Genomic DNA, 465,748 nt, shown 5'->3' with positions numbered 1-465,748 from the left:
TTAGTAACAATTGTTCTAATGCCCCTAAAGCCGTGTTTTTCAACCTGGTCAGCTTTAAGATGTGTGGGTTTCAGCTCCCAGACTACCCCAGCCAGTATGCTGATTGAGAAATTCTGGGAATTGAAGTCTACATATCTTAAAGCTAACAGAATTGAAAAGCACTGCCCTAGGGAACCCAAATAGACCATGGAGTACGTTGTAAGTAAGTCCTCAGACGAATTGCTGGGTAGATCAAATCTTTTTCTCAAGGTTTGTAATACCATATAATAGCCACAAGAGGGAGTGCTGGAACAATAAGAAACATACAGCTGAACCACATTGTACATTATGCTGCGGTGACATCATTTCCTATTGAATTAGATCAGAAAAAAAGATGGAATGACGGAAATGCTTTCTGCAGAAAGACTGCTGCCTAAATGCTTGGAAAATAAATGATTTGTCATGTGATGGTGAGCATAATAATGAGAACAAATTTCCTAAGGCACCAAAACCTGCAACTATAAATCACTTTTAAGAAAATGCTTGGAAGGAAAATCAATAGGAGCTATAAAGGCACACTGATATTCCCAAATGGTTTTCTGCAAATAACTCTCCAATGTACTCTTTCTTGATGAAGGTGGTGGTGATGGTGATGGTGATGGTGATGATGATGATGACGACAATGGTGTTGATATTATCCTCTGTAAATACTTTGCATTGACTTTGCATACATTCTCTCCACATTCATGCTTAAAGCCAGTTTGTGCCAAGAAAATCTGGCCGATGTTGCAGAAACCCTGGGAGATAGGAGAAAGATAAAGAATAGGCAGCAACTTTTTATTACTTAAAAAATAGAAAATGACTTTGGCATTATCTACAGAATCAGAAAGTCACCAGTAGGTTTTCTGGTGTCTCTTCTGGTATCTTAAAACTAACCCTACATTTTATTCATTGAAAAAGAAATAATGTGGATATTGTAGAGAAAATTACATACAGTATAGAGATAATTACTCATCACCCAATACTTTTTTAGGATAAACATTATTCAAACTGTAGAAAAGGAGAATTATTAAGACAAAATAATAAAATTAAGATAAGGAAAAGGATAAGAAATAAAAACTAAGTCTAATTACTCACTTCCATTACATCCATATGCTTTTTTATATATCATTTTTTGTTCTTAAAATTTCTCACTTTTCTTTTCTTGCAGATTCAACCTAACCAAAAGTTTCTGGGTCTTCATCTTTTCAACCCATTTGATTTTCCTCAAAGCATTCAGCTGCTCATTTTAGTATCTGATCCACCTCCGTTCAGCCCTACTTGATTCTTATGTCTTTTGCTGGTTTTGCAACACATGCTTCCCATTTCATTCAACTTATTTTTAAATAGATAACTAGTGTTAATACTCATAGATGGTGCTTCTTGTTTGATGTACCTTGAAGGGCCGATACATTTTGCCCCCTATCTAAGGGAAAAGAACTTGAAATTGGGGAAGAAGTGGGAATTGGGTTGTGGGAAAAGAAAATATTCCATTGTTTTTATCCTACAAATTCCTTAAATTTTCTCCCAAGCATTTTATTAACAATAACAAAAATCCAAATTGGGCTATGAGATTTCCATCCTTATGTGTAAGCTAGCACACAACAAACTGCTCTGGAAGGGTTTTATATCCAGTATTTGAATCTGGGGGAAAACGTATCCTTACTCCATGGGTAAGAGAGATCAGGTTCAATGATCCTCAGTTGATGCAGATGAAAGAATTTAATTAACAGACACCTAACCTTGTGATTCTGTTGTATATTGTCAGGACATATATTGGGCTGCAATAAAGAGTGCACACATGTGCTCATTGTGAGCGCTATTTATCGTTTTCCCTTAAATGTTCCCAATCTGTTTTTCCTTTCACTCAAAGAAAGCCATACCAAGGGAGGGAGACTAACTCAGGTATACAAGTGCAGGCTTTGCAGAAGTTCTTAGTTTCAACCCCTTGGAATGGAATGGAATGGAATGGAATGGAATGGAATAGAATAGAATAGAATAGAATAGAATAGAATAGAATAGAATAGAATAGAATAGAATAGAATAGAATAGAATAGAATAGAAATCTTCTGTTCATCCAGTTCGACTGTCTCCTCTGTGAAAGATCTCTTTTGACAAATGTCCATCCGGGCAAGCAACTCACCATATGCTGAGGCAGCCGATTCCACTAAATGACAGCTCAGGAAGTTCCTCCTGCTATCTAACTCAAACCACCTTATTTATAATTGTAACCACTGTTTCTGATCCTGGCCCTTTTCCTTGCCTTGCCTGACTTTTCCTTCTCTTTCCTTCCTTTCTATACCCTAGCACGGACCCTAACCCTAAGTGATATTTTGTCATTGGCAATTCTATTTTCCCATGCATTTTGTTGTGCTCCACAATGAAAAGATGTTCACTTTCTTTGGAAAACCTCTAAGAATCTTTACTGACATCAATTTTGGGCTCTGACATGAAGGGGTCCTAACCCTAACCTGTACACTAACCCTAGTTTAATTTTCATTGACAAAAGGATGTTCCCATGTCTTTTACTTTAGTCCACAAATAACTCCAGATAAAAAACTGCCATGTCTGCTTTCCTTTCAGAATATCTAATAATCTGTCCCTGACATAAGTTTTTAGCCCTGGCTCCAAGGAAACTTAATTCTAATCCTAGTTTAATTTCATTGGATTTTCCCATGTGTTTTACCCCAGTCCACAAATAATTCTGGACAAAAAACTGTCACCTCCGCTTTCCTTTCAGAACCTCTAGTAATCTATCCCTGACATCAATGTTTAGTCCTGACTTCAAGGAGTCCTAACTATACCCCTAATTTTATTTTCATCGGCAGAGGGATTTTCCCATGTATTTTAGTGCACAAATAAATCCGGACGAAAAGCTATCACCTCCACTTTCAGAACCTCTGTGTTGAAAAGTTCTACTTCAAGAAACCTGCAGTTCTTTCACTGAGGACTCCCTCCGCTTCTTGCTTGACCCAATCAGGGACCACCAGAACTGGCTGGATTGCTGTGGCTGAGAGAGGCAATCAGGGGACATCGTGCTTTACACCATTTCACTTAACAACAGCAACGGTTATCAGTCCCAATTTGGTCCCAAATGAAGTCGCAACATGATGACAACCTTCTTACCCTGAATATTCTCCATCAAATACTCTCCCAAAGCTCCTTCTATGATTGGAGCTTTGACAAGGCAAAGAGGCTTATGTGGGTAAATGAAATAGTGGACTATGTTGTCAGACATGTGTATGTCCATAAGGGTCACCCAAGGTGAACAGGCCATGATGGATTGCATCTGCCAACCAGCATAGCCCAATGCATCATTCAATTGAACAATACAAGCTTCAAATAATCCAAGCTTATGCACCAACAATAAGCTATAGTGATGATGAGGTCGAAGAGTTTTACAATGATGTGGCCCAGCTTCAAGGCAAAGAAAAATGCCAATACAAAATACTAATGGGAGACCTTAACGCAACAATAGGAAGAACAATAACTGGAGGGAAAGTGACTGGCCCATATGGAAGTCATGAAAAACGAAAATGAAGAGGCATAGAAGAGAAGAGCAGCAATTTTGAGATTAATTCATCAAATTGCTTCACTCTATTGCAAGATTTGGAAGAGATGAACATTATGGACCAAAATGAACAAATAGCTAAAAATGTCCATATGTATAGCACCACTGGGAAAGCACTGTACAGTCAAAAATCTCTGCTACAAGATGCTAGCAAAACTATACTTGAGATGCCTCAGAGAAGAAAAAATACCCAATGTATGAGAAAATGTTGAAGTGATTCTTATACATAAGAACAGGGCCCAAGATTATTTGAAGAACTATCACCCAATAAGCTTTCTTTCAAACATCTTCAAGATTTTCACCGAGATAATAGCAAACAGAATACTGAGAACATTAACTGATGCCCAACCAAAGGAGCAGACAAGGTTCAGAAGTGGTTACAGCACAATGAATCACCTCCAGGTCAAGTCATTAAAAGGTACAATGAGTACACTGTGCCTCTGTGCATGGCTTTCATTGACTATGAAAATGCATTTGACTCAGTATTCCAGCAAGCAACAATCAATGCATTGCAAAACCAAGGCATAGAGACTGCTTACATAAACTTACTACAGTCAATATATGAGAAAAAAACCAATAACAACAATGTGATCTTAAAGGGGAAATCAACATACGACATATGTACAACAAGGTGATACAATATCACCTCTCCTTTTCTCAGCCTGCCTTGAAGGAGTATTTCGCAAACTAGACTGGGCAAAAGATGGAATAAAAATCAATGGCACCTATTTAAACCACTTAAGATATGCAGATGATGTTGAAGTAACCTAGAGCTAAGGAGAAATTTCTTGTCAGTTAGAACAATCAGTGGAGCAACTAGCTTCCAGAAGCTGTGAATGCTCCAACACTGGAAGTTTTTAAGAAGAGACTGGACAACCAGCGGTATAGGGTTTCCTGCCTGAATAGGGGGTTGGACTAGATGACCTCCAAGGTCCCTTCCAACTCTGTTATTCTGTTAAATTTTGGATAAGGCATAAATCCATGTATTCAGTTACAGTATACTCCAAGGATGGTTTCCAGTGAGAACTGAATTCTACATCAAATTTACTTGTAAGGTAGAAAATTATTCTGTACATCAAAACAAATTTCCCTAGATTGGTTAATGACTTTTCCAAGGTGGAAATCAAATAGTCTTTCCAATAAGAATATATACTATCCTTGCATCAAAAACTGACATTATATTGATTTGCAAGACATATGATGGGCCTGACATTAACGCAACGTTTCCAGTGTCTCGACAAGAAGCAGAACCAGAAATGCTAGTTCTACCTACGTTAGAGGTTACGTTAACAGAATCACGCAAGGCTGAAACTATCCCTCCCATCCCTCACTTTTACCCTCTCAAAAACTAGTTAGAGAAAAATAGCAAAAACAAACATAAAAGACCATAATAATAGATATCCTAAAAAAACTAGAAATCCCATAGTTGAAGGAAATGTCAGGCCCAAGATCAGGAACGGCACAGCAAAATCCAATTAAGTTGAATCCTTTATTTGCTTAAAGCTAATTGGCAGAATCTTGTCAGACTCAAGCAATAACCTTCTAACTTACTAGATATACTCTGAGAGAATCTTGTGTGAATTCAAGCTACACTGAACTCCTTTCCTGCTCCCCCATCCAGCTTGGGTCTGCACAGTCTCTTGATCCAGGCCTCTTTCTGGGAGAACTCCGTGTTGCCGAAACTCTCCCCCACTGCTCCTTCAGGTGCACTTTCCTTCACACTCGGACCTGGTCTTCTTAAGGGCTTTTGGGAAAATTGCCACAATACGAAAAAGATGCTGAGAGTCTAGAAAGAGTGCAGAGAAGAGCAACTAAGATGATAAGAGGCCTGAAGGTTAAATTATACAATCATCGGTTAAGGGAACTAGTTATTTCTAGCCTGTCAAAGAGAAGGATTAGGAGTGACATGACAGCTGTCTTCCAGTAATTGAGGGGCAGCCAAAAAGATGAGGGGGTTGACTTATTCTCAAAAGCACCTAAGAGCTGGATAAGAAGCAATGCGTGGAAGCTCTTTAAAGTGAGATCCTATTGCAATTTACTCTGCCAAGCACAGAAATATCTCCAGTTCTGCTCATTCACCCCTGCAGCCCCTTTTCACTCTCAGCTGTGTGTATTTTTCTTGGTAGCTCATCCTCTGATTGCACTAAACGCATCAGCAGAATTTTGTAGTTACATATCTACCAATATTGAAAAATAGATAAAACTCTGAGTAGCATTCATTCAGCAACTCAGTTTGCTTTGCTTTTCCTTGGTGAGGTCATGCCTCATAATGGTGCTAACAGGGGCATGAGCTCACAAAGGAGAAGTAAATAAAACCTTTTGGTGGACTAAGTGAAAACTATTCACTCAAGAGTTTTGTGGGCGCTTAGTTAAGTTCATTTGATGTTATTTGTTTGCTTATATTTTCTTGTGCTTTTATTTATCTGTATTTATATAGCTTAGGTTTGTTTTATTTTACAATATTTATTTGCTTATTCATTTTACTTAATATATTTATTTAACATACTGTTTATTTGTTTATCATATTTCATATATTTCGTGAATTAATTTACTTAGGATTAGTTTAGTTTATAATGGAGACATTCCTCTATTATGCAGGGAAGCTCCTGCTTGAGGTAAGAGATCTTGGGTTTTATTTATTTACTTGTCAACTTGCATGTCTGACAGTAGGATTTAGGACTCAAACAGGTAATATGACAGATAACATGAGAAAAGTAATGATAATGATGAAGTAAAACAGGAATCAAAAGAATCTAGGAACAAGCAAAAAACATTTTAGAATAATTTTTAGAATAACTTTTGAAGCCGAATATTTTAAAAATATTTGCACATCTTCTTTCAGGCGCTTTCTTGGTGAACTGTGTTAATATCTTCAGTTTAAACGCATCCACAGGACAGCCTTCCAGAAAGGCTGGGAACACATGGCTCTGTGCCTTTGCTTGGGGTGCAGAGAAAAACACAGTTGTGGGGCTGGCTAGAGCCCTCCAATCCCTAATTCCTAATTAAGTCAGGAGGCTCAGAATCACCTTACCCTAAACTAGAGATAAGAACATCCTAGCCTCTGACCATGTTGTCATCAACACTATCTCGAAGGCAGTATCAATGGTTCATACAGCAAGGTTTCAATGGGAACAAAAGGGCCATTATAGCATCACTTTTAACAGCAGAGCAGCTAAAGGCAACTTCAGCTGTCCCTGCGGTGGCTAGAGGCAAAAATTCAGGTGATGTCATGAGGTTTGTTGCTTAACAATGGTTAACAGTGGTTAGTGAGAAGGATTGAGGGAAGACAGGACAGCTTTCTGGGTCTGGTAGTTTTTTCTTTAAAATAGAGTCTTGAGACAGTACCACACTATGATTTGTTTAGTAAATTTGCCTCCTCTGTTCAAAGGGTTCAAAATGTCTTCTTTTGGCAGGTGTGTCTCTCGAAGTACCAAGAACGAAGAAGAAAACAGAGGGAGCACCTCCAAGAATTCACAGCAAGGCATCAGGAGGAGCTGGCAGCAAAGAATGCCAGAATAACCGCTGTGAGTCAGTTGTTTCCCTTACAAGCCTGTCTTCAGCTTCTCTTTTGGTCTGCTTATTTCTATTCTATGACTGATGTATGCTCCTGGTCATTTTTATGTCTTAGCTGGAAGAAGAAAATAAAACACTTGCCAGCAAATTAGCAGATATTGTGAAGGAAAACAACGCGATTAAAAAGAAGCTCCAACAAGCTGAAGAGAGTGAGTATTATTTTAATTAATTTTCATTTCCATTTTTAAAATGAAAGTGATTGGCTTTATGTAAAGTTTAACAATTTCACGAGTACAAGGTATTTTATTATTTTCCCCCAGGGCTTGCCCAGCTGACTCCTGATACTGCAAGCTTAATAGAGCGGCTGAGGAAACGGGAGACGGAGGCAATGGAGGAGGAAGAAGGGATGAGCTCCCAGGTACACCTATTCACAAACGCTCGACCAACATAGACAAAGATGAGATGCCATGTTTATTCGACAAAAGTGAAGTAATCATATTGATAGGCTGTTGTTTCATAGGAGATTTACATAGGAGTCATGCCCCCCCAAAAAAAATTTTCTCTCTGATTTTTTCCAGTTTTCTTTTTTGGGAGAATTCGATTAAGAATCCAACAAAACGATCAAAATACCTCCCTACCAACAAAACGATCAAAATACCTCCCAACCAACAGTCAACATCCAGATGAACAAGATTAACATCATACCAACAATCAAGGAGTAAACAATGTTCCAGTCAAGGAACTGCCAAAGAAGCTAACAGTAAACAGCCCAGTCAAAAAAGGTCACACAAACCAACTACAAAGAATGGCACAACAAAGTAGCCACACGGATGCATTGCAAGATCCACAAGAAATACCATTGGCCTGCAAGCAAGAACTGGTGGGACCATAAAATATAGAAAATGAAGAAGCTGAGATTTCCAGTTTGGTCTGAGGATGGAACGGATGGAAGCTCCAGCTTCTCAGTCCAGTTTCACTTCACCCAGCGTCCCTTAAAGGGGCCGAAAGTTGCCCCGGAGGGGCAATGAAGAAAGAGGGACACTTCAGGAGCTTGGATCTGGTGGCAACCGATCTGAGCGAACTGGAGAACCCCTCTAAAGGGGCGGAAGACAGGCTGCCGGGAGCCCAAGTTGTCTCCAGCCAGAAGGCAAGCTCCGCAAAACAGCTGATCTTCAACAATGAGCTGAGTCTGGGTGAGCTGAAGTCTTTTCCTTCTCCTTGAGGATTAAAAATGTTGAGACCCTAATGGGGAAAAGCTGAAAGAGTAAAGACCCCCCCAAAAGACTAACTTAAAAGCGGCAAGTAATTATAACAAGGGGAAAGTGGTTCAAGAGTATCGGAGAGTGATAAATAAGCCGAGGAGGACATCTAGTGGCGAAAAAAGAAACAACAGTACCAAGAAAAGGAGAAAAGAAAGGGAAAAAGTGTTCTTACTGTAAATGACCTTGGCAGGTACTTGTGAACACTATGGTGCCTTGGTCTGAGATTGTAAGCAAAAAGACTGTTTATAGTTATATTTGTTGACACTGGCTAAGACTAAACACACACTAGTTGGACAAAGAGAATGTTTTAAATTCAAGACGTGACTGGAGGAGGTGGACTTGCCTTACAACAGCTGGTTCCTGTTTGTATTCTGGATATTGGGCTAAGACTATGAGCCACAAAATGAGTACATCAAATATTACCAGACTTGCAAAGAAAACCTCTTCTTTGCCCTCTGTGGGACAATCTAGTCCAACCACTCAGGGATCTGTTGGGACAATGTTGCAACGTGAGAAAGCAAGCACTGCTCAAGATGAAATGCAGGCCTCATTAAAACCGATTCAAGAGATGATGCAAAAAAAGTCAGGAAGTAACACAGAAAAATCATGAAGAGACACAAAGTAAACTGAAGAAAGTAAGTGAAGAAATTCTGGACATAAAGGCACAATTTGAAGTCCAAAACCAAAAGATTATTAAAAATGAACAGAAAATCCAGGAAATGGAAAACAAAACTGAGGACATCGATAAAAAGGTGGAAATGTTATTGCAAAAAAATGAAGAATTAGAACAAGCAAATCAAGAGCTAGAGCAGACAATGGCAATGGTGGAAATGGGAAAAGCGGAACACTATTTGAGATTCCAAAATATTCCTGAGGATAGAGAAGAAAACATAGCAATTGTGATCATTAAGCTGTTGGCAGAGGCCCTAAACGCAGATAGAGCAGAAATGCAAAATGAGATTGATGAAATATTTCACATGAATTCAAGCTATGCAAGAAAAAATAGACTACCGAGAGAAGTACATGTAAGATTCATAAAGAAAACAAGAGATGAAGTGCTGAGAAAAATGAGAGAAGAACCATTACAATATAAAAATAAAGAAATTGTGGTCCTAAAGCAGATACCCAAGAGAGTAAGAATTACTCGGAGACACTACCACTTCTTAACCACAAAGTTGATTGCCAAAGGCATAAATTTCAGATGGCTAATGCCGGAAGGCATTTTAATAAACTGGAACAACACAAGATATCGACTGGATTCAATTTGGAAAGCAGAGGACTTCGAAGTAAGGAACAGAGCAATTTTGGATGAAGGACTGCACAACAACAAGGGGAGAAGCAAACGGGAGAAATGGCCCAAGGAACAACTGTACAAGCAGAACAACAGAAGGAGAAAGATAAACAAGAGGGTGAAGGTGAAGAATTGCCAGAGAAAAAAAGGATTACAAGATCAACTAAACCTAAATATAAATAATGGAAATGGAGAAAGAAAATGGATTTTTTTCGGTAAATGTAAAATGGACTAAACTCCCCATCAAAAAGAAATAAAATCTTTAGGAAACTTCAGAAATTGAATTTGAATGCAAGAGACTCACATAAAAAACAACATCATAAACTATTGGAACATTCAAAAATTGGGAAGCTTTATTATACATCAGCACAAGAGAAAAAAAGAGGAGTTGCTGTATATGTTAAAGAGACAATAGATTCTAAATTAATATATTCAGATGAAGAAAGAAGAATTGTGATGGTTGAAATATATCTACATAAAAACAAGATTGTTAGTGGCAATCTACGCTCCAAATAACAATCAAGAAGAATTTTATCAAAGCCTACATAGGAAACTAATAGAAATGGAATACAAAATATTTGTTTAATAGGGGACCTCAATGCGATAGTAGACGGAACAATGGATTACAAAAGCAGTAAAACAGGAAGATCCACAAGAAGATTACCTAAGACATTTTTTGATATGGCAGAGGAAATTGGAATACAAGATGCCTGGAGAGAAATTAATCCACAAAACCTACAATATACTTCTTATTCAAATAGCCACAAATCCTGATCAAGAATTGATATGATTTGGATGACATCTGAATTGAGGCTGGATATACAGGAAATTGAGATAAAAATAGATACATGGGCGGACCATAATCCTTTAAAAGGAATACAAAAAAACCAGGATGGACCAATCAATACTAAAAGAAAAAGAATTTATAGAGTAAGTGAAAAAAAAAATGAAATTCTTCTTTAAAGAAAACAAGAAGATACATCATTAAAAAAAACCTATGGGATACAGCCAAAGCGTACTTCAGAGGCATAGCTATAATGTACACAGCAAAGAAAAATAAACAGAGAAGACAGCAATATCTACTACTAAAAGCAAAATTTGGAAAGTTAGAAGCAGAACTATAAAAATCCCCATAGAAAAAGTCTTTGAAAAGAGAAATGGAAACAATAAAACACAAACTAAATCTGTTGGACTCAGAAAAACTGGAAGAACAGATAAAGAGAGCAAAACAAAACTTTTTTGAAAATGCTAATAAACCAGGAAGATGGTTAGCTTATAAACTTAAAAAACAGAAAGAGAAGAAAATAATACATAACTTAATAGATGGAAAATTGTCTATAATTCAAAAATGAAGAAATAAAAAAGATAATTAAGGAATACTATAAGGAATTGTATGATAAAGAAGAGATTTCAAGAGAGAGAACTGCTCAATATCTAGAAGAAAGTAAACTTCCCAAAATTCCAGAGGCATTTAAAACTATGTTAGAAGAAAGGATTACAATGATGAAGATATCAGAGGCTATAAAATGACAAAAAAATGGGAAAACACCAGGCCCAGTTGGGCTTCCGGCGGAGCTCTATAAAAATTTACGTATTAAGCGAACTGCTGAAAGATGTTTTTAATGGACTCTTGTTAGAGGCTAAACTCCCAAATACATGAATAGAAGCAAATATTACTTTAATACCAAAAGAGGATACAGATTTCACGTATCTGAAGAATTATAGACTGGATTATAAGATTTTTACTTCAATAATGGCAGAGAGACTGAAAAAATACTTAGTTGAATTCATACATCCAGATCAAAATGGCTTTTTACCAAAGAGACAAATTAAAAACAACTTAAGAGTGATAATGGACATATTAGAATACTATGAACTACATACAGGGAAGTACAGGAAAACAATTAGCATTAATATTTTTAGATGCCCAAAAGGCATTTAACAACATTTCCTGGCAATTGATGACTCAACAACTACAAATACTGGACTTTGGAAAGAACTATGATAAAAACAATATATAGCAACCAGACAGCAAAAGTGATTGTGAATGGAAATTGTACTGAGAGCTTTGAGATAAAAAAAGGCACAAGGCAAGGATGTCCACTATCCCCACTGTTATTTATCTTCACTTTAAATAGAAGGATTAGACAAGATACAGAAATTAAAGGACTGAAAATAAAAGACGAAACATACAAGTTACAAGCATTTGCTGATCTAATATTTATTCTAGAAGAACCTTTAGAGATGATTCCTAAGCTATGGGGAAAGATAGAACAGTATGGAGAAATGGCGGGATTAAAAGATTTGAGGGTGAGGAACAAAATGAGTGTCCCAAATTTAACTAAAGCTGGCAAAAAGTATCCTCTGCCCCTTCCTCTGCTTCTACAAGTCCAATTCATCAGAAATCAATTGATAGAATGCTTCAACAAAAAAAGGCTAACAACTTTCAGAAAGAGACATAAGCGACATTACAAGCAATTCAAGAGGCAATTGCCATTCATATGGCAGCTACAATGAAAAACCATGAGGAGAAAAAACTGACCTTGAAAAAATGAACCCCAAAATTAATAATATGGACTCTCAATTTGAAAGTTTTATGCATATGGTCACAAATAATGAACAAAGGATTAAAAAATAGAAGATAAATCAACAGAGGTTGACCAAAAACTAGAAGAATTAAAAGATGAAAATCAGAAATTGATGCAAATAACTGGAGAATTAGAGGACTCAATAGCAGTCATGGAAATGGAAAAGGCTTCTTACTTTTTAAGATTTCAAAACATTATGGAAGACAAGGAAGAGGACTTTGTAAACCTGATAATGGAATTACTGGCTGATGCATTAGAAATTGGGAAAAAGGAAATAGAAGGAGAATTGGATCAGATATACTGAGTTAACTCAAATTACGTGAGAAGAAATAAAGTTCCTAGAGAAGTACATGTTAGATTACTTAAAAGATCTATAAGAGACGAGATCCTGAAAAGAGTGAGAGATGATCCTTTGAAATACAAAGGAAAATAAATTGTAGTACTCAAACAAATCTCTAGGAGAAAAAAAGAGTCCCGAAGAGAATATCAATTTTTTACCAGAAAATTAATTGAAAAAGGAGTCAACTTTAGATGGCTGATCCCAGAAGGGATTTTTGTTTATTGGGATATGAAAAGATACAGACTGGACACGGCACTTAAAGCAGTGGAATTCTATGACAACCATAAAGCGTTCATGGAAGGGGGTGACTTTGAATCTGGTACAACGATAGAAAGAGAGAGACAGGAAGAGACAGTAACAGAAGGGGCAGCCAAACCAAGAGAAGGAGAAACTAAAAATACATATACAGAAGAAGGGGCAAGACCAAGAGAACAGAGACAGATAAGATCGACTAGAAAATTAAGACCTAGATATAATTGAAAGAGATGGAGAAAGAAAATGGGATACTTTCAATGAATATAAATGGATTGAACTCCCCCTCAAAAAGGAAAAATTAAAAATAGATATAATTTACCTTCAAGAAACGCATGTCAAGAGACAAAACTATATAAATTGTTAGAGCAACCGAAAATTGGCAAACTCTGTTTTGCATTAGCACAACAAAAGAAAAGAGGAATAGCTTTATACAGTATATTAAAGAAACAATGAACCCTAAACAAATTTATGCAGATGAAGAGGGGAGAATATTAATGGTGGAAATAATGATGGAACAAAAATAGATACTGATGGTAGCAATATGTGCACCAAATGATAAACAAGAAGAATTTTATCAAAAATTACATAAAAAAATATTACAATTGGAATATGAAAACCTTTGTATAATGGGAGACTTTAATGCAATAGCTGATGGAACTTTGGTCTATAAAAGCATTAAAATAGGAAAGAAAGGATTATCTAAAATGGCAGAAGAAATTTGTATTCAAGACATATGGAGAGAAAAAAAATCCAAAAAAATTGCAATATACGGTACATTTTATTCAATTAGACACAAATCATGGCTATCCTCTGGCTATCCTCTGAACTTAGCAGTTTGATACAAGAAATAGAGATAGAAACTAATGTCTGGGCAGATCATAATCCAATAAAGATGCCTTGGAAAGGAACCAAGAAAAAATTAAGATGGTCCATGAACAAATCTATATTGAAAGAAAAAGAATCTATACAACTAGCGACAAAGGAAATCGACTTTAAAAACAAAGAAGAGACATCACTTCAAAATGTTTGGGATACTGCTAAAGCAAAATTTAGAGGGTTGGCTATAACTTATACTGCTAAAAAGAACAAAGAAAGAAAACAACAACAGTTAAAGCTGAAGGAAGAATTTAGGAAATTAGAATTAGAATTACAAATAAACCCACAAAAGAAAACACTTAAAAATCAAATGGAAAGAATAAAACATAAATTAAACCTTGTAGAGGCAGAAACAATGGCTTAACAAATTAAAATGGCTAAACAGAACTTCTTTGAAAATGCTAACAAACTGGGGAGATGAAACTTGAAAAAGAAAAAATTGATAAACAAGTTGCAAGATTCAAAAGGTGAATTACAGTTTCATAATAATACAATAGAAAAAATCATCAAAAAATTTTATGAGACACTTTATAATACAAAGGAAACTTCCCAAAAAAATACAGCAGTACTTTAAAAAAGCAGATCTACCAAATATTCCAGAGAATATTCAAAACATATTAAATGGAAAAATATCAATGATGGAGATAACAGAGGCCATAAAAAGGCAAAAAAATGACAAGACCCTGGGCCCAGATGGACAACCTGCAGAACTTTACAAATCCTTGCAAGATATATTAAGCCCAATAATGAAAAAAATGTGTAATGAAATACTTTTGGAGGCTAAAATACCAAATACATGGACAGAAGCTAGTATTACTTTAATACCTAAAGAAGATTCTGACACAAGACAGGGATGTCCACTATCCCCATTACTATTTATATCAACACTGGAAGTATTGAATAGAAACATCAGGCAAGATATAGAGTTTAAAGGACTGGAAATAAAAGACGAAAAATATAAACTACAAGCATTTGCAGTCGACTTGGTTTTTATATTAGAAGAACTGCTTGAAACAAGCATCAAGCTTATGTAGAAAACAGAAGAATTTGGAGAAATGGCAGGGTTGAAAATAAATAGAAAAAAGACTAAAGTGTTAACTAAAAATCTTACAGAAAAACAAAAAAAATTAACTAGCAAAAAACCCAAATCTCCAAATAGTTAAAAAAGTTAAATTTTGGGGAATCCATCTAACAGCAAGATGTGCAAGAATTAAAGAAGACAACTACATAAGATTATTAAAACAAATAAAACTAGATCTGGAAAAGTGGAAAAATCTACAACTTTCAATGCTAGGGAGATAAGCAACAATGAAAATGAATATTTTACCAAAAATACTTTTTTTATTTCAAACAATACCTATAAGATTGGGGAAAACCTTTTTCGATGAACTAAATACAATAATATTGAAATTTGTTTGGCAAGGAAAAAAAGGCAGAATTAGATTGAAAATGTTACAAGAAGCGAAAGAAAATGGAGGACTTGGACTGTTGGATTGGACGCTATATTACCAAGCAACTATATTAACATGGATAAAAGAGTGGACAATGCTTAGACACAAAAGATTACTATACCTAGAGGGGGATGACCCACACCTGGGATGGCCGCCTTTCTGTGGTATGGGAAGAATAAAATACATAGATGTTTTCAAAATCATTATATAAGAAATGCACTTTTCTTAGAATGGGAAAAAATAAAAGTGAAAATTTATATTAAAATACCTGGATGGCTATTGATTAATTGATTAACTTGATTAATTATGAGAAAGTTGTGACCTATAAAGATATTCTGGACAATGAAGGGAAATTGAAGTATAGATAAGATTTAGAAAAGCAGGATACTGATTTATCATGGTGGTCATATTTGCAAATTCAAATGAGATACGAAAAAGATGTCAAAACAATGACAGACAGAATTTGACCAGATATTGCTGAAAACAGATGAAAAACTGATAAAAAAAACTACAAATATTTGCTAATCTTAAAGATGGAAGCAGAACAAGTAAAAAAAAAAACAATGATAATATGGGCAAAGAACTTTGAATATAATATAGAATTAGAAAAGTGGCAAAGCTTATGGGAAAGAAACCCTAAAATAATGAAAGCGACAACATATAAATAAATACAAAATGTTATATACTGTAGATGGCATTTAACACCGGTGAGATTAGCAAAAATGTTTAAAAATATGTCTAATAAGTTGGAAATGTAAACAAAAACCAGATACTTACTATAATATCTGGTGGACATGTCCTAAAGCTAAAAGATTTTGGTCAAGAATACATATATGGTTAGAGAAAATAAAACACATCTACTGTAGACTTTAACCCAGAATAGTTTTTGTTAGGCATAAGAGTAGGAAATTCTGAGAAAGAATCTATATACTTAATTTTACATGTATTAATGGCAGCAAGAATAGTATTTGCTCAGTATTGGAAAAATGAAAACCTACCATTGGAGGAAGAATTAATTAAGAAAATCTTAGATTGTGCAGAAATGGACAGATTGACATTGAAGATAAAAGAGAAAGAAGATTCAGTATACTTTAGAACATGGGACAATTTCGATCAATGACTAGAAAAACGAGTTAGAAAGAAAGGAATGTGATGTGCACTATGTAACATTTAGTATGTATTAGTAAGAAGAAGTATCCGTTCTGTGAAAACCTAGGACCTAAAATATAGAATAATAAGGCTGGAAGGGATCCTGGAGGTCTTCTAGTCCAACCCTGAAGCAGGAGACCCTATGCCATTCCAGACAAATAGCTGTCCAGTCAGTTCTTAAAATTGTGTTCACTGTCAGGAAATTTCTCTTTAGTTCTCTTTAGGTTGAATCTATTCTTATTGGCTTTTGAAAGCCAATAGAATTAGACTCTATTCAAGAGAGTCTATTCTATTGGCTTTCAAAAGCCAATAGAATAAAAGGGAGTAGCACAGCTAAGGAAAAGGGGGGGAAAATGGCAGACTGCGTTGTTTGGCGACCCCCATGAAATGGTCGTTCGACCCCAAATGGGGTCCCGACCCACAGGTTGAGAACCACTGCTATAATGCAAAGAAAACAGTAAGTACAGGTAGTCCTGATTTCACAGCAGCCTTTTTTTTAGCAACCTTTTGCAGTTATGATGTTGGTTAAAAAAAATAACTTTACAAACCAATCCTTACATTTACGACCTTACAGGTTTGTAAAGCAAAGGAAAGCTGAAGTAAGATCAAACACAGCTGTGGTTTCACTTCGTGACCACTTCACTTACATCATCAATTTTCCCACTGATTGTGGTTGCTAAATGAGGACTACCAGTGCATTAATATTTAGAAAAAAAAGTCATTAAATTAATCAAGATATTGGGAACAGAGTGACCCAAGTGGGCTTTAGGAGGGATCGATAAAGCTAAACATAGATGCAACAAGCACAAAAAATATGGAAGCATGCAGTTGTCAGAAGTAAGTCTTCATCCTGGTTCATCCAAGCCAGGGATAAATAAGCAACATGGCGACTGCTTTGGGAAGAAGGTTACAGTTTATTGAAGAGGCAGAAAGATGGTCCTTGCAAGAAAGAGCAGAGGAGAGGAAAGAGGAGTTGAGCACATGGGCAGTAGGTTTTTGTACCCCCTCTAGCCTTGCTTGGAATAGTTTCCTGTTCCTGTGGCATGAACCTTGAGGCTGTTTCTGAGTGTTTTTCTAGGCCTTGATATCTGTGGTTTAATCCTATTATCATATCCTGCTTCCCAGGTGATTGGACTAATGACTCCTAGAGTTTGGGTGGGGTATGCAGATCTTTCCTTTGTCTTCTTGGTTGCTCTAGCTTCAATTCTCTGATGGTTTTACATCTGCATTCCTATGGGGCTAGCTCTTGCTTGGGGCAGAGAGATAGATTTGGGGCCAGGTTTGGTTTTAAAAAAATCCTTTTGAGGAAAAATATATTTTTCTGCCTTTTTAATATTTCCTTCTCTGGGCTAACTTCCCTCACAGTATGTAAGTGTTTTCTTAGCTCCAAATGGGTTCACTGAAAAGAATTCCCATTTTGAATTTATTGGCTCTTCACCTGTTCTTGGAGGTCTGCTGGAGAAAAACTGATGCACCTTCACCTTGGAAAGAGTTAGTAACAATTGTTCTAATGCCCCTAAAGCCGTGTTTTTCAACCTTGTCAGCTTTAAGATGTGTGGGTTTCAGCTCCCAGACTACCCCAGCCAGTATGCTGATTGAGAAATTCTGGGAATTGAAGTCTACATATCTTAAAGCTAACAGGATTGAAAAGCACTGCCCTAGGGAACCCAAATAGTCCATGGAGTACGTTGTAAGTAAGTCCTCAGACGAATTGCTGGGTAGATCAAATCTTTTTCTCAAGGTTTGTAATACCATATAATAGCCACAAGAGGGAGTGCTGGAACAATAAGAAACATACAGCTGAACCACATTGTACATTATGCTGCGGTGACATCATTTCCTATTGAATTAGATCAGAAAAAAAAAGGTGGAATGACGGAGATGCTTTCTGCAGAAAGACTGCTGCCTAAATGCTTGGAAAATAAATGATTTGTCATGTGATGGTGAGCATAATAATGAGAACAAATTTCCTAAGGCACCAAAACCTGCAACTATAAATCACTTTTAAGAAAATGCTTGGAAGGAAAATCAATAGGAGCTATAAAGGCACACTGATATTCCCAAATGGTTTTCTGCAAGTAACTCTCTAATGTACTCTTTCTTGATGAAGGTGGTGGTGATGGTGATGGTGATGATGATGATGATGATGACGACAATGGTGTTGATATTATCCTCTGTAAATACTTTGCATTAACTTTGCATACATTCTCTCCACATTCATGCTTAAAGCCAGTTTGTGCCAAGAAAATCTGGCCGATGTTGCAGAAACCCTGGGAGATAGGAGAAAGATAAAGAATAGGCAGCAACTTTTTATTACTTAGAAAATAGAAAATGACTTTGGCATTATCTACAGAATCAGAAAGTCACCAGTAGGTTTTCTGGTGTCTCTTCTGGTATCTTAAAACTAACCCTATTTATTCATTGAAAAAAAAATAATGTGGATATTGTAGAGAAAATTACATACAGTATAGACATAATTACTCATCACCCAATACTTTTTTAGGATAAACATTATTCAAAGTGTAGAAAAGGAGAATTATTAAGACAAAATAATAAAATTAAGATAAGGAAAAGGATAAGAAATAAAAACTAAGTCTAATTACTCACTTCCATTACATCCATATGCTTTTTTATATATCATTTTTTGTTCTTAAAATTTCTCACTTTTCTTTTCTTGCAGATTCAACCTAACCAAAAGTTTCTGGGTCTTCATCTTTTCAACCCATTTGATTTTCCTCAAAGCATTCAGCTGCTCATTTTAGTATCTGATCCACCTCCGTTCAGCCCTACTTGATTCTTATGTCTTTTGCTGGTTTTGCAACACATGCTTCCCATTTCATTCAACTTATTTTTAAATAGATAACTAGTGTTAATACTCATAGATGGTGCTTCTTGTTTGATGTACCTTGAAGGGCCGATACATTTTGCCCCCTATCTAAGGGAAAAGAACTTGAAATTGGGGAAGAAGTGGGAAATGGGTTGTGGGAAAAGAAAATATTCCATTGTTTCTATCCTACAAATTCCTTAAATTTTCTCCCAAGCATTTTATTAACAATAACAAAAATCCAAATTGGGCTATGAGATTTCCATCCTTATGTGTAAGCTAGGCACACAACAAACTGCTCTGGAAGGGTTTTATATCCAGTATTTGAATCTGGGGGAAAACGTATCCTTACTCCATGGGTAAGAGAGAGCAGGTTCAATGATCCTCAGTTGATGCAGATGGAAGAATTTAATTAACAGACACCTAACCTTGTGATTCTGTTGTATATTGTCAGGACATATATTGGGCTGCAATAAAGAGTGCACACATGTGCTCATTGTGAGCGCTATTTATCGTTTTCCCTTAAATGTTCCCAATCTGTTTTTCCTTTCACTCAAAGAAAGCCACACCAAGGGAGGGAGACTAACTCAGGTATACAAGTGCAGGCTTTGCAGAAGTTCTTAGTTTCAACCCCTTGGAATGGAATGGAATGGAATGGAATGGGAATGAATAGAATAGAATAGAATAGAATAGAATAGAATAGAATAGAATAGAATAGAATAGAATAGAATAGAATAGAATAGAATAGAAATCTTCTGTTCATCCAGTTCGACTGTCTCCTCTGTGAAAGATCTCTTTTGACAAATGTCCATCCGGGCAAGCAACTCACCATATGCTGAGGCAGCCGATTCCACTAAATGACAGCTCAGGAAGTTCCTCCTGCTATCTAACTCAAACCACCTTATTTATAATTGTAACCACTGTTTCTGATCCTGGCCCTTTTCCTTGCCTTGCCTGACTTTTCCTTCTCTTTCCTTCCTTTCTATACCCTAGCACGGACCCTAACCCTAAGTGATATTTTGTCATTGGCAATTCTATTTTCCCATGCATTTTGTTGTGCTCCACAATGAAAAGATGTTCACTTTCTTTGGAAAACCTCTAAGAATCTTTACTGACATCAGTTTTGGGCTCTGACATGAAGGGGTCCTAACCCTAACCTGTACACTAACCCTAGTTTAATTTTCATTGACAAAAGGATGTTCCCATGTCTTTTACTTTAGTCCACAAATAACTCCAGATAAAAAACTGTCATGTCTGCTTTCCTTTCAGAATATCTAATAATCTGTCCCTGACATAAGTTTTTAGCCCTGGCTCCAAGGAAACTTAATTCTAATCCTAGTTTAATTTCATTGGATTTTCCCATGTGTTTTACCCCAGTCCACAAATAATTCTGGACAAAAAACTGTCACCTCCGCTTTCCTTTCAGAACCTCTAGTAATCTATCCCTGACATCAATGTTTAGTCCTGACTTCAAGGAGTCCTAACCATACCCCTAATTTTATTTTCATCGGCAGAGGGATTTTCCCATGTATTTTACTCTAGTGCACAAATAAATCCGGATGAAAAGCTATCACCTCCACTTTCAGAACCTCTGTGTTGAAAAGTTCTACTTCAAGAAACCTGCAGTTCTTCCACTGAGGACTCCCTCCGCTTCTTGCTTGACCCAATCAGGGACCACCAGAACTGGCTGGATTGCTGTGGCTGAGAGAGGCAATCAGGGGACATCGTGCTTTACACCATTTCACTTAACAACAGCAACGGCAATGAGTCCCAATTTGGTCCCAAATGAAGTCGCAACATGATGACAACCTTCTTACCATGAATATTCTCCATCAAATACGCTCCCAAAGCTCCTTCTATGATTGGAGCCTTGACAAGGCAAAGAGGCTTATGTGGGTAAATGAAATAGTGGACTATGTTGTCGGACATGTGTATGTCCATAAGGATCACCCAAGGTGAACAGGCCATGATGGATCGCATCTGCCAACCAGCATAGCCCAATGCATCATTCAATTGAACAATACAAGCTTCAAATAATCCAAGCTTATGCACCAACAATAAGCTATAGTGATGATGAGGTCGAAGAGTTTTACAATGATGTGGCCCAGCTTCAAGGCAAAGAAAAATGCCAATACAAAATACTAATGGGAGACCTTAACGCAACAATAGGAAGAACAATAACTGGAGGGAAAGTGACTGGCCCATATGGAAGTCATGAAAAACGAAAATGAAGAGGCATAGAAGAGAAGAGCAGCAATTTTGAGATTAATTCATCAAATTGCTTCACTCTATTGCAAGATTTGGAAGAGATGAACATTATGGACCAAAATGAACAAATAGCTAAAAATGTCCATATCTATAGCACCACTGGGAAAGCACTGTACAGTCAAAAATCTCTGCTACAAGATGTTAGCAAAACTATACTTGAGATGCCTCAGAGAAGAAAAAATACCCAATGTATGAGAAAATGTTGAAGTGATTCTTATACATAAGAACAGGGCCCAAGATTATTTGAAGAACTATCACCCAATAAGCTTTCTTTCAAACATCTTCAAGATTTTCACCGAGATAATAGCAAAAAGAATACTGAGAACATTAACTGATGCCCAACCAAAGGAGCAGACAAGGTTCAGAAGTGGTTACAGCACAATGAATCACCTCCAGGTCAAGTCATTAAAAGGTACAATGAGTACACTGTGCCTCTGTGCATGGCTTTCATTGACTATGAAAATGCATTTGACTCAGTATTCCAGCAAGCAACAATCAATGCATTGCAAAACCAAGGCATAGAGACTGCTTACATAAACTTACTACAGTCAATATATGAAAAAAAAACCAATAACAACAATGTGATCTTAAAGGGGAAATCAACATACGACATATGTACAACAAGGTGATACAATATCACCTCTCCTTTTCTCAGCCTGCCTTGAAGGAGTATTTCACAAACTAGACTGGGCAAAAGATGGAATAAAAATCAATGGCACCTATTTAAACCACTTAAGATATGCAGATGATGTTGAAGTAACCTAGAGCTAAGGATGGTTTCCAGTGAGAACTGAATTCTACATCAAATTTACTTGTAAGGTAGAAAATTATTCTGTACATCAAAACAAATTTCCCTAGATTGGTTAATGACTTTTCCAAGGTGGAAATCAAATAGTCTTTCCAATAAGAATATATACTATCCTTGCATCAAAAACTGACATTATATTGATTTGCAAGACATATGATGGGCCTGACATTAACGCAACGTTTCCAGTGTCTAGACAAGAAGCAGAACCAGAAATGCTAGTTCTACCTACGTTAGAGGTTACGTTAACAGAATCACGCAAGCCTGAAACTATCCCTCCCATCCCTCACTTTTACCCTCTCAAAAACTAGTTAGAGAAAAATAGCAAAAACCAACCTAAAAGACCATAATAATAGATATCCTAAAAAAACTAGAAATCCCATAGTTGAAGGAAATGTCAGGCCCAAGATCAGGAACGGCACAGCAAAATCCAATTAAGTTGAATGCTTTATTTGCTTAAAGCTAATTGGCAGAATCTTGTCAGACTCAAGCAATAACCTTCTAACTTACTAGATATACTCTGAGAGAATCTTGTGTGAATTCAAGCTACACTGAACTCCTTTCCTGCTCCCCCATCCAGCTTGGGTCTGCACAGTCTCTTGATCCAGGCCTCTTTCTGGGAGAACTCCGTGTTGCCGAAACTCTCCCCCACTGCTCCTTCAGGTGCACTTTCCTTCACACTCGGACCTGGTCTTCTTAAGGGCTTTTGGGAAAATTGCCACAATACGAAAAAGATGCTGAGAGTCTAGAAAGAGTGCAGAGAAGAGCAACTAAGATGATAAGAGGCCTGAAGGTTAAATTATACAATCATCGGTTAAGGGAACTAGTTATGTCTAGCCTGTCAAAGAGAAGGATTAGGAGTGACATGACAGCTGTCTTCCAGTAATTGAGGGGCAGCCAAAAAGATGAGGGGGTTGACTTATTCTCAAAAGCACCTAAGAGCTGGATAAGAAGCAATGCGTGGAAGCTCTTTAAAGTGAGATCCTATTGCAATTTACTCTGCCAAGCACAGAAATATCTCCAGTTCTGCTCATTCACCCCTGCAGCCCTTTTTCACTCTCAGCTGTGTGTATTTTTCTTGGTAGCTCATCCTCTGATTGCACTAAACGCATCAGCAGAATTTTGTAGTTACATATCTACCAATATTGAAAAATAGATAAAACTCTGAGTAGCATTCATTCAGCAACTCAGTTTGCTTTGCTTTTCCTTGGTGAGGTCATGCCTCATAATGGTGCTAACAGGGGCATGAGCTCACAAAGGAGAAGTAAATAAAACCTTTTGGTGGACTAAGTGAAAACTATTCACTCAAGAGTTTTATCTTGTGTGGGCGCTTAGTTAAGTTCATTTGATTTTATTTGTTTGCTTATATTTTCTTGTGCTTTTATTTATCTGTATTTATATAGCTTAGGTTTGTTTTATTTTACAATATTTATTTGCTTATTCATTTTACTTAATATATTTATTTAACATACTGTTTATTTGTTTATCATATTTCATATATTTCGTGAATTAGTTTACTTAGGATTAGTTTAGTTTATAATGGAGACATTCCTCTATTATGCAGGGAAGCTCCTGCTTGAGGTAAGAGATCTTGGGTTTTATTTATTTACTTGTCAACTTGCATGTCTGACAGTAGGATTTAGGACTCAAACAGGTAATATGACAGATAACATGAGAAAAGTAATGATAATGATGAAGTAAAACAGGAATCAAAAGAATCTAGGAACAAGCAAAAAACATTTTAGAATAATTTTTAGAATAACTTTTGAAGCCGAATATTTTAAAAATATTTGCACATCTTCTTTCAGGCGCTTTCTTGGTGAACTGTGTTAATATCTTCAGTTTAAACGCATCCACAGGACAGCCTTCCAGAAAGGCTGGGAACACATGGCTCTGTGCCTTTGCTTGGGGTGCAGAGAAAAGCACAGTTGTGGGGCTGGCTAGAGCCCTCAAATCCCTAATTCCTAATTAAGTCAGGAGGCTCAGAGTCACCTTACCCTAAACTAGAGATAAGAACATCCTAGCCTCTGACCATGTTGTCATCAACACTATCTCGAAGGCAGTATCAATGGTTCATACAGCAAGGTTTCAATGGGAACAAAAGGGCCATTATAGCATCACTTTTAACAGCAGAGCAGCTAAAGGCAACTTCAGCTGTCCCTGCGGTGGCTAGAGGCAAAAATTCAGGTGATGTCATGAGGTTTGTTGCTTAACAATGGTTAACAGTGGTTAGTGAGAAGGATTGAGGGAAGACAGGACAGCTTTCTGGGTCTGGTAGTTTTTTCTTTAAAATAGAGTCTTGAGACAGTACCACACTATGATTTGTTTAGTAAATTTGCCTCCTCTGTTCAAAGGGTTCAAAATGTCTTCTTTTGGCAGGTGTGTCTCTCGAAGTACCAAGAACGAAGAAGAAAACAGAGGGAGCACCTCCAAGAATTCACAGCAAGGCATCAGGAGGAGCTGGCAGCAAAGAATGCCAGAATAACCGCTGTGAGTCAGTTGTTTCCCTTACAAGCCTGTCTTCAGCTTCTCTTTTGGTCTGCTTATTTCTATTCTATGACTGATGTATGCTCCTGGTCATTTTTATGTCTTAGCTGGAAGAAGAAAATAAAACACTTGCCAGCAAATTAGCAGATATTGTGAAGGAAAACAACGCGATTAAAAAGAAGCTCCAAAAAGCTGAAGAGAGTGAGTATTATTTTAATTAATTTTCATTTCCATTTTTAAAATGAAAGTGATTGGCTTTATGTAAAGTTTAACACGTTCACGAGTACAAGGTATTTTATTATTTTCCCCCAGGGCTTGCCCAGCTGACTCCTGATACTGCAAGCTTAATAGAGCGGCTGAGGAAACGGGAGACGGAGGCAATGGAGGAGGAAGAAGGGATGAGCTCCCAGGTACACCTATTCACAAACGTTCGACCAACATAGACAAAGATGAGATGCCATGTTTATTCGACAAAAGTGAAGTAATCATAATGATAGGCTGTTGTTTCATAGGAGATTTACATAGGAGTCATGCCCAAAAAAAAATTTTCTCTCTGATTTTTTCCAGTTTTCTTTTTTGGGAGAATTCGATTAAGAATCCAACAAAACGATCAAAATACCTCCCTACCAACAAAACGATCAAAATACCTCCCAACCAACAGTCAACATCCAGATGAACAAGATTAACATCATACCAACAATCAAGGAGTAAACAATGTTCCAGTCAAGGAACTGCCAAAGAAGCTAACAGTAAACAGCCCAGTCAAAAAAGGTCACACAAACCAACTACAAAGAATGGCACAACAAAGTAGCCACACGGATGCATTGCAAGATCCACAAGAAATACCATTGGCCTGCAAGCAAGAACTGGTGGGACCATAAAATATAGAAAATGAAGAAGCTGAGATTTCCAGTTTGGTCTGAGGATGGAACGGATGGAAGCTCCAGCTTCTCAGTCCAGTTTCACTTCACCCAGCGTCCCTTAAAGGGGCCGAAAGTTGCCCCGGAGGGGCAATGAAGAAAGAGGGACACTTCAGGAGCTTGGATCTGGTGGCAACCGATCTGAGCGAACTGGAGAACCCCTCTAAAGGGGCGGAAGAAAGGCTGCCGGGAGCCCAAGTTGTCTCCAGCCAGAAGGCAAGCTCCGCAAAACAGCTGATCTTCAACAATGAGCTGAGTCTGGGTGAGCTGAAGTCTTTTCCTTCTCCTTGAGGATTAAAAATGTTGAGACCCTAATGGGGAAAAGCTGAAAGAGTAAAGACCCCCCCAAAAGACTAACTTAAAAGCGGCAAGTAATTATAACAAGGGGAAAGTGGTTCAAGAGTATCGGAGAGTGATAAATAAGCCGAGGAGGACATCAAGTGGCGAAAAAAGAAACAACAGTACCAAGAAAAGGAGAAAAGAAAGGGAAAAAGTGTTCTTACTGTAAATGACCTTGGCAGGTACTTGTGAACAATATGGTGCCTTGGTCTGAGATTGTAAGCAAAAAGACTGTTTATAGTTATATTTGTTGACACTGGCTAAGACTAAACACACACTAGTTGGACAAAGAGAATGTTTTAAATTCAAGACGTGACTGGAGGAGGTGGACTTGCCTTACAACAGCTGGTTCCTGTTTGTATTCTGGATATTGGGCTAAGACTATGAGCCACAAAATGAGTACATCAAATATTACCAGACTTGCAAAGAAAACCTCTTCTTTGCCCTCTGTGGGACAATCTAGTCCAACCACTCAGGGATCTGTTGGGACAATGTTGCAACGTGAGAAAGCAAGCACTGCTCAAGATGAAATGCAGGCCTCATTAAAACCGATTCAAGAGATGATGCAAAAAAAGTCAGGAAGTAACACAGAAAAATCATGAAGAGACACAAAGTAAACTGAAGAAAGTAAGTGAAGAAATTCTGGACATAAAGGCACAATTTGAAGTCCAAAACCAAAAGATTATTAAAAATGAACAGAAAATCCAGGAAATGGAAAACAAAACTGAGGACATCGATAAAAAGGTGGAAATGTTATTGCAAAAAAATGAAGAATTAGAACAAGCAAATCAAGAGCTAGAGCAGACAATGGCAATGGTGGAAATGGGAAAAGCGGAACACTATTTGAGATTCCAAAATATTCCTGAGGATAGAGAAGAAAACATAGCAATTGTGATCATTAAGCTGTTGGCAGAGGCCCTAAACGCAGATAGAGCAGAAATGCAAAATGAGATTGATGAAATATTTCACATGAATTCAAGCTATGCAAGAAAAAATAGACTACCGAGAGAAGTACATGTAAGATTCATAAAGAAAACAAGAGATGAAGTGCTGAGAAAAATGAGAGAAGAACCATTACAATATAAAAATAAAGAAATTGTGGTCCTAAAGCAGATACCCAAGAGAGTAAGAATTACTCGGAGACACTACCACTTCTTAACCACAAAGTTGATTGCCAAAGGCATAAATTTCAGATGGCTAATGCCGGAAGGCATTTTAATAAACTGGAACAACACAAGATATCGACTGGATTCAATTTGGAAAGCAGAGGACTTCGAAGTAAGGAACAGAGCAATTTTGGATGAAGGACTGCACAACAACAAGGGGAGAAGCAAACGGGAGAAATGGCCCAAGGAACAACTGTACAAGCAGAACAACAGAAGGAGAAAGATAAACAAGAGGGTGAAGGTGAAGAATTGCCAGAGAAAAAAAGGATTACAAGATCAACTAAACCTAAATATAAATAATGGAAATGGAAATGGAGAAAGAAAATGGATTTTTTTCGGTAAATGTAAAATGGACTAAACTCCCCATCAAAAAGAAATAAAATCTTTAGGAAACTTCAGAAATTGAATTTGAATGCAAGAGACTCACATAAAAAACAACATCATAAACTATTGGAACATTCAAAAATTGGGAAGCTTTATTATACATCAGCACAAGAGAAAAAAAGAGGAGTTGCTGTATATGTTAAAGAGACAATAGATTCTAAATTAATATATTCAGATGAAGAAAGAAGAATTGTGATGGTTGAAATATATCTACATAAAAACAAGATTGTTAGTGGCAATCTACGCTCCAAATAACAATCAAGAAGAATTTTATCAAAGCCTACATAGGAAACTAATAGAAATGGAATACAAAATATTTGTTTAATAGGGGACCTCAATGCGATAGTAGACGGAACAATGGATTACAAAAGCAATAAAACAGGAAGATCCACAAGAAGATTACCTAAGACATTTTTTGATATGGCAGAGGAAATTGGAATACAAGATGCCTGGAGAGAAATTAATCCACAAAACCTACAATATACTTTTTATTCAAATAGCCACAAATCCTGATCAAGAATTGATATGATTTGGATGATATCTGAATTGAGGCTGGATATACAGGAAATTGAGATAAAAATAGATACATGGGCGGACCATAATCCTTTAAAAGGAATACAAAAAAACCAGGATGGACCAATCAATACTAAAAGAAAAAGAATTTATAGAGTAAGTGAAAAAAGAAATGAAATTCTTCTTTAAAGAAAACAAGAAGATACATCATTAAAAAAACCTATGGGATACAGCCAAAGCGTACTTCAGAGGCATAGCTATAATGTAAAAATAAACAGAGAAGACAACAATATCTACTACTAAAAGCAAAATTTGGAAAGTTAGAAGCAGAACTATAAAAATCCCCATAGAAAAAGTCTTTGAAAAGAGAAATGGAAACAATAAAACACAAACTAAATCTGTTGGACTCAGAAAAACTGGAAGAACAGATAAAGAGAGCAAAACAAAACTTTTTTGAAAATGCTAATAAACCAAGAAGATGGTTAGCTTATAAACTTAAAAAACAGAAAGAGAAGAAAATAATACATAACTTAATAGATGGAAAATTGTCTATAATTCAAAAATGAAGAAATAAAAAAGATAATTAAGGAATACTATAAGGAATTGTATGATAAAGAAGAGATTTCAAGAGAGAGAACTGCTCAATATCTAGAAGAAAGTAAACTTCCCAAAATTCCAGAGGCATTTAAAACTATGTTAGAAGAAAGGATTACAATGATGAAGATATCAGAGGCTATAAAATGACAAAAAAATGGGAAAACACCAGGCCCAGTTGGGCTTCCGGCGGAGCTCTATAAAAATTTACGTATTAAGCGAACTGCTGAAAGATGTTTTTAATGGACTCTTGTTAGAGGCTAAACTCCCAAATACATGAATAGAAGCAAATATTACTTTAATACCAAAAGAGGATACAGATTTCACGTATCTGAAGAATTATAGACTGGATTATAAGATTTTTACTTCAATAATGGCAGAGAGACTGAAAAAATACTTAGTTGAATTCATACATCCAAATCAAAATGGCTTTTTACCAAAGAGACAAATTAAAAACAACTTAAGAGTGATAATGGACATATTAGAATACTATGAACTACATACAGGGAAGTACAGGAAAACAATTAGCATTAATATTTTTAGATGCCCAAAAGGCATTTAACAACATTTCCTGGCAATTTATGACTCAACAACTACAAATAATGGACTTTGGAAAGAACTATGATAAAAACAATATATAGCAACCAGACAGCAAAAGTGATTGTGAATGGAAATTGTACTGAGAGCTTTGAGATAAAAAAAGGCACGAGGCAAGGATGTCCACTATCCCCACTGTTATTTATCTTCACTTTAAATAGAAGGATTAGACAAGATACAGAAATTAAAGGACTGAAAATAAAAGACGAAACATACAAGTTACAAGCATTTGCTGATCTAATATTTATTCTAGAAGAACCTTTAGAGATGATTCCTAAGCTATGGGGAAAGATAGAACAGTATGGAGAAATGGCGGGATTAAAAGATTTGAGGGTGAGGAACAAAATGAGTGTCCCAAATTTAACTAAAGCTGGCAAAAAGTATCCTCTGCCCCTTCCTCTGCTTCTACAAGTCCAATTCATCAGAAATCAATTGATAGAATGCTTCAACAAAAAAAGGCTAACAACTTTCAGAAAGAGACATAAGCGACATTACAAGCAATTCAAGAGGCAATTGCCATTCATATGGCAGCTACAATGAAAAACCATGAGGAGAAAAAACTGACCTTGAAAAAATGAACCCCAAAATTAATAATATGGACTCTCAATTTGAAAGTTTTATGCATATGGTCACAAATAATGAACAAAGGATTAAAAAATAGAAGATAAATCAACAGAGGTTGACCAAAAACTAGAAGAATTAAAAGATGAAAATCAGAAATTGATGCAAATAAATGGAGAATTAGAGGACTCAATAGCAGTCATGGAAATGGAAAAGGCTTCTTACTTTTTAAGATTTCAAAACATTATGGAAGACAAGGAAGAGGACTTTGTAAACCTGATAATGGAATTACTGGCTGATGCATTAGAAATTGGGAAAAAGGAAATAGAAGGAGAATTGGATCAGATATACTGAGTTAACTCAAATTACGTGAGAAGAAATAAAGTTCCTAGAGAAGTACATGTTAGATTACTTAAAAGATCTATAAGAGACGAGATCCTGAAAAGAGTGAGAGATGATCCTTTGAAATACAAAGGAAAATAAATTGTAGTACTCAAACAAATCTCTAGGAGAAAAAAAGAGTCCCGAAGAGAATATCAATTTTTTACCAGAAAATTAATTGAAAAAGGAGTCAACTTTAGATGGCTGATCCCAGAAGGGATTTTTGTTTATTGGGATATGAAAAGATACAGACTGGACACGGCACTTAAAGCAGTGGAATTCTATGACAACCATAAAGCGTTCATGGAAGGGGGTGACTTTGAATCTGGTACAACGATAGAAAGAGAGAGACAGGAAGAGACAGTAACAGAAGGGGCAGCCAAACCAAGAGAAGGAGAAACTAAAAATACATATACAGAAGAAGGGGCAAGACCAAGAGAACAGAGACAGATAAGATCGACTAGAACATTAAGACCTAGATATAATTGAAAGAGATGGAGAAAGAAAATGGGATACTTTCAATGAATATAAATGGATTGAACTCCCCCTCAAAAAGGAAAAATTAAAAATAGATATAATTTACCTTCAAGAAACGCATGTCAAGAGACAACACTATATAAATTGTTAGAGCAACCGAAAATTGGCAAACTCTGTTTTGCATTAGCACAACAAAAGAAAAGAGGAATAGCTTTATACAGTATATTAAAGAAACAATGAACCCTAAACAAATTTATGCAGATGAAGAGGGGAGAATATTAATGGTGGAAATAATGATGGAACAAAAATAGATACTGATGGTAGCAATATGTGCACCAAATGATAAACAAGAAGAATTTTATCAAAAATTACATAAAAAAATATTACAATTGGAATATGAAAACCTTTGTATAATGGGAGACTTTAATGCAATAGCTGATGGAACTTTGGTCTATAAAAGCATTAAAATAGGAAAGAAAGGATTATCTAAAATGGCAGAAGAAATTTGTATTCAAGACATATGGAGAGAAAAAAAATCCAAAAAAATTGCAATATACGGTACATTTTATTCAATTAGACACAAATCATGGCTATCCTCTGGCTATCCTCTGAACTTAGCAGTTTGATACAAGAAATAGAGATAGAAACTAATGTCTGGGCAGATCATAATCCAATAAAGATGACTTGGAGAGGAACCAAGAAAAAATTAAGATGGTCCCTGAACAAATCTATATTGAAAGAAAAAGAATCTATACAACTAGCGACAAAGGAAATGGACTTTAAAAACAAAGAAGAGACATCACTTCAAAATGTTTGGGATACTGCTAAAGCAAAATTTAGAGGGTTGGCTATAACTTATACTGCTAAAAAGAACAAAGAAAGAAAACAACAACAGTTAAAGCTGAAGGAAGAATTTAGGAAATTAGAATTAGAATTACAAATAAACCCACAAAAGAAAACACTTAAAAATCAAATGGAAAGAATAAAACATAAATTAAACCTTGTAGAGGCAGAAACAATGGCTTAACAAATTAAAATGGCTAAACAGAACTTCTTTGAAAATGCTAACAAACTGGGGAGATGAAACTTGAAAAAGAAAAAATTGATAAACAAGTTGCAAGATTCAAAAGGTGAATTACAGTTTCATAATAATACAATAGAAAAAATCATCAAAAAATTTTATGAGACACTTTATAATACAAAGGAAACTTCCCAAAAAAATACAGCAGTACTTTAAAAAAGCAGATCTACCAAATATTCCAGAGAATATTCAAAACATATTAAATGGAAAAATATCAATGATGGAGATAACAGAGGCCATAAAAAGGCAAAAAAATGACAAGACCCTGGGCCCAGATGGACAACCTGCAGAACTTTACAAATCCTTGCAAGATATATTAAGCCCAATAATGAAAAAAATGTGTAATGAAATACTTTGGGAGGCTAAAATACCAAATACATGGACAGAAGCTAGTATTACTTTAATACCTAAAGAAGATTCTGACACAAGACAGGGATGTCCACTATCCCCATTACTATTTATATCAACACTGGAAGTATTGAATAGAAACATCAGGCAAGATATAGAGTTTAAAGGACTGGAAATAAAAGACGAAAAATATAAACTACAAGCATTTGCAGTCGACTTGGTTTTTATATTAGAAGAACTGCTTGAAACAAGCATCAAGCTTATGTAGAAAACAGAAGAATTTGGAGAAATGGCAGGGTTGAAAATAAATAGAAAAAAGACTAAAGTGTTAACTAAAAATCTTACAGAAAAACAAAAAAAATTAACTAGCAAAAAACCCAAATCTCCAAATAGTTAAAAAAGTTAAATTTTGGGGAATCCATTTAACAGTAAGATGTGCAAGAATTAAAGAAGACAACTACATAAGATTATTAAAACAAATAAAACTAGATCTGGAAAAGTGGAAAAATCTACAACTTTCAATGCTAGGGAGATAAGCAACAATGAAAATGAATATTTTACCAAAAATACTTTTTTTATTTCAAACAATACGTATAAGATTGGGGAAAACCTTTTTTGATGAACTAAATACAATAATATTGAAATTTGTTTGGCAAGGAAAAAAAGGCAGAATTAGACTGAAAATGTTACAATAAGTGAAAGAAAATGGAGGACTTGGACTGTTGGATTGGACGCTATATTACCAAGCAACTATATTAACATGGATAAAAGAGTGGACAATGCTTAGACACAAAAGATTACTATACCTAGAGGGGGATGGCCTACAACTGGGATGGCATGCCTTTCTGTGGTATGGGAAGAATAAAATACATAGATGTTTTCAAAATCATTATATAAGAAATGCACTTTTCTTAGAATGGGAAAAAATAAAAGTGAAAATTTATATTAAAATACCTGGATGGCTATTGATTAATTGATTAACTTGATTAATTATGAGAAAGTTGTGACCTATAAAGATATTCTGGACAATGAAGGGAAATTGAAGTATAGATAAGATTTAGAAAAGCAGGATACTGATTTATCATGGTGGTCATATTTGCAAATTCAAATGAGATACGAAAAAGATGTCAAAACAATGACAGACAGAATTTGACCAGATATTGCTGAAAACAGATGAAAAACTGATAAAAAAAACTACAAATATTTGCTAATCTTAAAGATGGAAGCAGAACAAGTAAAAAAAAAAACAATGATAATATGGGCAAAGAACTTTGAATATAATATAGAATTAGAAAAGTGGCAAAGCTTATGGGAAAGAAACCCTAAAATAATGAAAGCGACAACATATAAATAAATACAAAATGTTATATACTGTAGATGGCATTTAACACCGGTGAGATTAGCAAAAATGTTTAAAAATATTCTAATAAGTTGGAAATGTAAACAAAAACCAGATACTTACTATCATATCTGGTGGACATGTCCTAAAGCTAAAAGATTTTGGTCAAGAATACATATATGGTTAGAGAAAATAAAACACATCTACTGTAGACTTTAACCCAGAATAGTTTTTGTTAGGCATAATAGTAGGAAATTCTGAGAAAGAATCTATATACTTAATTTTACATGTATTAATGGCAGCAAGAATAGTATTTGCTCAGTATTGGAAAAATGAAAACCTACCATTGGAGGAAGAATTAATTAAGAAAATCTTAGATTGTGCAGAAATGGACAGATTGACATTGAAGATAAAAGAGAAAGAAGATTCAGTATACTTTAGAACATGGGACAATTTCGATCAATGACTAGAAAAACGAGTTAGAAAGAAAGGAATGTGATGTGCACTATGTAACATTTAGTATGTATTAGTAAGAAGAAGTATCCGTTCTGTGAAAACCTAGGACCTAAAATATAGAATAATAAGGCTGGAAGGGATCCTGGAGGTCTTCTAGTCCAACCCTGAAGCAGGAGACCCTATGCCATTCCAGACAAATAGCTGTCCAGTCAGTTCTTAAAATTGTGTTCACTGTCAGGAAATTTCTCTTTAGTTCTCTTTAGGCTGAATCTCTCTACCTAATCTTCTATCTGTTACTTCTTCTCCTGCTCTCGGGTGCTTTGGGGAATAGGTTCTTCTCTGTCAGGCCCTCAAATAGCCCCTGACAGACTGCTGTCATATCAGCCCAGTCCTTCTCTTTGATACACCACACAAAGACTAGACCAGAACTGATAAAGTAAACCACAGTCTACTTCTTGATAAGGTAGAAAAATGTGGGAGAGCAACATCTCCACTAGATGGACTTGTTCCTGGATGACCAACCGCACTCAACAGCAATGTAACTATATCTAAATGGAGGGAAGTATGTAGTCAGATGCCTCAAGGTTCTTCTTAGGCCCAGTACTCTGTAAAACTAATGATTTAGAAGAGGGAATAGAAAGGGAACGCATCACATTTGCAGACAACATCAACCTGGGGAGAATAGCCAACACTTTAGAAGACAGACTCAAGATAATTTATACTGCACTAGTATACTGTGACACTGTTCGGGTCGCCATGAGGCAGAAAAGTTGTTGAGACTCTAGAAAGAGTGCAGAGAAGAGCCACAAAGATGATTAGGGAGCTGGAGGATAAATCGTATGACTATTGGGTATGGAAACTAGATATGTCTAGCCTAACAAAAGGATTAGGGGGTGACATGATAGCTGTCTGACAATATTTGGGGGGGCTATCGTAGAGAAGAGAGGGTTGACCTATTCTCTAAAGCACCTGAGGGCAGGACAAAAAGTAACCGATAGAAGATTATCAAGGAAGGGAATTAAGGAGAAATTTCCTGACAGTGAGAACAATTAATCAGTGCAATGATTTGCCTCTAGAAGTTGTGGATGCTCCAACACTGGAGGTTTTAAGAAGAGATCAGACAGCCATTTGGTGGACTGGTATAGGGTCTCATGCTTTAGCAGCGGGGTGGACAGCGAGCGCAACCTACAAGTTCTGTGAGCTGCATGGAGCAAAATCCAACAGACCGCCAGGAGAGGTGCTAATGACTATTGGCTGCAGCTTTGCTCTCGGATCCAGATAGCAGCTGACACAGGCAACATCAAGGGGATGGATGTATGATGGCATTAAGCAGGCCGTAGGTCCAATAAAGAAGAAGTCTCCTCTGAAGTCTGCCATAGGCAAGGTTATCCGGGACTGAGCACAGCAGATGGCACGCTGAGTGCAGCACTACTCTGAGCTATATTCCAGAGAAAATGAGGTAACTGAAGAAGCATTAAATAATATTGAGTCCCTGCCTGTCTTGGAGGAGCTTGACAGTGAACCAAATTTTAGAGTGTGCAGAAATGGATAGACCAGCGGTTCTCAACCTATGGGTCGCGACCCCATTTGGGGTCGATCGACCTCTTTTCGGGGGTCGCCAAAGGTGGTGATCCGCCATTTTGTCCCCTCCGGGGGCGCGCTGCACCTCCGGGGGGCGGTGCCGCGCACGCACGCCGCGCGTGGGGGGGCGGCGCGCCTCCGGGGGGCGCCGCCGCGCATGCGCGCCACGCATGGGGGCGGCGGTGCGCCCCCGGGGGCGCCGCCGCGCATGTGCGCCGCGCGGGGGGGCCGACCCATGCGCGCCGCGTGCGCGGGGGCGCCGCCGCTCATGCGCACCATGCACGGGGCCCCGCCCCCCCATGCGCGCCGCCGCGCATGCGCATAACCTTTGTGTGACGGGGGTCGCTGGGATAGACTAACATTAGAAATGAAAGAAAAAGATGACTCAATTTATTTTAGAACTTGGGAAAAATTTTATCAATGGTTAGAGACACATTAGAATTTGAAGGATTCAATATTTTAGAATAGTTGACTGATCTTTAATCGAGTTCTAACTAACATTTTGATGATACGATTACTTTTCCTGATTTACTGATTTTTATTTGTTACTTTTGATTGTTAGGATTTATTTATTTTTTTGAGATTTTATTAGTAGTGTTTACTTAATAAATCAACCTATTTGTTTACTAATTGTTTTTAATATGTTACAGTTTAAGCTTTGTTAAAAATGGTTGAACATGATATTTACTTATTATTATGATCCGGACGGTTGCTTGTTTGTTGAAATATGTGATTGTACCTATCCTTATTTTACCCTAATTCCTTATTTCCTTCCCCTCCCCCTTTCCTTTTACCCCTCCCTTTACCATACCTGTATTGTTCCGATTTTTCCTCACTTATATAAATTTAATAAAATTTTGTTAAAAAATAATAATAATAATATTGAGTCCCTGCCTGTCTTGGAGGAGCTCAACAGTGAACCAACTCTAGAAGAATTAAACGCGGCCCTGGACTCCCTTGCCTCCGGCAAGGCACCCGGGAAAGATAACATCCCTGCCGAAATCCTGAAGTGCTGCAAAGAGAGCATTCCCACTGAATTGCACGAAATTTTCTGCCTTTGTTGGAAGGAAGGTGGAGTATCACAGGACATGAAGGATGCAAATATCGTCACACTATATAAGAACAAAGGTGACGGGGTGATTGTAACAACTATCGCAGCATCTCTCTTCTTAGTGTTGTAGGGAAGCTGCTTGCCCATGTCGTACTGAAGAGGCTCCAGGTGCTTGCAGAGAGAGTCTATCCAGAATCACAGTGTGGATTCTGAGCCAACAGATCCACCATTGATGTGGTATTTTCCCTTAGACAGTTGCAGGAGAAATGCAGGGAACAAAGACAGCCACTTTTTGTAGCCTTCATAGATCTTACAAAGGCTTTTGACTTGGTTAGTAGGGATGGCTTATATAAAATTCTCTTCAAGATTGGATGTCCACCTCAGTTCCTCAACATCATCAGGTCTTTTCATGAGGATATGAAGGGCACTGTTGTTTTTTTTATCATTGAATTTTTTTTATTTTTTAAAACATACAATCATTTATAAAAATACAATAAAATTTTAAAGTAGAGAAAACCCCCCCTTACCCTCCCTCCCACCCCGAACCCCCCTCCCTTCACTTCCCAGAGCAGAATACAGGGTTAAAAAAAAATTATAATAATTAAGAAAAAAAGAAAAAAAGAGAAAAAAAAGAAGAAAAGAAAAAAATATCATAATTAACCTTTAACTCCATAACCTATAAAACAATTCTCTATAATATTTAATATTCATTCATAAAATGGGCACTGTTTTTGATTGTCTAACATCAGATTCCTTTGACATTCGAAGTGGAGAGAAGCAGGGCTGCGTCCTCATGCCAACTTTATTTGGGATCTTTTTTGCTGTCATGCTGAAACACACTTTTGGAACTGCAACAGAGGGTATCTATCTCCGGACCAGATTAGATGGAAAACTCTTTAATCTCTCTAGATTGAGAGCAAAGTCTAAAGTCCAGCTGAAATGCCTATGAGATTTCCTCTTCGCTGACGATGCTGCCATTACTGCTCACTCTGCCGAACATCTTCAACAACTTATGGACTGTTTTAGTAAGGCCTGCCAAGACTTTAGTCTAACAATCAGACTGAAAAAAAAACACAAGTCATGGGTCAGGAGGTGGATTCACCTCCCTGTATTACAATCTCTGCACAGGAACTGGAGGTTGTCCATGACTTTGTGTATCTCGGCTCAACTATCTCTGACACTCTCTTTTTAGATACTGAGCTGAATAAACGTATTGGTAAAGCGGCCACCACATTTTCCAGACTTACAAAGAGAATATGGCTTAATAAGAAGTTGACAGAACATACAAAGATCCAGGTCTATAGAGCCTGCGTCTTGAGCACACTCTTGTACTGCAGTGAGTCTTGGACTCTTCATGTACGGCAGGAAAGAAAGCTGAACACTTTTCATATGCACTGTCTCCAACATATTCTCGGCATCACCTGGCAAGACAAAGTCCCAAATAGCGCAGTTCTGGAATGTTCTGGAATCTCCAGCATGTATACACTATTGAAACAGCAACATCTACGCTGGCTTGGGCATGTCGTGAGAATGGCTGATGGTCGAATTCTGAAAGATCTCCTGTACGGAGAACTAGTGCAGGGAAAGCACCCCAGAGGCAGATCTGAGCTGCGATATAAGGATAACTGCAAGAGGGACCTAAAGGCCTTGGGAATGGACATTAACAGCTGGGAATCCTTGACCTCTGATCGTTAAGCCTGGAGGCTAAAGACACAGCATGGCTTTCTCAAATTTGAAGAGACGCTTGTGCGGCAGGCTGGGACAAAGAGGTAATCTCGGAACCAGCGAAATCTGGGGACTGGACAGGGGACAGATTGTATCTGGCCTCAGTGTGGAAGGGACTGCCACTCTCGAATTGGCCTTTTTAGCCACACCAGATGCTGCCTTAGGACCTCTTTCCAGAGCATGATACCATAGTCTCTCGAGACTGAAGGATGCCAATGGACTAGTCACTAGAAGACATCCGAAGTCCCTTCTGATTCTGTTATTCTGTATTCTGTAAGTCTTTTTGTTTCCCACCATACTTACTAAAAATCATAGGCTTGGTTACACTGTCTACTCTTTTTTTGTTGCTGTACAGTATTGCGCCTGAGCTAACGCAATGTCATCTATTTTTCCCCTTTCTCTTCCTCTCCCCATCCTCACTTTTCCCTTTTACTGTCTGCTCTTGTAAGAGAAAGATGAAAAACTTTGTGTTGCCATGAAAAATGTAAAAGTCCTGGCTTAATCCTTTCTCCAACATGTCCCCATCACCATGTTTGGACAGTATGGGAAATCTAGCTTATTCTGGTGACCGACACTCCTGGTCTGCGTCCAAAAGATCAAAATTAGCAGGGATGTGTGACTCACAGTCTTCTTCAAATAAAAACCTATTTAAACTATTTATTTAAATATTGGGAGGAAAAAAGACTACCTTGAAGATTTTTCTACAAAGATTCAACAGGGATCAAAATAATGGGGATTCATGAACAATCCATCCTTGTTCAGCTTTTGTAGAGAAACACCACCAGCAACTTTGCAAACTGGGTGTAAGTGTATCAAAAACCTATAAATCTTAGGGAAAACTGGTGACTGTATTCAGAACTTCAGAAGTGCTATTTACAATGTATGCCTGTAAGAAATTCCAATGCACCCCAAGTGGGTCTTTATGCAAGGAGTGCAAGACTGCAAGGCTGCCTAATCCTAATCCACAAATGAATCCGGATGAAAAACTGTCACCTCCACTTTCCGGTTAGAACCTCTAATAATCTGCCCCTGATATTAGTTTTCAGGTCTGGCTCCAAGAGACCTAACTCTAACCCTAGTTTAATTTTCATTGGATTTTGCTATGTATTTTACCCTAGTCCACAAATGAGCCCAAATGGCACATTGTCACCTCCTCTTTGCTTGGAGAACCTCTAAGACTCTTTCTCTGTCACCGTAATCCTGACCCTATCCCCATCCCTTTCCCTAAACCTAACCCTTGTTTAATTTTCTGTGACAATGGGATTTTCCCATGTATTTTACTCTAGTACAGTGGTTCTCAACCTTTTTAATGCCGCGACCCCCAACTGGTTGTAAGTCAAGGACTACTCAACTGGTGCAGCACCGTTTGCAGAATGGGACTTTTGGTGGGCTCAGCAGGGCAGAGACAGCCTGGACAATTCCTATTGGCTTTTGAAAGCCAATAGAATTAGACTCTATTCAATAGAGTCTATTCTATTGGCTTTCAAAAGCCAATAGAATAAAAGGGAGTAGCACAGCTAAGGGAAAGGGGGAAAAAATGGCGGACTGCATTGTTTGGCGACCCCTGTGAAATGGTCATTCAACCCCAAATGGGGTCCCGACCCACAGGTTGAGAACCACTGCTCTAGTACACAAATAAATCCAGATGAAACCTGTCACCTCCGTTTTCCTTTCAGAACCTCTACTAATATGTTTCTGACATCAGCTTGCAGCCCTGACTCCAAGATCTGATCCTAACCTAACCCTAACCCTAGTCTGATGTTCATTGGCAATGGGATTTTCCCATTTATTTTACTCGGGTCCCCAAAGAAGTCCAGATGAAAAGTTGTAACATCCACTTTCCTTTCAGAACTTATCATAATCTATCCCTGACATAATTTTTCAGCCCTGATTTCAAGGAGACCTAACCCTATCTCTAACTTTAACCCTAACCCTAATTTAATTTTCTTTGGCAATGGAATTTTCCCATGTATTTTATTCTAATCCAGAAATAAGTCCCGGCAAAAAGCTATCACTTCTGCTTTCCTTAGAGAACATCTACAAATCTGTCCCTGACATCAGTTTTCAGTCTTGACTCCAATGAGACCTAACCCTATCCCTAACCACAAACACAATCCTAGCCTTAGCCTGAAACTTACCCTGAAACCTAACTCTAACCATAATTTAACCATAACTCTAACCTTATCCTAAGTCTAGCCCTAAACCTAAGCCTAACCCTAAGTCCAAGTGGAATTCTCCCTCTGTGGGATTTTTTTCCCCATGTATTTTACCAGAAATCATGGATAAGACATATTCGAAATCTTACAGTTGTACTAACCATACCTTCACTTTACGAATGTTCCTAATCTCTATTTTACTCTCTGAATTCCCAGACACATAACCATAACTATAAACCTAACCCCAACCTTTGTCCTAGCCCTAACCCCAGTGGTGGGATTCAGCAGGTTCATACCATTTTGGCAGAACTGGTAGCTAATTTTTTGTTGTCCAGGCCCACAGTGGACTTCCAGAAGCAGCATGCACACAAAGAGCTGGTTGTTCACATATTTGAATCCCACCACTGCCTAGCCCAATTACAAAACCTAATCCTAATCCTAAATTAAAATCCTAATTTAATCCTTATCCTTACCTTAAATCTAGCTCTAACCCAAACTCTGAGCCTAATCTTACCTGAAATCATATCTCTACCCTAACCCTAATTTAGCCCTAATTTTAACCTTAATTTTATCCTAAACCAAACTAACCCTAACCCAAATCCTAACCCTAACCCTAAACCAAGACCTACCCTTAATCCTCTTTGTCCAAAATACTGTAGCTAAGGTTTTTCTGATGTTGTTTTTGAAAGAGTAACATACTTTAGAGATGCAATTATGATTTTAAAATGCATACCATAAGTTTATGATGTACCATTATATGAATTATTACTGTTTTATAGGGTATGTCAAAAATAATTGGTAAATGAAAATAATCCTATCTTACATGTATTGTTTTTATTGGTAATATATGCTTTCTCAATGCTTATGAATTGGCTCTTTTTAGTTTAATTCAAAGTCTGATCAGTTGGGATTTCACATAGACCCAAGCATATAAGGGTATAAGCATATAAATATTTATAACATGTTTTTGCTTCTTTTTCCCTTTCTTTCAGGGTTTTTCTCCCTTTTTTGTGTACACTGCAGCATTTTTTTAAAAAAATGGAATGAAAAATCAACTAGCTGAAGGCAATGGGCAGTCCAAAAATGTTAGAAATAAGCATAAACAAATAAATAGCTGCCAGGATTCCCCAGCCTATCTTTGTGAGAATTTTGGATATTTTTTTTTATTGAAAATTTTTAAATTTTACAAAAAAGTTCCCCTCCCCAAACCCTCCCATCCCACCCCTACCCTCCCCCAACCTTCCCAGAGCTGAATACAGGCTTAGTTAAAACCTAAAAAAAAAAAAGATTTTAAAACACAAATAAACCATAAACAAATTTGATTACAATAATTAAACAAATTATAAAATAGTTTAACAACGATATATAAAAAAGAGAAAGAGAAAAAGAAAAGAAACAAGAAAAAAAAGAGTGAAATAAAAAAGAAAATAAAAAATTAAGAAAAAATATCTATAAAATATCTTAAACTTTAAATATGAATTATTCAAAAACTAAATAATATTTTTATATCATACTTATGTTGTATAAAATTTATCCATCTTTTCCATACCAAGAAATATTTCTCTTGCGATTGATCCTTCAAGAAAGCCGAAATCTTTGCCATTTCCGCCAAGTAAGAAACTTTAAGAAACCATTCTTGCACAGTAGGCAAAGATTCCTTCTTCCAACATTGCCCTACTAACAACCTAGCCGCTGTAATTAAATTTAACATTAATATAGTCTCTTTAGTATCACAATCAGAAACAATACCTAACAAAAACAATTGTGGAGTAAATTTTATCCTTTTTTTAAGAATTCTTTGAATATTCCACCATATCTTAATCCAGAAAGCTTTTATATTTTTACATGACCACCAAATATGATAATAAGTAGCATCCAAGCAACCACATCTCCAACATTTAGGCTGCAAGTCAGAATACATACGAGACATTTTTTGTGGGTCAAGGTGCCATCTATAAAACATTTTATAAAAATTTTGGGCTTGTGTAAATTTAGCATTCCTCACCCAAATAATCTCCCAAGTGTTTAATGAAATCGGTTCATCAAAATTTTGTGCCCATTTAACCATACAGTCTTTAACTGGTTCTACTTCTGAATCCAGTTCTACTAACACCCCATAAATTCTTTTAATATGGGTTCGTCTTTGATCTTTTATTTGTTTTAACAAATTCTCATCCTCTCTGAGCAAACCCACATTACTGTCTATCTTCCACCTTTCCAATAATTGTCTATAGAGAATTTTGGATATTAAAATCATATATTCTAATGGAAGTTCTGTCAAGGCTTCAAAGTGGGGTACTTTAATATCTGTTGACATGGTGCTATACCCAATAATCTAAGCATTGGAATCCACTAATCCCCAAATTAACTATTGCTTATTAGTATAGATACTACAGTTGGAAGCAATGGAAGTGGAGATTCATGTGAGATCTGCACTACAGGTAGTCTTCAGCTTACAATCACATCTGAGTCCAAAATTTATGTTGTTAAGCGACACAGTTGTTAAGTGAGGTTTGCCCCATTTTACGACCTTTCCTGCCACAGGAAATGAATCACTGCAGTTAAGTTAGTAACATGCTTGCTAAATGAATCTGGCTTCCCCATTGAATGTGCTTGTCCGAAGATCACATGACTCTGGGACACTGCAATCATCATAAACATGAACCAGTCACCAAGCATCTGAAATTTGATCACCTACCATGGGGACGCTGCAATAGTCGTAAGTGTGGGAAATGGTCCTAACTTAAATCACTTTTTTCAGTGCTGTTGTAACTTCAAATGGTCACTAAATGAATAATTTTAAGTCAAGGATTACCTGCATTCCTAAAATCACTCTGCTTACCACACGAGAATAATCAAGCAGTGGAACGGCTTATCTCCAGAAGTTGTGGGTGCTCCATCACCAGAGGTTTCAAAGAAGATATTGGACAGTCATTTGTCCAGAATGGTGTAGGATCTCCTGCTTGTGCAGGGAGTTGGACTAGAAGACTTCCAAGGTCCCTTCCAACTCTGCTATTTTGTTACTTCTGTTACACATTGTGAAGAGGATAAGTAACATCAAGGCAATTGCCTGGATGCTAGGCAGGGCCCAAAGTTTGCTTTTATTTGCTGAGGCTCTGTTCAGAGCAGCCCACAGAGGGCATCCAAGTACTGTGCAAGGAACAATATGAGGATAGTAGTAAAAGTAGAGATTTTCCTTTGTTACACATGGCTTTTCCTGGACAAATGTTCTGAAGAGGGTTTGTGGGGTTGTTCAATCTCATTTGAGGCAGATGGATGCTGATGTTAAAAATGCTTTCGGGAGCAACTCTACAGATATATGAGCAGAAAGGAGAAGGATCCTGGTGCTGGCATCTCACCTCTTTCCTGCAGGAAGGCTTTGCCAGACTGCAACATTCTCAATAACTACTAGGGGACAGCAAAGGGCTACGGTTAGGTTTACTGTATGAAACTACTGTACAGGATTCTACGGCTATCTAATAGTAGGTGTTATTTCTGTAAATTTTTGGGAAGAGAATTGGATTGCAGTTAACAATTTCTTGGAGCACGCACCTGAAAACATCTTGTGGGAATGTAAACTATATTCTGGCGGACTCCTGAAACACAACACACCAGACACTGCTATTAGTAAAAAGGAAAAAAAAAGTACAGTTTCATACTTTTCTATGATTCATAGCTGTAGCAGTATCAGAAGACAGTTTTACTGGCAAAAAAACACATAGAAAAGTAACAAAATCTCAGGATTTACATATTGAAGTTGAAAGACATTTAGCTGAAAGAAAAAGTCCCAATAATAATGGGACCTCTTAGAGCCATACCAAAGGGATTTAAATTTACCGGACCTGACACCGCTTACTTGGCAGCAAGAAAAAAAATTCACATATTACAGCGAGACCTCCTTGATTCCTGGGCTTTTGCTTAGAAGAGTTTTTCCAGCCTGATTAACAGGGATCTGGCCAAGAGCAAAACACCTGCTTTGGCTGAGCATATGAGTGGACTGAGTGGACTGAGGCCCTTCTATACTTTCATCGGTTCTGATATAACATGGCGCATAAGGCAGCTTTTGCAGTTTGTAAATCATGCTTTACAGTTTAATACAATGTGCAGATTCATCCATCTGGTGCTTAATGCAAATACAGTTCAATGAGATAGTATTTGACAAAGTCACTTTGACCTTCAGCTTCAGCCTACCTCAGCAGAGAGCAGGCACAAAGATGGAGGCTCCTCTGTGAGACCTTATCCCAATCAATAGTAAATGGCCTTCCAGTTTATTACTCTCCTTGCCTTAAGTAATTCCTGCAGTGCCATTCAGTCGAATCAGGAGGTGGAGGTGGAGGATTGCGGACAATCTTTTCCTAAATTTGGGAGAGATCATTGTAAGCTTTTGCTCAAAACTGAACCTGATAAAATTGACTGTTGCAACTATGGAGGGTGGTGAGATGATGCGGAAAGAAGAGCTGAAGAAAGATCCAATGGCTGGCCACATCTGCTGGGGCAAAGGAATAATGGCAGCCACACCAAAAGCTGCAGTTGGATGCTGCGTATGGGATGCCAAGTACAAGAAAGCTGCAGGAAGACCTAAAAAAAGGGCAAGTGGCATTAATGATTTTCATCTCTATCCACTAGCTGGGTTCCAAAGAAAAAGAGGAAAGGAAACAGAAACAAATGAAACAGGATGCCTTTGTTTTTCCAGACCACCAAGTAAAGGCGCTCTCCCTCCCCCCCTTCCCTCTGTCTCGGAGTGGAAAAACCCCAGTTAACAAATTGGCAGCCCATTCTAGTTTAGGTATTCCAAAACCTGAAACAAAAAGTGACATTCTGGGTGTGCCATTATGCTAATGCATCCATTGTATCTAACATCTTAACACATGTACATGTTTTTCAGGAATTCAGCAAATAACATCAACATTAAATTAATAAATTAAATAAATACGTTTCTTTAATCAGTTGGAAAATCGGTAAGAAAAGCAGGATTCTGGTTGGAAAATATTGATTTTTGAAGGATGAGGATAAGGCTGCGCAAATTTCAGATTTCAAAAATAATTTGGAAGAAGTGCTTTGACCCTCTTGGAAGGATTCCTGCACCTCCCATGTGATCCCAGGATCACTAAGTAGAGCTGGCAAAACCTCCTGCCCCATATCCTGGAGAGCCATTGACAATACTGACAAATATGGGCTATCGATCTGACTCAGAAGGAAGTAGCTTGCCAATTGTTATACAGTACTGCTGTAAGAATTGGTGAGATTTCATATAAAAACTGGCAAGTTTTACTTTGTTTATTCATTTACTATGAGCGTTATCATGCTGGAAAGGTCAATTGACTCTGTTCAGCTTACAAATACTTAATAACAGAGTGATTAAAAAGTTGTAATGTAAAATGTAACCAACAGCATAACTCTAAAAACATAAAGCATTATATTATCCAACAGAAGTTGATCAGAAATGGCGGCATCTTTAAACATGTTCTTACAAGAACACTGATCATCTCATCAGATCAGGCAGGAGATGCCTGACATCTCATGAAAAGTTTAAGATTTCTAATGTTTCGGCAAATTATTTTAACAGCGTGGAGGTACCTTGACATCTATCAGCACGATCAAGCTTTTCCTAAAAAGAAAACCTCTCTGAACTCTATTCTCCTTAATAATTTCTGTTATTTCCATCATTTCATTTCATTTCATTACATTACTTCACTTCATATATATATATATAGGTCTTACACGGGAGAAAACCCGAACAACCAAAGACCTACATACAAATACCCGTGAAAACCTCAGAAAACATATATATACATACATACATACATACATACATACATACATACATATATATACGAATTTCTTTTTCTGACAAAGTGTTAAAGAATTAAATTGGGAGACTAAGATGGCCATTTCAAGCTCGTTTGCTCTCTTCAGTTAGCCACACCATTTATGGGATTTGAACCTGGGCAGTTCACATGTTAGGCAGTTGTTTAATCACTAAGCCACAGGCTCTCCTCCCCTCTTTGCCAGCCGAGTCAAGGGAGTATATACAGGAAGTTTTTCAGACAGACCGGTCTGATTGATTACACCTTGACATTTTAACTGCTAAACAGCAGTTCTTTTTACAATCTCTTTTGCCTTGCAGCCCCCCAACTAGGGGCGTTAAGCAGGCTCAAGTCGCAACTGCGAAACATTTACAAATCCAAATTTCTTTTTCTGACAAAGAGTTAAAGAATTAAATTGGGAGACTAAGATGGCCATTTCAAGCTCATTTGCTCTCTTCAGTTAAACACACACACACACACACACACACACACACACACCTTTCTTGAATTTTTTTTAAACTCCAGTTTTGAAATAGAACAACCCTTTTTTCTGTCAGCAGATGGTTGTCATATTGTTCAACTGAGGTTTTACCAGCACAATCTAAGCAACCTTTCAATTTGCTTTCCAAGAGAAAGCCACAATAGCCTAGCAGGCCTTCTTGAATAAGTTTGTTTCTTGATGCATAAGTACTGATGTGTCAGCCGTTATTTTGGTCCAAGAACTTGTAAACAGAAGCTCTGAGTAGATTCCCAAGAATTACAAACATATGAAACATTCTCTGATTCCTCTTCTCCAAAGCCACTCTGACTGGTGGCTTTCCCATTTAAATTTTTTCAAGTATTGTCCAAGATATAGAGGCTTCTTTCTCTGTCACAACAGCCATGAAAGGCTGCAGATTAATACTGCTTGAGAATAAACCTCAGCTAACAGTAATACATGATACACCCCTGAACCATCCTACAAAGAATGGCAGCATCTACAGTATTTGCATAATTCAAGTTGGAGATTGTGCAGTAGAGTACTATTTCTGTTTTTTAATTTTAAAAACTGTCGACAATTTCACAAAGGTCCCTCCGCTCAAAAGATTTCAGTCATCTCATGCCCAAGGAGCATGGTGGCTAGCATGGTTAAAACTCTGGGTTGGAGATTAACAAGCCCATGTTTGAGACTCGGGTACTGCCTTGTGGCAGGGTGAGCTCCCATCCTTAACTCCAGCTCCTACCAGGAATATGAAAGGAGCCCCCAAATGGGTGTTCTCCAGGCAACGGTAATGTCACCAGCTAATCCTTTCAGCTCACAAGTGCCAACACGAGTGCACTGTGATCTAATGCCAAGATACTGTATCAGACCTCTAGAACAGGGGTGTCAAACTCAATTTCACTGAGGGCCGCATCAGCATTACAGTTGCCCTGGGGGGGCTGGGGGTGTGTGGCCAGAGTGGGTGCAGCCTACTGGGTGGGTATGGATGGAGTAGGTGTGGCCTACTAGGTGGGCGTGGCCAGTTCTACATCATTCGCGTCAAAAGTGCCTATGGAAGCCTGGGCAGGAGTGGGACAGATCTGAGGGTCTCTGGCAGAAGGGCATGGGACCGGGGCAAGCGCCAAGGCATGGTCCACCGGGGCAAGTGCCAAGATGGCCACCACAAAATTGTACATTGGTTCCCGGCCGGCCTGGGCCAGGGCCAAGGTAGCAGGGATTGTTCTCTCACTGTTTCCAGGATGGCTTCGCGGGCCACATGAAACCACTTCGTGGGCCATATCTGGCCCCCGGGCCTTGTGTTTGACATGTCTGCTCTAGAAACTCATGGGGTTTTGTCATTCTCACTGATTTGTTAATCTTGCAAGGTTTGATAATTTTTATTTTAAAAATGTTAGGGGGCTGGCATTAAAAAGCATGGTGTATAATACAGATCCTACCTGGTCAACCCCTGATCTATGTTCATGTATCCCAAAGAATAAAATCTTTATTAGAAATTTATATTATAATAGCCCTATTATTATTCATTAATTCAAAGAAGAGCTGGGTATAGCAATCTCTGCTCTAATAAAAAAAACATCCTCTCCTGTTTTCCCTTCCATGAAGGTCTCTCCGATAAAACTAGAGAATCCACTGCAAGAAATAACTAAATCAGAGTGTGATGATTGTGAAGGTGTGCAATATTATAGCGCCTGGTGGTGCAGAGGTTAAAATGTATATGGCAGGTTAACTCTGTCCGTTGCAGCAGTTTGATCCTGACCGGCTCAAGGTTGACTCAGCCTTCCATCCTTGTAAGGTCAATAAATTGCCCCCAGATTGTTGGGAGCAATATGCTGACTTTGTAAACTGCTCAGAGAGTGCTATAAAGCACTATCGAGTAGTATACAAAGCTGAGTGCTATTGCTATTCCTATATAGCTGAAATTTACAACATCGCCTCACAGTTCTTTTTCCTTGATGACCTGAGACTACATTAAGAGTTTGGGTATTTTTTTTTCTGACTTAAAAATCTTTTTTGGCATGCATAGCTGCTCATCCAGTAATTAATTCATTCCCAGCATATTATGTTCAACATGCATCTAAAAATAAGAATAGCATTGGAGCCAGTGGCACTGTAATGAACCATCATCTATTCTAGGGATTTATATAGAAATCCAGCTATTTTATGCACTTTCCGTATTATGCATTACGATTTGCAAGGCTCTAATCATCAAATGGCCCACCAATACCAGTCTCCTGTGCCAGAAGAGGCAGGGAAGGAGACCTCCCAATTGAGCCTAGAAGAAAGTGTGAGGCAGGTTCAGACTTTTGACTGTCTGTCTCTGGCACAGGCTCTCTGACCAGCATTACATCAGCTTCCCACGTTGGGGGTTTCAAAGGCATGCTCCTCCTCATAAGGTTACTGCCCAAGGGTTTTCTGTGCTTTATCTCTGGTTCTGCCCTAAGTGAAAATAAATGATAATTGCCTCCATCAAGTGGTAGTTTGTCAGCAGTCCATGTCCCCTGAATCAAGACGATGCCATTTTAGACAATGGGAGCTAGAACAGTTGTTGGCTCATGGTGAGAAGTGTGCATCATCCTTTAGGAAATTGATTGGTTCCAACTTGGTTTCGACTTTAGGACTGGGATTGGTGATTAAACTTCTGCAATGACCTGCCCTCTGTTTTGGACTGTAGAGCAAAGTTGTAAGCAGAAATGGAGGCTGCCTTTTGTTTGCTTGAACATTGCTTCTTATGGATCATTAAATTTGGCTTGTCTGCTGGCTATTGGTTTACAGAAGACACAGTGCTATCTTATTTTCCATGCTGTTCAATATTCTATACAAGCTGCTGGCTGTCATCATGCTGGCTGGGTTCACACCATACGATAAGCCAAATTAATCATGATATATATTGTGGCTTAATAGATTGTGTCCGCCTAGCCATGATAGCTTTGATCTTGTCCCTCCCCCAACCATTACTCAACCTTGTACCTTTGTACTCACTGGTCAAGATGCCACAAAAAGAAGGGGGCAAATTTACTTGGAGAGCAATTCTACCGAGTGAGTTTCCTCAGTGTAGTGACCTCAAGGGCTTTCAGATTTCAACACTCATCCTTTCTACCTATTGGGGCCAGTGTTCAGCAAGTATTTCCAGCATGCTTCATCATGGGAATTGGAGGATCTAGGCTGGAGAATACAGGTGAATGTTTGTATGAATGTCATGGATGAAACTCCATCTTCAAGAGGCATCTCCCAGACACAGCCTATTCTGAAATGATATCCAAAGCAAATTGAACTGTAAATCAGAGAGATTCTTAGAGAAGGCAAAAGTGTTATATGAGAAAATCAGCTAAAACTCAAGGATTTGGCATGTTCCAAGGTTACCATCAGGTTTTGTCCAAAATAACATGGAAGAAAATTTTATGTTTTTCCCTTAGCACAAATGTTTGAGGAAATTTAAAGGACCAAAAGTACCATACTTTCCGGCATATAAGATGACTTTTGCAAGCATTAAAATCGGCGCCGAAGTCGGGGGTCATCTTATATGCCGAGTCATCCTATACGCCGGAAATAACAGTAGTTTCCGGCGTATAAGATGACTTTCTAGGCATGGGACTCAGTGCTGAAGTCAGGGGTCGTCTTATACGCCGGGTCGCCTTATACGCCGGAATATACGGGTATATCAAAGAGGCTGATCAACCTTTCTGGATTTTCTATTTCTCCTTGATAAGATTATTTTCTACACACATTGTGCCTTTAAAGAAAGGTTTTTCAACAGAGGTTTCAAGTTCAACAGCACCAATACAATTTGATGCATGGCAGCTGTTCCCATTTCTATGACCTTCAGTTTGTTCTTCAAATAGAGACAACTAGGGTGTTTGTCAAGGTCTAGGGGGAAAAAAAATTGTCATCATTAAAGCAGGGCATAGAAGCTGGAAGTGCCAGCAATAGCAACGCCTGGATCTTTTAGAGGTATGCATTTCACAAAGAAAGCTGGCCTGTGGCTGATGAGATTTCTTCATTTTCTAAATGCCTGGACCAGAACCTTGTCAAAATAAAGGGTGGATATGTGCTTATATGGCCAGGCCAATCTGCTGGGATACAATCCTTAAGCTGTAGAGCAGAAAATCGAGTTAGTGACTACTGCCAAAGCATGAATCAGTTACAAAATGTGGGCTTGAGGTATGCTCCTTTTTTCCATTCTCTAATATTTCTCTGCAACTCAAACAATTGCTCATAATTAAGCTGATTGGGCGAGCAGACGCTGGCAGGAAATATTGTGCTGGCTGCAATCCCAATGAACTTTATTGTACTAGATATAGGACCATGACATCAGTTCCTTCCATTGCACAAAGGAAGAATTACATTTGCAGAGCAGCAGATACTGTATGATTCAAAGAGGGGAAAAAATGGCATTTCTTTCATTACTTTTGGCATCCTTTGGATGTTCAGAATGGAGCTGGCATTGTGCATGCAAGATTATATAGAGAAGCAAGGACTGATTGTACCATTCAGCATTCTGTGATTCTTATATATACTTTTTGGTGCATATTGCCACAAAAATGGATTTGAACACAGTGGTCATGACTGATTGGAGTCAAAAAGCCTTGAGCAGAGATGTAACTGCTTCACTGCTTTTGCTTGGTTGTACTTTCCAAGAATATCAGAAATAGATCTGACCAGATTAGATTGCATGCTTTTTTTTCTGGATGTAGGTTGATTTATTTTGATATTCTTAAAAAGGAAAAAGAAATACGATAAGAAATTAAAAATTGAGTAAAAGTTAATAACAGGGTATGGATTGTTTATGAAAATTGAATGTAATTAAGATATGTATAAGCTAAAAAATTATTGATAAATGTAATAATGATGTTCTTATTGAGTTGATATAATTAGAAATGTACTAACCTGAATATGAGACAGTAAATATTAAGGGAAAAAGAGAAGAAATACTCGATGTTATAGCCTGAGATTTACACTAAGATTTTGTTATTGAACTATTGTAACCCAGTCACCACATTGCTTTTTAAATATTCAAATGTAAAATTGGAAAATTAATAAAATATTATATAAAAAAGCTTAAAGTCTTGTAAACATTGCAATTACTGCAACTTAAACAGAAATGATATTCCTCATCCAGACTGTAGTATTCTGAAGGCATTGCGCTGAATGTCTGAAAGCTGATACGCACCCATAAATGAACTGAGATGAAGAAATTAGCAGAGAGGATCTGTGACTCCTGTTATGGCATCATCACTCTTATGGAGAAAAAATGTGCACAGGTAGTACTCGGCTTACAACTGTTTCTTTAGTGACCATTCAAAGGTACAACAGCACTGAAAAAAGTGACATGACCATTTTTCACACTTATGACCATTGTAGCATCCCCATGGTCACGTGATTTACATTCAGATGCTTGATAACTAGTTCACATTTATGACAGTCGCAGTGTCCCAGGGTCATATGATCATATTTTGCGATATTCTGACAAGCAAAGTCAATTTGGATGCCAGATTCACTTAACAACCGTGCTACTAATTTAACAACTGCAGTGATTCACTTAACAAATGTGGCAAGGAAAGTTGTAAAATGAGGCAAAACTCACTACTCACTTAGAAACATAAATTCTGGGCTCAATTGTGGACGTAAGTTGAGGACTACTTGTAGTTGCTTATCGTGATCCCTCACACCCTAGATACCACCTGTTTGCCATATGCTTTACATGGGGCTGCCTTGAAGAGTATTTGGAAGGTTTGATTTGTCCATATTGCAGTGGTGAGTGCAATTTTGGGCCTACCACAATAGCCTATGGGAGACCACCACTTTGTCTTCTGCACTGGCTTCCAGTGGACTTCAAAGTGCTGATTACAGTATCACCTAGTAAAGCCACTCATGGCACACTACCAGGTTATCTGTGTCACTTTCTATATCCAATGGTCTCTTCCAGTCCCACCTGATCCAGCAGGCGGACCTGTTCCGGGCTCTGATGACATTTGATGGGGCCCAGGAAATGAGCTTTCTCTCTCATGGCAACTGCCCTCTGAACAGTTCCACTTAAGATTTAGAACAGGGTTACCCAACCCCTGGTCCATGGACCAGTACCGGGCCGCGGCATGCCAGCAACCAGTCAGCACAAACAAGGAAAGTCCCTTCCACAGGATGCAGGCAGCACACAAAGCCATGCCCCCTCCAGTCTGCAGAAAAACCTTTCTCCACATAACTGGTCCCTGGTACCCAAAAGAGGGGGGGGACTTCTGATTTAGAAGGCTCTGACCCTGTTGGCTTTTCATAAGGTCTTAAAGACCAGGCTGTCCCATCAAGCCTGAACTGGACAAGTGGGCCTGGTGTTGAATGATTTTTATGTTGGGCACCTTTTTAACCTAGATTTCAGTGCCTTGGTACCATGCTATAGTTATCACTTGCCATGAAGAAAATCTATCTGTGTGGTCATCAAGAACTAACACCAACCTAATGGCACATAATCAACCAATCATATGGTCGTCATAGTTATTTTATTTAGTTAGTTGTTATTTTAAATTATTGTTAGCTGCGAAGAGTCATACTGCAATGGGCAGTTCTATAAAGCATTTAAATCAGTCACTCCTAAGCAGTTGTCTAAAGCAGGGCTTTTCAACCAGTGGTACAGGTACCACCTGTGGTACATTGGCACCTGGCAGATGGTACGTGACCATCCTAGAAAAGTGGTAGCGGGGGAGGGGAATGAGCTGAACCGGTGGCAGCACCGCACAAGCCTGAGCGAGAGATGGCCGGAGCTGCAGGGCTGTCAGGGCTCAGGGGAAGCGCCAGGATCAGCGCCAGGCTCCAGCTGAAGCTTGGCGCTGATCCTGGTGCTTCTGCTGAGCCCAGAAGAAGCGCCAATCAGCTGGAATGTTGCAGCATCTCCAGGGTCTTGTGATTTACATTCAGATGCTTGGCAGTGTCCCAGGTTCATGTGAAGTGACCAAAACCTGCTACAACCACCCAGCAGACGGGGAATAAAAACCAAACACCCCCCACCCCACACCCGCTGCCAATCCTCAACAGAAACGCTCACAACAATGGAAACCTTGGAAAGGAGGAAGAGCGCCGTCGGGGGGGGGCAGGCGTCTTTCTCGGCTGTGGCTTGGGGGGCACTTTTTTCAGTGCTGCTTAACTTTGAACAGTCACTAAGTGAAATGTTGTAAGTCGAGAACTACCTGTACTTTATCACTTTTTTCCTTTTTTTTTTTTTTTTGGTCATCAAGTTTTTGACACCTTGCTAGGCGACTGGTGGTACTCAGATATTGCCATATCCTAAAAGTGGTACAATGGGTGAAAATGTTGAAAAGCCCTGGTCTAAAGCATGATACAATTTTAGAGTCTAACTTCCAGGATAGCAGGATAAGGTAAAAATATGCTTCAGGTGGGATGTCTGCACAGGCTGAATACTTGGATTCTTTCATTCTATGATATAAAAGATTACTAGTCCTAGAGGAGAACATCCCTGGCGCAGCAGTTAGAGTGCAGTACTGCAGGCCACTTTAGCTGACTGTGTTCAGCAGGTCAGCGGTTCAAATCTCACCGGCTCAAGGTTGACTCAGCCTTCCATCTTTCCGGGGTAGGTAAAATGAGGACCCAGATTGTTGGGGGCAATGTAAATATATATATACATTGCTTACTGGTGTACACCGCTTAGAGAGTGCTTGCACTTAAAGCGGTATATAAGTCTCATAAATAAATCTCATAAATAAATTAAACAATAAGCAGCAGCTAAAAAAAAGGTTCAGCTCTTACACCTTTGCCCACACCAAAAGACTATAGCTTTTATCACAAAAATACTGAAGTTACCATCCTAGAAGATTCTTGTACAAATCAAAAGGATGAATGGGGGGTCCGTAAGTCCTTGCTCAACACATGAATCGTACGGCTCTGTGAACAGGAGGAATAGAACTTATATCTTGGATTCTGTCATGTATTTCCTTGTCCCTAGTAATCAAGTGGGCTTCCTTTTCCATTTCCCCCCCACCCCCCTTGCTTCAGCCTGTTCTCATCTTTTTGTACAATGTGAACCTCAGCAGGATTTCAAATTCCTATAGACAAAGGAACTGGAAAATGAGCAGGCATAAATATTCTTCAGATTTTGACCTTGTTCAAATTCCAGGAAACAGCAAGTGCCTGTTGTGTCTGATGGTTACTATGGCTCCTGTACTATATGAGAGGCTTTGGGTGGAAAAAAAAGCCTCTCATAAAGTCAAGTGATGGGAACTGAATGGCGTGCCGAATTGCTCAGCAGGCTTGCCAATGGACGGCTTTATTAGGTTGATCTGTTTAGACAAACACAACTGAAAGATGGATGTCAACAAAATTAGTGAAGGGGGCAGTGACCCCCTTCCTTGCTGGAGGTAGCTGGGAACAAGAATCTGAAAATACAATAAGATTAAATATTGTAGCTTTTAATGTCTAGGTTCACTACAAGCTCTTAGATGAGACTTTTCCCATCTAGTTCTGCAAAAGGCTGACCTGGCCTGTGATTAATCTCGAGTTTGGTTCAGGGACTGTGGAAGTGTCTTGGACTGAAGCCAGGCTTAATTCCACACAATTCTACATAAAATTAACACCAAAAGGATTTAAGGCAATCATGACAAATTGTGAGTTGTACTCACGGGTTTTCCCAATGTTTTGACATAGCTTTGACTTTCTCCAGCCTCACCATAAATCAATGCATTTCTCAAATTTGCTCTGAAAATTTGGGGTACCATTGGGAATTTATTCATGGATTTAGGAAGAAATCAGGATCTTCTCCAAATACAGTTTGGATAGGATCTAGTGCAGGGGTAGGCAACCTTGGGTCTTTTATGACTCGTGGACTTCAATTCCCAGAATTCCCGAGCCAGCATGGCTCAGTTCAGAAACTCTCCCTTTCTCCTCAGCATGGCTGGCTCAGGAATTCTGGGAGTTGAAATCCACGAGTCATAAAAGAGCCAAGGTTGACTACCCCTGGTCTAGTGTCTTGCTAGAATATGAACCAAGCTACAAATGCTCCCTCTACTATCAAACGTAAAAATAGGTTTCCTAAACAATTGTGAAAACATTGTAGTTGAAAGTGTGGACAGCCAGCAAAGCTCTCTTCCCTTCTTACAGAGGCCTCAGTCTATGAAAAGGCATCCAGGTCTTCAGCGGTTATCCAAAGGAAGCTGAACATAGTAGCCAAACAAATGTGGCTACAAAACACCATCTGGCATCCTTCTGGGAATGTCTATGTTAATGAGATTGTCAGCAGATGGCACCTCTAGTTTTATTGGGGTAGAGTTTGGGGCTTTCCCTGAGAGAAACTGAAGAGAAACTGTCCCTTTGGGCCCTGCTTTTATTGAAGCTGTCTATGAGATTTGTGTGCTGCTGTGACCTTTTATTTCAATTGTGTTTGTCCCTATGTTTCAGTCATGCTGGGAAGAAGAACCCTCAGCATATATATTCCGTCCTTGTCAACAGTCTCCCGAGTCACACTGAGCAGAACCTCTTCTAAAAAGTTCGTTTCTTAGTTCAGGTTGGTGGAAACCAATACAACGAAACCAAGGAAATTTTAATAATTGCATTCAACTGAATTTCTGCCCCCCCCCCTTCAATATTATCATGGGATGGAATGCCATATAAGGATTCATGCATCAGCTATTTTTAGATCCGCTGGGAAAATGCAGTGTTCCAGACAAACACATGCTGACGTTTCATGCTGAAAAAAATAGATGTATAATAATGGCATATCTTGATTGCCTTCCACAAATATCAAGAGTATGCTTAGTTTATTCAAGGTTTGTTTAATATATTTGGTTTATTCAAGGTTTAAAAGTTTCTTAACAAAAGTTTGAAAATAAAGATTCAGTTCTTGTTTTTAAACCACAATAATCACCAATATATTATAAAAGCTAGGCCAATTATGGTCTACTGTAGACAAAAAAACATGTTTTTACAAACATGGCATAGCATATGTGATGCTATATTAAATAATAATATAAAACATATGGCCAAAGGAGATGGTAGCTTCCACTAATTCTTGATTGAGCTAAAAAACACTAAGTTGGATCAGTCCTGACAAGTACTTGGCGGGGATATTTCCAGGAACTCTAAGGATCATGGACTAATCTGAGAAGTAAGGAAAGAGGAAAAAAAGAAGAAATAAACCCAGAAGAAAGCAATGGCAAATGACTGTATTGTTACCAAAAAATATGTACAGATGTATCCATTTAGTCACCAGGAATTTAGCAGCTGTTTTGATTCTTGCAGATGTAATGTCAGGTTGACAATAATTTGCATAAGGAATTAATCAGTAAAGGCAGGAAGAAGAAAGTAACCAATAAAAAAGAATATTTGTAGCTCAGGGTTGAAAAGACGGGTCCTTGTTGCTTCCTGAGCTTGGTTGTTTTCTTGCAGAAGTTCATTACCCAAAATAGGTAATATCATCAGTGCTAGTAAGAAGTGGGGTTTACTTTCAGTTTATATCCTAGTGGCTTGCCCTGTCGGTGTTGGTGGGGATGGTTCTTTGGTTGGACTGTTTCCTGTTAGTTTGTTTGGCAGTTCCTTGATTAGGGTATTGTTTACTTCTTGATTGTTGGTCTGACGTTAATCTTGATGTTCATCTATGCTCCTCTGGGGTTTGGTGTTTTGGTCTTTTTGTTCTCTTTTTGGCTTGTTGATTGTCATCAATAGGCAAACAGGCATAAACAAAATCTTTATATTGTGCAAAACAGATGATCAATAATCTTAGATTAACTCCAAGATTAATGCAAGACCAACAATGTACATTTGACTTAATCACCTATTAAGAGTTTCATTTTCTTTTGTTTCAATCAAGTCAGTCTTGATTCCTAGCAACTGTCTGGACAAATCCCTGCATTTTTCTTGCCAACCTTTCTGGAAGCGGCTTGCCCTTGCCTCTGTCCTAGGGCGCGAGTGAAGAACTGGCTCAAGGTCACCCAGCTGGAGTGCCTAACGTGGTATTAGAACTCCAGGTCTTCTAGGTGGGATACTTTTGAGGTGGAGTTTTGCCATTGATATTCATTAAAGAGTTTCCACTTTCCTTCTCCCTCAATTTCTCTTTTCATTTTTTGTCTCCCAAACTCTAGTGGGTCCCCTGGCATCTCTATAATCCATTTTATCGGATCTTTTTTCTTATCCTCTGGGTTATTTTGAAGTCTGAAAGATAAAATGCCTTTTCCATTTCCAATATTATAACTGAATCTTGCAGATTTTTCTTTGCCTGTGCTGAGCTGTCATTCCCTTCATTTATAGCCTCCATATTTGGGTCATTTTCCTCTGATTTGTGTTCTATTGTCTGATTTATTTATTCATTCTTTGTTGTCATTTTCTGAGAGGTTTTTAGTTGTGAGCTTAGGTTAAAAATGTGCTCATTTATGTCATTTAAATTATTTTTAATCTCATCATGATTTGAAACAATTGTCATTTGAATTAGTTGCACCATAGCATGCATTTCCTCCTGGAAGACAGTTGTCTTGTCTTGAAATTTTACTCCTGTAGGACTCTGATGTTCCAGATTGGGAGCTTCAGAAAAGACTCTTGGATGTGGTTTCCTACCACTTTTAGTTGGGTATGCAATATCCATTTTATCTCCCCCCTAGAGTCCAAACAACAAAGTTTTGTATAGTTATTATCTTTATAGTCCAATGTGTTTCCAATTGTCCATCCACCACTAAAAGCAATATTTTATAACAGTTCTTCTATTCAGGGGTCCTACAATTATCAATCAGCCAAAGTTTGCAGTCTAAAATATTCAACCACCTAAGAGTAATTCAGGAGCTTCCCCACAGAATAGCCAAAAGTCAAGGTTTTTCTTTCACTGCAAACAATTCTTGAGCCTAAAAGTCACAGATCAGTAAGTGTTTATAATCAAAGAAGGTCAGCAATTGTTATAACAATTGTAGTTCTCACTCTGTAGTAGATAGCCCAATGTATTTTCTCTCCTCTGTTCCCAGCTGTTCTCTGTTTAGTTAAGGGTCATTGAGGATCAAAGGGACAGGTTGTTATTGGTTTCTGGGCGTCTTGCCAGTTTTTGAACCAAAGCAGCTATAATTTTATACTCTAATCCACCACTAGATGTCAGTAACTGTTCACTTTCTAACTTTTAAAACAGAAAATTATTTTCTTAGTTTCAGCAATACTCTTTCAAAGGGAAGATCTTAACAATTTTCAAGTTTGTCCAGACTATCTCTTTATATTAAATTCCATTTCAATATGTTTCTGTTCCCTATAAAAATTAGAGCCGCTTCCCTCTATGGAAGGGTGGAGCAGTAATACCCTTCCTTTTCACTTTTGGAGGATTTTTGCTTCTTGGGGATCTTTTCCAGGAAATCAGTTGTGAGATAGAAAAGATCAGTATTCTCACCCAGTTTCAAACATGCTGTTCACCACTGTTCTGTTATGTGCTTTTGGACTTCAACTGCCAGTAGCTTGAGCTACTCACCGAGGTGCAGCTAGCCTTTCTCCTTTCAGTTTGGAGATCAAACGGCTCGACTGCTGTCTTTCTGTGTTTCCACTGAGAATTGTCCTGTGCCATTCTGATGAGATGAAGAAATTAAATTGGCAGGGGAGCAAGGACAAGCTTGCAGAAATATGGTTGCCTGATGCAACTATATTTTGATTTCCATCAAAACAATTTCTGCTTTGATAGCTGATTCAAGAATTCAACTAAACACTGGGTTATTCTAATTTTGGACCAAATTGGATTTTGTGGTATTTGTCTATGGGTTCCCCCATCAGGCATTTGAGAGTGTCCATCATAGGTGCCAATCCAGAGGGTGGTACAGCAGCACTTTCCATCTCAGGCTTGTGAGGAGCTCCTGAGATCAGCTCCTGCCTGCACAGTTCATGGGTGCACTTGTCTGCCTGCCTGGGGAGGATGATTAGGGGTGGGGATAGAATTGGGCTGCCATCTTTCTGTGACTCATCTGGGTGGTCTGAATGTCAAGGTTGTGATCCAGATTAATTTTGGGTGCATCTGTTTTCCCTCTTCATGTGAATGTCTTTACAATTTGAGTGCAGTTTATGTCACTTTCCCTTTCTTCTTCAAAAGCTTTGTTTTCCTTGCAAAGGACATCGTGGTTTGGTTTTTGGAGCACTAGTCTGATGGAATGGTGGGATGGGTAAGGGCAAGAGATGTGAAGAGGAGGGGGTTGGTAAACATCTCTTTGAATAGAGCTTGACAAAGGGCCAAGGGGAGGGATGGAGACTTTTATATATTGCAATGAACTGGGAATTTAAGTGCTGCTATTTCTGGACCTTCACTTCACTCCCTGCCTCCTTGGTATTTTTTTCCTCCTCCTTTTTCTTCTCTTCCATTGATGTTTGTCTGGACAATGCAGAAGAAATGGGTGATGTTATGAAAGGGCACTGGCATTATTTGCTGGAAAGGTTCATGGGAGACAAGGAACCCTTTCCATATAGAGCAGTGTTTCTCAACCTTGACAATTTTAAGGCATGTGGACTTCAACTCCCAGAATTCTACAGCCAGCAATGCTGGCTGAGGAATTCTGGGAGTTGAAGTCCACATGCCTTAAAATTGTCAAGGTTGAGAAACACTGATATAGAGGGACTGCATTCACCCACAAGCACTAGATTTGTGATCCAGTTAGCCTGATCATGTACCATCGCCCACTATGGAAATTTGAGTGTGTCAGTAGATGAGTCAAAGCCGTTACAGGAATAGAGACATTACATTAATTACAAGCAATGCAGTTAAGGCGCTACATTTGTTTGCTTCTGTTAAATGTGTGGGAATTTAAACAATATTGGACAGCTTTCCCCCAAAAGATTCAAATTTCACCTCATTCCCTAGATATATGTAGGAGCAGAGGGGAAAGAATACAGAAAGCTTATGTGAGTGCCAAAAGAGTCAGGTCTATGCTAAGTAATTAATATAGTATGTGCTTTGATCACAGGTCCCTTCTCCAGCCCAGTTGTAAAACCCTTTGAAGTAAATATCCTGCCAGTGATTAATTTCAGTTTGGAAGCCTCGCTGCTTTTTAGTTAAGTGCATGTTGCTTTGCATCACAACCCCCTTTCAAATTTTCCACTTAGTCCTAGGTACTGGCATGTCGATTGGCCCAATCCATGATGTTTTCCATGCTGCAAAGGCATTGCCATAGTCCATACTTTAATGGATGATATTGAGGTGAACATGTGCGGCAAATGAGTGAACAAAAGGAACATTTGAGCAGGTTTTTTGAACTCTGTTCCTGGCAGTCAGAAACTTTTTTTTGCTTTTTGTGGACTTTACCATCTCTTCCTGTTTCTTAGTCTTCTGTTTCAGATTCCTAAATTTCAACTCTGAATTTTATTTTTATAAACTTGATTTTTTAAATCTATTTCTTGTTATTCTGTCACTTGTATCTTGTGAAGTATCCATATACAAGAAAGAAAATCCAGGAACTCCAGACAATTTCCATTAAGATTATACTAGTTTTTATTTTGGCAAGCTATGTCCTTGATTTTTGTTACAATAGTAAGTAAAAGGCTCTTAAAATTTGATTCAGCAACTATTTATGCTTCAGCCAGTTTCTAGCAAATGTTAAAGCAGGAATGACTGTAAAAATGCTGAAGATTTCAAACAGCTCAACATTTTTTTGTATATAACATCCACAGTTTTGTGAAATTGGCCAGAGGTAACCCAAGGAACTGAAGATTTAAAAAAAAAAGCCATGAAAAGGGAACTGAATTTGTTGCAGTCATGTTTGTTGAAAATGCAAAACATTAGCAAAGCATTTCTGAGGTGACTGAAAACTACTATGGGAAGTAAAGTCTTCATCCTGGTTCATTCAAGCCGGGGATAAATAAACAACATGGCGACTGCTTTGGGAAGATGGTTGCAGTTATTGAAGAGCCAGACTGAAAGATGGTTCTGGCAGGAAGGAGGAGAGAAATCAAGGGCTGAGCACCTGTGGAGTAAGTTTTTATACCCTCTGAAAGCCTTTTGTTTGGAATAGTTTCCTGTTCCTGTGGCATGAACTTTGAACTGAGTCTGAGTGTGCTTTTCTAGGCCTTGGTATCTGTGGTTTAATCCTATTATGTCCCAAAAGTCATATCCTACTTCCCTGGGGCTGGGCTAATGACTCTTAGAGTTTGGGTGAGGTATGCAGATTTTAGGTCTTTGTCTTCTTGAGTTTTTTGGCTCCAACTTTCTGATGGTTTTACATTTGCATTTGTATAGGGGTGGCTCCTGCTTGGGACAGAGACTAGGGCACGAGTCGGCAACCCGCGGCTCCGGAGCCGCCTGCGGCTCTTTCAGCCGTCTCCTGCGGCTCTCAGCCACGTGCAGTGCCCCCAAAAAATAGGACTAAAAAAGTTGAACCAATCAATTCAAGCTTCTCACGAAAGAAGTTTGAATTGATTGGTTCAACTTCTTTGGTTTGTGGGACGCTGTTCGCCATGGGCTCGACATAGACGGGAGCGGGGGAGAAAGAAGCCGGCGGTCCGAGCAGAGCGGCATGGAAGACCTACTGGTTGGTGTGGGAGGCTCCAGCATTGCCAGTGAGTAAGGCCTGGCCACAGCCCAGTTCCACACCCCGACGACCAGCTGGACCGGCTTTCACTGCTTCTTTGCAAACGAATGCAAAAGGTTTCGGGGTTTTGATCGCTGCTTAGTTTGTGCTGCCCAGCGCCTTCCTGCCTGCTTGCAGGCTCCGTGCTCCTTCTCCAAAGCATGCAATTGCTCAGAGCCCATCCCAAGAGGTGCTGCTTCCCTGGCAGGAGCTGAGTTTGCAAGCCTCGTTGGCAAGTCAGGAAAACCGAAGGTCCGGAGGATTCCCTCCTGATGCGGAGCTGCAGTGCCTGGTCCTGGGCTGACAGGGGAGGGGGTGGGGGGTATCTGGGGACTAAAAAGTCCTCCAGGACAGGCTCGGGGTCGGCCCTCTTTCCCCAGCCGCAGGAGAAGGGGAGGCGCAGGCTCTCAAGCGGGCGGGCAGGTGAGAAAAACCCCAAAACCAGGAGGAAACCCTCCGGACCTTTGGTTTTCTCGGCTTGCCAACGAGGCTTGCAAACGCGGCTCCTGCCAGGGAAGCTCCTTCTCCGAAGCATGCAATTGCTCAGAGCCCGTCCCAAAAGGTGCTGCTTCCCTGGCAGGGGATTCAACCCTTTCTCCATTCCTCCACCCGCACCCATCCTCTTTTCATGTTTGTCTTGATAGAAAAATGTATGGTTTTGTATGGTAATGAAAGCCCCGTAACTATTAATAACTGCAATCCCGGCTTCGTGCTATTCAGTGGGAAGGTTTCAATAAGGTTTTTTCGAAACCCGCATTTATGCAGAAATAAATTATAAACTCAGAAGTCAATGTGAGTGTACTCCAGAATCAATTATTAAGGCTGACCTAATCTTGCTCCACCCTCCTCCACTTCCATTCTTTACATCAAGAAATTAAAAGGTTAATGTTCTTATGCTTGCCTCCTCCGACGCTTTGATTTATTAAAGAGGACTCTATTTGCATACCTACTTGGCGTAATTCAGTTTAGTTATGTGACCACCTTCCTTTCTCCATGCCCAAAATATTATCGCACCAACTTGACCTTTATAATATTTCTCAGACCATTTTATTTTGCAATCAATATGGGACTCCCCCTCCCATTCCTTCCCCCAATGATTCTAAGAGGAAAAAATGGGGCGCATCCTGGCGGCGACAGCCTTTGTCCCCCCTTGAACCTCGCGAGGAAGAGCGCTTGCAGTTTGGTGTGTAAAGTACAGCCTAAGAGCCTGGGCCCTGGGGGCACCTTCCTTCTTAGCTCTGCCTTGTGTGCGTGTGTGTCTCATTTCCTCTCTCTCTCTCTCTCTCCTTTTCTCCCTCCCCAGCCTGTGTGTGAGCTGCGAGCACTGCCACCGCCGCTGCCTTTTGATCCCTGCATTAGTGTTAGTTAGGGGCTTGGAGACACACAGGGAGCAGCCATAGACATCGCCGCACCAGCCCTCATTATTGACACCGCATATGAGCACACAATCTCCCTCGTCTATTAGATCCATTTCCATTGAGAAATATTGCGACCGGGGACAAACCAGGTGCACGACCGGGGGGCAGAGAAAGAAAAGGTGGGGGAGGGAGGGCAAGGAAAAGGGGAGTGGGGAATCCCTTTTCCTTGGCTCCAGGAAAAGCGGCTTTTTAACCACCTCCCCCCCCACTTGCCCACGAGAAGAAAAGCAACCTCTATTGGGCAGCTTCCCTTGCCCCTTCCCTTCTCCTCTCTCTCCTCTCTCCCTCTCTCCTCTCTGTTTCTCTATTTCTGAGTGTGTCTGTGTGAGCTCGAGAGAGGGAGAGCGTGTGTATGTGTGTGTGTCTTTCCCTCCTCTCTTTCTTCGCTCTTCTAGCTCTTTCCCCTCCCCTTTCTTTTGATTGTGCATTTGTGGGCATGTAAGGGCGGCTTTCTCATTTTAGTTTGAAGGCGGTCTTTTTTTATTGGGGTGGGGAGTCGCAATTGGAAGGGTTTCTGGTATCTTGTGCGGAATTGGTTGCGAAGTCCATATCCGGCTAAAGGTTGCGGCTGGGCTGGTCGGCCTTGGAGCTGGAGAAGAGGTGGGAGAAGACGAAGAACAGCGGGGAGGGTGAGACAGCGGCCAGGTGGGGGGGGAATAGGAGGGACACAGGGGAGTCTGGATCTGCCGCTTTGCCACCGCTGAGAAGTGCGGGGAGGGCGAGAGGGAGATCATGGCATACGAGGTCCCTGCAGAGCAGAAGGGGTGGCAGAGGCGGCAACATAGCAGCGGCGGTGGCAGGCGAGTTGGAGTTTGCTTCACCCCCTCGCTGCAATAAAATGAAGGGTCAGATGGAGCCTCAGCGAGCCAAAGGTTTATGCGTCTCTGCCCCAGACCAGAAGGAAGGACTGAGAGGCAGGAAGGGCTGAAATCGTGGATCACCCCCACTTCCCCCACCTGCTTTCGGGGTTTTTCTCACCTGCGGTCGGGGAAAGAGGGCCGGCTCCGAGCCTGTCTGGAGGACTTTTTAGTCCCCGGATACCCCCCACTCCCTCCCCCATCAGCCCAGGACCAGGCACTGCAGCTCCGCATCAGGAGGGAACCCTCCGGACCAACGAGGCTTGCAAACTCAGCTCCTGCCAGGGAAGCTCCTTCCCCGAAGCATGCAATTGCCCAGAGCCCATCCCAAAAGGTGATGCTCCCCTGGCAGGAGCCAAGTTTGCAAGCCTCTGTTGAGGCAGAATTGGGGGAACACAAATCACAGCGGAGCTTTCATCTCGTGCTGTTGCCAAAGTGAAGCGGCAAAACCCCGCTTGGCCTCATCCTGCAGTAAGTCTTCCCTGGGCGGCCCTTTATCCGTATTCTGCGCTGGCAAGATTGTCAAGAGGGGATGAAGTACCGTTCTGTGATTGTTGGGGAGGGAAGTGTCATTCATTTACCATATTTTTACCTCACTTTTTGGTCAGTGCACTCAATTCAGAATCAAGCCCCGTTACGTGTGTGTGCATGCGTGCGCGCATGCGCACATTTTGCGGCTCCCTTTTTTTTTTTGTGAGGGAAACGGGTCCAAGTGGCTCTTTCACCGTTTTAGGTTGCTGACCCCTGGACTAGGTTGGTTGGTTTCTGCTTTTAAAAAATCCTTTTGAGGGAATATATTTTTCTGCCCTTTTAATATTTCCTTCTCTGTGGCTCTGACTTCCTCACTACTACAGTGGGTAGTGCTCTTCCCTGGTAATTTGGCCACATGTTGAAAATTGTAACAGATCCTGTCAGCTCTCAGATTTTGTTCAGAGGTGTTGATGTGCACTAAGGAAACTTTAGAAACAGAAAGAACAGTGTCTAGTATTATAAGTTCAAAGTTTATGCTATTTGGCTTTGTACAGCAATGCATCTCAAATATTGTCCCGGTTAAAGCCAATGTAAGAAAAACTTTGGTGTCAGTGCATAACTGCCAGGTCAGGCAAACACTATGTTATAAAGATTCTTCATCATACTAAGCTGCTTTCCTTGCAACAGAAAATGATCTTGTCTGATAATAGAAAAAGTGCATTCTTTTATGGATTCTTGTTGCCTTTCAACCATGAATTTCATTTTTGCCAGTTTCAGGGCTTTTAGAGAACTGGGAGACAGAAGGACAGGCAGATTAAATATATCCTTTATTTTGAACAGCTTTCTTCTTATGAGCAACCACTTTCTTTTCTTGGGAAAAACTCACTAAATAACCTTTTATGGTAATGCGTGAAGTGTATGTGAGCAAGTTTTTCATTCCACAGGTTAACCTATTCAGATGACTATTTAGTTGAATTATGTGTGTGAGAAAGCATCCCTGTGGCAAAACAAACAAACAAACAAACAAAAAACACCAGTATGCAGTAATCCGTACAAGCAACCTCAGGCTTTTTTCTCTTATTATTTTTGAATGCAGTCCATCAGAGGAATACTGCTAAGAAGTAATCAACAGTATTCATGAATGGGCACCACTTATATTTTGTCAGGGATTTAAAAATTGTAGGCAGCTGCACAAACTAACCTTGAAAAAGACAGCAGAGTGTTCTCAATTGATCCATAGCACATAAATGATGAATAACCATTTGCTTCATAGACAACTTTGCCTGCCATTTTGCTGCTAGGCAAAATGCAAATAGAAAAATAGATCTAATTAAACACAAATGCTACAAGAAATTTTGAAAACAAACCCACCAAGAAATAAACCAACAATACAGTGAACAACAGAATTATATAATTCTGCAGAAAAGTAGATACAGTCCTGAAGTTAATCTAAACTCAACAAAAGCATACCAACTTTTTTTTGCCCCTTAAATTCTCCCTGGGAATGGTAGACTTGAACCTCTGCCGAAGAGCAAAATTTGCAACAGGGCAGGTGCAGCTTTTGTGGCTGAAGTTCTGTGCCTCTTGGCCCCTCTTGGGGATGCTTCTTGGTTCTTCAATAATTGGGCCTGGAGCCTAACTTAAAATCCTTTTCAGGCATTCTGTTTCTCCCATATAAAATGACAGGTCTCCTGCGTGATTTGCTAATCACAGCTCAAACCATTTTTGAGGCCACATGCTCATGTTGAAACCTTTGTCTCGTGCCTACAGTGCCCACAGTTGAGGCAATCTACCTTTGCCCTTAGCGGTTCCAGTTGAACAGTTTTCTTTTGCTAGACAAGTATGTGGATTTACCCTTCATTCATGAGCTTGGTGAGGATGTGGCTAGGGGTTGCTTTCCCTGACAAAACCGTTAAATGAATGTGTGAGTGGTTAAGCAGAATATGGGAGGCCTCAGAGATAGGGCAGGCCTCAGGCGACCTAGCACAGGCCCAGGCCTGCTTGCCCCTGGTCTCCCCCACCCTGAGGGATTTTGTGCTCCACTCCCTGCCCCTTGAGTTCACTGCAGGTCTTAGCCTGCTCCCAACCCAGGCATTCCGCCATCCAAGGTGGCCCAAAGGTGGGCAGTGTAAGACTAGGCCTAAGCCACCATATGTAAACACATAAGCAGGATGGACAAAAGCCAGGAAAAGCTCCCTCAGGGAAAGTAGTTAAGAAGGAACCAAGTCATTGATGAAACAGGGAAAAATATCACCTGCATCAGATGAAAGAAGCTGGGCCTGAGCACATGGGAAGCCCCTACCCAAGTCCCACCATCTGGAACAAAGCAAGGCTTTGGGGAGATAAAAGAGGTCCTGAAGCCCACTGTTTTGAGTCTTTTTTGGATCCAGACGTAACAGGTTCCATCCCTCTGACTAGTGCCTGGCAAACTTAGTTGAGGTTGTTGTGTAAGTGTGGATGAGAGCATGGGTGTGTAAACGAGCAAATAGATATACTTTGTAATCAGTTAAATTTGCTGTTGTTTTAAATTCACTGGGTTTCCGTGTATTCTAAAGAAATGCTTGTGTCTCAGTACTCAAGTCAAAAGTGATTTGAGTGTGGCAATTTTTCAGGGCTGTGTGTGAGTGACTGTAAGCTGAACCTGAGAACTCACGTGTGTAACAGCAGTAAAAGCTACTAGCGTCCAGGGGCTGTTAAAGCCTGTAGGCCAGAGGTCCCCAACCTTTTGTGCACCAGGGACCAGTTCTGTGGAGAAAGGTTTTTCCGTGGACCGGAGTGTGCGTGGTTTTGTGTGCTGCCTGCATCCCACGGATGGGGCTTTGTTTGTTTGTGTGGACTGGTTGCTGGCATGCCGCGGCCCGATACCGGCCTATGGACTGGGGGTTGGGGACCCCTGCTGTAGGCCTCAATCTGCTTCTCCTCTGCCCAACCCAGGGACTTAATAGGACTCAGCCTGCTCCTCACTCACCTTCAAGGTTCAGCAGCACCCAGCTTGCCTTTCTGTTTTTTTGCAGAGGAGCCTGGCTGATGCAATAGGCTCAGCTTTTTACAGAGATGGTCAACCTCATGGCATTTGTGCTATTGTCCTAGCAAGTAGTACTCCCTGCCAGACTGTAAGGCATTCCATTTTTTAATGAGGCTCCAATTGTTTGTGGAGTTTGTGGCATCTCCTTAAAAAACAGGCTCGCTATAGATAGTCCTCGACTTACAACCATTTGTTCAGGGATGATTCAAAGTTACAACAGCACCGAAAAAAGTGACTTGTGACCGGTTTTCCCACTTACAACCATTGCAGCATCCCCATGGTCACATAATCAAAATTTGGGTGCTTGGCAACTGGCATGTATTTACGACAGCTGCACTGTCCCAAAGTCATGTGATCACCATTTGTAACTTTCCCAGCAGCTTCTGACTAGCAATGAAGGAAGATAGATTCATTTAACAATCCCATGATTCACGTAACAAGTGTAGCAAAAAAGGTCCTAACATGGGGCACAACTAACTTGTTTTGCTTAGCAACAGAAATTTTGGGCTCAGTTGTGGTTGTAAGCTAAGGAGTACCTGTACCTGCTTGCAGAACAGCACCTATATACATTGTTCGTCTGGAAAAACACACCTATTATTAAATAGAGTGGTACTTTGGTACTTGTTAATTGGTTCTGGGAGATGCGATGAGTACCAAAAATGATAAAGTATCAAATTTTTCCCATAAGGAATAGCATGAGGAAACTAACATCAGTTCTAGCTTGCACATTGAGTACCAAAAAAAAAAAAAAAATACAAGAGTCAGGACATTTTCTTGTCAAAATGTGACAAGTACCAAATTTGACAAGTTTCAAAACAATTGAATACCAAGGTACCACTGTATATATTTCAATGATCTTTTAAAAGGCTAAAAAAAAATATCTGAGGTCTGATAGACAATGTAAACAGGGCAAAATTTATTTTCTGCTACACTTACCAATTTGGATATTTGGGAGCTGGGGTGAAACCGTTAAAGAGTTCTGCTAGTTCCATTTTCTAGCTAAGTGATAGGAAGACTAATAATCCATCTAACAGTCTTCTGGAAGACTAATCAAGCTGTGTCCTAAAACAGTCTGGCTGGCAGGTTGGTAGAGCGGAAGATGACCTGGCAGAACCTAGCCATTTTCTTAACGTAACCTCCCTCACCTGCATTCCTCCCGTCTCACCAATCTTTCAGCTGGGCTACTTCTGAACATTGGTCAACTTCCAGCCTAAATCCTACAAGTTGTCTGTTAATAAGGTAGCAATTTTTCCACCATGTACATCATTTCAGTCCTGCTTATGCTAAACTACACTCATTACCTTAACACTACTTCTCCAGGCTGCTTAGTTACATTTTGAACTTCTTTGCATTGTAAACCTGTTGACAATTTTGGAGTCAATTGCAAACCTGGTCATCTCTCATCTTCCAGGCAGTTGAAACTATACTGTCCCATTGTAGAACAGTGGCTTTCATTCTTTCATAATATACGCCAGCCATTTATCCTATTTTCTACTTTATGTTCTTTTACCAATCCAGGAGACAAGTCTTTTTTATTCAGTGACTCCAATAAGGAATTTCATCAAAAGGCACCACATGGTAAAAATAAACTTCACTTATTACCCTTGGCACTCCCAGTGTAGGTTTAAAGTGAGAAAACTTAAAACTTTGCTAAAGCTATGGCTTGATGCTTCAACTAAAGTATGGCTTTGGATAATTTATTTGGCATAGACCTTAAGTTGACCAGCCTGCCATTTTTTCAGATTACACCTCCCACACTCAAGTCCTTTTTTAAAACCAGTCTTGTATTGGCTGCTTTCCAGCATTCTGGTACAAAGACATCTGAGGCATATAGAGTATCTTTTTGTTAGCAGAGGTGTCTCTTGATCAAGAGCCTTTGCACAAATAGTAAAGAATAATTGTAAAAGCACTATGTGAACAGCTGGATACAACAGTATGTGAAACATCAGGAACTTAAAAGAAACGGAGAAACTTTATTTGCAGATAAAACAGAAAGAAATGGAGAGGGCCAGGATCTGAGATGAGAAACAAATAATATTGATATTTTTGTTGTTAGTTTTTTTTTTTGAGGCAGGATGCCTTTTAATATAAAATAAGTAGGCACTTTTTGTCTTGAAGAAATGGTTTGCATTTTTCGGAGCAGACATAAGGTAAGCATGATGAAGAATATCTCTTTCCCTGGGATAAAAGGAAAACCACAGCAATAAAGAGAAGGGGACAAGATTTATTTTGTAGATTTTTTTTTCTTTCTGCAAGCAAAACTGCTTTGATATAAAATGAGTCCAATGATACAAAGCTATCATCCACTCAAGCAAAAGAAAACCTCACATTACAATGAATGCAGGTTATACTGACATTCTAATGCTAGTGTAAACCTCACCCCGGACCAAGATCGTTTCTGCCGTCTCTTAAAGCAACAGCACACTGAAAACCATGGGAGTATATTGCAATATTTATGAATTTACTGGAAGAAATTGTTTAATTAATACAATGGCAAAAAGAACTGTTGTCTTCACATTGTTGTTTAAGTTTCGATCACATGTCATTAACGTCCATGTTGTTAGTTCAAAATATATTACTTAGATTTTTGTCATTTGTATGAAGATCAAGTTCTGAGGTATCCTTTACTGTAAATGTTGAAGCAACAGGCCAGGCAGATGTATGATGCAAAGGGTTAGCGGTAACATCTTTTAGTAACTTCTCTATATGTTACTGCAAACAACTGTTAGTTTACATTAAAAAAATGTTCTCCTATTCACAAAGAATATGGCATAAACAAAAGAAAAGTTGACAAAAACTATACACATAAAATAACAAGACTGATACACAAATAAGGCCATCTGCAAAATTAAAAATCCAACTCTTGTCATATTTCACAATAATTTCTACAGGATAATTTACATCTTAGAAACTTAAATATTTAATGCACAGGAGAAAAGAAAATACTTTGAGGAGCCAACTGCATTATCTCTTGGAGGACTTGTCTAATTTGCTGACCGGCAATCGTTTTTGGGGAGTTGGAATTTTGGAAGACTTTCCCGAGGCAGACCGAGAATTCGGTCGGGGTGTTGGTCTGATTGGGGTATGAACAGTTTCTGATTGGTCTGAGCACACTGACTGGATTTCTGAAATGTCGAAGTCAGAGGCATCGCTGCCCCGGCGGCTGCTTGCTCTACTCCCGGCTTTACTTCCGGCACGACTTCCAGGCCTGCTTGGTGTTTTTCTAGTTTCTGCAAGACAAAATGAAAGACATCCATGAAGACATCCATGGTTAGTGGAACAGACAGCAAACGGAGGCTGCTTCTGAAGAGGGCCTTCTCACATACTTGAAATCTGACTCAAGGTAAATGCAACTGGCTCCTTCTACTGCTTCATAGCATTCCAGGCTGAAAAGACATGTCTCGATTATAATAAGATTTATATAACGGTAAAACCAAGAGAGACTGAGTTACAGACTGAAGGCTAAGGAGAGACAGATACTTTCAACTTCTGCAAGTGGGATGTCCACACGGACGCCCATGGCCCATCCCAGCAAATCCAATACTCACCTGCAAAGTGTGCTCTGGCTCTTGTGGCTGCTGTTGAAATTAGGCCATTATTTTCTCCAGAATGAAAAACTTTCCCAGAAAGATATCCTGGAAGTCTAAGTTTACTCCCTTGTATTGGAGTTCCCTGTAGGATATAAGAGTACTGAGTGAAGCACGGGCATTAAACAGGGCTGAACTTGGAACTCTACCCAGATCACAAGAAAATGCTTTGACCGGATAGTTTAAAAGCAGGTCAACAGGAAAACAAACAGAGAGGCTGTATTTATTGCTGCCTTCTTGAGATAGGGACTTGTCTGTTGTTGTCTGCGCAATGTAGCAAGCTACTGTATACACCGACAGGATTACAGTATATATGTATACTGGACAGTATACAGCATGCAGTATCTGAACAAATAAATCTTACACGTCAAGATATATACTGTATATAGTTACCAATTTAGGATCAGATTTCAGAGAAGCTCATAGTGTATTTATGTATATTGAAAGCTCATAGTGTATTTATGTATATTATTGTTTATGGTGCAGCCATTTTTTTTTCTGTCACAAACCACCATATAGCTGCGTAACTGAGCCCATAAGATGGAAGACTGGAGGTTTCTAAAGTCCTTCAGAGAAACCCTCTGAGTCTTTGCAACCTGGGCCCACCTCTTTCCACGGATTAGACACTTGATAATGTGTATATCCTGCATATGGCCCAAAGACCAGAGAATCACGTGACCATGGGGATATGGTACTGGTCCTGTGTGTGAAAACAACCATGAGTTACCCATTTTCAGTGACGATGTAACTTTGGATGGTCCCTAAATGAATGATTATAAGTCAAGGACTCCCTGTACTAATCAATATGGATAAACCTAGCACCTTTCAGATTTATTTCTAGTTAACGTGTTTCATTAACATCTACAAAAACGCGAATACATTTCATTGGATCCAGACTTAGCACAGATATATTGAAATCAATGGGACTGGATTAATTGTGAATGACTTAAAAGTTGCATTGGTATTAATGGGTTTACTCTAAAAAATGAGTAAGCTGCAGGATACTGTCCATGAACAGTAATTAAAATAATCTGAAATGTTATTTTTATGGAGGAAAAAGAGTTCCATTGTCCACCAGCAGGCATCACATTATGTTCTGGCCAGTGTAACTCAAAAGACTGTGTAAAAATTGAAATCCCCATCCCCTCCAACATGCCGCTCCTTGTACATAGGGGCACGACATAATGTACCATCTGTGTCTTTCTGCTTGGAGACTGAAAAGAAGGTGAACTATGTACAACATTCTTAATGTCTATGTATAAAAAGTGTTGGGCCGTGATGTCATAAACTCTCTTCTTAATGTTCAGCATCAAGAAACAAGATGCCTAAATTGTTGGAATTCAAAGGAACCTTCTGATCTTTTATCGAGGGTATGAATAGAAGCCAGACTTCCCAATATGGACCCCAGGCTAAATAAATCACAGATATTTCTTCCGTGGTTTATTTAAACACTCCAGTTGATAGAAGGAGGTACTGTATTTTGTTCATTTCTATTCCAAAGTATTATGGCTTAATGTGATGTGAATATAGCAATATTGATGGTGAGGTAAATACTTTTCGACGTAACAATGTCACAATCTAATGCTCAATTTCACCAACGTTTAGAATTCTTAATTTCTGCAGCATCCCTCTTCTGTCCTGGATACGAAATTCCACCTACTTTATCAGTAATAGTGATAATATTTGCCAAGAAAAGCTTTCCAAAGAGTTCAATCTGCCAAAGTAAGTTTTTTTGTTATAGTTAGCTATTGGCTAAGAACAGGACTAAATAGAATGGAGTACAGGTATTCCTCAATTTATGACCATAGTTGGGACCAGAATTTTCAAGTCATCGTTAAGTGAGTTGTGCCTGATTTTAGGACCCTTTTGCCAAAGCTGCTAAGTGAATCACTGCAGTTAAGTGAATCAATCATGTAGCTGACAAGCCGGCTTCTCCCACTGATTTTACTTGGCAGAAGCCAGCTGGGAAGGTCACAAGTGGCGATCGCAAAGGATGCTGTGATGCTGCAACTGTTGTGAGTGCATGCTGGTTGCCAAGTGACTGAATTTTTAGCATGTGAACCATGGGGATGCTGCCCTGGTTGCAAGCGTGGGGGGTGGTTGAAAGTCACTTTTTCAGAGCCACTGTAATTTCGAACAGTTGCTAAAAGTCAAGGACACCACCTGTATTTAAAAACTGACAATCATTCATACTCCATATAGTTTTATACTTAAGCAGCAGAAGTAATATGGTATTTTTTCTGTTCTAATTGCTGTAATATGGTATACAGATATATGATTATTGAATGAGATTATATTTAATAGAAATTATATGGTTTAAAGTAATATATCTGCCTAAATTTGAAGTATGTAATTATTTAAATCCCTAATATATTTCAGTCACTAAAGTTCCAAAATGAGTTCCTTCTTCAACATGCCTTTTGGTAAATCAATACTGCTGGCAGATGAACAGCCACTCATTAAGTTCTGGCTCATCACGATCACAGCAAAAGATGGGGAATTGTGGATTTCCTTCCCATTCTTGTTCCCCTTCAGAATAATACAACCGAGATGGAAAATTTCATGTTGTACGAACAAGGGCTCTTTGTATCCTATGGGCCCATTCATGGCATGCCACTCCAATTCACTGGTGTTATAGCAAGAGCTCCTGGGAATTGAAACGTTACCCTGCAGGCAAATCTTTTTTTTCTGGAGTGACACACTAACAATAATCTCCCAAATTGGTGCCACTTAATGATTATAAATCCTGTAATATTCATTCAGCAGAAAGGGGATGGGGGTTGATTTCCAGCTCATCAGGAGAGCGTCAGGCTGAGGAAGGATAGCCGGAGGCCAGTTGAGGATATGCAAGATTTGAGGCTAAAACACCTCAAATTTAAATTTATCACTGCACATTTTAGAGTTTTGCAAATTATATTGTTAATAGATTTTCCCAGACATTTTTAATTTAATAAACTTCCTGACTTAAACCTAGGTGTTGGATAGGCTAAATTACCTGAAGACCATAATTAAACATCTGCATGTTTTAGAGCAAAATAACATTAGATTGCAAGCTAATTATGAATAAGGCCCAATTAGTCTTTATATCAATGATATAATCAAATAAAATTATATTTAACTTACTGCCAACATAGGAATGAAGATATGTTATTTGTATGCAAGTGTCTGTTAACAAAGATTTTATATATAAATCGATAGAAATTATATAAAAATTTATAGTAATCTATACATTCATAGGAATCTATAAATTTCACTTGTATAAAATCGATTATCATTTTGAAAAGGACTACATGCTCAACAAGGCCCAAATAGGAGTCAAACAAACTTCAAACAATTGATTAATTTACAAGTTTAAAAAAGAGAAAAATACAAAATTGATGGACAGAAGAGAGAAAACAAGTATGAGTGCATTAATATGGAAGTTGATAAGGAATGGAAATCATTGTTAGCTAACAGGATAGTTTTAGTGAAGGAAATGTGGTTAGACTAAAAAAAAATCTGTCCATTACTGTACCTCTGTGGATGATACTTGATATTCAGAGCACTCTGATGGTTTACAAGGAGAGGACGTTTTGCTGTTTATCAACCATGGTTTACCATAGTTGCGTGTTAAAAGATGGGGTGTCTGTATGAAACAATGGCAAATCACAATGTGAAGAACAGTTGTTGGAAAACAATGTCATGAAATGGAACAGTCAGGTTATGAAGAATGAATCTCACAGTAAAAGTCCAAAACAAAACATCAAAACTGAGCAGGACCAAGTGATGACAAGCATTCTGTATGAAAAAGGATTATGTGTGTTTTCTAAAATGCAGTGGTGGTGGGGGGGGGGTCAATGTTTTTCTCCTTGAACAAGTTGGTTCTGTGGTCTAATTGGCTTACATGTTTTTTCCCAGTCCTGCATGACCGCTGCATATTGTAAGGCAGGGGAGAGGAGGAAACAACAAAAAATTTCGTTAGTGTCTTTGGAAAAAAATAACTAAAATCTCCCTATTGGTTTTTAGGGCAGCTTCACTGCTTTTAATTGCTGTTAGGTGGGCTCAATCCTATTAAGCAACATTAAAGATTGTTGCAATGTATATCAAGTCTATCAAAGATTGCGCAAACCGTACCTTGGGTGTGCTAGCAGCAAGAGCTGAAATTGGAGTTCCTTGGGCAGGTTGATTGGATACAGACATGGATCTGTTGGGAGAAGCGCCCCTTGAAGAAGGCCGTGATCTACGTCCTCTTGATCGGAAGGCAGCCATACTTTGGGAAGCCCCATCTGCTAACATGAACTTCTCTCGGAGCTCCATGTTTGTCCGCCCTTTTGCTACAGTGCGTGAAAAAGATAAATTAGGAATCTGATCATTTTGCCTCCCCTTCCTCTTCTACACCATTGCCTTGCCAAGTCTCAACAAATAAGCCAAACAAATCAAACACATTAGTAATGCGTTTGAAAAGGGTTCACTGGTAAAATGCGCGCATCTAATGTTCTAGGCCAGCAAAGATGAACCACGGTCAACATAAATCAGCATGATAATGGAATGGCTCAACATGCTATTTGGTTACTGAGGCACAGACACAATCTGAGGACCCACTCAACTAATGCTATTGCTTCTTGGGTGATTCAGAAACAGATGTTGGCTATGATAAGCAGACAAGAGAGAGAGAGGGAGAGAGAGCAAAGGATAAACCGTATTAATTCTAAACTAGAAATCATACAGTTTGGTAACATGCAACGCAAATAGAAACTCCCAAACTCTAAAGAAGGGTTGGGATGTTAAATACCAACAATGCTGTTATAATATGAAAGAACAGTGCACAAGGATCAGACACGTAAACATGTTTAGTGTTTGATGCCTCTGGGTTAGCAGCGAATGGCTTTTGAGACACTTTCTCAAGGTCATTATTTAAATTTAGAGGCAAGCTCTCAAGCACCAGCCCAATGCAGCAAGGGTTAAGCTAAAAACTGTAATACATGAAGCGTAATACGTGAAGCGTTTGGTTAAAACAGATTTGGATATATATATATATATATATATTGAAGCAGAGCGAGAAGAAAATTGAAAAGAAAATAAGAGCAGGAGAGAAAAGAGAGGGATTTGCCCACCTATAGTAGGCTGAGTGGTAATTGAAGAGTTTGATTCCGAACGTAACATTTTACTCCCATGATGATGAACTAGAAAAAATGACACAGGATATGGGTCATATTAAAAAGAAAATTGTTAGCAGAAGAAGAATCAATCACAGCAGATACGCAAGAGACTCAAAGCTGAAGAGCAAGAAAGAGAATCTGATGCAACTTTTTGCTAGCTCTTCCTAACTGAGATCAAGCCTCTAAGGAAATAGTAAAGACTCCTAGTATGATTTCAATAGCCAATACTTCCAATGCCATCTCTGATAAAAAACAAAAACAACACTTCTCTGTCAAAATGAAGAAATGTAACAAAAAAAAAAAATGAAAGGGACAAACCATGCCAACCTGAAAAAGAAGACAAAATGCCACACAGTATTTAAATAATCACTACTATTCACATTTTATCTTTCTAAACATAGGGCTGTTTTTTATTATTATTATAGATTTTCAGAAGATTGAAATCTTGTTCCTCTCCTTAAGTGAGGTCAGCCTTAAAAATGCTATTCTGTTTGGAAATAAAGTTCACTTATTTATTTATTTATTTGTTAATTTAGTTTCAATCTTTTTTCAAGGAGTTCAAATTGCCTTACAAAGCACTCCCTCCCCAAAGCACTTTTTTTTCCCCGCAACGGCAACCCTATGAGTATGAATGGGTTGAGTTTTAGATTCCTATTCAGGGATGTTGAAATTTATTTCAGCAAACCATCACCAAAAAAAAAAAAAAAAGAATAATAAAATTCAAAACTTTCCATACTTTTACACACTGGTATTTAAAAGAATTTTATTCTTGCAAGGTGAAACTTGCTTATGACAACACAAAATATAGTATAATAGGAATCCCTCCCTTGAATTGTATGGAAAATGAAGGAAATCTGGTTGTGTTACAAAATATCGGTGTTCAGTCCAAAAAATAAGGAGCATAATGTCTCCTTGTTCAACACCTATTTGTAGAAACTGCCAACTAGAATTGCCTTTGTTAGCTTGAGTAGTAGCTGCTAATATGGGGTCTTTGCTTGATGAATTTAACTCAGGGCGCCTCAAACTCCATGCCGGCTAGGGAATTCTGGAAATTGAAGTCCACCAGTCTTAAAGTGGCTACGTTTGAGGAGCCCTGGGTTAACCCCTTTGAAACAACTTACCGTAGTCTCTCTTTTTTCCTTTCTACTCATTTCTTCCTGTCATTTCTTACTTCCTCCTTTCTCTTTTCTTCCTTTCCCCATGCAACAATCCCTTGCCCTTATTTGAGTCTATCTTGTTCCCTTCACCCTATCTTTTCTTTCATCAAGTCTGCCGGAAAAAAAGGAGGACGTGTACACAGAAATGTTAAGTTTTGGCAGGAGAGAGGGGTTCGTAAATAGAGATGGAGATTCATTTTCTAATCCGAGGACAATCCATTAATGTTGTAAAATAAGTTGTTAAGTCCTGATGTTCTTAGCATGTTCCATATGGGCAACAGTATGCTAATTGGCCAGTCAGGCTCTAGGTTAGAGATCACAGCTTGTATAGAGCAACATGAACCGATTTGGGAATAAAACACTGCTTGTGTTGTGGCACTGGCCAAAATACGTCTAATTGATTTGCAATTCATGGAACAGAAAATACATGCAATGGTAATTCACGTTCTCAGTAGAGAATAACATGGCTACAATCTAGCTACGATTGCTTATGGACATTCCCATTTTCCTGTCAAGCTAAGCAGGTAAAGCCTGGGGAAAAAGAAATATTACCTGTAAAAATCCAACTGAGAACAGTGACAACAAAAGGCCAAACAAGTCCTGAAAATTCTTGTATCTATCAAGGTAAGGACTCTAATACCCCATCTTAGTACTATCATCATCCCATTTTAGTGCCGTCAACAAATGTGAGGTCTTTTATTCCTCTTCTGCTTATTGTGAGAATTCAGAAAAATAAACTCTGCTCCTCCCACCTCTAAAGTCAAATTAGATTCTTACAAAGGAGAAATAAATAATATATAAAGTAGGGTAACCGCTTTCTTTTTTTACTAAAGGTATGTTTTCAGTACAGGTAGTCCTCAATTAACGACCACAGCTAAAGCAAGGAAGCTGGTGAGTCATGCCTGATTTTATGAATCTTTCTGTCTTGGTTGTTAAAGCAAATCATGCCGTTGTTCAGTGAATCATACACAGACACTAAGTGAATCCAGCTTTCCCCATTGATTTTGATTGTTGTAAGCCAGGCGGGAAGATCACAAATGGCGGTTATTGCAACTTTCATAAGTACGTGCCGTTTCACAGGTGCCCAGCTTTTGATGACGTGTCCGTGGGGATGCTGCAACAGTTGTAAATGCAAGAACTGGTTGAAAGTCACCTTTTTGAGTGCCACTGTAACTTTGAACAGTCCCTGAATGAATGTTTGTAAGTCAAGGACTACCTGTAGCTTGTGAGCACGTAAGTGATAATTTAGCCAACAGGAGAGTTCCACGCTTATCCTAGAATGCCATATCCACCATCTCCCTGCCATTATCCATGTTATCTGCCTTGCAGAAATTGCAATCCAAAACATTTGAAGACCATATGTCTGTTCACCTCTGTCCCAGATTGTTCGGTATGCAGTACTTTTACATATGAATATGTACAAAAGTATAGCTTTATAAGTAAATTAAGACTGAATTACGCGATCGAATTAAGACACAACTAGCGAGTGTGACGTCCAAGCTATTTTTCTTACATACCTCTGCAGGGATCATTTTTCACTAAGAACTCATCTAGGGCCATCCAACCACCTCCGACACGAACCATAACGGTGCTCCGCAGGATACGGACAAGACGAAGCTGCTGGGAATCACCAAACTGTGCCGAAGAAAGGAAAATAAGCTAAAGCTTTCCTATATATTCTAAACAGCAATGTTTCTCCAGCTAAGCAGGTTAAAATTAGCCACAGATAGATTGCTTTAAATCATTAGTAGAATTATTACCAAAGATATTTTCATTAAGCATATGATGATCAAAGCTGTTGTCAGATTGAATGTATTAACCCACAAGCTAGCAATGTGATTGGGGTGGAGTGAGGTAGAAGCGGAACACAAAGATCAAATGCTGGTTTCACACAAAATTTGCAAAAATCATGTGATTGTTTCTTATATTTCTTTCAAAGGAGAAAAAATATTAAGGAAAATATAATATTCTTACACCAAACAACTTGTTCCTTCATTACAAAAACTCTCCCTGAGCTTTCCTTACAGGAATAATTAAAAATAAAATGGAGAAAACTCAAAAGTTTTGTGCTGGGAAAGAAGAAAAAAGTAATTTTACTCATGACATGAAGCTCGATTCACTTTCTTGCTTTCAGGAAAGCTTCCCCTTTGTATAGCTAATGTATTGCATGGTACGATTCAGTTACCTTTTCTTCTTTTGTAGATTTTCTCCTATCTGGGAGGTAAACAGTTAGTGATTTCTCTCTTCTGCTACCTACTATTTGCACTGCTATGTTCTGATCACATATCCTGCTACTATTTCAGATAACTGTATTTAATCTATCTTTCTATTCTTTTTAAAAAATCATTAAAGGTTCAATAAAACCTGTTACATATCTACCATTCCTTAGTGATTGTACCTACTTGAGAGCTTCCTTTTTCATACAGCAACCACAAAGCATTAATAGTTTTGCTACTACTGGTCTTGCCCACCTGTTAGTATTAATGTAAACTAAGCAGACAAGCAAAGCAAAGAAATAAAAAATCAGGAAGGCAGGAGTTGATGTCCTCCAAGATCAAAAGGAAAACCTCTCCAGTCTGATGGACTGCAGAAGTGTTAGGACTACAACAATACAATACAATTCAAATAAGCATATATAACAGGGATATGTAAATCAGCTTGGTCAGAACTGAATCCTCAGTTCTGATAGCTGAACTCATTTGATACTTTAATTTGACTGTCCAAATCAATTCTGAACAAACATATATGCCTTCCGAGTCAAATACTCGATTTGGAGATTTAATTCAATCAGCTTTAGTTCTCCAAATCAAAGGTTTGAAAACCTCTAATATGTCATTCCATATGAATTCAAACATTTATTTAGAGAAGTGTGCTTAGATATAATAATATTAAAATAAAACTAAAATAATTTTTCTTCATCCCGGATTTAAGTAATCATGAAACTTACTACTTTATGTTTAAGCATATATTGGTAACCTTTAAACCAAAGAAGTTTTATCTATTGTTTGATTCTAGTTTTTATTCAGCTCCTTTCTTTCTTGGTCTGCTGTAATAAGGAATCATTTCTTATCATGTCCAAACAAGGAAACAATGGTTAGCAGATCTGGAACATGGCAGGTAGCCAACTTAACTGAACTTGTTATTCAAAATCTTAATAGTCTCCTGGTTGAGACTCAACAGAGAATCCAAGGCTTCCGCTTTATTTATTGCAGCACATCAGGAAAGGAAAATTAAGAGAAAAGAGCTGCAGGAGCACCTCATGACGTGAAACCAATGCAGAACTATTTGTATTGGGCCAATAGGCAAAAGGACACTGTTTTGTCATTGTGGGATCATAACGGCCAGGTGCAGACCCCTATGTTATGGGGACACTGAATGAGCATTGTAAAGCCAAAGGCTGTTGCAATCTAGAGATTTGTGCTGTAGTTTTAAGCTCCCTACTAGAGGAAGAACATACTTCCCTTTCTATTTCCTCTGATTGTTATTCTCTCCCTTCATTTTGCTCTGCAGCATATTTGCACTCCTGATCATTGCAAGAACTAGGTGAGAGGACAGACAAGACCAAGAAGAAAACGCTCAGGAAGCCACAACTAGTTAGCTTTCCATTAAATTAATAATGAAGTTCACTAAGTTTAAACACTTCCATCCCAATCACTGCCTAAAAAAACCTTTTGTATGATCTACCCTAGTGACTTGTGCTGCAAATCATTTTGCCGTTAGCTTCTGCTATGAAAAGAGTTCAGAACTTCTCTAATATTTAATGCCTGATCTTTCACAAGGGCATGAATCCCCAAAGGTCCAACTGGAATAAGAAGCCAAATATTATCTTTCAAAATTCAAGCAAACTTTTGTTTGTCTAGTAAATCTTTCATTGCTAAATCATACAACCGAGCTTACCTTTTAATATAACTTAAGATACAGCTTAAGCAAACGGGGGGGGGGGGGGAGAAGCATATTACTTCTTAGGAACCAAGTAATAGTAAATCAGATAAAGATCACTATGCCAGTAACAAAATGTTATTTTAGAAGTATTCAAAATACTAGTTTGGAATGTGCACTGTGTGAAATTATGGAAATAGACATAGCTATGAAGACTTTTCCCTTTCTTCTTATAAGGTTTTATGCTGCAGCAACTGTTTTTCATATGAGTCCTTTGGAAAATGGACTTTGCTTAAATAGTTCTGGGAAGAATTAGCCAGAGAAATTGGAACTGTAACATGAGACGTTCACCCAGCCCTCCTACAGCCACAACTTCATCCAAATGCTGACTGTGGTTATTTTCCTAAAGCAGAGTGGGAAGTCATGATCACATATAGATGAATCAGGAAAGACTATCCCCTTCCTGCTTCCTAAACTTTTTTGGGGAGGATTCTACCTTGGTTCCAAGCTGTAATATTCATGTTTCATTGTCCAGAAGCTCTAGCAGTAAATCAAGAGGGACCAGACACAATTTAATTTTCTTTCCAACCAATAAAACCAAGGAAGTTGTTTGAGGAATCTCCTCTGTTTGCAGGGTTCTTTCGGAAGCTTATCCTTTACTCTTGTTGTGTTTTTCCAAAATCCTTATAAACAAAACCTGTCATAATTATTTGGAGTGGCTAAAATATCAACATTATTCCAGACTTGTATCTAGATGCTTAATATTCCTGATCATGCCTTTCAAAAATGTAAAAACAAAACAAAACAAAATGGGCAAGTAAGTCTACTATACTTCTCTTAGGTCAGTGTTTCTCAACCTTGACAATTTTAAGGCATGTGGACTGGGAGTTGCTGGCTGTGGAATTCTGGGAGTTGAAGTCCACATGCCTTAAAATTGTCAAGGTTGAGAAACACTGTCTTAGGTAATCTGGGATTGCAAATAAGAGAACTCCTTTCCCTTGATAAGGATGCCCGGCTATTGTTTCTTTTCTCTGCCTCTCTCTCCAGAAGCACCAGTTCCTTCAACAGTTTGTTCAGTTTTACACTGTCTTATATGCTATCATTTCTATTAAACGTTCAAGACAGTATATCTGACAATTCTCTTCATTTAATCCTCATCATAGCAACTGTCTAAGCATAGATTCAACTCGGAATGTGCCTGATTGTCCTCAAATACCAAGTGAGCTCCATTAGGTTAGGAGTAGATAGGAAATCCTATCCCAGAATTTTATTAATACTGTTTTATATATAAAAAAATTAAGCAATGTCCGCTATTAAAGACAGTTTCATAATGATAACATTGTGTTACCCTTATGTATACAAATTCCTTTTTAATACATATGTATAAAAAGAACCACAGGAAGATGGACTTTAAAAAGAATTGAAGAGTCTCTGCCTCTGGCATCAGTGCAAATTTCAAACTTAGTGGAATCCATGTTCACTCATTATATCCTGGCTGAAATCTGGGGCCACTTTCCATCAAATGAAACCAGCTCACCCCCAAATGTTATTTTTTTCTTGTTTTGAATAACACAGCTATGTTAAAAAAAAAAAAAGCTAATAGTAAGCAGAGAAACAAGGGTATATTGAACAAAATAAACAAAATTCCCTTTTTGATTGATACAGTCTGAAAGGGGCTTGGCTGCATGCTACTGCTTTGCTTCTGAATACCCTAGCTTTTTCCTAAAAAAAAAAAAAAAGTGTGATGGTAATTACCTCACAGTAGGATGCAGCATGGAAACCTAAAAGCCATTCCATATAGCAATCATAGCGCAATCTTAACTACAGTTTTCAAGTGCAAATTACAGAGACAGTAGCTGAAAGCATTTGCACCTGAAGAGCATTTGGCACTATTATCTGGTTCCCTTAAAGTAATCTTAATTATGAGGCAGCGACAGGCAAAGAGACAATTCTCAGTATAAAAACACCTGTTAAGGCACCAAAGCTGAGCAAACAAGGAATTAGCTCAGGGTGAAAGGAAGTGGGAGGACAAATCACTGCAAGCTGAAATGATAATGTATTAAAAGAATACTAGAAACTCCATGTACATTCCACTGTTTATACCTGACTTCCCAGGAAGAACTGACAAGAGATGGAAAATGGGAAAAAAAACACAATTAGTTTAACAGGAAATGTTCCACATGACTCTAGAACACACTATGAAAAGGCACACATTTCTTCTGCCATTTGACAAAGTCTTCCTTCATATCTATTTAAATCCCCCCCCCCAAATGATGCCCAACACATTTCCTAACTAATAAAACTGGGACATATGCTTTTTTTATGAAAACAGGATGATAGTGAGATGCATTAGTCAAATATCTTTGAATTCTAAGCATGTTGGAAAGAACGCCATTTAAATATCAATGAATAGTCCAATAAAAGATTTTACATATCCATGTAAGTATTACATTATAGCTTCTTCATTTTCTATTACTTTGTCTATGTCGTGATTATTATTGTCTGTTAGCAAGGCTGAAATAGGTTTTAATACTAAATTCACAGAATTCACGCTGTCTAAATTTGGTTTAATAACTCAGATCTTCAGGTTCTTTTCAGAGTAGCTAGGCATCAATCAATAGATGACATGAATGTATTTTTTAGACTTACTCTGTATTTATTGTCGCCAATCTGCTCCACCTGGAACCGCTTTGCACATTTACATTTTGCTACTTGCCTTGTCACCTGTCAATAAGATAACCAGAACCACTGTGTTAGATTTTTCAGCCATTTTGTATCATTGGTAAATTGTAGAGTATGACAATCTTTATGAAATTCTATTGGACAATACTTATAATAAGAGGTGAATAGAAGAAGAATACCTCATCTTCAATTTTGTCTGCATCTGTCAGAGGTTTGTATGCATCCTTGTTTGGATGAAGTGCTGCTACAAATTCATAATAGTCAATATAGCCATCACCATCTCTGTCAAAAATATCTGCTACTGCACTCATTTCCAGGCGACTCGTAGGAAATTCTATGGAAAAGAAAGTGATACTGAACATTAGAATTACAAAGTTTTAGAAAGAGATTACTTCTTGAATCATAGAATTAAAGAGAATTTTGCAGGCTTTCTAGTCTACTCCTCTGCCTGATATGGGAAGGGCGAAACTAGAGGATCTGAAAAAGATGGCTATCTACTCTATGAATGAATGTAACAAGAGTTGAACAATCTTCTGGCTCAATATTTCTTAAAGTCCCTTCTCATTTTTGAAAATTATGGATGACCTCAAAAGACCTTTTATATATATGGGTTATATTTATCAACATTAAATATTAAACTGATGCATTCATAAAACTTTCAAATAATATTGAACCTATTATATATTAACATAAAATAGTTCTCACAAAAAGCCCTGTATTTTTAACAAAAAAAAAAATGAGAACAGTGATATTGTTTTAAATTTTTGCAAATATCTTCCATAGCTGGTAAATAATTTTCATTTCACAGATCCCTGAAAAGCTCTTGGGGGAACCCTCCTTAAGAATAATGGTTTGTTTTAAAACTTACTTGAAGAGAGAATCCCATCAATAAATTCCTGTCTTGTTATCTTTCCATCCTGATCTTTATCTATCCTCCTAAAGAAGTCCATTACTCGAGATTTCTTGTGGTTCATCCACCGCATATACTTCTTCCGCCAAATATCAAAATCGAAATTGGCAAATTCCCTCAGCTGGAAAAAATTATCATGAAAATGATTTGAGAGATGAATTGGCTTATGGTACCCAATATCCATGATGCTAAGATTTGGGACAGAACTGAACATTGGTTTCCTCTGTAATGTGAAAAATCAAATTAATGTGAAAAATCAAGCTAGTCCTTTCTATTTCCTGCCTAGCTCTCTGATCTTGGATTCCCAGCTGCCTTGGCCAAGGTCTATGAGCCTGAAGACTCCTTCAAACTGCAGTTCAACTACATTTATGGATCCCAAGCTATAGATCAACTTAGCGTGAAGAATATGCAGAAGTTAACTTCATCTGTCATTTGAAAATAAGGTTTAAAATTATTTCCAATTATTAAAAGAAAGACGGTTAGCATTCATCATGAATACTCCCAACACAAACATAACTTTAAATTTTGACTAATAGTCTCTTTTGAAGAGACTATTGGTGCTTGCCTTCCATTTTACCATTTGGCAAACCAATGCATAACTCTACAGTTCCTTTGGTTCCTATTTTTAATGTAAAACCTTATTTGATTGCTGGGAATGGAAAAAGACTTGGTGGCACATAAACATTCATTCATTCAATCAATCAATCAATCATTATTTTGTGTGCCACCCATCTCGTCTAGAAGCAATGCTGATCCATACACATTTTCTCTGTCACTTGTGTCACTTGTCACGCCCTTCCTGTTGGTACATGACAGAAGCACATTGGGTGCCCTGTCCTTCCATGGAGTGTGCTGGGTACTCAATGTATGGCCATGTACTTTCTCTCCAAACATTCAGAAGAGAAACTGCACTGACGATCAAGGGCTAACCACATACCCTCTGAGTGTCAGAGGTGACGAATGGTTGGTCCCCCCTGCCCAAGAGAAATGCCGCTATCACTCATGCATGAAACAGAACTTCATTTAAGGCCCTGGGGTGGTTATTTTAACTACTGTTACTAACTTCTTCTAATCGGTCTAAGGCATCATTAAGTTTCCTTCGTCTCTCCAGGGCCAGGAGCCAGACTTGTTGCCATTTGCTGAGCAAGAGGTTAATCTGTGGATTCTTCGTCTCAATTTGGGTCTGAGCCCCTGGAGAATATATACTCGGGACTGTAGAACGTTTTCCTGTTAAAGACAATTGCATATGCATCAAAAACTCTGCATCAAAACTACACCTTTCAAAGCAATTTAGAAGAAAGATAATATGACACATATGCTTGTTTGGTTGCAAATAATACTCGGTTCTGTTTATGGAGGGTAGCTATAAACCCAGATGGCAGGAGTCAGTTACATTGGGCCACAGGAGTAAAAGTTATCAACTCCTAGTTTATCCTTGCCACTTTTTAAATGAGAAAAAAAAAAAAGCTTAAAAGCACTGTATGCAATAAAACAATGGTGAATTGCTGCTGCAATCTATAAACAGCCAAGTAATGTTGAAATATGATATTCTCAATGCCTCACAATAGAGCATTACTTACTTCCTCCTCTTCCCTTATCCAGTACAGGAATATGAGATTGGATTGGGCTAGTTTCAGCTGCTTTTCTTTTATGTGTCTTCGTAACTTTATCCACATCAGGCTGTTTTCTGGTCATTTCTTCCATGAATGTCTGCAATTAAACGGCAATTACTTTGACTAACATTGCATCAAAATAGCCTGAAAAATACTCAGCGAAACAACAGCTTCGGTGTAGTGGCCTACGGGGCCTATGATACATACATAATGCATCTGCATCACACATGATTTTTTCAGTATTTACTTTTAAGGTTTGTATCAATACAGGTAGTCCTTGACTTACAAGAGTTTGTTTAGCGATGGTTCAGTGTTACAAAGACACTGGGAAAAGGGACTTATGACCAATTTTCACACTTATGAGTGTTGCAGCATCCCCATGGTCATATGATTTATATTCAGATGCTTGACAATGGGCTCATATTTATGACTGTTGCAGTGTCCTGAGGTCATGTGATCATCTTTTGCAACCTTCTGACAAGCAAAGTCAATGGGGAAGCCTGGTTCTCTTAATAACCCAGGTTATTAATTTAACAGCTGCAGTGATTCACTTAACAAATGTAGCAAGACAACTCATAAAATGGGGCAAAACTGACTTAACAAATTTCTCACTTAGCAACAAAAATTCTGGCCTCCACTGTGGTCATAAATCAAGGGCTACCTATACTACAAACTTTCTAACACCAGAAGTGTAACAGGATTGATTGGTCTGCTGTGAGTGGATGAGAATGACAATAAAGTGATCAACTTTCTAATTCGTATGAAAATAAAATACTTGTACCATCACCTAAATCAGTGGTTCTCAACCTGCGGGTCGGGACCCCATTTGGGGCCGAACGACCATTTCATGGGGGTCGCCAAACAACACCATTTTTTTCCCCTTTTCCTTAGCTGTGCTACTCCCTTTTATTCTATTGGCTTTTGAAAGCCAATAGAATAGACTCTCTCGAATAGAGTCTAATTCTATTGGCTTTCAAAAGCCAATAGGAATTGTCCAGGCTGTCTCTGCTGTCTTTGGTGAGCCCGCCAAAAGTCCCATTCTGCAAACGGTGCGGCACCAGTTGAGTAGTCCTCGACTTACGACCGGTTGGGGGTCATGGCATTAAAAAGGTTGAGAACCACTGACCTAAATTGACAGAAAAATATGTTTTGTCCAACAGAGACAAACTCGTATTACAAAAAGATTTTTTTAGAAATACGTTTAGGACAAACCTAATGTTTGCATGAGTCAGTTCTATTTACCAAACAGTCATTCTGTTTCTTCTTTTAGTTCCCAGGCCTCAAAATCTCCTTTGGAGGTCTGACTTGTTTAAAAGAAACTTTCTGCAGGCCTTGCGGGGGGAGGGGGGGCTGCTTATCCTCTGTTAAAACTATTTCTCTTCCTTCCTTCCTTTTTTGAAATGAAGGAAAGACATGCTCTCCGTTTCCAGACACAGCACAGAACATCACGTTTGAAACAAAGGCGCCCTAACTTAGCACATACATCCTCTGGATTACTTTTGTTTTCTGTCCAAGACTTTTAGTCCCTCAGGCAGCAATCTGCTGCACTGTTAAAATACTGGCTAGTTTGCCCTCTGCAAGAACAAAAGAAAAGCTTACAAGTCATGTGCTACTGACATGTTTCCTTGCCAACGTCATTTTGAAGAACTCTTTTATTCTCTGTGCTACCTATTTGCTTTAAGCACAAAAGTCACACTCTGCAACAAACAGATACGTAACATTTAAGGAATGTATATGTTTTGGTCAGATAGGTGAGCAATGTAGGATTTTCAGTTTTGTAAATTTCTGGTCTGCTTGAAGTGCTACCTCCTCCCATCCAGGCTGAGAAAGAGCTTTAGGAGAGGGAGCCATAGTTCTCTTACCTGATGCTCTGCTATGAGTGCCTTGACATCATCAATCTCCTGAGGAATGACTTCTTTATCTTTTTCAGTCAGGGTTGTCTCTGCCCACTGCAGCCAGGATAATAGTGCTTCCAATAACTCCTGGTTAGCAATAAGAGCAGCCAGGGCTCCTGTCAATCTCTGTTGATGTTGCTTTGCCCATGCTACCACCTTAAAAAGAAGGAACAGCAATATGTTATGATTTCCACATTGTTGTTGTTCATTCACAAAATTAACCTTCCGTTCCCTTCTTGCTTAATGACTATTGCAGAGGTGATGGCCAATTCTTAAGTTTCAGGTAGACGGGCCATCACTATGTAACTTTTAATTGCTTTTAATGGAACGTCCATGTGCCTTAGACAAGGGTTTTCATTGACAGTTCAAGAAACAAGCTCACCTATTACTTAACATGATTATACTGCAAAGAACTGATGACTGGTTTCTATTGGGTCATCAATTTAAAGCAGGGATGAATACCACAGAGTCCCCTAAACGTCAGACTGCATTTCCTGTGCCAATTACAGCTCAACAATATTTGGAAATATTTGGGTTGTCCATTCCTGTTTCAAAGCTAATGTTTTATGTTCAGATCCCATTTTCTAGGTGGAGTGAGAAACTGACACAAATGTAAATGGATACAAGTTTCTGTTCTACTGTATTTCTTTCTCCTGATATAACCATAAAAAAGTCTAAAGCAAGAACTAGTACCCAAGACAGCACAGATATGTTAAACATTTTGCTCTCAACAGCTGGAATATTTCCTCACAACATGGCCTTGCTAATTGCTGGATGTCAAGGACTGACTGTGACTACATAGGATTGCTTGAATTGGACTGACCTCTTCGAATCTTGCTCGGATGATGGTTATCCAGTGTTTAATGGTAGTGATGGAATCTGGATGGCAAATAGCCAGGATGGCCTCTCCCATACCTGTAGCTTTAGTTAGCTCAATCTTTTTTTCTTCCAGTTTCTTCATGAATTCCTAAGGCAGAAAAGGCAGTGATTTCCATGAGATGTTGGCACCAAAGTCCAACATTCTAAAATAAAAGTTCTGAAATAAGAGTTGAACAGTTGCACCAACTGAAGTGAAAAGTCATAATAGTGAGGAACAAATCATTAATATTGGAATAAAGTGGCCAAACTAATAATCACTATAACCTTAAAGAAGGACACATATCTTTAAGTACCTTGGGCATGCTGCCGTTTAACATATACACGTCTTTCATAATACAATACTATTCATATCTTACTGCTTGTTTCTGATGAGTCAGGAAAACAAATACCAGTTGCTCCAGCGACTTTAATTTTGTGGGTTAATATCTGCTTTATTAAAATACTCGGCAAGAATTTAAGTAAACAGGACAGACTGTATTTTTAATCCTTAAAGTAGAGATTCAATTTTGTAGAAACAAATCATAGAACCTGGCAGAAACAGGTTTCACCTTGCAGGATTTGGAGACTCTTTTTGGAGTATTTTCTTACTACTGGACAGAAATGAACTCAGAGAAGAGATGCTTATAATGCACAACACAGTAGGTGATTATTATGAGACCCTGAATTCCTTTTCAGTCAGAATACGTCCCGAGACAAGACAACATTTCTAATTTATCGTCAGAAGGCTAGTAGGGTTAAGATAGACTATCACCCAAGTCCCCTTTATCTGCAGCTTGAAAAACACAAAAAACATCATACCACTGGCATTTAATGGCATAAATTTTTTTTTTCAGCTTCTCTTTTAAAAAGCAGTATTATCTGTGCATTATACTTCATATGTGAGTTAAGACACTTATTTTACTGAACCTTCTTGTATTCTAGGATAAAATCCAAAGCAAGGCAAGGCTAGACCAGGCCACACTTTTTCCATTGCAGCATATGCTCTATTTAGCCAAACTCCCATTCACCCAATGCACACATCCCAGACACCAGGCAATCAGGAGAATTCATAACACTTTCAAGGACAAGATAGCATGGTTGGGAAGACGTGGGCAGGAAAGTCGAGACTTGTTTAGGCAGAAAGGAAATCCCTCAGCCCTCCCTATGCGGTTAAAACCTTTGAGCCAAGGAGAAAGAGGCGGCATTTCTCCAAGCCTCTTGGGAGATGGGACAGGAGGTAGATCACCTGGGACAAGGCCAAGCAAAAAAGAATCCCTGGAAGAGAAAGGAAGATTGGTGGGAGGAGATTGGCAAGGTGAAGCCTGAGAACAGCTGCCTGGTTTAGGTGAGCTGGTTTCCAAAAGAAGCAGAAAAAAAGCAGGGCTGGAGCTGTAATGCTCAAGGAAGGAAAGAGAATAAGAGGATGACCTCAACAAGATTAACTGCAGGACCAGCTTAAGGACAGATCATCATGGAGAAAATCTATGTGGTCATTAGAATTGACACCAACATGATGATACACAATCAATCAATCAATCCATCCATCAAGTGCTATTTAACAATTCATTGATTAACAATGAAGCAGACTGCCTCTGGAAATAGAGGACTGCCTGCTGGAAGTATTTAAATAAAGGCCTTTTGTTGGGTTTGCTGAGGTAGTAGAATCCTGTAATGAGCAGGGAGTCGGAATCAATGAGCCAAAGGCCCCTTCCAAGCTTTACATTATCTGTAAGAATGATAAAGTCTACTGCTGTCTAATAATAACACCTCCATTAAGTAGATATGCCAGCTGAATTTACATTTATAGTATTATCAAAAGTATCAGTTACATAAAAAGAAGATTTCAGTCTCTAGCAACTGCTTTGCTTAATAAGACCTCTTTTCTAGAACAGCAAACACCCTTTCTTTGCTAGATATAAATAAGCCAGGAGTACTTTTATTTTACTGTCACGTTTCTATAAATCTAATTTTGAGAACTGGTCTGTTATCCCAGGGGTCCCCAATCCCCAGTCCGTGGACCGTTACTGGGCTGCGGCATGCCAAAACCGGCCTCTGCAAACAAGTGAAGCCCCATCTGCGGGATGCAGGCAACACACGAAAGCATTCCCCCTCCAGTCCATGGAAAAACCTCTTTTCACAGTCCCTGGCCCCTGCACAATCCAACTCACCCTATGCTGATCTATTAGCTTACGCAGAGCTTCTTCATCGTCTGGAAGGATCCCATGGAAACGCAGGGTCTGCTCAGCTTCAGCCAGCCATTCCAGAAGCACATGGACAACCGAGTGGAATTCCTCTGCCTGCACAAATGGAGGTGTGTGTGTTTGTGTGTCAAGGAAGGCAGAGCAAATATGTACGAAGACAATGGGCTCAGAATGGCAGTTACTTATCATTCAGCAACGAGATCACATTAACTTTCAAGTAAGAAATCTGATTTAAAAACCCTTGCTATCCCTGACTGTAAAATGTCAAACCTTTAAAAAAAAAAAAAATCTGAAGGAAGTCCAATGAACTGTTTCTGAGTGCTTTTAAATGTACTATAAGATTTATGCCACCCATGAAAGTTGTATGAGCAATTTGCTATCCTGCCTCCAGATCACAAAAACAATGCTTAAGTCTATGAGCTGAAGCCTTGCTAATGAACATCAGTTAGTCTGAGGGAAGAAAGGGGGAAGTTAATTAAAGCTGTGTATAGATCCCAGTTTCTCTCTGAGAGTTGAAAGCAACACTGCTCCTGAGATAGGGCTTTCTGGTGACAGTTTCTCTTTTTCCCCAGGTTCTGTACGAGCCTTAGTTTTTCAAATTATAATACGGTTTTGCAAAGTCCTGAACAAACAGGAAACAGGGTCTTCCCAAACATGCATGTACAGATAGTTCTTGACTTACAACCAATTGTTTAGCAAGTGTTTGAATTTATGATGGACCTCCCCAGGGCTCCTTAGGATCCAAATTCTGATGGGGGAGGCAATCCCTCCGGGATTACATGATCGCATTTTGGGAGCTTGCAACCAGTTCATATATATATAACCATTTGCAGCATCCCAAAGTCACATGCGATTTATAACAATTTTTTTTTGCCAGGAACTGGCATTTACTTCTAGTTTCTGCCTAAAAGTGCTTAACAGCCTGCAATGATTCACTTAACGACTATTGCAAAAATGGTTGTAGAATCAGGTGGGTCACACGGTGATGAGCATAATGACTGGCACAACTTTCAACAGTAATTTCGGGTTCAATTATGGATGTAAGTCAAGGACTACATATACACTTTGGAGCAAGTGGTGGAGACATTTCATAGTTGTCATTTAAATCTCTCTCTCCCTCCCTCCCTATCTACCTACCTACCTATCTCAAACTGTATATAATTATGGTATATATACATGGGATGTAGTTGAGAATCAGAAATTTTGCTTAAAATTCAATTTGGTCTGTAGAAGCAACTACTACTTTGGTATAGGTTATTTTCAGTTCCAAACATTTCCAGACAGTTTGAACAAGACTGGAAAAATTCCTGGGAAATCGAAGCTTCTGCAGACCACTACATGGGATAATGTATGAATCTGCCTGCAGAGGCTTGTTCATTTGTTTTAAAAACAAATTTCCTGTCTTGATATCACACGTGGATCAGGTCATTATGCTTCCTTAGACAGATGGAATTCACTGTGATGCTTTTGCTTCTCACCTGATGAAGGGCCTGTTCCAGTCGAGTTTGCTTGGAGACCGAGAGCGCACACACAGTCTCCCACCGAGTACCAAGCTCCTGCATTTGAACCTTAACCCAAGAGGAATCATCACGGCTACCTTCTATCAGCTCTCGAGCAGAGCGTTTCAGAGCCTGAACACTACTGGTCCTTTTCCCCAGTTCCTTTTGGAAGCCCTGAGCAAAGGAAATTTAAAAAAAAAAAAAATGACCCTCTGTTAAATAAACTGTGAAGCATTTTTATGACTTACATGCAACGTGATTTTTTTTTCTATATAAAAAACCCTCCTGAGCGCAACTAGTTTTAAAAGCATAAATTGCATTTTCTTAATTTTTTAAAAGTTAAATAAGGCGAAATGCTTTCATTTCAAAATTTTAATGAAGTCTTCCATCCATTGGACTTATTCTTAACATTTTCTAACATAGGCTTATTTTGCCTTGCTTTGCTCTTAATCAGCAGCATTCTACATGCCTTCCACAACAAAAGTTCAAACCTTATTTAGAAAATGGGTTCTTCTAATGGGAATGTTTTTAGGAGCTCTCTGGTCTGTAGGACCACTGAGAGTTGGAAACGTTTGTTGGCTTATTAAGCTATTTCTCAATCAATTATAATTACCGTAAATGCCGGCGTATAAGACGACTTCCGCGAGCGCTGAAATCGGCGCCAAAGACGGGGGTCGTCTTATACGCCGAGTCGTCTTATACGCCGGAAATACTGGTAGTTTCCGGCGTATAAGACGATGTTCTAGGAATGCGGCCCGGCTATAAAGACAGGGGTCGTCTTATACGCCGGGTCGCCCAATACGCCGGCATATACGGTAGACAATTCAGGATCCAAATGCAATGCTAATCTACACTGGACACTTTTAATTTAGTTTTCATGGCCGTATCAAGGAGGAAAGGGAACAGGCTCTCTGTGAATTGGAAATAAGCTAGGCCAAATCCCAACACAGTAAACCATGATTATTTATGATTTCAAAAATAAAGCTTCCTTATATTATTTGAGGTCAAGAGAATATTGCCTTACCCGCAGGTAATTTACAAGGCACAAACATCTTGAAATTATCAATTAAAATAACTTAAGTTTTATAACATAGCACAGATTCCAAAACGAATTTTCGAGCCAATCAAATCCCCCGTTTTTCCTAAGAATTTTTTTTATAGAAAACCTACAATGTAGGGGTTTTAATTTATTAAATAATTTTCATGAGTCTTTCTGACAAAGTATAAATTGATATCACAGTCACCCAATCAAAACAATTTGTAGAATCCGACTTAAAAAGAATACAAACGTTACTGTAATATGGTCATTACTTTGTGATTATCTATTAAATTCATCACTAAATCAATGTCTCCGTGCACAGGCTGGTCTTCGGCCAGCTGCGGTTCTACTTTGTAAAGCCAATCTATGAGAGCCTGAAGAGCATCAGTAAACTGTCCAGAAAACAGGAGAGCTTCTTCCAGTTTGTTTTGTCTGAAGAAAGAAGATAAAGACGTTTTTAAATAAACTTTTAAAAAACGCCCTTTCATGTACATTCATTAGGAAAAAATACTATATAAATAAAGGAAAGAGCCAAAATTTATTTGTTTTTAATAAAATAGAAGAAAAGATAAAAACGGTAAAAAGACAAAAAAAAAATATTCTTATCAGGAGTCATAGCCAATTAAAACTGCTCCTTTGTTGCAGCAGTAGTACAGGGGGAAGGATCTCTGTGTTGTTTTCCTTCGTGCCCCAGTGGATATGCAGTAGAAGCACTGAATAAGTTCAGCTGTTCTTTGTCCTACGTAAACCAACTCTTGGATTTACATTTATCCACTCTACAGATTAAACAGCATATTGGTGGTAATAATGGCCACTTTAGGGAGCATGCTTCGTCTTAAAATATGAGAAGTTTCATCTCTTTTGACATTCCAGGAGGCCCTAAGGACCTGTTTATGTTATCAGGCCTGCAGCTCCTAGAGAACTGGAGATTTGCTCAGATGGCTCCACTGTTGAGGTGGCCATTTTTATTCCCTCTTTGCCTAGCAGTTTATATATTTGGGTTTTTTTATACAGTTTATTTAAATTTCTATATATTTCTTTACATCTGATGTTTCTATATTTGTGGTTTTTATTGAATTGTTGTGTGTTGCTCAGAGTCACTTCTGGTAAGATGGGTGGTTAAACCAATTTGACTGATTGATTGAATAAGTAATCCAGAATTTGAGACTGCAAAGCAGTTGCTGCAGTTCTTCTACTGAAATCTTTATCTGAATAAAGATAGGATATTTCTGTTAGTATGCCACTTCCTATCCCCTACACAATCCCCTACTCATCCATCTTCAAGGTGGCTACACGCCCTCACAACACCCCAATGCCAACCCCAACCTTCCCTGAACTTTGACAAAATGTTATGCTTGTTTTCAGATGGATTAATACAACATTGAGATACTGGTGTTTATGTATGTTTGTCAATATTAGTTTCAAGAGAATACTACAGATATTAGGGCAAAATTCATTCCTCTTGGAAAACGAGATCCTCAATTCCAGGCCTAACAGATGTGCAAAGGGAAAAAAAGGTGCACATCTGCAGCCATCTACTTCTCACGGTTAAACACAGATCCCTATGCCATTCTGCAGAAATTGGTTGAGAAGGAGCAGGTCTCATTTCATCACACGGATAAAAAACAAACCATATGCTTAAACTACAGCTGGCTGAGATTTAAGCAGTTTTATTTAAACATTTCCAAAGCTGCATGTGCAGCCAAGAACTCCATCCTGTGGCTCAGAGTGGCCTCTTGTGAGATTAGACTAATCAAGGTCAGATATTGACAATAAATTTAGAGAAAAGCCAATGATATAAAAAAAAGAAAACAGAGTCCTTTCTGCTTAGTACCATGTTTTGTGGCTCATCTTTTAGATGTAATGCATAGCTTTGGGTTCTACCTTTCTACAGATTTTCCACAGACCGTATCCCATTTGTCTCTAAGCTCGCTCAACATGTCATCCAATTTCAGACTGTCATCAGCAAGGGAAGTTTTTTCTTTTAAAGAGCGTCCACTCCTGTTTGTGGTGTCATACATGGAATGTTTGGCTCCAAGAGCTTTTTGGAACTCCTGTGCAAAAATAAGGAAAAACTGTCACAAGAAACAAGCAGGGCATGTAAACTACAGGACAAAACTTATTTTTGCGCTACTTGGAATAGATCACAATGGCTACAATTGGAATACAAACTATAATACAAGCTGTATTTAGGGAAGAAAACTCATAAAATTTCATTGAGATAGCAAGAAACCAGAGCCATTTATTTGCCTTGTAACAACGAAATTAAAACATTGGCAAATCAACTGAATTTCACTGAGCAATAAAAAGGTGTAATCTAAAAGAAACGGCAGAAGAAGTAAGCTCTTCGGTATGGTATAACAGCCCATCAATTTGGGATTAACATAAACAAAACTATTATTATTCTTTTTAATTTAAATGGATCAGAATTGTATGAGCACCAAACACTGTCTGGTTTAGTTGACTTCTGAAGGTGCAAATTGCTTTCCATTTCTTGCTGTTAAAAAATAACACAACAGCCTTCAGGATTGTAGGCATTCTCCATATGGCTAACGAACTCCTTAACAATTTATCACGATGGAGAGCACTATCAATCTCTTCACGTAGTCTTTCAGAAACAAATATTATTTAAATCAAATTGTAAGTAATAAGTTTAAGGCCTTGGTAAGATCAGCTTCAATGACAATTTAAATTGCATGTGCCTGATTTTAAAAACACTTACGTCTTGATCATTCAACACTTTAAACCTCAAAGAGCCTTTCATGCAATAAATATCAAAAGTTATCTGATGCAAGTCTTTGATCAAAGCTGCCCCAGAGCTTTTGTCATTGGGGCCCTAAATATGCACCACGTTTTCACAGAACAAGCAGGAAAAAAAAAAGAACAGTTAACTCTGTATTCTAGCCAGTATTCTGCTTATCTCAGCCAGTGCAATTCTAAATCTGAATTAATTTATACTCTAAAATAAATAACATTTAGAATACATTTCTTGTAAATATGAATTTGATTTCCATCCCTATATATTATACATGTATAGCTTGATCCATATTTCAATTTTATGATTTTGAAATGTTTATTTTCCAGTTTGTAATTAAAATTAGCTACTTTTAAACTATTCCCATTTTCCTGATAATGTTTGTCTTGTACAGATGTGTAGGCAAAATTATATACAGTGATTGCCATGATTTTCCATAAAAGAAATATCTGCTAGTGAAAGCCTGGGTAGGAAATGTTCCCTGCCAACTTCTCTAGCACCCACAATGTTCACTATCAATCTAATCATACTTTTGCCTTCTGTCTAGAGCAGGGTATGCAACCTTGGCTCTTGTGTGACTCACTCCCAGAATTCCTGAGCCAGCATGGCTGACTCAGGAATTCTGGGAGTTCAAGTCCATGAGTCATACAAGTGCCAAGGTTGCCTACCCCTGGTAGAGAAACACATTTAGTTACTAATCAACACTGGCTGGGTGACCCCAGCTCTAAAATAAATTCCCTAGCACAGTGGTTCTCAACCTGTGGGTCGGGACCCCATTTGGGGTCGAATGACCATTTCACAGGGGTCGCCAAACCATGCTGTCCGCCATTTTTTTCCCTTTTTCCCTAGCTGTCCTACTCCCTCTTATTGGTGGCCACACCCACTTGGGGTCACCCACAACATGGGGAACTATATTATGGGGTCACGGCATTAGAAAGGTTGAGAACCACTGCCCTAGCAAATCATAAACAATTGAATAGAATTCTTTATAGAATACAATTCTTTATTGGCCAAGTGTGATTAGACACACAAGGAATTTGTCTCGGCTGCATAAGCTCCGAGCGCACACAAGTGTACAACCTGATATATCATGATCATCATAATAAAATACAGTCATCATAATTCATAAGATAACAACACTCAGTGATAGTCATAGGATACTAAATAATCAATCAATAGGATACTAAACAAAAGCAAAGTAAATCAAGAGATACAAACAACAAAGTTATAGTCATAAGAAGTTAAGGAAATAGGTAATAGGAAAGATGAGACAGATAATATTAATAGTAATACAGCCCTACTAGGTAGTTTGACATCTCAGGGCATAAGACAGTTTTGTGGGAATTAGTTGTTTAGCAGAATGATGGCAGGGGAAAAAAAAATGTCTTTGTATCTAGTTGTTTTGGTGCCCAATGCCCTATAGCAGGGGTCCCCAACCTTGGCAACTTTAAGACCTGTGGACTTCAACTCCCAGAATTCCCTAGCCAGCCATGTTGGCTGGGGAATTCTGGGAGTTGAAGTCCACAGGACTTAAAGTTGCCAAGGTTGGGGACCCCTGGCCTATAGCATCATCTTGACGGAGGAAGTTGAAACAGTTTATGTCCAGGATGCCAAGGATCAGTAACAATTGTCAGTAACAATATTATATCCTATCAATTCTGCATGTAAAATAAACTGTGATAAGCCAATAATACAGCACCTAATTGCTTAAACTCTTTTAAATATTTTTTTTTTAAAACAAATCCCGGGATATGGACTGCATGAACAATACTTTCTGTTATTTTACATTTAAATATACGCATGGTATATAAACTGATAAGAAAGCAATGAATGTGCCTTATTTTGGCACAAATATGAGACAGACATCTTTTTTTTTTTAATTTTGGTTTCTTTCTACTTTTGGCAAAGGCAACTTTCACGGAATAAATCCAAGTAATTCTGGGTATTACACATATCCTGCTTTTTATGTTGATGCAAGATACTAAAACCAATGAAACCTTCAACCGTGATTTGGTGCTTTACTTACTAGCGCAAGTTTCAAGGAAACAGAAGATTACAGCAATATAAACAGACTGCAGCCAAACAATTTGATAAACAGATTTTCCAGGATTGTGGGTGCTGCTTTATTACTATTCTTGTAATGGGAATGAGACGTTGATCATTTTAAACTAAATTAATTATGCTAGTAAGCATGTACACATTGCAAAATTCTCTGGCGTTATCTTCTATGAGCTGATTTAAAATGACGCGAGCTGACAACTTCAGATCCTACCAAATACGTTGTAGACTCACTTAATCCTATAAAATACTTTGGGCTACCTAGATAGCTGATTCAAAACATACTGCTACTGCTCTTATCATAACTTCCTTTCATTCCCCAGAGCCCTGCAGAAGAGACATACCTTCACTGCTCTTCAGAAAAGTACAGGTAGTCCTCGACACACAATGCATTTAGCGACCATTCAAAGTTACAATGGCACAAAAAATAAATTATGACCATTTTTCACAGTTACGACCTTTGAAACATCCCCATGATCAGATTACAATCAAAATTCAGATGCTTGGCAACTGCCTCAGATTATGACTGGTGCCGTATTCTACAGTCACGGGATGAGCTTTTGCGACCTTCTGACAAGCAAGGTCAATGGGGAAGCGAGATTCACTTAACAACCGTGTTATGAACTTAACAACTACAGTGAGTCACTCAACAACTGTGGAAAGGAATGGGGCAAAACTCACTTAATTATTAGTGACTCACCTTATGCTGGGCAAGCTGCATCTTAATTTTGCCTGGATCATTTGCAATTTCCAATTCTGCATCTAAAGTCTTTTCTGAATCATCCAACCATTCAGTAAGTTTGATCCAAGCTTCATGGAACTGCAGAAAAACAAGAGGTACACTTGTGTTTTTCCAGCAATAGACTATCAATAAACATTGCATCTCAAAATATTAAATGTGAAAAAGATAATAATCAAAATCAGGAAATTAAAAATGGGCCCGGACAATATATTAGAAAGAATGGCTTGTTTTCTTTCAAACAGACTTTTTGATTTGCAAATTATTTTACAATAGATATTTGTTCTTTCTTATTCTAATTCTTCCAGAAAGGTTGATATAATACAAGTGTCGCTGATGGATAATTAATTGATGATGCATTAATGCATATGAATAAACCTCGCTATATCTAATGTGAATTTGAAAAATATTTTCATCCACTATTTTATTGGATTCATTGCACAGATGATAATGTCAGACCTCAGGTAAAGTCAACAGTACAATGGAGTCATAGAATCAGAGAGCTGGATCATTTAAGCCAAGTGATTCTGGCTTAAATGATCATTTAAGCCAAGTGATTCTGGCAGTATCTCTTCAGCTACCATGTGAACAGATTGATAAAGACTGTCCGCCATTTACCTGAATGCTTAGTTTGGGCTTAGGGGAAAATGAAAAGAAAAAAGGAGGAGGGGACTTCTACTTATTCAATATCTTTCCAAGAAGCCATGGATGTGCCTTTTGCTCAAAACATGGGAGATGATGGCAGAAACCTGCTAAGTATGAGAGTACGCTTATCTGGGGAAAAAAAAGGGCTAAGGAATGTTTTCTTCATAATTGCTCCATCACTTGCCTGTTACTAATATTTCTCAAAAACAGGTATCAGCTATCAATTTTACTATACAAAGACAAGAACAAGTAACCATTTTAACTTATTTCTTTAAAAATAACCCAACCGACAATTAGTGCATATATGTCCAAGGGAAACATTTGAATCTTTTAATTGCTGCTTTCATCCATGCCTAAGCTCCCCTTACATGCATTCAGCAGAACCATGCTGAATTAACATTAGGTGTAGGAAATGATCCTGAGTCACTCGTCCCCCTCCCCTTTTAAGCTCTTGTTTGAACTAAAAAAAAATCTCAGCATAACAAAGTATATCTCATTTCAGACTACAAACAAGTTGAGAAAGTTAGTTAAGTTTATATAATAATCCTGGGAGCAAAGTGTGTGTTGATCTGAGATATAGTCTTTAAAATTGAGATGGCACACTGCCATGTTACCTGTTTGGCACGCTTTCTTGCATCATCCAAGGCTCTTCCTCTTTCTACTAAACGCTGAACTACTTTTTCCCACCTGCTCTGGACACTAATGAGAAGGTTCTTAATGAGGACAACATCCTGTTTCTGGCTGAAATACTTCAAATGAGTTCCAGTTTTGTCTAGCTGGATAATCCGGTCACGATTAGCATTTACTTCATTGGCAAAGACCTTCCAAAGGAAAAAGGTAATAGTGACATTTGAAAAATATCTCAAAATGTAAAGCTGCCTATTGTATCGGCAGAGAAAATCTATCATGTTACTTAGAAACCAATCTTAAGAAGCTAAATGTTACTGAGCTGATTTATGTACAATTCAGCCCAATGCATCTAGGGTGGAAAGTTATAATTCTGCTCCCTTCTTTCATACCTTGTGTTCATCAATCTGAAATAGGACGGTGTCTAAAATAAGACTTGGCCGAGATGCCACTGTCAAAGTTTGCTCAGCCTGAGTAAGCCAGTTGATAAAATCCTGCAACGAATTATGGAATTCCATTGCCAAACTGAGAGCTTCTTCCAGCTTGATCTGTAAGAACACAACATAATTAACCACAGTGGAAGCATTACAGAATAGTAAATCATGTTATGGTTGAATATAATTTGGAGGAGGCCCATTGCTTTTGGCTTTTCCCCCTAATCATTTTTCTAAGCTAATATTAACATGCATTTTGTTCTAAAACGCTATCTGGATGAAATATTGCTACATAATGGTTAAGTAGAAAAAAAAGAAAAAAATGGGGATTGAGCAAAAGAAAAAAGCATCTCATGTCACATACTGACCTCTTAAAACAAAAACAAATCATTCTTCCATGTTCAATGATAAGACCAAGAAGCATTTAGACAAAAATTCAGAAACACACTTGCTTTCTAGTTTTGATCTTTCTTGCACAAATAGGGACCATGTTTTCAGTACTGTATGAAGGATGTCAAGAATGGCTCAGAAAACCATTGGGTGAAGTTAATCTAATTTAAGCCTTATAATTTGCACAGAAGACTGTTTCTTTCTGCAGAATAAAGGTCCCCGAGTCAATTACCAGCCTAGCTCAAAAACAAAAACTGTACTAAAAGAAAACAGCTGCCCCTGCTATCTTCCAGGGAACACATATCACAAATGACAGAAGAACTTAAGAAACACAGTGAATTTAGCTTATCTTTAAAAATGTTTCACTGACATCTTGACCTCCAAATAAACTGTGGCTCCTAGTGTTCATAAAACAAATTGGTCCATAATCCCAATAGCTCCAAATTTGGGGAGATGTGATCCCAAGATATCTTAAAAGGACTTTGTGACGGAAAGCTTATCTACATCCTAAATGACAGCACATGCAAGGAAGTGAATCTCCCAGACACAACTAAGTGCTTATAGCTAAAAGCTGCAGTACTGAACCAGTCTGTTAATTTCTACTACACTAGTCCTCAACTTACAACCATTCAAAATTACATTGGCACTAAAAAAAATGAGTTATAACCATTTTTCACACTTATGACTGTCATAGCATCCTCAGGGCAACGTGATCAAAATGTGGATGCTTGGCAATTGGTTCATATTTATGATAACTGTGATGTCCTGGGGTCATGTGATCACTTTTGCAACCTTCTGACAAGCAAAATCAACGGGGATGCTACTAACTTAATAATTGCAGTGATTCATTTAATGATGGCAAGAAAGGTGTAAAATAGGTTAAAACTCACTTAACAACGGTTTCCCTTAACAACAGAAATTTTGGGATCAATTGGGGTCATAAGTTGAGGACTATCTGTATATGACTAAAAAAAGAATCCAAAAGATTTTCTCCCCCAAAATATCTTCTGTTTATCCATTTCATTAATTCATTCACTTCTGCTTTTTATATTTGTATTTCTATTGCTTTCAGATGAAATGTATAGTCCAACTCAGATTGTTTTAACTGAGAAAATCATGTTTACTTCTATGAAAGCGTATATTTATCAATAAGTTGCTTCTGACTCCCTAGGCCTAGACACAGCAAGGTCTCTTCACTTAATACTCTGAAGAACTATTATATTCACAATGTCAACAATGCTCTTAAAGCATATTGTATATTTCCAAATGACAAAATGATGGATTAGGGGACTGTTTATTCCTCAAGCCTGTGATCAGTACACTCTAAAGAGACATTTTTGTTTTACAGACTGGATTACTCCTTAGTTTACTCATATGGTTTTCCTTATGGGCATGGATGTTTGGCATTATTTACTACACAGATTACATGGGTCCATTAACTCTTGCTAAAGAACATCACAACCCTCCTACGCTGAAAATAATCTAACATTGAGATTCCTAAATGCATATACAAATTTCTCATATTCATTCTATAACATACTTTTCTTTCGCTGAGTTTGGTCTCTACTGATTCCCATTTTTCTTTAAGATTATTTATATCCTGCTCAACATTAGTTTCCATAGACTCTGGGCATCTTGCAATCATCTGTAGGCCCTTCTGCATCAGACATTTGTATGTTTCTTCCTTAGTTTCAAAGGCAACACAAAGTTCCTAGACAGAAAGAGAAAACAGCTAAACCATTTACAATAAAGGTTGATTCTAAACTATTGGCCTCTAAAGCAGTTGTAGGGAATTGTTCTATTGACTGTGGGCGTTATTTTTGTGGTGAAAGGTTGTGTGAGTTAAATAAATACACATTCTGGATAATATGAAACATTCACCAGATATCACTAGGAATGTGCCCATAACAGCATACAGAATTGTGTGCATTCTTCGGTTAAAATGAATTAACAATTTAAAAAGCTTAATGCATGAGTTTCATAAGTCTTTATAGGCATTCTGTTTGTTATGTACTTTGAATAAATATTTGAGCAAATATTTTAATGTTATTTGTTAAATAATCTTCATGGTTATTTTGCACAACTGGCCTTGCAGAATTCTGGGATCATGCGAGACCAAAGACATTTCTACAATTTCATCTGTGGAGGCTTCAATCCACAACAAAGAATATCCAAATTCCAAATTCAGAAAAACTTTATTATTTAGTGAATGGTTATCTTTCAGAAATAATTTTTTTCCTGGAATAAAAATGCCTTTTATTTTAGCAAAGCATTTCTGCAACTGAAAAGTAACTCAGGAAAATCTGATCTATTACTCAGATGCAAAGAAATTCATTAAAAAAAAAAAAACCTACCCAAGAGAGAGGCATTCTCAATCACATCTTTGCATTTCAGACCTACACTGGAATCTTGGCAATGCTTACCAAACCACTAACTATAAGTTATGAATATGCAAGTAAAACTGGGCCTGGGCATGTTATATTCCAAGTCCTCGAGATAGGCATATTTTAATGAGCCTTCAACTCACTGAAAATAAAGTAATCCAACTGTACTGTCTTGACACACAAAAAAATAGACTCTGTCTTTATATGCTGGCAACTGGAGTTGGATGGATTAAGAAATAATAAATGGATAATAAAGTTGAGAGATTAAGACACATAATAGCAAGTTCTCTATTTGGAGAACTTGGAGGAAATTAACAGTTTGGTATTAGGACAAGTGGATACGAAGAACATAATTTATATATACAACTTTATAGCAGATAACCAGAGACCCTTATTTCCTTAAAATTGTTTTTTTCTCTAAACTAATGTGAGGATTGTTCACCTATGGTAATTTACAAAATTAATGCCTTTAGAGTTATTTTCCTGTGCAGAATTTGCACATTTTTCATTCCAAACAGCCACAAAGGGTTAGTTTCCAAATTTGGGCCATTCACACTGCTAAGATCCTTACCATATGGGTATTAAGCTGCTCTCTTGCAGTCTCTGGTAAGCCACCAACAGGCTTTGATGCCAAAAGGTGACGCTCAGTTTCTGTCAGCCATTGTTGTAAGTCTTCAACATCACCATGGAAACCCTGGGCCTAAACAAAATGTCATCGTAACACTTCAGAGCATATTTCATTACAAAGGCTTGCTGTATCATCAGCTAAGGCATTGCAAATGTTGAACACAGTTAATCACAGAATTTTTAAAAGTCTACAGACCTAAAAGGAACTGCTGTTAAATTAAGAATTCCCTAAACAAAAAAAAAATAAGTTTCCATAGAATAAGTTAAAACAAAAATTATACATACAGTGAAGCGTTATTGAGAGGAAAAAAAGAAAGGAAAAAAAAAACTAAATAACCTTATACCAATTATATAAAATGTATTGCTGATTTACAGTTCAAATCCCAATTTATGACTAGGAATTTCCTCTTGGAAGCTAAAAATACACACAGAACAATCTGTCCAATTTAAGATTTCTAATTAAGTATTTCAAGTTATTAGTAATTTATAAAAATTATATTCCAATGTTTTAATATTGCAGAGAGATAGCAAACTGTAAGGAGAATTTTTAAAGTGCCTACCTTTGGCTTCAATGGGCCCAAATTTAACTCAATACACCTGGATGATCTTTTACACAACTTCTCATACACACCTGGATCAAAGCACTGTCCAGCTGCTGTTTCCTTTTTTCTGTTTTTTCCAAGACATTTTGCCATCGTTGATTCAGAAGCTCAAGTTTGCTTTGTAGATTGCTAGCTTCTTCCACAGCACTTGATTGAATCAGGTCATTTCCCGCTTTTTTAACTGTTTCCACAGTAGACTGGTGAGCCAAGACATCATTTTGCAGCACCTGAAGCAACAAAAGCTTGTAAGCTTCCTTTCTGTCATTTTTTTTTAAAAAAGCCACTCATTTTATTCAATTACCCTCTATAACATCATGATTTCAATAAAACCTAATTTTTAGAAATACCGTAGTACAAATTAGAAGGTTTGCATAATTGAGTAAATCCTTTGAGATATAAAAGCTATCCACTTTGAATAACAATTCTTACTTCTTTGGGATGTTCTAGAGCACCTGGGGAATTCTGGGAGTTGAGAGCCACACATCTTAAAAGTTGCCAAAGTTGAGAAACACTGCTCTAGAGAGTCAATAGCAACAGCATTTAGACTTATATATCGCTTCAGAGTGCTTTACAGCCCTCTCTAAGCAGTTTTACAGAGTCACCCCCCCCCCCAACAATCTGGATCCTTATTTTACTGACCTCAGAAGGATTGAAGGCTGAGTCAACCTTGAGCTGCTCAGGATTGAACTCCTGGCTGTGGGCAGAATTAGCCAGCAATATTGCATTCTAACCACTACACCACTGCACTTATGACTTGTGGTTTTAATGATTGAAAAAAAAAAGTATTAATAGAAAAAAGTGAGCTTTTTTGTAATCATAGAGCAAGAGTTAATTTTGTAATCATACTTATATTTGCTGAAGAGAAAATTGGAAGCTTTTTTCTATTTTGTTTTAATTTTCTCACTATATATTTTTTTCCTTCTAAGGTTTTAAAGCTCAAAAAAAAATTGCTTTCCGTGTGCTCAATTGTTCAGATCATCCCTATCTAACTGTATAATTCTAAAACATGCATACACATTCATTAATTTTAATATATAGTAAAACCAATGTTATTTCCAGTTTGTTTTGATACCACTTGTAAACAGTATTTCATTTAATTTACATTTTATTTGTTTGGACATTATTTTTTGAAAACTGAACATAAAACATACTATGTGTAATTATTGTGTAACCAGTAGGAAATCAGATACCTGTTCCAAAAGTATAGGAGCAAGTTGGAGTCGCCTAACCTACAATCTGAGTAGAAGTTCTCTTTCTTGCGCACAAGCAAAAAAAATCCTTTGTAATGTGACTGTGTTTGCTATGTTTATTGTTTTATGCATTTTTGCTGCATGCCACCCAGAGTCATTTCTTGTGAGATATGAATTTGATGGATAAATAAAATAAAGTGAGCAATACAAAAGAGGCATGACTCAAGAAAACAGGCATGCAGGAGATAGCGTTATAAGAAAAGGGGCTTGGGAGCCAGTCTTCAGTTAGGAAACAAACTTTCAAGCCTTGAATCTGAGTTCCTGAATATGTGTTCCTTCTGGTTTCCTGACTGATTGTGGACTGGCACATGATTAACTTGGCTCTTATTTCTGGATTTGTCTGCACGGAAGTTTGGCTTCTGAAATATGCTTGCTTTTTCCTGAGTTCTGCATTCATGCACTCTGTTGAGATTTGAGCTCACATAAGGACCGTTTTTCAATATTTGACCTATTTCAACTGTTAATATGGAGCAGTTATTTCCATTCAGCAATTATATCTAACAATGAAGCCCAGACATACATGATGTTTGGCCAGCTCAATTTCAATAGCCTTGGGGTCACCTCCCACTGGCCTCTGTTCATTCAACAGGTCTTCAGTGTGTGTCAGCCATGTCAACAACTCATCCAGAGCATGCTGGAACTGCCCCAAAGCTAATAAAGCACCTTCCAGTTTATGCTGTTCAAAAACAAGAACATAAAAATTGAAACCATGACACAAATGCTAAATCTTCAAGCATTTCAGTATGTACTGAGAACTCATATGAACACCTAGAAGCGCCACCCAAAATTTATTTTACATATAAAATCTGAAAACCAGACTAGAGAAGAACATTTAAAGCAAATAACATATTTATTGTAATTATTTAAGAATTCTTGAGTGGCTTATGTTTATCTCATTTACCTTATGAATGGTTAACATGAGAGTCAATGACTTTAAAACTCCATGATAGATTTGGCATTTAAATCTTAATATATCAAAGTCCAAGAACGTGCTCACTGTGAACCTCACATCTTGTTGCAATATTTTGTTTTTAATTTTTAAAAATTGTATTAGTAAAATATAACAAATAATATAGTATATTTGATCATAAGGAGGGGAGAAGAAATTAGGAAAAAGAAAATTAATAAGAAATCTATTACTATTAATCTCCTGGTGGGAAACAAGGAAGTTTAGAAATGTGCTGGAGACGTTAATGTTCGTTATGCCATTTTCTTTTCAGTTTGTTATATACTGTTTAAAAATACTCAAAGGAAATAGGATGACAAAATATGTATTTGATCAATATCCAATACACATAATTGCTTATATATCATTATGTATTAGTTACAACAAATGATATGATTGCTATTTGAAATACAGAGATCTTAATATGCCTTTGTTCAAATATTCCATTACACTTTCAGAAAATATGCTGCTACGTAGAGTAAACTTTCAGCCAAATTTAATTTACCTGTCGGCTAATGATTTTATTCTCCAGACATTCCCATAATAACCTGAGTTCAGACAAAGGATCTTGAACAGTATGCTTCTCACTTTCCTCTGTAACTTTTTTCAACAACAGTTCAGCCTGATGGTTCAGTCGTTCCATTTCTATCTGTTGTTGGTAGGCTTCTTTTTTAAATTGCTGTAGAAATTCAAGAACACAAACATCAAAGGGGGATACCACCTTGTCCTTGTTAGTTTGTTGTGAAATTTAGTGTCAGACTTTCCCTGAGCAGTTTTCTGCTTAAGGAAAACTATTTTTACCAAAAAAGTGCTAAAAGAAGCCCGAGGTCTCTAAAAAAATTACTATAAAATGTTGAAAATCTTTTTTTTCTTCTTCTAGGGCAGGGGTGTCAAACTGCTGGCCCACAAACCAGATGCATCATAGCAAAACTGTGCCCATCCCATTGCCAGCAATGGCAAAAAAATCGCGGTATGTCGCGACACATCACGTGACGTTGCGGGTTTGACATCCCTGTTCTAGGGAAAGCTTGTTTTGAATGAAAAACCTTTCTGGGAACAGAATGAAATCTATAGAACTTTCTAACCTAGTATTTTTCACAAGTTTAGACAACTAAAGCACACTTCTTTTCTGAAATATAAATGGACAGCATACTCCATCATCCTTATTATCTGAAATGTTTCACACTGAATTTAGTCCATAAAACAGGAAGTCTTTCAAAGCTTCCTCAAAGCGAAGGTAATGTTGATAGAGCTCTTCACTGGAAGTGACCGAACCCAATTACACCTGGTGCAGAGATCCATCCCCAGAAGAAATTAACTGAAGGGAGGGAATCCATAGTAATATATCACACACAAGAGGGGCATCCTCCTCTGTGACTGAACATTTTGGACGCCTGGGTAACTTACAATGCAAAGCTTTGACAAGTTCAAAACTCCGCAACCCTTTCTGCCTGGAACAGAATCGAAGTAGATGACTATCAAGTGGTGGATATATTCACTGCGTTCTCTTTTGCAAAATGTATCTTCTTATTTTTTTAAACTGAGGCATATGACAGGAGGAAGTAAAATAAATCAGAGAGCTTTTTCTAGATGAACAATTGTGAGGAGGGGGGAACAACACACAGTCTACTTTTTGTATTGTATTTCAATTTTTAAGGATTTATGAGCCATTATGTTCCCATTTTATTAAAAGCCATTGCTTCAAAGCTTTAAAGTCCTTTTTAATAAACCTTATCAGAACAAAGAACAGATACGTATCACATAACACAATTTGATCTAAGTGCACAGGGGCAAGGCAGCTTTTCCGAAGACCCATGTGAGAAGGATCCCACTGGGTACTGTTTTCTGTTCCAACAAAACTTATGATACCATGGACTTCTCCCACCTTCCCCCCACTTCGTTGACAAGCATTAAAAAAATCTTGACTTGGTTTCTGTGGCTCCAACTGTCTCTCTAGTAAAGATATTGAGAGGTGCATCTGGATGAGTTATGTAGTGATTACAAAAGAATGAAGCAGAGACATGCAGAAAACTTTCACATTCTGCTAAGCCAGGGTGATGTATCACTATAATTGTCTGACTCAGTCCCTAATGATTTCTTAACCCTTGCTTTCAATTTTAATACAAATGTTGGAATCCTAATTTTTCAGTATCAAATCACTGTGCAAAGCTTATTTTGGCTGATGGTTTCCTGTTTATTTTTACAACTTGTCCACTTCGGCTTTGCACATGCAAAAACAGAGTTAAGACTGGATCATCTAGTCTAAAACACTGCTGCAAAACAGGATATCTCATATTATCTCCATTTCCTGTGTAAAATGCACAACAGTATCCAGGTATTATGAACAGAATGAGTCATCTTTTCATTCTAAACCGTCTTTTGGAATTCACTGAGGTTTTCTGTTTCATACACCAGAAGGCTGGGAATGGAATGAATTCTGAAAATTTAAGAATAATCCACGGTATCCAAAATGAAGGAGCTTCACACATTTTAAAGGGGAAATGGGGTGCTTAAGGAAACAATGCAGCGAGAAGAAATGACCTTGTATTAAAAATACCCCTCACAATTATCTTTTCAAAGAAAAAAAAAGGAATTTCATTTTATGCCATGCTCACAAGACAGATAGGAATTCAATTTATACAGTACAAAGTAGCTGCAACATGATCCAAGATACCATTCCTCACAAGAAGATTTAAAAGAGAAAGTTACGTTTCTTACCTTCATTTCTTCTGTTTGCTGTTTTACTGTTTCTAGGTCTGTTCCAACTGGTGACATTGAAGCTAATTTACTACCAGCAATATCCACCCAATCAAACATAGCCTGTCAAAATAATATAATTAAAATAACAGGGCAAAAAGATGATGTAGCATATTAAAAATGAGCTGTGTATATAGAGAATACTGTTTGTTACATTAGAAGAACGGCAAGAATTTATACATTTATGCTCAGTTTTTCGCATACTATATATTTTGCCATTTCTTTTAAAATTCTGATTTGCCCTTATGCATAATGACATCTTGACACGTTTCCCCACCCCAGTTGCTCTGAAGTTTAGACAACATTCTGAAGTAGTTTTAGGATTTGGAGGGGAAGTTGGGAGACATGAAGAAGAAAGTCCTGTCTTGTCTAACATAGGATAAAGCCTTTTGGTCTAGAATAGAACAGCTTCCTTTGAAAGCTGCCAATTCATTTGCTGTGATCCTGAATTTCTTCAATTAACCTTTGAAAGAAGTTTATGAACGTTGGTGTGTGTTGTGGGTTTTGTGTGTGGGTATGTGTCAAAACAGGCAAGATGCAAGTCCTGCCTCTGTTTTGTGTGTGTGGATGCGATGGTGCATCTGTCATCTTGAATCTGCCACAGATGCCAATATATCTCTGTATAACTTCAATCAAGATGTCCTCAGTCCACTCTAAGAACTTGCCGATATGGAATCTTCTACCTAGAGATGCCATAGACCTGACATTGATGCAGTCCCTCTTCATCACCAAAATGCAACGAGGCTTCCTTTAAGGTGGGGAAGCTATGCCATTACCTTTCAACTCAGGTCTAACTCCACAGGAAATGCCAGAAAGGCAGTTTAGCAGCATTTCCTTTGGAGTTGCAAAGATGAGTGGCTTCCCACTAGTGGGAGTTTCTTCCTGGTTGAAGTAAAGATGCCATTAGACTTAGGCTACTTCCCTATAGCCTTCAGCAGCTTGGCTTTGTGGCTGTTGCTCTTTGCGCTGAAAAAAAAAATGCTGTCCAGAAGTGAAGATGGGGATGGGGCATGGACACAAGCCATTTTCCCACCCTTTATTTTTTATTTACTCAAAGAGGGCAATGTTCTTATCTCTGGGAAGATGCTGCTCTGGGTGGGGGCTGCGTCAGAGAAGGCACGCTTCCTCAGTCCTACAAGATGACAACATTTAATAGAAGGGACTGACTTCAAACCAGTACTCAGTGAACTAATCACTTAGTCTACTAAGCTTAATGGGACCCGTTCAGATAATGAGTACAAGATTTCCATTTAAGTAAAATATTCCTAACTATTGGAAAAAATTGGTATAGATATAATATGCATCATCTGTCGCAGACAGATAATGTCTATGAGCCGAAGTGGTGAAGCAGAGATTTCATTTGGAATTGTAAATGACCCAATTATGTTAAATCTTATAATGTGCTGAGCAGGTAATATTTAGCCAGGCCAATGAAGTAATACAATAGGATTTTAGAAAATGTGAAATGATGTTCACTGAGTGAAATCCAACCTTCTACCATTATAGATGTCACAAATAATTATGAATAGTTTGAGCTTAAATCAATGAAATTTGTTTAAACTCACATAAATGAAATGTACTGTAAAAAATTGCACAGGAAAAACAATTTTAACCACGGAATAAATTTGTAGATTTAATATTAAAAGGGGCATTTAATGTACAACAAAGACACTGACAAAGATTGCATCTCTTTCTATAGTTTAACCACTCACCTTTTTAAAGACTTTGCTTGAAAAATCTACAGCTAAATCAAGTACGGGTAGTCCTCGACTTACAACAGTTCATTCAGTGTCCTTTCAAAGTTACAACAGCACTGAAAAAAGTGACCTATGACCATTTTTTACACTTAGGACTGCTGCAGCATTCCCATGGTCACGTGATTTATATCGGGATGCTTGACAACAGTTTCATATTTATGACAGTTGCAGTGTCCCGAAGTCATGTGATCACCTTTTGCAACCTTCTGACAAGCAAAGTCAATGGGGAAGCCTGGTTCACTTAACAACTGTGTTACTAATTGAACAACTGCAGTGATTCACTTAACAAATGCGGCAAGAAAAGTCGTAAAATGGGGCAAAGCTCATTTAACAAATTTCTCACTTAGCAACATAAATTCTGGGCTCAGTTGTGGATGTTGGTTCACATTTACGATGGTTGCAGTATCTTGTGGTCACACGATCTAATTCACTCAATGATTGCGGTGATTTGTTTAATGACCATGCTAAGATGGTCGTAAAACTGGGCTCAGTCAATCGCATCACTTAGCGACAGAAATTTCAGACCCAATTGTGGTCGTAGGTTGAGGACTACCTGTACACACTTTCAGTAGGGTGCCTCCTGATCTACTTACAGATATTTTTTTACTTATAACCATTCATTCAGTGACTGTTCGAAATTGATGTTGCTGGGGGGAAAAAAGGATTTTTGATCTGTGCCTGAAATTATGTTCATTGCAGCACCCCAGTATGATCAAAATTTGGGCACTTGGCAATCAACCCACACTTACCCTATTGAGGTGCTTCAATTCCCCCCACTTGCCTGTCTCTCCCCCCCCCATCTCTTCCCTTTTGGTTGCCCTACACCAGTAATGGCGAACTTTTTAGAGACTGAGTGCCCAAACTGCAACCCAAAACCCACTTATGCATTGTCAGGTGCCGGGAGGGTGTGGCCCATTGGCTGGGCATGGTCCATTGGGTGGGTGGGGCCCATTGGCTGGGCGTGGCTGCAGTGGAAACGGCAGACTGGGTGGGACTAAAAAGTTCAGTCAATCAATTCCAACTTTGCAAGATCCTTTTTTTCCCCGCGAGAAGCTGAAATTGACTGATTGATTTTTTTTTTTTTTGTACACGGCAGCAGAGGTCTAAAGCAAAAAGGTTTTATAAAACCCAGCTGAAGGCTTAGGACTGGGGCGACGGCACCCGTGCCCACAGAGAAGGCTCTGAGTGCTGCCTCTGGCACCCGTGCCATAGGTTCGCCACCACTGCCCTACACTTTTCCTTGTGGGGTCACAAGCAGCCATAGAAACATATAGCTCCATGGCTGCTTGCCATAACCGAAGAAAGCCTCAGTAAGTGCCAGCAGACATTCATTTGCCCGGCTGCCTCCTCTCCCCAGCCTCATGTGGGCTCCAGCCTGCCCCAGCAAGCATTCCTTCCCAGTTCCCAGCACTAACATTTCACCTTTTGTGCCTAGTAACTCACTGTTGTCTCTTTTGGGACCCAGCTTCCCAGGCAAATGTTTCCTGCACACTGCTCAAGGTTTTAGATTTGGGACAGGGTTGGGGGGAGATTTCCAATAGCTTGAGCTATCTTGGAAATGGGGGATGGGGTGATTCCCAAAGACAGTACAGCATTCCAAATCTTCTCACACCCCCCCCCCCATCATTTATGAAAAAGACAGGTGCTTTAAAAAAGAGTAGATCACTTCTCTGGTCAGAAGTACTTTTTCCAAATCATTTTCAAAGCAAGCACAACCGTATATTTATAGATTTTGAAGAATAATTAGGTCGTTATTAAAACATTTCACGATCCCTAATTGTTTTGTTTTGTTTTTAAGCAATACCTTTCCAAATATCCTACCAAGAAAACATTATAAACAAACTGAATTTAAAGACGTACCTGCAGTCCATCTTGATACTGAACAGCAGCCTGCATAGCATCTTCAAGTTTGTCAACACGTTCCTTCCATGCTTTATTTAAGCCATCCCAAATGGAATTTAGCTACATTTTAAATGGTGAGTAAAATTTAAAGAGTTTTTAAGTCTTTAAAAATATATATTAAAATGTACTGATTACAATACAAAGAATAGTTTAAATATCTCTAAAATTGCAAGGAGAGGGAGAGTTCTAATTAGTTATTAAAAGTTAACATAGTTTTCAATGTCATTTCCAATTAAGATTAGAATTCCTTTCATTCAAACTTTAGGACCGCAGTGGTTTTATTTTATTCAGCAGAAGAGCATAAGCCACGTATGTTGAAAATATATAGTTCAATTATTATTAAAACGTAAAAAAAAATTCAGAAATCGTAGACAATTGGTATTGACAATTTGGTATATCTAAATCAGTGTCTGACTCAATATAAGCCATGCTCTCCCAAAATTAGAGGTTTCTAGTCCCTTCAGAGAACCATTAAGTACCAAACATTTACATGATCAGTACCTCATCTATACTTTTGTTGACTAATGGTTTGTCAGGTTCACCACATGCAGCTATGAGTTCAGAGCCAAGATTCACAACGGCATCAAGTTCTTCTTGTAACCCATCTATCTCTTCTTTGATGGTCTAGATGAAAAAAACATGAAGTTTCAAACTATCATATTAATATTTAGGAAAAGCAAATTCGTTTTAGTCACAAAATATAGTTTACTTACTATGGGTATTTAAAGAGCACAATGTATTATCTGTGTTTAATAATTATAATAATTAAACTTGTATGTTGCATGATTGTCAACAACTCTGATCTCTTCTGCCAACTCAATAGGAAGTTACTGCAGAAGCACTTTATTATTCCTTATATTCCAGTGAATTAATATTATAAATACATCTGCCATAATTCTTACAAAGTAAAGCGAATACTAGCATCCCTTTAAAAATATTTTTCTCATAGCTCACATTTCTTGAGCTTTAACAAAGCATGATAGGATAATCTATAGAGAAAGTCTTGGTGGCAACATGTTTTTCCACATGAACACAAGCCATTGTGATGGAATGTCTATTTCAAGGACTGAAAAAAAAAATACAACATCTCCTCCTTGAAGTCAAAGTAGAATCCAGTGACTTCATGAAAGTGTATAGAAGAAGACAGCCATTGCCTTCCCTGAGATTTTGTTTTTTCTTCCCAAACTAGCTTACAGTCCTAGGATTCCATACAGCAGGGGTCCCCAACCCCAGGTCCATGGACTGGTACCGGGCCGTGGCATGCCAGCAACTGTGCCGCACAAAGAAGCAAAGCCCCATCCGATGGATGCAGGCAGCACACAAAACCACGCCCCCTCCGGTCTGTGGAAAAATCTCTTTCCCTGTAACCAGTCCCTGGTGCCCAAAAGGTTGGGGACCTCTGCCATAGAGTTCTCCCAATAAAGTACTATCTAGGTCCAGGCCTGCTTAAGCTTTTTGAGATAAGGGAGAGGGGGGAGGAGGGAGACGAGAGGAGTGGGGAAGCGAGAGTGTGAGCTTGATACCATGGTATCAGAATATCAAGTGCTAATCTACACCTCACCATTCGTGGATGATGAAGTTTTCCAAAATGTCCATACATATAGAAGCCTACTTAGAAATACTAGTACCCAAAGATTTTGATTTGAAAGAGGAATATGATACTTAATGTACCTTTTCCAGGAAGTGGGCATAGAATTTCATCCTCAAGATGTTATAAGTATTTCATTTACCTCTGCTGCTTCCTGTTGTTGCTTCACCACCGAAGGATCAATCCCTGCTCCTTCTAGTTCTCTGATAAAATCTTGAATATCTTTGATGGTGGCTATGAGACCCATATGATCACACCAGAACTTCTCTGCTAATTCCATGACATCAAGGAGCTTTGCTTCCCTTTCCTCAGCCAAAGCATGGATATCCTCCCAGATAAATACCATCTGATCGAGCTTATCTTGAACAACTAGGCAGCAAAAATAACACGACAGTTACACAGGCAGAGCGATCTACATGTTTTTGAGAGAAGCTTGTAAACTATCTGTGATACATTTATTTTGCAATGTAAATATTTTGGGATGAAAATGTGCTATTAAAGGATCAGATAAATAATGGAATATAAAGCAATAAATATATATACAACTATCTATAACATGAAACATACATCCCTTCCCTCAGAAACAGCTAATACAAGCTAATTCTTCTGTTACAGATGTTTACATTTTTCTTTTTAATGCTTCCAACAAAAATAGGGGAGGAATTTCCAATCTGGTAACCTCCATTACCTTTAGCCGATATGTCTTTATCAGCTCCTTCTGAACGTGCAATCATTTCTTCTCCACGCAGCTTTAGAGTTTCATACACTGGCTGCAGTTTTTCCAAATCTACAGAGACATTCTTATTTTCACTGATCTGTTCTTTAATCTTTTCAACTTCAGCTGAGATTGAAGGTGGCTGCCGCAAACGTTCAACGATCCGGTCCAGGTTCTCAATAGTTGAATCTATCTTATCGTGGAACTGAACAAGCCAATAGAGAAGGGATAAGTAGGGGCACCTGGGTGAGTCACAAAAAAAGTGGCTACCCCCCCCCCAAAAGAGCCAAATCAAATCTGGAGGGGGGAAAACGGGCTATTGCCCAACAAAATGTTTACATAATCATTGTTCTGTATAAAATACTTCCTTGTCCTATGTATGTGAATAAAAAAAATATACTAATATGTAAGACAATTCACATAGTTGAAATGAGTGCTTCTAAATCAAAATGTCTGAATCAGGTTCAACTTGTAAGAGATTTGTAATAATACTTTGTTCTCTTTACTTCTGTATTATTATTATAGCTGTTTTTTTTACTGGTATCACAACTACCAGTAAATAGTTTCATAAATATTATTTTAAAGTTGAAAAACAATAAAAGATTTCTCCTTTCAGCAAGTTTAACCACAATGTCAAATATAACTTTTATCAGTCCCTTTTATGCACTGACGTCTGTCAAAATCTCTGGGCTACATCCCTGGACAGCAAAGGTGATCAACACTCAAGTGCTGGAGCGCATAACACCAGATATGTCACTGGAAAGAAAAATGGTTAAACTGTGTCTCACTTATTTTGGCCACGTATTGCAGGGGAATTCATTGGAGAAAGCAATTATGTTGGAAAGAGTTAGGGGTAAAAGGAAACCAGGCCGTCAAAGACACAGAGGCTGGACACCACGGGCCAAAACATGGAAAAACTCAAATAGTGCAAAGTCATAAGATGTGGAGAGACCTGCGCATAGAACCGCTAAGAGTGAATGGTGGATAACATCATCATCATCGCAATCCTGGTCCTCTCTCTCCTATCTCTCAAATGAGTAATATTGGATATGACCAAGAGATTTCATGTAGATACTTAATCACACATCCAATTTCCCCTTCTTTCGCTAGAGAAAGAATTATATGATCAGGTATCTATGCTGACTAGCTATTATTTCTACAAATTACTCTCTTATTAAGATGTAAAGGCTCTCTACAAAGATGAAAAGAATCATAAAATACAAACTTTCAGACAAAATTATTCTCTTTTCTGTTTGATCTTTGGAGGGTTTGTCCCTATTCAGTAAGGACTGCAAATCAATGGAATATTTATTTATTCATTTTTATTTATTAATAAAATTTATATGCCACCCAATCCCTAGGGACTCAGGGCGGCATACAAAATTAAAACAATAAATATAACAATAAAAATAAATGCATTCATATAGCATGTCCCAATCGTATCCCGGCCCCCCCTAGGACATCAACCCCAGACCTGCCGGAACAGGAGAGTTTTAATGGCTTTCTTAAAGGCCGGCAAGGTGGGAGTAGTTCGAATCTCAGGGGGAAGTTGATTCCACCATGTCGGAGCCACCACAGAAAAGGCCCTTCCCCAAGGGCCTGCCAGCCGACATTGTCTGGCCGACGGGACCTGAAGGAGGCCCAATCTGTGGGACCTCACCGGTCTCTGGGAACTATGCGGCAGTATGCGGTCCTGTAAGTAACCTGGTCCTAAGCCATGAAGGGCTTTAAAGGTGATAACCAACACCTTGAATTGCGTCCGGAGACCCACAGGAAGCCAGTGCAGCTCGCGGAGGATAGGTGACACGTGGGTGTACCTTGGTGCACCCACAATCGCTCTCGCGGCTGCATTCTGAACCAACTGCAGCCTCCGAACACTCTTCAAGGGTAGCCCCATGTAGAGCGCATTACAGTAATCCAGTCTTGAGGTGACAAGGGCATGAGTAACCGTGAGTAGAGCCTCCCGGTCCAAATAAGGCCGCAACTGGTGCACCAGGCGAACCTAGGCAAAGGTCCCCCTGGCCACAGCCGATAGATGTTGTTCCAAATTTAGCTGTGAGTCCAGGAGGACACCCAAGTTGCGTGCCTGCACTGAGGGAGGTAAATTTACCCCCCCCCCAGGACTAATGATGGACCATCAGGATGACCCTTGGGGGGCAAGACCCAGAGCCACTCGGTCTTGTCAGGGTTGAGTCTAAGCCTGTTCACCCCCATCCAGACCCTCACATCTTCCAGGCACCGGCACATCACGTCGACTGCTTCACTGAAAGGACACGGGGTGGAGATATACAATTGGGTATCATCCGCATACTGATGATACCTCACCCTGTGTCGCCGATTGATCTCACCCAGCGGTTTCATGTAGATGTTAAAAAGGAGGGGGGACAGGACCGAGCCCTGAGGCACCCCATAATTGAGGCGCCTACGGGTCGATCTCTGTCCGCCCGCCAATTATTTTATAAATGTATCAATCTAATGTAGATTTAATTAATCCCAAATCATATTTTTAGATATGATTTTATCACTAGGAAAGATTTTTTATTGCATCAATATTCTTCGGTAACATGCTTTAGTGAAAGTATCCTCAATTAATATGATTTTATATCTAATATTGTATTCTAAATCAGGGGTCCCCAACCCCTGAGCCACAAGTGGCAGGAAAGTGCATAAAGCTTTATTTGTGCATTTGCGGGATTAAATTGTGTTTGTGAAATCATTCCCCCCCCCCAGGTCCATGGAGCCAAAAAGATTGGGACCGCTGGTCTAAATTATTAAACAGAAAATTTAATTTAAATGTTACTATGTTTTATCAAACATGGAACTTTTAAATAACCCCTGAGCTGTCTAATGCAATCTCTGTTTCTGGCCAGGATGAAGTCAGTCAGAGAGAAAGAGAGAGATTCCTTCTTGATATTTCTTAAGGGTAGATGCCAGTACTTAGTTACTTAAGCTAAATGCTATCAGATGTTAATTAAGCTAAATGCTATCAGATGGGCCTTAGTGCCACCAGCCCAAAGACACTGGGCAGCGATTACCTTTTTCTCTTTTGCTGGTTTTTGTGTAAGGAAAAAAAAGACAGAAGATATTATACAAAATACCCCACAGAATTATGAACGGAAGATCTCTTAGCCCCGCCAAAAATTCTGTAACAGGAATGGGAGGACTACACAATGAACGCCTTGTCTAGAAATAGCCTCTTAATTAATTTGCAGCCCATTTATAGTGAATGCAACAAATCATTGCTTTCTAGTATCAAGAAAGAGTGAGTTCCTACAAAAACATTTAAAAATATCACTTGGAGAATTCATTTTATTTTAGTCTTGGGTAGATTTATGTTGAAGATATGTGTGGTTGGCAAGCACGCTTAAGCCAAAGTTCACTGAACAATAAAGCTAGTTAGTATGCATGTATGTCCATGAATAGACTGAGGGCTGACAGGTTGATCAACGTTCTGTGAAAACACACTGCCCTGTGTTATAAAACATTTATATAAGTTGAAAAGAAGTACATATTTAGTATTTATCACAAAAGTATCCTCAAGCTTTTTTTTTCTTTTTTTTGAGACAATCAGATTATCTTCTTTTACACCAAATTTCTCAGAGGTTCTGATTCTTGAGCAGGTAAGAAAAGTACGTTTATGTAACCGTGATGCGATTTATTCACCTAGCATATGGTGACCTGTACTCCTGATAAGGTGAATATATACTGCAAACAAAGTGATATAAATTAGCAGGGAATATTATCTGCTCTCCTTCTGGAGAAAAACAAAAACAAATAAAGCCGAGATGGCGCAGCAGTTAGAGTGCAGTACTGCAGGCCACTTTAGCTGACTGTGTTCAGCAGGTCAGCGGTTCAAATCTTACCGGCTCAAGGTTGACTCAGCCTTCCATCCTTCCGGGGTAGGTAAAATGAGGACCCAGATTGTTGGGGGCAATGTAAATATATATATACATTGCTTACTGGTGTACACCGCTTCGAGAGTGCTTGCACTTAAAGCGGTATATAAGTCTCATAAATAAATAAATAAATAAATAAATAAATAAACAAACAAACAAACAATAACAAAAAAACCCTCCCAAATACCTGAGTCGATTGAGAAATGGCTTCATCCAGTGCTTGGGCCCGCTTTCTGACATCTTCTTTAATTTGACTGTAAAGAGCATCAGCTGCTACATATTTCTCTTGGATTAAAAATCCCTCTTGTGGGCTCAGCTCCAGGAGTTGAGGTCCAGTTTTGTTCATTTTATCTATGTGAGGCTTATGTTCAGCAATCAACTCTCGTAGTTGCTGTAACAGAACAAAATACTGTCAGTATCTCAGCCTTACTATGCCTCATTCTAGATTTCTATATCTGCTACAAATTCAACATCTCTTCGGAAAAACAAGGCCAAAGTGTAATTCATACTGGATGTATGCATTTAACCACAGCCTAAAGCCAAACTACTTTCACCTGTAACTGAATAAAGAGAGAGAAATCATCTTACAGTACATTTAAAAAGAAATATGGCACCCATACTTTCTGTGGGTGTATGCATTATGAATAAAAATGGAAAACAAGTTTAGAAATCTGACTTGCCTGTTTTGTTATAGCACTCAACACTAGCAAGCTATTTTTAGTCATATTTAAACAATTTGGGAACTTTTACAATGCTGGTACTTAATAAATCATTTCTAGTGCTGGATAACTGGCTGAATGTTTTTATTAGTTGTTCTATGTTATTCTGTTTTCTGCCTATACTTTCCAGTCCAGTCTTTTTTTTTTTTTAAATAATCTGGTTGTTCAAAGCACTAGTTTTCCTGGTATACTTTTAAAATTAAGTGCAATGAAGTATGCCATGAAATCCAGATTTATTTATTTAGGAGATTCCCAATTATTTAAATTAAGTGCTAACTTAAATCTTGTCAGTTTCTAACTTATTCCAAGAAGGACTAAAGCTGAATTTTATCTGTTAAGTCCTTTATTTTCATCTTCATTATAAAAACACAAAACATATATATTATCATATGCTTATAACTATGTTAATGTCCTGAAGTATACCAGTTCTTTTCAGGAGACTGCTATTATGAAATTCAGTCCTTACTAATGGCTTTCTATGGCCCGATGAAAATAATCTCAAATTAAGCATATAATCCAAATTTTATTTTTTTAGAAGGTGACAAATTAAAAGTACAAAAGCAGTACAGGTAGTCCTCGACTTACAACCATTAGTGACTGTTCAAAGTTACAGCAGCACTGAAAAAAAGTGGCTTATGACCATTTTTCACACTTATGACCACTGCAGCATCCCCGTGGTCATGTGATCAAAATTCAGACATTTGGCAACTGACTCATATTTCTGACGGTTACAATGTCCTGGGGTCATGTGATCACCTTTTATGACCTTCTGATAAGCAAAGTCAATGGGGAAGTCAGATTCGTTTAACAATTGTGTTGTGTATTAGCAATTACAGTGATTCACTTAATAACTGTGGTGAGAATGGTCATAAAATAGAGCAAAACTCACTTAACAACTGTCTCGTTTAGCCACTGAAATTTTGGGCTCAATTGTGGTCATAAGTTGAAGACCACTTGTAGCAAATCAGAGAGAAAGAGACAATAAAGGTGTAAAAACTGCATAGCTGTATTTTAAAAATTATATAATTTCTTATAATGAAAAGAATAGGGCATTGCACTTGATTTCTGGAATTAATGGCACTTTCAAAGATGCTTGCGACCTGAGCCAATGTTGTCCCAAAGACTTGTCCTTTGGGACAATCAGGACCTGGATGATTGAGACTCTCCACAGACACCTTACCCGGTGGTCTTCTTGCTGCTGCCTCAGAGTTTCGTATTCAAGAGCTGGTGCTGGGAGCTGCGAGATGACGATCTCGGTTTCACTTAGCCAAGGCCAAATCTCTTCATAAGTCTCCCAAAACTGGCTAACTAGAGATTGAGCCCGTTCTAGTTGCAAGTTTCTCTTGGAGTTCATTTGACAGAGCAAGTCGTATTTATGCAAAAGATTTTCCAGTTTGTTCTGTAACAAAGTTATCAAGAAACCACAGCATGATCTAACAGCTTTGCAAGATTTTAATTTGGCAAACAATTTGGACACTATTATTTATTGATTTGTCAAGTTCATAGCCTGCTGTTCTAGCTCTGTAACACTGAAGATGGCTTAGTAATTGACAATTATAGAACTTAAGAAGAGAGAAAATCCAATCCACAATTTAAAAATTGGTGAAACAGATGGGCTTTCATTATTTTCCTAAATACCTGGGGGCCAAATACATCTCCTTAAACTAGAGTGCATTGCCTAGTCTAAGAAGGTCCTCTCGCCCATATGAAACAGATTGGCCTCTGATGGCAGTGGAATCTTCAAAAGGACATCTACAGTATTGCAGATCTAAGCAAACTGAGATTGATAGCAGGAATGCTCCCACATTATAAATCATCATAGTTATCAATGTCCTACCATTATAAATCATATTTTACACTACCTTTAATTTATTTTTATACTAAATTACACTACCATTTAAACAAAAGGTAGTGTAATTTAGAAGTTGTCAAGTTTTTGGGTGGCTGAAGGGCTAAGGGTCACAAATATTGGACTGGCTGAGTTTGGGAGGGGACTTTGGAGGGATTTTTAAATTGCGACACACTTATTTTAGTCACCTTGTGGTGAGATGGACAGTAAACAAATTTAATGAAATAAATAAAAAATAAATAAATAAAATTTCCAATCTTATTTTTAACAAAAAAAACACACCAAACTATCCTGGTATTTCTCTTACCTAATTATGCAGAACAAATCTGAAAAATGGTACACTCAATACACATATAATTAAGACAGAAATCTATCATCTCAACAAGTGTGTAATCTTATTTTCATTAAAACAAACAACAAACAAAAACAAACAAACAAACAAACAAACAGAGAGCTAAGGATGGATAAGAAGGAAGCACAACTAGGAAGTATTCTCCATCAGAAATAACCACAAGATTAAAGAAAAACTGTAATGAGATCCTGGATAGGAGATGAACAGGCAGCCCTTTTTTGTGAAAGGCTATTCTGTAAACGGGTCTAGGCAAACTTCCTGAAACCAACCTTAGCTTAAACTTTACTCTGGACCAAAGAGTTTCTTCTATGCCCAGAAGACTTTATATTCAGCAGAGCATTTCCAATAATAAATCAGAGAAGACTGCATTTTTTAAAAACCAGGTCCTCTCTGCAATTCCCATTTCCTTCAAATGTCTAATCTAAAGGGCCATGGGTTCCACAGTGTAGGAGATGGCACCGCAGATAGGAATAAGTGAAAATCAACTGCATTTTCACACCAGCTGGAATACTCCAAGAAGAATTATGCTGAAAGAATATACCTTAACTATGCACTCAACGAATAAAGTATGGATGGATTTTCTACAAGAAACCAGTACATTCATTGTAACCATTACTAAGAAAGTTCATGTATATTATTCAATTATATTTTTTTGTTTTTCACCCTATCAAGGTGACTATGTCTGTGGGCCCCCTAAAACATAGAAGATGAGCACTAACTGTTGCATATGAGTAACAATTGCTTCACAAGCTTTAAAAATTAGATCTGTGTTTAGATAATCAGATTCATTACCAAATAAGTGCAAGCAATGCCTTATTACCTTTATAATTTGTTTCTCCTCCTCTGTACATGTCTTCATGATCTCATCCCCAGATGAAACAAGTTCTTCTATTGTATCTTTGTGTTTCAAAATCTCCATGGTAAATCCCTAGTCATATAACAAATTGCTATTAAGAGTAGCAGGACACTGACCATTAGCATATACAATATAAATAATATCAAATTTATAATGAGAATTGATTTAACACCTCACAAATGGAGTCTGTTTACCTTTTGAACTTGCAGCTGAGCAAAGGTCTGGTCCTGTTCAAGTCTTATGTCACCCAGAGAGATCAGTTTCTTTTCTGTTTTGTCAACCCAGGCTAATTCATTATTAGCTGCCTGATCGAACTAAACAAGGGCCAACAAAAAGCAGTTATTAAAAAAACTGAAATGTTAGCTTTTAGATAAAAGAAACCTAAAAGTACACTCATCGAAATCCAGTTACAAACTACTCCATCTCAAATAGCTATGGCCAATCCATATTTACTGTTCAGGGATTTATGAAAAATGGTGTCTAGATTATTGAGTGTGCTACTTTTTGCCTATTACAGCAAATATGAAATAGTTTTTAATATTTTCCAAATGAACAGGTTTACTGTTCTGTAAGCTTTTTGTACAGTATAAGTCTATTCTATCTGATGCTTGAAGGGATGCTCTTCAATTGATATCGGGTATCACACGCATGCACTTAGAAGCATGTAATGGTGGAAATCAGCAAGCATTAAAGATCAAAGTCCATGAAATGCAAGAAGCTGTGAATTTCCATGAAAAGTTGCACTAATGTAGAATAAGAGAGTAATCTGCAATAAAACTCTACTTACAATCCAACGGGGGGGGGGGGGGGTGGGAGCTGGGATTGTGCCTGTGGGCTCACTTCCTAGTTTCTTCTGCATTTATTTTACAGACTGAAATAAGTCACCACTTGTGTTCAGCTGAATGTCAGCAGAAATCTGCTTATAATCACGGACTCAGTTCTACGTTAAAATCTCTCTTTGTAGTTTTTTTGAGGGGAGGGGGGAATAAAGACTTTCCAGATAGCTGCAAGGTTCAGTGCTAATCATAGAATAAATTTGTGCTAAATATGTTAGCTTCCTGTAACATTTGGACAGTTTATTTTTATTTTAGTAAACTCAAGAGATCTCAAAGTAGCTATATCATGTCCTTTGTCATTTTTGTTCCTTAGTGATTCTGAGATTTCTTGACTTAAAATAAAACGGAACTGTCCAGAAGTTTAGGAAACTAACACAGTTAGCGCAAGACTATTCTATCTATGTCTTGCTGTTGTCCATTTTTAAGATTACTCTCTTGCTTTAATATAGGTTCTATTATTTAACAGCATTATTTAAAAGCAAATGCTCCTCCTTCCTAATGCAAGCAAAATGCCAATCCAGTTGTGTCATATGTACCTCCTTTATAAGTACTCTGGTGATTGTCTGGACAGAATAATTCCTTCAAGCATTCTTTTCCCTGCGTTCATTATTGAATGGAAAGAGGAAGAAAATCCACACCCACTGTCCTTCCATATCTACAGATGCACCCTTGCCTTCTCAATGAGGGAAAGCTCTAGAGAACCATTTAGACTCAATTCAACTACCTCACTTACGTAGATTAATTGAATCCATACCTATATGGAGCAAGCTTCAGTACTATTACCATATTATGAGACAAAAAGTGATATTTGTCTGTCTGGAAGCACACATAGCCTTCAGAGCAGGACTGTGCAGAGCAGGAAGAACTGATTTCAGGCCAAAATAATACTGGGCAATTATGCCAAAAATTGCATTATCAGCAGCGGCTACTCTCCATTGTGAGGAGGTGGTCCCTAATGTATTTGCCTTTAGTGATACCCATACAATCCAATCACATTTACAACTTTCATTTGTAGACCATAATTCAGAAAAGACTCTTCACAACTAGGATTTAAAACTGTGTTTGTTGACACTGGGAATAGCTGTTTTAATGCCTACTGCCTTGGTGGCACAGTGGTTAGAATGCAGTTTTTCAGGCTAACTCTGCTGACTGCCAGCAGTTTGATTCTGATGGGTTCAAGGTTAACTCAGCCTTCCACCCTTCTGAAGTCAGTAAAATGAGGACCCAGATTGTTGGGGGCAATAGGCTGACTCTGTAAAACTGCTTAGAGAGGGCTGTAAAGCACTATGAAGCGGTATATAAGTCTAAGTGCTATTGCTATTTGCAGGATCAGCAAGCAAACTGTCAATGGGGGAGAACACAGTGTTGGGGGAGATGAGTTTCCTTTGCCAGCGGTGTGCCCTCTTCCCCCAAGTTAATGTTTTTAACAGGCAACATTTCAAGGGGGAAAGTTGCAGCATCAGAAAAGGTAAAGGTACTGTCTCCCTCCCCAGCTGAAACTTTTCCTCCCTTATCTCTGCATGTCAATTTTCCTGAGAGCTAGGAAAAGCTCTAATGTTTGATTAGAATAGAATAGAGCTGGAAGGGACCTTGGAGATCTTCTAGTCCAGCTCCCCACTCAAGGAGAACCTATATTTAATATTTATTTGTTATGTATATGTAGGGGTGTGGGTCTGTACATAAGCTGTATATAGTATGTTTAGGTGTGTGTCATGTATGTGTTTCACTTTGAGAGCGGGCAACTAAATTTCATTTTTGATGTGTACCGTTGTGCCCACAGTAAAAAAAAAAAATGACAATAAAGGTTATCTTATCTATACCATCTCAGACAAGTGACTATCTAGTCTCTTCTTTAAAACCTCCAGTGATGGAGTGCCCACGATTTCTGAAGGCCAGCTGTTCCACTGGTTAATTGTCCTCATTGTTAGGAAGTTTCTCCTTAATTCCAGGTTGCTTCTCTCTTTGATCAGTTTCCAACCACTGTTTCTTGTCCTGCCCTCTAGTGCTCTGGAGAACAATTTGACTCCCTCTTCTTTGTGGCAGCCTCTCAAATACTGGAATACTGCTATCAGGTCGCCCCTATTTCTTCTTTTCTTTAGACTAGCCAAACCCAAGTCCTGCAGCTGTTCTTCATCTGTTTTAAGTCTCCAGGCCTTGGATCATCGTAGCTGCTCTTCTCTGAACTTTTTCCAAGGTCTCAACATCTTTTTTGCAGCATGGTGACCAAAATTGGTTGCAGTATTCCAGGTGTGGTCTCACTAGGGCTTTATAAAGTGGTACAAATACTTCGCATGATCTTGATTCTATGCCTCTATTTATACAACCCAGGACTGTATTAGCATTTTTGGCTACTGTTGCACATTGCTGGCTCATGGGTAAGTGATCATCCATTAGGACTCCAAGGTCCCTCTCACAGTTACTGTTTTTGAGCCGGGTCTTACCTAATCTGTACTTATATCTTTGATTTTTCCTGCCTAAATGTAAAACTTTGCTTTTCTCCACATTAAAACTCATTTTGTTGGATAGAGCCCATTGTTCAAGTTTATCAAGATCTTTTTGAATCCTGAGCTTGTCTTCTGGGATGTTGGCTATTCCTGCCAGTTTAGTGTCATCTGCAAATTTGATGAGTTTCCCTTCTATTCCCTCATCTAAGTCATTGATGAAAATATTGAAGAGTGCTGGGCCTAAGACGGAGCCTTGTGGTACCCCATTGCTTACTTCTCTTCATGTGGATGTAGTACCATTGAGGATACTCATTGAGTACAGTTTGTCAGCTACCTACAAATCCACCTGGTGGTGATGTTGTCTATTCCACCTTTTGCTAGCTTACCAAGCAGTATATTGTGGTCTACTTTGTCGAATGCCTTACTGAAACCTAAGTATACTACGTCCACAACATTTTGCTGTTCTACTAATTTGATCACTTTATCAAAGAATGAAATAACATTGGTTTGGTATGATCTATTTTTAACAAACCCGTGCTGGCTATCAGTTATAACTTTGTTTGCTTCTAATTGTTTGCAGATCTATTTTTTGATTATCTTTTCCAGGATCTTCCAAGGTATCGATGTTAGACTGATTTGTCTGTAGTTTCCTGCATCTGTTTTTTTTTTTTTTTCCCCCCTTTCTTGAAGATGGGAACCACATCAGCCCTTTTCCAATCCTCAGGAACTTCCCCGGTGCTGCAGGATTTTTGAAAGATACGATGCAATGATTCTGAGATAACATCTGCCAGCTCCTTCAGAACTCTGGGATGTAATCTGTCCGGTCCTGGTGATTTATATTCATCAAGATCGGATAGGTGTTCTCTTACCATTTTCTTGCTTATTTTAATTTTTGTTTCTAGTTTGTCATTTGCAGTATTTTTTTTTTTTTTTGGTATGTTGTGCTATAATTTTTTTGTGTGTGAAGACTGATGCGAAGAATGAGTTAAGCAGCTCTGCTTTCTCCCTATTGCTTGTTACTTCCTTGCCATCTTCTGTAGTGGACCTACTGATTAGCTGTTCATCTGGAGCTTAAGAGCTCTTCCTATTCCAGATTTGGAGAAAAAGATAGGGAGATGCAACAGAATTTGGAGTGAAGCCAACAAGGTCAGTCGGCTGCCTGAGTAGGGGGTTGGACTAAAAGACCTCCAAAGTCCCTTCCAACTCTGTTATTCTATTCTGTTCTGTTCTGTTCTGTTGTTTTGCTCTGCTCTGCTTTATGCCTTTTAGACAGAGGTCCTTGCTAATCATGCTTGTTTTATGTTCTCCAGAATTGACCATAAAGTATTGTATGAATCTAAATTATCTTACAAAAGTATGTTTGTTTCTCCAAAGTCACTATTGTATCATTAATCTCACAGTTAGAATATTAACTATCACACTTAAAAGTAGCTGATGAAATTTAAAACAAAACAGAATGTAGCAATAGCACTTAGACTTATATATGGTTCCATAGTACTTTACAGCACCTCTGAGCGTTTACATTGTCAGCCTATTGCCCCCAACAATCTGGCTCCTAATTTTCTGACCTTGGAAGGATGGAAAGCTGAGTCAACCTTGAGCCAGTCAAGATTGAACTCCTCGCAGTCAGCAGAGTTAGCCTGCAATACTGCATACCAGCTATTGCACCACCACAATTCATATTTTAAAGTGCTAAAAGATGTAGATTAAAGTGAAAACAGGATGCTTCTAACAATTGAGACCATGGCAAAAGAGATGTATTTTTACAGATTTTACAGATTACACACTGAGCTTGTGGAAGCCAAACACAACTCCTTAGGGAATGCATTGCACAGTGTGGCACCAATTCAGGAGGCATCTTTAAGTCCAGCCTCTTCTGAAATCTATCAGACAGGTTTGTACTGGGAAAGGCTGCTCCTTAGATAATCAGGTGTGAAGCCATAAAAAGGAACACTTTAAAGCAGTGTTTCTCAACCTTGACAATTTTAAGGCATGTGGACTTCAACTCCCAGAATTCCACAGCCAGCACTGCTGGCTGTGGAATTCTGGGAGTTGAAGTCCACATGCCTTAAAATTGTCAAGGTTGAGAAACACTGCTTTAAACTGTGCCCCATAAACAGCTGACAGCCAGTAGAGACAGCTCTTACAGGGATCAGTACATTGTTTAATAGCCTTACTGCCCCATTTTGCACAAAGGCAGCTTCTAGATCTGATTCAAGGCTAGCCCTTTTATTATAAAGCACAGCCCTTTATTTCAGAAAGCTGTCTTTAGATTTATTTTTTCAAAAACCCACTTTTGTCTTTTATTTTGGCCATGTAACTTTTTCTATACAAATGGTACTACTTAACACACATTCTTGCATTCATGGAATGTGAAAAATATGGGCAGTGAATTGTGTTTCTAAAATGTATATATACTTTTATTTTAGATATTTTTATTAGAATGTGCATTTTTATGAATTTTTTCTTGGTGTTGCTCTTGAGTTTTCCTTTGTAAAACAAAGCTGAAAACAAACATTTTTTTAATCCAAAAGATTTCTTCCTTTTTCAGTTTTGCCTTTTTTTTTTTTAATAGGGTCACCCTACACATACAGCACTACCATAATCAAGATACAACTGTTGCTAAATTTGACTGGCTTTGGAACAAACTGGCACGCCAGACACAATTGTGCAAAGATGTTTCTTGTCACAGCTGTCCACCTTAGAATCCAGGGACAGCTGAGGATCAAGAGTGTTGCCAGACTTAAAGTGAAATTAATGAATAAGCTATCATAACTTGCTCTTTAATTATGAATCATAGCTGAAAAGTAAATTATGTGGCCCGAAGACTCTCCCATGAGTAATTCTTTATCATACTGTTTAATCTATTTGAAACAGGCCACAAATATTCACTGCCTTTTTACAACTATAATCAGAGCATATATACTTGGCCTGAACACTCTGCTTTAAATAGAGGCATTTGAATTGAGTCATGCTAAATTAAAGGGCTAGTAAATCTGATCTTTAAAATCACACACACAGATATACAAAAAAAATTATGCTACAAACATCCTGATGTGAACATGAAACTCACTTTAATGCCATATGCAATAAGAATAACATTTATCGTTCATGGGAACCTACACCTACCAGTTTTTCATCACTTATACAACCTTGCATTTGATCCTATCAAGCACCATAAACTGCAGGCGATAAAAGGATTTAAGATTTAATCCTTTGTTCTGGTGAAATTCTTACTTAGTTCAATGCACTAAGAAGCTTCCCAGTATGAAGCTGATCTGAAATTTTTGCATCAATCAGGAGACAGATGGCTCTGAGAATGACAGGATTTGCTTTGTTCTAAGATTCATGTCTGAAAATTAAGGCCAGGGTCCCCTCCTCCTCCTCAAGATGAGCCCCAGTTCTTGAATAATAGAGCCAATGTGTGCAAGTAGAGTACAGTAAAATGAACAAAACATTTTTATTTTGACATGAATTCCCAGGTGAATGAACTGGCCTGTGTGTGTTTGTGTGTGTATAGTGCAAACCTGATAAAAACACATATTATTCTGGCTACAGAAGATTAAAACAATATTACTTTTACCTGTTGTGATCTTAAAATTGCAGCATCAATTTCTTCCACTTTTTGATTTAAAGTGTCACTCATTAACCGGTATCGTTCATTGTCTTCTGTAACCATTTTATCTATCCCTTCCCTTGCTCTCCATGGCACCAGTTCCAACAAAGCACTACTGACTTCATTGAGATTATCCAATAAACTTTTCTTATCTTTTACTTCTTTTTTCAGTTCCTAAAAAAGAATATTTGAGGTAAACACACTGGCAATAATCTATGTGATTCTCTTCCCTTCATTTTTTTAACAATACCATGAGAAAGATTATATGCTGAATATATGTTTAGGGATGCTGGAGGAAACATTAATAATCAGCATTATGCTGATGATGCTGCATCTGATACTGAAAATGCAAATGATCTGCAAGGTCAGCTAACTGAAGTCAAGAATTATTATTATGTGTGTGTAATCTACAGTTAGATTCACAGTCTAAGATTGGTGGAAATTTAATAATTCAAGGCTGAACAAAGATCCTAAGAATTATTAAGGAAACGTCTAAAATATAGGCAGTTCCAAACAAGGTGGTTTTTTTTGTAAAATTCTGGTGTTCATGTCTGATAAACAAAATGTTTCCAGATATCAAGAATGTCCATTGCATATTGCTCCAATGGCTTCAGTCACGATTGGTTTGATAGATTTCTTTTTCCATAAAGTGTTCAAATTCAATTTGCAAGCTCCAATATTTTATAATGTTTTCTAATGTTTTCTTATTATTCATGTATGTTTATTGTCTTGTGTATGCATCCACACAAAGACAATAAACATATATATCTCCAATGTTCCCCATCCTGTAGGGTGTGTTTGGCTGAAAAGAGTGTCTTACCCAAAGCCACCGAGCCAGCTTGCATGCCTCAGAGAGATCTAGAATACTTTTGTTTCTGGACCACTACCTTAATCAATATACCAAGACCAAATAATGACAACAGGGACAGCCTTGGAACTGATAATGAAAATACCGAAGATGTAAGTAGCTTCTATCTTTTAGAATTGACTGTTCTTAATAAAGAAATAACAGACAAGAAATACTATACATTGTAATTAGTACTTGGTACTATAGTAATGAAGGCCCAGGAAAAGATATTCAGGTAACATGACATGTCTATACCTAAAAAGATCAGACTGGTGCAGTAATAGTTTTTCTTATGAGAGTCTGTGGAAATGAAAGTTGGAGTTTGAAAACAGGATAGAAAGAGCCAGGGCTTTTTTTGTCATAGAATGCCCAGAACAGAGTTCTGGCACCTTTTTTGGATGGAACCTTGTAGGCAAGGCGGGTTGTATGACGTCTGTGAGTTCCAGCACCTTTTTTTTGTTGTTGTTGTTTTTACAAAACAAGCACTGGAAAGAGCTTTTTTTTTTTTTTTTACAACAGTGTTAGAGGAAACTCCTGAGAATACCTTGAATGGTCCAGAAAACAAAGAAATGGATCATTGAACAAATTAATCAAGAGTTCTCATTTGAGGCTCAAATAACCACGCTTAAATAGTTTGGACACACTATGTCAAGACCTAACTCTCTAGTGAAGTCTTTAATACTGGGAAAAGTGGAAGGAAAGAGAATGACCAGCAGCCATTGGTGGACTCAATTATAGAGGTGGTGTGTGAACCAATGGAAAACCTGAAGAATCAGGTGAGGACAGATCATTCTGGAGAAGGTTTAATCTACAGTATGTCAGGCCTCGCTAACCCCTTCATGAAGTTTCAAGATGTTCATCAACCCCAAATTTTTATTACATGAAAATAATTTAATAAATACTACTTTAACTAATAATACTATGGATAATAATAATAAATCACAATAATGGATTGTTCCATAAATCCTTGGGTGTAGATAATATCCACTTTGGAGACTCTGATCTATGTGGTCAATAAGGGTTAACACGAACTCTTATTAACACCAACTTGATGAACATATCTATCAAGAAATAACAAAGTTATGAAAAGATTTATTACAAATAAGAAGCTGCACATGGGAAAAGTAAAGGTAATTTCAATTATCTTTACTTTTGTTAATTCCTAAAGGGAAGCTTGGTCAAAATATGATTTGAATACGTTCTGGGGGTTCGCTGGGCAATTTACCATAGTCCACATGTAATCAAGAAAGTAATATGAAGAATTCTAGTCTGTCACTTGCAATTTATAATCCATTTACCTCTCCTGCCAGTAAAATAAATAACTATAATGGCAATGATGTCAAATAGAAATCAAATTCTAGTATATCTTCAAAAATGTAGACACTGGATTCATCTTCAAACAAACTTTCAGCAGTTGAGCAATAAAAAAGAGTTTATCTTATTATGGAATAATTTCTTAAATAGATGTATTTAGTAAAAGCATAGTGTGGTTTGCAATTGGATAGCTTGTATGTTAAATTATTGCATTTTCCCCTTTATAAAATGATTCATTTAAGTGGCTTTACTGAAAACTTTATTACATGTATATGGCTAGCCAAGTTATAGCAAAGAGTTTATCAGCCAACTTCAACTGGCTGATTTTTCATAACACATATAGTATACAAACCACAATGACCTTGTGCATACAATAGATTAAGCCAAAAATCAAATAGCAAAGTGTGAAGTCAATCTTTATTTTCTAGCTTGATACTCACTTTTTGTCTTTCTTGTGTTTCGCTTAGTTCTTTGCCTTTGGGATCTTGAGAGTTGTATGAAAGTAATTCGACTTCAACTTTGTCAAGCCAAGAACAGAGTTCTTTGTGAACTGACTGGAGCTGCCCTGAAAACTGAAGAGCTTCTTCTAAAGTCTTGAACACCTCAGAACTCAGGTTAGTGATATCCTTGTACCTTGCTTTGATGCCTTCCAATTTATCTTGAATTACAACAATTTCATCTCCTAAAATTTGAAAAGAATATTATTGCCCAAAAAAATCCTCAAATCATCAAGTTACTGATTGCAAAAATGAATAAGACTCCTATTTATTTTTTAATAATTTATAGTTTGGGGCAGATTTATAAACTATATTTAGAATATAATAAAATAAAATAAAATACATAAAAGCCAGCAAAGTAAAGTTGCCTTAAGACTGAGCTCAGTTATTGTAACTTACATGGACACATCATAGAGCATCTTTCCAGGATGTTTTTTTTTTTTTTTTTACTTCCCAGTTTAATTTACAGTTCTGGAATAGTTCCCAATCCACATACTAATCACAGCCTCTGCTGTTTAACTTTCTGCCAAAACTGACTAGCTACAGGGAGTTAATGTACTAACTTCTACTGAAAGTATTATAACCAGAAAATTATTAAATTTATTAAATTTAATTAAATAGATCCTTTGATGTATATATATTCTATATATTCTGATATATATATAGAGAGAGAGGTTATAACAACTGCCTAACATGCAGATAGCCCAGGTTCGAATCTCAAAAGAGTAAGTTTGGCTGAAGAGAGTTAAAGGTCGAAATAGCTATACCATTCTCTCTTTATTCTTTGTTAGCAACCTAAAAATGTAAAATGATGTCGCAGTTGGCGACTGCTGCTTGTGGATGGCTCTAGATTGAGCTGATACAGGCAAAAGAAAAGAAAAGAAAGAAGATTTCTTTCTCCCATATTTGGGCTGACAGGGTGTTCATTCAAGGTAAATATATATATATATATATATATATATAGGTCTTTGGTTGTTCGGGTTTTCTCCCGCGTAAAATTGGAAGTGTCTTGGCAACGTTTCGACGAAGTCACATTCGTCATCTTCAGGCTGGTGTTTTTAGCTTCTTGCTTTGAGCAGCAATGTGTGGTTTTAGCTGTTTCTTCCTTTTAACTGCCAGTGAGGGTATGAACTGATTGGATGGGAGCTTGGCTGTGTAACACAGCCAAGCTCCCATCCAATCAGTTCATACCCTCACTGGCAGTTAAAAGGAAGAAACAGCTAAAACCACACACTGCTGCTCAAAGCAAGAAGCTAAAAACACCAGCCTGAAGATGACGAATGTGACTTCGTCGAAACGTTGCCAAGACACTTCCAATTTTACGCGGGAGAAAACCCGAACAACCAAAGACCTATATACAAATACCCGCGAAAACCTCAGAAAACACACACACACACACACACACACACACACACACACACACACATATATATATATATATATATATATATATATATATATATATAGGTCCTATATATCTCAGAATATATAGAATATATACAGATGATGGCACTTTTTATTTTGATTCAGACTGAAATCTGATCAACATACCAAGAGATGATTTGTCCAATAAGCTAACATCATTTCCTTGAAAATGTTAGACCTATATAACCTAAAGACCTCTTGACCTACAATTGACCGAAATAACCCAAAGACCTGTTGACCTGCAAGAATCAACATATAACCAAAACCCACAGCAAATTATTTAGGAAATTCATTTTTTCTCTGAGAACATTTAATATCCAGAGACTTAGTTCATTGAAAATTAATTCTATAAAAATTCTGTTCAAATATTGGCAACATTCAGCACAGCAGAATTCACAAAGAAGTTCTTGTTGAATTGTGCAATGCATCAGCCTTTTGATTTAGAAAAAAAGGCTGTCTAATTAAGACATTTTGTAAGGAAATACTGTAAATTAAGGATCTTGCCATGTTAGTCTCTCATTATTTTTGTTGGTTCCAAATACTAGGGCTCTTATTCTGGCAAATATATTCTTCAGATGAACATCAAATGTCCCAAACTACAAGGGCAATTCGGAAATAAACCTCCATTTGAGCATGTGTGAGAAATAGGCAGGGATGGTGACGCCCGGCCTATGGCGCCGTGCCAGTAGTTCAGTAGGCAATGAGGAGTGGAAGGAGGTTGTGTGGCAGTTGACTCATCTGCTAGATCAGTGTTTCCCAAACTTGACAATTTTAAGGCATGAGGACTTCAACTCCCAGAATTCCACAGCCAGCGTTGCTGGCTGTGGAATTCTGGGAGTTGAAGTCCATATGCCTTAAAATTGTCAACTTTGGGAAACACTGCACTAGATGAATTGAAAATAAACCCTGTCACAGAAAATCCCGCCAAATGTGAAGTGTATGCAGTAATGCAATTCCTGTGTGCCAAAAAACTTTCGGCAGTTGCAATTCATCGCAAACTGTGTAATGTTTACAGACCAAATGTGATGAGTGAAGGTGTCATACATCAATGGTGTCGCATGTTTAAAGATGGACGAAGTGACGTGCACGATGAAGCAAGCCCATCTGTAGTCAACAATGAACTCATGCAGAAACTGACAAAAAGGTCCATGAAGTCCGTCAGGTCTCGATATCTGCAAGCGTCCGGTGTGGTGTTGGTTCACGATAATGCTCGCCTGCACACCGCTAGAAGCACACAAGAACTTTCGAAGCAGCTCTGTTGGGATGTTTTTGATCACCCCCCCTCCCCATAGCCCAGATTTGGTGCCAAGCAACTACCACCTTTTCAGACACATGAAATACTGGTTTACGTTGCACTGCTTCAACGAATGACAATGTGGTTCACGATGCTGTTACAGGGTGGCTTCATTCCCAGGGAGATTTTTTTGCAGAAGGAATTTCAAACCTTGTAAGACGTTATGTATGACAAGTGGCCCAATCTGAATAGCGATTATGTCAAAAAGTAATGTAATGTTGTAGTTTTCTAAGGTGTATAATAAATTTTCTGTATCTGCGAGTGTCTGTCATTGATAACGAAAAGGAGGTTTATTTCTGAATTGCTCTCGTATTACTGGACAAACATGCTGGATCTTGAATGTGTATCAGAAAATATTCAAAATCAAGCATGCGTGCCTGTTAAATAAACAGGTACGTGATCATTGAAACAAATAATACAATTTATAGGCAAATCATATACAACCATCAGGAAATATTCCTAGGATTTAGTTTTTAAATGGCTTTACTTATTTTGGATGCACCAAACTCCAGGATTATTTTGATAGATATATGGGAGTACTTTAGACACCCACGTTTTATTTTTAACCGGTTTCGAATGTATTTTCATAAAAATATATTTCTGATAATCCTGGAACAAACAAGATTATCCTATAGCCTGGCTAGTTCTGAATATGACTGGCTAAAACTTGGAGGAACGTTTTTTAACATGCCCTGATCCTTTCCAAAGCCCTGATTTGCATAATTTGACAACAGAAGAGTAAAAAGAGTTTAATTTTTATTGTTCAATATACATCCAGGACATGACAGAACTCACTATTAAGCACTATTAAGATTGGATATATAGATCTAGTCCAGACATGTCAAACACAAAGCCCAGGGGCCGGATGCGGCCCGCGAACTGGTTTCATGTGGCTGCGAAGCCATCCTGGAAACAGTGAGGGAACGGCCCTCTCTGCCTTGGCCCTGGCCCAGGCCAGCTGAGAGCCAATGTACAATTTTGTGGTGGCCATCTATGCTGAAATGTATTCAGTCTTAGCTCCATAAGCCCCCCCCCCTGCATGGCCTGAATGGAACAGTGAGGCTCCTCCAGTGGACCATGCCTTGGCACTTGCCCTGGTCCCACCCCCTTCTGCCAGAGACCCTCATATCTGTCCACTCCTGCCCAGGCCCCCACAGACACCCTTGACGCAAACGATGTATAGCTGGTCATACCCGCCCAGTAGGCCACACCCACTCCATCCACGCCCACCCAGTAGGCTGCACCCACCCTGGCCACACCCACCTGGCCCCCTGAGGGCAACTGCAATGCTGATACGGCCCTCAATGAAATTGAGTTTGACACCCCTGATCTAGTCCTTCAAAACAGAGGACTACGTAGGGGGTCTATTGTAAAATATCTGGGGAAGAGTTTACAGGCCCAAGTCAACCTTAATCCTATTGCTCCTAATGTGCCCATAGTAGTTTATAGTGATTAATTCAACTCTTCCAAAAAATGTCAGCACTGTTATATTGTAACCAAGTAACTCATTGCAAATTAATTCAATGGAATAAAACAGATGGAAGTGATAAATGCATCTCTCTCTCTCTCTCTCTCTCTCTCTCTCTCTCTCTCTCTCTCTCTCTCTCTCTCTCTCTCTCTCTCTCTCTTGATAATTACACTAAAAATATGATCCCTGGGTATATCCATATTTAAAACCAAATAAATAAACGTGAGCACCAGGGAACGCTATAAAATTTTAATAAAATTTTTAATAAAACACCTAGCTTTCATCGGCGTCTGCCGACATCATCAGGGCTCAAGATGCCGGTCAGTAGGAGAGTCCCTTTATAGGTTGACTAGGGTCTGCACAACCGGAACACAGTCTATTTCATCAGGCCCGGTGACGAGATCTAAGAGCCGGGTGCAGACCCTAGTCAACCTATAAAGGGACTCTCCTACTGACCGGCATCTTGAGCCCTGATGACGTCGGGAGCTGCCGAAAGCTAGGCGTTTTATTAAAATTTTTATTAAAATTTTATAGCATTCCCTGGTGCTCACGTTTATTTATTTGGTTTTAAATATCTATATCTATACATATATAGATATGTGTGTCTCATCTAGTTAACATTAAGTCTGAAATCTTGCCCTTCTCAGACTCAAATTATTATGCTCGGGAAACTTCATAAAGTCTAGAAAATTCACAAGATGTTGCCTTCTAAACCAGATGTGCTATGTGCATTTGGAATGCAATTTTTCCACAGTACTATCTCTAATACAGAGGATGTGGTCCTGTTCATCAATTAAAAAAATATAGTCATTTTTAACCTTACAACAACATTCACTATCACTATCATCTACTTAGCTCTCCTCCAGAAAAAGTGGGAAAAGAAAAAGACTGCTGGGATAAACACTAATGCAACTGATCTACAGATTAAATTATTGGTTGATATCTAAATGGATATATAACTCCATTCATAACTGTGATTTATAATAGCAATAATTTAAAAATACCAAACATGACAAATATAATCAGTATTTCCAGGATCACATATATTGAAACTATAAATGGAAAATAACTAAAACTCTGCAGGCTGCTAAAATTCCACGGGGGATTGAAAAAAGGCTGGCCCTCTATTACAAAAGTAGTGAGTCCAAAACGCTTCTTCCAAATAATTACCAAAAACCATGCAGCAATAGCCATCTAATTGTTTGCTTAGAAAAAGGCTAAACATTTTAAAATGTTTCCATCAATTACTTATGACACTGAAAAATGTTAGTGGTTACAAAAAGAAACCTCCACAAATTTTCCTGACAACGACTATAGTGGACATTTTCACTGACAGAACATTTACTTTTGTCAAGACTAAAACAAAGACACAAACAACAAATGCTAGTCTGAGTAGCATGGAGAGGGTGGAATGTTGGTTTCCTGGCAGGCATTCTGGTATTTATAATCCTAGCCCAACATCGCATCAGGACAAGATGATCAAAAAGGATTTATCATCACCTTTCCACTCCTTGAAGCTATATTTTATGGCTTTGGAGCATAAGAAAGCCATGAGCAATGACTAGATTTTCATTTATTTATTATCCCTGCCTTCTTGTTCCTGTAAACCAGGGGTTCCCAACTAGGGGTGCCCTGGGGGTGCAAGATGATATTCTAGGGGGTTGCTGTTATTTCAAACTTTTGTTAAGGAGTGCGAGAATGTATCAGAAGCATTCTAGTGGTGCAGTTTATAGAAAAGGTTGGGAACCGCTACTGTAAACAATACACATGCAACATAGAATGAAATTTGGTACAGTTTATTCACCTTAACTGTAACTGTATTAATTCTCCAAAGATCCCTTTTAAAATCCTTTTGATATCACTAGTTCAAATATTTACTTTTTTTAAGTACAGAAATTAATTTTCCAAATGAAAAAGATTGCCAACTCATAATTTATGTTCTCAACCATATTGTTATAACCAGCTGTCAATATGAATCCAAGCCATTTTTTTAAAAAATTGGTACCTTAACTATAAATTTTTGGCACATTTATTCTGGAAAAAGTTACTTTTATAGTATAAAAAAACTAAGTAAAAAGATGTTGTTTCAGTTGCCACTGATATAAATCATTCTCACCTGTAGTTTGTTTAAGAAGCAGTAAACCATTTTGAATAGCTTGATCAACATTATCTTTTCTGACCTTAATCTCTTCTTGAAGAACCTAGGAAATTTAATGATTTAAGAACATGGAGAATGAGGGAGAAAAGGCAACAGCATCTAAACACACCAAAGAAGTCATCACTAAAAGTTCTTCCATTTTATAAAGAATAATGCACTCATTTCTTTCTTCATGGGAAATAAAAAAAAAAGTTCATGAGGTAACTAAAAGAAATAAACATTATGCAAGCTTCAGTTATAAGAAAATTAATAAAATAAATTGTTAATAATATGATTAATGATGGTAAATTAAAAAAATAACAGAAAATAATGGCAAATACCAGCATTTCAGCGTGCTGTTTCTCTAGTAAATCAGTACTGTAGTCTTGAACTCCCAATTTGCTTAGTTTCTCATGGACTTCATTCAACCAGTTCATCAATTCAACCTCATCTTCTCCAAAAATCTGAGCATTGCAATAGGCTTGTTTCAGGAGCTCAGCCCTACTTTTGCTTTTTTCTTGAACCTCAATGTATCGGCCTTCTGAAGAATCTAATTTCTCTTGAACCATCTCTTTATCTTCCCTGGAGCACAATGTGTTTAAAATTTGACCGATATTAATTGCTTGCTGTAGATTTTTATTGTGAATGGTGATGTCTTCCTCTAAAGTCTAAACGGAATTTTCAAAGCAGCGGAAAGGAAAAAAAAATTGAAAAGAAAGTTTAACAAAATCATGTAAACAAATATGGGCGCAACTAAATAAAAAAGCAAAATGAATGAAACAATTTGAGTGATATAGAAATGTATTTTTAAAAAAACTCAGGCAAGAAGGTAGAGAAGGAATTTCCAATTCTTCTGAATGAGGAAGTTATAAAAATAACTCCAAGAGGCTGCCCCTTAAGGTCTTACTTTATGTTGAGAAATCTGTTGTTGCAGTTTGGAAGCCTGGGTGCCAATGGGCTCTGAATTGGAAAGCTTCTTTTCAGTAGTTGCTAGCCATTCAACCAACGGTTCTAAGGTTTCATGGAACTGCTGAGCTACAGTTGAAATCCCTTCCAACTGGCGATGCCTACAAAACGCCGAGAGAACGAAAAAAAAAAAAGAAAAAAACCATTGGGGGGATCAAATATAGGTAAAAGATTCCAAACTTCAATAAAGCTTAATTTTTTTTCCAAAAAATAAAACTTTGCGACTTAGTAACAAAAGGTAATCTAAATAAACACTAGCCCCATCATCAGAACAAAACTTCATAGTATTTTGTACTTTCAAAGCCACACGAAGTATTAGTACCACTTTATAAATCCTTAGTAAGACTACACCTGGAATACTGCATCCAGTTTTTTTATCACCATGTTACAAAAAAGATATTGGGACTGTGGAAAAAGAAGAGCAACTAAGATGATTAAAGGCCTGGAAAGAAAAACATATGAAGAACGGTTGCAAGAATTGGATATGGCTAGTCTAGAAAAAAGAAGGACTAGAGGTGACATGATAGCACTTATTCCATTATTTGAGGGGCTGGCCACAAAGAAGATGGGGTCAACTTATTCTCCAAAGCACCAGAAGGCAGGACAAGAAACAATGAAGGGAAACTAATCAAGGAGAGAAGCAGCCTGGAATTGAGGAGAAACTTCCTAACAGTGAGAACAATTAACCAGCGGAACAGTTTGCCTTCAGAAGTTTTGGATGCTTCATCACTGGAGGTTTTTACAAAAAGACGGGACAAAATCTATGTGAAATGGTACAGGGTCTCCTGCATGAGCAGAGGGTTGGACTAGAAGACCTCGAAGGTCCCTTTCAGTTCTACTCTGATTGATTATTTAACTACTTACACATTGATTAGTTAGATCTGCTGGACCACTTTACTCTAGGCTAGAAATGTTTTAAATTAAATCTCACAGGTGCAAAAGGTATCACTCCTTTATTAAAATAATACTTAATTTGTCAGCTCCTCCATGCAGTAGACCTTGTCCTTATGCCCATTTTGTAATCCCCAGTGTCTGCCTTCTAGCTATCCATCTATTTATTAACTGAGGGAATAGATAAATCATGTTTACTGTACTTCACCTGCAGTTCTAGTCCTAACAGTGCTAATGCATTTTCTCATCCAGTTAATACTCATCTTAGAACAAAAATGCTCATACAGCAGCTTCAAATTACAGTTTTCCTTGCTGTGGCTAGGAGAGCTCCCTGTTCCACCAGTAAGTGAATGAAAACATTTCAAGTACCTCATTTCTGCTTTATCAAGCAATGCAGCCCATCTGCTGTCCAGGAGACTCAGCTGTTTCAAGATCTTTTCTTTATCTGCCGGCTCTGCTGACTCTGCCATTTTTTCCCCTTCACGCTTGATCAATTCAACAGTAGGTTTGCGGTCATCTAACAATCTCTGGAGAAGCTGGAAACAAAATAATCAAAAATTAAATTGCCAGGAAATGATGGCTTTGTGACAAGATGAAGAGGCTGATCATCCAAGGTCTAGCTTACCGGCAAGTGGGAGAGATTTAAGCAAGCTGTCTTCTGAAATGGCAGACAACAGACAGACCAGCATTTATGCTTCCCATTGCATAAATAGGTTATTCATTCATTTAGCACTGATGGACTAAATAAATCCTGTTGTCAGCTGTAGAGTTATTATTTTCCATTTTTATTTTAAGTTCTGTTTCACATTATACTGACAGCTCAGGTTGGCTACAAATAGGCATGCCTTCCTTGCTTTTATGAAATATAGTGCTTTCAGAGTAGGAAAGCAGCAGCTTATACAGCAGCTCTTCGAGATAGACCAGATCAGGAAACCAACTCTGCTGGGAAGGCTAGAATTAGCTTTATTGAGATAGGCTATAATAACTAAGTGTCCCAAGTCTCCTTGTGCTTTCATCCCCATCTTCTTATACCCTAGTGCAGTGGTTCTCAACCTGTGGGTCGGGACCCCATTTGGGGTTGAACGACCATTTCACGGGGGTCGCCAAACAACGCAGTCCGCCATTTTTTCCCCCTTTTCCTTAGCTGTGCTACTCCCTTTTATTCTATTGGCTTTTGAAAGCCAATAGAATAGACTCTCTTGAATAGAGTCTAATTCTATTGGCTTTCAAAAGCCAATAGGAATTGTCCAGGCTGTCTCTGCCCTGCTGAGCCTGCCAAAAGTCCCATTCTGCAAACGGTGCTGCACCAGTTGAGTAGTCCTCGACTTACGACCGGTTGAGTAGTCCTCGACTTACGACCAGTTGGGGGTCGCGGCATTAAAAAGGTTGAGAACCACTGTCCTAGTAAGTCAGGGAAGAGAGTCAGCCTCAATCTCTTCTTAATACTATCCCCCTTTCCAAGACTTAAGGAAGCCTTCCATCCTCTTCATTTACGTAATGATTTCTGAATATCTGCTTCAAAACCATCTCCGTGGCTCTCTGTATGACAGCAGTCCATTGTAGTTTCAAAAGATACTGATGAACCCTCTTACTAGGCACACAATAATATAAAACTTGCTCTTACTTTAAAATTATTCTCTTCTGACAGGGCTTTGCATAATATTATTTGTGCCCGCCATTCTTTGTTCCTGGATATATGAAGTAGTCGCTATTCTGAATGCTGCCTATAGATGCGGGTTTTTACAAAATCTGTCTTTACTTTCTATCAATTCATGTCCTGTTAATTCTGTAACAATGGCTTTATATTTTCGATTAAGTACAATTAGTACTCCCATATGATCAACTGCTAGCAATAAACTTCCCTACATCAACCTTTGGAATAATTATTTATAATATGATTATAGCTAAGGACCCATATTCCTCCTTTTTAGAAGACAATAGTTGTATTACACACAACGAATGTTATGGTATCTTAAAGATATACTAATTTATTATAGAGTAATCTCTTGTTAAGTGTACTCAAGAAACCAGCAGTATGGTTTTGTTGTTTTACATGGTTGAGGAAGAGTGGTTGTGAATTATAAACCATGGTGTTCAAGGGAAGTGCAGAAAGACTTCTTCACAGTACTAAGAGCCTGTACTTTCTACACTATGTATCTCTTTGACTTCAACTTTCACCATTTCCATCATACAGTTTTGTAACTCAGTGGAATAATTTTAGACATCTGATAAACTTTCATAGACCACTGTCTATTTATATCATACCAAGTTGTAACTTTTTCAGGGGGCATTAGTATATTTTTCTTCCTAGTTGCAGACTGGTCTACAAAAATCATATTTGTCAAAAGCCGAGTAAACGAGACACACAAGTTCACCAATTAAATCCACGCTTATTCTGCTCTCCAAGACAACAATATGGGCAGTTCAAGAGCATGTTGTAGCAAGTACCACATAATAGAAAGCATGCTCTGTAATTGTTTTAATCAGAAAACAGAAGTACTTAGTTAAACAATTGAAGGCAACCCTCTGAGGAAAGACACCGCATGGTGTTTAATGAATCATCTTTCCAGGCTGTCTGGAAAAGCCAGCAGCCAAGATGCAGCTGTGCAGAGGAAAGCTATATTTGAAATTCTCCTGAGTATATTCCAAAAGTTAGCTTGGGAGACAATCCAGGTAAATTAAACTTCTTAATTGGAAATTAAGTGTATAGCCAAGCCTTGAGCTGTATTTATTTTTCTCAGGATTACATAATTACTATCATCATCGTAAGAAAGATTTTACTCTTGGAATGCCCTTAAAATTATAGCTTTAGGAAAGGATTTTGTGGAAATGCAATAAAATACTTTAGGGTTTTATACACATTCATTCAGCTTATTAGGTTTTTAAGGTTATATTAGCCTCCATTGAGGCTTTTTGCTGTTTATGCCTTGTGTATAAACTTCTTATATGAGAAATCCCCTGATACTATAAATAAAGTATTAATTGGTAACATGCGATTAAGCTAGTACTGATTCTTAGCAACCACACAGATTGACTTCTACAGAATTATACGAATTACTTCATCTTTCTGTGTTGACCTTTCCTATGTTCATGTATTTTACATTCCATATTCCCCCTGTAATTCTGTTTTTGCAAGTTCAGATTTTCTTTTTTCTGTGTGGCAACATCAGCAACTTGATGTTCCAAGATTTCAATCTAGACTTAATCCAATATAAACTTTGTAAACTCTATTCACAATCTCTTCAAATATTGTTTTTATTAAGAATTTTAATTATAATACTAAAATAATGCAAACTAAACTTAGAGAAAGAGAAGCAAATGAAAAGACTTAGAAGTGCAGGTAAAGATAAAAAGAAAAGAGTATGAGGAAAAAGAAAAAATATGGTATCACTTTCAACCTTCATCACAATTATTATAAACAAATTTAATAACTCTTCACCTTCTATAACAGGAGTCCCCAACCCCCGTCTGTGGACCTGCTGGCTGTAGCATGCCAGGAACCGGGCTGCATAAACAAGCAAAGCCCCATCCGCAAGATGCAGGCAATACACAAAACCACGCACTCTCAGGTCCGTGGAAAAACCTTTCTCCACGGAACCGGTCCCTGGTGCCCAAAAGATTGGGGATCTCTGCTCTATAAGACCCCCAACCTTTCCAATTTCGCAGACTGGCAGTGGCAGAGGTGGGGAGAGGGAATGGTTTTGTGTGTGCGCCTGCTACCTGTGCCAACGGAGCTTTGCCCACTTGCGTGGCCCAGTTCCCAACTGGTCATGTTCTGGGGGTTGGGGATCCCTCCTCTATAACAGACATGTCAAACACAAGGCCCGGGGGCCGGATGCGGCCTGCGAAGTGGTTTCATGTGGCCCACGAAGCCATCCTGGAAAAAGTGAGGGAACGGCCCCCGCTGCCTTGGCCCTGGCCCAGGCCGGCCGGGAGCCAATGTACAATTTTGTGGTGGCCATCTATGCTGAAACGCATTCAGTCTTAGCTCCACAAGGCCATCTGGAAACAGCGAGGAACCAGTCCCCTGGGTGCATGCTGGGGAGGTGTCACCTTTGTGAGGAATGAAGAAATGCACCATGCCTTGGCACTTGCCCCGGTCCCATCCCCTTCTGCCAGAGACCCTCAGATCTGTCCCACACCTGTCCAGGCCCCCACAGGCACCCTTGATGTGAACGATGTAAAACTGGCCACACCCACCCAGTAGGCCACACCCACTTCACCCACGCCCACCCAGTAGGCCACACCCACCCTGGCCACACCCACCCTCCCGAGGGCAACCGCAATGCTGATGCGGCCCTCAATGAAATTGAGTTTGACACCTCTGTTCTATAAGGTTAAAAAAAATTGCTTCATCCAATATCCTATCAATTATCTTTGAACAAATACATAAAACATCAACTTTTCAATTCTGGTATCAGCAAAAAGTTCATAAAGGGTTGCCTTTATGTATCTTTATTATGTATCTTATTTCAGTCTTGATCAAATAAACCAAGTTTACGTTCCTTCCTTTTACTAACAGTTTTAATATTTATTACAATCAAATATTTTCATAGGATTTGATTTCTCTTCAATTTTTGCTCATCCCATTGTGCAGATTTCTTCAAGGTTTTAACAAGCTTCTTTTGTAGATTTCCAGGTCATTCTCTTGGTTTAATCACTTATATTTTCCTCTTAATTTTTAAAATTTCAGCCAGTTTCTTTTGCATATCCAATAAAGTGTCTTTTTTCCAAATCATTCTCTTGGCCTGTCATTTGTACTTTTTTTTATCTTGTCAGATAATTCTTTTTTACATCTGCCATTCCCCTTCAGTAATATCTTTTAGATATGATCTCTAAAACAGACCTCTTACTGACAGTGTTGCTATTGTTGTTACTAGCCTCTGGCTCCATTCTTTAAAGATCTCCTGTAATATTTGCAATACTCTAACATTTTGTATTATTTTGTAAGTCCTAGTACAGGTAGTCCTCGACTTTAAACCATTCATTTAGTGACAGTTCAAAATTACTATGACACTGAAAAAAGTGACTTATGGTGACTGTCTTTCACACTTACGACTGTTGCAACAGCCCCATGGTCACATGATCAAAATTCGACTGCTTGGCAACTGGCATGTATTTATGACCGTTGCAATGTCCCAGTGTCATGTGGGACATTGCAACGGACATTTTGCGACTTTCTGACAAGCAAAGTCAATGGGGAATCCAGATTCACTTAACAATCGTGTTACTAACTTAACAACTGCAGTGTCTCAACAACTGTGGCAAGAAAAGTTCTAAAATGGGGCAAAATTCACTTAACAACTATCGTGTTTAGGAATGGAAATTTTGGGCTCAATTGTGGTCATAAGTCGACGACCACATCAGGCTTCCTCTCTAGTAACCAGTTTCCAAAATCATCGTTTATCTTTTGCCAAGACTTGCAACTGTCAGAATAGCAGAATAGCCAAAATAAATCTGTTTCCCGTGAAAAGTTATTTTTTACATATCATTCCAAAAACTTATAATAAAAGTAAATATTCCAAATTTATCCTGACCCTTAATCCACTTATAGCTTTCTTAGATCGAAATCTTATTTAGCTTTTTGCTGTTTATTTCCCATTCTTTATATTTTTAAGCCTGTAGTTATTTTTTCTCTTGTTCAGAGTGGGAAGATAAATTAACTGAATGAAGAGTTTTCAACCTTGTTGTTGCAAAGGTCTCTAATAGTTTTAAGATGGTTAATAGGTAATTTCCCAAAAGTGAAAGTTTTGTGAACTCAATCTCCTTTAAAAGGCTCTGCTGTGGTTGCCAACAAGATGACCGATCCCATGACTTCTCCATGCTCAAACCCGTGGACAACCACTGTCTTCCTGTCTCCTCACACGAAGCAACCACACATGTGGTTGCTTTCTGTGAGGAGAACATGTGGGCAATCTCTCATTTCAAGGAAACAGTCAACTCGCTCATTTCTTGGTCTTTGCTGCGGTGGTTGGCTTCGCTTTCACAAAGCTCTCTTCAATTTGCCAGACCTCCCCTGAAAGTTCTCATAAATGCCATTAGCATTCTTAAAGATCATGTATAGGAACACAAGCTAAAGGAGAGGGTGGAGTAAAGAGATGTGGCAACTTGGAGTCGCTACATGGGAGGAAATGTCAGACCAGACTAGTGAAGTCTTATGTACTGGTTTCCAAGGGAATGCAGCCAGACTGGCAAGGTTCTTGTAATATATGTGACCAACAATAAAGAAACTGCTTTGGCCTATTCACAAAGTTGTTCTGGTTACTTGCACCTGACATTATTCTTGCCAGACTTGCTGTCTTCCCTTGGGAAACAGTAGATAAATTTTCACTGATCTAGTCTATCATGTTTCCTCCCATGAAGTGACACCTCTTATTCCCTCCTCTCCTTAGCCGGTGATTGTACCATAGATCATCAGCTTTCTCTCAGCAGCATGCTAAGTACCATCTAACCCAAGAAGCCAATTACCTGGAACTATATCATCAATCACTTTATCTTATCTATTCGTATGATTTTCTTGGTAAAATACTGGAGCAGTTTACCACTGCATTATCTCGTGCAGTATGAAATGATGCCTCCTTCACTAAAGTGATCTGCCATCCCCATTATTTTTATACATTGCTGTTGCCCAGTGTATGCGCCTGCTTGCTTTAGCTGGGCACCTAGGATGATCTTCATGACTCAGAGGTGACCCTGTTAACAGTATATACGGTTGGCGTATATTCCTGGCATTCTTTGCACATCCCTCTCATGAACACTATCATGCCCTGCCATGATAAGGTAGTGTAGTAGGACTTGAGCGGGGAAGAAATAAAGTATCTTTATATTTTGAAGATTATGTTTTGCACTTTTCATACTGCATACTACTTAAATATGGGTAAGCCTGTAGTTCTCTGTGGTAGGCAAATCCAATATAAATACCTTTCTATGAATTTATTTTTTTCTGTCAAGTGGATGTTTTACTATTCTATTATTAAACTATAAGAAGATGAAACAAAAAGGTAAAGGTGCTACTCCTATTTTAAAAAAATAAAATTGCAAATTTTGTTGCTATAAAAGCAGGTTATCTTTGTTTTTCATACAACTGATTCAGGAAGCACTAACATTTGCTAAAAAATTGCCAGTTACTAATCCTGACCCCAACAAACTCATCATTTTCTCCTTGATAGCCGATTCTGAAAATAAAGTTATGGGTTGAACAATGTTTATTTGATTATGTAGACCATTCCCTTTCTATTTATATTCAAGTGCATAAAGGATGCCAAAATCCATCAAGAGCACTCCAGAGTAATGAAGTAACGTTAGTGGAACTAAGATAGCCTGGGTCTTGTCAGTGCCTTGATAGGGACTATTTGAAAATTCCATTTTTATTCTCTCCTATTCCGTGATAGAATGGTATGTAAACATACAAAAAATAAATTAGCTAGTATGCTCCTTTGATTTTTCATAGAAGTAATCTTATGAAAATCCTTTATGTGGTATGCCTGGAGCAAGGCTCAAATTACAGAATAAGTATGAGGCTAAAAAAAAAATCTAAATGGGAGTTAATTGAATCAGTTGCTTTTATCTCAAACACTTGTTCTGTTACTCTGAAATAATAATTTGGTATTCACTTCTGAAGATCCTCTGGGGAGACCTTATTCATTTCTGAAGCCTCTGATTGAATAAGCAAGCATGGAACATTCTAGAATGCAGGTGATGATGGATACATTCCTATAGACTCTAGATTCTGTCCTCCCTACCTATCCCTTCCAGAGGTGAAGCAAATTTCCCCTTAAAAAAAAAAGCATAAAGAAAAACTAGGATATGGAACAATGGAGTAAAAAAGGCTACTATCCCTTCCCATTCAAATTCTTCTCTGCTTGTCTCCCTGTCCCATCTCAAAGTGGACACAGTGGATCATGAAAGGATAGTGTTATTTCCACCTCCATCTCCAACGAAAGGGGGAAAAAATTAAAAACTAAAGACAAATAAATAACTTTCACTTACTTTTTGTTCCTGTATTTGGGCCTTCACAACTTTAAATTCAGCAGACGGGGGCTTCTGATTAGCCACAAGATCTTCTGTATCAATTAACCAGCTAAGAATCGATTCAACAGCATCTTGAAATCTCCCACAGTGCAACAATGCTTCTTGCAATTGTGCTGCTCTTTGTGCAACCTGAAAAATATAAAACAAGCCCCAATTCTGAAGACATCATCCTCTGCCCACAATGCAGCCTCTGACTTCCCAACCCCATTGAGAAAGTGAAGGAAATTAGGAGAACAAAAATTAAGCATTGCAATGCTTCATGGATGTGATGATATCCGAGTACAGGTTGTCCTCGACTTACAACCATTCGTTTAGTGACCACTCAAATTACAATCGCATTGAAAAAAGGGACTTATGACCATTTTTTACAATTACAGCCGTGACACCTTCCCTATGGTCAAAATTCAGATGCTTGGCAACTGGCATGTATTTATGACAGCGGTAGTGTCCCAGGGCGGGATCACGTGATTCTTTTGCGACCTTATGACAAGCAAAATCAATGGGAAAGCCCATTAACAACCATGTCACTAGCATAAAAGCTGCAGTGAGTCACTTAACTGTGGCAAGCTTAGCAATGGATATTTTGGGCTCATTGTGTTCCTAAATCGAGGACTACCTGTACTTACTACCTGTACTTAGGTAATTATTTAAAATTATTGCCATAATATATGAACTGCAATATTTAGTCAGCCACCAAGGTATAAGACCTAACTCTACATCTAGAATGGAAAAGATAATCTTCACAGTTTCTTTTCTTTCTCTCTTCAATTTTGCATCAATGCTTGGATGGCAAATGAAATGTCTCCTCAGTTGTCTTCAATCAGTAGGGAACAGAAAATGGCATTGTACTCACTAGTTATGATTCACATTAATAAAATAATCGTCTGTTTAGGACTTTCTTATATTTTTCAAGATTACTGAAATGATACTATCTGACTTTATGTGTTATCAGCAGGCATGACAGGTCTAACACTATGGAATCTTTCCTATTCAATTCCAAAAAAGATGCTTTGGAGGAATGCGATTAAAAGTTTTAATAAACATTAAACTTTTAATCGCATTCCTCCAAAGCATCTTTTTGGATGATTTTATGACCGTAATAAATGTATATAGATTTATAATATGTTCTAAATTTATATTATAATATAAAATATTCATCATATAATAATATAAGTAACACGTTAAACTTACATACAGAGAATACCAAAACCAGGCCCCATAAACCATTTATTTGAAGAGTTAATCTATTAAATTGTCGATGGGTCCTGACTTCTGGTATTCTCTGAATGTAAGTTTATCATGTTATTATGTTCATTATATGATAAGTATTTTATATTTATTATAATAATGATGAGTAATTATTCCTTTCTCATTTGATGCATGACCACTGAACATTCCTAAGTATAGTAATAATTTCTTTGAAAAAAATATTAATACATAATGTGAGTGGCCCAAGACAGGGGTAGGCAACCTTGGCTCTTTTATGACTCGTGGATTTCAACTCCCAGAATTCCTGAGCCAGCATATACTCTGTTAGATGCAGAGCATTAACACAACGCAATGCTTGTTCTGCAACTCTTCTAAAGGAGAAACATATTTTCCTATAATCACAGTACAGCTATGGGAGCAGCCATTTGACTCCTCAGCTTAAGCAATGTAGACAAGTACTATATTACCACCTTTGTTCAATCCAAATATGTTTTCCAAATTATTTCCAAAACAACATGTAACACTACTGATAGGTATAATTTTAAAAATAATATTTTGTGTTCATGTGAGAAATATTCATCTGTGCGTTCAGGAGCTCTACACGGATACTGAAGCATAGGTGATGCTTCAGACTTGGGAGACTATATGTTATTATGCAGCATGCCTACTATTTAGCAACTCTGTGGTGAGTTATCGGAAACAACAACCCAGTAAGAGCAACAAGTATTTGCAGCAAAAATATAGCTTAGTACCTTTTTATTGAGAGTCTTCCACCTTGTATTAACGTCTTCAAGATCACGCTCAAGGTTATCAGTACTTGCATTTTTAGCAGCGCTCTGAATAAGGCCTTGGCCCAACCAATTTACCTCCTGCTGCTTAAGTTGCAGTGGTTCAATCTCTTCTTTCTCAAATGCCTATCAATTGAAAAATAAATAAATAAAACAAATGGAAAGTAAAAGACAAAACTATTTGGACAAAAGACCCTGGAGCCTGTTGAACAAAAGCAGCAACCGGAGCAGATATCGGAAGTCAAAACACACAGCATGCACTGTGTTGGGAATAATCTTTATATGTAAAATGTATATGTAAAATTGCACTTAATAGCCTAAAACAATTCAGGGCAAATTCAGATGATTAGATAGACAGACAGACACTAAGGATTGACAAACAGTTATTACAAAAGTGGCAACTAACACCATGTTAAAAGTGAAAGTATGACCATAATGATCTGCGTTTAATGGAGCTGTGCAAGCTTCAAAAATGACTTGGAAGAAGGGCTTCAAACCTTCAGTGTGAATGCCATCTCTCTCTCTCTCCACTAGCCAAATAGCTTCTGTGCAAGGCCAAAATAATAAGTGCCGGCACTTTAAAAGTCTCATTACCTTTGGATTTCTTAAACTGGTGTATCTTTTTTCAGGCTCATAAGGAACCCTGAAAAAAACTATGGCCGTTTTAATATCTTGCAATTCCACCTGAGATCTGAAGTACCTTTTCCCTCTCATCTGTAAAGCATCAACAATCCTGATGTTTAACTCTCCTAACACAGAGCCCCCCCTCCCAAAAAAAAATCTGTACTCTATATGGCAATTCATGCCAGGTTGAAGAGAATTGCTAGGGACAGTAATTCTGAAGATGTTTTTCCAAAGTCCTATCTAACTGCTTTGTTTACATGAATATATAAGCTCACACCCATTCTTTTTGGAAACACACACCACTAGACAACACACTTTTCCCTACCTATACCTGACAGTGATAATAGTTTGGAATCCTTTCATTGGAACAGAATCAGCATCAGATGCAGTACTCTTGTACAGCTCTAGTTTAAAAGCAGTCCAGTGTTCTTAGTTTTAACTGAGGGAGCTTGTCATTAGTTCAAGTGGTTAATGGATAACTGGATTCACAGTTCCAGTGTTATTATAATGTTATCTTATGGCAAAAAAAACCCCTCAAGTTAACTGCAGCAACGAAACTGGATTTGATCTTAACGCTGGTGCAAAGCAATGAACAGCAGCATTATCCTTTTAAAAGCAGCAGGAATGGTTACAAAAAGTGACAGTAAAACCAAGAGTAAATAGCACTGCTGCATTTCCATGAGATTCCCCTTTGGTTTAACCATAACATTGCCATAATAAAGGAGGTAAATATAATAAACTCAATCCATTAGACTGAGGGGCCATCTGAGGATATAAAAAGGCAATCAACAGCAAGCATTCCCAGTTATTGAGATGGCAAAATTAAATAGGACAAATAATATGCAACCTTTAGCCTTCAGGCAGTTTGGGCATTAAGGAAAACTGTTACTTTTGACATTGGTACAATTAATATAAAGAATGCTACTGGACACCAAAAGTGTAATTTCCATTACTCAGTATTGTTAATACGGTACCTATGTTGGGGATTAGCTTACACACTTACATAGTAGACCCTATTCTCATACTTATGCTCCCAATTATGAAGAATTACCTGAGAGGTTTTATTATCTTAAAAGATGAGAATGTGAAAACAACATATGCTTGTAAGTTGCCATCAAAGACTGCAGCCCTTATAATTGGTATAATCTACATAATACCAATTAAAGGAGGGGTCCCCTACCCCTGGTCCACCAGTTTGGAACTGGGCTGTGCAAATGGTGGGCAAGTGCACGCATGTGGACGAAGCTGTATTTGTGAAAGTGGCATGTGCGTGCAGGAAGCCGTCCCCTCTCCCCGCCCCCTGCTGCTGCCGCCCCATCTGCCGGTCCCCCAAGCTGGAGAGGTTGGAGACTGCTGAATTAAAGAAAGTCTGAAAACCGGGAAGTATCAAATGTGGATCAACTGGATAATGCATGTTCTAATTTATTAGAAAAGTATTATATTAAAAACAAGAATTCAACCTACACAAAATCCTGCAAATCTTCATAATAGAAGCTACCACTCGTATGCAAAGAAAGTACACTAAGAAATAGAAGAATGTCAAATTCCTCCAGGAAATAGTTACAGATTAAACAAAGAGAGAAACTAAAACTAAATATGGGATTAATCCCAAACATGTAGACGCCTTTCTTTACACGTTTTAACAATCTTTTCATGGGATAAAGGAAAAATGCCTAGTAGCCACCAAGAATACTATACATATTTGTGGAATGCAAAGCACATTACAAACATAACACTATTTCTGATGCATCCAATCCTTCATTTGTTTCAAGAATATGAAAAAAATAAGGTTTTCAGAATAAGCAAGAAACATCATCATTGGCAACTTCACATAATGTTTTGCAAAGAAACTTTTAATACCCGTAAGTAGTGCATTAAGCTCTTGCCTTGTTGAACAAAGTACAATATATTACAGGGAGTCGTTGACTTGCAGCCATTCATTTAGTGATTTTTTTTGAAGTCACAACAGCACTGAAAATAGTGAATTATGACCAGTCCTTGCACTTACGACTGTCACAGCATCCCTATGGTCACATGATCAAAATTTGAGTGTTTGGCAATCAGCATGTATTTTAGATGGTTACAGTATTTCAGAGTCATGTGATCGCCATTTGTGATCTTCCCAGTGTAGGAAGTCAGCCCCCCCCCCCAAGAAAGAAATATTTTTGGAAATATTTAAAAGGCAGAATATATTCCCCTAAAGCAGTGGTGGCGAACCTATGGCATGGGTGCCAGAGGCGGCACTCAGAGCCCTCTCTGTGGGCACATGCGCCGTCGCCCCAGTCTTAGGCCTTCAGCTGGGTTTTATAAACCCTTTTTGCTTTAGGCCTCCACCACCGTGTAAAAAAAAAAAGGTTCAATCAATCAATTTCAACTTCTTGCGGGGAAAAAAAAAAGATCTTGCAAAGTTGGAATTGATTGATTGAACTTTTTAGTCCCACCCAGTCTGCTGTTACCACCACAGCCACACCCATCCAATAGGCCACACCCACCCGGCACTCGACAATGCATAAGTGGGTTTTGGGCACTCAGTCTCTAAAAGGTTCACCATCACTGCCCGAAAGGATTTTAAAGGTAGAAACCAACCCCATCCCCAAGTCTCTCTGTCTCAAACAGAAACCAAGTCTTTAGAAATGCAGGTGATATTCTTGTCAGAAAGACTGGAGTCAGGAAATTGGGATTAGAAAGAAAGATCCCTAGAATCAACACCAAAAATCTAAGAGTCATCAGCCCCAGCCCCAGGGAAGCAGGATATGATCCTTGGGGCATAATAGGATTAACCCACCACCATCAGAATACCAGAAAGGCACACTCACACTCAGGTCAAAGTTCATGCTACAGGAACAACTCCAAAGAAAAGGCTCCAGAGGGTATAAAAACCCACTCCCTAGATGTGCTCACTCTCTTTTCTTCCAAAGCCATCTTTCTGTCTGGCTCTCCTCTTCAGTAAACTACAACCTTCTTTCTAAAGCAGTCGCCATGTTGTTTATTCCCAGCTTGGACTGAACCACGATGAAGACTTTTCAATTTCCTTCAACACCAGCCAGCTTCCAAAAAGCAAAGACAATGAGAGAAGCTAAATGATTGTCTGATTCACAACCATGGCAACTAGCTTTAACAACTGCCTTGCTTAACAGTGGGATATCTGGTCCCAGTTGTGGTCATTAAGTCGAGGACTATCTACTAAAACATTCCCTTTAGAGCAATAAACACCTATCAGTGATAACTGAGATGCAAAGAGTGACATTCATCTAGTAATTTGGGGACCACTTTATCATGTGACTTGTTCTTTCCTCAAGTTCTTACATTAAATTATATTTGAAGTTCCTGTTAAAATCCCAAAGACAAAGAAGAACATCCTACTAAAGGAAAATACAACTCTAGCTATATTTTAACTCTGTGGAATTAGTTTCATAATTCATTGGATACAGATATCTATTTCTGTTTCAAAAATCATATTTCTTAAAGGCAATTCCACAACGTTCCAAGCCAAGTATTTTCTCAGAATGGTTTAGCAATATATATAATTAATATGTGAATACAAGAAGTTAACTTCACTGGGAAAGCTTATCAACAAACTTTGAGATAAAATAAAGTATTGCCAAACTGGATGAAACAACAAGATTCAAAAACATGAAACTTACAAATACCTTCTCTTTATAAGAGTCTACTTTCCTTCTTTCTACAACTTGGCCAAATAATCATGGCCCTTGTAAAATCCCTGCTATTTCAGAAGTATGTCTTGGCATGAAGATGCAAAGAAACAATTTAAATACATGTAATTTGTCTTTAATCTGCATGGTTTGAAAACCACAACAATTCAAACATTGCTATTTATAATTTATAGTTCAATCCTATGCTTGTCTACTCAGAAGCCATTCTCACTGAGTTCAATCAAGTTATTGCTAGGGAAATGTATAGAGGATTATCAGCTGGAGAAAAAAAAAGCCTATTTGCCTTAAATGGCACTGAGTGCCTGAAAAGCAGTTTCAACTATCAGAAATAAAAGGAAGGCCAGGGTAGAAGCTGAACATCAACACATCATGAAAGCATTTCATCTGAAGGGAGGTGGGCCCCATCTGGACAATAAATAGCCAAGCTGAAACAGCTGGACCTAATGGACCCTGTCACAAATTACCCGTAATCAATTTAACAAAATATTCCTCTACCAATTTCTGCCTTCTGACATATGTTGACCAAATGATGTTAGGCACCTTCATGGAAAGATTAACCAAACACGTGCATATAAACGCTTAGGAGGCAATCACTGAAACAAAACCCAAATAACGGAAAAGTCAACAGCAATATGACAAAATGTGTTTATGTTTTAATTACCTTATTAGACCTCAGCCCATTATAAATTGTATCCAAGGTTTCTTCTATAGGTATGTCTACAACCCTGAAGCGGACTGGATTTGCTTGGTGACGTGAGATATTCTCAAGTTCTAAAGCCTGAGCAGAAATTTGAATTTCATTTGGATCTGTATGAATCATACTGTATTCTGTTTGGTGAGCATGTGCATGTTTTACTAAATCCATTTCATCAGCAGGTATAGCTGCATCTTCATAATAAATAACCATATCCTGGGGTGAAATATCCCTTTCAATCATCCTGTCATGGTTTTCTAATGGTTCGTTAATTTCAGAGCTGTTCTTCAAGACCTTTCTGTCTACAATGTCTACAGTGATGTCATACTCCCGATCACTGTCCTGGAGCCATTCTGCACGTGCTAAGATATCCTTTTGTGAAGAAGGCGTCCCTGGATTAAAAGGGCCATCTCCTCCTTCCGGATGACCTTCCAGGTTCAACAGAGATTTCCCTCCTCTGTGCTTTGTGTGTGAAGTATCCTGCAACTTCACTTGGTTGGGTCCACTGAGAAGGGAATTTCTTGAGGTGTTATGTTGACTGCTAGACACAGGAGGGGAAAATGTCCCAAATCTGCCTATCAACTGAATGTCCTCTATGGAAGACAGGCTTCTAATCAGATGTTGTTGTTCTGGCAGCCCAACTTGCTTTTCTTCCCTTTCGGGTTGAGGACTGCACAGACCTGAATCGTCTTCTGAAGTAAGGGAATTTGTGCCATATTCATCCTGGCTTCTCGCTGCTAAGCCTGCCATTTCAAAAGTCCCAGCAACTGAGGATTCACTTTTATTAGCAGAGTCTGCAAAATTTGGCAGCAGGAGCATCCTCCAGGATCTCCTGTGCTCTTTCTTTTCTGTGTGATACTTGGCTTTGGGCACGCCAGCTGTTCGGATGATGTCACCGTTCAGCTTAAGGGCATCAAAAATCATTTTTTCATCTAGCTTATTCGTTTCCCGTCCTCTCAGTTCAAACACACTGGAGGAAGAGAGGGCGCCATTGGAGCAGAAGGCACTGAGGTCCAGTGTTCTGTGACTGTAGGGCAAGGTCCGATCAGAGAAATGCCTGGAGGAAAGGCTGCCTTTGGAACCTGAGTCGATCTGTTCATTCAGCCGAACTGTGTCGTAGATTGACCTCTGAGGAACATAGCAGTCCTCAATATTTATATCCTCCTCTTCATCACCTTTTCCTACACAAGGAGGATTTTGGCGTAAACAGTCCGGCCTGCTCAGGGGCTTTCCCATTTCTGCAGTTATTTACAGGACTTTGCCCCAAGTGCTCTTATGTCTTACTAGCGATGTCGTGGAATACCCAGATAAAAAGAGATCAGAATGCCTCTATGGTAAACTTGCCTTCAGCAGAACATTTAAGTACATACTAAACCAAAAACATAACTTATGAGGTGGATAAGGTTATAATCAGTGCATCTATAAAAGAAAAGCATACGTTTACCTGGTTGTGATTTAAATGCTCCCTTCCTAAAATATAAAGTGCCTGAGCTTAAAAAAAGGGGGAACAGGAAAAAACAATAACTATCTTTAAACACTTTAAAAATATTGCCTCAAGTATATACATCCAAAAAAAAAGAAAGAAAGAACATCCCCCAACAAAATCTAAGTGGCTCAAATGGTCAGACCTTCCCTTGGATCGCTCCATTTCATTTCTCAAGTTAAAATGTGTGAGTTGAATCCCCAGATTGAATCTTCAAAGCAAATCATCTTTACAACAGGTCGCATGTTATCTTCAGGAGGTGGCAAACTAACTGTAATCCATTCAAAAGGCTTGGAAAAACCCATCTCCTTTATCAATAAGCCATGCTGAAGAAGCCCTTTAAGCAAAAATAAAAACAATCCAGACAATACGACCAAGGCACTTGAAAAGTTTTTGAGAAAAAAAAAATAATTCAAGAAAAAAGTAATTCAGGTACATTCAGAGGGAAGAGGAAGAACAATTTTTACTTTTACTTTACAAACAATCTCCACTCGAAAAGCAGTTTCGTTCTTCTGTCCTGAAAATTCCCGTGCGAAGCGTTCAGAAGTCCCATATGGAATGTGCCGTTTTTCTGAGCAGCCGAACCAAAAAAAAAAAAAAGAGAGAGAGAGATCAAAAAGCTTCAAACTATAGAAAAAAACTTCTCTCCGATCCCTTGGGCAGCTGACGATCCTCTCTCGTAAGGCAGCAGCTCAGCCCCGAAGCCGCAGTGTTTCTCCTTCCACAAAAGCAGGGCAGATTTACATTCTCTTTAAATCTAGCAAGACTTCTGATTTCACTGGAGCTGGAGAGACAGCATGCGGTCAACGTTTGGATCAACGTTAACTGTAGCGAAGAAGGCATAAAAGGACATTCCTGGCCATAGATGCACAGCCATGCTGCCCGGTGTGGCTGGGAAGCTTTCTATCGCTCCCTGGTTTCTTCTGATCTGACAGGCATCGTCCTCCCTAGAGTGAGCTTAAAGAAACACCCTTTCTGCTCTTCAGGCAACATCTGCTGCTAAACCCATTCACTCCCTGAGCATTATGCTAACAGAGCATTAGTAGGAGTCTGACCTCTCCAGCTCCCCCCCCCTTTACGTTTCCTGCCTCACATGGCTTGGCTTAGCCATGTCTCACTTTTACTGTTTGTCTTGTCTCTTTGCCCTTTCAGGGGGGATACACAGAGGAACAAGTCTCCTATCAGCACTCAGCACATCAGATCTATCCTCTGTAACCCTGACGGAAAAGGGAGAGGGTAATGGTTTAGAACAGAATAGGAAACCATGATAATTAGTTCAAAATGTCAAGCCGGGTAACCTGACACTTCTACAAGATGGTCCTGGCTACTAGGAACTGTCTCCAACACTAAAAAATCAGTTTAAATTAACAGGCTGGTCTTATTCATAAACAATTACTGCTGACATCAGCAGACGTTCTAGAGGTAAAAGGACGCAAAGTAACGTTTCCTTCGCTCGATATTTGTAATCTACAAACGCACAAGATTAAAATTCTATTTAACAACTTCCTCTGAAAAACTAACAATGTGCCCTTTGTTATAACTCAGTTCAGGCCATTGGAAATGGAATTGATAGTTTTGCACTTATTTTCATTTCCTGGTTCTCAGACTACCCTGTGAAAATCAAACAAATGCAAGAATGTAAACCATTATTCCTGACTTGAATTAAAATGTAAAACAAAACAGAGTGACAGCACTGGGTAGAATAACCGTTTAAATTCAGGAAAATAACACATTTCTGAATAAAAACATTCCCCCCAAAATAGGTACAATTGTGAAAGACTATTTTTTCCACCCTACGTACTCCTTACTATCCCCTAATTCAGGTATTTGTCTACTGAACTGTTAAATAAGCTTCCAAACCTACATTTTTGGAAGCTCCATCTGATCAAGACTATGCCATGTGTTTCTCCATCTAACAAACTGAGAATATTCCTCAAAATTAAACTCAAGCAATGGGATCTCTGCCAATGTAGAACTCCACATGCTAATCAGAATCCTAAAGAGACAAGGATCAAGTACAGATAACCGTCGATTTGCAACAGCTTGTTTAATGACTGTTCAAAGTTACAACAGCACTGAAAAAGGGACTTATGACCACTTTTACACTTATGACTGTTGAAGCATCCCCATGGTCACATGATCAAAATTCAAATGCTTGGTACCTGATTCATATTTAAAACAGTTGCAGTGTCCTGGGGTCATATGATCCCCTTCTGCGACCTTTTGACAAGCAAAGTCAATGAGGAAGCCGGATTCACTAACAACCATGTGACGAACTTAACAACTGCAACGATTCACTTAATAACTGTGGCAAGAAAGGTTGTAAAATTGAGCAAAATTCACTGAACCAATGCCTCAGTTGTGTGGTCGTAAGTCAAGGACTAGCTGTAGCAACATATTCTAATACAGTACACTTCCACTTCTTTAACCTTCTTATATGCACTCAGTGCAAACTGAAGTGATAATTTGAATAGCCCTAAAATGATTCTTAAAATGATTCAAAGGGAACAGAATTTCTATCCCTATAGAGCAGGGGTAGTCAACTTTGGCTCTTTTATGACTCATGGACTTCAACTCCCAGAATTCCTGAGCCAGCTGGGAGTTGAAGTCCATGAGTCATAAAAGAGCCAAGGTTGACTACCCCTGCTATAGAGGATCAGCCCAGGATCATCATCTTCACAGCATCTGACTTTTTTTTTTAAAGTCAATTGCTTATATTGCAATAGCAAGCGAGGAGGGAATGACCGTGGCTGTTTATAATGACATGCAAATTCTAATGAGAATCACTGGCTGCCACAAAGAAGAGGGAGTCAAGCTATTTTCCAAAGCGCCTGAAGGCAGGACAAGAAGCAACAGGTGGAAACTAATCAAGGAGAGAAGCAACCTAGAACTAAGGAGAAACTTCCTGACAGTTAGAACAATTAACCAGTGGAACCACCTGCCTCCAGAAGCGGTGAATGCTCCAACACTGGAAGTTTTTAAGAAGAGACTGGCCAGCCATTTGTCCAAAATGGTATAGGGTTTCCTGCCTGAGCAGGAGGTTGGACTAGATGACCTCCAAGGTACCTTCCAGCACCACCACCACCATCATCATCATCATCAAAAGTCCATACTAGGATTAGCCCTACTAAAAAACTGGGAAGGCAACTTTATTTTTCTGGCTGTACTGCCAAACAGATAATCGTGTCTGAAACCAGATAGTTGTTCGACTTACAATCATTTGCTTAGTGACCGTTCCAAGTTATAACGGCACTGAAAAAAATGACCTGTATGTTTTCCACTCACAACCGTGGCCCCATTGCTGTGATCACGGAATCAAAATTCAGACGCTTGGCAACTGGCAAGTATTTATGACTGTTGCAGTGTCCCTTCCTTTGCTTTCTGCCAAGCAAAGTCAATGGGGAAGCCAGATTCACTTAACAACTGGATTATTAACAACTGCAGTGATTCACTTAACGACTGCGGCAAGAAAAGTCATAAAACAAGGCACAATTCGCTTAACAACTGTCTTGCTTAGCAACCAAAATTTTGTGTTCAATTGTGCTCGTTAAGTCGAGGATTACCTGTAATGCACAACTACTTTTTTACTACTTGTGGCTGAATGTGGGGATGCTGGCTTTACTTCAAGAATCCAAATAAGCCAAGAATGATTTGGCTCTAAAAAATTTGGATCTTTTAAAAGATCTAGAAAGCATTTGTGGAGACCTGAACATAAGTTTATTATACCCGCCGCATTCTTTTCTAATACCTGGAAAGTATACATTAAAGGGATAGGGCATGGATGATAACTTCCATTTCTATGAATGGAGGATCCCATCTAGATGGGAAGATTAAAAAGTACAGTCACTTTGGATGACAACAATATTTGCAAGCAAATTAATCCTTTTTTAAAAAAAATGTCATAATGAAAATCCTCATTTTAAATGTTTTTCCACTGGTAGGTTGTAAAGTGGGCAACAATGTTAACATTGATAATGATCATAATATATTGGGTTTAATTTGGAAGAGCTGTAGTAAAAGAAACAGAAGGGAAGAATATCTTTTGGATTCAGTCAACAGGCATAATCTACACAACTAATTTAATATAAATTCATCTTGTTGTTGTTGTTAATTGCGAAGTCGTGTCCGACCCATCGCGACCTCATGGACAACGTTCCTCCAGGTCTTCCTGTCCTCTACCATCTTCTGGAGTCCATTTAAGTTCACACCTACTGCTTCAGTGATTCCATCCAGCCATCTCATTCTCTGTCGTCCCCTTCTTCTATTGCCCTCAATCTTTCCCAGCATTAGGCCCTTCTCCAGTGAGTCCTTCCTTCTCATTAGGTGGCCAAAGTATTTGAGTTTCAACTTCAGGATCTGGCCTTCTAAAGAGCAGTCAGGGTTGATCTCTTCTAGGACTGACCGGTTTGAACGCCTTGCAGTCCAAGGGACTCGCAGGAGTCTTCTCCAGCACCATAGTTCAAAGGCCTCAATTCTTTGGCGCTCAGCCTTTCTTATGGTCCAACTTTCACAGCCATACATTGCAACTGGGAAAACCATGGCCTGGACTATACGCACTTTTGTTGGCAGGGTGATGTCTCTGCTTTTTAGTATGCTGTCTAGATTTGCCATAGCTTTCCTCCCCAGGAGCAAGCGTCTTTTAATTTCTTGGCTGCAGTCCCCATCTGAGGTGATCTTGGAGCCCAGAAAAATAAAATCTGTCACTACCTCCATTTCTTCCCCATCTATTTGCCAGGAATTGAGAGGGCCGGATGCCATGATTTTGGTTTTCTTAATGTTGAGTTTCAAGCCAACTTTTGCACTCTCCTTCTTCACCCGCATCAAGAGGCTCTTTAGTTCCTCTTCACTTTCTGCCATTAGAGTGGTATCATCTGCATATCTTAGGTTGTTGATATTTCTCCCGGCAATCTTAATTCCAACTTTTGATTCATCTAGCCCTGCCTTTCTCATGATGTGCTCTGCATATAAGTTAAATAGGCAGGGCGATAGTATACAGCCTTGCCGGACTCCTTTTCCAATTTTGAACCAATCAGTGGTTCCGTGTCCAGTTCTCACTGTTGCTTCTTGACCTGCATATAAGTTTCTCAAGAGACAAATGAGATGGTCTGGTACTCCCATCTCTTTAAGAACTTGCCACAATTTGTTGTGATCCACACAATCAAAGGCTTTAGCATAGTCAATGAAGCAGAAGTAGATGTTTTTCTGGAACTCCCTAGCTTTCTCCCTGATCCAGCGTATGTTGGCAATTTGATCTCTAGTTCCTCTGCCTCTTCGACATCCTGCCTGTACTTCTGGTAGTTCTCGATCTACATACTGCTGGAGTCTAGCTTGTGGGATTTTAAGCATAACTTTACTAGCATGTGAAATGAGTGCAATGGTGCGATAGTTTGAACATTCTTTGGCATTGCCTTCTTTTGGAATTGGACTGTAAACTGACCTTTTCCAATCCTGTGGCCACTGTTGAGTTTTCCAAATTTGCTGGCAAATTGAGTGTAGCACTTTTACTGCATTGTCGTCTTTTAAGATTTTGAATAGCTCAGCTGGAATACTGTCACCTCCACTAGCTTTGTTGTTGCTCAGATTTTCTAAGGCCCATTTCACTTCACATTCTAGGATGTCTGGTTCGAGATCAGTGACCATCTCATTGTGGTTATCTGGGATGTTAAGCTCATTCTTGTATAGTTCTTCTGTGTAGTTTTGCCATCTCTTCTTAATCTCTTCTGCCTCTGTTAGGTCTCTGCCATTTTGGTCCTTTATCATGCCCATCTTTGCATGAAACGTTCCCTTCATATCTCCAATTTTCTTGAAGAGATCTCTGGTCCTCCCTATTCTGTTGTTTTCTTCTATTTCTTTGCACTGTTCATTTAAGAAGGCATTCTTATCTCTTCTAGCTACTCTCTGGAATTCTGCATTCAATTGGGTGTATCTTTCTCTTTCTCCTTTGCCTTTCGCTTCCCTTCTTTCCTCAGCTATTTGCAAAGCTTCCTCAGACAGCCATTTTGCTTTCTTGCATTTCTTTTTCTTTGGGATGGTTTTAGTTGCTACCTCTTGTACAATGTTGCGAACTTCCATCCATAGTTCTTCAGGCACTCTGTCTATCAGATCTAATTCCTTAAATCTATTTGTCACCTCTACTGTATATTCATCAGGAATATGACTTAGTTCATATGTGAATGGCCTAGTGCTTTTCCCTACTTTTTTCAATTTAAGCCTAAATTTTGCAACGAGAAGCTCATGATCTGAGCCACAGTCAGCTCCTGGTCTTGTTTTTACTGACTGTATACAGCTTCTCCATCTTTGGCTGCAGAGCACATAGTCAATCTGATTTCTATGTTGACCGTCTGGTGATGTCCATGTGTAGAGCCGTCTCTTGGGTTGTTGGAAAAAAGTGTTTGTTATGACCATTGTATTCTCTTGACAAAATTCTATTAGCCTGTGCCCTGCTTCATTTTGTACTCCAAGGCCAAACTTGCCTGTTATTCCGGTTATCTTTTGGCTTCCTACCTTAGCATTCCAATCCCCCATGATGATAAGGACATCATTTTTTGGTGTTAATTCTATAAGGTGCTGTAGGGCTTCATAAAACTGGTCAATTTCATCCTCTTCAGCACCAGTGGTTGGGGCATAGATTTGGACAAATTCATCTTATCTATTGGAATATCAATTTAGGAAGACTCCTGCGAGTCCCTTGGACTGCAAGGTGTTCAAACCGGTCAGTCCTAGAAGAGATCAACCCCGATTGCTCTTTAGAAGGCCAGATCCTGAAGTTGAAATTCAAATATTTTGGCCACCTAATGAGACGGAAGGACTCACTGGAGAAGGGCCTAATGCTGAGAAAGATTGAGGGCAATAGAAGAAGGGGACGACAGAGAATGAGATGGCTGGATGGAGTCACTGAAGCAGTAGGTGTGAACTTAAATGGACTCCAGAAGATGATAGAGGACAGGAAGACCTGGAGGAACGTTGTCCATGGGGTCGTGATGGGTTGGACACGACTTCGCAATTAACAACAACAACAAATCAATTTAGGCCTGGATTTGGGGTGAAGTTTTATCAGAAGGCACATTCTGAGCGATATTTGAGGACTAGAAATATATGGAAGTTACCCTTTAAAGCATCCACATTAAGTAATTGCCTAGGAAATGCAAAAGCAGTTAATGACTACATGTAGTCCTCAAATTACGACCACAACTGAGCCCAAAATTTCTGTTCCTAAGTGAAAAACTTGTTACGTGAATTTTGCCCCATTTAACGACTTTCCTTTCCACAGTTGTTAAGTGAATCACTGCAGTTGTTAAATCAATTACCTGATTATTAAGTGAACCTGACTTCCCCACTAGCTTTGCTTGTCAGAAGGTCGCAAAAGGTGATCACATGACCACGGGACACTGCAACCGTCATATAAATGAACCAGTTGCCAAGTATCTGAATTTTGATCACATGATCACGGGGAGGCTGCAATGGTTGTAAGTGTGCAAAATAGTCATATATCACTTTTTTCAGCTCTATTGTAACTTTGAACAGTCACTAAATGAACTGTTGTAAGTCGAGGACTACCTGTATAGGACCCAATATAAATCCCACATACTTTAATAAAACAAATATTGCATATTCATTAATAAATTAATTTGCATGTAGTCCAAGTGTCATTACGTGACATAATACCTGCCATTGTGTCCACAGTACAAAATGACAATAAAAGCTATCTATCTAAAACAGCATTATCTCTGTTTTTCTTCATATAAAGAAGTATGGTGATGACAATGAAGAAGGACTGCATCAATCATTATGAAAAATGGTTATGAAAATATGAGTTTAGCCCAGAATTAGTGAGGAAGAAACTCTATATTGCCGTGCGAAGAAGGAAGGAAGGAAGGAAGGAAGGAAGGAAGGAAGGAAGGAAGGAAGGAAGGAAGGAAGGAAGGAAGATAAGAGAGAATCTGTCAGACCTTCAAGATTCTGTTATTATGCCTACAACAATAAAGTGGGGTTCCAGTAGTTCTTATTTTCTGATCTGGACTGTCTCAAGCAAGTGACACTCCAGTATAGAAGGCCAGAGTGATTAAGTACAATGGCTCTCTGGGAAAGCAAAAAAAAAAAAAAAAAGAGTGGACAACAGTTGGGCATATTAGCAATAAAATTAAACTGTCTTTGACCCTGCCACCTAAAAGCTTCCTAAAAGTGTCAGGAGTCAATCAGTTCATGAAATGTTTGTAGTGATGTGGCTATGCATGGCTTCTGGGAAGAATGTTGCAAAATGCTGGTGCCACAACTGAAGGTGTTCCATTTCTCTTTCCAACTGTCATATTTCTGTTGGGGTTGGGCAAAGAGCAAGATTATAGACACTTACTGGAATGCACCACTGAAAATATATATAAGAAAGTGATCCTTTAATTATCAAATTCCAATTTATAAATTATAATACTTATTATCTGTTTATGCCAGTTAATCTCAGTGTGTGATGTCAATTCATGAGAATTAAAATTAACCCAAAGCATGTATTCCAGTAGAGAGAAGTTCCCTGAAGATGGGCTCCATCATGAGTCCGTAAACTCGGAAGAATAAATCTCTGGTCCCAGTGACCGACCCAGATTCGATCTTGCAGAATTAGAATTATCAAGCAACTTCAGACCCAACTGAGCTTTAAAAGTAAGAAGCATCTTGAACTCAACCCCAAAATAAGCACAACTGTATTGGAATGAAATAGTCTACCTGTGCAGCCTTAGATAACAACTATTCTCCAGCAAGGACTCAAAAGTAATCTCTCAAGTCACCCAATTCTGTGCTACCATTTATATGATATACCACACTCAGGATTGGAAATTCTTATAATAGTAGATTATTTTAGTAACTATGTTCTTAATTATTTTTAGAATCCATTATACTTATTGTTCTCTCTCTCTCTTACACACACACACACACACAAAATTCATTTATTTCATTTATATATATATTCATATTTATTTCATTTTAAAACTTATCTTATTTGTATTTGGCCTCGGGGCTGTAATAAACAAATTTGAATTTAATTTAAGCCTTAGGTAAGAATATGGTGGCATCACTTTGAAGCAGCTTAAGCTTCTAGTACCTCTTTAAGGACAGCACCACGTTAAGCATGTTACATCTGTCTCCTCTGAGTTAATATAGCAGGCAAAAAAAAGTTTTTGCTTGGTTTCTTTTCTCTACAGCCTAAGGCAAGGATCTTCAAACTTGGCCTTTTTATGACTTGTGGACTTCATCTCCCAGAATTCCTCAGCCAGCATGCCTGGCTGAGAAATTCTGGGAGTTGAAGTCCACAAGTCATAAAAGGGCCAAGTTTGAAGACCCCTGGCCTAAGGACTCTTCCAGCCTACAGTATTATCCTGGGTAATTCTAATGTCCTGCTTATGACATTCAAGTTTATGCCTTGCAGGGTAATTTCTTTTTCTTTCACAGTGGGAATCCTTGGACTCACTGGAGACTAAAATTAATTCTGCCAGACGGGTTTTTTGGAAGAGAGCCTGGGTTAAAAGATAGAAACCAGAGCTGTGTTTCAGCAGAACTACACAAGCTATTGGCCTACTGCCTTTGCCTCGCCTCACCTCCACATTCTTTTGTTTTCCTGACCAATTGGCACTTTTCCTGATCTTGGGAACCTAACTTAGACAGGTCCTCCTAAGTACATAATCCTTGGCATGATCCCAGGTTGTGACTCTTGGACAACCCTCTGGAACAAATGTTTGGCTTGGCTTCACCTAGGACTTTGCTTGACTGGACCATTAATGTGAGGGAAGACTCTTATTTCATTACGTGCAGTACACAAATGAAATACATCTTAATAGCATGAAAATTTACATGTCTGTGCCAGTATTGACAAGAAAAACAAATTATAGGCTCCTCCTCTTGTTCTCCTTATTGTCTTCCTTTTGGAATTGTTTGATATTAAAGCACTAATCAGGGCTGCATCTGCTTCTTCTTTCACCTGGATATGGAAAGAAGGATGCTTTGAGGCTGCCAGTACTATCCATTATCCATTCAGCTGCTCTTGAGAGAAAGTATCTAAGCAGGACAGAATAACAACAACAAAAAGCAAAAAGAATATATAATTTCTTAAAGAATCTCAAGGTCTACTGCAACTTTTAAAGCAGCTTCTTTTCGGGCGGGGTGGGGTAGGGGTTTGTGAGAACCATATTTGGCCTTCACACAACACTGTATGGGCTTATTCCCCAAAAAAGGGCAAGACTACATAAGAGATGTAGATCTACGCAAAGACTAAACCTGATTCCATTTCATTTACATCTATACACAGTCACAATGTTGTTATAATTCACTCAGGATTATATTGGCAGTGCTATCGTCCAACAACACTATCAGAAGGCACCTCCACCAACACCGTGAAACAACTCTGCAGCATATAGAAACCAGTGAGAGCTGCATCAAAGAGTGGGAAACAACAGTGCAAGTATATTATGCAGAAAACCTAACATTTCAAAAAGTTTTAAAACATGCAAAAGTTTGCACATGTGTAAAATGATTTAAAAAAAAAATAAAGCTAAAACTGTAGATACTCCAAAATCTTTAATGCACACCAAGGCCTGAACTCATCAATCACAAATATGTTGGAGGACAGATAATGAGTTAACTGTGGTAACAAATTTGCTGCATCTAGTATTTTGACAACTCTGTTCTAAAGCTATAGGGAGAATGATCTTACCTGAAATACTTTCAGTTGTTGATTAATAACCTCTGTTTCCATTCCAACAAGGCCTTGGGACTCTTCGTGTTCTTCAGCTTCCTCAAGCAGTTTGGCAAATCCCTTTAGTTTGCTGTAAAATTCTTCAACGCGATTAATCGTCCCTTCGATCTGCTCTTCCCTGGCTTTTGCTCTGTCCAGTAATTTGTTGCACTGCTTATTCAGAGCCTCTAAATCCCTTTTTATACCTGCGAGATCAGGAGATGCCTCTGCGTCACTCGCTAACATCACTTTACATGACTTGTTTGCGTTTTCATTGTTGCTTATCAATTCCTGCAATTTTTTAAGGAAAACTTTGATGTCCTTTTGTTGGGACTGCAGTGTGACAAGATCCCTGGCCACAGGAGCCATACTATCCAGCTCATCATCAAACTCTGCAAATTGAGAAAACATCTCTCGAATGGTATTTTGGAAATGGCCAATTCCCTGGAGCTTAGTCTCCAGGAAGGAACATTCATCCTCAACCTGCTGGTTGACCGCGTTGAATTCTTCTTCTAACGATTCTGATTGCAACAAGAGGTCAGAGATATTTGCTGAATCGGAAGCATCCACTACCAGATCTTGGGCAAGTTTTTTTGTCACATCTACTTGTGGCTTTAACGTCTGAAGGGCTTTCTGCTGAGCCTGCATAATAGTTAAGTGTTTATTACTATAAGCCTGAGGTTTAAGAGCATTGTGGATGTCTAACTGTTCCCTAGTATTCTTCAACTGCTCCTTAATGTCCTGGGATGATTCTTGAAACTCTTTTAATCTCCGAGACATCTTTTCAAGAGTATCCCTTTTAATATGTAACTCTTCTGTGACCATATCCATCTTCTGTATCAATCGTTTCTTTTCCTCTTCAATAACATCCTTATCAGTTTGACAGGCACTAAGAAAACTTCCTGCTGCGTTACTTAAGAGCTCAACAATCCCTTGGTGTTTATCCAAATCCTTCTGCCAAGTCTTCACCTGAGCAATGGAATTCTCTATCTCAACAGGATCGATGCCTATTTTAATTTCTGATAAGTTATTTTGGCACTTGGTTATCCAGGATTGCAGGACCTCTACGTGTTCTTTGTATCGGAGAGCCTTTTCCAAACAATCATTCAACTTATCTTGCCTTTCATTCGCTTGCTTATGCAGCTCATCCCAGTTAGCTTTGAGCATGTTGAGCTGGGACTGCAATTCTGTTTTTTCTGTCCCTTGAGTCTTTTGAAGCAGATTTTCACCTTCTGAAATTATTTTTTCATAGGAACCAATTTGGTCAGACAGTGCTGCCTTAAATTCTTTCTGATCCTCAATTAACGACCGCAAGCTTTCTAGCTTAGTGGAAATGGGAGGACACTGATTTTGTGTTTGTTTCTTTGTGTCCAGCCACGCTTGAAAGTCTTTGGACATTTGTTGGAACTGATGAGAACTTGCATATGTTAACTGAAGTTGTTCAATGAGACTGCCTGAAAAAGATTTTTTTAAAAATACTATTTTAAAATACTGTAAACCACATCAAAGTTAGAATAAGGCGGGTTTTATTTCAGTCAAAAAGAACTGTTATTTCTAATAAATGTACGCCATAGCTATAGAACAATTGGATTTAGCTAGTCAAAATGTATAGTATTTGAATAATATAAGATTATTTTAAGATGTAAAATAAAGTCAGAAGTAGCAAAACAATCCTAAATTGAGATATTCCCGTGAGTCTGAAAAAAAAAATCATGTCCTAGATTGGTATTATCATTGGTTTCAGAAATGCTTCCAACTATAGTGTAATAGAAATAACATGTATTAGTTATGCAATTAACTGTCTCCTTTAGTCTATAATAAACATGCAATACGTTTTACTACAAAATGGTAATTACATAAGCTTTCTTCAAAGCCCTGCCAGAGAAAATGCAAACCTCACTGCCAATGTCTGTTAAGAGTTTTATGCTCTGTTAAAGTGTACCCTGTTTAAATCTGAAATTTAGTACTGCTTCCTATGGTATTAATTCCTCCATATTCTAAAGCTCCCAGTGAATCTGTGTGAAACTCCATTATGCTTTAAATATATCTACACAGGAGAAATATATGCGTTGAGATTTCTTCACTGTTTCTTAAATGAAGGAACAAGGAGAGTGACATTGCAATGGTGTTGAAATCATCTGTTCATGTGTATAAATCTTCTATCAATTGTGTCTCGTTCAGTATAAAATACAGAGATCCAAGATACTGGTCCAATCTAGAAAAACAGACCTATCACCACCCATCCATACAATTCAGGCCCCAGGGAATATTTCTTTTTTTTTCAAACGTGTTCTAGCTATCTGGGGGAATAATTGCAATCCTGATTTTAGTGTATAGCTAATTTTCATTTCAAGAAACGCTACATTTCCCCATTATTTGGGATTTTATTTTTTTAATTGCTTTGTCACTTACCTGCTTTTTGTTCCATCTCCTTGAAAGGCTTTAAGACACCTTCCAATTGCCTAATAAGTTCAGCTCTCAAGTAATCTTCTGCCACCAACACAGACAATTCCTCGCACACAACCTGAGCAGCATTTAAGTGTAACATTTCTTGGTCTATTTCGCCTTTTATTTCCTGAGCCGTTTCCAGTTGCTGCTTCACAGAATCAGGGTCTGCACTTTTAGCCAGGTTCTGGCTGAATTTATTTTCCAGCATGCTAAGTTTCTCGGAAAGGCTTTTCAGACAGTTCTGGTACTCTGTGCTTTTGACAATGACTTGTTCAATTCGACTACAGCGGTCGCTCAGCTGTCCTGTTAAACCATCCCATTTCTGTGCCACTGCTGTCAGCTGCAGCTTCACTCTTTCATGAGTAGGAGGGTGTTCGCCAGGCCTCTGCAGGATTCCCTGGCCTGCTTCAGACAGCTGTTCGTACTGGAGTTTCCGGGTATCAAACTCTTTGAGCAGAATCTGAGGAGGCAGGGTGTGTTAGAAGTTACAAGTACAAGGAAGACAAGTACAAGGAAGAATCATCATCACCCTACTTTGTTACTTGAGTTTTACTAGCGCCATTTCTCATATAAATGGAAGCTGTTCTGCCAAAGCCATATTGTACATGCAGATTCATTATTTAGAGTTGTCTCAGAAAGGCTGTTCCTGTTTTAACAGTTTATCTCCTCTCTATATAAAACAGCAAAAATCCAACTGGCCGCATATGATCTTTTATGTGTCAATAAATGGGCTCAATGATAATAAATATTGATTTCAGTTCTCATATAGTTACCTGTGATTAAGTCATAATCAATGCTATTTAACAGGCCAACTAACTTTAGTTCCATACTCATGTGTTTTAGTCTATCTTGGCTAATGCCATTATATATAATTTAATGTGTTTGTGTGTGTACAGAGATATATGAATTTCAGTAAATAATAATAATAATAATAATAATAATAATAATAATAATAAAGCGCCTTGGGTGCAATCCCAAAACTGGAGCACCACTTGAACACCATTGGCATTGACAAATTCGCCATTAGTCAATTGCAAAAGGCGGCCTTACTAGGAACCGCCTCCATCCTGCGACGATATCTATAATAACATCAAACATCCACATCTGCCTATCCCAGGTCCTGGGTAAGGACTCGATAGGTAAACAAAATGCCAAATCCAGTCTGAACATCTGGCTGACTGTGAGATTATCCATAGTAGTAGTAGTAGTAGTAATAATAATAATAATAATAATAATAATAATAATAATAATAATGTTGAAAGGGATCTTGGAGGTCATCTAGTCCAACCCCCTGCTCAGGCAGGAAACCCTATACCATTTCAGAAAATGACTGTCCAGTCTCTTCTTAAAGACTTCCAGTGTTGGAACATTCACCGCTTCTGGAGGCAGGTTGTTCCACTGGTTAATTGTTCTGTCAGGAAGTTTCTCCTTAGTTCTAGGTTGCTTCTCTCCTTGACTAGTTTCCATCTATTGCTTCTTGTCCTGCCTTCAGGCGCTTTGGAGAATAGCTTGACTACCTCTTCTTTGTGGCAGCCCCTGAGATATTGGAACACTACTATCATGTCCCCCCTCGTCCTTCTTTTCATTAAATAGACATATCCAATTCCAGCAACCGTTCCTTATATGTTTTAGTCTCCTGTCCCCTGATCATCTTTGTTGCTCTTCTCTGTACTCTCTAGAGTCTCAATATGTTTTTTCCATCGTGGTGACCAAAACTGGATTGAGTATTCCAAGTGTGGCCTTACCAAGGCATTGTAAAGTGATATTAACACTTCACGTGATCTTGATTCTGTCCCTCTGTTAATGCAGCCTAGCAGTGTGTTGGCTTTTTTGGCAGCTGCAGCACACATCTATGGAGACAGACTGAAAATATTTAATATTGCCAATAGAAGAGAATATATGTAGTTCAGGGTTGAACTGTGGAGTCCTTGGTGCAGGGTCTCTGAGCTTGGTTGCAGATGTTTCATTATTCAACTAGCTAATATCATCCATGCTAGTGAAGGTGGGGTTTGCTTCAAGTTTATATACAGTAGCTTGCCTTGCAGGATTGGGAGGGTAATGATTTTTTCCTTGGCAGTTCCTTAATCAGAACACTGTTTTCTGTATGATTATATGGTGTTAATGGCTATCTAATTGACTGCTGGAGATAATGTATTCTGGGGTTTTTTTGTTTCTTTTTCTTTTTTTATTATTATAACAATATATCTGTATTTTATTACATACTTTGAATGGTATGTAACTGTAGTTTATTTTTCTGTGTCTACTAATGCCTGATTTGTCTGAATGCCAAGCTTCCAGGAATTCCCTAGCTTTTTTTTTGGATTTAGCTTGATCTAGGATGCTCACAGTATCCCAACTGAAACCATGCTTGGGTTTGTCCACGTGTAGTAAGATTAAAGAATTTTCATGACCTCTGACTGCCAGTTGGTGTTTATGGATGCACTCTGCTTGTCTTCTGCCTATCTGTCCTATATGGTGGCTATTAAAGTACTTATATTGTACGTTATAGATTACTCTAAGCTCAGAGACCACCTCAGTGGAATACAACCTCTGAAAGATAGACACTGAATTTTTTTTAGCAAACTTATTGTTAGTTTTTTTATATTAGGAAATCTATAGCTTGCAGGAGAACGTATACTACATTACAGTTATTAATAAATGGATAACAAAATTTACTTTGGTTACATTTTGAACAGAAAAAGAACATAGGCTCCATACCAAAAACAGTGAAATATTTACCTGGACTTGCTGCTTCTGTGTGTTTAGCATATTTGGATCGATTGATAGTGGTCCAAGCACGCTGATCATTAATTCTTTTTCAACCAGCCATTGGTTTAACTGAGCCTCAGTTGCCTGAAACTGGGTCAGGTAATTTGATGATTCCTCCATTTTTTTCTGTCTATCAGCTGCTACCTGGCTGAGTTGACTCCATTTAGAATCTATGACAAAATAAACACTGAATTTTAAAATTACATCTTAGAAAATGCTTTTCTTCAATAATGGAGACTGGACAGCAAACCTCTTAAGCCAGTAATAACACGCTGGCAGAAAAAAATCATACCAGAAGAGGAAAAGGTATATTTTGGAAGAGGGTAAATGGATGCTTACAAACTGTCTGTAATATGCTAGGTCAGTGGTTCTCAACCTTCCTAATGCCGCAACCCTTTAATACAGTTCCTCATGTTGTGGTGACCCCCTGTATGTGTAACCATGTAGCCAGTATCTGTAACCATGTTCCTCTCTTTTTGGAAAAGGATTGAGACTTGGTATTGTGATGCTAAAGCAGTGGTGGGAGTCAGCCGGTTCGCACCACTTCAGCAGAACCAGCAGCTAATTTTTTTGTTGCCCAGGCCCAGAATGGACTTTTGGAAGCCACACCCACACAGGGAACCGGTTGTTCACATATTTGAACCCCACCACTTTGCTAAAGCATCACTCTGACATGTCTTTAGGACACCATTGAACTTCGTCTGAAATTTGAGTGAGTCGAGGAAACTTTAATACGTTACACAGAGGAAGAGGGAGCTAATTCTCCATGTAAATTAGTTTCCCATGCAGTTTTTCTGCTTTTAGTATTATTAACAAAATAGGGCATAACATATTTTTCCTGTACTTAGAACAAAGCCTAATTGTATATGTAATCTTTGTCTATTTATATACTGCTGCAGTATAATTGTTTCTTTAGGCTGACCTACTTATTTGCCTATGCCCGTTCCTTAAACTTCTTTCATGATTATTTATATTATTGTTATATGTTTACAGCTTCCTGTCCTGCAGCTTTGTACAGCAATGCTCACCACAATCAATGGTGCACAAATTAACAAGCATTTTTTGAAGTGCAACAATTCCAGGAGAGGTGGGAATGAGAGAATTGTTATGCATATCTTTTTTGTCCAAACATGGTCATATTCTCAATATTTGGCAAAAATGTTTAAGAGGGATGTTTTAGAAAAATAGCCAAATGACACAAAAGACAGAAAACGTATTACAGTACAAAAAAAGAGCATGAAGATACATAAAAAGGCTGTTTTCCATACTAACTCTACAGTGCTAATGCCTTGGTCTTGATTTAAGCTGAAATAGCAACACAACGGGCATAGTTGCTTAACCTTCAAATATTTTCATCTTGAATAAGTTGGAAGAAAAGTGGAGTTTACACTCCAAAAAAAAAATGCATTGAATTATAGTATATTCAGAATTGCTATAGCAAACTTCAACCTATACAAGAGTAAGTAGTATAAGTATACAGCTGTATAAATGACACTGTAGCGCTACAAATAATAATATACAAGCAGATACTGAGTGAGGAGTTTAAATATATTAGCATATTAACTTTCAGACCTATCCAATGCCTACAGGAAGCAAAAAATTAATACCTATTTTGTCTAACATTTGTTTCCATTTTGGCACCTCAGAAGAATCAGGGTTTTTTTCCAGCAACTCTGTGACTCTGTCCTTCAGCTCTTGCACTTTACTCTCATTCTGCTTCAATTCTGTTTCAAATAGCTATAAAAACAAACAAAAGCACACACAAGTATAGTAAAAATACATAAAACTAAGATTTTTGATTCAATGGTGACCAAGTGGTTTCTTTATCTATTTAAGCAAATTTAACAGTCAGCCAAATTCAGGCTATTAAAAATGAAATTCTGATTGTACTATAGAAATAATTTACTTATTGTTAAATATTTTTGGGGATTTGTAAGACTGCTTAATCACCAAGCAGTAACATCACTAACATATTTAGCAGATATCCACAATGAGTCTATGCAAAAATGTATGGGAGAATGGTCTTCTATATCTTCCCATAAATGGTCTTCTATATCTTCCCATAAATCTCAAAAATTCACTTTACACATTAATTATTCTCCACAGATAAGTTTTGAAGATTGAAGATTACCTTATGCTGATCAACTTTTTCTTTAACTGTTTCACTGTCAAGAATAGTTGTTTCCCATTTAGCTGCAACTGTGTCCATTTTCTGTAACCATTTCATCATAGAACTCGTTTCTTCTTGAATGTTTTGCATATTTAAAAGCATTGATTCCAATTCTGATCCTTTGTTCTTCAGTGTTGCTCCCAAGTCATCATAACTCTGATTTACAGCTGACATGCTATTTTGAATCGTAGTCAGTTCTGTGAGAGAGGGGTCTCACATATATTTATCTTAAAAACTAAATTACATAATATTTCATCTGAAGATACAAATATAATTAAAAGTTTAAATTCTTATTTACACACACACACAGACAGAGAGAGAGAGACAGAGAGAGACAGAGACAGAGAGAGATATTTTTGCTTGTTCAGCTGATAGTAAAGTATAGACAAAACAAATTCTGTGAAGGAAACTTCATGTCTTGTATGTTTGACTCCCCATAGTAGCTTTACATATGCAAAGTTGCACATTCTTTTGAATTATTTTGTTTAATCTGAACAGAGGCATTACCTATATATATGGAATTGGATTTTGTTTTCATGGACCAACATAACTGCTTTTTAATATTTGTGCATGAGACAAATTTGGAATTCTGGTTCTCGCCCTGATTCTTAGATAATGATAATCACTAAGGAAATTATGGGATTTCAGGAAATTCATTAAGGGTGCAAGTTAAGACCACTATAACATGTAGCACTCTATAAATCTAGATGAAATACAATTAACTGGTACTTACCTTTGTTTGCCATGAAACCCTGATTACCAGTAGCTGTTCCATCTCCATTCAGTATTTCCCCAAGCACATCTAAAAAAATGAAAGCTAAGATTCAGAGTTCATAATTATTTAAGTAATTCTAAAATTCTTTTTCATCAAATATAGGGACTAGACTAGATTTAACATGGAAACATAAAAGATCACATCCATTTTTAAGAAATTACCTTAATTAAAGGTAATACATATTTGATTGGGAGTATGTAAACAGTAGAGCAGAACCCTCTATTTTCCTCAATCCCATTTTTCTCATTAGGAACAAAGGTCAGTTATCATGAGGGGGGACCCTTAATTTCCCTCTCTGGTCCAGGGGTCCCCAATCCTCGGTCCGTGGACTGGTACCGGGCCTCAGCATGCCAGCAACCAGTCTGCACAAACAAGCAAAGCCCCATCTATGGGATGCAGACAGCATACAAAACCACACACTCTCCGGTCGATGGAAAAACCTTTCTCCATAGAATCGGTCCCTGGTTCCCAAAAAGTTGGGGACCTCTGCTCTAGTCCTCCTTAGATGGTCTTTAACTTTTACAATTGATCACGTTATAACCAATGCTAGTGCTGTGTGTAATTTATTTCTCAGCTGTAAAATTTGTCTTTGGGAGGATGTATGTGATTATTTGAACAAGCTGTATTCAACCATTGGAGGTTGGCCTCTGCTGTTTTAAGAATTTTATTGTAATCAAGGAATTGTCCTAGCAAGAGGTTCCTTGGCCTGATCCGGGATATTCTGTTTCATCCAGGGGTTCTCAACCTTGGCAACTTTAAGACTTGTGGACTTCAACTCCCAGAAGTTGCCAAGGTTGAGAACCCCTGAAACAGTGTTGCCAAGTCATGTTGTCACTGAATTAATGTCTTTAGGGTTCTTTCACTAAGAGATATTTACTAGTAGATGCAGCAGAAGCCAGCCCAGGCAATCATAATCAGTAGGCTGGTTTCCAGTGGTAGGGAGACAAGTTGTTCTGCTCTCTCACTGTTATTATATTATACAGGGAACTTTTCCATCAACAACAACAGAAACTTGTCCTGTCTTTCACATTTAGAATCTAAAGATTTATAAAAAAAAACAAAACCAGTCCAGTATTTATACATTTTATGTTCCTAATCTTTAATTATATTTTTATTTTATTTAATCTTCTAGGATATATTATTATTCCCATTTTACAAATATCGAAGTGAAATTTGTACAATAACTTGCTTAAAATTCTGTGCTTGAAAAGGGCGTTGAACCCCTTATCCTATCTTACTGCTACCAGTAGAACCATACTAATCTAAACAGCATCTTAGTTACGGGGGCATCTTTATACCAACATAATACAATTATTCATTATAAAATCAATCCTCCATCAGCACAACAGAAGTGTCGTGGTAAGAAGCTGAAAACTGGTAGAAAGGAGATTCAGAACTACATGACAATACAGTGGAAGAATGACAATCAGGATTATATTCTTGCCTAAAATTAAGCCTTCATACAAAAGAACTTACTTCTGGAGAGAACTGTACAGGACAGGGAGCTTTAAATATGAAGACTCACGTCCCAAAAATTGTATGAGAAACCATCCGATGCATATTTTGCAAAAAGGCAAGACTTGTTTGCATCTAATAGTTGTTGCTTGAAAGAGGATAACAAACTCTGTTTTGCTCTTTGGGAATACAATACTATAATTCAGCAAATAATTAAAAAGTCAACCCTGCACTTGTTTGTTCTGGACCATCTGTTTCTAATTTCTGAAACAATGAGAAATGCTTTGTATAGCTAAGTTGAAAAATTGCAATCGTGACTTAACAAACACAACTCTATAACTGTATAAAAGGGTTCTAAATATTGTTTGAGGTCATTTTAGGGCAAATGACATGTGACGTAAGAGGCAACCCAAACTTTAATTTTAGCACAATCATCACTTTGTTGTGTGATTAGTAAATTTCTAAATCACAGAACTGGTTTCAGAAATGCTGACTTTTAGCTGGGTCAAAGCCAACTTGATGATGATGATGCACTACTAAAATATCTATTATTTATGACAGAAACAAGAGCTCTTATTAGTATCTATTGCTTTTCATTATAAGCAAGATTGCAAAACATGATTATTTAATGGAGCAGAATTAATTGAAGCCTTGGAAAAGGCCAGGTTATTCACTTCTCACTAGCAGGTGGGAAGCGAGCATTAGTCTAATGGCAGCTGGAACATAGGGAGACAAAATAAATCAGTTAAGTAAGTGAGATACTCTCATAATACAATTATAAGACCGCCCTATACTTCACCCTGTGGCAGAATTCTCACTAACGTATCGGCCACTAAGCTTCCACTTTTCAAAGTAAATCTAATACAGAAGTGAGCAGCATTCTCAGCAGATTTTTGCTATTAAAATAGCATTTCTTTTACCTGTTAATATGAATCAGCAGGTCCATGTGGTCTCTATTCTAACCTTGTTTGAATGGCATCTTTAAACCTGGTTTTCTCCGTCAGGCCTTGGACTAAGATCAATGGGGGCGGCTTGTGGGAATGTTTTATGCTAAAGCCATGTGTTTATTTTACTCTCATTAGAGGTTCATGCCTCTTTTCTGTGTTATGTTATTCCAAACTGTTTAGTGCTCAGTGTCATTATGGAGTCAGGAGGGTCTTACAAATTTGATAGGCTGATAACTAGACTGCTACTGCTACCAATGGTGAAATCACATGAGGTTTCTAGATTTTTTTTCTCTCCTTTCCTGCCTTAGGAATTGACTATAGTTTTTTTTTTTTTTTACAGTGCTGTAATTTAGAAAGTTTAGATTCAGCTCTTTTTCCTTCTCCTCAAGAAAGATTTTCACAGTACACTCAGATGCACAGAGTTTTTCAGGCTTAAACTCTCCTAATACTTAAAGCCAGTAATACAGTGGAACAAAATGTGCAGACTGTGGAATGCTTTGGGCCGAGTTCCCCGAGAGTGCTTCAGAGTTAAGAAAAAGCTCATATTTGCACCCTGACTACATCCCCAACCTTTTGGGACCAGGGACCGGTTCTGTGGAGAAAGTTTTTTGCACAGACGGGAGAGTGCATGGTTTTGTGTGCTGCCTGCATCTTGCGAATGGGGCTTTGCTTGTTTGTGCGGACCGGTTGCTGGCATGCTGTGGCCTGGTACCAGTCCACGGACCGGGGGTTGGAGACCCCTGCTTTAAAGCATCTGTGCCTTTTTTTTAATCCCTTGGCAGTTGCAGAAAACAGACAGACATGTCTGAAGTGCTGACTAACATTAATGGGGATGCAAATGGCCATACTGCTTCCTTGAATCATTCTCACGGTCTAGATTGTGTATTATAGGAATGCGAGACATTTAATTAATTTACAGTTTGTAACACGCTATACAACAAAGTAAACTAATGAAAACAGCATTTAGACTGCTAAAGCCATCCCAAGATGGATGGTACTAAACAATCAGCTGGATTTAAGATCCTGGGAGAATGGACTTATTTTAGCTCCCTTATTGAATGTCAAGGAGGAGGATTCTGAAGGCAAAGAATTCTAAAACATGTGGGCCAAAATAGAAAAATCCTATCACCTAATCAATGTTTCTTAACCCAACCAGGAGAGAAAACTCAGCAGGCTTTTTCAAAATATTACTGGGCAGATTTAGTCCACTAGCCTAAAGACTATACCTAATGTGCATTCACCTCTGGGTAAAAATCCCATATCTTGAAACACAATACCCAGTTGCTACAACACAGAATGAAGTGGTGCACCTGTCCCAAGATATTTTGTATCCTGAGGCAAAGTAGTCATGAACAATGACAACTTTTTCCCTTATTCAATCAAGGTGTATGGCAGAGGTCCCCAACCTTTTGGGCACCAAGGACCGGTTCTGTGGAGAGTGGTTTTTCTGTGGACCAGAGGGGGCGTGGTTTTGGGTGCTGCCTGCATCCCGCAGATGGGGTTTTGCTTGTTTGTGCGGACTGGTTGCTGGCATGCTGTGGCCCGGTAATGCTCCATGGAATGGGGGTTGGGGACCCCTGGTGTATGGTACTCAAGATCGATCAACATATTCTGGCAGTGAGGCAGAAAAATCTTACCCTCAGAGAACAGTAAATCAAGTAATTAAGATATACTACATCCAATGCCAGCAAAAACCAGATACCTAAGATAAGCAGCCTGTCTACCTAATGCCAGTACCAATCCAATCTAATTTTAAGCTATCACAGCTGTTCTGATCACTACACAGTAGATGCATTTGCCCAACTATGTGGGAGAGTCACTTCTGAGAACTGCATTCTATTCTCTCTTTTGAGCACTCAGGCCTAAAGACCCTAGGAGAGCATCACATAATAAAGCAGGCCTCTGTTGTTGCCGAATTGGTGGGTAAACTGTGTCATAATCTCCAATAACAAGAAGAAAATGTTTTTCACAACAGTCATGAATGAAGAGATCGTGAAGATAAACACGAGTAAGCTTTGTGCTTTTAAACAACACCATTCTTGGCCATGACTAGCACATTTTCTATCTCACAAACTTTGGGACAGAACTTTAGGTTTTCTGTCCCCAGCACTAGCACCTACCACAAGCCAACTTTACTGAGCTGTAGTATCACAATATTGTTCTGACGCTTACTTGCTTGAGTGTGATCTTACAACACAAATGCAAAAGGGCAAAACTTTTTACTGAAATATCGCAATACAATATTCATAATTTGCCTCCCCTGCTTCCTTCCATGAATAACATCCTTTTGATTTGCTGTTTTATTTCTCCACAGGAGTTAAATGAAACTTGAAACAAAACAAACTCCACAGAAGAAGCAAGACAAAATATGTCAAAGGAGTATAACAGGGCAGGATGGCCCCAAAGGAATCAGAAAAAGGACAATGTTTTGCTATTAAAGTAGGAAAGAAATTTCAAGTGCTTATAAGAAAGTGTGTGTGACAGGAACTGTATCTTATCTTGCTTGAAACCATACAATGGCAAGCAAACAACTGGGAAGATATCCATGGATATCTAAGAGTAGCCATGGATAGGAAGATAATGGAGATCATAATCTGCCAATTCTTCAAACTGTCTTACTGATAATCTGCTTCAGTCAGCACCATGTTACGACCCAATAAATGGTAACAGTGGAAGAACTAGTTTTTGTTTGGGGGGAAATTGTGCAATATTCTGAACATGATCCAAAAGGGGAAAAAGTTCTATTAGGTGGTATGAATAGATAGAAAGAAATAAAACAAGAGAGTAAGAGAAAGTTATTGACCCATCTGGATACTCAAGAACTGAGAAGAGTATCTGCTTAGAAATACATGGTTTTGATGAGCATCTGCTTTAGATACATGGTTTAAACATGTCTATTCATACACACCTATAGAGAAGGACTACATTGAAAAACATGATTGATATGATTGTTTCTGGTAAAAGATACATGTGCAATGATCAGTTCTTGACATGGGATAAGCCATTATTTGGTAGGGCCAAGAAAAAAAATAACACGGATGGAAAGGAAATATGTTAAGAGAAACAAGAGTAAAAATAAAATGACTGCAACAGAGAAAGTAGGAATCCTAAATGAAAAAGTGTCAGAAAATAGAGAATCCTCCCAACAGATTGAATGCAAAATGAATGTAAGGAAAAACAATATGGAAGCTCTTTTGAAACAAAGTGGTCAGAAGTATAGTATGTACTGCGGTAAGCAGACAAACCCATGTCATACATTGAGAAACTGAATGATTTGCACCAAATATTAGGCTACATGATGCAATAAAAATACGGACATGAAAATGAATCGATGGTATATTAAATGATTTTCTTAATCCATTCTGTTCATTAGCATTATTAAATATTAAGTAAGAATTAGACTCATCACTTTCAGGATTACCAAAATGACTGTTCATTTTTTCCCCAATAAATTTAGCGATGATTTGGGGAATATTTCTTAGAATGACGTATTTTATTAATAATTTTATTCCAGTTGTACATTATGACTGTTCAATTTTTTTTCAATAAATATAGCAATGATTTGGGGAATATTTCTTAGAATGATATTTTATTAATCATTTTATATATCATTTCAAATGTATCAAACATTCAGAATTATGCTTATCCAGGCAACATACCTGACTTTACTCCCCATGATTTTGCAGTGGAAGTCACAGCAATAATTAGGTTACACAAAGCATTTCCTCTGCTATTCATTTTCTTAAGATCAGGTGCCTTTGCACTCCATTCATCTTCCAAATCCTAAGGAATGAACAAACTATTATTTTCAACAGTAACTACAATTATCATTTGGAGAGAACATATCTACACTTGAAAGGACTTAACATGACTGGATATGCTTTTCTCATATCTTGTTTTATCCATTATGATGTATAATCTATACTCAGAATTAACCTTGAAAATATCAGAACTCAAATATCTTTTGAAATTCTGCAGCGTTTATTAACTACTGGAAGTTTATTAGCTACACTGGAAGCTGATGAGCAAAGGAGAAAGTGCAGGGACATACTGTACAATACACCTTGTCCTCCTTGCCTCTTAAAGCACAGAAGTATTTAGAACAATATTCATTATTTCCCAGGAGAACATGTGGAAGGTCGTATGTTTATTTCAGGTTTGAACCCACACAAATTTTCCATTTTATATATGCTCCCATTACACAAATAAACTTTGGTGCACAATGAGTGGCTCTCTCCTTTATAACGTGTAGGAAAATCCTTGGACACACCACACAGGTTTAATCCATTCTGGCCTGAATTAAATGAGTGATACCGCACAACCAATAGTGTTTGCAACCCCTTCAGTTCAGAGACCATTGTTTAATTAACGAACATAAAAATCCTTTGTCTGGAGGTACTACCTGTAAAGACAAACACAGTTTATACCTTGGTGCTTTGCAAATGTTTCTTTAAGCTCTCAGTATTTAAAGAGGGCTGTATATGGGGAATTCTTTCTGTCGTTTCGTCTACCCATTTCTTCAGAGACTCAACATAACACCTGAATGCATCAATTTGTTGTTGGCAAGAGGACACATCCTTCTCTCTATAAAATTAAAAACAGAAAAAGTGAATTGGGAAAGCTGGGGCCTCCCTGACCTCGGAATTAAATATGCAGTACTTTTGTAAGTTAAACCAGTTGTAAAAGCTATATTCAGAGTGCCAATATATATTGAAATAGTTGGATAAAGTTAACAAACAGCTGTGACAAAAAAAAAAACTCTCCTTGAGCAGGCATACTGCATCCGCAAAGGAAGGCTTTCTCTGTGATGGCGCCCACGTCTTGGAACCAGCTCCCCCCGGAGATTAGGACCGCTCCCACTCTGTTGGTTTTCCGTAAGCTGCTTAAGACCTGGCTTTTCCGGCAGGCCTGGGGTTTATAAAATCTGACCCCTGGATGACTGTTATTGTACTGTTTGTTTTGTCATGTTTTATGGTGTTTTTATTGTTAGCCGCCCAGAATCCTTTGGGAGTGGGGCGGTTTATAAATTTTAAAAATAAAATAAATAAATAAATCTGTTCACATAGAGACTGGCAAAAGATTCTACAGATATCCAGATCTTAAGGCCTTAAAAATGATTACCATCACTTTGAATTACGCATGGAAGAAAACTGGCAACTAGTGTTAACTGTCACACCAAAGGCGTAACACGGGCTTATCACATTGTTGCATCAGTAACTACTGAAATGCTGCATTCTGGACCATTTGCAGCTTCTATGTAATATTCACAAGCAGCAACCCCTCCCCACCAAGTGCACTGCAGTAATCCAAATAGGATGAGACCCAGGCATGATTCAATAGATGACCATAGAGGACCGTCACAGGGTTATCCTCTCCCCAAGAGAAGCATTCACGATTGTGTGAATCCATCCTCCTGTTAACTTTCCAAAGCTATCACCATCAGGAAAGGCAGAAAACCAAAGTACAGGGGACAGAAGTAAAGTTATACAGAAGTGTGCCCACTTAAGGCCCACAGGCTAAAATTCTTACTAGAAACTAAGTCGCCTGTCCAGATAGCATCCAACTTAGAGCAACCCAGTGTTACTGCAATACAAAAGTACTAGTCAGCCTTAAATATAATTTTATCTCTCATTTATGAAACATGCCACTCGTTATATGAACAACCTACCTCCAGAAGCTGTGAATGCTCCAATACTGGACAGCCACTTGTCTGAAATGGTACTACAGGGTTTCCTGCCTGAGCAGGGGGCTAGACTAGATGATCTCCAAGGTCCCTTCCAACTTTTTTTATTATTATTATCTAAATTATTGTCAAAAGGCTCTCAAATAAAGTCATGATAATTGTAATCGATTAATCATTAAACCACAAAAAAAATCAGTAACTTTTTGACAGCCTTGCTGTTGTCATCTAATCATTATCTTTCATCTCCATTCTAAAATTCAGTCACTATACTCACTTTTCTTGTACCATCTCTTCCATTTCCCTAAATTTCTTTGACAAGACATTTACTTTTTCTAACACCAATGACTTGTCTCCTGGTAGAACATGAGGAGAAAGTTCTTCAATGAGGTATTGCAAAACTTCAAGATCTTTCTTCTGCTCCATCAATTCTGTGTTGGTTTCCTATAAAGTGAAGAAAGAAACTGCTTTATACCTGACTGGATAATCCTAAGATTCAACATTTAGTCCTTGAACTTAACAGCTTCCATTATCATTTTAGAGTGGTATTCAGTAAAGACTAGAACAGCACTTCACAGGATGAAAAACACACTGTACCTGCACACAAAGGAACATTTCAGCAACGTCCTTTCCTGGAATATCAGCCTCATTGAGGGCTTGAGCTTTCTTGTCGAAGAATGACTGAAGTTTGTCAGACAGACATTCAAACAGTTCTACTCTGGTCTTCAGTTTTTCCATGTCTTCTAGTTTTTTCTTTTGTTTATTATGAGCTTCGCAAAACCTTTGGGAAAGCTCATTCATTTTAGCTTCTAAGGAAGATGCAGTTGAGGGATCTGCAGTTTCCATGAATTTCTTCATTTTTTCTTTCATGGCGTTTAGGCTGCTCTGACGGCCTATAATGTCTTGTTCTAGTGCCTGAAATAAAATTGTTTCAGAAAATGTCCAAGATAGGGTGTGTGCGTATCTATTGTGCATGAAATGTGATTGCCAGCACAAATAATTGACTTCTAAAGTCAGCTCCTTCAGTAGTTCAGTACACATTTAGGTGTAAAAAAGACAATAGTTACTTAAGGACATTGGTAAAGTATATCTTTGGTTTTGTTCATCAACTGATAACCCCCCCCCCATATGGAATTGGTGTTAGTATATTCAGACTAAAGGATTTGCATAGAAACATCTCACTTTGGGATATTTAGCTGTCAGCTTATCAGAATATTATCAAAATATACTGGTATATGTACTATAGGCCCTAAAGAAAGTAACTGGGTGGCCTCACATAATAACTATAGTTTCCCCGAAAAATAGCTTGTTTAATAAACCACTCTGTCCTAATTCACTAGGCTAAATCATAAAACATGACTAATCGTCTGCAATTACTGGAATCACAAATCACACAAAGACAAAATCAAGCAAACTGTACTATGGCTTGGTACTGGGCACTGTTTTGAAGCAGAGTTTATTCTTCTTTGATTCTTTTCATGCAATTCAAATCATTCTCTTCTCTTACAATTTTCTCCTTATTAGAGAAAGAATTGGTTCTATTGAAGTTCTACGTACCATATTTTTGCTAATGACATCTTCAATAGCAGCAGAGTTCAAAGGCACTTGGCTATGTACCTCGAGATTCTTCTCAACACCATTCATCCAATCTAGCATTTCATCTAATCCATCCTGAACGCTTAATGAACGAGTCAAAGTTATTTGGAGCTTTTCATTACGATCGTTCACTGCTTTAGATAACTGATTATACTTATCTACAATAGTGTCTGAAAAGAAGAAAAAAAGTCTGTTGGATTGGGGCAGTAGATACATCTTTTGTTTATTTATACATACACACACAGAGAGTTCATGGTGATGCGCTTTATAATAGAAGGGACTATCTTCTATAGCAGGAGTCCCAGCCCCCAGTCCATGGACTGGTACCGGGCCACGGCATGCCAGCAACTGGTCCGCACAAACAAGCAAAACCCCATCGGTAGGATGCAGGCAGCACACAAAACCACACACACTCTGGTCCGCGGAAAAACCTTTCTGCACAGAACTGGTCCCTGGTGCCCAAAAGGTTGGGGACCTCTGTTCTATAGAATTATATCCAACAATCCATCTTCTGTAAAATGCTATTAAATGATCCTGCAGAACTTTAAAAGGAAATTTGCCAATCTGAATGTGACTTCTAAATGTCCCTTAGTAATAAGATCAGTCTATAGAAGTCTTCAAGAAGAAATCTGTATGTGAACTTTGTTTACAGTAGTCAGAATACAAGCTGAAAATTGAAATGGCTTATTATGTAAGTTACCATTTCCATGCCACAGCATGGATGCTGTGCTATTTCTGAGATCTACAGTACAGGATCATATCTTGCATTTATCTCCACAATCAGGATTTTGAGTGTGGCTTTTTTTTTCCAGATTTCTCTTTATAAGTGGTTCAGAAGCATAAGATATTCAGCTAAATCATTTGTCAGTTAAAAAAAGGGATTAAACTGTTTTTCTTTTTCAACTATTTGTTTTTCTTTTTAGTTTTTAAAAGATTCATCTAAGTTAAATGAAAATTCTTTTCTCCCTTATTTATTCACCCACAATAACTGGTTTTCCTATATTCATTTTTTCCATTTATGTCTAGGAAACTGGTAAAATACAAGACAATGTCCTGGGAGACATTCATAATACGGATTATGAATTCATAATAGGGATATTATGAATATTATGAATCCATGGATTCATAATATGAAATATATGCACATTAGCCAACTTTGACAATACATTTCCAGGGGTTTGAGAACATCTGATTCATTCTATTTCAGATCTATGTCTAGACTCACAGTGTTTCCCAAACTTGACAATTTTAAGGCATGAGGACTTCAACTCCCACAGCAACGCTGGCTGTGGAATTCTGGGAGTTGAAGTCCACATGCCTTAAAATTGTCAAGTTTGGGAAACACTGGCTAGAGTACCTGAAATTTGTGGATAACGCTGGTGGGTCCATCCTGTTAAAACACTATCTAATTGTAGCAATTCTAAGGAACCAGTGCTAAGGTGAAAAAACTATAATTTTAAAAAAGAAAATTTAACCTAATGTTTTTGAATCTTTCTTGAAGATCATTACTGTAAGTCTCTCTAAATTACCTTACATTCTCACAATAAAGACTGGTAGATACAAATGAGCTTTTATGAATTACATCTCCCGATATGCAATATTATTTTTTCTATGAAATTACAGACCTGTCTTTTGCACACTTTTATGCAGCATAAATAAGCATGGGTAATAAAATAACAGACATAAAAAGATTACATGGCTAAATAGGCATATAGAAATTTATCAGCATTAAGCATTGCAAGGCAAAAAAAAAAAATAGCAATATATGTTAAGTAGAAACTATGTTAAACAGATTTCACATAATCCAGGATTAAAATCAAGAAAGTTAAGCCTTAAGTTAGCATGCTCAGTTTTCTCTTATATCTTTAGGTCTTTATATAAGTTCCAGTAATCCGTATAGTTTGTTTGTTAGACCAGACCACTTATAATTTTTAAAGAAATGCAAAAACTTCAAATATCACCTACTCTAGATTCTAGGGTTTAATTTATTGAAATAACGGGATCAACCCTAAATCTAAATTTAATTTAACGAGTTATTAACTACACATTTCTTGGTATCAGTCTCTCTAACCTGCCTCCAGAAGTGGTGAATGCTCCAACACTGGAAGTTTTTAAGAAGAGACTGGACAGCCATTTGTCCGAAATGGTATAGGGTTTCTTGCCTGAGCAGGGGGTTGGACTAGATGACTTCCAAGGTCCCTTCCATCATCATCATCATCATCATTATTATATCAATATACATATTAAATTAAGTCACTGATATTCATAATTCCCTAATTGAATTCAAATATGTCCAGCTTATAATGCTTGAGTGCGCTATGAATGCACTTCTCCAATTCTTTTCTGCTTAAAATATGAAACAAAATTCTACATAGGGCTGGCTAGTTTTTATGTTCACTAGGCATGTGCAGAAGTTCTTTGAACGTAACCTGGAAATCTGAAAAATTTGTTTTGTTTGGTAAACAGCTTTTATCTTGCTAAATTCTCTATTTTTTTCTTGCAGATGTCTTACATCTATTTAAAAGTTATGACTTGTATTATATAGCCAAGGATACATTTTGATGTAGAGCAGATGCTCTTTCATAATGTCATAAATAAATTGGAAGGTCATTGTAACCTTCATGTAATTTACTCTTGTATATTCTCTGTCCTCCATCTCAGCCCCCGCGGTCTCTTTGCACTTCAAAACTGGTTTATACATACACACAAAAGTCAGAAAGTTAGCATGAATCAGCGTTTAAAAATGATCTGCTACAATCAGATCTGGTTCAAAAATATTAGTGCACAACTGAGCCAAATTTAAGCATTATTAAATCCTATGACTTTATATTAAACAATGGCTCTCCCTCCCTCTAAGTTTAAGTAAAAGCTGGATAATTATTTACTATCTGTAGATTGTATGCATCAAATGTGAGGAGCTGGATCTGAAATTTGGCTCAGAATTAAAGAACAAAGGTAGAAACAGATGAGTCAAGGAAGGAAAAAAGAGGGAGTCACAAAGTCAACCAGAGCAGATGTGTCCAAATGTGAGCAATGGAAGAAGAAAACAGAAGAGACTGTGACTCATCTTACCCAGTGTATGCTGGATTTCATCTTTGTCCGGCAATAATTCTCCTCTCGTGTCAAAAAGCACTTCAGCTGCTTTTTTCAATTTCTCTACTGCAACCTGATGACTAGATACTTGTCCTTGAAGCACCTATAAAATTGTACCATTTAAATTATGTTAGTTGCTTTTTAAAAAGAATTTAAAAGAGCAATGAGATTTACTGGGAGATGTTAAGTGCTAGTAACAATCATACTGGTGACTATTTACAACTTATTCTGCTTCTTAATTTCCAAGAGCATCTTTTTAGTCATTCTGGGTGTCACGTTCAACACAACATGAATTCTTGGTCTGATGCAGCACAAAAACTCAATTTTAATTTTGAGCAAGCAGTGTACTATGTAGCCTGTTGCTGACTGTACTCTTATTCAATTCCATGAGGTTAAGAAGAAACCTCTCCTGGCATATTTTGCCCTCTGTGACATATTTCTCTCTTTCCTTACCCGGGCTTTTGATAGAGTCATCTCAAACCGTGAATGAGTAGCTGAATATCTGTGATACAAATTTTCAGTTTAATAATAGATGCATTTTGTTCATTATATACAATAACTAAAGAACTTATAATTGACTTCAGGAGGAAAAGAGATGTACATTTACCATTGTACATAAATGGTGAGGAGGTAGAGAGGGTGGGTAGTTTTAAATTTCTGGACACTTATATCTCGGAGGAGCTCTCATGGACTATGAATGCTAACATGCTTGTGAAGAAGGCACAGAAGAGGCTGTACTTCCTGAGAATGCTCAGGAAGATAAATCTATCTCAGCATCTACTTCTGTCCTACTATCACAGCACCAATGAGAGTGTCCTGACATACGGCATTCTTGCATGGTATGGAAGTAGCTCTGTAGTGGACAAAAAAGCTCTACAGAGAATCATTAAAACTGCCCAGAATATTATCGGATTCCAACTACCAGCCCTGGGCAACATCTTCGAATCTCGTTGCTTGAGGAAGTTGTAAAACATCCTCAGGGACTCTTCCCATCCTGCTTACAATCTTTTTGGACTGTTGCCTTCTGGCAGAAGATACAGAATGATTAAAACTTGGACCTCATGTTTTCTGAATAGTTTTTATCCCAGAGCTATAATTGCACTCAACAATGAACTAAAGGGCCACCATTAGTGAACTCTTGGACAGTATTACTTGGTCTGTTGTGTGGATGTTTGGGTGGTTCTAGGGGTGGGGAATTGTGGTGGGTGGAGTGTGTTTGGGGATTATGTGTGTGGGACCTGGTCTTTGGGTGTCAAGTAAATTTCGTTGTATGTGTACACTGTGTATACACATACAATAACAATAAAGTTTATTTATGACAATATTATAATGAGGAGAGGGCAACTAGAGTGTCAAGCAGTTCACCAACCTCAACCTTATTTGTCAACCAGCACATATTTTATACTTCATCTTAATATCATGTCAACACACTCTTCTTCATTGGGAAAAATATTTATTATTTTAAAACTACAGCCTGCTATGAGAGATGTCACTTGGAACAGAAAAGGGACAGGCTGCAAGAGAACAGCTCTCTTGCTCGTCTTTCTCTGAACATTTTGCTTTATGCCATATGCATAAAACATTTATTTTTATCCAAGCTACATTCTTGTTTTATTTCTTTGGGTTGTGCCTTAATTTATTATTTTGCAATTTTCAGTTTCAGTAATGTATTGACTTTATTGTATTAAGATGTAATTATTTTTCATTATTGCAACCATAATCCCTTTTCCCATGAGGGTTGGGGCAGGTGTTGCTTTGCTTTTTAAGGAAATCCTTGGAGAATACTAGAAACAAAGCTAGGACTTTGGGGAATGAAGAGTATTTTGAACACTTAATCTTGGTAAAAGGATTATCCTATTCATGCAGCCAAGGTCACTGTCTTGGTCACTGTCTCGCGGGATTACTAAGTAGTTTTATCAGCTGCAAAAAGTAGCTTTGGCTTAAATGAGACTTTTTTAAAGCATGTATTTATTTATTAAATCAATTTACTTTTGAACTCATCTCACAAGTATAACTGTGGGAGGCTAACGATGCACATTGTAAGCTGTCCAGAGTTACCTGGTGGTAAGATGGGCAGCCAATAAATTTGATCAATTAACAAACAAACAAACAAACAAAATTCCAAAAGCAACAAACAGTAGGATAAAAATTGCAGGCTTGTGATATCAAACCCAATGAACATTCAACAGCAATGGTAATCTCCCAGTCCATCTAACTCCCAGCCCTCTGCCTGGACCACATTCAGCACTTGCCCAAAGTTCAATGACTCATTCAGCAACCATTCAAAGTTAACACAGCATTGAACAGATGGTCCTTATGACTGGTCCTCGTACTTGTATCAGTCACAGCATTCCTGTGGTCATATGATCACCATTTGTGATGTTCTTTGCCAGCTTTCTACAAGCAAAGTCATTGGGGAAGCCGGCAGGAGGTTGCAAATGGCGACCACGTCTTGTCCTTGCTTAACTATCTGTGATGATTTGCCTAATGATGGCATTAGGAAGTGCCAGAATTTCTATCATTAAGTGGCACAGCCATATGACATCATGCTTTTTACAACCACCTCATTTAGTGATGGAAATTCTGGTCCCAATTACCACTGTTAAGTGAGGACTACCTTTAAAAGATGCTCACTACCTCTTTTATGGAATTTAACCCAAACTTATTTTTAATACACTGGAAATTTCTGAATTAATGCAGTTCTCTTTTTCTTGATAGGCAGCAAGTCTGTAGTTTCTTTCAAAACGATTCCGAAGACACTCTTCAGAAGACATACAGGCAGCACTTTTCTAATATTAGGTAAAGCATCACAACATTTTCAAGCTTTTTAAAAAAGCAAGTAAACGTGTTGTTCCTTTAAGAGTCATTTTAACTTGAAAAAGTGAAAAAAAAATTCAAAGCCTACCCAACCTTGATCAGCAATTTTATTTTAACTCAAGAAAGTATTTTGTGTGTACTTTCCCTAATATCACTTTTTTACACGTTTTGAAAAAGTTGAAGTATTGAAAGGTATTTGTATTCAGGCTATTTTTTTTCTTTTAGCAACCCTGTAACTCCTTGCACTGAGGTAAAGTTGGGGCGATTGAATGGAGTTTGAGAGTTTACTGACTGGATGCCCTTCCTGACACCTACATGGAGTTTGCAGCAGGCAATTATTCACAGCGCCAAGAGAGAAAAATATCTGCCACTACCTAGGATTGAACTCACAGCCTCCTGATTGTGAGGCAAGAGCTCCACCTTTAGGCCACCATGCCACTAATTCAAGTTATCATACAGTTTCAGGAAAATCTGCATTAGGCAAATTGCATTAAAATATGGAGGGTTTTCCTTTCTTTCCCTTGTAATCTGCCCTTGCCTTAATGTCTTTAACCTAGCACAAGATTTACCTTGGTTTCTTCTAGCTGCCTTTGGAGATTTTTTGGATCCCCAGCAATTGCTTCAGATAGTTGTTTATTCACAGCTTCTTCACAGTCCTGGAGTCCAGACAGAAGTCCAGATGCAGCATCTTTGTAATTCTGGTATTTATCTACCAGGTCTTTGAGATTATTTCCAAAGATACTACACTAGAAGGAGGTAGAATAGAAAACAACATTTAAAAAAGGAAATGTTTTTTTTAAATTATATTTGTAGTTATACCCTTGCAATTTGCCATAGGCATTCATTCCATACTGATTTTTGTCAGAAACTGTTCCAACAGTGGATAAAACCTAATTGTACTTAATTTTGCTATATGGTCTTTTCACATTTCTGTTGTAATAAATCAACATGTGGACCTAAACCTAAACATGTGATAAGATAGATGGGAACAAACTAGGAAATCAAGTCAAGAAAATACTTGTGGCTGTTTCATCAAAAAATACAAAAATCCGATGACAAATTATTTATATTTTTAATCTTATTGTAGTCCCAGTGACTGCATTCACATAATATAATTAGCACATCAATAAATTTGATATCTACCATATATTCCGGCGTATAAGACGACTGGGCATATAAGACGACTCCCAACTTTTGAGAAGATTTTCAGGGTTTAGAAAGTCATCTTATATGCCGGAAAATACGGTACAATATTGAATTTCTGTTTATAGATGAGCACAATAGGAGCTCCATTCCTTTGCTGCTAGAAAGCGAGTGTTGCCCACCACTGCTTCCCTAATTCTTCCTGAACTCAGCTGGTATTTTTCCCCCATATATTTTATTGATTTTTTAAAACATAAATCACTTAATAGTTGGTAAACAGTGTGTTTGCTGGGTTTACATTTGTAAAGAAAAATCATTAACAATTGGTTTCTATAATCTATAATCCACATAGTACATTTAGTTGATTTCCCCTTTTCCCCAAAATGTCTTCTTTGCAAACCTTGAAATAATATAGTTCTTATTATTTTGATAAAATATACTTAATCTTTAAATATTTCATTTAATGTGCCTAGTCAGCTAATCCTTTAGGTCTTATTAAAAACATTTTTTTTTCTTTTTTATACATTATAATTTTCCTAAATTCAGACACATTTAATTATCTAAAACATTTACTTCATCTAGGCCAGTGGTTCTCAACCTTTCTAATGCTGCGACCCCATAATACAGTTCCCCATGTTGTGGTGACCCCCAACCACTTATACATCACCAGGTGCCAGGGGCGTGGCCAAACAAAAGGGGGAAAAAATGGCGGACAGCCTTGTTTGGCGACCCCCGTGAAATGGCCGTTCGACCCCAAATGGGGTCTCGACCCACAGGTTGAGAACCACTGATCTAGGCCATTTCAGCAGTATTATATTACTTATATCAAGAAATAAAATAAAAAGGGGGGAAAGCATACAGTATTATTTAAGGAATTCATCTCTCTTAGAATGACATATGTATTCAGAATCTTTTATGTTTCTTTAACCATATTCAAACAAATGTTTCTTTTTTAAATATTCTCTTTGGTAGATCCCATCATCTATTTTCTTAATTTTCACTTTGACCAGTATCTTTCTTAATCAATTGACTTGCTGAATCAAAATTTTTTTCCATATATTCATGACTGCTGCTATAGGTATAATAAGTAAATCAAATGTTTCTTTTTTTTGTAGATGTAATGTCCTTAATTTATATAGCTTACTGTTTTCTACTATTTAATTGCTTTTCCTGAAAAAGAATAAAGTAATGGGCGATGTAGAAAAATTGGATTTTTGAATGCTTTGTCCTGCTGGCTGTGGAATTCTGGGAGTTGAAGTCCACATGCCTTAAAATTGTCAAGGTTGAGAAACACTGTGTTAGTGCTTATTTCTGTAAAAAAAAAATAGGGCTGGCCACTAGGGGGCAGATTGGTTTTAAATTCAGAGAACAGCTACCGGGCATATAAGACGACCCCGGACTTTTGAGAAGATTTTCAGAGTTTAGAAAGTCGTCTTATACGCAGGAAAATACGGTATATTTCCAACCTGCCCCCCCCCCCCTATTTTTTTAATAAGAGTTAAAGGACCAGATGACTAGATGTATTAAATGGAATATCTAAAGGTTAAACTTATTTTTAATTATGGTTAAAAAGAATAAGAAATCTTGGAAACAAATATATATTAGCTTAGGAGGGATATATATTTTAAGTAGTATATTATTTTTTTATGTTTCTTTACTGTTGTTCTCCTTTCTTTTTTTTACTGTTTTATCTATTCCTTAAGAAATGTAAAAGTGCTGAGATGATTCAAATGGAAAAAATAGACTTAATTTTTTTTTTAAAAAATGAGAAAATCTTAACTAGTAAGAATACTTTAAATTTTGTGGGAGAAACAAATTTAAATAAAGACTGTAACAGGATCTATGATGAGGCAACCAGAATGATTGGATAGAAAAGAAATATTATATTGATGTGATTATTATTTTTAGGAATATTGGAAAATATATATATTTAATTGTTATCTATCAAAACAATAAGAATTGTATTAACTCAATGTTTGCAAAAAAGGACATTTTGGGGAAAAGAGGAAATCAACTAAAACCATTATGTGGATTATGGATTATAGAAATCAACTGTTAGTGATTATTTTACAAATGTAAACCCAGGCAATACACTGTTCACCAATTATTAAGTGATCTATGTTTTAAAAAACCAATACAATATATTACAAAAAAAATTGATGTCTATATTTCCACAAAATGCTATTGATTTTATACTTTTAACATTTCTACAGTACGGTAGAAGTTTCCTCTTATTCACTGCTTTATCAGCTTAGTAGGAAATTGGTTTTGAAAATACTGGCATGTACCATTTTCTTTCAATGAAGATAAAAGTAATAGTTTGAGGAAAGGGTGATACTTCCCTTTGTGCTCATTGAAAGAATCTGCGTTGGAAGAATCTAAGTTTTAGAAATTTTCTCATCATTTTTTTTTTCTCTTCTGACTACTGAGCGATTGTTTTATTAATACACTTAGCACCATCTAGTGGACAAATGCCAAACTATATAAATGGTAAAAAAAAATGACTATGAAACTTATTGTAGATTGTAGCAAAGCAATTAATACTGAATTTTGTATGCACTAGAACAGGGGTCTTCAACCTTTTCACCCATTGTACCACTTTTAGGATATGGCAATATCCGAGTACCACCAGTCGCCTAGCAAGGTGTCAAAACTTGATGACCCCTCCAAAAAAGGAAAAAAGCGATAAAGTACAGGTAGTCCTCGACTTACAATAGTTTGCTTAGTGACTGTTCGAAGTTACAATAGCACTGAAAAAAGTGCCCCCCAAGCCACAGCCGAGAAAGACACCTGCCTGCCCACCCGGTGGCGCTCTTCCTCCTGTCCGAGGTTTTCATTGTTGTGAGCATTTCTGTTGAGGATTGGCAGTGGGGGGTGGGGTGGGGGTGTTTGTTTTTTATTCCCCCCCGTTTGCTGGGTGGTTGCAGCAAGTTTTGGTCACTTCACATGACCCTGGGACACTGTGACAGTCATAAATATAAATCTGTTGCCAAGCATCTGAATATAAATCACAAGACCCTGGAGATGCTGCAACATTCCAGCTGATAGATGCTTTTTCTGGGCTCAGCGGAAGCACCAGGATCAGCGCCGGGCTCCAGCTGGAGCCTGGCGCTGATCCTGGCGCTTCCACTGAACCCTGACAGCCCTGCAGTTCCAGCCATCTCTCACTCAGGCTTGTGCGGTGCTGCCACCGGTTCAGCTCATTCCCCTCCCCTGCTACTTTTCTAGGATGGTCACATACCACCTGCCAGGTGCCAATGTACCACAGGTGGTACCCGTACCACTGGTTGAAAAGCCCTGCACTAGAAGAATTTAAGGTTTAGAAGTGTGTGTTTAATAAATGCATTGTCTTAAGCACAACTGTTTGGCCTCAAAGTTGCCTAGCAGAATTTTAGCTCAAGCTAAAACAGTTGATTCACCTACACTGATAGGTGAAGGCCAAACTATATAGAAGTTCATAGGTTAAAACGTGCTCTTTGAATTATACCCAGAAACCTCATGGAAAACAATCAAGAAAGCACAGGTAATAATGTGCACCTAGTGTGGAATTGGTACATAAATTATCAGGAAAAAAATCATTCGTGCAGATTTATGTATATATTTCCCATCAATTTTTAGCCTCGTTTTCAGAAATGTCACTAGGTCTTTGCTGGCTGTATTCAGCAATGGTCCCAACTAAAACACTGTGCTCACTGCAATACAGGCAGTCCTTGACGTAGGTCCATTTGATGAGCCATCATTCAAAATTGCAAGAGCCCTGGAAAAAGCTGCTTATGATTGATCCTTGCACTTAGAACCATTGCCACATTGTCACAGTCACATGATCAAAATTGGGGCACTTGGAAACTGGTATGTATTTATGATGGTTGGAGCTTCCTGGGGTCACGATTGCCACTGGAGACTTTCCCAGCCAGCTTCTGACAAGGAAAATCAATGGGAGAATCTGGATTTGCTTAATGACCATGTGATCCACTTAATGGCCACAGTGAATTGCTTAACAGTGGCAAAAAAAGTGACAAAATCAGGCACAACTCATTTAATGACCACCTTGCTCAGCAATAGAAGTTCCAGTACCAACTGTAGTTTGTTGAGGACTAGCTGTAATCAGCTAGTCGCTTTCCCTCAGCCCAATCTAACTTGGGAGGGATTAAAAAACATGGGGAGAACCAGACTTGGAAAACTGTGAAGCAAGGCGGGATAGAATGCAATCAATTAGAAAATCCCATGCACATACAACTCAATTTACCTTAGAGTAGAGAGTTTTGAAGCGACTAGTTGCTCTATCCAGCTTATCCTGTACTTCCATGTAAGTCAATGAAGTATCCATGCCTTCTTTCTCGTATCTGACACCTTCTGTTTTGTTGCAGGATTTAGCAGCCTCCAATACTCTCTGTCCAGCAATGGTGATAAACCTCAAATCCCCTTTGTGAGAAATGACATCTTCAGAAAAACTTTTCTGCCTTTGCAGTTTGATGATAATGCCGCCAAAGTCAGAGGCTCCAATCTCCAGGTTCTCAAGTTCTTGCTCTGCCAGCTGCAGCCAACTTTCAAATTCTGAGTAATCTGCATCAAATTTCTCAAGCTCCTCCTGTAGCGAGCGGGTTAACTTCAGTTTCTGTTCGGATTCAGCCAATGCAGTGTCGTACTGCACCTTCAGCTCCTTTAAGTTCTGTTGGATTTTTTCTTTTTCCTCTGGTGAAAAGTGATGTCCTTGCTTCTCAAGCAGAGCCTGGGCGGACTGTGTTGCTACGATGACGGCTTGTTGCTGTGAGATAATTTTTTCATGTTGCGCCTGGGGAGGAACCCAGAGTGCCTGGAATTAGACTTTTGCTCTACAGCAGGACACCATTTTTAGCTAATTTCTACTCAGAGAATATTGAAAATCACTTAGAATCAACAACTGATTCTTTACTGCCGGTATATACTACCACTAATCTCATTTAATCTCCCACTGCCAAAATGATCACATGCAAACATGTTAAAACTTATTCAAAAGGTTCCGGTTGAGTTCATGTCAAAATATGTATTTTTTTAAAAAAAAATGATTTTTGTAATCCTTATAAGTAACTCAAGGCAGCAAATATACAGTATATAATATTCCTTCCTGCTATTTTCCCCACAGCAAGAAATCTGTGAAATGAGTTGAGCTGAGAGAGAATGACAATCTCTCTCACAATCTCACAACTCACAATCTCTAGCCTGGTACCTTAATCACTGCACCAAACTGACTCATCATATACATTTCATCATGTATGCTTCTTGGGTATAACATGGAAGTACTTCTAATACTGAGGCCCTTGAGGAAATTCCCCTGCTGATTTATAGGGGCATTTAGGTTCTTTTGTATGTATCCTGTTGTTGTGTTATGTTGGAAAGGATCACGAAGAGTTTTTCCCCCACTTTCCTCTGACTTTTCTTTTCTCTGAGTACCTTCAACTCCAAGGTAGAAATCAAAACCACCTCTTGGTTCCACTCTTGAATCTTGTGATATAATTTCCAATGAGAACTCTTTGAGCCTTCCTTGCAGTGCACCAAGAAAAAAGGTAGCATTTCCAATAGCTCTGGAGATTTAGGGACTTAAAATGGTCCCAGCAATAAGCTTTGATTCCACTAGACCAGGGGTGTCAAACTCACAATGTCACATGATGTGTCACGACGTTATAGTGACTTTTTTTTCTACTGCCGGCAATAGGGTGCGCACAGTTTCGTCATGATGCATCCAGCCCGCGGGCCGGCAGTTTGACACCCCTGCACTAGACCTTGTTTTACATATTCTAGTCTCAGTTTTAAGCACAGTCCAGAATGTGTATTTGTTTTGCTCCATCCATACCTCCTCTCCCCCCCCCCCCAGGACAAGAATGAAATGCTTGCAATTACTAATAGGTGTAAACATTACCTTAGCTTTCTGGTATTGCATGTTGAGATTATCGTCCGACAGTGTAGGTCGTCCATCTACAAGAGTTTCATTCTGTTCTTGGATTTCTAGCAAGTTGCCATTTACTTCATCTTCCCCTCCAATCAAATCCTCTCCATTTCCTTCATGAAAATCAATACCATTCTGTTTGATTGTTGGCTTGCATTTTGTACCTCTATGGTCAGCATCCTTGTCTACATTTGACAGCCAAACCAGAAGATTTTCTACCACATTTTTGCTCTCTTCAAGTTGTTGTCTAGCTGCAACCTGAACAATTGAAGTTCAAATCATCAATAGCTTGCTCAGAAATATTCACAGGTGGAGAGATACAAAAATGTCCCCAATCTATTATAGTAATGCAAATGTTGGTTGAAAACAAAACAGTAAGTCTAAAAACAAATGTGAAAACAAAGACAATCCTTGATTACAAATAATAATAATCCTGTACACTGATTTTATGCTTGCTTTCATTCCTTAAAATATTGCCAGATTACTTGGATACCGCAGCAACAGCCAGGTGATTTGGATAACAGCAGCAATAGCAATAGCAAGCAGTCGTCCTCACTTAACAATAGTAATTGGGACTGGAATTTCCAACACGGCTGCATAACCAAGGTGCTTAGTGGCAGCAGTATTGGTACTTTCAGTTGCTGTCATTCAGCAAATTCTGTGCCATCATTAGGTGCAATGCCAATGTGTTCACCATTTGCAACCTCCTGCCAGCTTCCCCATCAACTTTGCTTGTCTGATGCCAGCAGTGAAGGTCTCACAATGGTGATCATGTCACTATGGGATATTGCAATGTTGTAATTGCAAGCAGGCTGCCGAGCATCTGGTTCACGATCATGTGACTGTACTGATGTTGCTGAAGTCTTAAGTATCACATGTTCAGCACCATCATAAATTCAACTAGTGAACAAGTGGTTGTTAAGAGAGCATCATTTGTTTTGAGGAGCATTTGGTTACTTGCAAATACCCATAGAATGTTAATTGCTTTATCCCATTCTTAGAAAAATCAAGACAATCACTGGAAAGTTATTATGTTTAGAACTAAAGCCCCTACTCTAAGGACGGGTGGTGGAACTACACTGCTTCTAAGCCTTCTGGAATGGTTTGGGATTTCTTTTTAAACTGTAGTTTGATGAATATATTTATAAATGAATAGGTTTATAAATCTAGATATGTTTGATGAATAAATGAAAACATATACATACATGAATGAATGATGATGATCAACTCTTTCAGTTGTCAAATGATTTTTTTTGTAATCTCTCAATCATATCAACAAGTACACACCAGGGAAAATTATGAAAATAAATCATTTTGAAAGGAAAAGTAAATATTTGCCAAAGAACCTTTTCTGTTTCTTGTTTAATAGCTGTTGTCACAGCTTTATCCAGCTCTTTTCTGGATTCCTCTGCCTTCTGGCTTAGCAGCAAACACTTGGTCTTCGCTTCATTCAGTTTCCTCTCAAGAGCAATCTTATCTTCCAATGGCAGCTTTTCCCCATTCTCTTTCAAGAACATTTCTGTATCTTTCACAATTTCTGCCAAGGCCTGTGTATTTGCTTGCATATTTTTCTGTAATTCCTTGAAGAATGGCAACAGTAATACAAATCAGGAAACCATTATTTAACCACAGGGCAATTCTATTCCATTTCTTTCCCCTTTTCTGGAATTTTGGAAACATTTTGGGAGATTTATTGGGAAAAATAGAAACTTTAAACCTTTTGGAAGATTAAAGGCACCTGTTTTAACTCCTAAATCCCTGACTTTCTCAGTACAGACTGTTTGTTTCAATGAGAATCTGCTGAATAATGCATCGATTTGGGGCTTATGTCACAGGTTTAGAATAATCCATGGTTTGCACTCACAACGTCTTGGTTTTCCCAATAGGCTAAAACCATGGTTAAACATGAGAAGTGATTCCACTCAGTGCAAACTGACCCTTGATGAAATCCAAACTGTTTAGTGTGTTGTTGATACTCAATAATTTACCTGTTGCCTGGTTTGGTATTGCTGTAATTCAGTCTTGCTATCTTCAATCACAAGGGCCTCTTTGTGGCCAATGATCTGATTTTCTGTCTGTGTGAGTAGATCACATATATCCTGTAATTTTTCTTGGAATTCCTCATGCTGATCCATCAAATCCTGTTTTGGAATAAGAACAAAGCTGCATAAAGGCACACAAAAGTTGTTGTGTAAGTTAATTTTCAAGCAAACACGTTGCAAAGCTTTCATTAGAAATTGTTTCTGAAAGTATGCTGTAAACATGATAGCAGTTGCACACAGTTTAAAGAAATGGAATATAAAAGGTATGGATAAACCTCACAAATGCTGTAAGTAAAGAGACCAGTTTGAGATGGAATCGCCCAGCAGAAGTCTGGCCATGCATTAGGCGTGTGAAAATCCAAATTTCTGTCTTGTTCAAAATCTGTAACACACAAGCATTAATTCTAAAACAGGGAGGTCAAAACCAATGTTAGTTGAAAACTATGTGTTAGATAGTTGGTACATGTCAATGTTATCAGCACTGAGATTATGTATGTATTTTAAACAATACAGAAGCACACGTGCAATAAGATTCATTGGCTCACTTATCCTATCATCCCATTCTATGTATTTTTTTTAATCTGTGTTATTTTAATAAAGTATTAGCCTTTCTAATATGAAGACTTCCACTCCCTGCCCTTAAGCAATATCTCTTGAATCTAGTTGGAGTTATTGCCTTTTCTATTAGCTCCATTCTGAAAAAGTCTTCTGACCAAGTCTTTATTTTTCATATACTAATTGATGGAATCTCTAGGTAGGCATCTTTGGATATAAAACACGATCCCAACAACTTATCATTTCACCCATGAAAGACCATGGAAATTACTAAGCTACACAATGGTTTTCCCACATACAAAGGAATTGATGGATTTGGCTGTATTTGACAGGAAGGAATAGGATTGAATCACCAAACTCTCCTTTTTTCTACACACTTAAACCTTCATTCCAATTTAGAACTCACACTTTCTATATTACTGTTGCTTTTTAAGTTTCATTTTTAAGGGGAAAAAAATCTTAACTGAAAGGTTACTTCCTACTACTTTTGGAAGCCAAAATGTTCTGACATTGTAAAAATCAGGGCTTTTTTTGTCATAGAACGCCAAGAATGGAGTTCCAGCACCTTTTTTGGATGGAACCTTGTAGGGTAGGCAAAGCGGGTTGTATGACATGTGTGAGTTCTGGCACCTTTTTTTAAAAAAATTATTATGAAGGGGTAAATTTAAATGATCATTAAACTGTTGATAACGCCTCTCTAGAATTTTGAAGGATAAATCCAGTTGTTCAATAGCTTCAGAGTTCAGATGGCACCTTGCTGCTTTTTCTATCTAGTAATATAGTAAGCACAAGGCCAGGGAGAAAAGCAAACCTGCTGATCAATAAGAACTTGAGCTGTTTGTAAGAGAGATTCAAAATGATCCACTTGAGATCTTATTTTTTCTTGCATTTCCTGGAAGTGTCGTTGTGTAGAATTTAATAGCCTCAACAGTTGTTTGCTTTGATTTGGGGACAGATCTTGGGCATGTTCAGAAATGAAGAACTGAATATCAAATGCTGTAGATTCCAATTGCATTTTTCTACATCCAAGCTCTTTTTCTTGGTCCTGCAAATTAAGCAAAAAAAAAAAAAAAAAAAAAGCCAGATAATATTCTAAACAACCTTATCAGGAATTAGAAAACCAGTATTGTTAAAAATGTTTCTGAACTTGTTTCAAATTTTATTTTGTTCATAAAGTTATCAAGAATAATTTATGCAAATCAACTGCTGCCCAGATATGATAAATTACAACTCCTATCATCTTTAGGCAATACAGGCTATGTTTTATGATAATGAGGTTGTGGGTCCAATTCACCTGAAAGGTACCTGTTTGGAGAAAACTGATTAAACACTCTGGAATCAGAATTATATAAGAAAAACAATTGGTACATCAGGAGCATTTATTGCCATAAAAATTAATTAATTAATTAATTAATTAATTTCTAAAATTTATATGCCGCCCAATCCCAAGGGATTCAGGGCGGCGTACAAAATTAAAACAATAATCTGACAATAAAATAAAATAAATACATTCATACAGCGTGTCCGATCATATCCCGCCCCCCCCCCCCGGAACATCAGCCCCAGGCCTGCCGGAACAGGAGAGTTTTAATGGCTTTCTTAAAGGCCGGCAGGGTGGGAGTAGTTCGAACCTCGGGGGGAAGTTGATTCCACCAGGTCGGAGCCACCACAGAAAAGGCCCTTCCCCAAGGGCCCGCCAGCCGACATTGTCTGGCCGACGGGACCTGAAGGAGGCCCAATCTATGGGACCTCACCGGTCTCTGGGAACTGTGCGGCAGTATGTGGTCCTGTAAGTAACCTGGCCCTATGCCATGAAGGGCTTTAAAGGTGATAACCAACACCTTGAATTGCGTCCGGAGACCCACAGGAAGCCAGTGCAGCTCGCGGAGGATAGGTGACACGTGGGTGTACCTTGGCGCGTCCACAATCCCTCTCGTGGCTGCATTCTGAACCAACTGCAGCCTCCAAACGCTCTTCAAGGGTAGCCCCATGTAGAGCGCGTTACAGTAATCCAGTCTTGAGGTGAAAAGGGCATGAGTGACCGTGAGTAAAGCCTCCCGGTCCAAATAAGGCCGCAACTGGTGCACCAGGCGAACCTGGGCAAAGGTCCCCCTGGCCACAGCCGATAGATGTTGTTCCAAATTTAGCTGTGAGTCCAGGAGGACACCCAAGTTGTGTGCCTGCACCGAGGGAGGTAAATTTACCCCCCCCAGGACTAATGATGGACCATCCAGTTGACCTTTGGGAGGCAAGACCCAGAGCCACTCGGTCTTGTCAGGGTTGAGTCTAAGCCTGTTCACCCCCATCCAGACCCTCACATCTTCCAGGCACCGGCACATCACGTTATAACATTAGAATCATATTTCTTCTATTATCTGTTGACATTAACATGGAGTCCAAAAACCTTGTGCAATTCTGGTAAAAACTGATAGTTCAAATCTATGATATTTATCTTTGATCTTAATATTCAATCTAAAGATTTTAGAATCATAGTAATGAAGTTATAGCTATGTTAAAGCTGTAGCTATTTTATTCTAAAAAGAAACATATGGAGAATATATGAGTAATAATTTATTAAATGATATCCTTAGTATTTGTAGAAGTGACCGTCTAGTCCTACAATGAATTGTATAAGTTACTTTCTACTATGGAGCTTTACAGCTACTGTAATAATTTAGTGCAATTGTTGGTATGTCACCTATACAACTTACGCAGAGTAACTGATTCAGGAATCATTGCTAATCTGGATTATTGGTAAATGAGAGTGATTCCAAGTTAACATCATTTGCAATGTCTCATGACTGGGAGCAGAGGGAACCTGCTGCTTTTGTGCCTTAAGCTCCACCTTTTTCATGTGTGCTTGATGTCGCAACATAGGTACAAAAATAATGGGGCTTATATCACAATGGTCTAATGGTTCTTTTTTCTATCCATCCCCATCCTCCCCAAAAACATCACTCTCTGGAAATATATGTAATTATCATTAACTATCAATTGGTAAGTGTTTAGACTCACCTTGTGACAAGATGGCGGCAAATAAATTTAATAAATAATAGCAGACACTTGCCTTGGCTAACTGAAGCTTTTGCTTCACATCTTCCACATCACAAACATTCACCGTCTTCAAATTCTTCATCGTTTCACTCTTTTCAACGATCCAATCTGTGAACTCTTGAAGACTGACTAAAAGTTCCTGATGCAACACAGCAAGCTTGCCCTAAATATATATATGTGTGTGTGTGTTTAAAACATATATTTTGCAAACAGTTTTATCAGACTTAAAAAGAAACCAGAGCATTCTTAGATTATAGCAAGCCAAAGCAAAACAAAATTACTCTTACTCTGATCTGCAAAAGTCATTTTATGTTATCAGTGCAGAAACTATCAGGCCTGTCCTTCCAATTCATAATGTTCTTCCCCTATATACAACGGAGCTTTTAAATAAATCTTTTTTTGATGTGAGAGGAATCAAGGGGATACAGGTTGGAGAGGATTGGAAGAAATAAAAAAGAGATGAAAGGGATAAAATACTGGTAGTCCTCGACTTACAACAGTTCATTTAGTGACCATTCAAAGTTACAAAGGCACTGAAAAAAAGTGACTTATGGCCGTTTTTCACACTTATCACCATTGCAGCATCCTCATGGTAAGATGACCAAAAATTCAGACACTTGGCAACTGACTCATAGTTATGACGATTGTCATGTCCTGGGACCAAGTGATGACCTTTTGTGATCTTCTGACAAGCAAAGTCAATGGGGAAGCCAGATTCACTTAACAACCATGTTACTAATTTAAGAGGTGCAGTAATTCACTGAAGAACTGTGCGAAGAAAGGTCGTAAAAATCTTGCAAAATTCACTTAACAACTGTCTTGCTCAGCAACAGAAATGTTGGGCTCAACTGTGGTCGTAAGTTGAGGACTACCTGTACCTGAATTTAAAAGCGAGATAATATCAAATCATAAATTTGTCATCAAATATTTCACATGATTTTATTGTATTTTATTTTAAATTGGGGATTATTTTAAGGTTATGTACCAAAACTTCGTATTGGTGTGATTTTTTTTTTTAAATGATCTATTCAAGTAAGCAAAATATGGAACATGAACCTACCATTTCAGAGTCTACAGCAAAGGCTATTTGCTTTGCTCGGTTTGAAGACATTTCACAGACCGTAGAGAATTCCTTCTCTAAGCATTTATAGCTTTCTTTTAGATCTTCCAGCTGCTGTGCAGGAACATCTCTGGATTGTAATTTCAGAAAGCCTTCTGCCAACTTCATATCTTTTTGCAAAGTGACAGCAAACCTAGCAAGTCCTGATTCAAATGCCTATATGTATAAAAAAAATAAAGTATAATATAGTAGCACGAAATGAGAATAAATATAGACGAATTCTACTTTTCATTCTATTAGTCAGAATGAATTATATTCTATCAGGTATTGCATATCAGAAAAAAGAATAATGAAATTGACTCCTGTGTAATATTACCACTACTCTTACTACAAATTGTAACTTTACATATTAACCTTTCTTTAGATGCAAATGATATAGCACATAAACACTAAATTCAAATAGGGGAGACCTGGATTGAAATCCTATCTCAGACATATAAGTCTGGATCTTGTAAGCCATATACATTTGTTAAATAAATAAACGTTTCTATACTAATCCTACTTTCTATGAAAATCAATAATTTACCTCTAATTGTTCAAGTTGTACTTTTAGAGCTTCCAAGTCATTACTGATGGGCTGCAGATCATCTAAGAGAAATTTCATATCTTGGACCATTATCAAGTGCCTTCTCAGGTTCTCCGTGTACCAAGAACAGGGCTGCAGAGCACTGGGTAACTGGAAGCATTATTGAACAACAGGTCATTTTAGCCAAACTATTTATAAAAGCAGTTCATCTGCATTTATTATTATTCATATTAAAACCAATTCTTAATAACTATACTTTAAAATAAACTGGAGGATCAACTTAAATTTTTTTACCAGTAATCCTACAATACCAATAACTAGAAAACATTTATGATTCTCTACAGGGAATTTAAAGCAATTTCCTACCGTTTAGACGTGTTTGATGAAATGGTACAGCCACTCAAAGAAACAAAACATAAATACAACAATGTAGAAGTTGCTACTCACCATGCTCATTGCCACAGATCCTGGAAAAGATTCCCTCATTTCCAAGGCATGATCACAAAAGTGTTCTCCTGAATGGTATTTTTCCTTAGACCGATTTGTTTCCAAAACAAGAGTGTTACTGCTCAGAGCTGGATTCTTTGAGCAGGCAATTGGTTTTGAGTCTGATGCATCTTTAGCTCCATCTGGGTTTGGAAATAATTGAGCAAGCTGAGAAACTGTTTTCACCTGATTCTTTTCAGTCTGGTCTTTGTCACTGATGACTCCATGTTTGTCATTATTTTTATGATTAGAATTATCTTGCTTCAGTATATCAAGGAGGAGATCAGGACTGCTATTATCAAGCCAAACATCTGGGGGAGGATTGTGTTCATTTGCACTGATGCAAAATGGATTGACCAGAATGGCTGTTTCAGTAACACAGTTTTCATCTTTGTTATCAGACTGATTTGACTGTCCCTGATGCATATGATCAACGGTTTTAAATACATTTTGCATTAAAGCCCTTGTGCCAGTATAACTTAAAGAGTTATCTTCCTGCTTGTAGTGAATGCAGAAATCTTCTATTCTGTTTTTAAGTATATTTGGTAAGGTTTCATGCAATGCAGCAGGGACATTAGACAAGAGTATGTTCTGATCCTCTATTAGAGGAAAATCAGACAGATGTGTTCCTTTTTGTGATAATTGCGCATTTTTCTTGGTGGCTTTTTGTAAAAAAGTAGAATTGTTATCTTCCTCTACCTCATCATTTCTTTCAGTACTGTGATTAACAAGTATTTCATGCATATTCTGTTTTGTAGGCCAGCTGTTACCCATAGGGCCTAAAGTATCAAAAAAGGAGCCCGCTGTTTGCAAACATTCCTTACAACCCATTCCAACCTTGTTAATTACTTCTTCAGCAGTTTTATCTTCCATAATATCAAAGCTCTCAGATTGGAGTTTTTCATGATACAATTTGTAATGTCCTTCTCTTCCTTTGGTGTCATTCATTTGGATAGCATCTGGTATATCTGATGTCAGAATCTGGAAATTTGGTTCTTCAGAATGCCGTTTTGTTTGAGTTTTTACAGCTTCCATTCCATTCTCTTTATTGCCTCTTTCAAGTTCCACGACGTTGGATGAAACTCTTTGTCTCAGTGATAGGATATCCTTGGTTTTGATATTTTGTGCACACTGCTTTAAGTAAGTAGAAAGGTCAACCACTTCAACTACCTCATCACAGTCAATAGTTACATCTGTGGCAAAGCAACTAGGTTGTAGATGGGATTTAGCTTCATTTGAAAATTGGTCAAGACTTGCTTTCTCCTGACATGAGGGAATAGTTTCGTAAGTGTTTTTAACGCCCAATGGACAACTCTTTGTCAAGCTTCCATCTGATTCCCGGATACTCTCTCCCTGCAGAAGGCATACTCCATTTTTATTCTGTTTTACATCACCCATGATATCTTGTGTTAATTGTTCATCATTTACTCCGTGACTTTTCTTACAACTCAGTAATGACACTGCTTTTACATCATGCCCGATAGCCTTGTTGTGCTCAGAGGGCAAGGTGTTTTGAAGAACAACATCTGAGTCAGCCTGAGCATCTTTTGTTCCAGGGGCATTCTCCGCCAAAACCTTTTCAGCATCTTTCTGGCTTTCCTCTTTACTTTTATCATTCGTTATATTTTGACAATCATCAACATTTCTTTTAAAACATGGTAAGCCATTTTTCAACTCTACTTGCAAGTTGTAGTCATGACAAGTAATGTTGTCTTCTGTCTTCTGTTGAAACTGCTCTCTTTCATCTCCTGAACACTGGCTGCTAGCATGTATACCCTGACTCTGTGAGTACTGTATTTCCATCACTTCCTCGTTCTCATAATCGGTCTCATTAGACGTATAATAATCAAAATCTACATAATCATAACTATTAAAGTCATCTTCGCTTTCATTATCCTTATTACCTAAGTTATTATCTGCAGAAATGCTTTCTTGTCCAGTTTCATCAGAATAATATTCTTCTTCAGTACTACTGTGCTCTTGCCTATCTCTTTCTATTTCAGCTTCATCCAATTTTCTCAGGGAAGTGAAAACCTCACCTCTTTCTCTTTCCCTCCATCCCTTGTCTACATTTCCAGTCCCTTCTCCCATCTCTTCTTGAACAGGGCCTTCACCGAATGGCTTCTTAGTCACAGTCTCTAGTGTATCATCAATATCCAAATGACCAAAGCCTAGAAAACTTTCCTCTTTATTATGCAGAAGGTATGTTGATGCTTCTTCTGTTGGCTTATCTACAGCAATACATAGTACATTGCCACTGCCTTCTGGAATAATAGTGCCCTTATCAGTAGAGGACCTATCCTTATCAACTTGGGCCATATTATCAACAATATCATCAACATCATAATTATGCATGTTGCCTTCTTTATGCTGAGCTATGTCATAAAGGCCTTGACTATCTCTGTATTTGTTACTATTTTCTAAATGTGGAGTGATACATTTTCTTTCATCCCATGTTTCACAAGGCTTACTATTGCTGCCTTCTAGAAGTAACTTATTATCATTCATGGATGGCTCATTAAGTAATCTAAGCTGGTTATCTCTACTGATAGGTGACCCATCAAGAAATCCAGAACTGATTCCTGCCAATGCTGTACCAATATTGCCTTCCACTGGAAGGCCAAAATGAGTGACAATATGATCTATCTGAAAGGAGTCAGTGGATGTAATGTCACATTCCGATGCTGGAACTCTGTAAGATTTAGTACAATAATCATGCAAAGTTCTACTATCTATACTACTCCCATTTACAGGTTTGTCTTTGATATTAATATTGTTCTCCAGAGATTCATTTCTTTCTGTTGTAATCTTTTCCTGATTTATCAAGGTGATGTTGTCTTTCAGAGGTGGATCATCCCTAGAAAAAGTATTTTCGTTCACAGATGTCCAATGGCTAGACATACAACTACTAGTATCTAACAGGTTATCAGGAGTACGCTCTCTAGGTTCCAAAGGAGATACTCTGTAACTATTAATACGACTATGGGATGCAGCAATTATATTAGTATCTGACTGAAATATCCCTTCTTCATTACAAGCCCCTAATTCTTTCTGAGTAAGATTTTTTAAAGATTTATGTCCGGTTTTCGGAGTGGCAAGTAAACTCTCCTGGAAATTAACTTTTTCTACATCTTTTATTAATATAGTTTCTTCATTATCCAGCAGAACATGAGGTACACATTCCCAGGTGCTGTTTGGTACTTCCCTTTCATTAGTAAATGCTGAAGGATTATTTACATCCAAAACATTATCTAGTTTACCTAAAAGATTTTCATTGCCAGTCTCATTTTCCCTGTTTAGCGTGCAAATACCAACTTCATTTCTGCTTAAAAGATGATTTTCTAGCAAATGCTTATCAAGGGATTCTTTTGCCTCATCAGTTTTAGCACATGACTGGTTAACTAACTTCTGGCCAGCTTCTTGAAATTCCTCCTGGTTATTGTTGCTAAGCATACTTTGGATACTTGTGTCTTGACCTAAGGCACTGCCAGTAACAAAGCTAAGTAACACATTTTTAGGCAGTTGCTCAAGATCTGGACCTTCCCTATTTGCAGAAGATTCACAAAATTGATTTTCAGTTCCAACTGTAATGCATTCAGAGTTCTTGTCAGCCATTAACAAACTGACAGCTTCATTTAAGTCACCACAATGCAACAAAAGCCTCTGCCCTGTATTTGCATCCATATAACTGTTTATCATTAGGTAAGACATGAATAGCTTTTGATTCTGTTCCGAGTGGTGACTTATGGGCTTGCCGGTGTTCAGATGCTCAATGTCCTTTCTTTGATCGCTCCCTGTAGATGGATGGAATTCACAAAACGACAGACATCTGACAGCCCTTTTCAAAGGGAATGGCACATTATCCACATTCAGCAATTCATCAGGAAGTGTAATATTGCTCAAAATGGACAAAATGTTACTATCTATAATTCCTTGCTGGGCTGCATTACTGAGGCTGATTACCTCCGACGTTTCCGGAATATATAGCGCAGCTATTTTTTGCCTCCCATCTAGAATTTTGCAGGCCAGTTCATTAGAAATCATGCCTTGATGCAAAGATATAGATACAGGGAATATTTCACCACTATGTGGCCAAATGAGTCCTACAAAACCTTGCTGGGCCTCTAATACCAGCAAGGCACAAGTGGAAGAGATCAGGTTGCACTGCACAGCTTCATCTATAGTCAAACGTTTTGGGGAGTTTGGGGACAGGATTCCACCTGTCTGAACTTGACGAGTCAAAAGGGCACAGGCAGTACCTTGATCTATAACTCCTTCTCTCATTGCTTCTTCAACAGTCATCCTGTGATCTGAATTGGGATTAATTATACCTCCAGAAAGTAGTTGAGCATCTAACAGCCTGAACATAGTCTCCTTCTCTATGAGTCCTTCATGAGCTGCCCTCATAACAGTTATTTTCCTTCCACATGTTAACGTTATTTTGCCTCTTTCTTGAAGAGCCACTGGTAAAAACCTTAAGCCTGTTCCTTGGTGAGCTACAGTTCTTTCAAGCAATTCCTCAAAGGATAACTTTTCTGCAGTATTGGGGTCAATAAGGTCTCTAGATGTGTCCTGGCTTTCTAGAAGCCTAGTATATAGCGCTCCAGAAATCAGATTCTTTTGGAAAGCTTTGTGCAAAGTTAGTGGTTCTTCTGTGCCTGCTATTTTTAGGTATCCTCCAGAAAGCTGGATTTGAAGAATTTTAACAGCCAGAGATTCTGAAATGATTCCTTGCTCCAAAGCAGTCACAACTGGGATTGAGGCTGGACTCAGTTGCGAAATAACCTTCTTAGCGTTCTGCAAATCTTGTAGTTCCAACGCAACGTGTTCATCAACAAGTTTAAGGGTCTTTGCTTGTTCAAGATCAAAATTCTTTCCTAAGGTAGGTGACATTAAACCAGACAAAATAATCTGTCTCTGAAGTAACTGGATTCCAGTGTCATAGTCAATAAGGCCTTTATAAATTGCCTGGAAGACCGAAAACATATCTCCGGTAGTCTGATCAATGATGCCAGCTATGACTCTGTCCACCTAAGAACATAAAAATACATTTTTTTTTCAGTATCCAATAAATATTAAAACAGGAAATCTCTGAATTTAAATACTTATCTGTAGATGGCAATAAGTCATTTACTTACCAAACTTGGAGCAAGACTGTGAATGTTAGCAAGTCAATGCAGAAATGATCTATGTCAGTGATTCAACTGCACATGGTGTGATACAAGATTGAGACACGGCATGCACCAAAAGTCTATGTTCTGCACACATCAACAAGGTTAGTGGAATACAAGAGCTAATGATCATATAGTGAATGAAAAAGACACGTTCCTGGAAGACAAACTGTCATGCCATCTATGTGGTCGGTGAGAAGTTAAGGATATTCAGAAAATAGTGATACCAATAGTCATGCTACTCATGTTTACAGCATAGAGCACTTTTATGTTGACACCACTCTAACCACCTAAATGCATTGCAACTGGTTTGCATTAAAAATCAATTAGAAACATTTAACACATACGTGAAAAATAATTTTTCATATATTAAATATATTTATATATTTTATGTATTAACTGACATTTTGTAATACTTTTTATAGATCATGATAGGTATTATTATTTTTTTTATTAAAAGTTTTTTATTTTTTACATATAAACATTATAAAAAAAATGATAGATATTATTAAGTTATTATCTCACAGTTAGTGAGAATGCCCTTTCAAAAGCATGTAGCCAGCTGAAATTTAATCAACTTTTGAAATAAATATACAAAGCACGAAGTATAATCTATCAAATTTTTGTAGGATGTCAGGATTCTGAAACATAGAATTTGTAAAAGATGGGTTTTAAAAAGAAAGGTAAGTGATGTATGATTTTTTTTAATTCTTAGTTCCATGCAAGACACAGATTTAAAGATTTATTTATATATGCATGACTATATTTTTCCTATACATTCAGTTATAATTCTTATTACACAAAAATTCTATAAATGCTCATTTAGTCCTTATTTTGTCTGATGCATATAACAATGCAGGATTTTTTTTAAAAAAAAACCAGTATTAAGAGTTCTCTATCCATGCAATAAGTAAAATTTAGACCATACACGATCATCAGTAACATTATATAGGTTTTAGGCTACCTTTGCATCCATTTTTTCATCTATATTTCTTTCCTCCTGCAACTGTATCAAACCTTCATTGGATAAGAGTTTGGAACACTCTTGCAAGGACTTTATATGATTTTCCATTTCATTTTTCTCCTCATTTGTCATTCTATGAAACAAATCATAGATACAGATGTGATTTCAGAAATAGACTGCAATAACATACAATAAAAAGCCACGATTCTGATAAATCTTGGTCTACCAGCAAGCTGAGCACTAAGGTAGTTCACTACTACATTCCTCTTTCCATAAGCAACAGAACAAAACTATTCATCAACCAGAACAAATCCTATTAACTATTCTGCTTTTTAAAAGCAGCTATTTAGAAGACTTTAGACCAGTGATGGCAAACCTTTTAGAGACCAAGTGCCCAAACTGGAACCCAAAACCCACTTATGCATCGTCAGGTGCCAGGTGGATGTGGCCTATTGGCTGGATGTGGCCAATTGGGTGGATGTGGCCCATTGGGTGGGCATGGCTGCGGTGGTAACGGCATTGGGTGGGCACGGCTGCGGTGGTAACGGTAGACTGGGTGGGACTAAACAGCAGACTGGGTGGGACTAAAAAGTTCAATCAATCAATTCCAACTTTGCGAGATCCTTTTTTTCCCCATGAGAAGTTGAAATTGATTGATTGATTGAATCCTTTTTTTTTTTTTTGCACACAGCAGCAGAGGCCTAAACCGAAAAGGTTTTATAAAATCCAGCTGAAGGCCTAGGACTGGGGCAATGGTGCACGTGCCCACAGAGAGGGCTCTGAGTGCCGCCTCTGGCACCCGTGCCATAGGTTCACCACCACTGCTTTAGACCACATGTTAGCCTGTTTTAACACATTAGTACTGGTCCATAAATACAGTTTTCATTACAGCAAGAACTAAGACCACTTTATGTCAATAAATAAAACTCACAGAAGAAATAATTACAAGATTCAAAAATAAATTTTAGAAATAATACAGCTGCATATGTAATTGTCTAGCTTGTAGCTGTGAAAATAATGGTGAGTAATTTGATCTGGATTATTCACTTCATTTGTAACCTTTCTTCCTAGATGAGACTTTGCATTAAATGTACAAACTATATTTTCTACTATGCAGTGCTTTCACAGGTGAACTGCAAAATTTCGTGGATAATCTAAGCCTGAAATATTATTTACAAAAACAAAAAGTAGTGATTATCATGCTGAAGACTGCAAACTTGGTATTTGGGAACGGAGTGATTATTCATGCACTTCCATAGCAACACTTCACCTAAATATCATTTAACTTGTTTGGAGAAACTAGTATATTTTATTATTCTTCCCAAGCAGCTACAAATAGCCATAGCCATGACACAGCCACTTTCTAATTATATATTTAGAACCATTTGCCAAAGATGATACAGAACAGAATGCATAAAACTAATTTTAAAAAATTGTCATTAAAGCCAGCTGACAGCTTCCAATATGATGAATCTTCCTGCTTTTTCAAGGAAAGTTGAGAATGACTGAAGCTGGATTCATCGGAAATTGTATTTGACAGAAAGACCGATGTACCACGTAATAAATTATAATTCCCATTATTCTAAGATTTGAATAGATTGAAGATTAAGTCTAAGACATGCTATTAAGATCACAATTTGTGAGTGTAATGTAATTAGGATTAGAGGAATTTTATAAACAGAAGAGTTGCCAAAAAGTAGACAAGCTATACAATTACATCATAGTCATTAGAACCAACATCTTGTTTCCCTTTTAATAATAAGCAGCTATCAGCAAAAGGAAAATCGAAGCATCTGTGAAGATTCTCAGTCATCCAGGTCTTGAAGGAGCTTCTTGGATGAGAAGAAAACATTTTCAAGAAAAAAAAAAACACCAGAAAGTCCAGTTGCTTTTGGGAAAAGCACCTTTGGGACAGAAAAAAGTTCCTTCTAAAATTAATTCAGACTCCTTTCCTTAAGTTTCAGAAACTGTACGTGATTTGACATATCAAAAGACTAAATGCTGTTAACAAAAGTTGAAATACCATCATTAAATTTCAAAATAAGATAATCACATGTAACATACTTGTCACCATGTTTGGCTAAAAATATCTGTGTTCCTTGCAAAGCCTCTGATAGCTGTTCTTTCTTGGATGATAATTCATCAGAAGAAATCTGAAAAATAAGAAAGTGCATTCAAATATCCACAATGCTCCAATAATAGATTTAAAAATGTACTTTAAGCAATATAAAATATTACAAGATTAAGTATAAAAAGGTATGTATTTGGAGCATATTGGCATTTTGATAATACACAATATATTGCCATGCCTGCTTTGTCCTTAATTTCTCACTTTTCAATAAGCCAGATCATTCTGGGTGTGTATGCATAGACATACATATACACATATAAAAATAAACCTGTCAGAGATGTGCTAAGACTGCATTCTTGCATCTTTTTTTCTTGGGAACAGAGGCCAAAATGTAGAAGTTAATTATGCATATCAAAAGCTTATTTCTAGTTTTGGTTTTTTACATTAGCTGGAGGAATATAATGCATTACTGGGCTAGATTTTTGTTTACCTGTTTGGGAGAGATGGGGTGCTGGCATTATTAGGACAAATTAGGATTCCGATATTTCATTTATGACTGATTCTAAGTCAAGGGTTCTAAATTATATCAATCATCAGTTCATCTTAGTTACGAACAAAGATTGGACAGTAACAAATCTTGCCCTAAGATGGACTGGAGCCAAGTCAAAGAAGATGTAATCATCAAACACCTTCAGGCCTCTGACATGTTAGTAGAAACTCTTTTTGAAGAACAATCTGCAAGTTTCCCTTTGGAGTTCACATATTCTTTCCTGCTGGAATTTTCACTTCATTGCTACTATGAGCCTACCTTGGACATATCACTGATAGCTTGAAAACGAATGAAAGAGAAGAAGAACATTAACATGAGATAGAAGAACGTGTAGTTCGGAACGACTGGATTTTTATTTGATACTCTCAAGTCTTCTTATCTTTAATTCGCTTTTGTCTAATATAACTGTCAGAAGCAAAACATTAGATGAGGTGCAGTCTAAGTACAGCTGAAAGCTGATGCAGTTCGTAAGTTTTTCAAGGGTTCAAATTAATTTAAAATGATTACAGTAATTGCCAAATTGCTCTGAGCACTAAGTGGAATATTTTATTCATTGTGGATGGACACTATCCATTAGGTACCTACAGCAGTCGTAAAATATATACTGAAGGAATACTTGCTGTGGCTCCAAGTATTTTTCTTACATAGCCTAACAGCTCTACAAAAGACCTAATAATGTTAAATACAGGGTAAAACAACCCACAGCCATCCACAATCCTTATTACTATTGAAAGTATTTCTTCGTAGATGACATTCTATCAGATTAGATTTTTACTATCTTTATCCCTGTCCATCATACATTTACTTCAGAAAGCTGGGAGACAGTCCATCTGAAAGAAGGGGCAGAAGAGCAAAGGGATATCCTTGTTCATTAGTTACACTTTTCTACCTTCTAAAAAGTGACTGTCCGAATGATCCAGATGAACTAATAAAGGCACTAAAATAGACTCTTTGGATTGCCCATAGTGACAATGGGGAAGAGCCATGTTTTGTAAAAGCTATTTTCTTTTCTTTTGTGTCCCTGAATGCTGTCAAGTACTGAACCACATTTTGAAATTAAGGTATGAGTATAAATATAAAAATGTCCTCCTGGTGGTTAATTCTGTCAAGTCTGCACTGAAGAGTCTGCTATATGGAGTATAATGAATATCCCTTGCTATCATATCGATTCAATAAATTCTGAAGGGAAAAATCAGCAGGGGAACTAGCTACACAAAACAAATAATTATCTCTTTAATTACAATGAATATTCATGATTACATAGGTATATTGTTTTGGATTTCTCAAAAGAAAAATATCAAGCTTACTTTCTTCTGACTATAATTAGTAAGATTTTATTTGAATCCAAATCTATAAAATATGCCTCTGTTACAGCAATATTCACTGAATGGATAGAAACTAGTTAAAAGTCTTCTACTCATGCAAAAATCTGCAAGTGTATCTAGTAAAAAATGTATCTATAATGCCTCCTTCTTGATTGAGAACTATTTTCTGGGGGAAACGTAGAATTAATAAGTTCAACTTATGTATAGGTAAACATTTTAAATTTTAACAAAAGGAGGATATTTTAATTTAGTATAAATTTAATTGGAAGGGATTTTAGCCAACTTTACACAACATACTATATTATGATTTTTTTACCCGGATGTTGCTGAATAAATAAGAAGTGGGTTCACTCTGCTAAATATGAAGGTTGACTCTTCTGAGGTTATGCAACAGAAATCAGTAATATTAAATATGTGCTTCCTATCATTTATTGGCCCTATGAAAATACCATGGATTGCATGTACTTTCAAATATACTGTTCTTTACTAAGGGTGGCAACCCATGATTCACATGACCAACAGACCCTACTTGGGATGATGCTTGTGTGACCAAAAATTCACCAGTCTTTTTTTTTTTTTTTTTTTAGAAAAAAAACTCCACCTTCCCACAAACCACCCAACTAGGTTGACAGGATTGACCCTGACACTCTGGAGAAATAAGTTATTTTAGCAGTCATAACCCCCTGTACCTGATGCCAGGTAGTTTCTAGTTGTTGTTTTTTAAGCACAGCCTCTTGCCACATACCAGTTGGAATTGAGCAGGCGCCTTCATGGCCCATATCCAAAATCATACATCCACAAGTGGTAAGTAGAAAGTAAAGAAAACATTCTCTAAATGTTCATTACCTTACGGAACCATTACAAGTTTATTCTTTGAGAAAAGTGATTTATAAATCTAGTATAGATTTATATACTAGTATAGTTGAATATAACTTTTACAAAAATCTGAAGCCAAAGGAGTGTTATTGGGACTGATGTAGGGCATACAAATAATCTTGTTGGTATGAAGAAATGAAATAATGTGCATGAGCCACAGATGACTCCTTAGAACCATAGATATGCAAAAATCAAACATTACAGGTCCGTGCAACTGTTTATTATATACACTGAAGCAATGTTTTAATACCTGCTTCTTAAGAAAATCTGTTTTTCCAGCCCTTTCTCTGCTGTCTTTGCTGAGGCTCCTGGTGATTTCTGTAACCCATTTCAGTATGTCCCCAGTTTTTTCAACATGTTCTTTCTTTTCCTCTTCCATTGATTTCTGATGAACAATGGGCATTGCAAATACAGAAATATTTAAAATTGCTAGACGTTAAACAATAGGTACAGATCAAATCTAATTACTCTATTAAGAAATTTATGCCAGAAAATGCCAGAGTTAAATAAATTTTATTTTTATCCCAGTTGCTGATGTATAATTATGTATGAATTAAGGGGGGGAGGAGATTAACATTTTTTTTTAAGTATCAACCTTGAGTTATTTGAAGATATTTTTTTAAAAAACAAGATAGTCATTATGATACATATGAACACATTCTTTTATACAGAGCTAATTCAATGTGTATGAGAGAAACCATTATTGTCCTCCCAAACAATGGGAAGGGAAACGTTTTAAATTGCAGCTTTTGCATTAGCTATAAATCCACACCTGATATCATGCAATTAAACAGGTTGCCACACTTCATTAATATAAAATACCTAAAACCTTTTCCCACAGACAAAATGTCATACAATTTTTATTCATCAGGCGATAACTAATCCATCAGACAGGAACCCCAGTTTCACAATTGTATAGCCATCTCCATTGATAATTTAAGGCTCCAATTAGAAGAAATGTAAAGACTCAAGTGCCAAAATAAAGGGGGAAAATCATTTTAATTGATATGATAGGTGTATAAAACTGTCCTTAAATTTTTTGACTGACCAATCTTAAATTGTTTAAACTAAGATAGGGGCCACAGTGAATATAATTCATTATCAAGTACCTAAGATTGTACTATCTTACTTTGACAGACTCAGCTTAATAGAAATTTGCATGTTCTACCCTTTTTATTTTTTCATATAATCAATCTATGAACCCCTGCAAATGTATAATTTCATGTTTTACTATTCCCTGAAAACGGGCAGAGGTTGTTATGAAAATAAGCATTTAAGTGTCTATACACTTAGCTCTCTACTCAACTTTGGCTGAAACCCTGAAATTCACGATTTTTAATAACATAAACTGATTTGATTATAATGGAATATATTTATGTTTTTAAAAAATTAAAAAGTTCAGCTGGAATAGCAAAAAACAGATTAGAATGAAGTGAAACATATCAATATAATTCATCTTTCTATACGCTACTATTTTTATTTATACAAAACAGCAACTGAAGCACAATCCAACAATAACTGAAGTAGTTACATGAGAAAAATTAAGCATGAATTTAAATCTTCCACAGAAATCGATGAAACATAGAAATATCTAAATTTTATTGTGTTCTAAGGTTACAAGCACAGAGCAATACTAGATTTAGAGTATGCAAACCACCATTTATAAGCAAAGCCAAACTGTGTTGCAAGGTTTAGAGTTCGAGTGTTTTTTTTTTTCCTCCACCATGTTGTACAATCATATAAGTGGGAATTATTTCTATGATGTGACAGTTTGTCCCTTACCACAGAATGGAACTTAGTTCCAACAGAATAGAATATCTGTAACTCAGGGTTGAACTGTGAAATCCTTGGTGCAGAGTCTCTGAACTTGGTTGTAAACTTGAAAACATTCTACCCAACGAGGTAACGTCATCAGTGCTAGTGACTGTGGGGTATTCTCCCTGTTTAGTCTTAAGAATAATCTGTTTATTGCTACAAAACTTCAGTCTCAAAAAAAAATAAGACTTGGTCAGTGTTAGCTTTGTTACTGGGTAGAATAATAAAGCCTTGATATACCTGAGGAAATCATCTCTGAGGCTTCTAGCAAGCGTAGCCCTGTATAGCAGTCAAAAACAGCTCCCTGGAGAGCTTCCTGATAGGTTAATTGCTTTTTTGTCTTAGGGCACATCAAGCTTTTTACATAGAATTTATCATCTTGAGTTTTTGTGGCAGTAACAGCATCAATGAGGCCATTCTTGATGGCATCCTCCATTGACAACCTGGAATGAGATTTGGGATCTATCAACCCGCCCGTCAAATGCTGATATTCCAAGCAGCGAGTGCCTAGTTCTTTGTCTAGGAAGTTTTTATTTATTGCTTCGGTGACCGAGAGAATACTGTTTGATAAAGGGTGCTTAATGCCACTGAAAACCAGTTCACATTGCTGAAGGTGTTTAGCACACGCCTCGTCAATCAACTCCCTTTGCAAGGCTTCTGCCACTGGGTACCTCTTTCCAGTCAAGGGATCAATTACCCCTCCTGTGCAGGTTTGAGCCTCCAGACACCTCAGCGCAGTGTTCCTGTCCACCAGGTTTTTGCGAGAAGCTTTTGCAATAGACATTCTTTCATTTGTCTCAGGCAGCCAGACCCCAGCAATGGGACTATGGAGATCGGTGTGTGGCTTGGAATTGGTCAACAAAATGTCACCAAGCTCACTAGCTGTAAGATGCCCCTCCTTGTACTTACTGACTGACTCTCTGTCTATTTTGCCAGCAATTAACGCCTCATCAATATTGAACTGCAGCCCCGTTTTCAGGTCTGTCAGAACAAAGTAAGAATTTCCACTGGCATCAAAGCATGTAGACTCTTTCCACTGAAATTCCTGTCCAGACAACTCAAGGTACATACTCTTGTCTATCAGGGACTTTTTATATGCCTCATAGGAAGTCATTTCCACACCGGTGTTAACGTCAACCACAGATACCTTATGAATCTTTTCTGCAGACGGAGTGCTTGTTTTCCTCTCCCCAACTGGAAGCAGGAAGCATTTGCTGGCTACATCGAGCACACACAATTTCAGCAGGTCACTATAATACATGGCTTGCCCGTTATTGGGATTCTCAAAGCTTTTTTTGTTACTGGAAGGTTCGTGTAAATATTTGAACATTGTGTTATTCAGCAAGCCTAGCTCGACTGCAATCTGAGGAGGAACACGGACACTTCTGATAGGATCAATGACTCCCCCAGTGGCAATTTGAGCCTCAAGAATGTTTTTGCCCTTTTGCCTTTCTAAGATTCGACTTTCCACTGCTTGGTAAACAGACAGCTTTTTCCCAGAAAACAGATAACCTGAAACTGCCTTTTCCGCCTCCAGAAGCCTAGTTTTCCATTCATAATCTACCAGTCCGCTGATGACGGATTCATCCACTGACAATTTTTTGCCAGTTATGGGATCAATGATGAAACCTGTGGCAGCCTGGGCTTCTAACAATGCTAGAGCTGAAGTTTTATCAATTATTCTTTGTTTAGCTGCAGAAGCAAGTGAGATCTTGTTTTTGCTAGCTTCTATATACAGCCCAGCTACTGCACTAGGCTTTGTTAAAAAAATCTCAAGGTCTTTTTGCACCTCAGCAATTGCCTTCTTCCCTGAATGGAGCTGTCCAGCTGTGGTCAAGTCTAGAAGTTTAACTTCAATCAACTGCCTGGCATTTACTTCCTCTCGGAGGCCTTGAAATTTTATCTTATCGTATTCAATAGGAATCTCCTTGGCTTGCTTCTCCTCTAAGGCAGTACTGCTCTTTGAAATATCTTCACTCCTAAACCCTTCTGATGCTCTGTATCCCTCAAGAAGTCTTCCTTCATTACCAAATGTCTTGCCATTTTCTTGATTAAATGTAGAAGCTTCAGCATGTACACCATACTGCTTGCTGTTCGCTATCTGTAAACAGGAATTTTTTTTAATATAGTGAAGGATGTTACATTTAGAAAGCAGCATCATATCATTACAATAAGTGGGAGGGAGGAATGTAGAATACAAACAGCAAACAATATCAGCCAATTTATTAGTGCTGACAACACAGAAGCTGTATGAGCAGGAAAGCTGAATGGAAACATAGAGAAGGACAAAAAAAGAATACGCTTTGGTGCATTTGATTTAAAAATTGCAACTGGTGATCATTACTCCAGCTAATAGATAGGTGTCATGATCCATAATAGTAGGACTGTAGCCAAAACTGGACACTCGTGTGTCCAAAGTCATCTTTTACAAATGTACAAAAATGTATTAAAGAAATCTAAAAGGACAAAAATATAAGCTTAGTTAAGGGTGAATGCGCCACACAATAGAAGTGACAACAGGAAGAGAGGGAAAACATGCAAAAGGGTGGGGATGGGATTAGTAGGGAATCCTGAACAGAAATTTTTCTAAGGAGGGGAATTTTTTGTTGTTGTTGCAAATCTCATAATGTAGATGTGGATTTGAATTGTGCATATTTATCTTTACAATAACAAAACATCTACACATTTAGCGTAGTTAGCCAGACACATGGGTGTAAAGTACATCTAAATAAGTATGTTCTTCTACAGATCTGATACCATCTTTTAAATAAATGGAGAACCTTCAGAAAAGAGAAGTGCTAAAGTGCTAAAGAATACTTAAAGGCAGAAAGGACAACGAAGGCCATAAATATCAAATTGTATGGTGTACCTCCAATGGATGCAGTTGTTTCCCTAATCCCATTTCATAACTTTCTTCATGTCGTGAACTGAGGAATTTGCCATCTCTCAAATTATCTATTTCTGATAATCTTGTGGCCGGTTTGTTGTTATCAATGCTGATTTCAAACTGTGTACTCATTTGGGAAACATATTCCGAATATGACTGTTGGTTTACTCCACTTCCCAAAGAGTTTGAGAGTCCAGACAGCTGGAATGGCTTTTCTCGTGACAATGAATCAGTTGAAACCATTTGCAATTTCTGAGTTAGTAGCTGTTCAGATTTACAACCTGGGCTGCTTATCTCAGTTTGCCGTCTTCTTAATAAAGGAGAAGTATTTGTGCACACTTTACGTTGTTCAAAATCTCTCAGAGAGGCATCTCCCAAGTAACCATAGTCAAGTCCTTTCAATCCAAAGTCCAACTGGATGTTCTTTTTGCTGATCTCGTTCTGAAACAAACGCAATTGATTGCAGTGCTCTCTTTTCTGCATATCTATTTGGTGCTTCAAGTGTTCCATTGTTCGTTTCTGCATCAGGAATTCTTCTTCCAGTTTGCGGTATTTCTGCAAATGTTCCATTTCTGCATGTTTCCCTTGTTGTAACTGATCACGACATTTTTGAAGTCTGTTCTGCAAATCTTCAATCTGAATCTGATACATTCTGATGTTTTCTTGAGCCATATGCTTCTCTTGCTGTAAAGTGATGCATTCCATCCTTATGCCTGAAATGTCATTTTCAGCAATGTTGTGTGATTCCAAAAGTTTATCAAACTTCTTCTTAAACTCTTCGGCAGAATGCTTATATTTAATTGACTCTTCCTGGAGCAATGCCATCTTTTTACGTGTCGTTTGCTCGTCTAAAGTCTTCTGGTGGAAATCATCTTGCAGCTTCTTTATCTTATTGTTGAGTTCTTGAATATGAGCTTGTTGCTGCTGGATTTTTTGCTCATTCATTTTAATTTCCATAGTGAATGTACTCACCTGGGTGTTTAGATTTCTTAGCTCCATCTCGGTATTCATGTTATAAGTGATATCCCTATCACATTTCTGCTTATACTCATTAATTACATCTTTTGCATTAACTAACTCATCTTCTAATCTCTTGATTTTATCCAAGTGCTCTTGCTCAATTATGATCTGTTTGTGTAGCTCTTCATTTGTAACCCGGAGCTGCTCTTTGAAGCTATCAACCAAAACTTTTAATTCATCATTTTTCCTGTCAATAATCTGTCTCTCCAGAACTATCCTCTCTGATTCAGTGTGCACTTCAGTCATCATAATTTTGGTTTCACTATTCCACCTTGTAAGCTCCTCCACCTTTTGCTTTAATTTTTCTACCAAGTGATTACTGTCGGCTAAGTCATCTTTCAGTCGTTGAATAGTCAGGTGGCTCTCTTTTTCTTCTCTTGTTTTTTGAAGCAATTGCTCCTGCAGTTTTCTAAACTGCTCCTGCAGGTTGCTTGCTTCCCCTTTGCATGATATAGTTCTCTGTTCAGCTATCATTTTTTCTTGTTGAAGAGAAGCAATCTGTGAACGCAACTGCTGAAGAGTAATTTCAATTTCTGTCTGTGTCCTTGTCAATTCCTCCAGCTCCCTCTTCAACTGTGCCTTTTCTTTTTGAAGTGACCTCAAATCTTCCTGATAATTCATATTGATTCTTTTAAGTTCCATGGATTCCTGCATTACTTCTTCAGCTTTGCCTGTGGCTTTCTGCAGCTGCTTGTCAAGTTCTTTTAGTTGTTCCAAGTAACCTTGCTCAATCAGTTCTTTCTGATCCAACTCTATTTTAAGTCGTCTGAGAGAATGATTGGCTTCATCTAGTTTTTCCTTTAATAAACGAGCCTTTTCTTCAGAGGATGCATTTTGTAGCTCAAGTTCATGAAGTTCATATTTTAAATCCTTAATTATTTTTTCAGACTTTTTGTTGGCCACTGTTAGTTCATCTACTATTTGTTGGAATTCCTCTATGTTCTTTATGTCTTGCTTTTCTCTGAAAATGTCTGAGCAAGTTTCTCTTCCTATTATAGTAATTTGCCTTCTGATGTCAGTTATTTCTTTTTCTCTGAACTTGTTCTTCACTGAACTACCTTGCATCTCAAGATCACGTTCCATTTCCTTAATTAGCTTCATAAGCTTCTCTTCTTCAGCTGTTTTTTTCTTCAGCTCTTCGATTAAAGCCTTTTTTTGCTGCTCCAGGTCCTGAAGACTTGTGTCTTTCCTTCTTAAATGTTCTTCAAAAGTTTTTCGAATCATGTTGCTTTCTTCTAGCTGAATTCTGAAAGCCCTAAGGTTTTCTTCAACTGCATTTCTTTGAACCTCAGCTTTCAAAGTCAGCTGTTTCACCCGTTCTAACTCCTGTTCTGCAGCTTCTTTCTCTTTAAGGACATCCTCTAATTCCATGGAAATTCGTTTCACTTCTTGCTCAGCCTTAGCTTTCTGAAGACAAATCTCTTCGGTTTTTTTCTGCTGCTTCCTTAATTCCCTTTCTGCATCTTCTTTGGCTTTTGGAAGTTCTTCCTCCAGCTGCAGCTTCTGTTTCCTTATCTCCTCCAGAGCCTTCTCAAGTTTATTTATTCTCGCCATAAGTTTCTTGTTCTCATTCAGTACTGCTTTCTGCTGTTCTTCCAGGTTAGAAAATTCCCCACGTACCAGAGCCTCCTTATTTTTCAGAGTCTTAAAAATAAAAAAAGAAAGAAGTATTATCATATGTTTTAATAATAGTGCTGAAACACATTGAAATGGTGACGCACGATTGCAAAAATACTTACACTATTATCTACAGCATTTCAGCCACACCGTCTGCTGCCCACCACCACTGTCCCACTCAGAAAGCCACCATAAGAGTAAAGAAAAAGCTGCAGTGAGGAGTCCACCAACTGATGTCCTTAAGAAGAATTCTCTGCTCATTCATTCAGGACAAGAGCTGTTCAAGGATTTGAAGTTTCTGCCCCAAAGCATACTTGCATGTGTCTGTGCTTGAAAGCTAAAGTAGAATAACTTCTCAGCAATACACATCATCATGCAAGAAAAAAAAGCATTTTGTCATGTTAGGGTTAGTTGAATACGAAAAGGAATGTTTTAGTACATATGACAATTCTTGATTCGGTTAGACATCTGAAAATACTCTCATAAACTCGACGAACCAGAAAGCTGATTTAATTAGGGAATAAACATATCCTTCCTCCATAATAATCACTATTTAAATCCATGTAGTAAATTTTTGTCATTTTTTTTCCCTATCCAAATGGAAACAGAAAAATCTTACTCTAAAATTGTACATTTTGCTTCATCTCGGTATAGGTGCCAGTCGAAAGTCAGCTTTACCCACTTCTGCTTCCCTATTTAATAGTCACATTCAATCAAAAAACTATTTATGTAAATAGAACTTTATTTCCATCAGCTCTCAAATGACTGCAATAAAATTTTCTTTCATATATAATTTCTAAAGAAAAGTGTTGCAGCACTATTTTTAATATTTCATAATTATAGTTCCATTGTAATCCTCTAATCCTGGAAGCACAGGATATAATCAAGAGTATTTTTGTTAAAATAGTTTAGATCTTGACTATGCCATTCAAAAGAGTAAATCCACTGAAATTATAATTTTATTTATGTCTAATATAAAATTCACATTGCGGTACTTTATATTTAAATATAAACCAATTGTAACAAATTATTAGGCAAATCAACCCCATATATCTTTTAGAAATCTTATAGCTATTTGGAATTATTTTAAAAGCAATTAAACCCACAGGCATCCTAGGACTATTAGAAACACTGTTCTAGGGAATGATCTTTATACTGGTTTCAAATTTATATTTCTGAATTATAATCACACTTTTTTGCTATGATCTCTGTAGGTTAGTTGCCCATCTCTTAATTTTAATTTCATCTTGCCATTAAAGATTCTACCAATGTTTATTATTTTTATTTATCACTTTTCTTTAATATTTCTCGTTGTGCTTTTTCACTCACAGCCAACAACAGATTCAGAACCACCAATACTCTTTCTACAAAGATTTTCTACAACTGTCTTGCTCAATATTACATATGGTGCAATGAATTAAGGAACCTTTACTTGCATGTGACTTCATCCAGATTTCCTTGCTAATACTATTTCCAAAGACTAAATAATTTGACTTTATTGTTAGCTGTATTGTCAATATGACATGCTTCATCTGGTATGTCCTCTTTTTGTGGCCACTTTCCGGCCACACATTTTAAAATGGAGAATGGCTGCTATTTATTTCTTCAACTTCCAACCCTATAAATGAAGTTATTTCCAATGCCAAAATTATCCCAAAAAACTGACAACAAAGATATTTAAAAGAGCAGTTTACTAACTCTCTAGGACCAACAAATAGGAAGTATGCTAAAACATTTTAGTGGACGATTTCTGTGTATTTTTCTCATGATGACAATAAATAGTCTAACAGAATAAAAGAACTCTGATGAATTGGTCCAATCAATTCTTTACAGAATAGTATCTGTTTTTCTGAAATGAATAAGCAAACTATTAAGTCAAAATTGGACATTCTGACTTGTTAATGAGATTGTGTTTCTCATTACCTGACCGAACTATATATGGAAAAGACAGATCATCAATTCCTTCTGCATCTTTAACAATGAAATAAAATTTATTTTTAACATAACTTTACCTAAAGGAGCAAATATTATGGATCGCTCTGTATCTGAGAGATTTCTATGAAGACCCAACACCACAGAAAAGTGTTTTAGCAACTTACAGGTGAAAAGTAAACTTTAACTTTGATTAAGAAGTTTTCAAATCAGAATTATTAAAGAGGCAGTATGGCATACAAAATGCATTTATTACACCAGTTTCAGTACTAGTGCCTATAAATAACAAAAAGCTGATAAAGAAATTCTGATATTTACATTTTCATGTAAAGGCGTAATTTATTGTTCTACTGTTCCTTTGATAATATTCTATTGACTTACCTCTTCCTCCTCTAACCTTTTCAAGGAATCACCAGCAAACTTTATATACTGAGTCATCAAGGTTATCAAGGCTGTGTAGCGTGTTCTTAAATCCATAAACTAAAATGAAACAGAGGAATAGCTCAAAATATGACAAATAAAAAATGTAGCTTCCATTATGCTTTCTGATGATCTTTTTGTGATCAAGCTTGAAAAATGTACTACATCTGTTAGTCACAAGACAAAGGGCTTCAATGTAACAAAGCTGTGGAATAGAACTGACTTCTGTTTGTCTTGCATGGCCTCAAGTAAATACTAGAGATGGTCTCAGGAATAAAAGATGAGAAATCATTGCATCACGACGATTAGCCTTGGTGACGCAGTGGTTAAAATGCAGTATTGCAGTTAAACTCTGCCTATAGCCTGGAGTTCGTTCCTGATGGAGCTCAAGGCTTGACTCAGCCTTCCATCCTTCAGAGGTCGGTAAAACGAGGACCCAGATTGTTAGGAGCAATATGCAAGTAATGCTGACATTGTAAGTTGCCTAGATGGTGCTATGGGGTGGTATATAAGCCTAAATGCTATTGCTATCATGGAATTAATTTCTTAATTCTTAAATCTTCATCCTTTAAACTACTAGCTTTAGTAATCATATGCAATACATCCTAGCAGTGTTTTCTAAATGAGACCTCTTATCATTCAGTACAGTGGAAAAGGAGATTCAAGATACTAAAGGCTAACATGCATGATTTGCATTAACTCATTTCTATGTATCAGCAACACATAACAGGATATCTCAAACAATGTTCCTGGTAGTCATTTTCTAGACTCTTCTGGCCACTTCAGATTTCCTTTATATTTAGACATTTACTAAATCACTTTTTAAAGTCAGCACTGGCAAAACCTGCAAAACCACTGTGGACAAAGTTAGAAGAGGGATTACTTATATTCACCTTCTGTAGGTAACTATTACATGTTTTATTATTTTCTGGCCTTGTGGTTGTAATAAACTGATCTGTCCTGATGTGATTATTCACTTTCTACCAAGGTGGCTTTCGCAGAGGCTCTCTAGAACTGTATCTAGATCACAGACATTAGAAGAGGCACTAAGCTGAGCCTCAAACAAGTTCAGGCCTTCTGGAACTAAATGGTTAACTGGATGCATCAATTGATCCAGTTCTGGAGTTCATTCAACACACTTCTCCTCAACATCAGACAGTCAAGTATATCACAAAAACTCGATCAATGTAGTTAACAGCTATTACAAAAATAAAACTATGACATACAGCAAAAAGCAAGAACTCCGCAAGTTAGACCCATCTCTTATTTCAGAACCAATATGACATAGTGGCAAAGATTGCTGGACCAGAAACCAGGAGACTCTGAATTCTAGTCCTTCCATAGGCATGAAAGCTGGCTGGGTGACCTTGAACTAGTTACTCTCCCTTAGCCTGGCTACCTCACAGAATCATGGCTGTGGGGAAAATGGGAGAAAGGAGGTGACTTTAATTGTACAAAATAAAGATGGGATGTAAATCTGACTATTAAATAAACACTGAATATATGAATTATTTGGAAATGGGGTAATTCATTTGCAGAAACTATATTTTAAAAAATTGTCATTAAAAAAACACTAACTAATCTTGGTCAACTCCATTTTTAATCGTTTTGATGTCCTGACTCCAAGTCTCCTTAGGGCTTAGAATGTTAATGAATGACAAAATGATGAGAAGGAAGTGTCTATCTTCAATCTCTTGTTGGAAAAAAAAAACCCTGATCTCCCTATATGTCAAAAACCTCACTGACAGACAATGCTCAGATGGACCTCTTTGAAACATGCCCTGACGTCTTTGTTCAGCTGCTAGGGTAACTTCCCTTCATCTGGCTTCTGTTTTTGTTCTAATTAACTGGGTACCACTTTTGTATAACTTGTTTAACGGCTCTCCTTTTTCCTACCTCTGTCATTTAATGTTTTGCAATGTGAATTGTCCTGTGAAGTCTAGGTCTGAAAACATATAAATAAGCATATAAGTAACTGCTTAAACAAACAACCTACCTCTTGTATAATGAAGTCAGAGGAGCTTTGCATCCTTCTGCGTTTTACAGGTGATTTTTGCTGGGAATCAACCATGGCTCTGTATGTCATTGTTTGCAACTCATAATCCTATCCCCCCCCCAAAAAAGAGAGAGAGAGGAAGGAGGTGGGGTAGGGGACATAAAAACTATAAATCGTATGTTCCATATTAAGGATCCATCAGAGAGTATAAACACAGTTCATTACAACAGGCCATGATACTAGTGTAGTAAAACCTGAACATAACAAGGGCTGAACCCTCCTCTTGAACTCTAGAGTTACCACAGCTGGGGAAAAGCAGGTTCTCTCATGTCATTGTATATTGCTTTGGTAATATAAAAAACATTTGTCTCAGGCTGAGGATGGTCATTCCTGCAACACTAGTGAAGATCCCTACACAATGGGGAGAGGAGTAATAACAAGAGGAAGCAGCCCCAAATTTCCAGGCAACAACTATGGCAAAAAGACAACTGTCACAGTTTTAATACATGTAGTTTCTTGACTTCCACCACAATCGGGACTAGAATTTCCTTTGCTAAGTAAAATATACTTGTTAAGTGAATTGCATCTAGTTTTACAACTTTTGCCACCTTTGTTAAGAGAACCGCTGCAGTTGTTAAGTGAATCACATGCCATTAAGTGAATCTGGCTTCTCCCACTGACTCTGCTTGCCAGAAACCGGCTGAGAAACTCACCAATGGCAATCATGTGATCCCAGGATGTTGCAACCATTGTAAACCACATCCTTGGTTGCCAAGGGCCCAAATTTTGATCAAGTGGTTGTGGGGACGTTGTGACAGTCATAAGTGCGAAGACTGATCATAAGTCACTTTTTTCAGCAATCTCGTAATTTCAAACAGTCGTTAAATGAATGGTTGGAAGTCAATGACTGCCTTTATCCTCAGTTATTTTTCCCTTTGATAAGTAAACACACACAATTGCAGGTTTACCTTTACTGCAGTTGAATACTGTTCTGAGTATTTCTGGCATTCATCTAGTTTGTTTTGTTTCATCTCTATTTCAGACACCAGCAGCTGTGAAATAAGTAGTGGCATTCAATATACAGTACTTTTTTTTAACTATTTTAAGACATTCATTTTCTATGTTCCTCCTCCTAAGTAACTTTAAGCAAACAAATAGAGAAAAGCATTATGTTGCTTAGATCTACTGAATCTGTTTCTTTCATCTGTTAAGAATTACATATGCCAGTGGTGGTGAACCTATGGCACACGTGCCAAAGGCAGCACTCAGAGCTCTCTCTGTTGGCACATGTGCCACCGCCGCCAGCAGCAGGTGCATCAGGCCATCACTGCTGCCCGGAGCAGGAGCCCCGCCCAGCACAAAGGAGGCGAAGTGGCCAACTAACAAGCTCGAGTATTGGTGGTAGAGCAGAGGTCACCAACCATTGTCAATTGTTGGACTGGAAGAAAAGGGAGGGGGAAGCATTTTACATGCATGCATGCGTGCACAGGGCCGCGAGCACGCATGTGCTGCAAATGGGGCGGGGCTAGTGCCTGCGTGATACTCACTAGCCCTGCCCCATTCTTGCGTGGTGCAACGCCTTGTATCTGCACCCCACGGCATGGCTGTTTTTGCGCCTTGCAGCATGGTGGCCCATTTTTGTGCCCCCGATTTTTGTGTGCTAGAGGCGGCACTCAGAGGCACCTCCCTCCCCCCCCCATGAAGGCACCACAATGCTGATGCAGCCCTGGCACTTTGCGATAAATAAGTGGGTTTTGGGTTGCAATTTGGGCACTCGGTCTCTAAAAGGTTCGCCATCACTGACATATGCTATCAAACTATTTCAAACCATATGCCAACATTATAATACAGCGTTTAAAATGAGATGGTTTTAAATAGTTGAAATGAACATTGCTCTTTAGCTTAATTGGACTTTGAAAATGCAGGTTAAAAGTATTGATGCCTTTTAGCTTGGTGTTAGAGAAGACTCCTAAAACTACCACGAACAGCCAAGAAAACAAACCAGAAGATCCTCAACCAAATCAACCCAAAGTTCTTTCTTGAGTCACAGATGATCAAAATCAAATTATGCAGAAGACCTAGCAATCTGGAAAAGGATCTAAGGCTGGGAAGGATGGAAAGAGAAGAGGATGAATTTAGTTACAATGATGATAATAATGAGTTCACTATGGGAAGACCTAAATGGCCAGGTTAGGAACCGATAGATCTATGTGATTGCTAGAAGTAAAAAAAATGATTAAAGGGTGCACAATCAATCAATGAAGCTGAATTATTAATTCAGTTCATTTAAGTGATACTATGGAACTTTTCATGATTGTACCTTCTGTTCATTTAGCTGTTTCGCCAGAGCTTTACTGTTCTGGGGTGGGTTTTCCTGAAATTTTTGCTGTGTTTCTTCAACTTGTTTAATCCAGTTATCCAGTGCACCATAAGTATCTCTGTAGTACTTTAGTGATTTATTGATAGTCTCCAAGTCACGCAACCTATAGTTGACAGGAAAGCCATTTCAGAAATGAACAAATGGTTATTTTAATGCAACACTGCAGTAGCTGCCTTTTTATATAAAGATGTAGTAATACTTGGCACATATCCTCCAGTTGTAGAACACCTTAAGATAAATCATTTTATTTTCCTCATGTAATAGATTAACAAAGGGCAAAAACTGAGGGTGTGTGCTTGCTGGAGTTCACTAGTAAATTCATGCCAAAGGAAAGATGCCACTCGATTATCTTTCATTAACTACTTTTCTCAGGATTGATACAGAAGAACTGCAAAACTATTAAAACAAAATTTTGACATTTCAGTGAAAGCATAACTTCTATAACTGAGCTAAGTATTATCAAGAAATTATCTTTTCTATAAGATATATACCAAGGAGCAGAACCTTCTAGATAATCTGACATCTTTCCATAAAGACTAAAATCAGTATAATGATCCATATCAATTTTTTGGGGTGGGACAGGGGGAGGTGAGACCTCTGGCTGTCCCTCGTTTGAAATGCCAGGCAGTAAATAATTTGAATAAGCAGGAATGATTACAAATAAATAAAAAGTGTAATTTAAAATTATCATGCAGTTCTAAACCACCACCACTGGAGGGCTATTCTCTGAACTTATTTCTCATTAGGTAAATTTGGAAACTGCAATGTGGAAACCAGGAATAAAAAATCAGTATTTTTTCATGAGCTCATTAAATTCAAGTTCATTATAGAAAATACTATTCTGTCAATTATATCACATTGTATTGCCAAGTTTTATATACCTGTTTCCTACGCAAACATATAAATACAATGACTAAGGAACAGTAGGCAATAATTAAATGTTATGCTAAATGCAACTGAACTAAAGCGATAGGTATAATTAATGCGGCTATGCAGTGCTTTGGATTCAAAAGAAAATATGGTGCTACAGTGGGAGCAGGGACATTCACATAGCATCCATCTCCAACTCATCAAAGCAGCTGCATCTTTTCTCAGAATCAATGGCAGCCAGGAAAATAGATACTGAAGGAGTTTCAGACAGGTACCACACTCGTAAACTGTAGAATCATTCCTGGAAAAAGCCACAAAAGCACTATTGCCTGCAGTGGTTTCCATTTCTATTACAGGACGTCCAGATTGACTAATTCAGTGTAATTGTTTATTATAGAATACAATTAATTTTGAAACCAGTATTTCAAATGTAAAAGCCTAGCAATTACTTTTAATTAATGTCTACACACTTTTATATTCTAAAAAGCAGTCATCTTGAAAATGTAATCCATAAGTTTCCTTACTCCTCTATTTCTCACCCTATTCATGAACTGAACTTCAGCATTATTCTAATAAATGGTAGGCCCAACTGCTTTAGTCCCAGGTTTGACCTAAACACACATATAAAATGGAGTGGAGATATCACTGTAGGAAAAAAAGGGGGGCAACGCTGAATCCTCTCCCTCACAGCTTATTTTTCTGTAGGGTATAATTCACTTCTCTGCTGAAAAGAGAGTCACTGAGAACAGTGCTCTGGGAGGAAGGTGATATGAGGAAAAGAGCAAATACAGGGCAACTTCAACTTTTACTGACCTCATTGAGTTTACATAATGATAGACAGATCGACTGCCATCCTGCATATCATTTAGAGATGCCTATTTTGTCACTTTCTTTCCAATGTTATTTCTATCACTATCAAAGTATCATCTTCCAAATTAATGGCAGCTACAACCCCACAGTACAGTATTATGCAATGAGAATATTTCATACTCCCTTGATGAGTTTATTCTTGTCAAGGCAGTTTTTAAAAAGAAAATACTAACCTGTTTTCAATCTGAGAATGAACATTCTGCCACCTCTCAGTTAACTGATCTGCTTTCTCTTTGTGCCAGTCAAAGTCAAGATCACGTTCCTTGTGTGTTTTAAACATCTGATCACTAATTGCTTTCGCTTTCTGGAGTTCATCTTCTAAGGCATGGAATACTTCTCTTTTTTCATCAACTTCAGCTCTCCATTGCTAATGAATAAAGTATGTGATGACAAACAGACAATATTGTTCCTTGTGGCATCTTCCCAAATGCCATATTCAGGCTCCAAACCCAACCCTCCCCAATGTATCAGACTGCCATTACTATTCTCAATCAACATAGTCAATCAATATGCTGGGTAAGGATAGTAAGAACTATAATTCACACATTTGTGAGTTAATAGATAAGAGAGGACTACTACATTATAATCAATCATGGGGATATACTTTAGTATGTCAAACAAACATATTCACTTTACTAAATATTGCCAAATACATGTAATATTGTAATATTTACAGTATTCTTATCATGTAGCATGGAGACACAATTAAGTATTCCAGAGCTTATTCCATAGGAAGCTAATATTTTTCAATATTCCCAAAAGGTAGGGAAAATGAGTGCAAGGAGAAAAGCCTAGGCTACATTTTTCCTGGAAAAATGTCTTTATTATGGATATTAGGCAAGAAAAGGGAAATACTTTTTTTAACAGATTACTTCAACTATTTTTGTCTTTAAGGCCAGAGATTGGAAGAAAGACTTCAATATTTGAAATTGGCAGCTTTGGACTGTTCTTTCTATCAGTCAGTGTAATATGTAGCTCAGTTTCTAATAAAGTGATACAATGGAATGACATCTACAATCATTTGACCTGATTATATTTTATCAGCCATTTATCTGTGATTCCAATTCCATTTTCACATTTGCAAGTATTCACTCTCTCAAAATGCAGGGTCTTTGGTGCTCCCTGAGCTTGTTTGTTTTCTTGCAGATGTTTCATTACCCTAACTAGGTAACATCATCAGTGCTAGTAAGCAGTGCTGTTTGTTGTCTGTTTATATTCTGGTGTCTTGCTTGTCTTGGTTGGTGGTCTTAGGGATTCTTTGGTTGGGCTATTTACTAATGGTTCTGTGGCAATTTCTTGATTGGGATGTTGCTTCCTTGATTGTTGGTCTGAAGGTGACCTTGGAGTTAATCTATGCTGATCTGAGTGCTGATTACTGGTGGAGTCTTTTTCTCTTTAGGGCTGGTTGAGTGTCTCTTTTGCATAATCTATAGATGTTGTTAATGTCTATGTGTCTATTGATGGCTGATTTTTCAGAATGCTAGGCTTCTAGAAATTCCCTGGCATTTTTGGATTTAGCCTGGTCTAGGATTGTCACATTTTCTCAATTGAAACTATGGTTAAAATCTGTCTATATGTTGTGAAATTAAAGTATTTTTGTCATGCCTTTTGACTGCCAGCTGGTGTTCATGAAAACCAGTAATCAGCACTCAGATCAGCATAGATTAACTCCAGGGTCACCACCAGACCAACAATCAGAGCCATTACTAAACAGCCCAACCAAAGAATCCCCAAGACCACCCCCACCCATCCAGACAGGCAAGACACCAGAATATAAACAGACAGCAAACAACACTCCTTACTAGCACTGATGATGTTGCCTAGTTGGGGTAATGAAACCTCCACAAGAAAACAAGCAAGCTCAGGAAGCACCAAGGACCCCTCATTTCAACCCTGAGCTACAAATATTCTCCTTCACTGGTACCTTCTCAAAAGTCACTCATTATGTAGCTTGCAAAGTGTTTTATCTTAACATAATTAAAAGGCATATTAATACCAATACCAAATTAATACCCATATTCATACCTTCAGTGTACCCATCAGGTTCTCAATATTGCTCTTGTCAGCAGTTAATGGGTCTTCCTCACAAAGTTTAGTCTCATACTGTTTTACTAGAGTTTCAGCTCCTTGAGTGTTTTTGAGCACCAAATTTACAGTTTTTAACCTGAAACAAATAAAACGTGTACGAATAACCTCTCAAAATAACAATGTTTTCAAAATATTTTAATATATCTGAATTCAATTTAATTCTATCCATTAGAAAGAAGAAATCTGCCTTTCAACATTCACATTTTCACACAGCTATTTTCATAGCTAAAAAATATTGCTACGATAACAGTGATCATGTCCAATAAAAGGCCTTACTTACTTTTCTATGTAAATGGAAGACATGGAATAAACCTGATTCATGTTCTGAATGACAAGATTAAGTTCAGAGCGCAGAGTTGGGACTGAAGGGGAACCAGCAGCTTGGCTGAAGAAATCATTGCATTTATCTGTGATTGTTTCCAAGTCATCTTTGAGTCGATCCAGCTCCTTTTTGAGCTTCTACAGAAAAAAAGGGTGAGGCTTATTTTCATATAGTAAAGGATTCTCACAAATCATATTCTTAAACTAAGGGAAGAGCATGAGCTGAAGTCCCTAAGAACCACAAGCAACAGCTACAATAGCATAATACCAGCCTTGATCCAACTTGGGAGGACTGATTAACCCCTCCCTCCTTGCCAGCTTATTCCTTCCTACTGTATTGGTTGGTTAAAATGTCCATCATCTCTTTTTTTGTAACTGTTTGTAAATGAAAGACCACAACAACATGAAAGCCTACATCTTTTTTCTCTTTTTCTCCCTAATTAGAAACCTATCTACAACTCCATATTAATTTCTGATGTAATGGTTTAGGCCAGGGGTAGGCAACCTTGGCTCTTTTATGATTCGTGGACTTCAACATGGCTGGCTCAGGAATTCTGGGATTTGAAGTCCACGAGTCATAAAAGAGCCAAGGTTGCCTACCGCTGCTTTAGGCCTTAGGTGTCCAAATGTTTGGCTTGCTCAGACTGCATTGAGTGAAGTGAAATTGTCTTTGGCCATAATGTACATAAGTAAGAAAAATCCTTTATTATTGTTTTTTACAATCTGGACAGCTAGTAATTACACATTACTAGCTGCCCAGGGCCATATGCAGCCTGTGGACCAGGAGTTGGACATGCCTGGTTTAGGTCCTTTGTTTTTTTTCTTCCCAAAAGTGGTTATTTGAACAACTTGGCAAAAAAAATTATGTGATAACTGTAACATTTCCAAATACAAAAGATACAGCGTTGCTTTTAATTCTATCTCAGGTGTATTTCAAGAAAAGCCACATGGAAAGTATGTCCTAACTAAATGTATTTCATATTGACCACATTGTCATATCTAAGTTTGCACACTAAGCTAAACTGCAAGCTGTAGAATGATAAACCAATTATGTTCACAAATTATAAGCCAATCCTTATAATGTTGTCTCAATTTTGGCACCATAGTTTGTATTTGTGTCTGAATGATCTTCATCTGACCAGGTCAAATGAAACTATCAGAGGATTCAGAAAGCAAGAAGGCCCAATTTCTTTTCTTTACTTTACGAGTAATGATAGGTTTGGGAGGAAATAGTAACAATCTGGATTGGAACTGTGCCTGATTAGGAAGGGAAAGCTCTAATAGGATCACTAAATACTTCCTTGGAGTATATTGTATCTCATACGAATTTTGACGGTGCAGAGATGAATTCTATTTATTCTTCCAGAAGACTTTGATTCCAATCTGTAACAATTTGCACTTATTCTGAGAATTTAAAACAAAAACCCTCAACAGATGTAGTTTTATCCAATTAATTTAATGCAATAAAAGTTGTTCGAACTTGATTACAATTTATTTATTTATTTATTTAGGAGACTTATATACCGCTTTAAGTGCAAGCGCTCTCTAAGCGGTGTACACCAGTAAGCAATGTATATATATATATTTACATTGCCCCCAACAATCTGGGTCCTCATTTTACCTACCCCGGAAGGATGGAAGGCTGAGTCAACCTTGAGCCGGTGAGATTTGAACCGCTGACCTGCTGACCACAGTCAGCTAAAGTGGCCTGCAGTACTGCACTCTACCTGCTGCGCCACCTCGGCTCATGTTCAATGTTCAAAAAGGTAGTTTTCATCAGCAAATTGAGAAGAGTTACCTCTTGTTCAGAGATACGGAACACACTTTCAGGTAGGTCATCCCTCTCCAGAGGAGTTCGAATTTGTCTAATCAAACGATCTTCACAATTCTCCAATCGAAGTCTGATGTTTCGAACTTCTGAGATGTATAAATTATAAACAGATTCCTCATGCTCCTCTGTTGAAACCAATGCAAACGTAAGTTAAGCCAACCGATCTTATTTTTCATCTGCTACCACATGATATTCCACAATTAAAGTTTCAAAGTTTAGAAATATAGCTCTCCTTGAAATCCAAAATAATGTGCAACTAACTGTTCTGGATAGTGATAATGAGAAATACTGGATGTGATAATAATGTGATGTGGGGGAAAAAAGGAACGGTATTATGTATTTCTTGTTTCTAACCTTTTCTACCACCTTTAAAATATCTTTTCTATTTGAAAGAAAAAAGTCATCTTGAATTTCAGGCATCGCAAAATTTCCCAGAAATTTTAACATTACAGAAACAGGTTGCATAAGAATTAATCTTTATGTGTAAATAATGTAACTTCTCTTCAATGTTCTTATTTTTAGCTTTTTTTATGAATCCAAGCAATTTCTACAAAAAGTGATTATCCTGTTAAACACAGATGCTTATAATTCCATTTGCACTGGATTGCTTAATTGGATTGCCTACACCCGGTTCTTCTTGAGATGATTCTACTGTAGGGTCATATTAAGGCTACAATAATAAATCCCTTATCTCTTATTTCAACCCAGCATATCATTATTCTATAGAATGACCTAAGTTCATTTTAATTAGCTATAATCTGCTCCCTTGTGCTTTTCTGTATCATTAGAATGTGAATAAATAATTACAATATATACACCCAGCTTTTTAGAATTATATAGGCATTTGAAGCTTAACATTTTAAGAATGGAGATGTTTATACATGTAAGAATGAATGTTCAAAAATTTTGATAGAAGACTATAGAGTTATGTTATGCAAATACAGATATTTTTTAAAGAGAATAGTAGATATACTCTTCCTAGTAATTTATATTGGCAGTCTAACAATATCTTGATACGTTCTTCATCAGCACTAAGCAAAATTTATTTCCACATCAGCCTGCTAAAGTAACAATCTGTTCTCCAACAATATATACAATATTCCAGTATTCATTTTAGAGCCTTAAATGAAATCAGAATGTATGCTATTCAAATGAGAGCACTTATGCAAAATTGCCAGATGTTTTTTCTACAACCACATGTGGAAAGTGAACTACCAGCAACAATAATGAAAAGGAGGCAAACTGTAAGCCATTGGTAGGGGTCAGTTTCTTCTTTTTCAAGTGTGATTTTATTTTCCTGATCTTAGAAGAAGCTTCCTGCTTCTACACACATATATCAGATGTGCAACCTATATTACTAGCTAGCTAACTCATGTGAATAATTGATCACATGACAAGGAAACCTGGAAAGAAAGGATACAGAAGACTGTGGTCCCTCTTTTCTGTTACTGGCAACCAAAAATCTTCAACTTTGCACTAGTGTTGCTATGATCCAATTAAAATACTGTAGTTGACGCATACAAAGCTGAAAATACTGCATCTACAACAATATATCACATCAAGGAACTTATAAGAGTCTCCTTTCTGGGATGATTAATACACTTGCCTCTCTCAGCAGACTTAAGGAGCTCTTGGTAGTACTGCTTGCATACATTCACTTCCCTTTCCAACTGGGCAATGTCAGCAACAGAGAAGATTTTGGACTCCTGGCTGTCTTCCAAGAAGTCATCAAAGCGAGACTGCAAGTTGCTTAAAACCTGCTGATGTTCACCTGGCAAGAGTGTTTTGATCTAGAAAATGTTTTAAAATTGGAATAAAATTTAAAATCTTTCCATCGATCGGTAACATTCCTTCCCTTTCCATGATATAAATATAGAGCACAGACTGCCTTAAAGCTCTTATTCATAAAGCCCTTAAACCATCAGTTACTGAAATTCTGACTCAATAAACCAGGAAATGTCAAGCGTCGGGGAGGTCAGAAGATCAAGGCAGTTCAAATGGGTATAAAGATTTAATGCAGGCTAAGCTCTCTGCAAAAATCTGAACTACTAACAGCCAAGGGAAATTAGTGGGAGATAAGAATCAATGGAAGTCAAGGTGGGCTGGACTTGATCTCTTGTGGGCACGAAGGGACTCAAGACTGATGATGTGCTTGATCCCTCCTTCAGGCTCAGCTTGGTCATCTCCTATAGAAAGTTGCCTCTCAGGAATACAATGCCCACAGTATATACATACAGTGCATAAAGACAAACATCCATGGAACCACATCTACTGGATAATGTCACAGGTCAGAATTTTTTTACCATTTTTACAGCAAATTCCAATGTAATATTGGTACATCAGTGGTTCTCAACCTTTCTAATGCCGCGACCCCATAATACAGTTCCCCATGTTGTGGTGACCCCCAACCACTTATACATCACCAGGTACCAGGGGCGTGGCCAAAGAAAAGGGGGAAAAATGGCGGACAGCCTTGTTTGGCGACCCCCGTGAAATGGTCGTTCGACCCCAAATGGGGTCCCGACCCACAGGTTGAGAACCACTGTGGTACATGTTTAGCATCATGTCTGCTATATAAAATACGAAGCTCTTCTCAATCTTTACATGTCATTGTAACGGTAAAATGTAAATTCTTCATTGTAAGGTCATATTGTTGAAATACTGAATACGCAGGTGGGGTGGGGAGTGGGGAACTAACTAGGTATTCAAATGAGAGTTGGAATACACAAAGAACTTACCGAAGCAACATTACTTGCTCGAACAGTTTCAATTTCAGTTGTTAAATAGTGCCAAGAAACTACACTTTTCAAATTTATGTGTGACTCATGCCACAGAGATAGGACATTCTGATATTGCTGCTCAATTCTGAAATGCATAAAACGCAAGGGGATTATGTTAGCGATATCACACAAGACAGTCTTCAGAATGAACTGGTAATAAATTTCCTAGACTAAATACATTTTTTCAGAATTATTTTAAAAAGCAAGTGACATTAATATGGGTTTGGTGCATGTAATTTCCTACCTATTTGCAGTGTCTATGGCTTCTTTATTGGGAGGAGGGATGGTAAAACAAACAGAGGGAACCATGGCCTCATTGCCACTTGGGCTGATCACTTTCCATTTTGCTCGATGGGAGTTGCTTGCCAGGACACATTCATCATCTTTGTAAATGGTTATCTAGTTGTTAACAGAAAACCAGAACAACTGAATAAGCCTTTCTCAAGTCAAAAACTGATGCAACAAAAAAAAGTGACAAAAGAACGAAGTAAAACTGATTTATCCCCCAACTGTGGTAATAAGCTCTGGAGGAGGCTTCCAGGAGTTTGTTATCAATACCAGCCCAGGGTCTTCTTCCTCCCCATAACTGATTCAAAGATGGTAAAAGCTTCCAACCTCGATCTGTCGATAGTCACAGATGGCCTTAATTGGGATGGACGTTTTTAGGGAATTTTCGGGATTCCTCGGCCTTAGCTGAACTATTGCCTTTGCTCTGCCCACAAGGCCTGCCACGGTGCTCTTGTATTGCAGGAGCTGTTCTTTTTCCTCCTGGATGCCAAATTAAAGAAGAAACATATTGAAAGCAGTTAAAAATTAAGCACCCTTTTCTTGAAAGTGTTTTAGGTTTTCTTGGTGTTTTTTTTTTTCTAGTTTGGTTTATTTTCCAAGATGTAATTCACAAGAGGCACAATCGGGGACATTTTTGACAGCCTTTTCCAAATTGATGATTTGCAGATTTGTTGAGATTATTTCCCATTCTCGGGGTTCTCATATGGCTGGAATCCTAGTAACCGTTGTTGCAACACATCAGGAGGGAATCGTTTTAAGGAATGAGGCTTTGTACAATAATTACTATTATAGTCGTATTTGGCAGAAATGACAACAGTTCTTAAACAAGGCAAGCTATGATCAATTTGAAATAATTTCACCCAAGTAATTATAGTCGTATTTGGCAGAAATGACAACAGTTCTTAAACAAGGCAAGCTATGATCAATTTGAAAGAATTTCACCCAAGTATTTAGGTTTATTTGTTCCAGTTTCAAGAATAATGATTATTTTGGGCATAGCTTGATTCATACAGGCTGTTTAATAAGCTTCCAATACTGAAAATTAATGAATGCAAACTACCTTTGTTTTTACAGAGAATGCCTCTTCTCAGTTAAAGAAAAGGTTCTGCTAATAGACACTGCACACATGTCTGTGTGTGTGCACATACGCATGCATCATCCTGGCTAAAGGCATAATATCTTAGAAAGTATTAACACACACTTGAAGAGTAAAATCAACTAATGTATTCGTATTCCTACCATAGACTCTTGGATCATATCTTCTAGTTTATGAATGCTGCTGGATCTATCACAATTGTATTTTCGATGTACTGCATCTCGTAAATTCTTCAAGTAATCTAGAGCCTCCTTGGCATCACTGAAAAACTAGAATGAAACAAACTTTTCATTTAATAAGGCACTACTGAAAATATGTTTATTATACACAGAGAGTGGGGGGAGGGAGGGGGGAGAGGGAGAGAGAGATCAAAAGATATCAAAACAGAAATGGTTACTGTTTTTTCAAAAAAAAGATTTATATATAATATACTGAACCAGTAGAATCACACTACTGGAATAACATAAAAAAATAGTCTCTTTGAAACATCTGAATTAAATGGGTAAAAACTGTATCTTTGTCTTAACACATTTTTCGCATCTATGAAATTTAAACATTCCTCTACACTGCTTAGCTGAGAACCACATTAAAATTTCCTTCTTGGTGGTATAGCTACAGCTGAAATCTGCAATCACGTCACAGTATCTTCAATTTAATCCATACCTCAAAATATGCAGTGTTTTCTCTTAAATGCTGTTCAACACATTGGCAGAGCTGTAAAATCCAGCTCCACTGGGTTTGCATTGCAGCTCGGTAGGCCTAAAGGATACAGAAAGAGATAAAGAACCATGTGTGTCTAGGCAACCTCAGCCCCAGTTCTCTCTAATGAGACAAAGAATATGAATAGATTTTCCCTCCCCCATTCCTAATGCCTTTGTCTCAACTGTATGCAGTAGAACAAAAGCACTCTCTAAAATACAAATTGCTCTACAAAGATAGTAAAAATTTTCTGAAAAGTCAGGTTGACTGCAGTTTAGAATCTAAACACCTTGGCTCCAGCTTATATTATTGGACAGTGGCTGCCTGTTAAGTTGGCTAAAACTAGTGACACTCACTACAGAATCCGGTAGAGCGTATTGTTTAATAACAAGGACAGATCACAAAGATCATCGGCTTCTAGCTTTTAAGTATTGTTGTAGAATATCCATACTGACAGAGATACAGAATCAACTAACCTAATATGTGCTAGCTACAGTCTTTGGTTGCAAGAGATTATTCTACAACAGTGTTTCTCAACCTTAGCCAGTTTAAGATGAGTGGATTTCAATTCCCATGGCCAGCTGAAGAATTCTGGGAGCTGAAATCCACTCTTCTTAAAGTTGCTACGGTTGAAAGCACTGACCTACAGTATATTTCTTAATTCCAGTCCAAAATAAATGTAATGTCCAAGTAAGATCTGTAATAGTATATAATTGTGATGCATAACAGCAATGAAACATTTATAGGGAGAGGCTCCTTATTACAAATGAGCAAGAAAAATGCTGCCCCCCTCTAGGTGTACTAGATTCACTTTTACTCAAACGTTAGATGGTGCTATCATACTGGAGTTCTTCATGGGGGGAAAAGAGCGCTCTGTATTCCTTTTTAAGTAACTCAAAACAATCAGCAGTGAAACACAGCCAGTGAGGGCAAGAAATAGAACAGAATACAATAGAAGAAATCAGGAAGAATTCAGGAAGAAATCACAATGGGCTAGTTGGAACCCTAAACAGGAGGGCCATGTTTTGTAACCTTGTTTCATTCATTTTAGGACACTAGCAAGGTGTCCTGCTGAATTTTAAAGACTAACAAATGCACTGAGTCATAACCTTTCGTACTCAACTAAATGTATACTGCAAGAAAATTTTATGTGCAGCAATGCAGCAATAACACAAAATGGAAAAGGGGAACCCAGTCATAAATAGTTATCTGGAGCTCTAATGTGTACAAGATGAAATCAGTGATGCCCGTTATTGACTACCGTTGGAAACAGAAATACAGCAGAGGACTAAACAGGAAATAATGTTACAAGATTGTATATGAATTTTCTCCAAGGTTTTTAACAAAAGCCGGGATGGGGGGGGGGAAAGGGCTGGTGTTAGAATAAACACAACACACATACAACCAATTGAGGAAGGCTGCAATTCTGCAGAAAGTTATTTAAAACTGTTGCTTTAAATTTGGAATTCTACAAAAAGTGCTTCTAAAGCCAGATTTAATAACCTACCTCGATAGTTAATCTCGCAGGGTGGTTTTCAAAGAGCAATTGTTCTGCTATTTCCTGAACTGATTTAATAACTTCTTCTTTCTGGTCAAGTTCTCTCATCAGATCCTTTCAAATTAAAAAAAAAAAAAGCTTTTGAAACCTGCAGCAAGTAGGAAAGAATACGTTCAGCTTTATTTTTACTAAATCTTACGGCATGATATTCCTTTTTCCTTGCTATATTTGTATTCCTTTCACTCCAGTCGTGTGCAACTTCCTCTTCCTCCTTTTCATTCAACCATATAAGTTCCCGGGTGGCACGTGATACAAAATTGTGAAGGGTGTCAAGGTGTCTTTCCTGATTTCTGGAGGCATTCTTGAGAAGACAAAAAAACAAAGTTTGATTTTGCTTATGTTGCCAAGGAACATCCCACTGAGACCTGGACTTCTTGACAATGATCTTACCAAGAGTTTTGCATATTGACTCTCCAGTTTGTGCAATTTTTCTGTATAGCTGAGTTTGAGGGGAGCAGTCATTTGGATCTGGGTAGAACAAACTGGATTAGAGACTTTTTTTAAAGAAAGAAAAGAAAAGCCACGAGACACACAACAGTTAACAGGAGGATTGTGCATTTCTTATTATTCATTTAATTAATATAACATTTTTCTTTAAGCCAAGTGCAGTTATACAACAAGTTAAAACCTATGCATCTTTTTAAAATATGTACAGTCACCAGGTGTTTTCATACTGTACCTCACTGATTTTTGCTTCTTTAAGACTTGATTCAAATTCTTCAATAGCTTTGTGAACATTCTTGTGATTTTCAACATGGCTTTCAACACCTGGCAAATCTGAACCCCATTCGGCTCGGTCAAGTTGTACCTGTTAAAGGAGAGGTTAAAAAACATTAAACTTGATCCATTGAATAGATAAGAAAAAAAGATCAAGTTCAGATGAAGACCATACACGTCAAGTTGTTACCTGCATTTCATCCACCCATCTTAAGAGGTCCTGGACAAATTTCATATTGACTTCTTCTTCTGTTAAATTCTGATCAATGAAAGCCGATTTCATCAGAGGCTTCCGAATCTGTGTCAATTTGAGCGTTTGAAGTGCCCCTGTGTCAACTCCAGTTACGTAGCTTTGAATTAACCGTGGTGGGAAGCCTGGAGTGTATGCTGGGGTGATGGCTGGTGTCACTCTTGGGGAAAAACCTGATGATAAACCTGACGTCAGACTGGATGAGGTCAAGGAGGGAGACAAACCCTGACTTAGTCCAGAGTTTAAATTAGGGCTTAGGCTTGGTGCAAATCCTGAGTTTAAGCTTTGTGTTATTCCTGATATCATCATCTTGGTCTGTTCTGTTGTTAGTATTCTCCCTTTGTTGTAGATTGAAGAACACTCTGCTTTTAAGGCCATAAGGTTATCTCGGAGTTTTGCAACCCTGCATTAAAACAGACAAAAGCATTCACCATAGGAATTGTCTAGATATTGCCTCAGAATTTTCATGAACAACATTGGTCAAAAATAATAGTAGAAATCAGAATTAAATAATTAATTTAACTATCATAATAAAAGAGTTTGTTCCAATAAAGCCTTTTATGCACTGCAAAAAAATTGATGCATTCATGCTATAATGGTAATGTCAGGCTGTATGTTTTTGGATATAAAATGTAATCATATAACAAGACCAATAAGCCTGTATAATCAATTTTATCTCAAATGTGATTCCTAAATATGCTTGCAAACATGCTCATCTCATGTGAAAAGGACAGCTTGTTTAAGACATCATTTGTGCATCTTTGAGAAGGAAGTGCAAAAGTGACTATAAAAGTAGGAATCAAACCATATGGCTACTAATGGGAAAAAATGCATACAGCATCAAAAAGGCTGTTCTACATACTGGTAACAATATTAGTCCACACATGATAGTAAAAGTCAACCTGTTATAGGTGAGCCACACATATGCCCCTGGAAACCACCCAGAGCAGATTGCGCTCTCGCTAACATGAGGTCTCAGCTTGGTAGGCTGCAGGGAATAGCTTTTGCTGAGAAAAAAATGAGAAATGAGAGATTTTCTTTTTATCCAGCAAAAATACTGACAATGGCAATGTTCCTGCTGGTACTGGCCTTACCTAGGAACTGGTGAAGATTTTACAGCCAAAAGGTTGTCCAATTCTGATTTACAGAAGCACTCATTTATATATTTTTACGTAAGTGGCAGTGTGTCATAAAAGTAGCCAAAGACATTGCTAGACACATGCTGAATACAGGATATCCTAAGCAATACTTATTATTATATGGTAGAATTATCTTACTCTGGGCTACAGGGCAGCTGAAACGATTTCAGAAATCAGACTTTAAAGCAGAATTATCTATGCATTACTTTTGAAATCACTCTCTAGCTCTAGCATAGATGAATGGATATCCTAATTAAAGTCAAACTTAGCATCATTTAAATAAATTGTTTAAACAACTTGAACACAGACCCAAGTAAGTCAAACCAATTTCTGTTAAAGTTACAGAAATTGCCAAGAGCAGAATAGTCACTGGCATGAAACAAGCTAGGCGCTCCTATTCCTAAATAGCAACCTTAACGTATGTACCTTTGGACCAATTGATCCGCCTGATAATATTTTCCATCAGTAAGAATCTGGGCATCCATAACTTGTTGGCGGAGAAGATTCTCACACTCAAGTAGATAGCCTGCAATCTCAGCTTCATTCTGGAACTGCAGGCCTGCTTCTAATCGTTTTCTATCCTACGTTTAAACAGGGGGGAAAAAAAATCACACATGTATTTAACTGGAAAATAAATTCATCATGAGATACTTATGTTTTTCTACACTAATAATCTTTTTGGGACAGACAATAATTATGCTTACTTAGAAATCTTTTAGATGTTTATGTCTGAAAAATACGTTGTATATATTTCAATTATCATGAAATATATCTGTAACAGTTTAATTTTAGACCATCAACTATTTATTACATCAAGCCAAATTTTCAATACAGATTGCTCTCTCCAAAAACAGTAGGGTAATTAAATAGTGGCTTCCCCATTAGATAAACAGAAATACATATCTGAACATATAGAACTCTTTTGGAAAACTACCATCAATGTGATTAATTAACTTTATTTTCTATAATAAAATGCTTTGTAAAAGGTTGCTTAAGCAGCCGTGATTTCTTATTTTCTGAAATAGATACAAAGGCTTTTTTTTTTTTTACTGGATAAAACATGAGACAAGTGGATTTTCCATTTTACTAGATGAAATTTACCATAAAGGTAAGGGTAAAGGTTTCCCCTGTCCAATCATTTCCAACTCTAGGGGGCGGTGCTCATCCCTGTTTCTTAGCTAAGGGAGCCAGTCACGTGGTTAGCATGACTGTAAGCCAGTGTTTCTCAACCTTGACAATTTTATGGCACGTGGACTTCAACTCCCAGAATTCCACAGCCAGCAATGCTGGCTGTGGAATTCTGGGAGTTGAAGTCCACCTGCCTTAAAATTGTCAAAGTTGAGAAACACTGCTGTAAGCCAAGGCACATGGAATGCTGTTACTTTCCCACTAAAATGATACCTATTTATCTACTCGCATTTGCGTGCTTTTGAATTAGGTGTGCAAGAGCTGGAGCAAGTAATGGGAGCTCACCCCGTTATGTAACACTTGGGTCTCAAACCCGGACTGTCAGCTCTCCAGCTGACAAGCTCAGCATCTTTAACCACTGAGCCATCATGCTTCCTGAAATTTTAAAATTTAAATTTACCATAAGTATAGTACATGAATTTCATAAGGCAGCTATCAATGCAAAAAAGAAAAGTATAATCCCTTACGAGACATTTACTTGTACGGGGCTGTTAAGTTCCTTGATTTTTGATGTATTTTCAATTTTAAAAAACCCTTACCTATTCTTGAACACTAAAAACAAATATCAAATTCAGGATGTATAGGGGGAACGCACTCCATAGTCTTAACTTGAAATAATAATGCCTATAAATGCACATCTAGCATTTGTTTTTCCTTTCTGGCAGATACAATATTCCTGAGCATTCTCTACCTCCTCTAAGTTTACTGACAGCCTTCAAAACTGCAGTGAAATTATAATAAGCATATACTGTGTTCCCTTAAAAAAATGTTTAGAATATATGTTTCCAATGCCTTATTGACACAGACAGAGATTGAAACATTTAAAACAGTAGCTTTATACTACTTTAAAATGTTTTTAATCCAGAAAGGTGGCATAATATGCAAAAGGAGATCATGCTGGTAGTCAATTCATTGCATGCATGATGACATATGATACATGTCTATGGTACTCCAAAATGAGCTATTAATAAGTACAGATAATTCTTCTCATCTTCCAAATAATTGTGAAAACGGTTATCATTAATTCCTGTTTTAAAAATGCAAAACCTGAAGCCATAGAGTGTGATTTGTTTTGGCCATCGGGTAAGTATCTAATTGTACAAGATCTAAACAAAGATGCTGTCCTTCTATTTTTTATCCAATAATCCACATGGGTTTTCAATATAGAAAAAAGTAAAAAGAAAACTAGATATTCAAAACTACTTACTGACTGCGTAGCATTTCGAGCAAGCATTAGCTTGTCTTCACAATTCAGGCTGTCCCGCTGAACTCTGTTTGCAATTTGCTGCAGCATATCTAACCTAAAGACATCAAAGTTAAGACAGGTCCCATAATGCTGATTATGCCTTTTTCCATACAATAAAGTAGTATTAACTGTTACCAAATAAAATTGAACCAAATTCTGCAATGTAATATCAAAACCTACCTGGATCCTTCCATTGGACCATTGCCGAAGCTTATACACGAATTAACAAGAGTTGGACCACAGTTAACAGATACGAAGTTTTCATTAGAATCAATGCTGGTTCGGGTACTAGTGCTATTACTAAAAGAGTCACTACTCTGGTAGCCATAACTGTTAGCATTCATTTTTCATAGCCAAAAAGCTTCTTGGTTGTTTGAAAACTGAAAAAAGCAGAATGCCTGCAAATGTGCACAGCTATCAGAAAGGAGTTAGCTTTAAGAGCAGTTCCACCATTGCATCCTTAAATAGACTTTAGTGTGCATATTCAAAACCCTGTAAATATTATTCTGATTCCTCTTCAGATTTTGCCTTCAGCTATATATGCCAATGTGGGCTTGGCTTCTCCAGCTTTAAGTACCTGTACAAGTAGGGACTAATCAGAATGATTAGGGCGTTAACACTGGAGGAAAAGTGCCAAATACCTTTAGGTAACTGTCATCCAATCTCAGAAACCTAACTGATATGGGACAGGATAAACAGATCTTACTTTTAAAGATCTGCAATTCCAAGTTGTAAAAAAAAAATTATCAATAGTCATTTTATAGAGTTGTAGTATTTTTTTAAATGAAATGATTCATTATATTAATATTTACTTTTACACGGGACTCCAATGGTCTGTCTTCATTTTGATCCTGCTATGCTCCAACTTCATGTGCTTTCGATAATTGCTTATATTACAGCCAAAACAGGACCAGGACTATAGCTCATCTTGCACAAACTACTTCGCAGAGAATTCAAATTAAGAATGTATTTATAAATGTTTTTGTTCTACTTAAACAGATTCACTGTGCATTTATTGGGATGAAAAGATCAAAATTGCAGAGTCAATGGTTATTTTTGCACTCGGCTAGCTAGTGGCTAAACTTGGACACTAATGCCGGTTTACTGACTGCTATAACTTTTTCTATAAAATGTGGTAGAATCTTTATTTTGACTGTTTGGCATTAAAAATATTTTGCATGTGTACAAGCAAAAATGTCAGTCAACACATCAGGTGTTCAGATTTCTTGCTGGCAAGGAATATCAATATTATATCCCACCATTAGAATTCTTTAAAGTTTATTATTAGCCTTATTGTAGTCTTTATTTCATTAAGGGAATTGAGGCTGCTTCTCCTTCAGCACTACACTTCCTTTAACAGCAGATTATTTTATAATGAATCTTATTGTTCAACAAATCCCTATTCTGTAACTGACCCCCAGTTTATATTAATGCTATTTTAAACTGTTAAGACTAGGCTTATCATATATGAAAACTGTGATAAATCTTATCATATATGAAAATGATGAAAGCAAAGATAGAGCAAACTCAAAACTCTTTGCTCACATCTAGTGATCAAATGGACTTTTGCAACCCAAATACAGAGTATCTAGCAAAGCCTTTTACATGCCTCTTCTTAAACACAGTTAATGTTTCCTAATTTCCCCTCAAAACAGAAACTTCTTTAGATAAGACAACAGACAAGATGAAAAAGATGGACTTAATGGGAGAAAATAAATACTACACCTGGCTTAAGGCACAGCACCATTTCCATGAACATCAGGGATGAAGAACTTCTAGCTGGCCCAGCTAATCCATTTCCCCACAGACCTCAAGCAAGGTTCCTCCCCAATCTGCCTATCAAGTCCCCTTCCTACCAATTATGATCGCAGATTACCCCAACTTTTTGTTTTCCCAATAAACACAATATATACTGAGGCAAATCATTAACATACAAAAGTGGGAGGGGTCATTTGGTTACCAGGTAAAGAAGAAACAAAGCCCTGAATGAACAGGGTAAGGCTTTTGCTCTCTTGCTTCGTTAAGCTGGAAGCAAATCTGAACAAAGTCAGAGAGATCAAAAGGCAAACTAAAAGTTTCTTGGTTGTTTAATCTGAGAGAAAAATTTTAATACATAAGATAAAATATTAACAGGTTAAGATCCACAACCAGTCTATCTATCTATCTATCTATCTATCTATCTATCTATCTATCTATCTATCTATCTATCTATCTATCTATCTATCTATCTATCTATCTATCTATCTATATATATATATATATATATATAATATTTTGATACAAGAAGAATAGTATGGTAACAACAGAAGCTTGAAACAATCTCACCTGCTGTTGACAACTCAGCCTTTAGAGAATAACTAATCTCTAAACCCTTGCTGGTTTACTTTCTACAAAATGGATATTTCAGTAGCAACAAATATCAGTCATAACTCTTGAAGGGCAAGTAATCAAACTTAAGATGAACATGGTAACCAGTGGAATGGACAAAGCCATTGTCTCATATATTGGCCAAAGCAAGATTTTCATTTTTTTCTTGAAAAAGGATAGGGAATTCATTATTTTTCACTGTTAAATTTATTTGGGCGCTTAGGGCAGGGGTCCTCAACCCCCGGTCTGTGGACCAGGCCGCGCCATGCCAGCAACTGGTCCACACAAACAAGCACAGCCCCATCCGTGGGATGCAACCAGCACACAAAACCACGCACTCTCCAGTCCGTGGAAAAATCTTTCTCCACAGAATCGGTCCCTGGTGCCCAAAAGGTTGGGGACAAAAGGTTGGAGACCTCTGGCTTAGGGTACAACTTTCATTTCTTCTCTGCCTCAGAATAGTAGGGAATATAATGCGAATTCTCGTAATTATCCAGGAGGCTCAAGCAGTCCCGAAAAGATTCCCAAGACTGCACGTGTCCTTGGGGAATCAGCCTGTTTGCTTTGACTTCATGGCACACAATGTCCTTGGCATCGGTATGAATTTCCGTCAGCAGATACCATGGCATAAAGCTCTGAGGCAATCTACCAAGACTGCCCTTCCAAGAGACTTGGTCTACCATCTCAGACGGGGTAACCGCCACTTTTTTTTTTTTTTTTAACTCTCCTGAGGCTTTTGAGAAAAAGATGGTGGCAGCCAACTCAATCCTATAATTGCCCTGGCAAACTTCAGAAAGTATTAACTACTGTTTGCTGGTCTGTGACCGTAATAAAAGTTGGTCGGGACTGAAACATAAACCTTGAGAAAACTGTTTACTGTAAGCAACGTTTGATAACTGGAATTACCCAAATTGTCCAAATTCTGATGGGCAAAACATTAGACAAGGTTATGGTTACATACTTGCTATTTAATCTATTTAATACAGAACTCTGCATAAGCTTGCTTGATAATTATATGAATAAATTATAAGTACAGATATTTGTTCAATTTAAAAGAAATATTCAATTAATGAGCCTCACCCGACAATTCATTTCTACAAAGGAAATTTTGACTACCTCTGTTTCAAGTTTAAAGTGTCTCTGCTTGTTATGTAATGCATCCTATTGAGCAGTTTCAACCCGGCAGGAATAACATGCCCATAAAACAAATAATCAGCCCACCTTTCAACTTCTGGTCGAAGCATCTTCTCTCTTTCCAACATAGCAATAATTAGCTTCCCCCATTCTTTTTCAATGTCATTTGGGTGGTAGCCTTGAGGAAGCTTGATACGCCCAAACTCAATCCAAACCTTTGAAGGCAAGAAATAATTGCATAAAATTGAGAAACCAAATCAAGCATAAAAATGAGAAATAAATCCAGCGTGCACCAGCCCACACAATGTAGCTTACCTCTAGTAATTTATATAGATGCTTGATTTTTGATTTGTCTATCTCCTTTGGTGGAATTTCTGTTTCCTTAAATTGTAAATACTGGTTATAAAGTGCCTAAAGGAAAACAAACAGATATTCTGGTCTACTAAGGCTTATAAAAACTTGTCATGCTCATCACTGTGAAACCAAATTGTCTAATTTACTTAATATCAACAAGAAAATATATGGATTTACAAGAAAAAAGAGAATTAAACCATATGTCTCTCATTCAGCTTTCCCTTGGTATCTTGGTTCTTTTAAGTCCAAGGTTAAGTTAAATCTTCTACCCGCTGGTGTTCTTGGATGTAATCCCCACAGTTAAATGCTGCACAGAATTCTGTTTGATGTCTCTTTTATGAACTGGACAAGAATCCAAACCATTAAATTTGTGTTAGTTGTGGCAGTGGCTTGCGCAGCCTCAGATTAAAATGCATTCTAATGCCTCCAAGCCAGGGAGATGCCCTTTATTGCTTAATCGTTACATGAACATTGTGTATAGATTGGTGGCTCCTTCCCAAGATTCTAATATCTAAAATCACTGATTATACATAGTTGATCAGAAAGCCAGTTTTTTTTCCATCGCCACGTGAGTAACAGTAGATTGACTGAGGACTGATTTATTTATCAAACTTATATAGCCACCCATCACAGAATCATGTGATAAGGATAGAAGATAATCCATCGGTGAGAACTTCACGCATAAAAATTATGTTTGTAGGAAAATAGCATGAGAGGGGAGAAGGGATTTAACCTAACATTCTCTCTGACATAATAGTTTCCAGCATTTTTACATCAAGGGACATGTAACAGTGCAAACTATGCCAACCCCTTAAATTCTCAGAAGAGCTGTGCTGGGCAAATTTATTTCACTCTCTCCTGTACCCACTGTCTATTGTGCGGGAACTGGCTTTGGATAGATTCTGAATCGTGAATCAAATATTTTATGCTCCAACACTGCCATTTCTGTAATTTAAAGGACATGGGAGTTTTGTGGATCACTATACATGAATAGGTGAGTACTCTAAAGGAGTAGCACCTAATATTCTTTAAAAACTGTATTCTGGCAATATAAACAAAAGAAAAAAAATCACCTTGAGTTCTACAGGATTGTTTGGAAATGCTCTGTCAATCATTATTGTGGCATGGTGCCTAATCCATTGGATGAGGTAGTTCACCATATTCTGGTATTCAATCCATTTGACTTCAACATCCTAAGAGAAGCAATAAAGTAGCACACCAATTGTAAAGACTTTGCTTGTCAATTGTATCTGTTGCATTATAGCTAAGCAACCATCAAGCTCTATCTAACTTAGTCCTAAAGTGACAGCAAAAATTACAATTTAAATTGGCAAAGTCTTCTTTGCAAGCGATTTTTGAATACTATTGCAGAAACTGGATCTTCCAGGCCTATACCTCTTGAGTTCCTGATTCAAATTCTCCTCCTCTCCTGTACCCAGTATGAGATTTTGCCCACCCTTAAGTTCTCCTTTATAGCACCTGTATGTACTTGTAAACCATGTATTCTTCTGTTATCTGATTTTAGTTCTCTTATCTACTGTTCACTTGATTTCTAGCTTTACTCCCAGCACTTCCCTTACTTATTTTGAGAAGCAGTCCAGCCTTACTGTAAGCACTATACATTTTTTTTTTTGAGGCCCTCTTCTGTCAATATCCTTCTCTTACATTTCCTTCTTTTTTTTCCTTTTTTCCCCTAGTGCAGAGGTCCCCAACCTTTTGGGTACCAGGGACCAGTTCCATGGAGAGAGGTTTTTCCGTGGACTGGAGGGGGCGTGGCACTGTCTGCATCCTGTGGATGGGGCTTTGTTTGTTTGTGCGGCCCGCTGCCGGTCCACGGACTGGGGGTTGGGGACCCCAGCCCTAGTGACCTATTTTTAACTTCATAACTCTACCACATCAGGCCTTTATGCTTTTTTTCCCCACACATGGCTATGCTCTACTGCAGGGGTCCCCAATCTGGGCCATGACCTATTCACAACCAGGCCATGTGGCGGTGGGCTGACGTGCACATGTGCACAGCTCAATTCATGCAAGTGGCTGGCACCGGTGCTTGCACTTCCACTCACTGCTCACACAAATGAAGCTGTGTGCATGCGTGCGTGCTTGCCCCTCACACAAAACCATCCCCTCTTCCCTCCCTTCCCCAGGCTGTCAACCCAGAAAGGTTGGGGAATGCTATTCTAATGGATGGGCTTGAATAAGAGGTCCCCAAAATTACTCATAAACCCAGTTGCTAATTTCATGATAAACTTTAATCAGCATCATGTCCGTGAGGACTCATTTCAACATGCCCTGCTCAACAGCCTAAATATCAGATAAACCCAACAGAACACGGCATCTGAAAAAGGAAGTGGACTCAACTACCCTGCATGGAGGAAGTATGACCAAAGGGAGAGTTCTCACTTCTTCGTACTATCATTCTATGATCTATTGTTATTCAAGTTGTTCTCTACTGGAACTAGTAGTTATATGAGTTTTGAGCCCCAATGAAACAGCCACACTCTTAACTTTACCTAACATTTCAGTATTTCTGCCTAAAAATTGTTCTGAGTGTATAAAACTAGTTTCTTACTTACATGTGCACTGATGCCTTCACCACCTTCAGGTACCTTAGGAAATGCATCATAAAGTGATGATACATAAGTGATTACTGATTTCTCATCTGGCGAGGAGACATCGACATCTAAAGTGTACAAGTGGACAGAGGCAATGTTCACAATTCAGATACCACAACATCAGGCTTTCTATCAAGCTTTTTGAAGCCTGTCAATCAACAGCATTTTCAATTCATCAACTCACCTTCAGGATCCAAAAGCCTGGCAACTCCAAGTTTTTCAGCTACAAAAAAAGCATGCTCTAAATTTGCAAGGTTGCTTTGAACAGCAACAGTATTCATGTCTACCAGGTCCGGCCTGTAAAAGAAAAGAATGCAATCTGGTTTTAGAGCACAATACGTGAGCAGTGATGTTCATTTATTTTTGAATATGAGATAGGTTTTCAAGGGAAAGGTTATTACTTCAGAGGAAATGGGCCATACATTTCAACTTTTCAGGTCCCAGACAGAATTTTCTCTCTGAAAAAGAATGATTTAGGTTTTTATCCCAAGGGAAAGGCAGAGGAGTGGAAACTTCCAGTATTTTACATAGAGAAGTCACTGGTTGAGATCAGAATCCCTTGTCATTCCAAAACATTACCTCTGGATATCTTACAATTAACAAGACATGCCTCACCTCTTCTGCCTTTTGTAGATAGGAAAAGTAAGTGGTGGGCAACATTTTGAGAAGAGGGTGGTTCAAAATGATGGTATCTTGAAACTACATCTTATGATGGACTTGTCTTACTCTAATAAAATTCCCTGCTTCATCATGCTTGCCAACTTTTTTTTATATCTCTTATGTTTTAATGCTTTTAAGTGTAGTTTCTTTGTCATGTCACCCAGAGCTGTTGAGAGGAAGGCTGCATACAAGTTTTTGTTGTTACTGTTTCTTCCTCTTCCTCCTCCTCTTCTTCTTCTCCCCCTCCCCTCCCCACCTTCAGCATGCTTAGTTCAATTTCTCCCTATCTTGTCACTCCATCTTCTCCCGATTGAGCTAAAAAGAATCCTGGCCATTCATGTTATAGAAAGACATAGGTGGGGGAAACAACCATCAGAAAAAAAGGAACTAAGATAGGAGTGGAAAATATTATGTTCAAATGTTTTCCATATCTGCAACTCCAACAAGCCCTTGCCTCTAACCATGCTAGTTAGTGATAAGAGAAATTGAGCCTGAAGACACAGTGCTGTCTAAAAATTAAGGAAATATAGTTTTCCAATTCTAAAATGGGTGGGATGATTTTCTAATGATAATCATCATACATTTCAGCTTACAGTCACCTCCATTCATCCACTCATTAAAGATATTACCCTAATATATAGGGTTTCTTGCCTGAGCAGGGGATTGGACTAGATGACCTCTAAGGTCCCTTCCAACTTATTATTGTTGTTGTTGTTGTTGTTATTGATCATTGCACAGTCAGCCAGATGTTCAGACTGGATTTGGCATTTCTGTCTACATATCGAGTCCTGGGATAGGCAGATGTGGATGTTTGATGGTATTACAGATATCGTCACAGGATGGAAGCAGTTCCTAGCAAGGCTGCCTTTTGCTGCTGCTGCTGCTGCTGCTATTATTATTATTATTATTATTATTAGTAGTAGTAGTAGTAGTAGTAGTAGTAGTACTAGTATTAGTATTAGTATTATTATTATTATTTCTTCAGTTTCTGGCTGAAGTATGCTTTGGCTGTTAATTCCTTAAACAGTGAGAAATCTCTATTGATTTTTTTTTTTTTAAAAAGAGGACTTCAATCAAAGATATCAGCAAAAAGTCCAAGCCCTGCAATTAACACACTATTAGCCTCAACCTACCCAATTTAAACTTTAAAAGTTATTACTTCCTTCAATTGATTTATGAAAACAATATCTTCGGATACAACACTCAGATAATGAATGATAAAATTCATTATAACCATGGCAGATTTGAAAAATAGACCTTTTGTATCTGTTGTGCTACTAACAGATTAATAAACAAGAATATATTTTGAAACAAACGAACACTGTGTGAAGCTGCAAAAGGGAAGAAATCTATCTAAAAACATACAGATGTTCCTCTGATTCTGCTGACTTCTGAGACATTTCACACATGTTGCTTGTAATGAAGCAACTTGTGATATGCAAAACTCAACTATGCCTATTCAGCTGCCAATTTTTCAAAACAAGAAAGGGCAAGTTGTAATATATTTGCTATCTTTTTAGTGAAAAAAAATGCCACTGCCACATAAACAGACTGCAATGCAGAATGTTTTTCTTTAATTCAAGAAGAGGCAAGCTGAAATTTGCTTTGCAACATCAAGTGACTCCAAGGCAACCACGTTTGTATTACAAATGTCAAATCTATTATCTCTAGTTGTTGTATGTAGTGAAACTCAAATCCACTCTGCAAATTACTTACCTCAATAAATGCATAGGGAAATATCCCCCCAAAGAAGAATTAGACAGAAGAAAATATTTGTCTCTTTCACCTTATTATTGGTACTAACCATCATTTAAAATGTTAATATTAGTTACAATTATCTTCAGCCTCATTTTATAAATAATATAGTACCGTATATCTAAGATAACCATGGTACCTATCCTAAAGGGATATTTAAAAAGTGCATATCTATATATTTATACACGAATAGTATTTATGTTAATTATTAAAGCTTATCCAGTGATGATAAAATACATGTCAAAAACACATCTATGATGTACTTATTCTAAATATGCATTATCCAGTCTTTATAAGTGCGAGTCATTCTATAGCAGATTTCTCACTAAACCTATTTCCTGCCAAAGAAAATATATGAACTCAAATAAAGGGAAAGAGCAGGAAGAAAACATAACAAATTGCTTGTATTGTGATTGTCAGAATAAGGTATCTTTTTTCCAAATATTGTTTGATTTTGGCCCTTTTAAAATTATAGATCAGTGATGGCCAACCTTTTAGAGACCGAGTGCCCAAACTGCAACCCAAAGCCCACTTATTTATCGCCGGGTGCCAGATGGGCGTGGCCTACTGGGTGGGCATGGCAGATTGTGTGGGTGTGGCCAAGGTGGGCGTGGTCACCTCAATGTTGCTCATGGGGAGGGATGCCTCTGGGGGGGTGGGCAGAGTTGGGAGAGATCCAGGGAGTCTCTGGCAGGTGGGGCGATAGGCAAGAGGCTCATCCTGCGGGATGTGGTGAGGCAGGGCGGGGGTGCCATTGCCATGGGGCAAGGCAAGGGCTGGGGCGGCTGCTGCTTGACACCATTGGCCCCCGCACACAGAGGCCTACGAGCACATGGGGGCCGACGGTGTCCGTCAGCAGCCACAGCCTGCTGGCCCCTCAACTGGTGCATTCTGGGGCTCCGCAGCCTGCCGCCAGCAGTTCAAAGAAGCCGCCTCTGAGCTGGATGGCCGCTCGACAGCTGAGGAGGCGATGCAGTGGGTCGTGCCCAGGAAAAGGAGAGCATGCGAGGCCAGGAGGGACGGGACGGGAGAGGGGGGGAAACCAGCCGTGCCGGGATGCATCCAGCCACATGGGACCTTGGCGAGTTAGCAGGCGGCTGGTTGAAGAGGGACAGTTGCCATCTCCGGAGCATGGTACATGTGCCCACAGAGAGGGCTCTGAGTGCTGCCTCTGGCACCCATGCCATAGATTCGCCACCACTGTTATAGATTATCTAACCACATGGATTAAGAAAATAGAATCTAAGAAACTTCATTCTTTTGGGACAACCATTTCCTAATAAAAAATGTATGTAAAATTTTTCAGTAATTCTTGGTGTCTTGGTTAAGAAATACTTTTCAAAAGAAACTTTCTATAAACCTGGCACTTATACATGAGTTATTGACTAAATCTCACTGGTACCACACAGACAGGTAAAATCCAAATCTTGTATAGATTGGGAACTGCCATTTTAAGAGAACTGAATACATACATTAAAATGTATGCAGACAATATTCTCTGTCTGACTTAGTACTCTAACACTGGCAATATATCTCTCTAGTTTTCAATACAGTAGTGTTTTTTTCTAGAATTCTCAGTCTTATAACCCTATTTATTTTGATGTCAATGAACACAGGTTAAACATTTCCTCAGCTTGGGAATGTAAAAATAGTCTGTATTCAACCTCAGCTATTGTCTTCTGTTTATCAAATGAAGCAGGTCAATAGTTCCAATATCAAATTAAAAATAAAATATTAATGGGTTTCATAAGGCCTCATTACAAATATATAGTTGGCTCCATGTATAGTAACGCTGAAAGAATGGTTATAGTGTCTCTTATTAATTTCATTAAAAGGAACAAATCTGTATTTAATCAAAATTTTATTAAAAATGTCCACTGTAGTCTATCAACTGCTTTCCCCCACATCTGATGATATCACCATTCTTCATTTCAATATTGTGTTTAATGACCTCTTATAAAACCTGATTGTGTAAAATAAATAATCAAAGATTGGTCATTAGTCATCCAGCCTTCCATCCAGACTTAAAGGCCATCTCAATCACAAATTAAACTCTAGATAGCTTACAAAATGGAAAAATTAAAATAACAATATACCCCCCAAATTACCAAGCATTCTCATTGGGAAAAACAACAAAACAAACCACATAACTTGTAAAAAAAAAATTTTTTTAGCAGGGAACAGGTTCAGAATCTACCTTGCTCAGGGGCTGCTTATAGAACCAAACCTTCACAGTTTCATGGAAACATAGCTAAATTGAGATTGTATCGATTTCAGTAGGCACATCTACTGGGAATGCTGTCAGATCTTACTGGATGGGCAGGGGCAATCCATAAATATTTAGGCCCTAAGTTATGTAGGACTTGATAGGTGACAACCAACACCTAGAATTGCACCCAGAATTGCATCTGATCACTAATGCAGTTTGCAAACTAATGGTGTTAAGTGAGCAAAACAAATATGCTCATAGCTTCTTACACTAACACATCCCTGAACCTTCTGTATGGCCTTCAAGAATAGTTCCACGTACAGTGTATTGTAGTAATCCAAACAGGTGCTGACTAAGACATGGATAACCATAAAAAGGCCTCCCTATGTAGGAAAGATACAATTGGTGTGTGAGATCGATTTGTTCAAGACTCTCTTGGCCAAAGCTTCCACTTAATGAAACTCTAGGAAGACCCCCAATTTACATACAAGTTCCACTGAGGGAGGTGTAACTATCAAGATTTAAAGATAGTAAACCCAGTCATTAAAGCTTTACAGAAGGCTAACCTGTTCCACAGAGCAAGGGCTGCTGTAGAAAAAGCTTGTTTTCTAGTCCCTGCCAGCCGGCATTCTTTGGCTGATGTGATTTGCAACATGTCCATCCGATTTGATCTAATTGGATGGGTAGAGACTCTTGGAAGAAGGCGATCCCTCAGGTATTCTGGTTCCCAAGACATATAGAGCTTTTGTAGGTAATCACCAGAACCTTGAATTGCATCTGGAAACACACTGGTAACCAGTGTAGCTCATGCAGGGGTGATGGTACATGTACTGTATATCTGGCACCAGTTATTATCCGCACGGCTGCATTCTGCACTAGTTGAAATTTCCAAATAGTCTTCAAGGACAGCCCCACATTATAGTACTCTATTCTGGAATTTACAAGGGCATAAATTACTGTGAGCAGTGCCTCCCAGTCCAGGAATGGGCACAACTGGTGCACTATCTGAAGGTATGCAAAGGCCCTCCTGGCCATGGCTTTTTCAAGCAGGAGCTGGTCCTTCTCCAGGAGGATCCCCAAATTGTGCACTAGGTCTATTTGGGGCAGTGCCACCCCATCTAGAACCAAAGGTGGAAGATCCCTGTCTCCAGGTGGGTCCAAATACTCACTATCTTGCAAGGATTGAGTCGGAGTCCTTAGCAACCCCCAGATACTGGGATAGGACATCCATGGCATCACTCAAGGGGCCTGGGATAGAGATATAGAGCTGGTGTTGTCCACATATTGATGATATCTCACCCCAAACTGACGGATCACATCACCCAGTGAGGTGACTGTCACCTGCTCATCAATAGGAGGTGTGAGTCCAGGAGTGCAACCCCATCCAAAATTAAAGCTAAACTATTCCAATATTTAGGTAACCCTCATGTCTACATCCATGAGGTCTGAGAGGGATTTAATCAGATCCACTTCCTTCCCATCCAGGCTTAAATAGCCCCCAAGGCCCTAAGACAGAATCTCACAAGGTTCATTTGGTAGGACTTGTGTAGCTGCTATAATTGGATATCATCAGCATACTGAGGACAGAGAACCACAGACCTGCAGATGATCTTACCCAGAGGTTTCATATAGATGATAAACAAAAAGGAAACCTGCGTTATCCCACAAAATAGGCCCCTTGGACCTTGCCCAAGTCCCCACAAGCCAATAACAATAAAAACCGGCTCTTAAAGAAGGAGAAGAACCACTTTAAAATAGTTCCCCCAACTGGTCCAGTAGGACACCATGGTTGATAGTATCACTGCCATCATAGGTTCACCATAGGTCATGTCGAAGTGCAACCAAAGCTATCTCCATACTAAATCCCAGCTGGAGACTGAAATGGATTTAGATAATCCAGGATCCTCTTTAACTACAGTCCACTTTTTCAACAACTTTCCCTAAAGAAGGAAGACCAGAGACACCACCTCCTGATAGTACACAATAGCCAGCTTATTCACCGATATCCACACATCCACAGCAAGTAGAAAGGATTTCTATCTTGCAATATACCATGATTCCTCTTAAAAGAATAAACAGAACTTAATCGTTCTGATGGATCCAAAGTGCACCATAAGAAAGTCACAAGCTAGTCTAATTTGATTGGGGGGGGGGTCAGCTTCAGAGCTAAGATTGTGATCTGGCCAGTTATCTACTTTTAAGTTTTATATACTCCCTGGGATATATTGGGGCGGGGAATGAAGAACCTTTTTCATCAAGGGAATATTTCCTAAATTATCTTTATTTTACTGTGTTGTTAAAACATTCTTTGGATCAAGATCCATCACTCACAAAATTTTACAGCACGCAGAGTGCAAGTTGTACTGTATGAAATCCACTTGACTCCACCTGAAATTCTGTTCCTTTTCTCAATTTGAAAACTTTAAATGTTAAGTGATCCCCTGCAGCAGAAAAGTAGAAACCTAGAAGCAAAGCTTACCAAATTTCTCTTCCTGGGCAGAGCTTTTACAGTATTTCCCTGCTCCGAGAAAAAGCAAGAATAAGCTGCACAGTAGAAAAACAGCAAGCAGAAACTTGAAGGTGCACATAATAGATGACTTCTTCCTTTCAAATGTATCCTGTAGCAATCCAAGGCTTGACACTTAGTAATATTTTGATTCTTCCCCATTTGTAGCTAGAGGCAACTGACATGCTGCGGCAAACGGTGGCATCTTTGCTTCTCCTATCCTCGAGGAATGTATTCAAGTTAGATCTTGACAGCCTGAAACATGTTTTAACAATTGCCACAGTACAGAGTGTACAACCCTTGCCTGGTGGGCTGGCATGAAACCAATGTTCCAGACCAAACCTCTGCTATATATATGATTTGTTTGCCTTAAAGCAAGACTTGCATCTTGCAAACTTTCCCCACCTAAAATTCTTTGCCTTGACTTCTGCCATGTTTTAATGGATCTGGCAGCTCACACAGCTCTGTTTGCCTCACAAAATCTGGGAAGCGTGATCTCCATTTCTGAATAGCTTCTCTTCCTCTACTTGGGGATTGCTACTGGTTCTCATCGGAAGCTCAACCTAAAGAGCCAAAGAGCTTCTCGGCAGAGCCAAAAGGCTCTGAGTTAATCTCTCATCTACTCAATACAATTGCAATCTATCCGCAGTCTCTTGAGCTGGGATTTTTTATTATTTGTTTACTGCTGTAATGTTCCCACATTTTTCAATAGCTTTCCTGTAGTCTCCGGCTAAGTCTACTGCACAATAGACCAGGTGTGCTTGCTGCTAATCAGTTTATTATAAGCGTCTTTTTTTCCCCCTGTGCACCTCGATTTTTCTTTTTATTACTACAAAATACTTGCACAGCTGGTATTTATTCTTTTTATACGCTTTTCCTGACTGCTGGCTCAGACATTTCACAAGAACTGGTGAAAAGCTTTCCTTGATAAACAAGACATATTTCATTCCATATTCATGAGGCTATGTGCATTTTTACTATGTGCGTAAAATCTATTCAAACTTGCTGCATACAGACGTCATCCTCAAGTGAAAGGAATAATCAGTAATAGTATTTTTTCTGCATTCAATCTTTCTAAGCTTAGCTTTTTCTACTATAATTGTAAACACGTATACTTTTAGGGGTGGAAGGAAATCCAACCTGATTCATTTGAAAGCCTTTCCATAATATTTTCCTGGTAAGGTTTTTACAAGGGTTTTTACGCCGGATCTTACTTCAACTCTCCCTATCTGGGCTTGGGACCTCAAGCAAGTACAGGAGCATATAAAACCAAACATATTCCTGGAAGCAAAAATCACAAAATTTCATCTTACCTATTCCGGACATGTCATGTGATCAAGCTCACTGGAAAAAGCAATTATGCTTGTAATGGTCAGTGGTAAAAAGGAAGCAAATAGCCAAAAATCACTATGGCTAGATACCATCAAAAGCAACACCATAAAACAATTGAAAACTGTACAAGATTGGAGAGAAAGGAAGAGAGAGAGGAGAGAGAGAGAGAGAGAGAGAGAGAGAGAAGGAGAGAGAGAGAAGGAGAGAGAGGGGGGAGGGGGGAGCAACAAAGATGGTTAGGGGACAGGAGGATAAAACATATGAAAAACACTTGCAGGAATTGGGCATGTCTACTTTAATGAAAAAAAGGAGTGACATGATAGCAGTGTTCATATATCTAAAGGGTTGCCACAAAGAAGAGAGGGTCAACCTATTTTCCAAAGCACCAGGACAAGAAGCAATGGATGGAAACTAATCAAGGAGAGAAACAACCTAAAACTAAGGAGAAATTTCCTGTCAGTGAGAACAATTAATCAGTGGTTTGCCTTCAGAAATTGTGTGTGCTCCATCACTAGAGATGTTTAAGAAGAAATTAGACAGCCATTTGTCTGAAATAGTATAAGGTTTCTGCTTGAACACAGGATTGAATTAGAAGACTTCCCAGGTCTTTTCCAATTCTGCTATTCTGACATAGTTTTCATTTCTGGTTTGAAATTATGAAAATTATGTTAATTGTTATTATGTTATAATTAATGAATTACTCGTTATGTTCTGTTGAGGGCCTATCTGCTTCTTTCCTGAGCTTCAAAATAAATAATCAGACCCGAAAAAAGAGACTGGACAACCATTTGTCTGAAACGACATAGGCTCTCCTGCTTGAATAGAGGGGTTGGACCGGAAGACTCGCTTTCCACTCTGTTATTCTGTTACAATCATCTACCACCCTACAGCTATGCCCTCTCCCTATTAACAATAATTATTACAAATATGGCTATGAGGATAGTATTTCTTATTTGTTTTATTCATACACACATCCCCAATTATCAATTGTGATCATAAATGTTATATTAATATCCATCTTTTCAACATAAATGCCTATTTTTATGGCTTTGGAGAAATATGAAAATTTTAAAAAGGCAAGGAAATAATTTTTAAAAGGCTGATGTTTGGAATGAATGTTCTCTTTTGCTAAAGTGAACATTATCTTTTTGCCTAGAGATCAGTAAAGGGAGAGGCCCGGCTCCAGAATTTCTTGACCCCAACTATTGCATTTATTTAAAATTTTATATATTATTAAACTTCTCAATGTCTCCTGGGCTTTGCAGTATTAAAGTTAAAATATCAATAAAAAGAAAAAGATAAAATTAATCAAAGAGATAAAACTATCATTGTTCCTAATATTTATAAGCCAAGTAACAGTTCTCTCAAATGAAATACTCTGGAGAACAGCTGTATCTTAACTTCCTTTTTAAAAAATCCACACAGAGGATGCTAGTTAAATCTCTTGTGTAGTCTTTTTCCTATGACCAAGTATCTCCCTACTGGTCTCCTCTCTCCTAAACTTCATACCTAGGGGAAATTCTTAATATTCTTAGATGACATGTGCAGTCAGAACTGGTTTGTTCTATTTAAAGAAGACTGTCCTGGAGATATCTGGAGTCAAGCCGAAAAGTACTTTATAGTTCAAAACCAACAATCTGAATTGTATTCAGAATCCTACTGGAAGCTAATTGAACATCCACAATATCAGAGTTAAGTAGCTATAGAGGACAAATCATTTCACACTAACTGTAACTTCAAAATAGCCTCCAAAGGCAGAACAAATGTAGAGTACATAATAGTAGTCTATCCTAGAGTTCATGAGGGCACAAGTTACTATTGTAAGGCATTCAATAGGAACTACCAACTAGTGTACAAACCAAAGCTTGATTGAACTAATTCAGACAAGTCGTGGAGATCAATATTTATTGAAACTGAATAGAATGATCTTTTCCATGTAGAAGAAAAGTGAAATGAATCCTGCAAACGTCAGAAGGAAGAGAACATTAATGCAAGCTCTCTTCACTCTCCCTGCTGACAGGGGGAGGAACTGAACCCTTCTTAACACTGTGTCTCCTTCTCCTACTTTTCACAAGCAATCCAGAAAGCTACCATGATTGATGGTATTAAGAGTAACTATGAGTTCTAAGAGGATCAGGAAGAACATACTCTCCCCGGCAAAAAAAATCAGGGTCACAATAAAACTTGACAAACATACTATGATTCATATCTTTTGGTGCAGCTTACCTAATTTCTCTTAATTGCCCTTAAACATCCAAAAACATTTTCTGTATGTTGACTGTTCTACACACATTTACTTAGAAGCAATTTCACTTATTTGTAAGGAAACCCCAAAATTTTATTTGCTGTTCAGTACCTGGATTATTGGAACTGAAACAATAAGACAAGGAAATTCCTGGAGAGGTACAATGTGGTCTTATTTGATTAAAACTGTATGCTTTCTGAAGATACACGGGGTCTTTTTGTATTTTGTTATGATGTTGCAGCACGGCTACTAATATGAACCAATACTATATTGAAATAGGATAATTATCTTTAGAGTATACCATTCCTAAGAGGAGCCCAAGTTGTGCCAACAAATTATATACAAATATTAAATTGACTTTCTAAATATTATCAGTTCTAGAAATTTTATCCTAATTTAACTTATTTTATATATTTAAAAAAAATATCAAGATGTAACCCAAAAATCTCATTGATTTCTGAGGAAACATATATAAGAGCATTGTATAAAAATGAACAATGAAAAAAAGCTTCCATAAAAATGCACTTTTAACTTTTTGGGAAGTAAATATGTTTTGTCTTTTCCTACTCCATCTCAATCAAGTATTTAAGATGGGACAGAACTGCACCCATACAAAAATAACATAAAATGACTGAATTGAATGCTACCAATAACCTGCTGCTCCAATTCAACGGGAAGACAGATAAATCCATTACAGAAGACCCATGGCAACAGGTTATACATGTTTTGCAATACCAAAACCTGTTTAATGAAGTTGAACTTCAAATACTACTATAAAACTTTATCCCTAGATAAAAAACACACCTGATGCATGTTAGCAATTTGCTATTTTATTATGTTCTGCCAGTGACTTACTTATTACAAACACATTTAGTGCGAATTTCTATTCTGCCTTTATAAAATCAGTAACTTTGCTACAACCCTTTCAATTCTTCAGAGGTGCTATGTAAGATTTTATTTAACATTTATAATTTTGGAGATATAGCTAAAGGAATAGATAAAAACAACAACAACCAGGGAGACAAAATAACTAACTAGTTCAGGAAGGAATTTCTGTTGGCTTCAGCAATAAATATAGCCCCCAGCAATTTTCTGAAAGCAATTATCTAATCTAAACATACACATAAAAGTGAAAATTAAAAAAGACAGGCTAACACATTTATTCAAGAAACACTTTCTAATGCATCAAACGCATGGGAGCCCAACTTAATCCATTCATAGACTAAACTTAAATGCCAAGTCTTGCAGTTCCTCCGCAGTGTAACCCTTACAAGGAGAAAGGGAAAGTCATGTAGAGATCAACAAATGTTAACTTGTTTCACCTTTTCTGCTCCTTCCACTCATTATAAATAAAGAGTTTGGCTTGCTCCTTCCCCTACAAAACACTTGACAAGCTACCAGTATTTTAAAAGTTTCTCACATCTGGGAACATGATCTCTGTTATCCTGTCATCTGATGACAAGGAAACAGCCACTGTGATCTCAGCCTCCAGGAATGTCTTCAGTTCCCCCTGAGTCTTTTAACTCAGAGTCATGTTTATCTCTATTAAAAATCACAGGAAAGATTTTTAGAGGTCACTTGATCCTGACAGCCCAATTTTCTCAACTAGTGAGCACTCTTTGAGCTGCCTCTCTGGCTTCTGAACATTAGACATTGCTCAAAAATTCTCAAATGTATCCTTAAAGACCGTGAGTCGTACTTTAAAAATGCATAAATAAAATTGGAAGGTGAGTTTCTTAGATAAACTATCATGAAACCTTGATTTAATTCACTCCTGTTTAGCAGATTTTGGATGTGACTAAAGCTCTATATAAATAGGCCACATCTTGCAAAAAAAAAAAAAAAACACACACACACACACAATTTTTTTTGCATCTCAAGAAGTATAAACAAGGCATTTAAATGTAGATAAATTTTACCTTAATTCTACAATATGCCTTACACTATGGCTTCATGACACAAATCAAATATAGTAAATACAATAAATCAAAGCTGTAACGCACTTTCAAATTTAATGAATATTTAGGTTTAACAGGTTTCCTCCACCCCAAATGGTCTGTTAAAATGTGGTTTCATTATAATACGTCCAATATCTTGATATTATACATTTTTAAATGTTTTTGCTGAGTATTTGACCCATGTTTGGACAACAATATCAAGGCCCAGGAAGGCAAATTCCAAATAATGTAACCTGTAAATATGACATCAGAGTCTTGATGTCAACACATGCGCAAACACTTGAGTTGCAAGTGCATGAACCTGCACATCAGCCCTCCACTTGCATGGCCCGGTTCCCCTCTTCCCCCCCCCCAGCTGGACTGCCAAGAAGATTACCTCTTTGATTCCAAAAGACCATTGTCTAATTCAGAGATCCCCAACCCCCAGGCTGCAGCCCACTACTGGGCCATGGCCTAATTGGAACTGGTCAGCGCAAGCAGCAGGCTGCAGCAAGCAAATGCATGCAGCTCAACATGAGTGCCAAGCAGGCTGGTGTGTGTGCACAGCTCAACTTGCGCAAGTTGAGTTGCAAGTACATGCATGTGCACGCCAGCCCACTGCTCCCGCATGCACATCAGCCCTCTGCTCGCACGGCCCAATTTCCCTCTCCCCCCCCCAGCTGGGCCGCCAAGACACAAAAATTGGGGACCGCTGGTCTAATTGCTACAATGTATGATGCATGCTTTACCAAACAGACCTCAAGTTTAATGATGAATCTTTCCAACTTTCTAATTCCTCAGAATAATTATTTCCAAAAGTGCAAATACCTGTATTTATGACAAACAAAAGTGCAAATACCTGTATTTATGAATGATGGCATTAAATAATCTCCCATCTCGCCAACAGGTAGTGAAGTTTTCACAACGAACTCCAGCATAACCTTCTGTTATCTGTTGCGTCCAAAGAAGCAATCGCTCTTTAGCAGACATATCCTCTGACTCTCCAGTAACATGGATATCAGAAATCTGTATGAAAATAGGATAAATCAGTCAAGTGAATACAGCATAAAATGATTAATAGCAATACAATCAGCCACACCTCATGTTTTCCCCACTCCACTAATATTAGAGTCGAGAAAATAACATTACTATTGAAGAGCTGAAATAACTCCAAGTTATTTGGGATAAAATCTCCAAATGGCACAGATACCTTTGCAAGATTTCCTCGAGAAAGCAGTTATACCTGGAAGAGTTAATGTTAAAAGGAAAGCAAACCACCAAAGCACATGATGGCTGGACACCATCAAAGCTGACCCAAGCCACAGCATAGAACAACTCAAAGAAGTAGTGCAAGATCAGAAGGCATGGAGACACCTGGCCCACAGAATCCCCAAGAATCGAACCCGATTGAATGGATAACATCATCATCTTCACCTTAGCAAGAAGCCTTGTAATGTAACAGAACTGAATCAAGAGCCTCCACTCTACTGTATAGGCATACTCTTCATTTAGTGACCAAGTTCTGTTCCAGGAACCAAGCCATTAAGGAAAATTGTTGTTAAGAAAACACAGCAAAGCTCAAGATACAGATGCTGCGAAGAACACAGGTTGCGGCTGTCTCATTCAGATAAAGTTAAGTTATTCTCTATTGTTACTCCGACTCTGGCATGCATTGTTGTCAGATGCACCAAATTTGGTCAGAAAATGAATTTTTTAATCACAGTTTATTAGTGCTGTATTTGCAAACAGTCACTAACTGAGATGGTCACTAAACGAGGAATGGTGTAGTACGGAAATGTATTAATTCAAGTCTATTCCTGGGTGGATAGTCACTAGGAGTCAAATGGTATATGCATTTTTATTATTATCAACAGATGGCCCCTAAGCTGATGTTTCCATCAGATGGAAAGCACAATGAAATCCCCCTATTTTTTGTCACCTAATTTAAGAGCACAATTAAGATAAAATACATTAGGGCATAAGAACAAATAATAACAAGGAGCAGTAGGCCTAAAGAATGTACTGGAACATTATCTTGTGAGAGCAAGGCAATTGGAACAGTGCCAACAATATATGATAACATGAAGTAGAAAAATATTTTTGGGTAGTAATTTCCTGTCTTTTTAGAAAACCAGAGTGAACCACTCCACCCACCCCTCAAGTTTTTATAGCATCTTTTGATGATAGCGTAAGAACACCATTATTTTCAATGGTTCAAATGAAGTCCTTTGAAGATGAAAGAAAAGGGGATTCTGAAATATGTAGCTAAGAAATAGGTCATTTGTCTGTAGAGATTTTACTGCTTTAAAATATTCAGGAGGATTTCTCATTGGAAAAAATAGGATCACTTCAAAGCTTTCAGCCTGCAGCGGCTAACAGAACAGGAGAAAAATTACATTAAAATGTTTTTTTAAGGTTTTAATTTTTTATCTGCTAAGTGACAGCACTTAGAAGACTACAACTGATCTCCAATAGATTAGGTTAGTGTTTAGGTGGAAGATTACTAGGAAAGTTAGGATTGAAGGCTAGATGGACAAATTGTAATAGCAGCCCTCCAAAAGACAAGGACAAATCATTTCTGTTCTGATGCCAAGAAAGTTGCATGACTAAGTTATGAGAAGTCAAACTTCCCTTAAAGATGATTTACTTTTACCTTTATGTGAACAGGGAGATTTAACCTCTGGCAAGCATCAAAAGTGAACAACAATAACAACAACAATTCTTTCCTCTTTCTCACTCCCTAACATGTATTTAGAAATACACAATCTTTGCTATAGGAAGGATGATCAAATACAAAATGTCTAAATCAGTTTTAGGGAGCTAGTTTGGTTATATGTAGTAGTAGTAATAATAATAACAACAACAACAATAGTTGGAAGGGACCTTGAAGATCATCTAGTCCAACCCCCTGCTCAGGCAGGAAACCCTACAACATTTTAGACAAATGGCTGTCTAGTCTCTTCTTAAAAACTTCCAGTGTTGGAGCATTCACAACTTCTGGAGGCAGGTTGTTCCACTGGTTAATTGTTCTAACTGTCAGGAAATTTCTCCCTTATGCCTTTTTAATATAGTTAACAGCATAACCATTCCCCTATATTCTGACAAAATCTGAACTGAAAGAAGCATCTTCTTTACTGCTCACTGCAGTAAGAAATGGACTAAACCTTTGGCATACTTTACAATTGAATGACTTTCAACAACTGTGTACAGTATATCAGAAACAACACAGAAGAACCAGTGCACAATTGCTTCCTCTTCATAAGTGACTTTTGGAAGCAGCGGAATTCTCAAGACTGTCAGTTACCTCTGCATTGAGTCAGGGAAATATGATGCACCAGCAACACAAAACAAAATAAAGGAATCTGAATTTAAACTGTAGTTGCTAAAGATTTATTAGGGTTCCAAGCCCAAGCTCATGAAGTGGACTGCATTTCCAAATGTCGCTACACTACTCTTCGTTCTCACCCCTACAACAGTCTTCAATGCACAGGGATCATCTTTCATCTTCTTTCATACAATGGAAGATGATCATCAGAACTTCATACAATTAAAACCAGGTCTTCCACCACTGACCACCAACAGCAAATGGAAAACGCAGGAGAATCACATTAGACCAGTGGTTCTCAACCTTTTTAATGCTGTGACCCCCCCCCCCAACCGGTCGTAAGTCGAGGACTATTCAACCGGTTGTAAGTTGAGGACTATTCAACTGGTGCAGCACCGTTTGCAGAATGGGACTTTTGGCGGGCTCAGCAGGGCAGAGACAGCCTTGACAATTCCTATTGGCTTTTGAAAGCCAATAGAATTAGACTCTATTTAAGAGAGTCTATTTTACTGGCTTTCAAAAGCCAATAGAATAAAAGGGAGTAGCACAGCTAAGGAAAAGGGGGAAAAAATGGCGGACTGTGTTGTTTGGCAACCCCCGTGAAATGGTCGTTCGACCCCAAATGGGGTCCTGACCCACAGGTTGAGAACCACTGCATTAGACCATATTCCTTCACAGGTAGAAAAACCATTGCTCTCTTTCTACCTCCAGAATTCTTACATTTTTGTACTCTATCCAAAACGATGCTCCAAGCAAGGGATTGGGGGGGGGGGAGGAGGAGAAGAAAGCTGGGTGAGGAATTAAACTCTAGCTTTTCTTTTCCTACCCTCCCTAGTCCCACAGATTTATGGGAGAGAAGGAAATATGTCTGCGAACAATTGGTTAGATTAGAAGAATTAAACAAAGCCCTGCCTTTTGCTGATATATTTGACTGGCTTCAGCTCTCTTCCCTCTCTCAACTCATCAAAAGCCACAACAGTAACAAAACAAAAAATTAATTCTTTTGCATAAGTGATCCTTTATATATTTCTTTCTGGTTCCTTAACATAATCTTTCTCCTAGCTTATTTATTGGGAGCTAGGCCTATGAGAGAGATTTGAAAAGGAGATTGTTTTCTTTTAACAAGCATGATTCTGATAAGCTACTTGAAACATTGGAGGGGGGGGTTCCGCCATGGAAATCTGGGAGGCACATGATTAAATTATAATCTTGAGGACAGCAATAATAGCTCATCTGTTGGGTAGCAAGGTCCAACAGAAATCTCAGAAACACAGAGAAGCACTTCCTAGTGGCAACAGCTGTTCAACAGTGTGGCAGATTACTATGGGAGATGATGGACTCTCATTTTCAGCAGAAACTAGTAAGTCAGTGTTTCCCAAACTTGACAATTTTAAGGCATGTGGACTTCAACTCCCAGAATTCCACAGCCAGCGTTGCTGGCTGTGGAATTCTGGGAGTTGAAGTCCTCATGCCTTAAAATTGTCAAGTTTGGGAAACACTGTAGTAAGCCATTCTTGGGGATGCTCTAAGCATGGTAAGTGTTAAGTGTAAATGTGTAAGTGTGCACTTGGCAGTGGGTTGGATTTTGTGATCCCCAAGATTCCTTCCAATCTTTACATTCCATGATTCTAATTCTATAATCCCCTCTGACTTATCCTGAAGCAAAAGGATAAAAAAAAAAAAAGTTTCTCTCGCCACAGGAAAATGCTGTACATGTTACTAACGGATACAGTTGACAAGGCACAAGCATTCAGGATGCACTTTGCAACTCAAGAGGTATCTGAAGGGTAGTTTAAACACATTCATAAATCTTTGCCCTTTGATCACTTCATCATAAAACCATGCACTAATTCACTACTGCCCTGAGACTGAGACAGGATTCAGTTTCAGGTATCACTTGGGCAAGGGTTAAGTCACATGGACATGATTCAGCTCAGATCTTTGGAGCAAAGTACAGAAGGAATGGCTCTATACAAAGGCCAAGCCCAAGGTATTTACTTTGTAGGAAAAGACCATGCTGAAAAAGAGAGAGATGGCTTGAAACAAAAAATGTATATGACTGAAGAAGTGAGGGGGTTTTGTGTTGCTTTTGTTGTGTCCATTCAGGAACAGGGTATTTCTCATCTTGGAATTAAATACACGTAACTATTGCACAAAGTACATTCACTTCAGTGTTTTGTGCCTAAAAGCTAACAGTACAAGAATAATTGAATGAGCACATATGAAAAAAAAATGTATTACGGTTTACTTCAGAGGAAGAAAACATTGAATTTTATATTATTTAATAAATGGAAGTTTGACAAGAAGGAAAAAAAGCTTATCCATTAGCATATTGTTGTCAAATTTAAGAAAAAAAAAGTCATTTAAAAATGCACATTGGGGAACCAAAACCTTAATCTTCCTTTCATATATAGGTTACATATGACAGCAAGCCCTGCGTGCTACTCTACTCTCATTCTAAGGGAGATGGGTTTTTTTTTTTAATCAAAATGTGATGAACAAATAAATATGAAGCTTAATGAGATGGTAACAACAGCATAGCCAAAATCCCCTCAGAACTGAAACTTACACAAATTTGGGGTGCACAGCTTTTGCACTGTACTCCCTTATGTAAAACAATGCATCCAATAAGCTCAGTAAACACAATTTAGTTGAAAAATATTCAAGGTAACTATTTTTAAGAGGGGCCTTCTCAAAAATATTCATGTGGCTATTTTTCAAAATATAAAAAAATGCATTGGAACAATTTTTCCAAATCTCAGTAAAACACTACAATTAGGATTTTTAATTTGATGGAATGTTCAGCCTGCAACAGCCAACAAAAGTTTTGCTAACTCAAATTAAATATTCAAGTCTTTGTTATTTTCTATGTTTGCCTGTCACTTTATACTGGGTTAATTCTGCAGCATATTTACCTTGCTCCTGTTGTGTAAAATGGTGGAAGTTGCATTTTCCACTGAAAAAGGCAAAGCTTCAGAATAAGGATATACTTGCTGTGAACATTTCTGAGCGTGAAATTCCAATAGATGCAAATTGTATTTGTTTTTCCATTCTGAGGCATCCCCCACAGTTCTAAAATGATCTTTGTTTAATGCATTATCTCCAGGCTGTTTGCTTGACTTGGGCTCTTTTTTCAAATGAAGCAGTTCTTTGTTTTTTTGGAATGCTAACTGTCTCAGGTTCCCATCAGAGAAATATTCCCTCTCCTTTTTTTCTGGATTTATCCCTATTTCTTTCAGCAACGTTTTTCCTTTCACTTCTGCCTCACCAACAGTTCTTTTACAAGCATCATCTCTCGTGCATGAATCACTGATGGCTTCTGTTTTAAGAAGATCAACTGCAACTTTGCTACTCACAAACCGGTCAGTTCTTTCCGTCAAAAACTTCCGTGTAACAGACTTATCCAATGACACTTCCTGGGAATATTTGGCTCCCTCTGTAGAAATCTTTGTTTTGCTTTCTTCTTTTCCACTTTTTTTCTTACTCTTTTCAGGGGGCTTTTCTTCCCATCTCCTTCGAGCACTTCTCGCTAAGAACTTTTTTTCAGGAGACCGTTTTGGAGGACGTAAAGGAGTTCTTGCAGGATCCAAACTCTTTTCTTCTTTGTCAGTCCTGACACATCCATAGAGATTCCCCATTTGGTTCAGAATGTCTCACAGCTCCCCAGATGTTGCCTTTTCATTAGGCTGACCTGAACATAAATGTTTCCAGATAGATACAGACTTTCTGCTAATAGCCTGATTATCTTTTAGCCTGCAACCCCGTCCTCAGGATGTAGCCATCTTGCTTATGAGAAATGCATACGCAATAAATATTGTGGCACTGTTCCCAGGCTGGGCCTGTGTCTGATTAGACACTAAGGCTTATTTCTGGCCACCAATCCTCTTAAGCAAACATCACAGCCTCAGCACTAAACTGGAATGCCAACAGCATTCTGCAGAAATGACATAATATATATCAGCAATAAAAGGTTCTGTGTAGAACTGAACTTTATCTCACTACGAACTGAAACAAAAAGCCAAAACCAGTTTGAAGCTCTTAACCAGCATTTGAGTTCAAGAGCAAATGCCACCATATATAAAAAGACTTGATTCAAAAGATAACTTATAAAACCTGATCATTGTTAATAATGTGAGATAATAATAGATTTTTTCCCCTCCAAGGAATTTTTAAAAATGTGAAGATTAAGAAAGTACTTAATGAGAGTCCAGACAAAAGGATTTTAATATCTGACTGTGGTCCAAACTTCTGCAAGAAAATAATACCATATGCAAGGTTTAGAAAATTAGTTGTATCCTGAATATGTTTCAGGGCACTGAAAGTACCTCCTTGTAGTTTAGTGCCCCAGTATTTTACTTATTTGTATCCCGTATTTATTATTTTCACAAATAACTCAAGATGGTGAACATACTATACCCAGCACACCTCCCTCTTTCGATTTTCCTGACAACAACCACCCTGTGAAATGGGTTGGGCTAACAGAAAGAGTGACTGGCCATAAAGTCACCTAACTGGCTTTCATGGCTAAGGCAGGACTTGAATTCACAATCTCATACTTTTTAGTCTGGTTAAGTTAAGTTCATCTGGCAAGGTATTCTCTACATTAGAAGTCCTACCTTTCACAGAATAACATGAGCATTTTTGAGGTATGTCAGGAGCAACATAAAAATATGTTGAATGCAACACAACAGATAAATGTGTATGATAAAGCAGGCAGAGGCAAGTAAAAGTATGAATGAGTACTGAACGAATGTGCACTGGATAGAAGCATAATCGATCAGTACAAAAGAAGAACACTGAATTGGTTTAGTCATATCGACAGAATAAATGAGGATCAAACCACACAATATATGAAGACTGAATGGGTCACCCTAAAAATTCATCATCACTGCTTAATGTAATTTACAAAATGCATAATGGAAAAAAAATGAGGGCCCAAATATTCACAACAGTCATATTGTGAATATTTTGGAGCCTTCTAGCTTGTACCAAATATTCTGTACAGTAACAGTAATATCAATATAGTGACTTGATAAAGAGAAAAAATACAAAAATTATATCTATATTTTTGGAGTGGCAATAAGCGGACTCTGTAAACCACTTATAGAGGGCTGTAAAGCACTATGAAGCGGTATATGCTATTGCTACATAATGGTATATGTCATTACTTCATTTAATATCCAACACTAAAGACTAAACCAAATACTAAGATACATATTGTAAGCTATCTGAAAAAAAAACTGTGTGTATAGAAAATTAAGAGAAGAAACCCCACTTCAGCGAATCAAAAAATGAATGAAAATTGCTCAGAAATGAAAAGTGTTTTTTCTTGCTGAACACTTCTATTTCTTCAATACTCTAAAAATAATAGGAAGATACTATTATTATTCAAAGAAGAATCATAATACTAGAATTTTTTCCCAGAATATTTTTTATTTATAATATAAGTGGACTCTTAAAAAATACAGGTTAATCAGAAGGTTTTACTTTGTAGACAAGGAATAAAATGGGAATATGTAATCCTTAGGAGGCGAGGAAGAGGCCATCACTTCCCAGTTCATTTAATGTCTCATTCTAAGGGATTGGGAGGAAGAAGTGAAGCAAAGAAGTAAGAAAATATTTTATAGACAGACAAAATGGTCTGCCCAGGAATGTGCTCTTCTGATCTGTAACAGAAACTTAGGAGCTCAGGAACTGAAACAGCAAACAGGATGGAGTTGACAGTTATATATTTATAGTCTCTTTACCTCTGCCTGTTTAAAGTATAAATGGAACTATCATTCCATGCTAAAGCCAACAGGAGTAAGACTCCCTTGGTGCATCAAATCGGCTTCCCTTTAGAAAAAATATCAAGCTTTTGCTTCTGTAATTTGCAGCTAAACTGGCAGGATTCTCCATTGCTTTCTAGTGAGACAAAGCTGCCATTCCCAATTTACAATAAGTACTATTATGTACACATGTACAATATATTCTATTATTCTTTGTTCCAGATTAATTGAACACGTGTCACGTCCAGCGCTCTCACTTCCACTATTCATCTTTCAAACACAAAAAACAGTAACTTCAACAGGAAGACTCAAAAAGTCAGTATAAATTCCTGATTTATAATCTATACTAGGAATTCTCAAACTCAACATCTGGGGATGATTTTATCTCGATTGAAAACATTTTGCCACTTACTTAAAGTGCCCATTTATGTATTTTTTTATGATTTTCCTATTAGATGCACAGCCTAGTTTTGTTCTGGCAATGTTCAAAGCGGCTAGCAAAATGTAACACAATTTTTAATAAAAACAGTTTGCAAATATATGTTAGAACAGCAATAAAATAATTACTGAAATCATACTAACAGTTCAAATCCTGGCAAAAGAGTTGAGAGAGTAGGGATCAAGCATATCTCCCAAGGGAATGCCAGAAAGATGAGACCTAAACCATACATTAAAAGAACCCTTCCTGTTGACCTTAACAACGGCACAGCTTCATAAGAGGAGATACAAACTCATAGAAAGGTCAGAATCTAAGCTACTCAGGGCTTAAAAAGTCAATGCCAACATATTGGGCACAATAGCCAACTGCCAACCAGTGCAAAACTTTCAGTACAGGCATTGTATGGTTCCTGCACCTTGCATAGTTAGCAGCCTGGCTAAATATATGATAGCTTATAAATGTACAAATGCCCAGGTTACATGACAGTTTATTCAATAAAAAACTATTGCTTTTCTCCTTTATAGAATGGAGAGAAAACCCTCTCTTTCAAGGAAGCACTGATCATTTATCTTGACTAGGAATTATACCCATCTTGGATGACTCAATAAACCAAAAAAAAAAAAAAAAAATGAAGGTCAAAATCTACATACCCACTCTAGAACTCTCATTTTCTACATATCCTCTCCACGCTCACATCTTTGAGATCTAGATCCCCCAAAGAATCCATTATAGCAGGATGAGCAGCTACCAAAGTTAGATCCTTATGGCGTGCATCAATACTGGAGACCAAATTTAGACAGAACTGCACCACAAAGAAAGACACCTTTTTTTTCAGACCTTGCTCCCAACTATTCCAGTTCTCTCCCTCAACAATCTGCTAAAAAAAATGCTGCAGAGTGCAGAAGGGAAAAGATGATGCACAGCAGAGAAATGCAATGATGCCCTATTGTGTATGGATGCAACAGAGGAAAATGTCTAAGTCTTTTTTGATTGGCAAGCAGTTCAACTGGGTTTTCATTATTTCATTCACAATAACAGTCTCAAAAATTATTCCACTTGGTTGCAGCTGATACCCCCCCCCCCCCCGCTTAGTAAGCTAAAGGACCTGACCTCCCATCACAAAAAGGAGCAGGGCATCTAGAATTAATGCTATTAATAGTCTGGAAATCAGGACACTGAAAATATTACTAACAAAAGTTGTAAGAAATTGCCCAAGCATATCATCAGAAACAAGCAATTGAGCAATTACATCAAGCAATTTAGCATTTCTCCTCTCTTGCACAGGTTTATCCTGGCCAGGAATCAGGATTCACTCATCAGGAAGCGATCTATCAATGACAACAGAGACACAGGATTCCTCTAATGGACAGAACTTTTTATGTACTCAATCAGACAGGCAAATCTTGAGACCTCAGATTTTGGGGTTCTACAAAAATGCCACCAATTAGTAATTTTTATTGTGAGGTAAGGAGAACATTAAACATGTAAATTAAGAACAATCGTTTGTAATTGTTAAGGTTTGGGACTTCCACTGGGGAAATCCAGGTTTACCCAACCTAAGCCAAGGGAAACCACCCTCTCTTTCTCAGCCCAAACTATGTCACAATTTTGTTGTTACCGTGAGGAAAAATCGGAGAAAGGAGTGCTTTGTACACTACCTTGAGGTCAATATAAGAAGGAGGGATGTATATCAAATAAACAATGAAATTTAATCACATTTAATATAATGTTAAAGAATTCACATTACATTTTTGGGTGCTCCATCACTGGAGCCTTTTAAGAAAAGATTGGACAGCCATTTGTCTGAAATGGTCTAAGGCAGTGGTGGCGAACCTGTGGCATGGGTGCCAGAGGTGGCACTTGCCCTCTCTGTGGGCACACGTGCTGTTGCCCTAGCCTCGCCTCCCCCATGACCCCCTCCTCTCCAGCAGCCCCCCTGAAGGAGAGTCACCCCTGAGCATGGCCCACGCGCAGCCAAGGACATGGCAGCCAGGCAGCGTAGACAAGATTCTGCCCTCACGCCCCATCGTGCACAGTTAATGCTGCAGGGCGCAGGCAGAGGGTGTGGCCACTATAGCACTGCTGGGCTACCTGGGTGATCTGTGGCAGGCCCTGGAGGCGGTGAGTGACCCTGCGGGCAGGCGGGGTGGGAAATGGGGGGGCAGAGCGGGGGAAGGGCAGGGGGTGGAGTGGGGGAGGGGCCAGTTTTTGGGCACTCGGTCTCTAAAAGGTTTGCCATCACTGGTATAAGGTTTTCTGCTTGAACAGGGGGTTGGACTAGAAGACCTCCAAGGTCCCTTCCAACTCTGTTATTCTGTTAAATATAATTTTCTCTTTGGCAGATCTTTGAGGAAGCTGTTGCTCCACTAAATGGCCTTCCTACCCAATTCTGGCCTCTGCCAATTCTGGTCTCTGCTGCCCACATGCAGCATAGCACCGTGCAACCTCCACTGTATAGGGAGGCCGAGGAGCAGATCGGCCGCGTCTCCTTCCTGAACACAGCCTCCTTTCCACACCTTCAGGAAAACAAGGGGAGGGAAGTAGAGCACAGGACGATTTAGGGGATGGGGGAGACCCCAGGAGGCTCAGGGCAGGCCACGTGTAAGCTGGGGAGGTGCTGCAGTGCAGGCCTGGGCTAAGTGCAGGCCAGGATCTCCCCCATCCTGAGATACCGCATGCTCTGATTTAACTACTGCAACAGAGAAAGCTGAGATTGGGGTTGTTAACTGAGGCAATCATTTGGTCACCTCACTTAAGTACTGTCATGACTTGTGGCAAAAATGGGCAGGCTCCATTACATTCGTAAGTTGAGGTCTATTGTAATAAAGCAAACATTGAGAGAATACATGGTAAGAGACCATATAAAGAGAAAGCAAAATATACCATTTCAAAGGTTATGCATAAGCTGTCCTTTCAAACTGCAGTCTAACAGAATTCTATCACTGAAGTTGCCTTCCAAACACCTCTTGTCCAATACCAGGCTAATTGCCACTATTAGCTGAATGACACCAGCAGGTAAAGTTTCAATCTTGCTACTATTGAAATAATAACTTGGCTCTATTATTTGTTCTAAGCTCATAAGCAAACATTTGCTTTTGTAAGTAAAAAAAGAAAAGACAAATCTCTAAATTATGGATCTAGGTACAGTTGCTAAGAGTATGAGGGACTGCCAGATGAACCAATCATTCTGTCCTGGCCTAGATAAAGGAAGACTAGTCCCTTGAAGTGAAATTCAGTAAGCAATTATTCACATATTTGGGAGAGGCGGTGAAAGTATTTCCCCTTTCTAGTTCCTGTATTTCTGACACAAGTCAAATAAATCTATTTATTATATACAATGGAGATAACATAAATAATAAATTAGAAAAAGTTGAACAGGTTGAAGAAAATAGAAGACAGAAAATAAATGGACAGTACTGATCACGTGGACAAATTTCTATCAATATAAGACAAAAACAATTATGCATAGCTAACAAAGAGCCATTTATTCTTCTTCTAACCAGCACTTTATAGAAACATATTCAAAAGCAAATCATTTATAAAGCCCCTGAGTGTATACTCCCTTACTGATAGTCCTTCTTTAGCTACTGCCTTGTTTAGCAACCATTTGCAGTTATGACAGTGATGAAAAGTAACTTTACAGATCTTGGCAGGTCTGTAAAATAAAGGAAAGCTGCTGTACAATCATAAGCACAGTGACAGTTTCACTTAGCAACTGCTTCATTTAGCAACCAAGTTGCCAATCACAATTATGCTCAGTAAATGAGGATGAGCTGTACCTTGGAAATTATGGGAAACTACAATAAGCTATTCCAGCAGCTTTTTCCATCTCAGCTTCACAGAAATTCAAGTAAGCAAATAAGTGGGGAATAGAAATAGCAAATGTTTTCATTACAGACAATGGCTGCACCTGGATCTAATCAATCTAATAACATCCAGCTGCAAGAACAAGTACTACACAGATAATTTAACACAAGGCACTTCCATCTGAAACAATTTACACCATATATTCAAGAAAGGTTTTTGTAGCAGAACCTACATTAATGCAAAAGCAAATCTAGTATATTTTATCATGCACTAAAACTTCCAGTAGAACTTTGGAATACTAGTGACTACTGACTCTAAAAATTCAGAGATGTGAGACAAAAGATAAGGTAACAGAGTAATTGGTCCAAGGCCTAGCTATTATATCAAACTGCACTGGGGACAATATATAACAAAAGCAGGGGAGGGAGGAAATACAGATACAAATGGACAAAGTGAACTCAAAGTTGCCTTAAAGATATGTCTTTCCTTAATTGAAATCAAACTACAGCTGAATTTTACACAGCTTGAGCCTCTCTTTGCCTTTTTGCAATCCCTAAGACTACTACTCATAAATTATCAAATTTAAGTTGCCTTGAATTTTATCTGAAAGAAAAAAAATCAAAATATTATATAGGTATCCAGGAGCTATAGCAGACCAATGTAAAAGGAGATGGGAGAATGGGAAAATACAGTATAAGAAAAAATATACCCTTTGAAAGGCTTTTTAAAATGACAGCTCACTATAATATGACAACTTCCAGAGAGAATAGCTTTTCACATCCTAGAGCTGAAGATAAAATTGCGGGAGTTAAATAACTCTATCTCAAGAATTCTAAGACGATCAACAACTGATCTTTCACCTGGCACTTTAAATCAAGAGCAGATTCAAAATGACTATTCATATATATATACATATGTATATGTATATGTATATGTATACGTATGTATATGGAAACTGCTTCTAGACTTTGTGTTTGAGGTAGAAAAAAAATGAAATTTTGATTTTGGGTTTTACCAATTAGATAGACTTGACGTTATCGAAATGGCTAGTTTATACTTTTATGTAAAAGTATAAAGTTGAGGTTTAAAGTTGACACTTTGACACCAAAGAAAGTCAGAAGTCAATGCCTTTTTTTTCTCCCTTACCTCACTTTAAATGTTCTGCATATTTTTAAATGGCTGATGAAAGCTTTAAAGTGCTACACCATGGTTCCTAATAAATTGCTCGTTCTGGCAAATGAGATCTAAAATTTCAAACTGCAGCTTTCAGACTCTGGAACTGATATCTCACACACACACACACACACACACACACACACACACACAATCAGATCAGAAAAATGTATTACTTCTCTAAATTCATTTGGTGCAGCAATTCTACTGCCACCTAGTGCGATCTAGACACAATCCACATTTATAACAGGAAATGATGGGTATGTCTGTTCTAACAAAGAGAAGGACTAGGGGTGACCTAATAGCAGTCTTTCAATATTTGAGGGGCTGTAACAGAGAAGAGGGGGTCGATCTATCCTCCAAAGCACCTGAAGTCAGGACAAGAAGCAATGGATGCAAACTAATCAAGGAGAAGCATCCTAGAACTAAGGAGAAATTTCCTGATAATTAGAACAATTAATCAATGGAGTGGTTTGCTTTCAGAGGTTGTGGTGCTCCGAGATTGGAAATTTTTAACAGACTGGACAGCCATTTGTCTGAAATGGTATAGGGTTTCCTGCCTGAGCAGGGGGTTGGACTTCACTAGAAGATTCCAAAGTCCCTTCCAATTCTGTTATTCTGACATAGTGCTCATTCCACAATTTGTTTGAAATTGTGGAAATTATGTTAATTATAATTAAGTTATAATTAATGAATTACTCATTACATTCTCTTGAGTGCCTATCTTCTTCTCTCCTGGGCTTCAAAATAAATTATCAGACCCATTTTGCAAAGGAAAAGGCCCAAAAGCAGTATTAGCTTTCAAAAGATAGTAGTAGAGGCAACCAGTTCTATCTGAATGCCTATGAAAATCCCAGTGTATTCACATTTGAAAAACATAGCCATCATTCATCAGAAAGTGTTAATAAATTGAAGGCTGCAACAATGTCAGGGCACCTTACCTGAAAGTGCAAAATTATGGTCCATATTAATCCCAATGTCAATTTAGGATTCCCATCTGTTATGTCATCATTTCGAATGTTCACCAGTTTCACCTGTCATGGGTGGAGGGAGAGAAATGTGCAAAGGAATTAAAACAAATGGAGTTGACAACATGCATTCTTTCTCTTGTATGTGACCAATTGGCTGATTTGTGCACTGTAATTCTAGTTTATTCTGTTGCTTTTTCTCCATAAAGCAGAGGATGCCTCAAGAAAAGGCAGAATACTTTTAACATAGCAAATGATGCTTCTATTTTTGCACAGGGACAGCTTCAGTTGCACAAGAAAGCTGGAGAGTTAAAACAAAGGAACCAATTATATTAACTTTTTTGATTGATTTTATTACTATTACTAAAGATATCAGTATGTTAGCTTTTAAGGGCTAAGATTAGCAAACTCCTAGGCTACAGCCAATTGTCAATGCCATCAAGAGACTGAACAATATCTGTTAATTTGAAAGAGCAGGAGGAAAAAGACAAACTCTATGACTATGGACCCACAAAAAAGCTCTGATCTCATTCACTGCAATGGGCAAATCAATTGTTGTGTTTAAAGCTTCATTCTTGTCTGCCAAGAATGTTGAAAAGGTGTCTGGAGAATTATGATTTCCCAATGGATTGTAGCCTAACATATCTTCATCTATTCAAGATAATCGATGCTGGCTACTGAATAATACTAAATATGGTCCTCAAGATACAGCATTAAGTTTTGGCAGTATTCATCAATCCCTTCTGTCCTAATTTATAACATTTTCCTAGGCCAGGGGTATGCAACCCAAAACACTCAAAGAGCCACTTGGACCCGTTTCCCACCAAAAACAAAACACCGGGAGCCGCAAAACCCTTTTGATATCTAAAATGAAGATAACACTGCATATATCCTTTTTTACCTTTATTATAGGTGTGTGTGTGTTTGTGTGTGTGTATGTGTGTATATGTGTGTGTGTATATACACATACATACATACACACACACAGGTAAAAAAAGGATATATGCAGTGTTATCTTCATTTTAGATGTCAAAAGGGTCTCTCTCTCTCTGTCTCTCTCTCTCTCTCCCTCCCTCTCTATCTGCCCTTGGTCTGCCACTCCTCTTCCCCCACTCTCTTTCTTTCTCTCTCTTTCCTCTCTCTCTCTCTCTCCCTCCCTCTCTCTCTCTTTCTCTCTCTCTCTTTCTCTCCCCCCCTCTCCTATCTGTTGCTCACCTGGCAAGCTTCAAGCTGTTGTCCACAAGCTCAGGAGTAGGCAACCTTGTCTCTTTTATGACTCATGGACTTCAACTCCCAGAATTCCTGAGTCAGCCTAGCTGGGCTAGCTAGCTCTCTCCTGCCTTTCATGCTTTCTGCAGAGACGCAGGAAAGGGAGGAGCTCCGCCCAGTAAGCTTTTCAGCTGCTCAGAGAACACTGTGAGTGCACTCTCTTTTACACATACACACACACAAAAACACAAACACAGAGAGACAGAGAGGGGGGGCAGGGAAGCGCAATTGCCTCTCTCTGTCTCTGTCTCTCTCTGCAGAGGCAGAGGAGGCTGGGAGCCACAAGGGAAGACTCAAAGAGCCGCATGCGGCTCCGGAGCCGCAGGTTGCCGACCTGTGGGCTAGGCTGATTGGTCTGTAATTTCTTGGGTCCGTTTTTTTTCCTGTTTTGAAGATGGGAACCACATCAGCTCTTTTCCAGTCCTCCGGTAGTTCCCCAGTGCTCCAGGATCTTTGAAAAATATAGTTCAATGGTTCTGAGATCACATCTGCCAGTTCCTTGAGAACCCTGGGGTGTAATCCATCTGGTCTTGTGATTTGAACTCGTCTAGGCTGGACAGGAGCTCACTTACCGTTTTCTTACCTATCTTAACTTGCGTTTCTACTCTGTTTTTATGGCATTATTTTTGGTAGGTTGGTCTGTTTTTTTCCCTTTGTGTAAAGACAGATGCAAAAAACGAGTTAAATAGTTCTGCTTTCTCCCTGTTGCTTGTCAACTTCTTGCCACTTTCACCCACTAATGGACCAATCCTTTCCTTCACTTTTTTCTTGTTTTTTACATGTTGAAAGAAGCTTTTTTTTGTTATTTTTGACTTTGGTCGCAACCATGAGTTTATTTTGAGCCTTAGCTTTCCTCACTTCATCTTTGCAGGCTTGGGCTATTTGCTGATATTCTGACTTAGTTATGTGCCCCTCTTTCCACTTGCTATACTTGTCCTTTTTATCTTTCAATTTACCAGAGAGTTCTTTATGCAGCCATGCTGGTTTCTTTTGAGAGCTGTTATTTTTCCTCTTTGTTGGTATTGTGCTAGAAAGTGATGATAACCTTATCTAGAACTGTATGAATTTCAATGAATTTTGAAATAATTCCTACTTCTTCCCTCTGATCTGCTCCCTAAAATCAAATATAGTCTGTTTATTGTTTGCTTCTTTGTTAAAACAGAGTGAACAATATTTAATATTTCAGTTGTTAAGTTATATTATAAACAAATCACAGTAATCAGATTTCTACTATTTATTTCTTGGAAATATATTTTGTTCATATACTTTGGTCTGTTATTACTGCCTAGCTTTAAGTCTCCTACTAGCTCTCACTAGAAGTCTCTAGCAGATAAAGTATAAGGTTCATGTAGAGAACACCAAAGGTGAAATAAAACACTTTAAAACAATGGTTCTTAACCTGTGGTCTGCAGACCCCTAGGGAGGCAATGAGGTAGTCACAGGGGGTCCACGAAGGCTTGCAAAAATGTTATGATTTAAATCTTGAGTTAAGTCTTGGCCTATTGCATGGCCACAAAAGGTATTTAAAGGGGATCTGTGGTGAAGAAAAGTTAAGAACCACTGCATTAAAAGATTTTTTCTATTAGCCCTTTCTAACAGAAAGTATGCAATGATCAATTACACCTAGACAAGCCTTGACGTTTTGCCACTATATTCATGGAATCTAGCAATCCTATTCACAATTACTCAGCAATCCCACCTACTGAGTTTGCCAAAAACTGAGTTTGCCAAAAATTATTCCTAAAGTAAATGAGATTTCAGTCTAAAAAGAATTCACATGCTCTCATCTACAATACTTTCTTTCCTTTTACTTCAGTATTAGAAACATTAGTAATATTGATTTTTCCTATTCTGAAAGGGGGAAAAACAAGACAGGGTAAGATGATGTGTGATTCAGTACATTGCTAAAGAAAAAAGACCGATGAAGAACATTAGGATTTCTAAGGACAGCCAATAAGATTAACATCAGCAATATGATAAGTAATAAATATTTCAAGAACTAAATAACACAGAGATAAAAATGTAGAAGGTATTATTTCAAAAATTAATGTTTCAATTTTGTTTCTTAAATGTAATATCTTACCTGCCGCCTTTTCAAATAATCAAGTGCAATTTGGACATTCTGTAGTCTGTGAAATCGCATCCGTCCTTTCTCTCTGGGCTAAAATCAGAAAAATGGGAAAAATACGAATTTCTATAAAATTCCACAAATATTTTCAGACCTTATATTCCTATAATATTTTAAACATTCCAAAAATATCACTGGAAATTACCAACAACCAAATAAAGAGATCTGCATGAAATGTAATGGATCTGCAAAAAAGCAACTCAAGTTTAAACTTTACGAATGTCCTTTTTCCTCCTGTGGCTTCTTTCTTTCCATGTGATTCATTAATGGATAAAATAAATATAATTAAGGCAGCAACACTGCAACTACCCACCCACTTAGTGCACCAGGATACTCTAACATGATACATGTTTCAATTTCATTAATTTCAATCGCAGAATGAAAAGCATTCCAATTCTTGCCAACTGAAATTAATGGGACTTAAAGGTATTTCATTTTTACTGTTCCTGTAAGCATTTTAAGCACAAATTATGATCCAGCTTACCTCACCAAACCTGTAAATTTCTTTTAAAGTTCATTTAAGCTTAATCAGCATTTTGGAAATATGGTGTGAAACATGTTGAAAGTACTTTGCTTCTGGAGTGAAAAGTGCTTCAGGAGAGTATTTTTTTTTCCTTTTCAAAAAGCTGTTCTTATGGTAATCCCTTTCTCAAACTATCCAGAATATTGAAGTTTTTAAAACTGTTTACAGGGGCAGGCAGGTAAGCTATCAAGAGAAATTATCAAGTAGTTTCAATTAATAACTATATTGAACTTCCTGTATAATTCTAATTAAGTAAATACAAACTAAGTAAAAAATAATATTTGCTGAGACACATCAAAAATACATCAAAGGGATGAATTTGTGAATAGGGAACATTCTACCAGCACCAGTAAACAGCATAATACAGCTAATGTTCAATCCACCAAATCCCAGTAGATTAAAGAACAGAAATGCATTTTGTTTTGACCTAAGGAATTGTGTGAAATGTATACTTTCCATATAGTGGAGATGTTTTTTTAGAAATTGAACTAAAGGAGCCGAGTTTTGTCACCATGATTGTCATATTAACTTCTTCGGAGGGAGGCACTGTTTCGTGGTTTTGTTTGTTTGCATTTTGGGATGTATACTAAGACTTTAAGTAGAATAAACCAGAAAGTTGGTTCTCAAGATACACACACACGGGAAATATTCATGAAAATTTGGAAAGGTATACAGATTTCTCAAGAAAGTTCTTGGATCTGGTTAATATATCCCCATCAATTGTTGCCTTGATATAAACAAATATCAATGCCTTTCAGGAAAACAAAAGTTTACAGATGACCAATTCTGAATGATGTAACATTGCTTATGTTTAGCCATCGAATTACATATTTTTATATTCCAGAATCTTCAGCGCCATCATAAAAATGTGTAATCTTTTTCTTAAAAATACTTACACAACAGTCATGAAGAAAGCATAAGTTATTATAGAAAATCAAAAAATATCCAGCAGATTAATGAGAAACGTGGCAAAATGCATGCAGTTAGTATAAAAATCACAAAAAGGAAAACTCAACAGAGAAAAAGACCCCATTCGCTTAACTACCAGAGAATAAAGGGAGGAAAGTTGCATTTACATGACAAAATATCAATGCCTTTCTTCCCAACTTTAGATTTTTCACAAACCTTTACCATAACGGACAGAGCTCTGTACTATTCCAGCTCAAATGCCTTGTGAATTTTGTAATGCAAGTATATTGTCATAATTGAAATCAAAATCACAAACACAAGAGCTGTTTCACTAAATTTGTAGCAACATCTATCCATACTTATTATTCATATAGTTGGTGCATCTTTGCAAAATAAATATGTGTCCTTTAAATGTTTGCCATTTAATAATGGACATATAGTACAATAAACAGATATCTAGTCTGGCAATTTTTTTATAGCCTTCCCAATGCAGTTCATGGGGATCTATACAAGTTACTGGCACCGCTCACATTATTCTAGATTAGAAGCATTCCCCATAATGCCAACCCCACCATCCAATTCTTTCTAATGAAAATATTGCACCCCATCACACCTGAACATTACTTTAGTACATTAGCAGTCCCCACTCTTCACAAACTGTATTAATAGAGTTATGGGGGTAGGCACCTACCCCCTTATCCTCATCCTCCTCATGCTGTTCAAACGGGCATGCTTCTGTTGAACTCACCAACCGTAAGGTCTTCAAAAAATCTCGCTCCCTTGGCTAATAAACACAGACAGGAGATAGGAGAGCAAAGACACAAGACAGACCACAAATGAAGAGAAGAATATGAACAGAAGAACATAACGAAGGAAGCAAGTGCCAAGCAGAGGAAAGAGGAATGTTCACAATGAAAGGAAAGGACACGATATCAGAGGGGAATGTTAGACAATTACAGTGGGAGCAATACTGTAACACAATTATTTTTAATTAGAAAAAGAATATTTAGCATCCCACACATGTTGGAGAATTTAAAAAAAATCATAAAAATGAAAAGACAACTGCTTTAGAAAAAATAGGTTTTCTAAAGGAACAACAAAAAATATTAAGTTACTAATTATGAGACATTCTGATCCCTCCCCCCCTCCCCCACCTTCCTGTTATGGAAACAATGCATTAAAGAAATGCTGAACTAAGGTAAGAACAAATATCAATTAAATCTGTAAAAAGGTTGCATTAAAATTAAGGAACTCACTAAAGTATCTCCTGAAAGGACTTCCAAAAGAGAAATCAAGTTATGTCCATCTCTCAGATCTTCATACAGATCATTGACATGCTTGCGAACCTATAAAGAAAATGAAATTAAAAGTCAGTGTGTTGTCTCATTCCAGGAGAAATATTTGTATACACTCCCACTGAATGCAGTAACATTTATACTAAGGTAGGTGTAGAAAAGGCTACAGTCTTACTGTAATAAACTGTGTTGCAAAGCCCAGGGAATGCACACTTACTGAGGTCCATCTTAATGTACAGAAAAATATGGATCCCAGAATATAATTTCCATATTATCATCACTTGAAATTTTCATTCCCCCCACAAAGACTTCAAAGTAAAAAGAGAGACTATGGGATACAATAATGCATAAATACCATCTCAGCATTACTGCAATTAGCATAAAAAGTCCTTGAAATTGAGAAAAACCATGCCTATTTGTTTATATGATTAGCAGGTAATGAAGTAAATTATTTTTCTATCAAATATTAAAGAATTTAATATTTATTATTATATTTTACATCTCTCTAATAAAAAATCCATTCCTTAGAATATATGGTTTTACTGTGCTTCTCAAAACTGAAGAAAATGATTGTAGAAGTAAAGATGAAAATTATTGCTTTATGATTTACAATGCAGTTAATTTACTTGGACCCTGAACTAGTCCTTCCATCAATAGTTACCAAGGAACTTACTTACAGACAGAGTGCCATTTGCAATTCCTCCACCTCCCCCCCCATCATTACAGAGAACATAGCAGTCTTCCAGATCAGATTGTTGGGCGCTCTGGAGGATTTAAAGGATATGGGGAATGGAGAAAAGTCACACACATACAGATTTCTACTAGTAGGAGTGCCCATGAACAAGCCCTTTAGTCACACTATGTTTCAGCCACTGGAGAAATTCAGAAACCCAGCTAATTTATTTAATTTTGTAGAGGTGTGTGTGTGTGTGTAACATATTCCAGATTATATATACTTATTATTAGGTGAAAACCATAGCCTCAAAGTATAACCTAACCACTTATTTCTAGGAGCATGGTAGCTCGGGTGGTTGGAATGCTGGGCAGGAGGTTAGCAAGCCCGTGTTTGAGACCCGAGAGCTGCCGTGGGGCAGGGTTGAGCTCTTGTCCTTCACTCCAGCTCCTGCCGGGGACATGAAAGAAGTCCCCAGTTGGGCATCCCCAGGGCAACGGTGATGTCACTGGCTAATCCTTTTAATCTGAAAATGCCTCGGTTCTTCTGACACCAACCTGGAAGGACCTCGATGCTTCTGACACAAGTGCAACTATTTATTTCAATACAAATCTGAAATAATTCATGTATGAGATCCAAGAAACATAATGAAGGGAGTAAGTACCAAGCTGAGGAGGGAGAAATGTTCACAATGATAGAAAAGGACATAAGAGGGGAATGTTAGACAGCTTTCAGTCACATGTGGCCATATATTACATTCCTTGATAATGGTGAAGAGGGTGGTACTAGTTAGCTTTAGTACAGTTTGGTCATCATGACACAAGCACAAACAAATCTCACTTTTACTCCAAGTATGTTTTTTTTTTATTCTATTCAAGTTAGGATTATCTTGCAAACTGGCTTACTGTTGCCTGTAAGTAAGAAATAAACACAGTCTGCCGATACACTTAGAATATACAGCTAAAGCTAAATTATTATAGACCAGAAAAGTGGAATTAGTTTTCTATTTCCATTTAAAACAGAATCTGAGAAATGGGATAAAAATAAATTAATTGTGACAACCGCTTGGCAATTTGAATTTATTGAATAATTATTCCTTCTGATAACAGCCTAATGAATATACAAGTACTACATCCACATGAATATCTTCCTACAACAATTAGAAGAAAGCAAATAAATACATTATATATGTATATATATTTATTTAAGGAATATCAAGTGTAATTTGGAAATATCTCACAGCCCCAATACTTTATAATTATTTAGAACCACATCTGTTTCTGCATTCAAAGTATTTAAATACATACACACAAAAAAAAACATACACACACACACACACACAAAATTTTAAATCCTTTTTCATGGCTTATTTGCCTCTGAATATATATGCATGTATGTATGCTTATAAATTACCACATCTCCAAAAAGGCTGTGAAAAAATAAATATGAGGTACAGAGCTTGCTAACTAACTGTTAATAAAGTATTCAAGGACAAAATGCTTGCTGGCGGTGGTGGTTGGTATAATCCTGTGACTGGTAAGTAAAAGAAAAAGTAGCAGAGCCCTCTGGTTTTATACTTTACTCGTCTGGCAATGACACTAAGAACTTGATTCCCACAACATAACCTAATGCTTCCACTGTTTTCCACCCTAACCTCCAAGACAGAATATGCTATCTATTTATCCATACAGTACAATAAAAATCCTTCACCCAGAGTACAGGGCAGATCTCTAATTATTGTAAAATACAGATTCTCCTGCAAGAAGCAATATAAAAAATTACAAAAACAGTATCAGCCTACGCCAGGAATGTCAAACTACTGGCCTGCGGGCTGGATGCATCACACAAAAAACACGCCCATCCCATTGCCAGCAATGGGGAAAAACTCATGTGACGTCACGCAGTGTCACGTGACGTCGTGAGTTTGACATGCCTGGCCTACGCTGAATACCTATCCATCAAGGCAGAACATGGATGAAAGCTCTTTGGTTTATTGTAGAATATTTGTTGTTCTTCTGAGTCCCTGATTGAGCAAGATCTTTAATAAGAAAACAATGGCCAGGCCTTCCTTTCCTTTCTTCCCTCCCTTCCCTTCCCTTCATTTATTGCTGCTGCTTTTACATTGCTTTTTCATAGGAAGAGGCAAGTTCTGACTCTTATCTATATCTTTAAGAATTAAAAAAAAAATCCTTGTGTATCTTGGGAGAATTTGAAGGGAGGAACATGCTTGCTAAATGCCATAAACAGCATATCAAAGACACTGACTAAGGAAGAGGTAACAGTCAGTAGCATTCACAGATTGGTTTTACGTAAAGACAAAGACCAAATAGGGCTGATCCTCTTGACGGAGCAGTGTTCCCCCACCCCAATGGACCAGCCACTGCTCTGTAAAACTGCTTGCTCCACCTGGTTCAAAAGCCTTTCTCAAGTAAGCAGTTCATCCTTGAAAAAAGAAGTTTTTCCTCTTCTGCTCATTGGGAAACTAATGGGAGACATGAAGCAAAAGATAAAGATCCAAAATCTGATCGAAAAAAACAAACTAAAAAAAATATTGGGTTTTTTTTTTTCTTTCTATACCCACCTCATGCGTAATGATTTGAACTGGTAAACAAGGCAAGGATGCCAACAAAACCACTAATGAAATCCATGGGAAATATAAAGCAGGCTGAAGGAATCTGTTCAATCCCTCAAGGTTTATTGTGAGACTGACAAATAAACTATGTGTTGCCTGGAGCAAGCAGGCTTGTGCAACAGCGATAGCACAGCTGGGTTTAGAAGGCTTGGCAGTTTGGCTGGAGCAAGAATCCCAGCCTTTAGGGAGAAGAGTCATTTATATTGAAGCTGAAGGAGAAGGAGAGGACATGCATCAATAATAAAGAAAAAATATTTAAGCAATGTAAAAAAAAATCCTATAGAAAACAATGACGGCAATTCACAAATGTGGGAAAGATTACAAAGCAGAGTTTGTCCACACATAAAGAAGTTAACACTTAGTTTACCTGGGACAAAGTTAATAGACAGGGAGTAAATATGTACATTTATTATATTTATTAAAATAAAATATATTAATAGAAAAGTATGTCCGTTCTCTTCTAAAGCAACAATAAAAGACTCCTCTTGTTCAGCTCATAAATAAGGATTATCAATGGATCTAGCTTATGATAATAAATGAAATGGCTATGTTAAATATTGCAACAAAAATAGTTTATAATTTAGTGATTTAAGTAATCACTAAATGTTCCACTTTTCTTTTAGAAGTTCAAGATAGTCCATAAAGTGTGCCCTATTTTTCCTCACTACAACAATTTTGTGAGTTTAGGCTGAGACAAAGTGATTGATCCAAAGTCACCTTCATGGTTGAAGGTGGAATGTAAATGCCATCTTCCTTAGTTCTTATTTTGCTCCTAGCTCATGCCTGTCACTTTACTAACTTCATTATACTTTTAATTCCAGCCAATTTCATTGACATAACCAATTTATTTCAAGCAATGGAAAATGGGCTGATGATCTGACTGGGAATCTTACTTTTCTTGGCTATCTTGTACATTTGTGTACTTACACTTCACATTTGTGTACATATACACTTCAAATATTAAAGCAGTGGTTCTCAACCTGTGGGTCAGGACCCCATTTGGGGTCGAACGACCATTTCATGGGGGTCGCCAAACAAGGCTGTCCGCCATTTTTTCCCCCTTTTCTTTGGCCACACCCCTGGCACCCGGTGATGTATAAGTGGTTGGGGGTCACCACAACATGGGGAACTGTATTATGGGGTCGCGGCATTAGAAAGGTTGAGAACCACTGTATTAAAGGCTTATTCTGGGATTTCTTTGAAAGAATTTTTTTGTATCTATTATCTCCTATTCAGAGGAAGGTAATATTTTAAATTATCCTTGGTGGGATGTAAGTAGTGTTCATAGGAGACCTGAATGCTTATCAGGATTTCCTCAAGGAGAAAATGGGTCATCCCACTTCAAATTTTAATATGATTGAAGGATTTCATAGCCAACCAAAAGAATTTGCAAAAATAAACATTATAAAAATGGTGCTGTGTTATCTTTTTTAAAGAAGACTTTGTCAGTTGGTTACCTACCTGAATCAGTAACACATTATAAGGGAATATGTATATATAAAATTATGTTGTATGATTTTAGCTTGGCATATTGTATGAACCTGTTGTGATTTATAAGCCACTGTGAGCAGTATACTGCAAATTACCATGCTCCAAACTCAGCAATATATGAGCTTCATTATTAGATTATTAGATGTATGGGGTTCAGACTAGGCTATCCACTGATGATCATCTGATATTTGATTCAAAGCTGGAAGAAGGAAAAAGACTTGCTATTAATATTTTTGTTTTTATTTATTTGAAAATGAACATGACAAACACCCCCAATACAAATTGAAGTAAACAGAACCATTAATACACAATGGTACTGTTAAACAATCCTCATGCAATTTAAAAGAGCTAGTGAAAGATGTAATTTTAACACTTTTTTTGAAGATGAAAAAGGGTGGAAACAAATCCAGTCCATGCCCATTGCAACCAGTGTGTGGTTCGCTGACTTGATTCTGGTTAAATCTAGTTTAACTCCAGTGTTAAATCATAAAAATGTAACCTTGGCAACCATCTCATTTGCTATTCTGGATTATTTTCAGCTGGTAGAGGTCAATAATATGGAGAGACTTATTCTGTGATGCTAAGTTAGGAGCAGGGGAGGGGCTGGATCATTCCAACTCATCATCCCTGATGACTATCACCTTTTTTTCTCAATTTAATCAACCAGGACAATAAGAGGTGCCGTGATTAAAGGGGATGACTCATGTATTTTTGTGAGTAGGATGTGTTCCTTCTTGCCTAAAGGAGGCAGTCCTAAGCCTCTGGAGGAGAGAAGCTTCCTTGATACAAGACAGCTAGGAAGGTCAAACTCGTGTAGGGTTTCCTGCCCGAGCAGGGGGTTGGACTAGATGACCTCCAAGGTCCCTTCCAACTTTACTACTATTACTAGAGTATCATTTAATTTCCAGGAAAGGGGACTGGAAAGATGATGGCTTCATAACTTCTGACAAATTTGAGCTAATAAAGTGGATTGAATGACCACTTTGATCAAGCTTTTGGCTGGGATATGGAACTGATGACATCTTCACCTTGAGGGATGACCTTCATTTGCAAATAGATATGAAGAATGCAGATAACCATAGCTTTCCTGCAGAAGCCTCTACAGCAGGGTTGTCAAACTGCCGGCCCACAGGCTGGACATGTCATGAGGAAACCGCACTCACCCCATTGCCAGCAATGGGGAAAAAGTTCTGATACGTCGCGCAATGTCACGTGACATCGCGAGTTTGACATGTCTGCTCTACAGGATCTGATGCTTTTCTCATTTCATAGTCAGAATCTGGTAATAAAGGTTGCAAATCACAAACATACGACCTTGAATTGGTCTACCTCAGAAGGCTGATATATGAGGACCCATCATAAGTCATTTAGCACCATCACAACTCTAAATAGTTGTTAAATGAGTAGACTAAGGGAGAACTACTTGTAATAATGACATTAATAATATAGGTACTGAAAAAAAATCTGCATAATGGATGTGGCAGCATCTACAGACCGGAGAGTAGAAGAGAAAGACCTGAAGAAAGTAACAAACTACAATGACCTACAAATAGAAGTAAAATGCCTGTGGCACAAGAAAGCAAAGGAGGTACCAATAATAACAGGCAGCTTGGGTGTAATCCCAAAAACAACCAGAGCACCACTTGAACTTAATTGTCATTGACAAATTCACCATCAGTCAATTGCAAAAGGTAGCTTTTACTCAGAACAGTTTACATCCTGCAACGATACTTTTTACATCCTCAAACATCAATATCTGCCTATCCCAGGTCTTTTACCCATCAATAGATGGATAAAAATGCCAAATCCAGTCTGAACATCTGGCTGATTGAGTGACAAACCATAAAATAAAACAGTAACAAAATGCTTCTCCTGCTACAAATCCCATATGCACCGAGATTTGGAAAAGAAACTGGTGCACGGATGCCCTGCACTCCAAGTAGCTGATGCTGCATGAGAAAGCCTCATGGGTAGACTATGAAATGCATTCCCTCTGGAGTTTTACAAAAACATTTTACAAAATCCCCAAAAATGCAGATTTCATCTTTTATTAGGCTTCATCAATTTTAATATTTTTATTTGTTTTTTAATTTTTTATAGTGAATCTCTATTCCCAAAGAGGGTTGAGAAAGTGATATTCTTTTGGCTAGCAAAAAGCAATTCAAGATCATCATAGGAGAGAATGCTTTAAAGAAAAACAAAATCTAATCACAATAAGGGTATCAGCAATATTCTGCGGCTGATACTACAGGCTCTTATTATTGTCAAAGAGGCTTCTGGAGTTAAGACAGAACAGCCCTTTCATCCAGAGAACCAAATTAGCCCAGAGAGGAAAACATTCCAAATGTTACATCCATATTTTTCAGATCTCAGGATTACAGAGCAAAACAGCAAACAAAACCAAGCAACAAATATCAGAACTAAAGATGAGCAGAGTGAAGTTAATTTGATTCTGGGCTTCTGTCATCCAAAGAATATTTGCTCACTGAAGCTGAGCAGCAACTCCCCCTTCCCCTTTGTTAAGAGAAGTCAGTACTTTTGAAAAATCCTACATTTAAAAAAGTGAAGGATTCCCTTGAGTCAAATTTGATTGCATGGATTCCCTCCTTTCCTTCTCAGCATCAGCCAAGATTGGCTAGGTGCTGCCACCTGCTGTGTCATCAAGAACACTACATAAATACCTCACCCTCCCAAACAGTAACCTACAGGTTATTTCTAGGCCAGGGGTAGGCAACCCAAAACACTTAAAGAGCCACTTGGACCCGTTTCCCACCAAAAACAAAACACTGGGAGCCGCAAAACCCTTTTGATATCTAAAATGAAGATAACACTGCATATATCCTTTTTTACCTTTATTATAGGTGTGTGTGTTTGTGTGTGGGGGGGTATTTGTGTGTGTGTATGTGTGTGTATATATATGTATATGTATGTATGTGTTGTATGTATGTGTGTGTGTATATATATATATATATATATATATATATATATATATATATATATATAACACACACATACACATACACACACAAGTTAAAAAAAGGATATATGCAGTGTTATCTTCATTTTAGATGTCAAAAGGGTCTCTCTCTCTGTCTCTCTCCCTCCCTCTCTATCTGCCCTTGGTCTGCCACTCCTCTTCCCCCGCTCTCTTTCTTTCTTTCTCTCTCTCTCTCCCTCCCTCTCTCTCTTTCTCTCTTTCTCTCCCCCCCCTCCTATCTGCTGCTCACCTGGCAAGCTTCAAGCTGTTGTCCAACAAGATCAGGGATAGGCAACCTCATCTCTTTTATGACTCATGGACTTCAACTCCCAGAATTCCTGAGTCAGCCTAGCTGGGCTAGCTAGCTCTCTCCTGCCCTTCCTGCTTCCTGCAGAGATGCAGCAAAGGGAGGAGCTCCGCCCAGTAAGCTTTTCAGCTCCTTGGAGAACACTGTGAGTGCACTCTCTTTTACACACACACACAGACACACACACACAGAGAGAGAGAGAGAGAGAGAGAGAGAGAGAGAGAGAGAGAGAGGGAGGGAGGGAGAGAGACAGAGACAGAAGCAGGGAAGCGCAATTGCCTCTCTCTGTCTCTGTCTCTCTCTGCAAAGGCAGAGGAGGCTGGGAGCCACAGGGGAAGGCCCAAAGAGCCGCATGCGGCTCCGGAGCCGCAGGTTGCCGACCTGTGTTCTAGGCATACCGCTTTATTATATCATAGCCATGTTGCTTAACTCCACTGAATAAAAGAAAAGTGCTGCAACCAGAGATAAGTTCCACAGTTCACTATGTGGATTAGCCCTAATCAGAACCTTTAAGATATAATCATGTACAAACATTCAGAGTTTATATAGTATAATATACATACACCATTATGGACTTTTCCCACCCTATGCAAATATTAATTCCAGCCCTGGTTTATTCAGTCTTGCCCCTCTCCTCACCAAGTAAAGTCCTGTCACCTTCATCACATTGGGCATACTAATTTTGATCAAAGTGTTAACAGAGCAAATGCAATTCATGGGCGCTTCTCATCAGCCCAGGCCTACCCTATCATTTAATTCCTGTTTTTGGTCAGTCTGGAAATCAGTATTTCTAACTAGTCTGATACATAACTGGCTCTTAAGTAGAAACGAAGAGCCAATTAGCCCTTCCAGAAAATTATAATAAAAAACAATACAGGTAGTCCTCAACTTGCAACCATTTGTTTAGATACCATTCGAAGTTACAATGGGCCTGTAAAAAATGACTATTCAAACTTAGGACTGTTGAAGCATCCCTGTATGGTCACATGATCAAAATTTGGGCATGTGGCAACTAGCATGTATTTATGGTGCAGTGGTTAGAATGCAATCTGCCAACTGCCAGCAGTTCAATCCTGACTGGCTCAAGGTTAACCTTCCATCCTTCTGAGGTCGGTCAAATGAGGACCCAGATTGTTCGGGGCAATAGGTTGACTCTGTAAACTGTTCAGAGAGGGCTGTAAAGCACTATGAAGCGGTATATAAGTCTAAGTGCTCTTGCTATTGTATTATACCTGGGTCATGTGATGACCATTTGTAACCTTCCCAGCTGACTTCCAACAAACAAAGTTAGTGGGCATATACTGTATGGTGAACATAACAAGAGACACAAAAGAATATTTTCTCTTGTTTCCCTGTTTCCAATAAATAAATAGTAATTTGTTGTTCCAGATTGAAAGTGCTTCAGGACAGATGGGTTCTTTCCTCATAGCACCATTTTTGAGTTCATTTTAATAGAATGCTTCAACTTCTGGCATATCTACTGCAGCAAAACCTGAGCCAATGAGAAAGACTCCAGCTGCAGGGAATATGTCTTGTCATAGTAGGTGGGGTACAGGTTTTCTTTCCTGTTTCAATGTTTGTGTCAGATACCAGGCTCACAGAGCTGTCAAACATACCCGGACTTAAATAAATAACCTTGATTTATTTCATGCTCCTCCACCGGGTCTGTGCACCTTACAAAATAAATGATCAGTGATGTATTGTAATGGCATCTGCAACCTTCTGGAACATGATACCACCTTCAAGGCCAAAGCCAAAATTTATAAAAACTATCCTGTGCAATGCCCAATTTCCCTATTTTGTCTTCTAAAATTGCCACCACTGGCTAAAACTAAGCCTGAATGTTCTTCGATAAACGTGTGCCTGCAATACAGTCAAATGTGTTTTAGTGTATGTAGATATGTATACCTGCCCAAAAGCACATCAAAAGGCAGGCAGGGCCTGGATAAAAAAAATATCAACTGAATCAATCAATACCGATTAAGCTAATAAATAAGGTGCCCTATTTATAAAAGTACTTTCTTCTCCACCAGCACTTACTGCTCATTCTTTGACACATACAGAAATTACTCTGGTGACTCATATGCACAAAGGAAGAAGCGGAAAAAAACACCAGGATGGATGTAGGTAAGCTGCTTCTCTAACAGCTGGAAGTTTAGAGAAAGGAGAAAACTGGATGAAAAGGAAAAAAGGGGGGAAAGAAACTAAGAAAAGAAGAAAAGTAACACCCTAATATAGAGCAGGTAAAGGAGGTGTCTTCAAAAGTACCTATACTTTTTCATCAGTTAACAGACTGCGGTCACCTACTCCACTATTCCTCTGTTTCTGATATCTCCAAAGTCAGAGTAGAAAAAAAAAGCACATGTCTTTCTCACTGGTAAATATACTCAGTTAGATTAGCCTAATGAGGAACATGGCTGGCCATTTTAACCACATATCCATTGAGTTAAAAATCCTCTTAACTGTTCTCCAAATTAAACTAATATATAAACTACTTGGCGGTAAGAAAACTTATTTCTGCAGCAGTTGAGCCATCTACATGAATTCTGTCTTTTCCATGATCAACCCAATCCAAAACAAATTAAGGAACAAAGTATAAAAACTATTTCTTAATACATAGGAAGAATGTCTGTTGGAACTATAATCAAAAGATTTACCGGGCTTCGTAGCTATGAGATTCCCCTCCTCTTTTATTCATTTCCCTGGTTGTCTTTTATATCATTTTTCCAATCTAAAGCCATTCCCAAAGCTATTATGGGCCAGTCATACAGAAGATAAGGAAATATATGTGTTTTAGACCGGGGGTCCACAACCCCCGGTCCGTGGACCAGTATCGGGCCGCGGCATGCCAGCAACTGGTCCGCACAAACAAGCAAAGCCCCATCTGCGGGATGCAGGCAGCACACAAAACCACACATTCTACGGTCTGCGGAAAAACCTCTCTCCATGAAACCGGTTCCTGGTGCCCAAAAGGTTGGGGGCCTCTGTTTTAAACAAGTGATGGGAACCAGGAAAATTTCAGAGAAAAATATTTTTTAAAAACCTCTCCCTCAGCTGATTCTCCAAACCTTTATAAAACACCCACATTTTTACACACACACACACACACACACAGGGGGGGGGCTGTATATACAAAAAAAAGGTTCCTGAACTTTTACTGAAGTTTTATGTCCTTACTATAATTGGAGCAAAAATAAGTAAATAATTTGTATGCCCTCCCATGTTTGTTTCAAAAATGAGACATTTTCATATGCAACTGAAACATATAAATAAGAAAACATCAGTCTTTTAAACAGGAGAAAATTGCATGATATATTTCTTATCTATTTTTTGGATGTAACCAAAAATAGAGCCAAGCTGGAATAAATATCACAGCTCATAAAGAACTGGCAAGAAGTCAATATGTTTTTAGAGCTTAATCTGCATAATGCAGCACTATACAGGTAACAAGAAACATCTCACTGAATAATGTATCCATTATTTTAAAGGCTTTCAGATGACTGTAGTTGGTAAAGTAGCATATATGCTTCTAACAAAGTTAAGTAATAAAAGATTAATCAAAGTTTACTTCAATCAACAGTTCATCACAAACTACCATTACAAAGAGAATAAATGAATACATTAATAGTACCAGACTGTTTAATGTTTAATGCACAGGAAAAATATTAATGTATCTATATAGATTTTGTTCCAAAGATGCAGAGGACTCTGCCTGCTTAATATATATAACTGTAATTTGATATAAATTATTACACTTATATACTGCATGGCATAACACAAAATCTTATAACATAAATTCAAAGTTATACCCTGTGAACAATTCACAACAGCCCCACACCTGGCATAACTAACCTCCTTGACTATTCCAATGAAATCTGCATTATTCTGCAACTTAGGACCTATCACAACCTCCCACCAGCACTAATTAAGGAGTGGCATTGGGCAGCCTCCCTGGTCACATGACACAAATACGCAGTGCTCACAAAAAGGACTTTCTACTATGGAGAAATATAGGGAGGGAAATTCAGACAAGCATGAAGCCTTTTACATTATCTGGACTCACAACAGGTTAACTTTTTAGCATTCCTGAGAATCCTAAGAAATAAACCCATTTCAGACTCACTATTAAATACTCAACATAGCACACTTCAACAACTGAGGACATCATGATAAAGCACACGTTGAGCTGCAAGTCTGCTTCAATTGTAGAATCTTTTTGCTACATAATCTAAAATTATTATATGCTGTGTGTGTTTCTGCTCATACAAAACCATATGAGCTACAATTGGCATTGCAGACAGAAGCAGAACCATCAAAATGCCATACCCTTTATCCCATCTAACAGATGTGGTACAGGAAGGCATCCTGATTGAAGTTGTTTGTAGTTCTTAAGACCACAACTGATCCCCAAATTTCGGTTGCTAAATGAGACATTTGTTAAATCAATTTTGCCACATTTTACGACCTTTCTTGCCACAGTTAAGTGAATCAGTACAGTCATTAAGTCTGTACACAGTTGCTAAGTAAACCTGGCTTCCCCATTGACTTTGCTTGAAAGGTTGCAAAATGAGGTCACATAACCCTGGGACACTGCAACCCATCATAAATATGAGCAGTTGCCAAGCCTCTGAATTTTGATCATGTGACCATGGGGATGCTGCAAACATTGTGTGAAAAATAGTCTTGAGTGAATTTTTTCAATGATGTTATAACTTCGAACGGTCACTAAATGAATTGTTGTAAGTCGAGGACTACCTGTATTAACATGACATGGAATATTGAATAATAATGAGTAATATTGCCTCTCTAAAGAAAACTCATCAAACAAGCTCATCAAGCTAGGTGACCAGGCTGGATCTAGAACAGTGGTTCTCAACCTTTTTAATGCCGTGACCCCCCAACCGGTCGTAAGTCGAGGACTACTCAACCGGTCGTAAGTCGAGGACTACTCAACTGGTGCAGCACCGTTTGCAGAATGGGACTTTTGGCGGGCTCAGCAGGGCAGAGACAGCCTGGACAATTCCTATTGGCTTTTGAAAGCCAATAGAATTAGACTCTATTCAAGAGAGTCTATTCTATTGGCTTTCAAAAGCCAATAGAATAAAAGGGAGTAGCACAGCTAAGGAAAAGGGGGAAAAAAATGGCGGACTGCGTTGTTTGGCGACCCCCGTGAAATGATCGTTCGACCCCAAATGGGGTCCCGACCCACAGGTTGAGAACCACTGATCTAGAAAAACAGCCTCTTCCAGGAATGTCTGGAATTGGTTGTTGTTGTTGTTATCTTGAGTATTATCCTTTTTTGATATATTACATAAATGTTCCATTCCATCCCAGACCACCTTGGTAAAACATTACAACATCCAAAGTACTACAAAGTTTAATGAATCTAAATATTCTGACCTTCAGGAGGTGCTGGTTTATCCATTTTGTGAATGTTTTCTTTTGTACTTTGTCCCGTTCATCTGAAAAAAGGAAAAAAGGAAAGAAAAACAAAAAGTCAGTATTTCTAAAATTAGAAGCTGGAAGTAACAATAAGAACAATGGAAAATAAACTGCTTTCTTTGCTTCCAATAAACTGATTTAAGGAGATTTGTAACTGCCTATGTTCCAATCAGACTTAAGGGAACTTCCCTCAAGTAATTGTATGTATGTATTATTATATATTATATTATATAATATTCTGCAATCAATTAGACACAACAATTAAATTTTGAACTGCCACAGTTCAGACATCAAATAAATTTAACTGGGAACACTTCCATCCCTACCCATATCATCAAAATTTAGGGTATCAGCAGAATATACTTTGCAGCTCTTTAAATTCACTTTCATTTGAAATACCATTATCAGGCAATGAAACTAATTCACCATCTTCTCAAGCTTTGGGACTAACCCAAAATACATTGTGTTTGTTGTGATCATTTGAAGCTCCACTGACACTCTTATATCCAAATGAAATCTCACTTTATGTGAGTATGTATCACTCAATGGTCTTCAAGACATCCTGCTGCCAATATTTAAAAACTCTTCCTTGCACTGCGTCTAAGAACGCGTACTCTGTTAAGTGCGTATTCTTCTCTTTTGTCTTGCAGAACCTCTCCCCTCCAAAATTACATCTAGAGAAATGTCAATAGTATCTTTTGAAACGAGAAATACAGTTTCATTGGGAAAAGGGAATTGATCATAACTGGGATTAAATCTAAAGAAAAAAAATTATTCATCCAATCTTTCTGTTTTCATACTTCTTGAAAAGTCTTAAGTCAACCAAAGGATTTTTGGAGTCAAAAGATTGCTGCAGACGGAAACCTGGGCAGGATAATTTCATGCCATTAATTTCTTCAACTAAGCCTGAGAACTAACTTTGCATTTTTTCCTATTTTCAGGAAAAGCACTTCAAAAAAGTATTGAAGCAAAAAGGCCAAAACTCATAACACAAAGTATCCTTTCTTTAGAAAAATACTATAGCTTGAAGGTAAGCGTGGATTACTATTTTGCAAATTTTTCTACAATAAACTTATAAACTTAGCAGATAAACAAATAATACTGATATGGCCTGGCATCTGCAAAACAATAGAGTAACAGCAAATGTTATATTTAAATAGTACATTACAAATTTCTACATCCTAGCTGCATATATGGTATGAAGATTTGATTCTGATAGAATTTCTAATATAATTTTCATATGTCTACAGCTTGAAAATATCCAAATATATAGCAAAAATATAAACTGACTTTAATAAAAGAAAATTTAAAATACAGCTGAGGCAGAAATATGAAATAAAGTCAAATAAAGTAAAATACGTCATTCTAATAAAAGCTTACAATATTTCCTCGCCTAAAGACAGACATGTTGGAAAAAATATTAAACATAGCACAGGCATTTACTAATCCATACAACACATCAATTGTATTCCTTTTGTCTAAGCAGCCATCGCATCATTCTTGAGGAAAGAGGAAAAATTTTTCAAAATTTAGAAATACAATTTGAACTCTTTAATACTGATTAAAATTATATTTGCATGTGTATATGAATACCTGTGTAGTGGATAAATGACTCCTCCAGATAAGAAAAAAGTAATCCTTATTTTTAAATATAATTACAAATAGTTACAAGCTACAGGTAGTCCTCTCTTAATGACTACAGTTGGGCAGAGAATTTTGGTCATTAAGTCGCTGCAGTCCTTAAGAGCGTCTTCACATGACCTGACTTGGTTTTATGGCTGTTTTCACTATTATAAAAGTGAATAACAGCCATTAAGTGCAATAAATGATTATTAAGGGAACCATGACATTCGTTAAGTGAATCTATTTTCGTGAATGGGCATTTTTTGCTGGAATCAAGGAAAAAAATTCTGTAAACTGGCAAAAAAAGTCACAAATCATGGTCACTGTGGAACACTGCAACCTGTCATAAATGTGAGCCAGTTGCTAACTCAAATACAATCACGTGACACGGGGGTAAGGATTTGATTGGTTGTTTAACAATCAGTTGTTAAGCCAGGACTACCTGTACTGACAGGATTATCTTTAGCATTCATTGCAAGAGTATTCCCTAACTTTAAAATCTTTTTAATAAAATCCTATTAAACAAAAAACACCACATTAGATAGATTTCCCAATAGGGTTATAACATTTCCCAGTTATGATTAAGTTATAATTTATGATATTATAGGATTTGATTTATAATATAACTTACCTAGAATACGATATATGATATAAGTATTTGCATCAGCAAAATATACAAACATTAATCAATTAATAGGTGCTAACTATGAAGAATTTCCAATTTATCAAATTTATACAGGTGCCAATCTCACTGGAAATAACTGTGGGCCATATACAACAATCAAAACCACAATATAATCTTATAAAAATATACACAATCATCATTTTAAAAGATTAAATCATTAAAAAAATAGATGATGCAAACCATAAACTCAGAGATAACAGCAACCATATTTCAACTATAATAGGGGAGGCAACTAAAAATGTTGCCAGTTTCCTGGGACCCTGAAGTCTAAGGACTTAACCAACTCTTGAGGAACTTCCAGAACATTAAAAATTGTGGAGCTAATCTAAACTAGGTGTGTGGAAATATTCCATAAGGGGAGTGCCACAGCAGAAAAGGCCCAATATGTAGGTCTTTCACATAGCATGCCCCCTCTGTTGGCTCTAATGGGGAATAGCAGTCTGTTGGCTGATGAAATTGGGGAATAGCAGTCCCCCAGATAACCTGGTCTCAGGCCCTGAAGAGTTGTAAAGGTAAAAACCAGCACTTTGAATTGGACATGGAAACATACAGCAACCAATGCAGTTTGTGCAGCCCAGGCGTGACAGGTGCTGTCTTGGGGGCAAACAGAACTATCCGTGCTGCAGCATTCTGCACTATATTCAGAAGATTTAGAGGATGTTCACAGCATCCCTCCTTGAGTGCAAGTTTTTGGACTAGGCTTTATATTAGTGTTTCTCAACTGTTAACAACTTCAAGCTATGCGGACTTCAATTCCCAGAATACCTCAGCCAGCATGCTAGCTTAGGAATTCTAGGAGTTGAAGTCCATACGTCCTAAATTTGCCATGGATGGGAAATATTGCTTTCTATGAAGCCAAGTGAAAGATCAGACTACACTTTTTCCACAAGCACATATTTAGTAAATAGATTAGAATATAGTATCTTAGAGAACAATTTATAAATATTTTAGATTTCAAGTTGAAACCTTGAAATTGAAATTTTAAATTTTATGTTCTGACTATAGTACTTCAGTATACACTGCACCAATTTACTTCAGAAAACTCAACTCATCCCTGACCCATTAATGCAACCTGCCCTAATAAGCCTATAAACATTTACACTCCCCCAATTTGGGTCTTTCCCTTCATTATACAGTATAAGCAGGAGTGTACTTTCCTTCAACTTATATCCAAACACAAGAGAATGAGATCAGAAAATGACTATCTCAATACTGTATGTCATATGATTGGCATCCAACAAATTACCTTCCTAAAAACCAGTCTGTTTCCAAGCCAGATTATGTGGTTTGGAATTCTGGTTTCTATTGAAATCATGGTTTGAAGAAAAATAATTTATATTTTGGTGCAACTGTGGTTATCAAAGAAGTGCAAGGTATTTAATAGGGGTGTTTTACAAAGCAGCTCTCTTCAAAGTGATAAAATGCCCACAGACAGGCTTTGTTCTTTGAAGACTATCCCCAATTCCTTTCACAGACTGTCAAAGGAATTATGTAATTTGTTTTAATGAATTTATTAGTTTTATTCATTTTATGGAATTTTGTAAGTCACTGTTAACTCTTTCTGGGATTGGCAACATATACTTATCACAAATAAATGTAGCATTGAAATCACTTCACTTTGCAGGCATTCCCAGAAGGGTTGCTTATGCACACCATGCATGCAGAGAGACAACTGGGAAATCCTTCCTAGCAAGTGCACTGAGCCTCCTGGATGACACAGCTGCTTAAGTGATGTGAAGTAGGGTGTCTTGCTTGCGCTACTGTATTTAATGAAGTTCTCTTTCTAAAGGTTTTAGGAGTAGCTTACCACTAAGCAGTACAAAAATACCTAATTTATCTATTCCCTTATACAGAGGAAGATGAGAACAGAGGGAAAACACAGTACATTAGGGTGGGGCTTGATATTTGTGAATAATGACACAGTATGTTTTATTGTTGTACCTGGATGCAGCCAGGACAATTGTCCAACACTTGGTAAATTGTAATATGGATGGTGATGGCTTTAGCTAATTAGATGGGTCATCATCTATGAGGATGATGATGATGAGTTATCAAATCTGTATCATTTCTTAGCAACCCTGAAGACAGAGTGATCTGTTCCTAACCTGGACCATCAAGTCTTCCAATGGTGCACCAATCATCAATGTAATACACCTTGTTATTGGTTGTCCTCTTTCTCTCTTTCTTTCCACTTTCCCAACATTATAAACGTCTCAAGAGAGCTAAGATTTTGTATAATGTGTCCAAAATATGATTCATACTGTACCTCATCATTTGTCAGAATTTCAAGTTGACTCAAAAAAATAAAGAAAATTATTCTCCCACTGATTCAAGTAGGAGTACTGTAGATTATTCTAGTATGTAAACTATCTAAAACAGTGCATCCATGTAACCACACAAGAAAAGTGTGTCTGGAATGAGGGACACTCACTATGATGAAAAGTCTAACTAAAGTAATACAACCACAAATATTTACCCTTTCTATTTAAACATGAGGTCTTCTAAAATTACAGCCTAACCCCAACTCAAGCACTAGAGTCAACTGCTACCAACATAAAGAGGGCTTATTTGGCAAATGCCAGTATGCAGCATGTGCCCTCTTAAAAAGTTATTTCAGGCATTTCAGTGGAACAAACTGATTAGGAAAAATGTTTGGCAAAAAAAAAGGGCTAAAGCCAGAATTAAGAAATTAGATTACGGGACTTGTTTGATGGAATACTTAAGGACTAAGCACTTGTTTGAATACGGTTAAAGAAATAAAATTTCTTTAACTTAGGAGGGATCGGCTCCTTAAGCAATACAGCATTTTTAGCCTATGATATGAGAAATACAAAAATGTTTGGGATGATTTATATGAGGGAAATGTACAAAATACTTAAATATAATGGATTTTGAAGACTTGAATATGCTTTAAAAATGAAACGTTGATTATAAATGTATTCTACTTTAAGAGGGATATAGATAGATAGATAGATAGATAGATAGATAGATAGATAGATAGATAGATAGATAGATAGAAAGATAGATAGACAGATAGATAGATAGATAGATAGGAAGAAGACTTCAATATATAAGTGTAATTAACTTTAAGAAAATTTTAACAGGTAAAAATGTTTTCTTTTGAATATTGAGGGGAAAATAAATTTAAATGAGAACTCTAAAAACAGGATGTATGACAAGGTGATCTAGATCAGAGGTGTTAAACTCGCAACGTCACGTGACATGTCATGACATATTGTGACTTTTTTCCCATTGCCTGCAATGGGGTGAGTGCGGTTTCGCCATGACACATCCGGCCCACGGACCGGCAGTTTGACATCCCTGATCTAGATGGTTAATTAGAAAAGAAGCTTAAAAATGAGGCGGAGGATATTCGTAAATATTTAATTGTTATCTTTTAAAAATATCAAGAAATATACTAATTTAAGGTTGATAAAAGAGAACATTATTGGAAGAAGAGAAAATCAAGGAAAACTACTATATGGAATATGGAACTATAGAAATTAATTGTTATTATTTGTAAATACAAACTCAGACAACACACTGTTTACCAAATATTGATGGTGATATATAAAAAACAAAACAATAAAACATATTTTTAAGATATTTCAGACATTTACTTTCTATGCCTCAGAAGTCTGTATATCATTCCTTTGCAAACAATAAAACATTTATTCCAGTATTTTCCTGCAATGTAATTATGAACTTCAGTTTGCCTGAAGTTTTGGGGAAAGTTGGTCAGATACGATCCTGTTCTGTAACTATTCCTCTGTAAGGAAATCTAGTTTTAAATGTGGGATCCATTCTATGGTCTGCTGCCAGCAGTTGTCTACATATGAGACAGATATCATTAATGTCCTAAGATTTCTAGGACAAAAGCAACCAACAGTCTCTAGCTACTTCTTATTCTTGCTCACAAATCTCCATTTGGTGTGATGACCTTGTTCCGCTACCTACTTACCTATGTTTAATTAAACTATGATTTACTCCATTTGATTTTCTAGGTGTTCATGAACCATACATGTTAACTCAGCCTATAACGTGCAAGTCAGAAATGTTGTTTGTTAATTTGTGATTGTGAAATGAATTCAAACTAGGCTAACTTTGCAAACCATGATTAAATTAACCACTGATAAGCAAGTTTTGCTTGCAAAACTCATCTACTGCTTGAACACAACATACATACACAATGACCAACCTAAAAAATAAAACCAAATAGTTTTCCATAGACTAAGAAGCCAGAAACCTATATGCCATTTTCAATCCATGAATATTTTTTCTTACAATAGTAACACTGCAGTTAATGTGTAGGGTTTCAGCTTCGTAATACAACACACTAAGAAATATGGAACAACTGGATCATTACAAATGAATGAAGGGGAAGATATTCAGAACAATTCCCTCATTTGAAGCTCCCAAGAAAGGTAATGCAGCCAAAAATAAGTCATTTAACTAAGCTTTATCTTAGCAATAAAATATAGTTAACATTAATGTACAATCCATATATTAGCTCCCAAAATACAAAGTTCCTGCTGGGGATATTTTATTTTAAAATAAAACTTACTTTAAAAGGCTGGATGATAGAAAATTGGAAGCCTGCCTACTGGGTCTAATTTAAGAAGAAGGTCTGATGAGGGGAAAGTTCCAGTTGAATCATTGTGCATTATGATTATAATCTCCGAAGTGGGAGAAGGAATTCCAATGAAATGAATTGGATTGAAACAGCTGCAAAAGTGGCTAGAAGTATTACTCTGCACTGAATGTTTATTCCAGGTTTATTTTTGCCTCTTGCTTTGTAGAGCATAACAACTGCATTCAGCAGTGCCCTGGCAAGAAAAGAATAGCCATGAAAACACTGGCAGCCAATCTAACTTACTTTTTAATGATTTGATTTGAGGCAAATGCCACTTTGTAAATGGCACAATTATTTCATGGACCAGTTCAACATTGAAATACAGCAACGGGAAGCATTGAGTACTTTTATACAAATCTGTGCCAACCACTCAGAATTTTTTTCAAAGTATCATGTGGTCAAACTGCAAGAGGAATGGATTTGTACTATTTGAATCCAATACTTTTTTGTGCTGGGCTGTAAGAGCAGATAAGTATAATGTAAGGCTTTTAAGAAAGATAGTTCATATTTGCAAACCACTCATTTATTTCTTCCTCTCCTTTGTGAGGACTTTGCAAAATGCCAGCAGCTACCTTGGCAGGACATCCATGAGTGGGAGGAAGAAGAGTGTGGAAGAGTGCAGGGGTGGTGGAGTGTGGAGTGGGGTCAAAAAGGCAGAGATGTGGGGAAGAAATGAAAAAGTGCCAAGTTTATAATGTGAGTTGGATTTCACCATCTACATGTTGTTCAGAGATGGCATATAAATCTCCTTGAGGCCTTAACTAATTACAGATTATTTTCTTTTTGGCAGAGAAAAAATAACAGCAGAATACAAAAATGCAAGGGGTTTCTCCTATAAACACAGTTTCTTTAGCTACCAACTAACATGTTATATTCTTTAAGATAATCTCCAACATCAACACAGACCCCAACATGATCAAGAATGTGACCAAGGAAGTATAACTCTTACTGTCAAAGTCCACAGGGACAGAAATCTTGAAAATAGGTTCAACATATCACTACACACAGAGTAATAAAAAAAATACTCTATCCTTCAGGATTCTTCATTAATACAAATGGGCCTTTCTTCAACCCACTCATACAACTATTTGTTGTAAAGTTAGACGTTATCTTAGCCTACTTTCACAATGTGTTTAGTAAATATTTTCTAAATTAATTAAAATCCTAAAATTCAATAGCTATATCGTATACTCCCTCGTATTGCTCACACCATCTTCCTAATACAATTAACCTTTCTTATTTTCCAATTATCAATAATTTGCAGCCATGACGAACTTGGAAATTTATATAATGATTATTTTATAATTTCCAATTAATAAAACAATAATAATTATACGTATTATAAAAGTATTAATAATAAGAGGGTCACTATGGCTTTAAAATGGCTATTAGAAAAAAAAATCCTATTTTTGGTTGAACATTATTTATGACTGATAAGGGGCGTTGACTTACCTGAACACCTTTTCTCAGCACGGAGATGGATAATCCACGCAGTGGGTTGAGACTGTATTCCTGGCCAATCAGATCAGTCAGCCAAAGTTGCCACGCCCAGTCCTGGACCATGATTCTTCAGTCTTGACTCAAGCGCAGCCATTGACTGACAGTAAGACGTTTTGGCTCCACTAAATGTACCCTATTATCCTAGTCTATAAGGGTGGGTGTGGATTATCCATCTCCGTGCTGAGAAAAGGCGTTCAGGTAAGTCAACGCCCCTTCTCCAGCACTGGAGATGGATAATCCACGCAGTGGGACATACCAAAGCCTATTGTCCCTTGGGTTGGGGAATAGACTGGTCCCGTGTGTAACTTTGGTCTAGAACCTGCTGGAGAACCCTCCTACCGAAGGAGGCCTCTGCAGAGGAGTACTTGTCGATTTTGTAATGACGAATGAATGGAGAGGGCGAGGCCCAAGTGGCTGCCCTGCATACCTCTTCAATAGAAGCCTGCATGGCCCATGCTGCTGAGGTGGCAGCACTCCTTGTGGAGTGGGCCGTGATATGCTTGGGGACTTGCAAGGACTCCGCCTGGTATGCCCCAGTGATGCATGCCCTAATCCACCTACCGATGGTAGAGGACGAGACCTTCCGGCCCCTAGTAGCGGAGTGGAAGGATATGAAAAGCGCTTCCGAGTGACGGAATTCCGCTGTGCGCGAAATGTAATGTCTTAGTGCCCTTCGTACGTCCAAGGTGTGCCATTGTTGCTCAAGGGGATGAGCTGGGTTTGGACAGAAGTCTGGTAGGACTATTTCCTGTGATCTGTGAAAAAAGGAGTTGACCTTTGGAATGAATGAAGGGTCTATTCTTAGGACTACCTTGTCCCTGTGAAAATGACACAGGTCCTTCCTCGTTGAGAGAGAAGCTAACTCGGATATCCGTCGAGCTGACGTGATAGCTACTAAGAATGCTACCTTATGGGTCAGGTAGCGAATGTCACATGTTTTGAGTGGTTCGAAGGGCGCTCTGGTAAGAGCTTGTAGTACTCGTGGTAGTTCCCACGATGGATACCTGTGCACGGTTGGCGGTCTGATGTTCGCAGCCCCCTTGAGGAAGGATCGTATTAAGGGATGCTTGCCCAAGGATTCACCGGGGCTGGCAGAAAGTATAGTTGAGAGGGCGGCGATTTGCCTGCGCAGCGTGTTTGGCGAGAGGTCCCTCTCTAGGCCATCTAGTAAAAATTCTAGGATCTTGGGAATTGTGATCCCTTCGAGTAACAATTCCTGTTTAGAGCACCATGATTGGAAGCTTCTCCACGTGGCCTCGTAGATACGGTTCGTGGAGGGGCGCCTTGATGCCTGTATGACCCTAATTACACCCTGTGAGCAAGCCCCCTTGGCTAAAATTGACCGTTCAAGAGCCAGACGGCTAGTTGTAGCCATTGTGGCTCTGGGTGGGAGATCTCCCCCTGCTTGAGGGAGATCCTCTCCGGAGGAATCCGCCATGGATTCGTGCAGGAGAGACTCCTCAAGTCTGCAAACCAAGGTCTCCTTGGCCAATAAGGGGCCACAAGGATTACCTCGGCCCTTTCCCGCAGAATCTTGCGTACTACCTCCGGAAGGAGAGGTAAGGGTGGAAACGCGTACAGGAGTCCCTTTGGCCATGGGCTCCGTAACGCGTCCGTCTGCTCTGCTCCCCTGGATGGGAATCGGGAGAAGAAGCGAGTTAGGTGGGCATTGGAAGGAGAGGCAAAAAGGTCCACCTGGGGAAGCCCGAAGCGGTGACAGATCTCCCTGAAGATCCTCGGGTGTAGTTGCCACTCTGAGTGATCTATTGTTGATCTGCTCAACAGATCTGCTTGGATGTTTGCCTCCCCCGATATGTGGTCGGCCTTTATGGAGGCCAGATTTTGTTCTGCCCAGGCCCCCAGTAGGAGGGCCTCGGCCGAGAGCGAGCGAGAGTGTGTGCCCCCCTGACGGTTTATGTGGGCCTTGGCTGTCACGTTGTCCGTCAGGACCAGTACGTGCCTGCCTTTTATGCTGCTGTGAAAATGCCTTAACGCTAGGTGAATAGCCCGCAGCTCGAGCCAGTTTATGTTGTGTCGGAGATCCACCGCTGACCAGCGGCCCTGTGTCCACTTGGTCCCCAAGTGGCCTCCCCAGCCGAATAAGCTCGCATCCGTTGTGACTACTACTCTGTCTGGTTCCCTGAAGGGGGACCCCCTGAGGAGAGCTGGAGATAGCCACCACCTGAGGGAGTGTCGTACTCTCAGAGGTATGCCTACCCTCTTCCGGGATGCACTGATTTGCTGTCTCTGAAACGGGAGCATGAACCACTGCAGTTCTCTTGAGTGCAGCCTTGCCCAAGGAACTATTGCTATGGTCGATATCATCTTCCCTAGCAGCTGGGAGAGGCAGACCAGCGTCACTGACTGACCGCGGCTTACCTGTTTTACGGCTTTCTTTATGCTGCTGAGACGTTCCCGTGATAGGTACACCTTGCACTCCTTTGTGTCTATGACCGCTCCCAGATGGAGTATTCTCGTAGTTGGGGTTAGATGGCTCTTTGGAAAGTTCACCGAGAAGCCGTGGTCCTGCAGCAGTTTTATCACTAACTTTAGGTCCGCCCGAGACTGCTGGGCGGACGATGACTGGATTAGAATATCGTCCAGGTAGCACTGGACTCTGACTGGTACGTTTCTTAGGTGTGCTGCCAGAACCGCCAGAATCTTGGTGAACACCCTGGGCGCTGATGACAGGCCGAATGGAAGTGCCCTGTATTGAAAATGGTGCCCCCTGTAGGCAAACCGTAGAAAAGCGGCGGTGAGCCAGAGAGATAGGGATGTGCAAGTATGCCTCCGTGAGGTCGATCGATGCCAGAAAATCCCCTTTCCTTACGCTTCCAAGGATGGAGCGTAGTGTCTGCATTTTGAATTTGCGGTATTTTATGTAGAAATTTAGCCTTTTTAAATCCAGAACGGCTCTCCAACCCCCCGAGGGTTTTGGGACCACGAAGAGGATAGAATAAAACCCCTGGTCTCTCTGGTTCATAGGCACCGGCTCTACGGCCCGTATGTTTAGAAGGTGCTGAACGGCCTCGTTCATGAGCCTTCTCTTTGTTGGGTTTGTGGGACAGGGGCACGGGCGGAAGCGGTTCAGGGGCTTTGAGAGAAATTCTAGAGATAGACCATGACGTATGGTGTTCCTGACCCATACGTCCGTGGTGGTCTCTTCCCACTGGGGAGCAAACCCTGCTAGTCTGCCCCCTATGGGAAGGTCTGGGTGGGAGTCATCTGGTACGGCGGAAGGGGCGGTTGCTCCCCCGAAAGGGCCGTCTTCCCTGCGTTTGCCTATGTCTTGTGTTCTGTGTGTCCCCCTGTCTTTCCCTATCCTGTCTAGCTTGGACGGGTTGGGAATTTTGAAAGCAGTTGACCCTGGCTTCCGTACGAAAGGATTGTTTCCTTCCCCAGGAGCCGGGTCTCTTGTCCTGCCTTTTAAGCATGTGTTTAAGGACCTTGCGCTTGTCCTTGTTCTCTGTCAGGTATGGCGTTAGTGCCTCACCAAACAGCTTTGCCCCTTGGTACGGAGCCGAAGCCAATTTCCACTTGGATTTGGTATCCGCCTGCCAGTTCTTTAGCCAGAGGATGCGCCTGCTCGTGTTGTTTGCCGCCATTGCCTTGGCTGAAAACCTGGTCGCTAAAAGTGTCGCGTCCGACGCATATTCCGTGGCCGCTACCATTTTGCTGAGTTCCTGGTGAGTGCGTATATCCTCCATGGGAACCCGGCCCTGTAACTCACGGAGCCAACAAAGTGTGGCTCTGGTGAAAAAGGACGCGGAGGTAGTCGCCCTGGTAGCCCAAGCTATTGCCTGGTGCGTTCTCCTGTAGTTGGACTCACTCTTTCGGTCCTCGGCTTTAAGAGCCTCAGCAAAATCTCCTGATATGGCCGTGTCCGATATCAGGGGACCTATGGGTTCGTCCACCACCGGCACCTCCAATGTTCCCTCTAGCTCCCTTGCTATGTTAAATAGCTTCCTCTCCGCATTGCTAGGAAGCGGTAGGGAGGTTGGCGCTGCCCACTGTTTCCTTATTGTGTTTAGGAACATGGTCGGGCATGGTATGCGGTGTTGAGTGGTTACCTTTTCGGCGAACGTCGGCTCAGCCTCCGTGTCAACTGTGACAGGCTCCGCTGGTGTCCCATGCCCCAGATGGGCTGTGGCCTCAGCCTTGCGCAGAATGGTAACAAAAAGAGAAGGGTTAAACAGGCCGCTGAAGGACGGCCCTTGAGGTGAGGTGTCCTCCTCTTCCTCAGACATTTGAATCCCTTGTGACGTACCTGGCTGGTCCAGGTAATCTTCCTCGGAGACCGACGAGTCTGAGAAGGAGGAGAGGTCCTGATGGCCCTCCGTTTCCTCCCGATGCCTCGTTCTAAGTCCTAGAGGCTTGGTTTTGGAAGTTTGAGCCCTGGCCTCAAATGCACGGTCCACTGCCTGCGCTATTAGGGTAGCTAGCAGATCCCCCGTCAATGCAGGAGGAGTAACCATTGCCTGCGACCCTGCAGGTGCTGTGGTTAGCATGGTCCTCGGGGTTTCCTGTAACCTGCGTGGGGAGGTGGATCGGGAGAGCGATGAGAATTCGCCTATCCCACCCTCTGTTTGGGACTGTGATGAGTTTCCTAATGACCAAATGGCCTGTGGGGATGAAGGGAGACCCAGCGGTAGATCAGGACCTATCCCCCCATTCTGCTTATTTTCAATTCTGGCCCTTTTCTGGGCTCTGTCGAACTCTTTTTCTAGGGCTTGGTGTCTTCTGATTGCCTGTTTGTCAGCCTTCTTTGATGACTTCCTTGCAGCCTTTCTAGGGGCTGCAGAGGATTCCGAATCCTCTGAAGCAGGTGCTCCAGAGGATGAAGGCGGGGCTCCAGTGGAGGGAATGATTGCTTCCTCCATTCTCCACTAACGCTGGGCCGCGATAGGGGGGACCCAGGTAGTAGGAGAGCTCCAACTTTGAGTAAGGACAGGCGCACTACTGGGGGCGTCTGGAACTCAGGAGCAGACTCTGCAAAATTGTCAGAGTTAGTCACTGTGCACGGATAAGAACAGGCACGCTAATGGGAATGCCTGGAACCCGGCTTGACTATGGTGGGTAAGGACAGGCACGCGACTGGGGATGCCTGGAACCCACCACTAAATCCAGAAGCGTACGGGCCACTAATGGGGGACCCGAAGTCTGGAAGGAGCCAAAGGCAACTAAACACAGTTAGCTATGAAAGGTTCTTATTTACTTTAGATTGAAGACACCAAGTCCTGGAACCCGCAGCTATGTGTCTGATTTGAATGTCTCTGAATGAATAATAGATGCTTAGTACCCCAGTACTGCTTGCCTATTAATTCACTCCAGTGGCTGAACCTATTCTTCACATGGAGCCTTAGATCCCCTGTTTGGACAAAAATATGGCCGCCGCTGCCAGGAGACTACTGCGCATGTGTTAAAAGAAGCAGGAGATTATTGCGCCTGTGCTAAAAAGGCTGCCTGTGCCACGTGGGTTGTAACAAAGAGCCGCGCGTGCTCACAGCTGTGCAGACAATGGCGCCTCGTTTAAAAAATCCTGAGCAGCCTGGTTAGTGAAAGAAACTGCTCCTTCGCACGCCAGCTGTTTCCCTTAATTAATCTCCCTCCCAGCATGCGTCCCCTTTGTCCTCCGCTTCCCTCGCTAATTGCTTGCCTTTCTGTCTTTTTGTTTTGTTTGTTTTAAACACGAGGGGTTGCCCGAGCCTCCCCGTTTGTTTAAGGCTGCTGCCGGCTGCTGGAAGGTGGTTGGGGTTTGGGTTAGGGAGGGGAGATAGGGATTTCCCCCTTTTAAGTGGGGGTGGTTTCCCCTGTAGGGAATGTGACTTCCTGAGTCTTACAATTTAGCCAGGCAATTTTGAGTAATCAATTACATTGAATTAAATTATCTCTAATTAACTTTTAAACTAAGCAATTTCAGCTACGAGAAGAAATCCCCCCCAATGGAAAGGAACTATACCTGCCCAGGAGCCAAAGATTGTCGGTCTTTCTGTATGGCCAGATCAGTCAAGACTGAAGAATCATGGTCCAGGACTGGGCGTGGCAACTTTGGCTGACTGATCTGATTGGCCAGGAATACAGTCTCAACCCACTGCGTGGATTATCCATCTCCAGTGCTGGAGAACATCAGGGCTTTATCCCATAAGAGTGAGATCAAATTATAGCAATTCTTAGATTTTTTTTATAGCAATTCTTAGATTTTAAAAACAAAATTGTTTTCTGCAATGGGTAATTTTAAATTACTAGTTTTAGTATGGTAAATATATTATAGCTATCATTTTAAATTACAATATTTTCTGCTGTTAAAATGTGTTCCCCCATTAACAAGTCTTATCTCATAGCTTTTACGCAAATTACATTTGAATCTGGTTACCAATGCCAATATATATGTACTGATTTTTAAATCTGACATATTCATTTTGATTATCATGGAAGGCATTAACCCTTTTGTTTTGATTTGGGCATCTGAAAATTTGGAAAGGGGTGATGCTAACAGTTTTATTAGTTAATGGTAACTATTTGATTAATTACAGTGCAAATTGTAATGTTAAGTAGCAAAAAAAAAAAAAGAAAGGAAGGAAGGAAGAAAAAGAAAAAAGGAAATAACATTGCTGAAAATACCATGTTACCAAAGTACATGACAGACAAATCTGTCAGGACTTTGGCTGTTTTCCATTTTCCCTAATTTTCTATCTCAAAATATAGAAAGAGACAAATTGTGGCCTTGAGGGAACAGTTAAACTATCTAGGTTACATAAATAAGCCAAGAAAACCCCAAACTACTGTATTTATAAGGTACATCAGCTGATGTTTACCTCAGACACAAACATTTTATTATTCCTACTGCACTTAGCTCTAACTGATACACTGCCATCTTTTGTTCATGGTCTGAAAAGGAACAATCAAAAGATTCAACAGAAATGTGGGGAAAAAAATAAAAGGCTTTTCGAATGCCAAAGGGAGACAAAGAGTACATATAATCTTAAATGTGGTAGTCTAAAACAGAGCTCCCCAACCTTTTGGCATCAGGGACCGGTTCTGTGGAGAGAGGTTTTTCCACAGACCAGAGGGGGCGTGGCTTTGTGTGCTGCCTGCATCATGCAGATGGGGCTTTGCTTGTTTGTGCGGACCAGTTGCTGGCATGCTGTGGCCCGGTACCAGTTCACAGACCGGGGGGGGGTTGGGGACTCCTGGTTTAAAACCAGGCTAAATTAAATCCCATTTATGTTTGTTTACACCAAGAATATTTGTCTCTAATACCCCTATGAACTGATGCTGCCTAGCAAAATGTAGTTTTGACAAAAGCGGGACTTTGGATAGCTAATGCTGACTAAATTGTGCTCTGTTCTTACACAAGCCAGCATAAGGACATGGTTCAGTCTTCTTTTTTTTCTTTTGTGACGCTGAATCAATTTTCACTCATTCATTCTGAGTCCCTGCAGTTTTCTTGGCAAGAATTTTAAGGAGTGGTTTCCTCTTACCTGCTTTCTAGGGGCTGAGAGAGAATGACTAGCCCAAGGTCACCCAGCTGGCTTCATGCTACAGGCAGGATTACAGCAATTACCGAACTATTAACAACTACACTAAATTGGTTCTATTCCTATTTTTTTTTTAAATCAGCAATTATTTTACTGTTCAACTTTGGGCTAGAATTCTAATACTTTTCAGGTTCACATAAAATAAAGCAGAATATTACAACCAATGTGTCAAGATTCCAATCTGTTTTCCTTTTTCAAATAATCACTGAATAACCAATGCACTATAGCAAACGCCACACACTGTTGAGCTCCACAATTTAAATGATTAACAACTGACCAATAAACAGGTAGTCCTCAATTTATGACCACAATTGAGCCCAAAAATTCTGTTAAGTGGGACATTTGCTAAGGGAGTTTTGCCCCATTTTACGACATTTCTTGCCACAGTTATTAAGTGAATCACTGCAGTTATTAAAGTTAGTAACCTGGTTGTTAAGTGAACCTGACTTCCTCACTGACTGCTTATCAGAAGATTGCAAAAGGTGATTACATGACCCTGGGACACAGAAACCGTCATAAATATAAACCAGTGGCGAAATATCTGAATTTTGATCACATGAACATGGGGATGCTGTAACTAAAAAACGGTCAAAAGTCACATTTTTCAGTGCCACTGTAACTTTGAATGGTCACTAAATGAAGTCTTGCAAGTTGAGGACTATCTGTACTGAAGTCAATATTTAATGTCATCTCTGTATGGTTAAAAAATGAATTATTTATCAGAAGGGAAAGACTTAGGATAATGCTATTATTTTTATTCCTGTAAGTTTATTAAGTCATCAAAGGCAATGAGAAAATCGATTTAAGAATTCACTGTAGCTATGACTATTTGGCCAGTTTGAATTTTACATCTTTAGACTGAAATTATTTTGTGATTTTTCCCCTTATATTTAAGCATCTTAAAAAGAATCAAAACTGAACCACTATCACATTGTGGAGTCCCAATTAGCCGCTCCAAACTCTGTACATTCCTACTAAATTGGTGATTAAAACTTTTACACCATTTTATTTTTATATTTTATAAAATATTAATTTTGGCTTCACTTGAGGTTGGTCTTACATTTTTAATCTTTGGCATATTTATGATGATTATTTCAGAATTATTAAAGGAAGCTCTGGTAAAAAGACTTTTTCTTCTCCCATAATATATTTACTCTTGACTTTGTGCATTAAACAACATCAACTAAGAATCGTATCCATAGTTGGTGGCAAGGATTATTCAGTATCTGCTTGTTGCAGTCCTCCATCACCACCTCTATGGAATTCTGATTCATACAAATTCAAAGTAACTGGGATATTTGCAGGAATTGTTCCCTGTAATTCCTTCTCCTAGGTGCCAACACTAGAATTAATAATGGTTGGGTGATCATGTGTCTAGTATTTCTGCGTTGCTCACTCCTCTCCCTCATTCTGTTCTTATCACTCAAGTCACATGGATGAACAATTATAGAGTTTATTCATGAGGGCTTAAGAAAAATCTTGATAAAAATATCTTCCCACTGAATGTATGGCAAAATTCCCATGAGCTCCACTGGGAATGTGAGTAAAATAGACAAAAGCCACAAGGAATTTTCTTTAACTCAGTAATCCACACCAAATGCAACATCAATCTATTTTTAAGCACATTTTAAAACTATTTCTATTACCGATAGGAACAAATAAAAATATTTAATAAGCACAGTATTTATTGGCACTGATATGCCAATGTAATTTTGTACATAATCTTCAATAAAATTGTTCTACTGTTCTCAAATTCAAGCTATTTTTCCCCATGTCATTTAAAAATTCACTAACATAATTTATTAAAATTAGAGGTTCGGTCTGATTATCAATATACAATTACAAAATAAGACCAAAAGTCACAAAAAATGGCAAAACTTTATGATGACATTTATTTCTCTATAAAGATGCAATTATTTTTTCTTAATGCTCTAAAGTTTGAATGTGTTGTGCATCTATCAAATAATCCAGAAGCAGAGACAAAATTGACATTGTAATATGACACAAAGTCAGCTTTACACTGTTTCTGAAGTCACTATTGTGTATAAAATTAAAACAAAATAAAATCAGCAGCAATATTTAAATAAGTATTAATATATAAGAAAATTACACATATCATACTAAACCATTATTTATTTATAATTTACCTACTAAGTCATGGTTAAGCCATTAGTTACACTCAGACAGATGATTAAGCCAAAACCTAAGCTGAGCCTTGCACTCAGTGCATCATATGAATATAGCTCCAAAACTATTTTATTTCTCAGTGAGAATGGCTTAGATGTAGGTCATATACATCCAACTTAATGAGGAATGATGAACCCAGAATAACCCAAGTTGAAGTTGTGTACCTTAAAAAAGATATGCTTCCTGGAACTTTTCCTGATGGGAATTGTATGGCCATGTTGACATTTTTACTAAAATAGATATATACCAAATGGAGAAAATCTTGCAATTAAAATGGCTGCCTAAATCAGCCCATGAGGATGCAATTAATCTTCTGTAAATCTGAACTGTTATAATAGCTAAAAGTTTCCCATAACTTAGCAATCCCATTATTAACATAACTGGTGAACAGATAAACATTTTTAGGAGAAAGGCAGGAAAGACTGCTAGAAGCACAAAATGCCTAAGGTCATCTTCCCCAACTATTAAGAGATAAATCTAACCATCTCCCAAAAGTGTTTGAAGGAATTTATGCAACATGAGTAGATTGATGATGAACAACATATTTTTGTACTGTTTATTACAAGGCGCATATTCCTGGCTTTTCTGGGCCATGTGGTTCCTGAAGATGCGCTGTATTATCTTCTTTAGGAATCCCACACATGACAGCTGCACAAAGTGAACTTATGTGAGCCTTAAACAGCATTCCAGGCTGCAGTTCAAATATTGATAGCTAATATTAATGCTGCAGCTATAACCAAAAAAGTGTTAATTTTTAAAAATTCAACTACCTTGAAAAGATAGTTAAAATTATAAGCCTGTTCTCCCATTTTAAATTATGTTAAACTAGCAAAGCAGAACGTTTTTCACATTTGTTTACTGTACGTGTACTGATTATCTTTAAGAAAATGCCGTATTAAGAATGTTTCCATACGTCTTAACTGACCCTCATCTCTCTCTCTCTCTCTCTCATTTCCAGAGCCACTTACAATAAAATATTAACACAAGATCAAACCAATAACTATGCTTGTCTATCGTATTAATCTACCTGAATTCTTTGAATGTTGTTTAGCACAGTTACTTAATAAATTATTGCAAGGCTCAAATATGAAATCAATTTAAATGACATTTTTAGAAACTTTCATATACAGTTGTTCTTCAGTATGTTGATTAGTTTATACACTAACCTTTCCCAACTTGGTGCCCTTCAGATTACAGAACGGAAGTCAACCAGCTGCTATAGTCCTAACACTCCTGGAGAAGTCTATGACAATTCACTGTGGGCCAACTCGGCACAGCCAACTCACTGCAGGGCAACTTGTTGAGGGACAAAAGTTACACTAATATCAAATAAACAGTGGAATAGAATCATTAAAAAAAGGATGCAAAAGGAGGGACAAAATGAAACATGAATTGCAAAAATTAAAATATTATTTTAAACAATAGAATTGTTAAATTGTCCTGCAGCAAGTTGTTGGCCGTGGCAAGCTGTCCTACCGCAAATTGGCCGTGGTGAGTTGACCACGGAAAGCTGGCTGTGGCAAGTTGTCCCATTCCACTCTGGAGCGTAATTGGTTGGAAAACACTATATGGTGCATTTGTATCTTTTTTTTATGCATATAATTTTTACTAAGGAAATTTTTAACAAAATAAAAGCGTACCAATCTCAGAAAATGAACAAAAACAGTCCAGAAAGAAAATGGAAAAAGAAAAGATTGTAAAGAAGCCGCTTCCAATCTTTTAGAAAGCAATTATTAATACATGTATATTTTACCCTCTCTCCTTAAGGTTACATTATAATTTCCTTCTACCACAAGATACTCTTCTGTGCTTTGTATCTTATCTCATTTGACATTCCTTGGAATATCAGGGCTATTTAAACTGATTTATTTGTACTCTGCATTCTTACTCTGTCAAGCACTTAATACAGCTAAAAAAAAACTGGAAAAAAATTCTGTGTAAAAAATCAAAAATAGGTGAAAGTATTAAAATTACTAAAATAATCTAACAAACTTATCTAACTACGCAAATCAGATTAATCTTTTTCAGATTTCCTAGATGCTGAGAGAGTGAGAACCAAACAATTCCCCAAGAAATGTATTCCATAGCCTGGGAACATCAACAGAGAAGGCCTAAGCCCACAACAATACAAAGGCAAGGCTTCTGAAAGTAGAGACGTATTCAAAAGAGCCTCCCCTGAAGCTCCTAACAACTGGACAAGTCGGAAGCAGGAGATGCAATCCATTAGAAAGGCCCTAAGCCACAGAGCTTTTAAAGGTCACTAAGCCACCCAGCCTTTAAAGGGCAATACCAGCTGGTTAAATTCTGCCCAACAGGCAATCAGTTATCAATGCCCAACTTTCAGCAGAGGCATCATATGATCCTCCTATCTTGCAAAAGTTAACAGCTCAGCTGCCAGAATTTGCATCAACTGCATTTCCAGACACTTTTCAAGGGTAGCACACTGCTTCAATACAAGGAACGTTTGATTAGACCGAGCAATCAGCCTATTACAAAGACTGTATCTTAACAGAACCAGGGAATGCCTTTGTATACTGTCTCTCAAAAAGTGTAATTTTACACATGTGCTGTCTCAATAATATTTAGTCTGAGCAATGTAGTTATTTTTTGATTAGGCCTCACTTATGTGCATTACTTAAGGCTATTATGTCAATCTGGAAAACTAGATCTCACCAAGTTAAATGCTGAACCTCAATCAACCTGACAGGAATTTTAAAAGTTATCATCTGCTGTCATTCCAGAGAGAAATCCCAAACAAGCAGATACTATGGTAGCTTTTAAAGAGTTGCAGCATGCTAGGACAGTGATGGCGAACCTTTTAGAGACCAAGTGCCCAAACTGCAACCCAAAACCCACTTATGCATCGTCGGGTGCCGGGTGGGCGTGGCCAATTGGGTGAGTGTGGCCAATTGGTTGGGTGTGGCCCATTGCATGGGCATGGCTGCGGTGGTAACGGCAGACTGGGTGGGACTAAAAAGTTCAATCAATCAATTCTAACTTTGCAAGATCTTTTTTTTTTCCCACAAGAAGTTGAAATTGACTGATTGAATCTTTTCTCTTTTTTTGCACATGGCGGCGGAGGCCTAAAGCGAAAAGGTTTTATAAAACCCAGCTGAAGGCCTAGGACTCAGGCAACGGCGCATGTGCCCACAGAGAGGGCTCTGAGTGCCACCTCTGGCACCCGTGCCATAGGTTCACCACCACTGTGCTAGGAGATACTGCATCCTGACTGACAGCTTTTGGAAAATAGCTGCTAATGTAAAGAAACCAAGAGAGTCAACAGCTGGAAGGAGGTAACAGCTGTGGCTTATTAACAATAGCAGCATCACTAAGGTCACCCAGGCAATCACAGCAGTTTTGCACCTGTGTCAAAATAGTCATTTTTAAATAATCCTGATGAAAATAGAAATGCTTTACTGATATTCCTTAAAAAGAGTTAAGATTTGTGTAAGTCCCAACTTCAACTCTAAAACAGTTTTTGTATTATTGAAAATAGCATTGCTAGCAAAGCTAAGCAGCAATGCATAGGGGTTTTTTTTTTCACCAACCATTACTGATCATCCTAGCTAAAAGGGTGTTGAACACAAGCAACCCCATGACTCAGCCTGACAATCATGAGCTCATAAAAGGAAATGACTTGCCAGTGAGTACAATGCACAATTGGGACTTTAAAGTGCACAAAATCAATATAGATGGAAACCAGAGATCAATAACGATCTTGATATTGTATACTTCTTTAACAACATTATTAAATGGAATAGGTCTTTTTTTTACTGTTCAGATGATGCAACCTATTCCAGCTTTCATCTAATTCCCAAATGTACAGCAGTTCCTCCTCTCCTAAGCAGAGATCAAAAGAGGATGCAGCCAGTTACAGAAGACGAAACAGCCAATTCTTTCTCAAGTACAACTTGTTAAGTTCTATTTTGGGTGTTGAATATTATAGCCCAAATCAGCTATTCCAGAAAATGGAGATGTATGATATTTCCCAAAAGATTAAGAAAAAGTCAATCCATATAAAAAAGGAATGTAAGAATATAACATAATTTGCACTGTTGTGCAATATAATAAAATATAATAAAAATAATAATAAAAATAAAACCTCCAGTTTTGTTTTTTTAAAGCGATATAAAGGCTTTTGATATTATTTTTCTAGAAAAGAATATTCTTCAGAGCTGAAGAAGCTTCTTTGATGAGAAGTGAAACATCCTCAAGGAAAAAAAGATTCCAGTTGCCTTTTGAAAAAACACCTTTGGGATAGAAAAGAATATGTTACAAATTTCCATTTACAAAATATGATTCATTAACAGTAAAATAAAATCCACTGTAATACAGTATAAAATACCATGAAATATTATGCATCTGATTTTAAAAAAGTATTGTTAAACTATGCTTAAAATACAAAGGGAAGAAAACCAGGAATAATGGCCCTGTTGTGAAAGTTTCACATTTTTAGCAAAAGGCGATACAGATGGTTTGTCATGGAAATGTATTCAATACAGATTGGAATAATTTCCAAAACTAAAATAGAACCAGATAAAATGAAAGGAAATGGAAAGGTAGATTTCTTTATCCTTTAGCACAGGGGTGTCAAACTGGCATCACGCGTAGGCCACGCCCACCCCGGCTCCACAAAGGCAAAAAAATATTGTGATACATCACAATAGGTCACGTGACGCAATCAAGTTTGATACCCATGCTTTAGCATTTACTGAAACACAAGGTTGTCCAGAAATAAGGTGATTATTTTATATTCAAGGGTCAATCAAGCCTGGACTGCTTAATACAAAAAGATAATCCAGCTTCCAGCATTCAGCAGAAGCATCCATCCAACAGCAGCTTCTAGATGCCACAAGGCAAAAAAAGGTCATTAATCAGTTTTTATCTAAATTCTACTATGGTAACAGAATGAATAAAAAAAAAGACTAGTTCACGCTGAAAGTAAAAACAATATGGGTGATCTGCTAACTCACAATTCTAATATTTGAAGAGTAACATTACAGAAAAGAAAGCCACCAGGAGACTTACGCTCAGGGCTTTTTTTGTCATAGAACACCCAGAATGGAGTTCCAGCACCTTTTTTGGATGGAACCTTGTAGGGTAGGCAAGGCAGGTTGTATGACATGTGTGAGTTCCGGCACCTTTTTTTTTTTTTTTTTACAAAAAAAAGGGCACTGCTTACGTTTATATAGTTTTCTATCAAAATAGTGGATGAAAAAACCAGCAAGGGTGATTTCAAATGCATTTCATGGAATTTCTTTGAAACTATTCTATTTTTAGAATCTCATTGCATTTTACTTCAATTCAAACTTGCAAGAAACCAAATACCTCTCCATAACAATTTTGTTTACTATATTGGACCTTTGCCAATTCCTCTTTTGCCAAGCCTTACTTCAAGACAGCCACCAAATCCATCAGCACTGTCAGCAAAATCAAAGCCTCTTTGTGTGAAATTAAATTTTAATTAAGTACCTTTACATATATCTATCTGGACTTTATTTTTTTTCCAATTACATTGCTTGCCGATTACCAAATGTAAAATATTTTAGCATTTGTGGGAAGGAATGTATGGCATTTTTTGTTGAAGTAATCAGCTCACATTACACCTTGTGGTTTTTGAAAATACAACAATTATGAACAAAGTTATTGATCAAGGGATTCTATGCAGTTTTCATTATTGCACAATGGGTTGAGCATAAATCAGTCATTGGAGACGAAATGTGTCACAAAGATTTCCCAGACACCATGAAATATTCTTTATTACATCAAGACAGACCTAAGATTTCTTCCAAAAGTATAAAATGAACTAATTTCTGCATGCAAGCAGAATACAGTAGAGACAATTTACACATTAGCTGGATTCACATTAATATGATTGTCGCTCAGCATGTTACTCAGTAGTTATGATTTATAAAATATTGTTTACAGATTAACAGATTATCACATATTGAGTCAATATTTTTACTTAAACAGCCTCTGTTTAAACAAATACCTTAGCCATTGCCACTTGCGAATAACACTCCTATGATCCCAGAAATGAAACGTTGAAAACAGCCTTCAAATCTCATTAAGGATATAAAATACCACCTTTACTATATCACCTTTTGTTTGTTTTACAGTTGGACTACTGCTCTAGAGAAAAACCAGTTTAATCTCACTTCATTCAAATAGTTTCTGATATAATTATATATTGTATTTTAGACTTGGCATCCTGATGTTGAAATTGCCTGATCACTATTAGAACTTCTTGCCATCGAGAATAAAAGCAATTTATCTCTCCTAGCCATTTCCTTGATTCTTTCCTGCTAGTTCCTGTTCAAGTGCTACAGAAATATTTTATTGTCAAACTTGGGTGAAACTCTGACAATACAGTACAAATAGTCCCTTCTTCCTGACTCTTTAAGGTCCTATTTTGAAGAAAACCATAATTTGCCATTACAGATGGTCCTCAACTTACAACTATATTTGAGTCCAGAGTTACGATCCTAAGTCGTTGCAGTTTTAAACTGAGGCATCACATGAATGGACCTCAATTTTCAGCATTTTTTGCAACAGTTATTAAGCAGATGGTAATTAAGACAAGGCCACAATTGTTAAGCAAATGTCACAGCTATTAAGTGCATCCATTAAGCTTACAGTGTATTTTTGGTAGGAAACTAGAACACACACACACACACACACACACGTCATGTGACCATGGGATATTGTGAAGAGCTATAAAGGTGAGCTGGTTGCCAAACACCAAAATATGGTTGTGTGATGAGGGGTTATGGTCATCATAACTTCAAAATTAGGTTATAAATAGTTTTGGGGGGGTGGGGGGGTCCTGTCATAACTTTGGTCACCAAGCGACTGGTTATAAATCAAGGACTACTTGTACATCCTAAGATAGCAAGGCAAACATAAATCAGTTAGTGATTCACATAAAATACAATTAGTTTTGGCAAAATGTCAAGCTTCTAAACCACCATGTACCATCAATCATAAATCAAGCAAAGTTTTTATTTATTTGTTTGTTTTCCCAACTTTTATTATAGTTACAAATAACTCATGGTGGCAAAAATAGTTTCTTCTTCCTATTTTCCTCACAACAGCAACCCTGTGAGGTGGGTTCAGCTCACAGAGAGAGACTGGCCCAAAGTCACCCAGCTGGCTTTCATGGCTAAGGCAGGACAGAACTCACAATCTTCTAGTTCCTAGCCTGGTGCCTTAAGCACTAGACCAGGGGTAGGTAATCTTGGCTCTTTTATGACTCGTGGACTTCATGCTGGCTCAGGAATTCTGGGAGTTGAAGTCCGCGAGTCATAAAAGAGCACTAGATCAAACTGGCTTTTTTTTTTTGTCTTTGATTATCTAGCTAAAAAAAAGTACTGTATAGTCTTTCTTCAGCAGTACATGAAATGTATGTCAGTCTAAACTGATAAAATTGAGCATCTCCCGTTCACTGTCTTTGTTTCCTGACAGTTTTTCACCCCAAGTGCACCATCTTGACTTCTTAATATAAACAATTTCCTTTACACTTAAAATAACTACAACAAAATAACATTTTCAATAATAATTTCATTATCACCCTATCTGCAAGAGACAACACACAGTCAGTTTTTTAAGGGTTGATAAGCTAACCAAGTCAACCCTGGTTAATACTGGATGGGAGATTACTAAGGAATTACCAACGTGCAATGTTAGACTGGGAAGAATCCTGGAGGAAGGCAGCAGCAGTCCCCATTGCACGGCAACAACTGCCTGGCAACCCCAATGAAATAATCAGGAGCTGAGTTCAATATTCACACTACTTTCTTTTTCCCATTGACAGTCCTACATTTTATAGCTCCCCACTCCCCTTCCCCTAGCTACCACATTTCTGCTGGCATAATGTAACTATTTCTACTCATAATAATTATCCTTTTCAATATGATTCTAAAAATATCAGTAAGATCAAAGTAGGAATGATAGGAAAGCTTTTTTGGCAACCCCCATCAAGCTGAACAGCTACCTTCCAATCTAATGGCCACAATGCAAAATATGTATTAATTAATCAGATTAATTAGACCAGAAGCTTGGCAGTTTGAGACCCAAGAATTCATGACGGGGTGAGCTCCTGTTCTTTCCCCAGCTCTGCCAACCTAGCAGTTCAAAAGCATGCAAATGAGAGTAGATAAATAGGTACCACTTTGGTGGGAATATAACAGTGTTCTGTCTGCCTCAGCGTACAGTCATGCTCGCTACATGACCACGGTAGTGTCTTTAAACAATGCTAACTTCCTCAGCTAGGAAAAGGAGATGAGCAGCGCCCCCTAGAGTTGGACACGACCAGACGGGAAACCTTTACCTTTAATTAGAAGTGTAAATTTTCCTTAAAAATGTAACATTAAATAAAGAGTACAGTTTAATGCCAAAGGCCTTATAACGTTGTAATGTATGAAAGATGGCAAATAAAATTCAAAACACCTTGAACAATATTGGTAGGCAAATTTTCAAAATCTGCAATATTTATTTAAATATTTATAAGAATTTCCTGAATAAATTTCAAAAGTTAGTGGCATATAAATGTAACACATCAATTATTATATTTGGGTTTTCTGGAGAAAACAGAGCACAAGATTGATTCCACAACGCCAAAACCAGCATCCGAAGAGTCTGACACCACCACCACCCATTTGCATCAATTACATTAGATAGCCACAGATGGATACATTTCACATATGCAGACTGTACTTTTACCAATCTGCAACTGTTAAAATCCCCTTGAAAAATCATTATGTAGATAATTCACCTGCCTAAAATCCCCTCCGGCATATTCTATCCCTTTCATCTTAAATGGAACATGAAATTAAATGCATGGGTGGCTTTCTATATATTATTATTAAAGCTGAAACAAGGCTTTTCGGTAGCATGCTCTCTTTCAGCACTGTTTAATAGTTTAGGACATCTGTTGCAAAAAGGAGTTAAACAGGACTGATTTTTCAGGAACCAATCTGTGAAACCATTCTATCGCCACTTTGGCTTTACGTTCTGTGCTAATTTATTTTTCAGTCATTATGAAGTAAAACTATGGAGAACCGGGACAGACTAGATTTGGAACACCTTGTTTTCTAGATCCATTCCACAAAATGACTTTTACATAATACTAACAAAGTAACAACAGAAGTTGTCACTCAACAACTCCAGTATGAGGCTTTTAAACTTCATATTACTATCCAATATTGATGAAAAATATAGAAGCCTTTAGCAAATAGCAGGATACTCTATCCAAAGAATTGGATTTGAATAAGTTACCCATCCATTGAAGGAGTATCAATTTCACATTTGTACGAATCTATTAAATATTTAGATGTCTATATGACAAAGGATATAGAAACCTGTAATATCAATGCAATATAGAGATTTCTTCAAATATTGATAGATGTGAGTCATTTAATTTCACCCTCTGAGGAAAAAGTAAATGCTTTCGAAAATGAGTGTTATTCACAGATTGATCTGCATTCTGAAAGGAATTTCAGTTTATAGATCTTGAAAATATTTTCAGAAAATGTAAATCTTTGTTTAGAAGATTTCTCTGGAGTTCAGTTTTGAAAATATCTTCATAGAAAATGCAATTACCAATTAATGAGGGAGGATTTGGTTTCCTGAATCTGGAGTTATATCATCATGCTTACTTCTTGATAATAATTGGTGTTAATTTTCCAATTTGGGCAACTTTGGAAAGTATAGATATAGCACAGTGGTTCTCAACCTGTGGGTCGGGACCCCATTTGGGGTCGAACGACCATTTCACGGGGGTCACCAAACAAGGCTGTCCACCATTTTTTTCCCCTTTTCTTTGGCCACGCCCCTGGCACCCAGTGATGTATAAGTGGTTGGGGGTCACCACAACATGGGGAACTGTATTATAGGGTCGCGGCATTAGAAAGGTTGAGAACCACTGATATAGCATCTTTCCTTGTATGGACAGTGTTAGGATCTAAATATTCTAAATTCTGGTATCTATTGTGTTAGTTAGAAAATTATGGAATCTAATAAAAAAAAGTAGACCCTTTTTCCCATGCCAAATTGACAACTTGAAAAATTGTGAGAAAGATAGTGATATGGAGAAACTGGATGGAAACAGGGATATTGATTTGGATCACCTGAAAAGATGATGAACATGAATTTTTAATATAGATTGTGTTAATAGATAAATCTATCAGATATAGCTTAATGGCCATTTTTATAATTACATTTATTAACAATGTTGTTTGGTCAAGCAGCATTCTTAGCTTCTGAGAGACCTGAGATACTAGGACAACTTTTGTTAAATCCATTAAAACACAAAACAAAAAAAAACTGATTAGTTTTTTTATATATTTGTTATCAATAAATCAGTTCGATAAGCAGATTTAAGAAATGAGTGGAATAAAGAATTAGAGGTTTATTTACTCATTTATTTCTTTATTTGTATCCTGCCTTTATTATTGTTACAAATAACTCAAGGCATATCTAACACACCTGCCTCCTCCTATTTTCCCCACAACGTTGTGTTGAAGTAGGCTGAGACAGAATGACGGGCCCAACGTCGGCCAGCTGGTTTTTATGCCTAAGGCGGGACTAGAACTCATGGTATTCAACTTTCTAGCCTGGTGCCTTCAATGCTAGACCAAAATGTCTCTATATTGTCTACACAACAGGAGAACATCTTAACTTCTCTAGCAAGAGTGCCAATGGGCTTCAAATTACAATTTGAACAACAAAAATAATATTTAGAATTTATTAGACTCCATTGTTTGTATAGAAAAGGACTGTTAAAATTAGCATTTTACTGGTGATATAATAAGGGTGTTTCTTTAAAACACATGTTTACAATGTTCTATATTTACCAAATTTGGGGAGAAAGTTGTGATTTATAAATACGAGTATGTGACAAAAGCTAAAATTTTAAGAGGATAATATTCTTTTGAATTATGCAACTAGTATATGAAATCTGAGAATCAGATAATGTAAATGGATGCTCTATGCCACGCGTGTCTTACTCGATCACATCACATGACATATCATGACATATTGCAATTTTTTTCCCTTTGCAGAGCCGCAGCAGGCGTGGCCTGCATGTAATGCATCCAGCCCATAGGCCGCCAGTTTGATGCCCCTGCTCTATGCCCTTATTATGGCTAAAAGACTGATACTATAGCATTAAAAGATGACTTCATGGCTCCATTTATTTAGTGGATTGAAGACATGATTGCACTTGCCACTTAAGAGTGGATTGCCCATAGACATAGAAATTATATAGACAAGTATAATGAAATATGGGACTTATTCATAATAATACAGTGGGTTAAAAGAGAGTGTTGTATAAACCTTTAGAAATATATATTTAAATATTTGCATTAGACTAGTATATATAGAATTGTAATTATTATTATTATAATGACACATTATATTTTCTTTTTTCTTCATCATTTTTTCACTTTTTGTGTACTTTTTTCCTCTTGGACAATGTATATATAACTATTGCTACTAGTTTTGTGCTTTTATTTTTTTTTCTTTGTGTTAATTAAAAAGCAATAAAAATGGGCTGTATAGTGCTGTGGATTGAAGAATACCAAGTCCTCAATCTTATACATAGCTGACAATTAAGCACTGTGAATTCAGATATATGATTTTATAGTATTGTGCTCAAAGGCAATAATTTTCAATAGGGATGAACAAAATTCATAATTTAGGGAATGAAACATTTCCTTTGCAATTTCCAAACAGAAAATTATTCAGGACACCCAGTCACAGTATTTGGAACTCAATGGGTAGTTTCAGGACTAGACCATCTCCAGAAAACCTCAGGACACTTCCAGTTCTGAGGATTTACTTCTGGATCTGCCCAAAACTCCCCAAAATGGCACGGAATGGGGAGAAATGGAACATTCACCAGAATCTTCTATTTTCCAATCAACAAATCTGATTTTACCTATCCCTAAATAAAAACATTGTACACTGCAATCCATCAATTATTTTCTTAAAAGCTGGCACCATTGTGGAAATAAGAACCCACTTTTTTGTAATCTAAGAACACTTATATATTTACATGCCTTCTGTTATTTATCATATATAGCTAACATGCCAACATGTCAGAAGCAAAGACATGGTTATGTGATAGGCTGTGCAGCTCAAAATGTTATCTATTTATATAGTCCTCCCGCATTTTGTGTAAGAATGAAATCTGGTGCAGACCTGGCTTGAATAGTAGCTGCATTTTTTCTCTCCAAAGTTTTCAAAAATACAACTGTTTACAATTCTTCAATTGGCCAAAACAACAATTAATTCCTCAAATAGATTTTTATTTTTTTTTCTTCCTCGTTGTCGATACAACACCTTTTCTGTCACTGAAAAATAAATGATAGAGCATTAACACCATTCATACCATACTTCCACATTATGGGAGAAAGTATAATCTTCATTACATCAAATAAAAAATAAGGATTCTGAAAAACTGCTATTATGACCTTAAAGACTGCTGACTTGAAAAGTGACCATGATCAGGAAAGAAGTCAACATGTTCCTGATGGTCACCAATAGAGGAGAAACATCTGAGATCAGTTGAGATGTCTAAACAAAACACTATTTGTGCTGAATAAGCCAATGAAAAAATTAAATTAATCCTTGATGTTGTTAGCCTTTTTGATTAGGAACATGAAGCTATGAGGGCACCAAGGAAAAAAGCAGAAAAAGCCAAGGATGGATGCCCACTAGGGCTCCAAGTAAACACAAGGCACACAATGTTAACTGCTGTACACAGCGAATTACACTAAATGTGAAAAGACCGGTAACTATTTTGCTTTCTCTTGTACAGTTTCTTAAAAGGCATAAAACAGTGGCTTTCTACTATTTCAATGAAAGGCTCTAAATAGTTCCTTGGTTAGTTGCACAGAATATACCAAATTAAGGCATTTACAATACCAGATCTTTACAACAGGACTTACAACATATATAAAAGGAAGCAAATCATATCCAAATTTGCAATCCAAACATCGTAGATCATAGTGCATAGTAGGAACCACTTCTGAATTGTATAGAACTGGCTTGAACATGTAATCATTTGTAAGCTCTGCAGGATAAAGCAGGCTTACCTGATGGTCACCAATAGAGGTCCATATTGCAAAACTCTGGACAACCATGAGATGGAAACCTAAGATAAGTGAAACTCACTTTGTGATTGTCAGGGAATTGCGCAGCAGATGTCCAAATGAAGTCATAGATGTTGACAAGAAATAGTAACTCTATATAAATAAATATATTTAACATCTACAGTACAGCAAATAAGATAGTCAGGCAAACAGGAGCATCATCAGGTAATCACAGACCATACAGGGCACACAGAAGAAAAAGGCGCGGGGGGGGGGGATTCCTTCTCACACCCATAGCAACCAATTACAGCACAGATTGCCTCACACAGGAGCCAGCACTCTGGTATCAACGAACCAAAACTGTGTGTTCTGCCTCAGAGCACAGCCCCACTGCTCCAGCTACTAAATTTAAATATTTTAACAGTGATCTATGTGTTATGTTATTCATTTAATGAGAATTCGGCCCAGAGTTTACATATGGTTACCAGTTTTACTTTTGCATCCCCTGAAAGCAGGCACCCACCCTGGACCAAATAACCCAACATACAAGTAACCCTTTACTTACAACCAGTTGTGTATTGACCTTTGGAGTTACAATGGCTTCAGAAAGGCTGCTGCATAGCCCATAAAGCATTTCTGACTGTGATAAAATATTATGCCGCCCTTCCCTCTACTGTCACCTAGCAGCATTTTGGGTGCTTGACAACCAGCTCACATTTACAACTAGTTGCAGTGTTCCATAGTCATGTGGCTACAATTTGCAACTTTTTTTCCTGATTTCCAGCAGTTTTTTGGCAGTTCTCAGCAGAAAATGCCATTTGGGAGATTGAATTCAGATTTATGATCTTGTGATTCGCTTTAATGATTGTGTGATACAGAACTGTAAGTGTGTGATTTGCTTAATGGACACCATTAAAAAGGTCACAAAATCAGGTCCAATCATATGGATGCCTCAACTTCTGACCATCACAACCTACAACTGAAATTCCAGTTCTAACTGCAGTGGTTAAGACAAGGAATACATGTACATGACAATATGATACAACCACCAAAGTCAGTCTTCTACCCATGTCAGCCAGCACCATTGTCCTGTTGTTTCTTGTCAAAATCTACTTCAGATTGAACGCATTCAAGTATCTTTTTATCTTTTACACTTCAACTCCTATAATTTTCAACCAACATGTCTAAGATGGCAAGGGCTTAGTATGTAGAGAAGGTATTTGTTCTTGCTTGCTGGACTTGCATTGACAACAGGATTACGATGATGGCATGTTGATACTAAATGCTTGTTATAATTTCAATACTGCCAATAAAGGCTGCCATTCTTCCAACTCAGGATAGCCTACATAATGCTCTCATTTCTTATTTTTCCCACAACAACCCTGTGAGGTAGGTTGGGCTGCAAGGGAATTACTGGCATTAAAATGACCTAGTTGGTTTCCGTGCCTATAAACTAGTGGTTTTTCCTGGTTTTTAATTCAGCATCTTCACACCTACACTAAACAGACTCTAATATTCTAAGGACTGGGGCCTTTCATATTTTTAAAAATGTGCAGGCAACTATTTCTATCTTAAATTTTACATAAAACTTATTGAAAATGCTAGCATAACTTTATCAGTTTGGTTTTCTCTCCAGTTCTCAAGCATATACATCAAATACCTGAACAATCTGAGCAGCTGAAAACTTTTAGTTGAATATTTACAATGCGAAAAAAAATGTATATCAGCTTCATTAAACTGAGCCAGCATGCAAGCCATGTCTCCTTATGTTTGCTGACTGAGCATCAGTTTAAATTACATAGGACAGAGTGCTAAAAGGTCTCTGTCAATCTAGCAATTCTGAAAACAGGAGCAAATGTCACAGTAATGGCATTAAGCAGAAAGTCACACTGTTATTTTCCAGGTTCACAGTAGCAACCTGTTTTCAAAACACTATCCCTTTTTCATTTTTTTAAGATAATTTGTATTTTTATATTAATTATTTTTAAGGTCAATCTCATATATATATATGTGTGTGTGTGTGTGTGTGTGTGTGTGTGTGTGTGTGTGTCGTTAATGCAAGCTAGACTGGTTATTAGCTAAAAGCTACTCAATATAGTTAGGTTGCAAACGCTGAGCACTCAGTCACCTGAGGCCCTTGGCCTAATTGTCTGCCGCTCTCAACCCAATTTTAAAATCCTCTCGCAGAAACTTTTTGTTTATTCTCTGCAGCCAGTGGCCAAGAGAAAGAAAATTTTGCACACAACTTTGAAAGCTGTTGGGTTAAGGTACTGGACTAGAACGGGGAGACTGAGTCGTAGGGCCCCCCCCCTTAGACATGAAAGCCGGTGGTTTTGGGCCTCTCATAAAGTGGTGTGGAGGCAGAAGTCTTATGTATACCCAGTGGAGTTGTGCTAAATAAAAACAAAATCAAATAAATATATATTTAGTTTTGACTCTCATTTCAGACCTTAGTGAATTACCCTTGTAATTCACTAAAATGCTGTCTACACTTCTCTTTAAATAAAATAAATGTAATCTTGGCTCTAAATGTTAGAAAATTAGGAGAAGCAAAGCATCAACAAGTCTTGATTGGATTTCAAAAGTGTTTTATTTCGTATGCCTTGTTTTTACTGGTAGGTAGGCAGGTAGATAAGGTAGACCACTATGTCAAACTCGATCGCATCACATGACGTATCACAATATTTTTTGCCTTTGTGGAGCCAGGGTGGGCGTGGCCTACGTGTGACGCATCCGGCCCACAGGCCACCGATTTGACACCCCTGAGATAGATTATAATAGAGCAAATGCCTGGGATTACAGGTAGTCTTTGACTTATGACTGCAATCAAATCCAACATTTCTGTTGCTTTGCAAGAGAGTTGTTAAATGAATTTTGCCCCATTTTATAAAATTTCTTGCCACAGTTAAGTAAATCATTAAAGTTGTTAAATTAGAACACGGTCAAGTGAATCTGACTTCCCCATTGACTCTGCTTGTCAGAAGGTCATAAAAGTTGATCACATGACTCTAGGACATCATAACTGTCATAAATGCATGCCAACTGCCAATTTTGATCAAAAAGTCACTTTTGTCAGTGCCATTATAACTTCAAACTTTTACTAAACAAATGGTTGTAGTTGAGGACTACCTGTACTTTTTCATGCAAATGCTTCCGAGTTTAGTTTGTAAGTGAGAAAAAAATTTCCCATTGAAATTAAAAACCAAGGTGACTGGAGATAATGTAGATGCAACAAAGCATCTTTTACTGGAATGCAAGTAAGTGTTGGGCTCCTTGCTAAAGAACCACAGAAGAGCCCAGAACAAAGCAAAGTTACAAGATATATATATATATATATATATATATATATATAGTTTGTTACAATATACAGGGAAGATAAAGAAAATATTGTAAATTATAGTGTGACCTTTATTAAATGTCTTTGATTAAACATTGAGGGTGGCCTTGGATGGTGCCCCTGCATTCCTCTATACAATCGGGGTTCTATCCTGCCCAATGCTATCATTCAGTACTGTAAACAATAGAGTTTATTGTGTTCCATACGCTTCCTCCTCTCACACCATCCTGTTCATACTCTAAGGACAGCAGTTTTGTTTCCGTTGTCTGTCTCCATTCCAAGGTCACAGCTCTAGCCTTTTGTTTCTGTGTGGGATTCTACTACAATCCTGCTTTCATTAATGCATAAACCATTTCTAAATAGTGCATGCAATCCTAATTATGCTAAATAATGTATAAATGAATATACCTCTATATCCTATTTCCTTCTTCCCTTTTCACTTGGGCAATGTGGGTCCAGATCTGTAACAGACAAACCATCCTGAGGGGCTCTGATCAGTAAGAGCCTGATGCTGTTCTGTTCTTTTCAAGAAGTGCAAAATGAACAGGTTCCATAACAAGAGGATACATGCCAAAAGTACAAAAATGACAACAGTTAAGTCCATGGGGAAGAAACTCTTTCATCTATCTCTTATTAGAAATATATGAAAATAATTTGTATTCTAGACAGCCTTCTGTTGCTGGTGTGTTACCCATTTCTTCTGAAAGCTATGAAACCAGTTATGAAATATTTTAATAAGTTCTTGGAGCATTTCATAACAAAGTATAACACAGCTTTTCTTAAAATTTTACAGAACTATTTGTCAGACAACTCCTAAGAATCGTCAGACCACATGCCTGCAGGATACACAGAGGAGACACTGATGTTAATAGCAGTATTTGATCTTTCAAACTGACATGTGTGATACAATAAGGGAGATTTTTCATCAATTCTTTTGATTTTTTTTGTGTGTGTGATAGGTTGGTAAACATGCACTTTAAATATTATTACCCTGCAGGTAATTTTTGACCATCTACATCAAATATTTTTGTTCATTTAGAATGTGGGAAGAATTTTTAAAAATCTATTAGAAGTAGCTAGGAGCTAATTAAAGCTTGGAGTTCTCTAGATTTAAAAGAATAAAACCTACGAAATATATCATGCATTACAGTTGATATAAATCATAGTATATTTAATGGATTGATAGTCTCACTCGATGGCTAAATCTACATATGCATTATTTATTCTTAGCATGTTATGAGTGCAGCCAATTGCAGTTTAATCAGCAAATCACAATTAAATAAACAAGAGGTAGCACATCTGAAAACTATAAAGTAATTTCTGAAATACTAATGTGGCCTAAAAGTAGTGAACAAAATTCTAGATGTTTTCTTCTATATAGTTGACATTATCTACAGCTTATCTGAGAAAGACTGTAGAAATGGATGCAAAATAACTGTCCTATCTCTTGCAACACTGAGACAGGAACATCTTCATGCTGTCACCTCAATAATAATAATACTTATTGCAAAACCAAATGAGTGGAGCAAGTTTTTAAAAAGACAATTTTCTTGTTATGCTCAGACCATAACCTCTTTAATCCAAAATACATGAACCATTATAATTCTTGACTGCCCCATTCTCTCAGTCCAAGTAGGCAAAGAAAATCAATGAATCAGCAATTGTCTTAGTTTGTGTGTTGTGGAGAATAACAATACAAACTGATGTTTTCAATCTTGTAAAAAGCTGAAGATAGGGTGGGATGAAAATAGGAAAAAGAAGCACCACACAATGCACTGTTTCCATGCCTGTGAAGCCTTAATAACAATGCATATTTGGCATGTGCAATCAGAGAAGTATTTATAGTAACTTGAGAAAGTAACAGATCGCTAATAGGTTATGTTCCAAATAGGAGAACCTGATGTAATGACAAATATTTATATCTTTCTCCTCTCTCATTTTCCAATTGACAATCTGCAAAAGAATGTACAAAAAATAACATTTTACCTTGGCTGTTGGCTGATCAATTTATAAGATCATATTCATATTCTCCTAATTCTGAAGAGAGAGAGAGAATTCAGCTGTTCTGGATGAAAAGATCATGCTCATTTAAAGAAAAAGAAAGAGAGAGAATAGAAACTAACTTGTTTCTTTTGGGAGAAGACTCGGTGGATGTTGTTCAGAGAAGTTAAAAACAGAGGTCAGGTGTACTTGTGATTTGCTTCTGGCTATATATGCTATTTCTTTAATAAATAACTAGATACTTAACGGACATCTGCTGCCTCTCCTACTCTAAATTTATCATCCAGTCTCTAGAGTCCAGCCCTTTAGATTCCTGAATCTGTGGTGGTGAAAAGTACAGACATCTGATCTCTAATCTTTTTTACTGTTCCTTAACCCAATTCTTAAGATCAGTGGTGCAAATAGTGAATGATGGAGCATTATATGTTCCATGTACCTCTGCTCTTTCCTCACCTCCAATGCAAAAACAGAGAGAAGTGGATGCCCCGCATACAGCAACATATACAGAACTCAACCTGTGCAGCTCAGGCTGTACTGCTGAGAACACATTGAATTCTCAGTAGGTATAATAGTTCTGAATGGGAGATGTCTTTGTGAAGCCTGGAGAACCCAGGGATAAATGAAGACACAACTCTTGCAATATTTGTGGAGAACAAATAATTTTAAATAAGTACAGCTCTGCAATCCAGAAAAGGCAAAGCTAATCCTTGCTAATCCTCTTTGCATGCAGCAAGAATTCCCAGAATTCTCAAACTGAGTTTTCAAGAGACTCTGGGCTCCACAGTGACTATTTGACCTAACCGTCTGGCTGGGTTGTCCTCCTTTAACAGGCTGGTGTGGTTGATATGCCATGGCTAAGCCTAATGTGATGTATCTGGCTTTTGAGCAGTCTGGTTTAATAACCAAGCTACTGAAATTATAAAAAAATTCTGTAGAGTTAAATAAATATGGTTTTATGCATGTCTATCTAGTTCTACTTTATAGACTTGCATACTTTATAACAAGTTAAAGTAAAAAAAAAAAATACCAAGGCTTAATGTAACCGGATATTCAATTCATCATTAAATCCAGGTACCATATGAGGGACTAGAGCAGTTATCTGTCCACTCTTTTTCCTAAAAAGAATTCTGCCACAATGAAAAAAATGTTCAACATACTATTTCATAACCTTTAGTACTAGCCCAATATGGACTTTTGGTATTTTTCCTATCCTCTGTATTTTTACCTCTTATTTTTATAATTTCACATTTTTTCAAAACTAGAATTGTTTTTTTACCATTTGCCTGGGAAATCTATTATGCTGAAAAAAGGGCTCCCTGTCAGTCTCCCAGATATTTTCCTAGCATTGCCCAGAAACTCAAGAGGTTTTTCCAAAAATAATAAAATAGAAAAACTGCAATGTGTTTTGTCAGTGAGACAGATTCTTTCTTAGTACTTACTCATACTTTCCTCATATTTTTTTCTGACCAAGAGTAAATGGTTGGAAACCTAAATGAAGCCAAGGTGGAGAAACACAAAAATTATGGGATTTACTTATCAGTTGATTAATTAAACATATTGATATAGCTGCCCATCTCACAAAATGTACAATAAAAAACAAATCATATTAAACAATATTTATAACATTCCACAGCTATCCATTTCCATTAAAAGTTCCATTAAAAAACTTTTTAAACTGCCCCTATACTCAAGTCAGCTCTGCTTAGTCTAGTAGTCTTTCTTCTATAGTTCAAAAGGCCATTATTGTTTATTATTACTATTTATTGCTTTTTTTGCCTTTTATGTTCACCACCCAGAATCACAGCTGAGAATAGATGGTTGTCTAAATCAACTGAACACTGGTAGTCTTTGACTTGTAATCGTAATGGAGCCTGCCATCATGGTTGCATATTGTGACAGCCATTAAATGAAGCATCTTACTTAAGGATCTTCCTCCATCCCTGCTCTCCCTAATGCAATTCTTAAATGAATATGCGGGTCATTTAATGGAGTTTGGAGTGCCTCAGGAGTGGGGGAAGGCCATTGGAGGCCTAGCACAGGTCTAGGCCTGCCTGTCCCAGGCCTCCCAAGGCTTCACCACCCCCCGAGGCCCCTGGTGCTCTTCCCCTGTCCTTTGAGGTTCCCTATTCAACCAGGCAAGGGAGCCTAAAGTTGGTCGGCAGAAGCAACTGGCACATAGAGGGTATTTACACCCTGTAGGCCAAGGGCTACTTCCCATCCAGCCACCTAAGGAACTTGCAGGGCTCAGCCTGCTTCTCAACCATCTCCAGGGACCAGCAACACCAAACATACTTTTTGTTTTTGCAGAGGAACCCGACTGATATGATGTGAGGCTCAACTTTTTTCCAGAGCTGCCAGACTCAGGGAGATTTTGTGCTATTTTCCTAGGAAGTAGTACTCCTTACCAGACTGTAGGGAGCTCTGGTTTTTTTAAGGAGGTTCTGTTTTGTTTGTGGAGGTCTGCAACAGCCACAACTTCACAGACCATCCCAAGTCCCTCTCACATATCACTCTGATAATTTTGAACAACTGTTGAATTAATGGTCATAAATTGAGAACTACCTTAGTATTTTTATTATCCTTCCCAGATTTTCTATTATGTAGGAAATTACTCTTGCAGGACTACTTTCTTTGTGGGGAAAGAAATAGTGAAAGTACCTAATAATAACTTGTATTAAAATATATAAAATGAACATCCGAGGCAGATAAGGCAAAATTTTAATCTTCAATAGCATCAATTTCTTTATAAGCTTGTTGCCATCTTGTCATCAACACAGCTCTTACTTTCCAGGCAGCTGAAGAACTCATACTTCTCCTTGGCTGGCCTCTATGAAACTGCTTTATCTTTATATTTTACCAGGGTGAGTATGAATTGAATAAGAAGCAGGTACCAAATATGAAACCCATCGATGCTCATCCAGACTAGCAGCATTTGCTATTAATTTCACAAACGCCTAACAGGATGAATTACTCACTTGTAACAAACATCTATAATTGTGCTGGTAGAAATGTTCATATTCAAGTGCTTTTTCTCACAGAAATGTTAACCTCAACAGGCATTTCAAAGATTTGATTTTACTTAAAAATATTTAATTACTATACTGCAAACTTTCAGGGAGTGTCCAAATATAAAATAAAATATATCAAGAATATTTTTAAAAGCATAAAACATAACAGGCCATTTTAAAATTATTTTCAATAACCATGTACAGTATTCCTTTCTTGTTCACATACCTCTCTCCATGAAAGATCCCTTGTTCCCACATTCTCTCTATAGGCATCTAGAACTGAAGCTGCTACAAGTGGGAATGAGTTGATTAGCCTAAGGGCTGCATAGCTAAAGCCTTTTCATACATTAATATCAAAGTCAAAATCCAAGAAAATGATAAGAATTACAGTATGCCATTAAACACAACCATTGAAAATTAAAAACCTTACTATACTCTAAGTCAGCTGTACTTTCTGTCTATGAAATCCAAATCTGAACTAGATGAATTTCCTCCCATACATTTAAATTTCATCTCTTGACCAATAAACATATCCCAAAATTCAGAAATGCTACATTTAAATATTCTAAATAATACATTACTAGGTATATAAACTACAATGAGAATACAGAAATTAAGACCTAACCTAAGCAAGAATAAATGTTGTTCCGCCTTTCCATATTTAAACTGTGATTTTTATCATCTCATCTATACTATACTTGCTTAAGGTTGGGGGAGGAAAGGAAGAGGAAGGAATATTATATACGTCTGCCACTTTGAGTTATTTATAAATATAAAGGCAGGATTTTAAAAAATCTAATAGTAAATAAGTAAATTAAAAATAAAAGCAAAAGGAGAGCAAGAACTTTTTCTTCACATACAGCTGGTTTTGAGAGCAAATGGTATAGGATAAAGGACGAGAGAGAGAGAGAGAGAGAGAGAGAGAGAGAGAGAGAGAGAGGGAGAGAGAGAGAGAGAGACAATAACCATCACCAGCCCAACACACACACCATTTCTGTTTAAAATGCATTCCTTACATGCTCTTAGGCATTGCATAGTTACCAACAATTTAAAAAAAATGTTCATGTTTCAGATTCATAATGTCAAAACATAAGATATTTCTTGTTTGCAACATGCCAATACAGTTTCTAAGAATGCATAAAGAAATTCTTGATGCATGAAGTAACAATTATCCATTCAACATATGGTTGCAAACCCACAATTGTTATGATTCAGAAGGCACACAGGATGTCCATTAAGAACCAGCAAAAAAGAAACATTTCTCCCAAGCATGAGAGGCTAAGCTAGCCCATTAGAACATTGCTACTGGCTGCTATCCTGTCCTTGTGCACTTAAACCATAATAAAATCAATTGCTAGCACTTAACTTTCTCTGAGTCACTGCAAAGATAAAACCACCGAATCTTGGCAAAGTAAAAGTAATGTAATTAGGCTGCTCTAGGATAAGAAAGGTTATGATCCAATCAGAGAATGTAATTTGTGAAATGGTAACTTCCTAAAAGTTACCATTTTTAAAAATCTAGTGGTACTAAAAATGCTTTGTCTTAGGAGAATATTTCAGAACTGTAATGCTCTTAGTGGTTAAGAATTCAATAGCTTGGTAGTGTGGAGACAAGCCCCCCCCTTTTTTTTGCTGGCAAATAAAACAAGGGTCAATATTTAAGGCTTCTTTGTGAACCCAGATCTGGTAGAAATATAAAGAAGGTGCAGGACAGATCAACATGATGTGCAACATGATTACTTGGAGGGTAACCATGGCAAAAGAACTGGAAGACCATCTGTATTCTTATTACTGCCATACAGAGTTGTGATATGACAACAATGTATCTGTGAGAAGTAAGTCTTCATCCTGGTTCATCCAAGCCGGGAATAAATAGGCAACATGAAGACTGCTTTGGGAAGAAGGTTACAGTTTATTGAAGAAGCAGAAAGATGGTCCTTGCAGGAAGGAGCAGAGGAGAGGAAAGAGAGAGAGCACATGGGCAGTAGGTTTTTTTATACCCTCTCTAGCCTTGTTTGGAATAGTTTCCTGTTCCTGTGGCATGAACTTGAGGCTGTTTCTGAGTGTTTTTCTAGGCCTTGATATCTGTGGTTTAATCCTATTATCATATCCTGCTTCCCAGGTGATGGGGCTAATGACTCCTAGAGTTTGGGTGGGGTATGCAGATCTTTCCTTTGTCTTCTTGATTGCTCTAGCTTCAATTCTCTGATGGTTTTACATCTGCATTCCTATGGGGCTAGCTCTTGCTTGGGGCAGAGAGATAGATTTGGGGCCAGGTTTGGTTTTAAAAAAATCCTTTTGAGGAAAAATATATTTTTCTGCCTTTTTAATATTTCCTTCTCTGGGCTAACTTCCCTCATATCTGTCAATCACATAAGGAATGGTTCCATATACTAAATATCTTATATGCTAATTCAATAGTGAGCTTTAGCGGTTTCTCCTAATCAATGCAACAGTAAATCCTGGCAGTGAACAGCATCAAAATGGTAGGTGTGACCAGGCAAGTGAAGCTCTGTATCTTTTAAATGTTGCCATGCAAATTGCACTCATCTAAAAAGGAGCAGAACTTTTGACTGCCACTCATTTTACATCTGGCATTTCAACATTCTTGATGCCCCCCTCAACCCACTGCTGACACCCCTGGCATTATGTTTTCATTTTAAGATCTATTTGTTGTAAATAAATGTTAAATGCCTTGTTTAAACAACATATTCTAACAATAATTACAGATGTGCCAGCAGTTATAGGTTAAGATGGTTATTAAAATGATTTGGAATTGCAATACCTCAGTGCTGTTCATTAAAGTGATGTGTCTTATTTCAAATGTCTTTTAGATGTCTTTATTTGGTTGAAAAATGATACAACTGCTTTAAATGTTGATTGTAACACTTGATTTTATATATATACAGTGTGTGTGTATATGTATGTATGTATGTATGTATGTATGTATGTATGTATGTCTTTGGTTATTCGGGTTTTCTCCCTCATCAAATTGGAAGTGTCTTGGCGACGTTTCGACAAAGTCCCATTTGTCATCTTCAATTGCTCCTAGAAGCAAGAAGCTGAAAACACCAGCCTGAAGATGACGAATGGGATTTCATCGAAACGTCGCCAAGACAGTTCCCATTTGACGCAAGAGAAAACCCGAATAACCAAAGACCTACATACAAACACCCGCGAAAACCTCAGAAAACAGTGTGTGTGTGTGTGTGTGTGTGTGTGTGTATAATTGGCAAGTAGGGACAGGGTGAGGAAGAAAAAAATTACAATGGAAATTATGGTATCAATGTATGATAACAGAAAATAAGCCATAGTGTAAAATACAGCTATGATTGAAATGGAAAAACATATAGGCAAAAATTCAGAATATAACTTATTTATAATATGATTAACCTAATGTAATTATGAACCAAGAAATATGTCATTCTCAAATGGCCCTTTTCAACAATTTGATTCTCTATATCAAGCTGCAAGAGAAACAGGGAAAATGCTTTTTTCTCTGCCAACACTGTTTTTAGATATTCTCATAGTTAATCTTATCAGGCTACTTCCAATAGAGCCCCATCTTATGTTTTCTGAATCTTAATATAAAATAAGTCACTTATCTCCCATTTGTGGATTAAGTGACTAATCTTGTGGTTGTTATCATGAAAATCAATGAAAGCTCTGCCTAAAATAGCCATATCAAGCATTTGTTTTGCTACAATTGTCACGAATGATCTTTGCAGGCTAGATTATTATTTTTGGAGTTATACTTGCTTGAGGTATTAGTCATAATTAAGCTATTTTTGTTCTATTAAAGGTGCTATAGCCAAAAACATGGTTACTTGGAGGATGCAACATGTGCAAATTAATTTTGACTAAATTGAAGGGTAACCATGACAAAAGAATTGGAAGACCATCTGTATTCTCATTACTGCCACACCAGAGTTTGATATAATAGTACTGTAACTGTCAATCACATAAGGAATGGTTCTATATACTAAGTATCTTACTGTGATAATTCAATAGTGAGCTTTATTTAGTCAGAATTAAGTTGCACGTGTGTGTGCTCTAAATCATTCCAACTTGCATGTATGGAAAGCCCTATGCACAGATTCCCAATCTGTATGACCAAGAAAGGGCCAAAGCTTGGTAAGGCTCTGCTAATTCAGCCATGCACACAGAGGTCTGCTGCCTGCTCCTTGCAGATGTACAACAGAGCTAATTTTAGCTCCAACTGGTATAAAATGTCACAACCAGCATAACTGGGTACTGTAGGTTCATCTTAGAATAACAAGGCTCCTGCCCCATTACAGTAATCTTTTAAAAAAATCATCAGGCAGATTGTGTATTTTTGCTACTATTATTTTTTAAGTGACTGTGTTTATTTAGAGATACAACAGAAGCAAAATGACCAGATATTGAATGTAGTAAAGGCTTGCTTACGCTAATCCTTTGATTAACTGAATCAGCACATTTCTACAGATCATGTTCTACAGTCATATTCTGCAGTTTTATTCCCAGCCAAGGTGATTTAAATACCACTTTAACATTCTGTACTATGGCATCTCATGTTGCCGAGACTATCAAGAGATTTTTTTAAAAATGGTTGTAGGCAAAGAATACCACTCCATTGTAAAATATGCTATTATAAATCGGTGGCTGAAGTCGTTAGTGGTAAATTCATTTTCCAAAAGATACCTGAACCTATTATTTCAGATGGCAAACTGATCCAGTTATCTATGAAAATAATCAATCTCAATGGATCTCTTTGCATATGCAAAACTGTAGAATTATTACCCAACATTAAGATAAATCTTATGAAAGCAAGAGAGATCTGCATTCACCTTTGACTTCCAAAGTATTGAGCCATCAATATAAATTACAGAAAAAAGGGGTCTCATTTTTATTTTAGAAACTTATTTTTAAACCTTCTAGAAATATAGCAGTAATTCTCTTGTGGAAGAATTCTGTCCCGTGAGCTTTGATTCTACAAGCTGATTTGTTGTGCATCAACACACTGATACAAGTTTGAAGAGTTTTTTCCAAAGAGATCCTCAGGTTTTGTCATAACATACCTTATATCTTACTATTTCTTTAGGCAAGATGTATTCAAAATAAATGAAAAGCAAAACGTAAGAAATTCATTGTATCACATTAAACAATATTAATCCTATAAAGTCCAAATATTTTAATACTATATTTTACAGTTTGGTTTATGATTTAAAGAGTATACTTTTTTCCTTTTCAAAATTTAATATAAAATCTATTGCATGGAATATTTTCTCCCAAAGGGAAAAAACCAAGGCGTTGTCTTTTAAAAAATATTCCAGGCATGCAACAATATGACATTCATAGATGTTACTCTTTGAAGTAAGAGTTCATATTAAGTGCACTTAACTTTAAACATATTACAGGTATACGTTATAGGAAAAATATACTTTTAAGCTAGTAACTCTGTCAGTAAAGTATTTTTGACCTTGTTGCTTCAGACAATGAGGGGAGAAAGTTCAGCACTCTGACTTGTATTAATAGGACTTCACCACTTAAATTGGCTAGTTCTGTGATTGAATTTATATATCATCCTAAGCTATACTTTAACCATGCTGTATTGCATAAATTACAACTGAATGTATATTAAAATATTGTCATAAATCATAATACATGAACCACAGTGGCTGGAATTGCCCAATATGCAAACATTGATTCACAAAGCACATGAGTATATTAACGTAGCTTATTTTGGTATTGGATGAAATTTTGTGTTTTTTTTTTTAATCAAGCATATTAGGCAAACTCAGACATTATGACTTAGCATTCCCAATGAACCCAGTTGGCCTTATTCATCTAACATTCTAGGTCATTTTTGGAAAATCTAGCTTGGAATATTAGATGAGTAAGGCCAGCTAGATCCATACAGAGTGCTAAGTCATAATGTCTAGTTTGCCTAATAATTGTCCAAGCTCATCTCTTCCTGTAAATTGCCAAACCTCAGTTCCAGCTCTCTGTCATCTGAATCAAAAGAGAGAACTAATGTCTTTTGAGCCCTGGTAGTACAGTGGTTAATGTGCAGCATTGCAGGCAAACCCTGCCCATATCCTGGAGTTTGATCCTGGATTTTGATTCAAGATTGGCTCAAGGTTGACTCAACTTTCCATCCTTCTGAGGCCAATAAAATGAGGACGCAGATTGTTGGGGGCAATATGCAAATAATGTTTACATTGTAAACCACCCAGAGGGCTGTAAAGCACAATGGGGCAGTATATAAGTTTAAATGCTATTAAAAGGATCTCCGAGGTTCTAAAATAAATAGAAAGTGCACAAGAACCCATAGTAATTCAGCTTCATATTAGGTATCCCTCACCGGAACCTCATGATAATCCTTCCAATCATTTATCATTATTCCTAATTCATTCCTTTGCACCCTGCTATTCCAAATAAAGGCTAAACAGATTTGGAAGAAATATCAGCATTAACGTATGAACAACTAGCTGTCAGAAGGGCCTATAATCAAATAAAGCTATAAACCTTCATCTGAACCTTTGATAGATTAGTAGTTAATCCTATGTTTGCTAGTTTCTTGCTTTGGATAGTGGGCTCCTTATCTCATTAATTCTTTAAAATGTCTTTATCAGATAGATCATTATGACTACGTTCATATTACAGAATGAATGGTGGGGATTGAGTCTGAGAGAGCATGGATTACCAAAACCATCAGTCCCAAATAAAATGAGACTTGATGAAATGTTTTATTCCAAAGAAACTGATTCATAAAAGAAGACATTTTCTAAATGTGAACTCAATGGAAGAATAAGCTCTTTTTAATTGGTGCATATCTTGAACAATATTGGATTGGTTCTCATCTCCAACTATGAAGAGGGAGAGCAAATTTAATTAACAAGCTTCTGTCATTTCAGTATAACTGGTCAAGTCTCATGAGAAAACCGTTATTTCAGCTCAAGGGCACATATGACTAATAAATACATAGTAAATGAATAAAAAGTAGATGCAAGCAAATATGTTGCAAATAAAAATCTATGCCCATATTATTTCCACATGACTCTACTTCCCTACCAAAACTTAAGAATACACTGTGAGATTATTGGGATTTTAAAACTAAACGTTTCGAGACTAAGTTTTGTTACCTCATAATTTAAACATGGTGTCTTATTCTGTCATTTTGATTTTGAATCATTGATAAAATTAATATTAACTTTTTAAAAAGAAAGCATAAAAAAGCAAAGGTATCACTTTTGATCATTTTCAGAGAAACAGCAAAGAAGCTATTTTCTGTTCATGAATAAATGGTTGTGTTCATACTTAATTCTGTATCAAGCAAGATGGTCAATTTTTCTTCATTAAAAAGCTCTAGAGATTCTATGTGTAAAAATAGCAAAAAAAAGTTAATGTATCAGATACAACCAATTGGTGGCTTCATTATGAATCCCAATACATCTTTCATAGTTCTTTAATGTCATATGATGGTGGGATAATTTTCAGGTATTTATTATCACAACTAGATCTTACTTTAGCAATATTTGAAGACAGACATTAAGTTTTATGTTTACAGCAATCATGGACGTAAACATGTAAGCTATCAAACCAATCCATACTCACTGAATATGATTTTGAAATCATACATTAATGATCTGATAATCATACTCAGTGTCATGTAATTCCCACTCACAAAATCAACAGTCAGGTTTCTACAGCTGACACTGCTAGTTATAGTATTTAACAGCTGTGCTGCACATAACTTAGTACTCCAATAATGTCCAAGAGTACTTTAAAAATCAAGCATGTGATCATATCTTAGAATGCATAACCAGAAGCTGCACCTCATATTTATTTGGTGAAAGACAGTACAATACTGTACAAGGTATAGTAGATTCAACATTATATGAAATGTCATTCCTTACTGACAGTATGCATTATAACTATTCTTTGTAGATTAGGTTAGTAACCATTCCAAATCAGAGTAACAGTTACTCCAGTGAAGTCATCAATGCTATACTGATGGCTTGAGACTACATTATTTTGTAATGACTTTTCCATTTCTTTCCATCTTTGTGAGTCCAAAAGCCTATGAATGTTTTCCAGGTGACATACAATATTTCCCAAACTTCCAAATAAAGTCATCAATGACCACACTGGTCAATCATTTAAAATAAAATCAAAGAAGAGAATAGGATTTGCTGAGGTTTAGGCTAGATAATCCTTGTTCTTTTTTTATCATTGTAAAGCTTCTTCTATCTTTCAAATGTCAGACATAATGTGCCTGCCTCATACAGTTCTTGGGAGAACGCTGCACTTTCATATCCTATCTAGGAAAAAGTAACAAATTTCACAATTCTAGAAACAACTTCATGCTCTAATTTGAATACACAATTGACTTCACATCCCTCAATTCAGCAAGAGATCTCCCCAGTTCTTTGGTGTTCTGCCAATGTAGATATGTTTTCTGTTTATTTTAACTCCAGCCACACCACAGTGCTATCTATTCCAAGTCTACTGAACTGGCAGGGCTACAACTTTTAATATTAATAGAAGGTGAATTTGGATGTACAACTTTCTTTTTGACCTATCACTAGGTTAGAAGCAAAAACTATTCCAGCAATGTTTAGTCACATCGAATGGGAAAGTAAAACCTGGACAGTGAATATGTACCCAGTTCTAAGGCCCACTGCAATGCCTTCATAATTGTGTCCATGTGATTCACAACTGTAAGGTTTTCCTAAGGTTTCAACATAAATCAAGAAAAATAACTGATCAATGAGAATATATATGCAACATGCATAAAAATCAGGGGCTTCAGAATTTTTAACTAGGAATGCAGAAAACTAGGTTCAAATTCCTACATAGTCATAAAAAGATAAATTAAATGAGACAATACAAGTAAGTAAACAGAGATTACTTTAATTCCAAGTAAACATACAAAGGATTGCAGTTTTTTATTTCCATATCTTTTGCAATTAATTTATAAAGTTTAAATATTTTCATTATACACTGAATCATACTGTTGTAATTTGATAACTTAGAAATTGGAAAGAAAATTAATTATAATTATACAGGTTTAGAACTGTTACACTGCCCAATGTTTATCACTAAAGCAGAGAGCCACAGTATTCCTCCTTTATAACCAGTCCAGCAAAAACTTGGCTAACTGAAACCTAATGCTTTTTTACTGTTAGATATAGTACATGCTCCATCATTGTGCAGACCCAATTGGTTATAGACAAAGGAATCATCAAATATCTTTTAATGCTGTTCTAAATGAGGGTAACTCACTATAGATTACTATAACTAGTGAAGTCAATTAAAGGTTGAATATGAAGATTTTTTTCTCTTTCAATAATGAAAACTAAAGCTGTCATTAAAAGCTGTTGACAGAGATCATTTAAAAGCCTGCTTAATGTGAATACAATCTTCCAGACTTTCTCTTACTACTTGCTGGCACAAAGAGGTGTTAAGTGCTACAGGTGCAATTTATAGAAGAACAGAGCGCCAACAAAATGTTTGGGTTTTGCAATAAATATTGGTTATAGCTATTGCATTATCTCAGTCATGTTGCTTTAAATATTACTACAAAGAAATCTACTGACTTCAAATCAGTATCTAGCATAATGTATAATTTTATTCATATCTCATAACAGTAAGAGAACAATAAAGTCAGCTTTTTTGATAAATAGAAAATGAATTTCACTATGGAGATTAAAAATTCCAGGGAGTTTTTCTTTAAGGCCTTCTGCTGTTGCCCTTGCCCAATGCAAGATGCTAAGTCATTCTAGTAACATTTGTTGTCTATGAGCTTCAACAGGATAGAGTTTTAAGCACAGATATGCATGGCATTGGAAAGTATTAACATGCATTTTTATTTTTAAATTGGCTTTATCACACCCACAATAAGGGCTTAATGTGTTTGTTTGTGTGTGTGTGTGTGTGTGTGTGTGTGAAAGAAAGAGAGAGAGAGGGAGAGAGGGAGGGAGGGAGAGAGACCTACTTTGCCAGAATTTGTTAGTTATTCAGACAGCAACTCACTGTTGCAAAAATGAAAACTGGTCTTTGGTATAATGCAGCACAGAATCATCTCAGCAATGGTTTTTTTTTTTTTTTGTTGTTTTTTCCATCCCAGAAAGGGATAAAAAACATGGGAACTTCTAAACGCTTTAAGAAAGCAGAGGAGCCACCTTCTACCACCTAACGGTCCCTCCACTTGTGTTAAGACAAGAGATCTCAGCATGCTTCTATCTCTTTTCTGCCCTCTTTCCCTTAGCAGCCCCGCAGAGCAGGCTGCAAGTCCCAGGGACCCGATTCCGCCTCCTCTTCCCCTGCAACCCCCAGCAGACCACCAGCACTGCAGCCCAGGAATCCTTCTCCTTAAGATGAGCTTGGACACAACGCTTTACTCTACCTTTGTATTTCTCCAGCACATCTTCGTAAGCCTGCAAGTACTCCTGTTCCTCGGTATAGGCACGACCACCAGGAGAAACAGAACCAGCCATGGTTGAAGTTTTGACCCTGTCTCGATCAGGTCGCGCCGAGGCTCCCGGCCGCCTGGAAGCCTTGGAGAGAGAGGGGGGGGAGAACGGCCCAAGAAGGCGGGAGGGAGGGGAGGCTATCGCGGAGCAAGTGGACCGAGGAAACGCCCAGGCCTCCTCCCCCAGCGGCGTGGGAGCACGTGTGTGCCGCCAATCGGGAACGGGCTTCCTCCCTCTCGGATTTCACGAGCTTTCGGCTCCGGGGCTTTGGGAGTGCGCGCCCCCCAGTCGTCCTGGGGAAGGGGGGAGGGTGAGGCGTTCACGGATGCCACCGGCCGGCTTTGGAGGTGACCTCCGGCTCTGGGTTTGCCCCGACGTCTTCCGCAGTCCGTACGGAGGCTCTGCCGCATTCGTTCGCTCCCGGCTCTCGCTTTAAGCAAAGCCGTGCCACGGGCGGCATAGCGCAAATCGCAACGCGCTTTTATGCCGAAGCCAACCCGCGTAGCTTCTGCTCGAAGGGTCCATTCGAGGCAAAAGGCGGGGTTAAGCGGAACACGGAGGCTGCCGTCCCGCTAGGAAAGGGACTTTTGCGGGGCTGTCGTGTTAAGGAGTGCCCTTGCCTCCTCTTAACCGATTCCCGGAATCGGGGCTTGAATGTGATAAAATATAACGGGGTTGGCGGGGGAGGTAGGCGTGCTTGTGAAACTCTGGGGATGCATTCAGATTTATCCTCGCCAATACACATTATAGAAAGCTGGATCTGTGCCCAGGGTATGTATGTACTCAGCGTCTGCAACCTAGGAATACACCAATTACGAATGGAGCGCACAGTCAATCTGAGTTAAGCTACTTTGTGCTCAAAGCACAATCAGATCCCCGATTTATTTTATTTTTTTGCTGTCTGCCTTTTGAAACAGCTGTCACTCACATGCCAGACCCTCGGCCAAGCGATCCTTCTTTCCAACCCCCCCCCTCTCTCTCTCTCTTCCCCGTCCCCACCTCGCAGTTTCCAAAAGCTACCGTTCTCGGAAGAGAAACCTGCCTCCCTATGAATGGCCAAGCGGAGTTTTGTATTTTAAGTGCACTTAAATTGCACTTCCCCACCGATGCTTTTCTCCCTTTTGTGGGGGGAGGCCTCTTCTGCCGAGCTGGCGTTATTAATCAGCCCTCCCTGCCTCCGCTCTTTCTCTTTTCTCTTGTCTTTTGCGAGCGGTTGTTTTCGTTTCCCAGGCACAGTCTCGGCTGAGCGGCGGCTGGCCGTCTCCTCCTCCCCTGCCCTCCACCCGGCCCCTTCTCGGACGCTCCCGACACGTCGTCGCAATGCCAGGAATAACTCGGCGCGCCCCCTCCCCCCTTCTGACCCGTCTGGAATCGGTTTTGCGGACCCACGCGCCCCACACTGCTTCGGCTGGCCATGACAACAATAACAAGCACCGCGCTAGAGCCGGGAGTGGCGGCCGGCCAAAAGGCGGAGCCAAAGTCCTGCAGGTGTCACCGCCGGTCACCCTTTCAAAGCAACGTGCCTCGCTCAGTAAGAACCACGCATGCGCTTATTTGCAGCACCCTCCCCCCCCACCTTCTGATCTCATATGCCGCTAGACTGGGCATCTCCCGCCGCCGCCGCCTTTCCCTGCCCCGATAATCTCTTTCGTCCCAGCCATACTCGACCCTGTTCCCAGTTTCACCACGCCTATAACAGAGCTCTTCTCCAGCTCACGAGAACTCCTATTATTCCACCGGTCCGGTCCGCCTTTTCTTATTTACTAGCCCGTTATTCCCAAGAGCCTAACAGGGTGACTTTGCAGAGCCTCAGGCTTTCCCGAAACATCAACAACAGCAGAGAAGGCTTCTTTGGGCTTCCTGCGCCGCTGTGGCCATCGCAAGCCAGTTCTGGCGGTCACCGGAACAGCAGGCTGGGAGATTGTCCCCTCCCTCCCTCTCCTCCTCCTCGGTTTCATCTCCGCCAGGGCAAGTTCCGGAAGTGATTTGCAAACTGCAATCCTGGAGCCGACGGAGGGACAGTGGAGCCAGGGACCACGAGCAAAATCCCTGTCTCGCGCCTTTCATTTTCCTAAGCCTCCACGAAGACTCGAAAACCGCCGCTTCGGGGTGCTTATTTGCAAGGAAAGAAAGGCGGGTGGAAAGACTCCACGCTTTTCCCACTATGTTTTACAAACACTGCGAAGCAGGTTCGCCTTTCTGGAAGACAAGGAGAGAGAAGTACTACGGGCTCTCGTTATTGACGACCGCAGGCTATGTATTTTCTCAATGCTTAATTTGCTTTCTGGAGTTCCAGTCTAGCAAGCTTCTGGCCTTTAGGAAGAATAAAACGAACTCAAGTCTCTTGATAGCGGGCGCCCAAACAGATCCTCTTCCCTTCCTTTATCGTTGGTGGGGGGCAGTCCATGGTCCGACGCGGCGCTGGGAACCCATGCTAAGTCTCTTCAAGCACAAGGCCAGCTGGACGAAGAAGGAGCTCCATTCAAACGCACCCACAACCATCTAACAACTGAAAGCATTCCCACAACCCAAAATCATGAGTTTTCTGCGGGAGTCGGAGGCTGCAACTAAGTTTTGTGTACACACACGTCCAAAATGTTAGCCATCTGTGCTCGCTACATCAGACGGATGATTTTCACGATCTTCACTTCCAATGCACTACTCGAAAATGTCAAGGCTTGCATTTGCAGACGCTGCCGCCGTTCCACGTCAACCCCAAATACGTTTATCCGCCCAGACAGAAGAGCAGGCTAAAATAGCTTAGTCACCGATCCCGAAAAGCCGAGCTTCCTGGACAGCGATGTTGCAATGTTAAGTCCCTCGGAACTCAATGAAACTTAATTCTGAGTCGGCATATAATACATAGTACACCAAGCAAGCAATAATCACTTTATGACCCTACCTCTTCTGTGTAACACACGAACGCCAATACACTAACCCGCCGTGCAATGGAAGTGTCCTTTTCTCAGCATACCTTACTCTCCCCATTTGTCTCTTACCGGCTATCCTGAGTACAGCTCTCTCAGCTGGGTCTAGGATAGATCCTCCATGAATCTTCCTCTTGGATCGCTCGTGTTTAGGTAGATTCCACGGTAGGGTGTCGCCCGGAGCCGGAGAGAGGGAGCCAGATTTTTGGCTGAAATCATCATCATCGGAAAAATCCGCAGAGGAGGAAATGGAGCATCGGTAAGAAGCGTTTCCCGAGCTCTAAAGAAAAATACAGGAGGGAAGAGAACAGTAAGCATAGCGGCGACTGTAACAGAGGTAGACATTTTCCCTCAGAACCAAGCAATTTTCGCTGTTTAGATCGCCCTCTAGGAAAATCAACCTGGAGCGGACACTACCCATCCACCGCTACTGACTGGTAGCTACCCGCGTTTTAAAAAGGATCTGTGGACAAATGGCTCACCATTGTTGCTTATACGCTGCCGGTGTGCTAAAATCCCACCGCCTGCAACGCCGCGGCGAACAGGCTCAGTGGAAATGCATCTGTGGGAGGTTTTCGGGAAGATGGGTGGCCAGGCGCTCTGGCAACCGGCACACAAAGATCCTCTCGAGTTGCCCAAGAATCAAAGCCAGAGGGGAAAGGGGGCCGGGAAGAGAGGAAATTTTAAAAGCAATAGCAGCAGCAGCAGCTCCGGGTCACAAAGTGATATTTGGCTCCCCCACCAGGCGACAGGAAAAACGAGCCGCTCGCTCTTGGATGAGTAGCGGGGGAGGGAAGGATGCCAACCCCCATATCCAGGATGCGGGCCTTTGCGATGGCAGGGCAGTTGCCGAAACCACGCCCTGGTAAGTCCCTTTCCTTCCTGGAAGGGGTTTCACTTCTTCCCAAAACGCTCCCCACCCCCAGGTCACCGGGCTCCGAGGCCGGCAGGAAATGCGGCCTTTCGGGCAGCCGGGAAGAGCACAAAAGGCAGGTGGCTGGGGGTAAACACCGCGCCGCCGGCTCCATTTACGACCGCGTCTTTTACGGCGGGCGGACTGGAGAGCTTTTCTCAGGGCAGCAAAAGCTGCACCGCCCGAAATGTAAACAAGAAAGGATGCAGCGCAGGCAGGAAGAACGGGGGAGCAAAGCGCTCCTGGCTTGGAGAGGCTTAAGCCCTGCTGCATTTCCTGGGACCGTTTTCAATAAAAGAGGGTGAATGGGAGGAAAGGGACAGAAGGGAGCTGGGGTGTCTTTGATTTTGCCTCCCACTCGAGGGGAAAACAGTGGCTACATTTATGAATCAAACTGCCAGGCCTTTGCTGTGTCATCTGGGCTGTGGCCCTATGAGAAGCAGCAGGCCAAGGTTGCAGACTTTTGAATCCTCTGTTCTCTTCACCATCCCTTCTTCTTCCCAGCATGGTTACCCTCTAGTGTCTACAGCATCCTTAGAGGGGCTACAGTGAGCTTGCAGGATCAGGTGGCACCCTCTTCACCTGCTTTCCTGCCTATCTTCATTATTATGCAGTGCACTCTTGCCCACCTTTGTGGAGAACTCCCATTCGCTGCCTTTTAGAGTGGGTCCACTGGTGAGAAAACTCATACTGAGTGGAACAGCCTCTCTGGCAGATTAAGGCAGTTTTCTCAGCAGGGTTGTATAGCAGCATCCAACCAGAACTATTGGTGTCCCAATGAAACAGCAATGAAAACAGGCGTTTTGTCACAACACCAAGAGCCAAGTGACACCATAAAGCATCATCAATTACTAATCAGGAAAAGGAGTCACCATATGTAGATCATTTCAAAACCCTCTCCAGATCCTTACTTCCTTTAGCATGTTTGTGCTTTTTTTTTCTTTGCTCTTTTGTCAACTTAATGCAGTGATCATGACCGATGCCTATATTTTTAATACAGCTTTGTATTTTTGGAAATGAATTTGCAATTCATGCATTAAAAGCTTTTAATATATGTTTACCATGTTACAGTAGTTGCTTGGTTCATTACTTTCAACAATCCCATATACCAGTAATGGAAAAAACAGAGATCTAAACTGATTTTATATTCCTATAATCTTATTAGATTATGAGACAGTAAATAGCCTTTCTTCTGTTGCCTTTCTTCTGTTACCACACACTGCTATCACAGTAAGATTATCTGCTAGTTTTGTAATTATTTAAAGAAGAAAACAAGTCATGTTTGTTTTCTAAGAAAAGAATGAAAGTTATAAAGCTTAACCCCATTCATGACCTTAGATCTCAGAAGCATAATTCAATTTTTTTTCTGCATATGTTCAAGAGATATATGCTTTCTTGACATTCAAAATAAATGTTGGGTTTAAGCCTTAGTAGTTGTTGACTAAAATAAATTTCCAAAACATTTACAAAGGAGCTCCTTTTAAATCAGGATTATCAGTTTTTCTTTGTGTTGAATCATGAGGAAAAATTTACCCATCAAAAGATAAGGCTAAAAATAGACAGAAAGAAAATGGGTATTTCTTATTAAATCATTATCAAGAGTTTATGGACAGGGGATCCAGATATATTTAAGAAGCATTCAGAAATTTTAATGCAATAATTGTTTCTCTGAATTAGTATAAAATGTGCTTGTATTATTGCACAATGCAAAAACCATGGGTTTTGCATCATCTTGAGTAAATCAGTGGCCATGCTAGGTTTGTAAATCATATTATGCTTTCAGTAAACAAGCAATAGAATTCTGAATAATCCCTCTGCCATTAATCACAATGAGTTCAACCATCACATTAAGGAGAACAAATCATATTCTGTCTTAGTATGATATGAAGATCCAGCCAATATCAGCTTATTATTTATTCTTGAAAGATAGGTTTTTAGTCTAATCGCAAAACCTTTTGACAACATACTTTGTAGTGCAAATTTTAATCTTACGTATAAAAGGACATCCTGCTATATTTACTTTCTTCCTTACTTCTGGGTAAGTGTGAGTCATATAAAAACCACTGATGATTGATAGTCTTTTTAGTTTTGTTGTAGTTCATTTCAAATTAAACAATTTGTAGTGTATAAAGGGAAAAACATTTTTAAAAATAAAAATTGAAATAGCAATAGTTTTATAAGTACTACAGAATAAAACAAAAGGAATTTTGTTGGTCTGCTGTCTATCATGGACTTTTGCTCATGGTATACCTTTAGATTGCTTAATAATTTCCTGCTGTAATGTTTTGCAATTAAGTGAAAAATACCTGTATATGAATATATATAATATTTTTAGATAGTTAATGTCGAGAGACAGTAACGTGCTTATTTTCAATTATTCTTTATTCCTGCACATTCATTGTTGCCATTAATAAATGTGTGAAGCATTTCATTTAGATATTTTTAATTTACAAATGTGTTTTCTTATATTTTTGTTTAGGACTTTAAAATCAGCTCTGATTGTATTTGCGATTATCATATTAATTTTTCATTTCCCTGATCATAATACTGTTATCTGTGCTTTGAGCTGAGTGATAAAAAATATCACAGTTTTAATGATGGCATGACAGGATTTATTTTTAGTCTTTTAGACAAAACAAATATATTAAAATAAATAACATCCAGAAGAAAAGCAGCTGACTCCTACTAATATCCCATTTAATAGCTGTACACCACTTCCCTCTACTGGATGTATCTGGCCTAGTTATTTTTCCTTTAATATGAACATATTTGTTGATTGGAAAGCTTTTTTATTTGGAATTATTATCAAATGTGAAAGCCAACACTTTAAATGCATCTAAAAATAAACAAATGGATGAATTAATGGCTATTTAACACAACAATCTGGTTTATTCCATCACACTAAACCAATCAGTTTGATTGGGGGGGGGGGTTGGGCCTTAGCAAAAATACTGTTTAAACTAAGTCATCTTGATTGTGTGAAAACAATCGTGATTTAAGATTATAGTTGGTGTGCTGCCACTGAGAAGCTCCTGCTCCTGATCACCATATGAGCCAAAGCAACTAGTGAATGCTCCAACACTGGAAGTTTTTAAGAAGAAACTGGACAGCTATTTGTCTGATATGGTGTAGAGTTTCTTGCCTGAGCAGGGGGGGTTGGACTAGATGACCTCCAAGGTCCCTTCCAACGTTTTTGTTGTTGATGTTGTTGTTGTTATAACTTTATACATCTTATTCTGAATATAAAAGCAGTACTAGGACACAAAACGAAAACAAATTTCAAAGCCAACTTGTAAGATAGAAGAAATCATTCTTAAGTTTTTGTTTCACTACAAAGATCTAAAGTTCAGAACACTGTTGACTTAGCAGAAGTTAATGGTTGTCTTGGTCTTTGCAATATTTTTTTTTCTACCTTTCAGACTAGGGTACAGGTCATTTGATTCTCTGGTGATCTCCCATGGAAATCTACCAAGTCCATTCCTGTTTAGTTTTGAAGACTATGACTAAGGTAAAAGCTTTCAGCAAAGAGGACCTACATAGCTTTAACATCAGTTCTATCGTTCATATGCATAATTGCTAATGTTTGTGACAAAGATAAAATCCTGCTTTTCCTCTTTCGAACAAGAGTGTACAAATAATATGCTATCCACCAATTCCTTCAAATAGAAATGCAGGAAGAGGAAACATATGTGGCTGAGCTTCATATACTTTTTCCATTTACAAAACAATGGTTTCTATGGAGGATGTTATGAAGAACAGCAGGCACGTAGATTACCATGAGTTTATATTCTGTTGCTTTTACAACCAAGAAGGATTTGCTAGTCAGACAGGACAGTATCTTAGAATCAACCAGTTCATTACTGTATCTAACTCAGTATTATCTTTGTCAGCCTTCCCAAATCTGATATGTTCAAGAGGTGCTTGGACTAAAATTCTCACACTATCTTGGGCATTATGGATGCTATAGTCCAGTGATAGCGAACCTTTTAGAGACCAAGTGCCCCCCAAACCCCCCTGCCCGCCTGCTCTCTGCCCCCGCCCCGCCCACCTGCAGGGCCATTCACTGCCTCCACGGCCCACTGCAGCAGATTACCCAGGCGGCCTTGCAGTGCCATGGCAGCCATGCCCTCCGCCCGCACCCCGCAGCATCATCTGCATGCAATGGGGTGCAAGGGTGGAGTCTTGTCTCTGCTGCCCGGCTGCCATGTCCTTGGCTATGCACGGGCCGTGCCTGGGGGAGACTCTCCTCGGGGGGGGGCTGCTGGTGAGGAGAGGGCTGCGGGGCGAGGAGAGGCTGGGGCAATGGCACATGTGCCCGTAGAGAGGGTTCCGAGTGCCCCCTCTGGCACGTGTGTCATAGGTTCGCCACCACTGCTATAGTCCAGCATATCTATGAGACATCTAATTTGGAAAAACTGGCTTTCTCTCCATAGTTTCAGACAGCAGCTTTTCTCAGATCTACTAAAAGTTATTAGAGACTGGATTGCAGATCTTTTATATTCAATGTGCTTTACCCTTTTGACCATGAGTAAACATCTACGGTTTATTTTTCAAAATCACTTTTTTTCCTGATCAAGAGAGAACTCCTGCTGTTCGCAAACCTTTTTAAACCAAGTATGATAGAGGTAGCCTTTGACTTAGGACCACTTGTTTTATGACCGTTCCAAGTTACAAGGGTGCTTTCAAGTGACTTACAATTGCTTCTTGCTCTGATGACTGTTGCAGTATCCCTTATAGCAGGGGTCTTCAAACTTGGCCCATTTATGACTTGTGGACTTCCAATTCCCAGAATTGCTCAGCCAGCGTGCCTGGCTGAGGAATTCTGGGAGTTGAAGTCCACAAGTCATAAAAGGGCCAAGTTTAAAGACCCCAGCCCTATAGTCATGTAATCAAAATTTGGTTGTTTGGTAATCGGCATGCTATTTACAGCAGCTGCAGCATCCCAGGGTCACATAATTGCCATGAGCCATCTTCCAGGGGGCTTCCCACAAGCAAAGCTGATGGGGAAGCCTCATTTGCTTAATGACTGTACGATTCATTTAACAGCCACAGCAAAAGAGTTGTAAAATTGGGCATGACTTTGCTTATTGACAGGCATTCCAGTCCTGATTGTGATCACAAGTCAAGGACCACCAGTAGAGTTTTCCTCCAAGGGTAACTTGAATTGAAATATGGTTTTGGGTGGTAGGAAAGGATACCTGCCGACCCCCTTGTTCTTTGAAAAACACAAATGGGCACACCTATGGTCTCCTTTTGTTCACTTAATCTAGCTTTGATTTACCACACTACATTTCAGTCATTCCCCTTTTCTTTCGGAAGCTTTTGATATGATGCAACATAATTTTATTGTGTTCAGTAATTATTACTACATATGTGCAGGCATTTAAACGTTACTGAACTTTCTTCCTATGTATCTAAATCAAAACGTTATTGCAATATAGTAAACAAAACGTAATACACAATAAAACATTCCAGAATTTTCATATGTAAACAAGACTATTGCTGCAGTCTGTCGCTTTTATTCACAATGATGATCTTCTCATGACATCTAAATAGCAAAATTTTGTCACAGCATAGGCTATGATTTCTGGCAGCTATAAAGTAGCTTAGATAAAATTCTTCACCATAACCAGGAAGATTTGATTTTAATGGCTGGAGCAGTGTTATCTTAAATCAGAATAAAGGTACAACTTAGAAAAACATACTCCATGCACTCAGTCACACGTGATCCACATAGGCATTGCCTCTGAAATACTGGATTTTTTTTTTGGATTCTGTTTTCCAAATGGTTGAAGGGAAAGCATTAAAATAAGACCTCGAGAAAGCCTTATTTCTGTATTTTCAGATATTTTATTCTGTCAAGATCTTCACAATCCAAAATCAAGCTTTTCCCAGAGGCTTTTTAAATAAGATTTATTGAAAAGGAAAAGTGGTTAGGATACAGCAATTGGATTGTTTTCAGTTTTGGTAGCTATTTTATTTCCCCAATCTGATAAGGCGAGAGATTCTCAGCCAGTTAACAAGTGGCCCCTGTGTGAATTGAAGAGACTGTTCCTTTGATTGATAGAAGAGAAACATAAAGATGTCCAGAATGTGAATCTCTGTCTCTTTAGCAATGAACATACTATTGCAAATTGTACATTTTCTCCAAATATTCAAAGCCAGAAATAATAGTATTCATTATGTGTTTAGTCTTCTGAATGATTTTCAGCGAAGAGGCTAAATATTCTGGTATGACGCTACATTCTCTTGTGCAGCAACCTAAGTCTTAGTCTTGCACATGAAGTATATTCTGAAATCTGGAACTTATCTGCTACTCATTATCTTTGGCTTAGTCTTGCTTGGCATCATTATACCTTTTATGTTCAGTAATAAAAATGGAGTTGTTCAAAAAGCTAGCAAAATGTGATAGAATGGATTGAAGAAGCACCACCTGTAAGCCACTGCATACATATAGAAGCGAGATGTTGCAAAAGATGGCAATGATGGAAGAAAACAGGTCCATGTGGATGAAGCCTTCCTGGATCTGAAATTCCTCAGCTCCAGGAGAAGTCTGAAATGTCTCCTAGCTGTAAAGGCCAAATATCTCACTCTGCTGTTTCCTAATGATCATATAAATGGCAGGGTTCTTGACTTGGCACTTGTAGATGCCAATACGCCTGATCTGATTTTAATTTTTCAGATTTTTTTTTTTGTTAAATGGGAACAAAACAATCTGACAAATGTCATAATATTTATTCCTTGGAGATTCCTTGCTCCCTGCAATTTTACTTTAAAAAGAAAAGTGACAGAAAACAGTAGCCAATGCTCTGCTCATACAGGAAAAAAAGAGCAGATGGAACATGAAGTACAGGAAGTCCTCAACTTACAACCATTCGTTTAGTGACCGTTCAAAGTTATAATGGCACTGGAAAAAGCGACTGACCATTTTTCACACTTACGACCTTTGCAACATCCCCATGGTCACATGATAAAAATTCAGACCTTTGGTAATAGGAATGTGTTTATGACATTTGCAGTGTCCCGAGATCCTGTGATCACCTTTTGAAACCTTCCGACAAGGAAAGCCAGATTCACTTAACAACTGTGTAACCAACTGAATTGCAGCGATTCACTTAACAACTGTGGCAGGAAAGGTCATAAAATGGGGCAAAACTCACTTAACAACTGTCTTAGCAACGAAAATTTTGGGCTCAGTTGTGATCATAAATCAAGGACTATCTGTATTTCAGATAGTCTCTAGTGGGACATTGGAGAAGCACCCCACCAGTTTGCTTCCTAGTAAGCTGATATTTTGTGACTGACCAAGCTCACGGTGGCAGCATATAATATGGCTTCAACATTAAAAGGTACCTCCTAGTAGGAAACCCTGGGACCGTCTTCTGGGAGCAGTACAGCCTTCTATAGGAAGCCTAGTTGCTAAATGCTAGTTCTGTATCACAATCTTTCTGTAGTTGTTTTGGTATCTGCCACATTCCTTAACAGAGATCAACAGCTTGCTGCTGAGGAAACAAGCCATAAAAGGCAGTTTGTCTGAGGCAGAGGCCTTGATAAATAAGGAGGACAGTACTATGGCTAGAAGAAGATCCAGGATTGGCATATGAAGGTCAATGCAGTGTGCGTTTCGAAGTATTGAAGTAGAGAATTTATAGGTTCCATTTAGAAGTTACAAAGCAAACTACTGACTCTTAACTTATCTTGCATTGCTTGAAACTTGTCATCCAATTCAGAGTAGATGTCCTTTATAATATGTTTGATTTTATAAATCAGTGTTTCTCAACCTTGACAATTTTAAGGCATGTGGACTTCACCTCCCAGCATTGCTGGCTGTGGAATTCTGGGAGTTGAAGTCCACATGCCTTAAAATTGTCAAGGTTGAGAAACACTGTTATAAATCAATGTTTTCCAATCTGGTGCACAACAATGGGGACTGCATCTACCAAAGCCCATGGTGGCTGGGAACTCTACAAACTGAAGATTAATACATCAGGAAAAACACCGTTGGGAAAAGGCTGCCATAATTCATTGAACGGAGAGGGGAAAAAATTACTTACTGGCTTTCGAGTAGGTGTGACTTGAACCGAGTGGTAGAATTCCGGCTGGATCCTGCTAGTCTTCTTGATTTTTCTTTTCTTAACTGATGTTTCTTGCTCACTCACTTGACGTGCTTCTACTAGGGGCTGTATTTCTTCAAATCGAGGGACTACACGCCTTCTAACATGGCGTGGACTTGCTCTAAAGCCCTGTTAAAAGATTATCATTAAATTGTATTAGGTCTACTGATTCTTGTATTCTGTGCAACATGCATATTCTATCAAATACATCTAGTAGTTCTATCTGCAGAATTCAATCTGCATTGAAATATTAGCAACATTATTATTATGTGTTCCTGTAAGTCTCGTCCTCAATTTTTTCTCCTATAAATAAGAAAAGACTGAGGTAATTCATTCAAAACCCAAGTGAATCTTTTAAACAGAATGCAAGAATTCGACCAAAATCACTGCTGAATCTTGGTCCCAATGCCCAAACCTCCCAGACAGTACAGAAGATTTATCATGGTTCTCCAAACTGAAAAATGCTAAAAGAGAAATCAGAAGACTAGATTCCTTCATCTAATTGGCACTGTAAATAATTCACCATGACCGAAGCATAAGAGCTGCAGGAGAGGCCTTTTTGAAGAAGATTCATTTAAATGGCATCCAGCAGAGGAACATAAATTTATTACTTCCAAACTGTGGAATGTATTCTCTCATGAACTGAATTTAAACCCCATTCACTCTGCCCTTAGAGAAGACCTAGGCTACATCTATTATATCAAGTATTCAGTTGTTAATTTAAAATACTTTGTGCAACTCTACAACTTAGTATTAATTTTATATTTTAAGTTGCATTTTTTATCCTGTATTTTAATTATGTTTATGGCTTCAGCACAAAGATTAAATATATTGTGAATCACTATAACTTTAACCTCTATAACTTAATCTGATCTTAAAGCTAGCTGTTACTTCTTACTCATAATTGTCAACGTTATCACTTTACAACTAGGAAGGATTATAATGAGCTGTAAAGAAAATAATCAGAACACAGTAGAAAAGTTATGTTTAAATTACTAAAGATGCAATCTTGCACAATCCAAAATACTTATTTCTGAAAAAAAATAAAAGATTGTACCTTATACAGTGATATTCTGCTATCTTTAATTATGTGATAGAACAATTATATTGAAAAAATGTTCTTAGGAACAGTATCCTTAAAATCATTCATACTATCACTGTAAAAGAAAACTCTTTTATTTCAGGATTATAGAACTAGCCTCTATAATCCTGCATTACTGTGTTCCATATTTTCATGCTGGCCACATGATGACAGAAGCATCTTTCAGACAACACAGGATCCCTGGGCTGAGAATCAGAGATCAGCACCAAACCCTTGGAGGGGGGAAACCTTTAAATCTTTTTAGAACTAGCTTCTAACAGCAGTGAGAAATTGGTGCTAGCAAACAACCCTGAGATAGATAGTTATTAACTGCTGTGATAAACCTCACAAATTCTGGAACACGTGTAAGATATTTTGAGGCTATAGCACATGGGAAATATACTTGAAAAGATTGAAAGTATCTCTGCCATCTCCAGGGTGGAATTCTGGAGGGGTCGTTTGTGTCTAAAACTATTACAATGGTGCTCTGATAAGAATAAGGATGATTAAAGGCTTTGAAAAGCAAGCAGAGTACTCTTTACCTTAACAAAGGATGCTCCAAACACCACTGAATCCAAAATGGTACCACAACATTGAAATGTAAGATACACAGAATCAGTGAAGAACCTTGAACACACTTAAGAATAAGTCCACTCAGCTCTTTGTGGCTTACTGCTGAATAAATCTGTTCAAGGTTATTAAAACATTATTCTTAATTTGCATGGAGGCATGGTTCATATACAATGATTTTACGATTGTATAAACCTGTGTTTCTCAACCTTGACAATTTTAAGGCATGTGGACTTCAACTCCCAGAATTCCACAGCCAGCATTGCTGGCTGTGGAATTCTGGGAGTTGAAGTCCACATGCCTTAAAATTGTCAAGGTTGAGAAACACTGGTATAAACAATTTAGCTGAATGTAAGTTCTAGAAAACTATCAAATGTCATCTCCACAAAAATAGCACCAAAGCCAGAAGCAAAACAGGGAGATTGTAGAAATTATATAGATTTACAGATATCTTTTCCAGACTGGTCTTTTTTAGATGCTATCTCCAACTTGTGCTACCATGTTATCTAAGGATTATGAGAGGTTTAAACAAATATAGTTAGAAGAAAAGTAGCTATAAGAATGTAAAGATAAAATAAATTGTTTTGCATAATGGGTGCTGTCCCTGCCGTAAGTGCTGATCTAGCCCTACAGTTTGACTAATAGTAATCTTCATAGAATTTCCATGCTGACATTTGGGTTATCCATGTGCAGAATAACTGTATGTCAACATGCCAGTCATCCATAAAATCATTACTTGATGGGTTGAAACTCAGCTATATGAATACAGGAAAATTACCTGTAAACAGTTTGCTTCTGTTTTTGTTTTGTTTTTTACAGCATTTCAACTAACTATTGGGCTGCTTTTCAAATTTAAAACCAATTAATTTATAGACTTAATTCAAAAAAGAAAAAAATCAGAAGAATGGCCTCATTTCTTGCAGGGGATTTTCTTTTGCACAATATAAACTGTATTAGATCATAGCCTTAATTAGTTAGGACATAAACATTTCAAGTAAAGATATGTAGCAATTGTACAACCACTCATTGGTGAGGAATTTTCTTTCAGGGAAATTTTACACCTGAAAAAGTTACCTTTGCATTTGGATGCAAATCATTTGATTCTAATGCATATCCTTTTTCTGTCAAAGGCTAGCGTTAAAATTATATTAAAGTATGACATGTCTAAAAGAACCATTACATTTGTTTTGTAAGTGCTTCCCCTCTATCTTTCCTCTTAGGTTAATGGAAATGATTTTAAATGCGACACGAGTTTACCTCAATAAATATTTTGCAATATGATATGGGAGTTATGTGTTCAAAGGAAAAGGCGAACCCAGTGGGATAGTAAATGCCCATAATTGAGCCTAATGTTATAGTGTTCAACTTATGACCACAACTGAGCCCAAAATTTCCATTGCTAAGCAAGACAATCTTTCTTGCTACAGTTATTAAGTAAATCACTGCAATGGTTAACTTAGCAACATGGTTGTTAAGTGAATCTGATTTCCCCACTGACTTTGCTTCTTAGAAGTTCACAAAAGCTGATCATCTGTAACCATGATAAATACATACAAGGTGCCAAGTGTCCAAATTTTGATCATGTGACCATGGGGATGTTACAGCAGCCATTAGTATGAAAAATGATCATTAGTTCCTTTTTTTTTTCAGTGCTGCTGCTAAAACTTTGGTCATTAAACAAAATGTTTTAAGTTGGGACTATCTATGTTGCCTTATTGCCAGATGCCAGTATGTTTGCTTTTTAATTATAAAGGAAGATGTTTTCTACCACAACTTATTTTAAGGACACATCATCTGCACGAAATAAAAACTCAGTATTTTATTGACATGTAACCAGACTGGAAATAATGACTAACTATCAAACTGAGACATAGCTGTCTGTCAGAGCAAAAATCCCATCTATGTTACTTCAGGGAATGATTCAGCAACTTGCAATAATCTGCAGCTCAAATCAAATGAATATATTAAAAACACATACAATTTTAAATGTGTGGTGATCAAATATTGATCTTAGCAAGAATTTAAAATTATTAAAGGAGAACCTCTGCAGAGAACTTGCTGAAATAGTATACAGTACCTATCCATATATTTTATGTATTTTAAATGGTATAAAAAAAAATCAAGAATTTCCTCTGAGTGCCCTTGTGACAATCATCATGCATTATCTACCAAAGAGCTCTAGGTTATATAAGGGAGTGTTTTATATTAAATCAACCAATTGATCTGTCCAGCCCCAAGCTGAATCCTACGTCAGATATGTACCAATTTTCCAAGCAAATGTCTTTGCTCTTATCTGAAATCCTGCTTAAGGCAGAGATTTGGAAATTTAGCAAGCTGTGCTCTAAACTATTCCCATCATGTGACAAAGTCTTTATTAAGTATTCGTGTAGAAAAAGATGAATTAAAAGACAGACAAATCCCATTATGTCTGATGTTCCTGTTGTTTATTTCCATGTCTATATAAATATAAATGAGTCTTATCCCATCTGCTGTGTTTTCCATCTGGCCTGTATGCTTCTTAAGGAAGAATACTGTGTCATCTCCTTGAACTCTATTTGCTGTCATTCGATTTCTCGATCTCTTTACCACAAAAGGGGTATTTATCCCCTCTAGTTTAAAGGATGCAGATAATCATTCTGTGACTCTCTGTAGCCTATGATGAAAGCCTAGTTGTGTTACCAAATACATCAAGGACAGGCTTAATAGTATTTTAGTACAGATATTTCATTTCAAGGTTTTTCATTTTAAAGCCAATTTATGCATGTATACACAGAGAGGAAGACTGTTTGCTTGATAACATTATTTAAACCTTCATGAAACTGAAGGCTGCACACATGGAGATGTCTGATGGGCTTTTTCCATGCATTAAACAGATACATGCTTGCTTTTCCCATAATTATATTTTCAAGGTAATATTTGTGTTTATGGTAGATTGTGCCACCCAAATAAATGAGCATCCCAATTAGTGTTACTATATTGATGCTCCCAAAGAAACTCTGCAAAATTTGAGCTTTACGTCAAGATTCTCTTCTCAGTTTAATCCTCAATCCCTAAACTGGAATTCCTAACATCTGTGGTATTATGATCCCTAAAGCAGTAAATGAATTAGTATGACCCCACCCCACCCCCGTCCCAAATAAAATTACACTACACTTTAATAAATCACTCTATGCAGATTTGTTAGAACTATTCCACAGCCAACCTTACTTGCAAACCCCAAAGGCACATGCAGAGCAAGATATAGATGTAATCACAGTAAGAACTATTATAATGTGGTTTTTTTGGAAATACATACCACAATCACTCCAAAGGCTCATCCCAAAGCCTAGTAGGGCTCACTTCAGATTAATAATTATTTCATTTACCTTTGTAGAAACTGTACACTTGAAATCCTGGATTTCACTACTCCTTACAGACACTAAGGAATGCTGTGAACCCAAAGAGTTAAGGCTTGCCCTCCTGCCTTTTTTATAAGTATGATGAAGGTGGGAAGACACTTCTTTATGTATTTTTTTCCTTTTTTACTATATTCTTACTTTTCTTTCTTTTATATTTTTTCCTTTTCTACATCTTCTGTTTCTTTTTATTTTTCTATTTTTTAAAAAATTGTAGTTTTTACTGTTGAAATACACACAGCTCAATCAAGGCTTTGCTTGACTACATGTGCAAGATTCCCAAATTGCAACCCTCTTTAAAAATCTGCTCATGACCATCAGTTTGGCCCCCCCTTCTAGAGGTTAAAGCAACTACTCTCTGACTACTGCATTAATCACCCTTACCTGCCGTTTGACACATTATACGCAGCTGCCTCTGCCAATCCAGTAATAGATTACACTAATCAAGAAATTTCAAAACAGCTGAGTTTTGGGAATGAATAAATATCACACACAAAAATACTTAAACAGTGTCTAAAGTGATGGTACCACAAACTAATCTGTGTGGATCCCAAGCAAATCTGGAAAATTTCCTGCTTTGTTATTCCATTATGCATATGATAAAGCAGGGTCCACAATCACAGCCTCATGCCATTTTTACATGGACAAACACTTGCTCAAGATGACTTTCTTGGCATTGTACTTCGAACAGAAAACACTGAGGTTATTTTTATCTTTTTGAATCATTTTATCTAATTTTTATTGGTATCTTAACTTTTTCACTAAAAAAAGTACCTGAGCTTGCCATGTAACATGTCATATGTAAGGCAGCCATTTCTGCCTGGTTTAGTTAAGCTTCTATTATGAATATACACCGTGAGTTTTGCAATTCTTCAGTATTGGTCTCCCAATCTTGTATCATCAGTAAAGTTTCACTTTTCTACAAATGTCATGCCATATTTGTTCTTGCAGCTAGCAGAACATATCATAGTAAATTGTGATACTTTTCTGGAATTATTTCTAATAAAAATATTTTGGTCTCAGTTCAATTTTTTTTAATGGATTTTTGATTCAGCACTTTTGAGAGGGTTTTTCACATGACCACATGTGCTAAAATGTTTCTTTTTCTCATTGTAGCATTTCCAAGATAGGATTTGTCCATCTTAGTAATCATTGATGGAGTTAAATATATTCTGTAATATACCTTATACCAATTTTCTCTCAAATTCTAACCTGGGATAGATATAATTTATATTTTTGTAGTTGTTTCTGTTCTTATACTGTTGTTATTAATTTATTATTATACCTTTTGTTTTTCAGAAGTTTTGCATCTACTTTAGAATGCAATTTTTTATTTGTTCTGTTTCTAGGGCACATTTGAATAACCATTTCTATGTACATCCTAGAAGGTTATCCTAGTTCTATAATACTTGTTTCAAATTATGTCATTTTTCTCAAGGCCTTTTCTTCTTTCTTGAGATTACTTTTTATTCTTTCAGCAACTTTGTTGCTTTTAAAATTTCTCCTCCAAACCTGAGTTCTACACTTTAGCCTTTCTTATTTAGAACTGCAGAAAAATTAGGGAAAAAATGTTGTCTCTACTTTCAGCTGGGACCTTGCATTTTATTTTTGTTCCCTGCACAAATAGACAAATGCCTTTTATTTAAATCCACATCCAAAGTTATATAGCTAGGGCAATCTAAAATATATAATTCTAGTATTTAAAAATGCTCGTCTGTAGAACTATCTAAAAGTTGTCAAAACAGGAACAAACCAATCCACTATTAAGAAATCCTCAAGCATGTATATATTTTATTTTTTAATAATAATGAATGTAAGAAGCCTTCCATGATAAATTGAAAGTGTGTGTATGTGCTTATGGGCCTGCACAGAGACAAGTTTATATTATTTGACATTTATGCAGCAAAGTACAGGCTAGTACTATTTACAAAGAACGAATGACTCATGCAACATTTTGCATACAGAATGCCTTAGGTATTAGGTCACCTTTCTTGGAACTGAGGAAAAACATCTTTTTTAATATACTACTCCATATGTCTGAGATAAAAGCATAATGGAAAATGGAAATGTTTTGAATCATCAGTCTAACACTAATAGCACTGCTAAGTCAGATTGTTTTATCAGATCCCTATAGGTCTTTCTTGGCTCTTTAGAAAAATAGGCACAAGCAGCAGCTTCCCAACTGGGAGGTTGGGGGGAGGGTACCAAAATCAGCAAGATGAAGCATGGGGAATTACAATATAAACCTTCCGTTTCTGTACATGCATTGAAGTTGCATGCGCATTCAAAAAGGGCATGGTTTGCGTGGTAACAGTCCATCCACCATCTCGCCAATTTGGACCACATCACTTGGCATGACCATTTGCAAACTAATCTTTTGTTTTCTTAAAAAAAAAAAAAACTATACAAAACACAACTAAGTAAAACACCTAATTATGTTGGCGTTACCTTCTACAAGTTATGGAGACAACTTTTGTTCTAATAAAAGTTTCAATTGCATTGATTATATGTAACGTCAGGCTCTGTTGAAGAAAAGGGGGAAAAAAGTATCCCCCCTCCCCCGCCCAGTAACAGCATTTGCAATAGACCAGTGTTTCCCAAACTTGACAATTTTAAGGCATGTGGACTTCAACTCCCAGAATTCCACAGCCAGCGTTGCTGACTGTGGAATTCTGGGAGTTGAAGTCCACATGCCTTAAAATTGTCAAGTTGGGGAAACACTGCAATAGACAAACAGTGAAGTCTTAGAAATTTCAGAAATCCCATACCACAGAGGTCGCCAACCTTTCTGGGTCGGCGGCCCGGTTGGAAAAGGAGGTGCAGACACCTCAATGCACGCATGCGCACACATGCGAATGTGGCTCCGTGTGCATGCATGCATGCAAATGGGGCCATGAGCATACACACTCTGCAAATGGGGCTGCTAGTATCAGTGTGTGGCTCACAGCTCTGCTAATGCTGGCGAGAGGCTCACGGCTCAGCTAGTGCCAGCGCAAGGCACATAGCTCACCTAGCACTAGCAAGAGGCTCGCGGCTTGGCTAGCACCGATGCAAGGCCTGTGGCTCGGCTAGCGGCAGCGCAAGGGAGGGTGAGCGTGTGCACTGGCTAGCCTCTCACGCGACCCGGGGGCCAAGAGGCCATGGCCCAGTAGTGGACTGCGGCCTATAGGTTGGGAACCTCTGCCAATAGCAAAGCAAAGCAGTCTTGCTTTGGTGGTATTTAAAGTCTTTTATAAAATAGGCACATCAGCCAACATGATAAATGACAGCCAAATTACAATGGGTTAAATATTGAGCATTTCTACAACCAAAAGAATAATTAGAGTAGGTTTACAGAAAATGAATAATCAAGCTATAAACAATACCCCACTCAAGGTGTGACCAACTCAGACAAACAATCAAACAATAAACAGCCTCATCAAAGAACCATCAAGAACATTCCCACCAACCCAGACAGGGCAAGCTGCTAGAATAAATACAGAGAACAAGCCCCACTCCCTTCTACCACTGATGATGTCACCTAGTTTGGCAATGAAATGTCTACAAAAAAACTACCAAGTTTAGGGAGCACCAAGAACCCCATAGAAAATCAATAGCAATTTTGTTTTATGACATTTTCTCCTGTTAATTGTATTATGTTTATATACGCCCATTAAGGAGTCGATTTACTAATACAATTCTAATATATGTAGTCCTCAACTTATGACCCTAATAGAGTCCCACATTTTTGTTAAGGCAATTGTTAAGTGAGGTTTGCCCCATTTTACGACTTTTTTTATTACAGTTGTTAAGCAAACCACTGCAGTTGTTACATGAATCATGCAGTCATTAAGCGAATCTGGCTTTCCCCAACTTTGCTTGTTGGAAGCCAGCTGGGAAGGTTACAGATGTGATCACATGACCCTGGGACATGCATCTGTCATAATCTGTACATCCTAGTTGCCAAGCGCCTGAGTTTTGATCACTTGATCATGCAGATGCTTCAACGGTCATAAGTGTGAAAACTGGTCAATAAGTCACTTTTTTCAGTGTCGTTTTAACTTCAGTCACTAAAAAAAAAATGATTGTAAATCGAGAACAATCTGCACATGTGGGATGGTCTGTTTTTAAAAGTTCTCCGTAGTGAAATCAAGATCAAATTATTGTTACTGTTTATGGGTTGTAGATCAAGTGTGTCCCAAGATCCACGAGGCTAAAGCTGTACAGAAAGACAGTATTTTTTAGACTCACCTCTATCCGATAACGAAACATTGGCAAGAAAACAACCAAACTCAGAAAGCACCAAGGACTCTAGTTATAACTGTGGTTTTTCAGAAAGCTTTTGGGAAGGAGAATCCCAGTTAAATGTTCGTACTATAAGCAGCTTTATCTGATTTTATCTGTTTTTGAGTTTGACTTGAAAGTCATCTAGAATTGAAAAATAGGCAGAATACAATATTTATAATAATTGTATATTTATAATTAAATTTTAATTAAAGTTAATTAAAAATAAGTGAGTACAACAGTATATTGTTCTCTGTGTAATTGATAATTTCTTCCATCTAGCATATTAAAAATTACAACGCAGAGCTAAGTTTAAGTGAACCCAAGGGCTTACACTCAGAGAGGTGGTATGCTTTTTAGTGTGCAAATATTCTAAGCAATTAAAGTATGGTAAGAGCAATTTCAATGTCCCATGTGGCAGCAGGTAACAGTATCTTGCTGACTTTGTCTGACCTTGAGAAAACTTAACATAGTCAAACTGGATGAAAGGTCACAAGGAAATCCCAGGACTGTAGGCTAGGCTAGGAAATCAAGGCAATATCTCAGAAGGCCAGAATAATCCATTTCAGTAGTATTGCCAATAAAACTACATGAACATGTCCACGTCGTCAGTAGGAATAGGAAGAGTTTATTTTTACCTGCGGTCTGCAGAAAGATTTATGAACGAAGTGGAAAACAAGGGTATGAATCACTTATATACATTTCAGTACAGCTTGAAGGAATTCAGTCTCATGTTTTTACAGCAAATGACTGAAGTTAATGGAGTACAGCTTTCAAATGGTCTTTTGCATCATCAGAATTTAATTGTACTGCTCCTCGATATATGTGTATGATCCTCGTCTGAGACTGAGATGATGGGTCAAAATGAAATTCCCAATTCTTAACTTATATTACATTCAGTTTTTATTAATTTAAATATTTCAGTCTTCTACTGGTTCCTATCAGCACTTCATTTTCCTATCCAATTTCACAAAAAGTATTGATAGATGTAATCTCTTCCTACATACAGGTAGTCCTTGACTTAGTGACCACTTGAAGTTATAAAGGACCTCTCCATGACCCACTTTTGAAGTTTCAATGGCCAGGCTCCCCCCCCCCCGGGTCATGTGGCTGCATTTCAGGCACTCGTCTTTTGATATTTTCCAAGTCTTATGATATTTTTCAAGAAAACCAGCATTTATTTCCAGTTTTCAACAAAACTGGTCCACAGTGAACAATGAGCTTGCTTAACAACTGAGTGATTCACTTAACAACCATGGTGATTTGCTTTACAGAAAAGGTCATAAAAATAATCACATGGGTGACCTGCTTTACTACCATCACCACTTACAAGCATAATGGGCAGGCTCTATTACAGTCGTAAGTCAAGGACTATCTGCAGTCTGTTGACAAGAGAATGGTTGCCTACACAAGGGAGCACTTTAATAAATCTGTTAAGAGTTCCCTATTCACATCCTAAATATAATTCAACAACTTTGGTATTTTTAATTCTTCTTGATTAAGCCAAATTTGTAACAAATCAAGGCATGGGGTTGTCAAATTATGAACTGGTGGAATAAAATAAAATAAGCAGTTAGAATACTGAATGTATTTCACTAAGCACTTCTTCTGTAACAAGCACTCCCTGCCAATCTTCAACAATTATTTTATTGGCAATTCAAAGCAAAACTGTCAGTTGTTGCTACAATTAAAAGAATCCTTCAGGGAAAATATTACTGCATATTCTTGTAGCTCCCATTAGCCAGCCAAGGCCAAAGTATGCATGGCCTAGAACAGAGGTAGGCAACCTTGGCTCTTTTATAACTTGTGGACTTCAACTCCTGTGCTGGCTCAGGAATTCTGGGAGTTGAAGTCCACGAGTCATAAAACAGCCAAGGTTGCCTACCCCTCATCTAGAACTATGCTTCAACATTATTTCCCCATTCATAATGCTTTGCTTTTTATTGTTTATTTATATCAAATAGTTGCTTCTGCAGATCTTGCTATTTATTTAATACTGAATATATTCTCTTCTTTCTATTTATTCCAACAAATGTGCCAGGCAACATTCAACAGTTGAAAATACAAAGTACAAAACAAACAATACAATCAAAACTAGAATCCAGCTTTTTTCTTAGCAAGAGTACATTTCCCTTATCTGGAATTATTTTGCTAGTTCTACCTCAACAGTTCCGTTATCAATATTAGAGCACATTGAAAAGTAATGATTGTTTCCTTGGAGTTAAGGAGGTAGGAAGCAATGTTTCATTAGCATATTGATGGCATCTCATTCCAAATAGCTGAATAATCTCCTCCCCTGGTTTCAGGTGGATGTTAAAGAGCACAGGAAACAAGACTGGATATTTAAGGGACCATCTCTTCCCAGTTTCATCCACCCATCTCTTCAGTTGGCTGAAGAGACATGTTAGAGGTTCCATCTATTCAGGAATGTTACCTGACAGGGTCCAGGCAGGCAGTCTTTTCTGCAGTGGTACAGGCCCTTTGGAACATCATTTCCCTGAAACTTAGACTGACATCTACCCTTCTAATCTTTAGGAAAGTCCTGAAGATTTGACTTTGCCCTCTTACCTGGGGATCCAGTACTGGTGGAGTAGAGCTTGCAAAACGGTTGTATTATTAACTGCATTCTTGCAGATTGTGTGTTTATGGCTTTAATAGTTATTGTTTTTCATGTGTTTTTATAGTTTTTGCTATACAATTGTGTTTATGTCTTGTATTTTTGCATTGGGGGGTTTAACTTCATGAACAGCTCAAAGTCACATATGTGAGATGAGCAGTTATATAAATTCTATACATAAATAAATACAGAATGCAACTTAAGTGTCAAGTGGTAATTACACTGTACTACCAATGAAGGAGAATATTTATAGCTCAGGGCTGAAATGAATGGGTCCTTGGTGCTCTCTGAGCTTGCTTGTTTTCTTGCAAGTGTTTCATTACCCTAACTAGGTAACATCATCAGGACTAGCACTGATGTTACCTAGTTAGGGTAATGAAACGTCTGCAAGAAAACAAGCAAGCTCAGAGAGCACCAAGTACCCCTCACATTGTACTAGTTTCTGGTCAAGTCTCAACAGGAATGATCAGAATCACTGCAGAACAGTGATTGAAAGTCGTCTTTTCCTGGGGTTAAAACAGGCCAGCACTCCATAAAACTGAAAGGCACTAAGAAGACCACCAGGATCATGTTCTTCCCACCCATTTTCTGATATAGAATGTTTATAAAGCAAACAAAGCTGTTTCAATACTGTAACCTGGACAAAGCTCCTTACTAAAATAGATCCCAAACCCCCACTTTCACTTTCACCAGGTGCCTGTAAAGCCACCAAACCACAATTCTGTCATTCACCTTTCCCAAATATTTGACAGATTTTCTTCTAAGTGAAGAAAAGGGGTTTTCAACAAAGGTTTTAGAACCTCCTCCTTTAAGCATACAGGGACACATCCATACTCAGAAAGTCTTTGATCCCCCCTCCCCTAACTGAATCACCAGGAAGATCAAGGATTGAGCAATCATAGGTGGTGAGTCTCTATACATCCTGTTTACCTCCTCGAGATCTAGAAACTGAAAAGATTTCATATGAACCTAGCAAGTGATTGCTAACATTATCTCCTCATTATTGCCTTCCTATGGAATCCAAATTAAGGCAAATCCAATTAACTTTCTCTACAAAGAATGATGAAGGTTGTTTATTGATTAAACCAATTTATATAGCTGCCCATGTCACAGGCAAGTGACTGTGGGCAGTGTACAACAGAGCTTAAAAGGTAATAAATATATTAAAAAGTATAAAAGCCAAACCTTCTCAATACAACCACAAGGTTATAATGAACCTTTGGTGTTCTCCTCCTTCAATATTTTATTGGACGAGATGCCATATGTCGTTAACTGCTTGAGCCGTATCAGTATTCCAAAACTCAGTGGAAGTTTAACAGTATCACTGACAGATAAGGTGAGAAATTCATGGAACATAATCAGAACAGCATCTAGATCCACCAGACACACGGGTTTGACTATTTCAAATATTACAAAGAATTATATAAACTGTCTCCACTTTCAGTTCAATGGCATGAGATAAACAAAACATCAAATCTAGAATATGACCTGTTATACCGGTAGCAATGGATCTAGATACCAGCCAGGATGGGGTCCATCATCTTATACCGGTAGCAATGGATCTAGATACCAGCCAGGATGGGGTCCATTCCAATCTCTGAAGGAAATCAAAACCTCCCAAAGCAGTAAATCCATCATAGTCTACTGCCATGCCAAAAATCACTTCAGCTAGCTAAGAAAGACAGACTCTTGTGGACTGAAATGGATTGTACATTTAACACTTTTTCTAGATTATTTCAGCCACCCAAGCACAGCCAGCAGCAAACACCCTGAATCTGCAGTCTATGGGACAGAATGTCTGGCCAGTGAAATATAATTTCTATAGACTATACCTCCTCTCCCTTCCAGCCCTAGAATATTACATCATAAAGTATTCCAGTAGAGAGCTTGTGAAAAAAAATTCCAAAAAAATTGCCAGGTCAAGGAAAAAATCCTGGATAATAAACATGTTATCAACAAATGACATTAAAAAGTAGGAACTTTATGTTGGTGGCTCCACTGTCAACATCATCTAGAAAGGAGGTACGGTAACAATAATTTCTTATTTAAGACCTAAAAGAATTCCTAACTTTAATTGCTTTAGTATACGGTATATTAGCGAAGGAAAAGAATTGTAGCTCTGAATGAGTTCTTCAAGAACTGGAAGATGATTCTTTGAATAGCAGAGGCTTGTTCTCTTTGCTTGCCTTTTCCTCCCACAAATCAAATATTGAACTATATAATTCAAAGTAGAATTTTGCCGTGTCCACTAAAGAAGAAAGTAGGTTAACTGTAATAATGTGTCACATACTGAGGATGACTTTTATTTTTTATATGCAGTAGAGAATTACTACCTGTGAAATGAAGGGAGGGAGATGTACTGAGATAATACTGTTGACTATTTGAGATTTCAGTTACCAAACCACCGATTAGGATTTTTTGGGTATTAGTTTCTCTGAGTGATCTATTTTTAGTGCCTAGTATAAGTATCTTATCTACAAGATAAAACTAAATACATAGGTCAGCTCCAGCAGGAAGTATTCAGCGGCTGCTGATGTAAAGGCTGTGACACACATTTTTTTAAGTTCTTTTCTTCAGCCTAGCATTTAGCTGCTGTCATCTCATGCAACTATATTCACACCATGATACTTTTACGTGAGAGCACAAAATCAGAAACTGATAAAGTTGAACAAAGAAAACATTAATCAGATGAACTTTCAATAAAAACAAGTGAAAGGTTAATAGTAAATTCATGATTTAATGAAATGCATTATGCCAGTACATTTTAAGGAGATTACTGAAGAGGTAAGAGAGGAATAATGATAATTTCTCAAAATGTTCTTAGTTCCTAAACATTAGCTTTTGCTGCCATTCCCTAAATGCCATCCTTGGTGGGAATTAAGATTCAACATCAGTTTCTCTCTCCCTTGATATGAAAATGATAGGAGGGACTTTATCTTGCATTTCTCCTCAGGAAGTGATAGGCAGGTCATGTTCTAATAAAGATAAATACAAACAGCTCAATTTAATCTTAATTCATGATATAAAGTACACTGACATTTACTCCAAGGTAAAATGTCTGAAAGATCATGGCTCTCCCCCCCCCCTTCCCAGAATCAGCATTATTGAGAACTGCGTTCTAGCATGTTATTCTCCAGGAATATTTCTAAAGCTGACTGAGAAGCTGCAGAATGAGAAGCTGTCCTCTTATCAGGCCAAAACCAAAAATGACAACTCTTCCAAGCTAAGTTGTTTACTGTTTCACATCTATAGACAAAATCTTGCCAGGCTAAAAATTCTTACTATCTGTATCTACAATACATTCTGTGAGCTATTAGGGAGGGACTGCCTTCATCCTCTTTCTCTCACACATAATCTCTGGATTAAGTTGCCTCTTACTCTTCTAGAAGGTCCCTCTAGAAGACGTACCTCTTCACCACATTCCATCTCACGTCATCTGCATTTCTTTCCTTTGATAATGCAACTCTTTGTGGCAATTAGAGAATTTCTAAGGCTTAGTTGCTCACAATTCAATGGAATTTGTTTGCTACATTTATGATCTCAGGGCCCAATCATCAACCATTTCTTTTTATAAGAGTCATGCTAGCATAGCAAGTTTGAAGATCCACTTGCAGGTTTTGGGAAGAAACCTTCCTAGACATCAAGAAAACTCAATAATTTGCTGTTACGGTTGTCATTTCTAGATCTTGAATTGACTTAAGTCCATCCCTATTTGAGAATCACAAACTACATTGTAAATCCCAGGCAGCTCTACTTGGAAATAGCTTCTGTTCTGAGAAAGCAACATCACCAACTGCCACTTTGTCAATTTCTTAGCTACATCACACACTTGAAACCTTATTCAGTTACATATTTTTCCTGACAAGCAAAGAAAAGCAAGAAGGGGTTGATGGAGCTAAGAATACCACAAGCTCCATCACCTAAAACCAGCTTTGCTATCATGTTCAGTTGCCAATACAAATGTCACTTTTTCGATATTTAATTTTCCTTTAGGCTGGCAACTGAAGGGAAATTTGATATCCCTTAGGTACAGCTCCAATTACTTCCCTCCAAAGGGGCTTGCTTACTTTCAGAGAGAGGCAAGTAACCTCTTTTTTGTAACCCAGGAAAGGAGAGGAACACATATACTGCATTTTAAACATTTTCAGTGCTTAACGACTGCAATGAACAGGGCATGTGAAACTGTCCTGCTGTTACTTCACAGTTTGCCACCAAATTTTAGTACCATTTTGTTGGGCAGCACTATGCCAAGAAACAGGGTTGCTCATCTTTTACATACTTCTTTGTTACAAACATGAAGAGAATTTGTTCTCCATGCATTAACTGGGGGATTCTCGACCCAAAGGGATTCTGTCACTCCATAAGGAAACAATCATATGGATTTGCCACATGATTCATTGGACACCCTTCCAGTTTTGTGAAATCCCATAAAAATGGGAAGATCTCACTTTTGAGTAAATCTAATTAAGAGTATACCACAAACGGGATTTATTTATATAGGAGCAAACTTTTACCCACGCATAAGGCTCGGCTTCATAAAGACATGGTAACAGCAATATTTTCTAGTTTAACTGGCTATTGATATCTGAACTGGGAATGTTAATAAAAAGACTCTCAAGCTCCAAACGTGTTTGAAGCTTAGGTTTATAGATGTAGATCAATCACTTAATAACAAAAACCCTTGATTAGACTCTTGATTTTCCAGTGGGATTTTACTATTATTTTAATAAAGAAGCAATTGTCCTTGAATGCTAACTTGAAAGAAAGGCCAAGTTCTATAAAGATCTCCCTCTAGGATAGAATTCCCAACAAACTGCTTTAAAACAATGTGTTAAATGTATAAAAGCAAGGTTAAGAAGAGCAAGTTCACTAAAAAAAAAGTATTAAATGTCAGAAGCACCAAATAACCTTGAATAGCTGTGAAGATTAGATGGGCTCTGTTTCCTCAATCTATTGCAGGAAGCCAAAAATGTTCATATTCATTTCAAGTTGAAAAGCCTTATAATGCCTGAACATTAAAATCAATTTGTGAAATATATTGTATCCTCCCCTCCTCCTATAGAGAAAGCAATCAACTTTCTGAGATTTGAACTAATTGAAAGCTCACAAGTACTTATTTTAGAAAAGTAGAAAAAAGTGAAAACTGAAAGAGTGACTATCCCAATTCCTGCAGAAAGTTCTTCATTTTAGAAAGATGCTGGCTTTCTTGATGAAAATCCCAAATTACCTTCCAAACTGTGGTCATTGGCTAAAGACCAAACAATCAGAGGCTGAACTATGGTAATATCTAATCACCCCTTTTTGTTTCAGATGAATTGCTTTGTCTATTTAATAGCCTTGTAAATTAAACCAGTTTACAGGAGTATAACAGTAAGATTTAACACTTTAATTAACAAGAGTATATACAGATAATTAGATATATAATCTTAAGTGAAACAGCTTATTAAAACATTCAGTCATGATTTTCCATGCAAAACTTTTTTTTAAAAAAATGGCAAGTATTTTCAAAACATGCATTTTTAATATAGAAGTATTTCAATAAGAAAACTTTTTTCTAACCTTGAGATTGCGTGCTAAATAAATTACCTCGGAACGAAAGTGATGTGTTCTCATTACAGCATCTAGAAAGAGAAGAGAGGGGAGGGGGAAGACACGACTGTATCTGTCTCCATTTCAGAACAGCAGCATCCACATTCTACAAAATTAGTCGGGTTTTTTTTTTTAATTATTTCCAATCAACCGTTACCATCTCCCACATGAAAGTGTGCGGTCTTCTCGACGCAGAGCTGACCCCAAAAGCGAACGTGTGTATATATATATATATCTACGTATTTCCTCTCTTCGAAGTTGATGGGAAAGTTACAGTCTACTTGACTGTTGGGGGGGGGGTGTTCGCAACCATCAGACTGGCATTTAAAAATTGAGGTTGGGGTGGAGATTAGGCTGCCGCAACCTCTGCACTTCTCCACAGTCCCTTTCCCAAATATTTGGAGCCCTGCCATTAGGATCGCCGTTCTCCGCAACGGCGAAACCCATCCTTCTTACCCTGGGCAGATGCCGGGGGATTCCCTTTGACATCCCTCCCACCCCCGTCCCCCACCCCCGTTTAAGCGGCGGAACCCCCCTCCTTCCCTTCCCCCTCGGCCAAGGTGAGCAAGCCAACACTGCGTCTCTTACCTCGGCTCCTTGAGCGCCCTGCGAAGACCGATTTGATCGGATGCCTCCCTTTCTGGAACTTACGGTGCCAGGAGCAGAAGAATAAAATCGTGGCGATGGTCCCCACCAGCAGAAGCAGCAAGAAGAGGGCACACTGGATGCTGTAGGGTCTCAGCAAGACCAAAAAGGCAGCCGCGATCATGGTTCAAACGGGTCTGCGCTTACGTGTGTGTGTGTGTGTGTATTCGGGTGGAAGAAATCCAGGGAGGATCTTTTTTAAAAAAAATAAAAATTGCTGGCCCGGGGTGGGGGGGGGTGAGGCAGGAAGCTCCGAAGGAATGCTGAGGAATCAGCCCCGAAGGACAGCCATGGAGGGTTGAGAAAAACGCAGCGAAGGGCAAGCTGGCCTCTTTAGACGGCCGGGAAGGAGGAGCATGAGCGTGCGGCCCGGGAATGAGGGCTCCGAATGGCTGCAGCAGCACCGCTCTAAGACGTGCTAGTGATTTCCTCGGGAGAGAGCAGAGCGAGAACGAGAGCAAGAGCGAGCGAACGAGCCCTTCAGTCCATGACTCAGCAGACAAGCAGGCGGTAGGAGCACAGGAGGGGAATCAGGACCCCTTTTTTTCTTTTTGCGCGCGTAAAAGGGGAAGAGGAGAGATCCAGATGAAGCAAAGGTTGAGGGATCAGCGGCGGCAGCAGCAGCAGCAGCATCCAAGCTGCAATCCCGCCTGGAGACAGGGAGAGGGCACCCCAGCAGAGTTGCCGCTGCAGCAGCGGCAACAGCCTGGCGCTTCTGCCGCGCGCCTTGAGCTCTTGCATCCCCGCAAAAGCTCGGAACAGTGATGTTGCCGAAACGGAGGAAACGGCCGCGGCGCCCGCAGCCGCCGTCGCCCCCCTTAAGAAAGCGCTTTGCAGAGGGGGGCGGGACGGGAGACCGGGAGAAGGGAAGGGGGGGTCGACTCCAAAGTTTGCTGCCTCTGCTGATGACTGTGCTTGGCTGAGGGGAGGGGGCTGCTCGGGTGGTGGGATTGGCTGTTTGATGGTGGATGACATCACGGGCGGCTGCTACTGCAGAATGAAAAATGGCTGCTTTAAGGTATGCCAGTAAGTGAGGTGTTTCTGTTTTTTGGTGTTTTTTTTTTTGTTTTTTTTTCCAGCTGGTGGCAGCCTGGGAGAAAACGAAAGATCATTGCTCGATCCTGAGGGGAAGACACCATCATCTCTCCGCGACCAGCAGACTGGGGACCGAGAGAGCGAGGGCTGCAGCTTTGGACTGCAGAGGGGAAATTTTCCCCGTGCAGATCTTGCACTTTTGAAAGCGAGACCCCGGGAAAGGACGAGAGGAAGAGGAGAAGACTTTAGCTCCGCGCCCCGTTTCGGTCCCTTCAGTCAGTTCAGAAATCGCGTGTTTCGCGCGCTTTCTTTCCCTCGCAGAGGCGCTCGCTCACCGGGGTGAAAACCCAACTGCCGAGAGAGGCGTCAAACAAACGCAGCAGCTGGGACCTGCAGTCCGCTTGAACAGTAACTGCGCGCCTCCTCAAGGGCAGCCCGCTGAACTCGACGGTTTCCGAATGCAAACGCCAAAGGGTTGTGCTGTTACTACTATAGCATCTCTACCCTTCATCCAGTTTAAACTGTTCGAAACAGGACGTATTTTGATTCAGCAGGCGCTGTAGGGAGAAACCCGTGTGAGATTATGGTGGCAAAAAAAAAAATCGGAAAAAATCTGGTAGCAGTTTTTCCAGCTCACGACTTTTTAATAAGGTGTTAGTTAGAAAAGATGCTACCTATTTAATTCTGATTTATTGAGCAGTAAATCCTGACGAAATCCAGGACCCGTGACCCTAAGTGTGCAAACACTGCACTGTTGAGTTTGATTACTGAGGTCAGTTATTCATCATAGTTATTCCTCTCTTGATACTGATTGCTATAGTATTTGGCCTCCAGATATGTCATTACAGAGACCTGGTTATCACTGGTACTTAATGTTACAGCACAAGGATAATATGTTAAGTTAAAAAAATTCTGTATTTCTTTTGCCTTCAGTTTTGCAATTAAATTGTTATTGTAATATTTATTTATTTATTTATAAAATATGTTTTAGTTCAAAAAAATTCTTTTTGAGATACCCAAAAAGAACACATAGAGAATATTGCAGAATTGATATTATGGATATTTAGGCAGATACATGCTCTCAGTAGTAAAAATAGCTAATTTCCTGTCTGTCAACATGTAATACTAAACTTTTAAGATTTCCTAATATTTTTCCAAAAGAACTTGCTCCATTTTTTTCAGTGATAACCACAACAGATGTATGGAAATTGAATAGTTCACTTATAATAAAATATATAAGAGAAGGTTTTACTGTAGTTTACTGATAATTTCCTGGTTGGGTTCACACAACTCAATAAGCCTTGTTGCTATTCTATTGAGTAAACCACAGCTTGGTTTATAGTAAACCATGAACAAGCAAATTATGGCTTACCATATTTTATGAATCCAAGTACATACTTTTTAAAAATTGCATATTTTCTCTTTTTTTTTACCAAGAAAACAATACTGAAATAGTTTTTGCTGACTAGAGCAATATGTAAATAGGAAAATATTTTATAAATCTATTGCGTGAGCCAAAATGTAATCCTAAATTTGTATTTTTATCATATTGGTCCAATGCAAACATGCCAACTGGAATATTAGTTAATAAGGAAATAATAACTAAATATGTGTAGATTAAAATGCTAGATCAATCTCAGCATTTTTTAAATACTCAGCTGTCATGATAAAATAATAAGTATTTTACTGCCTAATTGCTATATTGCAACCTGATGTTAACTTAGAAATTAATTGCATATTGTGTAGTGGAGCTTCTTCATTTAATTTGTAATTGTACCATGAAGTTCTGCATGTGCTTTATATATTTAAAAAAATGCTACTGCACTATGTTTAATGGGGCGCACTGCCTTGCAAGTATATTTAAGATTGAATTTTCAGGCTTTTTCTTCTTATCTGAACATAAATCCTATGGTTGGCATGACATACAGTATCCATTTAAATTACCCATGGTTTATCCAGTTTTTTGACTTTGGACAATACTGTATGACAGGGTGTCAAACTCAATTTCATTGAGGGCCCGATCAGCATTGCGGTTGCTTTCAGGGGGCCAGGTGGATGTGGCCAGGGTGGGTGTGGCCAAGGTGGGTGCGACCTACTGGGTGGGCGTGGATGGAGTGGGTGTGGCCTACTGGGTGGGCATGGCCAGCTCCACATCGTTCGCATCAAGGGTGCCTGTGGGGGCCTGGGCAGGAGTGGGATAGATCTGAGTGTCTCTGACAGAAGGGGGTGGGACCAGGACAAGTGCCAAGGCATGGTCCACTGGAGGAGCCTCACCTTTCCTCTCAGGCCATGCAGTGGGGGGGTCTTATGGAGCTAAGACTGAATGCGTTTCAGCATAGATGGCCACCACAAAACTGTACATTGGCTCCCGGCTGGCCTGGCCAGGGCCAAGGCAGAGGGGGCCGTTCCCTCACTGTTTCCAGGATAGTTTCGCAGGCACATGAAACCACTTCATGGGCCGCATCCGGCCCCTGGGCCTTGTGTTTGACATGTCTGCTGTATGATAAGCTATAAACTAGGTTGCATTTCCACAATGTGTTACATTAAAACCTGATTGCCTAGTTTTGATTCAGTATGTTGTGCAATTCCAGTCAAGGAGTACACATTGAATCTGCAGGAAAGACATGAATAGAAGTGCTTGGCTAATTAGCTAGATTTTTTTTCCTACAGTTCATCTTTTTTATCTAATCTTACATGGATAATTTATATTAGGACTCATAGCTTAGTTTTGCATACATGCATTGAAAGTGTATTGCATGATGTCACAAATGCAGTCTTTTTAAACACTGCAGTATATTACAGACACTGTAAAACACAGGTTGTGCTAAGATTCTTCCTAAGATTCCCATAGCTTCAAGGTGAAACTACTCTTCATTCAGTACTTTGTCGCAATGCAATGCAATGCAATATCATTTCTGTCACACACAATGCACATAGAACATAACAGGAAAAAGATTTACAATGCAGCAATATTTGTGAAAAAAATCTTTGAGTGGATGACGAGTGGCAAATAAAACAATTCAGGACCATGAAGGTATGAGGAGAAAGAAACTGAGTGGTTTGAGTACACATGTAACAGTTTTTTATATAGAGATTATCCTTAATGGTATGCTTGATATGCATTTTTATTGCAAAACCATTTAAATCTCTTTTGACAGTGGAAAGTAACTAGAAATTGAAATCATGCTTATTCAGATGACGTGTTAGCTTTAAGCAAACCATGGTCTATGGTTAAGAAACCTCAAGCAATGGACGAATTAATATGGCTTATCCTCCAAACATTTTATGACTAGAGATCCACTTACTGCAGTGGTTCTCAACCTGTGGGTCGGGACCCCATTTGGGGTCGAACGACCATTTCACGGGGGTCGTCAAACAAGGCTATCCGCCATTTTTCCCCCTTTTCTTTGGCCACGCTCCTGGCATCCGGTGATGTATAAGTGGTTGGGGGTCACCACAACATGGGGAACTGTATTATGGGTTCGCGGCATTAGAAAGGTTGAGAACCACTGACTTACTGCATTAAGCCAAAATTGGTTGAGTGGGTGCTTGTAGTTTAAATGGTTGAACACATCTGTTCTGCTTTGTAAGCTAATTCAGAATATTGTGCCAATCAATCAATTGTGATTTATATCCTTTAAACCATAGCTTAATGAAGTGTGTGATCAACCAATTAAGTATGGTAAAGAGGAGCTAGACATCACCCACTTTCAGATAATGAAAGAATAGTTAACATGTTAGTCTTAACATGCTTGTTCCCACAATACACTCTGCAATCACTCAGTTACTTCTGGAGTTTTGTTTCAATTATTTTGTATTTTTTATTCTTGTTCATCAATCTTACAGTTCCTTGTTAGTAGATGTTAGTTTAATGAATGAATGAATGAATGAATGAATGAAATAAACAAATAAATAAATAAACCTTGCCAGCAATTCTGTAGAACACTAATGGAACCAGGAATATAATATCCAAATCTAATTTTTCCATGAAGTATCCCTGTCCTATGAGCCACTGTGACTGGGAGAGTTTAGCCACTGAGTCCCAACAGAACATGCGTTAAGATATAACAGCAGAGGGCTGAGCTCTGCTGGTCAGACAAATTGGCCAAAAAGCAGGCCAGCAGAAGAGGAAATTCTGACAAAATGTTTCAGCTGTGCATTTGTGTGGAAGTTTGGCTCGCCTTATTTGTTGGCCTCCCTCCCTGACAGAAAATGCTGACAACAACTTTTCAAGCCTCAGCTCTGTTATATGTACCTTGCTGGTGTAGAAAGTTGGGAATATGACCTTGGCAGGATTCCTTGGGTAGGCAAAAGTGATGAAGCATTTTTTTAACTTCAGAATCAGACAACATTCAGAAGCAAATCAGGCAGACGCTCCCAGAACTTCACTAGAATATCAGATGAAGAAGAAGTTACAGGACATTCAGACTTGCAAGATGGTTATTAAAACAACTCTTCGTAAAAGTAGTTTTAGCTTTCTTCTGGAGTTGATTTCCTGATCTGGTCTATTCAATCAAGTTGATAGAGCTCTGAATTCCACATCACTGTGTCTCTCATCTGTTTCCTTGGATTTGTCACTGGTTTATTGGATTTCTAGTCTCAACCTGTGCCAAGCCTGTGATTACATTTACAGTTGCCATCTTAAGATACTGTTAAAAAGGACTCTTCTAAAAAGTTCTGCCTGAGCTTGCATGTCATTGGTCTGTGGCAAACATCCAGCTTGCTGGGTAGGTGCCAGCACAAAAATGATGGGACGTAAATCTAATAACTGAATAACAGTCTCAAACAAGCCACTCCCGACTGAGCAGTAATTATTTCTTCCTTTTGCTATCGGGTAGAAAAATAAGTTGCTTGCAAATCTGGCATATGGTTAGGTGGTCCCTCCCCTTGCTCAGATTAAGAATGAGACAGGTATATTCTTGATTTGTCTCTATGCAGCCACGGAATCTAGGAACCCAACAATTCCCACATTTCTACTCTAAAGGTGAGAAGGAAAAAGAACACAATTCTACCCCATGTTGTCTGCTCCTGGATTGTTGAAGAAGCAAGAGTTTTAAATTAATGAGATAGCTTGACACACTTCTGGTCAGTATAACAAATAAATATTATAGGACCTATGCTTAACATTTTCTCCACAGCACAACATTTTCAGACAACAATAATAATAAAGTTGGAAGGGACCTTGGAGTCATCTAGTCCAACCCCCTGCTCAGGCAGGAAACCCTATACCATTTCAGACAAATGGCTGTCCAGTCTCTTCTTAAAAACTTCCAGTGTTGGAGCAATTTACCACTTCTGGAGGCAGGTTGTTCCACTGGTTAATTGTTCTAACTGTCAGCAAGTTTCTTCTTAAGTTCCTTTTCTATTATTGGGTTAAACATGTTCTTCAAATATGAACTCTCCACGATAAAAATCCATTGCAGGCCCAGTTTGAAAATTAGGTGCTGAATTGGTTCAGAAAAAAAAAAAAGTTCTCTCTCCTGCCAACTTGCGCCAATTCCCACCATCAAAGTCTTTGTGACATATCTGCATTTTTATCAGATTAAATATGATGCAATAGTCATAAAGAAAATGCCAACACATAAAGCCAAATCAAAATTTGGATAAAATTGTGGACAAACATTTAGGTTCTTCAGTTTTTTCAGTTAATTAAATGCCTTGAAGAGGATTCAAGTGTTAATGGGTGCATGGACAAATGCTCACTATCTTAGCCTGTCTTTGGTAATAAATCATAGCTTGCTCTTTTTTTTTTCTTTGTCCATTCCAGTCAGTGTTGACTCCTAGCAACTCTCTCGCAACTCTGCAGTTTTCTTGGCATAATTTCAGAAGTGGTTTGACCCTGCCATCTTCCTAGGGCTAAGAGTGATTGGCCCAAGGTCATCTAGCTGGCTTCATGTTGAAGGTGGGACTAGAACTCACAAGTCTCCCGGTTTCTAGCTTCATACCTTAACCACTACACAAATTGGCTCTTTATACCTCTTTCTGGAGATCCATGATCTCTTTAGTCCTACCACATCCACTTTATATTGTTTTCCTCTAGTTTTCTTCCAATATTGCCAAGGATTGTGATATTTTCTAGTCCATTGGCTTGTATCACTCAGCCAAAATATGTGTAAGTTCTGCTTGCTGATCCTTGGCTCAAGGGAATAGTCAATGTTTATTTGGTTTTTAGGTACACTGATATTGAAAAAAATATTATTTGAGGAAAGGGGTAGATAGAATGAGAAAAAAGGATTGAACTTAATTTGGCCAGAATCATTAATACACTAGTAAAAGAAAATGCTATTTTGAATATTGAATATTACAGATTGGATTAGATGTTAAAAATTGTGATCTATTCCAATAGAGCAATGGTGACAAACCTATGGTATGCATGCCAGAGGTGGCACTTAGAGCCCTCTCTGTGGGCATGCATGCCCTGACCCAGAGATGGCAACTGTCCTCTTCAACCAGCCACCCACTGACTCGCCGAGGTCCTACATGGCCAGATGCATCCCAGCACCCATGCGCTCGCTGGTCTCTGTGTGCGGGAGCCAATAGTGTCAGGCAGCAACCGCCCCAGCCCCACCTCCTGCCTCACCTTGCTCTGCGACAATGGCACCCCGGCCCTGCCTCGCCTCACCTCACCCACAGGATGAGCCTCCTGCCCACCACCCCACCCACCAAAGACCCCCTGGATCTCACCAAAATTGCCCGGCCCCCACAGGCGTCCCTCCCCAGGAGCAATATCAAGCTGACCATGCTCACCTGTCTACCATGACCACCGTAGCCACGCCCACCTGTCACCCAGCAATACATAAGAGGTGTTGGGTTGCAGTTTGGGCACTCGGTCTCTAAAAAGTTCGACATCACTGCAATAGAGCATTCTCCAGTGCCTTCACTCAAAAGTTAATTGTGTAATTGTTCAGTATTTCTCTCCTTATGGAATTTTATTTGGAAGGAAAAAGACAAGGGGACTTTCAGTGGAGGAAATTATAATCTGAATTCTTAACATTCTAATAATTACTGCAGTGAAAACTTCATTTATAAACAGTTATTGTGTGCACCTTACCGTATTCCTAGCTTTAATCTGACATTGGTCTAGCATCTAATGTACAATGCAAATGATTGTGCAATTCCTCCATTTCATCTTAAGACTTCAATGGAACTCATGTTTTTTTCTTTTTATCTTCTTCCCACTTATGTCCTTTCTCTTTTCAACGTGATACGTGTTTAAGTTACTTGTTGATCATGAAACTTTCAGAATTTTATGCATGAGTGTGCATACACAAGCATCCATACATGGAAATGATCTGCAAGCTGTAGTGGAGAAAGTCAAGGTGCACAGTGACCAACGGGACTAAAATTATAAAGAAGACCATGCTAATGACAACACCTAAAGAGAGCAGCCTTTGAAGTGACCATGAAGACTGAAATGAGGGATAGCTTTTGTCTTTTATTACTTTTCAACAGTAAAGGAACCAGCAAACCAAAATACTGCACAGACTAGTCCTTAGGTTTTAGATGGTTAGATGCCGTTACAAGTCTAGGCAAAGTCAGAATCATACAGGCAATGTCTTTCCCATGAACTCTGTGAAAATTAACTATGAAGAAGCAGGACATAAAAAGCATTGATGGTTATGAACTCTGATAGTGGAGAATACTGCTGAGAACAAAAGATACTCAAGAAGGAAAATGTGGCTCATAAGACATATCAATCTAGAATTTCTACTCAAGGTGCAAATGGGAAGGCTCAATTACGTATTCTGGATATATTATGCAAAGACCTAAATCTCTAGAGAAGTCCATAATCCTGGGAAATAAAGAAAGAAAGAAAGAAAGAAAGGAAGGAAGGAAGGAAGGAAGGAAGGAAGGAAGGAAGGAAGGAAGGAAGGAAGGAAGGAAAGGGACAAACAACCAAAAAGTGCATAGACTCTGTTATAGTACTGTAATGATGGGTGCATGTTGGAAGACCTAAAAGGGACAGGTTAGGGCAGTGTTTCTCAACCTTGACAATTTTAAGGCATGTGGACTTCAACTCCCAGAATTCCACAGTCAGCAATGCTGGCTGTGGAATTCTGGGAGTTGAAGTCCACATGCCTTAAAATTGTCAAGGTTGAGAAACACTGGGTTAGGGGCAGATCATCCTGAGGAATTGTTCTTTTTGCAAAAGTATTTCAATATTTTTTTTTTATTTTCCTTCTACAAGTGAGTTACATTCTAAAAAATGAATTTATTTCAGTAAATTCACTGTAAAGGTAAATTGGCAGAAGCTCTGTAAAATACACTAACTGTGGTACTGATATTTATATGATGGAGAAAATCTATGTGGTCATTAAGTCACCAATTTGATGGCACATAATCAAAGGATTGATAATTGTATATTTTTTAATCTTTTATGCTGCTGTGAGAACATTTCTAATATTTTAGAAAAAAATAAATGTTAAAAATCTTAACATTTTTAATTTGAACATTTCCTCAAATTTGTGTGAGGAATAGGAAACCCTTGTAGGCAATTGTTTGTGAAAATGTTATTTGACTTTTTATACTATTTTTTCATCTCTTTATATTATTCACTGAGGAAAATAGCAAAAGACAGCTAGACATTATCCTAAGGGTACATGTTGTCATAGTACATCATGAGTAATGTATTACAAATTTGGATAAAGCTGAAGTCAGAGATTCATAATGGGAAATGCATAAAGCACAAGGGTAATAAAAAAAGTATCCATGCATCTCTCTTATTCTAGGTCCTTGTCTTGGCAATAACAAAACTACCCAAAACATTTAGAAATCTTGCTGACACAAAGCCAGCATTGTGCAATCCTTCCAAAAAAGCAGGCAATACAGAGTTACCTGTATAGCAATTGACACTTTTGAGAGAAAGATGGTGGAAATGACTAATATTTCATATTTCCCCCTCCCTGCCCCATCCCATAATTGTAACCAATTGTACCATAAGATTCTAAAAACAGTAGAGAAACCAAATCGTAAGAGGAGAAAGGAAATTAATTTGAAAAAGACAAGTAGGTTATAAGAAAAGGGAAAGAAGAAACATAATCTGGCTAATTTTAGAGCCATGTCTTTTCAAGGTTACGCAGTATGACCCCTTTTCTGATGAAGGTTTTTTTAAAAACTTGTAAACTCTTTTATATCCTGCCAGTAAAAAAAGTACAGTACTATATTCCAAACACCAGACAATCCGTTTTTGAACTTTTGCCCTGCACATGTAATTTAAAGCAAAATCCTCTCATCTGTACTGTTTCTTCATCTACCTCAGGCATGTCCAACCCACAGCCCATGGACCTTATGCAGCCCTGGACAGCCAATAATGTAGCTCGACAAGATATAATAAAAAAGGGTTTTTAAAATTTATATACATTCCCTACTGTTATATATTTTATATGTATCCCAAGACAATTCCTCTTTACTCAGCGTGGCCCAGGCAAATCAAAAGGTTGGACACCCATGATCTAACTTGTTCTTCATAGCAATCTAATTATAAAAGGATTGTCTCCTTGCCTTAAGCAAGTCCTCACAAGGACTCGCTCAACGTCTTAAGCAGATCCAAACACTGTACATTAGTTGTCTTAGCCACAGAAGTGGCTTGTTGTATCATCTTCCAGGAGGCTTTTTCAACTATATAGTCAAATCTTGCAGCTCTGGGATTTTCTAGTTGTCTCCATTTCTGAACCATTTCTGATCTTATCTAGGTTTGGAGATAAGACAAGATAAACTATTATTAGTCTCCAACAATTAAATATTCTTTGCATAAGCAAGAGTCATTCAATCAGTACAATTAAGTTGTGCTTTTTGTAAATCAACATAATTCTCTTCAGTAACAAAAAATAAATTAACATTTCTTACAACTCATATATTTCTTTTTTAACTCATTTTACCTGTTGGTTCTAAAAAAGAGACTGTTCTATTATAAGTTTGGAGGTGAGGGAGAAATAAACACTCTTGTAAAAGCCCTTCTGTCAGATTCAAATAACCAGAAGCATTTGTTGACTTCAAAAGCACAGAAGAGTTTATTACTGCCACCTCTAATACAGGAATCTAGTCAACTAATGGTGAAAGCTAAATTAACGCTAGATAAAGGTCAACGGAATTCATGGAAGGCTGGACTTAGGTCTCTTGTGGCAGTGCAATGACTCCAAACTGATGACATGTTTAACCTCTCCTTCCAGCTCAGCCTGCTCTCCTATACCTTCCTAGTGACTGAAAGTTTGTGAAGTCATGATCAAAATCTGCATTGCTCAAGTCCTTTTGAGTATGTAAAGAAAATGAAAGAAAATCAATTGGAAACAATGCATAGACTAAAAGCATTGAGCGGGAAATACCTGCTGGTGGCAGCAATAACATTGTTTTCATAGTCACAGATGGGGAGAGGTCATGGGGGCAGCATTGCAGCTTTCCTCTTCATTGTGCTCATCATCATGTTTCTACTACTCCTATTTAGCAGGCTCTGCACTGATTGTTCATTTTCTGCAAAGGACTAGTTCTGACTTTAAATATATGTATGTAATACTTCATACTGAAGTGTCAGTAGGACTTTTTAATGACAATCTATGTCACCCCTTCTAAGGAGACCTCCCTAGGAGATGTTGCTGGTGGCGTTCCATTTTCATGAAGTGAAGAAGGTTAAGCCAGTCAATGTTTTTCTGCTATGACTCCAACACTGTACTCTGGAACCGTGTTTATGTGGAAGCTCAATTGATCCTCTTGGGGAGAACCATCCAAAAGCAGTCAAAACTGAATACTTCTGAATGTCTTTTGCAAATTGATGGTTCACTATCTGCAATTTTGTCATCATATTGCTTATTATAAATGTATTTATTATTAATGCTCTGTATTAATTGTGCTTGGGTTAAAGGGTTTATTATTGTAAATATTTTATTTATATTATATGGTTTAACTGTTGCAAGTGACCTAGAATGTGGAAGAAATAAAGGGCTGATCGGATGGATGAATGGATGATAGATAGATAGATAGACAGACAGACAGACAGACAGAGTGGGAAACCTTTTGCATGAAAAATGGGATTGTTCTCATGTGCTGCAAAAGCAAGTAGTTGAGAAAATGAAAAGAAATATTCTTGTTTTTAGATATTAGAGGCTTTGTGTGCCCTTAACAATGGGCCAATGTCACTTCCTGAGGAGGACTAATGTGTTGTATAATTTGCAGTCATTAATATACCTTTCTAAAACAGATGATGTATGAACAATTCAATCTTCAAGCAGCAAACATTCCTGTACTGAGAAATTACTTATAAATAAATAAAGGTCCTATTTAGCTTCATGCTGTTCATTTCTAGTAAGCAAATTATTTATGTAGCAAAAAACAAGTTCGTATTCAACACAGCTAACATATTATACAAATTTTATAGACTAGACTTATTTCCTGGAACAATGATGGCTAAGCTTTTGGGTTTACCAAGTCAAAAATTCTGAACATGCCTAACTTGACTCTACAGGCATGTTACCTCTCCCCCTTGAACAAAAGAGAAACAATTATTTGCATATTCATTTAGTTTTTTAAAAAATACAGTCCAATCATATTTGATACCCAGGATCTGTTACATGCTGCTTACCTTCAGACAATGTTCTCTCTCAGTTGGCAGGTCCCTGTGGTGTACCTAAGGCAGCTCCAGGTCACACAGGATTTTCTTTCTTGAAGTATCTTCAGAAAATGCTCTTCCATAGCTGCTGCAGCCTCAGAAAACTACATAGAAAACATATTTACAGGTAAGCACTTCATATCTGTACCACATCCTATATGGGTACAATTGTGGAGAGATGAAAAAGAGTAGAGGATTCACTTATTCTACCTACTACCTACAGCACTGCGTGTACCAAGCAAGAGCAAGGCCCATGCAGTTATTTGGAATGGATGTAGCAACAGACAATGGAGATTAATTATTATGGTGGACTGTGACTAAATTTTTTATCTGAAAACAGACAGCTGCCACTCACATTTGGATCCGGGCTGCTATTAGTCTCAAAGGGGCAAAACATATATAGTACAGGTAGTCCTCGACTTACAACAGTTCATTTAGTGACCGTTCAAAGTTACAATGGCACTGAAAAAAGTGACATGACCATTTTTCAGTTATGACCTTTGTATTAAACATGATCATGTGATCAAAATTCGGATGCTCGGCAATTATTTCATATTTATGACAGTTGCGGTATCCCAGGGTCATGTGATCAACTTTTGCGACTTTCTGACCAGCAAAATCAATGGGGAAGCAAGATTCACAACTGTGTTACTAACTTAACAACTGTAATGATTCATTTAATAACAGTGGCAAAAAAGTCGTAAAATGGGGCAAAACTCACTTAACTGTTTCACTTAGCAATATAAATTTTGGGCTCAATTGTGGTCATAAATCGAAGACTACCTGTCTGCGTTTTCCTCAATCTCTGATCCTGGGAGTTAGATGGTTCTGCATCTTAACTTATAGTGTGTGTGTGTGTGTGTGTGTGTGTGTGTGTGTGTGTGTATCAAACCCAGATGACTGTGGCTTATTCATAAATATGAACTAGCATCATTTGGCCTGTGTGATCTATATTCCTAGTTTTGTCTAATTCCATCCTCAAATACAGCTTTTAAGAGTCTCCCAGTTCTTTTTACAGAGCTTCGATTCTCTCATCCACCATCCCATACATTAGTTGAACTCAGCCAGCTTATACTTCATAAAAACCTAAGGAACAATATCACTCGGCATTTTGTTATCTTGATGAACAACAATTCTCAGTACACCAGCCATGCGATGCAAAAAACGTAATCCATGGCCAGTCCACCTTCCACTTTTAGGCGCTGACCCCACTGGAGGAGGGCAGCCACTACCGTAGTCTTGCATTAGAATAATTTTGCAATGCTGGTGAATATCTATAGCTCCCCTAACCCCCGCTGAAGATGTTACCTAGCCTGGTAACGAAACGTCCAGAAACCAATCCACAAGCTCGGAGAAGGAACCTTCACTCTCTTTACAGTAATTCTTTGAGGCCGACAGGGAGCGCCCTTGGGCGGCCAAGAGACTACATTTCCCAGCAGGCCGAGGCGCCGAAGCGTCACCCTCGAAGTTTGAAGCGGAAGAAACTGAAAGCCCCGCGCGCGCGAGTGGAGCGCTGTGACGTGCCGGTTGCGTCTCCAACGGACGTTTGCAAAGGGCGAGAAGCTCGTTCGCGACGTTAAACGTCGGTTCGTTGAGCTGACGGTTGATTTTCCGTTTTCTTCTGGCGCCGAGTTGCGAAGGGTTCGGGCCAGCGATACGAGGCGGGGAGGACTTGGTTATCCCTGCAGGCGATACGAGGGACCGTCAGCATCACCGTCGTCCTCACGTGGCTTGATTGTGAGCGTTGTGGGCGCTGCCGCAGCTTCCTCGCCCTCCGGTTTGGAGTCCGTGTCGTTATCCAGACCCATTTTCCCATCACGCGTTATGTTCTTGTATTATTCTATTCCCATTTATTCTTGACAGATGCTTTCGGCGAAGTGAATGGAGGCCTTTCATAACCACTCGGAATTTTACTAATTCCATTAACCCTAGTGCATCCTTGTAGGTAAGGAAATGGTGTAGTAACCGCTTCTCTTGCCTGCGCCTTGGAACTTTTCATTTCTTTAGCACAGATTTTCCCGACTCACTGGCTTAGCTTTGCTCTTCTGCTTCTGTATGGTTATTTTGATGTCACCCTGCACTTAAATTAACACTTTATACTTTCTCACTTATCAGGTAAGCTAGTGGAAGCATGCCAATTTCAGGTTTATAGAACTTTCCCAACAAATTCCCTGACTTGATAAAAGGGTGAATTCTAAATTATACAACTCCCTTATGCTATTATTATCAATAAGTAAAGAAAAAAGGGTATTTGGTATCTTCCCTTTTGGGTTGGCATTTAGGATGTCCCCTGATTTCAGTGCTAGTTGTCTGTAGATACTCCAGGTCTTGTACAATGTATTATAATTGATTTAAAAAGGTTAAATATTTGCCAGGAAATACAATATTAATTGCATAAGAAACAAAACCATAGATTTATTTGTGCATTATTATGTGAATAGTAACCTTTAAGTAATTTTGTTTGTTTGTTTCAGACACAGCAATGGAATATCTTAAGGCTTCTAAGAAGACTGACAATTCCTTTCAACAGGAAGAAACTGAAGAAGATATTGAATTTGTTAGTGTACGTAGACAATTTGCATGTAAACATAATAGTGCTGGAGGATCACCTAGAGATCAGTAAGATGGAGCATTTTGTATTGTATAATGTTTATCCAGATCTGTCCTAGAACTCAAGCAGTCTTTTAATACCAGTGTTCTTCAGTAGTTGCAGTTTAGGATGTACTCTCTTTGTTTCTGGATTTCATATGTAGCCATCAAAGCCAACTGCCATGAACAGCCATTCCACTTATAGATTTCTCTTGTCTCCTTGAATCACCTTTCAAGAGCCCTGGTGGCGCAGTGGTTAGAATGCAATACTGCAGGCTTCTCTGCTGACTGCCGGCTGCCAGCAGTTTGGCAGTTTGAGTCTTACCTACTCAAGGTTGACTCAGCCTTCCATCCTTCTGAGGTCGGTAAAATGAGAACCCAGATTGTTGGGGGACAATAGGTTGACTCTGTAAACTGCTTAGAGAGGGCTGGAATGCACTGTGAAGTGGTATATAAGTCTAAGTGCTATTGCTATTGGTAGCAATCACTATACCATATGGTAGCAAATTCTTAATATAAAAGTTTTTTTTTCTTTTATTGAATCTAAATCTCCTTAAATTTAATTTTGGTAAAGGATCCTGAATATTAATACTGTGAAAGAGGAAGAAAAAAATTACCTGCCTCTACATGTTTAATGGCATACATGATTTTAGTACACCTCTGTTGTATCCTATCTTTAAAAGTTAAACAGTTTCTTTTTTAAAATATATTTTATTAATTTTTCCCAATAACATTCTTTAGTGCTTAGTAAACAATGTGTTGTCTGGGTTCATATATTTAAAAATAATAATTTCTATAATTGATCAATGTGTTAGTTGATCATATATTTCCTTGATCCTCTCTTCTTCCAGTAACGTTCTCCTTTTGTCTACATTAAACAAATATAATTCTTAATATTTTCAATACATACCAAGTTGGGTAAAAACATTTTTCTAGTATTTGTTGATGTTATTGTTATAACATCAACATATAACATCTTTTCTAATCAGCTTGTTTCAATTGTATTTATAGAAGTCTTATTAAGTCATTATATGTCCTGTTTTCAAAATTCTTATTTAAGCTTAATGTCCCCTCAGTATTAAAAGCACTCTTATCAGTCATAATTTTCTCAGAACTGAAGGGGAAACTAAGTTGGGAAAGTCTTCCAAGGAGATAGAAGAGGAGAGAGCATTGTGCTCAAGAAAGAAAGCATATCATCTTGGTATACGCTGGTCTATGCCTGTAATAAATGTTTTTAATACTTTCTTAGTATAATTACTGCCAAAGGAGCCTTTATGATTATGATTGGGTCGGAATGAGTGCAGTTTAAAAAAAAAACTTTCTTGGGTTATGAAATCTCTGATCATTTGGTTAGAAGGCATTTGACAGAAGGCCATTCCACAGTTCTTTATAATGAGTGATATAAAATTGACCCAAATAAAAATTATTCTAATGAACCTGAATAACTAATTTGCTGTACTTTTGCCTCTCATATTTTGAGAGCACTCATAAGTGGAAAAAAACCCCACTGCTAAATATGTTTGTTTTTTTAGGAAGGCGTATTGAGACCTGTCCTGGAATGCATCGATCTTAGTAATGAAGAGGAATTTGATACCTCTTCTGAAGTGAGTGCTTCCTCAGTTTTGCTGTAATTTTTAGTTTTCTCTGGAATTATTTTGCAGTATTTTTCTGCAAACTTCTTACAGTATGAGGGACCATGTCTGATGCATATGCACAGTAATTCTTGTTTATGTTTTGAAGGAAGAACTGTTTTATTTTAGAGGTACCTGCATTTTCATATTTTAAAAGCAAATTGCATGTTGTTTCTATTTAGAATGGGATCTTTGAATACTGCTTAAATTGTAGTTGTAGATTTTGATAAACTAAGAAGTAAACCCACACAAGAAGCCATGGGTTATTTTTGTGTTAGTGTTCCATACGGATCTATGTTCTTTCAAGTTATTTTTCTTCTTTGTTAAGTATACATTGCTCTTTTCTGGTTTCTCCCCTTGTTTTATGTCAAGAAATGCATTTCTTTTTCCAGCATTATTACGATACCCTGTCTGACGATACCCTGATTATAGATAATAATGGAAAGAACAACCATTTTGGAAAAAGCCAAATTGTCCAAATATTTGTTATTACTTGCTATTGTGTACTAAGTGGAAACAACTAACAACAAATTATTACCCAGCCTGTGGATAGAAAGGAGGCACTATAATATTCTTGTTGCCAAACAAGCACTTTCCAGACTGTAACCTTGAATCATCTTGTAGGGGATACGGGCACAGAAAAATTAACTAAATAAATAAATATTGTTAACCACTCTAAATCTAAGATTGAGTGGGCATCTCCATGATCTTTCAAAGAATTTTGTGCTGTGTCCAGAGCCATTTCCTCTATTCCTGGGACTATATATTTTGGTTTCTATTGTTTCTTTGCATCTTGCTTTGCTATTGAATTTTGGCGGTACAACTACAACTCCTGCCTGGTTTGGTATTAAATGCCTCTAAATCAAAAAGGAAAAGTCTGCATTAAAACATCCCAGTTTTACCATTAAGATCTACACTTAATAGACTTCACAAGAATTTCAGGGTTTTGTTTCTCAGTGCTGGAGCATCCAGTGAGAGAACCACTGATTCAGCCTTGTGCTGGTCAATCTTTTTATCAGTGACTTGAATGAGGGAATTGAGGAAACATTTATAAAAGTTGCAAATGACAAAACTAGGAGAGGTGGGTAATGATTGATTGATAATTATAGTTTTATTTTTTTACTTCTGGGACATATAAATAACCCTCTCTAGGTTAAAGATCTAGACAGAAATTGTATTTATTTATTTGTTACATTTATTTGCCCCCTATCTTGCCATGGGGCTAATCTAGGTGGCTTACAATAATAAAAAAGAAGAAAATGAAAGGAGTGTAAACAGAACAGAAGTAAAATAACAGAACCATAACATAACCATTGAAATGGGAACACAACAAGAATGCATCAATATAATAACCAAAAAGTTGATTGGATAGAGATCGGGGGGGGGGGGAGGAATCTTCATTCCAGCAGCCACCTCCATTATTTATGAATTGGTATTTATAAATTTAAATCCAGGATTTATACATTTATAAAAAATATTTAGTATTTGTCCAGTATATTCTAGCTTATTATACAGGTAGTCTTCAACTTATGACTACAATTGACTCCCAAATTTCGGTTGCTAAGTGAGACAGTTGTTAAGTGAGTTACCTCTTTTTATGACCTTTCTTGCCACAATTGTTAAGTGAGTCACTATAGTTGTTAAGTTAGTAACACAGTTATGAAGTGAATCTGGCTTCCCCATTGATTATGCTTGTCTGAAGGTTTCAAAAGTTGATCACATGACATCAGAACACTGCAATTATCATGAATTAGTTGCCAAGCATCTGAATTTTGATCATGTGACCATGGTGATGCTGCAACAGTTATAAGTGTGTAAAAAGGTCACGAGTTAACTTTTTTCAGTGCTTTTGTGACTTCAAATAGTCACTAAATGAATGATTGTAAGTCTAGGACTACCTGTACAGATTTTGCTAAATCAAGCTTAGTTTGGCTTTCCACAACTAGCAAATACTCGAGATGTTAGGGCTGCAGTTTTTTCTGCTTTTTCCCCCCTCCTCTGTCATCTCTCTCAACCAATTTGGAGAAAAATGTAGGAAGTAGGGAGAATCGGCTAAAATTATTTCTCTTTTGTAAGTGAGAACTGGAAATGTTTCATGTATGCAGGTCAATTAATAGGAACTTGGGTTCCATGCAGTTATGATATATAAGTATATTATCTGTCCTTGGTATCTAGAAGAATTATGCTTTGCATGCTAGGTCTGCCCAAATGATCCTGCAAGCCATTTGTTTTACCTTGAACTTAAAAGTGTTGTGAAATAAGATATATATTTCCTCTGTTCAGTCATTTCCAATTCTTGAAGACTGCCTGGACAAATTCTTGCAGTTTTCTTGGCATTGTTTTTCAGAAGTGGTTTGCCATTGCTTTCTTCCTAGGGTTGAGAGAAAATGATAGGCCCAAGGACACCAGCTGGTTTCATACCTAAGCCAGAACTAGTTTCATGGCCTCTAGTTTCTAGCCTGATGCCTTAACCGCTACACCAAATTCACTGTCATTGTTTATATACACTTTTCCAAGTCTTTTCTGGAGAATGGTGGTTCTCCTCCCTCCAATTTAGAGGGAGTATATAGAAAGAAGTTCCATTGCACGACCAGAAATCTGTTTAGAAGCTTTGTCACCCATGTCTTTAAAGATAAAACAGTTATACATCTTGCATTGTAGTTGTAGGAAGATTCTAGAATAGAAAATATTGGGGGTTCTTTGATTGGAGACGAGGCAAGATTATTATTTCTCTTCATAAATAGCAAAATAAAATTGATCAGATTTCATCACCACCATCACCATTTTTTAAGAAAAAATGCTATTGTTTACTGGCTGAACCTATTCCCTTAGGGCTGTTTGGCCGACAAGCATTTTTTTCTTTTTACTCATAGCAGAATAATTAGGGATGTGCTGCCAGGTTTTTTAGCCATAAGGTGGGAAGAAAAGTGTATCTGGTAATCTGAGGAAAAGAGTACCCTGTAAATCCTACTTCAATCAAGTTGGTTGAGAGAGAGAGATTTTTCCAGTTAACAAAGTATGAGCCCACCCTGACTCAGGTCTTCTGTGTGCTTAGTTTCTAGTATCTGTTTTGTGGGATTGAATTGTAATTTTTTCAGGTTTGCTTTGGGTCATTCACTGCTATGAATGTGAGCCCCACTAGCTAATTTCACACAAAGGCTAAAAATTCTTTTATTGAAATTAGCTATAATAATGGTCTTACAAGTCTGATTGTGCTTTACCTCCTCCTCTTGGTCCTCGTAATTTAGTGAAGTAGAAGTTTTGTCTGAGACTGTTCCAAATGTTATCTAAACATTTTGGATATTTTTTAAAAAATGTTTTTGTGCCCTTTCTTAGGCAACTGTTTTGGTGCATCTTCCTTGCCTTCTACATGACATTTTTCCTCAGCTCTCCTCTCTACCTTGTCTTGTTATTTTCTAAGGTTATGGCATTGTATGATTTTTTTTAACTTCGATAAGCTGCAGAGTTTAATAGGGTTCCCACGAGCCATTTCCATCATAGTACAGAATATATGGCTGTATATCCATAAATGTTTTCTGATTTTTTTTATGTTTAATCTTTGACTTAAACTTGAACTACTTACAGTATGTATGTCAGAGTTCAAATTGATTCATTGAATGAAAAACTAGGACACTCCTGTGTTGTGCTTTTGTTTTCCTGGAAAGTTGAGACAGTGGTGGTTGAATTTTCTGGCAGTTTGTACTAGCTATTTCAAAGAGGTTTCTTCTTCTGTAGAAAAATGTAAAACACAAAGACCATGTTGATTATCAGAAAGCAAAAGTTGCTTCGACCCTTGATCGCCTGGCACGCCATGTAGAAGTAGAGAAACAGCTGAAGGAAGAGAAAAACAAAGCTTTCAAGGTATGGTTCTTCCCCAGGATTAGTTATGGCACAAGTATTACAAGGTTATTTCTGTGTAATTGGGAACACAATTTAAACATTTCTTTACTTTATTCATTTTTAAACCTGAGCAGCGCAGTCGCCTAGAGTTGGAGTTGTCACCTCACAATCAGGAGGCTAGGAGTTTGATCCCAGGTAGTGGCAGATATTTCTCTCTCTAGATGCAATGAGTAATTGTCTGCTGCAAACTCCATGTAGGTGTCAGGAAGAGCATCTATCCGGTAAACACTTGAGCTCTATTCAGGTGCCCCAACTCCACCCCAATGCAAGGGATTAAAGAGTCATTAAAAGAAAAAAAAAATCATTCTTGAACCCCATTTCATGTGCTGTAAGTATCCAGTCAAAATCTCCCCGATCAGCAGCAATTGTTTAGTATGTTTCTGGGTTTTCCACTAATTTTAGTATATCATTTGCCACCTTCTAACTTCTTTATGGCCATTCTAGAAGAGACTCAGTAGTCTCTATACATATACCTCCTATACCTACCACTAATGAAAAATACTGTGATGTGCTACTTCTCTTAGTTTCTACTTTTAATTCATTTACACAACAATATTCTATCTTAATATCTCCTTCCCTTTTGAATACAGAGAACATAGCAAATTTAAAATGACGGTGAAATATAGTACATTTTAAATGATCTTAACTAGAAACTTGAAGCTAAGCTAAACGACTGCTGGTAGCGCTACCCTTCACTAGCAGCAATGTTGAGTGTTTCCCTAAGGATTATTACATTTATTTTTCCAACATAGATTTATAATTGTTTTGTATTTCTTTAGTTGTTTTTTCATTTAACCTGTTCAGTTTTCAGCTAATTTATTTTTCCAACCATTGGGAATTTTAGGAAAAACTGGATTCACAACATGCTCATGGACTGCAAGAACTGGAATTTATCCGGGGTCATAGTGACACAGAAGCAGCAAGATTGTGTGTGAATCAGTGGCTAAAAATGCCAGGTAATTGGCTACTTTGCCATTTGGAGAAAGGCAGAATAGAATCCCTGTTCTTCCAAAGAAATAGTTCTCCTTAACCATAGGTTGCTTCAGGAGTGTGAAATGGAGGAAGCAGAACAAAAAAAATAGCTTTTATTAGAAAGCACAAATGTTCCATTCTCATCATTTGCTTTAGGAAAATACCACAGTTAAATGGTGTGAATTATTTGCATATATAGTGTTTTTGCGGCATATGCTGAGTGCTCAAAATATTTCATGTGAAGAGCTGTACTCAGATCTATTGTGATTTTGGAAGTCATCACAACTATCAACTGTAACAAACCATTTAGCAATATACAATTTGCCTTTTACTTTTTTACCTTTTTAGCTTTAATATATATGCAGGTTCCATAAGCCTAAATTAGCATGTATGAAATAACTCTGGAATCTTTATATAGGATAGACTGAAAAGAAATAGTATAAGATTTCAGTTTCAAACTTTTGTAACAGCTGTAACATATAGGCATGAGATAAATTATACATATAGGCATGAGATAAATTATAACTGTAATCAAAGTTTCTCACATTGTCTTGTTCTTATACTCTACTGTGCTACTTTGAAGTATAATTGTGTAAATCTGCATATTTCTGTTTTATGCCTTAGGTCTCAAGCCAGGCACTGTAAACTCAGGAAGGAGAACATTATCTCAAAAATCATATCAGATCCCATCGAACAGCAAATCCATTCTATGTCCCATAATGCACTGCAATAGAAAGTTTGACAATGGGCATTTACTGCTAGGTCATCTTAAAAGGTAATATTTTTTATCATACAAATAACCTTATAACAGCAGGGATTAACAAGTTTAGCTTTGCTCAGTCCCCCCCCCCCACTTTTAAGTTTTATATTTTCCAATTTCTATAATAGCAATGAGAAAAGTTTGCATGATTTTTTTTATGCTTTCTTGTATATTTCTTCTAATATAACATTTTGTTCTGGAGAATATTTTTGCCAGCAATTTTCCCTAATAAAATACATTTTAATATTCTAAATGCATCTTTTTGTGTCCTTTTCACTGGATTTGGATTTTCATGCATTTTGGAGGGAGGAACTGTACCATAAATTGTCTGTCTAACCATCTTCATAGATTTCATATGTTGATTAAAAATTCTGAATTAGATACATGTACTTTAAAAGACAACAGTTCTCTTGCATATTTTTATAATTAGGTTGCCACAACAAACCACTAGGCATAATTTTACAATATTTTTTTTCCAGGTGCAAGTGATCAGAATAAAGCTTCATATAGGTTGATGCTAGGATTTTTTTTTACTTTCGCAAGTATAGTCTGAATTAATGTATGTACCTTATTTAACTGGCTAATGTTAAATTAAGCTAGAAGGTCATAATGATTGTTTTTTGTAAAAGAAAAAAGAAAATAAAACATTCTGCCTAATACATTGTATCTAATTATGTCTATTATTTTCTTAGGTTTGATCATTCTCCATGTGATCCCACAATTACTCTACATGGACCTCCAGCTAATATGTTTGCCTGCATAGTCTGTGGCAACAGATTTGCAAGTAATCAGCAATATAGTGGACACCTTTTGTCTAAGGCAAGAACTTAAGGATATATTGATAAAAGTAGCAAGTTCTTTTCTCCTTAGACGGGGGGGGGGGGTCAAACTTGCAACGTCATGTGATGTGTTGTGACATATCGTGACTTTTTTTCCATTGTCAGCAATGGGGTGGGCGCAGTTTCACTATGACGCATCCAGCCTGCGGGCCGGCAGTTTGACACCCCTGCCTTAGACGAATCAGTTACATAAAGCTATATGTAGTTTCCCTGACCGAAATTTATTTTCATGGAGGGAAATCATGATTGAAATAATCTGTGAACTTGCAAATTCCATTCCTTTGCTAATTTAACTCCCCTGTAGCTGGGAGTTAGTTTTCTGTCTTCATCCAGAAAGCAGGTTTCTCCTATGTTTCAAAGAAGTGCTTTCTGGAAAAAAACTAGCATCTAGATTTAGGTATGAAAGAAACCTTCCTTGGTTTTTATTCACCATTCTTAACTATTTTTTTAATTAGAGTTTGTTCTGAATATTATAAATGAAGGGATTCACTAATTTGGGAGTTCCACTGTTAATTCCCTCTGCCTGTTAGCTTTCAGCAGAAAAAAGATCAAGAAAGCTAATTAAAAGTGTTATTCTGCAGAGAGAGGGGGAAATGGGGGCACTTGGTCTCCACCAATAATTGGCCTCTTTGCTCTCCTGAAAAGGGATGTCATGAAAATGAAGAGCAAAAGATGGAGATGGAGAAAGTGGAAGTCTTACATTAATGGGGCCTGTCCCAAGCTCTCTTACCAGCATTCTTTAGATTATTCCTAGTAGATCTGAATGAAACAAGACTTTTTTTATGTGTCCCTTAAGGTTGGCAACCTTTAAAGGAGAACCTTTGATAAAAAATAAATGAAGTATTTTTGACTTGTAAGGCTCAAAAATAAATGAAGTATTTTTGACTTGTAAGGCTCAGTTTCAGACTTATCGCAACAGACTTTTTAAATTTGAAGTATTGTTGAAACAACACAAACATCAAATTAAATTATGGTGATCTTTTTAACATAAACCTTGGGCTAGTCAACAGTCACAGGACTGTTGTTGTGAGGAAAATAGGTGCAGGAAGGTGCATTGGATATGTTTGCCGCCTTGCGTTATTTGTAAAAATAAAGGTGGCATACAAATAAATAAATCAGTTTTACTGAAAAATGGCTCTCTCTGAAATCTGTTTTTCTTTTTCTTCAAAACTTTGTCCTGCTTGTGTTCTTCTTCCCTCCATTCAGGTTGGTAAAAATGATGGCCATGAGAGAAATTACCCTCCTCAGCTTATTCAGTGCTTTGCGTGTCCTTGCTGTTTCCTCTTCTTTAGTATAAGAGATGAATGCCTGCAGCATATGTCTGGAAAAAATCATTTTTCTCAGGCCTTTAAATTGAGTGGTATGTTTAATAGATACATATTTTTATCTCTGGTGTGTGGGGTAATGCATAGATTGTTGGGTTATATTTTAATCTATGGTTATAACACTGCAGTACGTTCAAACATGATTTTCCGTGTGTCTTAAGAAAATGCTCCAGTCTGGAAATGTGACTGAAATGAACTCTTTTGTCTGTAATGTTCCTTTTTTTTTTTTTTGTTCAAAATGGGCTGAAATTACTAATTAAAATGCTCCCTGAAAAGATATTAAGGTTTTAGCTAAAGGTGTGAAATAAATAAAATAAAATAAAATAAGATAGGAAAAGCCATCAGGATAATTTTTTTCTTGAAGCAGACAGGTATTTGGCTTGGATTATAGCTTCTTTCAAGAAAAAAAGACTTTCATTGTCATAGGACTGCAGTGCCTCGCAAATAAGGAAGTTTGCATTCTGTAGATACCTTTCAGCAACGAGCAACATCTGGTTGGTAGAGAATTTTTTTTTTTAATGTGAACCTATGCATATGGTACAATATTAAGTAGATGTTATTTGGTTATAAAATCTTGTCTACACGTTGTGCATCAGACTGCTGATGATTTAGTGCATTTCAAAGGAAGACGGTGGTAAGGAAAGGTGGATAAATTCTATTTTGGGGCAGGAGTGAGGAGGAGTCTAAGGAGTCTAAGTAACCCTGCCTTGTTGATTCATTGCAGATAAATCAGGGAGCCCACTTCCATTGCCTTTGCCAGCCTACGCAAAGAATCTCCTAATCTCCTTATGCAAAGAAGTTCCCTTCCAAGTGCAATGCTCATCCTGTCATCAGGTTTTGCAATCCCACATAGAGCTCACAGCACACTTCAGGTTTGTGAAAAACTTCCCATTTGTAAAATGCAATCACAGGCCAATTTTTCTCCCTTCAAATACCTGTTGGATGTCACTTAATTATGTTCTGCTGTTGTAATTGGCTTACTCCTTGTATTTTAAAATGGTGTTTATTAAATGCTGAAAAGTAGAAAATTCTATGCATGTAATAAAAGTGATGAATTCTGTCTTTACTGCCTTTCCCAAACGTTCTTCCCTTTGGTGAAGACAAAATTCAGTGCTGTTTATTTCATGCATGGATTTCCACCATATATTCATGACTTCCTATATTTAAAAGTTTTTTTAAAAAATACAGTGATAGGGGCAATGTTAGTGCTTGTGACAACACTTCTAGTGATTTATTTGTTAAGCTGGCGTTTGCTCAACAAATGGCATGTATTTGAATATTTTGAAATGTTGACAATATGGGATTTTTTTAGATGATCTTGAACAAATTTTAGATAGATGGCTACAAATATGTTTGTCTCTTTCTGTTTTAGAATCCAGTGTCGTAATGCTGGTCCTGTAGCTATATCAAAAAACTGCATCTCCGAAATTGCAGAAATACTGAAAGCCAAAAGTTTCTGTCAAGGTTGTGACACGTTGTTTGTCAACGATGACCAAATTACTCAACATAGTTGCAGAAATGTTGCTAAGATTAAACTTATCGCCACAATGGAAGAATCCATATTATTAATCTGTCACATCAATGAACGGAATAAAAGTGTCCCTCACCTGCAAAATAATGCAAGCCTTTTGAAATCTTCTCTGAAGAGAAATTTGGAATTGAATGGCGATAAGAATGAAACTCTTTCAAAATGGAAAAAGGATTTGCGAGACAATAGTGAAGCAGTTCACACAACTTCTCTTGTCAAAACCTGGGTATGCCAGTGTGATTTGGCATTTCTTTCTGAAGAGTTGGCAGAAAAACACATTTTTGCTGAAAACAGAATCTGCTACAAGTGCGGTGTATGTGGGAAACTTGCAGAAAATTTGAGCATTATCCGCTTGCACATGAGCCGTTTCCATGGAGGAGCACATTTGACTAACTTCATCTTCTCATGCCAAATTTGCAAAATAGCCCTTCAGAAAGAAGAGGATGTCCTTATTCATGTAACAGGACTTCATGATGGACATAATTTCTATTTCGAGAAGGCCATTGCTGAAGATGAACTAACAATACCTTCTGATTCACAGTATGACCCTTCGATTAAACAAGAAGGCCAAACTTCAAGCCTTATCGAACTTTCTCCAGAGCAGACTCAGATGGAGGTGGATGAAAGCCCTTCCCAATGGCAATGTAAGATATGTGAGGAAATATTTAACTCAGAGGACAGTGTGAAACAACATTGCAAATCACTAGAGAGTCATCATTTTCACAGGTACAGCTGTGGCTCGTGCAAAATGACTTTTCGGAAAATAGAAACACTGCAGCGACACTGCCAGGGTAGACATAACAATGTTGTACAGATTAAATATTTCTGTGGATTTTGTGGTGACCTCTTCTTTGATGTTGAGGAGGAATTTTTACTTCACTTCAGGTGCATACATAGCATGGATTACGTGTGTGTGTCCGAGACAGCAGAAACCTCAATCAAAAATGATGAAATAGCGGAAGAAGGTACCCTTCTAAACTGTGGTTGTCGTGAGAAATATGTTTGCAAAAAAAACAGGAAGATTGACCACAAGAAATGTCAAGAAGCCATGTTGGAAAAAGGCAACATTTGGTTTCGTTGCACTTCATGCTCTTCTACAGCACAAACCTATTCTGACATAATGGTTCATATCACAAGCCACCCAAGCAAAGAAACTACTCAAGATTTCTACATAGTCAGGTGTGGTTCATGTAACAAACATTTTAGTAATATTACCATTGCTCATCAGCACTTCCATGATAAGCACTGCTTTTTACAAAAGCCACAACTATCTTTTGGGTCACAAGCAGAAAATAATGTCTTCCATTTCTCTGCTGTGAAGTCCTGTTCAGAGAAGGATGTAGCGTCAACACATTCTTCAGATGTAAAAAAGCTGAAACTGGAAGATGCAAAGAAAGCTAGGAGGTTTTCTGAAATGATTGAACAAGGTAGGTGGAATTCAAATTTTGTACAGCTAATGAGGCTGATGAAGGGCCAGTGCAAAGCATTTGATAAAACTAATAAGCCACATTACTAAATAACGCAAACTTTGTTTATGTAGTAATCAATAGACAGAAACTTTATTTCGGTTATTGACTCAATAATAGAGATGTAATCTTGGGCAAGTACCAGTAATAATTTAAAAATTTTGCTATTTTACTAAAAAAATAGAAATTAAAAGATGTTAGGGCTTGACACTGGAAATGTGGATTATTTTGAGGAAAGAAATAAACAGCAATAATGAGCAGATTCTGTGTCTGAGAATTGGCAGTCACATCAGCTATAGAACCTCTTTTGGATCTCTTGTAAACTATATTCGCCTTGCTTCAGGGTATTGTGGAGCCTCATGGTGAAGATAGTTTTGTGCTTACCGTGTTTCCTCCAAAATAAGACCCGGTCTTATGGGGGTTTTTTGCCTCCAAAAGAGGCATTAGGTCTTATTTTGGGGGGATGTCTTATTTTTTTCCTGACACTTGCCTCACCTTAAGGCAACAGCACCAAAAGCCCCATCCAGCAGGAGCCTACATGGCCACTGGCCCATTTCTGTGGCTGCTCGCAGCAGGCGGCTATATGGCGCATCATGCTGGTGCTGCCGCCGCAAGGTGGAAGGGAGAAGCTGCCCCACGTGTCCTGTACCCGCTTATGTCAGGGCTCCTGCAGCCAGGCCTCCCATGCCCCGACACTGCCTCGCCTCTTAGAAATCCAGGGCTAAACAGTACAGAGGCACGGGCAGATGGGGCAAAGCTGGTTCAACAGATTTTTTTTAAGAAAAAAAAAAGGCGGGCAGTGATTCCGTGCAAGAACTCACAAAGCCTCAGCCTGGGTTCTTTGTATACAAACCACACCCACAGGCAGCCTCCTGAAGCGGCCCCTGCTTCTTCCCATTTACAGCCAGCGGCCGGCTAGGTTTTCTTCCGTCCTTCCTTCACCCGGGCCAGCAAGAGCTAGAGAGAGCAGCATCTTGGGCTGCGGCCATTCCGTGGCAGCTGAGCCCGTTCGCCATTCGTCCAGCCTGCTTGTCGCCAGTTATGTTCAACTATGACGAGGCCATTGCCTTCCTGGGCGAGTGGGGCCTCTTCCAGTGGCTCATCTTCTTTCTGCTCAGCGCCAGCATCATCCCCAACGGCTCCACAGGGCTATCCACTGTCTTCTGGGCCGCCACTCCTGAGCACTGGCGCCGGGTGCCTTCTAACGCCAACCTGAGTGCTGCATGGCTCAACGCTAGCATCCCCCTGGAGAAGCGCGGCAGGTGGCAGGTGCGGAGCCAGTGCAGCCGCTACCGCCTCGAGGCCTTGTCTGCCGGGAACATGGAGCCCGGCCGCGATGTCAGTCTCAGCCATTGTCACCGAGGTAGGCAGGTGTATGCTAACTTGGGTGGGGGAGGGGGAGAAGAAGTGGGCTGGCAGTGTGATGGCCTCCCAAGAGATCAAGATCAACTGGGCATGGGAGATGTTCGCTTAGGAGCTAACATAGGCGCCCAAACACTTTTCGTCCAGCTGGAGAAATGACGGAGACTGGAAGGTTCGTCGGCTTGCAAATGGAGCGCTTTGAAATGGAGTGATTCGCTTCATTCCCAAGCGCTTCATTTGCAAGTCGACGAAGCTTCCAGTCTCCCTCTGGGTGAAAAGTATGCGGCATAGCCAGGCATATCTACAGGGGGGGGGAGCAGGCGATCCAGACGGGCTGCGCAGCTGCCTGGCTCACAGGAGGCTTGTGCGGCAGCACTGGCAGCAAGCGGAGGCAGAGGCACGGGGAGGCAGGCAATCCTGATGCGTTGCCCACTCTGTCCCATCATCTCTCAGCTTGCACTGGGGCAGGTGGCCGTGTGGCACATCGGTATCGCCTACCTCCCCCTGTGCCTCTGCTTGCGCCTGCTGCCAGTGCCGCTGTGTGAGCCTCCCATGAGCCAGGCGGCCGCGCAGCACTGCTGGATCGCCTGCTTCTGCCTCTGCGCTAGGACTTACCTGCACTGCGCCAAGGGGCTGGCTGGCTGAGGCTACTGATGGACACCATTAGCCCTGCGCACTCACCGCCTCTTGTGCTGGCCATGCCCACCTCTCCAGGCTTATTTTTGGGGTAGGGTTTATATTAGGCCCATCCCAAAAAAATCAGGCTAGGGCTTATTTTTGGGGTGGGTCTTATTTTCGGGAAAACACGGTAGGGGAAAGCTTTTTGTTGTTTTTCCTTATGCCCATCTTGACTACTCATAGGCAACATTACCTTCTTAGCAGAAATTAACCTTTTAAATGCTGATAAGTGTTCTTGTAAATCTTTCTGGTGCTACTCCCAGTTGGGAATGATTGTGTAAATCAGAACCATTTTCAGTACCTGTTAAAGATTTAGCTCTTCTATGTTTTCTGATTTTCAAAGTAATCATTTGAAGCCCAAAAGGCATCATTTGATAATGTGGGATGTACTGTATATTAAAAAAGGAACTTTCTTATGTGAATATACTATGTTTTTATGGCTTAAATTTATATTGACAATTAAATTTTAAAAGTCATATGAAACATATATTTCTACAATTGAAAAAATGCATAAACATTTTGGCTATACTTTTCTCCCTCTTTCTTACATATAGATGAAGGCAATCTTCCTGACCTTGATTACTTATGTACCATGTCTCACATTGTAATGATGGATTTGGATAATTGGGGAAGCCTTTTTGATCAACTGCCTGCAACCCTCAACCAAGGAACTTTTATTTGGGGCTTTCAGGGTAAGGAAAGAAGTTAACAGTTCAAACACAACAGTAGAAGTCTCACAATATAAACAGGCAGCTTGGTAAGAATCGCCTACCAGGTGGGCAGTTGGGAAGTCACTGTTGACTCCCAGCAACTGCCGGGACAAGTCGCTGCAGTTTTCTTGGCAAGATTTTGAAAGTGTTGGTTGCATTGGCCTCCTTCACTGGGCTGAGAGTTAGTGACTGGATGAGGGCCACCCAGCTGGTTTTGTGCCAAAGATCTCACTGTCCTCCAATTTCTAGTCTCAATAAAGGAGAATATTGTAGCTCAGGGTTGAAATGAAGGGTCTTTTGTGCTCTCTGAGCTTGGTTGTTTTCTTGCAGGTGTTTTGTTATCCAGACTAGGTAACATCATCAGTGTTAGTCCTAGCTCTGATGTTAACTAGTTTGGGCAATGAAATGTCTGCAAAAACAAGCAAACTCAGAAAGCACCAAGGACCACTCATTTCTAATCTGGAGCCTTAACACTAGGCCAAACTGTCTCTCTTTATCCATCTGGTTTCATTACAAAATTTGTTTTTCCATTAACTGGCCACTAGCTGATTGTGGTCAAGAATTATACCATCTGTACATAATCCTTCAGTAAGAGTGTTAGAATTGGAAATATATAATCCAGTGTATATCAAATGTGTACAGCATAGATGAACAGTTTGAAAAATACAGGTTACAGTTTTTTAGTGTTGTCACCTCTAAAACTTTTTGTAAAACTTCTTTTACATGGCAGTCTAGACTCTAGATAGTTTTAATGATTACGCCATTCCTCTTTCATTGCTTAGGTGGATGTGGCCATTGGAAACCCCCTGTGAATTGCAAGATCTTTAATTATCTTAACAAGATTGGGTGTTTCTTTCTTCATCCACGCTGTGGTAAAAGGAGAGAGGCTGCTGATTTTGCAATCTGTGTACATGTAAGTTTTCAGGTTTTGTACTGATCAAATAACTAAAGCTCCATAATGAGGCTGTAGAACTACAAATGACCATAAGGAGGAGAGTTAGAATTTTCGGTATCATTTTCCCCTATCTGTCTATGTAGTTGCTAAGAGTCGAAAACAATTTGATGGCACATAATCCATCAAAAATAATTTTCCCTCTAGTGGTCACTGACATTCTTGCAAGGTAATTAAGGAAACCCTAATTTAGGGCTAGTTAATTTAATTTTAACATATTGTTATGGTAAAAACACACTTCATTTTTTCTTACCTGGTATACAGTCAGTGATTGGAGTATAACTTTAGCCAATCATGGCTTAATTTCTGATAATTTCTCTTCAAAGTTATTTTAAATTGGTATATCCAAATAAGATAAATAAAACGTAAAGATTTTGTGGATGCTGTTCTATTAAATTACTAAGAGAAATTAAACTTCTAAAATAGTATTGAGTTTTTCAGACCACTATATGTATAATTGGTATAATCATTCCATCCTTTTAATTCCTTTTTTTTGCAGTTATGAAAGTGCTTATTATTTCTACTATCCTTTAATATTCATCATTTGTATTAGTATTAATTAGTTCAAATTACTTCCTAACTTTCTTTTTATGACATAAAAGTAACTGCTTTTCATGTAGATACTTACACAGATTGCTTTAAAATTATATTGACATATAAGTGTCACTTTAATATTGGGTGACATCAAATAAATAAATACCTTTTAAAAACCTTAAAATTCAGGAATTTATCATACTTGCAATTACATTTCAGAGCATGAATATGTATTTCAAGCTAGTTGATTAACTATATTCTTTTATGTAGTACATAGCGATCCATAACATTATGCATTAGTTTTTGCTTATCCATTATTTTTATTTTCACAAAGGACATGTAGGAAAGTTAGGAAATATTGGTGTGTATTTCCTGAGGCCATAAGAGATTCACCTTAAGGTTTCAGTTTTCTTTTTAATTGATTTCTTTTTCTCATGAACTGGCTAATGCTATGTAGAGAACCATAATTTAAGGCAAGTGAGAGATTGCAAGGAAAGAATTATAGACGCAACAATTTCTGGGGGAGGAGTTGCCTTTTGGGGATATGTAGGCTGGGATATGGCTTAGTCTATTCCTCTCTGTACATCACCTCTCAGTAATTAAAGATTGAAAAACATTTTGTTCTGCTTGGAAGTCACTTCCTAATTACAGTGTACAATATATCTTGCTAAGAGATCTTAAGCTGTGTATGCTTCTAGTTTCAGATAACATTTTTTCACAGGTGGGCCGCCTGGATGAACATCTGCCAAAACATATTCCTTTCACCATTCTTTCTGGAGACAAAGGCTTTCTAGAATTGGAGGATCAACTTAAGATGACTCAGCGGGTAACTCGCATTCTAGATCCTCATAAGATTGATGCTGACATGATGTATACCTTATTAAACAGCATTTCAGATGCAGTCAAAGGTTTGTTTTCATTCAGTGCGTTGTCTATTAATAGAAACAAATGGAATAAAATAATACTGAGTCATTTTACAGGCATGCTATTGAAGGTAGCATGGTCATTCCTGATACAGTTTCATTAACTTACCGTGCTTCCCTTACTGTGGGTCAAGATTAAAGCATCATTCACCAAGGCAGGAGGAAAGAGGGATTCCTTGAGGCCAGAATGAAATTATTTCTATCAGTTGTCACTGGGCTAGGTTGGTCTTTCCTTATTAGTATTTTTTTCTTGGGCCTTGGCCAAAGGATGACATTGATTTCTGCTTCCCAGGTCCCAGGCAGTTTGCTTGCTTGTTTGTTTGTTTATTAGATTTTAACCCTCTATTATTTTTATAAATAACTCAAGGCAGTGAATATACTTAATACTTCTCCCCCATCTTTTTTCCCATAACAACCCTGTTAAGTCCCAAAGGTGCTTTTTCCAAAAGGAACCGGACTTTCTTGTTTTTTTCTTTGAAAATGTTTTACCAAAGTTTCTTCAGTTCTTGGATGAGAAGTGAAACTCCCCCCCCCCCCGCCGCCAAAAAAAAACCCAACCTAAGGAAGTCCAGTTGCCTTTTGGAAAAAGCAACTTTGGGATAACTATGACCTGGATGATTGAGAATCTCCATAGACATAAACTCTGTGAAGTGGGTTGGGCTTAGAAAGAGTGACTGTTTGTCAGGAATTCCACAGGAGAAGGGCAGATAACTCCCTATAGCTATTCTTTTTCTGATATTCTCCCTATGCCGTGTCTTGCTGCTGGAAAGCAGGGAGTAGGGTCTGGGAGAGGCGTTTGAACTCTACTCCTGTACATCATTTCATCATTAATAGCATCATCATGCTATTAAATTTATCTCGCACTTTTCACTAGAGAAAATTCTGCTCAGAACAAATAACTAGAAACGAATAAACTTTTGTAAAATTGAAACAGCAATATAATAAAATCTATTATTATTTTAAGTATCGGGAATGGGCTTAACAAACGAGGCTGTGCACAAGGTGTTTTTAGAAAGAGCAAACAGATTGTAACATGTAAGAAAGTTCCTAATAGGATAGGTACCCTCACCTCCACCATTTGTGGCATTCCAGATGCAATATAATCAAGAGATGATTTATTGTTGTCATGCTGGACAGTCTTAAGAAGCACAGATGTTACACTGTATGTATTAGGTAGACTTGCTCCTTTCACTGCCCTCACAGGGAAGTTTTAGAATTTAATAATTGCGAACTTGCTCTTTCAGAAAGACCGCAGCCTGCCTGTGAAGAGATTGAATTAGTTTCCATGTCTGTTTTTCTATTGCAAAAAAATAAAGCCAGACAATTATTGCCAATCAACAGAAATCTGACAAAGAAAGCCAGTTATTAGAATTGAAATGTGGCAGGATTAAAATATTTTTGTCTGATTACAGAAAATGAAGAGATTGATATTCAAATGGCAATGGCACAGATTTTGCAAGTAACGAGAGCCCAAAATGGTATGTTTTAATTTCCACAGTACATTAGACAACATATATATGTAATTAACAAATAAATACAAAATAAAAATAAATAGTATAGGCGTAATAGTATTAGATTGGTTTTCTTTTTTACTGAAAGTGCATTTTGGCAAAAAGGAAAAAGTATCATTGACTTCTTGTATTTTTGAGGTCTTGGAGGACTGATTAATAATGCTAGAGATATTTGCATATCAACATGAATTCTTCTGGTGGTAGAATCATAATTTCATGCCAATAATGATCATTATATCTAGTTGTGTGACCTCAGTTTGCTTTGTTGTAGCAGTTCTGTTTTACAGCTGCGGATATCATTAATTGGATATGTGCATTCAACAGGCAGGGTTTATATTTGATACAGCTTTAGAAGCTTCAGTAATTATTATATAAAAATTATACAGGTAGTCCTTGACTTAACAGTTCATTTAGTGATCGTTCAAAGTTATGTCACTGGAAAAAATGACATGGCCATTTTTCACACTTATGACCATTGCGGCATCTTCATGGTTATATGACCAAAATTTGGATGCTTGGCAACTGGTTCATATTTATGATGGTTGCAGTGTCCCTAGATCACGTGAACATCTTTTGCGATCTTCTGATAAGCAAAGTCAATGGGGAAGCCAGATTCACTTAACCAACTGGGTTATTAACTTAACAATGATTCACTTAAAAACTGTGGTGAGGAAAGTCGTAAAATGGGGCAAAACTCACTTAACAAATGTCTCAGTTAGCAACATAAATTTGGGGCTCAAGTATGATTGTAGAATCGAGGACTACCTCTGTATGTGAACCAGCATGAATATACTTTAGTTCACAGCATGAACTAAAATGTGGCCTGTCCTAGGTTTACTTTAGTTTGTTTCTGAGAAGCTGGGGATATTTTGAACATCCAAAGACAAAATGCAGGGGGACTTTCGAAGCAAGCAGAGTAAGGCAAGTGCCTTGCCCTTATCTCCAGCTTTTTCTGCTAGATGTTCTCTAACCCAAGAATTTCAGTGGCTTCCTTTCCCAGCCTGTTCTTATGCTGCACTAGACATCAAGGATATTGATGGGTAACAGAGAAGGAATAATAGAAGTCCCTGGGAAGATTGGGGCCAGGAGTGGTGGTATGGGATGTCTTGTCCTGGAAGTAAGAACACTACTGGCAGTAGTAATGGTTATCCAACTAGACCACAGGTCGGCAACCTGCGGCTCCGGAGCCGCATGCGGCTCTTTGGACCTTCCCCTGTGGCTCCCAGCCTCCTCTGCCTTTGCAGAGAGAGACAGAGATAGAGAGAGGCAATTGCGCTTCCCTGCTTCTCTCGCTCTCTCTCTCTCTCTCTGTGTTTGTGTTTTTTTGTCTGTGTGTGTGTGTGTCTGTGTGTATGTGTAAAAGAGAGTGCACTCACAGTGTTCTCCGAGGAGCTGAAAAGCTTACTGGGCGAAGCTCCTCCCTTTGCTGCGTCTCAGCAGGAAGCAGGAAGGGCAGGAGAGAGCTAGCTAGCCCAGCTAGGCTGACTCAGGAATTCTGGGAGTTGAAGTCCATGAGTCATAAAAGAGACGAGGTTGCTTACCCCAGCTTGTTGGACAACAGCTTGAAGCTTGCCAGGTGAACAGCAGATAGGAGGGGGGGGGAGAAAGAGAGGGAGGGAGGGGGAGAGAGAGAGAGAGAGAGAGAGAGAGAGAGAGAGAGAGAGAGAGAGAGAGAGAGAGAGAGAGAGAGAGGAAAGAGAGAGAAAGAAAAAGCGGGGGAAGAGGAGTGGCAGACCAAGGGCAGATAGAGAGGGAGGGAGAGGGAGACAGAGAGAGAGAGAGAGAGAGAGAGAGACCCTTTTGACATCTAAAATGAAGATAACACTGCATATATCCTTTTTTAACCTGTGTGTGTGTGTGTGTGTGTGTGTATACACACACACACATACATATACATATATATATATACACACATACACACACACAAACACACACACACCTATAATAAAGGTAAAAAAGGATATATGCAGTGTTATCTTCATTTCAGATATCAAAAGGGTTTTGCGGCTCCCAGTGTTTTGTTTTTGGTGGGGTCCAAGTGGCTCTTTAAGTGTTTTGGGTTGCCTACCCCTGAACTAGACTGTTTCTCCTGTTCTGCTGTTTATTTCCCCTTAGATTCACTATCTACTGCTTCTGTCCTTTTGCCTACTCCCCGCTATATGTCTGTCCAGACCCTGTTTGTTCCAGACCCACATACATGTATGTTTATCTAGATATGGGCCACAGAAATTACCTGTTTGTGCACAGAAAACCTCGGACATTCTTTGTTTTATGGGGAGAAAAAGAAACACAAAGCCTCCAAAAGGCAAATTGCTTCTTTCTCTATCTTTAGAAAGCTCCAACTCTTTCTTCCTGCAATGAATTGTTGTTTTGGGGACAGATTTTAAGCTGTTTTGGAGGGGGGTGGGCATAACATAAATTTGCCTTTTCAGAAGTTCCCACTTCCATTTCCCCTTAAAATCCAGGGGGGGGGGGAGTCAATAAGCAGAATACGCAGGAGTTTTGTGGGGAGCTTGAAAGTGGAAATGGGCAGCTTACCTTTCTACCAAATGCAGCTTTGAGCATTTAGGTATGTAGGAAGGAGCCAGTTTAAAGTCTCTGGAAGAAGTGAGGTCCTTATGAGATAATAGGTGCCCTTTCCCTTGAGACATCCTCTGGTTTGGGAGGAGTCATCCTTTTGCTAGTTTCTGTGCTTGGTATTTTATATAAAATCAGGAATACTGAGGTAGAAGATCAAAGGCTATTTAAGCTGAAGGCCATTGTTCTAATGATCGGACATTCTGCATTTAGATAATAAGATGATGGCTTGATTAACTCTGCAGGTACGTATCCTGAAGATCTCTTCCTATTACGGATAGCAAGAGTAATGTTCACTTGGAAATGTATGGTTTTTCAATTGTGTTGAATAGAGCACTAATTAAGGAAACTTTACTGATTCTTCCAAATTACATCCAAATTGTGCAATTGTTACTTAGGGACAGGTTCACGTTCTGATATCTTTATGCAGATACACATGGTGATGATGAATTTCAAGAGGCAATTAGGCGAAGTCTTGAGGAAAAGTGAAGATGTCTAAAGATGGGTGTACCAAAACATCTACCTGACTTCAAAGAAATTGAAATTTTTTCACCGTTTATAAAAACATTAAAAATGTACTGGTTATTATTTCAATGTTTCAGTGGCATTGTAAAAACTGAGCTCTATCTATCATCAAGCACTAGCAGAGTTCAGAACCTGTTGTAAAATTTAACTAATGGGATTTCAGTCATCCCTTCTCATGGCTTAAGCAGTAAACAGTTTTAAAATGTGATATGGCCAAGCTTACTTTAAAAATATAAGAACATGGCAAATCTGCTGAGTCATAAGATCTGTTAAGTTTACTTTTTTTTCCTAATGTCTGACCTGAAAACTGAATGTTATGATTTATGCTGCTTTTTTTTCAATCTGTTCTTTTCTGGATTTTAATATTTTACTTCTACTGTTCTGTTGACTTTATTTTGTAGTAGAAACAGGTATTAATCCAGAATGTCTAGAGTGCCTTTTCTTGCTTCATCAGTTTCTGAGGTGAAATTTAGACACTATCCTGAAGATTACAGTCTATAGGCCAACTTGCAAGGAATCTATTACAATTCACTTAAACTTGAGGTCGACGAACTAGTTACTTTCTGTTAGCTGTCTCTTCATTCTTATGTACATGTTTTAATGTGGAGAATGAATACAATGCCAAATAGACTGAATGTATTTGTATATTTTGTTTCCTGTTATTAATACTGCATCAAAGTATTTTCCTGTTTGTTTTTGACAATATTTAAATGTAACTTCAGGAAGCTGAAGTCTTTCTTTGATTTTATGTTTTTAACTTATTTGCATTTCTCAGAACATAATTATATACTTCAGCTTAATTAAAATACCAGCTATTGTTGTGTTGCTTCGCATATCAGTCAAGTACTATTTGAAAGTTTTCATTTTCATTTTTTCTAGGTTCATAAATTCCATTTGGCTTAGTTTGTCTAAATAAAAATGTTTACAGAGAAGTAGAATGCAGACGATGACGCTAATTTTATACTTATGTTTGTACTGCAGGCTTACTGAAAAATTGGTTTGGAATGAAAACTTACTTTGTGTGACAGCAAAATAGCCTTTTTGTAATGGACATAACACTGCAAGTATATTAACTAGATTAATATATTAAGACTTGGTGGCTTGGAGGACAGATTGTAATGGTTTGATCTAATAAAACATTCTATACAAATATACGTGCTGTTCTCCAAAGCCTTTTATGTCCTTGTTGAAACCCTCTGCCTCTACTAAAATAAGATTCTAGTCGGAAACCATTTAATATTTTAGCAGGAGCCTAAGAACTTCTCGTGACACCTGCCTTGCTCCATTCTCCCTAATATTAAGAGAAGAAAGGGGAAGCCTTTGCTGCAGATATCTGGCCAGTGCCATAAACTCAATAATAGTAATGCATGGTTACCATACAATGGTTAGTTCAGGAAATAATGCAAGAAAATTCATACTAACTCTTATAAAAACAACCTCATCTATGCCTGTCATTTAGGAATGGTCTCAAACACTCAGTTTGAGTGTTTGAGACCAAATGTAGTACTTATACAGTTTTCTAGACTGTATAAGTACTACATTTCATTGGGATCAAATATTTCAGCTACAGAATTGCTGCCTGCTTGCATATTAAGTTCTCTGACTCTGTTACAAGAAATATGTGTTTACTTTCTCATATGCAAATGCACAGATAGTTTTATGGACAAAGCCATGTTTAAATAGAAGATTCCAAACTCCTATTTGCTATATCATTTCTTCATGTAATCTAGCACTTTCTGTAAATAGAGTATATCCCTTTTTCTTTCTCATGTTATATATTTTTCAAATAATTTTCTTTCAAGTCATTCTTTCCATTTTTTTTCTTCAGCTTGCTAGGTTTGTGTCAGCAACTGTATACATACTACATACTCTCCTGATCTATTAATCTTTTTGCTGTAAATATAGTTGGTTTTGTTTTTAGCCGCAAGAATATCATTGCAAAGAATATCTTAGAAATCTTGTTAAAACTGTCCCAGGAATAAATCCTGTAAGATGACTTTGTCTCAAGTATATTCTATTAACCTCTGAATATAAAACCATATTTACAACAGCTCAGGTATTTGCTGATGTGATTAGCACAAATGCTACATTTAAAAAAATTATCCCAATATGCTAATATTCTGCCTCTGAAACACTTGATTCTTGGGAGGAACTGAAGATGTGCAAATTATTTCTAAATATCACTCAGGAAAACATCTGTATTTGTATATTATTTTAAGCAAACATTGATTGGGTATCTAGCCTCATGCTAGGATGAAGTGAATATTACAATGGAACTATATAAATGGGTGGATTTCAATCAGAAAGGGATGTTGCTACTTTCCAACAAAGATGGTCCAGAAAAAGGAAGACTTTTAAGTCCCCAAAAGTACAGGAACTGCTCTTTTTCCGTGGATATTATCTCAAGATGTTATAAATGCTGTAAAATAAAAAGTGAAATAAAAAAGTATTTGGTCTGACACTGCATTGGTATTCTAAAGTTTGTTACTACTATCAAAGAACTAGACTCTTCATCTCAAATATTTCTGGGCTGTTGGATTCTAGGTCCATTATTCCAACTTGTTTGATTGGAAAAATTAACATATGTTGATGGAAAAAAATAATAAAAAAGATTGATGAGGGATTCTAGGTCCATTATTCCTAGTCAGGTAAAATTCTGGAATTTGTAAGTACCACCATTTTGAACTTCATAGTGTCCTCATTCCTGATGTGTTACATATGACCTTTAGGTATCTTTTGAAACTGATATATATCTCCCTCCTATAAATGTTTAATCAGAAATAAATAACTGAGTTCAAAGGATTATACCCTCAGAAAATGCAAATTTTAGAAAAATGTTGGATAAAAAAATATTGCTTTTAAATAAGAAAAAAAAACAAAACAATACTGAGATGTGTAACAAAAGAAAAAAAACCCACAAAGAGTAATTTAACAAAAAAGTGAAAAATATATGACAAAAAGTCAGCATGTTATAACAAAACAATTACAATTCTATGTACACTTTTTATTGCTTTTAAAATAAAGGAAAAAAGTACAAAACAAAAAATACTTTAAAAATACCTTAAGTGTTTAAAAATAGGTTTAAAAATGCAAAGTATAAATGTCACTACAGTAAACAATTACAATTCTATATATAGTCATAAATTACAATTCTATAGGTTACAAATTATAATTCTATATATAGTTTTATAGTTACAGTTCTATATAAATATTGAAGGTAAAACGCATACTTTTTATATATAGCTGGCAAGGTGGTCGTAAGTGGCAAGTGCAATTAGGTTTTCAATCTGAGTTAAAGGGCCATTGTTTCTCATGCTGCTGGATCACTCTTGGCATGGTGGATCTATATACATGAGGTTTATAAGAAGAGATTGGACAACCATTTGTCTGAAATGGTATAGAGTCTCCTGCTTGAGCAGGGGATTGGATTAGAATACTTCCTAAGTCCTTTCCAACTCTATTATTCTGTTAAATTATTTATTCCATTCATTTTTAATATTTGCATAGCAAATTGATTTATGATAACCAGTATTTATAAAAATGGTTTTTTAGTTTTAAAGGATTTAGCAAATTCTACTATCGGAGGTCTCTCAAGCTGAAAATATGCTAGTGAAAGAAAAAGATCTGAATACATTTGAAAGATTCATAATAGTTAATGGCACACATGAATAATATTAATCATTGGAAGGAAAAGGAGGGATGAATAAGAATCAATCTTTAAGAGATTATAATAAAATATTGTCCTAACATGCTTTTTCCAATTAAGGTTTCTTTTTAAAACCATGAATTTGTGATACATTTTCTTTAAAACTAAGGCATCCAGCAACTGCTATAATATTTTCAGAAGAGTTTCCTATGTATAATTTTTCATTCCTCAATTTTTAAAAGAAGCCTGAAAAATATGTGATTAACTATGCCGTTCTGTAATTCTGGTGCTAAATTGCATACATTCTCAAAAGTTTGTAGAAATACATTAATTTTCTGAGGAATTACTGATTAAAAATTAGTGTTAACTACATTTATGAACATAGCACATATTTATATCAACATGGCACTTCAGTGTGATGGACTTTGTTCCAAAGTGGAATTAAGAAAATTCAGTTTAGTTAAATTGAGACAGTATGATTAAAAATCACATTTAAACGTTTTTACCTGTTATATTAAAAATTGCTATTTAAATTATATACTACTAGATTAAAAGATAAAACATGTCTTTTTAATAAAAGAGCCAGTTTAGTCTAGTGGTTAAGGCACCAGGCTAGAAAGTGGGAGACTGAGTTCTAATCCCACCTTAGGCAGAAAATCAACTGGGTTGACCTCGGGCAGTCACTCACTCTCAGCCCAACTCACCTCACAGGGCTGTTGTGTGGAAAACAGGAGGAAGGTGTATTGAATGTGCTTGCCGCCTTGAGTTATTTGTAAAAATAACTATGAAAAAGGGATACAAATTAAATAAATAAAAGGCCAATTCCAGCATAATTATAGAAATGCAGATCATTTCACTCCATAACACAAAAACGGAATGTAATCAGGGCCAAAGACCAATTTGCAAGCTCAGAAATTTCTTGACGTTCCGTACTTCCGTCTACATGAATAAAAACAACTATACAGGGGAGGGGGGAACGTAATTGCTTCCTTCCTTTGCTGTTGACCTAGAAAAAATGTTTTTTTTTCTGTGTAAGATATAGATAGAGCAAAAAGTTGAACTCATGATGGAGCTGAAGTGATTTCCATTCATTGCATGGACCAAATGCCTCCTCAAGCAGGTTTCCCACCTATGTTGTAACAATGCTAACTTGTAGCAAAACTTGGGAATTCCAGGTTTGGCATGGAGCTGATAAGAACTTGATCCCTGAACCTGAGACATGTTTAGTTTTCCAAAGGATTTTTTTTTTGCCTACCAAATGCAAATTCCCAAATAATTCAACCAGCCCAAATGAAAGGCTAGAACTCAATCTGTCAGTTTCTAATTTAGCACCTTAAATCATTATCCTAACAATCCCAATATTTCCCATGGCCACACAACACTATTAACTTTTCCCACAACTAAAACTGCCTAAAGCACGGGTGTCAAACTCACCATGTCATGTGATGTGTCACAACGGATAACGACTTTTTGCACTGTTGGAGCTGGGTGGACGCAGCCTCCGTATGATGCAGCCAGCCCACTGGTCAGCAGTTTGACCCCCTGGTCTAAAGTAATCAACTGTAATCATTTTCCAGAAGTGCTTCAAATTACTCATCCTGAAGACAAGGTCAACTGTCTTGTTTTTATGTGATTGGAGATTCTCAATTGTTGGGGGGTGGGATCATGTTGCCTCCCTTCTGATCAGTTGCCAAGCTTTAGTTCAGACAATTCTGTCAATTATTGTACCCACTATCTCCCTTTATACTATAACCACAACAAGAAAAACTGGGATGGTGGTTGCTCAGCAAGGCATCCACGTGGGTGTCTCACTTAACAACTAAAACAAAATATGACCAAAATTCCAGGCTCAGTTTTGGTTTTAAGTCAAAGATTAACTGTAGTCTTCTGTCTTTATTTCTTCTGGTTTTTTTACTTTCTATTTTCTTTTAATTTGTATTAGATTTTACTACTATAAATTCTTAATAAAATTATACATATTTTAAACATTAAATTTATTCTCGCCCCTGCAAATCCCTTTTGTCTTACAGCATCTGCAATAATGTGCATCTGCATTTAGGAGTTTTGTAGACTTTTTTAAAAAAATTCAGTTATGACAAGTCTAGTGAAGTGCCTTGAGTTCCTGCCAATATTAACTCACAAAGACTTTCTTCCTGTTATTTATCTGCACTGCAGTAGTTTCTCAGTTTTTTCTAACTATCAGCATGCTAGTGTTACCTGGGGACAGAGGGAGGACAATACCTTGCAATGGTTTTATTCAAAAAGAGCTCACATATTACACCCAGAATGCATGTAAAACAATTTTACTCAGAACAAACATTCTACACCAAGAATACATAAAAGAGCATGTGTGCCTTAAGAGAAAAAAAAGCACAAAAACCCCTATTTTGAAGCCACAAAATGGATATTTTTTGATCAAGAGACCAAACTGTAAGTGGACTGAAATTTAAACTCTGCAGCAAACTTCCCCTAAGTGTCTTTAATTCATCCAGGATTTAATCCCATTTTTCTCTATGTATAGACTAATTGAACCACATATTAACCACACATGAGGTTACAAAACACTATTTAGATTTAAATACCTAAATTAATTATGTCATAAGGCAGCCAACATCCCACTTTTTCAAGGAGCCTAGAAGATTAAACTAAAAAAATGCACAGAATCTGAGTAGGAGCAGCAGACACCTTCACCTTTAGTTTTGTGCTGGTAAGCGGGGAGGACTTCGGAGGATCCCCCTTTCAATTCCGCTCTCCCCAGAGAAATGTAGAGGTAACCCCTCAGGGAGTAACCCACAGCTTTTCCCCATTCTGAGGTGAAAAGCCAGAGATGTTGTCGAAATATTAATTTGGGGTTCTAACTGGAGCCGAGGCTGTGCAAAAATAAATAAAAATGAGATCTAGACAGCTGTGAGGAAAGAATTATTATTTATTCCTAAAAGCAAAAGAGTTTGCCTTTAGGCCAGGGGCAGGCTGCAGAGAAATGGAGTACAGCAGCAGATTTTTATAGGGGGAGCTTGTCCAAAGTGAAGTGTCTACATGTTGATTCTAGACCTAGAGGGTAACTTATTTGGGGGTTTGAGGAAGGTTGTTAACTTTAGTTGATTAACTTAGTTTCAGCTTGACTTATCAATTATCTAGCGGAGATAATTGTGGATTCTGTTAATATTTTAAAGGAAAGATGGAAACAGTATAAAGAACAAAATATGCAGTATTTGGATATAAAACTTCTCACAATGCCTCCAGGCAAAAAATGCCCCTTCCCTAATTGTACCTTCTGGTTAACTCTCCCAAGCCTAAACCTTTTTTCCTGCTCTATGAGGGGGAGGAGGGAGCCACCGCTATGCCCCTGCCTGTCCTGGGGAGGAAAAAATGGTGGGCGGTGGGCGGATGGGCAGAAGTGCACCCGCAAGAATTCAACGCGGCGCCTGCTTCAAGCTGGCTGGACACATCACAATGGCAAGGCGATTATGACTTTGGCGAAAGCCCCAGTTTAAGCTCTCAGCTCCGGGCCAGCCGGGGTCGCGCTAATTAGACTGGGGAGTTCGTGCTTTGGCGGGAACGACGAGCCCAGGGACATCAGAAGCCCAGCCCTCGCTGTTTCATATAAGCCGGAGGACGACATGGACGCCCAGCCATTTGCGCTCCGGAGCCTCTTTGACCGTCACCTAGTCTTGCAAGTGCGCGAGGGGAGGGGCGACTCCGGGGCTGGAGCGGCTCTTCGGCGTCCAGGCTGAGGCGCCCGCTCCCGTCACTGCAGCTGCTGACCGGGCAAGCGCCGTGCGGCGGGCAGAGGCGCCAGGCGATGGCCACGGCTTCTCGCCTTGCCATGGCCCAGGCCAAGGTCGGCAGCGCCAAGAACAGCGGCGGCGAGGCAGTCCAGCAAGCGGGCACGGGTCAGCAGCCCCGAGGGCGCTTCTTCCGCTCCACTTCCATGGCGGACCGTTCCAGCCGCCTGCTTGATTGCCTGGACCAGCTGGAGCGGAGGTAAGGCTGGGAAGGGCAGGCGTTCCAGCCGAGGGGCAGCGCCCTTGGCTCTTCGGAGGAGCGTGTGTGTGAGAAAAGCGCAGCGTTTGTCTCCCACCGTCTTCCTCGCCTCCTCCTTCTGGGCAATTTGCGGTGGGGATTTTGTCAACTGCTTCCTCGCGAGAAAAAAGAACCGTCTTGGCCGCGTCTTTAAAAGTGTTCCTCCATTATTATTATTTGGATTGCTTCGATGCTCCGCATCTCCGTTTGGGCTCTGGAATATTTTGCAGAACGTTTTTTTCCCGTTTGATAAATGGAGGAGAATCCCCGACGTGCCTTCTCTTGCTTTTAGTGGTACTTGTCAGGCCTCGGTTCAGCATGACGCAAAGTTTGGGGGGCTCTGGGGAAAATGTTTATGGTCCCAAGTATAATCTCCGGGTGCTTTTGAAATGGGACGGGGTTTTTCCTCAGCCTCTCTGGACGTCAGCCATGTAAAATCCTTCCTCGTTTGGAAGGCTGTAGCCTTTCCAAGTAGGGAGGTGGGATGAATTGCGTGAGAGAATTGATTTTCTATATACGATTCTGAATTATTCTGAATGGATTAGGAGAGTTTTGGATCTGTTCGGTTGGGGAAAAAAAACCAAAATTCCCTTGTTTAAGGGCTGGTGGAATATATGGGAGTTGAGATTAGAGATGGCAGATTTAATCGTACACCCTCCTGTATACCTAGTAACATTAGATAACAATTTCCAAATGTTTTCTGTGTGTTCTTATGATTTTGTGCACGTTCATGTCTCTGAATTAGATCAGAACATGAACATTTCATGCACTGGCTTCCCAGTGTAGCTTCAGGGATCTGTAGTCAGTGACACTCATTCTGGTGCATTCCATTTGAGGTAGATGGATTAGCAAACCAACATGCCAGTTTCCTGAAATGGTGGGAGACAAGGCTTGGGCACAGTACTTTCTACTGTAAACTAGTCTCAAGTAGAGAAAGATCCAGATCCCATCAAAAATGAAGCCAATCCAGGCTGAGCACCAACAGCGATTGGCTGAGTTTGCATATTTATAACATTGGGCTATAAACCATGGTTTACTCATCAGTAAGACTAGGTGTACACAACATCTAAAGCCAAACCACATTACATAATGACTTAGCATGATATTGCCTCAAATTTTTAATTTCAGGCTCTTTTTCATAATTGCAACAGACTCATTATTGGTACTTAAATGACTATTTCCATTGTTTAGCATTTCTTTACTTCTTTACACTTGCCATGGATATTTACTTAGTCTTAAAACAGGATAGATAGCCTGAAAAATTCACCCTTTACCAAAAGACATGTAAAGAAATCAAATAACTATAACTTAGAGCACTACCCTTCCTGAATATGATAGTTGAGACAGAGATAAGATTATTAGGTTAGACATATTTCTTAATCTAACAAAAGCATATCAGTTTTTTTAATGAACACTATAAAGTTCATAATTTTCACTAGGAAATTTAATTTATTACTGCAATTCAGGCTTTTTTCATGGGGAAAAAATAAAAATTGCTTAAATAATTTCATCAAAAGCTTCATATGAATTTTTAATTGAACTGAAATTCAAATATAAGTTGCTCATTTAATGTTGAATGTTCTATATTTTACATTTTTTCTATATTTTCTGTATTAATTATGTAGTAAATTATGTACTTCGTGGTTCAATTAAATTACATTTAAAGAAGTTATTGATTCATTTTTTATTTTAGTTGAGCAGTACATGACTACTAAGTGACAGCCACTGACTACATAGTTGGATTCACAATTATGGTCTGATTTATATATCATGTTAAGCCGCCCCACCCCAAAATATGCAAACCAGAACTATAGGGGTTACTCTTAGACTACAATGCTATACATACATAGAATTATATAATACATTTTCTAAATGACTTCATCACATTTTTTATGGTTAGGATCTCAAATTCTAAAAAACAAATAGTATTGCTGTGTTACAAATTATATATATGCATCACTCTATAATTTCTGACTATATAATCTGCCTTTCTTGTAAAACATATTTTAAACAATGTCAAATGAATTGCAAATCTTCTGTCATGTTTATTTTGAAATGGCAATCTCACACAAGTAAATTATTTACTACTGAATGAGTGTTTATGGGTGCTACCATAGCTACAATGATAAATTTTTTGCAATCTTAATTTTTCTGCATGTGTTCAAGAATGAGGAAGAAATTTTGTTCTGGAAAGTGGTCCAGCTTTGTGAGTGAAGTATAACAGGTGCTATGATAGAAGAGACCTATATATAGTTACAAATGAGGAAGGATTCAGAAGGTCCAGCTGTCATTCCAGAAAGCATACGAGATTTGGCCTCTTTTTTTGTGGACAAGATTGTCTTTACTTTTTAGATTTAGTGAGATTTAATTTTATTGAGATTTATTCTTTGCTAGATCTATATAGAACTTCAGCTCAGTGGACCAAAAAGGGGACTTTAGGAATTTATATGGTGCTATTTCCATTCTTTCTTGATATACCAATTCAGATGTCCATTCTTCCCCATCCTAGGGCTTGAAACACATAATCCATATGCCTTTTAGCATTCAAATTGAGCTTTGCATTTTGTATGATTAGGATAATCTAGCTATAACAATTCTGCAAATTGACAGAAATCATTCAGGTGAGATAGATAATAAATGGATGGCAAGGCTATAATTTTCTGAATGCAGATAGATTCTAGAATGTCAAAGAAAACTAGTTTTGCCTCTGACATGGCAATTTTCTGCATAGAGATAGTTCTGTATGAAAGATTATCTGGTATTGTGGGTATCTCCTGCTATCTAGTGTAATACATTCTGTACACAGATTTGAGTGTTAAAGAAGCTCAGAATCTTTTTCATACATTTAGTTATTTGAATATGTAACTGCTATTCCTAGAATATCTAATTTTAGCATGCCTGGAGGACACAAAGTTGGAAAAGGGGCGTTGTCTTACCTGAACGCCTTTTCTCATTACGGAAATGGAGAATCCACCAATGGGTTTTCTCTGTCTGCCTGCTCTTGAGACCAAGTAGCCAAACTTGACACGCCCCCTCTTGCTAGAAGATCCAGTCTTGATGAGGGCGAAAGTGGCTGAAGGTGGACGAGGTGTTGGCTCTCAATCCCTTAATATTGCTCTAAATGACCTAAAGGGTGGATGTGGATTCTCCATCTCCGTACTGAGAAAAGGCGTTCAGGTAAGACAACGCCCCTTCTCCAGTACAGGAGATGGAGAATCCACCAGTGGGACATACCAAAGCCTCACTGTCCTGATGGGTGGGAAACAGATAAGGCCGGAACCATTTCCCCGGAGATCATCTGCTGAAGGACCCTCCGACCAAAGAAGGCGTCTGCGGAAACGAAGCAGTCAATCCTGTATTGGCATATGAATGGGGAGGGCGAGGACCATGTTACAGCCCTGCAAAACTTGATGGACGCCTGAGTGGCCCATGCCGCAGATGTTGCAATGCTTCGAGTGGAATGGGCTGTAAGATGACTTGGAGCCGGCAGGGAAGAGGACTGGTACGCCTCCGCGATGCAGGCCCTGATCCACCTACCAATAGTGCCAGCGAACCTTCTGTCCCAGAAAAGCTGGACGGAAGGAAATAAATAGAGCCTCAGATCTACGAAAAGGCTCCGTGCGCTTGATGTAACGCCACAGGGCCCTGCGGACGTCCAGTGTGTGCCACTGCTGCTCCAAGTCATGGGAAGGATTGGGACAAAAATTTGGTAAAATAACTTCCTGTGCCCTATGGAAGAGCAAGTTGACCTTGGGCACAAAAGCGGGATCCAACCGAAGGACCACCTGGTCTCAATGGAAGATGCAAAGGTCATTCCTGACTGAGAGGGCAGCCAGCTTGGAGATACGTCTGGCTGACATGATGGCGATTAAGAATGCCACCTTAAGAGACAAGATCCGCAACAGAATCGTAGCTATGGGCTCAAAGAGCAGTTTTGTGAGAGCGCGAAGCATGCGAGGCAGCTCCCAAGAGGGTTACCTGTGTACCACAGGAGGCCTGGTGTTGCACGCACTTTGATGAAGGTGTGTATCCTAGGGTGATGATCTAAAGGAACTGAATCCACACAAGTGAGCAATGTTGACAGGGCTGCCACCTGTCACGAATGGTCTCAGGGGTCAGGCCTCTGTCCAGACTGTCCAGAAGATAATCTACTATCTGAGGGATTGTCAATTTGTAGACATCCAGTTGTCGCCTTCTACACCAGTGCAAAATTTTTTTCAAGTAGAATCATAAATGCAATTGGTTGCTGGGCGACGAGAGGCCTGAATCATGGTAATTGCGCAAGGGGAAAATAACTTTTGTGTCATGATACTGCGCTCAAGCGCCAGACGGTCAACTGTACCCATTGAGGGTCCGAGTGTTGGAGGATCCGCTGATGCAAGGACCCGCGATGCGGAGGAATCTTCCACGGAGGAGACCGGGAAAGATTCATCAGGTCTGCAAACCAGGGCCTCTGTGGCCAGTACGGGGCCATGAGGATCACTTCTGCCTGCTCCTGGAGTAGTTTGCGGATGGTCACCAGGATGAATGGAAGGGGAGGGAGGGCATAAAAGAGACCTTGTGGCCACGGAGTCCGCAAGGTGTCCGTTCCTTCCGCCCCTGGAAGAAAATAGTGGGAGAAGTACCTGGGGAGTTGGGCATTGGTCGTCAACGCAAACAGGTCAAGGATCGGATGGCCGAACCTGTGGAAGATCTCAGAAAACAGATCCGGATGTAACCTCCATTCTGAGGGGTCTACCGTAGAGCGACTCAAAAGATCTGCCTGCTGGTTCTCGACCCCCGAGATGTGTTCAGCCCTGAGAGAGGCTAGGTTGGTCTCTGCCCAGGAACCCAGGAACTGTGCCTCGGACATAAGGGACCTGGACCTGGTGCCCCCCTGTTGGTTGACGTGTGCCTTGGACGCTACATTGTCCATGAGGATCAAAACGCGACGGCCCTTGATTCAGTGTCTGAATTGGCGAAGAGCTAAGTGGATGGCCCTGAGCTCCAGCCAATTGATGTTGTGTCTCAAGTCTGCGCGGGACCAACGGCCCTGCGCAAACTAAGACTGTAGATGAGCTCCCCAACCGAATAGACTGGCGTCCGTCATAATGGTGATGCGGTCTGGTTCCTTGAAGAGTGACCCCTTGGTCACCACCTGTGAGAACCACCAGCGCAGAGACCTGAGGATGTGGACCAGGAGCCTGACCTGACGGTTGGGTGCGCTGGCATTCACCCGCTGGAATGGTAGGAGGAACCATTGAAGGTCCTGCAACTGGAACCTGGCCCAGGGAACTATGGCTATGCAAGAGACCATCTTTCCCAGAAGCTGGGAGAGTAAGACCAGTGGAACGGTGCGGTCCCTGTACACCCGACGAGCCAGGTCCCTGATGCTAACCAACCGCTCCTGGGAGAGATGGACCATGCAGTTTGTGGTGCTATGACGGCTCCCAGGTGCAGAAGCCTGGATGAGGGAACCGTCTGGCTTTTTGGGAAGTTGACCGAGAAACCATGCTTTTGGAGGACCTGAATGGTGAGTTCCAGGTCCGACTGAGCTGCCCGGAAGGAGGACGCTTGAATCAGGATGTTGTCCAGGTAACACTGGACGCGTACCGGTACCTTCCTCAAGCGGGCAGCTAGTACAGCCAGGATCTTGGTGAACACCCTGGGTGCCAAGGAGAGGCCAAAGGGAAGCCCCTGTAACAGAACCTGAGGAACCTCTGGTGAGCTAGATGGATGGGGATGTGGAGATACGCTTCTGTGAGGTCTGTTGATGCCAGGAAGTCCCTTGTCTGATGCCCCCAGGATGGACTGGAGTGATTGCATCTTGAACTTCTTGTAAGTGATGTAATAGTTTAGACCCCTGAGGTCTAGAATCGCTCTCCATCCCCCCGAGGTCTTGGGGACCATGAACAGAATGGAGTAGAATCCCCCTCCCTTGTGGTACGGCGGTACCGGTTCTATGGCCTGAATCTCCAGAAGATGTTGAATGGCCTCCTGCATGAGTCCTTGTTTGAGTGGATCCCGGGAAATGGGACAGGTGATGAATCGGTCCGGGGGAATGGCTAGAAACTCCAGGGCCAGACCAAACTGGATGGTTTGTAAGACCCAGGTGTTCGTGGAAGTGAGTTCCCACTGATGGAAGAAGTGGGCCAGCCTTCCCCCAATGGGAAGTGCAGTGTAAGAGTTACTTGGACCTCCTGTAGGGGCGTCCTGCCCCTCGAAATGGCCGCTTAGATTGGCTCTACTGCCTGGACCGAAAGCCCGGCCTGTCATACGGACAGCCATACGGCCTGTTCTGTCTGGGTGTGTATGAGTGGGAGGGCTGCGTAACTGTTGGACCTGCTGCTGGCTGAAAGGGCTGCCCACGGAAATAGGGAGCGGAATGTTTGTCAGGCAGTTTATTCAAGTGAGCCATGATCTTCCGCTTGTCCTTGTTCTCCACAAGGTTCAGGGCCAGGGCCTCCCCAAAAAGATTATTGCCCAGATAGGGAGCAGTCGCAAGATGCCATTTGGCCTTGGCGTCGGCCTGCCAGTGTTTCAGCCAAAGCATCCTCCTGGCTGTAATGTTGGAAGCTAGAGACTTAGAAGCAAAGTTGGCTGACTGAAGCGTTGCATGGGCAGCATACTCAGTGGCCGCCACCATTTTGCTTAGGTCCTGATGGGTCTGAATGTCCTCAGCGGGGACCCTGGCCTGAAGCTGACACAGCCATAAAAGGGTGGTCCGCACAAAGAAGGATGCACAAGTGGCCATTTTAATTGTCCATGCAATTAACATTCCGGAATGTTTGGTCCCATTTTCTGTCGTCCGCTTTAAGCGCCTCTGACATGTCCCCAGCGACCACAGTCTGGGATACCAGAGGGGTCCAGGCTTTGTCTACCTTGGGGACTTCCAGAGCATCAGTGAGGTCTGTGGAGATGCTAAAAATCTTTTTGTCAGCCCGCTTACGGAAGGGAAGGAGGAAGGGGAGGCCCATTGTTTTTTGACGCCTTTGAGAAAAATAGAGGGACACGGAATGTGATGTTGGTCTGCCACCGTCTCAAAAAATAACAGATTTGGACTGGAATCCGAAGTTGCCTGCGGCTGAGGGAACTGATAGGACCCTATGTTTGCCGTTGATGTGGCCTTCTGAAGTAGGGGAAGAAACAGGGCTGGATTGAACAGGCCTCCCAATGGGGAGGATTCAGGAGGAAGTTCCTCCTCCTCTGATAGATTAAATTCCGGCTGCTCCTCACCTTGCAGAGATGAATATACACTCATGGAGGAGTGTGCAGGAGATGTGGGTTCCTGAAGAATAGGGAACCCCATAGAAGGTACATAGGGTGGCATGACCGATATGGAAGCCCCCTGTCCAAGCAGATGGAAGGACCGTTCCGCTAGAGCGCAGTCCACAACCTTGGATAGTAAGGCCTCAAGGTGGCTGTCAGAGAAAATGTCTCCGATGTCCGGACCCCTGAGTCCTGCGGCCGTAGGAGTGAAGGTGGCCTCTGGGGTTGAGCCTGAAGCAGTTGTTGCCTGTTGAACTAATACAGAAGGGGAGCTGAGTGTGGCAGGCGTCCCTGTGAGAGACCACACACCTTGAGCCGAAGTTGAAGGGCCTAAAGGAAGGTCAAATTCAGGAACCGCCATTTGATCTGTCTCTAATCCAGCATGCCTCTGCACTCTGGAGAACTCAAGAGCCTGGTGCCTACGGCTGGCTGCTTTTCCACCAACTTGGAAGGCTTCTTGAGAGTGGTCTTAGCCTTAAATTTGGGCTTGCCTGCCGCCTTCTGTTCAGAGGATTTGTGCCAGCCGTAACTAGAGGATGGGGAGGCAGTGCTCATGGGTTGAGGCATCGTGGAGTCCTCCATCCTGGTTGAGCAGTCTCAGGGAAACTGAGACGAAGCTCTGGCAGGCAAGCAGTTGACGGAAGCAAAATTGGAACAAGTAACAAGACTGCTCCCCTGACCACCTGACCAGAAAAAATTCTATCTGGGCTTTGGTCACGGCAATTGAGTCAGATGCCGAAGGCACGGTTGGGGACCTGCTCTGGGCTCCGCCGGGAGGCCTTAGGTGGCCAGTCAAGGTGCACCAAAAAAGCACCAATGAAGGGCGTAGAGGGCCTGAAAAAAAGGTCCTGGCAAGAAAGGATCAGGCTCAAAATGGCAGGTAAATAATTTGTGTTGTATTGTAGAAAGTGATTTGTGATAAAGGAAACACACACCTAAATGCGGCCTGGGTCAGGCAACTACTGTGAGTAGGCCTCATGGGGCCTAAAGAAGCTCCCACGTGGCGTTCAAGATGGTGGCCCCAGGAGTTGTCCTAGCTATTTGTGCCCAGAGGTGTGCTGTGTAATCGGAAATTAAAGTCCTAAAAGGGCTGAGCGAATTGAACCACCGATGGCGGGCAGAACACTGAGGACGCCGAAGAAAAGCCGTTCGCAACTTTTTGCCTTTGTCAGCGGCCCTAGAATGGTGGCCGCAACTCGTTCTCTGTTGAGAACGGCCTCCGCAGGCCTCAAAGGCAAAAATTCTGGTGCCTGGGGCGATCACAATGGCAGTGCTAGACACTGTGCCGAAATTGCGCTCAGCGAGCTTGTTTTAGAACAGCAAACAAAATAATGAGGCTGAGGTGAAATTCATTGCCTTTGCCGGCAACCAAAATGGCGTCCGTGACCATTCCCGGCTGCCGGAGATGACTCCAGAAGCCTTGAATCGAAGCTTGAATTTCAGACCTGCAGTCTGAAATTCACCTGGTAGCTCAAAGGAAAAAAAAAAAGGGGGGGGGGAATGAAGGCTATGCCAAGCAGCCCCTGCTCAGAAGTTTTCCCTAGAGCCCTGGGGAAAAGTAAAGAAGGAAAGCTGAAGAGGCCTTCCCTCACTCCTCAAATCAATGATTTGAGTTAGCACTGATCCCAACGCTATGGGAAAATTAAGGGAGGAATCCAAATTTAATATTTAGTCAATTTTAGAGGGTATTATAGGGAAAGGAGAATTCACCAATGGATTTCTAACCTGTTATCTGTTGAGAGAGCCAAACCTGATACGTCTTCAAGAGCTTGAGACCAAGTCAAGACTGGGTCTCCTAGCAAGAGGGGGTATGTCAAGTTTGGCTACTTGGTCTCAAGAGCAGGCAGACAGACAGAGAAAACCCATTGGTTTTGGAGAAAGCTGCTTTCTTTAAAAAACAAAGTGAAAATGTTTATATACGTTGTTTCAGGTATAAAACTCCAGCAGTGTAAAGTGAGGCTCTTCCTTCATTGTAATAGGAGCAGAATCTGTTATTTACTTGAGTTTATATGCCATTCAACTCAACAAAGTTCAAAGCTGTTTACCAAAGGAAATCCATCCATCCATCTATATCTCCATCCATTCATCCATCTACCCACCCACTCACCTATCTATCTAAAACTAAAAACAATTGCAAGCTGAAGAAGAGCAAAGCAGCAGAACTTTAAGGAATAGTAACAAACCTCAAATTTAACCCCAAAAGTAAAGCTTATCACCAACTTCAAGACAATAAGACAGCTAGCCTAATTTCAAGAGGAATGCTAAAGGGAGGGGGAGACAGCAACCAAGAAGGCTCATCCCCATAATTGTGAATGACCTTCCTTAAGAGAAGGGACCCAGATGCAGCCCAGCCTTCCTATCCTTATGCCACTGGGGAAAGGTGGTTTGGTATATTCAGATATGTGATCCTTTAAACGTGAAATCCAGAACTTTGAATTGTACTGAAAGGTGATCAGCGCAGCTTTTGGAAAACTTAAGAAGTTCCTAACATTATAGAAATGTCTGCATTCTGGGTCAGCTAATTCTTCTGGGTAACAGTCATCCAATATTGCTGGGCCAGGTAAAAGTTCTTGAGGAGGTACATTGCTATTTCAAAGGATATGGGACATATTTAGACTACTGTCCATTGGTCCTCCTTGTTAAATGAAGAGGGGCTGATTGTAGAAGGGCATATATGAAAAGTAGACTTTTTAGATTTATCTCAAATGATATGTGAGAAATATACTTTTCTTGATACTTGATTTGTTTCCCTTTAATAACGCTAGAATTCCCTCTCCACCTCCTTTCCTGCTGTTGTGCTGTCGGGGCAGGGGATAAGAAAAAAGATATTTTGCAGTTCTTGCGCATAAGACCAAGCCAGGATTATAATATCCACCTTCTCATTTTGGGAAATAGGAAATATTGATTTGCTATAAAAACTGTTGTAGCAAGAATTTAGTATGTTAATTTAATGTTATAAATAAGGAATAGATGGAGGTGGGTTAGAAAACATGACATGTATAAGGATATTTCTAAACTTTCTTTTAAATTGGTAATTATTTTCTCTTCCCAGAGTTGAAGCTTTGCGTGATGCAGCATCTTCAATGGAACAAGAAAAAGAAGCTCTTCTGGAAATGATCCATAATATACAGAATAGCCAGGATATGAGGAATATTAGTGAAGGTAATACCCCAAACTTCTTTGTGAATGTGTAAATATATGCATATTTGTAGTATCTGATGAATACACATAAGGGGATTTTTTTTTAGAGTCTTCATAGTAGATAGACTTATACAGGTACTCCTCGACTTTCTATTGCTAAGCAAGACAGTTAAGTGGGTTGTGCCCCATTTTGTTACCTTTTTGCCACCGTTGTTAAGCTAAGTATAATTGTTAAGCGAATCATGTAGTTGTTAAGTGAATATGGCTTCTCCCATTGACTTTGCTTGTTGGAAGCCAACTGGGAAGGTTAAAAATGGTGATCACATGATCTGGGGGAGGACAGGGCAATTGTCATAAATACATACCAGTTGCTAAGTGCCCAAATTTTAATCACATGACCATGAGGATGCTGCATTAGTTGTAAGTGTAAAAATTGGCTATGTCAACTTTTTCAGTGCCATTGTAACTTCAAACAGTCACTAAATGAATGGTTGTAAGTCGAGGGTCACCTGTACTAAGTGATAATTTCTTAATATGCTACAACAGACAGGATTCAAGGGCGACAATAAGCTGAAACAAATCAAACCATGCTATTTTAATGTGTTCTGTTAATCTAGCCAGTGTTTTTTCTGTGGTAAGCTGCTAATACTAATCAAGTCAAAATCTCTGTTAAGTATTATCAAGCCTATTACAATTATCATTGCACTCCATCTTCCATGGATTTTAGCAAAAATATGATGCAGTAATTCTTAATTTATCTTGACTCTTCTGACCCTGCTGGTCAATTGGTGTTATGTCAAACGTTAAAAGCAGCATTTTTAATTTCAAAATATAGGTGAAAGAGAAGAACTTAATCTGACTGCCAAGCGTCTTATGGGCCGAACCATCACAGTTGAGGTTTCAGTAGAAACTATAAGAAATCCTCAGCAACAGGAATCCCTGTTGCGGGCTACCCAGATGATTGATGAAATAGTCAATAAACTCTTGGATGATTTGGAAGACTCAAAGAGCCGGTTAATGTCACTTTATGGAGCCTGTACATCTGAGACACCATCTGGACCTGTTGATCAAAAATTTCAGTCTGTTGTAATTGGATGCGCCATAGAAGATCAGAAGAAAATTAAAAGACGGCTAGAGACTTTGCTTAGAAATATAGACAACTCTGAAAAGTCCATCATGCTTCTAGAAAACAAAAAAACAACTTCAAGGCAACTCTGCAACAATGGAAAAGATTAAAAGCTTTTGATTATCGTTATGAAAATGTTTTCTTAAAAAAGCAAAGAAATGCTGCCATTTTAAAATATATAATGCATGGTCTTGTTAGTACAGGTCACATGCCCTGAAACTGAAGGGAGTTTATATACCTCTTGTACAAATCCTTGGACATTCAGAAACAAAGATGGAAGAAGATAGTTCTGGAAAAAAAATACCCTTACATTCCTTTGAGGGGAAAATATGTCTGCTTCCATTAAAAAAACCCCAACCATCCAACTCTAAAATGTCTTCCTAAAGCACGTCCTGAGGCAACTATAAATGTTACGTATCATAGAAGCACATAAACACATGAACGTTCTGTACTTTTTATCCTATCAACAGGCTGGCTAGAATGTTCTGCCTTCCGTGCTTTCCTGTTCAAAGAATACATCTTTAAAGGGCTTGGTACATTGATATAAGTAACTAATGCCTTACTTGAGAGAATGTAGACATTTCATATCCAAAGGATAAATCTTTTCATAAATGGTATCCCATTTATTCCTTTTAGTACTGTATTGATTTTAGGCAATAGTGTCCCGTTAATCCCTAGAGATAGTTTAGCAATATCTATTTTGTTCTTGAAAGATTAATCTATCATAGACAATTCAATTAGATTGTATTCCTCTTAAGTGAATAAATCTGTTTAAGAGAGATGGCAAGGTGGAAAAAATGCAAACAAAAATTTTATATGTACTTCCTTATTGCTGAATATTCATAAATAAAACAAATCATGTTCCATGCATTAAATTTTAGTATCTTTTGAATATGCAATTTACATGCATACATCTCTAAATCCTGTTCACTATGAGAATGCCTTAGCTACATTTAAAGTGCTCTCCTATTACTTTATTTGCTCAAAAACAGTGCATTTAACATTTCATACAAATGTCTATACCTATTACATTTTCACTTTCATCTTCGCACAGTATTCCAATCTCTTTGAAAAAGTTGCACAGGAGCAGTAAGTGAAAGTTGCTCATATTTTACATCTGTGAAAGATATTACCCAATACTTAAAGCATGGAATATATAATTTCATTCCACATGTGCCATAATCTATATATAGAGGAAAAAGAAAAGTCTATCATGCTTCTAGAAAACAAAAAAACAACTTCAAGGCAACTCTGCTAGAAAAGCATGGTATAGGAAAATGTTCAGTCACTCAGCAGAATTGTCCTCACAAATCTTAGATATTGTGCATGTTGAACTATTAGCTAGCACTGTGCATTGCTTTGGATTTCAAACAGTTTACAACAATTGTGCTGTTGCATGATAAATCTAGTAATACAGGTAATTCTCAACTTATGACCACAATTGAGCCAAAAATTTATATTGCTAAATGACAAATTTGCTAACTGAGTTTTGCCCCATTTTTCGACTTTTCTTGCCACATTTGTTAAGTGAATCACTGCAGTTGTTAAATTAGTAAAATGGTTGTTAAGTGAATCTGGTTTCTCCATTGATTTTGCTTGTCAGAAGGTTGCAAAAGGTGATCACGTGACCCCAGGGACACTGCAACTGTCATAAATGCGAGTCAGTTGTCAAGCCTCCAAATGTAAATCACATGACCATGGGGATGCTGCAAGTGTGAAAAATGGTTGCAAGTGTGAAAATGGTAATAATTCTCTGTTTTCATTGCCATTGTAACTTTAAACGATCACCAAGCAAACCGATGTAAGTTCAGGACTACCTGTACTTCCAAAGATTTCAAATACAAATTGAAAGATTTTAAAATACAGTTGGAGATTTTATAAAATAATGTACTGGGATATGTTGGTTTGTAATTTGTATTATTTAGTAATAATACACATTCCAAGAGATAAGGTGGTAATTTTGTTACCAGTTTCTAATTAGAGGACCAGAAACAGAGTGGTATTAGGGCATGTGAAACAAACAAAATATTCCCTCCTCTCCTTCCTTGGGATTTAAAAAACAATAAATAATGTCACCTGAGCCATAACACATTTAGAAGGGCAAGGAATATTGATAAATCTGGGAAGGGAGCATAGGCCCTGGGAACCAAGCCAGGATGAGAAAAGCCTCATAAATGTAATTTTCAAAGACAGCTGTGTTTGAAAAACAGTGTATTTTTGTCTTTTCAGTAAAAAGTTAAAGAGTCCACTCCACCACTAATCTTGCTAAATATGGTAGGCTGTTAAATCCAATCATATTCTGTCAATTACCTTGCAGTGGTATCCAATAAGATATGTATCCTAATTTATATAGAGGTAGTCCTCATTTAGACTGGTACAATTCTGATAAGTAATTTCACCACTAATCCTCACATTTAAAACATCTGCAGGTCTGTAAAGCAAAAGAAAGCTGAAGATAAGCACAGCCACTTGGTTTAACAATCAAATTTCTGGTACCAACTGTTGCTAAATAAGAACTCACCTGTACCTCTATAGAGAAGGGTCATATCCTTACCTACTTTTAGATTTGCTTCTGCTGCCTCAGGTACTATAATAAGCAGTTATGCTTCAAGTGAATTGTGTGATGATCTCTACTTTAAATTAACTCGTAAGAAAATTTGAGACAAGCATACATAAAAAGCACCCTACGAAGAGAGAATGAGGAAATTAGAAATCACTGAGGAAAGATTAATGTGGGACAACATTTTTCAAAGTCCCTTAAAAGGCTTTCTGACAATACAAGGTTTAGAATAATGCTTTAAAGCAGGGGTAGTCAACCTTGGCTCTTTTATGACTCGTGGACTTCAACTCCCAGAATTCCTGAGCCAGCTGTGCTGGCTCAGGAATTCTGGGAGTTGAAGTCCACGAGTCATAAAAGAGCCAAGGTTGACTACCCCTGCTTTAAACTTACAGGAAAAGGCAAAACCTTTGCAGCGTTAGGATCAACTTGTGATCAATGGTAAGAACTCTGCTTTACCAGTACAGTCCAATAATGGAGCCAATAACAGTTATTTCATTGGGATTCTGCACTGACCAAGATACAGGATTCGAAAGCTTTAATGGCTCTTTGAAGGAACAAGGCAAACGCACTGAGCATTTTTTTTTATCAATTTATCAAATTTTTCAATATATTTAACGAGTTTGTAAATTTGTTATAATTTATTTATTTTAAAGTATCTGGCTAATTCGTGAAATATTTTGAGCAACTGGTCATAAGACTTAACTATAAAAAAAGGATATTTTTCCTAAATTAATTTTTCAAAAACAATCTGTCACGGTTAAGCAATATTTGATTATCTAAAACATGAATTTGGCTATTAATTGGGATATGAGATGGTTAAATGATTCTGGATTTCCAGTATCATAAGAAGTAACAACTGGAACAGTTTATTTGCTCCTTTGATGATAGGGTGCCTAGCAAATTAACACTTGTCTCAGAGAGTGATTTGATAAAGTTCTTCATTTTTTTTTTCTTCTGTTCAGTTGTGTCCAGTTCTCAGAGACTGCTTCTATAAATTCCTGCAGTTTTCTTTGCAAAGTTCTTCAGATGTGGTTTGCCATTGCCTCCTATTAGGACTGAGAAAAAATAGTTGGCCCAAAAGTAACCTAGCTGGTTTTGTGCCCAAAGGATTAGAATTCACGGCCTCCCAGTTTCTAGCTTGACACCTTAAGTGCTACACAAAACTGGCTCTCAATGTTTTCATTATACATCTCCAAAACGATTAAAAGGTACCAAAACATGGATGCTGCCTGCTAGGTACCAGATCAAGTTCTAAAGATTGAATAGTTTTAACAAATTTTCTTCATCACTTCAGTTTTTTAGAAACGTATTTTTGGCACTCACACAATATTTAATACATTGTGATCTGATAAATGCAGAATGTTTTGATACTTGTATGAATCTATATAATTCCCTTAACTATAAAAGCATTAAAAGTCTAAATGGGTTTTAGTGAGCATCATGAAATAGCACTGATTGATATTAGCAAATATTACTTTAACAAGATATATGGTAATTTACTCATGTTCCTATCAGTATGTAATGGAGAGCCTTCCATCCCATAAGCCAGAAGTTGTTGCCCAATGTATCCCAACCATTCAGTGAGTCTCATCCCAACCTCTACAGGTAGTGCTTGATTTACAGCCATTTGTTTAGTGACCATTCAAAGTTACAACGGCACTGAAAAAAATGATGACCGTTACAGCATCCCCATGGTCACATGATCAAAATTTGGACACTTTGCAACTGGCTCATATTTATGATGGTTGCAGTGTCCTGGGCTCATGTGAGCACCTTTTGCAACCTTCTGACAAGCAAATCATTGGGAAAGGCAGATTCACTTAACCATAACTTAACCCAGTTAACTGTGGCAAGAAAGGTCGTAAAATGGGGCAAAACTAACTTAACTGTCTAGTTTAGCCACATATATTTTGGGCTTAATTGTGGTCATAAGTCGAAGACCAACTATATTTGAGTTCATCCCACCCCTTAATGACAAGCTATATTCTGAAGGAGAAGAAAACATTTAGGGTTTGCTATTGCTTTTCTGGGAGCGGAATAGGACAATTTGCCCAGCCAACTTGTTGTGGGACATCTCGCCACAGCCAACTCTCCGTGGGACAATTTAACAATTCAATTTAATTATTTAAAATAAATAAAAAAATATTTAATTTTTGTCATTCGCATTTCATTCTGTCCCTCCTTTTGCTTCCTTTCTTTAATGATTGTATTCCACCATTTCGTTGATATTACTGTAACTCTTGTCCTGCAGCGAGTTATCCTGTGACAAGTTGGCCGCTGTGGCGAGTTGGCCGTGGCGAATTGTCATGGGAAAGGTAAAGTCTATTTAAGTTGGATCACTGGAACACGAATGGGTGAGGTCTACATTTCATCTTCACCCATGGTTTGAGGCTGCATATATACTTGGGCATAGTCAAAATGGCAATCGCATAGTATAAACCTTGATTTTGCTACTATTAATAACCCAAAAAGTAAAATCAGATTCACAAATATAAACATATAAGGCTATCATTTAATGTAGAAATTTCCATATAAAAATAGCATGCATGCAGAACCTAGTTATTTAAACCAAGATGTTTTTTTACCAGACAATGAACAACTTTGAATATGTTTGTGTACTTATCCCATAAACCAACACAAATATAATCTGGACCCGTATATAGTCACCTAGTGACTAGCTAGACTTGTTTAAAGGAAGGAATGAAAAGGGATATTGTTCATATCCCACCTCATTGCCAACAATGAGAATGATTACTTAAGCAAGAGGAATGATACACTGTTCAGTACGAAACAGAGGCCAAGTAATCATTGGAAAAAATGTCATTATTTTTTAGATAATTAAATTAACAGGATGTAAAAACCCTGTTCCAAATACAAGATACAAACTTTTGGACAAGAAAAATCTCTTTTAAGTATAACGTTTTAGTGTTTACAGACATAAAATGTAAAATAATATTCATATAGAAAAAGAATGTTGTAATCAGGCTGGCAGAGTTCCAGCTCTGGTCTTGAATATAACTATGCTCCTGAACTATTGATATTTCAACATTTCTTAGAAACATTAATTGGCTGCTGGCAGAAGTTTGTTACAGAAATACTGTAGGAATGGTTTGTAAACAGAAAACAATATTGCAGAGGCATACTTCATCAGATGAAAGGTTTATGAATAATATTGTAAAGTAAGATTTCATTTTTTAACACCCTGAACCTAAATATATTATGTGGAGGTACATTAGCGTCAGTGGAAAAGTGCATGTTTACTCAAAGCAAGTCCCATTCATCTGTTCAGTGTTAGCTAAGCAGACATTAAGACAGTAACTTTACATTCACACAATGTCATCAAAAACAGGCACATCGTTTAATACCAAAAAAAGAAAAGGGCCTTACTTCCTTAATAGGAATGCACATAGATATAAGATGCACTTTAATCTTTTGATAACAAATCCCTTCATATTTTTCATAAGAATGTATGAAGGATGTAAATTAATAGAGGATTTTTTTTAAAAGAAACCTGCTATATTCTGCTTGGTTATACCATTTCATTTTTCATTTACTTGTCCTGTTATAATTCAGAACATAACCGTCTGACAATAGTTGACAAAAAATATAGAAATATAGCAGCATAAACATTACTTTTTGGCACAAAAAAAAGTTAAGGCCCACAGTGTAGAGAAAAGTGAAATGTGCCAGTACCATTAGAAAAAAAAGTTTGAATTTGTCGAACAACTTGTTTTGTTGCCAGAACCTTCGACTTAGACCTAATTCGTGTTTAGCTACCTGAACCTTTAACAATGTTTCTGCAGATACGCACTGCAGTTAAATTTCCTAAGTCGTACAAATATTGCACCACCAATCTTGCCAAAATATATACTGGACTGTTTAAAAAACTGTTAATTTTTGCTTCATTATTAAGGCTCTGCCTCTGAGCCACAGGATCTAACAAGTAGAAAAACTATTTTATGAATGAGATATTTTAAGTATTTCAGCTCAAATTTTGTTTAAAATGAAACCTACTGTATATATTAATTCATCATTCCTTTCAAAGTTGCCTTACTGAATGTCAAATGAATGCATTGGTCAATGGTATTATTTCTGACCCTCTTAGGATCTCACTATTTGCCATTACAAATCATTCATTTTAACAGCAGTATTCCCTATCGGCGTAGGTCCATTGTGTGCAAGTCTGCTAAAGCACTGATAAAACACCTCTACAGCCAGTTGTGTTCCTTAAGGACTTCAGTTAAACAACTCGGTCAGACCATGATTTGCAGTTCTAGGGTATGCTGCAGCTGCTGAAAGGGCTTCGGCTCTTCTTGGTCCTTTGTTTGTTTGGCCTAAGGTTGATGACGTCACTTCCGTTAAGCAAATTGGAATTCTGGCCAGAATGACTTCCACCTGCCGTATTGAAAACACCTATATAAAATCAAAGCACAAAAGGGAATTGTATGTATGGCAACTGGCAATCTTTTAACCGTGTCAGGTCTGTAACTGTACAATTAAAGCAGAGCTGGAAGCCTCAGTTTTATATTTTAAAAATCAAAGTAAGAAATGCTTTATGGTGAGACTACACACGCAATATATCTGTAGAAGAGATGGTTCATAACACTATTTTTATCAGGTACCTTGCAAAGAAATAGCAAAGCAGCTTTTAACCTCTTCATCAGTATTTTTGCCATTAGTGGAAATTACTAAAATTCTGATAGTTCACTGGAAAGTGAACTATACTGAACTGAAAATGGCTAACATTAATTTATTAATTATTAGATGGTGTTGCTACTATGACCAAAGACTAGTTTTACAAAAGTGAAATGGCACAATACTGTCTGCTTGCAGCATGCAACTGTATACATACCAATTCTGTTACTACTTGTGTGTACAACTTCTGGATCTTCCATTATTCGTTGCTTAAGTTTCTGAAGATACTTCTCAGCCAAATATCTAAAGACTGTAACATAACAAAATATCAAGGCCTTCAGAAAAATATGCATTTTTTATTAGTAAAGCCTACAGTTTCCTTATAACAATGGTGGTAAACCTATGGCACGGGTGCCAGAGGCGGCACTCAGAGCCCTCTCTGTGGGCACGTGCGCCGTCGCCCCAGTCCTAGGCCTTCAGCTGGGTTTTATAAAACCTTTTCGCTTTAGGCCTCTGCCGCCGTGTGCAAAAAAAAAAAAGGTTCAGTCAATTTCAACTTCTCGTGAGAAAAAAAAGATCTTGCAAAGTTGGAATTGATTGATTGAACTTTTTAGTCCCATCCAGTTTGCCGTTACCACCGCAGCCACGCCCACCCAATGGGCCACATCCACCCAATTGGCTTCACCCACCCAATGGGCCACACCCAGACAATGGGCCACATCCACCCGGCACTCGATGATGCATAAGTGGGTTTTGGGTTGCAGTTTGGGCACTCAGTCTCTAAAAGGTTCGCCATCACTGCCTTATAAACTCAGAGTTACTTAAAATGTTAAAAGTGGCAACAGCAGTCTTTCTTATGTAGGCTAGTAATGAATAAACAAACAAATAAACAAACGCATACACAGGTTGTTAAATTCAAGACAGAAAAGTCTCTGATGAATACTGCATTTTTCTGTTAGTAATTATATTGATTATGGAATATTAATTATACAATGGCAAACCCTGCATTTTGAATAGAATATTGTTTCATTCATTGTAATAATCATCTTTCCAGGTTGCAAACATCAGTTCTCCAAATATTTTGGAGCAATCACTCTCAGCCCCTGCCAGTCTTAGCCAGTTGAGAAAAAGTGAAAATAGTGCCTAGGAATTAAGCTTTTTCTAGCCTTTTCTTAAACTTTGGAGTTTAAGTTCAGCTTGTCAAAAACAAGTTGTTCATCTGTAATTCAATCTTAAAGAGTTTTATCTATGGAAGTACAAAAGTTGGTGATTCCAGGACATTTTGTTCCTTCTCTGAACATACCATTCCGGGAGCAACTGGGTAGTTTTTGGAGGCAAATTCCATGATTTGGAGGTGGTTTGAGACAGCATTTGGAACTGCCAACCCACCTCCAGAAGGACATTCTTTATTGTAAAGTAGAATATTTTCTATTTTCAAATAACATATTTTTTTTTTCATTTTGTTTTATGGCTAAGAGCAAGTTTGGTGTAATAGTAAAAGCACCAGGCTAGAATCCAGCGACTGTGATTTTTTGTCTCGCCTCAGGCCAAAGCCAGCTGCTGACTTTGGGCCGTCACCTTCGCTCAGCTCTTTGAAGAAGGCAATGGCAAATCGCTTCCAAAAATGCTCCCAAGAAAACTGGAGGGACTCATCCAGGCACTTGCCAGAAGTCTAGACTAACTTGAAGGCATACAAACACACAAAACTTTTGTACTTGCACAGAGTATATAGTTAAGGAACATATAAAACTGGAATTGGATTATAACACAAATCCTATTCTCCATATGCAGTTGCAGAGAGAATATAGAGAGTACCAGATAAAATCTAGAACTAGTAATTTTTATTTTTTTAACCAAATTTTGAGCCAGTCACTCTCTTAGCCCAACCCAACTCACAGGATTGTTGTGGGAAAAATAGGAGATAGGAGTATTAGGTATGTTCACAGCTTTGAGCTGATTGACATACATGAATATATACATATATAAATAAGTGGGGGTAATAATAATAATGAAGATGAGGAGGAGGAGGCCTATCCCGAGTCCTTGGGAATTAAACAACAGGTGAATAAAAAAAATCATATACAGTCTAAATATCTGGCTGATCTGCAATTAACAGAAATAATAATAATGTGTCTCAAGTTTGCAGCACTTCAGACTATGAACAAAGATTAAACTATCTCAAAGTTTGTCCATTTAAAAGAGGTTCTCTGAACTTAGAAAATGTGATTTTAGAGGCAAGTACAGAAAGAGGTTTGTTGCTTCAGTGAGAACCTAGAACTATGCTAGTGCTTGAAAAAAAAGAAAACTAATCAAACCAAAACATAAAAAAGTGTATCTTACCTTCTGTTACATTTAAGTCTTCCTTTACAGATGCCCGATAAAATCTTAATTTTAGTTTTTTTGCAAGCGCCTCTGCTTCTTCACTGTTTATTGGAAGGGAAAGCCAATTATTTTATAGTAAAATAGAATGCATTAATGTAAACTGAACTGAGTTGATAGTCTTCATTGAAGTAGACTTAAAAGGGCAGTTAAATAAAAGTAAACAGATGAGAGAAAATATTAACATTAATTTAAAATATTGCCTGCCAAAAATTATAGAGAAAAAGAATGACAGGAAATAACAGTATTTGGTGTAAATGTTAGTTTTTCATAATTTTAAGTTGGTGAACTAATCAAGAGGCCTAGGCTCATTGGGCAGTGAAAGTATGCGGTAAATGAATAAATATGAACTATATAAAAGGTAAGCATCCATTGATATTCAAATATATATCAATTCTTGGCTGCACCAACGAATGAGTGTTGATAAAAAACGGACTCTGCACTTGTGAGAAACACAAGGACTTCAGAAAAATTAGGACTTACAATAGTCATATATCTTGCATTTGCATAAAGTAAGCCACACAACATCCTCCTCTGGCACTGCTCTTAAAATACGGCATTTGAAACTAAAGCTCTCTGATTTTTGCAACATTCGAGCCAAACTGTTTCCTGAGAGTGCCAGACCCATACTCAAGAAATGCCAATGAGTTTTGTTGTTCATATCGTGAAAAACAGATACAGAAAAGTGCAGGAAGGGCTTTTGTGAGTTCATGCCATTTGATGCAAGCTCTCTTTTGATGTCTTTTCTTTGTATTCTTTTATTAAGACCTCCCATAGTGTTTACTTTTGGTTCTTGCAGCTTTCTTGGCAAGAATTATATTTACAAGTAGATCACCTGTTTTGTTTGGCTGTTAATGTACGGTAACTTGACTTTTTCAATGCCTTGGAAAGGGTGGGGAGCAACCAGATTAAGAATGGTCTACCTGCATATATATATAGGGATTCTGTAATAATGGCTTAACGTGTATGTACATGTCCAGTGGTGCGATTTAAATATGGGAACAACCGGTTCTCTGTGTGGATGCCGCTTCCGGAAGTCCATTCTGAGCCTGGGCAACAAAACATTAGCTACCGGTTCTGCTGAAGTGGTGCAAACCGGCTGAATCCCACCACTGTACATGTCTCTAATTTTAAAGATTCTAATTAACTCTATTTAGAGTTGACAAAAGAGTTAAAAATATGGTGGTCTTCTCTCCCTCAGGTCGGCTGCAGTACTTTCTGTCTGGTAGAATGGGTTTTTCTTCTGTTTCTCTCTGGGCTCTGCCCTGGGTAGTTTTGTTCCATAGTGGTCCCCAGTTCCTTGCTGGGTCCTCAGACCCTCTCACTCACAAATCTTATCTAAGCAGGCCCTTCTTGAATCAGCAATTCATCCACAGCACATTTTTCCCCAGTCCATCAGAGATACATCATCCAACACTACTCTTTAGAAGAACAATCAGTCATCAATAATTCATACCCCACCAGCACCTCCTCCGGTTTTCGGCCACCGAAAAACGATTCCCTTCCCAGAAGCTTGGTTTTTTTTTTAAGCCTCTACCTTCTTTGCCTATCAGCTGTCCCTCATCTTGATCCTATGGAAAAATCTTTCTATGGGGAACTGAGTTATCTCTCTTATTCTCAGGTTCTACTGTACATAGCGATTAAAATAAAGCAAAATGTTCATTTAGATATATCAGACTCACAGGAATCAGACTCAAGGCCTTCTTCACAGTCTTCTTCTGCAAGGCCCTAACTCTATATGCCTCTTGTGAATATGAAATTTTATCTGCATCCAGACTTATCTTAAAACATTATTTGCAGCACTGCAATGCAACACGCCTGTTACCTAGTATGTAGTTTGCTCATACAAGTACCAAGGTGAATGTCTTTTTAAATGTACCAAGTATGCTTAAAAGATTTGTTTATTAGAATTTAATGAAAGCACCTACTTTTTTATACAAGAATCATCAAGGAGGTCAATCTTATTCTGAACAAGAACTGTGGGAATGTCTCCGACTTCAGATATGACTTTTTGTCTCCAGGTAGGAATTGCTTCAAAAGATTCCCTATCAACAGTTGAAAACACCAGCACACAAGCCTGGGCTCCTAAAATAATAATAAGAGAAAGAAAGAAACTGAATGCTCAGTGAAAGTTACAAATAAAATGAATAAATAATAAATAACCGGACAAATATGTTGGATGAATGTATTAGTTATGGGACTGATAAAGCCGTATGACTTTACTAAAAAGTGTCCAGCAATCAGTATACAACCGGAAAAAAAAATCAAAAGAACAACATAAAAATAAAACTTAATTTACAAATATAAAATACAAAATATTAACCGAACAGAAAAACATTAACCAAGAGGGGGCTCCCCTCAATTGGAGCTGAGTGTGTGGGTGATGCCTTGGGAAAAAGCTGCGTCTTTCTAAAAGCCAGCTGAGTTGGGTACTGTCATATCTTGGGGAATGGGGGGGGGAATCTTTCTAAAGCACAGGGGCAGCCCCTAAAAAGGCATATTTACTAAGTTCCTTGTATGGCAAAGATTAAAAGAGAACGTGGGGCAGATTATTATATAGCTTGAGGGGGTGGGTGGGAAGATTACCATATCATTTTAGATACATTTATATAAGGTTGAGGCTTTTTTTTGCAGACACCTAAGTCCTCTGTGGCCATAACTACGGAAACCTGGTAGTATAGTTCCTGAGGCAGTAAATTCACAAATGTAAAATAGCCGTAACAAAATAACTCATAGTTAAATAAAAAAGAAATGGAAATCAAACTGCTAGTGTCCCCTCCCCCAAAATGGGCCAAAAGTATAGAAAACATGTCACATGACCCAACTTTGTTTCTACTACTTTCCCAATCATTATGGCCAATTTTTTGCTTTAAATGGAGCCTCCAGCCTCTAAAACAGTGGTTCTCAACCTTTCTAATGCCGTGACCCCATAATACAGTTCCCCATGTTGTGGTGACCCCCAAGTGGGTGTGGCCACCAATAAGAGGGAGTAGGACAGCTAGGGAAAAGGGAAAAAAATGGCGGACAGCGTGGTTTGGCGACCCCCCATGAAATGGTCATTCGACCCCAAATGGGGCCCGACCCACAGGTTGAGAACCACTGCTCTAAAAGGTTGCTCCTACTTAGCCTAAGCAATAAAAAGCAGATCTTAAAAACTATTTCATTAGTTTTGCATATAAACAAATTAATAAATAAATAGAGAAAGGCCACTCCCCTTATAAAACTCAGACGGTTTCTACTGTATGACTCTTTAAGGGTGGTGAGCAGTCTAGAAACATGAAATATAAATAAAAAAGAAATCCTGGTTCTCAGGATCAATCCTTAATTTGTTTATACTACCACTTCCATGTAAGGAACCCCTTCTAGGAGACAAATACTTGAAGATGAACAATAAACCTTAGTGCTTAGTGTTAGTATATGAGATGGTCATCCATTACATCTGATCCAGCTGCCCAACGGAATGAAAGGTAACCTGATATTTGGAAGCATTCTACCTGTATTCGGAGCTGCTTCTCTTGTACTGCAATCGGTAAAGGACCCGGTATACTTAATATAGCCCAATTTCCTACATCTTAGTTCAGACTCTTTGCAGAGTTATAATCTCTTCTGCAAAATCACGCTTAAAGGATATGCTAATATATTCCTGATCTCTAATGTAGTTGGAAGGGCAATTATTAAAATAACATTAAGTTGAATTTGTAAAACAAAGCTTAGTTTGATTAACAAATTCTATTTTAAAAGCGTAAGAATTGATTTAAATCTGAGAGAAAGACATGATAACAGTAACTGAAATGTTTAATGTCTATAAAAAGGTATCTAGGTTATGTATTAAACAAGGATAGGCCACCCGTGGCATTCCAGACATTGCTGATTCCCAGTAACCCCAGGATACATGGCCAGTGGTAAGGAATGCTCCTCTACATGTAAAGACTATCCAGTTACATTTCTGAGTTTCTGGATTAATTAGCATTTCATAATCATCCTGCATTTCAGAGAAAACATTAAACTGCTTTCCATCAAAATAATGGTTTGAAAAATTGAGATTAATCTATATTAGGTAATAATTAGTAATAATTAACCAGTGCAATCCTATGTATAACCATTCAGAGTTCCGTTATCTCTCATAGAAGTGGACATAAGATTGTATCCTAAATCTATCTTCAACAGGTAACAAAGAATCTAAATTTCAATAACCCTAAAATGGAATCACTACTGTTTATGAATCAACAGAATCGCCGCTCAGAGTCCCTGTGTGAAGGAGATGGGCAGTTTCTAAATTTGATAAATGATTAAATAAAGTTATATTTGGGCTTTGGCAAGATTCGGAACCAATATCAGACTATGGTTTTGGTAGCTGTCACATGTTAGACTGTCCCTAGAAATAGAAAGCAAAGTGAAAGATTTGTATGCGTAACTCAAGGAGGGTTGCAGGAAAGCTGGGGTAAATAAGTTAAAGCTACTGGAATCTGGTACAAGCTTGCTGTGGAAAATAAGGAAATAACTTGAGGATTAAGAATCTAGATGCCGGGAGTTGTAATTAGCAGAGGCAGAGCAGAAGAAAGAGGATGACGGGATGAAGAGGTTTTTATCAGAGAAGTAAAGAAGCTATGAGGAAATCTCAATAGAGCTCAGGAAAAAAAAGAATCTTGGTTTAGAAAAGTATAGAGAGAGTTGTGAGTGCAAGCACAAATATGCAGACTTAGGACTTAACTTAATGTAAATAAGGTCTAACCCGGTGGTGGCGAACCTATAGCACGCGTGCCAGAGGCGGTACTCGGAGTCCTCTCTGTGGACACGCGTGCCGTCGCCCCAGCCCCACCTCCCTGTGGCCCCCTCCTCACCAGCAGCCTCCCTGGAGGAGAATCGCCCCTGGGTGCGGCCCACACGGAGCAGCACAGCCAAGGACATAACCGGGCACCAGGGATATGACTCTGCCCTTGCACCCCATAGCGAGCAGATGATGCTGCGGAGTATGGGCGGAGGGCGTGGCTGCCATGGTGCTGCAGGGCTGTCATGGTGATCTGCTGCGGGCCATGGAGACGGTGTGTGTCCCTGCAGGTGGGCGAGGCAGGGGGCGGCAGAGCAGGCAGGGTGGAAGGCGGAGCGGGGGGGGCGTTTTTGGGCACTTGGCCTCTAAAAGGTTCACCATCATTGGTCTAACCTATAGAGAGGAAACCTGGAAAAAATGTTTAGGACAAAGAAAAGGAAGTGGGACGCAACCTGAAGAAATAAAAAAAGAGGCAGAGATTTAAAACAAAAAAGGCTAGTGAAGTGTCATAGTGTGAAAAACATTACTTGTGAATCAGGCAGTGAGACGTAAGGAAGCTGAGCAATCTCATTCCCACTGAATTCAATAGTCACTGTCATGTAAGTTATCTTGTCTGTGTCTAGATATGTATGGTTACTTTTTCATGCAAATGGCAAAACACAGCTTTGGCCAGTCTTTGGCTCTGAACTTAAGAAAGGTGTTTTGCCTATTTATTACTAGAAGAGTCTTGGGATGTTGGATTTAGTGGATGGAAGAAATGACCCTTAGACTAGAGCCTCCTGATGGTGGGAGAGTCATCCAGATCCCTGGTTGAAGGACTAGAAATGAAATTGCTGGGGCCTGATATGATTATTACTATTTTAAAAGCTTGCAACTAGAATTTAAATTTATCACAAGCCAGAACATCTTTACATTAACAGGTGGGTTTTTTTTTCTCTTACCTCTATAATAAGCTTTAGTAATTGCGTCAAATTCTTCTTGACCTGCCGTATCCCATAGCATTAACCGGACATCTTCATCATTGACTCTAAAAATATAATATATTCTTATCAATAAGCATATTAAAAAAAAACAAGGAACTTGTAATCTAAAAAAAATACTTAGCAAAGCGGCTTTCAGTAATCCCATTGTTTTTCAAGCAGACTTAAATTTCCACTGATATGGACTCATGCATATCAGTGTACCTCATTTTTCCAATTCTTTTAGCTACAGATGTATTGTTTCTGAAGGATTTGGCATAAAACTGAGAAACAACTGGCAAAGAATTAGGAGGACTCCACCTAAATATACTAGTAGGAGTGGGTTTGGAGGCAAATTGCTTGGGAGCCAAACTCCAAAACTGAAACTTATTTAACCATATCTAACTACATCATGTCCTTTTCTTTCCCTCTGCTTTGAGAGAAAGTAAAACTACTCTGTGGATTGTAATAAATTAGACAATTTTTTTGAAATTCCATTTATTTATATTGGATTCTTCATGTTCTATACAAATCACTGTCATTCAGTTTTATAAATGTTTATAACTCTTTGTCACATTTACAATATTGCTACTCCATCTTGCCACTACTGGTAAAATAGCTTTTTCCTTCTAACACACTATAGCAGTGATGGCGAACCTTTTAGAGACCGAGTGCCCAAACTGCAACCCGAAACCCACTTATGCATCGTCGGGTGCCAGGTGGGTGTGGCTCATTGGGTGGGTGTGGCTGCGTGGGAACAGCAGACTGGGTGGGATTAAAAAGTTCAATCAATTAATTGCAACTTTGCAAGATCTTTTTTTTTCCCGCGAGAAATTGAAATTGACTGATTGATTGAACCTTTTTTTTGTACACGGTGGCGGAGGCCTAAAGTGAAAAGGTTTTATAAAACCCAGCTGAAGGCCTAGGACTGGGGCAACGGCGCGCATGCCCACAGAGAGGGCTCTGAGTGCCATCTCTGACACCCTTGCCATAGGTTCGCCACCACTGCACTATAGCAATGTTGCGTTTATTATTCAAATTAGTAATTCTGGAACTTCTGCAGACAGACTACAGAATACAGTTAGATGCTTCATGTTCACATTTATGCAAAAGGCTTTTTCTGAAAAGCATTACCCCAGCACTTACAAATATACTGAATTCAGTTCTAAAAATGAGTAAATAATAATATTCCCATCTGTTAGATACGTACTGCATTTCTCTTTCCAAGAAATCAACTCCAATTGTTTTTTTATAGTCTTTTGTAAAAATTCCTTTGCAGTATCTCTGGATCATACTAGATTTCCCAACAGCTCCATTTCCAACCACAACCACCTTGATGGCCACCTCCAAATCTTCTTCCAGCATTTTGCCCAGTTAGAAAGTTGTAATTTGTTTCTCAATTCAATATAGATCTCTGAATTCTCTACCTGAAAAAAAAGGGAAAAAGGTAATAATAGTTTCTTTGATTACAAAAATAAAAATACACATTTTATTAAGTCAATAAAGTTATCTCTGTGATGGATGGGAAGTAAGTCATGAGGATATCTCACATAAAAACAATTACCAGATCATGTTCATGCCACAGTTAGGAGAATGAAAGGAGCAATCCAAAGAAACAGTTGTGTATACATATTTATAATAAGCTCAGTTGAAACCAATGGGTGTTACTATTGAATAAGCATGCATTATATTGCATATTAATGCTTCACTGTCTTCTCTTGTCTGTTCTATTAATCTTATGCCCAATATAACTACTACCAAGTTTGTCCATGTTAACCACTATATCTGTAATAATTATGTACAATTTTGCCATGTGTCTCAATTAAGAAAATCCAGAACTTGCTACCAACATTCACATATGTATATCACCTTTGCATACCACACTTTGTATCACATTACAACACATTCCTATGTGCATGGATTCACACTTTAACTTTAGTGGGACTTTCCCCCCCAGAATCTTATATAGAATGTATTGCACAACAGTGTTAATGTAGTATGTAAATTTGTCTCAATTCTTTGCTACTAGCATACATTATGTAATAACTTAGACAAATCATAGACAAACGTAGATAAATCACAGACAACCAAAACTAATGCTAATTTAAAATTATTAGATGATGCTCACAAATACATGTCACCATCTTACTAGAAATCAATTTATTTTTATACTATTAAGATGTTTACAGCAAGTATTTCATAAACCACCCTAGCTTTAAAGTGTTCTTTTAAAATAAAATTGCAGAATTAGTCCTGGTAAATTAGACAAAATGCCTTATTAAATAAATGAGTGTGTGTGTGTGTGTGTGTGTGTGTGTGCGCACACACACACGTACACACACTCATATATATATATATATATATATATATATATATATATATATATGGGCAAGATTTATTGTTTTTAAGTATGGATGGGATACAATGGTGAGATACGAAGCAGGCATTTGCAGATGTGTTACAGATATGAAATGAGTCAAAGAGCATTGATGTTGTTCCGTAATTTGGTAATGAAATGTCTGCAAGAAAACAACGAAGCTCAGAGAGTGCCAAGGATGCCACAGAGTCAAAACTGTCCATATTTTCCTGAATTGGGGAAAAGGAGATCAATACTGAGTACCTGAAACTGACTATTGCCAATGAGGATAAGCATCTACTGTATATGTTGCACCGATATGCTGAAGTAGCCAGGACCAATTTTAACAGGTATAAGGGCACGATAGCTCACTATTTCAGTGTATTGCATCAAAATGACCTTCCCACCATTACAATTCCAGTATAAATGGTACCAACAACAAACAAAAATTGCAAGCCTGCTAGATACTTTGCTTCGGACAGTCTTACAACAAGCATTATTACATAAATGCTTGTTCTCTACCTTATGGATAGGTAGATTTATCAATCTATATATGTGTTTTCTTGTATAATGTAACAGTACTGCAGAAAAAAAATGTTTAAAGGGCTGAAGCAAAACAAAATTTTAATGGATTCAGCAAGACACCATCTTTTAAACCGAGTGTTACAGTTCTAGGTAATCCTGGACTTACGACCACAATTGAATCCAAAATTTCTGTTGCTAAGGCAGTTAAGTGAGTTGCATCTCATTTTATGACTTTTTTTGCCACAGTTGTTAAATGAATCATGCAGTTGTTAAGTGAATCTGGCTCCCCCATTATCTTTGTCAGAAGCCAACTAGGAAGTTACAAATCACCTGAGCCCAGGGCACTCCAACTGTCATAAATACATGCCAGTTGCCAAGTGCTCTAATTCTGATCACCTGAGCATGGGCAAATTGCAAGGGTCAGAAGTGTGAAAACCAAGTCACTTTTTCCACTGCCATTACAATTTCAGACAATCACTAAACAAATGGCTGTAAGCCAAGGGCTAGCTGTATAGTTTTGATAATATTTTGCATTTCATGCTTACATTTTACACATGTGCACGGGGCCTGCCAAAGTTTAAAAATTTTCCAGGCAATCCCAAGTTCTATACTAGTGTTTTTTCTTAAAATACATCTAGGATTACTTCAGATGCCTGTCCACATTAGCCTTCTTCTCTCTACGGATTTATCCTCATTCCATTCACTATGATTTGCAGTCTTTTTCCTTCCCTGCCCTTTGCAGCATTCTTCACCTTTAATCCCATAAATCAAGTGTGTGCTTCTGTATCATTGCAGCAGCTGGAAAATAGCTCCTTCTCATATGACCCATTTTTTTCTGTTTTGTATAATACAAAAGAAATGGCTAGTTGCCTTATATTCATTCATTTCACACATATGGGCTGTCAAATTGGAAAGACTAAAGTTGACTTACATTGAAAATTCAATGAAAACAGAATGCAAAAATAGAACATGAGACAATGTTATGGAAAAATACCTAACAAGCAATTTCAGCCATCCTAATCAATCATTAAAGTAAAACTATGAAATATTATGTCTCGAAATCAAGTTTTAATGCCTTTCTGAAACACAGCATGAATAAAGTCAAACAGTCGTACAAGGGAACAATATTCAAGGACCATACAAGATGGCATGGTTTAACTGAAGGGAAGTAAAATAGGCTACTCTCTTAGATATTGTATATCTTATAGAAATTCTGGGTGGTGGTCCCATAGATAACCAGATCCAAATCTATGTTAGGTTTTGTAGATGACCATCAGCATCTTGAATCCACTAACCAGTGTAGTTAATGAAACAGAGGTATCATATAGGTTTACTGAGATGCATCTATTACCATTCACACAGCAGCATTCTGGACCACCTGTAGCTTCCCTGTGGTCTTTGGTGCACTAGCTGCATTCTTTCCTAGATCAGAAGCTAATCACAGTGACTAATGCCCTAATCTCCGTAGGACATGACTATTGCAAGGTCTCTAAGCAAGGCTGCCCTTGAAGACTAACTACTTGAAGCTTTAGCTGGTTCAGAATGTGGTGGCATGGGCAATGATAAGCATGTCTCAGTATGCCCATGTGACATCTTTGCTCTGCAAGCTTCACTGGTTACCAGTTTGCTTTCAGGTGCTTCAAGGTGCTAGGTATGGCCTATAAAAGCCTTACATTGTATAGGGCCTATTTATTTAGGGACAGTCTATCACCTATGGTGTCTGACTGGCTGGAGGGAAGAGTGGGAGAACCCGGTGTGGAGTTAAAAGAAGAAACCAGCCTAAATCTCAAATGTAGCCCACAGGCGGACTAAATCCAATCCCCCTTTGAATGCCATTGACCCTGGTCTGACTACAAGCAGGTGTTGACCATTAGATGAGGACATCCCTGTGCGTAGGCATGAGTAGCAATACATCAGTTTAATTGAACCTTCATGTGTTCAATCTTTGGTGCCTGACATTAGGTGATATGAATCAGCAAGGTTGGTATATTTCAGATCTCTTCAATTAAAGAGAGTTATTCCTTGGGATTCTACTTTCTGAATGAAGCCCACCCACACCCAGTCCCAATGGATCCCATTCTGATACAATTCTGAAAGGTCTTTAAAAGCATTGGGCTAGGATGGATGGAGCCCCTTTTGAGTTTGATAGACAGACAGATAGAAATAAAGATAAAAGATAAAGATGTGTATTGTTGATGGATTTGCCTTATTCCTAATTTTGTTTTATTCTAATTTTTGTTGGTTTTATATTGCATTTTATTTTCTCTGTTATATTCTGAACTGCCTAGACTAGAGTCGTTCTAGAATCAGGTGGCAACTAAATTCAATATATTAAATTAAAGGCTATTCCATGTCAGCATATTATTGTAATCCAAGTGAGAGGAGACTAAGGCAAGAATGATCAGGACCAGGAAAAGGTGTAAAAATGTCTTGGCATATCTACCTCTTGCCCTTCCGGCAAAAGCTAGGAATCCTGGAGGACCCCCAGTTCCATCTGAGAAATGCAGTCCTACTGAGATATGGAGTCCACCAAGCAGAATATAGTTTTCAGGTTTCAGCAGATTTCCAAAGAGTCTTATATGTTTTATTTGCACTGAATTAGTATAACTGAGAAATACTGGGACAATTAGTTCTATGTTGGTAACTCTGTGGTAGAATATATGGAGTACAATATAAATGGCTACACCATGAAAGCCTCCTCCTCCAAGAAATACCTTTATTGTAGCAATGCTTATTACATAACGTTTGTGGTACAGAACTATAGAAAGAAATAATTTCACCACTTGCAAGCACAGAAAATGCATGGTAAACCATTCTGTATATTTCAGATTGCCTCTAAATCTTCAAATAAACCCTTACACGCTGCAGTAAATCATACCTTTGAACATACGATAAAAACAATATCACATCAAAGATATACATGCATCTCATCATATGGCAACCTTTTCCAGCCTGTCAAGATGTCTTGAAGTAACAGTCCCCACAACCCCCCAAATCCATCACATTTGAAAGCCACAAAACAGGGAAAGGTTCAGATCCTTTACCATAAAAATTGTAAACATACACATCTAGTAAATGATTCTTTCACCCAATTAAGCTTTCTCTCCCAAAAATTTCAGCAATGCAGAAAACCAAAACTCAAGCCTAATTAAAAACATAGCACAGGAATATTGGTGAACAAACAAGAAAGATCACAAAAAGTAGACAGATGGAATAATAATATAGTAATAAACAAGCTCAGCCCCAGAATCTGGGCGTGTGACTTTGGACCAGTCTCAGCCCAGGGTTTCTTCTTCTATGGGGAAAAGGAATAGAGTTCCCTCAGGGCATCCCCCGGTGGAAAGGTCGGGATGTAGTCTAAACGCATCAACGAATGCCCGCAGCCTCTATTAAATGCAACGATCTCCAAATAGGAGCCCACGGATCGGCAAGCCAGAAGAACTCCTGTTAGGGACCAAGTCTGGGAGAAAACTGCTGCTGGGACGGAGCAAAAGGGAGCGCGGGCGTGGAGAAGTCCGGGGAAGCCAGCTTCTAACCACAGGCTCTTACAACCCGCCCTCGGGGCGCAGCATCTTCGCAGCGTCCAGCCTAGCATTACGTAGAAATCCTTGTGTGTGTGTATATTTTGTGTGTGTGTGTGTGTGTGTCTGTCTCTGTGTGTGTGTGTGTGTAGCACCACGTAGCCCAGCTCGTCCGCCCAGGCCGATCCCCGCGCGTCCTGCCATTCCTACCCCAAGGAGCCTTCCCGCGCGCCCGGCCGGGCTGCAGCCTCCCGACCCCAGGCGCGGCGTCCACGAACCGGCCGGCTCCCGACGAAGGCGGCGGGCGGAGAAAGAAGAAGAGGCACCCCTCCGCCTCCCCCAGGGTAGGAGAAGCCCGCCAGCCCCACCGGCCCAACCCGGACGCGCATCGCCCGCTCCACCCGCGGGACACTCACACGGCCGGAAACGCCGTCAGGGCCGCGGCGGGACTCGTTCTGGAAAAGCTCCCTTCCCCGCCGCCTCTGCTTTACCTAATGGGGGATAGACGCTTCGCCTGCCAGCCAGCTTCGCCTGCCGCCCTCCGCCTCCGCTACTGCCTCGCCTCACCGGGGGCGGGACCAGCCTCCCTGGCCGGGTTAGAAGTCTGGCGAGGGGGGGGGGAGGAGGAGGAGGAGGAGGGAAAAGCGCCACTCGGGAGGAAAAGCCACTCGCTTTGGGAGGCCCGCCGGATCTCGCCAGCTTTGCCTTCCTTGCGGTGGTACGAAGCAGCTCAACCTCCCGAAGGTAAAAGCAAAGGGAGCCCTTCGCATGCAGTCTTGGACCTCGACGTAAACTCCGAGCTACCTTCTGAGAGCTCTGGGCGGGGAGTTGAAGCTCGCTGATTTGGGGAGACTTTCGTTTCGAGATGACGAGCTCAGAAGCCCCGAGTGGTTTAGCAAACAAAACTGATGGTCATTTTAGTCTGCGGAACTCGCAGGATACTTAATGGCCTGAAGATACTGCGCTGTTAATCAAGTGAATCTCTTCAGAAAGCAGATACGGTTGGCTTCATACGGTACACACACACACACACACACACACACACACTATGTAAATGTATACAAATACACATATGTGTACTTGTATATCTATACATGTGTGTGTGTGTATACTGTATGAAGCCAACCATATCTGCTTTCTGAGGAGATTCACTTGATTAACAGCGAAGGTATCTTCGGGCCATTAAGTATCCTGCGAGGTTCCTCAGCCCAAAATGACCATCCGTGTGTGTGTGTGTGTGTGTGTGTGTGTGTGTGTGTGTGTGTGTGTGTGTGTATAATACACATATGCATACATATATGTATGTATAAGTATATACACACTATAAGGATGTAGATGTGTGTATATATCTCTATCATCTATCACAGGGCTTTTCAACCTTTTCACCCATTGTACCACTTTTAAGATATGGCAACATCCGAGTTATCACCAGCAAGGTGTGAAAAACATGATGATCAAAAAAAAAAAACTGATAAAGTACAGGTAGTCCTCGACTTACAACAGTCGCTTAGTGACTATTCAAAGTTACAATGGCACTGAAAAAAATGCCCCTCAAGCCACAGCCAAGCAAGACGCCTGCCCACCTGGCAGCGCTCTTCTTCCTGTGTGAGATTTTCATTGTTGTGAGCATTTCTGTTGAGGATTGGCAGCGGGGGTGGGGTGTGTTTGGTTTTTATTCCCCCCCCCCCGTCTGCTGGGTGATTGCAGCAGGTTTTGGTCACTTCACATTACCCTGGGACACTGTGACCGTCATAAATATGAATCAGTTGCCAAGCATCTGAATGTAAATCACAAGACCCTGGAGATGCTGCAACATTCCAGCTGATTGGTGCTTCTTCTGGACTCAGCAGAAGTACCAGGATCAGTGCTGCTTTCCAGCTGATCAGCGCTTCTTCGGGGCTGTCAGGGCTCAGTGGAAGCGCCAGGATCAGCGCCAGGCTCCAGCTGGAGCTCGGCGCTGATCCTGGTGCTTCTGTTGAGCCCTGACAGCCCCGAAGAAGCGCCGATCAGCTGGAAAGCGGCACTGATCCTGGCGCTTCCGCTGAGCCCTGACAGCCCTACAGCTCCAGCCATCTCTAGCTCAGGCTCGTGCGCTGCTATCACCGGTTCAGCTCATTCCCCTCCCCCGCTACCACTTTTTTAGGATGGTTGCATATCACCTGCCAGGTGCCAATGTACCACAGGTGGTACCGTACCATTGGTTGAAAAGCCCTGATCTATCATGTATGTATCCATCCATCCATAAATCTATCCATAAAAAAAGCTATCTATCTATCTATCTATCTATCTATCTATCTATCTATCTATCTATCTATCTATCTATCTATCTACTTACCTACCTACTTACCTACCTACCTACCTACCTACCTACCTACCTACCTACCTACAGCTAGTCCTTGACTTAAAACCACAGTTGAGTCCAAAATTTATGTTGCTAAGTGAGACAGTTGTTAAGTGAGTTTGGACCCATTTTACAACATTTCTTGTCATAGTTTTTACGTGAGTCACTACAGTTAAGATAGTAATATGGTTGTAAAGTGAATCTGGCTTCCACATTGAGTGCTCGCCAGAAGGTCACAAAAGGGATCACATGACTCTAGGATACTGCAACCGTTATAAGTCAGTTGCCAAACGTCTGAATTTTGATCATGTGGCCATGGGGATGAATCAAAAGTCATAAGGGTGAAAAACGGTTATAAGTCATTTTTTTCAGTGCCTTAACTTTAAACGGCCATTAGGTGAACTGTTGTAAGTCAAGGACTACCTAAATATTTATGTGTATCTATACATATGCACACATATCATTAGATATACATATCACTCTATACACACACGTAAGCCATGATAGAAATAAATCAGAATGAATGCATATATCCCCATAAGTTAGGAATATATCATAAATAAATGAATGCACCTCTGTATCAGAGGAAGCTTTTGGTATGGCTTCAGATTGTAAGCAATTCAGCTGAGAAATAATTTAGAAACCACAAAATAATTGAGGTTAACACGTAATAAATGTGAGGCAGCACTCCGTTCTTCACCCTTGGATTTGTTTACTCAGCCATGACCTTGGGAAATTGGAAAGCAAAACTAAGAGAATTTTGTTTTTCGTATGCTTGTCTCCCACAAGCTCTGCCTGACCAGTTAGACACCACTCTGGTTTTCTTCGATTAGATAAATGCCAGTCTCAGGACTCTCAAAAAATGCACTTTCTCTGCAGCAGCCCTGCCCTTTGGAATGAGGTCCCCTAAGATCCAGATTGCCCCCCCCCCCGCAG

At 38.3% G+C, this 465,748-nt stretch overlaps 5 protein-coding genes and 3 long non-coding RNA genes across 55 annotated transcripts; 5 read left to right on the top strand and 3 right to left on the bottom strand.

Annotated features, from left to right (window-relative positions):
- The first annotated feature begins 235 nt into the window (after nt 1–235).
- On the top strand, nt 236–8,201 carry LOC120297551 (rho-associated protein kinase 2-like). 2 transcript variants are annotated; one of them, XM_039320277.1, is made up of 5 exons: nt 236–449; nt 7,003–7,113; nt 7,218–7,311; nt 7,423–7,520; nt 7,681–8,201. In XM_039320277.1, exons 1-5 carry the CDS (start codon nt 432–434, stop codon nt 7,705–7,707), a joined length of 348 nt encoding a protein of 115 aa, XP_039176211.1. In that variant the 5' UTR covers nt 236–431; the 3' UTR covers nt 7,708–8,201. The 2 variants fall into 2 exon arrangements, with proteins under 2 accessions (XP_039176211.1, XP_039176209.1); XM_039320275.1 differs by lacking the exon at nt 7,681–8,201 and having other exon boundaries at nt 7,423–7,642.
- Nucleotides 8,202–70,130: 61,929 nt separating this feature from the next.
- Nucleotides 70,131–384,432, bottom strand: DST (dystonin). 43 transcript variants are annotated; one of them, XM_039320283.1, is made up of 105 exons: nt 384,112–384,432; nt 383,494–383,555; nt 365,949–366,137; nt 357,054–357,261; nt 303,947–304,008; nt 290,428–290,517; nt 289,863–289,955; nt 287,695–287,772; nt 284,316–284,408; nt 269,722–269,888; nt 256,403–256,515; nt 256,180–256,286; nt 254,677–254,796; nt 253,565–253,660; nt 253,337–253,464; nt 249,710–249,803; nt 247,741–247,895; nt 246,116–246,578; nt 245,888–246,016; nt 245,599–245,676; nt 245,348–245,509; nt 245,158–245,262; nt 243,615–243,710; nt 243,095–243,220; nt 242,183–242,335; nt 241,812–241,966; nt 241,526–241,652; nt 240,394–240,577; nt 238,755–238,912; nt 236,916–237,094; nt 236,573–236,711; nt 234,721–234,914; nt 232,748–232,910; nt 231,396–231,479; nt 230,428–230,535; nt 228,393–228,491; nt 223,425–226,106; nt 218,991–219,125; nt 215,983–216,071; nt 213,919–214,051; nt 207,745–212,814; nt 207,298–207,447; nt 206,712–206,927; nt 205,665–205,814; nt 203,409–203,642; nt 201,989–202,141; nt 201,347–201,580; nt 199,974–200,258; nt 198,324–198,869; nt 193,504–193,680; nt 190,097–190,220; nt 186,986–187,194; nt 186,026–186,343; nt 185,706–185,872; nt 184,176–184,332; nt 183,408–183,531; nt 177,305–177,373; nt 176,533–176,768; nt 176,009–176,138; nt 174,372–174,571; nt 171,597–172,092; nt 169,164–170,638; nt 151,960–152,121; nt 149,957–150,127; nt 142,337–142,503; nt 141,018–141,177; nt 140,452–140,778; nt 140,090–140,174; nt 133,730–133,971; nt 131,096–131,302; nt 124,427–124,546; nt 124,197–124,304; nt 122,356–122,574; nt 120,644–120,847; nt 116,534–116,765; nt 115,988–116,214; nt 114,759–114,881; nt 114,216–114,317; nt 110,560–110,661; nt 108,347–108,520; nt 107,416–107,571; nt 105,675–105,872; nt 104,988–105,116; nt 103,573–103,743; nt 101,601–101,756; nt 101,196–101,402; nt 99,898–100,017; nt 96,269–96,438; nt 94,657–94,816; nt 93,325–93,519; nt 91,814–91,942; nt 89,611–89,754; nt 88,755–88,943; nt 86,860–86,989; nt 86,343–86,506; nt 85,238–85,400; nt 84,549–84,703; nt 84,337–84,411; nt 83,791–83,808; nt 79,326–79,443; nt 76,607–76,675; nt 75,627–75,826; nt 75,397–75,423; nt 71,475–71,598; nt 70,131–71,156 (listed from the first exon to the last, which is right to left on the bottom strand). In XM_039320283.1, exons 1-105 carry the CDS (start codon nt 384,290–384,292, stop codon nt 70,891–70,893), a joined length of 25,662 nt encoding a protein of 8,553 aa, XP_039176217.1. In that variant the 5' UTR covers nt 384,293–384,432; the 3' UTR covers nt 70,131–70,890. The 43 variants fall into 43 exon arrangements, with proteins under 43 accessions (XP_039176217.1, XP_039176212.1, XP_039176213.1 ...); XM_039320278.1 differs by lacking the exon at nt 75,397–75,423 and adding an exon at nt 75,028–75,138; XM_039320281.1 differs by lacking the exon at nt 75,397–75,423 and adding an exon at nt 75,028–75,138 and having other exon boundaries at nt 70,891–71,156; nt 289,920–289,955.
- LOC120297556 lies at nt 275,450–279,933 on the top strand. The gene is made up of 3 exons (XR_005553838.1): nt 275,450–275,549; nt 278,178–278,270; nt 279,679–279,933. It is a non-coding gene; the product is annotated as an uncharacterized LOC120297556 (long non-coding RNA).
- Nucleotides 384,433–384,538: 106 nt separating the features above from the next.
- LOC120297555 lies at nt 384,539–385,805 on the top strand. Its single transcript, XR_005553837.1, has 2 exons — nt 384,539–384,678; nt 385,248–385,805. It is a non-coding gene; the product is annotated as an uncharacterized LOC120297555 (long non-coding RNA).
- Nucleotides 385,806–393,297: 7,492 nt separating this feature from the next.
- On the bottom strand, nt 393,298–398,245 carry LOC120297541. The gene is made up of 3 exons (XR_005553830.1): nt 398,111–398,245; nt 396,776–396,906; nt 393,298–394,891 (listed from the first exon to the last, which is right to left on the bottom strand). It is a non-coding gene; the product is annotated as an uncharacterized LOC120297541 (long non-coding RNA).
- Nucleotides 398,246–398,334: 89 nt separating this feature from the next.
- On the top strand, nt 398,335–424,045 carry ZNF451 (zinc finger protein 451). Of its 3 annotated transcripts, none has more exons than XM_039320263.1 (16): nt 398,335–398,747; nt 399,277–399,365; nt 400,924–400,995; nt 404,758–404,883; nt 405,767–405,878; nt 406,519–406,669; nt 407,347–407,473; nt 408,700–408,853; nt 409,543–409,690; nt 410,191–411,773; nt 412,717–413,175; nt 414,407–414,544; nt 415,345–415,475; nt 416,770–416,956; nt 418,384–418,449; nt 422,566–424,045. In XM_039320263.1, the coding sequence occupies exons 2-16, from the start codon at nt 399,285–399,287 to the stop codon at nt 422,607–422,609; spliced, it is 3,579 nt and encodes a 1,192-aa protein (XP_039176197.1). In that variant the 5' UTR covers nt 398,335–398,747; nt 399,277–399,284; the 3' UTR covers nt 422,610–424,045. The 3 variants fall into 3 exon arrangements, with proteins under 3 accessions (XP_039176197.1, XP_039176196.1, XP_039176198.1); XM_039320262.1 differs by having other exon boundaries at nt 421,490–424,045; XM_039320264.1 differs by lacking the exon at nt 412,717–413,175 and having other exon boundaries at nt 398,339–398,747; nt 421,490–424,045.
- Nucleotides 424,046–428,689: 4,644 nt separating this feature from the next.
- BAG2 (BAG cochaperone 2) lies at nt 428,690–441,643 on the top strand. Its single transcript, XM_039320273.1, has 3 exons — nt 428,690–429,214; nt 439,554–439,663; nt 440,478–441,643. Exons 1-3 carry the CDS (start codon nt 429,033–429,035, stop codon nt 440,876–440,878), a joined length of 693 nt encoding a protein of 230 aa, XP_039176207.1. The 5' UTR covers nt 428,690–429,032; the 3' UTR covers nt 440,879–441,643.
- Nucleotides 441,644–445,810: 4,167 nt separating this feature from the next.
- Nucleotides 445,811–463,329, bottom strand: RAB23 (RAB23, member RAS oncogene family). 3 transcript variants are annotated; one of them, XM_039320269.1, is made up of 7 exons: nt 462,963–463,329; nt 457,280–457,496; nt 456,052–456,137; nt 452,271–452,427; nt 450,304–450,386; nt 448,181–448,273; nt 445,811–447,741 (listed from the first exon to the last, which is right to left on the bottom strand). In XM_039320269.1, the coding sequence occupies exons 2-7, from the start codon at nt 457,432–457,434 to the stop codon at nt 447,602–447,604; spliced, it is 714 nt and encodes a 237-aa protein (XP_039176203.1). In that variant the 5' UTR covers nt 457,435–457,496; nt 462,963–463,329; the 3' UTR covers nt 445,811–447,601. The 3 variants fall into 3 exon arrangements, with proteins under 3 accessions (XP_039176203.1, XP_039176202.1, XP_039176204.1); XM_039320268.1 differs by having other exon boundaries at nt 462,888–463,040; XM_039320270.1 differs by lacking the exon at nt 462,963–463,329 and adding an exon at nt 462,682–462,850.
- Nucleotides 463,330–465,748: the final 2,419 nt, after the last annotated feature.

This window comes from Crotalus tigris, unplaced genomic scaffold (assembly GCF_016545835.1).
Source record: "Crotalus tigris isolate CLP2741 ecotype Arizona unplaced genomic scaffold, ASM1654583v1 scf7180000023635.1308423, whole genome shotgun sequence".
Classification (NCBI taxonomy): Eukaryota; Metazoa; Chordata; class Lepidosauria; order Squamata; family Viperidae; genus Crotalus; species Crotalus tigris.
Note: the sequence above shows the minus strand (reverse complement) of the source record. Positions and strands in the feature narration are given on the sequence as shown.

Coding starts and splice junctions, on each gene's coding strand:
- LOC120297551 (XM_039320275.1), top strand. Junction 7,114..7,217: donor AGAATGCCAGAATAACCGCT/GTGAGTCAGTTG, acceptor TTTATGTCTTAG/CTGGAAGAAGAAAATAAAAC. Junction 7,312..7,422: donor GCTCCAACAAGCTGAAGAGA/GTGAGTATTATT, acceptor ATTTTCCCCCAG/GGCTTGCCCAGCTGACTCCT.
- ZNF451 (XM_039320262.1), top strand. CDS start 399,285: ATGGAATATCTTAAGGCTTCTAAGAAGACTGACAATTCCTTTCAACAG. Junction 400,996..404,757: donor AATTTGATACCTCTTCTGAA/GTGAGTGCTTCC, acceptor CTTCTTCTGTAG/AAAAATGTAAAACACAAAGA. Junction 408,854..409,542: donor TCAGGCCTTTAAATTGAGTG/GTATGTTTAATA, acceptor GATTCATTGCAG/ATAAATCAGGGAGCCCACTT.
- DST (XM_039320278.1), bottom strand. CDS start 384,292: ATGATCGCGGCTGCCTTTTTGGTCTTGCTGAGACCCTACAGCATCCAG. Junction 253,465..253,564: donor ATCTATATAAATTACTAGAG/GTAAGCTACATT, acceptor TTGCCTTCAAAG/GTTTGGATTGAGTTTGGGCG. Junction 105,873..107,415: donor TTGAGCTGGCCAAACATCAT/GTATGTCTGGGC, acceptor TTGTTGCTTCAG/GTGCTGCAAAATGATGTCTT.
- RAB23 (XM_039320269.1), bottom strand. CDS start 457,434: ATGCTGGAAGAAGATTTGGAGGTGGCCATCAAGGTGGTTGTGGTTGGA. Junction 456,138..457,279: donor TTCTTGGAAAGAGAAATGCA/GTACGTATCTAA, acceptor TTATATTTTTAG/AGTCAATGATGAAGATGTCC. Junction 447,742..448,180: donor CACAAGTAGTAACAGAATTG/GTATGTATACAG, acceptor GATTTTATATAG/GTGTTTTCAATACGGCAGGT.
- BAG2 (XM_039320273.1), top strand. CDS start 429,033: ATGGCCACGGCTTCTCGCCTTGCCATGGCCCAGGCCAAGGTCGGCAGC. Junction 429,215..439,553: donor CTGGACCAGCTGGAGCGGAG/GTAAGGCTGGGA, acceptor TTCTCTTCCCAG/AGTTGAAGCTTTGCGTGATG. Junction 439,664..440,477: donor TATGAGGAATATTAGTGAAG/GTAATACCCCAA, acceptor TTCAAAATATAG/GTGAAAGAGAAGAACTTAAT.